Here is a 576,716-nt window from a genome sequence, read left to right as displayed (position 1 = left end):
TTTTCTCCATGAGGACAAGGACTATATAGTACCTACAGCATCTGGGACAGCGCCTGACACATTTCAGGAGCTCGTTGGATGTGTCGGTGGATGGATACACACGGATGGATGGATGGATGGATGGATGGATGGATGGATGGATGGATGGATGGATGGATGGTTGCTCAAGGAGCTACAAGTAAAAGAGAATTTAGAGCTGCAGAGGTATGTAGAGGACAAGGGGGTGGGACTATGATGGGAGAATCGTGGGAGATGAAAGTGAAGAGGTGGCTGGTGGGAGGCCCCATGACCCACACCTAGCACACGTTGGCATATGATGTGAATTCCAGGACATTAGCAGTACAAGACCCCTCTGAGATAATATAGTGTTAACCTTCATTTTACAAATGAGGAAGCTGAGGTCCAGAGAAGCAGGGCTTGCTCCAAATCACCCAGGGGGCGAATCAGTGGATTAATCCCCTAGGCCTGACCTCCCAGTCCGGGGCACATTCAGGTTCCTATACCCCTGGAGAGATGAAGCCACACTCACTTTCCTGGGTTGGTAAAGGACATGTACTGAGTCTATACTATACACAACACATGTGCCCATCAGAGCAAGTGACTGAAACCCAGCTTAATCTAGTGTATCCAAAAGGGCAGATCACTGTCCTGCCCTGTGCGACAGGGAAGGATGGGTGGGCTGACTGGGGTGCAGCTAGACCCAGGCATCCAAGCAGTGTTGCCAGATCCTTCCCTTCTCCCTCTCTCTGTGTGCTGGTCACACTCTCGCCTCCTCCTGGTGGGCTTCTTCCATGTTGGGTCTGAGGAGGTGGGTGGGAAGGGATGGGGTATGGCCCACATTGCTGGAAAGGGAGAGAGGCAGGAAACTTGCCCATCTCAGAGTCAGTATATAAAATCCCAGCTAAATATTCTGCTGCTTCTAGGTCTGGTCTGATCCGTTGGTCAGAAGGATAGACACTATGATTGAGCAAGTCTGGATTTCATGTCCACGCCGGAGGCCAGGAGAGGGCACAGGACAGGGAATGACAGCTCATCAGTGACGTGGAAGGGAGAGAGCAGCACTCCGAAGGACAAGGGTGCTGATTAACCCCCTAGGCCTGCCATCATAGCACTAGGTATCTAGGGCATTAGAGAGAGCACTTAGAAATAATAATAACACCACTAACAATAATGATCGCTTTTAGAGTACGTCTCGCAAGTGCTCTGCATACATTGTCTCATTTCATCTCATTTAAACCTAGAGTGAGAAGACCCAGGATTGAGTCCTAGCTCTGCCATTCACCAGACCCGGGGCCTGTTGCTGAACCCTTCTGACCCTGTTTGCCCATCTCTAAAATGGGAAAATAGGGCCCATCTTCCAGGAGCTGTTGGGTTCTCTGTACAATGGGAACAATGTTAGGGGTAGGAGAGGTTCACACGGATGCTTGTGCACTGGTTCCAGGTGGAGACAGGAATAAGGAGATGCTTTTAAAGTGAACCAGAAAGTGTTCAGGCCAAAGGCGCAGCAGCCTGGCTTCCTGGGGTGCAGCTGACTCAGCAGCAAGAACGGGTCCGCCCAGGGCACAGGAAGCCCTGCTCTGGGAGCCCCCCTTGGCCTGGCCACTCTCTACCCTGGTGAAGGGGGTGAGCAGAGGAGTTAATGGATTACAGGGCTGGGCAGGAGGAAGAGAGGATTTTTCATTTTAAAATGTTCTGAAATAATTCATATTTGCTTTGCAGGGCAGCGTTGTGTGCTGTCAGCTCTGTAATAACTTCTAGGCCTTTATTTATTGTTTTGCCTTAATGATTTCATGTGGCTCTGGTGTGGAGAATTCACAGTGTCTGTAACACATAATGGCAGATAAGGTCCAGGCTGTGGCAGGCCCCAGAGGGGAGGGGTCCCACTCCCCCACAGACCCTGCCCTGCCCCCTGGAGACGGCATAGCCTAGAGCAGGAGGCAGCAGAGGGCAAGCTCTGTGTAAGGCGTTTTATCCCTGAAGGCCAATTCTCACAACACCCTACAAAGTTGTACTATTATCCCATTTTACAGAAGTGAAAACTGAGTCTTGAAGAGATTACAAGAATTGCCACCTAACTTTGGGTGACCAAGCTAGGATGTCAGCACAGGTGTGTTGTATTACAGCCTTCTGTATACTGGTGGGTCTTCAACTTTGGTGTGTGTCGGAATCACCCGGGGAAAATCTTTAAAATATGGGTTCCTAGGGCCCAACTCTGAAGATGGGACTTTAGCCGGTCTAGGACTGTGCCTGAAGCTCTCTGTATTTAACAAGCTGCCCAGATGAATCACAGCCACATTTGGGGACTCAACTGGTAGCTGAGACCATACTAGCCACACACTTGGACCCTGTTCCTCAAAAGTTGTGGTCCCACCATCAGCCATCCCCCATAGTCCATTTCCCTCACAAATATCCCATCAGCTCTCCTGTCCCGCTGTCATTCTCAATCCTGTATCCCTGAGAGCTCGGACTCCCCCCCAGACCTCTAGCCCCTTCAGTGAAGCCAGGAGAGGAAGGGTAGGAGAGGGAGGAGAGGCTTTCTTGGTTGCCATGGTGATTCTCCACCTCCCGGTCTGTGGGGGGAGCAGTTTCATTGTGAACCTCCAGCCAAGGCCTGAAGGGAAGCAAGCTGTCCTGAGCGGGGAGGGGGCAGAGGGGTGAGAAGAGGACTCTAGTCGCTGGAGAGGGGAGGAGGGGAAGGAGGGGTAGGGGACAGGGTGGAAGACCATGCTCCCAGGGCAGCCGGGACAGAGAGCCAGCCCCTCCAGATGCTGGGGGCACCAGCCTTCAGCCAGGGGGTGGGGAGGAGGTGTGCAGGAGCTGAGGCCCACAGGGCCTGATGCTGCCTGAGACCGGAGCTGGCAGGAGACCCCGGGCAGGTGGTGGCAGAGATGCAGGGGTGGACGAGACAGCCAGAGGCTGGCACAGGATGGAGTCAGAGCCTCAGGGCTGGGAAAGACCAGGGCTCCGAAAGCAAAGAGGAGAGATGTGGGCAAACCAAACAAAGCAGCAGAACCCCAGACTGCAGCCCACTCCCACCCCTAGCCGGGCCGGGGCTGGCACAGCCTGGGATCCCAGCCTGCTGGGCTGGGCTGGACTGGGCTGGCAAGCCGGATGGCACAGGCTGTGGCAGAGGCAGATGGAGCGAGGAGGGGCCTGACCCCCGGCCCACCAGGGAACGGCTGGGATTGTCTGTTCGCTGGAGCCCTCCCACTGCCCCCACCCCCAACCTCCCGCCCTGGGAGGTGGCTGGGCAAAAGGGGGTGGGGGAAGACGCAACATTTCAGAGCCGTGTCTCCACCTCCTCCTGCTCCCTTTGGCTTTCTGTCCCTGCCAATGGCATGCACTGCCTGCTCCCAGCCTGGCTCTGGCAAAGGCTACGATGTTGGGGGTGGGGGGAGCATGATGTGAGAGAGGGAGGAGGGAGGGAAAGAAGCTGGGAGGTGACGTCCCAGAGGGGAGAAAGGAAGCTGAGGAGAGAGGCCTGATGGGAGCTACTCCCCCAACCACCACGTTCTAAGCAAGCACCTCCTTTGGACCAGGCCCCATTAAACACCTTATATGTATTAACTAATTTAATCCTCACAACAGTACCAATCAGCAGTGCTGTTATTCTGATTCCCATTTTACAGATGAGAAACTGAGGCAGAGAGAGGTTGAATGACCTGCCCAAGATCACAAGCTAGGAACTGACAAAGGGAGGATTCAGACCCAGGAAAGCTTCCAAGTTCATACTCTTAGCCCCCATGCTCTACTGCCTTTCCCCCTCCCCCTCCCCTCTGTGTTTAGTCTATAAATTTCCCCTTCCTTTTTTGCCCCATCTTTTCTCAGCACTTCTCTAACCGGCCTTTGTTCCTTCAGGTAGCATGTTCCAGTCTATCCACGTCCCCATGCCAGCACTATTGTCCGAATGGCCATATCCACGTGTGGATGCGTGAACACTCACATGCATGACCGTTGGGGAGCCCACATGCATGTGAATGTATGTGTACACCTCTACGCGATAAGCACACACATCCACATGTCTATGTATATGTACACAGGTCCATTCACACACGTATCCACCATACATACCACACCCTGGGTGGGTCTTGAGTGTTACCAACAGAGAGTTAACTGTGGCAAGATAATCCCAAACAATGGTGAAGCCAAAAAATCTGTTCGGCTTTGCAATAAAGTACTGCTTGGCATATGGGGTTTTTGGCAATACATTTACCTTTCTAGGTTTAGCTCGGGCTGATGTGGTTTCCTGCATGTCTGCAGCTTGGCAGCCCTGGATTCCAGGATAATCAGGCCCTGAGAACCTGCCAGACGCCAAGGCCCTCGGCAAGGCACCTACCAAAAGTTTGCTCCGGTCCTCAGAGCTGCACACGAGGCAGGTCTTGCTGGTCCGGTTTTATAAGTGAGACTCAGCGTGTCGTGCAGTTACACAGGGAGAGTGAGGATTCGAACCTCAGGTCAGCCCGAGGGTCTGTGAAGCTTCGGTGCCTGCAGGTGGGTTGGGGAGCCAGACATGTGGCTTCCCATGCGTGCCTCATCCGTCTGGAATGTGGCTGCCTCACCGTCTGGTCACGTCTGGGCCCCTCTTCTGCAGCCAGGCGGGTGGGCGTGGATGGGCTGCAGCAGCTCATGCCGAGCCGCTCTGCAGCACGCAAAAGCCTTCCCCCCGTGACCGTGGAGGTGGTAATGATAATGCTGGCTCGGACGATACAAAGACCAAACGGACTTAGCGCCCACCGCTGAAACTTAGGCATATCCATTCCTTCGGCCTTTCTGCAATACCTACTATGTGCCTGGCATTTTGTTGGACTCGGAGGACGACACAACTTGAAAGCTGAAACTCGAACTCTGCCTTCTCTCAGATGGCTTGTCCCCCAGCCCTCAGTTCCTCTACCTAGAGATAAGCACAGTGACCATGTTGGGAGCTTCCTTTCAGGGATGATCTATGAACAGACAAGCAAATATCCAGCTGCATTTTTATTACACGCATTCTTCTGCACCTTGCTTTTCTCACTTAATAATACCTCTTAGAGATCCTCACACAGCAGTACATGGAGAGCTGCCTTGATATTTTTAATAGCAGTATGCTGTTTCATTATAGTTTGATACTTACATTATGTCTGGTCTTTGGCTCTTACCGAAAATTTTGCAATGAATTAACATGTGTCATTCAACATATTAATCTGTGCATTCATTCATTCATTCAATAGACATTTATTGAGCACCTACTATGTGCTAGTCAGTAATCCAGGTGCCAAAGGCAGAGCAGTAAACAAATGGGCAAAAGTCCTTGCCCCCACTGAGCGTACCTTCTGATGTTTCTGAATAGATCTGTAGGATACATTCCTAGAGGTAGAATCATGGAATCAAAGTGTCTGTGCATTTAAAAATTTTAGTAGCTGAAGCCACATTTCTCCCTAGAGAGGTTGTACCAATTTTCCCTTGCAATGTAGGAGAGTGTCTCTTTCCTTACCCTTTATCAACAAAATGTTATCGAACTTCTTGATCTTTGCCAATGTGTCAAATGAAAAATAACTGAAGTTTTCGTTTGCATTTCTCTTATGGTGAATGGGGTTAGACATGTTTTCATATACAGAGTGTCCCAAAAATTGTATATACACTTTAACAGCCTATAGTTCCATTTTGAAAACGAAATATATTTTAATAAGCACTGCCTTTATAATTATTCAAAGTATGTGTATACTTTTGGGGGGGACACCCTATATGTAAGAACACTATTCAGATCCTTTTCTGTCAATTATCTACTATCCATTGCTCATATTTCTATGAGGTCATGGATCCTTTTCATGTTGATTTGTGGATTCTCTTTATCTGTTAAGGAAATTAGACCTTTGCCTGTGATATGAGTTACAAATAATTTTTCCCTAGCTTGTCATTTGTATTTGAGCTTTGTTTATGATTTTTTAATACGGACTTTGTAAAACATAAAGTAAAATTTAAGAAGAATTCTGCTGAATCCTAGCTTTGCCCCCCATAGTGAAATGCTTGCTAGGTGACAAGAGAGATAGGTCACAAGAACATGATCTTGGGTTCCAATCTGGGCTCTTGATAGAAGCACAGGTTCTAGGCAGAGGAAGGTGATAGTCCTACCCTGTTCTGATGCCTCATCTCAAGAGGTCCAAAGGACAAAGGGGAACAAGCTCAAAGGAAAGTAGCCAAGAAGGTGACTAGGCTTGAAATCAAGTCACAGAAGGGATGGTGATGGAACTGTGTCTCTGAGCCTGGAGCAGATCTTGGTCTATGAATAGCATCTTGGGCAATAGGACTGGCCACGTGATGCAGAACCAGGGCCTGTGTGGAAGCTCTGGGAAGCCGTCAGATAATCAAGCTCTTTTTAAGGCAGAGCTGTCTGGAAATAGAATGGCCTACTTTGCAAGGAAGTGAGCTTCCTGTCATTAGAGATGTACAAACCAGAACCGCATGACCACCTGCTGGAGAAGCCAAGGGTTAGACCAGATGCCTTTCAAAACATCTTCTAATCCTGAGAGCCCATAATTCTAGAAGACCACAAAGAATCTTAAAATTCCTCATTTTGCGGATGACAAAAGCAGGCGGGTGAGACTAACTTGCAATGAGCACCTGCTTTGTCCCAGGCACTTTGATGTCTGTGACCTGACTTAAAAGAATAGGACCAGAGAGGCTGAGTGATTCACTTAAGGCTGCACAGCAACCTAGTGGCAGAGCCAGAACTGGAACCCAGGTCCCCAGAATCCAAATCTAGAGCTTGTTCCACTGAACTATCTGTTCCTGTTCAACAGTTAAACACATGTTTATTGCATGCCTATTGCATACCTACTCTGAATGGACACTAATGTGGCCAATGAGAGCAGATAATATTCAGGCTATTTGCAAAGTCTCAGGGTCCATGCTCTGCAGAAGGTCACTGCTAGTGGGCAAGTACAACACCACTTCTGTGTTGCCTGGCTCCGTGTGAATGGTGCTCTCTGGAGTTGTGGTAGCCCTGGGTAGACCTATAATGAAATATGAGGCAATTTGGTAAGTGCTGTAATAAAAATGTGTACAAAGTGCTACAGGAACACAGAAGACATGATTAATTCTACCAGGGAAGGGAATCCAGAAAAGCGGAGGTGACATCCGAGCAGGGCCTTGAAGGATATGTAAAAGAACAAAGAGCAGAAGGGAATAATTTCTATATTCATCCCACATACATTTATTGAGCAGCTCCATGTTGCCAGGAAGAGATGACTAATGCACAGTCCAGTAGTGGGGGCAGATAAGTCACCAATAAATTGCCATGGAGTATAAGTGTAATAGTGGCAACCTGCTCATGGTATAAAAGTGAAGTAACTCCTGAAATAAAGTTGTGGGGGGAAGGCTCTTGGAGAAGTGAAGACAGATTTGGGGAAGAGAAATAGACTGTTTCAGGCTGATAGTAAGAGAGCTGGGAGAGAGGGAAAGGTAATTCTAAGCAAAGGGAATGGCATGTGCAAAGTTTCTGAGTCTTGAAAGCTCATCCTGTCTTCAGATACCCAAAGCAGATCTGAAAGGCACCGATGTAAAGTGCCAGGAAGGTGGGCAGCCAGGCAGGAGGTGGAATTGACATAGAGGCTTTTAGGCAGGATCTACCAGGCTTCCGGATGAATGGGGAAGGAGCGTTGGTGTGTACTAGGATTTAGCAGACTTAGCAACCTTCCTTCAAAGCTGTGTCCCAGATTGAGAGCTGGAAGAGAAAAGTGTGAGCCATAAATCCCCAGCTCCTCCTGCTGTGCCCAGCGCTGCAGAGCCGGGGAGTCTCCATGGCTCTCCAGTCCCACCGCTGCGACCCCAGCTAATCCAGCCTCCTGGCCCATCTGACACACACTTCCACTTAACATTTTGTTAGCGACTCTATAAACGAGCTCTCCCTGACCTTCAATCCCTGGCTAATTGCTGGTTTCATGTACAAGACTAGCTTAATTTTACGTGATAATTACCTGAGAGTGGCAATACATATGGCATTGCATGTTTGAAATGTCAGGCCTGGAAAACTACCAAGTGGCCGTAGTCGGGGGCCAAGGGAGGAGGCAGCTGGGTGGCGGGGGCCTTAGAGAGGCAGCCAGGAGAAGAGGCCACGAGGGGAGAGAGAAAATGCCCAGTGCAGACAGAGATCTGGAGAACTGAGGCCCCGGCCTGTGGGAGGGCCCAGAATTCTCCACTGAGCCCAGGACACCCAGGGACACACAGGCCGAGAGGGCAGCTCGCACATTTCCCCGTCACACATGCACACGCACCGTGGAGGAACGCAGCCCAGCTCACACATACACTCTTTCAGTCACTCGGCAAATACTCATGGAGCACCTACTACACATCAGGCAGCGTGTGGCACTTCCACTGGCTTCAGACCCCCACCCCACTCAGGGAGGTTGGAAATACGTGGAGGGCATGTTGGGATTGTCAGTTATTTGGGGGGATGCTGAATAGGCAAGGCCCCCAGGAATGCTAAAAGACTTGCAATTCCCAGCGCAGTCCTGTTCCATAGAGAATTGCCCACCCTGCCCTAGCTGCTTTGGCTCAGTGGTTAGAGCGTCAGCCCGCAGACTGAAGGGTCCTGGGTTCGATTGTGGCCAAGGGCATGTAACTGGGTTGCAGGCTCAAACACCAGCCTCAGTCCGGGCAAGTGCAGGAGGCAACCAATCAATATATCTCTCACATCGATGTTTCTCTCTTTCTCTCCCTTCTACTCTCTCTGAAAAGCAATGGAAAAAATATCCTCAGATGAGAATTAAAAAAAGAAAAAGAATTGCCCACCCCACACCCAGTTGAGAACCCTCACAGCTGAGCCAGGGCCACAGCCATGAAGGAGCCAAGTGGCCCCTGCCCCCTTGGAGTTGCCAGGAAAGATGAGAACAGCGAGGGTTTACCAGGAATGAAAGGGGGACTCCGGACATTTCACAGGTGAACTGACCAAGTCCAGGGTTCAGAAAGGACCTCCCTTAAAAAGTGTCGATTCTTCCCCCAGCAGCTCCAGTTTGTGCCTAGAACAGTGCTTGGCACAAAGACTGGCAGATACCAAATGGTGTCCACGTGTCTACACCACATGCCACATACCCAAGTGTATACACGCCCTACAGAGCGACGGCTTGGGTTCACTTTTCCTTTATCAGTCCAAGGTACAGGGCAAGGCACGTGGGGTCCCGGGCTCTAAGGGGGTGGGGCAGGGGAGCATAGACCCAGAAGGAGAAAGGGTGCCCCTGGCCAGGAGGGAGGTCCCTCCGCAGGAGCACATGTGCGCACCCACCACACAGGCCACAGCAGAAGGAAGCGCAATCCCCAGATTAAGGCGCGGCCCCTTTAGCCTCCTCCCGTAGAATTGTGGACTCCTGAGCTGTGTTGGAGTAAATTACTTGCTTAATGAGATTTCAATTAACAAAAACAAATTAAAATCACTTTGGTAATTAAGCTGCTGTGAACCTCACCAGCAGCTCTCCCTCAGACCTCAGATTTCCATGGGGAGGGAGCTGGGAATCGAGGCCCACTCAGCCATGCTGTTGAGGCTTGGTCAGGGCCAGGAGCTCCTTGCCTTGGGGATTCCACCCCAGGAGCCACAGCTTCCTGGAGACATTCTACAGGCACCAAAAATGTGGGTGGGAGGGATGGGACAGCACGTAGCAGCTAAACTGAAATTCAAATTGTAGCCCTGCCACTTGGCTGTATGAGCTAGGGCCCATTTATTGATCTCTCTGAGCCTCAGTTTTCTCATCTGGGTAATGGGGATAACAGTGCCTATATCATTGTCTTGTGGGAGAATTAAGTGGATGAATGCATGTAAAACATTTAGAAGAAAGCCTGTCCCACAGCAAGGGCTTTTGATCTGCTTTCCCCTGTAGGATCAAGCCCTCACAGGGTGATCTTTCCAAACTTGCAATTTGCATTGACCTGAACCCCAGCCCCTCCAGGACAGCCCTGTTGCTCTGAGTTGGGTAAGAATCTACCACAGAGGTCCCCTTGGAGGTGAAGTTTCTGCTAGGTTCTGTCCCACCTGGGCCCCTATCTCTTTCTATCAGAGCCAGTAGCTCAGATCTGGGAGCTATAAAGCTTTTTCTTCTCAGCTGGCCTGGAAAATACACCTTTCCTTGGGTTAGAGAATCACCCACTTCCTCCCATGTGAGAGGCCTGGAGAGTTAAGCAGTGCAGGTATTGCTGGCCCAGTGGTTGAAAGAGAAGAGCAAGTCTCAGTGCCAGCAGAAACCCACATGTTTGCTCTTGTGAATTTTTAGTAATAAAATTTTAGGTTTAATTCTTGGGTTGCTGTTTGCTACCTTCATTCACACGAACTGAAACAGGAAATTGAAATTAAAATTTATTATTCAAAATTCACAAAACTAAATAAGTGTATAATAAATCTAAATCAAGTTTTAAATAATTTCTTTGGTTTCTAAAGTTTGCAGCACTTACACTTTTGAAGTTATTAAAGCAAAAACTGCACTAAGCCTTTTGGGATATTTATGTTATAAATAATATATATTTTATTTATATAGAAGTATAAATGCACACACACCAAATGATGTTCTCTGTGGTAGTTAAAATTACAGACAGTTTTATTTTATGTGTTCATTCGTTCATTCATTCATTCAACGATTTTTTTTTCATCCCAATAGCAGCTTTTTAAACTCAACAGCAGTTTTTTAGTGCCCATAAAGTGCCACAATGAACAAGCCAGACTTGAACTCTGCTTTGAAAGAACTTAGAGCTTGTTGAAGACGGACATTGAACATGAAACAATGAAATGACTATTGCAGAGAAGGGGAGGCAGGGCCTCTGAAGCCTATTACAGAAAGGGCCATTCTGGGGGTAGAAGTGGGGTGTCTGTAATAAACATTTACTTCTTTCATAAAAGTACTAAAATAAAACAATTTATATATTTTTAAATGAATCCCAAGAGTCCCATAGCTAGTTAGTATCAGAACAGAACATAGACCTAAACACCACCTGGTTCTCAGGCAAATTATTTTTTTAAATCTGACACTAACACCCTGGATAGTTTGAAGAGCATCCCAATTTTGAGTAAAAAAAACATCCCAAGATGGACATAGGAGATGTCTGACTAAGGTGGTCCTACCATCTGTGCGCCTGTCAGACCTAGGAGGTATCCCCATTCACGCTCCATGTCAGATGGAGGAGGGTGTGTGTGTGTGTGTATGTGTGTGTGTGTACCAAGCAGGACTCGGTGGATGGGTGTCTCACCCTGCATCATCTGCAGGGTGGAGTCCAAACATTGCTGCCCCACCCTCTCAGCCACGCTGATCTCTAGTGCTCCTTCCGCCCACCCTGGGAGCCAGGCCAAGGGGAGAACCTCCCAACATCCAGAACCTCCCTCCCTCCATCTGTTCCCTCTCAGTCCCCGAATAGTACTAACCTTGCAGCCCCTCCCCTGCAGTCCCTCTGTCCTGGGGAGGGAGAGGGCAGGGTGCCATCCTCCAAGGGCACAGCTCAGTGAGGGCTGCTGGCCCTAATGCCCCTTCATCAGGAGATGCAGCCAGAAGGGTGGTCCTCTCCCTGCCCAGACTTCTTGTATCATATTTTGTGCTGACTTCAGGCAACCAAGGGAGGAGGGCACAGTTGTACTTTCCAAGTAGCTAGAAACCCTTAATCAATGTTAATTGGTTCTAATTAGCATATGTTAATTAATGATATTTACTACAAATTAAAGGTATGAGTGCTCCCAGAGGGTTTCCTGTTCATCCAATTAGTGCCAATTAGTTGCAATTAACACGTGTAAATGAGATTCCATTGAACCCAAAACAAACAGCACGAAATCTCTGGGATTCCCTCTTGCACCTTTTCAGTCAGCCAGGGAACTTGGGATGGAGGGTGGGAAGTGAGGGTGGGAGGGGGAGGGAGAGACCCTTGGGCTGACCTCCTGTAGCAAGATACTGACTCGCCACACACCAGGAAGGAGAAAAGGAAGGGCCAAGTTGGGCCAAGCAAGCTGCTGGTCAATTCTGGCCTCCTGAGGCCTTGACTATGTTCCTCAGGGCCATGGGCCATCCCTTGGGCATCCCTTACCTGGCAGGGCCTAACCCAGTATATGGCCTATAGTAGATGCTCAGTAAAAATTGGCTGAACGAAAAGCTGGTTCCTTTGCATCAAAAACCAATATCTTTAGACGTAAAATTACAGGATGCATTGATTAGGAAAACATGCAGTGTTCTCTTCTCCATAAGGCCTTCCCAAGGAGCAAGATGGTATTTATATATCTATGGAGATTTTACTTTACTACCAATATTGCCATTTCCTAATTTTATTTCCTTCTCACTTAACTACTACCTGAGGCTCAAACTTCTATCATGGTGGTAACCGGATATAAAAACAGCCAGAAGGGGCTACCATGAACAATGAACTGCTACCCCAAATTCTCCACCCACACAGAGCCTTCTATGAAACCGGGATGGATGTAGGATATAGCTCCCAATAAGTTGTTTATTCCTAACTCACTTTTGCTACACCAAGCCTTCCATTAAAGTTGATATGTATTGCTTTTTAAATATTTGTTGGTCACTGTACGCCAGGCACCAGGGGCTGGGGATACAGCAGCCACCAATCCTCTACAAACCTCTGCCCCCTTGGAGCTCACATTCCACTGTCTTATTACCTCCCAGTGGGTGTTGTGAGTATCTCGAGTCAGACTTGAGTTCTGCCTCTCAGCAGCTAGGAGGGTGGGGGAAACAGGATATTTTATCTACCTGGACCTCAGTTTACTTATCTGTAACATGGATATAATAATGCCTATTGCACAATGCACTGTGCAGATGATGTTTTATTGAGTTGTACACTTGAAACCTGTATGGTTTTGCAAACCAATGTCACCCCAATAAATTCAATTAAAAATCTGTTAAATAACAACAAAAATAATAATCATACCTATCTACCTATTCTATAGTCATGTTATTGGGAGGATTAAGCTTCTTCCCTTGTCCCATTCCTTGGCAGGGCAGAATTTGGACGTAAGCCACCAGGAAGGTAGGAGAAAAAGAGGCAAAACTCAATCTAAACTCACAAATAAAAGTCTGATTAAGTCATCCCTACGTCTGGATCTCTATACCCCAGCTGGCCACAGCAGTCCCCACCACCCACACTGCACTTCACAGTTTACAAAGCCAGTGCCCAACCAGCTGCCTACAAACCAATAACCGCCATGCTGTGTTAAGTTAGTGGGGCAGGGAGGAACGGTTCAGAAGGGGGAAGTGCCTCCTGGGTCACAGAGCTGCTAAGACTGGGACCCAGACCTCCCACTCCTCTGGGCACACCCCCCTTCACCCCTGGCCTTTCTGAGTGATGGGAGGTAAAAGTGGGTCCAGAAAGGTCACTGCCGCTGGCCAGGAGCAGGGGTTGGCTGCCAGTGACCGGATAAGCCTGGCCCAAGGTGCAGCTTTGTGCAACCAGGTGCCAAGACTCTTCAGGGGGGCCAGGCCTCACCCAGGCCAGAGACCACAGCACCTGCAGCTTTTGTTCCCTCCCTCATCCTCTGAACTCTGTCCCCGTGGCTCCTCAGGCAGGGTGTTTGATCATTTCAAATTGCCTGAGTGTCCCTTTGTAAAGCAAAAGAGCCTGCCTAGTTGGTCTCTAAGGCCCTTTCAGACCTGGCATTCTAGGATTCTGGATGGCCTCTGAAGAATGGAGCTCCCACCTCTACAGTGTATGCGCCAACATCCGGGGGCAACTACATGGTAGATGGGCAATCAAAAATAGCCTTGATTTCCTCTTGCTCTGGGGAGCCCTGCCACCTGTGACGGTCTAGTGGCTCCCACTCCCTACCCCCACCCCCAGCAGTTTCCCACGGCTTCCTACGTCATCTCCACTCCCACCCCGACCTTCTCCAGGATAGTGATGAACCACCAGCCCTGGCCGCCAAGACACCGGGCCTCAGAAAAAGTTCTCCCTCACTCCAATCAACTTCAAAGTCTATTTAGAAGGCCAGTGGGAGGAATGGAGCTGATAGTGTTTAATGAAAATTGCTCAGCTGGGTTATCTTCCTGGAGAAGCAGGCAGCTGTGGAATGGATGTCTGCAGTGGACCTTCCTGGGGCTCAGCATTTCTTTCCCACCACTGCACCCCATCCCAGGGCCAGTGGACATGTTGCGGGGGGGGGGGGGGGATCTGGAAGCAAGTGGAAAAGACCCTTTTCTGGCTGCCTTTCCTTCCAGCAAAAATAAAATCACCACTATTGGATACCCTCCACATACCAGGCACGGTACTAGGCCATTTACTCACATTATTTCCATTCAGAAAGGATGGCATTGGCTCTGTTTTCATGTCTAAGCACTGTGAGCATCTTGGGCTGGGTCGGGCTAGCGTTGGGACCAATAATCAGCCAAATTTGATCATGGGAAGTAAAATAGGAAGGTTGCAGTGAAAGATGAGGAAAGTGCTATTTGCTGTGTCCCCACAACCAGTGTACACACACACACACACACACAAGCACACTCCCCCTCCTCTCTCTTGGCCAGATGGATGCTGGCTCCACCAGTGGGCAGGGGAAAGATCCAGCGGGAGGAGGCTGCCACTAAGAAGGTTGAGTGTCAGAAGCCAGGGACACAGTGGGGTCAATTCTCAGCTTTCAGGGACTAGAATGCGGCTCCAAAGCAGGAGTCCCGGGAGCCCTAGAAACTCTGGGATGGAGAAAAGGGACTCAGGTGCAATGTCTGTTTTGTATCCCACTAATGCCCCTTGAGAAGTGATATCTCTCTAAAGCCAAAGTTCCTGCAATGAGGCTTAACATGGCCACTTTGGAAAAAAGCCTCAGCTCCAGGAATGTAACAACAGAAAATAATTAAGGTCTAATAAGGTCACTGTTCCACCTTAACACCTTTTCAGTTCCAGTTAAAACCTCTACTAATTTGCCAAGAAAAACCAGCCTCACTTGGGTCTTATTATTTGAATCACGTCCTGTCTCTTAATTTAAACGAGAGACTCACATAAGGATTTTTTTTATTTTAAATTACAATGCCGACTTTCTTCCAGTTGATTACGGTATATGACTCTCTGTTGGAAGGCCATTATTTTTTGCTATGATTTACAAAGCATTTAAAGCGAAATCAATGTAATAAATATTGAAGTATTGTAATAGATAATTCCATATATTTAACCGGAGACACAGTGCAGCCTGGTTTGGGCAGCCCGGAGAGGAGCTGGGAAAGGATGGGGTGGGAGAGTGACCTGATATTCGCTCGGAGGGTGACGTCTTCTCTTTTCTCCTGGACTCATTCAGCCAGGACCCACTGAGTTCTCCCTAAGGTCCTGCACACTGGACTTGGGACTGTGGGCAGTGTAGGGTGCCCAAGACATGTCCTCCAGGTGCCAGAGACTCTTTGGGGAGAGCCCCCTGCAATGGAGGGACCAGTAATGCAGGCCACCAGGCCTGCGTAAGGAGCCTGTGATGGGGAAAGGGGTCAGCACAGGGAATGGCCCACCAATAAAGGAGGTGCACGTGGGGTGCCAGCCTGCGGGTTGGCCCCCGTAACACACCTCTGATGCAGGCAACGCACTCTGTCTGCAGGGCCACTTGAGTGCTGCGCTCTTCATAAAGATTTTGCCAACAATACACTTCTGGCTTGTGACAGAGCATGGGTAGGGCATGCACACGCATGCACTCACACGCGCACACACACTCACACACATGTTTAGCAGACCTCAGAGGAGGAAGATATATTGTCCCTTGCCTCCCCACCCCAAGCCTGAACCCAAGCCCCAAGTCCCTAGCTCTGAACATTTTCTACCATAAATTCCAAGAGGGGACACATAGAGGGAAAGGGAGCTGAGAGAGGAGATTTACAGCAAACTTGCTTCCTGACACCTCTTTGGCCCATCCCATAAAATAACAATATCACCAGATAAATCACACAGAGTCTCAGGGGGTCTTACCCTTGTCCTTGTGGGGTCTTTGGTGGAAGTCAGTAGGACATGGTCAGAGGATTCCACCTAGCTGGGTTCTCTGTGACAACATCAATCCCGTACAGCATGGGGGGGGGGGTCTCAGATCTAATCCCTGGAATATGGGAGTGGTGGAGAAGGGGTGATGTAGAGAACATTAACCTATTATCACCCAAGAGAGAACATGGCATAAGGGATTCAGCATGGGCTTTGAGCAAATCCCAGTTCAATTCCCTAGCTGTGTGATTTTCGGCAAGTTACTTAACCTCTCTGGGCCTTGGTTTACTTCCCTGTAAATGCAGGACTTAGAATATCCACCTAACAGTATATGTATGAAGATTTCTTGAGACTAATGTATGCCAAAGTGCCTGACATATAGTAGATACTCAGAAACAGGTCTGATTCAGGGGAACTGAGGTGGCACAACCTTGAGGGAGTATGTGTGTGGGGCTGGGGGGTAGAAGGGGGCATGCTCTGGCCTGAGTACCCCCTGTATCTCCAGCGCCTGCAAGATCAGGAGTTCACCCGCAGGGCAGCTGTCAGCAGCTCAGTGGATGGATGAGTGAAAGTGTAAGAGGTGGGAGGCGAAGATGCTGGGGAGGGAGCCATCTTCAAGTAAAAATGAAAGGAGCATGGCGGCGGCTGAAATAACGGGGCTGTTTAATATAAGCCCCACCCAAGGCATCTCGGTCCTGGGACTCAGCCTTCCTGTTCAGCTCCCTCAAGCCCTGTGTCCCTGCCCAGTTTCCTGAACTTTCCCTCAACACAGAGGCCCATTAGTGTCCCTGATCCTTCGGGGAGGCCAGGGAGCAGGAGACATCATCCCCCCAAGTCCCTGGGCCCCTGCCCTTCCCAGCTTTCCCCATCTCCCACTGAGGATTGGGACCCCAGGCAACCTGCTCCCAATGTGATGTCCAGGCAGATTAGTGCCCAAAGCTGGCAGGCCTATTAGGAGGCCTTTGTGGGGGAGGGGGCTGGGGAGGAAAAGGGGATTTTCCATTCTCTGAGCAACTGGATTACCCAGCCAGGGGATCAGGGAAGAACTGGCTGCTTAAACTACCTCTTCACAGCCCAGCCTCTGCCCTGGCTCTCAGCCTCCCAGTGTTCTCAGCAGGGATCTTAGTGAGCCTTGCCTTGCCTGCTTTTGAGGTGGTTTTGTGCGTGTGTGATCTGAGTCAGCCTCAAGGGCAAAACAAAGTCTTCTCTCCCCACACCCTGAAAGCTATGACATCAAAGAGGGACTCAAAAGGGATCAGTGTGCCACCAACTTCCTCGAAGACCTCAGGTCTGAAGATGGATCCGGAAGGTGTAGTTCAGAGAAGTGAAGTGATTGGCTCTGAGTCACACAGCAAGTGATGGGCAACCAAGTTGGTTTCCTAACTGTGGCTGGATTCATAGGAGCATGTTCTCTGCAGAGTGAGCCAGGTCTATGCCAGGGACCAGAAGGAGCCCGAGACTCTACCATTTTCCCTTCGTAGAAGGTTTGCTGCTGAGCTTTCCTCAGCCCCAGTATGAGCTTTAGAGGGAAGGGAGCCCTGCTCCCATCTAGTCCCTCAGGTTGCAGGGGACCATACCACAGTAGATGGGGAGCTGGGAAGGAGATTAGGTTTAAAGACTTTAAATTCTTAAGGTCTAGTCCCAGGCTTACCACTTAACTTGCAGCATGACCTTGGGCAAACCACCTCCACTCTCTGAGCTCCATTTGTCTTCTTTGCAAAACGAAAGTAACATCTCTTTCAGAATTGTTTTGAAAATACTGGAAGAGCATCATGCATAGCACCTTATGTACTAGCTGATTGAAATCATGGTGGAGGCAGAATTGGAGGTGATTTTATTTCCTTTTCACAGAGCTGTGCCCATTCCCCGGAACAAGAGTCTCTACTGCACATTCTAACAACTGGTTCATCCCACTGGGAGGGCAAATCCATCATGTTCAGCAACTACTGGCCTCCCCCACTTGGTGTAAGGTTATTGGGGGGTCATGCCCCCACACCTTGTGTCCACTTTCTAGAAAGAGGCCCAAAGCCCCCTGCCCTAGCCCCACGTGGCCCCTAGAGGCCTTTAGCTGACAAAGTGGTCATCTGTGACCTTCCTAATGGCCTGTGCTCCTTTCAGCCAGAAAATTCTATGATCCTGTGACCCCTTAGAGCCCTGCCCTGCTAATGGTTTTATGATCTTCCAGAGGAATCCTCTCTCTGCCCTCTTTAACCCCCAATCCCCTTTCAGTAGGTCCTAGTCAAAATAAACAACGTTTATGACCAGAGAAGGATTCAAGGTCCGCATTGCAAACAAATGCAGAGGCCTTTGAAGGTGCCTAGGGAATCCATCACGTCCTGGGGTGTGATGCTCCCCAGGCCCGAGGGGAGGTGGGCCCTGGGAAGGGGCACAGGCCTGGGAAGCTGGGCTCTGCATCTAGATTTAGAATCTGAGGATCCTGTGCTATGTCTGGGGCTCCCTCCCCAGCACCAAGCCTGCTTCCCTGCAGGGGAAGTGAGGGGAGAGGAGGAAGGGGCCTGGGCACAGCCCAGCGATCAGCAAACTTTTCTGTCATGTGTGCCGGACGTGCCGTCAGGGGAGAAGGGACAAAATGAAAGAGTGGGGGGGAAAATAAAGAGGCAAATGGAGAAATAGTAGGCATGAGTGGATGAGAGGATTAGAGCCGAAACCACAGAGGTCTCAGGTCTCATCACTACCTCCAGTGACCACGTGAATGGTGGCGTAAGGGTAGCCACCTTGGGACAACTTTCCTAAAGAAAAGTAGTCCAGCTGGCTTCAGGAGAAAATCAGGCAGCCGAGCTAAAGCAAGAGTGGGAAAGAGAGACCAGGCTCTGTCCTGAGTTTCTCTGGGAGGCCCTGAGCCTCACCTTTAGTGAGTGAGAACATCGAGGGGGAAGTGGAGACCCTCCATCCAAAACGAACAGCTCCTCCTCCATCCCAACCCAGGTGAAAGGCAGAATCCCTCCCCCCACACTCTCTGCAGCATCCTCAGTGGGAGACAGGGACCCACAGAGGTCGGCAGCCCAAGTTGTCTCAGCTTTGTCTTCACTTGCCAAGCGGATGTGATGCCTCACCTGGTCTCAGCCTCCTCTGGCAGGTGCAGCTACGAGCAGATTTGTTTTCAGGGAGGACTGGCCCTGCCTAGGGACCGGTTGTTGGAGAATATTAAGATAGAATTCCCAGAGGCCCAAGTCTGAGAGCAGCTTTCTAGGACGCGCAGCTCAAGGCTTTTGTCAACCACAGCAGCAGCCCCCAGAACTGGGGCACGGGCCTAGGGGCTGGTGTTCTCTGTCTCAGGGCTGGGGGAGGGAGGGAACTTCCCCTGAGGCCTGTGCCTTATCACTTACCCTACTAAAAATACTGTGCTACCCCACAGGTTGGGTGAGGAGCTAGACGGGAAATATGTGCAGGTGGCAAGGTATCTATCACATTTATCAGGTACCAGCTTATAGCATTTGCATATATGGCATTATAATTAATGTTTGATGAGTGAGAGTCAGGGAGCTGGAAGATTGGAACAAAGATGGAAGGGAATAGAGATCGCTGGAAATGCAGGCATGAGTTTTTCCAGGATAAATAGTTTGTTCAAAAATGATCCTCTCCCTAAGCTAAAAGAATAATTGCAATGACTTATTATGATCTTACATGAGTGAATTTAGAACTTTCGGCAGAGTGCACTGGTGCCCAGTACAGTGCTTTGCATATAAAAGGTCCTCTGTGATGTAGAGTTTAAGGGTTAGAAGGGCCTGGGAGAGTATCTAGGCCAGTAGGTCTCAATGTTGGTTGAATATGTATAGAAATCACCTGGGGTGCTTTAAAAAATAAAAAATAAAATGCTGGATACCCACCTCCAGAGATTCTGATCTAATTGGTCTGGGATGGAGCCCAGGTGTCTGTGTTTTTTAAAAGCTCCCCAGATGATTTTACTGTGCAGCCAGGGTGGAGAACCACTAGTCTGGGCCAGTACTTCACTTTCCAGAGGTAGAAACTGAGGTCGAGAGAGCAGGTTACCTACGCTAACTGGCAGCAGAGCCAGGACCGGGGAAGGTATCCTGGCTCATTTGTTAAATGAGCAAACAAAAGATTGATTCTCTTTTGAAGGCATCTTTATCTGTAGAGACCAGCTACCCAGCCTCCTCCTCCCACCCCCACATTTTCATATTATTTTCATCAGAGCCCAGGCAGGCTGGCATCTTGACCCTGCTCCTCCTGGCCTCCCATCCTGGATGCCTCGGGAGTCATAAAGGACAAACACTCAATTCAGATATTGCCAGACAAGTCTGGATCCTTCAAGAGTAACAGGGCAGCCGATGCACCTTGGCCCATGGGTGTCAGTGTATGCCCCAGAGCAGGGGTGCGGGAGCGTGTGCGTGCAAATGTGCACATGCACACAGATGCACACTTACGTAGGAGCCTGTGCAGAGGATCCCCCTGCATATGGGCACTCGTCCTTCTAGGCACGTCTGCACTCGCAGTGAGAGCACTTCCATGTGTACATATAAACGGCCACGCGTGGGATGGTGTGCATGTTCATGTCAGCATCGTCTGTGAGGCAGTGTGGGTGTGTGAGAAATGTGTAGAAACGTACCAAAGATACTAAAATGTCAGTATGTGTGTCCATAATTATGCACAGGTGCATAAAGCTGGATCTACCCTTACAGAATCTACACTCACATTTACCAGTGGAGACATCTATATGACAATACATACAGGGCCGGCCGGCCGTGTGAATGTGTGTGACTGGCAGCCTGTGTGTGCAGGGTGAAAGTAAACGCGGACAGAGAAGAGGTTTCTGCTGTTTCCATCACATTTCTCCTAAGTAATCACTGGGAAATATATGTGTTGGAAAACTGTATCGTTCATGCTTAAATATATCTCAGCATATACAAATGAAACATGATTATTGTGCCAACTGAGATGCTACACATTAGCATTGTTTATCATTGATAGAATTAAATAACCCATGCAAGGCCCTGGTAGCATTTCTTACAATTTTATTTAACACTGTTTTGGCCAGGCAGCATTTGGCAAATGCCACATATACACTGTAGATTACCGTAACAAATGCATGCTTTGTGAGATATAATATACAACACATGAGAAGTATTAACAGAGGAGTGTTAAACATTCCAACCGTCTCCGTCTTTCTTTGGGCTCAACTCATTCCCCTTCCTTCCCCAAACCAGATTAAAACCCGTCCCTTCACACTTCCCTAGGAGGTCCCTGCATTTGTATTTGAGAGATAAATGGAGGGTGAGGATTTGGGGTGGGGAAGAGATAACACTCTAAGACCGGGTCTCTGGAATGTTTCTGCTCCTCCCCAGTCTGTCAGAGGCAGGCCCGAGCCCCAGCATGTGTTAAAATAAGGAGACCAGAGGAAGCATTTTTATAGGTCCTGCAGACCCTCGGGCTGACTGACAAAGTTACTCATTCAGAAGGAGTAAGAGCAATGAACTTATCAAATTAGTAGTAAATCCTTCATTAAAAGATTCATAGAAATGGTTCCCTGCTTCTCTGTTTTAAAGAGAAACTATCCTCTCTTGGGCTCAAATGAGAACAAGCTTACAGGTCTGCCGGCTCACCTTTCCAAATGTGTGCTGACCGATGGCCTAGAATGTGGGCTAAATTATGAACGGCCTGAGAGAAACAAAAAACTCAGGAGCTGGGAAGGCTGGGGTCTTCGTCGACAGTGCAGACTGGAACATGAGCAAGAAAATGGTAGCACCACAAATGAGGGTCATACAAGCTGAAAATGCTCATTTTCCAGCCCCTGGATAGTGAAAGAGGTTGCATTTATTCCCAAAGATTATGAATAAATGGCACTTGTAGGTCTTTTCAAAACTTGGAAAATCCAACTTCTTAATGTCCCAGGATCGAGGGCTGCAATCCCACATGGAACCTCAAAGCCCTGCTCTCTAGGATCTGTTTTTACCACCACTGGGCTTCATTTGGGCATGGCAGTGCCATGATTAAGACAAGGAACTCCCTACACCTGCCTTCCTGCATTCTAAGTTTCTCTAACTTCTCTCCTACTGAGACGGAAAGACTAAAGATGGCCAAGTCTACTTTGAACATGGACTGGATCCACCTCCACTCCCCAAATACTTTGCCACCTGCAATAAAGCAGCCATCAGAACTATCTTTCCAGACAGCCCGTTGGCCCCTCTCCTCCAGCAGGGATATCAGCCAGCCTGCCTGGGGACAGCTGAATGTCAGCACCCAAAAGTATCGCATCATCTTCACACCGCTCAAGTCAGGAAGTTGGCTCTCCAGAGCTTGGTGCCATGCGCGATCTCCTGAGTGAATATAGAAAAAATAAATTTCCTAATGTTTGGATTAGAAGAACGGTGACAAGTACCCATCCATGTGCGTGCCTCTCCCCAACACGTACACACTCCCACACACCCACACACACCCTGTCCTTGCAGACAAATCATGAATCATCTCCGTGGCTGAACATTTTAGCGTTCAGTAATATTCTCAGAGGCCCAAGGTTTTCAGGCAAATCCCGGGTCTGTGCACAAGGACACTGCATAAATCCCTCCCCTTATGAAAGGCCAGTCTGAGCAGATGGGACCACTCTTAAGTAAACTGCCGAGCCCTCCCTTGTCCACCTCAGGAGGAGCAGCAGGGAGCCAGTCCTACCAGCCAGGAGAGCAGAGAGCAGCAAAAACTGCTAATTCTGAGGCTAATGTTCACGTCCCCGACTTATCTCTGGGAGGGAGGTGTCCGATTGACCACACAATCCTCCCTCCCTTCCCCCAAGGGGAAATCACATCTTGAAGTCAGATTGGAGGAGGCCACAGCAGGCCAAGTGGTGGCCAGAGTTGGGAAAGCAAATATGAGCATTGGAGAGCTGGCCGGGGCTAGGAGGCCAGAGGGCCCCTCAAACCCAGTTTTTTTCCATGCTAAGCCTGGGGAAATAACCTCACAACAGCTTCACTTTCTGATAACCTGCCTCATTAATATTTATTAAACAAAATATATATATATTTTTTTAAGAAAAAGGAAGGGCCAGATAATTAAACACTCTGTGGAGGTAGAGGCTTCTTCCATTCTGTTCTCTCCCTGCCCCCTACCCACCCCTGCAGCCTTGGCCAAATATATACACTGCACTATCTACCACCCCAGCCCCTACTCATCTATCTCCCCAGGTGTGTCGGGAAGACACAAGGCAGGTGGATGGAGAGAGAGACAGACCTGGGCACCCCAGGTGCTCACGAGGAAATGCATGGACTGTGAAATTACACCAGGGCTGGACAACTTACCACCACACTGGAACCCTTGGGGTACTGAAATAATTAACTTGCTAATCAGCTACACCTTGCTTTTTTCCCTTTCGTCCAGGAAAAAAACAATTGCAAATCGCCTTCACATCAAGTTCCTATGTCAGTCACTTGGAGACAAGTGATGCTGTGGGAGAAATACGCTTTGTGCCTCTCCGTGTAGACTGAAATGGGTCAGGCCGAGTTGGGCCCCCTCCTCTTCCCCACCCCTTCCCAACGGGCCTGGGGGCCACGTGGGGACGGAATGTTCCTGGAGACGCAGGGTTTTTTCTGCCCACGCCACAGAGCTTTTCCGTCTCCGCTAAGCTTTCTCGCTTTCGGCCCTCTTTAGCCTGCTTGCTGGCGCTAAACAGCCAAGATCCATGTGGAGAAAAGAAGATCGATTAGAATTGTAATAATAATCCCCGATTCGTCCGGCTTTAGCCTCACAAAGTGTTTTCACACATTATCTCATTCGGTCAGAGGAGGTTGGAGCCAGAAGGGACACGAGCAACCGTTTAGCCTTGTTCCCTTGTGATACAGATGGGGAAACTGAGGCCCAGAAAGGTTAAATGTCTTCTCCAAAGGCCACAGCTAAGGACGGTGTGGCCAAGTCCCCATGTTCATTGTCTCTAGAGATCCCGTGTTACCTCTGATACTCTAAGAAGAGGGAAAGAGAATGGTCACCTTTTTGCTCCACAGTGGATATAAAAAACCAAGAAATCCAAAAATTAAAAATAGGACATTAGAAGGAATGAAGGCAACTCTTGTAAGAAATTATTTACGGAGGGGCTGGGAGTGGGGGAGACTAGTCTAAGTGCTAAACGGAACGCATTAACTAACACACTTTCCTTCCTCCCTTCCTCATAGGCAAGAGGAAGCCGTGTCCCTTTGTCCCCTCACCTCCCCCTTCTCTCCAGGTATAAATATGAACATTACGCACTTTGAGATCTAAGGCTTAATTTGGCCACAGGCCCTGAAGGAGAAGGCATACTTTCCTTGGATTCAAATCTGGCACCTACCCCCTACCAAGATTCACAGCATGATGGGTTCGCATGTACACGTGTGTGTCCACTCAAGGCATTGGCTTTAACGGTGAAAGGCAAGCATCTTGATCCTTTCACAGATCAGATGATTTGCAAATTAATAGCTCTTCGCCCCTCACCCCAAGGCTCTGAGGAGGTGGAAAAAAGATTTCTGATGGGGATGGGGAAGGCGGAAAAATATAAAATGGGGAAAGGAAGTAAAATGACATTGTATTGTGTAGGGAAAGACCTCCCTGTGAATGGTGCGTGCGTTTGGACACGGGTCTCTGCATTTCCACCCGGCCGCCTTGCCCCGGTTGCCGGAGCCTGTAGGAAGGTAAGCGGTTCCTTTGTGTGTTCGTTTATTACTAAGCCCAACTCTTTTCCCTCTAAAACTCCTTCTTCTCCCTGTTGAGCTGACCATGCTTCTGGATTTATGAAGAGAGATGTTTTAGCAGAAATCCCCCAGAGTGTCCCATCAGCCCTAAATCCCAGGCCCACTCACCCCCCCCAAGACCCCATGACACACAGCATGCCAACACGGCTTCCTCTTGCCTATGCATTAGCCATCCATTGTGGCAACCTGACATCTCTCACACATAAAACCGTAAGAGAGAAATAAAATATCTGTCTCTTGGCGAAAATAAAGCTTTGCCTCCCTCCTGATGTATAGGATATAAAATAAAGCCGCGGCTCCGATAGTGGCTTTTCCTTATGCCGAGTTGCCTTTGCACACACAGAGACAATGAAGACGGATGGTTTGGGACGAGGCCCAGCCTCCTGGGGCCGCCTCACCTTTTTTATTATCTTCTACCCCCCCCCCCCCCCCCGGGCCTTTTTCTTTCTTCTCTACTTTCTTTCCTTTCTGGTTTGGATTTGCCTTTTATATGCCCTTCTCTTTCTTTCCTCTGGAACTTTATTCCTTTTGCTCACTTTCTTTCTAAAGCATGACAGACGGGGAGAGAAGAGCCAAGTTTCTCACCTTCTCAAACACGCCCGCCATCTCTCCCCGCCTCCCCCTTCTCCGGACCCCCAACTCTCTCTGGACTGCCAGCCCCTTTGACGAATTTTGCTGTTACTGCTCTGGGATTTGCTTTGGTCAAATGTACAAATGTTCCCAAGGGACAATTAAGAATGTGTTTCGTGGGGTGGGGGGTGGATTTTTTTTTTCCTGGGGAGCTGCCTTTCCCCCCTCCTTCCTCTCCCTAGGCTGGGTGGTTTATGGATCGCAACAACTATTTATTTAGCTTCGGAGGAGGCCAACAGAGCAAACCTGCCACCTCCAAGGGGTGAAAGTTGACATTCACCTCCCAAACCCAAGCCTCAAAGCTGCATCATAGACAGCCTGCGGGCCTTGGGCCCCTTCCAGCGAAGTCCAACATTCTCCTGCCTTTTTCCCCAGTCCCAAAAACTGAGGGTGCTGGGGGAAATAAGAGGAGCCCCTCCCCATGGTCACACTGAGTCCCACAGCCACAGAAACATGGTCACCTTCCTGCCCTCCCCCCCACAGTGCATGTGCCTACCTTTTTCCCCTCTGTCCCCAGAGACCTCCCACTTGCCAGGTGTGCATTGCACCCCACTGTACTTCTGTGTGTCTTCACTCCTGTCTGGGTGGGTTTGTTCCTAGAAGACTCTTCCTATCCTTGGCCTGACCTCATCCAACCCAGCGCTCGCCCTCCATCTACCCAAGGCTGCTTCCCAGCCCATTCAGAACCTCACCCACCCCACTCAGGGCTGCGGGACACATCCCAGGTCCTGGGAGAACCAAGTAGTGACTGAAAGAAGGGGGGCAGGGCCTCGGCTCCTGGGGGAACAACAAGGCAGGGGTAGATTTGGTGTTGCCTAGGGGTAGGAAATGTCCAGCAGAGGGGCAGTGGGTGGCTTTCAGCCTCTGAGATTGATGAAGGGCATGTGTGTGTGTGTGTGTGTGTGTGTGTGTGTGTGTGTGTGTGTGTGTGTGTGTGTGTGGAGGGCTCCTGCTCACCCCTAATCTGAGAAGATCTTTATTAATGCAAACATAGAGGGGTTGGGCGGACAGCAACATCTATTAAACTTTGGCCCCCAAAAGAGGGGAAGGGAGCTCAGAGCCGCCAAGTCCAGAAAGAACTCAATCCGATTCCCAGGGGTGGTTTAGCTTTGGGGGGTCTCTCCCCCTCCGTCTCTCTTTCCACTTGATATCTCTCCACATATCGGCAATGCCCACCGTCATTAGGTAAGGGGGGAGAGTCAATTAGTGGGAGGATTAATTACTCGGAGGCGCGAGCCCCGTTTGTCTTCCTTACGGGGTGTGTGTGCTCAGACAGGGGAACACGGGCACGCACCCAAATACACATTGTTGTCACGCCGTCTTAGACGTTTTATTTATTTGTTGGATTCCTGCCCAGAGCCGCTCACACGCTTTTCCACGGACGCTGAGTCTCCCACCAAACACGCCGCCTCCTTGTCTCCCGCCTAAGAGCGCGCCCGTCACACACCCGCCGCCCGAGTCCCGCGGCCCCTCGGCGCCTGCAGGGCGCGCGGCCCCGCGCGGTCCCCGCCGCCTTCTCGGTCGCGGCGCGTCTTTCCCCGCCTCTCTTCGCTTCCACCCCTCCGCATTTCCCGCGGCGCCTTTGCTCCTTTTATCGCCGCCGACCCTTCCACGCTCCTCGCTCTTTCCTCTGGGTTTCTGCCCTTGGTCTCGGCGCCCGTGCCTCGCCCCTCACCTCTCTCCCCGGCCTTCGCCAGGTCCCCCTCTTCCTCCCCAGACGGCGCGCGTCCCGTCCTCGCCGCGCAGCACCGACTCGCACCTGAGATCACCACGCGCGACCTCGCTCCGCGCTGCACGCCCAGGATCCCTCGGCGCCCGCGGGAAGCCCGAGCGCACGCCGCGAACCCCGGCCGGATGCGGCCCTTTCCTGGCCTCCGCGTAACCCCCACCCCACCTCGGAAAACGTGGCCGAGGCAAAGTACGCGGTGGGGCAAGGGGATGAGACCCCCAAACTTCTCTCCTTCAATAATGCCCAGACCGACGGACCTCGAGCAAACCGTCTAACTTGGGTTTCTTCCCCGGGAAGGAGATAATACCGATCGCGCCCCCTCTCCTTACTATGTGGTCCAGGGGTGTACACTGTAAAGTGCTGCACAGAAGTAGGTCATTTCCAGGCGAAAGCGATGGAGCCAGACTAAGGCAACCTGAGGCGGGAGCGAGTGGGAGAGGAAAAGAAAGGAGAGAGCGGGAGAGGTCGGGTTGGGTCCCAGAGCCTCGGGCCAGTTTCCCGCGTCGCGTCTGCGGCGTCCTCGCGGTGTCCGTGCGGAATTCGTAGGGCCTCCGGGGCCCGCAGGGTCCGGGACTCACCCGGCTCTCTTCCTCCCCCCTCTTCCCGACCCCGCGTGCCTGGTGGCCCCGCGCTCCTGCGGCCAGATGCGGGTAACCACCTGGAGTCCGCTCCGCCCCGGGCCTCCGTCCGCGGCCTCGCCGTGGGTTTCTGGGGGTCGTGGGCTGAGCAGCAGCGCGCAGGGCGCGCAGGGGTGCAGCCGCGGGCCGGCGCCGCTCTCGGGGGATGAACAGCAGCGACCTCCCGGGCAGACTCGGGAGCCACTCGAGAACGTGGGCGAGGGAGGCGAAGTGGGGCTCGGAACCAAGGAGGCAGCGGTAAGAAAGGAGATGCAGGAAGGACTCCTTCAGCGCCCCCAAAAGCTGCAGGGTGACTGGGGAGGGCCGGCAGAACCCCGTCTATCCCCAGTTCCCGGCAGGGTCCCTCCGCTGGCGCTTCTCAGAAGAGAAACCTATCACGCGAAAGCCGTTTTCTGGGCCTTCTCCAAGGGTGTCTGGGGGTGAGGCGGCGAGCGCCCCTCAGGGCGCCCGGTCCAGAGTTTACAGGACCCGGGGCGGTGTGCGTAGGGGGCATTGGGTAGGAAGGAGCTTGCGCACCTCAGGGCGCAGGCAGCGCTGGCGGTGAGGGTGGGCAGGGAGCTCGGTGCTGTCGCTGAGCAGACACTGGCTCAAGGGCAGGGCTGAGCCTCTGAGAGGCTTCGGAGCCGGCCAATTTGGAGAGCTCGGTCAGTTTTCTCTCCGTGTCTCTGTGACCAATTGCATTTTAAAATAAAAACTCAGTGGAAACGAAGAAAACATTAATCTAGTGTGCTGTCCCCGTGGAGGCGTTAGATCTGGACTTTAAACCTAGAATAGAGCCAGGAGGTGCGCCTCGAGCTGCGCTCCCTGACCTCCTGGAAGACACTTGGGTTGGTTCCCGCCGACCTGTTTACTGAGCCATCTGGACACAGGGACAAGCAGAGCCCCACGTCCCAGAGCCCGCATTCTGTCCTCACCCTCAACTCCACCGCAGGTCCCCCCGCAGGGAGGGGTTCCCTTTCCCCGGTGTAGAGGTCCCAAGGCGCCTGCACCCCCAGACTGGTGCAGCAACCTCCTCTGCTCCCCGGAAAGGAGGCGGCGGCGGGCCTAGGGTTCAGTAGGGGCTGGCAGCCGTGTCCAGCTGTCACCTCTTAGGTCCCCCGCCGACCTCCCCCCCTCCACCCCTCTGGCCCCTCTGCTTTGCATAAGAAGCAGCCCAGCTGGGGTGGGGGCGGTGGCGAGCCGCTCGGGACGGGGTCCGCTATAGATTCCAGAAAGGGGCGGTTGGGTCCCGGGCGGTAGCCGCGAGAACAGACAGCTGGGGGAGGGAGGAGCGTGGGGACCGCTGGACTGGGCCAGCCCCTCCCCCCGGCTTCGCCCAGCGCGGCCGGCTGGGGAGGCGCCTCGGGCCCCGCTGGAGGAGGCGAGGGTCCCGCGCCGCGCACCTCTAGCGTCTCCCCGGGTCCTGGGGTACCGGGTACAGGTCGGCTCGTTCCTCTTCAAGCGTCGGGTCCGCAGGGGGAGCACAAAGCCTAGTCTAAGCGTCCGAAGCCGGCTTGCTGGGTTGGAGAACCGCCCGCGCATCGCCGGGTCCTGCCCTGAGCCCCAGCCTGGGAGAGACCCTCGGGTGGGGCTGGTGCGCGCGAGAGAACCAGCCCCTACAGCGTCCTCCCCGCAGTGGGGAGCCCGAGCCCAGGTGTTCCCGTGAAGGGGGTGCGGCTAAGGCTTTAGGGGCTCCGCACCTAGAGGTCAGGAGGGGCGGAGCGCCAAAGAGGCGCGGGGCGAGACCGGGCTTCCAATGAAAAGGCGGCGCAGGCGGCCAGGCGGGGGCTGTCGCCAGGCCCCGGGGTTGCAGGCTGGGGCGCCAGGAGCCTTGGAGGCAGAAAAGGGGCGTTGGCAGAACCTTAAAATCCCAGTCCCACTGAGGCTCACACCGAGTTCGCTGTAGCAGTTCGCTGGTTCGCCCGAAGAGGGTATTCTGTTTGCAGAGGGCTCGGTTCCCCGCCCACCCAGGTTCGGTGCAGTCGGGTATCAGCGCTCGTTTCCCACTAGTTAGCCCCGGACCTGGTGTGGGATGTCTGAGCCCCGCACCGCGAGTGGGGCAAGAAGGCCAGTTCCAAACTGCGGGTTAGACCTGGCTGGCTGCCTGTTCTTATTTCCCTCCACGCTGGGGCCGAATGTTCTTTCCTAGTACCCCCTCCCCGAAAAAAAACACGAAACAAAAACAGGAAGCAAAATAGCAGGACCACCCAGCTCTGCCGCCTTCAAACTTAACTTCGGGAGAAATCCCTGTAAAGCATAGAAATGGTGCCGTCGAAACGGAATTTGGTATTTGCGTGGTGTGGGCCAGGGAACCAGACTGACTCCTCGAGGCTAAGGCTTCCAGGACCCCGAAGCGACCCCCGTGTCCCCGATAATCCGCCCTCGTGGGCGGTGGTCCCGAGTTTATGCTCTGGGCGGAATGAGGGAGGCATGGGCTCCCGGAGAGTGAACTTAGGGGGGTGTGCGCTGTGGGCGGTTGTCTGCCCAGGCCTGGAAAAGCGGGACTGGAAGCCAGGTCCCCGCGGCCCCTGGCCGCACTCCCCAATCCACCGCAGCCTCTCCGTGGTGCCCCAGGGACGTCCCTCTTCCCACCGCCCCCCCTCCCCTCGGGCCGCGGTAGTCGCGCAGTTTCCCGCCTATTCGCTTGTTTTTGTTTGTAAAAGGTGTCTCCGGATCACAGTTTTCTCACAAGTTCGCGCTCGGGTTGCAACTCTTGGCCCGCGGCGTTTCCCCACCCACTCCTTTCCCCTCCGGGGCGCGCCGCCTCCGGTCTCCCCCGCCCCCACCAGGAAACCGCCGGAGTCGACTCCGGGACCGCGCGGCGGGAGACAGACACCCAGATCTCCCTGGGACCCGGGCCCTGTGGACTTTGGCTGGATGGGGGGAGGGGGAAACAGAAGGACCGGCTGAAGGAGGGGAAATCTGCATCCAAGGGCCCTCCCTTCACCACTTCCCCTAAGACTCGCCCTGCGCTCGGGCCGCGCTTCTAGGCCCAGGTAGCGAGCGGACAGAGGGGGGAAGCCAACACCCAGTGAATTGCAAAGCCAACGAGTGCAGCGGGGCCGCCGGGGCTCCCAGACCCAGTTGCACCCCAGCCTCCGACAAGGTTTGATCTTGGATTACTTCCCCCCCGCCCCCCAGCAGAACGGTGCCCTCCGCCTGGCGTCCTCCCGAGTTCCCACCGAAACCGAGGCCTTACCGGAGCAGGAGGGGGCCCGGGCACCTCGCTGCCCGCCGCGCACACGCGCGGGGCCGCGGATGCGGCCGCCACTGGTCCTCTAAACGCGGTCTCCCCGCACTCTCCCGGGCCTGGGGATGCAGAATGGTTTACAGAGGGACCGCGAGCCGCTGATTGGTCGCAGGCCGCGGTGACGTCGGCGGGCGCTGCATTAAGGCGAGGGGGCTTCGAGAGCTCAGCCAACAGCCAGGAGCAGTGACCGAGCCGCCGGAGCTGGGGAGAGACGCGCCGGGGCGGCGGACTGGGCCAGGAGACCAGGGGCAGAGAGACGCTCGTCCAGGGAGAGCCAGCAACGACCCGCGGCCCGAGCGGCGAGAGCGGGGGCCGGTGCCGAGCTGTTCCCGCCGCGCAGAACTGTACCCGCGGCACCAGGACCTTTTAAAAAGCTCTCTAAGCTACTCCCCCTCCTCCCGACTCCTCCAGCTGCAAAAGGAAAAAAAAAAAAAAAAAAAGGAAGGAAAGAGGCTAGAAAGGAAACCCAGATTTGCCACCACAACGAAAAAAAGAGGGGGGAAGAAACAGAAGAAAAAGTCCAGCGACTGTGGGGTCGGACGCCGGCAGCCGGAGCGCGGGCCAGCGATGCGGGGCTGCGCGCCCAGGCGGCCGCGGGTTGTGACTGGAGCCACGATGCACGGCCAGGCGCGGTGAGGAGCCAGCCCGAATCACCTCCCCGAGGAGTCCAGGCGCAGGGAGGGCGGTCCCGAGAACACGGCGGCCGCCAGGCAGGCCCTGGGCCGAGGTGACGGGGCTGGGGCGGTGGGAAGCGAGCGCGCGCGCCTGGCCGCGTCCCCCCGGAGTTGTCCCTCTCCGTTCTCGATTGACACAAACACTTCTCCAAGAGGGGAGAGACCCAAGCAACCACAGTCAACAACGAGATCTTACTCCAGCCCTCCCCTGCCTCCCTCCCCCCTCGGCCCGCCCCCGCCCCCTCCCCCGGCCCACCTTGGGCGCCCAGCGCGTCCGGACCCGCTGCGCGATGCCGGCAGTTTAGGATCCAAAGCTTCTCTACTCCATTTGTTATTTTCCTTTATAAAAAGAGGAGGGGAAATCCCGGTGGCGGGCAGCCGGGCACACACGCACCCGCACTCATACTCCGACAAAAGCAGATGCACTTTGACTTCTGACAGCTCTACCTCAAGCCCGAGAGAACTCAGCGGCGCTCGCCCTGCAAACAGAGCTCCCCGCGCCGTCCTCTTCCTTCACCGTCTCCGTTTTATTTATTTATTTCCGTTACCGTCACCGTTCTCAGTGACCTTCACTCCTCCGCGGGTTCTGGGCAGAAGAGTCGCTTTCGCGCCCGCCTGAGACTCTTTTCCTCGCCCCAGGAGCTGCGGCGGCGCTGCTGTGCCCCGGGGCCTTGGGACTCCCAGGCCGCTCACCACCGAGGCGCCCCCCCACCCCCTTTGACCGGTTTCCCCTCTTTTGATTTCCGCGCGCGGGTTTTGGCTTGCACCTCCGAGTGTGTCTCCTCTTTTTGGAGGGGCTGGGGAGCTCGTTTCGGTCGTCTTCGGGAGCCATCCCCTCGGCTCTTACCTGCTCTACTATCTCCGGGCCTCACCCGACCAAACCAAAGACCATGGTGCACTGTGCCGGCTGCAAAAGGCCCATCCTGGACCGCTTCCTCTTGAACGTGCTGGACAGGGCCTGGCACGTCAAGTGCGTCCAGTGCTGTGAATGTAAATGCAACCTGACCGAGAAGTGCTTCTCCCGGGAAGGCAAGCTCTACTGCAAGAACGACTTCTTCCGGTGAGTACGCCCCTCGCGCGCCTCTGGGCTCCCTCCCCGCGGGCCCTTCCCGGCCAGCCAAGGATCAGAGCGCGGCGTGGCCGCGGTAGGAGCTGCCTTTTGAGAGGGCAGCCAAGTCCCGCAGGCGCCCGCCTCTTCGCCAGCTGGCGCGCTGGGCTCCCGGGACGCGGCCCTGCTTGCGTCCTGGAAATCGTGGGTCGCGGCTTAGCTGCACGTGCCTGGGAAGAAAGGGTCTGAGCCCGCCTCGGCCCACAAGCCCCTCCAAGCTTGGAGGAAGGCGGCGCGGCCTCGGGCGTCGTAGCCCCGGCCCCTCTCTCTCCCAGTGCGCCGAGCTCTCCAGCCTCCTGGGCTGCTTCCCTCTAGGCTGAGCTTTGAAGCCCGGTTGAGCTCCAGGCCACCAACTTTTCAGTCTCCGAGAGGTCTTGGCGGGAACCGCCGAGCTTTTTGCATGGGTCTGAGTCGCTCGCCTGGGCAGCGGCAGGAAAGAGCCCCTCTCCTGCACATCCCGGGCGTTCCCCAAACCCCAGCCGGCCTAGGCAAACCGCCTCACCGTTACCGTGAAGTGCCCCGAGGCTGCAGCCTCCGCGGTCTTTTCCTCAGCTTCCCGGGCTGCCTGCGGTTGGCATGAGGTTTGGCCTCCGCGCTGCTTGGACTTTGGCTGTGAGCGCGGGCTCCTCTCGGAGCTCTCCCAAGCACTGCCCCCCACCCCCAGCCACCTCCTCGTGGAAACCCCGGGGAAAAGCCAAGATTTCTCCCTACAGTCCTCCCTCATTTAGCATTTTAATTGTGTTCTCTTAAACTCGCTATTTTGTTACCAAATCCACACAAACACGCGTCAACAGAGAACAGAAGCAAATGCGAATTGTAATTCCCCTGTGGTGCTTGAAATCTCCCACTTTACTCGGCTGACTCGGTCTCTGTTTCCTTCGGAGTCTGTAGTGACAGATCAAACTGGGAGAGGGGGTGGGAGTTCAAAGCCACCTGTCCGCAATGCCGCCCCAGGACGCGTGGCTCCGGTTGCGGGAGGCTGCGGAGCAAAGCGCTGCGCAGGCTGGTATTTCCAGGAGGAAGCGCAGGCTGAGCCTCTGAGCCTCGGCAGGCCCTGCCCGTTTTCCCTGGGACTGGCTGGAACCCAGCCCCGGAGCTGCGAACCGTGCCGGCTGCCAGTGGGCCCCAGAGGCCTGGCCCCCCGCAAAGCGCGGCCGGGCGCCTAGAGCCAAGCCGCGGCTCTAGCTTGCGCCAACCTGCCGGCTTTGGGCTTGAACGTGGCGGCGGTCCAGCTGCGGCCGGCTGGGCTCTCCGTGGCTGTCTGTTCACCCGCGGCGGGGCTGGACCTTGCCAAGCCCCCGCCTGTGCGCCGGTCCTTTGGCGGTGAAAGAGAAGCGACGCTAGGAGAGAAAAGTGGCGCGCGGGAGGCGTTTACATGAAGCTCTAATTAGAATTTGACTGTTTTCTGAATCTAATCGGGGGGGAAAAAAAGTGCCTCCCTCCCCCTTCCCTTCGCTGTCTTGCCGCCTTCTTCCGCAGCGCTTTTTCTCTCTGGGACAACGTTGGGCAGGAGATGAGGGGTGGGGGCAGCTTGGGCCCCTCGCTCTCCCGCTGTAACCATGTGTGCCTCCTCCCCGACTTTTCGTGGTGCCGCGCTTCTCTCCCCGCCTTGCCAGCTTGGTCGGCTTTCTGCCTTTCTCACTTTTTGGCTCTCTCTCTTCCTTTCCCCTTCCTCCATTTCTACTTTCTTTCTCCGTGACTTTCTCCCCGCCTCTGTGTTCCCCGCCCTTCACCAACCCCGCCCCCCCCCGCAGGTGTTTCGGTACCAAATGCGCGGGCTGCGCGCAGGGCATCTCCCCGAGCGACCTGGTGCGGAGAGCGCGGAGCAAAGTGTTTCACCTGAACTGCTTCACCTGCATGATGTGTAACAAGCAGCTGTCCACCGGCGAGGAGCTGTACATCATCGACGAGAACAAGTTCGTCTGCAAAGAGGATTACCTAAGCAACAGCAGCGTCGCCAAAGAGAACAGCCTCCACTCGGGTGAGGCCCCAATTCCCCGCTCGCTAGGGGCGGCCAGGTCCCCGGGGAGGAAGGTCCGCCGAGGCCGCCGCTCACCTGTCCCTTCCTTCTCCCCAGCCACCACGGGTAGTGACCCCAGTTTGTCTCCGGACTCCCAAGACCCGTCGCAGGACGACGCCAAGGACTCAGAGAGCGCCAACGTATCGGACAAGGAAGGGGGCAGCAACGAGAACGACGACCAGAACCTGGGCGCCAAGCGGCGGGGGCCGCGCACCACCATTAAAGCCAAGCAGCTGGAGACGCTGAAGGCTGCCTTCGCCGCGACGCCCAAGCCCACGCGCCACATCCGCGAGCAGCTGGCTCAGGAGACTGGCCTCAACATGCGCGTCATTCAGGTCAGGGCCCTGGCGTGCCGCTCAGATCCCCCCAGAACCACAGGGCTCCTCTAGGCCAGCTTGCAGGAGCCGAGCAAGTGCGTGGAGGCTGGCCCAGGGGGAGAGGAGAAGCCCAGACCCACCCCTACCCTTGCGACCTTTGGAGCGGCAGCCTGATGTTTAGAAGCACTGGGAATCCCTACTCTTCCTGGTCCAAGGCGGGTGATAGTGGTGGCTGAGGGGAGGGAAAGGGAGCTCAGCAGGAAGCTGGAGGAGAGGACGTTGTCAGACATCCGGTGAGAGTTGGGACCCTTTTTTCCTGCACCACCTACCCCTGTCCCGAAGGAGCGCAGAGGTCGCTGTGCATGTGGGACTTCGTGGATTCCTCCAGCTTCTGCACAAGGAGATCTCCCTCTGCATCCCCAACCCCGACTTTGTGGGTCTCTTGCCCTAGTCAGTCAAGTCCCAGAGCAAAGACTTCCCCTCCAAAGAGAGGTGGGGTGTCGGGGTTTGAAGGTGAGGCGGTCTTCTGGGGAGTCAGCCCTACCTCAAGGTCCCAAGTGGGATGGAGAGGGGAGGGAGGGGACCACCTGGGCAGCTGTGCTGGTGTTGTAAGAATCTGAGACTACACGTGATTTGCATGGAGTCTCAGGCCCAAGTTGAGCTGTCTAGTTCACCTTGCCTGGGTGTGCCTGGGAAGCTCAGTGTTGTGAGCAGGCGTGTGCCAGCTGCCCTCCGAGGAAGGCCCTGCAGCCTCTGGGAGGTTGTGCCAATGTGCGCGCATGGGGCGCACGGGAATGGCAGGCTGCATGCCTGTCACTGTGAGTGAGAGGCTGTGGATAAGTATCTTTGGCACTGGGAGATTGTGCGTGGGTGTGAGAAGGAGATTGTGCGTTTGGGTGTCACTATCGTTGGGACACTGAATGTCAACAGGAGGCTGTTTAGTGCTCTGTCACTATCATGGGGGGCAGAGAGGGAGCGGCCAGCGACTGTGACAGGAAAGCTGTGCGTGTCTGACACTACTTGGGGAGGTTGAACGTCTGTGCGCACAGCCCCCCAGAAGCTGTAACTGTGAGTGTGACTGTTAGAAGCAACTCCAGCTGCCTCACGTTGGGCAGGGCAGCTTGCCCAGGTCCTCCAGGCGGGAATCCTGTTTACTGTTGGCTCAGGCGCCGCCCCGCGCTGTCCTACTCTGAGGACCCCCCAGCACCACCATCCACAACACACACACACACACACGCACACGCACACGCACCCCCGGAGCCCTGAGAGCCAGGCGGTGGGGGTGGGGAGGGGCCGGCCCGCGGCGCTCCTGAAGTGGGGCCTGGGGGTCTTTGTGGCCTCACCCCGGGGCGCATGTGCTTCAGGTCTGGTTCCAGAACCGACGCTCCAAGGAACGCAGGATGAAGCAGCTGAGCGCGCTGGGCGCCCGGCGCCACGCCTTCTTCCGCAGCCCGCGCCGAATGCGGCCGCTCGTGGACCGCCTGGAGCCCGGGGAGCTCATCCCCAACGGGCCCTTCTCCTTCTACGGAGGTGGGTGCGCTGCCTGCTGCGGGGCTCGGCCAGGCCGGGGTGGGCTTCGTCGGAAGCGGGTGGCAGCGCCCGAGGCGCTTCTCTCTGTCTTTAGAGAAGTGGAGAGATGGGTGGAGGCTGGGAATTCAATCCTGGGGACGGTGGTGAGCCCGGGGGCCGACTTCCCGACCCTGCACGAGGCCGGTGGGCAGGTAGGGAGCGGCTCCTGAGTGTGCGCCCAGCCTCCTGCCTGCCCGCAGCCTGGCAGGGAGCCCGCGAACCGCGAGCGCCCCCGCCGCCCTCCCCGCCCCGCGCCGTCTGCCCCGCCCCGCCTCCCCGCCCTGACACCCTGCTCCCCGCCGCTCCGCAGATTACCAGAGCGAATACTACGGGCCCGGGGGCAACTACGACTTCTTCCCGCAAGGCCCCCCGTCCTCGCAGGCCCAGACGCCGGTGGACCTACCTTTCGTGCCGTCCTCGGGGCCGTCCGGGACGCCCCTGGGGGGCTTGGAGCACCCGCTGCCCGGCCACCACCCGTCCAGCGAGGCGCAGCGGTTCACCGACATCCTGGCGCACCCCCCTGGGGACTCGCCGAGCCCGGAGCCCAGCCTGCCCGGGCCTCTGCACTCGATGTCGGCCGAGGTCTTCGGGCCGAGCCCGCCCTTCTCGTCGCTGTCGGTCAACGGCGGGGCCAGCTACGGGAACCACCTGTCTCACCCTCCCGAAATGAACGAGGCGGCCGTGTGGTAGCGGGGTCGCGCACGGTCCGCCGAGCTCGCGGTTGTACAGAAACGAACTTTTATTTAAGAAAAATAGAAAAAAGGAAAAAAAAAAAAAACACATAAAAATCAAGTCACTCCCCCCACCATCACCACCTTCCTCCAGCCTCGGGGACCGTTTTCCGTCTGGGGAGACTGGATGGGAAAGGGGGACACGAAATAGGATTTAAATCTGCCTGGAGGTAGGACTGGGATCCGCGAGCTGGCTGGGAAGGTGCAAGACTGGGGGCTCCCGACGCGAACGCAGACCTCTCCCCACCTCCCGCCCGGGCCCGGCTCTGCGGACGGAGCGGCGGGCGGGCGCGCGTGGCCGGCGGACCGCGCGGAAACCCCGAGGGCGGCCGCGGGAGCGCGCGGGGCCGCGGGGAGCCGCGGGGAGGGAGGCCGAGCCCGCAGCCGGGTGCGGGAGGCGAATCGTCCCTGGGCGCTCCCAGGCCAGCCACCAGGGCTCTGGCGGTGGGGAATCTAATAGTGCTGGTCTCAGAATTCAGCAACAGCGACTACAAACTCTTATAGCTTCAGAAACGCCGACCTGCTGTGCATCAGGTGGGACTATATATATATATATTTTTTGTCTCTCTGGGTTTTCTGTTTTTTTGTTTGTTTGTTTGTTTTTGGCCAAAATTGCAAAATCCTAAATGTAAAGCCCTCAGTATCAACTCTTCTACCTTCACAAAGCTCTACACACAGACACACAGGGACACACTGGATAGGACGGTCTCCAGCCAGACCTCTCAGTAAAATGACTTGAACATCAGCTGTACAAGAAAAGTATTCTACTTACACACACACACACACACACACACACACACACACACACTTTAAAAAAAAAAGACTATTGAACTAAAAACAGTCAACTGTTTACGTATAATGTTAAATTCAGGAGTTCAGTGTTTTACTAATATATCCTGTTTTGAAACCTCTTGTTCAAAAACAAAATGTTTTGAGCAGTCAACCAAAATTATTCATTTTCCTTTCCTGTAGATGTTCTGACAGATTTGCAGGGCTCGCAGCTCACTGTGCTAGTAGTATGTAAAAAGGTGTTGTTTACACAAGGCAAAGAGAAAACACGATATTCAAACACTTGCCAAATAGAATAATTATAGCACAAATACTGTAAAGGTGCCTGGCACCACAACCTGAGAAAGTGTTAAAAAAAAAAAAAAAAGTGTTACAAGGTTTAAGAAAGAAACATCTTTGCTAATTTTTAGTCCTGTTGAACATTCATGGAATTGTTAATATGACTTATATAGACCCACACAGGTTTTATTTTTGTGTCTTTAAAATAAAAGTCCAAAATATTTAAATTTTATGGTCAAATATGCAGTCAACAGCTGCTACTTTTTTCTTTATATATTAAATTTCACATATGTCTTTTATTGTTCTGATAAACCTAAGCTTGTGTGACCTCCAGTGCATATTAGACCATTCACTGTATGAAAGAAAACATGTTGAATAAATTTGTGAGTTTTTAATAAAAATAGAAAATCTGATGTTTAGATAATTGGTGTGTTATTTGATGTTTTAAGAACTAGAAGGGAGGCAGGATGGGGAGCTGAATGGCCGGTCAGAAGTGAGGCAGGGCTAGGATATCTATTTTTACTTTGGCTGTTGTTGAACCCCATTGCTAACGCCAGCCAAGCTTTTCTCCATGGCTTCCTGCTGTTATTAACTACAGATTTTACATTCTGTGGGTTTAACTGATACAGTTGAAGAGATGTTTGCTGGTAAATTAATATAGAATTTGAAATAGAAATCAAATCCATGGCTCAAAATGAGTGACCCCAATCTGTGATTAGGCATGAGATCCCATGCACTCTCTCTCTCCCCCTCTCTGCACAAAATAAACTGGACTTGTGAATGTCAGTTAGCAGCAAATATATAGGGAGAGGTGGTCTTTTTCAGTTTCAATTCATTTCCCATAGATAATCCTGTTTTCTAATTTGGTGGTTTGAAAGACAATGTAAAATGAATGTACAGTACAGCTAAAAGTGAAATACCTTAATCTCTTTCACAGAAATGATATGAAATAGTTGTTTTATAGTATTTGTTACGTTTGACGTTCCCCAGAAGGAAAACTATTTTGTCTGGCACAGATACATACTACGCTTCTCTGAGAGATGAGTAAAAATAACCAATATAGAAATCAGATGTCAACTGGCAGTTGCCAATTGGTTCTGAAAAGTAGTTCAGTCCCTTCCAAGCTTTCATTAAACGTGGAAGGAATTTAAATATTTTATCTGCTATGAAATGCGTGTGTGTGTTTTAATATCAGACACTATTAGTGTTCCAGGATTTCTTTTCCGTATCACCTAGATTTCAGTCTGGGTTATTTGCTTCCTTATTTTCTTAAATCAAGGTTTTACATTAAATGGCATGTAATTTCCAGTGTTGTTTTCATATTTTGTTAAGACACAACCTAGTGTATGTTTCCTGACAAGGCTTTAAAATAAGCAATATTTCACTGCACCCATATGATGGCTTATCCAATGGGGAGGACTATCAGGGAGGAATCTGAGAGTATTCTTGTAGAAATCCAAATTTATACAATACAGGAGAGACTTGAAACACCTAGCCTCTGCACACAGCACCTTCCTTTCTTTATCCGCTCTGTATGCAATCACTGGATCAGCTTGTTTTTGCCCGTTTAGTGTTTATTTGTGTTAAATCATAGCCACCTTATTTATTAAAGCCACCCCCTTTAAAGACATTCATTTAACCGAACCTCATTGGGAAGCTGCGTTTTCCTATCAAGCCCGCTGAATTATTTAGCAGCTTTATTGTGGAACCGGGTACTTGATAAGAAGCGTTTTAGAGTTGGGGGCTCAGGCTTGGTGTGGACTCAATTTTTCTCTGACTCCGTGGCAGCAGCCCAGTTTTTCCCCCTTGGCGCTGTGTCCTGAACCCTAACGCATACCTGAACAGGTGGCAAAGCTTAGCAGTCAGTTTGGGAGCTGCCTGAGAGGAGGAGATCTAGAAATGTCAGGGGCTGTCCTCCTTCCCATCAGAGCCTCGCTGCCCACCTCTGGCCCTGAGGTGCAGGCAAGCGCCTCACCATCCCCACCCCGGTGGGGCCGAGAAAGATTAGGGGCCCAAGGAGAGCGGCAATACAGCCCCCTCCTGCCTAAGAGGGCAGTCTCCTCTCTGGCCAGGCTTGGCAGCCTGGTTTCTCCCTGCAGCCATCTTAAAGCCACCACCTCTTGTGCCTTTTCGCAACCTGCCCTCAGGGTGCCAGCGGAGGAGCTGCCATCTGCCCTGGGCGAGAGAGGTGAAACTCACCCACCCAGCCTCTCCAGGCTGGGGGAGTCTGTGGGAGCCTGGGGGGCTACTTTAGGGTGAGACAAGGTCAGGGAGGACTATTCATGGAGAGCCAGGCCTGGGACCTGGAGATTGATAGTATCTGGGAAAAGAAGAGAGGCAGGTGAGAACCTGGTTTCCCCAAACTCTTGAAACTCCTGGTCATGTGACAGGCAGTTGATTGGGACAAGGGGTGGGGGCGGCATCTAAAGTCACCCCTGCCCATCCTCTGCTATTCCTACACCTGTCTACCACTGTGCAGTCCTTAGGCAGCAAGCAGAGGGACAGTGAACGGGGAGACCCTCTGAACTTCTCGGGAGAGGACTGTTTTTTTGGGAGTGCCCTTCCATCTATTCCCACCCCCCCTGCTTATCTCATCTGCTCTCCTCTCTAGAGCAGTCAGAGGTTTACATTTCTTCTAGGAAACGAGGTCTTTGAAATATGCCCTCCCATCGTTCACCCTCTGACTCGATCCCATCAGGAGACCCCTCTTTCCTTCTCAAGAAACTAGAGGGGGGGGCGCAGAGACAGCATTTAGGTGGTTGCTTTCCTGCCCCACGCCTCAATTTCTCTTTTTGCATCTGAGGTTTTAGAATTCTTCCCTCTTTACTCCACCCCTGGAGTCCCCTCCCTGCCCTCAGTGTGGGGTAATAAGTCAGGGGAAACATTCTGGGGGCTCTGGAATGTGTGTGACAGTAGGGTGGTCTTGATTTCTTCCTCAAAAGGCTTCCCAACTGAGCGGAACGAGGAAGGAGAAGGGAGAGGAGGTGAGCAGGTCTACAGCATTTTCTGCCCAGAATGGCCCAGCAGCGTCCTGTTTGCATGACAGCTGAGAGGTGGTGTCTGGCCGGCCTTGCCTTCCTCCCCACTTTCTCCCCTTTTCTTGACCCCTAGGCTAGATTTCTAAGCATTATTAGTGTCCAAAATAGGAAGGGAAGAGGATTGTGGGAAGTAATTTCCTAAATGTGGGCTGAAACATTTTTGTCCTTTGCAGCCCAAGGCAATGGCCCCTTGTCACAGCCTGAGGAGCGTGCATTTGCTCTGCAATTACAGGGGATGTGTTGGCGTTTTTTTAAGCTGTTTCCTAGCTTGAACTTTCTTGCAGATGGTAAAAAGCAGGGGTTTTTTTTGTGTTTTTTTTTTGTTTTTGCCTGAGTCCCCTGCCTAAGGTGCTCCCTCCCTAGCCTGGCCTTCTTTCCCTTCCACGGTTTTTTGGGGGGGGGGGGGGAGGGGAGGTCCATTCCAAGGCAGGTCTCCTTCCCCTATGCAGCCACCTAGGAAAGGGACATAGGACAAGGCACCCCAAAGTGGTGGTCTCTCATTGACCTTGATCCTGAAGCATACGAAGACTGTGCAAGGCAGGGATTCCCATTTCCCTTGGGCTCCGCGGTGAACACTGGGGAGCTGAGGGGTCCCTAGGAAGTTCAGCTGTGGGATCCAATTGGCCTGGGCTGTACCCAAGAAGGGCAGGGGACACCTCTAACAGCCGTTTTCTGGATCCTTTTGAGACAGTTTCTGTGTGGGGGTTTTCAGTTCTCCACAGGTGACTTCAAACAGGCGCGGGAAGGGCGGCGGGCTTTGTAAGCACCCTTATCCCGGGCTGCTGCTCCTGTTTACATGTTTGTCTGCCCCTCTGGGCTGATCGCCTTCGGGAGGGGATCTGACTTACTCCTCTTTGCATCCCCTCTGGCAGTGCCTGCCACACAGCGGGCAGTCGGGGAATGCTCTGGAGCGAAGGCAGTGTGAAAGGATTGTCTCTTTCCGTGTGCCCGAGCGCAGTTAAACTGATCCTGGGACGTCTTTATATTTCGAGTCTACCCGTGCCCCTCGAATGGCAGACTTGAGTCCTTCCGTATGCGTATCGGTGCCAAGCGTCTGAGTATGCCCGTCTCTTTGCACAGCGAAGATGTGAACGCCGATGGGTGTGCAGCCGAGCAGTAACCTCTCCCCCCCTCTTTCCCAGTGCAGACAAGTCTTCTTGGGGAAACTACATAACTGATCTTCATGTGTGCGCCGCCATAGCGATTTCTAATTATTCCTATTAATAAAGACGCCGGCAGTCCGCCGCACACTTACACATACACCTATCTGACGCAGGAGTCCCACATCCTGGCTGCTGCGGGGCCAGAGGCGGGAGCCCGGCCGCTCCGCACTGTGACCCGCCAGACCCGCGGGTGGTCCGAGGCTGTGCGAGCCGCAGGGCGCCTCTGAGGCTTCAGCTTCACTCCCCCCTCCTTCCCCAGTCGGCCACCATGGGTCACGGCTACATTGCACTTTATTTCTAAGCAAATCGCGGACACATCTTGAGGTATATTTTGCGCAAGGGGACAGCGGCCGCTCGCACCGCAACCCCTGCTGCGCGTCGGCTTCAGCCGCGGACCCTTGCGCGTGCCCGCGCCGCCCAACGCACCCCTCGGCGCACGGGCACGCGCACGCGCGGCCGGCGGCCGGTCCGCGAGGATCCCTTCAGCCTCCAGGGCGCTTCCGCCTGCGTTCTAGCAGTGACGTCAGGCCCCGCCCCCTTCCGTGCTCCTCCCGGAAGTTGCCAGCTGGGAGCTGAGCGCGAGGCTCCGCGCGGTTCCTGGCTTGGCTGAGGAGCAGTCTCCAGGCGGGAGGACCCGGCGGGGAGAGAGCGTCCCGGGCTGGGGCCGCACGTTCACGTTCACGTTCACGTTCACGTGCGCGGCGCCGAGCGGAGCGGAGTGAGACCTAGTGACGATGGCGGGGCCGCAGCCCCTGGCGCTGCAGCTGGAACAGCTGTTGAACCCGCGACCACGGGAGGCGGATCCCGAGGCCGACCCCGAGGAGGGTGAGGCTGGCTGGGGGAGGCCACGTGCGGCCCCGGGCCGCGTGTGAGGGCCGGCATCCTTGGAAAACTGCCTCCCGGGGGGTTTCCCCGGTCTCGGGCGGACGGCCTCAGCTTCTGACACGCTGCGGGGACTTGGTGCTCGGGTGGGCGGAGTGTCCCGCGGACCGCGGCTTGGTTAACTGTTGGGCTCGGGCTGGTGCCAGGAGCCCGAGTCTGGTAGCGGCTGAAGTTATCTGTCAGGATGCACTTAAGGGAATTGCGTTAGAAATGAGGAGAAGGAACACTCATCCGGTTTTTAAACTCCGCCTGTCCCTAAGAACTTACTGGGGGAATGAAGTAAGAAGTAGATTTCCATGGTGCTGTTGAAGCCTCTTTAGGCCCCAAGACACTTTGCTCGGTTCCTGTAAGCTCAGGTTCAAGGTCTAGTTGGGAGTAATCTTGCTTTAGACGTGAATCAAGTAAGTGTGAGGAAGGGAGAATAGTGAAGGATAAATGTGAGTGCTGGGCTGTGTCTTAGGAATATCAGTTGGAGGAACTGGAGCTGTTTAGCCAGATAAGTGAAAAAAAAACCCTGAGGGATAGGATGATGGAGTGAGGACGGAACATGATGATGGCTGACTTACAGTATTTGAGTGACCGTCATCCATGGCAGAGGAATTGCACTAGTTTTATATGATCCAAGGCATAGAAATATATCCTGCAGTAGATACAGAGTCAGCTTTCTGTTCTGGAACAGCAGTAAGGTAGAGATCTACCTGGGGAGGTAGTGAGTTCCCTGTTCCTGGATGTCGGTGGGGATTTCCTTGAGGATATTCAGGTATGAGTTGAAAGGGTTGGACAGGGTTACCACTCAAGTTTCTTCTGACCTGGAGATTCTGATTACTTTCCCCCTCCCCCACAGCCACTGCTGCCAGAGTGATTGACAGGTTTGACGAAGGGCAAGATGAGGAAGTTGACTTCCTGGCTGTGGGTAGCATTAGAAAGCTGGCATCAGCCTCCCTCCTGGACACAGACAAAAGGTATTCTGGCAAGACGACCTCTAGAAAAGCTTGGAAGGAAGACCAGTGGGAGCATCCTCTGTCAGGTTCATCTGGTGAGTGGATATATTTGCATGGTTTTTGTTTTGTTTTTGCATAGTACTCTTACTCTTCCCTAATTTTTCAGGTTAAAATCACCCATTTTAGTAATTAGGTAAGACTAGCCTATGTACCACCACCTATTATCGTAAGGGAGACCATGTGATTTGGCTTTAGAAAGGGCTTTAGAGGTACTTGATTTCGCTTCATAAGGAATCTAAAGCCTGGAGTTCTTAAGTTGCTACACTCCTTATATTTAGACTAATAGTTCACCGTGAAATGGAGTGAGAGAAAAGGCAGTGCATGTTGGATACGGAAGAAGGCTGTGTGTTGAAAAAACATTGCCTCTGATGAGAATGCTATTCAGGGATTTTGATACTTTTCCTTCAGTTTTTCAGTCTTGCATTGGGGTCACTGTATGATACTAATTTGTGATACCCATTTTTTGCCATTGTAAAAATAGCATAATCCTTCTCCTTTCCCTGCAAGAGTGTTAGAAGATGTTAGAGTTTATAGTTTTAAAGCAGAGTGGAAGAAGGGGCTGGATATGGTAATTATTGAGTGGATGTCAGTTTGCTTTTCATTGGAGAAATCAGAGGTGCTGGATTGAGAATCCACAGGTAATATAAAAGAAACTTTCATTTATGTTATGATATACATATGATTTAGTCTTTGATATATTTCGGGGGTTCCTGATAAGCTTGTTTCACATTCTTTGCCTAGAGACTGATAAAGAGACCAGTATGAGACAAGTATTACATTTATTGTGCTCTCACCATGTGTCAGGCACTGTGGTAAGCCTTTAAATTAAGGTCTAAGAGCCTGGGACACAGTAAGTCCTCAAAAATTGTTATCACCATTATTATTACATATATCATCTCATTTAATCCTCCCAATAGCCTTGTGAGGTTGGTACTATTTATTCCCATTTTAGAGATAAAGAAATTGAGGGACAGATTGGTTAAGTAACTTGCTCAAGGTCATATAGGTAGTAAGTGGAAGATCCTGTACTCAAATAAGGCAATCTGACTCCAAGATCTGTACTCTTAATTACTGCTCTGTAGGAATGTTTCTTAATCTGAGAAGTGGCATACCTTTAAAGAACTTTGCCTTTAGCTTTTGTATTTATATTTTTGACAGACTTCCCTGTGTCTTGAGTTTATATATAGTTTTTAAAGAAGTACCGAAGGCCTCTCACATTTCCATACTACCTTCATTTTATTGAAGAAAGTTGTTGGTAACTGGTCCCTGTGTCTAATAATTATGTTTGCTTTACATGGGACCTTTATGTTCTACCATGGAAGAGAGAGGATAATCAGTAAAAACCCTAATCAGGTGATACCCTAAGGATAAGTAAAACCAGGAGCCGTAACTAACATTCCATTTACTGTAGGATCAAGTTCGAACTCCTTCCCATTAAAGGTAAGACTCTCCTGATTTGGTCTCTGGGCAAATCTCCTACCATTCTGCACTCCAGTGTATTTTCATGGTGCTGGACCTTTGCATGTGCTGTTTTTTCTTTCTCCTTTCTCTGTGTGATGAGCTGTTAATTATCATTAAGATTATAAAGGCTCCTCCTACACATAAAGCCATCTCTCACCTTTCCAGAAGAGTTAAGTGGTTCCTTCTCTATATACTGTACTACTGACATTGTAACATAATTATTGATATGCATATCTACCACTCCCACCAGACTATGAAGCCCTCCTCATAGGCATCACATTCTATTTGTCATTCCTTAGCATTTTTCTGTGCCTGGTTCAGAATAGGTGCTTAATAAGTGTATAATAAATCATGTACACTTGTGTGATAGAGATTATGCATTTGGGATAGTTAATGATAACCTATAAGTTTTTAGATTCAAGTTTGGGAAAATTGGTAATTCCCTCACACCTGTTGAAATCTGACCATTCTTCAAGGTCCAGACCAAAGACTATCTCTTCCTTATAACTTTGCTTAAATTCACTGGCCCCACAGTTAAAATTTTCCCCTTTTCTGGGGTATCAAAACTTTGTCAAAGCACTTTTTATGTCTTTTCTGTATTATAGTTTTATGGGTCTTTCCCACTAGAGCCTTTCATTAGGATAGGATTTATGTTTTATTCAGCTTTGCTTATCTCTTAGCATTTTAGAATAGATGTGTAATAAGTATTTATTGAATTGAGGACAATGTACTTTTTTTTAATTTATAACTGCCATGGTCCTTTAGATGAAATGAAAAACATGGCCTGGTATTTGCCTCATGGTAACACTATTTTTTTCTTCTTTTCTCCCTTGTTTAGATAAGGAAATATCTGATGAGGAAGAGTCTGGAGATGGTGATTCAGAGGGGCTGGGTCTGGAGGAATCTGATGAGGATGCCATGAGTGCTGCTGAGGAGCAGGAGTGTGAGGACGATGGGGACAGGAGGAAGGGGAGCAGAAGCCGCTCTGGGAAAACGCCTGGCTTCAGTGTCCAGCACATCAGTGACTTTGAAAAATTTACTGAGGGAATGGATGACCTTGGTAGCAGTGATGAGGAAGACGAGGAAGAGGAGAGTGGTGTGGAGGAAGGGGATGGCGAAGACGACTTAGAGGGTGCCAGTGAGGAGGACGGGGCTGAAGGCAGGAACCGTGAAGATGATGGTGTGATGACCTTCTCCAGTGTCAGAGTTTCCGAGGAAGTAGAGAAAGGCAGAGCTGTGAAGAACCAGATAGGTTTGTACAACATGGTTTACTGTTTGCTTATTTTTCAAAGTGTCTGCATTTCATGTCCTTTTTGTTTGTTTGTTTTGGGCTGTTCGCTCTCTCCTGTGTCCTTCCAATTAGTTTGCGACATGCCCCACTTACCTAGAAGCCTAAAGCCCCGTTCCTCTATGCTTAGCCAGCCATTTCTACACTGAGCTGCTTAGCTGGTTCTGCTCTAGTACTTCCAGCAGCTGTGCAAGACTGAAGAGAAGAGTCTTTTCTCCTCTCTTTGGGCTTTAGCATTCTCTCATGTAGCACATATTTGCTTCCAAGATACTGAATTTTTTCCTTATAATATGAGTGTTTCCACGGCAAGAAACTGTGATAAAGCTGTGCTGCTTAGAGACTGGTACGATTTCCTGTCTCTTTCCCCCGTCCCTCCCCAGGAAGATTGTATAACTGAGAAATGGAATTCTTTTTTCTTTCTCAGCACTGTGGGACCAGCTCTTGGAAGGAAGGATCAAACTACAAAAAGCTCTATTGACTACCAATCAGCTTCCTCAACCGGATGTTTTCCCTATTTTCAAGGACAAAGGTGGCCCAGAATTTGCCAGCGCCCTAAAAAATAGTAAGAATACTTATGCCGTATTGGGGTACTTTGTAGCACCCCCGATGATCTTCTTCATGTCTTCCTTTGGGTTACACAGGGTAAGGAAAGATGATGACTGCAGGAGGAGGAAAAAGTTTTAGAATCGCTGAGCTTTGAAGGCCAAAAATTTTAGAAGAGAAAAGGAATTCAGAAATTTTACAGATGAGAGAACTGTGGCCCAGAGAGAATCAGTTGCCCAGAGTTACAGAGCTTGTTCGTGCACGGCAGAGAGAAAACTCCAGCTTTTCTGTCTTTCAGTCTCGGAGCCTTCCTTCTGCATCACACTGCCTCCTGTGTGCTGCGTGCCTGTGTGCCCTGTGGCACTAGAGGACTTGGGTAGAGGGAGATGGGGGTAGAGGGAGATGGGGCTAGTGCACTGTGGTTGGAATCGCTGTTCTTCATATATGTGCTGAGACTTAGTGTTTTCATTTGCTCTTTAAAACTAACTTTTATCTTATGGAGTCAGGGTTGGAAGGGACCTGAGGAGGATGTCTAATTTGGTATCTTCTTTTAGGGAGAATTACCATAAATCATTTAAAATAAATGTGTAGGATTTCTAGGGAAAGGGACTCTGTGAACCTTTCATGTAGGGGAATACCTGGTTTAACTAGGAATTACTTCCTCGAGTCCAGTCTATAGATTGTATGTCCTGCCATACTTGAAGTCTGTTTCCTGTGTGAAAGGCCCAGTTAATTCCTTTAGGAACCCTGCAGATACTGTGAGGGTGGGTCTTTTATATCCTCTCCCCCCGCACTTCCCCTTTCCTCCCTTAAATAAATAACAGATTGCCAGTTTTCAAAATTTCTCAGATTTTTGGAGCTCTTCTTTTGCTATTTTTGATGCCCTAGCCCCCTAATTCCCGATTTGCCTTGGAATGAAACCTGGACTGCTCTAGATTAAATGTCTGAAATGTTTTGCTAAAGGCCTTTTTTTTGTGTTACTTATTACTCTTCTTTATAATGTCTCTCTCTCTCTTTTTTTTTTGGTATTTAACCAATTGCCTCTTTGCCTCATCGGTGAACCCCAGTTAATGTGACAGATGTCTCTTAGTCTGACAGCGTTGGCTATGGTGGAAGAGGGAGACGAAGAAAGGAATGTTTGTTTGTATCGCATATTCTAAGATAGAGGGTGGGGAGTTTCTAATAACCAGAATTCCTGCACATCTGAAAAGTAGTTAATTTTTGTTTGTTTTCAACCTTCTGATGACAGTATGACATAATACGTTATATACCTCCCTCTCTTGGTGAACAGAGTTTAAGAAAAATTTCTTGACTACATTACTCTGGATGAAGAATTTATATTGTGCGTGCGATAGAGCTGGTGTGGAACACGGGCTGAATTTGTGTTGACCTCAAACAAACACTGGCACTTCCTGTCTTTAACTAAATCTCTTTTCAGTTTGCTTGGTTTACAGTAGTTAAAGTCAGACTGCCTGGGTTTAGATTCCATCTTTGTGACCTTGGGCAAGTTACCTAACATCACACTGAAATGCTGATAATAAGGCTGCGAGGAGGATTAAAGGATGTGATGTGAAGCATTAGCACAGTGTCTGGCACAGAGCGCACTGCAAAGGTTAGGTATGGGCAGAACTTTTTCCTGCTGAAAGAGGCATTTGGCAAAGTTCAGCTATGCAAATGATAGTCATTGTTGTAACTACCACCCCCGCTGACTTCAGTGTTTTTTGACTCTTTATGAGTATTCATATTCCTGATATAATTTAAATTAACCATTTGTTCTGAAAAGTGGATATTGTTGTATTCTACGATAATACTTGTAATTCAGTTTCTGCCTCTTATGCCTATGGAAAGGAGAGCTGAGATTTCCTTATTTCCAAACCCAGCCTATTGCCTCCCTGAAATGTTCAGCCTTTCCTGGAAATATTTGGCTTTGGTGCCACTGCGTACGCTGTTTGGGCCCTGCCTTTCTGATTTCTTCTCATCTGAGACTCTTATCTTCCCGGGGTCAGTTTCATTGCATTTAGGATCCTGTTCTCAGGTCGTGTTCTCTTCATATATTCTGTCCTTGGCACTGTCATTTACCCTTATAGTCCTGACAACAGTCTCTAAAACAGGAGACTCCAGCCGTGGTTTAGCTACAGTAAATTTCTGAACAGGTCTTTGTACCTTCAGTACCCTAAACTCTACTTTTCAGAAACTAAACAAACAATGCCTTCCTCCCACAGCACACACGCGCACTTAGTCCCCAGTCACCTTGATGTTACATGTTGGTAATTAACTCTTGAACTGTGAAGTCATTGCAGAGACGGTTTTTGATATTTTAGTAGCAGCATAAGTGGTAAATCATGAAGTAACCTTAGCAAAATTAAGGGATTTTCTATGCACAAAACCATTTCTCCAAAGAGATTAGTGTTTCATCTGATTTTCTTTTAAGAAGTTCTACAGTATTACGAAGCAGGTCTTTTATGTTGGTAGCAACAACATATAAGGAAGAGGGCAAGTTATCTAAGGAAAACTCAGCGTGAGTTATTAAAAACTTTTCATTATGCAATATATCAAACCTGTATAAAGTAGAGGGAATTGTACAATGATCTCATATACCATTACCAGCTAAGTAATCATCAACTCACAGCCAGTCTTATTTCATCTATATTTATACTAACTCTCCCCTCACGTCTGGATTATTTTGAAGCAAATATCAGACATCCTATCATTTTATCAGTAAATTAGCATGTATTTCTAAAAGAAAAGGATTTTTTAAAAAATCACAATACCATTATTTCACAAAGAACATTAACTATTTTCTTAATAAGTATAACTGATTTGAATGGATGGAGGACTTGAGGGAGCATTTCTATAAGAGACACTCTCTGCTATCTTTTACAGAGTTTGCTCTATAGCTTTAAATGAAGTGATTAAAGGAAAGCCAAACTTCAGCCATAATAAGTTGACCTTTTAGTGAAATGCATGTTATTAATGTATTTAATGAGATGCATTACAAACGGCAGTGAGCGCCATGTTTCATTACAGGTCCAAAATGCAATATCATTAAAGACCTTTAATAGAAACAATGGTTGACATTTTGATATTTCCCATAAGCAAAAAAATCCAAGAACATAGTATAATGTAATATAAATATAGAGGCAGTGTTGGAATTTTTTACTTGCTTAAGAGTGTAAAAACAAATTCCGTTGTTAATAAATTACATTTTGTTTGCTCCGCCTCACCTTCCCACCTATAGTTCCTACTCATCCTTTTATCTCTCTCTGGCCCTTCCCCTGGCACCCCTCAACTATTTTGATTGAATAGACTAAAAATTTTAATGCTATTTGACATCCGTACTAATAGATACCATAAAGAATAGCTTACCAGTTTTTGAGTAAGTCATGGGCAACCATAGAGTCTTGATAATGTTTCTGTTTTGTTTTTAAATTTTATTTATTTTTAAGTAGGCAGTATATTCACATGGCTCAAAATTCAAAAAAGATACAAACAACTATATAGAACCCTCCTTTCCACTCTTGTAACCCCACCGTCGGGTTCTCTATCCTATTGGCAACCAATATTCTCAGCAAACTCCTCCCCTTTTTAATTACTTAGTTGCCTTAGGTGACAAATTCATGAACATCTATTTCGGTTTTCTTTCAATTAACACTTTATGGGTTCATGGCAGAGTTCTCACAAATGATCTGTAGAACCCTGAAATAGTCTTAATTACTTGGAATAGATTTAAGTATTGCTTGGGATGAAGGCACTTGCAAGCTTCTCTAAGAGCAGCATTGTATAGAATTAAGGACCCTTATCACCATGGACTTCATCTAGCCAAGATGATGTAAGATTGATCTTTTTGTTTCAGCTGGTGGCTATCACTTTTTTAAATAGCTTTACTGTTCTAATTATAAAATTATGTCATGTTTACTTCAGAAATTCAGGAAATACATAAAAGCATAAAGAAGAAAATAAGGATTACCTGTATGTAATCCTGCTGCCCAGAGGTAATCACACTTGTCATTTTGATGAATATCCTTTCAGACCTTTTTCTGTGCTTACACACACACACACACACACACCCTTTTTTAAAACCAAAATGGAATCTTATAAATATATACTATTTTGTAAGCTTATTTTTTCTACTTAATATATCACTTCATGTCAGTATATTTAGATGTACATCAGCATTTTCAGTGGCTACAGAATATTCCATTTTATAGATTTACTGCAATTTGTTTAACCAATCTGTGTTGATGGATGCTTAGGTTGATTCTGGTTTTCACTTTTATGAAGCATGCTTTGATAAACATCCTCGTACATACATATCTGTGCAATTTGTCTAAAAGTAGCACTGTCCAGTAGAAATATAATGCAAGCCACATGTGTAACTTTAAATTGTCTAGTAACCATATTAAAAAAATGTAAAAAGAGGTAAAATTAATTTTTGTAATATTTTATTGAACCCAATATATAAAAAAATTTGTTATAATTTTAACATGTAGTCAGTATACAAATATAAATGAATTATTTTATGTACATTTTTTCATGTTAAGTCTTAGAAATCCAAAGTGTATTTTATATTTACAGTGCATCTCAAAATTTGGACTAACTACATTTTGGGTGCTCAATACTCGCATGTGGCTAGTGGATACTGTATTGGACAGCACAGGTCTATATTCCCTGGAAATGCAGTTGCTAGGACAAGGAATCATATGGTATTTTTTTTTTAGAAAGGCTTTTGGAATATGTTCAGAAATTGGCCCTAGAAGAATTGTAACAATTGAAATTTTCATCTGTAAGTTATTTTCCTGCAGTCCTACCACCACAGAGTATTATTGATCTCTTATTTTTCCTAAACTGTAGGTGGGAAATGGAAGCAACCATTTCTTGATAACTTTCTATTTGATATTTACATAATACCTGTTGACTTAGCATTGAAATGTATGCTATGTTTTGTCTATTTATTAGAGAATGAACTCTGAGTCGGAAGACTTTTGGTCCCTCTTGAGCTACTACCTAATTTGTCCAACCTGGTTAATTATCCACTTATATTATGTAGAGAGTAAAGTTGGGTTACAGAGTAAGTACTTTTCCAAAGTAACCAAGTAGTGGAACCAGGATGAGAGTGTCAGATTCTTCTGCAGTGATTCCAGCTACCCTGAAAAGATGAGACTTAACAGATGGGTCACGGAGCTGCGAAAGTTTCAAAACTACAGAAACCAGTCTAGTCCGAAAATTTGTTTTGTTTTGGGTTTGTTAGGAATTAGGGTTGTCTTCAGCTTCAGAAACAATCCTTAGTACTAATGAGTTCAATAAGGCAGCGGCCCTGACTTGTAGTAGCTTGTAGGAGTTCCAAGTAGGATCACTCTATCCGTTATTCACCGTGAAGTTGTACACATCACTAAATGTCGGACCCTCTATGGACATTTAATTAGCTCACCTTTCACTATATGTCTGGCCAGAAGGAAAAGGGGGAGGGAAACAGCTTAAATAGTGCCAGCAATTCTGCCTCCCCTTTTACTGAGTGAGTGTGTGCCCTGGAGTAAGCATGAGAGGGCAGGTGGAATCTGCTTTTGTATCAATTATTTTTTGTTCCTGAATACTTCTCATCAGACAGACTATGAATTTAGTGTTTAAAGTTATATCATGCAGTCTTTGTACAGCATGATCCCTAAGCACAATCATCTAAGGTTAATCAGTGAAGCAGCTGCATGCTCTGGTGTTTGAGGGGAGAAACTACGTTGAACTAGAGGAGAGACAGCATGGTGCTCAACTCTATGGGCAATTTTAGGGATTTTTAAAGCAGTTTTGTCAGAACTTGATTTTTGTTTTATGCTCAGACTTTAGAACCTAACTACTGCATGAAATGCTATTCTAATTTATTATTATTTATGTCTTAAAACCTATTCTTGAATCATCTTACTAAAATTATACATGAGTGTGATAAATACTACAGAAGCATTCTGGAAGACAAGAGTCCTTTGCCTTATATCCAGTCTCATTCTTTTTTTTAAATATATTTTTTATTAATTTTAGAGAGAGAGGAAGGGAGAGGGAAAGATAGAAACATCAATGAGAGAGAGTCATGGATCGGCTGCGTCCTGCACGCCCGCTGCTGAGGATCGAGCCCACAGCCCAGGCCTTCCAGGTCCATAGGTCAATGCTCAACCACTGAGCTACACCAGCCAGACAACAATTAAATTTTTAATTATTTTGTTGTATTTTTGGAATCCATAGGATTTATGTTTATATCTCTAGTTAACATGTTTTGTTTCTACTTGATTTTTCAGTTTTAGGCATTATCTATTGACTCATTATGAAAATGAGGATTTAGCTCTCATCCACCCCCTTCCCCTTGGCAATCACCACACTGTTGTCTGTGTTTCTTTCTTTCTCGATCAATCCCTCCCTCCCATCCAGCCCTCCAACCCCCTCACCCCACTCTGACAGCTGTCAGCCTGCTCTCTATGAATCTGTCTCTGTTTTGTTTGTTCATTGTGTTCATTGGATTCCATATATGAGTGAGATCATGTGATACTTGTCTTTCTCTGACTGGCTTACCTCACTCAGCATAATGCTCTCCAGGTCTATCCATGCTATCATAACGGGTAAGATTTTCTTCTTTTTTATGGCAGAGTAATATTCCATTGTATAAATATACCTTATGTTTCTTTTATCCACTAATCCACTGATGGACACTTGGGCTGCTTTCAAGTCTTCTTTGAATGTTTTTATTTCACATATGTTCTTAAGGGTTCTTTGTGCAGAGTCTGTTTCGTCCAAGCTTCTGTAACACGTTAGATGTTTTCCTCAGATATGTGGTGCTCCTGTGCTCTCTGTTGACTTTTAAAAGTAGGGTACCCAAAAGTTGATTAGAAGCTTTGTATGTTTAGATAGGGCTCTTTGTCTGTGGTTGCCATTGTAGTGACCTATCTGGGTCATATGGGGAACCCCACTATCTTTAGATCTTTGCTCTTCATGGGATCACTGTTGCTAGGGGACTTCTGGTCTCAGCCTGGCTGCCAACATTCTAGGAGGTGGGTAACCTGGGGATTTCAGCATTCAATCTGTGGACTTCAACTTATTCCTGTTTTTTTAAGTGATCTCCTGTCCAGAGACCTTATGTTAACTCTCTTCAAGGGATAAACCTCTAAACTTCTGCCTGAGTAACTGGTAACCACTGGTAACTGAAACCATGGAAAGCAAAACTACAGATAAGGAGGGGACTACTGTACATGTTTTTGTATGTACATATACTTTCACTTCTCCAGGATAACAGAATGAAATGGCTGGGTCACATGGTAAGTATATGTTTAATTTTTAAAGAAACTGCCAAGCTGTTTTCCAAAGTGGTTATACCATTTTACAGTCCAGTCTCACCAGCAGCATATAAGAGCTCCAGTTGCTTCACATCCCCATAAATATGTGCAATGGTCAGTCTTTTTCATTTTAGACATTCTTGTAGTTGTTTCGTCCATTGGCTTTTTAGCTTACCAAACTGAGTTGCTGTCATCTCTTTCATACTTTGTCCTTTCTTTGTGGGTTTATTAATTTTAAAAGTTACTTTAATCAGTGGAATAGAATAGAGAGTTCAGAAATAGAGTCTTCCAAATATGGGTAATTGACTTTTTACAAAGGTGCAAAGTCAGCTCAGTTGAGACAGGATAGTCTTTTCTGTTCTATGCTAGAACAATAGTACATTCATTTGCAAAAAAATGACCTTCAATCTGTAGCTCACACTTTAGACAAAAATTGACATGACATAGATCATTGACTTAAATGTAAAAAATAAAACTATAAGGTGAAGAACACATGGGAGGAAAAAATCCTCATGACTACATTAGGCAAAGAATTCTCAGATAGGTCACCAAAAGTATAATCTATGAAAGAACAAATTGGTGATTGGGCTAAATCAGAATTAAAATCTTTTGCTCTGTGAAAGATATGTTAACAGAATGGAAAGACAAGCTATAGACCTAAAGAAAACATTTCCAAATTACATATTCAACGAAAGAGTTGTGTTCAGAACATATAAAGAACTCTCAAAACCCAACAATAAAAAATACCCATTAAAAAATACCTCAAGCCCTGGCTGGTGTGACTCGGTTGGGCTTTGTCCTGTGCACTGAATCGAACTGTGCCAGTTCGATTCCCAATCAGAGCACATGCCCGGGTTGCATGAAAGAGGCAGCCAGTTGATGCTTTGCTCTCACATCAATGTTTCTCTCTCCCTCTCCTTTCCACTCTCTCTAAAAATCAATAATATATATACATATGTAAAGATTTGGACAGAAACTTCACCAAGGAAGATATATGATGGCAAGTAAGCACATGAAAAGATGTTTAACATAATCATTAGTGTTGAGGTAAATGCAAAATAAAACCACAATGAGATGCTATTATATACCTATTAAAATGGCCAAAAACAAACACCTGACAACACCAAATGTTAACAAGGATGCCCAGCAACTGGAACTTACATCCACCCATTGCTGGTGGAAATGCAAAATAGGATAGCCACCTTGGAAAACAGTTGAGCAGTTTTTTTTCATAGTTATATATTTGCCAGATGATCCAACAATCCTAGTCTTAGATACTTACCATAGAGAAATGAAAACATATGTCCACACAAAGACTTGTACATGCTTGTTTATAGCACCTTCATTCATTGTCACCCAGAACTGGAAGCAGCCCAAGTGCCCTTCAGTAGGCAAATGGATAAACAAATTCTGGTAACACTACACATCAATAAAAAGGAACAAACTGTTGATAAATGCAGAAACGTGGATGAACATCAAAGGTATTATGGCAGTGAACGACTCCAGTTTTAATAGATGATGTACATTAAAAGTTCATTCAGATGACATTCTGTAGAAGGTAAACGTAAAGGGATGGAGAGCAGATCAATGGCTGGCAGAGTTAGGGGCGGGGAAGGGGCAGCCCTGCTTTCTTCTTTGTTTCCTCTAAGTTTCTATTTTCCTCTTCAGTAGCCTCATTTCCTTGGAGTGTTTCCCACCTGTTTTTCCAAAGTGGCTCACCGCTGAACCCTGTAGTTCAGCTTGTGAACATTTTGCTTGGATTGAGGGAGGGGCTATAAACAGTTGTGAGCTGATTCCCAGATAACTCTGGGAATATTTCTTATGGTAATGGATACGTGATACAGTACTTCTAGGGATGGAAGAATGGGCTACATCAACCTATGGTGTCATTTTTGCTTGAAATATGTATCTTTGGTACTAAAACCTTACCCAGAAGAGACTAATAGATTACACAGGGCTTCTAGATTTTGATGTGGGTTAGAACTGAAAAATGAGATGTCTTTAAACTCTTTTTCCTTCTCTCTTTGATAAGTGATATAATGTGGTTTGGACACTCAGAGATTCCTGAGATTCCAGGTTCTGGTTGATGATTTACTGCAAAATTGCTTATAAATTGAAGTAGAAAATGTTTTGCAGACCTGGCAGCTTTCTGGCTTCACACCCATTTGTCACCCAGCATTTCCCTTTGTGTATAGAACAAGAATTAATTAGGCTGCACTGCAGGAAAAGTTTATGGCTATAATTTATATAGGATGAATTTCTTTTTTAAAGAGACAGCATTGTTTTGTTATACCTGTATACATATGTGCGTATGTATAGAGAGTGGCTTTCCCCCCTTAAAGCAGTGTTTGTGAGCTTCTGGAGTAAGTGGTTCTGCTTAATGCAAGATGTTGAAGGAATAGATGCTTTGTAGTGATTGCTTTTGGATTGAATTGTTGGCTTTTGTTCCTGGTTTTTAAGTTCATTGTATACTGGTGAGCAGCACTGTTTAGGTTTGCACTTTAGACGTTGGTTGGAATTGTCTGGTTTTGAGAGCTTTGTATTTTGGTCTCTTTCAAGACTCACGATTCTGTGGGGTTGTTGTTTTTTGGGTTTTTTTTTAGGGTCTTGCTCATTCAATTAATGTTTTCATAATCAATGCAAGTCAGAACTTGCAATTTGTTCCTGATTTGCACATTAAAGAGCTCCATTAATTAAGAATCCTGGTGTTTGGCATGTTCCCGCAGGATCTGTGCATTATTTACATGGTAAAAGTGCAAGATGCAAGTTTCTCAGTGTATGGCAATTGCAGTTAATCCTGCTTCCCTCCCTCCCTCCCCCCCTCCCCCCCTCCCCCCCTCCCCCCCTCCCCCCCTCCCTCCCTCCCTCTCTTTTGCTTGCGAATAACAGTTAATTCACAACTCATTGAAACTCCTTAGGAATACATTGTGCCAGAATAAGAACAAGTGATCCAAATGAGGGGGCCACAGTGAAAGAGCAGAAAGTAAGTCCTTTGTTTAAAGGGGAAAACTCCCCTGGAAGACACAGAGAATTATTTATGTTTTGTTTTTTGTTGGTTGTTGCACTTGGCTCAGTGTAGGAGGTGTAATAGTGTTGAGTTGTAATTCTGTTTATTCTGAATTTGCAGATTTTTTCTCTCAATAATAGTAGTTGCACTGATAAGTGAAATTGCCTTTCATAGCTCAGATAACCCCAGAAATTTTGACAAACATACCCCTGTGTTTATGTCAAGTAAGCTGTTTCATACTATTCCTATTTTTAGTTGCTTTTTTATTAAATGACTTTCCATAGTGTTTGGGTTCTGTTACCATTAGGAAGCCTTGGTCTGAGACTGAGGTGGTCTCCATCTTGGTGTCTGAGAGGGTGTAAATAGCAATTGGAAACATGAAGTAGATCACTGGTTCATCAGGCTCCTTCTTTCCAGTTTTAACCATGGCTAATGCTTACCTACTCATAATGTATTTTCCTAATGTAGCTAGTCTATTTTTAAAAATACTGTGTGAAGCTACAAAGCATTTTTCAAAAGTGTAGAGCCATTTTGCCCCCTGAAATTATGAATTTGCTAGAGATTTTATGTCACTTAATTTTTCCTTATGCTCTTTCATTATGATATATATATTATCTATCATCTATCTATCTTTACATATATATAAAATCTTTACTATAAAATATATATATATAAGCCCCGACCAGATAGTTCAGTTGGTTAGAGCATCATCCTGATACACCAAGATTGTGAGTTCGATCCACGGTCAGGGCACATATAAGAATCAACCAATGAATGCATAAATAAGTGGAACTACAAATTGATATTTCCTTTTCTCTCTCTCTCTCTTTCCCTCTCTCCTCCTCCCTCCCTCTCTCCCTTCCTCTCTTCCTGTCTCTCTCTAAAAATAAATATATAAAAACAGTATAGATGTATGTAAAGGAGAAAGTAAAAGTTCCCCCACTTTCCTAAATCCCTACACTTCCTCCTCAGAAGAAACAAGGTGGGGTATATTATTTCAGACATTTTAATGTGTATATGTTATCTCCCACTAGATTTATTTTTCCATTGTTTTAATTCAAGTTTGACAAGAAGAGGAGATGGGGTGGGGGTGGTTGGTTGGCAGGTGGTGTGAGGGGGCATGAAACAGGTTATAAAGCTACTTATGAATTATCTTAGAGAAAGTCTGTATCATGATACCTTTAAGATAGAATTCTCTCTTGATTATTGTAATTATTATAACTTATCCCCAAGTAAGTTTTCCCATATGACTTGATTTGAAAATTTGTTGTACTTGGACAAAACTGGACTCTAGCTGAGTTCTTTGATAATTTTTAATTACCTTTCATATAATATTGATTGTTTTGCTCAGTGTTTAGTCTCAGATCTACCAGATTCTTTTCCTTGGGACAGTTGAGTAAATTTGCCTCTGGATAAATCCAAAATGCTACTATTTTGAGAAAAGTTCTTATTAGTTATTCATACTGTTTTATGTGAGGGAAATTTTTATAGGTAGAGAAGCTGTTCCAACAGTTTTAAGGGGTCTTACATCCTAAAGATGGTACATAACCTAGGCTACATAAATGTCAGCAATTGTGAGGGTTGGGAGAAGGGCAGAGACAAATGTTTTAACTCAAGTAATTATAAAGCATTTCTGGTGCCCTCAGTATGACTTATAAGATACAAAAACATGAATGGAAAGCCATCAAATGTGACATTTTGAGAATCAGGATAATCATTTTACGTCTATCTTGGTCTTTTTATTGTGCAAGTATAATGCTAGGTGCCCGTATACACTAACAATAATAAAAGTAGCTCCCTTTTGTTAATGGTGCACTGTTCCCCATGTACTGTATTAAGTTTTTTACAAATCTCTCATTTAGTTCTCACAGTAGCCTGTGAAATAGGTGCTAATAACTGTGCTGCACATATGAAGAAATCCAGTCTTGGAGAGGTCAGTAATTTGCTTAAGGTCACACAGAGGCAAAGCTAGTCCAGAAACAGAGGTTTGCTATGCTTCGGAGCCTCTGCTCGTGTCCAATCACTATATATAGAGTTTAACTATTTTGTTTTATTTTATTTTTTTCAAGAAAGTGTGAGGTAATAAAGGCCAAAGCTTAAAGGAATGAAGTCAGGAGAGCTATGGAGATGAATTTGTTGTGAAACACAACACTTACCAGAGTGCAAGTAGTAAATGCATCCTTCAATTTTTCTAAAGGTTTTTCCTACATACTGCTTTTTCAGTAAGAGAGCTAGAAGGGCCCTCGGGAAATCAGCTGATCGAGTTGCTCTGCTATAGGCAGATCAGACATTTTTTAAGTGATAAAGAAATAAACAGGTGGTTTTTTTCCTTATAAATGTAGTACATATTCATTATATAAAATTTAGAAAGTGGCCAAGCAAAGTAAGGAAATCTTCCTTAATCTCAGCAACTCTAGAGTTAATAATTTTTAATATTTTGGTGTATGATATGTATATCTTTCTTAGTTTTCTCCCTCCTATGGGTATGTAGTTAGAACAGAAATGGAACTATATTCAATATTGCAATCTGTTTTTTCTACTTAACAGAGATCTTGAATATTTTTCCATGTCATTAAATATTTTTCTGCAACATTTTTAATTGATTTGAGAAGAGAAAGAGAGAGAGAGAGACACACACACACACACATCTATGTGAGGAGAGAGATGTCGATTGGTTGCCTCCTGCACTCACCCCGACCCGGCTGGGGATCAAACCTGTGACCCTTCCATGTGAGGGCCGACACTGTAACCACTGAGCCAGGCCTGCTGTGCTACAGCATTATTTTTAATGACAACATACTCTTTCCATCATATGGATAGTATAACCAGTTCTTTATTGTTGGACATTTGGATTGTTTCAGTTTTTTATAATGTAATAAATGTCATTGTTACTAAATCTTTGCTTATATCCATGATTACAAAATAAATTTCTGCGTGTGGAATTAGTATGTGTTCCAAGGATACACAAAATTTTTAGGCTTTTGATCTGTATTACCAGTTCACCCTCCAGAAAAGTTGTATTTGTTTACATTGTTACATTCTTTATATGAATGTCCGTTTCCCTTATCCTTGTCAACACTGGATTAAAATTGTTTTTTTCATCTTTTTCAATTTGAGAGATGGGAAATGGTTTCTGCTTATTTTAATTTACATTTCCCAGTGCTTAATGAGGGTAAACATTTTTCCCTTTACATTTATTGGTCATTGGTATTTCTTTTGTGAATCATACAGGGAAAATTTTAAACTAGTTATAGGGGTGGATGATCTTGTCAATCAAACTTCTGGCCACCCCTTATCTCTCCTGTTTTTATTTTAATGTTTCTTCTTCTTTGATTTTCTGTCGACAGAAAGAATTACATCTACCTTAGAAGACTGCTTTGTATTCTGAAATATATTTAGTCTTAATTGCCTTTTAAAAAATCATAAAAATAAAATTTGTTTGTAGTAAAAACATTTTTTTCCAATAGTACTGACCACCACCCCTGACAGCACTGGAATATGTGACCTGGGTTGGGGAAGTCCTCTTTTCCCCTACTCTTGATAGTACTTTTCAGAGATGACCATATTTAGCAAGTTGGTGTGTATCTTTCCAGATACTTTGTCAATTTAAACTTTTTTAAAGCCATAGATGAGATTACGCTTTCCATCTTTCCATGTTAAAGAATATAAATCTACTTTTTCTTTCTTTAAAATCAATACTTTGCTATCTTTGTTTTCTTTTCCTTTTTCCCCTGAAGTATTTTAAAGTAAATTATGATCATTATTCCAATTTGCCTTCAAATACTTCTGTAAATGGCTTTTAAAAAATGAGGATGTTTCTTTTTTTTTTTTTTTAAATATATCTTTATTGATTTCAGAGAGAGGAAAGGAGAGGGAGAGAGAGAGACAGAAACATCAATGATGAGAGAGTCATTAATCAAGCCCGAAACCAGGCATGTGCCCTGACCGGGAATAGAACCCTGATCGCCTGGATCCCAGGTCGATGCTCAACCTCTGAGCCATGCCCGGCTGGGCAAAAAATGAGGATGTTTCTTAATGTAACATTATCATCTTGCCTAACCAAATTAATACTTCCTAATAATCCTGATAATATATGCACTCCGTATTCGGATTACTTCAGTTATCCTAAAACATATTTTATACTTTAGTTTATTCAAACCATGTTTCATTTATACTTACACTTTTCAAAAGCTACACAGAAAGTTATCTGGCTAAACTAAATTAATTTAACCAATCTCCTGTACATGGTACTTGAGATGTTGGCAGTTTTTACCCATTATAAACATTGTTATAATTTTATTAACCAGTATCAGCCCAGTCAATTTAATTTAAAAAAAAAAAAAAAAGTTAAAAATAATGTTTTTGTACCTGAGTCTTTGCTTTCTTATCTTTTTTGTTAGGATTAATTTCCAGAAGTGGAATAGTAGGGTCAGGAAATATGCATGTGTAAAACTGATATATTTTGCCAGATTGCTTTCTGCACATGTTGTACTAATTAAACTCTTATCAGTTGTATATGGAGAGTGCCCCTTTCCTTACATTCTTGCCAGCATCAAGCATTATCAGAAAAATATCTTTTTTTGTTTTTTGTTGTTTTGTTTTTTGTGAGGCTAAGCATCTTTTCTGATATATTTGGCCATTTGAATGTTGGATATTATCAATCCATTTCTTAACATTCACTTCTTCAGATTAAGCATTCCTTTATCTTGTTTTACAGGACCAGCCTGCTATCCATATCATTTGGGCTTCCTTTAGTTTTCCACTGTGTTTTTTTAAGTGTGGGAACCAAATTTGGATATAAAATTTTAACAGAGCCTCACTAGTGTGTGTGTTTTTTTAGTTGTGTAAGGGTATTGGAGAGGGCAGTTCTGTCACTTTTTAGTAACAGAAACTTTATTACACTTAGTTTCCCAGGTAGTGTTGTACCCATAAGTATACATTGATCTAGAAAATTGAAAAATGGGCGGGTATTTTTTTAAGCTTCTAGGAGTGTTTCATTTTCTTCATTTGTATAATAGTAGTATAATAATAGTACCTAATCAAAGGATCGTTGTGAGGATTTAAATGAGTTAATACATATAAAGTGCTTAGGGGCTAGTGCCTGCTACTTAGTAGGCTCTTAGTAATGTTAACTGTTAAACTTCATAGTGATAGTACAGCCTTTTCTTAGACTGTAGCTCTGTGGCCACAGTATTTGTTTCCCTCTTCTTAATAGGGCTATGTAAATAAATTCTAGTGCTGCACTTACAGTTAGTTCTTTGATGACTTGAATTGCGTGTAGGAAAATATGTGCCAAGGAAAACATTAGCGTCATTTTCATTCCGTCATTCAGTCAGCAACACGGAGTCTGCCATTTGCCAACAGCAAGCGCCCCAAGGCTCACAGTCCTTGCCTCAAGGAGCTCACAGTAAGGTGTAGAGATAGGTAAGCCAGTTTTAAAACATAATGAATTTAAGTTTTTGTTTTTTGGGGGTTTTTTTACATGAAAGCTACCTTTCAAAGTGGGTTGGCAAATAAACAATGCTTAGTCTTACTAATATTAAAAAACACACAAATAAAATAAACTTTTATTGTCTGAACCTCAGTTTATCCCTCTAAGTGATGATAACTACTAAATCTTCATGAGAATACATTGTAACATTTGTAGGTTCTTAAATCTGGTAAGATGATTTTGAGACTCTTAGGAGTAACCTCTGCGTCTTATAGTTGATGCGTTATAATAAGGAAGAAGTTCAGTTCGATTACTTTGCTTCTGTTAACAAAGGTCAGCTTGTGGAGGATACGTAGTTAATAGCAGATACGCGATCCACAGTTTGTTTGCTTGTCAGCATTTAGATCTGGAAATGATGGTGTAATCAGATGTCCTGCCATGTGACTTAGGCATCATTTGTTGGGAACTAAAATATTATAGGATACTTTTTATAGCACAGGCCATGTGTTGGATGCTAGAGTGACAGGATGAGATCTCTGCTATCGAGCAGCTAACAGTGTAGTGAAATCAGACTCATGGTACAATATGATAAGTGTGGTAGCAGTGACATGAGTGATACTGAGAAAGGAGTGATTAATTGTGCACGGGAATCCTCATTTTCAAAAAGGTATTCTCTGAATCCCCATTTTCAAACAAGTTATTTCCAGACCTCTACTCAATGGAGAATTTGAGCATTTACTTAGGGATAGTTTCACTACCTAAGAGGCTGTTTATTTAAAGGCTATTTAATATGAAGGGATCAGACTATTTTATATAAAACAGAGAGGGTTACTTGGATTGTGGTTCTAATTTTATTTTTAATAAGTTTCCTTACTTTAAAGTTAAGTTTAAATTTTAATAGTATTTTAAATTATGAAAGTAATATATGCATATAAAATATTCAAACAGTTCAAAAGTCTAATCAGATAAAAATGACAGTATCCCCACTCTCCCTGGGTAACTCCTGCTAGACAGTTTAAACAATTACCTGTAAATAAACTTGGATTTGAAGTGCCTCGTATTCTTAGCGTTTACTTTTCTGTTTAAAGGGGGGAAATCAATTTCCCTTTTTAGGGAAGTACTCCAGAGCAATGGAGGTTGTCTAGGAACTGTGAAGTGGAAGGTAACTGTAGTGGATTTCGGAAGTACATTGATCAGTTAGATTGCTGTGTCCTATAGGGCTTTTTAAGGATTTATTGACACACTTCATCAAGGTGTTTGAGAGAGCATTCAGGGAGACCTAAGAAATTCTGCAGTTCTTTTTCCCCCTTATAAATTCATGCCTGGTCAGAAATTACAGCTTGAGTGGGATGTCCCTCCACAGAACTCAAACGCACACTATCTATCATGCTACTTAGTGTGGCAGTAATGTAAAATGTTAAGGATTTTTTCTTTTTGTTTCTTTCTGTGAGGGGCTCACCCAACATATTTTATCACATGTCTCTTCATCTCTCCCTTATTTCAACTTCCACTTACTCCCCCAATTCCCCACATCATTCTCTTAAGAGAAAAAAATAAGTTTTGCCCACTGAGTCCTCTTTCTTATTTGATTTAATATGTCTTGGGCTGAATGTTTCTCACAAAAACACTTTGCATTCTGAATTAGCCTCTCAAAGCTTTTTCTCCATAGACCCCTCCATAGATTGCGTGCCTTCTACTGTGTACCCTCGGAGGTATGAAAACCCAAGTCTGCTTTTGGCTTAGCTGTCATGATTTAGAATATAAGTCCCCATGCTCTGCTTTGAAAAGTTATCCCAGTGGTTATTTTGTACCATTAAAAAAAATTCTGCCTTTGGTCTACAGAATCAGCCAACATACTGGGACAGAACTCCGTATACTATTTCAGGTAAAACCACTGTCCTCATGATAGCACAGCCGTGTATCCACATCTGGGGATCTGTGTGTGCACACACCTGTATATGTGTATACATACATGGATATATAAAAATTCTCGTTGGACACACATTGGAAATGATAACAGCTCATCCATATGGCTGGTGTTAAGGAATTTGTAACCTGCAGTCCTCTTTCTTACTGGTAACGCCATTCTGCTTGGGGAATATAGAACAAGCCAGAACAGTAATACTGACAATTTGGAATTATGACACAGTGGAGCCTTCACGTAATTCTTTGTTGAAGAAGTTAGGGCCTAAATGTTAAGGCTTATTGTTATTCTGAGTTGATAATCTCTGCCTTGCTTTAATAATTTTTCCTCATGCCTGGGTAGCCCGCGAGTTGCACAATAATCACTCACACAGCTTTGTAATCAATGCCCAAAGTAATAGGATTCCTCTGGCCACCGGCAATTAATAAATTTGTGTCTTTTTTAAAACACTAGCAAGTCGGGCCTGAAATACGACTGACTGGCTCTCCTCATTTGCATATTTATTGCAGTGGAAAAATTCTTACCAGATGATTGATGCTGAGCCTGCCTCTTGAATTCCAAGCAGCACATTATTATGAAATGAAAAATGCCGGCCATACAGTTGATTAAAGTTGAAGACAGTGGAATCGGTGTTTTTTAAGATTGTGGGAGAATTAAAGGCATATTTTAATAGATGTTGACAAGAAGTGAACTAACAAAAGCAAAGCAAAGGATTTGCTTGAAAAGATTTAATCAAACGTCTTTCTTGGGGGATTAATTGCCGGGGATGACTAGTGCAAGTGGCAGGCTTGTGTGGATTTGAATGAAAAGTATTGTTCTCAGGCCAATATATTGTGTGTCATTTTGACCTATAGTTTAGCTCTAGTTCTAGAGTTACTTTTGAAGGAGAAAAAAAATATGCCCTTGTAATCTGTACATTCTAGTTCAATATATTTATCTGGGGGTAATAGGAATGTGGGAATTTATACTTGTACATAAATAATTGTATGTTTGCATATTGTTCTAAAAATAACTGGATAGATATTTAAAAACTGATAAGGTAAGCTTTATTTTACTTTATACATTCACTCTTCCTGTTGCCCCCCCATCCCCTTTCCAGAAGTTTTACATATTGGTTTATAATCTAATTAATGAACTGTACGCCCATGTCCAAACTTATTCTCTGCCTACAATTTTGTTTTTGTTGGACAGCCTAGATGAATCAGGGAAAAAAATAAAGCTGTTAGGTGAAAATGGTTTTTAGATTGGTGACATTTTCTATATAGAATGTTTGCATATGGGTAGCATGTAAATGAATACTTAATATAGGGCTCTGAGTACTAGTTCAGCCCTAGTGCTGTAGATCAGTACAAGCAGAGCTTAAGATTTTCGCCATGTGAAAATGATGCCTTTTTATGGTAATATTCTTTCCACTTCTATAGCATTTTAAAATTTGTAAAACACCTTAATATATTAAAAACATTATTTTTCACCTTCATTCGGTGAGATAAACAGGCAAAGGATTATCTACATTTTATAGATGAGAAAATTGAAACTCAAAGAGATAAAATGACTAGTTAGTGATAGTGTCAGTTAGAATACAGGGTTCCTGACCCTGAGTAAAGTACTCTTTCCATTTATTCTCAACTAGGAAAATTGTTCCTAAAGCTGGTGCCTAGACTTTTAGGTTGAATCTTGGTAACATGTGAGGCATATGTCTTTCTTAATCTCCTTTTAAGGGAAAGGCCTCTGGAAATGCACCGTGTAGGACAAAATAAACATATATCCTTGACAGTCTCCATTTTTTTGTTTGTTTGTGTGTTTGTTTTGACCATGTTCCAAGAGGGAGAGAGAAGAAAGTATATGCACATCTGCTGCTTTTTAAAACTTTTAACCCTAACAGTAATTGGGTGAAAAATTGGGGGTGAATTAGAAACTGTTGATTCCATTCTCTTTATTATTCATAGGGCTGGACAAATAGAATTCAGCCCTACATGAATGATAAAGAGGGTTTGTTTGATTTCGGTTTGGTTTTTGGCTGGGATGAATTCATTGTTGGCTTTGAGCCACCAGGAGAGGGTCTCCCCTCACTCTTGTCAGCTGTGGCTTTGAGGAGGCCTACCATGTCCAGCAAAAGATCGCTCATTGTCTCCTCAGGTTTTACATAAAATCTTATTAGGGGAAGGAAATGTGGCTCTAATAGTGCAAAGAAACAAGAATTGGGTTCTTTTAAATCTCTTTACAGGAAGTTGTCTGTTGTCCATGTGTTGGCCACTAGTGACTTTACTTTGATAAACTTTTTTTTTTTTTGGTGGTTAGGAGCACAGAATTGCAGATTTCATCTCTGGTAGGTCTCTTGACACTTTGATGCATGGTGGTGCTATCCCTGAATGGAGCTTAAATACTTCAGGGCTACTTTCTGACTGGGTGAAGGGGTGTATAAAATGAGAACATATGAGAGAGTATTAACAGAAAGGCACACTTTGATTTACTGATATTGGCTCTCTGCTTTCTTGTTGGATTGATAGGCTGTCTAATATATCTGCAATGGATTTTTTAAAACTGACTTGAACAAAATAAAAGGGCTTGTATAGCTATTTGAGAGTGGCCCTTAAAAGTAGTAGTCTTCCGTCGGATGTTTTCACAATTCTTAGTTATGCTACATGTTAGAGTCAAATTATGACTTGCTTGTTGGGGGCAAACAGCTATAAACATTATGGACTGCTTTGCAGCTTCCCTGCATGGTTCTTGATTTCATATTTTAGATCATGACACATGGTATCTTGCTGAAGTAAGGGACAGGCACTTACATTTTCTGTTCTTTTTAATTTTTATTGTGGTGAAAAATGCATAATAAAATTTACCTTACTAACCGTTTCTAAGTTTACAATTCAATAGTGTTAAGTATATTCACATTCTTGTGCAACCAATCTCCAGAACCTTTTAATCTTGCATAGCTGAAAATGTATATAATTCATTAAACAACAACTCTGCATTTCCCTGTGCCCCAACCCCTGGCAACCGCCTTTCAACTTTCTGTTTCTATGAACTTGACTACTCTAGGTACCTCATATAAGTGGAATGATACAGTATTTGTCTTTTTGTGACTTAATTTCATTTAGCATAGTGTCCTCAAGGTTTATCCATATTGCAACATGTATTAGAATTTCCTTCTTTTTAAAGGCTGAATAATATCCCCCCCCCCATTCTTTTTGACTAGGCTCTCAAATTTGAGGGATTATAGATTATTTTGTCTAAATAGAAATGAACTTGGATGGTAGAATTATTTATTATACTCTGGTCTTGGGATTTTTTAAAGTATTTTTTTAAATTGTAAAATCTACATGACATGAAATTTACCATTTTAACCATTTTGAAGTACACAACTCAGTATCAGTAAGTACATTCACACTGTTACCCAACCGTCACCGTCACCCATCTCCAGAACTTCTCTCATGGTCCAAACTGAAACTGTATCCTTTAAACAGTAAGCCCCCAGTCCCCCTCCCTTCAGCCCCTGGCAACCACCATTCGACTTCCTATCTCTATGATTGTGACTATTTTAGGTACCTCATGTAAGTGGAATCCTATAGTATATGCCCTTTTGAACTTCACTTAGCATAATATTTTCAAGGTTAGGTCTTGGGAATTTTGAAAACTACTTTGCAAATGCAAAATTGATTTGTGGTTTCACTTTGGAAAACATGGGTCCTGTCTCTTAAGATACAGCCATTTCTAGAAAAGAAGTTAAAAATAGTGGTTAATACATAGAATTTGGATGAGATGAGAGTTCTACATTTTCATGGGCTTCCTTCCAAGTATTAGCATCTCTTCTATTTTCTTAAGGTTCTTGCTATAATATATACTTTCAGAACCTTTGCTACTTGGGATATCTTATCAATTCTCAGGTCTTTTCACAGATGACCATTTGTGGTAACCTAATATTTGTAGTTATCATTTGTATTCTTTGTTCTACTCATTCCTTTTAAAATTTCCCATATATTTACATAATTTGTGTTCTACTTATACACTTAGCACATTTAGACTGACTGATTTTAGGCTTTAAAAATCACTTAAGCTGAAATTAGTGTGGGTTATAAAACAAAAATGAATGCGGGGATTGCTAAACGAAAGTCGGGATGCTTGTGAGAAGATTGCAGTTATTTAAGGGAAAGAAGTAAGGAGTGATAGAAGCGTGGCCAGAGATAAATGAATAACTATGTGAAAAATATACAGTTTAGCACATTAAACAGAGAAGAGAAAAACCAGACAAGGGAGAAGTATTAGGTAGGAAGGGAAAAGTTCTGTTTCTGACGTGGTATACATGAAGGAGTGATGGAGCAGCCACGTGAAGGTTTTTTTGGAAATGTGAAAGTTTGAGCATAGGAGAGATGTCAGAGCTATCAACACATAAACAGTGATGACCAGTGTCATTAGCTCCTTTAGTAGGACTAGGCTGATGAAGGTAAGAGGTCAGTTCTTAGTGGGCCAGTTTTTATTCCGAAGGCTCTTAGCCATAGACTGTATACTTAATCCTGATCAGCTTTATTACAAATGCATCCTGTTGGCTATGAGGAGGGCCAGATGAGAACATATTTTTGATGTGCAAATTTTTAATACACAATTCAGTACTGCAAACAGTAAGTCATTAATTTGGGTTTTTCGTACATGAACAAGAATTTTCCATAAGGATGTGTGTGGAGAGATTGAATGAATGATGTGGCAGCTGAAACCAGAGGCAAATGAGATCTAAAGGAGGCTGGTGAAGGTGGTAGAGATCCTGGGGCTAAACTGTGCTCTTTAGGAAAAGAGGAGGACTTGCTTAAGGGGTTGAGTGAATAAGGGATAATCCAGGACATCAGGGGGTAACGTGTAGAAAGTAACACCACAGGAAAAAAAGATAGGTTGTGATGACAGGCAGGGAAGGAATTTGTCAGTCTTACTAAATTTAAGAACTCACGGTTTATTGGAGAAACTTTTCTAAGCACCTTACACATTACCTAGCTTGTTCCTCACAGCAACCCACTGAGGTGTAGGCATTGTTGCTGTTTCCTTTCGTGAATTCTGTCCTTCAGAGTTCTTAGTCCCTGTGTACCCTGTGCCGGCACCCCCAGCCAGAGCTGCTCAGGAGCCTTTATAATTGTTCTTTCTCTGTGCTTTATTTCCCAGGTCACAAGGCGCTTAAAGCATTGTTGAGGTCATTGGTAGATCTTCAAGAAGAGCTGCTCTTCCAGTACCCAGACACTAGACACCTAGTAGATGGAACAAAGCCCAAAGCAGAAAGGTAAGGAGGGAATGCAGCTGTGGAGTTGCTTATTTTCTTTCATCTGAATAGTTTCCCATCTTTTCTGAAAAAGAAAGCTGAATCCTTTCCAGGCAGATATCAGACTTAATGTTAGTAAAATAGAAAGAGCCACTTACATTTAATTGGTTCTTTTGGCTAGGATGGCACAAAAATTGGGAATTAGGTTTTGGATTTTTATACTTAGTTGTGCCTAATTCTCTTTGTGACTTCAGCAAAAGACTTGCCTTCTCTTGAGAGCTGTTGAAATTAGTAGATGAAAACACATTTTAATATCAGTGCTTAATTAATGTTTTTGAAGCACTTTGTGTCCATATCATGGAATTGCTGGTCACGACTGTATTCTTTTCAGTGAGGGAAGAAACAGTTATTTTGAAGGGTGGACAATTTCAGAAAACGGTAAAATAAACCTTTTTCTTTACTTACACTGTCACATTTGGTGAAGCATCTCCTGCCCCTTTGTCTGGGCCTGCTGTGTGTGGGACCTACTTACTGTTTTCCCCTGGGCTTATTCTCATTCCATTCTTTTCTACTGACTTGGTTGGAGGGATAAACTCACATTTATTGAGCACCTACTGTGTGTTGGGGTCTGTAATCTAGCGAGTACAATTGGCTATGTAATTGGAGGTTGTATTACTTTCTCATGGCAGTTGCATATAATATTGCTGTTTAATGTTGGTTCTGTTCCCTACCCCTTTGAGTTTTCTTCACACTCAGCTTCTTTTCATTTGGTTCAACTAATTATTATTCAGCTTTTCTAAACAATTGGTTACAGGGAGACATTTTTTCTTATTGATTTGGGGATTAAGGTCATAAAAGTATGATTATGTGTTTAATTTTTAAAGACCCTCTTATAACCAGTATAGGCCTGGTTCATATGCATTTCTAATGTTTTTATAATCTCATGTAATTTTATGATTTGCTTACCTTTTCAAGAAATATTTTGAAATCAGTTATTTTTATATTTATTTGAAAAGTTACATGAGTTTTTGATTGACCTCATGAACATTCTTTTCAAACAAACAAAAAGCCATCCTCACATCCGTGGTGCTATTTAAAATGTAGGCACAGTAGGCAAGGCCTAAATACCCTCAGCTTCATACGAGTCTAGCTTTTTATGTGGGAAATGTTGATTTATATTGGGCTCACTGTTCTTACTGGTTTTTCTAGTGAGGAGATTTCCAGTGAAGATGAAGAGCTAGTAGAAGAGAAGAAGACACAGAGAAGGGCCCCACCAAAGAGGAAGCTGGAGATGGGCGACTATCCTGGCTTCATGGCAAAACGCTTTGCTGACTTCACAGTCTACAGGAACCGCACGCTTCAGAAGTGGCACGATAAAACCAAGCTGGCTTCCGGAAAGCTGGGGAAGGCAAGTGTGTGTGTGTGTGTGTGTGTGTGTGCGCGCGCGCGTGTGTGTGTGTGTGTGCACACATGTGTGAGTAACACAGGTTGTGGCAACCTGAAGCAGTTGTAAGAAATTAGAACTACAGCTCATTTCTATGGATGATGTCACTATGGTAATTAGTCATTTCCATAGAAAAATGTACTGAACTCCTACCATTGGGGTTTATACCATTCAGACTTGTGATTTTAACTTGATTAGAAAGACGATTTTATTCTAGAAATTGTGGCCTTGGAAGTTTCAAGTGTTGGAAATACAAAATAAAGAAATTAATGAACAATTAGTATTAAAGGAGCAGAAGTTAGACTCTTTGTATAGGAAAGTAATATGACCTACTCAAGACTAATTTTTTTTTCTGAGAACAATTACAGCCATTCACAAACTCAGTCTTTAACAGAAAGCCTCTTCTGAAAGAAAGGTTGTCTATTTCTCTGCTGACACAGAAAGATAGAGAAAGCAATGTAGCTGCCTTCAGCACAGACTTTCTGCATTATGTGACACTGGTTAATGTTGTTGCAGGGTTTTGGTGCCTTTGAACGCTCAATCTTGACTCAGATCGATCATATTCTAATGGACAAAGAAAGATTACTTCGAAGGACACAGACCAAGCGCTCTGTCTACAAAGTTCTTGGCAAGCCCGAGCCAGCAGCGCAGCCTGTCCCAGAGAGTTTGCCAGGACAGCCGGTAAGAACTCTGTGATGCACAGTGATTATGGGAGCAGTTTCTGTGAGGCTAATTAACTGAAAAATCTGATTACCTAGTTATAGATATTACTCTTGGTATGAGAAATTAGTGAAAGAAAGGGAAAAAATACTACTAGATTGTTGAGAAACTGAAAATATATTTTTTTAAAATGGTTTTTTTAATGCGCTATTATTAACTTATGTGTAGTCTTTTAATTTTGAAATTATTATGATTCTGGTAATGGAAGCCTTCATAATCTAGTCTTTAAAATTCAGTTTGAGAGCAACCTCTTTACAAATGTCAGTATTGAAGCAAGTGTGTTCTTTAGGCTTTATGCTGGATGTTTGGATCCAGAAAAGGATCCAAAATTGGAACAGATTCTTTTTTTTAAAGGAAACTCTTTTAGTTATGGTAGAAATATATATGTAATACTTTTCATAAGTTCAGAAGAATTTTAAATGAAAAGTAAAATTCCCCCAGTCTGAAAATTTTACTCTTCAGATTTAACCAAAGTTCATAATTGTAACAAGCTTTTGGGTTATTTTCCATGCACACAACACACAGAAAATATGGTTGCCTTTTCTTTTAAACTAAATGGTATGGATATATGTGTATATAAATAAATAAAATGTTACAAAGTGTATATAAAATCTTACAACTTTTTAAATTTAATATATCCCAGACATTTTTCCATATCATTATTTAGAGATCTACCTCATTTTTCCTAATGGCTAGAGTATTCTATTGTACAGATTTTTACTATAATTTATTCAAACAATGGATATTTTTGTTGTCTCCAGTTTTAGAAACAGTGCTACAGGAAACACTCCTGAGCATTTGTATTGTAGTTTTGTGTTTGTGTGAGCATATGGATAGGTTTCTTGAAGTGGAAATGTTAAATCAAAGAGAATATGTACTTTAAATCAGATGAATGTTGCCAAATTGCCTCCAAAAAGTCTGCATTCATTTCCAGTCCCACCAGCTGTGTTTTCCAGTACTGAGTGTTGCCAGTTTTAGAGGTGCAAAATGGTGCCTTCTCATTTTAATTTGCATGTATTTCATTAGAATGAGGTTAAACATATTTTCAAATGATTTTTGACTATTTGTGGTTCTTATTGTCAAGTACCTATTAATGTTTTTGCTTTTTAATTTTACAAGCTCTTTATATCTTAAGGAAAACAGTGCTTTGACTGTTACACACAGTTTATAGTAGCTGCATTATTTTGATAACCTCAATGGTATTCACTCTTCCCTTATTGATATAGGAGGTCCTTCCTGAAGCCCCTGCCAATGCCCACCTGAAGGACTTGGATGAAGAAATCTTTGATGATGATGACTTTTACCACCAGGTATGATTTTTACACTCTTTTCTTTCGTTACAAATCAGGTTTTAGCATTTTAAAACAGCTGATCGACTTCTCTGACCAAAGGTAGCTCACTTTGGGATAGAGTCACACAGGGAGTTAAAACGCCTGTGTTCAGAATTGACTTACTGTGTAGTTCTGAATCTGTTGCTTTTCTTCTGTCTTATATTTTTCTTTTAGAAATGAAAATAGCTACAGCTACTGTGTTAGTTGTTGCAGAGTGTAAATTATCTGTAAAATAGTTTCAACTTCTTTGAGTCAGGTTGATTATTCTTCCTTAGCCTTTTTTGATAATATTAATGGAGGATTTTTTGTTAGTTATTTGTTTTTTGTCCATTACTATTATATCAGGATATGGAGTGAAAGGGCTGGGATCCCAGAATTCTTAAATTGCACATCTGGTTCTACTACCTATTAAGTCTCTTGTCTTTATTTTTGTGCCTGTTCACATCAGTTAAGTACATACTGGGATTGCCACTGTTGATTATAATAATATTGTAGTGCTTTGAAGACAGAAAGAATTGGTAGAAGTTGAAATGTGGTTCTGTTCTCAGTACTGTCTCTTCACAAACATCCCCCAATTCTTTCCCTGGCGTTATCATCTCTTGGCATGCTGCTCTTTTTAGCGACGCTGATGAATGCTAAGGTAGACAAACATTTGAGCTGTGCTAAAGAACTGTTTCCTGTGAACCTGGGGCTCTTGAGAAGTCATACTTCTTAATGAAATGTGCTTTAAGATGTACCCTTTCTGCTCTGGAGAATCGAGGAGGTTGCTCAGCAGTGATATACCAGTTTTTGCTGAACCATTATTTATCAAGATAATTTTTAGTGTGTTGGCTTTTACCAAAGATTTTGCAACTGCTTGCTGAAGGTTTAGCCACGACGACTGTATTATGTACATGGAATGTGAAGGAAGGAACGTAGGAAAATCACACTGTGACCCCAGTAGAACAGGTAATTCTTTATTGCAGATACCTCTGTTTTTTGCCCTAAAAAGAGACAGAAACTTTCTGTTAATCTTTCTGTACACTCTATGATGTTCAGTAAAATTATTAACCATAATGAGTCTTAAAAGTAATGAGAGGAAAGAGGATTGGTGGAGTCTCAGGTGTTCCTAGTCAGAGGTCCTGATTCTTTTTTCCTTTTATTCTCTTATTATATCCATTTGTCAGAAGAGTAGGGAACTCTATTTTGTTCTAGAATGTCTAAGGAAATACCTGATATAGGATATTAATGGCGCATAATTGTGTGAGAGCATGGAAAACAATAAAAAATATTCTGGTCTTCATTAATTGAAGTGTACATTATTCATTGGAAAGTGTATCATAAGTTAAATAGGCTTAGTAAAATAAACTGAAATTACTGGGGAGAAGTTGCTTCCACAGGCGATCCTTAGTCTGAGAGATTTTTTTTTTGGCCTGGAGGTCTGTTTAAAAAGAAATAGCATTACTTGATTGGCCCTTCATCCCAATTAATAATTTTAACTTCAGTAAATTCTGATTTCAGAGTTATGACTAGTCACATCTTAGCTTTTCCCCTTGCTGGTTAATTGGGGTGCTGGGGTTAATCTAAATTAAAACTTAAACTAATAGAGGTCAGCAAGGCAGCTGAAACACCTGAGTGAAACAAATGGGACTGCCACGCGCAACTTTATCTTGGCTGTTTCCCAAGAGGGAAGTGGCAGCAAATTGGAGTTGTTTCAGCCTTCTGTAAAGGTGAACGATGGGTGACACTTGTTAATGTACAGCATCTCCGGAAGCATTCCAGATTGCTTTGCTGCTGTACCAACTGCTGCCATCCACGCGCAGTCAGTAGGAGCTGGACCAGTTGCCAACATCTGGCAGCACAGCAAGGAATGGGTGCAAGTCTTGAAACCCCGCAGATTCTAAATATGGTGCTTAGAACTGTGCAGGCTTTAATCACTTACCACGGTTTGGCAGCAGGCTACGACAGCTTATCCTAGCCTCGTACATCACATCCCGACATCTGCTGAGCCGCAAGGCAGCTGCACATTCATTTTCTTTTCTTGCCTTTTCTCTTCGCCTCCTATTTCTCTCCTTCCCACTTCCCGCCCCCTCCCTTCAGTTTTCCTCCCCCTCCCCAATATGCTTCTTGGGAGAGATGATCTGTAAAGATTACTGCTTCATTGTGTGCAAGTAATTGTGGTGATGCCAGGCCCTTGACAGACACAACGTAGCACCTGTTCTGCTGACCTGGTTAATTTCTTCTGTTGAGTGGGATTTGCCAGAGATTGGAGCTGAAGCCAATTCGATGATAAGGCTAAAGAAAATGGCTGTATGTTTTCTGTCACCTCCCAATTAAATTGGCTTCATAAAGTGCTTTCCTTTATTTGTCAGGGTAGTAAGCCTGAGCTAAGTGTTGCATTCAGAAGTGGTACAATGTATTACAATGGGTTTGTGAGTTTTCATTTGCGTTTTTTTAATGTGATCATATGGAAAAGCTGGGTGGTGAATATAATACATTTCACCCCCTTTTTTAAAAAAAAAAATACTTGAAGCCAGACTCTTTGGGTCCATGTTTTGTAAGGAAGAGATTATAGCCACATTGAATTTTAATGTTTCATTGTAGGGATTTAAAGGCTTACTTGGTTAATTCAGGTGTCACGAGGCTGTGTAAATGCCCTAACCACTGTGAATAATGTTTGGGGTCAGAACCCCCAACACACACACACTCTCTTTGTTTCATAATGGGCCTTAAGCTACTACAACTTTAAAAATATGTCTGCATTATTTAATAAAGGTACATACATATATATCTGAAGAGTATCAGATATCATAAGTAATTATATCATTTTTGAGCTGAAAAGAAACTGATTCCCTGAAAAGTTAAGTGACTTCTGAAAGTTATATAGTATATGGCAACTCTAGGACTTGATCTCAAGACTTCTTAGACCAAGTCCTGTTCTTTCCATACCTTTATTTCTAAAATATTTCATCCATGAGCCATAAAAAGACTTCACTATAGTATTACAGTTTTCAGTGTGTGAATAAATAAGCTTCATTTTCTTAGGACTGGAAGAAATATTATGTGTGTTAGAAAGTAATGTCTTTTCCTTAAAAGGTAAATGATTTATTGAACTCCTGTTTCTTAACAATTCTAATGAAAAAATTAGCTTTATAGTCATGTGACTGCTTTGTTTGGGAATCCAAATTGCTGGAAGCTTGAAGTACACCCAGTGGTGAAGCTTTTATCAGGGAAACCGTTCACCTGCTGCAAGCAGTGCAGTGACTCCTAAATGGAGTTAGTTTGCATTTGGCCTATTTCTTGTCAAAGCTCATCCCGGAAGACAATTTGACAAAATGAGAAGGTTGTAAATGGCTTTTTAAACCATCAGTTGGTCTTTGACTTGATAAGCCTGAGTTCTTAAAGAATTGAGGAAGGGCTAATGTTTACTGGACACTACTTATGTTCCCGCTTCTGGACTAATTAGATAGGTACTTGACATCTTTATTTAATTCTCACAAGATTTCCATATAGAGATATGACTTACTTAGCAGTAATCTGTGGAAAGTGACTGGTTTTACCCTTCTCATAGCCGAGACTTCAAACTAGTTTCTTGTCACCTCCTGAGGTATTTTGTTCTGAAAGGTCTAATTGAGCTTAGATATTGACAGATCGATACCTGGATTTCTAAGGGTTCATTAGGGTTTTGTATGTTGCGTCGAGCTGTGTTTATTTTTGATCTGGTTTGTCCTGTCACTTTGAATTTAACCAGGAATGTCTGGAGAAGGGCCTAATAGATTTTGCGCTTTCGATGACCACTTTGATGGGTTAAATTCCTCCCTTCATTTGCCATCAGGACATGTCTATAACTGACCTTGCCACACCCTGGAGTTTTGTATCTAGGACAGTTGATAATGCCATAAACAAGTAATTACTGATTCAGTGAACTATTAAAAGTTGATAATGTTAAGAAATAGAGAAGGGGTAAGTTTTCTGATAAGATGGCTTCCCTTAATTAAATTGGTGAGTGATTAGTATGGACAGGTGATGTGGTTGGTGGCTTTAATTGTATGCATTTAGACCTTAGTGTGAATAAGAGATGTCCAAAGCCATTCCTCTGGTTAATGCTAATACAGTGGGACATTCTTACTTTTGCATGTATCTTTCCAGTGGTTCAGTTGATGGTTAATAATGTTTTCAGTTTGATCTGAACCTGCTTCTTTTAATTAGTTGTTGGAAAACAGATACCTGTGTTCAAAGTAGTGTTTCATTTTTAGCTTTACTTTAAAATGTTGAAATGTGGTTAGTGTTTTTTAAAAGCCTGATAAAATTTATTACACATAGATCTTTATGGTGATTTTAGAGAGGACATACAAATGAAGTACATAAATTTGAAAATTGAAATTATGGTTAAAGATATAGCAAAGAATTAATGAGGTTTTTTGAGGCAAGTAAAGGTGTTAAAAAAACAAACAAACACCAATGTCCAATTAAACTGCATTTTTAATAATTACACGATTATTTTGCTCTGTGTACAGTGTGTAAGAATTTTGAGATATATTCTGGTTTCTGTGCTGCCATTGTCTGTTTCTCAATGTTTAGACCCAAATACAACATCAGTATTGGCATTTGGTTGCTAGAGTGCACTCACTATTGTGGAGGTTGCACAGAGCAGGAGGCCAAAAGCTACATTTTAAATGCAAGATCCAGAAATTTCATGAAACACCAGGGTCTAGGGAAGGTATACACGACTGGCCCTCATTTCTTTCTGTTTTCTTGCTTTAAAAAATATCAGCATGACTTCAGCACTACTACTTCATTTAAACAAAGGTAAAACCTCAGAACAAAGCCTAAAACAGTACATTTTAGGAACCAACTAGGAAAGAAATAAGAATTGGCTTAGAACTGCCTGGGTGGTGTACTAAGTGGTTAGAACATCAGCCTGTGGACCAAAGGGTTGTGGGTTTGATTCCTGGTCAAGGGCACGTACCTGGGTTGCAGGTTCAATCCCTGGCCTGGTCGGGTGCATTCAAGAGGCAACCAATCAATGTGTCTCTCACATCAGTGTTCCTCCCTCCCTCTCTCTCTCTCTCTCTCTCTTTTTCTCTCTCTTTCTCTCCCCCACTTCCCCTCTCCCTTCTACTCTCTAAAAATCAAAGGAAAAATTATCCTGGGGTGAAGATTAACCAAAAATAAAAAATAAAATAGAAAGAATTGGCTTACAGCTATTGAAAAAACATTTCAAACACAGGTGGTCATGGGAGTTTACTGGGCAAATATGTGGTCAAAAATTGTCTTTTCTGTACTAATAAGCACAATGTTAGCTGGCTGAGTATAAGTTAAACACAGGATTCCAGCAGCATTTTAGAATTTGGCACTCCTCAAGAAATGAGAAACACTACCTGTTCACCAAAGTAGGCATGATGTCTTCTTATTAAATCGTATTCAATGTGAAGCTCCTTTAAAGTAAATTTTAGGGACAATGTTTTAGCATAGAAAGAGGAAGTTAATAAGCATCTTTAAAAAGCAATGTGTATTGTGGATCTACAATAGAACATAATTGCTTTAAGTTAGCGTCTTTGAAGACCATCAAGCCCGCACTGTCTTTTTACAAACTGGAGCCTAGAGGAGATAAGTGACTAGTGTAGGATCACTACACTTAGTGAGTTAGGACTTTGAAACCCAGGTGTTCTTGCTCCCGGTTTGATTTTCTTTCCAGCACATTATGCTGCCTTTTGATCTGACACGTTTAAAAATCCATGTGAGAATTTCCTTTTCAGATTAATATCTGCTTAGGAAATTGGAGATCCAGTGTATCCATTTGCACTCTGACAAGTCACATGTATCACTTTTGTGCAATTATGAACTTCATTCAATTAACATTTATTATACCAGGTGCTAGGCCTATAAAGACTAATAAGACAAAATCAATGCCCAAGAATTTGTGTCATCTAACAAGGGTAAGGTTCTCTGCAATTTTGTACAGTCATATAGCTCCTCTTTAAGAGTATGACTTTATTAAAATTTAAGTGGAGAAAATAAGTGGTGAAAGAGAGTAATCAGGTCCTTAATATAAAAATGTACGTACATGCAGTTCTCTAGTGTTGTATTATCACAAATATGCCTCAAGCATTTATTAGCATACTGGTAGTTCTCTCAACATATACCTGATCTAATTCCTAAAGTCATTTCTTCATAACCTATAAAAGGCCCTAAGAGATGCTATTAGATATAAACTCGGTTTAATATAAATTCCCTATTTTCCAAAAATATAGTTACTGGTAGAAGCCAGTATCCACTGAAACTTATTTCAGGTTAGAAAAGCCTTCAGGTATTTGAAGGTTCATTTGCCATGCCTATTTTTGTGTATTTCTGAAATTATCTATAATAAAAAGTTAAGAAGGGGAAAAAAGAGTACATCTAATACTTTCAACAATAAAGATAAATTTTTTAAAAAGTTAAGAAGAAAAGCCTTTAGATTTCTTCCTTTCCTTCCATTCATTCAACAAATATTTGAGCACCTATTATATAGTTATTGAGTAACTGCTGTTCTAGGCTGTGCTGTTTAATGCAGTAGCCACATGTAGCTATTTAAATTTAAATTGATTAAAATAGAATCAAGTTAGAATTTCAGCTCCTGAGTCAGTCATACTAGCCACATTTCAAGTGCTAAGTAGCCCCATGTGCTAGTAGTGGCTACTGTGTTGGACAGCGCAAATATAGAACGTTTCCATCATCACAGAAGGTTCTGTTGGAACTGTGTTAGGGGCTGGAGCAAAGTAAAGTCTTGCCCTCATGAGCTCTATTCTGGCTTAGAGATAGGGTGAAATTGGGGAGTACATTGTGATACTGCAGTAGAAAATGATAAAACAGTATAGGTAAAGGGAATACTCGGCAAGGATGGGATGGTTACTGTTTTTATATAGGATGTTCAGAGGATAAGGTGATATTTGAGCAGAGACCTAAAGAAAGTGAACAGCAGAGCCATGCAGGTGTCTGGGGGAATAGTATGAGGACAAAGGGAATGGCAAGTACAAAGGCTCTGAGGCACATCAGGGACTAGCATGTTTTAGGCAAATCAAGGAGGCTGGTGTCACTGAGTTGGAGCCAGCAAGAACGAATGATAGGAGAGGAGATCAGAGAGGTAATGGGAGGCCAGGTCCTGAAAGACCTTGTAGGCCACTGTAAGACCTTTTGGCTTTTACTGTGACTGAGATGGGCGACCACTAGAGGGTTTTAAAGAGAGGAATAACATGACCGGTAATGGCTCTGATGACTGTGTTGAGAATAAACTATAGGGAGGTAAGGTGACAAACAGGAAAACATTTAGGAGACTCTAGTGATAATTCAGGCTAGAGATGGTGATAGCTGGGACTAGACTGGTTTTAGAAGGAGTGCTGAGAAGTCCTTGGATTCTGATTTTATGCTGAAGGTTGAACTGACAGGGTTTGCTGATGGATTACATGTGGGGGCGGAAAGAGAGGAGCCCAGGGCGACTCGAAAGCTTTTGGTATGAGCAATTGAAAGGGCGAAGTAGAGATTTACTGAGATGAGGAAAAACAGTGAGAGAAGCTACTTTGGAGGTGAAATTTGGAACCCAATTTTGGTTATATTAAGATTCCTCCCCACCCCAGTGAACCTGTGTTGGCTTTAATTATTTTTATTCCCAAAATTGGTTATATTAAGTTTAGGATACCTCTGAAACATTCATACAGAGTTATTGAAGAGATTATTATTATGTAATTTTGGAGTTCAAGAGAAGGTCTGGGCTGAAGGTATGAACCTGAGAGCCATGAGCATATAGATTGTGTTTAACACCATGAGATTACCTAGGGAATGAAGGTAGAGAGAAAAAGAGAAGAGATTCAAAGCCTGAGTCCTGCGACATTCACACATTTAGCACTTGGGGAGATGAAGAGGAACCAGCAAAGGAGATTGAGAAGGAGCAGTCAATGAGGGAGGAGAGACGGAAAGGACTGATTTCCTGGGTTCCATGTGTAAGTGTTTCAAGAAGGAGGGAATCTAGTATTCCCAAAGCCAGACAAAAATATCACGAGGAAAGAAATGGCAGACCAATATCTCCTATGAATACAGATGCAAAAGTCAACAAACTACTAGCAGACTCCATCCAGCAACATAAAAACAGTTATACACTGTGGTCAACTGGAATTTAGCACAGGGATGCGAGGCTGGTTTAACAGATACCAACTAATGTAATACACTATGTTGATAGAGTAAGGACAAAAAACCACGCTCATCTCAACAGATGCAGAAAAAAATTTAACATCAGTGTGTCATTGATCCTGGTGGGGCTGAAAAATTACTGGAGTCTGAATGTTGGAAAGATGGATTGAGGTTTGTTTCAGCTGGGCTTTTAGTCCTTAAAGGGCATAATTATCGAATACAAGTTAGTATGTACTACCCTTTCGGTTTCTTTCTTGTGAATCCTTTTTAGTAAAATTGTCTCTAGTTCTGAATGACTTCCTCTTTATGCTTTTAATACAAATGATGTATTGGATGGTGCCATTAAAAGAAACATTGCCAAAGAATGCTCAGAGATGTCTTTGTTTGAGCTGGTGTCCCAAAGAATATATAACCCCTCCCCCACCTTTGTTATAGACAGAAGAAGGAAAAAAGAGACAATCAGGACATCGTGATGAGGGGACAGAATAACTGGAAATGGGAGCCATTGGGAATTCTGAAAAATAGCACTTTCTATACATTGTTACTTTTGGTATGGATTGGGAAGGATGGCTTAATGCAGTCACTTAGTCCTTGTAAAATTCATTTATTTGTAGGAAAAAGAAAGGAGAAGCAAATTGGCAAAAAGAAGTTCCTGAGCATTCGCACTGCCCAGGTCTTACCCTGTCTTCATACATCAGATCCCAGTACTGACAGTGATTTACTTACACTTCTAGTTAATAATTAGACTTTGGGAGACACTCTCTGTCATGCCTAACGGAATATATGGGGTCTGGTGAGAAAGTTTCCTGTTTTGACGAATACATTTTAACCCAAATGGCCAAGCCTAGTGAAATATTATAGCCTTTGAAATATTTTAGAACTTGTGCTGAGAAAACAGTGTTACTTTATTCAGTGAATGAATTTCTCTTCCCTTTCGAAGCACGGGCCTTAGCTCCAGCTTCGGAGGGGAGGCAGAACCAGACAGTGGGAAACTAATCAAAGCCTTAAAGACCAAGGGCAGTGGGGCAGGGAGGCTGACTTTTTCAGTGGCAGCCTCTAGCTGTACATCTCCTTATTTTTAGTAACCAAAGCAGGTTATTTGTGACGTCAGCACTAAGATACACTTGGATTTTATTCATACATCCCAATTCTCCACCATTCTTTCCTATGTTATTTTTCTTGTAAATATTGTACTTGCCATTGCAGAAGTTGGATGCTTTTCGTCCTGATTACAAGGCCCAGAAGACAGCTTGCTACCTGACTCTTTCATTTTAGAAATATTGTTGAATACGTGCAAGGCAGTATGCAGAGTTCTGTGGGTGGTAAGAATTTGAGTCAGACTGTGCCCTGCCCTCAGGAAGCTTACAGCCAAGCAAGAGGTGACATGAACACAAACAACTGGAAGGCTTGGTGAGGGGGTATGAAAGAATTCAGAAGAGGGAGAAATTAATAACAGTTTGGGAGACTTAGAAAATGCTGCAGGGAGGAGGAGATGGCATTTGATCTAGGTCTTCAAAGAAGGATAGATAGGCTTTTAGATAGGTTGAGATTGAGGGGGAGGGCCTCTAGGTCCAGGGAACTGTGTTATCCGAGTGTGGCGGGGGTAGGAGCAGGTCATAGAAAGAGAATAGCAGTTAGGTGTTCAAATAGAATAAATGATAATGGAGAAGATCACTTTTGCTCCAATTTCTCATGGTCTAGTTTGGGAAAGTCCTGCAAATAATAGCATATTTTTCAAGTATTGACTTACTATTTTTATATTTTCTTCTTTCCATTTTGCTTTTCCTTCATTTCATATCTTATTTATTATTTGTTATCTACTATTGAAAATCAATAGAAAGGAAAATAGAATTATTGTACTTGTTCATTGTTAGCAGCTGTGGTGATTCAGCTATGGAAGGTGTTGAATTTTTTTTGTCCTAAATGGGGTTTGGGGATTATGAGTATTATTATCTGATGCTGACAATATTTCTAATTATTGAATCCTTATATTTTGCTAAATGCTTTACTTTTATCATCTTTTAAAATCCGAAATCAACTTTATAAGGTACAATAGTTACCACTTTATGGATGAGGGAACTGTCTCAAAGAGGTTAAATAACTTGTCCCAAATGACACAGTTAGTAAGGGGCATAGCTGGAATTCAAAACCCCAATATGCCAGACTCCAAAGCCACAGCGTTTCTGACTTGTTGGCAGATATTCACAGTTATATTGAACTGTGCAGCACACATACACATGCAATTGAAAACTGTCTTAGATTTTAGGAAATGGAAGATGAAAACCTGCAACTGTGATTTGACAAAATTATTTCATAAATAGAAAACACTATATTGAAGCTAATGCAGATCTTTATTACAAAAATGTCAAGACACCATTCTTGCAGTAAAAGGACCAACTCAAACTTACTACAGAAAGGGCCAGAGTATGGGAGGTGGTTAGAGGAAGTACAAATGATCTGTTCCTTCTCTTCTTTCCCTGAGAAGAACCAATTTTGTCCTTTGGGAAATGAGACCCAAGAGGGAGGATAGATCTACATTATTTTAACAGTAAAGGAATAAGAACTGTTTTAATATCTTTTCATTCATTTGGATTAAATAGCTTTTGTTTTGTTTTTTAAAATCAGGTACTCTTGGGATGGTTTAAAAAAAAAACACACAAAAGAATTCTCACCCACTTAAAACAAACCACCCAGTTCTATGTAAGACACGTTAGAAGGAGAGGAGGAATTGCTGATGACAGTAATGACAAAAACAAGTAGACTCCTCAGTTGCTTTGGTGGATAGTTGTGCTCTGGATTAGAGTCAAGGTATTATATAATATAATTCCTTTTGTTTAGGAACAATGACAAGGAGTGTGTGTATGTGTGTGTGTGTGATAAAGTAAACAAATATTTGATCTTTTTTCCCAAAAATAATTTCCCCCCTCTGTGTACATATTTACTGAGCTCCTTCAGTGGGCCAGTGCAGGGGATAGAGTGATGAGCACAGTCAGATACACGCTCTGCTCTCTGTGAAGCAGCCAGCCAGCAGAGGAAGTAGACATTAATCAAGTAATGCACTAATAACATGTAAATTAACTACACCAGCAACATAGTGCGTGTGCGTGTGGAGGGCTGCTTGTAAGAAAGGCTCCCCCTGAGGAAGGGATGGCGAGGCGGAGAAGGAGTGGGATACAAGCAGGTAAATGGTTAGGGACGCTTGTTCTAGGGCTGCGTGTGCAGAAAAGGGTCCGTGGTGGGAGTGAGCCTCGGAGCATTTCAGGTGCAGAGAAAAGGCTGGTGGGACTGGAGTGCGGAGGCGGAAGGCTAGGCTGGAGAGATAGATAAGGGGCCAGCCAGACTGTGTTGGGCCTTTAGGCTGTAATAAGAATTTTATCTTCTGGCATATTTGCATTTTGAAAATATTATTCTGATTATAGTGAGGAGAGCAAAATGGAGGAGGCACAAGAACAGATTTTACTGAGGAAATTACACTAACACAGGTGAGACCATGTCTGTTTCAGTCTTCATTGTTTTCCTAGTGTGCTCAATACATATCTGTGGAATGAAGAAAATAATAGCCATTCCTAGGCAGGGGAGATAGAGAAAAATGGACAGATTCATAAATTAGCAGGTCACATATATAAGACTTGGAGATAGATTAGCTATTGAGCATAAGATGGAAAAGGTATTCCAGGGATAACACTTAAGTCATTGAGATCTTGAGAATAGAATGAAGCTCTTGGGGAAAGCACATGGAGTGAGAGGAAAAGAAAGCTTGGGGCTGACTCCTGAGGAATGTTAGCATTTAACGTTTGGGTAGAGGAGCTGGCTGAATATAGAGTAGAGCAAAAGAGGTGCTTCAGAGATCCCAAGGAAACAGTTTTAGGAAGGTGAGAATACCCGGTGTCACTTGCTGCTTCAGGAAGTGTGGTAAGATGAGTCATGACAGATGTCCATTAGATGTGGAGACCTCAAGTTCTTGGCATGATTTGTTTTGGTAGAATAATGGAGGCAGAGATACTGTGGTGGTATAAATTGGTTGAGGAATGAGTGGCAATGTGGAAAGGAAACAAAAAAGTTACCTATGGGGAGTGGATCATTTTGTGGCAATTTCATACATAGGCATGTACAGTAATTTCTTCCCAGCTATTTGAAATTATAGCATATGTGGATTTATTTTTTGTGTACTTCAAATATAGCATATAGAAATTGCATGTGACTCCTTTTGGGAATAATTTGAAAGATGAGAGAGCTGGGAACAAAAAAAAAATGGTGATAAAGCAGAAGGCAGAGCAGAAATAGATATATTTTCACCAAGAATTCTTGTGGGAACTAGAGAGGAAGCTGAGGGAAGAGCAAACCCAAGCCCGAGAGTCTGCTTTTTGTAATCTCTCAATAACAGAGGGACAGAAACACATGCAAGAGGATTTGACTTCACTTCTCTCACATGCTCTCTATGTATTGGGGAGGGAGTTTGAGAAATCCTGACTCAGCAAGTGAAATAGAGGGTTGCCTCAAGTTTTTTTCCATCTCAAGCATCTGTGGCTATGAGCCATGGAAGCCTGAGAGGTACGAATCAATAACTATGGGTCACAAATTCAGAAAGCCAGGGAATATGTGGCCATAAAACCAAATGCTTTAAAAATTACTTGGCTTTTAGACAAGGGTGCCAAAACAATTCAAAGAACAGTCTTTCAGCAAATGGTGCAATTTGATAGCCACATACAAAATAATGAGGTTGGACCCTTGCCTCACACTGTATGCAGAAGTTAACCCAAAATGGATTATAGATCTAAATATAAGAGTTAAAACTATAAAACTCTTAGAAGAAAATAGAGGAGTAAATCTTTATGACCTTGGGCTAGGCAATGGTTTCTTAGACAGAACACCAAAAGCGCAAATGACAAATGAAAAAAATTGGGCTACATCAAAATTAAAAACTTTTCTACTGCAAATGATGCCATCAAGAAAGTGAAAAGATCACCCACAGAATGGGAGTTGATAAGGGACCAATATCTAGAATATATAAAGTACTGTTACAACTCAATAATGCAAAGACAACCTAATTAAAGAATGGACAAAGCATGTGAATAGACCTTTCTTCAAAGAAGATATACAAATGGACAGTAAGCACAGGAAGATGCTCAACCTCATTAGCCATCAGGGAAGTGTAAGTCAAAACCATAAAAAGATGAGCCACTAGGATGGCTGTCATCAAAAAGTCAGATAATAACAAGTGCTGACAAGGATATAGAAAAAGTGGACCTCTCAAACACTGCTGGGAATGTAAAGTCGTGCAGCTACTTTGGAAAACAGTCAGGCAATTCCTCAAAATTCTAAACTTAGAGTAACTGCATCACCTAGCAGTTCCACTCCTAGGTATATACCCAAGAGAAATGAAGGCATGTGCTTTACACAAAAATTTGTAATGACAGTCCATAGCAGCATAGCCATGAAGTGGAAACAACTAAAAGGTCCCTCAACGGATGAATGGTTAAGCAAAATATGGTATATCCATACAATAGAATGTTATTGAGCCATAAAAAGGAATGAAGTACTAACACAATGAAGCCAGTCACAAAAGGCCATATATTGTATGATCCTTTTTATGTGAAATGTTGAGAATGGACATATCATAAAGACAGAAAGATTAGTGGTTGCTTAAGGCCATGGGATATGTTGCTTAAGGCCATAGGGTATCCTGGGGATGACAGTTAATAGGTATGGGGTGGGGATGAAAATGTACAAAAATTAAATGTGATGATTGCATAATTCTGAATTTATTAAAATACACTAAATTATACACATTTTGAATGGATGAGTTATAAGTGAATTATATCTCAGAGCTGTTAACAATTGGCATTATCTGCAGCAAATGAAAATGTCATCGGTGTTATTTCTAGTGTGTTGCCATGTTTAGAAAACAGAAAAATATTCCTAAGGGTTTTAATCAATATTTCCTCAATCTTCCTGTCCCTTTTCCCCTTGTAGGAATTGTAAAGTTTCTCAGTGTGAGATTGCAGCCTGGGAATATTTTTCAGAAACATCTATACTATTTTCTCTGGGCATTGCTAAATTAATACTGACAAATTCTTCTTGGTTTCTCCATTGCCTAAGGAATGTTATAATACTAGGGCTCTAAGAAGACCTGAAGGGTAAAAACTTCCTATACTTTTAGTTGTTTTCTTAATTACTTACATATTTTAAAATAATATATACACTGTTGATTTATCAATTTGGGCATTTATCAAATCATCTCTTGACTTTTGGTAGTGAGACCCTAGCTTTCCTATATGCCCTCCGTCCACACTCAGTCCTCCATTCTCCGGGTGCATTATTGTCAGAGTTTTGTGAAAACCAGTCAGTGTTTACACTGTTATGACTGAATAAATGTTGTTCACAAGTAATAGACTGTGATTACATTTCCTCACAAATTTGTTTTTTCCTAGAGCTAATACTGCCTGTTTTTAAACGATTTGCTTAGTTTTCTACGCATCTCTTGGTATTCCACTCCCCACCCCCCTTACTCAGAATGCCTCAAGTATATAAAATAACCTATCACTTCCCCCCTCCTTCTGCCTTTTCCCCTGGGGACCTTCCTCCAGAGTTCCCTGGACTCTGTTCCTTTCTGGAAGTGCTGCTCCCTGGGCCACTGCCATCTGTAGTCTTGGGACCTGCCTTAGCTTCTTTCCTGAGTTAGACCTGTGTCTTAACATCTCATTCTTTGTCTTTCTTGCTGTGTGCTCCCATCTTACTGAAGCACACCTGCCTTTGAAGGAGTGTGTGGAAAGTAAATTGTTGAGGCCTTGCATGTGTGAAAATGTCTTTATGTAAGTAATTCTCATACTTGGTTAACACTTTGGCTGTGTATGGAATTTGAGGTTAAAAGTCATTCCCCTCAAAACTTTGAAGGCATTGCTCAGCTGTCCTCTGGTATCTGCTATTGCTATTGAGATGTCTAATCCCACTTAGATTTTCATTCCTTAATAGGTAGGATGACTATATAATTTCTTGTCAAATCTGGGACACTTGAGGTGCTTGCCTGAAAGAATACTAGGACAGCAGGCATAAACCAGGACTCTAGGGGGTAAACTAGGACATGCGGTCACCCTCTTTATATGTGACCTGTTTTTCTCTAATCATTTAGGATCTTCTCTTTTCTTCTAGTGTTCCACATTTCACAATGATGTGTCTTGGGAAAAATCTTTTTTCATTCATTGTACTAGATCTTTGTAGGCTCATTCCTGTCCTTCAATTTTGGGAAATTTTCTTTATTTCTTAAATAATGTTCTCCCAGCCTTTGTTAGTCAGATGTGTGACATTTTGGATTGTCTTCCAGATTTTTCTTCTCTCACTAGTAAGCAAGGGGATATTATCTTTTTGCCTTTTTCTTTTATATCTGAGAGATTTTTGTACATTTATCTTCCAGTCATTCTATTGAAATTGAAATTTTCCTGTTTGTGTTTAATTTCTTGTTTTACTTTTTTTTCTCAGCATCCTGTTCTTATGGAAGTGTGTCTTCGTTCACTTCTTTGAGGGTGTTGTAAGTCCCCCCTCCCCCCTTCCATCTAAGGTTTCTTTTGTGTTGCCCCCCCCCCCCGCCCCCCCCGCTCTCTTAAGTCCCTTTCTTTTCTCTCTGGTCTGGTCTATGTCTGAGGCTTTTGTTAGATGCTGGTGATCCTTAACTGTGTCTTCATATTTAAGAGGAAGACATTCAAAAGTATCTCTGAAAATGGACCATAGCCTTTTGGCTCCTTTATAATCGTGCCGTGAATTCAACTCTTTTGGTTGGAATATTCTCAAATGTCAGAACTCGGACATTTTATTTTCTGGGGAGAACGGGGATCAGCCATGCAGTCCCTGGAAGATTCCTCCTCTGCTCTGCTGCCGGGGCAGTTTTATACCTGGGTGCTGGCGTTCTGTGCAGAGGGTGTCGGGAGGAGGCAGAGGTGATATTCTCCCTCATCCCAGCCTTCTGTGCCTCGTATTTCTCAGTCTGGAGCTTCTGTGGCTCAGTTTTTCCAGAGAATAAAACTTTCTTTTCCCCAGCAAGAGGAGGTGGTAAGAGGGGGTTAGTCCCTTGGCTGTGGGGGATTATGAGAAGACCCAGTAGTTCTGCCCCCAGCCCCGTCTCCGCCGGTCATGGTAACTGCCCCTCCAGAGCTCAGCCTCACAGGGCTTCTGTGGGCCTGATTAGCTCCACCCTCACCTTTATTCCCTCTGGGCACTTGAGTGATAACTTCCTTTTACTCCTTCATCTCCTGACTGCCTTTGAAAAATTTATGAAAATCTGCTCTCATTAGCTCTCCCTTTCTCTTCTTTCTTGTGGGTTAATACATTTATTTTATTCCTCTACTGTCTTTTAGAGGGCTTGAGAGGGAGAAGAGATAAACTAATGTGTTCAATCTGCCATTTTTAACTGATTCTGGCATGCATTTTTCCAGGCGGGGTATTATAAATGCTGATTAGATGTTGTGTAGAACTAGCGGTGCTATTCCTCATGTATGTTGTTATGGGTTAAATAGGTTTCTGTGGGCTGACCTGGAAACCTAACTACATCTATGATTTTCCCCTAGAACTAGAGAAACAATCAAGCTTCTCTGAGTTGACTCTCTGGAGGAATTATAACAGGCTAGAGTGCAAATATTTCACATACCTCTCCATTTCCCGATTCTCAGAGAAGATTACAAATATTGTGTCATCGTCAAAATTAAAAGCTCCAATAACTGTAACCGAAACCCAAATTTTAATGGAAAAGTTTGTTCATAAAGTTCAGCTATAAAAATTGAACTGAGAAGAAAAATTGAATTCTCCAGCAGTACCCCTAAAGCTTCATTTTTTTTGCCCCTGCAGCTTTTCTGAAAGCAGTTTTCCTAATTAAATTTAAACCCAGTTATAGTGATAGCTGTGGGAAATAGTAATGGCCATGGGAATGGTTTACTTATATTTTCTTGCTACTTTCTTATTCCTACCTTGCGCACAACAGGATCTTTTAAAATACTGGACTGAATAAACTAGACTTGGCCAGGCAGACCAAGAAAACCATCTCCCTAATCACGAATGACTAAGAATAGCCATGCAAGGCACTTGGGTAGTGCAAATGCAACCCAGCATATGTAAAGTGCACAGTGCTGGAAGATAAACGCTGCACCAACCTGCCGTTTGAATTGCTGAGGCCACTGCAAGTGTAATGGATCCACTGCAGTTGTGCAGTCCAATTTTCAGCCTTGGGGAAGGGCATATGGGGCTTTCTTCCAGAGGATCACCCTTTTGTGCGGGGGCAGCCTTCCATGAGCACTTGCTCCCAGTGGCCATGACAGCCCCAGTCTCAAGGGATCAGAGCCGATTAGGAAAACCAGGAACGGTTGTTGTAATCTCTTATGTGGCTGGAATAAGGTAAGGGCAGTGAGATGCAGTCATTCCATTATTTCCTTTTTTCTTTCTCTTCTTTATCTAAATTTTTTTTTATTATTACCCTCTCCCCCCTTTTCCCTCCCATCCTTGCTTTTGACAGCATATTGACTAGGGACCAGAAGCCCATTTTTGCTCAGCCTTAAGGGCAGCTGTTTACAGAGTAGCAGCGTTACATAGGTTTACTGTGTCGTATGTCTGTGTAACACTGGATTTGGATCTTGTATTTAGCTGCCAGAAGTGACTGTGATGAAGTAGGAGAGATAAACTGATAGATTGGCTGCCAGAAAGGTGTTGGGAATCAATCAGATAAACAGGGTAGAGAAATAGCTTGCTGTTTTCTGGTGATAATAAACCAGTGGCCTCTGGTCCCCACATTTTAAACATAATTGCTGTAGTAATAATGTCCAAACTAAGCAAATGAAGAAAACATCACAGGCAGGTTTTTAATTGCAACTGAGCTATCCTTTTCCCTTTTGCTATAAAGATTAATCTTATATGGAAATGAATATTTTTATAAATTTGTTTTACCTCTTCCAGTGCCTGCTTACATAAACAAATGAAAATGAGAGCATGAGCTACTTTCATAGGAATTTATTCCTCCTTCTTGTCCCTCCCACAAACTTCAGCTATTTAACTTGGTGAAATATCTATGTTGCTGCCATGCCTCACCTATGAAACAATTACTTATTTTTGTGGAGAGACAAGTTTTAAAGTCAACCCTTATTATTGACAGATGATTAGCAGGAACTAGTTTATTTTGGTGTCTCCCCATAGATTTCTCTCAGATTTTTGGAATTTGCACCTCTGTTGCCATTTCCCTGCATACATGTAGCGCTTGTACAGGAGAAATGATCTGCAGTTTTGTTATTGTAATTTAAAGCTCTCCTCCTTGAATGTTGACCTTTTAAATCCATTGCTTCTCTTTACCTAGGACTTTAAGATCCAATGCAAATGCTCAGGTCCGTGGGAAAGATGTAGATTTAGGCTTTGATTGCATGCAGTGGACTCTACCCAGGACCAAGAGGAGAGTAGGTTAGAGTTCCCATGGAGTTAATTGTATAGGATTAGAGACTGGTTTTCTGTGTTGTATTTGCTGTACACACATATGTCTTTCCTTAGGTTCCCTTTTAAAATTACTGTGGCTGTGAATGTGTTGATGTCACATATAGTTAAATCACTTAATAGTTAGTAGGGTAGAGTACCAGCTATGGAAAGCAAGAGAATGAAGTCCACACCTTTAATTATATATAATAAAGGCTTTTGCCTGAGGAAGACCTTCCTGACTGCTGGGGGTTAGAGGTCAGAAGTTAACCATGTACCATTATCCTATTGGTGAAAAGCTGATGCATCTTCCTTTTTGCCACACAGCCCTTCCCACCTGACCTTTTAAAGATTCTCCATTGATATCGATGAGGTGGACAAAACTAATCATAAAAACAATGAAGGGGATGTTGCAGACTCATTGATCCATTTGAAATGAACTGCAGTACAATAATTCTTCCAAATGGACTTCTGTTCTCAGCTATTGCTCTAGCCACCTTTTTAAAGATATATAAATATGAAAGGGTTAATGGGATTTCAGTCATGCTCCTGTCACTGGGTTGTCCCTTATTGATTGTAGTTTTAGAGATGTCACTGTGCCATTCAGAATTCCTACTGTGCCCTTTTAAAGTTAGTTGGTGCTGGGAGATGATAAATAAATCAGTTGCTTTCCTTTTTCCCCTAGCTCCTTCGAGAACTCATAGAACGGAAGACCAGCTCATTGGATCCCAATGATCAGGTGGCCATGGGAAGGTAATTTAGATACGGCTTTCTATTTATGCAAGCGGCTTACATAATAGTTTCTCCCTTTGATTCCCCTGGATTCTGCCTCCAAGGCAATGATTGGCCCTATATTAAAGTTGAGTAAGATTATAAGAGCTAGAAAGACAATGTGATGGAAACCTTAATTGTTTACCCTACATTGCCTTACATGCAGATTGAATAAGAGATGATAGATATGTGTTTGTTCTAGGGTTTGTTTTTCAGAGTCCTTTTTATGCTCTGTGCTCACTGATTTGGGTTGTGACTGTATCTGTATCAATCTCTGACCAGTGGACAAAAAGCAAGCCCAGATGTGTGCTCTCAGCTGTCAGACGTGGCGCTGCGCACAACAGGTCCTTTGCTCATAGCCGAACCTGCTTTGTTAGAGTGTGCCCTGATTTAGACCTCTACCCTTCAGTAAAAGCCTCAGCACGATTAGAAATGGAACGTGGCAGCATCACCCAGACGTCAGGGGAGCATGTGAAGTGGTGAAGGAAGGCCCTTGTGTGGGCGTGTCACCCTGTGGTTGGAAAAGAAAAAGAGCACCTCGAGTGCTACCTAGTGAACAGTGTCCATTTGAATAGCCACGAGCCATAATTTGCAGAAGCCTGAAAGGGAACAAAAGCTGCAAGTGCCAGAGTGGGAGTCTGTGCAGAGAAGCATTTGGGGAATGCAATGAAAAGTTTGTGTTGACGAAATAATTTTATTTGAGTAAAACATTTGAATTTTAGGATAGGATGTTGTTGGTATTTTGTGTCTCTCTGGAATATTATAGAGAGCTGCTCACTATAAATTTAATGTGATAGAGCAAATTGTATTTAAGTGGTGATTATATTGTACATTTATCTCACTTTACAATAAAATAGATTATGGTAATTAAGATTATATTAAGATTACGGTAATTGGATTTCCCTAGATTTTTTTTTCCTGACGTTGAGTTTTCATTGTATAAATCAGGTAAGATGACGAGCTGCTGCTGTTTTTCCCAATTCGTTTTTTCACATTTGTTCATATGAGCAATTTATGAAGATTTTCTAAGCCCAGTATCTTTTATTTGAAAAATTAATTCCTTTTCATCTAAACTGACTGCAGAATATGTGACTCTTGTTTGGATCTTGACTCTAACAAACCAGCTGTAAAATTGAGACAATCTGGGAAATTTGAAGACTGACCGAATATTTGATAGTAAAGAATTATTGTTAACTTTTTTTAGGTATGACAGTGGTATTGAGATGATGTTGGGGAGAGGGGAGGAGACCCTTTACCTTTTAGCAACACATTCTGAAATATTACAGATTAAATAAAAAATAAATAAAATGACTGTAAAATTGGTATCAGTAGTGGATAATTATTTTAAAATTAGCAAAAATTGGAAAGCACAAGAAAAAGCAGTTGGCTTAATTAACAAAGGCAAAATTAGATTTAAAGAATTCATGTGTTTGAATCACACAATTTGCAGTATTAGCAATAGAACTTGCTGCACAGCTAAAACATTAAAAGCAAACCCAAGCAGCTGTACTCAGTTTGATGGGTTTTTCCACAGACTGGTATATTTAGAGCTTGTCACAGCAACTCCAAATACTAAGGAGCATTGTTAACCAAATTTGCTGTAGAATTTCCCAGCTGCCATTTGTTTTTTTACCATTGCACAGATCCTCTTCAATTGATTAGCCGCTTTGGCTCCAGACTGTCTTGAGGAACTTCATGTAGGTTGATGATTTCTTTCTGCAGGGTTATTAGTGGGAAAAATTCCAATTTGTCAATACGTATAACTATTTCTGTTAGTGATGATGCATAACATTGCTTGTGAATTTCCCAGGCAGTGGCTTGCAATCCAGAAGTTACGAAGCAAAATCCACAAGAAAGTAGATAGAAAAGCCAGCAAAGGAAGGAAACTTAGGTGAGTTACTTTTTAGAAAAAAATTTCAGCATGTTATGTTACCATCTCTCTTCTCTTGCATTTTGTCTATTATGTCATTTTTCTATTCTTCTGGTGATTCTGGTTTCAAAGATCAGAAAAATAACTGAAACAATATGTGAGACTTTTTTCAACTCAGTTTTCCTTACTCTAAAATGGAAATACGGTTTTAGGGGTTTTTTGTGCTACTCTTGTAAATGGGTGGTTATGTACTATCTGCCTTTCTCTGAAAGAGAAATACTAAGTAAACAAGATAAGGTAGTTAAAATTGTCTTGGTTTTAAACAGTGATTTCTATAGAACAATATAAAAATTTTATTTTGGAGTCTTATTTAGAACAGGATTATACTGGTTTATTTTCATGATGCTCTACGTGTACACAGTATGCTAAAAAGATATAAAGATTCCAGAGAATGTTTCCAATATGCTTAAATGAGATGAGAAAGAATTTTTATGAGAAAACCGAGAAATTTCTGAAAACCCTCAACCCTGTGATCTCTTTAAGGAGTCTTATAAATACAGAGAAAAAAAGGAGTAAGAATAGGAAGTGACATTTCTATGCTTTTAGACTTAGAGTCCTTGTAACTATATATAATACATAATATCAGTCACACAAAACCTCTGTGTCAAAGAAACTACTTGTAATTCAGGTGCACATTGGAAAAAAATCTTAATCTCATTGTGTTAGGACAGTTTTAGGCAGGTGGCTAATCCCACATCATTATTAGAACCTGCCTGTCATTAAATTCCCTTTGGGCAAATGTGGATCTGTGTCATTTTTAAATACCTTCAGAGAAGCAGATTTCACAACTTTACTGAACCTGTTTGAATATTTAACAAAACTCATCAGGAAACGCTTACTTTTCTATAACTTTGCAGAAATTAAACTTTTTCATGTGTTGAGATGTCCAAATCTTCATACTTCTCACAGTGTCATTTTTAGTGTAGTTATTAAGAGCATGTACTCGAGAGTCAGACTGCCAGGGTTTGGATCCCAGCTTTGACATTGACTAGTAGTTACTTTGGGCAAGACCCTTAGACTCCCTGTCCTAGTGTCTTGTCTGTAAAATGGGTGTGATAATAGTATGGGCTTGTAGGGTTGCCGTGAGGAGTAAGAGAGTAAGTATATGTGTTGTTCTTAGAACAGTGCCAGGTACATAGTAAGCACTATATAAGTATGTGTTGCCATTATTACCATCATTATTATTGCTATTACTATTCCAAGATTGGGTCTGTCTCCTGCTCTAGTGTTTGTGTACTTGCTTGCTTACATGCATGCCTCTTTCGTACCTGTCTCCTACACCTGCCACCCCTGTACGGACTTTAAAAAGAAAGTTACTAATAGTACTTTATAATTGACCAAGCTTATTCTTTAATTTTGAGATCAGATTTTTCTCCAATAGTGTGCTTTAAAAATTATAGCTGTATGAGGCAATGCATGGTCTCTACAGTGAGGAGCCCAGGATTTCAAATCAGAAGACTTGGGTTCAAATTCTGGCTCTGTTCTCTATTCTCTGGGCCTCGCCTTTCTCATTTATTGAGTGGAAATACTAATCCCTACTTTTAAGATTTGGTTTGAGGAATAAAATAATGTGCAGATGTCTGGTATATAGAGCAAGGGTTATGCCACTTTATCCTTTAAGATGAGTCCAGCCTTATTATTGGCTATAGTACCTTATAGACATTAGTCAGCCAGCCAGCGTTTTTGGATGACTCTGATGATAAAAGGAACATGCTCATCAGGTAATGAGAAATGGCAGTAAGTCTAAACGTAACACAGATTAAGAAATCTGGATGAGTGTTGGAGAAGTAAGCATAGCAAATAATTCAGGAGAACTACAGGTCTGTTGTTTCCCAAATCAGAATACATTTATCAGAGTTGTTATTGATAAGGTTAAACATTTTAAAAAAAGGATTTTGTTTTAATAGTAACTGCTTTTCTTGTATTTATTTATTAAACCTCATTAAACTGTTCATCAGAGGTATGTGTCACTGCAATTCTATATTTCTCTGTTTTTTAATATTTTTATATTAATTGAGATTATAAATCCAGAGGCATTTGACATCTTACTCTGGCAACAGGCAAGCAGGAGATAGATATTCTACTAAACAGGGATAAACATTAAAATGTAAGAAGTGGTTTATTAAAATATTAGAAGGGTTCCTTCTAGAAGTCATATTTGGAGCTGGGTAAGACCCATTCTGCCCTCGAGGGGCATGTACTCTGCAGACGATGGCAGACAATAATCAGTAAGTGATGCTGTGTGGGAGGTGCTTTGGTAGAGATCATCCTGGTTATAGGGGTTACCTGACTCACTCTGGGGGATCACATACTGCTCAGGAAGACTTTCCATAAGGTGTAGCATCCATACTTCACACTGAGCTGTCTAGGAACAGTTAACCCAGCGAAAGGCCAAGAAGAGTACCATTTGCAAAACTGTGTCTTGAGAGTATACATGACCATCTGGGGAACTGCAGTTCATTTGTTTTGGCAAAGACTTGAAGTCAGTGTGGAGCAGGAGAGGCTGTAGGAGTAGTGAGTGCTGGATCACAGCCAGTCCAACAGTCTTGGACTTGGTTCTATAGACTAGTGGTCATTTAAGACTTTAGGCAGAGGGGTGTTATTATCACATTTCAGCTGCATTTTAGAAAGATGTAAGGAGGTAAAGGAAAGTGAGAAGGTTAGAGTTGACTCTCAAGAGTTTCAGAGGGAGGCTGCAATAAGGAAATCAGTTTTTTGTCTTTGAGGGAGAGAGTAGATTCAGTTTTTTAACGTGCTGAATTTGACACAACCTTGAGAAACCCGTCATAAAACATCATACAAATCCAAATTGTGAGACATTCTCCTAAATAACTCATCAGTACTTATCGCAAGTGTCAAGGTAATGAAAAAACAAGGAAGACTGAGGAACTGTCACAGAGGAGGAGGCTAAGGAGAGATGCACAACCAAGTGCAACGTGGGGTCCTAGATTGGATCCTGGAAAAGAGAAAGGCTGTCGGGTAAGAACGGGGGAAATCTGAGTAAGGTCTGTAGTTTAGTTAATAGTATTACAGCAGTGTTAATTTCCTGATTTTCACAATTACGCTATGTTAGGTAGCATTAGAGGAAGCTGGGTGAGGTTAAACATGAATCTCTGGACTATGTTTGCAGCTTTTCTGTAAGTCTAAAATTATTGCAAAATAAAAAGTAGAAAGAAAAGTAATGAAAATGGTCATGTGTTTTGTTTTTCAGTTTGTCATCCATGTTCACCTGGGTCTCCTTGACCATACACGTGAGGGGTGTGGTCAGAATCCGAGAACGGTCTTTACTAATAGCAGTAGTGATAACTAACATTTATAAAACTCCCTGTTGGGCCCTGCAGAGATAGAAAAAGCACAGCTGTGGTGCTAAACTGTCTAGGTTCGACCTACTGACTAGCCTTGAGACCTTGAAACACGTTACCTTATACCTCTGTACTGTAATTTCCTCATCTGTGAGGAATGAAGTAAAAAGTCACATCTCATAGGCTGTTATGCTGATTAAATTAGCTAATTCATGTAAAGTGGTTAAAGAAAATAACTCACCCAGCATTACAGAGCTGGTTAGTAGCAAACAGGGATTTGAGCTAATTGCCCTGATTCCAGGGCCCATGCATCTCACCTCTGGCTGTTGAGTTCTCTGGCAGGACCAGTTGGCCTCTGTAGGCGCCAAAATGACAGCTGGGCTACATTAGCATTCTGTCCTGAAGGATTAAACCAAGTGGCCCGGGCTAGATGAGAATATTGTGAACACTTCTTTAAAGTAGACCTCAACAAGAGCTGGGAGAGTATACTAGCTATCATCACTGATACTAGGGTCTACCATTGAGCAAGTTTTGTTCTTTGTTTATGATAGGGTTGGAAAGATAAGATTTTCCAGAATGTTATGGCAAAAATGAACATTATCTTGTGGCAATATTAGTTGAAATGATAGCAGGTTAGTGGCATCAGCCTGGTCAGACTAGGCCTGGCACCTTGCTAGTTGGATACTAGAAAATAATTTAGAAGAAATAATATTTTGGCCCCACTGGAGTGGCTCAGTTGGTTGAACACCATCCTGTGCACCAAGATTCCCAGTCAGGGCATATACATGGGTTGCAGGTTTGATCTCCAGTTGGAGAGCGGACTGTAACCGATTGATGTTTCACTCTCCCCTCCTATATATATATCCCTTCCTCTCTCTAAGCATGTATATATCTTCCTTCCTCTCTCTAAGCATGTCCTTGGGTGAGGATTAAAAAAAAGAAAGAATATTTTTGTGTTTAGAAATAATTATCATTATTATCAGTATTTTACACAGCAGTATATATAAGTAGATTTCACTGTGATTTAATCAGAACCCATAATGTAAATGACTGAACTTTCAGGTCTTTAGTAATGACATGTCTTACTGTGTTTGTCTCTTCTTCTGCAACAAAATTACATTTATCTTTTCTTAGTATGGTTGGTAAAAGGTGTTTTAATACTAAAACATGCTTTCATCCTCAGCATTACTGAGATTAGATGAAATGCATTGCGTTAAGTACACATTACTGAATGTCTTTAATCTGATTACTTCTTCAAGCCTGTCTTTCATCACGCAGTGAACAGTTACTGAGCATACTGCATTATAGCGTAAGGGTATTCCACAGAGCAGTGCCATCCAGTAAAAGTATGTGTTACATATGTAGTTGAAAGGCTCTAATAGCTACACTGGAAAACTAAAAAGAAACAGGTGAATGTAATTTTAATATATTTCATTTGACCCAATATATAAAAAATATTGTGACTGAAGCTCTGGAAATCAGACTTATGTTTTATTCAGCTGTGCTCGTTCATTTAAAGATGGGGGGAATGAAAGACCCAGTGGAACTAGTGAGTAGAAATGATGTGGAGTTCTACAGGCCTTTTCTTACTCAGGGAACCAGTGCTATTGAGTGATATTGGTGGTGAGGATTCATTCAGGCATTATACCTCTCACTGCCTGTGCTCCTGCCACTGGGTAAGCTTTAATGACATTAAAATGATTAAGATATATATAGAGGTGAGAAATGGGGTAGTCAAGTCCTCATTGTCTTTTGTCTGGAGATGTTTAAGGGTTAGTATATTCCTCAAGGGCACAGTGTATCTGTGTTTTGGGGGGCTGTGATATAAATGGATTCGTGTTGAACTGTCATTTATAATATGCTGTTACTAGACTTTCTTCCTGTGGCATGAAGGAAAAAGAGTTCTATAGTTGTGAGCATTACACACCTGTCATTGTTCCCTCTTCAGCTCTGGAGCCAAATGTTCCTGTGCTTTTCCCAGTTTGTTAGCTCATAGAATGTGTTTCTTTCTCTAGTTTAATAGTTACTAATGTTGCTGCCTATTTCCTGCTTTATTTAGGTTTCATGTCCTTAGCAAGCTACTAAGCTTCATGGCACCTATTGACCATACTACAATGAATGATGACGCCAGGTGAGTAATAGATTAATTATGTGTCTCAAATGGCTTCATGACAGCCTGATATTGACCTGTTCTACAGCCCGTCACCCTCTCCATTTCTTCTTATCAGTTAACCATTTGTCATTGGCATCATAGCAAGGGTCCTTGTCACATCTCTTCACTCCCATAATTACTGTAAAACCAAAACAAAATTTCCATACATCTCAATGCTGCCTCTGGTGGTTTTTTGTTTGATTTTGCTGTTTTGTTTTTTTAACTTTAGCCACCTGCCCAGCTCATCTGAGCTCTTGTCTAATTCAGACAGGTCAGGACAGCACATGCACTTCATTTATGTTTGGGGGTTTGTGCATATGCTGTCCTTTTAAAAATGGCTGTAGAGATTGCTGTAGAGATGTGCATTATGCTGTGTTCAGGCTACTGTCGAGAATTTTTTTTTAAGTATTTTTATAAAAGAAGCACATGCTCATTTTAGAAAGCTGAAACAAAATCGAAATGTATACTCAATATTATAATTTAGAGATAGCCATTTAAAAAATAATTCCTTCTGTATTTATTAGTTCGCAGTCTACTATAATGTAATATTTTTGTAAGATTATTTACTTACCGTTCATTTCTATAGACTCATGCTTTCCTATTTTATTCAGTGAATTATAATCTGTTCATATTATTTATTTTGATTTTAACTTGTCCCACATTGATGGACACCTATTCAAGTTGGCTTGTGTCCTTTTGAGATGTCCCCAATTATTCTTTGAGTTCTTTCTGATGTTCTGGCACAAACAGAAAGCTGTTCTAGGCTCATCTTATACTTTTCCTGTTCCAGCTCTGGAATCAGTCTCTCTCCAAGGAACCCTGATTCCTTTCAGCTGATTGTGGTATTTAGAAACCAAAATCTGGGTGCTAGGTGTGCTCCTTTTCACTGGGTGTCATTGTTTCTAGGCTCTTTCAACATTCAGAACTAGGAAGTGTGTGTATACATACATAAAAGATAACCACTTTTAACATGGCAAAATATTTTCTCTTAGTCTTTGAGTTTGCTTTTTCTATAATTAAAATTATATTCCACTATTATGAATTTTTCTTTAAATATTTTGTATACTGTGAGCATTACGCCATTAAAATTATTCAAAAATTTGTAATGATTGTGTAAACTTTTAAATATTACTTATTTAGCCATTCACTAATTATTGGACATTTAAATTGTTTTTAATTATGATTGTTGCAAATAATGCTGTGGTAGATATTTTTAAACATAAATCTTTACCAAGTGAACTGATTGGTTATAATGTGGCACATGTGGGTTTTGCCAGCTTTAAACCTCAAACTGCATTTAACCTTTTTATTTGCGTGTATTTAGTTTGCTACTAAATCCTGTCAGATTCTCCCCTCTCCCTTTCCTATAAATCAGTAGATCTGCAGGTTTAGGTGAGGGCAGTGATTGTTAATTTTTTGTTTGCTTTGTTCAGTGCTTTGAGTATAAAACAGCTTATGGATAGTTCTGAATATGTTTATACTCAGAATTTTGTGACCTCACATTTTCTTTTGTGCTTTGCAAGTGAATGCGTATGTATAGGCTGTTTTTGTTTTGTTTGTTTTTTCATTCATTTCTAGATTGGTTTGTTTTTTAAAAGAGTAAAATAGTGCATCCTTAGTAGACATGAAAAAATTTTATCACCAAGAAAAGAAAACTAGATGCTTAAACCTAAACCCAACCCATTTAGGTAACATTATTATCCCAGGCATAAAGTGAAACCTGGTTTAAACTTTGGTGGCATCTTTTGAATACAGTACTACTAGATCACTTAGAAATCAACTTTTTGTCATTCTTAGTTGGGATTTTTCTTTAATCACCTAAAAATACCCCAGGGCCACTTAGTTTTCCAGAATCTTATTTATTCGCTCATAATGTTTGAAGCTCTGCTGTATCCTAGACATAAAGATTATTTAAGCCCTGGCTGGTGTGGCTTAGTTGGTTGGGCTTCGTCCCATGCATCTGGGGGACGAAGCCCAATAAAAGCCTGGTTTGATTCCTGGTCAGGGCACATGTCTGGGTTGTGGGCTCAATCCCAGCTCTCACCGATGTTTTTCTCTCTCTCCGTCCCTCTCTAAAAATCAATTTTAAAAATCTTCTAAAGATTATTTGAAAATGACTGTGTTATTGAGGATTATGTTGGGCTTGGTCTGTAAGAGACATACAGAGGCATAAGCAAATGGGATTTGTTTTTCTGACAGAATAATTATAGGGATGGGGGCAGTTATCGGCAATGGTTTTCCCATTGTAGTGACCTTAGGGCCGAATCTCCTGGTCTTTCCCCCGGGGTCCCATGGTGGCTGCTGCAGCTTCAGCCACCAGACATGCGTTTGAGGCAGGGAGAAGGGGAGAGGAGTGGTGGTGTCAGCCATACCTGTTTTCTTTACTTCAGAAAAGTGAGGAAATTCTCAGAATTCCCTCAAACAAACTTCTTATATCTTATTGGCCACAACTATGTTACATCGCCACTTCAGGTAGAGCGGACAAAGGAGGAAGGATTGGGAGTGTGTTTGTTGGGTAACAGTCCTTGTGGCTTTCAGTGGGAAAAGGGCTGTCCCTGTGGACTGATGGCTAATTATCAGGATGGCTCTCCAGCCAGGTTAGCCCTTTAAGGAGGAAGCAGAGACCTTTACCCTTTCATGCAGAGAATTCAAATATCCTCAGTGGAGAAAGAAGTACTGCCTTTAAAAGGATCTTGAGGAAGGTGGTGGTGCTCTCACTTCCTCCCGTGGTGTGGTCACGTGCTCTGTGTAGTGTTATCTGTTTAGTTATTTTCTGCTGATACATACTCTTTTCTTGTGCTGCGAATTTTTCTCTTCAAGTAATCTATTTTTTAAAAAACACCATTTAAATGCAAAGTAGCTCAGTTTGCACCCTTGTGTTACCAAATTTCCCTTTAGGGGCTTTTACTTCTAGATAAACTGTGGGTACTGCTTTAAATGCCTCCACCTGCCTTCAGGTCTCCTTAGTGAAAGTCATATAACCTCTGGCACTTTGTACATGCTGGGCCAGTAGATCTTTACTCCATTATGAGGTAGGTAGTTGGTTTCTATTGCAGGCTGATGCACATTCCCGGTATTGAGAGAAAAGAGAAAACCCATGTTGCCCACATGCTGTGTGTTTGCATGTAAGGGAGAGTATTACCATGAACCTAGAAACGCCCACTGGCTCTGCTAAACCGTTGGGTGCCCTCGGCACCGGACTGCTCAGCTCCCAGGGCAGCCACTGCTTGTCCTTCAGTGTCGTTTTGCCAAGAGGCCAAAATATCACGTGATTGTAAAAACAGTTACCAGCGGGCTGAGGAGGCGGAGAGGCTGGCCGACTCCTTGGTAGAGAATTCCTCTAAGCACACTATTTCCACCAAGAACAGTTCGAGGTGTCACGTGCAGGAGTGCTGTTCACTTCTGTGGCTGTTGAAGGACCCGCAGCTCATCAAGGACATTCCAGAAGCAGCCCACTTTACACGGTGTGAACCCCCTGGAGTGCTGTGAGACCAGAGGGAATGTGAAGTACCAACTCAGATGATCTCTTATTATAGTGCTAACGAAGAATTTGGAGGTTGTGGAAAAAAACCCGTTTTTGGTCTGCTTTTGAAAGCCTCTCTGAGGCAGACTTGTAAAGAAGTTAATTCTTCCTCATTTGTTGTATTGATGGAGATCAGACAGTAAAATGCTGGTGTGACAAGGAGGAGAAGCACATTCTTAGTAAGACCTCAGGGACAGGTCATGCTGTGTTCCTTAGAACTGGCCACGGCCTCAGATTTGAGGAAGGGAACCCGTGAATGGCTTGCTCTGTTTGCACATGAGGCTGTGCTGTCAGCGTGGGACAGGCCTAAGTGGCAATAGTCAGCTTGATGTGCACCAAAGAAAATAAGTGTTTGCCTTGCACAACTGCTGCTTCAGGAGGGTCCTTATTCTGGTACTGTTCCTTAAAGTAGGTTATTGTGTTGTCCTAAGAAGCTTTTCTTTCTTATTACAAAAATGATAGCAATATTAACATTTTATAGGTACCCCGTTCCTTAAAGAAATTCTCAATAGGAACAGCAGGAATTTCCATTTTGCCCCCCATCCCCATATTCTTCCCCCAAATAAAAAACATTTCTCCCACTCTTCTCATAAGCTACTGGCATTTAAAAAAAGAACCCAGAGAGGATCCTTTAATGATAACCACTAAGCACCGAATACATGATTGTTTTACATCTGGAGTTTTAGGGGGGAAAAGCACACATGTGATCCAGCCTTGTAGAGGGCTTTGGCAGTATCACTGCCACGCTGTCCTGAGGAGCCTCGGAATCATAGAATTTGTACAGGCGGTTTATCTTCAGCTTACCACTTTTGTGTGTGGGTGTGTATCCCAAATGTGGGACAAGATGTTCTTTTCCCCCTGCTTGGTAACCCAAAGGTTACTCAGAGCACTTGTGATTCCCCCTTGCCGACTTTACCCCTGTACTTAATAGAAATAGATGCTGAATTATGCTGAAATTCATAATTCTGGGGTGGTTTGCTCAGGGCTTGAGAGCATATCAGCTAATTATCCCAGAAATACCCTCCACAGAGCACTTTTCGTTGGTTAAAAACTTGCAAGCAAGAATGGTTAAGATATACAGATGTTTTCTCTGAAGCTTCTTATCTCCTAAAAAGACACAGGTTGTTCTGACAGGTGAAACAAGTCCGGGCGAATATGCAGCATTGATCTAATCGGTGTGAGCGAGAGCAACATTTTCTCTGGTGCTGCCTCCCACCAGTGTCATTAAAGGCTCCCATTACTCTTTTATTAGAGGTTCCCTCTCTTCCTTATCAGATTACAGAATGAACATAACTCATGGCAGCGATTTGATCTCTTGTTAAAGAGGATTACAGCTTTGCATTAACTCGGATTGACACAGTTTATAATTCGCCTGTGGATGCCCAGGCGGGCGGCGTCACATGTTTGAGCCCCCAGCAGTGCTGAGGGGAAGGGACCCCCATATATCATCATTAAAGATGGCGTCCAGAACAGAGATAGGAGGCGCGGGGCCTTCCCCCTCCGTAACGTCAGGAAGGACAAAGGAAACATCCTCAAGCTCAAACCCAAGGCTTGGGCCAGAGTCCTAAAACTGGGTTGAAAAGCAAGCGCCGCCATTGTTTCCTGTTTTTCCTGATTGCTGCTTGTTCAGCCTTACACAGTTCTGGAAAATTTGCATTCTCAAATTGAAGCCTTGGTTCCAAGCAGGATGTAGTGATAAAAGCACATCTTCTAGAAAGATTGTTAATGCTGAACAGATCAGCCTTTCCTCAAAACGGAGCTGCTTGCCTGTTGCTCTCGTTCCTGCAGTCACATGCTCATCACTTCTTCAGAGGGTTATGAACCCCTTTTATTCCCCCACAGGGATATTTCTGTTCTCTAAAGTGAGTGAAGATGTTTCTCCTAAGGGCTTACTGTTTTTAAGTTTTTGTATTTTATTATTATCGACTTTGGAAATAGACTATCTCATAGATATTGTATTAAGCACAGCTAAGTAACCTGCTGGTGGGCGGGCAGTGGCCGAATGTCCTCTGCGTTTCGATCTGGCATTCATACAACTTAGTAAACTTCCACAGTGGCCACTGAGCTAGCGTTGGGTTGCTAAGGTGTGTAGGCCATCTCTGTTCTTACATGCTCCATCCTTCACTCTGATTTATCCACCCAAAGTCTGCCGCCCTATTTTCGATTGGCAATGAAATGACATAGAAATAATATCATATTCCACTTACTGAGCATTTACTACATGCCAGACACCGCACTAAGCCCTTCACATACAGCTTCATTCAGTCCTTATAAGAAACCACTAAAGTGTTTGACATCGCATTTTATGATAATAATGAGGCATAGAACAAATAAGTAACTTGCCCAAGTTAAACAGCGAGTAAATAGTGGAGCTGATACCATATATGCACCTAGGAGTGTGGCCCTGAGCCACTACCACTGTGTCCAGAAAATCAGCGAGCTTTTAGAAGTATTTGGAAATGAAGTGCCAAGGGGCCGCTGCTGCTTCCCACCCCCAGTGCACATACACAGAGCCTGCCTCTCAACTAAAAACTTGTTTAGGAAAAAAAACCAAAGAACTTGTTTGTATTAAAATTATTTTTCCTTTTCTGATAGAGATGCTTTCTATATAGGAAGGTTTTTGCCTATGAAGTCATTCACATTTTAGTGTGAATCACTGCATTTCCACACCTGCTCTTACAGTCATACCATTCTTCTGATTACAAAGACCCTAAACCCTGAAATTAGCTTTCACATCTGACCTGATATATTCAGTTAGTTTGCTCTTATAGTTCTACCTCAGCTGTGCTGTTACCTACTTTCCTTAGAAACACCTTCTAGGTCCCCCTACAATAAACACAATATGTGCTTATGGAAGAAAATTTGGAAAATACTGGAAAAACAGAGAAATTCATCTGTTATCTGCTATTGAGAATTATTAATAGATTTATGTTTTCTTGCAGAATAATTTTGTGTATATATTTTATAAAGACATTTATATATATGTTTGAATCCCTTTTTTCAGTTAACTTCATCAGTATTTTAATGCCATTAATTATTTTTGAAGACATTTTAATAACTATAATACTCAATTATGGAATATTTATTATTGGACATTTAGGTTGTTTCTGATTGTTTTTATTTCTCTTTAAGTAATGCTGCAATGATCATGTTTGTATAGAAATCCATGTTCTAAATTTTGCTTGTGTTTTTAATATAGGTTCTTAGAAGGGTAAATCCTGGGTCAAAGACTTAACTTTCTAATGATTCTTGGTAGGCTGTACAGTTACTGTGCACCTTCTTCCCCCTCTGCCAGCCGAGGCTCTGTCATCACACCTTTGCTGATATGGAGAATTGTTCTGCAAGTTTATAAACTTACTGAGGACCTAGAAGGTGCTAAGCACTGGACTAGGTATCTGATGTTTATTTTCTCATTTAGTAGTAAACTTGAAGAGTCTCTATATTTATTAATCACTTGTAGTTCTAGTTTCATCTTCTACCTGTTTTTCTCTTTAAGATTTAGTTTTCCTTTGCAGTTTGTATGAGTTTTATATATTGTGGTCATAGGCCACGTTTAATAAATTTGTAGATTCTCCCTATTTTGCTTGCCTGTTGATGTTAATGATTTTTATTGGTCATATGTAACTTTTCATTCTTTATGTAATCAAATATATAAAACCTTTTCCTTTGGATATTTCTCAGCGCTTTAATGCTAGGCAATCCCCCTGCATCCCAAGCTCAGTTATTCACCTGTGTTTTCTCTTAAGTTTTGTCTGATTTCTTCTCTTACTTTTAATCTGCTTGGAACTTCATTTTAATATACTGTATTGTTCAGTGGTCTCTACTATCCATTTCTACAGCCTCTTTTTGAGTCCAGATTTTTTTTACTTCCTGCATAGACTGTTGCACTAACAGCTTCCTGACCACAGCCTGAGCTAACCAGCTCTGTGCATCATGGCCACATTAAACCCTCCTAAACATCACTTACAGCAAGTTACTCTTCGTTGCCTGTAGAATAAAAGCCGTATTCTTGAACCTGCCACTCAAGGCCTGCAGGGCCACATCTCCTTGCTACCTTCTTCTCTTTGTCACCTATTGCAGTGTATGTACGCTTTGTGCAGTCCCAGAACATGCTCCATACTCCTCGCACTGTGTCTCTTAGCTCTGCTCACTTAACCTGGAGCACCCCCTCATCCTGCCCCACCTCAGTCTCTCCTGTTGCGTGTTCAAGTCCTTGGGCAACACCAGCCTTTCCAGGGAGACTTTTAGGAACCTCCCGAGTTGGGGGGCTCTTTCTTCTTTGAACCCCTGTTTTATTTGTTCCTCTCTAACAGCATTTTGTACAGTTCACAAAATCACCTATTAGGTTTTTTTCTTGTTAAGAATGCTTAACTTATAAGTCAAAGTAGTATGGATGTTTACTGCAGTCTTGTATTTGGTATCATCTCGGCTTTATGCTCATCTCTGGATTAATGCACAGACATTCCCCAGAGATACTGCGGGATTGGTTCCAGATTACCGCAATAAAGCAAGTATCGCAGTAAAGTGAGTTGTAATCATTTTGCTGGTGGATAGTCTGGCCTTCAGTTTGTAAAAAGCGCAATATCTGCGAAGAGCAATAAAAGGAGGTACACCTGTATTATGATTTGTTTGTATCTTGCCTTATTATATAGCAGTTTGTAGCATAGGTATTACTTGCAAAACAATTTATTTAAGGTCTTTTTCTCAGTTGCCTTCCCTAAGCTAAAGAACTGATTCGGGATTCTTGAGCACATGGTGCACCCTGGCCCTCATGTGCTGTGTGGACCCTGAAGCCTCCATGTGCCTTTGTTTCCTTCTTTATAAAGTGCAAATAGTCCTTCTTGCTCATTAGATTCTTGAGAATGAAATGCTCTTTTTAATTTTTTGTTTCTGAGAAGGACTGTTTTAAATAAATCAGAACAGATAGTTATTTAAATAAATAACATTTATGTTTTCACATGTGTACGTATATATATCACATCGCATCCCTTCACATGCATCACAGGCATATCCATTTTCGTACAAACCTAAGAAAAGTTGACTGTAGGTCTTTTGTCCAAAATGTCTTTAAAGGTCTTCGGCTTATAAGTCTATTTACAATTTGCTGGTAAGATTTTTTTTTTGCAAATAGTCCTATAAGATGGATGAACACCAGTTTCTTGCTTCTTTCACTGAAATTTCTGCAAATCACCTTGCCCCTGTGATGCAGTTCCCCCTGCTCCCGCAGCACTATGTGTGGCATTCACCACTCATGGCCACCTCGATTACTGTGGGCTGTGTCTTAGCGCTAGAATGCCACACTGCTTGAGGGCCTGTCCACATCTTCCTCACTCATGGCCACCTAGGAAAAGCCCTGGAAACGAGGAGTCCAGATTTGGGACTTCACATTCCCAGCCTTTTCCCTAGAGAGTTTTTGAGGTCATGTTTACGTAGTATGATCCCTGGTAAAGATCTTCATGAATTTACCCTTGTATTTCCATCACTTCTAAGCGTGTACACCATAAACTTTGTATTATATCATAGGTGTTCTCCTGCCCATCTTGGCTATGATATCTTTACTGGGTTTGGTTCCTGATGGTCCTCCTACAAACTGTTGGTTACTATGGAAACATGGCAAATACTGACAGGCCTCTGTGATGAACAGTTACAGCTTCAGGTCGGTTCTTTGGACTGCTTTCAGGATGTATTTGGTTTCAGAAGAAAACAGCTCTGGAATGGATTCTCTCTGTGCATTAACAAGGCATAATAGTCCCTGGTTACCTTTTGTTATTTTTAGTGTTGGTATTAAGTGTCAAACCAAAAAAGGATATTTAGATAAAGGGCATTGCCTCATTGTACTTTGAGTTGGAGGTGCTGGGAAGCCAGCATTTGTAAGGGAAGCTATTGTAACTACCCTGGAAATGAGGCCTTGAATGAGCCATAACCACACCTTGTGCTCTACCCATTGTCTCCTCTGGGGAGCAGAACACTTTATAAACATTAACTCTTTTACCCTCTGGGCACCTCCACTTAAAGGTAAATAAGGCTGAAGGCTCTTTCTTCTCCAATATAGATGAGGAAACATCAGCCCCGAGAGGGAAATTACTTGATCAGAGGCAGGGGAGGAGTCTATGGCCCAGGGTGTTTGGAGTCCCAGCAGCAGAGCTGGACAGCACCATGGCCACTGACACCCAGGCCCTGCTCCAGTGCTGGTCCCCTGGCTCCCCTTTCAGCTTCGCAGAGGCTAGTGGGGGTCGGGCCTTTGTCTCTGTGGAATGTGAAATGCTGCAAGGACGGGCAATTGTTCTCCAGTGCTTTGTGCTCCTTTATGAGAAAGAAGAAATCAATACGCGTTTTCTCCTACACGCGCTTGGCAGCATTCCGCCCCTCGCCCACCTCTTGGTCCTGCGGGGGGGGTTGGGGGGGGCACAGCTCTGCAGCAGAACATACTCACCAGCTTCCAGGGGCAGAAATGCAAACGACTCATTTTGCACTGAGCAGTCAGGCTTTTAAAAGCCAGTCACATAACCAGCCGAGGTCATCCAATTGCTGACTTCAGTGACGAGTTAGTGAACTGAGCGGGGTGCGGGGGAGATGGCTGAGTAGCTGAGTCCTGGACAGTACTCCCCAGGAAAGTTTAGCTAGCAGGTGTCTGGGACAGATCTTCCCTTCTCCCAAATTGCTCTCTAATTTACAGAGGAGAGGAGAAAGTTCTTTGCAGAGTACTGTTAAAAACCACAAAGATGAAGGACATCAATTTGCATTTTATCAATTAATGTAAGTAAACTGTCTAAACAAGAGCCCTACCTCTGGGTGGATTTTAATCAGAAAATGTGGTGTTGATACCTGTAACTCTTGTTTATAGTTTCCTGCCATTAAACAGTTAAGTGTGAGACATGAGTAACAGAATTTGCTTCCCTTATTAACAGAAATGATAGTTTAGGTGACAGACTAGCCTTGCAGGGCCAGGGGGTAGGATTCAGTGTCTGGGAGAGGAGGTGGGGACTCTGGCTCTGGGCTTCATCCTTTGTCCTTGTAGCTGTTAGAGCTGAGAGCCTGGGTGAGACTCCAGGGGAGAGAAGGGAGGGGTGAGCTGAGAACCCAGGAGGAGGTCTGTGCTCCTGGCCAGGTGGAAGAGAAAAAGAAAGGGGGAGGAGGAGAACCAGGGGAACCCAGGGCCACTGCACGAGGGAGGAGAGGGTGGGCAGTCGCTAGCCAGCATCTAGAAGTGCTTGCTGCGAGGGTCCAGCCGGCTGAGCCTGTGATGTGGCATTGCAGTCACTGCCTTGTGTGGTTTGCTGGGTACTTCTTTTATGTTTGGATCAGTGCTGGGTTTTTAAGTTAAATAATTCCAACTTATTGCCAGAAGTAATAGAAGGCCTTGCTGGACCCCTGGGGGTTAACTGTAAATACCTTCACTCATTTCCGTGCGTTTTGAACCCCTAAAAGTAAAAGTTACACTGGAGCTGAGAGATGCCCCAGGCCCTGCGTCACTGGGTAGGAGCCTTGATCGGGATACAAATGTAACTCCAGTGTCAGTCTCACCTCCGTGCGGTGGAGGAAGTGATTCACGTCCAAGCAGTGAAGCATCCCCGGGCTTTTAACAGGAGCTGTTAGAGGGGCTGCTGTTTGAACAAGGAGCTTCATCTTCCTGAAGCCAGCAGTCACAAAACCGTAAACACAACACCGGCCAACTCTATTGCCAGGATCGTGGCGGCTTGACGTTAATATTAAACATCTCCAGCAAGGCAGAGAGCTCTGCAGCTCAGCCACAGAATAAAAATAAATAAAAGTAAAGAGAAAACCCTGCTAAAAGCGGTGAGATGATTTGTCGTCTTTCCTTTGTGAGGCCATTTGTCTTCTCTCGCATCAGATCTGTTATAAAACAGTCAAACTGTGAAAGTGGAAATCATCCCAGGAATGTGGAATATTAATGTACAGGAGAGGCGGGATGTCCCCTTTGTCTAACGAGTGCTTCCCCCCCCCCCCCCCCCCGTGTTTCCACAAATCCACCAAGGTAAATTATTTCTCTTTAAAAGAACCTGAAAGTCCTGAAGCGATTGGTAGGGATGACGGGAGTTTCAAGTATTTCTCTGCCTTTGTTCAAGTGGAGTGAATTTGTTACTGACGGGAATCAGGAGGGAAGGTGGGTGAGAAAACCTTACGGGTTTTCCTCTCCTTCCCTCCTCACCTCTCTACCCTCTTCCCTCTCCTTCCTTTACCCAGCCTCTCAGTTCCTTTGTTTGGGGCCTCAACCTGTTTCTTTGAACATTTATAAATCTCAGTCTGTCTGATCTTTAGGAGACAGGCCAGAGGCCACATGTCACCATCTGTAATTTAAAGCTGTGGGGCTAAAAGCATTTGCAGAGGTTTGAAGGACCTAGTTCTGACCTGACCAAAAGAGCGAATTGGAACAGACCTTCTAGAGTCTCCTTCAAGCACCGGGGACGATGGGGATGAGAGCAGACACACCAGGCAATTTATGGGCGCAGTTTGGCAGCAGCCACGCTGGGCTGCTCACAAGTGCGTCGTGTGCTGCCACCTGGTGGCGGGTTCGGGAAGCTGCGGTGTGGCTGTTCTGGAGCATCCGAAGAGTTCAGGTGTCTGATTGGTTTTGCCTTGTGTCTGGATTTAGGTAATTAGTGATAGACGGGGTTCTCTGAGTCACTGCTACGTTCTTAACTTGATCCTGTTAAGAAATAAGTCCTAGGTAAGAGATTTCTTTGAAATCTCAAGTTCAATAGGAATTGAGTATAGTTTATGAATTTATTGTGTTATCCTCTGAGGTCAGAGGCCATACACGTCTAATGCACATTTATAAGCTTCCACAGCACCAGTAAGTAAACTGTTTTCAAAACACACACATGTAAAAAAAAGCACACGTCAGTAACATCACCAATAAATTTTAAAAGCACACCTGTCAGCAGTGACCACTCTGGTCAGTGTGAGCTTGTGTTCCGGCGTCTGCACTGTCTCAGAAGGATTCGGATGGGATCTGGGCTCTAGACATGAGCAGTGCTGGAATTGGAACCCTTCGTCTCACGGTCCCTTCGTGTGTTTCATCACCCTTCGATACTTAAATGTATGTCTAAGGGATTAAGTTAAGCAGAAACAAGTGCTACACCACTTCTGTGTGCAGCTCAGGGTCCTGGGTGTGCAGAATGGGGGAAGGTCAGAAATGAGGGAGGGCCAGGATGCATATTGGGATTTGTCTTGTCATGTGTGTGTGTGTCCAACACCCCTCCCCCCCCGCAATTTAAGTAACAAATGAACAGTTTCAAGTTAATCAAGGGCACATTATGTGTATAATTTAAGCAGGAAAGCACGCTATCGTCTCCTTGGGCACATTGGGAGGACTGTTCAGAACCCTGCGGGTAACACTTGCTCAGAGCCTGTGCAGGTTTCTTTAGGGAGCAGTGGCATTGCTGATTTCTCTCCACTGGCTGCCTGCTTTTGGCCACAGGGACAGATAGGTATAGCTCGGAGATATCTTGGCTGTTGGAGGGCAGCCAGTCCAGCTCCTTCAGTACCCCAGAGGCTGCAAACTACTGACCTAGCAAATCAAAGTCCCACACAGATCATCTGTAGGTTTAATGTGCTCCATACCGATTGCCCAAGTAACAGCGTGGAAGATGCTAGTCTGTGTTGCAGGGGGTGAGGAGGGCACCATGGAGCTGAAGGGAACATATTGGGCGCACACACCTGGGGCTGCATTTTCCTACATGTACACTACTGTTCATTTAGGGCTGTTTAACCCTCACCTGCACTGATGTGGTCACCTTCCACAGCCAGCTCGACTGTGCATACTTTAAATCTCTTTAGAAGAGTCACATAATAAACCGAATCGTAACATACACACACATATTCTGTCTGTGGAAAATGGCTGCTAATCCATGATCTTTTTTCCCCCCCAGAAACAGGTTTTATGATAATAAAGTAAAAATATTAAATTAGAAAATACCTCACTAAGGGTTATAAAACCCCACTACACTAGAGATAGGTAATTATCCCCTCTACAGCCTAAATGACAGTTTAAAAGAAATAAAAATGTTAGTGCTCATTACTTGCTTTTGTAGGTTGCAATAAAGGGTAAGTTAAATTTTAATTCAAGGAAGAGCCCCCGCTACCGACCTTCTACCTTAGGTCCAACTCCTGTTAATTACCTGCAGGTTGTTCTGCAGGAGACCAACATTAATACATTTTCTACAATGGACATTCCCACTGGCCATCGAGGCCAAGAGCGTAGGGGGAGGGGTAGTAAAGGGGGGAAGGCATTTCAGCTTAGTGAGTCAAATCTTGGTTCTTAATATGGGAGAGAGCAGGAATTATGTATTTAAAAAGAAAAAAAAATCAAGTTCATTATGCATAGCCCTAAGGGGACCTCAGGTATTAAACTGCAGTTACCCAGAGACTCAGGCAGAGACGAGGTTAACCTGAAGGACTGGCTGTTAGTCGAGCTTCTCTGGTTGGCTAAATCCTGGTCAGTGAAGATGCTACAGGGGAACATGTCCTCGCAGTAGAAGGCAGCCTAGGCCTCGGTCCTACCTTTATTTTTTAAGTTTTGTTTTCCTTGGGATGGGGCAAGGGGTATGTGGACCAGTCCTGTTTCTTTTTAGATGCTTCTACCTTTCCCTGCGCAGTGGCACCAGATCTAGCACCTGTCAGGGTTTGGGGCAAAACTCAGTGTGCCCTCCACCTACCTCCAGTCCTTGGGATGTGCAGAGACTTCCCCAGGGAAAGTAGACACAGTTTCCAGGTACCCAGATGTGTTCCCGTCCCTGAAACACATTTGTCTGCCGGTGTCCCTCTGCTAGGGCCTGTCCCAGCTGCCTTCCACCCACTTGACCCAAGCCCACCTTGAGCCCTACCTTGCTCTGACCGGGACATCCCAGTGCAGCAGGAAAGCCTCCAGGGCACCACACAAAAGGACGCTCAGAATATCAGTGCGGGGATTGAGAACCACAGTGCCTAAGGGCTGGGTAGCAAGTCCCTGCAGGGCTGAAGGTTCCCAGGCCTTTATTTTTAACAAAACTGCAGGAGTTGATAGAGTTGTCAGCTGGTGGAACAGTAAACTAATTTTTGGTGGCAGATCACTATGTGATTTTTTTTTTTGCATATTATTCAGAAAGAATGAAGAGAATTGAGTGACGTTACTCTAGCAAAACTTGCCCATTTCCACCTACTTGTTCATGTGACAGGGTCTCTCAACACTTATGTCTGCAAAGCCACAAACAGGGACAGGGGCATGCTGAACCCTCTTTCATTCCAGCAATAGATAAACCTCATCCGTGGACACATGAATGAACAGAGAGGGAGCCTCGTCTGTGGCATCAAGAGATGCATTTCCAGTAATGTCTTGCTTATTTATGAACATTACGTTTCTACCAAAATTATAATACACTTTACGATATTGTTATTGTGTATATGATGATATCCTAATAATAACTGTAATGATAACACAATCCTGAAGTATTGTTTTTAAATTACTTATAGCTTATGGTTTCAAAAAATTGAAATATTTTTATTTCAACTTTTTGAATTTCAAAACGTGTTCCTATTTACATGCTTATTTTCGTGGCCAAGAAATATGGTAGGGTGATCAATAGAAGACTTTCAAGCATAAAACAATTATATCAAGACCAAAATCTCTAGGGAAAAGTCAAATGGAAATACACATTTAAAAAGGAAAAGAAGCTGTAAAATCTCCAAGTTGAAGAGTTTGTTTATGTGCTGTTTAGATGAGTGGCGGTGAGCGGCAGGTCGGTGTGGCACACATTCAGTTGGCTGTGTTACGAAAGGGATGCGAGAGTTTTTAGTGTTCATGGTATTCTGGTGATCGTATCCTTTGTGATTATTAAATTTATTGAAAAATTTATATGTAAACTTAAAATGTGTGAGGGGCTGTGTGGTTTTGTCACGCAGAGAAGCTGGAGGGCCAGAGCCTGAGGCCCCACCGTTGGTGGTGCGGGTTTCCCAGCCGCCCGGGCCCGCGGGCCAGGGGCGGGCGGTGCCGGCGGCCGGAGCCGAGCAGCGGCCCGGGGTCTTCATGATGGCGGTGCTCCTGGGCCCGGGCGGGCCTGCTCGGCTGTCTGCAGCCGGGGCTGGTGCGGGACGTGGAGGGGCGAGCGGAGCAGAGGAGCCGGTCAGGGGCTGCCGCGTATCCCTGCTCAGAGGCCGTGAGATCTGAAACTGAGGCTGGAGGAGCCGGGAGCTGGGGGCGTCCGGGACACAAAGGGCCCTGCTGGCGGCCGTGGGCCTGGAGGCTGGGGAGCTGCGATTCTCGGGGAGCCGTGGATTGGAAAAGCCCCTCTCCTGCTCTCCCCTGTGGGAAGACCGAGAGCCCAGCCACTCCGCTTCCCGTTGCTTTCCGACAGCCGCATCTGTTTGTCAGCTTTGCCCACCTGAGTGTGAAACGATGTTCTAACAAAACATGGGTCTCAGCATTTCACTCCCTGCCTCTGACACGCCAGCCCCCGCGGACGGTGCCTGCTGCCTCCCGCTTCTCTGCTGCGGCGGCGACGGCGGGCTGGGCGGCGGGGTGGCCGTGGAAGAGCGTGGTTGCCGCGGCTGAGTGGCAGGTGGCCCTGCATTTCCCTCGTCGGACGCTGCAGCCTTAAACTCAGGCTGTCTTTTTGTCATGGCGGCTCTCCCCACCGTGCCATTTCATTCTTGTGTGACATGGCGAGAGACCTGTGCTTACTGGTGATAGGCAGGCCGTCGCGGGACCGGGGAAGCCTGGGCAGGGCCTTGCTGTTGCTTCTGCGGTGGAGCTGGGGATTTGGAAGCAACTGGAAGTGAGGAGCCTGTCTCTCATTTGCGTTTAGTGTGAAGCTGCCTTCCACCCTGTAGGCTGGTGGTCTGGGGCTGGTGTCAGGGGCTGCCGAGGGGGGGCAGGCCCCGCATGTGGCAGAGGAACAAAAGAGACAATGGGGCTCAGCCTGAACCTGCCTCCTTTGTCCGGAGGCCTGGGGCTGGTCTGACGTTCAGGGTGAGGGTTCAGGGTGAGGGTACCGGCAAATTCTTGCCACAGAATTTCTGTGCCACGATTGGAAGGTCACTGTTTGCTGGTCCAACTTTCCCTGTCTGCCCTGTGGTCTCGGCTTCTGCAGTTTCTTTTTAAAGATTTTATTTATTTTTAAGGAGTTTTAATATGCTATTCCTATTGCTGGATTTTTTAGTTATAGTACCTCTATTCCTACCACAGCTACAGCGGGGTGACTTCAAAAGCAGACTGATAAGTTTGTATGTTAAAGTCTTGCTGAACCGTTTGAAGGCTGTGTGTGTTTGTTTTTTGAAAGTCAGATTTGCTGATGATGACTCTCAGGTAATGAGAGCTCTTTTAAAAGCCTGTTTTCTTAACAAGAGCAACAGGCTATATTGGGGGGTTAGGTCTTCAAAGTATAAAACAGAGCAGGCACAGCTTTCTTCTGGGGCCCTTTTCTCGCTGGCCGTGTGTACCCACCCTCCTTCCCTGAGCGTTAGTGGCTGACCTTCACGCAGACGGGCAGTGTGATCGCCTGCCTGGGTTGGCCGCGTCCTCCACAGCCCACCTCCGTAGTGGATTTGACCTGCTCGGACCCTCGTGGTTCCTAGTCTCTATGATGATAGGAGAGACCCTTCCCCCACCCCATCCTTTTGAGACTTTTCAGGCCCTGACATGTGACTTTGGCCAGGTAGTTGTGTGTGTGTTGCATTTGAAACAGAGGTTAGAAGTGATCATTTGCTTTATTTCCAAGGACTCAAGACCCTGGCATGCTGTGGTTTCCATAACGTCAAACCCCAATTTTAGAAAGAATAAATTAGCCAATCGAATTATTTGTTAGATTGAGAATAGAGAAAGGGGGCCGGGGAGTGGGAAGCACCTCGGCTACAACAACCCTACACATGTGACAGTAATTGGAATCTTGTTGCTGGGTCGTTTTCATTGTTTTTCAAATACTGCCAAGTCCAAGAAAATGTATGAAAACTAAATCATGTCCCCCTACATCCCATGTCTATCGAACCCTCCTCATCGTGTGGCAGTCTCATACATCCTATTAAAATATTCAATCTTGTTTTCCTACTCGAAGAGCCTATCTGTAAAGGGCAAACTTACAGAAAACTCATTCCCAGGAGACGGGGCATCCAGCCACACTGGACCGTTTAAACATCTCACTACTTGACTGGCTGCTTCTAGGTTTCTCCCTCTCTGTATTGGTAAGAGCTGTGGGATGCATTTTTAATTACATGCCTGTGTTTTCCGTTGAACAGACAGACTGAGGTGTTTCTCAGCTCTCTAGTTCTTTTTTTAACCTTGAAAAGTTAACCAGTGTGTTAACCAATTTGTTTTGCTTGTCTTCTAGGACAGAGTTGTATCGATCTCTTTTTGGCCAACTCAACCCTCCTGACGAAGGCCACCGGGATTGACAGCGCCCGTCTCTCCTTCTGCAAGGCCATGAGGCAGGGTCTCCAAGGCGGCTCCTTGGCCGTGTTGGCTGCTCATCTAGCTCCAAGTGGAGGAGCCTATTGGCCTGTGGGGCTGAGCGAGTCAGGAAATCCCTGGGAAGGCGTGCTGCTCACAACACAGGCCTAACAAGTCCCAGGACGCCTGGAATCATGTGCCTCTGTCTCCAGTGCTTCGTGTGCAAAGGGCCCCTCCCCCATGTCCTTGAGCCACCACAAATAAAGAACCTTGTTACTGCCAGTGTGGTTTCTTGAGCAGCTGGGGTTAAGTCTGGTTTAGAGCTCCAGCAGGGTGATGGTGTGTCAGGAGGGTTTTCACTTTCTTTCCAGCCAAGCGGCCTCTTCAAACATAGAACTTACCAGAAGAAATCCTGGGGCGGATGCTGCTTTCTGGGTGGACAATGTTTAGCGATTGATCGTGGCTCTGAGGAGCAGGGAAGCCCCAAAACCTCTAAGTTATGCCCTGGAGACTTTATCACTTGGAGGTATTTGCTGATTTGTTGCTAAATACAAATCTCTGACTTGTTTTTTGTTTTTTTCCCCCCACCCATAAAGGTTCTCCCAGAGCCCTTTCCCTTCTCACGATCCCTAAATCACTTTATTGAGATCAGCTCTGGTGTAAATCTAGCAGGAGGAAATGATTCACTTGTTTTTCATCCAGAGGTCACAAGCTGGAAATTAAATCCCCATAAGGGGGATTTATTGGCCTGCTGTGGTCAATATGCAATGGAGATTATCTTGCATAAGTAATGCGTGCGGACTGACCCTCTCCTAGGTGCCTTGCCCAAATCTTTATTTAAAGCTGCAGAATTAGAGGAGAAATGTTGCATCCAGGCAACTGAGTGCAGTTGTTGTCAATAACTAGTAATTGTTTTTAAAGTCAGGTTTTCATATGGTTTTTAAATGTCAAAACCAAGTGACAAATTTTGGTGCCCGGAAATCCCACGTGTCTTTAACTCAGTATCTGGGTACTGAGCCCAAAGGCTGGGCTCCAAACAAACGCAGCCAGTCCCGAGTGTGATCTGCCTCCCAGGGCAGTGTCAGCATCAGCGGCTGCTGAGCTCAGGGTGGGGCGCGTGGAGGGAGGAGGGTTTTTCCATCTCACATTAATTGGCCCCTGGAACGCGGTGATTTGTTTTTCTTGTCTCAGTAGTTACCTCTTGGGCTTGACTGTCAGGGAAATGTTTAATTTTCAGTGAGTCTCCAGTTACCCAGAAGATCAATCAGGAGAAATAGGAGAGTTCCCCCACACCCACTCTCTTCAAAATGATCACTTTTAAAAATATAGGCCATGCAGGCCTGGCCGCCTAGCCTGAGGATCCAGGGAATTCACGTTGGAACAGCCGGGAAGCAGCCTCCTCATCGCGGACTTCAGTGAGCTTCATGCTATAACCCACGTGTCCTTAAAAGATAGAACCTTCGTCATAGTCAGTCTTTATTGGTGAAGAAAAAGATTTAAACGGGTCCTTCAAAATATTTGGAGTCCAACCTGTTTAATTAAAATGAATGAAAGCCAGGAGAGATGAGAAAGAACGGACAGCATTTTCAGTAAAGGGAGGCTTGCATTTTAAAATTCAGGAGACCACCCTCCTTCCAGCCAAGAATAAATTGGAAACTATTTTAATTGACACGGATACTGCAATTCAACTGTTACTAGAAAGACAGATTAGTTGATTGATTTGCATTTTAATAAAACTAATACTTCACATTTTGGTAGCGAATGCTGATTTTTAAATGAGTTGAGAACTGTTATCAGGAGTTTCAATCCAGAGCCCTTTCTCAGTGTTGACTGAAGCATTCCTCTCTTTTGTGTGGAGTTTGCTGATTTTCTCTTTGCCCAGCTGACTACTTCACGCACGACACTCAGAAACCGCAGACCTTGAAGTGCTCCCAGTACGGGGAGGCGGCCAGCTGGCCACAGTGGACACAGGCGGTGCCCACCCAGCCCAGCGTCGTACCCGGGACAGGAGCCGGGAGCAGCACTGGGCATCTCCCTTCAGGATAGAGAAGATGAGGCTGGTTTCTTGTCCTCGCTTATTTTAGGTTAGAAATTAATTACAGGGGCTACCTGTTTGGGACCCCCTCGCTGTGGGGGGAGCTTTTGTCGCTCCTCTCCCTCAATAAACTTTTGCTTTCCCTTAAAAATAATAATAATAATCACAGGCCCTGGCCAGCGTTGCTCAGTGGTTAGAGCGTCGGCCCGCGCACCGAAGGGTCACAGGCTCGATTCCTGGTCAAGGGCATGTACCCGAGTTACAGGTTCGATCCTGAGCCTGGGTCGGGGTGCGTGCAGGAGGCAACCAATTGATGTGTCTCACGTCGATGTTTCCCTCCCACTCTCAAAATCAATGGAAAAAATGTCCGCGAGTGAGGATTAACAACAACAAAAAATTAATTACAGAAAAGTGGAATAAAAATAAGGTTGGGCTGCAGCCAACCACCCAGATGCGCCCACTTCTCGCGTCTAACACTGAGGGCCTCACAGCCCTCTTCCCTGCGCGGGCGCCGTCCCCAGGCAGCCCCTCTCCCCCGAGCCTGGGGGGTGACGACTTGGTTTTACTTTTGGACGATTCGAAATTTTTTTCTTACCCTTTAAAAACAAAAAACACACCCATCCAGCCATGCCTACCAGAGTACAGTAAAAGATTTTTTCCATGTCTTTGCAGATATCACTTAAGTATTTTATTGCTATCTAGTAATTCCATTTGGGGCATGTGTCTTCAGTACTTAACCAAATCCCCTGTCGTTGAGCATGCAAATTGTTCATTATTTGCTATTATGAATAATGTTACAGGGAAATATTTGGGCATAAAGCTTGTTTATTGTATTTTAAAATTACTGCTTTTCTTGGCATATATTTTTAGGAGTAAAGTGAACCAAGTGAAAGAATCCGAACATTTTGAAGGCTCTGGGAACGCGTCACGGAGGCTTGTCTCAGGGCCCCTGCTCACTTCTCACTTGCCTCGGGCGGGGCTGAGAGGCAGACTGGAGATTGGCCCTGGAATCTGATCCTGGGATTTATTTCTTGCTCCCCAGGGAACCCTTCAAATCAGCAGCCTCCTCTGGGAGGATTAAAGAGCTACCGCCTGTAATGTGCTTTGAGATGCTCCCATGAAGGACGGTGGATAAACAGAAAGTGACACCAGCATCTCCCGCCCCAGGCCCCTCTTTTTTCCTGGCTGCTAGATCCCATCAGGTTGCTCTCTGCTCTCCCCTCTGGTTTTCACGCTCCTGGGATCTCTCCGGTGGGCTTCCCTCGCCTTGGGTGGGTTTGCCTTTCTCCCAGCGGCTGTGCTGTTTTGGTGCGTAGCCATTCCCTCCAGAGCCACATCCAAGACTGAGTATTGCGCGTCACTGGGAAACCCTGGGAGCCAACAGAACCAGGGAAGGCCACCTCCTGCCCCAGCAGCGGACTCTGCGTCCATCTCCTGCTGAGGAAAGTAGGCGGAGGTTGGGTTTCCCGGTCTCCAGCGCTCCGCTGAGACCTCTCCGAGGCGACTGCCTCTACTCTTTTATTCCAGAGGAGCTGAGTCTGAGGCTCGGAATGAACCCAAATGCGACATTGTCATAAACCTTGGAACCATGTCCCAGGACATAGCAGCCACTCTGTATGTGGAATGTGTTGATCCATGTCTGCCTGGGCTGGACTCTCAAATGAGGCGGCCACATGTCTCAGCAAAACTGCAGCCGGTGCGGTGGAGGGTGTCCTGGCAGAGCCCGAGGCTGCGGGGGCGGAGGTGTGCGTGCTCCAAGCCAGGGCGGCCACCCTGCTGCTGACACCCTGAGAGTCCCTCCCTGTGTACTTGCGTTTAATGAAGACAAGTACAAGCAGTGAGCCTTGTCTAAAGCGAATGAGCCTTGTTTTCTGCATCTGAGTTTGTGTTTTTACTTTTTAAATTTATGTGTGTGCCTGTGGATCGGGGGCAGCTGTGCTAGGAATCACACTGAGCCTGCCTTAGCCATTCTTTTAAGCTTATCTACCCCATTTTCTTTCCATCTTTTTTTTTTTTTTTTAATTTCTCTTCATAACATTTCAAAAACAATTGCCAGTAATTTGGTAAGTTCATTAATGAATTCTCCTTTAAGCCCCGGGGACCCGTATCGCCCAGCGGGAGTGTGCACCTTCGCTTGGTCCCGCAGCTCCCTCGAGGCCGTCACCGCCCCGTCTGCGGAGAGGGCGGGAAACGCAGGGGCCGCCTGGCTTTCGTTTCTCTGCAGATTCCTTTCCCGTGCCTTTCCTGCCCACGGTGCGGGGCCTGCCAACAGGTCATTGCCTCGGCAGCATTTCTATTCCTGGGAAGTTTGCTTGGTTTATTTCCCCTGGTTGAGGGTTCTCAGTTCATTTGTTGAGGTCAAGGACGCCGAATTCTCAGGAAAGAAAATTTAAAAGAGCGGTAAAGAAAAAAAAGCAATCCCACTCCCCTGATAGGGCAGGAAAAGAACATAAGGTCCCCAACAGACACTGTAACAGTGACGCATAAAGGTTCCTGCCCGCCCTCCTCCCACCCCGTCCCCTTTCTGGCTCGGGTGGAAATGAGCGCGGTCTGCTCTGGGCCCCCAGGCCGACCCGGGCAGGCTGCTGCCTCCTCCCCACGGGCGGTCCCAAGGGAGGGAGGGGCTGTATTTATTTAGGGGCGTTACCCGGCTCTAACAGACCTGGGGGCTCGTAGCTAGTTTTGGAATGGGCGTATGGTGCTCTGAGTAAAGAACAGATACGAATGAAAGGTGTACAAATGGCGAGAAACCTGGTCTAGAAATCAAACCTGCTAGGATGTGACCTTGAGGAGGTCTTCTGACCTTTGACCTCAGGGTCCTCACAATAAAATTAGGGTCAACTAAGCTGGTTTCTGAGGACCTTCCTGCTCTAAAGCAGCTGCTTGCAAGTAAAGGCAGTGTGGTAGACTGGGGTATGGCACAGGAGCAGGAATGTTTTTCACACTCATTCAGGTATTTACTGACGTCCTACTGTGTGCCAGACTTAGCAAAGGGCTACATTGGCAGGTAACACAATCTCTGGGTGGGTCTCTGTTCTTTTCTGTAGAGCTCTAACTTGGGTCTGATCAAACCCATTACACCCCCTGGAGTTCTCTCTATTAATCCCACCTGGTACCCCCGGAAACCCCGCCTCCGAGCCCCTTCCAAGCTTGGCATCACTCCCAAGGTTCTGGTTCTCCAAGGCGAGAGGTCAGCCTGGCCAGAAGGGGGAGCCTGGTGCTCTTGGGCTCTTCCTCCTGGGGCTCCAAAGTCTGCTCTGGGAGCCCAGCCTCCAGGGCCACCTGGCGCAGCAGTGTGCGGGTGTGGCTGACATCCAGCGGGAAGCAGTCAGCCTTCTGTCCGTGATTTCTGCCTCTCCACAGCCAGGGCAGCTCTGAATGAGGAGGGATTCCTTTGTCCTGGAGGCCGGCTGCCTCCCCCTCTCCTGTGGATCTCCTGTGGGTCCTGGGGAGCCCAGGAAAAGCCTCCTCCAAGGCTAGAAGTGTCCAGAGCATCTAGGCCAGAGCTGTCCAACAGCTTTCGGGGGTGATGGTGTTAGGGGTAGAGATGTTGATCATGCTGTTGACCGTGATTGTTAGCTATAGTTATAAGAAATATTCATCATGCTGTTAACTGTGATTGTTCTGTTCTAATTAGAAAAAGCACTTTCTAACCTGACTGGGAGCTGTACGCCCCGGGACATGGGAATTACCCTTAGAATCGGTCCCTTTTCCTTACGGAGAACTGCCCATCATCAGGGAAAGATTAACCACCTTGTTACCAAAACAACGGAGTCCTGGAGGCACCTGCCCTTTGCAGCCCCCAGCCTACCTTGCCTACTTCCCCACACCTGTAAGCCCTACTTCCTACTTTCCCATGTAATCTTTGTCCTTCTACCCAACATAAGCAACTGGCTTATGGGGGGTGGGGGGTTAGCGCAGATTTCCGTGGATGACCCACCCTGCTCTCATATTGCTGGCAATATTGGAATAAATCCTCATATACAATTCAACCCTGTCTCTGCTTAATTGGCTCAAGTGGTGACAGGCAGCCCGGACCCATTGTTCTCCGGCTGCAATGGGACTAGAATCCTGTATCACTGTGCCATCCCGTAATACCTTGAAGCTTTGCAATGTGGCCAGTGGCCACTGTATTGGACAGCTCAGGTCTATGCGAACATTTCCAAACCTCTTGCAAGTGACACCAAACACGAACATTGAAAATGAGGGACATGATCAATAGGTGGGACGGGGAGAGTTCCAGCTGGCCCAGGGCTTAGGGCACAGTGTCCTCACGGCAGGTAAGTGTGCAGGTGTGCAGGCCGGGAGGAGGCCCCGCCTTAGACCAGAGAGGTGGCTGGGAGTGTGACCTGGAGAATGAGGAGGGTGTGAGGAAGCCAGTGTTTCCTGCCTTAGTCCCCAGGGTGGCTGAGGGGGACCCTGGGAGGCCAACAGACCCCTACTCCCCTCCGGAAGGATCAGGCTGGGAACTAACTCCCTGATGCCATGAAATTATTTTCCAGTTTGACTCCTGTGTCCTTTAAAGTTGTCGCACACCGCACCGGGTTTTAAGAGCTAAGTGTAAGGCTAATACGGAACACTTGAAGCGTGATAACTCCCAGTTCATATTGTCAGAGGAGATAAGCAGGAGGGAGCAGGTGCTTTTGAATTTACTTATCAGCTTTTCAGCAGGCTCCTGGGCCGCTCACCCCAGCCTGGGTGCTGTGATGTCCAGGGGCATCTTGGGAAAGAAGGCTGCCCTGGGCCCTGGCACCTCTGTTTCATCTGCTCACCTCGCCAGTAAGGCCAGGCCTTTGTTCCTGGCGGGGAGTGCGGCAGGGAGCCTCCCACCAACCGGCGCCTCAAACCTTCCAAGGGAGCCCTGTGGGGAGTTTGCGTTTTAAGGTCACATCCCGATCTTGGTGAAGGAGGGTAAGAGGGGACGAACGTGAGCCCTAGTTCTCAGTTATATAATTAAGCCGAGATTTTCCTTCCTGGAGGAACAAAAAGAGGCCAAGGACAGACTAATTGAAACCTCAAGATTGCTTCTCTGAGAGTGGCCTGAGCAGGGGGCCAAGGCAGTGCCACCTCTGGCTGGCGGGAAGTGGTCCCTGGTCCCGCGCTGGCTGCCATCCACCAGAGGGGGTCTGTTTGGCTTGGGCACCTCCCCTTGGCTTTCTTTTAAAATAAGCCTCTATGCTTGGCCAATGTGGCTCAGTCGTTGAGCATTGACCTATGATCCAGGAGATCTTGCTTCGATTCCCGGTCAGGGCACATGCCCGGGTTGCAGGCTCCATCCCCAGTAGGGGGCGTGCAGGAGGCAGTTGATCAATGACTCTCTCATCATTGATGATTCTCTCTCTCCTTCTCCCTTCCTCTCTCTGAAATCAATAAAGATGTTTTTCAAAAAATTAAATAAGCCTCTGCTTCTCCTGGCCAGGCACAGAGGCTTGGGCACCTTCCCTTGGCTTTCTTTTAAAATAAGCCTCTGTGCCTGGCTGACGCGGGAGCCGGCCGCACTGACACCTCCTGGGCTCCACCACTGCCCGTCGGTCCCGCAAAGAGCACCGTGCAGCCAGATGACCCACCGATGACCCACCTCAAGGGCCGCGAGAAGGCCCACCTCTCCCTTGGAGGACGTCAGTCAGGCTGGCTCTGCAGAAGTTGCTCATCACTACATCAGTGATGGTAAAATAGTGATGCTTTATTAATTGCAGATATGGCTGCTAATTAGAACCCAGGCGTGTGCTCTCTCTACCTGTTCACACACTCGCTCCAGAGTGGAAGGGCTTTCTCGCCTCCTTCCCTCTCCCCACCCCCAGAAGAGAATTTCAACTTTAAGACAAACAACTTCATTTACAAGTGTGTCTCTAATTAGCTGCAGAATTAGGAAAGCTGAGTTTTCCCCCATAGATCGGCTGAACCCTCGAGGGAGACTGGTGGAATAGAGAGAATCGCATTTCCAATTATTTTGTTGAATTGCTAATTTAGTTATTGTGCCTGGTGTAATTGTGATGGGTATTGGGTGTGCAATTCAATTTGTTTTAAATATTTGTGGGAAGGCTGATCAGTAATGGAGCTGACCTATTTTGTGGCCCAAATTGAGGGAAAAAAAGGCTAAAACACAACAGCCACAAAGATATAGTTTGTTTCCATTTTTATTTTGATCTCTCTCATCCCTCCTAAGACCACTGATGCAACAAAAGGATTAAATTAAAAGATGACAGCACTTTGATCTTCTCCCTTTGAAAGCTTAGCTGTCCTTGGTAGTTCAGTGTGCAGATAGGCGCGGGCAGGAGCCGAGGCGTTGCTGGGGTTCGGCAGCTCCGCCTCCCGTGACTGCATTTCCGCGTGGGCCTGGGAGTGGTCTGGGCGTTTGACTTTTGAGAATGGGCACACCTCGGGGGCACTGTGGGTTCAGTTCCAAACCGCCCCAATAAAGCAAGCATCGCAATAAAGTGAGTAAAAGTCTTTTTGCTGGTGGAGGGTCTTGCCTTCGGTTCATGAAAACACCGCCCTAGCCGGTTTGGCTCAGTGGCTACAGCATGGGCTTGAGGGCTGAAGGGCCCCAGGTTCCATTCCGGTCAAGGGCACCTCGGTTGCAGGCTCAACCCCCTGGGCCCCCGTCGGCTTGCAAGCAGGAGGCGACCAATCGATGTGTCTCTCTCTCTCCCTACCCCCTTCCACTCTCTCTGAAAAGCAATGGAAAAAATATTCTCAGGTGAGGATTTAAAAAAATAAAATAAAAATGGATTCCTCACACAGAATCATGTTATCTGTGAATAAAGACAGTTTGAACCCTTTCTTTCCAATCTACAAACTTTTTTTTTTTTTTTTTTTTGGCCCACTGCACTGGCTGGAGCCTCCAATGAGCTGCTGACCAGAAGTGGAAGCAGCTCACCGCCTCGTTCCTGGCCTTAGGACGAGCGTCGATTCTGTCCCCGCTACGCATGATGCGGGCCGAGGTGTTCGCAGGTGCCCTTCAGCAAGTCCCTTTCTCATCATAGTTTGTTGAGTATTTTCATCTGGAATGGACGTTGAACTTTACCAAATGCTTTTTCTGCACCTACTGAGATGCTCTTGTGGTTTTTGTCCCCCACTCTATCAATACGGTGCATTACATTAACGGATTTGGGTGTTTAACTTGGTATTTCTTTATAAATTTGATAGAGAACTCACCAGTGATGTCTCCCAGGACTGGGCTTTTCTTTGTAGGAAGATTTTTAATTACTAATTTCTTTACTTGTAGATCTGTTCAGATTTTCCATTTCTTAAGTCAGTTTTGGTAGATGTCTTTCTAGGAATTTCTTCATTTAATATAATTTTTTGCTATTATTTCTCCAAACATTTTTCTGCCCGTCTTTTCCCCTTCTGGCAATCCCATTACACGTAAATTGCTACACCTGATGTCGTTGCGTGGGTCCCGGAGGCTCCGTTCATTTTCATGTCTCTGGTCATGTCTGGCGTAATGTCACTTCAGCATAATGTCTTCAAGGTTTATCCATATTATAGCATGTATCAGAATTTTACTCAGAACTTACTTAAAAAATAATTTCTATAATAGCTTATTTGAAGTCTTTATCTGCAAAGTCTAGCATCTGGACCCACACTGAAAATTTCTATAGACTTTTTTTTCCCTGAGGATGGGTTATACTTTCCTGTTTCTTTCAATGTCTCATAATTTTTGTTGAAAATTGAATATTTTAATATATTAGAGCAACTATGGATTCTAATACTTCTCCCTGAAGGTTCTTTTTGCTTTTGTTTTGTTGTGTTTAATAACTTGACTAAATCTGTGGACTGTTTCCTCTGTGGTTAAGCCTAACCTGTGCCCAGTGGTTTGCTAATCACCTAGTGGTCAGTGAGTGATTTGGGTAGCTGTTGTGCTCAAATACTTTGCACTGCGAAGGTTTCCACTTTCTGTTGATAGCCCTGTGTGTGCACATGCACTGGGGAGCACATTAAAAATGTATGCAGTTTTGCCTGGCCGGGCGTGGCCCAGTGGTTGAGTGTGGACCTAGGATCTGGTAGATTGCGGTTCGATTCCCAGTCAGGGCACATGCCCGGGTTGTGGGCTCGATCCCCAGCAGGGGTCGTGCAGGAGGCAGCCGATCAATGACTCTCTCATCATTGATGTTTCTATCTCTCTCCCTTCCTCTGAGGTCAATAAAGATATATTTAAAAAAAAAAAAAAATGTATGCAGTTTTTAAGCATGCCCTGGCTTTTACTTTCTGATGGGACCTCTTGTATCTCCTCTTTATGTGCTTACAAGTTCATAGTTAGGGATGTGTGGGTAGCTTAGACCCTCTCTGGTCTCTCCTGCAGGCGAGCAGGGGCTCACCCATGGGGCTGGAGACTCCCCTGCTCCAAGTGGAACAAGAATGAGAGGCTGGGCATTGGCTGAAATGACAAACAGTGACTCTTCTACAAATTGGAGGTTTATTTCAACAAAATGTGAAAAGAATACATTTACATTTGACTGAAGCTCCTTGCTCATCAGGGTGTGTCCATCGAGTTCCAATGAGACAAGTGAAGGCTGCTTTGTGAACGAGGTGATCAGACAAAAGGACAATCTCAGCTCCAGCGAGTCCTGGTCAACGCATCCCGCACGCTCCTCCTGCCTTAGTCACCTTGCCTGAGTAACGGGCTGTGGGAGTGGCAGCTCGCTCACACTCGGTGGCTCCTTGTCTTCTCCATATGAAAAACCCCTTTCAGGGTGAGACCTAAAGTGAGGTGCCCTGAACATGGGGGAATAGGCATTACAGGGGTCCAGAGAGGAAATGGATTCGTTTAATGTGTCATAATTTGGTGGTTAGGGGGGAGGTAAATGACAAGTCACCCACCCTGCCTCTGAGGAGATGCCACGGTAAGTGCAGGACTTCACACCCGCTGTCGGTGTGGGGATTTTATTTATTGCGGGAGAGGGGAGAGGAATAATTTGGTCAAAGATGAGTTCGATTCTTACTGGGTCAGCAGATACTAGCAACAGTGGGTGTTTCCTGCTGGACTGAAGTTGTTGCCCACCCTTTCCCGCCCTTCTCGATGGCACCAAACACTGTACCTTGTACCAGGGCAGCCTGGTCGAGGCTCTGAGCTCCTAGGGGCAGTCGGAGACGTACCCAGCCACACGATGCCCACCTGCACGACCAGTTTCTGAAGAAGGGGAAGCGGAGCCCGCTCTTGTGTGTGAACTACAGGGTTAGGGCTCACAACTGCAGCTGGCACACAAGTATTCATACCGGTACTTCTAAATTGTCTTAGTGATCTCCTCCTTGGTTGCCAGTGACAAGTGCAATTAGCTGCACTGTAGGAATGGATACTACACCAGCCCTGATCACCTGCCACTCTTGCTTTAGGAATTCCAACGGGGGAATCAGTAAGCTCCTTCCTTGAACAAACTGGTTCTTGCACATAAACAAGCGCTCTCCACCCACCGTGAGGAGGCCCCTGCCGCCGCCCGGGCAGGGACCAGTGAGCCTGGAAGACAGCAGCACCATGAGGGAGTTGTAGGCAATCTTAAGGTCATATGGATTCTGTGTTCCCGGTGCCGAGAGCATAGATGTCACATGGTTCCTGTTGGCAGCTGTGGGGAACTGCTGCACCTGTTACCTGTGTACATCCCAGGGAGAGACCAGACCCAAGGGGAGTAGGACAGCAGACGCTCGGAGAGCGGCCCCAGAGTGGAGACGAGCGACTCCATAGGCACTATCAACCTCCTGTGACTATCAGAGCTCCAGGCTTCCTGGTAACAACCTTCCAAGTCTTAACATGAGAGACTATTCGGCCCACTCTCCCTGTGGTACAACGAACTACTTCCCATCAGTGACAGAGGGCAGCCCTCCGGCTCCTCCTTTGCCAACTCAGCCAACCAACACTGCCGGTGGGACCTGGGAGGGGTGGGCCCCCCACGCGCTGGCCCTGTAGCTCCCCCAGGTGCACCGGCCCATCGAGCAGTGACATGCAGGGTAGGTCACCAGCTTCCCGTTTGTTCTAAGAGAACTGAACTCAGCGTCGAGGCCTCTGAATCCACCACAGTGACTAGGTCTGTTTCCTCCCTCTGCTCCCTGGATCACAGTTTTGCCTTCATCTTTGAGTTCCCATGGAGCTTGCCGATTTCATGCTCTATTTTCCTTCACAAATAGTACCTTGTGTGATGAGGCTGGGAATGATTCCTCTCCAGTGCCTAGTGTTTGTCGGCTGGGCTGAATGTGGGGGTAAAGCAATAGCGGGCCTCAGGTGTCGTCCTCTCCCCAGCCCTCCTCTGCTGCCTGCGGCTGCAGGCTCATGGGGCGGGGACGGGTGTGGGCTGCTGACGGCCTGGCGCTTCCCTGGACTGAGACCAAGGGGCCATCAGGACAGGAGGGGCAGCTCTGCTTCTGTGTAGTAAGACCTCATGGTACCTGTGTACCCTTCATTGCCTTCTTGGGTGTGTGCAGGGAAAGAGGGCTGTCATTGCAGCCAGGGTAATAAATACTGAACAGGACAGGTGTGGCTGAGGGCTGGAGCCGGCTCTGTGACCCTGCATCCCAGGAGGTCATGCAGAACCTGAAAACATTTGAGGGAAAGCAAAATGCCGGTTGATTCCAGTGCTGGGTCTCCTGTGCCTTCTTATTACAGTGGTTTCCGTTGTAAGGCAGCTCTAGCCCTTTCTCCGGAGGCGGGGGGCAGGAAGCTCTCCCTACGTGGATGGGGAGTCCATCGTGGAGAGGATCCGGACGACTTCTGCTCGCTGAGTGGGTGAGATGTGCTGGGTCATGTGGACGATGGAGTCCATGGCGACCTCTGGGTTGGCCTGGACCAAGCTGGAGGGGAAGATTTGGGAGGTGAAGCGAGAGAGAGGCAGCAGTGTCGAGACCAGGGCAGCTTACGAACCGCCCTGTAACTGTGCTAGCAAGGCTCACAGCAGGCAGTTAGCACCTCGCCTGACCTGTTTCCTACATGAAAAATGTCCCCAGCAGCAAGGGAGGTAAGATAAACCTGAGGCATTTCACTGTGTCAAAAGGTTAAAGGTAAGGAAGTACTTAAAAAAACCCAAAACCGATGGGGGCACGTTACAAAGATAGTGGAGCGAGCACGAATAAGCACCCACTGGCTAAATCTGGGACATTTTGGGCATCAAAATAATAATGAATTAAAAATTATTGAAGAAATAGCAACTCACTAGTCTACACCAATAATGAATATATAACTGAGTGGAGGAGAGAGGACTTTGCTGGCAGCAGAATTGGAGTAGAGCCTGGAGACTCACGAGCACATGCTGCAGTTGGAAAATTATTTTGAAACCTCACAGTAAAGACTGGATCCAGTAAGAATCATCTGTGGATGCTGAATCTAGGTGGAAATTCTGATGAGGAACAGGATGTTTGCCTGGCCTTAAAGTGTTTCCCCACAGACTACTTATTGGGTACGAGGGGGAAAATCAGTGATTACACAGTGGGGAAGTTAACATCATGACCGGATGGTCAAAACTAACACGAGGAGGGGCAGGTGGCGTCGTGTGGCTCCCGGTGTGGGACCCGTGAAGGCCACACCACCATGTGTGTAATGTTCTGGCTGAGCACATATGATCTGAATCTAATCATGACGTAGCATCCAACAAACTCAAACGAGCAGTTCTACAAACGGATTAGACAGGAGAGCAGGCATACTCACCACAATAAAGCAAATGGGGTAAAAAGTAAACAAGTACACCTGGGCACAGATTTGTTCTTTGTGCTGTTTTCAGTTTTGCAACTTTTCTATAAGTAAAATGTTTCCAAATAAAATGCTTTCAAAAGTGTCCCTGCAGTCTCCACCCCGCCCCGCCCCCCTTGCTATGGAAAAGCCTGAGACTCTAGAAGAAGACAGGGAGAGGAGAAGGTAGTTCCCCAGGAAACTGCGTGCAAACAGCCCCCCCCCCCCCAAATGGTTCCTCCAGTCAGAGCATCTGCACTTGGAGATAATAGTTGGGCACAATGAACCAAGTCCTCATCTAGCTGAGGAAGAGCTGTGCTTGAGGGCTGTTTTATCTGTGTGTCAACTACAGTGGTCTCCGACAGAGAGACCACAAAGAGCGCAGGCATCATCAACTAAGGTCCGTTCTTCAGTGTTTCATTCCAAAGACCCGAGCCCCATACCCCCCGAGGAGCCCGCACTGCGCTCTCACCTGCGGATCTGCTTGAGGACGTAGTCTCTGCTGATGTACTTGATGTTTTCCTCTATTACTGAGCGAACGCCGTCTTCCTCTGTCAGCTGTTTCTCCAGCCACTCCACAAGGTCCTTATTATTGTCCCAAACGTAGGCCTGCAAACAGATAAAGTCTGTTACACACCAGGGCCAGGCCGGACACCCTGGTGGTTCGATACCCGGAAAATCCACTCCCAAAACTTGTTCAACATAAAGTTCGCGATTCTGTTACTGTCGACTCTGCAGAATAAGAACACAGGCCTCGAGACAGCAGCTGCCCTCACCCTCCGCTTCCTTCTCTGGATGCAGGCGCACACTGGCAGCATCCACTGGGCCCCTCCGGGGGCAGCAGCACTCACGTTTGGCTCTGGCCTGTCACTCAAGGCTCTACCGACTCCACAAAGGCTGAGGAAACTAGTTAAAAGCCACACTGCTTAGTAAAGTTCTGACCGAGAGGGAAAGGTTGTTTACTTGGTTGAAAATGAAACGCGTGCTTTCTGAAGAACTGAGACACAATTTCTAAAATGTAAGTCCAGTCCCAGGCGGGCCCACCAGATAAGTTATCCGATTGTGGAAATCTCCTGACATAGGGCCCATGGCCTTTCAACAGGGCATGGAGGGAGTCCTGCCGTCAGGGGACAGCCACCAGGTCAGAAGCCCACTTGACTTTCCAGGAGAATATTCAGAAAGGTCAAGATGTCGGTAACCCTGAAAGACTCAACAAACCCCCTCCTAGACTCTGGTTTTCAAGATCATTTAGCTGAGTGTTTCCTAGGTAGTTGACTACATAATAATTCAGGAGTGTGTTAGAAACCTAATAGCCTTGCTCTTCTCCTCTCATTTTCTTTACAAATCATTTAGGAATCGTTTTGTTAATGGTTTCCGGAAAACCAAGTACCACCATTAGGGCTCATTCATATTTATGTCATTTTGTTTGGGTAATTAAACACAAAGCTCGTCATTTAAAGGTGCGCTATCCTTCTCTGTTATCACTAACGAAGCCAAAGTCAGAATGACAATGAGTTTGGTGCTGTGATTTAATAGGTGGGTGCATTAGGGACTCTCGGAGGAGTCACAGAGGAGGTGTTCATCACACCCCTCAGGAGGCCGCACACAGGGAGAGCCAGCCCTGCATTGTTTTCTAGCTTCCTATTTTGTGCCTTTAAAAATAATGGTTTCTCTCCAGACTCACCTCCCATCTCTAACTTAGCTGGCAAGTCAGATGTGACTGGGTATTTGTTATACATCGTGTAACTGACTCCTACATTTCTAACGATTCTTAGCCAGTCCTTCACAGGTGCCTTTTCTAGCTCTGTCTAGTTCTTTTTCTGATCCCAAATTTGCCCATCTCTGTAATCACTGATAAAAAGACCAGCTCCCTAGTCAGGTGGTGTGGCCAAGATGGTGTGATCCTGAGAGAGCCTTCCCACCTCTCTGGGCCTTGGTCGGGACACACCACTGAGGCTAAAAGGCAGCAAAGTGTTTCGTTTGGAAGGAGAGGAGGTGCCACATCAGTCTCTATTGACAGGGTGGTGGTGATGCTCTCCCCATGACGTGGTCCTAACTCTTGCATCCCAGCCCCTGCATACCCTGAGTGGGTGGATACACCTGGACTCCTGATCTCTGACATCTCCATCTCTGTCACTGGTAACTGCTCCTTGGCAAGAGGACCTCACAACACGCTCCCACTTATGGAGCTCTGGAGGTAGGAAAAACTAAAACAATGACTATTGCTTAGGATTCAGTATGGAAAAAAAACAACTCAGTTTACCCAAGAACCCCAAAGCCTTTCATTTAGGAGAATATTTAATACTCTTATTAATCATTTTTAATCCGTTTGCTTTTAATTAAGAAACAGCATGATGCTTTCCTATCAACATATACCAGGGAGCAGATTAATTGTGGCTTAAGATAACGCTCCTTGATTGGTGTAATGTATTAGCTAACGAGATGCCTGCTTCTAACGATGTCAGACACTGCACTGGAAAGCCAGCCACCCTCTAGAGAAAAGCCCTCTGCCTCCCCTCCTGCAGCCACAGAGTATGTGATGCTAGGTGTTCAAATTAAACATTAAAACGTTCCAGACAGGACCAGAGCAACACATCCCAAGTTTTAGGACTATTGCTCTGAAGTCTTCCGTTTGAAAACGTCCTTCTATGAATGATCTGCTGTTCACAGTATAGCAACTGGATGACAACAAGCCAAACCCAAAACCCCACTGAAGTTCAGCTCGTGGTGCTGGGTACACGAAGGCAGAGGTGTTGGAGGTCAGAGTCAGCTGCATTTTTAGCAAGACTAAACAAACTTAAGCACCCACAGTGCCACAGATTTTCCCGCAACAGACCTGGGAGGGTTTAACACGCTCTGTTGTGAGCTAACCCCGCCCCCCCAAAAGCAAGGGTCCCTCTTGCTGGGTCGGGGAGTCTATAGCCCTCGTCTGCCCTCTTAGGAGAGTGTGAGACTCCTCACTCCAGCCATCCAGAAGGATGAGCCAACCCTATTCCCGGGAAAAAAAGAGCCATTATCATTTCCCTCCTGAAAATTATGAAAACGTGGCTCATTATTCCTAGTGTTCCAGTGCGGATTTTAAACAAGTGTGAAATGCTGGGCTGCTAACCTCATCACAGGTCTGGGCTCATGTCACCTGCCTGACACTCATCCTAATCAGAAAATTTTAAAACCAATAAAATATCGATAATGAACCATCCCTATAGTCCCTACAGTGGTCTTACAATAATGTTCAGCAGACACTTTATCTCTCTCTGCATCAGCGGATAGCTATCTCCAGCATTACTCAGCCTCACTAATTGTGTGTAGTAATTAGTCTATCTTACAAAATCTAAATGACCTGTTTGGAAAGTTTCATTTTTAACCTATCGAAAGCTGTTAAGTCCTCTTTACTCAATGGTAGAGCAGAGTCAGGGAGTGACCTGGGCACAGCCTGATGGATGTGAGCCCTGACTGCCATACCCCACAGATAACTCACCTCCAGCAATGTGATTTTTCCCCGAGGCTTTGGAATACAACAGAAAACAGCCAGGTGGGCTGAGGTCTCCTGAGAGCCACTCCAGTCTCAGTCTCAGGCCCAGAACCACTCAGAGCCAAGCAATGCCGTCCAGGTTCTGCCTCACCTCCTGCCTCCGTGGCCCTAAATCAGAAGTTTGGGGCACAGACTTGTCCATGAGTAACGTGAGCCCAGGCCTTGGGGATGGTAGAAATCAAATGATCCTACCAACGGTGCTTTTCCTCTATCAGCCTCACAGGGGCCCCCACGACCACATCTCATTCAAAAATCCAGAATATGAGTAAATAGGTAGGTATTTGGACAGTAAGAAGGTATTCTGGCACCTTAGGTTGTGGATAAGTTAAAGCAAGCCAAAACAAAGAATAGTTACTGAGAATCTACTATGCTCATGGAACCATCACCCTCCTGCCAAGATCATTAAGATATACATCTTTAACTCTTATTTTTTACCTTCTAACAAGCTGTGCTGAAAGGAGGGAGAAAGTGGCATACTTTGTCTACTGAATGCCAGTCACTGTGCTCCATACTTTACTAACTTATCATGTCATTTAAATCTCACTGAATCCCGTGAAATAAACATCATCCCCATTTTACACATGAGGAAACAGAGGCTTAAATATGTGCACACCAGTAAATAGCAAAGCTGGGATTCAAAAAGTCTGTGAGATTCTAAAAGCCGTGTCTTAGAACCCATTAGAACTGTGCCCCAAGCAGAGTTCCAATCTCAATTTCTACTATGGTGGTGGTGGTGGGGGGGGGATCAGTTGGTATGAAAAACCACAAACTTCAAACTGTGGATCTAAAATTAAAAGAGAAAACATGCTCATGAAACAATGTGTGCCACATTCTTATGACCTAATTTAAATCTACATTCTTATTTTTTTCAGGGAGCTGTGGTGATGCTTTTCTCCTGCCTGCAGTGAAACTATGAACCATAAACCTATTTCCTATGATAGGACTGTCCCAGGGATTCAAACAGAATCCTGTAACTCATGGTAGCAGATTCCTCTAAGGCAGAGATTTTCAATGGTGTGCTGCAAGAATTTTTAAAACATGTAATACCTGACTATTTAGTCAGGGGCACTGACCTTTTTCCCTCAGATTGTAAAAAAATGGCAACAGCCAACACAACAAATAGCTGTCAGGTGCGAATGCCGTCTTAACCATAAACATATAGGTCATATAATAAAGTTGCATCTTATTGGTCATGTCTCATAATAAGGTTGAGTCTAATTGGTTAATTCTTGGTACCAGAAATACTTATACACAAGTATAGGCACCTGATTTTTAAAAAAATATATAGTTTTATTGATTTTAGAGAGAGGAAGGGAGAGGGGGAGAGAGAGAGAGAAACATCAATGATGAGAGAGTCATTGATTGGCTGCCTCCTGCACGCCCCCTACTGGGGATGTGCTCTGACCAGGAATGGAACTGTGATCTCCTGGATCCTAGGTTGATGCTCAATTGCTGAGCCACGCCGGCTGGGCTAGGCACCTGATTTTTAAAAAGTCACTTTGGAGCAAAAAGGGGTAGGTAATTACTTTTTTTTTTGTAAGTCAATCACAATTATACCTTTCTTTTGGTCAGACTGGCAAAATATATATATATATATATATATATATATATATTTGGAGTGCCACAGAATTTTAGTAATTCTTTTATGTGTGCCATTAGGTAAAAAAGGTTGAAAATCACTGCTCTAAAACAAAAGAATTACATTGCTCAGTTATAAAGTTATCACAGTGTCTTCAAATTTTTGGTCCCAGAATCTTTTTTCAGGATTAAGATTATAAAAGCAAATTCTTTGGGGGAAAAAAGAACACAGCATGGCTAATAGATGTCTTTCCCTACCAGTAACCGCAACAAGGATTAGAGGGTCACTTCTTGGTGCAAAGCTGAATCTAGACCCAGCCAGTCTTCGCACTTGAGAGCCACAGCACACAGGATCTATCACTGTCTGAGGGACCAACAAAAGCGACAGTTTACAGTGTTTAAACCATTCCCAAACACCAAGCAGAGTCCATGCCAGCCCTTCAGAGGCAGCACAGGCAGCTTCTGAACACTGCTACACTTTCTTCTCTCAAAGGCGCTGCAGATTTTATCACCCACCCCACACTCAACTAGGTCCTGCTGAGCCTGCAGAATACAGGAGGAGGTTTCAAAGCCACATCACAGGATCACCTGCCCTTCCTTTCTCTCCTTGGCTGTCCTGAACTGAGGGCTCCAGAGAACACTGTTTTTTGTAGATGGGGGCAAGGGGAACAGCCTCAGCTCTTGGGGACAGCTGGTTCCCAGGGCCTCAGGCCGCCTCCTCCTGAGCTGTGGGGCTGAAGTTGTCTGTGCATGATCTCTAGCCTGGGGTCTATCCACATACAGTCAGTGTTCTCTCCATCGATAAGAAATGGGAATGACCTCTTCCTCCAGACACAGTCCCCTGAGAGCAGGACGCTAAGGAGCCACTCACATCATGCTCGGAGGAAAGCTGTCCCTTCCCCTCATCCTTGTGCCCACTGAGGCCGCGCACGTCCATTAGGGACTAATGCGGTAGGCAGCGGTGCGGGCCCCTCCTGGCCACCTGCACACACTCCATTTACCTAGCCAGCCACTCTTAACTAGAGAGCAACCTCTGATTTTACACTTGCTGACTTTCAATGCCAACTTCCACTAGAAGCTGCCAGTAGCCACTGACAAAACTGTCTCACTCAATTACGATGCCACAGACTGACCTTAACCTGAACCAAATGTCACATAAGGCTGCACTCCTCTGCTGCACATCTGAAATATTTATCCAAAGCTTTTCAGTTGTAAAAAAATGGGTAGACGTAACACAAAGGTGAATCTTAGAAGAACTCTGATTCACTGCCTTTAAAACTGACGGCAAACAGAGGAGCTCCTTTCTGAGAACACTCAGAGACATTGGCAACGCTTTCCACACAGAGGCTGCAGTGCCCGCCCATCAGGGCTCCAGCCAGCAGTCACCAAATGCTTTTGATCATGTAGTTCTCAGGAAAGAGATAAATTTATTTTTAGCACATACTACCAATATTCTGATAAAACGTTTACATGATGTATGTGACTTACTTTTAATCTGTATACTAATAAGGTTACATCCTTTTACTTAGTAGAAAGAAAGAGAAAAAGAAATTCTAACTTTTCCTCCCCATCTCCCTGTGCACTGTCTTGTGCAGCCCAGGATTCCAGGGGCAGATGCTGGTGCCTGGTCATCCTGGCCTCAGATGCACCCCATCTCCAACCCTGGGGCAAGAGCATCAGGGACCCCATCTCAGCAGGGTCACCCCAAGAACACCCCCATTCATAGCTCCTACTTCCCTCCAGCTTAGATCCGAAATTAAAAGATCCTTAGTGGCCACAGCACCTACTACCTCAATTACCATCATTTCTCTTAGGCTCCTTGCTCCTGCCTCCTTCAATTCCACCCTCCACATAGCCCCCCCCCCCCCCCCCCGAGGCATCTTCCTACAACACAAGTCAGACGATGTCTCTGCTGCTTAAAATACCTCAGTGGCTTCCCACAGGACAAAGTTCAAACCCCTCAACACAGCTTCCACAGCCCTGCACGATCCCAATCTTGAGCCACCCTGAAATATCTGTAGTGCACGATACTCTTGCTATCAGGCCTTAGAACATGCTGTTCCTTCCACCTGAACATTCCTCCTGTACCCCAAAGCCAACCTCTTCCTCTGGTTCATTTCTACTTTGTTCTCAGGCCTCTGCTACATCCCTTCTAGAAGTCTTCCTAGGCTCCCCTCCCCCTTCCCAACGAGTGGGTTGGGTGTTGTTCTCTGTGCTCTGCAACATCCTGGGCTTGCTGTTTCATGTCGGTCTCACTGTGTCTCTCCCTCTGGATGGAGAGGAACAACATCTGCCTCTTTAACTGCCATGTCCCCAGGGCCTAATGCAGTATCTGGTATTTAGTATGCATTCAAAAACGTTTGCAGAGTGACAGAATGAGTTGCAAAAAATGCCCTATGACCTCTTCTGACGAGACATCATAACATGTTACTACGGGGAAGGTAACAGGGCCAAGGCCTCTAAGCTTCCACTCCAGCCTGTAGAGGCCTGGGGATCTGAGATGACGAGACTTGCAGTCCTCATGTAGGGGTGAGGAGCATAGCATGAAGGCTCCTCTGAGGGTGCCCACCTACCTTTACCGTTCCCTCTACCTCCACAAACCAGCGCCTCAACATGGCCTGGATCTGGCCATCTGTCAGCTCGGGGTTGGCATTGTGGATTTTCTTCTTGACCAGGTCCTCCAGCAGGAGACGCCTCAACCGCCAGTAGAAGAAGGTACGGGATGTTTTCCAGTCCAGGATGTCCTATATACAGACAAAAATAAACTTAAGTCACCCCAGTCCAGAGCCCTGCTCAGTGCCCAGTCCAGAGGGAACTCCACAGGCACAAAAACACAGCAAGCCACTCAGATTCGAGAGCCAGCTGCAAATCCCCTGCTCCTCAGATGTGTCCCCCGTTCAAAATGCAGCACCCCTCACCCTGCTGACCACAGCACTGTGCACAGTGATGGCTGGCTAACGTGTAACCCCAGTCATGGCCGAGATGTTCTAGGGGAGGGGTTGCGAAGTCCCAGATAACCAGAGTGAGGAGCTAGATTGAGCAGATGGCTCCAACAACTTGCATGAAAATCAAGTGTGAGTTAGCTGCTGCTGGACCCTGAGCACCACCTAGGCAGCTCTCCCTAGTGGAGGCACATGTGACTCAGTTTCCCACCAGTGAAATGAAGCTTGCCTCCTGAGGAGTTCAGGAGGTAACCTAAATCACAAATTGTTTAAGGATGATAGCAGATATTAGAAAAAGGGAAAAATCTCTCCAAAACATGGAAAATGGTTTGATCTGCACACGTTGTTTTAATCCAGCCCCATCAGCTCCCTGCTTATGAGTGAGTCTGTGGGCATGAGACACACACTCCCTTGCCCACGGGTCTGACAGGTCAGAAGCAGCAACCACTGTACTTACGTTAATAACACCCTTCTCCTGCAGTCGGCCTGGTGTGTCGTGCAAGTCAGCAAACTGCACGGCTACCTGATGGTAAATGGGAATCAGGAATTCCTCCCTCTCCTTCAGCTTGTTCTCCAGCTCCTTCCGCTCAGTTGCACTGAGCTCTGGGGTGCCTGCAATTAAAGCAACCTGCCTTTCATACTCTGTGGTGACCAGGAATCTCTCTGCTCAGGAGCAGCCAGTCATGGGAAGTTCAAAATTGCCCCTCCTTCTGTGACCTGCTCTCCACTGTCTTCACCACCTCTCTGCTGAGTAACAGAAAGGACTCATCAAGATGCCAGTCCCATCTTTACCTTGCCACAGGAAGCCCGCATGTCCTCCTTTCCCTGTGGAGGTCACAACGATGGAAGCAGCCACGGGAGTCCCTGTCCTCAGGCCGCTCCCTGAGCAGGTGCAAACAACCACCTGGAGGCCAGTGTGTCTCATCATCTCACTGACTGACAGCCAGGCCCCTCCTTCACCAGCAAAGGACCTCATGCCCATGCCGTGACCAGCATTAGAGCTGCTGGACTATCAGAGTGTGGACTGTGGTGGGACAGCATCCCCTGTGCTTCTGAGCACAAACCACAGCTCTTCTCATGTCCATACCAGCACCCACACTACTTGATAAGGATCCAAATGACTTCTAAAGTTGCAAGCTGCTTTATTCCACAGCTTCTCTTCTCAGGTTTGGATGCTCTTAACCTGAAATTAGTAGAATCCAATCTAATCAGAGCCGGGTCTGGGTGTCTCATGCCAGCTCTGTGGGCTCCTGCCTGGGCTGCTAATGACAGAGCCGACCCCTGAACACAATGACAATGACATTCTAGTTCTTGGGTTAAAAGAGAAGGAAGAGGGAATAAGAGAAAGGCAGCCCACCAACCCCACCTGGGTCAACTGAGCTTCTGAAACACACAGTGCCCTCCTCACTCAGACCCGACACCTTGGAATTCCTTATACAAGGGCCCCTCCCCCATCAACGGTGCCCAGTAGAGGGGCTGCTCTGTTGTACTTTTATTCCTAATTACTCTCATAGTGGGACTGGCAATCAATACTGAAAATTTAGTTGCCTGCCTGGTAAGGAGGAGTAAGTCTAGCCGAAGGAGCAATAGGTGATAGCCCCTGGAGGTGAGGACAACCCGAAGTGCTTTGTCACCAAAGCTGACAAATAAATACATGGCCACAGGTGATAGGATGCAGAGGAGAAAGGTCTTTTTCTGTCTGGGAACAGGCCTTGCTGTTTATGCCACTATGAATCATATGCCATAAATAGCCTTGGGCTGCTGAGTGAGCCGTAAGTATTATATACAAACACATGTTAATGGAACAGGGATGTAACTATAGTACCTAGTTTCATTTTTATGAGGTTTTTGGATGCCCAACTCTACCCTTTTATTTTTTTTAAACCCATCACTACTTTAAAACTGTAAAGAACAGTGCTGGAGGCTATCTTTTCTTGGGCTCTCACACAGAGGACAATCATGGACTTGTCACTTTGGGTCCCTGACACCTCAGCAGCCTTCTTTCCAAACCAGGAAAACAGCATGATGGCACTGGGCCCCATGCTGTGGGCTGAGATGAAGGCCCATTCATTCTAACGTGGATCTGCTTGGAGAACTGATGAGCAGGGCCCGGCTGCTTTCTTCTGAGGCTAGACCGTCTCAGGTATAACACCCTTGACAGGGAAGCAAACATTTTTCCTCCTGCAGTAAAAGGAACCAAGACGCCTTGGAGAAACAGTTGATTCCAGGACTGGGGCAGGGAAAATATAAGATGAGCCTAGAACATATTGTCACAAAGAACAGGAAGCATGAAAAATGATTGGGACATGTTAAAAGGACACGGAAGCTATTCCGAACGTATTCCCACTGGCCAAATCTGGGACAATTTGAGTAGCAAATTTATCAAAAAAGATAATGTACTTATTATCAGACTGATCATATATGGAATCAAGTAAGAGCTTGTGATTCCATCCTGATATAAATGATTAAGTGGGAGTGAAGGGAAGGGAAAGCTCTCCCTTCTAGCAGAATTAACAGTTAATAGACATAGAGGAATGATGGGACTAGGAGATTACCATTGTACAACCACCACAGTAACTGATTTTGCCAAGAATTATCAATGGATTCTAAAACCAGCAGGTGAAAGTTTGACGAGGAACAGGATATTTACATAGTCTCACAGTATCTCCTTACAAATACTTATTAATTACAGCGGAGAAAATGGTAATTTTACAGTGGATTAACCTAGTGAACAGAACCTTAAACAACAGGTGATAAGAGTTGCCAGTACCAAGAACAGGACACACTGTCACCATGTGCCTCCTGGTAAATGTCTGGAGGACACAATATCACTTCTGCAATATTCCTGCCCAAAACACACAGTCTGAGGCTAACCATGGGGAAATATGAGACAAGCCCAAATTGAGGAACATGCTACAGAAAAGTGCCCTGTACTCTTAAAAAAAAATCCAGATCATGAAAGACTAGGAAAGGCCAAAGAATTCCAGATTCAAGTAGACTAAAAATACTTGGCAACAATTATAATGTGTGATCTAATTTTAGATCAAAAAACCCCCCTAAAACTAGATAGGACGTTACTGGGACAATTGGCAAAATTTTAATATGAATCATGGATTAGACAGTAGTGTTGAATCATTGTTATAATTCCTGATTTTGATAAATGTATTGTGGTTATGTAAGGGAGCATGTGTTCTTAGAAACACACACTAAAGATTTATGGATAAAGGAGCATGATGTCTACAGATTATTCTCCAACGGCTCAAAGGATATGTGTGTGTGCGCGCCCATCTGTGCGCGCTCGCCTGTGTGTGTAGAGAGTGAGCGAGCACATGCATGTGAGCACGCAGAAATAAACGGTAAAGCAAAGGAGACAGGATGTTAACAATAGGTGAATCTGAAAACAAGGCATCAGAAATCCTTTGTACTATTTTTATAACTTTTCTGTAGAATTATATCAAATGGAAAGTTAAAAAAATATGCCTAACTAAAAAAGTTTTTCCTGGTGCCCCAATGCATACAAGCAGTAATCAAAGCTATAGTTTACTGGGTACTGGGCACTATTCTAAGTGCTTTATATCTATTACCTCATTTCATCCTTACAACAACCTTAGGAGTTTGGTATTCTTATTATCCTCATCATACAGGTGAGGAAACTGAGAATTTATGTACCTTCCCAAGGTCATAAAGCCAGAAAAGGGCAGAGCCAGGTCTCATGTGCAGCAGAATGGCTCCCCTAGCTTTTGGACCCTATGCCATGTTGTCTCTACAGCTTACTTGCGGTAGAGGACATATGCTTTTGTGATAATGTCCCTTTGATTTCAGGCCGGTGAGGCTGAAGTTCCATCTTAGTCCCATTCCACAACCGAGACTAAGATGATGTCTCCAGAAATTCCCATTCTGTAGGTTAGACTTCAGATTTAAGGGTAGCTCCTCCTGTTATTGTGAAGATGGAGAACTAACACAACAGCCCTGCTGGGAGGGCGAAAGATGACAGGACTGTGGGCACAGATGAGTAGGGAGTTTCAGACCTTTATAACATTCTCCTGGGTAAACAACCAACACTGTGCTGGTATGCACATCTATGTTTATGTGCATCTTATAACAAATACCACTTCCTGAGCATTTACTGTGTGCCAGGCACTGCACTCAATGCTTTCAGGATCACACAGCTCATAAGCCAGCATGCACAATTCAGACGTAGGTCTGATCAACTGTTACCACCGCTGCCAAGCTGAATACCTAAATATCACTGAGCGTTTTCCAAGTTGCTTCACACACACCATTTCTAGTCCTTATATCAACCCAACCTTAGAAAAAGGGTGTCTATTTTACAAATGAGAAAACCAAGGCTCTGAAACCCCAGTAAAGTGACTTGCCCAATGGCATCCAGCTCTTAAGCCACACAGGATTTGCACTTGCGGTTGGGTGTCGCTGAGGCATGTGTTCCTCACATTAAATGGTACTGAAGAGGAATCAGCTGGAGAGTTTGGTTGATTGGGTTAGAGAGCAGTTAAGAGCGCAGCTCAGCACTGGGTGCAGGGGGGAGGACTATGAGCTTAGGAGCAGAACATTCTGGGAACAAGGCCTTGACAGAGGAGAGGAGGCTGGCTCCTGGGCTAACAAAGGTCTTGTCCATCCAATCAAGCTATTCTAGACCTTTGAAAGGATAACAAAATAAACACCTGCAATGTTCTGCCTCCGAGACTAGGAAGATCACAGAGCATCCCCCAAAGGCGGCCCTGCTTGAGCCCTTCAGTAAAGCTTCCCATCCCATTCACGACCTACCTCAGGAAGCATCAAAGCAAGGGAAAGACACAGGTAGGGAATGTATGCATTTGAATCCTCACCTGAGGATATTTTTTCCATTGCTTTTCAGAGTAGAAGGACGAGAGACAGAGAGAAACACTGACATGAGAGAAACGCATTGATTGGTTGCCTCCTGCACGCACCCTGACGGGGGATCGTGCCTATAACCGAGGTACATGCAGTTGACCGGAATCGAACCCAAGACTGTTCAGTCTGCGGTTGATGCTCTAACCACTGAGTCAAACTGACTAGGGTGGGAATGTATGTATTTTAAATGCACACGAGAAAGCTGAGGATTTGTGTGCTTTGTTTTAAGGGGGAGAAAACAGGTTTTCTAAGTTTTATTTTCTAAAAATAAAATGCTGCTGTTAAGCTAGTTAGACCCTTGTGCAGCACACCAAGGGCCCCGCTCTCCTTGTACAGCAAAGCAGCCAGCCCCGGTAATGATTTAGGGGAGATTAACAAATATGTCAATGTCTATTTTCTGCTTAATTTAAAAGCGGCGTCTATAAAGATTTTTGACTTCTGAACCCTGTTCTCCTGAAAGAAAGAAGGTAAGAATGAGGACGGGGTAAAGAGTGATTATCCCGTCATTGATCGCTTGTCAGGAGCATTCTTATTCGCTGGACTATTGTGAAAAGCTAAGCTCTCGATCAATCCTGTAAGCTCCCTGCACAATTAAATATCTTGGAATGGTTTTCTTTCTTTTCTCGCCAGATTGCAGGGCCTCGGGGTTTTTAGGGAAGCAAGTCGGTGTGTGTGAGTTTAAGAATATGCTGCAGAGAGGAAAGTCATTCTTTTCTAGAGCCCTACTTTAGGAAAAGGCTGAAATGAGAGAAGAGAGGTCGGTTACTCCCATCAAACTTCCTTCCCAAAATAAAAAGTCCCCTTGAAATCCTAAAAATCCAACTTCGTAATAATAAATTTTAATGTAAAGAGTTACACACAGAAGTCTGATCAAGTGAGAAGAGCTAACATTATTGAGATGTTACTATGTGCTAGTACCGTTTAAGTAGTTTTCATCTCATTTAATCCTCACAACTACCCTAAAAGATCACTATCTTATAGATGAGGAAACTGAGGCACAAAAAAGGGAGGTAGTATGCCTATGGCCACAAAGCTAGGAAATGGTGGAGCTGGGATTTGGGCTTAGGCAGCCTGGCGTCAGAGCCCGTGCTCTTTAAACGAAACAAGTTAAACTGACCCACGAGTGTCCATCGGGCAGCAGCCTGTCAGGTGTTCCCAGGGCCAATGTAATGAAAAGCCACATCTCTCCTCCATGGGGTCAGAAGTGAAAAAAAGCTTCTGAGGAGAAAGCTGATTTCTGCAGCAGGAGGTGTTTTTACCGGGCCACAACACTGGGGGAACTGAGGGGGGGCAGCCTTACCCTATGGATGAGCTGGCCACATCCTATGCAGGAGGACTTGGTGGGAGGGGGGAGACCTTCAAAGCTTAGAATAAAAATCAGGCGTAGGCTAAAAAATTCTCTGCTCAGCCAAAGGCACTAGATAACCTTGCAGAAATCCCTTTCCCTTTCTGAGCTCGCTTTCTCATTTATGTAACAATGCTAATCTGGCAAACAAGAAAAATGTTTTGTAAAAGAATGTGATATTAAAGTGTTTTTAATTTTTTTTTAGTTATACTAAGAAGCCTTATGTAAATTAAAACCCAATTTTAACTTTTATGGGCCCTTCTTCCTTCTCTTAAGAAAGCAATTCGCTTTGATTGGTTAAATACTTACAAAGCTAGAAAAAGAACTAGACCACCCTCCCTACTAAGCTCCAGAATATCTCAGATAGAGGAACACACACCTCAACCTTAAGACTGAAATATTAGCATAAAAAAGACTGGAGTCTTATTAAGATTCAGAAGCACAAACCTAAGTAGCTGTTTAAAAGATCTATGTAATCATATTTTCTATGTTGAAAGAAATTTCTCTATAAAGATAGTTAAGATACAGTGAGGGAAAAAAACCCTGCAAAACTATTTCCGTATCCATAACAGGTGTGCCTTTTCTACACAAAAGCATTCTTGAAAAACTGCGTAAATCAGATCCTGTTTTAAATGCCTTCAGGGAGCTATTTAGAAGGAACCCTGCAGTGAATCCTTTGGTAAAGCAAATAATCCTTTTGTAATAGGAATAATTTCTCCCAATGTATCTAGTTTTTTAAAAAATCCCATTTTCATATATCTGCTTTTCTTCAAAGGGGGCCATACCTATCTAAAGACAACTTCATTTGCATATTGATTTTAACAGCAATCCTCTCAAGGGATGTTTAACCCTAAAGTTCCTTGCAATGGTGTTAGTGCTCTGTTGCTCATATTTTTAAAAAGTCATAATAGTAAACCCAGAGATTTCCAAATAGGAATAAAAATTATATTACTTCCCCTGCAGCCCTGCACCCTATACCCCCATGCAAACATCCCCCACAAAAGAATCAGGAAATGGCACAGAATTCTCTGAATTCCAGTGGCAAACTGTGAAGTCTTTACTCTCCTTTCCCCAGGTTGCTCTCCCTGAGCTGGGCAGGCGCAGGAACAGGGATCTGGGTCAGCTGGGGCCAAGTGGGGAACACGGTGTCTCAGACAGGTCCTGGTGACAGCCTCCAGGCAGGCAGGACTTAGGTCAGTCTAAGAAATGCCTGCCAGGTCCCTCTGGCTGGATCGAATTGTGAAACTGCTTCCTGGGAAGAGGCAAGTTGGGCTGCTTTTATAAATATACTCAGATTAACGGATCAGGCCAAAATGAACCCTTCCCTTCTCCTCCTAGAAAACACTGTCACTATTGCACTAAACTCCATCAGACCAAAGAGCTTCTGAATCAGTGGGATGAGGCAGGTTTTAAGCTGCTGCTCATTTAAGGGAGGAGGCTCAATTCCATAATTTCTCCCTTCATGAAAGCAAACCTTAGGTTCTTTCTTATCGGCCTGCCTACCACAGACTGGTTGGGTGGCCACCGTCTTAGTGAGGAAGCTCCATGTACAACAGGTGATAGACAGGGCCAGAGGCTACTTCCTAGGCACACATATTGGAACTGCATTCTGTCCTAGTCTCATCTTTCCAGTAAGGATGCTGCTTTCTGCCTCAAACAAGCAACTTTGGCTTTTTCAGCTTACAACATATTGAAGATGGACACAAGAGATGGAAACACACTCAGCTCAGGTACACAGATCACCTCTGCTAGAAAAACAGCTCAGTCCCTACGTCCCCTTAACCCCAGGAAGGGGTTATTTCCTTTTCTTCCTGTCATCCTGGCTGCCAAAGAGAAGGCTTGGGAGGAGGGCAGTCCTGAAGATTTTTACAGACAATCTATCCACTCCCACAGCCACCACATTCCATCTGCGCCTGGGTGCCTTGGACCAGGGGTGTTAGGTGCTGGGAGGCCAGGCAAGGACCAGCAGCAGAGCTCTGCCAGTGCTGCCTCTGCCTGCTCCCAGGGCACGCTCCGTGGGCGCGCAGCCAAGGTGCTGCATGGCAGGCTGCCCCGCGGCCTGGGAACAGGGCCACCCTGGGGATGTGTGCCTGGAGCAGAATAAAGTTCCACTGAGCAGCTCCTCTGCCTGGTGCTCCTTGTACTGAGGGAGAGGGAGAGTGGAGAACTTACAACTGCTTCACACTTGAGCGGGACAGTTCTCCCTCTGTCTAAATTGATTTGTCATTTCCTTCTGCACACAAGAGGAGGGCGAGGATCCAGGGGAGGACCTCAGGTCACAGCACTCAGGAGGCCAGGCTAGGAAGGCCGTCCCGCTCCATCGCCACGCTCCCTGCCTCTGTTTCTGTGAGGAGGTAGGGAGTCAGAGAGACACAAAGAGGCCTTGAAGGGCTCAGGCTCTATTTCCAGAGGAAGAATTTAATTTCCCTAAGGCAACCAGAAAGGTAGGACATTAATCCTCCCCACACTGACTAACCAAGCCCCAGTCCTGAGAACACAGGGGCAGAACCAGTCCAGCAATGAAAGACTTTGGTATTTGGGCTGACATCATATTTCTTCCTGGGGTAATTCTTCCCTTTACCTCTATCAGGAATCAATGTGTGTAGCGTTTTCATACTCACTGTTACAATCACAAAACTGCAAACTGGGAATCCACCACCTTCCTACCTAAACTAAGTGTGTAAAATGACAAAAGGTCACTTTTAAAAATTAAAAGTTCTGAAAGAGATGAAGTTAGCTGTTCAGAAATTAAACGTCACTCACTGTCCTTTGAGAATAGTAGTTATGTTTTTTAACAGTAAATCAGTGGTCATGTGTGTCTAGGTGATCTGACAGCGTGCTCTTTAGTGCAGAGGCCAAATGGAGAGGAGATTGGGAACACAGGTAACACCAACTCCTACAGGCTTCTCCTAAATCTGCCTTTTCTCAGTGGAATTGGCTTTAGATCACAAAGGGAAAGGCTTCTTGTTTAATTTTGATCAGGCTCAGTACTCAGCTGAGGTAGAATCTGAGGAAATCCTGAGAAAAGCAGAACACAGGGAACCAGAATGTCACTGTGGGCTCCAATGTACATTTACTTTGTATCTTGGATGATTCATTTAACTCTTTTTTTTTTTTCTCCCCTCAATCTCCCAATCTGGAAAATGAGGTCCCTTTCACCCACTTTGTGAGAAAGCATTTGGCAGTCTTTGGTTCCAGGCACAGAGAAAGGTTAGCCCAAAGCCAATGCGAGCCCCAAAGGAACTGTTCACAGCATGTCCCATTACATTCCTGCTGATTTGTGTCACAAATACTCCTGGGTCTATCTGGTCTCCCTGAAAGACCGCAAACGCCTGAGAGACAAGACCACTTCTGTCTCTTTACTTCCTTTCCTTTACTACTCACTCCAAAGTGAACCCCAGCCACAGAGAGTACACCCAGTACCAAGCACGGCCATTTGCTTCGTCTAACAATTGCGATGGACTGGAAATGATGCCATCCCCATGTTTGAAAAATGCTTCGCAGATTGAAAGCTAATGCACACTCATCTGACCCTCACATTTGCTACATGGGGGTCTTATCCCCACTTTCTAGATGAAGAAACTGATGTTCAGAGAAGGTAAATAATTTACCTGCAGGCAACATAACCAAGACTTGTACCTAGTTGTTTTTATTCCACATCCCAAGCTGCCTCGGGCCAGAGCCTGCTTCACATTTAGCAGACTAAGGATTCTTTCTCTACTGCCATTTTGGTCAAGGTTAAGTAAATATGGTTTTCTTCAATGCGGACAGTAAATTGATAATGAGATGATTTGTAACAAATGATTAAACGGCCATCACTTGTGAATCTCCTCCCTCTTCCCGTCCTATGTTTCAAAAGTGAAAAGGTGCTGGGTGAAGGTGGGAGCGATATCCCTCTCCTTCAAGAGGGAGACGCTTTAGCCCCACACCCCTCACCACCCAGCCGTTCTGCAAACAGATGTCAGAGCAGATCCCTCTTCCTACCACCCAGTTACTCTGAAGGGATGATAACAGCTACTGGGGGGTTAAAAAGAGGCGGTGAACCCCCAGTTAATGAGCAGGAATTCAGCAGGCAGTGTAAGATAAATGGAGCTCTCTCTGCTTCTGCTAGAGTCAGCATGAACTGCGGCCCTGCGGCTTGTTTGTGGCAAATGGAGTGCACGAAATATCAAAGGGCAGTGATCCAGAAGAAGACCGACTTTGACAAATTTTAAATTGGCCAGAAAGAAAACCAGCAAAAAAGAAAAAAAGAAAAAGAGAGAAAATTATGCAATTTGCTGTGTCCTGCAATTGTGGCATTGCTGCCTTTGTAGAGAATTAGTGGTACAAACAGCAGCAACGATCGCAGGATGCTGGGAGCAATTATGCGCCATCTGAGTGAGATGCTTATCGGGGGCTGAAGCTTTTAGAGCTTTCTCTGTGTACAGTTGTGAGGAACTTGCTCTTGAGCTGCAGTTACTTTAATTAAAGTGTATGGGGTTGGTCAGAAGTAATTATCCTGTTTGGAGAAGAAAGAGGAAAAATACCCACCTCAACAACTCTGGGTGGCAATAGATTTTAGAGACAACTTTGCCAATTTCTTGTTGTATGTGTGCATTTCCCACAAAAGGGTCAGGCTGTGGTGGGTTAGTTACTGGTGGTTGTTGCCTGATGGCAAACAATGGGACACACACAGGGTTTACTATAACCCGAGTCACTGGGTATGGCAAGCAACGTGGCTCAAGGCTGCGAACACCAGGATGTGCAGGCTCTAGGGCGGGAACAAACGCTCAGAAGTTTCTGTGTCTCTACACGGTGAGGATATAAAGAGTCTGCAAACGGTACTTCATTAATTAAACTGCTATTTGGAACATAAATGAGCTAGCATCTCTCTTTTTTACACCTTCCATTCACTGCATTTCACTACCTTTTAAAGACAATCTCTCTACTTCTCTGAAAACAAAACAAACCAACAAACAAAAGAAGCTCAAGCAATTATCTTTACTAACACAGCAAGAGGCTCAACGGGGGACCCGGGCAGAAAATCAGTGTTTTAAAAGAATCTGAAACTCATTCAGACTCTGAACTCAACACAGGGCTCCCACGGTATAGTCCTATGTTCAAATCGCAAGCACCTTCCAAGAGCTCCAAAAACAAATGAGCAACAGAGCCCTGGCTGGAAGCATGAAGCGCAAACGTGCCCAGGGCTGCTGCTGCCACAGCCTCTCTTCGGAAGCACATGGTGCACAATCTTTATTTTAATTTTTCTAGCCCAGATTGGCCCCAGAACACAGCCTTGGTAGGTTTCCAGCTTTCCTATCCCATGACACTGACTCTCACATCCCTCAGAAATGAGGTGGGTTTGTCCAAAGAGACTAGTGGGAACACGACATTTAAGTCTAGCATATTCTCTGACTGATAAGCCTGCCCCAATAGCAACTTCTAGCTAATTATCCTTTACAAGGATATCCACAAACCTAGAAAGATGGGCTAATTTGAACTATAAGGATCAGAAGAAAAATTGGGTGACTTTTGCTTTTTTAGGGCCCACTTTCCCTCCTATTACACACACTATTTCATTCTACCAGGGTTCTTACCATATAGAGGACAGTAAATAAAGATTATCATGAATTTGATCAAATGCTTCAGTGCCTCCTCCCCTGGCCTAGAATGCACTCATTACAAATCAGCTGAATGGCTCATTGATTTGCAGAAGCACAAGCAGACATACCCAATCGCTCAGCCAAGTGGATGTAGACGGGGTCCACCCGACGCATGGTTTTCACCAGATCCTTTTTGCGGAATTTGATTTCTACTGTCCCTTCTGGCTCCAGAATTGATGCCCTGGATAAAACGGAAAGAAAAGAAAACATAACAAAACAGAAATAGAGGCACTTTAAAGGAAGGAGACAACAGAATGAGGCCAGTTACAATTTGTGGACCAGGAAATAGCTTCCTTATGGTTTTGCCCACCCATGGTTCACAGAAGTAATCCCAGGGAGAGAAGCAGGCACCAGAGAAGTATCTCACTGAGGTATGAGAAAGGCCTGGAAAAAGGCAATTAAAATAATTCTCATTACCACACCAGTCTACTTCCATCTCAAAAGGCGAAGAATACAGATTCCACCACCTACAGCTGGTAAGGGTAACAGGCATCCCATTATTTTCCACTGGCAGGGGACAACTTCCAGCACTTAGGCCGTACCATGAGGGGCTGATGCTGAACAGTCCTACACTCAGATGCTAGTCTGCTGGCAGCACTCAGACACACGAGGCCAGGTCAAGCAGCAGAAAAATGTTCTACCTACTGCTATGGAAACGACATAGTGAAAGGTCTCAGGTTACATCTAACAATGTTCTATTACCAGGAACTTATCCTAAACACCTTGCTTTTTTCTTAACTTTTACAATGAAAAACAATTAGAGCTCAGGCTTACTATGTGCAAGGCACTGTTCTAATTGCTGACATAAAAATGTTCATGACAATCCTGTGCCCAGTCTATATCCACTGTGAGGTCAGGTACCATTATCCCCATCTTACAGATAAGGAAACTAAGGTACGGCAAGTTAAGAGACTTGCACAAGTCGAACAAGTGACAGAGGTGGATTTAAAACCACTGTCTCGTTCCAAACTCTGTAGAGGAATTGTCTTTGATCTGGTATCAAAGCAGAGGCTAGGTTAGAACTTAAAAATAATAAATTCCTAAGCACAGAACGTAACCCTAATGATCTGCCAATAAAGCTACTGAACTCTCCTAAGCAGATCTGAAGTAGAAGGCTAACATTTTGGGGAAAAGAGAGATACAAGTGTTCTAATAAAATGATTGGATATAGAAATAGACATGGATGATGTCAAGGAAATACGATGTGCAGCTTACCTACTTTGGAAAGGGTTGAAAACAGATTATGAAAGGAAGTTGGACTGGATCCTTTTTACTTAAGGACTTTCAGGTATCACCTTCCAACAGAAACCTGGAATCTTCTCTTGAAGTTTTTTGGGCGCTGTAAACACTGTGTTTTCCAAGCCTCCTGGAATGCCAGAGTGAGACCCTGGACTCTGACGGAGAAGCTCTGGTTTGGAATCACAGAATGTGGGTGCCATGGTGGACCTCAAAGACCACTCAGCATGTTCTACAGACAAGGAGAAGCAGCCTGGGGAGAGTAAGGACTGCTCCTAGTTCCTCACTAGTCAGCAGCAGAGCTGGGTAAGGCCTGAGAACTTCAGACTAACAATTTGGTCCTTCTGCTCTGACTCGCTTTAAGCTCCCTCTGTCACATACTTGAGGGAGATAGTGAACAGGCACATCTGAACAACAAAGAAGAAGAGAGGCTCTGAGTTTGGGGGTGCCTCACTGAGAGAGCCTTACTCTAGCCTGGTTCTTCTGCCAGCTGACAGTTATTTGGAAAGTCCATTTTTCTGACCTTGGAGTGATCTGGGAAAGGACAGGCAAATAACGTTCCTGTGATTATGTGCTCCAGGAGGAAACCAAGAGCTAGAGGATGCCTGGAGGCAGTGAGGGAGGAGCGCTACCTGCTTTCTCGGTCAGCATATATCTCCATGTGCCGGGGGTTGATGGTGGGGTCAATCACGACCCAGGAGCCACCCCGGAGCTCCGCCTGGGGAGGAATGTAAATCATCACAGGCTGAGAGCACTCCCGTAAGCCATCCACGATGTAGGCACCAAATTTCAGCACTTGGTCGTACATATCTATGGAGAATGAGACAGATTAGAAATCAAGAAACAATGCTTCCAAACACTGTTCACATCATCGCACACATGGGAAATCATATTTATATGGCACACTGAGCCTCCACGAGGTAGCCAGAGGTGACAGGCCTGAGGGTTTAGCCACCCTAGGTCCTGTTTGGCCACCCTGAAGACTAGAGGGATTGGCAGCTCTACCTGTATTCAAGACTCAGGGAATCTTCAAAAGCACAGAGAAGTGCACGGTCTTTCACAAGATTCAGTGTGTAGGCCCTATGGATGGCATATCCATTTTACATGCTCCTTGAATTTCTGTACTCAGGTCTCACCACATTAATTCACACTTGCTCTACAAATGTTGAGTATTTTTCATGTCAATATGTGATCTCTCTCACTACATTTTTTGAAGGAAGGAACTATTCAAGCTCTTTTCAGTTTTTCTCATGATACTTAGCATATGATAAGCTCTTAATATGTGCAGTTAATGGAAAAGACACTTCAAACACTGCATCTTTCACCTGAGTATCCCCAGCGTCCTGTCCAGTGCCTGGGACATAGTTAGTGCTCACCAAGTGTCTGCTGGATGAACGAGCACATACACACTTTGGAAAGAACACAGTGAGAGAGAAAAACAAATTCTTTAAAGGCTGCATTTTTTATCAGAGTTTCAGTGAGAGAAAAAATTTTAAATGCATATGTCTTTATTGGAAATGTCTCAGAGACACATAAAGAGGAACCACCTCTTCGTTTTGCTAAAGAGTCCACTATGTAATGTCCCCAAGGTCAGGAGTAGCCTGAAGAAAAGAGACCCCTGGTCCATAAATAAAGTGAGTCCTTGGAAAGCAGGATCAGTTATTTATTTCCCAATAATTTATGGACTTCTTCCCATTTCCTAGCTCACTGAAGTCTAAATAGTGCTAAAGCTTGAGGTTTATGATTCCAGATGTTTAATGAGTACTTCAGTGGAACCACAATGGATCCTTTTTAAAGACCAAATAACAGGTTCAACGGAGTTCAAACTTTCCTATCAAGGAGAGGATCTCAATTTGGAATAAATCAATTCTGGAAATCCAAAGCAAAGGCACATTTTTCAGGAAGTGAAGAGCAAATCAAATAGAAATTGCTTTCATTGTGGTAACTGGCAAATTAAACCGCCACTGTCTCCAAAGTAAAAATGACTCTATCTACAAACCTTCAGTGAGCAGAGTTCATTGCAAGGCACATGCCTTTTCCACTGCCCCAACCTGACTGGTCTGTGAAGACTTCAGAAATTCCCAAACTCCAGAAGTTGCCTCAGAAAAAACTCCCTACTCTATGAGGAATGTGTATGATCATGTACTCTGTATGTGTGATCAGAGCAAAGACATTTATTCCTTTGGGAGGAAAGCAAAGACCAAAAAAATTTACTGCTAATTACACAACTGCTGTATGAAGAGCAGGGAATAAAGGACTTTAAGAGCTTTACGCTAATTCTGTGGTTATGAAAATAATTGCTCAGTTCAAATTATTTTAACTAAATTAATTCTTTAGTGGATATTTCTACCAGTGCTACATAATAAAATAATTGTGTAATTAGCAATACATTTTTCAGTGCTGCCAAGAGTACAGTCTCAGAACAAGTAATGGAAAGGAGTGGCCCTCATCAGTATCATGCACAGAGAAGAAATGGAAGGCACAGATAAAAGAAGTAAAACAACAGAAAAATAGCACACAAAAAGTCATCCTATATGAAAAAGAAAAAAGTGAGTTAGAAGTAAATGAGGGGAAAGTTTCCAGCCTCTTCACTCACTTGTTTGTTAAAGACGTACCTACATCAAAATCTGTCTCTGTACTATGATTAACAGACCCAGGTCCCCAAAAGAAAGGGGGGACTTTAAAGTGTACTTCCACTTAGTTAATTTTAAAAAGCTGGTTTCTTAGTATATGCAAATAGTTTGGGATGAAGCTGAGTGTGTGTGCATTTTTATTTTGTGAAATGCACTTTGGTCCCTTCTGTCATTATCATGGCTAGTTCACTGACTACTAAGAAGCATCATTTCATATATATTCACACATAAATTATTTAGTCATCAGAAAAATCATCTTGTTCTTTTTTTTAATCCTCATTCGAGGACATTTTTTCCATTGCTTTGTCAGACAGAGTGGAGGGGAGGGAGGAAGGAGGAGAGAAACACCGCCGTGAGAGATGCATCGACCCGCTGCCTCCCGAGCGTGCCCTGACTGGGAATTGAACCCAGGACTCTTCGGTGCTGGGGCCAATGCTCCAACCACTGAGTCACCCTGGCCTGGGACATCTTGTTCTTATATCCAAGTTACAGGTGAGTAAACTGAGGCTTAAATAAGTGGCAGAGAGAAGGTTTGAACCCAGATCTACTGGGATCTAAAGTCCATATTCTACTACCTCAATCTCAACTCACCAGTCTTACTGCACAGAAAGGGCACGGGGCTGAGGTAACCTGCTTTCCAGCACCTAATACAATGGCTGAGCAAAACAGAAACCAGAAGAGACCTGGATAAGCGATTCAATATTTCTAAATTTTGGCTGGATTCTTTGAATGGTCAACAATGTCAGAAATTATACTGATGATACTACCAGCTTGTATCTGACTGCCAAACAATTATCTTCAGGCCCCAAGACTGAGTAGAAAAGGGGCATCAAGGTTTATTACAGCTGACAAGCTGGGGACTGAAAACAAAATACCTCCATCTAACCTGGAATACCAACAGACCAACAATTCAACCATCAAAACATCCTAAAAGCAACAAAGGCTACTGAAACATAAACAAACATACAAACAAACAGGCTCTACAAACAACAGGCTCACACTGAATCACAGCTGCCCCAAACCACACATTTTGAAAGGCAGGTTGAAGCACTTGGCAACAATCTGACACACACTTGTCTGAAATCCATATTTAAAAGACAGAGCAAAATCACAGCCAAGAATAGCAGGGGAGGGGCTGTTCTCAAGGGTTTAGGTGAGACATCAGTCTAGGGAATTTTAAAGCTATGCATATGCTGACTGTCGATTTTCAGGCCATAAGAAATGCAACTGGGAATGGAAACTACTGATAGGCTCTTCATTGGAAAGGCGGGAGCTTGGAGTTTTCTAAGCATTCTGACCACAGAACATCTGCATGAATGGAGATCACACAGCTTTTCCAGTGTGTTCTCACCAACCAGACACCAACCCTGCCTGGAGGCTTCACTGTTACACAACACAGATAAACCGTGGCCACCACATGCACCGAACAAGGGAGCAGGGTGATAGGGTGTTTCCACAGTGCCCCACACTCTCGAAACTGGAACAGATCATATTGACTTGGGGAGAGATTATCTGCTAGAAGCTGAAAGTAAACATTAGGCATATACAGGCTGCATATACATGATGTTCTCTCATGAGTTCATTATGGTTGGCTGACACTGTATTTCAACATCCAAGTAATCAGAGACTTTAACATAGACTTTCATTCCAGTTAAAGTTTTCAATAAATGTTTTTTTATTGTTATTTATAACCTGTCCCAGGAAAAAATAATAAGTATAACATGAAAAGCCAACTGAGAGTGACCCTGTAGCACCAGCAGTGAGGCGGCTTAATATCACTGGGATTTGCATCCTATCAAGCTATTCATGCTGAGACTGGGACCCTGGTGCTAATTTCTAGTAAATTTCACGCTTGATGTCTCCCTGTTGTGGGTCATTGCCGGTTCGTCTAAATAAACTGCTTCCAAATGGCTCTTCCATCTAAATATTCAGCCAGTTTTTATAATTTAATTTTGCATTATGCTGAATAGCCTTCCGGCCAGATAGAACTCATTGGAAAAAAAGCACCAATACCATCTTGACATGCTTTTATTTATTTATTTATATTTTTACTGCTCGAATTAGACCTCCTAGGCCGACTAGTAAAGAGTTTTTTTTTTCCCTCCACTAATGTCAATTTTCAGCATAGCAAGAGCTGTCTCTAATCTTTTCCTACTCATTACACACAATTTTGGAGTCATTTTACCCACAGTGCAGTCGGCTCCTGGCTGTGTGTTTGTGTGCACTGAGGGATGGCATAATTGTTTATTTTCCCTCCCTGCATAATCCCCAGCCAGTATTGAAACCAAAACTGCAAACATCTCCCCAAGGGATATGGAATGACGCTCAGCTTAGGTCCTGTTACATGAGATAATACATAGAAAACATCCTGACCTGTATGTAAATACGAAAGGCAATGTTCTTCCTTCCCCCTCCTTTCACACTGATCTCTATCTTCCCCAAAGCTTTTCTGTCTTAAGTAATGTGTAATTGGATGCAGCAGCACCAAAATTCAGAAAACAGAGCTGGCCCTGGTCTATAGCAGCCCAATAACTCACTTCTGACCAGAGGGGAGGGGAGGGGAAAAGGGGGAGTTATTGTTTAATGGGCACAGATTTATGTTGAGGATGAGGAAAACGCTGGGTGCATATATTGGTGATGGTAACACAACATTGTGAAAGTAATGTTGCTGGAGTTGTACACTTACAAATTGTTAATATGAGAAATATTATGTTACGTATATTTCACCGCAATAAAGAACCATAACTCATTTCTGAGCTCTTGTCACAATAACCAAGGACAACTCCACAACAGAGGTGAGGTAGGTGAACAATAACTTTCTCAGGAGCCTAGATACTCTATTCCAGGGATATTCTAGTAGATCTGAGCTCTAAAAATCAGCCAACTGCTACAGGAAGTCAGACAGATCTGTGTTCCTTTCCCAAATCGGTCATTTTTAGCTAAATGATCTTGGCAAATTTATTTAACCTAAAGTCTCAATTTATGTAAATTGCAGATAATAATATAACCGACCCCTCAGAGGTGCTTGTTGTGATGATTATGTAAGATGATGCGTGTGAAATGGTGAGCACAGTTTCGGGTGAAAAGAGCTCAATGAATCTTAATTGTTGTTGTTCTTATTGTTACAGGGCTAGCAGCCAATCTAGGCTTGGGCCAAAACATGTAGCAGAATTGAAGCTTTTCCTATAAGAGGCACATGGCAAACTTCTGAACTCTGAACCCATTAGACAAAGTAGCCAGGCTGACTTACTCCTAAGTAATGTTAGGAAGAGTCAATTTGCAATGCCCCACCCCCTACTCCCCAGAAGAATGTAACTAAGAAGTAATAGCAATGTACTCTCTCTTAAATTTTAATGTAAACCTTATAGCCAAAGAATTTGAGATTAAGTGAAATCTGACACTAAATGAACCTCATATATATAAATAAAAGTGGTTTCAGGCTCCTTTCCCCAAATTTAATATAGTATCATTTTCTTTTGAACACTGTGGGTATTTTGTTTATACTTTATACATTATGACTTTATCATTCTGCCCAAGACATTTTTCTTGACTCCTTGAGGCAAGATCTGTTTCTGACTTGTTTTTGTTTTGTCTGCAGTAGCTAGCACAGTTCCTTGCACATAGGAACTCAATAAAAATATGTAGGATTGACTTATTTAATCTCTACTTTCAATATCTCATGGTATTTCCACTGATTTATTATCTTGGTCAAAAAACACTTCACCTTGATAATCTATGAAAAGTATACAGACATTAATTTGCATTTATAGTCTAAGTCTCCCCTAAGAAAAGTGTAAATGTGGCAGTTCTCCAGCAAATATGGGCAAAGGGGTATTTTCCAACTAGAATTACAAAAAATCATGCTAGTCTTCAACATTTTGCCAGGAAGGCTGGCCATACAGGGCTTTTCCTAGCCAGGCAAAGGAGAGTTATTGGAGCAAGGCTCTAATCTCTCTCCATACATAGATAATAATCTATAAAAGGGTAACTTCCCCCATTTCCCCCTATAGAGCTAGAGATGCTCCTGCACCAAGGTACTTTCAGGTGCCCTAATGAGAGTTCATTCTCTCACATTTCATATGCCCTTCTCTGATTATTCTATTTACTCCCTCCTTTCATTCCCCTAACCCATTCTACTACACTTCACAATCCTGAGTACTCTGACATTCCTCAGCATACTCATCCTTTCCTGGTATATAGTCCTGGCCTCAGCATGGCCACTGGAGAGAGCACTCCACTCCTCGAAGAGGCAGAGTATGTTTCCTGTGGTGTTCCCTGAACTGTTCGAGTGGTTCTGCACACAGAGGGTTCTCAGTAATGTGGATACTGGCTGCCTAATCACTAAGCAATTCCCACAGCATAGAGCAGGGCCTTTATAATAATGGTCTAATAGGCTGGAGCCACAGGCCCAGGGCTGTTGTTGGATAATAATAAACCATATCACAAATTACCACAAAGAACAGCCTCTGGTATAGTCTCTGTTCGTTTTCTTCTGGTAAAGGCTAATTTCAGTATCTGTCTTGGTCACTGCAGTGTTAAAGAGTAACATCAACAAAAAGTATGCCCAGAAAAGAGGGACTAAGTACGATCCTTTTTCTCCAGGAACATCATTCACCTGTGAAAGCTAATCCATAACAGCAGTCCACCTAGATAACACTAGCAGGCTGTTCTGATATTTTGTATGGAATTGTAAAACATATTGAATTTTCCCATTCAGGTTGCCACTCAGAACCTATCTCAGAGGGTGCACAATCCCCAAAAAGCCTAGGGTGATTGGCTGCCAGGGCATCCATAGGCTCTGCCCAGTATAAACCCTCCCTCCCCCTGCTGCAGGGTTCAGGGGAACCAGCTATGCCCCTCCAGCCCAGAGCCAGGCCAATCACCTTTCATCCCACCAGAGAAGCCTCTCCAGTTAGCGAAGACCATCAGAGGCAGCCCTTCACGGTTGAAGTCCTTGATAGCCTGATAGGTCTTAAACGCAGAGTCTGGGAACCAAACCTGGCCAGCCTGCTGGATTATCTGTTGGGGAAAATGAAAGAGGAAGGCACAATTAACAACACAGTCTGAGGGGGCATCTGTCCAGAAATTCAAAATCAAACTAAACAAAAACTGTTGGTCATCATGAAGATGTTCTTTGAAGTAGGAAAAAAAAGACCCTGGATCTTCGACTTTTTTTGAGTCCTCATTACACGGCCACTCTTTAGTCAAAAGAGGGAAACCTTAACTGCTTCTACTGGAAGAATGCACTCTTAGGATCCTTGCTCTGGGCTTCCCAAGGTCAACTTTAGACTCAACTACATTACTCCTCAAGGCAGCCAATTGTGTACAGGCTGCAAGTCCTCTCACTTCTGTGCTTAGCACAGCTATTCCTGTTCTGTGGTTAATCAACAGACACTAGATGTGACCCTGCTGAATAGCCTCCTCCCCGATCTTCCCGCTCCTCATTTTCTGCATCTTGTCAGGACGTGAAAATGCTATCCATCCTTTAAAAAACAGATGGGCTGTGCTGTTCACAATTTGGCAGACTCCACTAGCTACTAGTAGTAGCTCTTACGTGTGTGCACTCAGAGAATCTGGGACCAAGGAGACCTCAGCATTGTCTCAGTTGCCTTTCTAAGACCACATCTCCAACAAAGGTAGACTGTTTTCCAGCATCAGCAAGACAACTGTAAAGACCTGTTTAATTTTCCAGGCAGATTTTACCTTGCAGTATATTTAGCATCACCTTAAAAGTGAGCACAAGATGGTTTGAAATCATTCAAGGCTGCTGACTGCCCTTCCCTCTAAAATTGGTGGTTTGCAGTGCTCCCAACATATCCACAGGCTCTGCAGAAGGGAAACAGCTCCAAGCACAGGTACACACAGTACTCAGAGTGACCTACCTTGGCTTCAGAATCCAGGTTTGCAGGATCAGCTGGGATACTTAGTTCCACTGTTCGGGTTTCTACGGCAACTACTCCCACAGGTATTCCTCCTAACCTGATAAAAAATGAGCCACGTAAGAACCTAATGTGTGTCAACATTACAGCCAGTCATTTATTTTCCAATCTCACATCAAAACATTGGGGGAAAATACTAGAAATGAATACAGAGAGCAGGGGGAAATCTTCTGGGGTAAAATGTGAGACTCCAGATTTGGTGAACATGGTAAATTTTTGTAAATATGGTAAGAAGCTACCCTCAGAATCACTCTGATTTACCACCACACGATAAATTCAAACCAAGGGTTGTACTAGGGGAGCCTCTAGCACTTTAGACTCAACAGCCCAGCATGTGTGCGAGCATGCACACACATCCGTCTTTGTGGTTGCCAAATAAGATTTCTCAGTTCACCATAAAGCCTCCCTCTGATGAAGATGGAGGGAAACTGTCCAAAAGGTAGTCGGAAGCTGAAACTTTCAGGAACTGTTTTAAGAAATGATGGCACTGCTGAAATAGAGCTGTAGTTTTCTATGAAGCACTAATAACGAGGTTCCAGATATGACCTGAGCGTATGCAGGTCTCACCCCTGGGCGTGTGGGTGGGAAGTATGTGTAGGTATGTTGTGGGGATGAAGAAAAAATATGTGTCAAGTGTAGGGAGGTGGCTAAACAATTTAACTTTCTTCCTCATTGGAAAAGAACAATGGGACAGGGATAACTTTCATCAGTAGTAATCTTGGTGAAACAGGTGATCTGTATTGGAAATATGTATTTAATCCCCAAGCTACGTTAATTTTAAAAACTGTCCAAAAGCTCAAAGCTTCTGCATCTTGGTTCTCATAAAGATTTCTGAGTAGTAAGCAGCAGAGAGAGAGAGAGAGAGAGAGAGAGAGAGAGAGAAAGGGAGGGAGGGAGGGAGGGAGGGAGGGAGGGAAAGAGAGGGAGGAAAAGAGGGAACGGGACAGAGAGAGAGAGAGAGAGAGAGAGAGGGGGATTTAACTGCAAGGCACAGGGTGAGTCCTTACTCAGAAATGTAATTCAATCTTCACTTTCTCAGTTGCATTCCTTGGGGTTGGGGCTGGGACGGGTTATAGTCTCTCATTCCCCCACAGCATGTCCATAACAAACTTTTCCATGAAGGATGGTCTTTGGTTGTTACATTGGATACTAGAAATGGATTCTTGTCATCACGAGAGACCTGACAGGGGCCTGAGTGGGGACCACCCACCCCCTTGCCACCTGCCTGCACTGCATCAGAATCAGAATCAAAAGCCCTCTAGACAACCAGACAATGGGCAGGAGGTACTCAGGAGGGTTTAGAAATATTTCTGTTCACGATGATTAACAATCCAACTGGAAACTTGTAATTGCAAAAGCCACCCTAAATCGGTAACTTATAACTTATATATTAGGGCCCATGTGACCTAATAAAGAACATCTTTATCCGAGTATTACAGTTATTTATTGAACTTGAAAACAGCTCAGAACAACTTCTGTTTTCTATTATACTTCATATAAATTTTATCAGGCCAGCACATGAAGATGCTACATCTTGTTTTATAGTGTGTCCCTGGACAAGGTGCCATGGAATAATAAAAGACAATTTACAGCCAATAGCACACATATTCCAAACATACATACCAAAGATGAGTTTTGGCAGCACTTACAGTAACAATCCCAGAAGAATACATTTATATTTATTTCTTGAAATGCCATTGCTTTTGAAAGAAGCTAGCTCCATTTGTGTTTTATATACTTGTGAGCATGTGTATGTGTTTGGAACAAGAAGCCCAGAACTCATCAGATGGAAAGAAAGGAAGAAGTCAGAGTGAGCGCCGCAATAAACAGTGGCAGAGCTGGCCAAAGCCAAGCCTGACTGATCTTGCCCACAGACAATCATTCGTGTAAAGATTTATTCACTTGTTTCCCATGGGAGGATCTTAAAGACCTTAACAAAGGTTTGGCTTTCAGAGGGTTAAAATCTGTCATGTTTTTTACAGACAGGAAAACCAGAGCAGAAGAGATAAGAGGTGAATTTTCAGGAAAGTTGGTCCAAGTGCGGTGTGAGGACTCCCCAGCAAACCGACAGGTCCTGGGCAGGAGGGCTCGCTCTAGTGCATCCTCTACCTCCACCTCCCCAGTGGGGACTTCACCAGGAACAGAGAGTAATTCTCACTGGGGCCCAGACGCCTGTGGTTAGGTGGAAGCCCTGAGACGTGAGAGAAAGCGGGAGCCAGTCCCTGCGGGGTTTGGTCTGGGCGGACTCTAGGCTGACTCATTGAGAGTCACAGTGGAAGATCCTGTCTGTGAGACTTGCCGTGTGATGGCTCCTTGTCACTGGCAGCATGAGCCGTGCTGACCTGCTGTACTGAGAGAGCCACAAAGCCTAGAGTTATTTGCAAGGCTAGAATCTAAATCTCAGCCCAATGTGGCATGTTTGAGAATCTTGAGCAGGTGCCACTTTTCACTGAGATAAGAAAAACTGATTGCCCTCGAGAGGAAGGTGAGCCCCAGATGTGGGTCCCTAGGGCAGCGTGTCTCTGCAGTGCAGATGAGATTAAGATCAGCCGTGGCAGGTGCTCGTGATGGCGAGCGCTACAGATTATTTCGTGCAGAGCTTGCTGTTGAGTGAAGCACTTCTTAGAGTGGGTATTAAAATTTGATAGAAACTTACATTTCCCACTTGAAAAACATAGGTATCCCAGCTTATTTTACTCACTCCTGTTTCAGGTAAACGTCTTTCTTTTTTGGTAATTCAAATCTGCCGACAAACCAGTATAGTGCCCTTATTACTTAAATAATCCTGATGCCAAGAAGGAACTTCTTTCAAGTTACATAGAGAAGTAGATGAAACTGAGTCACTTACCACCTACTTCTGAAAGAAAATGGTCTTTGGGAAGAGGGGTGCTGTTGGTGGGCTGTGGCTATTTACACCCCCAAACAGCTTTTCTTTCAGTATTATAAAAAGGAAATATTGTCAAAACCAGATTTTAGATTAAATGCATCATTGGAGAGACACACTGGGAACCAGCCCTCCAGTTATGCTGCCTCAGGAATGACCATAATCCAGTATTCTTAGGAACTTTAGACAAAGAGAGCATTACTGGTCAGAACCTATATAGTCATAGGCCTTTCCTTCCTTGTTTTTTAAAATTTTTTAATCCTCACCCAAGGAGTGAGGATATTTTTACCACTGATTATTAGAGAGAGTGGAAGGAAGGGGGGAAGGGGGAGAGAGAGAGAGAAAAACATCCATGTGAGAGAGACACATCTATTGGTTACCTCCCACAAGTGCCTTGACTGAGGGTGGGGATTGAACCTGCAACCCAGGTAGGTGCCCTTGACTGGAATCAAACCCACAACCCTCCAGTGCTCAGATGGATGCTCTAACCACTGAGCCACATCGACTGAGGCCCCTTCTTCTTTTTAGTTGGGAGGAAAAGGAGCTTCCAGAACAAACGAGCTCTTACCTGGCTCTGCCAACCACCACAGTCTGTGCCCAAGGTTGCATGATTTCTGAGAAAGACCCATAGTCAAAAAAGCCACTCAACCACTGACCTTTCTGGGCTATAGAAGGAAAAGAAAGAGAAGTCAGCCCACTTCAAATGCACGGGAACTGGCAAGTTTAATTTGCCAGCTGGGTTTGGGGGACTATTTTGGGGAGTTTGTTGTGTTTTTAACCATGTAATAGATGGAAGCATTAGGCAGCTAAATGTTCATTTGCCTTCAGACATCATCTCCTAGTTCATTTGCTAGGCTGCATAAAAAGACTCATTTATCAGCAAAAGCATCATTTATTGTTAAACGATGGGGCTCGGCTAGCAGAGAGTTTGCACTGCTTTTAAATAAATAACTTGGCTTTTTTCAAAACACCACAAACATTTGTCAAAAGACAGCCAAGTCATTAAAGATGTTTTCAAAATGTCTGTTTCTATTTTAAAATTTAGCTTACAATTTTGTTTGATTCCACTGATTTTCTTTTAATGGAAAGCTAAAGACCACCAAATGATAAGTATTAATGCTCAGATGAGGATCCAAATTTGGGAAAAAGAAAAGGGACTCAGCTTTTCTGATAGAAAAGCAACAAGATATACTTATACTTCATTTATAGCTGACAAAGAATAGTCTCTCCACAAGAAAGGGCCATACCCACATACTGACAGACAGTGAAAACAATGGTTAAGATGCACATACTTAATGTCATTAACCTCCCTTGCACATAAAATTTCCTTCACTGGCAACACACGTAACTCTCAACATCTTAGTTTAAGAAAAAAACCTTTTGTTCCACAGGTATCCATGTTTAACCAGGGCTCCATAAAAGCTTCTGCAAATAACTGTTTCCTAGCGTGCCCTCTCAGCTCTTGGTTTCTCAGTGATTCTTCTCATTTGAGCATGGCCCTCCGCCCCTTAAAAACCCAAGTCCAAAACCAATTAAAAGTAGAGATCCGAGCAAGCTAACCTCTGCTGACTTAAACAGGATGGAGAGTGTTTTATCAAGACTAAACTTGTAATTACTGTGTTCTACATTCCTTGCCTCTATGGCCCCAGTGTAAAATGTGATCATCCATTTCAAAATTATCTCTCTATCGTGAGCCCAAAGCTGATCTTTTAGATTCTGGTCTCGTGTTGGGCGTCAGTTTGAAGAATATCACAGCACTATCTTCTCTAATAAATGACTTTAACTTTTCACCTAGAAGATATCTGCTTTAACTTATCACAGGGAATCATCTGCTTTCTTTAACGTTTCCACTAAATTAAAATCTGAAGTCACTCGATTTGGGAGCAAGCGTTAGCTGCACATAGACAGCAGGATGAATTACTAGGGAGTTGATGAAAAAATATTATCCAAAAACCAGAAAACTTAGTTTATCACAAATTCCATTTTATTCTGTAGATCTCATTAACAATGGCCACGATAATGCCCATACACACACAAACACACACCTGTTTGCCCCATGAAAGAGAACTCAATTTTTGATGAAGGTTCTAAACCAAATTTCTGAATGCATCAGGATACTGTCATTTTAACTTCATCTGCTTGGATTATTTTATGATTCATACTTCAATGACAATGATTTAGAATTACAAAATTCATTTCAAAATGGAAATATTTTCTTTAAAAACCTTCCTGCCTTCTATGTCGACTGGGGGCTATGGCTATTGTAGGGGGCGCCTCACTGCCCTCAAAGAGCAGGTCATGTTCAGATCAAACAAAGAACTTAGAAACCAGCTAACATGGATCCCGCAGTTCCTAGGAGAGCACTCACTGAATCTTGTTCTGAATTTTCCCTGAAAAGTTCTGGATTTTATCTCAGGCTCATAGTTCTTACCATAAAAATGGTATAAAAATGAGAGGTAGGGAGGAGATTACTATGGTGATTTTCCTGGCTATGTAAGAAAAACTATTTAGTTTTATTAAGATAAATAAGAAAAGGCACTGAAGACAACAGGTAAAAATTTAAACTAAAATCAACCTTCCTCTGGTTATTTTTCTACACTATCTATAATTAGGCTTCAGATTAAGCCTAGCTCCTAAGTAATAGCTGTGTGACCTTGCACAAATCATTTAACTTCTCTGAGCTTCTAAAACGATGATCTCTTTGTATCTCTGAGAGGTAGCAAGCCCAAATAAGATAAATGCTTTATCGTCCTTCCTGGCTTAGAGTGGGTGCCCACAAAGGTTTATTAAGTCTTCCTTATGAAGACCTCTTTCTCTTTCAACAAAATCACAATGACTCAAATTTAATTATCTCCTGCATTCCATTCTTCTTTAAGATATAGCCTTTCTTTGCAACAGTTACAATAAACATGCAAAAAAGAACAAACACTTTCTCGAGCAACCTGAAAAAATCAATTCAAAATGGAGCAGGGGGATTTGGGGCTTCCTAGTAAGTATGGTTTGTGAAAACAGCCAAATGGACCAACAAATGAAAATGCACATTTGCTTTATATGGAGCTACTTTTGTTTTTGTTTTTAAAGTTAGATAAAAATCAGCCCCAAGACAGAGGGATATATTACATAAACATGGAGGAAGAGCTTGTTTTGTTCTATATATTTGTAAAATTAAAAGTTCTGGACAGTCTCCTCATGAATAAATGATCCTACATTAACAACTAAAGCAAGTGCCAAAACTATTACCAATATTGTAAGAAAAGAAGGGCTTACACAGGGTGGGTGCTCAACAGCAGCTCGCTGAGAAGGTGTCACACTCTATGCTGAGAGGTCTCAAAGACCTTTTCTTTCTTTTTTTTAAAAAATATATCTTTATTGATTTCAGAGAGAGGAAGGGAGAGGGAGAGAGAGAAAGAAACATCCATGATGAGAGAGTTGTCATTGATCGGCTGCCTCCTGCACGCCCCCGACTAGGGATCGAACCCGCAACCCAGGCATGTGCCCTGACTGGGAATCAAACTGTGATCTCCTGGATACTAGGTCGATGCTCAACCGCTGAGCCACACCCGGCTGGGCTCAAAGACTTTTTCTAAAACTGATCCGATTAATCTGTTTATAGAAACTAAATGGTCAAAGATTTTGGTCCTGTAGTTCTGTGACTCTATGGCTTATATTTAACTGTTTTAAAGTCTTTGAACCTATTACGTAATAAGTGCTTTAATAGCAGAATAAACAGAAGAAATGTATTAGTAACTATACTGCTCATGACTCAATGACTGATTTGTAAATCCCATCTCATTATTTTTCATTTGGTCTTGAAGAATTGTCCACCTTTTTCTTCGGAATACATTTTTCAGATTTTTCTCACTTCCAGGTACTTAGTAGCTGTTTTCTTTGTTACATGCTACTGTTCAGAAATTGGTTTGTGATTGAAAAAAATAAAACAAAAACTGAAAGCTGGAGGGCCAAGGTACCACAGAATCCTTAAACATATACATACTTGGGTGAGGACGGCCTGCTAGCATCCATCGAGGATCATATGGGGTCTTTGTGGGGACAAACTCGATGATTCTATCTATAGGATCTTTGGAGTTCAGGATAGGAACTGAACTGTTTACACTCTGAAAGGAAATTGGGAGGGAAAGAGCAAGCAATCAGTAAACAACAGTCTTATACTTCAACTCGGCAACAATCATTACAAAGACAGCAGGGCCCACAAACGGAGTTACACCCATGAGCCCCAATCATCAGCTAGAAGCATTTCAATTACGTGCCAGACCCTGAGATACATGCACAGGTCTCAAGTCTCATGTAGGAGCCTGGCCCAAAGTGGTGCCTTCTGACTCTTGACTTTAGTGTGCCCAGGCTTTCTGGGAAGCTTCCCAGAGGGAGGGATGGCTATTACAAAGGAGAAGACCCACAATGAAGAGAAAGCTTTAATATGCTGGGATCTGAGCCCAGATAGGCCATGAAAACTCCTGTAGCTAGAAAACATCAGAAAGGGGCCTAACCAATGAAATCTGAAGGCATTTTAAAGGCAGAAAGCAAAAGATGGCTCTAAGAAAAAAAAAAAAATCAACAGCTTTCAGAGGAATATTTCATAAATGATTCCTGCACTATGAGGCAGCAGCTGCAGTGGAAAGGCCAGGTTCTGCAACTCCGTCAGTGCTGGGTCGCAGGGCTCACCTTAGGCATGTATGACAGCCAGTGCAGGACAGTGAACACCCCCTCAAAGTCATCACAAACGGTGCTGTGGGTCACCCCATTGTTGTGCATGATCTGGATGCCACCGAGCTGGTTATTGGAGGTATATACTTCCCGCCCGAGGACCTAGAGAAACAAAAGGAAAGACATGGGACTTGACATAAATAAAGGCAAAGTCTACCTTTTAATTCCCACTAAAATGGGTTCTTTTCTCCACAGGACAGAGATTCCAGCTTCTGCAACTTGTCTGAAGGGACTGTCTAGACCTCTGTTCTAAAAAGAAAACTTAGAAAACAAAAAAGGCTTTTAAACAATCACATATACTGCTGCAATTTAAAAACTAGCGAGCCTCTCCCTCTCTCTCTCCTGGCTGTCAAAGATATGCACAGCATACTTGGACTCTGAGTAGAAACCATAGCAGTGGGTGAGGCTGGACCCTGAGACAGTGGCTATCCCATCATCTGCAGGCCTGGTAGAGTTACTGTGCATATACACAAAAGAGGTAATGTGCTTGACTTTTGAAAATCTTTAGTCACAAGTCTCAGTTAAAGAAGTGCTGTGAGGTTGGGTTCGTCTTCTTTTTTTTTTAAAGGATTACTTTTCCCCTTGTATTTGATTTTTAAAGCTGGTCCCCACACACAAGTCCTAAGGCTGGCAAAATCCTGAAACATCTCATGATACAGACATAAACCCTCGAGTCTATAGTCCTTTGTGTGCTGGGTGCAGAGCAGTGATTTATACCTAAGCCGGCCTCTCCCCCTCTGTCCTTCCCTCCCAAGGTTTCAGGGAAGTCAGGGCCTCAATCCCCGGGGATCCCTGGAGTTTAATCCTTGTGAAGTGGAAGGGCACCTGCAACTGGAGATCACAAAGTTTTCTTTAAAGAAGGAAAAAGGAAGAAAAAAATCTTCTTGAACTTGGAAATTGTAGGGTTTCTTTTTCTCTTGAAGACTGGTTAGTAATTTCTTTCAGGGAGGGAGGTTTTCTGACCCAGCAGATGGAAGCCGGGCAGCCTGATCACTGACGGTCGCAAACTGCTGAGTGTGTAGTAATTGCCAGTCATCTAGGGTAGCCCTGGAGAGCGCTAAACAGTTGCGGAGCGCTTACAGCATTTTACCTTTTCTCTTCCCTCTCCCTCCTCCTTTAGAAAATAACTGCAACACAACATTTCTTCCCCACTAACTTTACTCATTTCCACTCTCTGGGGAGAACCTAATAAATGAGAGACCAGCAAGTTCTACTCATATATTCCCATTGTTCCCCTTCTTGTTAGGAGCTCTGAGAGGTCCCCCTGCATGCTGGGTCAGCCCCTACATGAAGACCCTCCAAAGGCTGAGGAAGTTGGCGACCAAAGTAATCACCCAGTGTGACCTGGCTGGCCTTGGTTCCGTTTAACTTCAGCCAGGAAGGGCAGAAGAGACTCTTCTGAAAAGCATGGGGAAAGGGAAATGGCTCTCCGATTACTGCTCTCCTTGATAAGGAAGTGCTGAGAACAAGCCTTAGCAGGCAGCCCTGAGCTGAGCAACATGCCGGCAGCTCCTCTGAAGGAGCCCCAGGGACCAGGGAGGCAGTATCTGACCACTGGGCTCCCAGCCTCCTCTCGGCCTGTCTCTAATCTCCGCCCGGGCACTGCGGCTCTTTTCTCATTCTCCTGCTGTCTCTTTCCATTTGCCCTCTCTCTGACTGATACACTGATCTCTCGGTCACTCAGCTTTCTGCTCCACTGAGTCCATATTACTAATAACACCTCCGCCACGGCCAGTTTACCTCATGAAGGCAGGAGCACATCATTACAAAATAAACTCATAACTTTGACATTCTAGCAAATACACGCCGTTTGTTATTTTTATGGCTTTAGTCTTTCTAACAGGCAGAGGACATTACATACCTGTTTCATTTATATCTTTAAATGTGTGCACACATGCACACTCGCACATGTATCAGGAAATAAAACAGAAGAAAAAAACCCACCCAAACCAAAACAAATATCCAAAGCAGTGAACTGGTGGGGAACCCTGGTGGAAGCAGAAACCCTGCCACTCAGGGAGGCCAGGCTCTGATCTGGCTCCGGTTTTATGGACGTCATAAACCTGATGGCCCACAACTGGTCCTTCTGGGACAGACTGCCTCTCTGCCAGAAGTCATTCAGTGTGATCAGCAGTATTTTTAATTATTAAAATAAAATTGAAAAGGGGGAAAAGAAATAAAAAGGAGACACTGTGCTGACCCTGAATATCTGATAGTCACAATCTATGTCAGGAGCCAAGAACTTGCTGCCTGAAAGAGAGAGCTGGACCATTTTCTACTGAGAAACACTATTTTCTTTCCTATGAAACGGTCTCTAGTGCTTGGTAATCTCCAGCCACTTAGAATCTCACATCTCCAAAATTAGTAATGGACCGATGAAGAACCAGCAAAGGGACCAAAGCACACCAAGAGCTGTTTAGCTGATCAAACACACCCTCCTCAGTTGTCCTTGCCCCTCCTTTCAAAGAGGAAGAGAGCATCCAGAACTGGGCTACTACCAGAGGCTCTGCCACGTGCCCACTCCACCCCATATTCTTACAAACTAATGGGAGACAAACTTGGAAGGAGCAAGAATTTAATAACTTTGCATGTCTTCCCTCTACTCAGGTTCTGACACTTTGTTCTGAAAAGGCAGCAGTATTTCTACATTTCTTCTCCCATGGATTCGGAAAAGAAACCTAACCAGGGCTTACCCCAACGAAGAACATTATTTCTGGGCTAAACAAATGTTTGTCATGTGAGGAGATTAATTTAATTTGGGAATTAAAGAGAAAAAGTATAGGATAGACCATCAGAGTATCTAAACGGCTCTCTCTGACCAGCCTTATCTTAGAAGGTCGGGGGTGGGAAGGGAAAGGACACAAAGAAATGAAACCTGCTTCACTAACCACAAACAATCGCTAGCAATCATAGCTACTTAACAGTCGGTGAAGAGAGAGCAGTACCCTCCAGTTCATCTTCAATGACCGTATGTTTGGAGCACACACCAGTAGAAGGAGGGCGCACACAATAGCTCTGGATTTATAGGGGTCGTTGCTGACTCAAGTGGTTTTAATGATTTTAGAATACTTCAGAACAAAAGCTCCAACCGAAGAAGCAGAATCTGGGCTAGGACAAAACTCATTCTGCCTAACTCTGAAATGATCATGCTGAACAGTTACGCAAAACCTGATCAGCATCTAGGGAGACAAAGAAAGGAGCCCACATAGACAGAACCACTGTTTTATTCCTCAATAGGTTGCCCTACCAACCTTCTATAGAAAAACTTGGGGTAAACCACTCTCATCCCCATACTAATTCATGAAAAAGGTGTGCTTCATTCGTCCGTATTTCTAGACAAGTTGCTTGCCATGTTCCATTCCCCAAATTATTCCTCTCATATTTTTTCTACAACATGATACAAACTTTTAATTTATCTGCCCAACAAGCATCAATAACCATCTAAACATGGGAGCCATTCAAACAGAGGTGTCTCCTGAGGCCCCACCTAGCTGCTCCCCAGGTCTAAGTGGAGAAGCAGTACCATAAAATATTAAAAACAGGCACCATCTGAAGCGTGCCCACACTCACAGAATTGGATGAGCTGAATATGAGAGGAAAGAGGATCTTCATCTACTCTCAATATAAACTTAAGCCCCATCCAGCACTGCATTCATTGGGGCTGGCAGACCTGAGAATTAAGGGCACTGCATAAAAGCCAGTGATTAGCACAGACACAATTGTTAAAGGCTCCACCAAAGATGCTACATAGCCTTTAGAAATTTTGAGATACATAACGAGTACAAATGAATGCAGTCAGACATACATGCTAAGGCTGGCCTCTGCTGCTCTTGCTGCTTATCTAGAGACACTGCAAACAGCTCAGGTTTACCACAGCTGACAGGCAATGAAAACAGTCTAATATACCGCCTGCTCTCTCCCTTAAATCCCTTTTTGGAGATCGAGATAAACACGTTCTTCCTTTCCCTAGTGCCCCTGACGTTTGACTGAAGTGGCAGAGCATTGTGAAGTTTTGTGCAAATGAAATCACTATGTAATACTGAATGAGTGTAGTATTTACTTGTCAGGATATTTGTCAGCACAGGCACTGAGATTTCCAAGTTTCACAGATGCAACTTAGCTTAATTTTTAAAAAATTACTTTTGTCCTGATATACACATTACGTTGGGGACCCTCAGACTCATACGCAAATATTTGCAATCATGTGCTCAAGAGGTGAAAAATAATGATGCATATCAATGGAATAAAAAATTAAATCTGCCACTGCTTTCCCCCTTTTATCCAATCCTTCCCCCATTAAACAACCCTAGGTGGGTCAGGGCAATCTTCTATTTAAAGAAGCAGGGAGTGCACAATTCTTCCTGCACCTGAGAACTGAGCTACACAAGCTGGTCCTTGCTGCAATTTTCCTTCTCATTAGGATAGTTCCATTCTCAAGAGGATTTGAGGAGGGGTTTTGTAAATTTCCTGAGCAATCGTCATCACTGGACTACATCTACGATTCCTGATATTAAAGTCACTCTGGGATCTGCCAGGTTATTGATAAAGGTTTGGCTAAGGCAGAAAGAGAGACAGCTATGAGGAAGAATATGCTGGAGTAGGGAGAAAGTGGTAAAACGGACAAAAGAAAGGAGGAAGAATGAGTGAGAGGAAAAGGGAGGGGGAGAGACAAGGAGACAGGGAAGAAAAAACTGCAGTAGCTCATCTACTCATGCTGCTAACAACCTCCTCCCTGACCTGAAAGGACTACATTTTTAAAAGCTGACAAGTAATTCAATCCCCAATTAACAATTTTAAGTGGTGCAGCACATATTACTGTGTAAATGTTTCTCCAGGAATATATCCAAGGGTGAATGGAATTAAATCTCTAGGGAGACAGGACCAGGGCCTATGTGACCAAGAATATTTGGGGGGTTCCAAGATACAGTCTCTTAATACAAGGACTCGGGGTTACAACTTCTACTCCTCCCCTTTATTGCCACTATTGTCACTAGCAAACTAGAGTGCTGGTTGGCAGCTGGTAGGGTAGGGTTGGAGGCAGGCAAGGGACACAGTGACATAGTGCTGGCACAGGGTGGGAAGGCCTCTGACTTGAGCCACAGATGGATTCAAGACCATCCACTGCAAGACCAAAAATCTCTCTATAAGGAGCAAAGTTATAAAGTGATCAGGCTGGCTGATGGGTAAATTATAGTAAAGGGACTGTGCTACCTGTGGTAGGAAAAGATATTTAGCCAAAAAGAGACAGATACAGGCCCAAAACAACACTGGAAGACCTGCTAACTGAGGTACAGGGAGAACAGACGGGTGAGTCAGATGGCAGAAGGGTGATGCGGATTTGAAGGTAGGCTGGGTGAGGAACAGAAACTCATTCTGAATGTAATGGTGGTAGAAAAGAGCCATGTGATAGTCTGTCAAATATATGAGAAAAGGCATAGGTTTCCAGAGCAAATGCTGACTGCCCAAAGAAATAATTCATCTCAGGGATCCATCAACTGACCTTTTCGGTACACATTAGAGCATACTGATAATAAGTTACTTCCAAATATGGAAAACTTTAAAAGTCTGGTTTATTAAGGTACAATTTACATACAGGAAAATCATCCTTTTTTAGATGTACAATTCTGACTTTTGACAAACACATATAATCATATAGCCACCACCACAGCACATCAAAAGTTTTCATCCCCAAAAGTGCCCTCATCATCTTTCACTGAATTCCCTTCTCACACATAACCACAAATCTGCTGTCTTAACAGTCTTGCCTTTTCTAGAATGTTATATAAAATGGAGTCATACAGTATGTAGTCCTCTGAATGTAGCTTCTTTCAGTTAGCGCAATGCATCGGAGATTCATTTGATGCTGATGTAGGCATCAGTAGTTCCTTTCTACTACAGAGTAATATTCCATTTTATGGAAATACCAGAACTTGTTCATCTGTTTGCCTGTTGGTGGACCTTTGGGTGGTTTCAGTTTTTAGCGATTATGAACAAAGCTGCTACAGATACTCATGTACAGGTTTTTGTTTCATTTCTCTTGGGCAAACACCTAGGAGTAGGACTGCTAGGTTGAATGTTAAGTGTATAACTGTGTTTTTTTTAAAAAAGCCAAACTTTTTCAAAGTGGTTGTACCATCCTGCATTCCCACCAATATGTATGAGAGTTCCAGCTGTTCTGCATCCTCATTGATACTTAGTATTGTCAATTAAAAAATTTTAATGTAGTGGTATCTAATTGTGATTTAAATTTGCATTTTCCTAATGACTAATGATAAGCATGTTCCCATGTACATTTTTAATTTTTTTAAATTTATCTTTATTGTTGACAGTATTACAGATGTCCCTTTTGCCCCCTCACTTACTCCCTCCCCCCAACCCTAGGCCTTGATCCCATTATTGTCTGTGTCCATGGGTTATGCATATAAATTCTTTGGTTAATCTCTTCCTGCCCCCACCATGAGATTCCATCCCACCCTCCCCTCTCCAATCTGGCAACCAACAAAAAGTTCTCTATCTACGAGTATGCTTCTATTCTGCTTGTTCATTTTTTTGTAGATTCAATTGTTGATAGATATGTATTTATTGCCACTTTATTCATATTTTGGATCTTCTTTAAGAAGACCCTTCAACATTTCATATAATACTGGTTTGGTGGTGATGAACTCCTTTAGCTTTTTGTCTGGGGAGCTCTCTATATGTCCACTGATTCTAAATGATAGCTTTGCAGGACAGAGATTAATCTTGGTTGTAGGTCCTTGCTTTTCATCACTTTGAATATTTCTTGCCACTCCCTCCTGGCCTACAAAGTTTCTTTTGTGATATCAGCTAACAGTCTTCTGGCAGTTCCCTTGTAGGTAACTAACTGCCTTTCTCTTGTTGCTTTTAAGATTCTGTCTTGAACCTTTGGCATTTTAATTATAATGTGTCTTAGTGTGGGCCTCTTTGGGTTCATCTTATTTAGAACTCTGTACTTGCTCTCTCTCTTCTCCTTCTGGTATCCCTATGAGTACTGTTACATCTCCTAATGTTGGCAAGGTGACCATAGGTAGTAAGTGTCCTGTGGAGCCCAGTGGTGCAGTCTCCCTGGTCACCTGAGTTGGGTGCTCCATGGGTGTCACTTATGTGGGTTGTGTGTGCTCTCTTGTTGTAGGTGAGCCTTGATTTCTGTTGGAACGTCAGTGGGTGGGACTGATACTCCGACTGATTGGCTGTGAGGACTGGCCATGACTACAGTGAACAAGATGTTGTGCTGGGGCTCACCCCACGGAGCAAGTTTGGTTTTAGTGGGGCTCTGGTGCCTGCTGAGTCCACCCTTTGGGTGTGTAATTTGTGGCACCAATTGGGTGGTGCTCTGGTGTGGTCAAAAGCCAGCCATGAGGTGTGTAGGTTCCTGGGCTTCTTGGGAGGGGCTGTGGTACAGGCCAAGGTCAGCTGCTGCCTGTGTCCAGCCCAGGGCCACCTGGTAGGAACTACAAAGTGATCTGCGTTTGGTAGCTGCCTGTTATGAGCTTGGATGTACCTGGGAGTGGTTATGCTGTGAACTGAGGCTGGCTGCCACTAGTGCCAAGTTTGCGGCTGCTTAGCAAGAGGTGCAGGGTGCACTGAGGCCAACCACTGCTTATTTGGGGCTTGTGGACCTTCCTTTTTTTCTCTCTCTCCTGACTGTGGGTCCCTGTGCCAGGGGTGAGGTTTCTGGCAAGACCATGTCTCTGCCTCTCCTACTCATCTCACACTGGCCCTTTTAACCTTTGTTATGAAGCAGATATTTAGCTCATACTCAGGTTCTTCTCAGAGGGAATTGCTCCACATGGAGCTGTATATTTTTTTGTGTCTGTGGGAGGAGATGAGTTTGGGACCTTCCTATGCCACCATCTTCAACTGTATCTTAATACTAGGTTTTTCTTTCAACATCCTTATTTAGGCTAGAATTAATCTAGTAACTCTATATAATATAAAGTCATATTATACCACTGACCCTTGAACAACACAGGTTTGAACTGCATGAATCAACTTATATAGACTTAAAAAAAAAAAAAATGTACAACTGTTCCCCCCCCCCATCCCCTGGTTTCACATCTGCAGATTCGAACAACTGTGGAATGAACACAGCATTTTCAATCTGTGGTTGAGAATCTATGGATATGTAGGGCTGACAGTAGGCATTATGCTACCCATTTTATATAAAGGGATTGAGTGCCTACAGATTTTGGTATGCATGGGGGGTCCTGGAACCAATGCCCCATGGATACTGAGGGACTACTGAAGTTTTAGGGAGGTCAAAAGTTATAAGCAGATTGTCAACTGTGTGAGAGGTTGAAACCCCTTAACCCCCATGTTGTTCAAAAGTCAACTGTATCAGGGGGTTGTTCTACTGAGCTGTACAAATCTGACTTATCTATTGAAAAAAGGCATATTTTATCAATGGGTCATACATAAAACAAAGATACTCAAAACTTGATTATATATATGTTCCAATGCTCTTCACTTCTCATATTTGCATCTTATGCTATTGGTTAAAAATGAGTGGGTTCTTTTCCTTAATAAAACCAATTCTTCAATTTCTCTTATGTGCATAGTATTTTATTTTATTTATTTATTTTTTAAAATATATCTTTATTGATTTCAGAGAGAGGAAGGGAAAGGGAGAGAGATACTTGAAACGTCAATGATGAGAGTCATGGATCGGCTGCGAGGCCACAACCAGGGCATGTGCCCTGACTGGGAATCGAACCGCGATCTCCTGGATCCTAGGCCCATGCTCAACCGCTGAGCCACGTCCAGCCAGGCTGCATACTATTTTAAAGAGCTTAAATTCTAGACACTGAGGCACTGTTAAAATTAGGAACCAGTCAAGAATCAACCAGAAAAACGTGAAGCCTGGGCATAGTAATCTGAAACCTTCTCCTTTACAATTCAACACTCCTAACTGTGTACATTAGACTGGGTGAAGATGGCCACTCAGAATGAAAGGGAACATAGCTAGATTTGGATCCATGCACAGGGGACATTCCCTAGAATGATGAACAGCCAGAAGGCAGTTTTCTAAACAGACTCATTTCCAGAGTCTTTATCATATTCACACAGCAGTCTGTGCACAGCCAGGGCCCAGGTCTGTCTTCCTCCTAGAAAAGACTGGAGTCCTTGCATTTCTAATCTACCAACGTGTGCAGTTCTTGCACTTTTAATTTATGAGTGTTTAGGGGGGACCTCTCTGACTTGGGAACATATTGGCTCGGTCTAATGCTTGGAGATTATTAAACTTGGAGCTATGCTCCACTATCAAGTCTACAGATCTTTTATTTAGAAGATATGGTGCTCTAAATGCACAAAGAGCTCCCTGTCACCTTCACATTAAAGCCCCTAGTGCCTGGTAAATGGAATTATATAGCTGTCATCTCCTTTCCCCAAAGTTTTAAGAGTACAATGGGCTCATTTTTTCACACTCCATCCCAGCTTCAGAACTAAGAGACCTACTTTGTATTGATTTAAGGTCTCAGAAATAAATAAACCTGCTTCACTGCTGTGATTCACAACAAATTCATGATACACTATTGCATGATATATTTCAAGCTCTGGCTCTGGCTCTCTTTTTCCTCTGGTGAGTGATGGGGGAGGTGGGAGGTAGTGGGGAACTGCAAAGCTGACAGCCTGATGGTTATTGGAGATGGCTGCTGACTGCAAATCCAAGAACAGACACTGTTGGAAGAATATGGGATTTTTTTTTTTTAACTGGGGGGCAGGGGTGAGAAGCTAATTTACTTGGGTTTCAGGCTGGGGTTGGAGGAAAAGAAAGGTTAAGGGGGAAAGGGTGAGGTAGATGGAACAGCAAAGCTTCAGGTGAACACTAATTTGCAAAGACAGAGGTATGAACATTTGTAGAAAGAGAGAAAGGTGAAGAAAACCCAGCATAAGGAGGTGTAACATATGACTGACTGCAAAATGAAGAAGATGAACCATTCTGCCTAAGGGACCATATTCACAGTCCTAAAGGACACTTAGCTTGAGTTCAGAGATAATGCTTTTTTAGGAGCAGAAAGTGCAGAGGCCCTACATGCCGCAGACCTGTGAAGCAGAGGCATTTCTTTATTCCCATACTCAGGAAGCAACACAATCCTGGAGGTTGAAACGGACACTGGAGGTAGGGCGGAGATATTATGGAGGTCCACATGTACAAAGTGAGCCAGAGACCACTCATTGAGGGGAGAGGGAATAAATCCTAGTATTTCAGATTGTGTGTACCCCTAGAGCTTTATAGAGTACCTCAGTCTACATCATCTTACTGGTTCCTGAAAGAAGTACCACCAAACTTTGGACTAATGAGTTTTGGTGGTTTTCTTTTTGGTTGTTTGTTTTTTAATCCTCACCGAGGATATTTTTTCCCATTGCTTTTCAGAAAGTGGAAGGGACAGAGAGAGAGAGAGAGAGAGAAATACCAACGTGAGAGAGACACATCCATTGGCTGTCTCTTACACTTGCCCCGACCGGAGCCAAGGACGGAGCTTGCAACTGAGGTATGTGCCTTTGGTCGGAATTGAACCCGGACCCTTCAGTCCCTGGGGTGACGCTCTAACCACTAAGCAAAACTTGACAGGGCGGACCAATGAGTTTTAACTAGCACCTAAATATACAGCATCCAAAAAAAGCTATCCTCCAATTGTGTATCACAGCAACTTTCAACCATGTTCTGCAAGAATTTTTAAAACATGCAATATCTGACTATTTAGTCGGGCCTTTTTTCCCTTAGATTGTCAAATAAAAAAAATGACAACATCTGACACAACAATAGCTGTGCAGTGTCAATAATCAAAATTATACCTATTATTTCTGTCAAATCAGCAAAAAAAATATTTTTGGTGTGCCACAGAATTTTAGTAATTAGTTTATGTGTGCCTTGAGATGGAAAAGGTTGAAAATCACTGGTATATCAGGATCCTGACTTTCAACTGGGCAGGTAATGGGAAAGTAGGACATAACCAGGCTCTAAAAGCCTGATCATGACACTGTGCATCAGGCCCCTAAGGTTGCACAGAGTACTTTAAAGTAGTGTTAAGTTTTAGCCATTTCTCTTGTAATTACTACTTATTTCATTTTTTTTAAGCTCAGACTCTGAAAGCATAAGTACATGAAAAAGATTTTGGTTCCACTCAGTTCTACATAGGTTAGACCATAACACTGGGAGTTTTGTTAATTTTGAACACTACTTTTTAAGAGGAATTAGTCTACCTGTATAGAGAAACAGACTTTAGCTAAACATAGGGAAGAATGTTTAGCTAAAAAGTACTGAGCTTCCCTTCAGTTGAGTTTTTCAAAAATAATTAAGTGAATATTTGGCAATGGTGTCACAGAGGAAATTCAAATGATGGTTGGGGGGCTGGAGTGTTAGAGGACCCTCCACTCCCAACAATTATAATTTTATGGCCATTTGTTGTCATCATGGACACCACCACCAACCACATGGCATTTATTTTTCTGTAATATAAATAAAAAACAAGATAAAAAATAGTTAATCATTACACTTTACAACTCCTATTTCTAATCTTACTAGTATATAATAATTTTACATATCACTAATATGAAATCTCACTTACATGTAATACCCGAATATGCAGTAAATTTTTTAGACCCCTTCCTCCAATCTGTCCTCTCCCTGCCCCAGCCTAACACGGTTCCCTGGCTACAAATCAATATCCATCTTCACAGCATAACAGAATACTAGAAATTAAAGAGAATTTAAGATTAATAGGAAATTGAGGCTCAAACAGATTAAAGCCCAAAGTTGCTTTTCCTATGGAGGGGGTAATGTAAAGGTTATTGTTTGCTATTTTTAATCTAAAGGTTTTGTAATTTCAAAAAGTTTGAGCACATTTATAATAGCTTGTCAAACATGATAATTACTGAGTCTATATTCAATGCACCAGGCAGGGAGTCAGAGCTTTCACTTCATCTAGAAGTTCTGGACTGATAGTTACTGTAGGTTCTCCCAAGTCGCTAGTCTCTAAGCCACCAAACCTATGCGGGGTTGTCTTAGAGAGGGAAAAGTGATTTCTGCAATGGAGTGCTGAATGGCGAATCCATCCTGCAATTTCTCCAAACTGCACAGCTCGGGATCAGGCCGCTGGCAGATTAGAGTCACTAGCTGAATCACACAAACCTGGTACAGTTTTCTACCAAACTTGAGGAATATCAAATGAAAAACAAACAAAACCCCAACAACAAGCCAGGTTTGCTCATATTTTGTGTGTGTGGGTGGGGGATGGGGGTGGGAGAAGGGCTTGAAAACTAAGGAGATGTTACCATTGCAGTCCTTTCTGAGAACTCATTCATAATGCTACAGTGGGGTTTACTAAGAAAGGAAGCACAAATGCCCTCTTTAGAAAGGAGAGCGATCCCATCTGGAGCTTCAGGAGTACAGGGACTGTCCATCGTGAAAATAGGTAGTTAGGGACTTTTAAAAATGCAAATTGCTACACTGATCCTTAGAGTGATTATGGGCTATTGTACCAACAAGTCCTTGGGGACTCTTGTAGACAGATGACTGACACATATACTACCCTATCAGGACTGAACACGGTGCCTCTCACGTTAATGGCTTTCCAAAGTGCAGTGATTTTCTTTAGATAACATCTACTGGGAAAGTCAATACGTGCATGTACTGGTACAGTGAGGACTGACATCTAACATTCTCTTAAAGGAATTTTTGCCTTCAAAAGATAAGAAAGTATAGAGAATGTTATGTTTGTATTTCTTTTCCAGGGTCTGGATAATGACTTGCAATGAGAAAGGATCCTAAATGCATCTCAGGAAAGACTGCAATGCTAGTGATTTACCTACATTAACTCATTTAATCCTCACAAGAAGCTGGTAAATGGCTATTATTATTATCCCCATTTTACAGTTAATACAACTGTGACCCGAAAAGGCTAAGCAGATTGTCCGAGGTCACACAACTAGTAGGTGGTGGAGCCAGGAATTAAACCTGGTGGTTTGGCTCTGGAGTCCATGTTCTTAACTATTCCACCTTGTTAAGATATGTGAAAGGTACCCTGCTGCCTCAGAGAAAAAGCTAAATCTCCCCTTCCCTTCATGAGCCTCCATGACTCTTATGTTGTGTGTCACAGTCATGGTGAATATGCAGAATGTACAGTGCAGGCCCCTGGTACTACAAGCTCATGGGAGGATCTCTGATACTGTACCCAACAGTCAGCAACTTCACATTTCATATTGCACAGATACACTAAAATATGTATTTGGAAACTGAGATCAAGAGAGGGTCTTAGATCAAGTCTTTTTTTTTTCTTTTCTTTTTTTAAAATTTTTTTATTTTTTAAATATATCTTTATTGATTTCAGAGAGAGGAAATGAGAGGGAGAGAGAGAGACTGAAACATCAATGATGAGAGAGTCATTGATTGGGTGCCTCCTGCACGCCTCCGACTGGGGATCGAGCCTGCAACCTGGGCATGTGCCCTGACCGGGAATCGAACCCTGATTGCCTGGATCCTAGGTCAATGCCCAACCGCTGAGCCACGCCCGGCCGGGCTTAGACCGAGTCTTAAAAGCAAGTTTGGCAGAATTAGTCCCCTACCAGCCTAACGTACAGTCCTAGCCACACCGATCATATAATTTCTTTTTCCTTGGCATATGCAGAGGAAATAGGGGCTTGACCTTGCTAATGGGATGAGATTATGGGATGTTTTCCCCCTTAAAGCAGAAGCTTTAAAATGCTTATTACAGGAAGTCACAAATCCCACCTCCTGAATGAATCTATAACCCACCTATCACAGCCACTGGCACATGCCTTACTTCCATAGACAGTGACTGTCCAGAGGACAAGTCATAAACTGCAAATTCTGATTTCTCTGTCTACAGAGGGAGCTCTCACCAAGTCTGGGGCAATGGACTGAGAACTAGAAGCTCTAGCCTACATCAGTGTACCCTTACAATACTGTCCTTCCAGCCTATCTAGCACCTGAAATTATGTTAAACATATTAAACAGAAAAGGAGACGAGGAGTTGTGGGGGAGGGGAAATCAGAAAGTTACTGCAAATGTCCAGTGACACCTTGACTTTGGAGTTTATGACTCTACAAATTGTCTCAGCCCCTTAAGGGTCTACCTTACCAGTTCCCCAAGCACACAGGTCACTGCCAGGCCAGCAGGACTCCCTTCAAGCAGGGTAGTTTGTCACATCCATCAATCTGTCCTTACCATTCCATGAGTCATTTTGAGGAATCTGCCACAAATAGTCTACAGTGTGTAGAGCTAGCAACCTATGATCTACTACTTTGAGTGACATGGAATAGCAGGCCATAGAAGCTTCTCTTATTTATGTCATCACTCTCATGACATTTGGACAAAAAAGGAAAATGACCAGACTACCTTCTCCTTTCAGGCCTTATAGACATGGAGCACAAGGGACTCAGCCCATCTGAAATGAAACTTAGGGATGTGGAAATTCATGTTCTGACGCTGATCTAGTTTCTGTCAATGGAACCAAGTCACTTTACCTCTTACTGTTTTAGCCTTCACCTGTAAAATGGCCCTGACACCACTAGCCCACCCAAGGAGCCAGATAGATGTTCTTGATTTTAAGTTCCCAATAGTCACCCAGACTGCCTTTAGTGCAAATGTCAAATCTGCTTCTGCAACACTCAAGAAAACCCAGATACTGTCTCTCTCTTCAACTTGGTAATATTTTACCAATAACTGCAGGCAACAAAAAGCACAAGACAGACAAAAAAAAGAGAATACACATATACTGAGATCACAGGGGGAAAGGCATAAAAATACAAATGTGGGAAGCACTTTCTGGTTTTAGAACAAAAGACATGGTGGCCAAGGACAGTGTCCATGAATAAAACATTTAAGTGTAAGTAAAACCACTGAAAGTAAAAAACAGGAAACCGTGAGAATATCCATACTTTGTATGCAGGTTACTACTATTGGCTACAAAACTGAAACCCTTTAAAAAGGAAGAGTCTTTGGAAGCAAAAGGTAGTAAGGTCCAAACTAATTAAAAATAGGTTGGCTAACGGTGGGGTGCAAACATGTGCGCACTGAGATGAAGTGTAGCCATAAAAGGTGGACGCATACATGCAATGTATTAAGTTGGAAATGCGTGTGTCTCCAGCTTCATATCTATTAAAGGAATAAAGAATTTACATGTTGCTGCATTATGGGAATATGCTATGTAGAGTGTCAACCCTTTCTGCTGAAATTGAACCATGTTAAGTTAAATCAGAGATGGGGTTTGAGGGGATGGGGATGGGCGGAGAAAAGCAGGGAAAAGAAAGTTTTAAAAAAATCTCTGCCTCAGCAAAAGTTTTCATTAAAATTTTAGACAAATGATCCCTGTGCCCTTCTCCCTTGCTGCCTGGGGCTCCGTGCTATTTCTATGCAAATAACAACCTCGTGGTTTATATCTTATTATTTCCACTGGAGCTGCAGCGACATGACCTGAGACGTGTAAGGGGTGGGGGTGGGAGGTGGAGATGGTGGGGGGGAGAGAGAAAGAGAGAGGGGAAAAGGGGGAGAGAGAGAGATGGAGTGGGTATTCACTCAAGTGTGAAAAAATATTGTCAGGAGTAAGCGTCAAGAACAAAAAAAAAATTGCAGGGATAACGTGTTTATTTCAGCCCCCCCACTCCCAATCCTACACCCCCTTCCAATTGCAAACCGGCACCTTTTAAAATTCATTGGGCATCAGGCGATCATGCACAATCCATCTGCTTTCACTTTATCATTTGCATTTCATGCCTCCTGGCTTTTGATGTGCTGATACTTTGATGCAGTCAGGAGACGCGCATTATCATTATTTCAATTTTCAAAGGGGTCAACGGGATCGGCACTTGCACACACAGATTTTTTTCCCTACAACCTCTGCACCCCCCCCTCCCTTCTTATTCTTCACCCCAATGTTTAACATAAAGGATGAAGACTCAAAAAGGTGGGGGTCAAATGTTTTCGGTCTTAAAGCTTACATATACCATGTACATTTCCACTTTACACAGTTACACACATACTATGAGCAAAATAGTCAAGGCTTAAGGAAGCTGGCTCTACAGACAGTGTTTCAGACACAAAGACATTCTCACACATGGATACTCAGGGAGGCACGCAGACAGAGGAAGAGAGGGATCTAGAAGCAAGATACAAACACAAAGAGACAGAGAGACTGGCACTCACATGGGAAGAGAGATGCACTTAAGTGACCTGCACACAACCAGAGTATGAGACAGAGATTCTTACAGAAAGAAAGGCAAACAGAGATGTAGAAAGTCACCAGCGCACACAAAGGCAGAACCTGCACAATAAGTCAGAGGAAGCAATTTGAGTATGTAGAGCCCGTACAGCCTCCTTTCTCATACCTGATAGGCAAAGGGGCAAACAGGACATTTTTAATGAATTTGCATGAAATCGGGTGTCTTCCAGAAACACGACTCTGTACTTAAGAGGCACTGACATGAAAATAGTGAAGCTGGAGGAGTAGGATTAGGTAACCTCTGTAACTGATCATTCCCTTCAGCTCCAAATGATCATGTCCTCCTGGAAATGAGCACTGTTGGTGAGTTACAGCTGCAGCTTCACTTGTCTTTTCTCTTGCAACTAGACTTCTCTTTAATAAGCAGTCCTGTAGGCTAGGAAGATGGTAAATATAATGAATTTGATCAGAGCAATTTAACTAGATTTTAAAGAAGAAGAAAAAAATCCCTAAAGCTTTCTGAATGGCACAAAAGAAATTCAACTACCAAGTTTTTGGGCAAAACACACAAAAAAGCAACAACACCCCAACAACAAAACCTTTGCTTTTTGTAATACTGTTTGTATATAATATAGTATCAGGGAGAAAATAAGAAACTCACTGCAACAATGTTCGTCAATATCTTATCCTAAGAAGGTATCCCAAAGAGCAACTTAAAAAAGTTTAGGACACTTAGCAGTTTCTCCCACTGTAATAATCTCCTTTACTAGTGGCGGTTCACAGTATTTACTTCTAGGTTACTCTCAAAAAAGGGAGCAGGACATCCAAGTTCACCATTGTCAGCGCAGTCTGCCTTTCCTTGCAGAGAAAGCCAAGCCAAGAGAAGGACACATGGATGCAGGAACAAGCTGATCACATCAAACCATTCTCCTCGTTTCTGACATCCCCAAAAGCTAACTGGGCCAGTGGAAATATCAACATGTTGTAAATGGGAGTGATAGGACAGGACACTTAATTCCTATCCTTCCACCTGAAGGTCAAGGCTTGATAAAAAGTTTATGCGTGTCTAGTAAACACAATATCCAATATAATTTAGCATGTGTGTAACTTCACAAACTCAATCACCAAGCCATGGAAGAGAGAGGAAAAGGGAACTGAAATTGTAATGAGGGCCAGTATTTTGTGCCAAGTACTAGGTACTTTTACTTATGTTTTCTTGTTTGATCTCCACAATATCATTTAAGGGCATAAATTACCCCCCTTTGACAGATAAAGAAAGCTAAGAAGCTGAGAGATTCTGAGTCGTACAAGGTCATCCAGTCGGCCCCAGGCTATTACAAATATTCCTGGGCTCTGGTGAGAAAATAATTTTCCTATGCCTGCAAAGAAGTCAGAACTACACTGTCCTTTGTATATTCAGGTATTCTTTGGTAGTTTTCACTCTTACAAGAAGTGACCTCACCATACCTTTTTTATCCCCCTTTGGAAAAGCCCCAATGAGCTAGGACTGAAAAGACACAAGTATTTCTTTCTAAGGAAAGATAAACCTCTATGTCATACTCTTTCCCAGCACTTCATCCATCCATCCATCCATCCATCCATCCATCCATCCATCCATCCATCCATCCATCCATCCATCTTTTCATTCAATATTTACCAAGAACTTCCTCTACATACAAGGGGCCACCTTACATGTGTGCCCCTTTTTAGAAGTGCACTCACAAATTTCTCAAAAAATTAAAACTTGATATCCTCAGCACATTCAGAAGATGTTTCAGAGATGGCTCTATGTCTGGAAATAGATTTCACATCCCTTACTCATAGATGAGATAAAGGGAGGGAGGGCAGAACAGAAGCATTCAATTAATTCTCTTTCTAAAGACACTAGAATGTAAACTCTCTGGAGCAGGAGTTTTATGTGTTTTATGTTAGTTTCATTAACATATCCATAGGGCTTGAAACAGTGCCCAACACATAGTAGATACTCAAAATACTTGTTGAATGAATGAATGAACAGGCAAGCAAGGCAATGGGTACAGAAGAAAGAAGGTTCATGAAGATGGAAGGATGACGGTGAGGAAGGCATGGATTGAACAGCTTCCTCCCAATCAGGATCCTGAATCAAGAATTCACAATAACCTCCAAACAGCTTCACATACTTCTCCCAAACCCTAGAAACTTACTTTGTTGAGGGCCCCAGTTCCTGTCAGAATTAAGTGAGAATTTTCAACCTGGATGGTTCTCTGTCCCAGCCGGACAAGGTAAGCCCCAATTCCAATGGCCCGGCATGTAACCTTAAAAAAAAAAAAAATTCTACATGTCACATATTTATGCCCCCTCCCAAGCTGTAAAAACTAGGGCACAGATATCTAAAACCCACATTAACAGAAAAAAATACTGCTTTTATGAAATCTGATTAATAACAATACAAAAAATAGTAATTTTCTGGTCAAAGAAAAGAAGATACAGAACTCATTCGATGATTCATGTATTAGACACTTAAGGTCCAGAACTCCTTTACTTCTCTTACACTTTTGCCCATTTCACAGATGTTTGGCATCTATATTAGAAGTATAAACAAAGAAACTAGTAAGAGGAGAAGAAATTCAAGCTGTTAAAATTCTGGTAGAATATTTAGAGAAATAAATTAAACTAAAAGCTAAAAGGAAGTTCTAGGTTTACCTGGGAAATTCAATTATTTACACTATCCTATCTTCCCACTATCACGCACAGTTAACATCAAATTGCAGATGTACAATTTTTAAGAAATGCTCTCATTTTGGACTGAATAGCAGGCACGGGGCAAAAAAAAAAAATCCTAGCTACAGTCAGCTCTTTAAAAATTTCATATCCAGGCAAGATTTACCAGGCTAATGGTGATGATCTCATCATAGGCCAATGAAGTTTCTCCAGCAATCATTCCAGAACCTCGAAGGTTCTCTGCTCCAAGTCCCTCTTCCTTCCCAATAATATCAGTTATCTTGTACCTATTAGATATAGCCATTCCAAATTATAAAGGTTAAACACGGTAAGAACAATCTCTTAAAAGAATAATCACCATTAAAAGGCTACTAAAAGCATACAGAAAGCATACTGGAAGCTTATACATAACACCAGGGATCTATAACCTTTACTCATATACCTTCCCTTCTTAGCTTGGTGCCTATTTTGTCTAGAGGCAACATGGTATAAAAGAAAGAGCAACATATGGAATTAAGGAGATAGGCTTAAATCCTTGCTCTGACACATACAGTGTGATCTGGGGATAATGGTAACTTCCGTAAAATGGGGTAACAGTATCCCTCTCAGGGTTGACATGAGAGTTAAATTAAAGCACAAGGAGAGGGCTTTACACATAGATGACACTCAGATTTTAGATGTCCTCTCTTACTTTCTAGAGCAAGTTTCTTAAAGGTAGGGTCAATGTGTATCATTCTATAATAAGCAATAGCCATTAAGTCATCAATTTTAGACATGTTACCTAGGAATAAAAAATCCAGAGCTGCAGTGAGAATGGTAAGTCCAATTTCTAAAGTCAAAATTCCTTTCTCTAAGGCAGGGATGAAGGGGAAGGTAGAAACAGTGCACTCCCATCCCCACTCCTCTGTAAATATCAAGTGTATGCACGAGAGTTCCTGGCTATAGGCCTCTGGAGGGGCAGGTGGGGTGTGTGTAGAAGTGAAATGCTGGCCAGGTTGTCCAGAAAGCATCCTGTGGATCCAGTGGGAGCCACTCATCTGTCTTCTTGGCAGGGGATTAGGAGTGATAGCTGATAATGGGAAATGGGAGATGGGGAATGCAACTAATAAAAGAAAGGAAAAATACAAAGTTGGAAGTAGAGATGGGCATATATTATTTATTGTTCCATGTGTACCCAGAAGGCTTGGCACTGGGCATAGTTTCATAAATTGAAATAATAAATAAGTATCCCATAGTGGCTCTTAAACTACATTTTTTTGCCCCCATATTTCTCTGCTCCCTTCTTGACTTCAAGCGCTCCATCAATTCCTTTTCCTTGCCCTTGCTGTTTGTCTGTGGCTTTGCATCTCTGCTTCCCAGCTTCCCTTGCCTTTCTATTTTTAGCCTCTCCCAAAAATTCTCCAATTCTTCCTATGGTTTTGTATCTAGACTCTAGTTTATAGAGTTATGTTACAGGTAAAACTTCTCTCCCTTAAGGAGTTAATGAGACACATTAATTTGATAGGGGGAGGGAGGAGATTAATGTGTTCTTTTTATAAGGCCCACATGCCACACAGTCACAAACATTCATGGGCCCAGTCAGCCTGCCCTGCAAAGCAGATCTTTTCCCTCCTAAGGACTGCATATTACTTCAAAGGTGTTTGTGATCTGTTGAGTGCCATCTTCTTCCATTGTATTATGTGAAAAAGAGAGAAAATTTCCCACATTCTGCTCTATGGTCTGAGTTTTCTATCAGGAGGGTACCATTCTTTAAAGTGGTACCAAATTTTATGTTGTTTATTATAAAAACCTTTGTATAGTGTAATACAATGAACAAAACACATTCATATATATCATTTCTGGTCCTCACAACAATCCAGTGTGATAGGTAACACTATCTCCATTATTATGGACGATAATGATAACAGCCAGGATTTTTGACTGCTTACTCTGTGCTCAGCACTGTGCTAAGGGCTTTACATATATTAGTTTACTTGGTCTTCACCTTATAGATGAGAAAAACAACTTGCTTTAACAAAAGCAATATACACACTCAATAGCTTTCTGAGATAACAGTAATAATGAGAAATTCATTCAGAGTACCAAGGAAAAATGCAAAATATTTAGGAATAATCATTTAAAAATTGGTAAAGTTCCACCATACCTACACTGTGCACCAAGGCGTCCTGGGTGCCACAGTGAACTACCAGGGGCACTGAAGGATATTTTATATTTTTGAGAGAAACACTATGGTGTGATACCTGTCAAATCCCATGTGAACTACTTGCTTTAGGTAGTTCACCACTTAACATTGGACACAGCTACATTCTTTTTGACAAAGTCCTATCTTTGCAAAACTGAGTTTTCACAGTTTCTGTGAAAAAAACAAAACAAGGTCTGCACACAAAAAATCAATGCAGAACAAGAAATGAAGGTGGCTGATTCCAAGGTCTGAGATGTCCTAAAGATGCAAATATCTCACTAGTAACTATAATTACTTAAGAATAAAATTAAAAATATTTTCAATTATGTGCATTATATTTTTTAATGATTATTAAGTTGTTAGGGCATAAATACTTATGAAGTTGATTCGGTCTAACTACTTAATAAATAGAAATATCAAGCGTTTTTGTCTAAAGGTGCTATGGAAAAATTACCGAGACAGTAAAGGGTACTGTGAACCAAGAAAGACTGGTAACTTCTGGCATAAACTATATGAAGAAAACTACAAAACTGTAAAAACACACTTTGATAAATGAAAAAAAACATACCATATTTCTTGTTGGGAAGAGTTAATATTAGGAAGATGTTATATCTTCCTAAATTAAGTTATAAACTCATTCAATGTGAATCAAAATCATTATGGAAAGTATTTGTGAATTTTGAAAAAATGAGCCTATACATAAAAAGACAAAAATAGCTAATAAAACTTGGGGGAAAATTAAGAAGGTGATGAAATCTGCCCCAATAGAATAGTTAAAAGAGTGTGGCATTAGCCTAAGAACAGACAGAACAAAACCCAGAATACAAAGCCTAGTAAATGAGTTAAGATTACTATAAAAGAAGCATAAATTATTCAATAGATGGTATTGGAGTAATGGATTAACATCCTGGAAAGTACTTGCACATAGATTATAAGAATGTTCAACTTCACTGGTAATCAAAAATACCAGTTAAAATAATAATTGTTTTTATCCTGTTTTATTAATTGACAATAATAGATGTTGGCAAGGGTGGAGAAGAATTAAAGAAGGGAAACAAATAGTATTATAAACTGCCGGGAGTGCAGATCTTGGGAGAGCAATCATCAAAAATATCTTTAAAATGAACATATTTTCAAACCAGTAATTCCACTTTTAGAAATTAACCCAAAGGTAATAAAGATATTCCTAAAAGTTTATGTAACAGAATGTTCAGCCCAAGGATATTAACAGTAAAATTTTGGAATAGTCTGAACGTTCAAATATGATATACTCATTATGATGCAATACTATGAAACCATAAAGCATCATATTCTCAAATAACATTTTAAGAATATACAAAAATTTCCCCAAACTAGTTTTCAGTGAAAAGAACAAATTAACAAAAGTTTTCCTATTACAACCCAATTATTAGGGGAAAAAGTATATATACAGAAAAGACAGCAAGAATATAATATACACCAATAATTGTGTCTCTTGACAAAATAAACAAACAAAATAGAAACAGACTCACAGACACAGAGATCAGACAGAGGAGAGGAAAACTGGGGAGCTGGGTGAAAAAGGTGAAGGGATTAAGAACTACAAACTGGTTGTCACAAAATGGTATGTAAAGTACAGCATAGGGAAAATAGTTAATAATATTGTAATAACTACGTACGATGCCAGGTGGGTTCTTAAAATACTGGGCGGTGGGGGGACCACTTTGTAAAATATATGATTGTTTCACTACTATGATATATACCTAAAATTATTACAAAATAATATTGAATGTAAACTGTAACTGGAAAAAAATTTTTTTTAATTTGTGTCTCTGGGTAGGATTGTAGCTGATTTTTATTTTTTATTCATAATTGTTTACATGTTCCGAATTTTAGAAAGTGAGTAAATATTATACTTAAGGTCTTTCGGCTAGTAAATGGTAGGTCTCAGATACACACCTAAGGCCTCAGATATGACAAGCAATCTTCACTGCTTTTCGGGGTCACGGTGGGCAGGACAGGGAGGAGAGCAGTCACATGCTCGTCCTTTAGCCCGTGGCCAGGCCGCCCAACACATGCGCACCTACCTGGACTCTCCTTCATCCTCCACATGCTCGCAGTGGACAGAGTTCAGAGCACTGACTCTCTTATAGTCCTGAGGGGTTAGGTATAAATATTTGTATCCCTGTGAAGCACAAATAGTTTTTATCTCATTATCTGCCACCGTGACATAACCAGAAAACACAGCAAAGCATGTATAAGGCAGCTTGTCCCAGAGCTGGCTTTAAAATGCTGCATCACTTCTTAGAGCTACTGTCTAAGAGAAGACCGGCAAAGAAGCTCTCCCTGAAAGACGCAAGTGCCTATTTCTCCAGCGGCTGACTGTCTGTCCTTGAAACAAGATGGCTTGTAGCTGCCATTTACTTCATTTTCACCAGGGTTAAAGGGTCATTTTCTGATCTTTAGTGATACCTCTATTAAAGAGATCAACACAAAGTTAAAGAATTCTGTGAATTACTATGTTTCACTTTCTCAAATCCACAGTATTATAAAAATATCAATGGGCATGGGATAATTGAAAGGATCACAATACTAGGATATTCAGTATTAAAACCAGAAGTCTATGCAGTGCTAATAACCAGTGACCACTCAACTCATGCCTTTTGTTTTTTAAATAAACAACTCCTAATTCCTATTTACATTTAAAAATTATACTAACATTTCATAACTGATTTATTTTATACATACAAATACATACTCACATACAAAGTAGAGTTAGTTATATGTTAAGTGTGTTTAACTTAAATGAATTAGTCACTCAGCCAAAAAAGGAAAAGTAAACAGAGAAATACATTTTAAATACTTTGAGAAATTATGCCCATCATTTACCTCAATGAATCAGAAGCTACATTTAGGCAGATACAGTGAGCATAATATGAAAGAGACATGAATCTGTCATTGCTTTTACAGGACTTATGACGAGAACACTTAGTAGCACTAAGTGTCATTAGTATGTCAGTGAGCATGTATTTATTGAGTGCCTATTATGTGGACTGTACTGTTCTAGGCACCGGAAAAACAGGAACGAACAAAACAGATAAAAATTTCTGGTCTCATGGAACTTATCTTCTAGTGAGAGAGAACATATACAAAATAAATAAGTAAAGCATAGAATGTTAACGGGAATAATGTTTAAGAAAAAAATAAAATAGAGAATCGCCAAGTAGGGCTTCACCAAAAGTGTCATTTGAACAAAGAACTGAAGAACTGAGGAAATGAGACATGAGGATATTGGGGGGGAGGAGGAAGCATTCTAGGCAGAAGGAACCACAAGTGTAAAAGTGCTGAGGCATGAGTGTGCCCAGCAGGTTCAAGGCTAAGTATTCGTATGCTGCAGGGACAGACCCAGTAGAGAGGGGAAGGTGACGGTACCAGGAGCAGAGAGAAGTGCTGACCTACATCTTTAAGTTGGCAAGAAGAGAAAGGATCAAGTGAACAAGGAGGGACTGGCCTTAGGCAGGAGCAGGAACCGTTCTCCCAAAGTACAGGAGAGACGATGGAGAGTAAGGGCACAGGTGCAGTGTGTGGGAGCTCCTGGAAGCTGTCTTCTAACTGCTTCTGTTTTCTCAGTCAGTTGGACAACAAGATCATCAGTTAAAAGGATGGGAGGAGAGGGCGTTTGAGGTTTTAGGGGAGAGAAGATGCAAAACTGTCATTCAAAAGGTCGGTAAGCCTGAATTTAAAGGAAGACCAGTAACAGCACTTCGTATTTTTCTCTATCGATGTTCAGCTATGTAGGTTCAGGTATGGGAGTAGGTGGAGAGAGTTGGATTTAAACAGGATTGTAAAGGCACAGAGTAAGCAGAATGAAGAGAGAAGCGAAAAAGTTGAGGGTGTAGGAAAGGTAGTAACTATAATGTGATTATACTGATTAAACCTATGATTGACTTTGGAATTTAAGCTGGAAAGAAATAAAATGAGGATGTAAGGAGGGAGTGAATATCAGAAGAAGGGTAGTAGGATTAAGTTACAGGTTCTGGTAGGTTCAAAGGATTGTTGGACTTGGGGTACTGAAAAGACTGAGCTGCAAACAGGATGCAGGAGTGGCAAAGGATGCTTGAAACTGAGATTATGGGGAATGAGAGGCTGAGCTGGGGTGGAGGACAGGACCATTAGAGGGGAGGAAGTAAGAGGCTAGATTAGGGGATGGATCACCTATGTGGATATGGTAATCACAAAGAATTACAACAGGACTAGTAGTATTGCAGAGAGTAACAATATGCCAGCAACTAAAAGACGCAAAGAATGAGAGGGAGCTACTCAAGGTTGGGGAACACTATGGCAAGGAGCAGTGGTAACATGGCACAGACTGATGACATTGGATTCAAAAACAGGTTTTCAGAGAGAAGAGAGGGAAAAGGACCTGGAAGTAGCAATGAGGCACAAGGGAGATGCTCTTCCCCTCCAGGCTCAGTGATACCAAGAAAAGAGAGGAAATACTCAGCTCCTAAGAGGGCTACAGGGGAAGCAGTGTCTTTAAAGGACAGGCAGGGTTCAAGTAAAACAGAAGGCTGGAGAACAATCAGAGAAGAAGCTGAGGATATAAGGGATTTTGCTGACGACTGACCATAAGTCCTGGAAGCCACAATGGAATAGTTTAAATACATACATTTTTGGCTTAGCATGTCTTATGCTAAATGCATACCTACTATTTCACCTTGTGTGCAACCAAATTTTCAGCAATATATCTTCAGAGACAGAGGAAAACTCAGGTGAACATACTGAGAGACAATTTGTTTCCAAGATGGTTCACCATAAATAATGACTTTTGAACTTAAACCTCTGTCTCTCCCCCACCTCTCTACACATGTACACACACATATGTATAACCATATAGTGTCTTGAAGTATTATTTTTTTCTTAGTCTGTACCTTGTAAGGATCCTCAGGATCTACCCAGGCCACATGAAACATATGACGAATTTCCTCTGCCAGTCCAATTCTTGCTCCGCTGTTGGCTGCTACATAGATGCGTGGAATGCCCTCTGCCCTGGAAAGCTCAGAAGCTCTGAGAAACAGCAAATCCTCCTGGGGCCCAAAGGACCCAATTTGGTATGTGATGTCATTGCCAATAACAATGATATCTCGGCCTTCTGGATATTCAGGACTCTTAAGAGTCATTTTCCAAGCAACCATGCCAATCTGCAAAAGCATAAACAAACAAATAAATACAAGTTTCTTACATGAAGATGTTTTTTGTAGGTTCCTTAAAGGTATCAGACACAGCCTTCATGTAAAAATATGCTAATGCATTGCTAAAGAGCCAAGCTCCCTGGGAAACTAGAATATTCCAGCATACTTCTTTAGATTATGTTGAGAACAGTTGATTTCCTATGTATTTCAGTTATCTCAATTTCATCTTTGGGCCTGCTCAAGGAAGATGAAAAACACAAAACAAAGTCTAAATGTATTCAGAACACCTGAGGAAGTATGCCATGGCACTGGGAATTAAATCTAGAACGCCTGAGCTTACTACCCTGTCTACTAGGACACTAGTTCATCTCTTTTGAGATTCTTTTCAAGAAACCTTCAACATATGAGAGGAGGGCAGGAGGATCACCTCTCATGTACTGTATAACTTTTGTGATTCTGCATCCTCTTACTGTCCTTTAGCATGTGATAGAAATAACATTGTTTACTGGCTTGCTTCCAAGTATCTTCCATTTCTGCAAGAACTTACTATAGCTCAACATCGCATCCTTGTGAGCATCTCTTGTCACTTTCTCCCAGAACCAGAAAACCAATGGATGCAAGGAACTATAATCTCTTGCTGCACTATGATCTATGTAAATCTCTGCTCTCTATTCAGCAGCATCTGACCAGCCACACAAATAAATGATATTGACTTAAAAGGTAGGGGTGACATGTCTCTTCCCAAACCCTCACAGCTCGCTCCTCTTCTAATCTCCATCTATATGAGAACTAGTCAATCCTACTACTTGTTTATTCGCTAGTTCCATTTCTTTTCTGTTCACTCACACTCCAGTTACAGCTGCAATTTTTCATGTCTGCCTGCCTGTTTCCCTATACCTGGATAAGTAATGTTTTCCACCCCCACCCCCAGTACTCGCCCCCAAACACAAAGCCCACCAGATGAGCCTTCCTGGTCCTGCCTAATGGAGCCCAGCCACATCTGCAGCCTTGGTCCCTCATCCCCAGGCTGCTGCATATCACCTCATTGGAGAGCCGGCCATCAAAAAGGGCCATTAACAGATGTAAATAGCAGCATCCCTGGAAAGCCACATGCATCACCCAGACTCAACCGGGCCAGTGATCATAAGCTCTGAGTACACATTCCTCAATCCAATTGCACATCCACTGTAATCAGGCTGGTTGAAGCTTCCCACATAGCTATTTGTGATTCTCAGCATTAAGAAATATATATATGAAGCACCCACAGATGAATATAAGCTATTTAATATATTATACTACTGGCAAAATACAAATCAAAATGGATATATTACACAGAAAAAATCCAATCACCTTCTGAGATCAGATATTACTCTATCTGCTCATTAAAGACAGAGAAAGGAAGGAGAAAGAGAGCATCCAAAAAAATAGCACAGAGAAACTCCAAATATCAGGATAATTTTGGTCATGGTTTTAAGAAGCTGGTTACTATAACTTAGCCTGTGTGGGGAGAAATATTTTACCCGCCTTCTCACGTTGCCCGCTAACGCAACATCTCTTTGGCTTCTCAGGAAGGAAAAGCTATTTCCTCTAAATGCATTTGTAGTTAGGAAGGTCAAGTTTTACACCAAATTTTGTGATATATTAACCTTAGCCACCTAGGCCAGAAGCAGCTTAGACACGAGCCCTGAAGAATTTACTTCAGCATTTGCATGCTAATGCAAACATTGTGTCTATGTGGCACTGGGCAGGCAAATAATACTCTTATCTTTTGCTATTACCTGGGGAGTTAACTGTGTCACTTGGGCAGTCAGTTCAGCAATTGGCTAGGTCATTATGCTTGCAATATTGACTTCTAATTAGGTGTCAACACAGCAGCACCAAGAACACACTACTCTTTATCAATGTTCTTTCCAAAGTTAATTCCTCATCGACCGTCCCCTCCCCCCTAAAAATGTACCATTACCGAATGGAGAGTGCTAGCCCAGTCTAAGCATAGCAAGATTCATTATTGCAAGAGATTAAATTTCGAGTAAGCATAATGGATAAACATCTAAGAAAGCACCTACTGTTCAATTTACATTAAAATTGAGATATTATTGCTAATCAAATGACAGGCTATACAATGGTGAACATGGGCTCTGAGGTCAAACAAACCTGCATCCATATCTAGGCCCTACCACTTATTAACTGTGTGACTTGTGAAAATAACTTTATTGTGTTTCAGTGTCCCCACATACAAAATTAATAATACCTATGGGTTTGATGCACAAACTATTAGAAGCAGCAATCTTTTATATTAACATCAGCATGCAAAGTTTTGTTCCTTCCTCTCAACCTATCTAAATCTACCCATTCGGAAAAGGTTCATTCAAATTCCATCTCCTCAGTAAAGCTTCTCCTCGCCTAAAGTGACCCCTTTCTTCTCCGAGCTCCTACTAATACCTTCATGCAGAGAATTTATTTCATAATTAATCATATACTGCCTAGGACCGCTTTTAGCTTGCCAGCTTGAACCATTATATCATCTCCTCCAGTGCCTAGCAGGATCCCTACACATAATATGGGAGTAATAAATATTTGCTCGTTCCATAGTCATTTCATTTTTAAAATGATACTTGGAAAACAGTCAACACCAACGGCTCAGAACATTGTCCATATCTCTAGGGATCACAGAATAACAGTCCTAAACATTAGTCAACTATTTTTTTTAAATATCAAGAATAGCTACCACTAATTGAACATCTATTACATGCTATCCTATACTAAATGTTGACAAATACTGACAGTAGTTAAAAGTTTAAACCCGGCCCGGCTGGGCGTGGCTCTGCGGTTGAGCATCAACCTAGGATCCAGGCGATCAGGGTTCGATTCCCGGTCAGGGCACATGCCCGGGTTGCAGGCTCAATCAGTGACTCTTTCATCATTGATGTTTCTATCTCTCTCTCTCCCTCTCATTTCCTCCCTCTGAAATCAATAAAGATATATTTTTTTTAAAAAGTTTAAGCCCGGCGTGTCAGCCTGTCTTGGTTCAAATCTCAGCTTTATACTAGTTATATAACCTTGGAGCAGTCACTTAATTTTGTATAGTCTCAATTTTTCCAATTATAAAATGGGGATAACAGTCTTTCTGGAGGGATTGTTGCGAGGAACACCACACTAGATTAGTACAGAGACTGGCTTATCAAAGTCCTCAAATAATAGCTATTACTATTATTAATCCAAAAGCAGTTGTTATTATTGCCATGAGAAAACTAAGGCACAGAAAATTAACTTATAGCTATTATGAATTGTTTATTTTTAAAAATAAGGTTTGCATAACTTCATTTTCTAGAAAAATTAAGGAAGTATGTTCCAGACTAGTGCCACTGCACCTAGCTATAACACTACGGAAAGATAAATATAAATTATAAAACACACATAAATGTCATTGACACCTAAATGCAAACTATAGTTTCCTGGACTGGATCCTAGAACAGAAAAAGGACATTAGTAAAAACAAAAACTGGTCAAATCCAAAATGAAGTCTGTATTTTATTTAATAATATCATACCGATGTTAATTTCTTAATTTTTATAATTTTATTATGGTTATATGAGAACGTTAACATCAGGAGATGCTGGCTGAAGGGCATATGGGAATTCTCTGTACTATCTTTATGAGTTTTTTGCAAATAAAAATATTTTAAGACAAAAAGTTAAAATAATAAATGTCATGGTAAAAACTTTTTTTAAGAGAAGGAAGTAAATTGGCTAGTGAGGTCGTTGCTAGTGTTTTATAAAATGATGGCTATGAAAACTATAAATAGCATTTAAAAACACCCACGATGTAATGCTAAATGTGAAGAAGTGGTATAACAAAGTTGTATACATATCACAGTAACAAAATAGTGTGGTGATTAAGGGCACAGACTCAGAGCCAGATTTGGAGACTATCAATCTAATAGAATCTGATTCGGACAGAATAGAGATTCAGTCAGTTTTCTGGCCACATAGCCTTAGGTAAGTTACTAACATCTATGCACTTCACTTTCCTCATCAGTAAAATGGGGTAATAATAACCTACTCTATTAAGTGTGTGAGGATGAAATACATGGTAAACCTTAGAACAGTATCTGGCACATAGTGAGTGCATAATAAATATTATAATACTCTAACTAAAAGCATGTTAGGGAGAAAAAAACAGAAGTAAAGAATATAGCAAAATGAGATGACAGTTATTTTAGGATGGGATTGTGTGTTTTTCCCCATTTTCCAAATTTTCTTTAATATGTTTGTATTGCATTGATAACTTAAACATTTTATGGAATAAAAAAGGAACTGAGAAAGTACTACCAAGTACCTCTTAACTGGGTGACAGATAAATGGGAACTTATATTATTATTTCTAGTATACATATGAACATATCCATAATTTTAAAAAAATTTAAGGGGAAAAAAATCTCAACAGCCTAATGGATTTTCATATTTTACAAGAACTGACTCTAAATTTCAGTCATACTACAACAGATCATATTTTATAATGTTATAGAGATATAAACATGAAAATTAAAAATCACAACTCGCCTGAAAGGGAGAAGAATATCAGGAACTGTCGTAGTTTGCTGAGATCATCATTTCACTTTTTAAAAACAGAAATGCTCTACAATGATGTGGCAGAATGTAAACCTAAGTATATGTAGGTTTATACAATATTAATATCTCTACCTGAGAAGTAACTGCTTCAGTGTTTTTCTGGTCTGATGGTTAAATGCATATTTATACTTTTAAAGTCAATATTTGTACACTAGACAAGAACAGTGCCTATCAGCTAAATACATATTTAGGACTGTACCACATGTATTACAAACATGCACTAAAATCGAAAGCTTCTGTTTATACAGAGCCTTTCATCTTGAAGAGGGCTAAAGAGCTTCACAAACATATGTACATAAAAAGGACGTTTGCACTGATAGGCAGGCAAGGTATCAATTCACCCACTCACTCCCCTATTTCCTCCAGCAGACCAGGGGAGGAACACATGGTGCCAACAGATGCAGGCCTGTAACAGCTGCAAAGACACGGAACACAATGATCCACGTTGCGATGCAGTCACTGAAAGAGGCCTTCAATTTGAGAACAGCAACTGCTCTCGAGTGCAGAAGCACCACAGCCAATTCCAAATTTGTGTTTTTAAATTATTCTCTACCAAACTCAACTAATCACTCGACAAAATTGAATTTGATACCGCAAATGGTTTCTGAATGCAAAATATTTCCTGTCTGATGATGAGAACTAGGTTGAAAAACGCTTCCTCCTGCCCTTGCTAAGATTTAGAGAGAGAGGGGAAAAAAAGGTCACAACATTCAGGAGAAAGGGCTCAAAATATCCTGTCTAAAAATAGCTTTGTCTCAGTGGATTGGGTCATTACTTCAAAAGACTATGTCCCTCCCCCCATTTAATTAGGACACTGTAAGTTTTTCAGTCAAATAACTTTATATAGATGGGTCTATCTATATTATACACAAAATGGAGATTTGATATTGAAAATTGTGCAATCACTATAAAAACATACACCAAGTATGGCAATGTGATTAGGAATGTGACATTCACTGATTTCACCTAAGCCCAAGTTGCATTGTATATTAACGGAAAAATAATAACTAAAGGAAATTCCATCACCGAATCCCCTAGTTTTGGCTTCTCTCTCCCTCACATATTTTTATGCAGGTAAAACCTAGAAAAAAGGCCACTCCAGGAGTAAGGGCTAAGGAAGCAACAAAAGGGTAATATGTAGCCAGAAAGGGGCTTGTAAAGCTGAGAGGGTGGATGGTGCACAATGGTCTTCAGACTCAGGCTTCCGGTCCTGGCAGAGTCGCCAACTTCTTCCCCTGATCGCTGCCTCGCCGAGGCACTGACTAACCAAGTGGTTCTAGGCACTACTGCCAATTACGTTTTCATTAATATGGCCATAAATCACTGGAAAAACATTTCATTTCAGATGATTTTTGATAACAGAACATTCCAATTAGCAGGTTTCTTAGGTTTAGGGTTATCAACCTAAACTAATTAACTTAAAGCAAAAAAGGGATACGGATCAGAAGGGTACTGTGAATAAGCTAAGGGTAAACAGAAATAAATATTTGTTTTCTTTATATGAGTTCTAAGGAAGGAAATACTTCCTTGGCCACAGTCTGATTCTGGAATATACACGTGCCAAGCGAGGGAGGAGGGAACGGGGAGGAGAAAGCAGAAGACAAGAGTCTTATTTAACTGTTTTTATGTGGGTAAAATGATTTGTGCCACAGTATTTCCATAAGAAGTGGGACCATTATTTTCCTGTAGAAACACATTTGGTTTGAAAAGTATCACTGGACAGGACGTGAAAATCAAACCGAATGAATTATTCACAACCTCCGATCAGAGGTGATCATTATTTCTGATGCTCCAAACAGTGATTAGAATTCTTCCCTGAGATGTCATTTTCTCACTGAGTAACACGAGCAATACAGAAAGACATTATCTATCTATCCATATATGTATTTTTTCTCCTGGGAGGACCTTGGTTTAATGTTACTATAACAGATACTAAAAACATGATAATATTAACATTTATTCTGATGGTGCCCATAAATGCCATTAGTCTGACACAAAGTGTCAACACTAATTATGACCCAAAGTTAACACCAAATTTGACATCAACGTTAATTGTACTATCAGTGTGAACAGAATGTGCAAATGCACACATACACACATGCACACATATACACACTGTCCAAAGCTGCTGTTACTACAAAATAAAACAATATTAAGCTCAATAAAGAAATCTGAAGAGAAAACTAAGGGACAAAAGAAGAAAAGATTTTGTTTTTAAGGATATAAGAAGCATCCATCAAATTTAGCTATGCTGTGGGAAGCAGAAAGGGAATATCTTTGCCACAGTTGTCTTTCTTATATCTATCTCCTCATTTTGAGTTCAACTGTAATAATAGAAAGGTTAGACTGTGGCTGAAATGTTGCAGCTTTATTTCCCATGCTAAAAGTCTAAAAGTTGAGTTTTTTTGGCAAAGGCTCCAGCAGCTACTGTTCTTCTGCTACTGCCAGAAAGATGACTACCTGCAAGGCTCTGGAGCAGCAATACAAAGACTCCTAGAATGGTATGATGATTAACAGAGGGAAAGGGGATTGGGGGCAGCAGGAGAGGGTAAGGGAGGGATAAATGGAGACTTGACTTGGGGTGGTGAACACAATACAATATACAAGTGACGTATTATAGAATTGAACTCTGAGACCGATGTAATTTTATTAATCAATGTCACCCCAATAAATTCAATTAAAAAATTTAATTAAAAAAAAAAGATTCCTAAAATGTTAGAGCTGAATTAGGCCTAAGCATCATTCGCATCACAAAGATAAAACTAAGACCCAGAGAGAAGGAATCTAAACTTGAGTTCCTTTACAGACACATAATAAAATGTTACCTTTCTCCCCTTTTGTATCTTATACAGAATATTAAATCTTCACTTTAATTAGATATTATCAAAAAATAATTATAACTTTAACTCATGTTAGAATCTCATGGAAAAAACATACTTGATGAAATATTAGAAAATACTGTGCAGGTGTTAAAAATGTGTATTTTTAAACCATAAGGCAATGTTATATTTGACTTAATTTGTGCTACTGAGAAAAACCATGATGAAAAAATGTTAATGCCTTTCCATATTGTATTACTTGCTGGAGAGCATGTTCCATTGCCTAGTTTGTATGATCACATAAAAGAGCTGAAAACAATTTTCGTAACAGCTGAAAAAACCTTTTTACATGCTTGGATAATTCAAAAATGGCTGAACAAACTTACCTCAACCCTTCTAAAAACTGATAAAAGGGTAAGAAAAAATAACATTTTTTAAAGCAAAAATTTTTATCCCAGAGATAACTCTTAGAAAATGTTACCAATGATTAGAAACAATAATTTTGAGCAGGGGAACTATTTCTCTATGTAATATTTATATACACGAAACCACATTAATTTTATACATATGCACACAATGCTTTAATAAACATACCGATTTTTTTTTTTAAAAAAAACACGCAAATGGAACACATGCATGCCAGTGGTATTTGAGAAATGGGGCATGGGAGTAATTGGGTGATATGGCAATTAACTGAGCTGGCCTACTACAGTTCCAGAAGCCTTGCCCATTAGTCATATAAACGAATGCTGAACTCTGATGCTCCACGCCACATCTCATCCTCTGGTGTAATCTGCAGCTGTCCTGATGTTCATCATTGCTTCTAGCTGGAGCTGTGTAAAGTTTCTTGACATAGGGTACAATATCACACCTTTTTTCAGTAAAATTTTAAAACTTAAGACGTATAAAAAGGCTTGGCAAGTACATTTTTTTGTTTAAAGACTATCTTGAGGACGTACTTTTGAAAGGATCTACGGAGCCCTCCACAAGTTGGCCAACAGATTCATTAGGATTTTCAAAGCCAGTCAAGTTCACTGGGCCTTGGTTTGCCACTAATGAAATGAGTCAGACTCAACTAAACCTGATGAGAAACCTCTAACACCAACAAGAGTTGTTCAGAAGAAATTCTAAGGAAAGTGTATGAATCCCAAAAGAACAGTGTTAGAAATTCATTAAAAGTAATTCCATGGCAGGAAGAGGAATGCTTCAAAATTAGCCTTAATGTTTTTCTAATGAAGGACTCACTTTGGTTTTGAGGATGATTTTGGACAAAGAGAAACATTTTAGACATAGCCAAACATGCTCACTTAGAATGAAGATAATAGAAGAAAAACAGCATAATTTTAAATAAAACTATCTTACCACATATTCCATAATATATCTTTTATTATGCTTGAAAAATTCCTATCTTACTAGGCCTAAAAGGATTCAAAATTGGTTTTGTGAAGCCCTTGACAAAAAATAAGGCAAGCACAAATTATGAATGTCTATCTGTAATCAGTGGTCTGTGATACTTTCTATTGAGGATCTCAAAGCACTTACATTCTCCCATCTTCAGGAATAGATTGGTGGCAAGGACCATTAGTCTCTTTGTATAACTTGAACAATCAGTGCACAGGCCATGGTCCTGTTTTTTAGATCCACTCTTATCAGGTCTATTTTAGAGCTCACCTTCAGCACACTACTATACAAATATGCCTCTTTTCCAACATATATCTAAAAGACTGACATGGATTCAATTTCCACACCCAGCATGAAAAGGTAAACTGATTTCAAAAGAATGAAATGAAAGCACAGTAAAATACATCCAAATTAGCTTCACATTCACTGAGCTATTCTGAGGTTAAATCAAGTAAAACAATACACAAAAGTCTAATGTTAAACTAGAAAAATATTTGGGTTCTGTGTACATGAGAAATGGTCAACACATTCCTTATTCAAGACCACACACTTACACACACTCTCTGCAGCCAGTTTCAAAACATAATGGGTTCCACTAGAGTCTGAATCCAGGATAACCCAAGCAATTCCTTTGAGAGTATGGAAAATGTCGACCAAGTGAATTAAGACAGAGGGTAATGGTGGTTTTCCTAAAATAAGAGGTCTTCTGGGTTAAGAAGTCCAGCCTAGAACTGTCAAAATGAATCTACTAATTAATTTCTTCCAATCTTTTAGGTTTATATAAGCTTACCAAACTTCCTTTCCCTAACCAACTCCTAATTTTTTTAATACTCAAATTTGAGATTTCAAAGGATTATAGCAACATGTAAGTGAGGACAGTGTTAAACATGGTAAGATTTGTTTAAGCTAGTCAGAAAAATGTAGAGGTATTTGTCATATCACTCTCCATATTTTTCTGTATGTTTGAAATACTTTATAATAAAATATTAAAGATACTGGACATCAGCACATTGTCAACAATTAAATATGGGCAAGGCTGAGCAGTTCTAGAATCCCTAATCCCCAACATTTCACCCCTAAGAATATAAAGCAGAACTGAAACCAAGATACCAGTTACGATGGCAGCTAGTCTTTAATTTACACTTTTTCCCTCGATCATCCTTTTGCTAAAAAATTGTTTCCTATAAAAATGTGTACAGCCATGATGTAAAGATCAACTGATTTCCACCCCAAAGAGTTAAAAATGCAATTGCATATTGTAGGAACGCCAGGCAAAGCCTACCAATCCAACTGAAAAAAGGGGGAAGGATACTGCTGGATTTGCCTCACTAAACAGGGCAAATCAAGAGGCTTATATGAATGCTAAGCTGCTGAGAAGGAAAAACCCTGACACCTAGTGCCCATTGGGAAAAATGAAGCCTTGGAGCCACTACAATTCTTTAAGTGTGGTAGTGTGTGCACAAGCGATCATAAAATTGCGCTCAATTTGGAATATACCTATTTCCAGAAAAATGTTATGGAAAAAATGTAATACCATGCAAAAATTCCAGTCTCTAATGACCAATCCTTTTGGGAGTACACATCCTAATTGTTATAACTGCTTCTAAACACAGCATCTTCTTCTCATCTCAGTTTTTCATTATGACAGGAGTGATGAGAGAGAATGGATGGGTTCCTGTTGTTAAAAAGGCCATGCTCTGAAGTAATAAGGAAACAGGGTCGTCATTTGTACCCTTACTAAATTACTATAAAAGGTGGATCTCTATCACATCCTCCATCATTGCTTGATTCAGAGATTTGTAATCTAGTTCACAGAGCTGTTAAAGGAAACATATTAAAAGAATGCTAATATTTCAAAACAAATAACATAGTCTCAAGAAGGTTAGTGTTTTCTTTGTCCTACCAGGCAAAGTTAAGTTGTTCTCTGTCAAATCGGTTACAGCCCTTGCCTTGATCTTAGCCTGAGCCTTTTAATAACAGGATTCTGTGCGAAAAGCAGCTGCATTGGATTGTGAACTGTTACTCAAAATGTTCCCACCTACAATTACAGCTTCCACCAAATGATCAAAACAGGTTAGCAAACTGGCAGGAAAATGAAAACAATTCCTCCAAAATCAAGATGTGGTAAGAGCAGAACTGTCGGTTGGTTGCGTTTCTTCTGTATCCAGGCCCAACAGCACACATTCATCTAGCTGTGTATTTACATACAGCGCCCATCACTGTAGCATCATGAAATCAGCTAGAAATGAAATCAGTTTAGTCTATGCTGCAATAGTATTTTCCTCAATTTTCATCTTTACTTGAAACTATTAAAGAAAAATCCTGGTCAACTCATCTTTGGAGCTATTTGCAAGTAATGTAGTTCACAGATTTGGTCTACATCTCTTTTATTCCTACTCTAAATTCTCACTAACACAATGCCATTCAAATCTGACAATGAGAAACGTTCTACACTTCATCGTACATAAGGTGGCCCTCCTTCAGTTACTCTTTCTTGATGGCGGAGGGACAACTAGGAAAAAAGAAAGGAGAAGGTAGCTAACATCACATCAGCAAAGCTGTTTCTCCTGCTTTTAACACGGGCACAATGTTAAAAATGCAGGTCACATCTCTGCTGAAACAGCCAATATTCTTCCTCAAATGGCAAATAAGTTGCCTAAAACGAAATGGAACCAAATTGTTCCAACTGCTGGACCCATCACCATTTTACCCATTTACTGTCCTGGAAAAAAAAAATAAGGAAGAAAGACTGGCCACCCACATAGCCAATGGTCTGTTAAGTGTAGGTTTTCTGTCTCTGATTATGGGGAAGCACATCTCAATTCCTGGGGAAACTACAGGAATCTCTTGTTTTACCTTTATTCGTATATCCATGTGCTAGCTTTTAAACCCAGAAACTCCAATCCTTCAAGGTAATGCAATATCACCCATAATGATGACCTGGAAGAGCCGTCACCTTTGGAGAACACCACATTATAATGATTTAATGTCTATGTAGCATTAATGCATTTACATTGAGCCTTGGCTCTCGGGACATTAACAGGTCAATTTTTTATTCTTTTTTTAATAAAACTATTTCTCAAGGCTCTGTTCAGATGCCCATTCTCTTTGGGACAGGACAGATTTGCTCCAAATCTCATCAGCATGAGCTCTTTTCTTTCCCCTCACATCATTCTTGGGTAATATGTAGAGCACCAGGCTCATGACAAACTTGTCTCTTTGGCCAAAGAAAATTAAACTGCAATAGCTGAAAGTCAACTTGCCCTGATAAAACTTGGCTCAGCATGAGGAAATACATCCTGTTGACACCGCGTCATCTCTTAGGAGGAGCTGTCCCTCAGAGTTCTGACTGCCAAAACTCCATCTTTAGATTGGTCAGTCTCTCAGTGGACATGCTCCATTGTATGTTCAAGCTATTGGTAACAGAATTTGATACTAATACCCCAACCTCATTCCTGTCGCACAGTGCCCCATAATTTAGCTACGGCCACTGACTGACTTCACCAGCCGTCCCAGACATTAGTCACTAACTGCTCACAAAAGAACATCGACCTCAGTCCTCCTGAGCTCAAAGACTCAGAAATAGCAAGCTGGCGCTCAGCCTCAATTCTAGTCAGTCATTTGAAGAAAAGGAAAAGAGAACAAAGAAAATAGGCAACTAAGAAGAGAAAAGAATAGTAGAAACAAGTGAGAACGGACAGAAAGCAAAAAAATATTTTTAATACTATTAGATTTCTAGATTTCAAGTTTATTAAAACACTGGGCAAAGTAAAACGTGGTTTCTATACTGACTCTACTATTCCCAGCTATAGTATAAGACTTATCTTTTCCATCAAGGTTTGTTGGGTATTAAAAGGGTTAAAAAAAACCTTTAATTTTTTTTTTTATTCGTGTGTGTGTGTGTGTGTGTGTGTGTGTGTGTGTGTGGTCTTTGGGTACAGAGTCCGTATAATAAGACTATTTGTATTCATACTGGCAGAGTAAACACTACATGTTCATGCCCAGGCAGCTCTGTGCTTGTAATTTCAGCAAGAACAGAGCTGTGTCCCTCTGGGACTTCACTATTCCCCCAGTCTCCATTCGCTCAAACACAGAACAAGAGCGGAGAGAAAGCAGGAAAGAAAGATCATGGCAAGAGGCTTCACAGAGCACTACAGCTAGCTTGCGCATGGCCAAAAATCTCATTTTGTGTTTTAATTACATTAGTTAAAACCGTTTTCTCTCAGCTCCATGTTCACAAGGGTGCCTTCTGTTCCTGAAGACTACACTGTTCAATGAATCAGAATTTAAGGCTAGCACAATGAAGCTTTTCTTTGCTCTTGAGGGGCTCACTGAGTACGTGCTACACACAGTGGCACAAACCTCTGCTTCGGCTTTGTGTGCTAATGAGCATATGCCTACTCTTGTCAAGATCCTATGCATCCTTCCTCCCTAGCCTCTTGCCTTTGCTGTTCATCAAGGTGTTAGATTAGGAGAACTCCTGCAAGTCTGATACTCTCTGTCTGGTCCATGACTGCATCTACCTTAATACTAAATCATCCACTTTAGCATCCTCTGGTGTACTTATTGACACAACCATATACTTGGTGTATATAGTAACTTTTTTTTGGAATAAGATACTGCATAAAAATAGAAATGACGACATATTACCTCCAAAGGCCTACTCAGTCTGTTTATGGTGAACATACAAGTAAGGATTACCTCTTCTAAGGAAGAAGCTTTATCTAGGATTATATCTAAGTCTGAAATAAAAACATCTCTTTTTAGGTATTATTGTTATTGTTATAACTGTACATTAGAAGCATAGTTAAAACCAGGAAGAATATCTATGCATGGAGGTGGACATAGGGTATTGTGCAGAATATGACTTTATGTCATTTTTTTTTTGTTTTTTGAAATATATCTTTATTGATTTCAGGGAGAAGAAGGGAGAGGGAGAGAGAGCAAGATAGAAACACCAATGATGAGTCATTGAGAGGCTGCTTCCTGCACGCCCCTTACTGGAGATCAAGCCCGTAACCCAGGCATGTGCCCTGACAGGGAACTGAACCTCGATCTCTTGGATCATAAGTTGATGCTCAACTGCTGAGCCACACTGGCTGAGGTATATCATTATTAATAGTGCATTACAGGAGAAAGGCCTACAAGGCTAGGAAATGCATTCTTGAATAACTATCAAAAATGGGTTCTCTGTTACTTTCTTTTATGTTTAAACCCCTCGTTCTGAATGAGTCACTTTAAGAAGAATATATTTACCATGCTCACAACAGCATCAGATCAAATTACCCCAGCATAAAAAACATACCAAAATATGCATACTAGCATGCAAATAGATATCCAAGAGAAACATCAAGCAAAAACAGTACTTTAAATGCTCTTTTTATAGAAAATCTCAAAATTTCAAACATATACAAAAAGCGAGAAAATAATCTATTCCTATGTATCTATCATCTAGTTTCAATTAACAACTCATGGCCAATTTCGTTTCATCCATACTTACACACTCACCCTCCATTATTTTGAAGTAAACTCTATATATCAGATCACTTCATCTGTAGCTATTTTAGTATGTATATTTAATAGAAAAACAAGTTTTATTAAAAAAAGCAAAATTGTAATATCATTTTTAAACAAAGTAGTATCACTAGCACACCTAAAAAATTAAACAATAATTCTGTAATAATCAGTTAATGTTCTCTCTCTAAAGAATTCTACTAATAAGACTACTATGATGTCTACTACTTGGATTTGAATTAACACTATTTAATGACCATCCCATGAAAAGCTGGTATTAGTGGGCACAGAGGTAAGAAAGGGGGGAAGGGGACTCAATTACTTGCCTCATTTCCTCCTGGAAGCCTGTTCATGTGGACCAGTTGACCTTGATCATCCAACACGAGCTCAGTGTATGTCAGCATGTCAGAAGGCAGAGGAGGCGATGGAAGGAATGCTTGAGTGGACATAGACTCCCAGAGTTTGATCAGGGACTAGTGGAGGAGAGAAGTTTGACTAATCAATGACAATTAGCATTTCAACATGGATAAAAATGTTAAGATTTGGTCAAGCTGGTTTTGCTCTTTCTTTTCTAAGTGTTCTGCTGAGTGTCTAAACATTAGACCAAATTCTACAGCTCTCATTCTCAGTTAAAACAGATTTAATATTATTTTTCACATAATGTATTTACATGTCAAAAAAATCAGGCATTTTTCCAATAAAATCAAACTACTGAGGGATTCTCAGTCAGCACTACAGCATTAACAAATATACCAGACCTAACAATATCCCTGGGAAATTAAAATAAGAAACTAAGTCGCATCACTCTCCCTTAAGAAAGCAGGAAAAATCCTAGAGTAACTTGGCAATAGAAGAATAACCAGGAAAATGACATAACACTCAGCTAATATAAAGAAATCCCAAGAAGGCAAGAATAAAGTTTCTACTAGAGGTTCAGGAAAAGCATCTCTTTTCTAATATCTTTTAAGAGCTATAGGCCCATAAACAGGAATTAGTTCACCAGAGGTGTATGACTATTTGTAAATATACATGCCAATTCTGCTCAAATTTGAGAAAAACAGAAAGATACACCTATCCATTTAGAAACCATCATGATTTCCAACTTCCAGTTACCAAAACAAGTGCCTCATGAAGTGGGAACTAGTTGTTTCTTTGCTTGCCTCAAAGCAACATTTAAAGCCAATATGACTCATTCAAACCTAGATGTCCTAATCGATATGTTTATGTCTATTCCATAGGAAGAACTGTATATGGAATGTGATTTCTATTTATAGCACTGGCTTTGGGAAACAGAACCAACACTCAACTTTTAGACTAACAATGCCAGTAATACTGAGTGACGGTAGCTACATTTCAACAGAGAGAGAACTTGTAAACGAGTGGTTACATAAGGAAATCTCTTGTATTTGTGAATAACACAGGAATTACAGATAGACTATTTACCAAGATCACATATATTACCTTAGTAAAATTCAAATGTGGTAATACTGGTTGTATTAACTAGGAGATTTGGAAAAATTCTATATTCATAGACTTTTTAAAGGACAAATTCAGTATTCTTTTGATAACTTATTTTTTATCTGCTGCATTTTCTGCTGGTGATATACTTTTCTCGCCTTCTATTGATGGAAGAAAAATCTGCAGCATAGAGATGATTCACCATACAGATCAAAGGAATTTATTTTCATATAGAGGATAAGATTCATAATATCATATTTTCTCATGCTAGTTTTTATTCAGCTATAATAAATCTCCCACAAAAGAACGGATACTTTAAACTGTGTACCATGAACTCCACATCCATTTGTATATGTTATCTATATTGATTCTCACCATATTCACCTAGGCTATGAGCTGGAGAGACCTGGGTTATCTTGGAAAACAGGAAAATGAGAACTAGAGTTTCCAAACCTCTTTAGTATCCATAATTTGCATATAGGCTTTGGAAATATAGACCTGAACATAACTCCTCACACAGGTCATTGTAAACTACCATCACAGGCATGTGGCCTCAGTTTACTCTTATCTACACAATAGAGGGTTCTATCCTCACTACTCCTCTTGGTAATTCATCAAGAACCATCCAATATCCAAGTTGGCAGTCACCAAGTCCCAAATAAAATAAAAAGAATAGTGTCAAGAAATGTCCTGCCCTTTGGGAATACATCATTCCAGTCTAAGCTGCATCTGATGGAGAGTCAAGAAAACGTTGCCTCTTTGGAATAGGTCAGAGTCCCCTCCAGTTAGCCACCATTACCTGTCGAAACATCTCTGGAATATCATATATGTATGTTGTCCCTAAGGATTGTGCCTGGAACCTCTTTGATTGAAGCAGGTCTTTGGTCACATAGGGAGTGTTGATTAACATTCCATGCAATGGCCCCTGTTTGTCTCCATACGCCTGAAACATGATCTGCAGGAAAGAGAGGATGGCATGTGGAGCTGAGACAGAGAAAAAAATCAGAGATCTGCCTAGAGGGGCTTTTTCCACAAAAGTTATTTCTTGAAACACATTTTTGGTGGGTTGAGTAGCTCAGTTATGCTTGTTAATATAGGCTACATGATGCTCTCACCTCTCTACAAATTAACCAATTGCAAAAAATGGTATGTAGCCAACTGCACACAACGGGCTGCTCTCACTTTTGGATTTGTTGAAATCCACAAGAAAGCACAGTGTAAATTTCACATTTCAGAGACAGACTGACAATGCTTGCCTTCTAAAGTGACTTGAATCCCACATATTCAGAAATGAAGTATATGTCAACTAACCAGTCTGAACAGTGCTACTAGTATTTAAATTGAGAAACAGCTATGCACTAAAGAGAATTCTGTTCTTTCCCCATGGTAGAAGGCCAGGTCAGGTTCTACCATATCATCCATGCTTTTAGTCTACTTGATTAGAAAGTGCTTCATAAGTATTATTAGCCATAGAAAGGCTTCAGAGATTTCTGCTACAAGTGGATTTCATCCATCCATCTAGCTAGCTAATTTTTATTAGCTTAAAAGACATAGCCTATAGTAAAAAACATATATTTTATTAAATTATATACACATCTACATAATATATACACACATATATTTCCCCAGAACATTATGTCTACTAGTGAATAGCTCCTGCAATACTTATACTGTCACATAATGAAATCAGCACACCAGCTTTTAATCATTTTAACTCAAATAATTCTAGAAGAGTGCTTCATACTCCATATATTTAATTTTATTTGCTTATCAATATTTATAAGGAATGCCATTATTTCTATTTAATTAATATTTATTGAGTGCTCAGAGGTTGTATAACACTAAACTAGGCACTTTATGCATGAATACATAAAATATAGATTCCTAATGCAGCAAACAGAAATGGAGATTGGGATGTAAGGATATGTGTATCTACCCATATACCTATTCAGGCCTAATATATATAAGCTTAAGTCTACCATTAATGATTAGATTTGTGAACCTGCTGTACAGGCACAAGAAGGGAAATAAATGCTTAGCTAAACCCTGGGTATAGTTCAGCTAAGGGAATCCTTAGCCCCTTAGATCAGAGGAACAAGTGTATTCTGCTGACTTATAAAAAAGGTCCTCTTCTGGGCAAAATCTGTCTTGGGCTGCTCAAACTGCCCCCCCCCCAATGAAGTTCCCAGTCCTCTTCCATATGACCAATGGTGAAAGTCACCAGGTAAGAGGTAGAATTAACAATGTGTTAGGAATGTGAGAGGTAGAAATAGTAATGTTTTTAGGGATTCAAAGTGTTAGTATGAAAGAATTGGACTCACAAGTTATCAAGATGGTCTCTATCATGATTGTGATGGTGGTACACAGGTGTATACTATTTCAGAATGAACTGAACTATATACATCAAGTGAGTGCATTTTATTATATGTAAATTGGTTCTCCATAAAGGTGATTTTTAAATATATATTTCTCCCTTACACTATACATTGAAAATCAGTTGACATGCAATGGATTACCCATATCTCTTCTCCCCACTATAACTGACTGACATGAGTGTTCATTATAGCTAATATCACAAAGACTGTACAAGGAAAATGAAACTCATGCCAGTCAACCTTGCTCCCTATTGGCAGAAAGAATAAACCATGTGCCAAAGTAAGAGGCTGATAGTAATGGATAGCACTAGAAGCCTCTGAATGATCAGATATCTCTGTTCATTCCATTTTCTACTATAACGGACATCATAATTAAAGACTGGTAAAGTGTATGTTTTATAAGTTTATGAAAATATGTACACAATATACCACACACCTTTCACCAGAGGCCATCAAAAGAGCTTCTCTTGGAAAACAATCTCTGATCCCATATAGTCTGTTCCCTTATTTTATGAAGGCAGAATCATAATCATACCACAGAGAAACTAATTATTTGTCTTCCATTGTGATGTAAATTTCTTGAGAATAGAGATCACTTTTCTTTGTATCCATGCTGCCTGACACACTATAGGTGGTTAATGTTAAAACAGTGATCAAATGAATGAATGATATGCATGGTTCTATATTATTTTAAATTTATATAATGACTCATGAGAGCAAAGAAAGGGAATAAGCATCAGGCAGGCATTAGGAGTGCCAGAATTGCATTGGAGGCTGTTCTTCTTGTGGGTTCCCCCCAGTCCACACGGGCAGTGGCCGTTGAACTCTCTCAAGTGAAGCGCCTGAGGGAGACTTCTCCCTTCAGGGCTTCCTAAATATGTAGGGCCCATAGTAAAAGGGGTTCTCCCTCAGGCTAAAGGTAGCGCAGGCATTCGTTCAGATACTTATTGAGTGCTTATTTTGTGCCAGGCGTAGTACTAAACCCTGACTGAAGGCTTCTGCGACTTTTATGCTCCTGTGTCACCACATGCCTCATGTGCCAGCATGAGGGAAACCTAAGAGCTTTCTGATAAAAAGGGAAAACAAAGTAGTTATGAAGAACAAACTTATTTATCATAAACACTGAAATCTCAAGTGGCCATCTTATTTTTCACAAGAATAGACTTGCCTTGAAGCCATTGTAGAAGTTAATTAAAATCATCCCTACCCAATGGAAAGCTCTGACTGAAAATGTCTTTAAGGTTGCCCTGAAAAACATCAAATGCAGCAAAAATTATTGAATACTCTTTCCCTTGCTAACCCCTCATGCTCTTGCTTGCTTCTCTGTTTTAACTGTTCGCTTCTCATGGGATAGATTTCTCTGGCCATCTAACTGGGACTCAAAACACAAAATGAAAGGTCACTCTGACAGCTATCCAAACTCAGATTTTTAAAATTCATCTTCAAAGTACTGATAAAAATGTCTTTTCTTTCTTTTGTTCCCAGATTTAAAAGGGCACAGATAAAAACAATAGACTATAATCTCTTCCTGGTACTCAATGCATAGAACCGACTGAAACCTTTGTGTACACATACTGGAGCAAGTTCACCCTTTAAACAGAAAAAATGCACTTCCCAATTTCAGTCCAAATCCTTGAAATAACATCTCCATTCTTAAAAAGACATGAGCAATGGCAAACCAACTTAAATCAACTACAGTATCACAGCAAATGGCCCAAATATTTAGAAACAAAGACGGCAAAACAGACTAAAAAAAGAATTCTCTGTTATCAGAGAACCAAACTACTAAAAAAGTCACTTTCCATTTTCACATTCTCCATTTTTCTACCTGAAAAATGGGTTAAGGTTTGCCACTGTGCTCTTTTATAGACATAAAACTCTGAACTCTGGGTATAAATGGAATAACAATAGGTAAATACGATACAATCACTGCTTAATATTACTCAAACCACTATGTTGAAATTTTCCTTCTTTAAGACAGAAGTTGGTGACATATTTCAACAATTCTCCTTTCTTTACTTACCAATGAGTCTAACTAGGCGGAAAACAGGAAGGACAAACCAGACCAGAAAAGGCAAGACTGCTCAAGTAGTCCTAGAGTATATTAAGAAAGAGCCCTAAATGACACAATTACCTCTGGAGTTAGGTTCACTTGGCATCTGTTAGGGCTCACTAATTCATGACCAAAGGTTGAAGGTTTTATAACACCTATGATTAGAAACAGAGGTACATCTTACAAGGCAAATGGAGTTTGTCAAATTCATGAAATCGCATAAGCTGATAGAGGACAGCCCCACTAGGTGAACCAATGGGATTTATGAATTTGGGTCTTCTATAACAAGTGCAAGTAGCTTATCCTAAGGACCAAATAAAAACTTTGAGGACACTTCAAAGTTTGACTACTGCCTGACTACTGTACCTGTGCTGTCCTGGAGTCAGTCACTTCCTTGTACAGGCTGATGTCCAAGTAATAGCCAGACTCGTTTGTCAGGAAGAGGCGGATGGGAATTGCTTTTCCAGTTGGTGTCAGGCGAATGTTGATTTTCAGTTCTGCCTGGAGGACGCGTAATTTCCACAGCCGACTTCCATAGCGCATTACCATGCTCCGCACAGATTCCTCAATCTGACATACACACACATCACCAAGCACAAAACTTAAATACCTGTAACTAGGACCTGTTTCCAGTCTGCCCATCTTTGGGAATTGAGGAACGGGAAAAGATGCAAGTTTCTCAAGATGTGTACTACATGTATTCCTTACAAAAAGTCATATAGTTTCTGCCCAACCCTACTTTTGCTTAGACAAGTCAGGGACAATTTCATGCTGGCCTGTCATAAGAGCAGTTTTCTATGGCTAACAACACTGAAATGCATGCAACTCCTTTCCCCTTTTCCAATTATATTCATATCCTATCTCAAAGGTCTGCAATATCTAAAATTACAAGCCATGGGAATTAAGAGAAAGCCCCAAATAAGAATAAAATCTCTAGTTAAACAGCTATTAAGTAGCATTTATATGCATGGTAACTATGTTTCATTGCACTTTCAGGACCTTAAATCAACATAGCAATTACCACCCACGAGCTTTTTTCCATACATTTTTATTAAACTTTATAATATATGTCTCTTGGTAAATTGCACAAATTAAAGATAGGCAATTTGTAGGTGGTGCTAGAATGTTCTCTCTAAACAGAGCTCTGAAGCTTGATCATTGCCAAGTCCAACTGGGATTTAAGTATATGAAACACGTTTCCTAGTTTCTCTAAGCTTTACACCAAGGCAGCTTAGTGCTTCTAGTTTTCAGGGTTAGGTGAGTTTAACCAAATAGCCTTAGAAGTGATTTCTCCTTATTGACATACTAAAGCAAAATATTTTTTCCAACATGGCTGCAGGCAGCTAGGAATATTCTTCTCAAAATTAATATTTCTTAAGTGAAGTGTCTTTCTAAAATGCTTCCTCAACTTAGAAAACTCTCAAAAATATCTCATACCACCCTTCTCTTATCGATTTTCAGAAGCATGTGCCACTCTTGCAATTTGTTTCTGCACCACAGAATTTTAGGTTAAAATGTGTTCTAAGGAGTTAACTTCTCTATTCTCACACTTGCTTGTTAACCAAGTGATATCTACCCATTCTTTTCTCAAGGAAACAAAAGTCAACATCTCCCTATATAGGAAATTGACAGCTATCTATGATTAGAAAAGCAGAGCCAGGGTATACGGGTGTTTGGAGTTGAACAGAGAGGCTAATATAAAAAACTCAATGAGAAATTGTAGGCTAAATCTAAAAATATATAGTTATACAGTGTCCAGGCCATGTTTTAAGTCTTTCAGCTTCATCAGTTCCAGAATGTTTAGGAGAACCTTTGTTTAACCTACACGATGCGACTTGATACTCAATGAGTTGCCCTGTCCTAGGCTCTTCTGGCAGACTAAAGCAACTGATCAGTAGTAGTTTAGAGTCCTGAAGAAAAAAAGTAGAAAAAGATTTCTCAGGTCTTACATACTAAGTTCAAAAAGCAAAAGGTCATGCCTACAATTGATCTTGGGAAAGGGGTATATACTGGTTCTCCTATCCAAATTCCACAATATGGAAGAAAAAGGTTAGAGGGAGCAGAAACAGAGAGCAGCTTATCTGTGGGATAAAAGATCAAGTATAGAATCATTTTGTTTTCCTTCTTTAAATTATATGGAATGCATTTTAGAACAGAGCCTCAGGGAAGAAAACATACATAATACTTGTGAAATTCCTTATTAGCCAATTCTCTTCCTGTGGAAAAATACTAAAGGCAAACAGGTTAGACACTTTGGTAAGGTACATTACGTTCCTAAGGCCACCAGCTAAGTAACATTTAGTACAAAGAGGCAGTAATTTTGCCAAAATGGCCAATAGCAAGTTAATTATTCTAGATGAGAAATCCTAGGGAATTATATAAGATAGGACAGCCATCATGGCAAATATCATTATACAGGTACCAACAGAGGAAAAGAAAAGGGCTTAATGTTTTTGTACTGCTTATAAATGGCCAGCAAGGTAAGTCATACTACCTTCAGTTTTATTCTTTCATGGCTATAGCAAATTTCTGACACCATCCCAGAAACTCAGTCTATAAGTAGTCTGTAAACTTTACAGATCAAGGGCTCTCAACCAGCCGACCAAGAGTACCTCTTTCCAGGTCTTAGTGCAAATAAATATGAATGACTCTCCCTGCTTGCATTTGCTAGTCCTGGGAGACAAGCTAAGAAGAAATGTACCTTTGATGGGTCCATGATGACTGTAGGCACAAAGTTGAGGAAGATATGGTTGCAGTCAGTACGGACATTTGTATTATTAAAAGCGACTTCCAACTCATCCATGGCTTCCAGGAGTAGCCGCTCACCTTCATTTTGTAGATATTCAAAAGAAGCTTCCTATGCAGGAAGAGATCATCATCAACATTAATGTGTTTTAAGAGGCAATAAAGAAATGGCTATTATAATTACTTAAGCAGTAGTATCTCATGAATCATAAGGCACCTGCTACAGGTGCATTTACCTTTCTCCCTAGTCAGCCCAATAACCACAGGCAGCAGGGGCAGGCAGGGGCGGATTAAGAATTCCTGCAGTTCTGGCCAGTATGCTCAGTGGTTAGAGCACTGGCCTGCAGACAGAAGGGTCACGGGTTTGATTCCCAGTCAAGGGCATGTACCTCGGTTGCAGGTTCAATCCCTATCCCTGGTCGGGCGAGTGCAGGAGGCAACCAATCAATGTCTCTCTCTCACATCGATGTCTGTCTCTGTCTCTGTCTCTGTCTCTGTCTTTCTCCCTCTCCCTCTCCCTCCCTCCTTTCCACTCTCTCTAAGAATTCCTACAGCCCTTCCTCCTGCCTCTAGTGTATCATTTCCTTCCAATAGGTGGAGGTACTGGAACCCCAATAGAACAGTCTAACAGAGCAGTCTAGAAAGGAAATGTTTAGAAAGTTGAAGAAAGGCCATGGCTATGGGATGTGGTCATGGCTAACACACCAGGAAGCACCCTGCTATATGGAGAAACCACCCTGCCTCTGGACAAGTTTACAGCGGGGGCACTTCTTTCTCCTTACCCTTTGCCATCACCTAGCTCTCCCTGTGGTTTTTCTGTTAGCATGCTTTTCCTTTCTCCAGTGAGTGCTAGCACACTTCCATTACCGAGGAAGTTCACAGGGAAGGGGGGAAAGCCCTTTATCACATGGAATATTTACTTCTGTGAGAGAAATGGCTCTGACTTCTCCTGGTTATTGGAGAGTAAGATGAACAAGAGCTTTGATTTAAAAAAATGCAAACCTAATTTTGAACCATGACTGTTCCTCTGTCCCTTCCCTCAGGGATAACTTCCCATTCAAGTCCAGCACCCACCTTGGTGACCAGGTCAGAATGTCTGATGATTGCACGGACAAAGAACCTATAGTCTGTCACTTCTGTGCCCACTTCCACTTTGGCTGCCCCAAGATACAGGTGCATCTTGTGATTAGCACATGGAATGGCAGTCAGGTCGAAATTTCTCATCCGATTCAGCTCTAACTGGAAGGCGAGTGCAGGCTCCAAGTGGCGATAGATTCGGTCCTCCTCAAACTGAGCATAGGGAGCGGAGGCAAACAGGCCACCAGGGCGGTTACAACACTATATCATGAACGCGTGAAAGAGGCTCTTAAAAATAAAATACAAGCTGCCATGTGCTAATGAACAGCAAAAATGAGCTCTGGACAAGGGTAATGCTGGAGCTTACATAAGATTAGGCACCAAAGAACCTATTCAACATCCCAAGCGTTCATCATTTTTGCTTTTATAAGTGGTGATGCTCTCCATTAAAACAAACAAACAAAAAACATCAATTCCCTCAGAACTCCTATAGCATTTAATATCTTTATAATTCATTTTTTACAATTAACTACAAACTGTTTCACATTAACAACTACTTCACATATTAGTGTTTTGGGTTTTCCCAACTAGCCTAAAATGCTCACAGGCAAAACCCATGTCTTATGTTCTTTACCATTTGTGGCACAGTACAAAGGACACAGTAAATATTCAACAAATAAACATCATATAATTTTTTTAAATAGAGATATCTGGCTTTGGAACATACTATATCCATAAGATATATAATTATACACACGCACACACACACATATTTTAAGAGTTGTATTTACGTTTACTATATTTTTTGCTGAAACTATATTGTTTTTCCAGAGTACATGTCAATTGAGTGAATAGTAACAGGAAGAAACCAAGATGATCTGAAATTTTGTATTTTAAAATGGAAGAACTAATGCACATAAACAAGACCTGAATATAAACAAACTGTCTGTAGGTGACGAGAATAATCCTAATAAGTGTAACAGCCCTTTAATCACATCATAATAACCATCCTAAAGTATAAGGATAATTTTGAAAGTTATTGCATTCTTTGAGCATAAAAGTACATTCAATTGTTTCCTAAACCAAACTCTTTCAGAAGGGAGTCTTTTTTCATTCTAATACACATTAGGCAAAGGGAAGCACAAATTCAATTAGAAAAAAAAAGGCAAAGATATGCCATTCCTGGGCTTGTAAGAAAAAAAGAAAAAGACATTAAAAAAAAAAAGAGGGAAGGAATCAGTTCTTACCTTATCCCTTGCTCGGAACGTGAAAAATTTAGGGAATTCTCTCTGTGTTAAAAGAAGGGGAAAATGTATCAGTCCTTCATAGCTATGGCTCTTTGGGGATCAACACATAGTACAGAAGCACTCAAGCATCTAGAAGACAGTTTCCTAGAAAACATGCTCCTTACCGAAGTTTAGCCCAAGGAACATGACTGCTCCTCTGGGTAACCATCGCTTTGACCCCACTTCCAATTTGAGAATCACCATACTCTTAACCTAACTTTAATAGCTACCCTCTCCTGGGGGGGGGGGGGGGTATTTTTTCATCTCCCAAGGAAAAAAAAAATCTTCCTGGGTGTTGCTCTTGGCACAACCTGGCAAATAAAACCAATATACCCCTAAACTTCAGCAATGCAATGGTAGTTACTGGACTGATTTCCCAAGTTTCCCCTTAAGAAAGTCTTAAAATGTAAACTAGCCAGAAGGCACAGAATCCCCAATCTGTGTGTTTTCCTCATTCACTCTCAAGTCAATAATTTCAAGGGTTTAAATAATAACTCTTCAAGACAAAGAAAAGTACAAGATGTTACTTTGGTCACTACCACTATATGTATAGGAAAGAATGGGGTGGAACCAGTGAACTTAGAATCATTTGGTCTTACTGCTCTTTTGCAGGGCATTACGAAAGAAAGCAACCAATTTACTAGAACCTTATTAATTAACAAAGATGAATTCAATTAGCAGAGTCCATTAGTTTCTGAAATTTAACTTATTAACACCAAATACCCCTGTTTCTCGGATGGGAAGCTCTCCTGGCGGTGTTGGAATCAAATCATTACTATTTGCCTCTATAGGAGGTTTCATTAGGCATCTTCTTCATTATGAATGCAATATAATCAAACACTCATCGGTACACAGCAGAGAGACCAGGACTAGCTGCATAAATGTCCCTCAATGAGCTTTAGGAACCATGAAGGAAACATGAACTGAAATGAAAGCCTTCTAGGTGGCAGGTGCTCTCTCATGTGCTGTCCCCTCGAATGCTCTCAACGACCTCTTGAGGTAGGTATCCGATTTTACAGCTGAGGAAGCCACGACCAAGTGATATGCCCAGGATCAGAAACCTGGAATAATGAACTTGGGACTCTTTATGCCCTTTCATCTCTACCACTCTACTTCTCAAGTGTAGGGAATTACCTTTCCATTCTTGTTATAATCCAGATTCCTCAGAGGACTTCTCTTTGATGAGACAACAAACAGAAATTAAGACGTATTTTAAAAATTAAAAAAAACAAAAAAAACAAAGCATAACTCATGCTGAAACCTTGTGGTTTTTGAATTTACTGAGGATTTCTTGAATACTTTCCACAGGTACTACACCTCACCCTCATTTAACTATAGCTTGCACAGTTAATAAATCTTCTTACATTTTCCTTGCATTTTAATTGTAAAACTGCATTTAACAGGCTTCTTGGAGCTTGTTTAGCAAGCCCAGGAAACCCCCTGTCCAGGCTTGGATCTTTAAAAGCCTTTTGAAAGTGGACGTTACACAGCAATGATCTTTTACTGACGGTGTTTTCATTCTAAATAATTCTCTAATTCCCCCGAATGACAGTAAAGAACATGGAGATAACTTCAAGGTAAGGCAGGATGTTCACCTGCGTTGTCAGTAGGTTTCATGCTCAGGGCTTTATAGTCTCATTTTTGTTTTATTGGTTTTCAGAGCATTAACTAAGGTAACACAAGTCAAAAAAGGAAGGGGAACAAAATCCTTTCATGAAATTTTCTGAAAGAAAAACCAAGGAAAGTGAAAATACAATCTTTTAAGCACACACTCTTCTATTCTGCCTTAATGATTGATTAATTAAAATATTTATTTAGTACATCATTTATTCAAGTGTGTACAACTGTAGGACCAATATCATTTTTCTTCAAAAACAAAACAATGGTAACCAAAAAAATCACTTTCTTCACCACTTAAACCAACTAAGAAAATGTGCAGTAACTGAAAGGCATGAAAAGCAAACAATGTGAACAGAAATGCCTTTATTACAAATAATGAAAGAGCCTGACTAATCCTTGGCAGAGGTGGGAATAGACCACCAATCAGAAAAACCACTTTCATGAGAGTTAGCTAAGAAAAGGTGTCATGAGATGATATCACCAAACTTTTTTTAACTTTTGAGTAAACTTTTAGCTCTCCAGTAAAGTCCACAATTTAAGCATGATGCATTCAGAACAGGAGATGGTAAAAACTTCTGTGCAATGGGAAAACAAGGTTAATGAGCAATTCTTCAAGTCTGAGGGCTTTTATACAGAGTCACCTCTTTTGGGACACAAAAATAAATAAATAAATCACAGAAGGACAGAAAATAACAAGTCCAAAAGTCTGATCCTACAGTTTCAGGAAATTCCTTCATCGTAGTTCATCCTCATATTGCCAATTTTTCCACTAACTGCATTCATGCTTATTCTATCACTAATGTAATTGCTTTCCAGGCATTCTACCAGTGTTATGGGCAAATATCATAATTGAATGTACACAAAGAAAAACCCTGTTAGAGTTCTGGTACCAAAAAACAAAAGAGTGCAACATTTCTCAGGAAGAAATTATACTCCTGCTGTGTTCTAATCAGCCAACCATCATCAAGACAATCAAAATAATTTGCCTAAATTAGCCAATCAAGACACCCTGCAAATCAGGGAATGTGAAAACCTGCAACACAAAACATCATAGCTGATTATGATACTAATAATCGTGTTAAAAACCTAATGAGATGAAGAAATTGAAAGCTTGCTGGTGCAATTCTCTTTTACCTCAACATGCTGAGAACTAATTATATAGACTGTAATTAAAACAAAAACCCAAACCAAACCTTCTGAAAAACTAATAGTTGATCCACTAGCAAACAAAATGACTAATTTTTTTCAGCTTTATTGAGATATAGTTGACATATCAAATTGTTTTTAAAGAAATGAACTACTAACCATGATAACTGGTTTCGATAGTGGGCTCTTCCTTCCAAAACATTTAAATTTAAAGTGGGAGTCATTCACATAAAATCAGTAAAAGTATAACTATCTCCTAAGTGATTTAGAGTAAAATTTTTAAAATCTCATGAAATCTCACAAACAAGAATCAAAAGGAAACTTATTTAGAATCTCATCACAGTTTTTGGACCTAATGCTTCTGCTTAGGTGGCAAAGGATAAGAAGAAATCCTGAAAATATACATTTTAGTATCCTTGAAAACACTTGGCTGAAAAAAAGTATGGAAACTTCGAAAAGTGTAATACTTATATTCCAATTAAATAGCCCCTTCAGCTACACTTTTTGGAACCTGAAATGTGAGTGAAACTAACAGAGACTTAATACGACATGAAACTAGAGTACTGCATGCAGCTATCATAGCTGCAGAAATTCAAAGCCTGTTCTTTTGCTTTTAAGGCTTCAATATATATTTTTTAATATGAAGATATTTACAAGAATAGGCTCATTTTTCCTCAAACTTTCTGTTTATATATTAATGTTAAGCAGTTATTCAAATCCCATTATAGGTACTTGATTTAATTAGATGGTTCTGAAACAGACTCGACACCAAGTGTCCTTAATGCTGACAAATACTGCCAGCTCAGAACAGGCTCCACGTAAAGAGACTAAGGAAGCAGCAGGCATTCCAGTGGGACTGTGAGATTAAACAACGAAGCTTTGAAATGCTTATAGCCTTCACTGGCATCTGAATAAACACCTAACAATAGACCCCTCTCGGAACCTCTACTCTGGCCCTCATTCGCCTTGTTCCGGTTCTGAAGCAGTCTGAGAGACGACTAGGCAACAGCACAGCTGCTTCATCCCACACCAGCCAATGTTGTTCTTGAATCAAGCTTGGTAACCTTCCTCCTCTCCTTGCCCCTGCATTCTCTTTTCTATTCAATAATATAAGGATTTCACAGTGTAGAACAGGGAGACTGCATACATCACAGTGGATTACCAAGAAGCCAGAGAGATCAAGAGATTCATCTCTAACACTCAGGGAAAGCTTCCTCTTTTTCACACTACACTAACTATGGGGCAAGGGCACATCAGATGACATGACAGAGGCTAAGCACCCTTCATGAATGGCAAGCTACCACCAGCAGAGGAACTTACAGAAGTACCATGGCAGCGAGCCCCGGATTTGTACAGCTCCTGCCAAGTCATCCTGGCTACAGTAGATCCTGGATGGAATTCAGTAATAGTTGCCCTTGCCCCCTGTGTAACCACTAATCATTTCTAAGAGGCCTAACATAAAAATAACCCAACTCCTCTGCCTTTCAATTCTTCAAAGAAAATTCAGTCTATACCTAAATCTTAATTTCTCTAAGTCCTAAAGCAACCTTTCCTACACTCATGACAAATCACATCACTCGATAATGTAACTGATTTCCCACTTGATGTCACTATAAATAGGAACTGGACCATGATTCCCAGGAAAGACCCACTGCCGGGCTCATTTCCTAGCAGATTTTGTCTATACATGTCCCTATTCAACCTAAATCCAGAAATATTAGAATAACAGGGAGGAAAAAAAATGTTTTAAAGCTATAGATAGACTCTAGGACATGACATAGATTCAGAGGTAAGACAGGGGGTTTTTTTGGTATGTATGCACATACAAAAAAATGCCCATGAGAAGTAATTGCTTTGGCTTTTAAAATTTTTGGTGGAGTGTTAATTTATCATGGAATGTTTATTATGAGAAACCAGTTCATGTGCTATAGACATGAAGACTCTATCTGAACCATCAGGAAAAAGGAAAACAATTTTTCAAATTCAATATTATTCCCCAGAAAATTATAGTATCCCAAAGTCAGTGAAAAAAGAAAAGTCATGCTAACACTTAAACCTAGCCCAATACTCTTCCCAAATCCAGGGCCTGGCTGTGGCATGTCTGTCTTAGCTCTGATCAGCATCCTCCAGCCATAGTATTTATTCATGGGTCTCATATTCTATCCCCAAGTATCAATTTTATTCTCTAAGTTCTGGATTTTTCTCCCTAAAGCCCCAGGGTTCTCTTTAAGCTCCTCATACTTCTTCACTGCCTCTAGTTTCCTATCTGAAGTTATTGACTGATCTATATCTACACTCTGGTGTCTGGTTTCCTGACATCAATAACACAGGGGAGTTATGCAGTTCACAACATTTCCTAACGCATTTCAGGAAATCTTAGCTCTTTAGTTTGTAGGGTAGGCTCTTGTTTCTCTATAGACTAGACCAATGATTTTCAGCCTATGTGCCATAAGAATTTTTAAAACACGCAATACCTGACTATTTAGTCAGGGTAACTGACCTCTTTTCCCTTAGATTGTCAAATAAAAAAATGACAACAGCCAACACAACAATAGCCATCTGGTGTGAGTATAAAATTATACCTATTTTTTTGGTCATCTCAGCAAAAAATATATTTTTTTGGTGTGCTGCAGAATTTTAATTAGTTTGTGTGCGATGAGATGAAAAAGGTTAAAAATTGCTGGACTAGACCAACAAGGTGAACTGTAAGAAGGAAAACAAAATGCCAAGTGCTAAAGACCTAATAAACAAAAGGGCAATAAAAGCAACCCCGCATAGGTACTTGGGTTTAGAAAGTCCTTTCCAGAATCCCTAATGTTATCTTCATTATTGCAAATGACAAGGCTTGAAAACTAACTTAATTATCTTAATTGCTAAAACAAAACAAAATAAAATTCTTATCAGGAAAATTAAAACTTCCTAATATCCTTTGGAATCTTAGCTCCATTAGAATCAACCTATAAATAAATATTTTTAATACGATCAGCCATTTTAGAGAATGAGATCTGGATTGCAAACAAGATTTTTGGCCTTAGTGTTATCATCAAACTGGGTATGATCATATGGGTATTCTATAGTTCAGATACCAGGCTATTAACTAACTTATCTTTTCAATAAAATTTTTAATCTCACAAATATTAACAGTTAATTCAGTTAAATGGGAGAACAAACAACTTAATGCTCAATTTTTATTTATTTCTTGCTCCTAAAATTAACATAAGACAAAAGTACCAACTTGGGCTCTGTTAAGGCATTTTAATAATAAATTATTGTTTTTCATAACTGAGAGTTCTTAATAATAGAACTTGAATCCATCTTTGGTAAAAGCCAAGACCCCAAAATGCAATTGGCAGTTCTTGACTACTGACTCACTGTGTGGGTAGAAGTTACTAGTTAGCTCCTGCTTCTACCTTACTCATCTGGATATACGCATATGCTTATTCTTAATTATTTCTCAGAGATATACTGAGGATGTTATAGGGTAAAAAAAGGAAAAAAAAACTACAGAAGAATTGAATAGTCAGTATAATACTTTCTAAAAGAAGAGGGACCAGACATTAGTCCAGCCCTTCTAAATAACTCACACGTATTCTATGTTTAAATAATCAGTGGTAAACTGATAAAACAGTAAATAATATTTCATTTATTGTTCCCTTTACTTACATGAAATCTCTGATCCACCTCACAGCTGATCTGTTTCCTGAAATCCTTTCAAATGAAAGACACAAAGGGAAGAATTAAATTTAAAATTGAATCGAGTAAAAGGTGATGAGTTAAATGTTTTTCTTAAACTTATAGAAAATAGTTTTTTCTCTGCATAAATTCTACAAATAAGTGTATGATTATAATTCCTTTTTTTTTTTTTATTCTAGCAGCAGCATAAGAAATGTTAGTGAGGTATAATTCACATATTGCCAATACCTTTTGTGCAACCAGGAAAGTAAGGCGGCGAATTCCATGCTCAACCAGAGTAGCTTTCTATGGAGAAACATGTAAAACAAGATAAATAAGATCTCCATTTATCTTAAATCTTACCCATTCAGTCCTTGACAGGCTCTAATTGGACTAAGCACCTTTTTGGGTTGTCTATGTCTTGGCTAGTACCTTCAAACTTGCAAATAAACAAATCTCAATCTGCCTCCTAGGACTAAGTCTTGTGGGATACTTTTTATATTGATCTGGACAAAACTGAGAGAGAACTTTGTGCAGGAAAAAGGGTCAAGTGAAGTCACCTAAATTCTCTAAGGTCCGATTCACATCACAGTAGACCTTAACACAATTTCTGCTTATAGAAATCACATTTGGTGAACATGTTCAGATGTGAAGATTAAAACTACAACAGAAGCTAAATGAAATCAGGTTACTCAGGCCAGAAGGAAAAGAAGAAATTTTCACAAAACGGAAAATGTAGGTCCTAAACTGTTGTTTAGATTACAGACAGCACCTACCATCATATACAGTAGTCCTAGAACTCAACCTAACAAATCCTGACCTTTTCATTTCTTTTGAAACATGTCACCCCCTACTTTATGCAAAGGTAATTTTTAAAATATTCTCTTAGCAATTTTTAATAGACTTTTAAATTTAGTGATTATTCATATTTCCACTTGGCATAGGCAAAAGAGACCAGTAATTTCAAGACAGTCTCTTATATGAGTCTTGGGCCTTTGGATTTAAGCTTTCTTTTATCTTGCACTGCTCATTTATCTCAAAAGGCAGAGACAAAGCAATAGTTTAATGAGCTAAGTAAACAGCATGATCTTAAAGGGCCCTAACAAAGAGGGACTACACAGCAACAAGCAGAAAAGCAATCTCACCAGATGAATGACCTGGGAAAATACATGAGTAATACAATTGAAAAAATACATGGACTTTCACAACCTATATCCAGGCTTTAGTTTTATCACATTCCCTGCTGTAACTCTAACCAAGAGATATGTTCATAAGCCAATTCTTGGCTTTCATGAATTGGCATCCCTTATAAATAAGCACATTCCCAGGCCATTTCCTCCTATTGGAGACCCATTTCTGCTATGGCATTTGCTTAGTAATAAAATGAATTAACAACATAAGCAAAATATAACTGGGAAAATAAATTTCCTAATAATAAATTCCTTGGTCAAATATAAATAAATTTTGGTTTAATCATATTTTAAAAATGATCTGTACTGGCATCATATTGTAAATAACCAAGTACTGATACTACAATAAGAAAAAGAGAGAGAAAGGAGGGAGGGAGGGAGGGAGGGAGGGAGGGAGGGCGGGGTTGGTGGTGGTTCTCAATCTCTCAGTATGCCAAGGAACAAAAGCATTTCTTCTGATACCACCAACAAAGAATTCCACCACAGCCAAGTCCTTCAAAGGCAAGCATCAATAGCTATGCTATGTTCAGGCAAGGGAAGAAAATAACTTTAATAATGCCATGATTTAAAGTCAAAATTGTTATTGCTTTTAAAATTCCACAAGTGGCTGACAATAACAGCAGAGCAACAGGATTCTGATTACATTGTAATAATGCGGGTCTCACAGCAAGTCCACAGCTATTACCCAGCGATTAGGCGTCAGCACCTGGAGAAACTCCATTTACACTGACTGCTTCAATCTCCTCCACAAGTCATTTACAAATATATGATCCTAATTTCTATGAGAGAAAAAAAGACATGCTGGGACTAGAAGATTATATGGACAATTTGGATCAACCTATTTGATAGTTTAATGTGTGCTTTTAAAAAAGGAAACTTTTTCTAAACTGCTAGGAACATGATCATGAAGTTATCATTTCAACTTTTTTTTTAATTGCTTTCCCTTCTTTTTATTTTTACATTCTTTTCAAAACAAGGTGAAAATTCCAAATATTTCTGGATAGGCACAGTACCAGATGCAGTGAACAGCTTCTCTAGACTTGGAACGTTGGCACAGTCTACCCTTACCCTTCTGAACAGCCACAGGCAAAGATAATCAATTTCTCTGTGCCTCAGTTTACAAGTTCAGTAAAGGAAAAAGGTAATTTCTTATCGCCAATTAATGTTATAAATTTATGTCGTGAAGATGAAGAAACTGCTTCTTTAAATCAACATATGATGGCATATAGCACTAAGATCTGAGGGTAATAAAAAGCCTACAGTTGAGGTAAAAACAATCAAACAAGGGCACTTAGTGCCGCAAAATCTGGGAAGAAAATTTCAGATTATTTCAGCATGTGGAAGTAAACCACCAAAGGAAAATATTCAGTAGGTGACTGAAAGTTCAAGACTGGAGCTCTGAGAAAGATTTAGGACAACACTTCCCTTCCTTAAAACATTTCAAATATTTGAGGTCTATATTTCTTGACATGAAAAGATATTCATTATATTAAGTGACTATTAAGTCACTTAGGAATTTTACCCCTACAGGCAGAAGTATGTGAAGGACACAGCCATCATCAGTGATACGCCTTACAAATAGCGACTGATAAAAAGATGGGTATGATACCAAGCCAGCAGGAAAGGAGCAGTCACCAGTTTCCACCCAGATGAGGGCTTACGTTTTGCTGGGTAAACTCCCTGAACATCGCTGCCAGCCTGTCATCCTCAGTATCAGAGTCAGTCTTGATAGCCACATTCAGAATGTGAATGGGTTCGTCCCTGGGGACCTGTAACCCAAGAACACAAGACAAAGGAATTAGGAGGCTGGTGAATATAGAGGCACAGAAGACTTGGTAGAATACCTGAAAAAGAGATATGCCCAGAGGACATTCTGACTTGCCCACTAATATGAACAAGTAAATTGAAACCACTACCCAACACCCACAATGGAGAGTAAAGTAAAACATCCAATTTTTAAAAGATAAGGCAGCAAAGGTATTAGCTAGAGGTGGCCCCAAACCTTGACTTGACATGAACTTGAAGACCACTATGTCTCAACTTTTTCACCAATAAAATGGGAATGAAACCAATTGCCACATCTCTTCACAGAGGTGAAGAAAAATGAGTGAAAGAAGCCACCTGAACATATTCCCACATAATATATTTCCTAACAAATTATCACACAGTGGAAGCGTCAAACCATGAAAAAAACACCTGGTAGGGGAAAAAATAACAATTTGTTTACTGAGAAAAGAAGGGATTTAATAAAAGGACAAAGTTTTAAACAAAATGTGTCTTTTCCCTGCTATCTAAAGTCTACCATTCCCTGAAGACTATAACAGCACCACTGCGCAAACACACAAACCATCACTAGGTACAAACTGAAGCAACCAAAGCTGAAGTCTTTGAAAAAACATTCAGAGACCCAGAGGCAGCTACAATGGATATAGCTGAGCCTATTCCACAGTAGTGATTCCAGGATTAATACTTTTTTTGTGTGGGTTTTTCTTTTTTAGGTTAGGATTTATATCCTACCAGTTTCCAAAAATACTTTGATGAGGCATATAAAATAAAATAAAATAAAGTAGGGTAAAAAGATGAATTCTTTCCTATAACATTCCAAAATCAGAAAGATAGTATGCACGCAGTACAAGTCGTGTATCTGAAGGAGCAAAGCAGTCTCCCAAACGGGACAGTATACCTTGTCTTCATCATATAGAGACGTGTGACCTGCCTCAGGGAATGTGGGGCTTTGGGGTGGGGAATCACAGAAGCAGCCCATCACTTCATCAAAGATCCTGAAAAATGCCAGAGAAAAACACCCATCATGAAATCCCAAGTGGCAGAAAATCCAAGTGGCAGAAAACGAACGCTGCCATTGCCAGCTCAGTCTAAAAGAATAATCCACCCTAGCCTGTGCTTCGTAGTTGACTGAATGGAATTGCCAGTGGCTAGAGATGATATGCAAAATTTCACCAAGTGGCAGAAATTAGGAGGATGGATTGTTTCAACTTTAATAAACCATATATATTTTTTCTTTCTAAAAAAGAGTGATCTAAAGCTTTTTTGTTTTGTCTTTTTCGTATGTAAGATATGAGCACTGCTGTCATCATCAGTCTTAAAGTAACAGAAAGAGCCTGGGACTGGAGCAGTGACAGTCCAATGTAATTACCCCTCCCCCTAGGGTAATGCATCAGTATACATCAAGAGATAGATGCTGAATGCATTTAATCAAAAGATGTATCGTCTCTGGTGGGGCTCACTCTAGTGTTGTGTTTAATTTCTCCTGACATTTCACTCATCACAGAGCAGACAGCTTCTTCTGTTAGCTCCTAAGGAAAAGATGGTTTTTGTTTGTTTCTTTTTTTCTGACCAGGCTCATATAACAACCAGAGGCTTGTACAGTCTGAGTGAGAGGTAGAAATGGAAGGACATATACCTCTCTGAGGGCATATACAGCAAGGGCTATATCTCCTTAGCTGGCTCATGGCTCTTCTGGGGATCTTTATTCATTTGGTAGAAATCTGAGACCCCAAAACACAGACGCCTATCACTCCCCTTGTACAGGCACAGTTCCAGTCTTACCTGACAAAATCTTCAAAAGTCCGAAAAGAGACCATTCCGCCCATCCGCTGACATGGTGGAGTGAATGAGTTGTCCAGCAGCACATCGCTGACACTAGCTACATGAGTCATGCCATAGTGGTTGAGGTTGGAGGAGAAGGACATTCTAAACGGTAATTCAATCAAGTGAGTTAGACAAGGAGGGTAGGAGCAAGGACTGGGAGAGTAACAATAGGGAAAAGGAGCTAGGAGGAAACTGTGAAATAGGGTCAGGTTGCAGAGCAGATTTGGTTTTTACCCACTATGGATAAAGCTGTCTTGCTATATACCCATTAACCCTTTCATTTAATTCTACCCCCAATCCCACTTATACACACATGCTATATTTTTACCACTCCAAAATTTTTCCAAATAAAAATCTAAGGACTATCAGGAATTTCATGGCAGTTTTAACACAATGACATCATGGTGTGTCTAATGAGTAAACAGCACATAAGGGTTAAAAACCATCCTGCATCTTCCCCTTCCCTAGCAAGCCAAGTGAGTTGTAACTAGGCAACACTTAAGGCATTTTTCTCTAGGAACAGTAATAGATTAAGTATTCACAGATAGATATATGCATGTACAACAACAACTCTAAGTCATCTGGAATGGTTTAGTCAATCATTATAAAAAACATTATTTACCATACAGAAACAAGTCACAGCCTATAAAAGGAACTTATGAGGTAGATACTTTTTTCTCTAATGGGCTGATAGAGATAGCAGTTATAAGGATTATAGCTCCTCCCTTTTTGAAAGAGAGACATTTTCAATCCTAAATTGCAAAATTTCCATTTTATAGTTAAACATTTCTATACCAAAAGCCCTTAAGAAATCCCAGCAGGATACGAAAGGGCAGAGCATGGGTCTCACAGTATGTGTAAGCATGACAAACAGGTGCTAAATGGAGATGCTCGAAGAGAACTGAACTGATTTGTTCAATCTAAAAACATAATGAAGCAGTATATTCCTTGATGCACCTCAGCAGTATGTTCTGATAAGTAATACTGTAAAGTGTTTCCAAATGCCCAGTCAATCAGGGCAGACTGTTAGGAAGGACCAAGCTGAAGGATGCCTCTAGGACTTGCCTGATGTGTTACCGGCACACTGATCAGAAGCAAGTTCAGAGTAAGGCAATGGCACCTGAACTTTGGGGAGCTGCTCCAAAATCTCCTTAAGTACACCACCTGCAGCAGTGCAGGGGGAAGAGAGCCAGCAATGCAGACTTCAGATCTGGATACATATTGTGTACTCTACTGCAAATTGTAATTATAAAAGGCAATGGAATTTTTTTATAGGATGGAAGTGCTGCTCACACAGACCAGAGAGACTGACACTCCAGATTTTTATTCTTTTGGCAAATCATGACTATGAAGAAGGCACTTCATCTTTTGACAGTACTAGGAAATAGAAAGGCAGAGTGGGAGAGGAAACCATTGATACCATGAATGAAACAAACAAATGAAACACACAGCAAGCAAGTCTTACACATGGTGCTCACTAGAAACTGGGATCAGAGTTGTATGAACTCCAAAATGCTATCATCCTCTTTTCTAGGATCACCAAATATATTTACTAAAGGAGCAAGTTTGTGAGGCATTATATCTTTTCTACCTGCCTGGTATTAGACAGGAAACATAAAAGGGTTCCAGATAGCACCTGAAGGGAATTCCCTCTATATAAGCTAACAGGCTGTGCTTGTGGCAAACATGGGGTTAAGTATATTTTCAGTCAACTGAACCCCATGGGAAATATCCACTATTCCGTTTCCCCTAGTACTATGTTCATGGGCCGGGACAACTAAAGGCAGGCAGGAATGAACCAAGCCAACTCTCCAAGGCTAGGCAAGAAGACCAAACAAAAGCACTGCCTTTCCTCTCCCCATCCAAATTGGACTCTAAAAGCTATAACGAGTTTTGATTACTTAATATTTAAAGGGAGAGGAACAAAATAAACATAAGACTATAAATATTTCAATGTATAATTGATCATGTACAAAGAGCTCGCCACCAACTTATTATTGCTTTAGCATTTTGTGGATTCAATTCCAATCAGAATTCCTTTCCTCTCAAACTTGCATTGTGTTGCCTTGCTTGGCTCAGAAGCAGGAGGGACTCAAAATACTAAAATATCACTTGTGTTACATTGGCCTAGAAAAACCTCTTCCCGGGGATATACACATCAAAACTTAAATATACTTTTCCAATGCAAACCTTATTATAGGTCTGAAATAGAACTTGACTTTCATAACACTTTAGAAAAAAAAGCTAACAAACTGATAAAACATGAGATCAGCTATTTCTGCATTTGCATCCCTCTAAAAGGAGAAGCAAATAAGAGAAACTCAAAACTGAAAAAAATTAGGAACAATTTACCAGGATAGGAGTAACCTTAAGGGGTTCTCCTCTGAAAGCCCAAAACTAGACACATAACTTAGCAAAAAAAAAAAAAAATGTTTACAGCAAAGCTGAACATCAGGTAGACAACTCCCCTATCATATACAGCTAGACAGGAGCTTTTCCATACTGAAGCTTTTCAAATATTGCTTTTTGAACAGCTGAAGAAAAGCTGAAGACATGTTTTCCAAGTAGAAAGAATAACTTAGCACATCCAAAGGGGAGCTCAGGACTGACTCCCTGGCAGAAGATAATGTATTAGCTTGTCCAGTATAGTGCTATTTTCCCCATATTTCACTATTCTAAGTTACAAAAAAAGGTGCTTTTAATTGTAAATAAAAAACTAAACATACGGTACCTGTTTAGCGTGGGGATGTTCCCTCTGTAATTAAACAACCACAGTTAGTTACTTATAGGTTAGTAAAAGCCATAATAAAAGAATTGACAGAGCAGATACAGACCAGTCGTGAGGAGCTCCAATTTGGCAGCTCTGGCATTCAGCAGACATAATTAAGTGCTCATTACCCTTCAACCTCCAGGGTGCCTCCAATGAGGCATGCCTCCTGACCTACCTCACCACAGCAGCCGTTGATGGAAAGGGTCGAAATATATTTACCATGGATTTTTTTAATAGCTCTATTACAAAAAATAATGCAGAGTAGGGATAAAACACAGGCTCATAAAAATTAAGTTATATGATATGGTATATTGAGCTTCAACATGAAATATAATTCTTGACAAGATTCTTAAAGAATTTTCTTTCTTGTTCCTATTTTACTAATATGTGATGAATCTACAAACTCTCCTCCAAAGAAAAGTCAGTGGGTTCCCAAGCTGCCTTTCTCTCTTCTACCATGCTCCTCTTCCCATAGACCTGGATGGGATAGCGGTAGTGGTGGTGGGGGTGGGGGGTGGGGGGTGGTGGGTGGTGACGATGGTGACGATGGTGACGGTGGTGATGGTGGTGGCGGTGGTGGCGGCATTGATGTTAGAAAGGAGGGTTACTTTGTAGTACAGGAGCTTAAAGGAACTGAAAATCAAGCAGGAATGTAATTATAAATGATTCTATGGCTAGAGTGGCATAATATGCAAAAATTAACTTTTTAAATTAAATGAGTTTAGAGTAATAATGACTTTTTAAAACTGCTATAAGCTTAAAACTGAAGGCCTTTTATGAATAAAGCCTTACCTAAATTCGGCTAGCCCTCGAATTTCTTGATAAAGAATGTGCCAAAATCATGACAGACAGACTAGGGTAATTATGGAAACTGCAAAGCAAGTCTCCTACATTCTCTTTGGTCTTTGCCACTAACTCTTTGTGTTTCTTAATATGTCAGTCATTTCTTCAACTGAAAAAAACACACAAATTAAAAACCCTTATTTCCAATGTTAAAAGGGCAAAGTTATACTTACCACCCACAATTTAGGAGGACTGTAAAGGGGTTGATTGGTTGATATCTTAACCTTCTAACATTCTTTTATCAGTATTTAATCATTGTTGGGGTTTTCTGGCACACAGAGGACTTAATGGGCAGAACATAGTGGGTGGTGCTGATGATATGTGGGAAGGAAGAGAGAGGGAGGAAAATGATGCACTTTCCATGGCAGTGAAAGGAACAGAATAGACTGAGCTGGCCATATAAATAAAAAGCTGTGACATATCACTGCACACAAACTGTATACCTTGTGTGATTTGTGAGTAGCAATGCTCTCTGCATCAAACCTGTATCACAGAGTGAATTCCTAAGGCAGCAAGAGCAAAAACCTGCACCTCTGCTCTGTGGATTCTTTGAGCCTCTCACTCAGGGGAACGGGTTTCATTTTACAAAAGAGTCTTAGTTGTAATGCATTGGGCCCTTATCAACAAACATGATATATGCATAGGTTCAGGAGCAGAGGGAAGTGAAACTAAGAGAACTAAATGTAGATGCTAATGAGAAATATAGGAAAGTTTTCCATTTAAGATATAAAGGATTCTAAAGAAAGGAGTCACCTGTACAGTCCCTTCCCATGAACCTTACTCAGTTCAGAGAGAAGAACCCTACAACCAAAGCAATCTCAGGCTCCATCTATCCAGGTTTCTGGAATTCAGAAACAAGTATAATCTCTCTCAACTGTTAACCAATTTCTTACAGTAATAAAATGGTCTCGCTGCTTCTGCAGCTACACTCTAATCCCTTAGGGAGTCTTCACAGGATGAGGGCCAAGTTTTCAGCAGAAAAGGGCCTGAATTGAAAAAAACACCACCAACAAAAAGCCAGCCCTTCTCCATCAGCAATTCTCAAGCTCTCATAGGGAGCCCCCTGCTGCTTTGTCACAGAAATTGTGTACCATCTACACAGTATGGGGTATGAACAAAAACTTCCAACATCTCCAGTTTTTAAAGAAATGGCACCAAATCAATCATGTAAGAGGTAAGTTTAGAGGCAGCTTTTCCCTTTTGGTACAATAAGAATCTGTGGGGCTAAAGGGAAGAAAGGATAAATTCTCTATTGCCAGGTAAATACTTAGCCATGTCCATAATGATTTTGTTACCCTATCAGGGGCTATCTGATCAATTTAAGAATATGACCAGCATGGCATACTGTACACTATTGTGATACACTAGAAAGCTAGATGCACGGTCTGCACAAAAATAAACAATCAAGGAAGAGATTGTATATGAGTCAAATATTCCATTTATATAGCTAAAAATAAAAATAAAATAAAATAAAATCTACCACATTCCACTGCATACCCATCAAGCAAAAATAGTTCAATTGCTCAATATCTGATAAGGCAATCAACTGCGTTTTCAAATACATGGGATATAAATTCACTTCTCATAAGACATTTGCTGTTTAGGCTATTCAAAGCACTTATGATGAATCTTCATTCACAATGTTTTAATAAATATTGGAATCATTTTCCTTCCAATAGAACAGCTCCATTTTACAGGTGTGATAACTGAGAAACCAAAGGGGACGCTTTCCAAGGATACTGTTCAATAGGCTGTCATAAACCAGAATCTAAACCGGGCAATTTCTCATCTCAGTTTCCGAGGCTAGCATTCCACATCAATATAGAATAAATTTAAAGAAGGACAAGAGAAATCCTTTGAATTCTGAAGTTCTTGGCATTAAGTCACCTCTGATTTTATTGATCTGTCTGCCTGGAATGGCTGGAGAGCCTGCTTCAATATGAATGCAAAGTCAGAGTTGCTGCCTGCTAGCTGAACCCTCTTTATTTAAGGAACACTGACTTCTCTGGCAGTTACAAGTTCTCTGAGCCGTCTGCCATCCCTTCCAGCTGAATTTCATTTTGTTTGATTCTAGCTGGTCCTACATAAATATTTTATCATATAAAAATGCTCCTGATTCTTTCGCCTTCTAACTTGAAGGGGGGGGAGACCCTATATGAAAATGATGGGGATGCATGCAAACAAGCAGTGGTTACATCAAGCTGTGACTGAGAGCCATATAGGGCAAATCTTTTGAAATCAAGCAGCAAAGCAGAATCAGAAGAGGTCGGCTGAATAACCTACTAGCAGTTGCTAACAGCAGTATCATAGGATATAGAGCAATCTGACTGGCTGTGACCAGTGGTGGTCTCCTTACGTGACTATATTTCTGCAGGAGAATCCAAATCAAGAGTTTTAAAACACATCTGAACCATGCATTTCTATGGGCATCTCCCCCACCACCTCCTTGCAGTTCAGATGCCCTGATTCCAATGTAGAGCTTTAGTTTATAATAAAATGATCACGGATTCATTCATTTGCAGCCCCTTCAAAGCCCTTCTTGGCTCTGCTGGAAGATTTTGCTTTCTGAAACAAGTATTCCAACAGAGTTCCAGCATATTACTGCTGCCTGCTGTATAATTAGCTACAAACCCACAGCACAAAACTACAGGGATTTACAGGTGCCCTGGATTCTGCTTTTCCTTCCCCCTGGAATCAGCTAGTCTTCTCTGACAAGAAGGGACCTTGGGCTACTCTAATGATATATTGAGAGTTTTAAACTCGACTCTCCAATCTTACAAGTCTAGAGTGCCAAAATAACACAGCAGAGACTAGCAGCTGAGCCATGGATACAGGAAAGCACTTTGGTAAGCACTTAAACCTGCTGAGAATCTTCTCTTCTCCCAGATGCTTGCATCTTATCAGCACACTACCCTGAATGAAGGAAGCAAGCACTATAGGATTTTATTTATTTATAGCTCTTTCTGGCCTGCTAACTACAACCTAGTGCTCCTGCTGCTAAAAAATGCTACAAGTTGGGTGACTTTTGAGTGTCTCGGTATGATCCAAAGAAGAGTCTAATCTCTGGGTGTCAAAGATTATCAGAATTCTCAAAAATGGCAGCAGCTGCTGATTAGTCACATGGAAGGCTTCTGATTCCTGAACTTCCTCACAACCTTCTTCATAAAAAGAAGGTCCAGAGGTCATCCACTGACAGCTAAACATTGAAGGTGCCAAGCAGCCTAAACTCAGTCATGACTAAAACATGTGCTATCAGGGGAGAACACAGCCGACCTCTTCTGGATGTGAGACATAAAAAAAAAGTACTTGAATTAAAACATTATAACAAAGAAGGCCAAGTTCACAAGGAGCAAATAGCAGAGAAGGCACAATACAACTCAACTAAAGCATGGATTTCCATCTAAGAAATAGGTGGAAATAAACACCAATAGGTCCTCACCCATTACATATGTATAGAAACATACAAAATATACTTCCATCTCTTGCATCAATTTGATGCTTATTTGAATCACAGATAAAGTTTTTAAAAAATAAACTATGTTTGTTAATGTGTATTTCTCCTGAAAATCATTTGAAGTTATAAATTTTAAACTCCCCAACTGTCATAATATGTACAGCCATATGCACAGCCAGAGTTTATGGGAAAATGTACTTTATATATGTTTGTATAAATATAGCTATATTTTAGAATATCAAATATATAGGCTGACTAAACAACTTATCAGTTTCCAGATTATTCTCAGTAATTTAATATGCCCAAAGCTAAGTGAAATCTTGAATGTCCAATGATTCGATGACTTGTCCAAAATAAAGACATTCAGGATGATGTTTTAGTGTAACGAGCGTTTCCATTACTAGTGCAGTGAGTGATAAACTAGGGTTTCAGAATGGGAAAAAAGACAGGCACACACACCTCAGGCTCTAAGCCCTGAGCCTAACTGGAGAAGAAAAAGGAATGCTTAACGATATAGTCTGAGCTCCAGGATCAATCCACGTAAAATACTGGTGGAACTCACTAAAGAGCTGGGCTGATGGAATCTTAGACAACAGAATCAGTCCTGAAAATCTGGGTAATAATAAAATGTTCTCTTTGTACAGACCAGCCGTCCAGACTATTCCTGCAACAAGAAAATGACTGAAGAAACTCATTCACTTTTCCTTTAAAAACCATTTGCTAACTGGTTACAAGCCACTTTTTTAAAAAAATGTTCCCTCCCCTCAAAAAAAATTCACATACAGTAGGACATAGCCTTTAAATGCTAAGAAGATAAAGAAAAACACACATGTCACATATATATAGGTTTCCTATTATGCTTAAGTCAGGAAAATCTCTACTTCTACTAATATTCAAGTGAAGGTAGTTTAAGAAGAAAAGGGTATATTTACACCAGGAACTTCCGAGTGAAGCTCTAATAACTGGATCCTCTGGTAAGCAAGACCTAGGAATGCCAAATAAATTGCAACTACATTTCCCAGAAAAAAACTTGGAAGCCTTGAAAAGATCAAGAAGAAGATAACATACCTTGACTGAAGCCTACCTAGCAAGAAGGATGCAGAAAGTCATTGAAATTAGAAATAGTTTTCAATTAGCAATCATCGCGCCTCGGATAAACCTCATTGGCTACGATACTGCCACTACGCAAAGCTTGAGATTAGAAATAAGCTGTTTAGTCATCTGCTTCTTTTTCTGAAATATTGAGAGCAGTATTAGGAAAAAACACAGTCAAATTATACTGAAACACAGAGTAACTAAATGTCAAGTATATGTTTTAGTTAAGCAAAAGGAGTAAGTGCTAGAGATCTGTTGTACAACATTATACCTAGAGTCAATATTGTACACTTAAAATTTTGTTAAGAGGGTAGACAGATCTCATGTTAAGTGTTCTTTCCACAGTAAAATTAAAAAACTTTAAGGTATTAAAAAATCTCGAGCAATACAAAGTCCTATAATTAATTTAAACAAAAGTAAAAAGTTAGCAAATATGTTAGCTACCCACTAACTGCCCAAGTGTGCTAAAAAAAAGGGGGTCCCTTCGCCCTTCCTAGAGGCTGCTCCAGTTATTTTGCAATGGAAATCGCTTGTGTTTTGCCTACATCCCCCAAAATAAAAACATGTCCTAATGGGACATGGGTCTTCAACCCAAACAGTATCAAAGATATTTTCCTGAAAAAATACTCTGCTGTTGTCAGTTTGCAGGCAGAAAGCCATGTTTCACCCTAACCCGTGAGGTCTAAACCACTAGTCAAAAACAAACTGCAGGAATGGAATTCTACCAGGTGACCCCATACACAACAGGAGACTGCAGTCTTGCTTTGATAACATACCTTAGAAAGATATTCACTTCTTAGGACTTGCTGGACATATTTAGTTTTCTTCAAATGAATGCCTGGCTAAGAATGCGAAGACCAATTGCCAGGGAAGGAAACGCAAAACTTGGTTAAAGAATATGTCTATTTTCTTTCCCAAGAATTTTTGTTTGTTAATCCCAACTGGGAAAAATATCATAAAATTCTGTTTTGTATTGATAAGTAAAATATGTATATTCATGTGCCTATTCTCTGTTCTCATTGAATATTTTTTAAAACATGCATTAAATGTCACAGCAGAATATCTATAATATCAGGTGTGGATAATTCCTGTAACTACTAAGAACAAGCAACATAAAAATAAGAGGTTTTTGGTTTTTTAATTCCTCCAAGGGGTACTACTTTATGAACATAAAACGAAGAGGACTTAGTATGATAGTCCTAATTAAATTTTGGTCTAGTATTGAGCCATCCATGTGGCTAGGAAGATTTGAAATATGGCTACCTGTATCCAGACATGCTTTAAGCATAAAATATACATAAATTTCAAAGACTTAGTATGAAGAAAGATATCTTATTAATAATTTTTTATTACATATTGAAATAGTGTCTTGAATATAACAGGTTAAATAAAATGTTATTAAAAGTAATTTTATCTTTTACTACACTTTTAAATGTGGCCAATAGAAAATTAAAAATTACATATGTGGCTTGTATTATACAGTAATCCCCCTTATCTGCAGTTTCCCTTTCTGTGGTTTCAGGTGCCTGTGGTCAACCAAGTTCTGAAAATATTAAATGAAAAATTCCAGAAATGAACAATTCATAAGTTTTAAATTGTGCGCCATTCTGAGTACCTCACGTTACCTCATCACAGTCATTGTCTCATCATCACAAGAAGGGTGAGTACAGCACCCTTCTAGTAAGATATTTTGAGAGAAAGACTACATTCACATAACTTTTATTACAGTATGTTGCTATAATTGTTCTATTTTATTATTAGCTATTGCTGTTAACCTCTTATTGTGCCTAGTTGATAAATTAAACTTTATCATAGATATGTCTGTATAGGAAAAAGCAGTACACACACACACACACACACACACACACATATGATTGTATGTGTGTATATAATGTATATAATATATGGTTTGGTACTACCCATGGCTTCAGGCATCCATGGGGGTCCTGGAATATATCCTCCATGGATAAGGGGGATTACTGTGTTTCTGTTGGACAGTGCTGGTCTAGCAGTAGTGATTCTCAATTGTAGTTTTTCATCAGAATTATCAAAGCTTTTTCAAAAAGTGGTCCTCTGGACTCCGGTTCAAAGTAAATTAGAATCTTGGGAGTCAGGGCCCCAATATGTGCATTTTTATGACATTTCCTAGATAATTCTGATAATTATTAACTTAGAGGTTAGTGGACATAATCGTGTCTTTGGCGCCTTAAAGGACTGGGAGTGGAATGGACACTGGCAGATAGTCTCCTGTAACTTATTTCTGTAGAATAAGAAACAATGTGCTTATACTAATTAACTGCTTGTTCAAAATAGTAAGAATAGAAAATAATAATAGTACTGGAGTTAGAAAAAAAGTTGAAACTTGGCTCAAAAGTAGCTAAAACTAAGAGACTCTAGAGTTCTTTTGTAAGGTAAGCAGGCCTACTATATAATAAAGAATTTGGCCTTTGTCCCTGGTTCCTGAGAGAGAGGTTAAATCCTTGGAATTTCTCAAGTAACAGAAGTGTCTTCATTATTCATGGGCACCTTGGATCACACCTGAATTTATGCTGAGAGATGAAATAACTCAGGACAGCGGTTGCTCACTAGGAAGAACCAACCATGTGATTAGAGGGTTGGGGGCTTTGAGCCCTCTGGACCTCTGCGGAGGGGAAAGGGGCTGGAGATTGAGTGTAATCATGTGGCCTATGATTTAATCAATCATGCTGTTGTAATGAAACCCTGATAAAAATTCTGGACACTGAAGCTCAATGGAACTTCTTGGTTGGTGAACACATTGATATGATGGGAGGATGACATATCCTGAGATTCCACAGAGGAAGAACAGAAGCTCTGTGTTCAGGACCCACCCAGACCTTACTCAATGTGTCTCTTCATTTGGCTGGTCCCAATCTATATCCTTTATGATAAAATTGTGATTATAAATATAGTGCATTCCTGAGTTCTATCAAGTAAGTTTTTCTAATGAGTTGCTGAACCTGAGGGTCAGAGGAGCCCCCAAATTTGTAGCCAGTTGGTAAAAAATGTGGTGGCCTGGGAACCCCCCCTGTGGCCCCATGTGATGTAGGAGTAGTTTTGTGGAGAACTGAGTCCTGAACTTGTGTCATCTGCTCTAATGTGAGGTGGGCAGCGTCCCAACTGAACTGCAGCACACCAGCTGGTGTCAGAATAAGGTCACAAATCCAAATCGTAACAAAGACATTTGTAAGAGAAATCAAAACCTTCTAAAGTTCAAGGTGTGATAACTGAATAAATTAGACGCTAAACTGAATATATCATTCTGTGATTTAATCAGGTAACGCACTTTATGTTCCTAAACTAACAAGGACTTTAGATCTAAAAAAAGCATTAAAGTAATTTTTACATTTTTTTCTGGTTGTCAGAAGATTATTTTATCTTTCCTCCTTTATTTGCCCTTATCTTTACCTTCAACTTTATACCAACAATGATGATAATAATCCAGCGGTGTATAATTTTACATTCGCACACCCAAGGAAGACTTTCAAGAGCCCACAGAATTACAGTCTGTCCAAGTCTGGTCTTTATCCATGGAGGTGCATATACCTCAGATGTTGGGAGGGACAAGTACACAAGTTTTGAAACCATATCAGAAATAATTAAGATTCACACCCTTGAGATAGAAAAGCAAATAAGATTTCTTAACAGTTAAGAAGCATTTCTCTCATTTTCCAGTCAACTATCCCTCACCAAACTGGACACAGATCCGCAAATAAAAAAGTAGGGCAGGGAGAGCAATTCAGAAAGACAAGGGGAGCGATGAGGAGAGAAGGAAATCACAAGCAGCTCTGCGGCCTGACTACAAATCACTGCCCAAAGGGAAGAGATGTGGAAAGCAGGAAGGAAGGAGAATGTCCTGAGAATTACAAAGAGCATTAAGTGTAGCTTGTAGTTCTCTACAATTATTCAAGGAATGCAGGAAAAGAAAGACGACTGAGGGCTGAGCCCATGTGTGCCATGAGTACTTCGCTGCTCGCTGAAGGACAACCATTCGTTTCCAGAAAATGAGATTCTGAAACCCATGGAGGCAAAAATGTACTGAGAGGTGCTTGCGAAATCAAGGACATATGCTTTTCTCTGCCAGCCATAAGGTATTTTTGAGGTAGAGAAGTGAAAGGATCTTCTGAGACAAAGGAGAGAAGTACTTTTTCTGAAGATGCCTCTCTCTGTTCATCTGCTGACCTCTGCTGGATCAACAGTGGCATCCAGTGGCCAAAAGTCTCAGCACAGACTCCTTTGTCTCTAGGAAGGGTTTCTACTGCTTTGGGTGAAGCAGCAATTCAGAACAAAGCTATTTCTGGTGTCTGTAACGAAGGGCCCCCAAAGACACAGTACTTTGTAATATAAAGTGAAGAACCAAAGGCTATAAAGAAGAAATGAGGGGGGCAGCTTAAGATTGGCTGTGGTGTTTATATTTCCTGTGGTATTACTAAAAAGAATAAAAATACAAAAGGGGATGAACATATGTGTGGGTGGAATTCCTAGGTTTTCACTGCCTCAGAAGAGTTTAAAAATAAATGAGTATACTACAAGATAAAGTGTTTTCATTTTAAAACCAAAGCAATACTGAATTAAATTTCCATATATACATTTAATTTTTTTAAGGACTTAGGAAGGGAAAATAGTGGAATTAGCATGGCTTAATTATGTAATTTACTTGAATTTAAGTTTGCTTCTGGAGTGTGATTTTTAAAAACTGACTGCATGTCAACTGCTAAATTCAGGTCTCTGTTTTTAGGAAGATAATGAAATAGGATTAGGTATAACCTTAACCCATAACAAACACATTGAAAAGAAAAGCATTCCACCCAAGATATTTTTATGTTCCACCTGCTAAAAAAAAAAAAAAAAAAAAAAAAGTGATTTTCTGGCAAAGTTCCAGCAAGTAAAATGCTAGTAAATTCTTGCTAACTTTTTAAAAAAAGAAAGAACTATGTTTCCTCAGTGACATAATATAAGCAAAAATTAATGAAGTAATCCTAAATTTTTATCTTAATTAGACCATACTTTATCTCTTCAGGTCAAAGGTAAAAAAAAAAAAAAGTGGGCAGAAGAGGCTCTCATGGTTTAAATTCGTTCATTTTCTGCTGTACATTTCTAGCTTTAAAAAACATGGGGTTGTCATCCACATTAATCCCCTTAACTGTCCTGATGGAGTGCTGGCTGGCTCAGGTGCACACACCAGCTCCGACTCACCTGTTTGGATGAGATGTGGGCAGCATGAACTGGAATTCCACCACGCAGGTGTTGTCCTTAAGCTGGCGGTGTTGTACGCTGTTAAGTTCATAGGCAATATAAGCCCTTCGAACATACACCTGGTTAAAAAGTAATCCTCAGTAAATACACTTTAAAAACAGAAGCTAAGAGATGGTTAGCCCAGAAAAGAGACAGTCTTGAAAAGAGGTATCTATCTGAGGCAGAAGGTGGTGACAGAAGTCTCAAGGCTCTGTATAAAAATACCCTGTTTTCACTAATAAAGTTGGAATCTTAAAACTATACCCATGGCTATAAATGGAAACAAAACTAGGCTGACTCTGCTGGATACCTCTAGGTGTGCCATAAACCTTTCACATTAAACTAAACTCAGGAGGTTTGCTTTTTAGTAAAAGAGAGCACATAGAACCATGACTAATAACTCATTACATGTGATCATTTCAACAGGAGATAAAAGCAAGCATGAGAAAATGAAAGGGACTGACTCTGGACCACTTGAGGAGTAAAGATAGAAGACTGAAAGAACTGCAGTACTGTCCAACCTTTTTACTATCTTGTACCTTTATTTTGTTGTTTAGCTTTCCCATTGCCTGAAATCAATTTTAGGCAAAAGCAGTAAGGCATAATTTGATATATAATATCTCAAACACACTACTTGACTCAATAGTTAAGAGAAACAGCAACAGGCTACATCTCAGCAAAAAACAGCAGTCCAACCTTGCACACTTCATACAATTTACCATGCACATAAAATGCTACATGGAATTCTAACGGCATGTGAGGTACATAAGGAGACTTCTCATTAAATGGTGTGAAAGTACTGTTAAACACTTAGAAATTTTTAAAATTTGGTATCTACTGAGTGGGATACATTATATTCTACCTACAGAATACAAACAGGGTAACTCAAAAGAGCTTGCAACAGATTGTAGGGATGTCATATTACATAAGATCATCTAAAACGCCCCTTTTCCTCATCTTCAAAAAACATCCACTTGGCAGTTTTACAGCAGTATTCAGGACCTGCAGTTTTGTGCTTAATGAGGTAGTGAGCTGAAGTGGAAACAGAAAAGTTTGTGAACCAGATTCAAACGCAAACTCTTCCACTTATTGTCTGTGTGAATTTAGACAAGTCACTTAACATCTCAGAGTCTCACTTTCTTCTTACTTCATGAAACAATTGTAGGATTAAATGAGAAAAATAAAGCACCTAAAACATAATTCATTAATGTTATTACTTTTTTTCCTCATGATGAAATATCTCACAAGAGCTGCTTGACAATTCAGAATATAATTAAAATCCATTTTATTGGCCCAAATCACAAAATGTTACATGTTCTGAACAGCCATATTTTTTTTTCACTTATTGTGTTGTAGGGAATCCTAACTCATTATGAAATGGGAGAACCAAATATACCTAGGAAGTAGACTACTAAAAAATGCTAGCAGCAATTTTCCTGTGATTGGACCCTAGATGCTGGTGACTAGTTCAGCAGAAACGCTTGGGTAAAGCTAGATCACAGTTCAGCATTAGTTTCATGAGAAAAGACGACTCTACTCTTAAGAACTTTAAGGCCAAAGAAAAAGAACTGACACAATAGCCAAATAGAAAGAAGAAATCAACTAGAAACCAAGAAAAATGTCATGTCCTATCATGTTACTAAGAAAACTTACCTCCAGAGCTGCCATTCTCACCACCTGGTTGCTGTGGTAGAAGAAGTTTGGCAGGACATCAAAAATAGATGTTTCAGACAAGATGAGTTTCTGGAAGGTACAAAGACAAACTTAAACCATTACAGTCAAAGAGAACAATTCCAATGGATAGTATTTAGGATTTGAAGTATTTTAGTGAAACTTAAGAATTTTGTCTATGAATGTCATGTACAAACTTACCTCCTTTGTGCTCAGCTTCCTTAAGCTACAAAATGGGGAAAATAATAATACCTATACTTACAGGCTGTTGTGAGCATTCGGAGTTAATAATTCATAGAATGTATTAATTATATGCATTATAGTATTTATGACTATTATTACCTTTCTGACATATATCTGTACTCAACTTCTTAAATATTGTCTCAATACTCCACTATGGTAAACCATAGAACTGAACCCCAACTGAAGCCCTTTACTTCAGCTATGAACCAAATAAACAAAAACATCCTTCTTCCCTCTCTAGATTCCCCAGAAAGAAATCTGAGAGAAAGCGTTAAGATTCCCTTGGCTAGATATATGTTCAGGTAGACATATAGAAAGTCATTTCTGAGAAAATGATGTTGTTTAAAAAATAATAGTCCTTATGTTCAGGTAGACATATAGAAAGTCATTTCTGAGAAAATGATGTTGTTTAAAAAATAATAGTCAAGGTCCTTCCAATTAATAAAATTAGTCAGTACTCTTACAAAATTTGCTCTATATAAAGCTTAATTAACAGTAAGCATTAAAATAAAATGAAAGCACAAGAAGTAGTAGACTTCAATAGGACACTTCTATCAAGGCAGGCCTATTTGATTTTTAAGCTAAACCACAATTCTAACTGCATTTTTAATGAAAAAATATTCATAAGTATAAATCATTTTAGAAAGTCAAGGTATAAAATTTCATTACACAAAAAATCAAAATTGATTGATTGATTACTCAATTAAACTATGCTAAGAAATAAAGGGAACAAGAGTACAGAGAGGCACTCTTGGTAGAAAAGGGCTATAAGTATACCTGCAGGTTTTCAATGCAAAACTGATGTCCGTACATGTCAATAGCAGATAGGAAGATAGACTCTACTTGGTTATGGCGAAGCTCATATGATGGCAAATGGGAGGCAATAAGAACCTAGAGTGAGAGCAAAATAAGAGGCATAAGTTCCTGTGGGAGTGATTATTCTAGGCTCCTATTAGGCCACTCTGATACAAAAGCAATAAATATAAATCTCTAAGTGCAGGCATCAAAGATAAAACAGAGACCAAGTGAAACAACTTCTAGGTCCTGTAATATAAAGCCAATGCCACCAATACTGCATCTCAGTTGACTCTCACCATGATTTGCGTTGTGGGCAATTTCCCATGGGGGTAGGGGGAAGGGAGAGAAAACAGCTTCAATCAAGTTCCATCAGTGCATGTGATTTTACCATTGCAAAGCTTCTAGTCCTCTGGACTGCTTGACTAGCTGTTAATTGGGAATCAGGTCTGGCAGGGAGCAGCTGTGGGAAAGGCAGATGCAGCAGAGCTAGCCTTTTGCAACTCTGAAGTAGAAAGAAAGACTAGGAAAAACTGCTCGGACAGCCCCAGGTCCTCAGTATCAAGAAAGAGGCTTTGGGATGTAACACCAATGCATGTGAGGAGCAGGGAGAGTGAAAGTAGTGTCACAAACAAACACGGTAGGACCTGAATACTCTCAGCAGGTCACTGAGAGGTTCAATAACTTTGAGTAGTTCAGTGACATGGATACAATTGTAGAGAAAGCAGAAGGTCACTGAACAGCTTCAAATGCTGCTTCCCTGTCAGTGCCCATGGACTGAAACACAAAGGGAGCGCCAACTCTGGGCTTCCCTGCTGAAACCTTTTGGAATGGAAATGAAGACTACAGGGTGAAACTAACTGGACTTCTCTGGGGTTGTTCTGATTGCTAGCATCCGAGATTCATTTCATTATCTTTCTGCTTTCCACACTTGATTTTTCCCCCATACACTTAAAAGTTTTCACCTGCTTCTAAGCTCCCTTTGGGAAGTAAGGAATGTTGAGCCTATTGCCTTCCTCCACATGACCCTGATTTACCATCACAGGGCTAGCAGGAAGGTGGGGAATGATAACAGGACTTTATATGGGGAAAGGACTCCTATTTTAAGGAGACTCAATGTTAATCTTCTCCTTTCTCTTTATACAAAACATATCCCACATAAAAACATTTGTTCTGAGGGCAATGGGACATAAGGCGTTGGAGTAAAGCTCATTGCCCAACATATAAAAATCATTCCTCCTTCAAGAAATCAACAAGCGTCCTTACCTGGCGTGCTCGGAGTGCCACTTTAGCATTGGTGGTCTTACTGAGTTGAGTTAGCTCTGTGAGGATATTCAGCAGCTCATCAGTGAGCGTAGGGTCCCGGCCACACAACTGATCCTAATTGTTTATGTGGAAAAGAGCATACACATCCACATGAGAAGAAACTGGGGTGGATAGGACTTTGAAATGGGGGAAAGGGAATAAAAACAAAGTAAACATAGCTGGACTAATAAAAAAATGCAAACTTGCTGGTATTTGTTTTGTGTTTTATCCCAAACAACGTGGTAAAGATGATCCCAGAGGAAGTTGCTGCTAGGGGAAGAAGCCTAAATCCGTCACTCATTCAGATTCAACATTCTGAATGTATTTTATAAACCAACACTGTACTTTTAACATGCAGAAGAAATCATCAGAGACCATTAAAATGGGTCAAGGGATTCTGAGTAAGAAATAACAGATGATGTTTTAAGAGGTTTTAAATAATACAGGGACTAAAGGCTTCCTGTTCCCTCTCCCACTTTAGAGGGGAAAAAATGGCAAAATGTAAAGCAAAAGGAACCACTCTTGGTGGTTTTCATTCCACAAACCAAATGTTCAGCATCCCAGGGGTGCAAAACAGAAACACAAGAACAAATTATTCACTTATAAACACACACTAAATAAAAACACCATCTCATATTCTGAGAATTCTATACCCGAAATCATTTATCCTCTTGCTGTACCAAGAAACATTCCACAGTATCTAAACATGGTGAATCCTTAGATGGATTAGAAGAAAAAACGCAGATCCTACAATACAATCCATGGTTTACTCAGCACTGGGTCGTTCCTCTTCTAAAAATTAAAAATTGTTAAGAAAAACCTCTATCATATTTTGAGAAAAGTATTTCTTCTCCAGTGGAATGTCAGTTTATTCCCTAAATTCATCCCCGTAATTTTCATCTAAGCTGAAAAATGGCACATGCAGTTTTCATAAAGGTCTGTCCTTTTTGAAATTTACAGAGCTATTTGTAGTAGTTCTTAATACCACACCACATAAAATATACACATTTAGGTATAGCTCCCTCTACTTGGGAGTTTGAAATAATTGCCTTTATATTTAGTGAGTTTTTATTTTCCCCTTACTATCAATAGGATATGAAAGACGACCAGATCCCAAAAGGCTTCCTGTCGCTGCTTTTTAATCTCCTCCGTACCTTGATTACTAGCCATTTTCTTCAAGAATCTCCATTTCATACTTTGACTCTTCTCAGGGAGAGTCTTTATAATCCATGACCAGAGCTGCAGAAATAAAAGCTTGGGACTTCTGGCTTTTGGAGCAGATATGCATTTCCCAAAACACTGTTTCTACAATCTCTACTACTTTCCATGTCACAGGGTAAATAGGTTTTTTTGTTTTGTTTTGTATTTGTTTTTTAATCCTCACCCGAGGATATTTTTTCCTTTGCTTTTCAGAGAGAGGAAGGGGGAGGGAGGGAGAGGGGGAGAGAGACAAACACACATCAATTGGTTGCCTCCCGCACTCGCCCTGACCTGGGCCGGGATCGAGCCTGAAACCGAGGCACGAGCCCTTGGCTGAAATCGAATCTGGGACCCTTCAGTCTGCAGGCCGACGCTCTAATCACTGAGCCAGACTGGCCAGGGTAAAAATAGGTTTGAAGTGCTCAACATCACTATGCTGGAAAGGAGGCTTCTCAAACATTTCAAAGCAGGAAATGCTTTCTGGTTCCTCAACCCACCAACCAGAGGTCTGCTGCAACTGTACAGTCGTAAAACACATGATATGATTAATAGTTAAGAAAGTACAAGTGGGTAGTGTTTTCACCTATTTAACACAGAAATTCACTCATCTGAGTGGGAAGAAGGAAAGCTGCTATGAAAGTGACTGTAAATCCAGGGTTCGGCTGAGCATGCAGTCACAGACTAGAGGACCTATTCCACCTATCCTAAGGCACAAACTTAAAAAGGAGGGAGAAAATGCAACCAAGCCTCATCTTTTATTGAGAACCAGCAAACAAAATAGAATTTCAAGGGAACAGAGGGGGGCAAAAGGAGGTTTACAGTTGTTCGTACGAAAAATAATACAATAATTAATAAATAATAATAACAATAAACTTTCCCGTACTCACAACTGTAAATCTACTTTTGCCCCACCCTGTATATAAAATTACTAAGAAAAGACCATAAAAAGACAGAAGGAAAGAACAGATAGATAACATGGGTAGGGAAATCAAGGTAACTTTTTCTTAAAGAAATCCTTCTTTACCTATTGTTACTAATAGAGAAAACATTCTTTTCTGAGGTACTCACTTCAATCATCAGAATGACCCAGTGAAATATTTAAAAACCTAAGATATGTCTTGGGTAATGCTACTCTACAAACAGCCAGACTAAAGTCTCAACATTAACAACAAAAGCCAATATGATAAAATGAGAACACTAGCCACCTACCCAACCTACTTCCTTGAAGGGAAATCCAGGTTTATCTTTTGAGATTAAACTAAAATAAATAAGTGAAAATAAAGTTACCATCTTGCTTAACTACAGATCCTGTTCTAAGTTAAAAAAACAACACACATAATGCCCAGCTGGGCGTGGCTCAGCGGTTGAGAGTCGACCTAGGATCCAGGCGATCGGTGTTCGTATTCCCGGTCAGGGCACATGCCCGGGTTGTGGGCTCGATCAATGACTCTCTCATCATTGATGTTTCTGTCTCTCTCTCTCTCCCTCTCCTTTCCTCTCTCTGAAATCAATAAAGATATATTTTAAAAAAAACAAAAAACACACACATAAAACCACTTTTTTATTTCATCTTTCCACTGTGAGACAAAGGGAGTGAGAAAGGGGGTAGGGAGAAAAAAAACTATCTGTAGGAAACTGTAACTGTACTTATGGAGATTAGAAAATATAATAGGTAAGTATTTGTTCAGGATCACCAGATGACAATCTTCCTGAGCTCCTTGTGATAAAGTTCAGAAACCAAACCTTTCTGGGATATGAAATGTATGAACAACCACTATTTCCATTAGTTTATCCTGACTTGGCAATTTTCCATTCAAATATTATTTTCTCCATTGTCATCATTAGCACTTAAGACAAAGATTGGCAATAGAGTAATCTTTCCAACCCAGTCTCATCCTTGACCTAGACACAGTATTCAGGTACTTAAAAAAACAAACAAACAAAAAACCCACCAGGGAAGAAAGACCCTTCTGTTCATCAGAACCACCCATCTGAAGATACAAACATCCAAAAGGAAGTTTAGGGTCCTCTAGCCTAAGAGACAGGCTTTCTTTGGACAACTGGACAGCCCAATATCACCATCTAATCCTGTGAACATTTTGTAGCAATGTGACATTAAATGGTGACTATGTCAGATGTTTATTGTAAAGCAGCTCATTTAATAAACCTACTCGCTGATTTTGGGATTACAGGTCACTTTCATAAATCTTCAGGCCCAAGTGTAAATTATTATTCAGTAATGGTTAAGATTTGTACCACACAGTTATTGCTTGTTTTCATTCTTAACCCTGATGGTGGCTAACGATGGGGAATTATAAGAAACATGCTTAAGTGTCAAAACCCTAGCCAGAGCCATGCAGCTGACTACCAGAAGAGCAGAAGGTAGTCCAACTTGATCTTAGCATCCTAAGATGTGAAGGCAATTCAAAATGAAAAGAATGTGACCTAATGTGTAATGAGCTCAAGACATTAACTATGTTTAGCTGGGTGAGGCACTAACCCCAATACCAGCAATGGACTTGTAGCTTCTTCCAGTCACAGCTGGACTTTTTGACATTCCAAGGATGTCATGGGACAGGTTTAACACGAAATCAATATCACACTTATTCGGTAAACTGGGTTCACTGAGAAGAACATTCTTCTTTACCACACATTGGACAAATTATTTGCAGTCATGTTATGAGGAGGAAGAAAAGGCGCTGATCAGCATTTTAAATGATCCCTGTCTAAACCAAACCAGAGGCTCATAGGCATGGCATTACTCACAAGGAAGCATGGTTTATATCATGTTCATGTGGACCATACCAGAAATAAGATATAAGTAGTGAAGGGACAACTACTCAAGTAATGGCTATCTAGACAGCTATGAAGATGCTGATACTTTTTACTGCTACCAAATTGCTTATTTGGTTAAAGAGTATCCTAAATATCTCTAAATAAGTATAAAAAATGTTCTTAGCTTTTTCCTAAAAAATTAAATTTAATAAATAAGAAGTGTTTTCAAAACAATAAACTTACTGATAGTCTTCCGGACTTTGTTTTCAACTGTGGCATAATATTCCTCAAAATGGAGAAAAGTTGACAGAACTTTAGCGGTTTACTTGATATTTTGCTATTCCGATAGGGTGAAAGGTTAGAAGAAATATGCTCATGAGTCCTTGAGGCAAGTTATGTTAACACCTGGAAGGGATGGAGGCTTCCTTGGAGCAGCCTGCATTCCGTAACACTGATTCACGGAAGCTGGGATTCTCTTGATCCCTCACTCTAGGTTCAAGAGCCCCCAGAAATCATCATCTAGCTCAGCAAAGCACACCATCAACACTTCTACATCTAGAAAGCAGAGATTGGAATGCCGGGCACAGAACCATCAATCAGGAAGCCAAGGTAAGCAAAGAAAGTGAAACCAGTTCAGAATACAAACTAGGATTCAAGTGCTGCCATGTCCAGGAGATACCTGTAACAGACAGTAAGACCTACAGAAAGAGTAATCCAAACAACTAAAACGGCTTTTACCAGCTACCACCAGTAATGCTGATGTGGGGTGGGGGGACCTGACCACTGCCAAAGAAGGAGAGAGGGAGCCCCATGTCTGGTGTTCATTAATATCAGATCATATAGGAGCACACTTTGCGCTTTTGTCCCTGCTCTTTAAGTCACTGCTCGTGGGCACGCAGCTCAATCACGTCAATTAATTTCTTGATTTCCAAATCTCTAAAACAAGGTGGAAACAGCTGGTATTTCAAAAGAAATGTAATGATGTGAAAGCCTACAGATTCTCCTATGGTTACTGAGTTTTGTTTTCTTTTTTAAAGAAAAATGTGAGATGCCAAAATGAAGAAAAGGACAAATCCATCTTTCAGGTTCACATCTTCAAGCTGCTTCCTCCCCCCTCCTCCCCCTCTTCCCCCACCCCTACCCTCCCCCTCCTCCTGTTCCTTCCCTCTTCGTCCTATTCCTGCAAACCCAAACACTAACAAAGTGCTCAGCCTGCTGGAAAGAAAGTTTGGGCACTAGCCACGCAGGTAAGAAGTAATCAGGATGACAAGGTGGGGAAAAAAGGAACAGCAGCAAGCCGGAGCCCCATTGGCTTCCGCTGGTCCTGGCTGGCAAGAGCAGAAAGCAGGCCTCAAACCAGCTCTCTGACAGGGCCCAACGCCTCGGCAGCACCCCCGTGTAATTACACACTTGAGTGACTGGACTCTGAAGAAAATTGAAGGCCTGAGCTCCGAACAGCTGCCATTTTCTCTCTCCATCACACCAGCGTGATTACTTGAGAAATGAACAGCCCCGGCTCAAAGCTACTCCAGAATTCTCAGAGGAAATATGGCTCCGTGTTCCAATAATGAGATTCTTAAGGCAAGCGTTACTTACAATCACTCCGCAAAAGGAGCGAGCCGAGCCCCTATATCTTACAAATTAGAATTTAAGAAACCCAGCGACAGTCTTGGACGATCATTACTCTTCTGCTGCTCCAAGGATTCTGGGCTTTGGTCTATTTTTAGTGCAGAAAACTGTTAAGTCCTTAAAAAGGTAATCATAATAAAATGAAAACTCACTATAATTAGCTTCCTAAAAAAAGGCAAATTCCACCCCATTTTAGGGTCAAACTGACAGATTCCTCCACTCCCTCATCGTTACCCTTTCTGCCAGAAAGTCTTGGCTTTATCCAAATGAGAATTAGCAATCTTTGCATTAAAATTAAAAAAAAAAAAATCTAACTAGTCTGAGATTTCTTCCATCTTTTGATTGAGAGGAAAAAAAATCAGTCAAGTTGCCACAGATAATATCACTTCTTTGTCAAAACCTGTCACTTGGGGAAACTGAAATATTAAATAGTGCTGATATATATTTTTTTCCTTTCAAATTCATCTCCTGGTTTCCCCACCATCTAGCCATTCTAGGATAGCAAAGGTAATGAACTCACCCTGCAATTAGATACTTTTAAAAGTGGGCATTCTAAAAAAATGTTATATCCTCGAGAGTTAACCAGCTAGGCAGATAACTGAAAGTACCGCTGTTGCTAACCAGAGATGTGAGGTAATAGATAGTTTCCCTTCATTCTGAACTATAAAATAAAAAACAGCAGTGAAGATGTATAGTTTTTCCCTCCAAGAAGGAAAGATGGAATTAAGGTACCAAAAATGCCGATTCCACAGTGGGACAAGAAAGGAAACTCTAGAAGCCCAAGGCACTCTAGTCCCCCCAAAAATACACACATGCAGGAGCAAGGCAATTGTTCATAGGGTGGGGGACTCTAAGAACAGCCCTATTGTTCTCTGACTCCTAGCATTAACTCAACCAGAAAAATCTAAGAGGGAAGGACTTACAAATCACCTTTAAAAACCCCTAAGTCCACTAAAATTCTACCCACTAGTCAAATGTACGTGAGTCCTGTTCACATCTACTAGTCTCACCTCTCATTCCCACTTTCTACTAACTCTCATACTACTAGGTTATAGGGACAAAAGGATGTATCTACTCCCCAAACAATACTCTCACCTTAGATTTCCATGTAAATAAAACAGAAAGGGACCAAGAAGATGCAGAATAATTTAAATGTCTTTCTTGGGGGGGGCGGCAGTACTGGATATCTAACAGTTGTTTTTTGCTTTTAAGTTTTGGACATGAGAACCATTGCTGATATTCATGGAACAAATAAGAGTTATAATGAAAACGTACATGGGCTGGATAGACTAAATTTTAAAGCTCCTGTCGCAAGTGACAGCAGGAATGAAGCAGCACAGGACATCTCCAAGTAGAGTCAAGAGATTTGAGTTCCTGTGCATGACTATATGCATATCAGTCAGATCAGTTCTTTCCTGACTGGAACAGTTTCCTTCAGGTCAAGGACACAGGCAGATGTGAGAAATTGTTAATCCACAACCCGAGCCCCACTTGGCCCACAATTATAAAAGACAGGAGCTTTTCCTCTGACCACAGCCATCAGAAGGAGTAATAGTTTTTCCATATCATTAACCATCCTCGCAGGTTCTGAAAAACTACTCACAATAAGCATTGTGACCAGAAGATTCTTCTTGGTGACCTGGGCGTGAGAGAAGATATAGTTCAGTACCGCGTTCATGTCACTCTTATTCTCCTCCCGAAGGGCAAACACACATTTTTCGTAGTGACCTGCAAGCAGCAAAAAGAATTGGTCCTCACCCATGTATGAATGTTCACATTCACATGCTATTTGCTTTTTAATGTCTATGATTCACCTGATAAGCTGTGAGAAGAAACATCTTAAGAATTTTCTTGGAGGAATCTGGACACAACTGGAAGTGTGGTTTAGTCAAAGGAACACTGGACTAGAAGTTAGGCAATCTGATATAAGACCTGAGCTCAAAGCCTAGCTCTGCTGCCAATTTATTATGTGCTCCTGGGAAAATCACTTTACCTCTCTGAGTCTGATTTTCATTAAAAAAGAACTGAGAGGTAGAGGAGGGTGTACCAAGAGACTAAGGGATTGGGAATAACTCCAACCCCCTACCCTTACTATAAACTCTCTCATTTAGCTTCCTGGAAAGATTTCTTTACAAAAGAGAGTTCTGCTGCTTAAAATGGAATGTCAATACCATTAAACCCGATGATCTTTAAAGCCTACTCCAAGTTAAGATTCTGTTTCCATGTTTGACTCACTGAAAACGTTTCACCTAACTAGAAGGAAGAGTTTTAACTAAAAATAAAACCACGCAAACTTATCAAAAACCACAAGAAGGATGGCTGCTACCTCCGGAGTCAACTCCCTTGTAAGTCCATGAAACAGCTAAGAAATGCATAGGAATTCCAGATCCAAACTAAGGCATGGATCAAGGAGAACCATGCATTAAGTCAAAAGGTCTGCAGGGAGAGCACTTTTGTATATTTCCACAGGCCTTTCATAAGGTCACCAGGGACAGGTTACTTCTGGCCAGGGACACTATGTTTTGCAAGAGAAGCATAAGCTTCAGGTATACTGTAGTGATATCTACCATGGGATATAAGTAATAGTCACTTCTTTAGGAAAAGCTTACTTCAAAATTAAATTTCCAAGTAAAAGAGAATTAGTATTTGAGTAGTCTCAAGGGTGAGAATTTTATGAAATCATGAAAATGCTACATGATTATCGCCTCAATTCAGATTCCATGTTAGATTACAAACAAAAGAGTGCCACTCAAACTACATTACCATGAATTCCTAGAATACTGAGTATATTCAACCAGAGCAACTCTGCTTTTATCTGTTTTAAATATTAAATATTGATGTAAGATTTTCTTTTAAAAATAAAACTAAATATATTGGGAAAACAGTGGACTACTATATCTAAAGAGCTGCCAATTTCATAAAAGACCCATTTAGAACAAAATGGAAGCTGTTTAAAAATCAGATATCCTATATAAATTCATTTCTCCCAATCAAGACTTCTTGGTAAGAGGAATTACTGGGACCAAGGGAAATAAAAAGAATATTTACCCAGGGGAGAGGCAGCAGATATACTAAGCCAGGGGTGGGGAACCTTTTGTCTGCCAAGGGCCATTTGGATATTTATAACATCATTTGTGAGCCATACAAAATTATCAATTTAAAAATCAGCTATGAAAAAAGCTCCTACATTTATTGAATTTTGAGTCCCACCTGCAGTTGCCTCAGCAGGGCCAGACCAAATGATTTCAGCACCCCCTGGGCCAGACGTTCCCCACCCCTGCTTTCAAGGATGTAAAGGGAGCAAAAAAGATAAAAGAAAATGTTAGTTAGTATTTCAAAGTATATGGTGTTTCAATGCCATCTTGTGGCAGGAAGCAGTATCAGCAGTACGTAGCTTTAAAATCTTAGCCAGATTTTACATTTTCACATTTGGAGACTTTATACATCATTTAGTGAAGCTCTTCAGAGAAAGCCAAGGATAAATTCCACCTAAATGATACATTGAAAAGTAGTGGAAAATCTGAACCTTTTTCAGATGCCTGTGGTTCAATCCATGGATTAGCTGCTGAGAGCCAAGCTCTTAAGATAGGGTTTCTCAATTTCACCCTGGTCATGATTCAACCAACTCTCTCTAGACAAGGTCAAAAAGACATCAACAGGGAATGCTAATCTCTACTAGAAAAATTACCTCAGTGCTTTCCAAGAAGCACATGGATTCACAATCTCATCAAGCTGTGTTTTGTTGTTGTTACCTCCTTGGTAGTAATGGGATACAGAGGTTTAATTTTTAAGAGAGTAGTGAAAGGAGGAAGCGTTTGTTATGTGTTAGCAATGGCAAGTGTTAGCGAAAGGAGGAACTGGCTCAGCTGTTGCACAGTCCTATAGGGAAACATTCTCAGATTCACAGTCCTCAGGAAGAGGCTTACCGTTCTGGAACTGTGTCTCTACTCGCAGGTACTGCCGCAGCAGATCCATTACCACAGCCTTCATGTGGCCTCGGATGCCACTTCGGTACCTAGGCAAACAGAACAAGTCTCCACTGAAAAACCTGACAAGCTAACACTATTAATAACAGACTATTAAATAATAAACCCAGAGCCCAGTAGACTTTCCACTGAATGGCTTTCCCTCTGAATATATGGCAGGACGGGGCCAGTCTAAAATCAACTAACCAGATTAATTCAAATCCCAAGCCTAAAAGAAATCTGGCTACAGGCAAGATTTCTTAATAAAGCAAAACAGAAAAAAGATGAACAAAAACCAAACCAAAACCCACTTGATAGCCCTACCTAACAATACTCTGGTTTAGATCCCACCACTAAGTAGAAATGATCACCACACCCATGAAATGGCTAAGAGATATATGAAAAATTTACGAGTATCTTCCTTTAGTCCAATTGTTGGCTCCATAAGCTAAGAAAAGAAATGTTACATTGGGCCCTATGCCAGAAGAAAAATTGGGGGTTTCATAAAAAATGCAAGAAAAAATAAAATGAAATTTCTGTGCCTTAATAATTGTCAGCAAGATGTAGAATAGAAAGAGGTTATCACAAATATTGAGTATAACAGCTCACAATTCTAAGATATTTAGAAGATATAAGGTATTTTCTATGATATAAATGCTTTCTAATTTATCTAAGTCAAACCTGAAGTACATCTCTTTGTGACTACTTAGAAGGAAGGTGTGAGGATGAGTAGGTCTGGGAATCTGGAGTTACATGTAACTACCTCTGCACCAGCTGGACAATGCTCTGAGTGTTCATGAAGAAGACTTCCCGTTCAGATTTCCGGTTCAGTGTAGCTGCATGGCTATCTAGGATGTTGGCAATCTATAGCATAAGAAAGAGAAAAAAATGAAGCCCAACCCAACAAAGGGGCCCAAAGCATTAACCTGTATAACATCACCACTTGGAATCAACTTAATTATGACATGATAATTTCTATCTTTTATAAGTTTGGGAGCAGCTAAAAGTTACTGGGCATGGTTTAGGGCTTGTGTTAAATAAGCAAGCAACCTTTATTTCTTTTCACTCTTTCCCAGATGAACTAATGAGTGCATCACAAAAACTACCAGAGGCCATGACAAGCAAGAAACGCCAAAGGTAATCCCCACTTGCCTAGCTCTACTCCTTACATGTAAATTTGTTTTATAGGCAAAGGATAAACATGCTGCTGAGGTGATAAAGATGTTTTTGATAATAAAACTCTGAATATCCTTCTACTTTAAATTCACAAAAATACCTCTGATTAGGGTATAGTCCCAGGAACAAACCTCTGTGGTGTACACAGGCAATATCCTTTTCTCATAACCACAGATACTTTACATGTCACATACAGTACTTTAATTACTGGGCTTGTATTCTGAGGCAGTTTTTTGAAGGACACAATGCTTAAAACTGTAACAGCACAACATCCAGATAGTAAAGAGGAGCCAAACAGGAAAGAATCCTACAACATGAACTCCAGAATTGGGAGCCATTAGAAGTTGATAGTGTTGCTCTATAAATACCTGCTGGCTGGGAAATTGACAGAGGACAGATGTGATGTTGCTAGCATACTGAGCCATTTCCTTCTTGATAGACTTCTCCACGTTGGGGGGGATGCGGCCAGAGACACTGGTCATGATATCTTGCAATTCTAGGAGAGGTAAGGAGGGATCTCTGAGGGTCTTCATCAACCGCTCTACCCAGTCTTTTACCTAAGAAGAAGGAAATAACAAAATAGGAACCAGACAAAATTAACACAATAAATAAAATGATATATCCAAATTCACTATCATATAGTACTTACTTTGAAATTGCAATAAACACATCTAACACTGCCCTTGTTCTCTGGTTTAATTCCCAATGTGAAGTCAATGACGTGGATAAGCAGCAAGGATTTAAAGACTTCAAATCCCACAACTAAAGGGGAAAAAGGTCCATCTAAAAAAATCCTTATGCAACTTTTAAACTATCTTGGAGAACAGGTGCCTTACCTTATCTGTACATCCCTTCCCCAAGACAAGTGATTCATACCCTGCTGCTAAAGAAAGGATCTGGAAGGCAGTATCCATTCATCACGTTGACCAAATTATCCAGGACATAGTGGAACACTCGATGGAGCTTCTCGCCTCTGAGTGCTGTGCTCTGGATTTGTGGCAGACTACCCGTGTGAAGCTCAGCCTGTCAACCCCAATGAGAAATCAAATCATCCACTACCCTTCTATGCAGGGTGCAAATATACCATCGAAACTTAGAATCATCATTCAAAAATCAAGACATCCCTTCACCATTCCCAGCTATGAGGAAATAAGTCAATGGAGAAAGCACCATGAAAAAAAAAAATCATAGAATCTCATAATCATAGTAACTCTACTTTCATAATAGTATAAGCACAAAAATAAGGCATAAGATGGGGGGGGAGCTTAAGAAAAACTGGCAAACCAAGCATTGAAATCATTTGCCCCTTCAAATTACCCCTATCATGTAATTAGCTCTTAGAATGCAATATTAAAAGCCCCTTCCTACTTACCTGCTGGACCTTGGTGGGGTTATCCAATTGCATTTTGGCTATTACACAGCCAGGGTCAAGAGCTGCTCCAGGCCGCTTGACATAATGAATACAGCCAGACTCAACAGCTGTTAAGGTCATTACCATCTTCATCACCTATAATAAAAAACAAATAAAATTAGAATTTAATCTCTCTTTACACAGATGAATGATTTAAGGAGGTCAGTTTTTCCCTCATCATCTAAGTTGGACTGTTATCTTATTCAATCCAGAAAAATGGAAATCTATCACAATCTCCAAGAGACTACCGAGGACAGCAATTAGAAAATCTCTCAGGATCTAGCTTTAGGGATTAATGACACCTACTGACATTTCTTGCTTTTAATGCTTAAATCCATTTTGCCATAGTTTGTTTTCACTTGTTTTGTACTTAGGAGTGATGAACAATTCAGCCTCTTCATAGCCTCAGATCTAACATAAGATACTCAGGCTAAGACCTAAGAGTCATTCTTTACTCGTCTTTCTCCCTGATCTACTAATTATGAAGCCCAGCCAAATACATCTTCTAAACCTCTCTTGAAAATTTTCTCTTGCCAGCGGTCTGGTTTAGGCCCTCATCATTTCTGGCCTAGAGTACTTCAAAAACCTCCCAAAAGATTTCCCTACCTGCTACACACCTCCAACAAGGACGTTAGAAGAAATCATTCTAGAACCCAAATCTTGTAATAACACTTTTCTATGCAAAATCCTTCCATGACAGTCTAAGCTTCTTAATATGTTTTATAAGGTCCTTCATGATCTCAAATTCTGTTTACTTATTTAGCATCTTTGCTTGCCATTTCCTATTAAACCTTAGTCCATCTTTAAACAGTACCAATATGCACTTGCAGTTCCCTAAGTATACCATGCCCTCTTGTTTCTGTGTCTTTGTACATGGCTGTTCCTTCACCTTTAAACATTCTTCCCTGACATTCTGCACCTGGCCCATTATAATCTATCTTTCAAAACTAAAATCAAAGTCCTCTCTCTCAGGAAGTCTTCCCTTACTAGCCACCTACATCCACCCAGCCCCACACTGACTTGGGTTAGGTGGCCCTCTACACTCTGAGCTTGGCTCTATCAGAATCTGTATTTTATTACTTGTCTGTTTGTGGCCCCCCTCTACCTATCATATTTTTCCTGTATAATCAGCACTTAGCACAATACCTAACACTCAATAAGTACTGGTGCATAGTATCTATTTTTAGAGCTAGAGATTCCTTATCTGTCAAAGAAAAACTGTGAGCTTTGTATTTGTTGTTAAAATCTCAAGGTTCCTAGCCCCAATTAAACTAAGTGATGCTCTTTCCTGTCTACTTTCTATTTACTTTCGGTTATTCTTCAGTCCTAGTCCATCCCAGACGATCCCGTTCCTACCTTCCCTCCCATGAACCAACAGTCCAATCACCCCCCGACCTCAATCTCAGCATAGCACTGGCCAGAAAACACATGGCCTCCATCCTCCACAATGTACTGGATTAACTTCCCAGCAGACGGTGAGCGCATCACTGAAGGGTCATTCTCCTTCTCAAACACACAGGTTTTATTGCCAATCGTGATGCGGTATCTAGGAGACAAGTGGGGGTATATAAGCCAATAAAGTACCTGAGGTCATAACAGAGAATGGTAGAATAATGTCAATCTTTAAAAAAATAGAAAAACTGAACACTTTATTCTATATAAACACATGCACACAGAATACTCATTCCATCTTTGTTTACAACGACAAATAACCAAAATTTCCTTCAATAAGGGTCAGATTAAATCAATTGCAGTACATCCATATAATGGAATATTATACAACCATTAAAAAGAGCAGGCATCTCTATTTTTAAAGAACCACAAAGATGATAATGATGTAATAGCTAATACTTCTTGAACCCTTACTATGCACTAGACAAAGTTCTAAGCACTTTACATGTGTGAATTCATTTAACTGTCACAACATTGACTGACTGGTGTTGAACAGTCTACAATACATGTTAAGGAAAAAATAGGTGCAAAATAGTATCTAAAAATTATTTTTATTTGTGAATGCATTTAAAAGATGTAGACGCATATAAAATTTCTACATATAAGAAACTGTTAACAGTAGCTGCCTATAAAGAGGGAAATTTATTTTTCACTTCTACTCACACTGAGGCAGCAGAGAGACAACGGTTTTCATTGTAAATACTTTTTTGTACTCTTGAAATTTTTGTTAAATGCATGTACTATTTTTTTAATTAAAATAGAATGCCAGGAAAAGACCCTGAAAAATTCCAAGAGCTAGTGACTGCTGAGAAGAAAGGCTGACACAATGACCAATAAATGGACCTCAAACAGCCACTCACCTATCCACTTCTTCCTTCATGTACGTGGTATAACTGCTGCCATCATAGGACAAGAGCAGTCCTCCATCACTCAGCCGATGCACGTCTACTTCTACACATGAGCCGTTCATGATCACCACATAAGAGTTAGGGGACTGTCGAGTCACCTAGGGGATGAGAACCAGAAGGGACAAGTCAGTATCCCTTCCGGATGGAGTCCCAGATAAAATTCAGTATCAAAACTATAGATAAAAAAGATCTGTCAGAGAGGAGGGAAATTCCTGGCACTGGTGCTCTCAGCATCAGTGTCTGCAGGCATGGCTCAGCCCTACTACAAGCAAATAGGGCGACCTTAGGTGCTTCCCTAGTCTAGCTATTCTCTTGGCTCCATATATAAAGTTAAGGAACAAGTAAAACATTTTCAGAAAACCATCAAATATTGTTTCTGGCTTTTGACATATATAATGACCGTAATTTTATAACACTCAGCCCTGCAGTAAACTAAATTTTTCCCCCCATTTCTTTACCTACAGGAATCAAGTTAACAAAAAGAGCCAAAAAAGTGTGCAGGCTTCAGTGGAGTTCAGCATACCTTAAGTACATACTTGACTCCCTCATAGATAAGTTCAACATCTACAGTGTTCAGAAGTGTATGAGCAGGAAGGACTTGACCCCTGAAAGAACAACAATGTGAGATACACTTACTTCTAGAAAGTTCTAAAACTTTATAAGGGCATCTCAAAGGTTATTGATTATAGCATTTCCTGGAATATCAAGACGGAAAACAACCTTAACGACCATCTGTAAGGGATTTATACATAAATTATGAAAAAGCCATATAACAATGGAATTTAAGCAGCTATTAAAAAAGAAAGATGGCTCAGCCAGTGTGGCTCAGTTGGTTGAGCACCATCCCATGCACCAGGAGGTCACAGTACGATTCCCAGTCAGGGCATATGCCCAAGTTTCAGGCTCAATCCCCAGTAGGGTGTGTGCAGGAGGCAGCCGATCAATGTTTCTCTCTGATTGATGTTTCTTTCTCTCTCCCTTCCTCTAAAAAATAAATAAATAAATAATCAATAAAAACATATTTTTTTAAAAAAAGATGAAGCCTTTTATGTACTAATAGAAAATATTCTCTAAAATAATGAAAAAAAGCAAGTGAAATTGAATAGAACAGTTTCAGGGTATGACACCATTTATGTTTTAAAAAAAATAGGGGGTGGGAAGAATCAACTATTACATGCATATGTTTATATAAATTTACAATGTCTGGTAGGTTACAGAAGAAACATAATGGGATGACTACAGAGAAGGAAACTGGGTGAGCAGGGAACAGAGGTAAGGAAACTTCCACTATATACCTTTAGTGACTTTTTAATTTTGAACCATGTGAATGAATATATTACCTGTTCTTAACAATAAATAGAAGTAAAACTTAAAAAAAAAAAAAAAAGGCCCCAGCACAACCAACACTAATCTATTCCTATTAACTGAAATTTTATTTGGGGTCTTAAAGATAAAAGCAGTAGTGTATGGCTGGGTGGAGGGGAAAGAGAAAGACATTGCCAAGCAGGAAACATTATCAAGAAAAACTTTTGATAATAACAAAAAAAAGAAGTGACAGAGCAAGTGAGGCAAGTTGTTAATAATTGATGAATCTGGCAAAGAATATATAGTAGTTGTTTGGACTATTCATGCAACTCTTCTATAAGTCCGAAATTATTTCAAGATACAAGTTTTGAGAATAAATGAAAATAATACTAAAAAGACAGGGGAGCTTATAGAGGAGATTACATATGACACATTTGTACACTAGTAGGGAAACCACTTAACTAGGTAGAGATTGCATGTTGAGAAACAGAAGTTAGTAAGACTGGACTGGTAAAAAGGAGCCAAAGTATACAAGGAGTTAAAAGTCACACTGAGGGATTTAGATTTTATAGAGAGGGTAATGTGAGCTGCTGAAAGTTTTAGTGCATCAGAGCAACAAAGCGAAAGATTTATCATAAGACTTGAATAACTGTGAAATCTCAGTTCAATACAAAAATTTTTTCTTTTCTTCCTTTCAGACTCCTCAAAGAGAGCTTATATAAGTCTACAACACAGAAGAAAACAAAGTGCCTGTTACTAAAGTTCTTTAAAATGATTAGACCCTTGGACCATTCCTCCAGGGACTCAAAGGCAGAACTTAGTCTCCAGAACCAGTGTTAGAAATTAGTTTAGCTCCATACAGTCTGATCCTCTACATGAAAGACTCATGAGGTCACCCTGAATATCAGCCTCAATTATTAATTCCTTAAAGGTGTTGCAGGTAAATATGAAATATTCAGGGTTCAATGCTAGAGAGAAACACCAGATTTTCATCACTAGGGTTTTGAGAAATTTGATGATTGTACTGGACAGAATGTTTACTTTAGCAGGATTCTAGGGTTTTTTTTGTTTTTTTAAAATATATCTTTATTGATTTCAGAGAGAGAAAAGGAGAGGGGGAGAGGAGAGAGAGACAGAGAGAGAGAGAGAGAGAGAGAGAAACATCAATGATGAGTCATTGATCGGCCGCCTCCCGCACACCCCCAGGCATGTGCCCTGACTGGGAATCGAACCCCGATTGTCTGGATCCTAGATCCAGGATCAACTGCTGAGCCACGCCCGGCCAGGCAGGATTGTAGTTTTTAAAAAGCAACCCATTCTAACTGCAATATAAGCTAATTTCTAGAATCTGCGATGAGTCCCACAATAATTTGTCATAAACCCCTACATCCCTTTTCTTCCATCCCCATGGTCAGGTAGCACTCACAAGCTGCTAGAAACAGGGAAAATAAACGGGTCTTTGAACTTCAGTCCTGTACTCAGGCCCTTTGGTGAACTTGCACAGCTGATGAGAAACAAAGCCTACCTTTCTAAGGAGTGAAGGAAGTTAGAGACGCTATTCCGCAGGCTTACATCAGCCACATGGAGAGCCCCACACACAACTCCCAACATAGTGTCAGGTCGCTCTGCCTGAAAAAAAGAAAAACAGGGCAGATAAAAAGCATGGTCACTTGGCACCATGGCCCCTCAGTTTAAATCGGGCTCAAATCTGCTGTGAAGATACAGCTAGCATTGAGAATCTCCATCCTTATTGCCCAAATGATTTTTGAGTTAAAAACACATTTACTTTAGAGGCCTCGTTTGAACAGAGATGAAAAACAACTCTTCCCTTCACTCCCTCTAAGATTTCTACAGAACCAATCAAAGAACATCTCAAAAACAAGCTTTTATCAGAAATAAACTAAAAAAGGTACAGAGACTTGGCTACTGATAATATCAAAGAAAAATGGTATAAAACCAAAATTTGGACATTTAAATAATTTAATTAAATCTAATATTTTAACATAATCTTGGGTAATTTAGAATAGCCCTGCAATTCAGGAACAAGGGGTAACTCTGTTGATTTACATGAGGCCTCTCTAATCAGCATATTAAACAAATGTAAAAGTTGGTAACTCTAAGCCAGATTTAACATCAAATGAGGAAAGAGAAAGGATCTCTAACCCTATGTGCCTCTCTTCAAATAAACCCTGGAAAGTAATACTAGAACATATAAAATGATGGCATAACACAGGCACAGGAACTCTTACAGGGTTAAATTACACTGACTCCTTGGCTTTTTCCAAGTAGTCCAAGAGCCATTTACATTAGAATCAGATAAATTTTACCTAGTGACACAGACTGATCACACCACAGGCCCTTAATGCCCAATCCCAGAAGCTGTTTGTGCAAAAGGAGAAACACACCTGTACTTTCTCTGCTATCAGTCTGTCCAGCCAGCCAGTGTCGATTCTATTCAACTGAAAGCTTTCGGTCTCCAACAGTTTAATCAGGTATTCAACCGTGGTTCGAAAGTCACCCCGAATAGACAGCTCCTTCAGAGCCACCACCATGTTTCTGGGAGAAGAACAGAAGCCGATCTGTTTTAGCAACAAGCGTTTTAGTGTTTTTCAATCATTTTAAAGAATTGTTTCATTCAGTTCCAAGGACAACTGAGGGTGCAAATATAAGTGTGCTCATTCGCATGCATTCCAGATGGGATGATTTGCAAGAAGTGAGTGAATTTATGAATTCTGACTGATATTACCATAAGTGCATCAGCAAATCACATGCATTTCATTATATGGAGTAAAGAACAAATCATGTGCAAGCCACCCTCGGCTTTCACTTACTAGGTTTCTGTCATTCCATTCATTTACTGATTGCTAACTAGAATTAGAGCATAATTTTCCTCTCCTTACACCTTATTTATTTTATTAAGGTATAATTTACATATAATAAAATATACTTAAGTATACTGTTTAATGAATTTTGATACATGCTCATACCTTAATTTAAAGGTTTCCATACAATGAGGCAACTGGCCAGGTATAGTCAGGTGTCAGCCTGACACTTCATTGGACAGTGTTTTCTTTTTTAAGCTGCATTTTAGATGTCTGTGAAATGGCCGCTCATTACTTTTATTATTTCCCAATCAAATGTTAAATGATCTAATATTAACAGAATTTCAAATACCATGGTTTTTTCCCCCCTGTGTATTTCTGCCCAGTTCTGTCCTGCACAGAACAGGTCTTTACTTCAACAAATACTTATCATGCACCTCACAGACTCGAGACACATACTAGGCTCATAAGGGAGAGAGAACGCAGGCACAATAATCGCTTTCAAAACATATGCCAGAATATCCTAAGTGCCAGTAGAGAGCTAGAGGCAATGTGCTGGAGAAGGTCTAAGGAGAGAGAATATCCACCTCCCTATGATTTCATGAAGAATGTGGAAGCTGACGTGGAATAAAAGTATAGCTGGGAATATGACTCTCACAGGAATGTTATTCTAGATGGTCCAGGCATTCCCTCAGCCTAGAACCGCATTCAGTTTTCCACCTCCACCCTCCTCTCTCTGCCCTCTTTTGGCCTGGCTTAGTCTTATATACTTTTTAGATATTAGTCTAGATGCCACTTCCTTCTGGGAAAACTTCCCTGACTCTCTCCAGACTAAGTTAGCTGACTCAGCTAAATGTTCCTATAATACCATTATGTAATCTCACTATCATAGACAGCAAATGACAACATTGTGTTTAATTGTTTATTTTCCTCTCTTCCTCTGGATTCTAAAGCTCTATAAAGACAGAGACCCTATTTTGGTCCTCGCTGTATTGCCAAAACCAGTAGATATTCAGCAATTTTTTTTTTTTAATGGAGTGAATGAATAAATGGACAGAATATCAAGAACAAAGGGAAAGAAGGAAGAAAATATTGGTTATGTTCAGGGAACATCATGATTGAAGCAGAGGGTATGACAGGAAATAGTGGTAAATCCATTCATTTAACATTTAGTGAACAATTACTATGTTCAAGGGATACAGCAGCAACAAAACAGACATGGTCCTGTTCTCAGGGTATTTAGATTACGATGTATGGAAAATAATGCTGGAAATATTGGTTGGGGCTATTCTAGAGAACAAGAATATTATGAATATTATGAATAAGGAAATATAAATAACAAAGATAAAAGAAACTCTGAGCTGAGGGATGAACTTGTGGCATGAAGTCAAGAAGTAAGCTTACTGTAAAGACCATATTTTTAATATGCTACAAGTTAACCTAGTTAGCTTTACACCCACTTACAGAAATGTACAGAGCAGGTCAGGAAGTAAAGAGCAAGGCTTCTGGACCAGGCCATAGGCCATGTCCTGTCAAAAATACTCAGTGGTCTGCCTAAGCAGGACTGTGAACCTAAATACCAACAGAGGGTACTCTGAGAATGTAAATGAGTGTGGCAGACTGGATGGGGTCCTCTGTGCACTAGAGAGTTTAAATTTCCTCTAAAATAAGCAGCCACACAAAGCTTTAGTTAATTTTGCCAAGTGGAAAATAAAACCAACGTTGTCATTATTAGAGTGATGGATTTCCCAATTTTTAAGTATTGGAAAATTTTAATACATCAGCACTCTGTATCAAACACATGTGTGGTTGTGGCTATCTGGAAGACCACCAATTTGCAAACTCTAGGGTAAACCTTCTTCACTTTGGCAAAGCAGGATATGACTGTAATTTAAAAAACAAAAAGCAACTTTATACCAAATGGTTTTTCTAGCAGCATTGCTTTAATTTGGGAAAACTCCACTTATAGTTTTGTTCTGTTTTTCACCATTCAGAAAGTTATTTTATTTTATTTTATTTTATTTATTTATTTATTGTCAACACTATTACAGATGTCCCCCACTTTTTCCTCCTTTGCCCCCCTCCACCCAAACCCCCACACCCCCTCTACTTGTATTTTTGAATAAATGGGAAGAATTATAGAGGGCAAAATAGAGAAAAATTGAGAGTTCCCTATTTCCAAAAACACTATTAAAAACCAACATTATTAATAACTACTCATTGACTACTGGTCTATGTATACAGTCCAAAGGTCAAAGGAATGGTATTAAAAGCCTGATATAAGGAAACACAAAAAATAGAATTAGATCAGTTTTAGATAAATATTCTAAAATATATAAACTGTCAAAATTACCTCCTAGAGCCCTATTTTTTAGCAAGCAAAATTGCTAATTTAATATTTAATGTTTATGTTTAATATAATATTAACTAATGACACTTATGATATACCAGTTATATTTGGATAAGCTGTGTGTATATGTCATAGCAGACTGAGGTATCTTATATAAGCAATGGGGACAGTTCCTTTATGTCCTTTGCATGTAACAATTTATTACTTTAAATGACTATGGGACATTTATGGCTATAACTTTATTTTTATGACTAATAACAGGTCTTCTCTATGATTTATAGGACGTCAAACTCTTGGTCAAGAATCTACCTCTCTCCAGCAACATGGGAAAATTATATCTTTTAAGCAATCACTTTTGTAAGTTTATAAAAAATATATCTTTAAAGCAATCAACTTTATAAGTTATCAAAATATTTAAAGGCAAACATACTTAAAAAGGCTCAAACAACAAACTGAAAAACATCTGCCACACACTGCATAATTTAACACAACATGAATACAAGTACAACTGAAGATATACGTCTTCATAAAGGTTGTCCATATTAATACTTCTATAGCAGATAAATGATTCCCTGCCTATACCCATACCTTCACTGAAGATTAGCACAGATTTTTTTAAATGCAATCAAATGCTATTATACTCACGAAATTGCTTCCTCTCTGTTTTCTCCCCAGGAAAAGCAGTGACCGAACTGAGAATCAGCAAATTCATGAAGTCCCCCTGCAGCAGCAACACTAAAATAACCCCAGACGTTCTTATTGCTGCGGAAATTCAGTTCCTGAACTGTTCCTGAGCTGGGCTTAAAACCCTGTTAGAGAATGAAGAATATGAGAGACCATATTATAGTTCCAAGGAAGAGAATATTTATGTATTTATTGTTTAGGCTCTGTGTTAATCGCACATAAAAGCAGAGAAGACACGCAAAAATCATAAAGGCTTGAGAGCCAACATCCAGTGCTACTATAATGACTATAGTAGGATGAAATGACCAATGGAGCAGTGATCACTTCTTTGTCTGCTCTGATGAAACCTCTATAAATTTCCCCCTCCAGAGGAAGTCCCAAAATATTTCAGAAGCATAGCCCTCAGGTACTATCTTAATATTAAAGTTCACAGGGAAAAAAATGTAAACCTTTTAAGTGATGGGTTACCTCATCTGGATTTTCACTAGTGATCCGAGCAGCAATAACGTGGCCCCTTGGGCAAGGAACATGAGCAGAATTTTCAAAATCAATGGGAGCATCACCCCAGGGAGATACTCCATACATCATACGAATATCCTTGATTCTGTAAAGAGGGATCCCCATGGCAATCTGAAAGGTAATAAAACACACATCACTCATTTTTCAGTTACTTTCCATAAAATGCGGAGGCTATAGATTACCTGCAAGACTCTTCATTTTAGTAGCCACCACTTAAAACATTCTATTTTTATAACCTATATTCTATAATCATCAAAGAAGAAACTCTAAGTTACTTAAAACAAAATATGTCACTATAGAAGTTGCTAAATACTTTTCACTTCTAAAAAAGTCTCCAAATTCCTAATGCAACAGACATAAGTTTCTCTCTATTGTCATTTTTCCATCAATGGATCAGAATGGAAATATCCAAAGAGTCAGTATCAGTGGCTACCCAAGAAGTTTAGACTGCTAAAAAGTCTATCTCATAATTATCCCCATAAACCATTGGAGGAAATAAATAAATCAATCTTTAGTCCTTAATGGGAACCCAGAAGGGGTTCCCATTATGGGCAAAGAATATGTTAGATACAAATATTATAAAACTTCATCATTAGCTTTACTGCTTCCCATAACATTTGTTTCCTGGGCTGAATGGGTAAAAGAATACTGACAGCTAGCACTTTAAACATTATAAAAATAAATGGGTTCTGCCACAGTCTTGTCCAGAAAAACCCTCCCCACCTCTCTGATGTGGAACTGCTTCAATAAGGAGTAAAAGGAGTACAAGCCAATTACAAAGTTGTAAAGTTTTCTATAATTAAAACGATTAAGTAAAGCATATTCTTTCTTAAGTTTCTTTCTAAAATGACAGTTTTTACCAGATGTGTGTGGCTAAAAAATAGAATAATATTCCCAGATTTGTACCACATCAGGAAAACCAACCCACACATCACAACCCATACAGCACGAGAGAAGAACATTAGATGAGACTCAGATAGGAGGTGCTCTTCTCATCAGACACAGGTTAAACTGGTTTTTCAGGCATCTCTGACATTCTCTAGGCAACTCTTTGGGCCGAGAACAGGGTGATTCACCTGGAGTTGTGCTGCAGGGAGATTAACATCAGCCACCATCTCTGTACAAGGGTGCTCCACCTGCAGCCGAGGGTTTAGTTCCAAAAAGTAGAAGCTGCCATCCTGGCTGTAGAGGTATTCTACAGTCCCCGCACTCACATAGCCAACCATTTTGGCAAGTTTCACCGCACACTCAAAGAAAAAAGATAGAAAAACATGAGTATCTCACCTTGTCTAGCTGGTGGACCACTGCTTATCTATATAGCCTCTCCCTGACTCAAATATCTAGTGTTTATAAGAGCCACCAAAGGCTTTTAGCCACATTAGAGTGAATTTCACCCTCTGATTATTACAGAAGGTCCTGGACATGGATGATGAACTCAATTTAAAGCAGAAGGAAAACTGTTTTTCATTTGGGATCATAGGCAACCTCACCCTATAAGTACATGCAGGTAAAAAAAAACCCACTGTAGCAGATTTTTCACTGTGCCCTGGTTTCTAGTACTCCTAGCATTCTTCCTAAAACATGGCTGCCCAGCTAGTGACTAGATTTCCCAACCTCTCTTATACCTAGTGACTAAGTTTTGGCCAATGTAATGTCAGCTTTGGTGAGTGATATACCTAATTCCTGAATCATGATTTTAAAAGAAAGTGCTTGTTCTCTATTCCTGCCTGTTCTCTTTCTATTGCCTGAAACATGGTCATGACAGTACAAGCCAGTTTCAACCACACAGATGAGAACATACTAAGAATGGTAAAACAAAACAGAAAGAACCTGAATTCCAAAATGGCCTCATGGAGCATAACTGTCCCACTAGCCCCGCGGAGCTTACCTCAGCTTATGATGGGAATTAAAAATAAACTTCTATCTTATCTGGGTTGTATTTTTTAGATCTCTTTATTATAACAGCTTAACCTATACCTTAATCACTACAGAAATTATTAAGTTCAAGTAGAATCTTGCTATTAAAAAATATTAAAATATGTGTTGTTGGCTTAGTAGATACTGCCGACTGGAAACTGGTGGCCTCCTTGTTAGGCATAACAAAACATTGGGTAAACGGTGTCCTGCAATAACTTGCAACGAGGACAACACACCAACTAAGCCCTAAGAAAAGGTCAGAATGTGAAAAATCCAACTGCTTTTGTACTCCCAAACCAGAAAATTAGATTCTCACCCTAAAGCACCCCAGTGTGAAAGATTAAATAAAAGAGGAAAAGTTACTATATCTAAAAATCTTGGAGTGTGGTTACTCCCACCTGAAGCTGACTGAAAGCAAAGCAACAGTCCAGGAACTTATTAAAATTTGAAGGAACTGTAATTCTAAACAAACCGCAAACCTGGCCTTCAAGAACCTGTGACTGATAATTGGAATCATCTTTGTGGCCCCAATCCTGCACCAGCAGGAAGTGAGCTGTGAAAGCTCTGTCAAAGCCTCCAAAGCCCGGTCACAGAGAAAACACAAGGAACACCTTCCCAGAGAACAAAGAAAGGTGCCTTAAGGGACCGTAGGCAAGGGATTTACTTGAGAGTAGAGCCAGGGGCAGCCAGAGGGCTAATTGAGGTATTACTCCACTACTTGGCAGGAAATCATCACAATTCCTGCCTAGAAGGATTTGGTAACTGCTATGGACCAATGATTACTATATATTTTTCATTTCTTTCCAAAGAGAGTTTATCCTGTTTATATTCCACCACTGTATATTTGATACATGGGAAAAGGAGGAATGACGAGGGGTAGGTAACTTGTATTTTAGGTCACTGGCCCATGAAAAGCCACATGTACATTTAATGGAGAGAATTAGAGATCTTGGACTTGGAACTATCTTCTTTGGGGAAGGCTAAATATATCCTAAGTGTGAGAAAAAGGGTGTGAAAGGCTAATGGGTAGCCAGAGGATCAGACTGAGGCACAGGTTATTAACTGCCCTCTAGTAATTTTTCTTTGTGTCATTCATTTAGTAATAGAGTTTCCTAAATTTCAGCTGAATATATGGCCACCCAGTTAGTGACTACAATTCCTAACATCCCTTACAGCTATGTGTGATTGTATAGCTGAATTTTGTCCAATGGAATGTGAGCAGAAGTAATAGGTGTGACTTCCAGATCATATTTTTACATACTTGCCCTCCATGTCTTCTTCTCTCCCCCCCAAGCGACAATGTGAATATACTCTTGTGAGCCAGCTTAATCATGAAGATGATGATACCTTGGGGCAACGATTGGCAAACTTTTTTGGTAAAAGGTCAGATAGTAATTATTTTCACTCTGTGGGCCATATAATTTCTGTCAAAACTACTCATCTCTGTCACTGCAGTGATAAAGCAGCCATAGATAATATATAAATAAGTTAGCATGGATATCCCAATAAAAATTTTATTTGCAAAAGTAGGTGGCAGGTTGGACTTGTCCTGGGAGCTGTAGTTTGCTGACCCCTCTCCTAGTGAATGGCAGAGCAATAAACCTAGGTCCCGGGCACCAGCTCATTTAGAACTATCATGTGAGAAAAATAGAACTTATACCTTGTTTAAGCCATGGTATTTTGAAAACCTCTTACAGCAATTAAGTAATATGTCTTACTTAACACATATGCGCATATACACACACGTCGGAATTAAACTTCCATAGATTTAGCTTGTTTGGAATTCAGGAGAAAAAAGAAATAGAAAATATATCTCCAATAAAATGAAGACTAAATAACAATTCCAGAAAAGACCAAGTTAGACCCCTAAACTACAACTATTTCCAAGGGACCCTGCACAACTGCTAAGAGATTCTTTTCTATACAAAAATATAGAATATATAAACTTTAAAGATACTTAAAGGACCTTTTAAAAAATTATAAATTTATCTGAGGACTCAATGATAATCAGTCTAAAAAATGGACTATCTGCTTATCATGAACTCATTAAAAAATCAAATGATAAGATTAAAAATCCCAAAATATTTTTCTTCTTTATTCCTACTCAAAATAGCACACTGATTTTTTTTTCCAAAGTGTTAACTAATTTAGAGCTTGGAATGTTCACTGGCAACTCTCCCTACAGGGAGGCAGCATAATTATTTCTACTGGAAAAAAATGTAATTTTATCAGTTACCCAGAATCATTGCAAGAAATTCCACTAGTCTCAGATTGGTACACAAATTGAAGGAATGTAGTTCTGTGTAAGAAAACAAAAATTAGAGTTTTTCATATAAATACCTGTTCCATATGTTCAAATACTGCTGGAGTAGCAATAGCAGCAGGTGCCTCTTCAATAATCTTCTGATGCCTGCGTTGTACAGAGCAATCACGACCAAACAAAGAGATGGCATTGCCATACTGATCTGCTAAGATCTGCACCTCCAGATGACGAGATTGTTTGGCTAGTCTCATCACAAATATAGGAGATCCAGGAACTTCAGCTTGAACCTACATTAAAAAAGAAAATAAAACAATTTTTTAAGAAGTAGGCATTCTTTTATCCTGATAAACTGCTTCAGTTTCAACAGGCAGATGCCTAGAAGTGTGAGGGACCATGTTAATCAGTAGGAATAGAAAAAAATGAATAAAATAAATTTCATGTTCTTGTCTCTTTTTAAGAGATTGCATTCTTAGTTATATGATCAATATTAAATGATGAATATGAAAACATATGAACATCTAGTGTGCTACAAGGGTAAAGAACAAAATATTTTGAAAATACATACACACAAATTCCACAAAAAGGCAAAATACTGCCATCAATTTCAAACAGCCAAATGTACAACTTGCTTCAGACTAAGATGCTCTCCTGGTTCACATCATAGCATATATGGTCTTATTGTAGTCAAAGAACTTTCAACTGCAATTTTCAAGCATATTGTCACTGGATACAGAATTCTATACTGGCAATTATTTTCTTTGAATAATTTAAAGATATCCCAATATTTTCTGGCTTCCACTGTTTCATTGAGATGTTAGGTATCAATCTTATTGTTATTCTTTTGAAAGTAATTTTTTTTTTCCAGCTGCTTGAAGATGTTCTCTTTCATTCTCTCTTTTTAGTGGAGTGAAATGGCAGATCTACTCAGATAAGCTTAAATGTAGTTTTCTCTGTACTTGTCCTGCAGGTCTCATAGTGCTTTCTGAATCTGTGCTTGGTATCTTTTATCAGTTCAGGAAAATTCTTAGTCATTATCTCTTCAAAAACTGCTTCTGCTCAATGATTTCTTTAAATATTGCTTCTGTCTCATTCTCTTCTCCTCTGAGATTCAAAGTAAATAAGGTTAAATAATTTTACTGTATCCCATATGTCTTTTATGTTCTATACCTTTTATGCTCTGTTTTGATACATAACAAGTCACCCCAAGTCTCAGCGGCTTAGGATGTCAACCATTTTCTCTGCTCATGATGCTTTGCTCATCTGGGCAGTTTTTCTTTAGGTCTTCCCTGGGGTCATTCATGTACATTATCATCATCTTGAGGCTCAAGTGGGCTGAATAGACTCACTCAAATGGCTGATGACTTGTGTTGATGGTTGGCTGGTAGATCTAGAGCCTTGACTGGAACAACTCATCTATATTGCAAGTGGCCTCCCATCTTCCAGTAAGCTAGAAAGTTTTCTTCAATGCAGTGTCCCAAAAGGGTGAGGGCAGAAACTACAAGGTTTCACAAGCTCTAGATTCTAGAACTTACCACTCTGGCCACATTCTAATGACCTAAGCAAGCTACAGGCCAGCTAAGATTCAAGGGGTAGGAAAGGCAAAGTAACATTGCAAGGGGATATACATACAAGTTTGGGAATAGTTATTGTGGCCATCTGCAAACAATCTACTATGACCCTCCCTCTGGCCACAATAATTCACATACCTCCCACATGCAAAATAGACTCACCCCCTCCCAAAACCCCTAAAGTCATCCAATCATGACATCAGGTCTGAAGTCCATTTTCTCATGAGTCATGTCCAGAAGGAATTAGACTCCTTGGGTGCAGTTCCTCAGGTACAGTTTCTCTTGATCCAAAATCTGGGCTCTAAAAAGACAAGTGATATGCCTCCAACACCCTATACATTTAATGATGAGATGGAAATAGGATAACTGTAAAAGATATTCCAGTTCAAAGAAGACAGGTTGGGAGTACATTGCTGTCACTGGTCCGCAGCAATTCTGAAATCCAGATGGATACCTGTTGTGAGGTTCCCTTATTCCAGGGGTATAGACTGTTCTTTTAGGGTCTTGCTCTGCTCCCTGGGAGTGGTTTCCTAATCCATGGCTCCTCTGCTTTCTGGGTTTCTAGCTCTGCTCTCTCAAAAAAATCTTTTTATTAAAAATGACTAATGTTTACAGAGGAAGAGCTTTCTCAGTCTGCTTCCTATTCATAGAAAATCGAAGGCCCAGGAGCCTCTTAGAAGTTTGAACTGTCTCTGTCTCTTTTATTTCTTTTGTGTATTCATCAATACAAGTCTCTTGAAAACTTAGTGAATTTCCTATGAACCATATTGGAGGAATCATTCCTTGCCCCAAAAGGCATATCCATAACTTTTGGCCTGGAGCCACTCACATAGCTATAGTCATTTGGCAACTTGACTGCAGTTGGATAGTCTAATACGGCCTCACATGTCTCAAATGCTGAAGTAACTGTTAGCAAGTAGGTATAGGGATCCTCAGTAGGGCAACTTATCTCTGTTTCATTCGGCCTCTCTTTCTCCAGAAGGCTAGATTGAGCTCTTCACATGGTAGTCTAAGGCTCATTCCCAAGAGGGCAATGGCAAAAACAACAAGACCACTTGAGGTTTAAGCTTCAGAATCTGTATGCCATTTCTGCCACATTTTATTGTCAAAACATGCCACAAAGTAAGCTGAAATTCAAAGGGCAGGAGAAGAAAGAGAATCATAGTGTAAAGGGATATGTGTATATATGGATGAGAGGAGTTATCATGATAATCTTTGCAAATAATCTCTCACATGCTCTTTATTATATTTTCCATTTTTTATCTCTTCATGCTTCAGTCTGAATTTTCTTATGACCCATCTTCTAGTCACAAATTATTTCTACATCTGCATCAAATATGCTATTAAATTCCTCTCTTGACTTCTTAATTTTAGTTACTACATTTTCAGTTCTAGAATTTTTATATTTTTCTTCTTTATGGTTTCTCGTTTTCTGCCAAAATTTCCAATCTTGTCTTTAATTTTCTTGAATTCATTAAGTAGAGTTAAAGTCCTTGTTTGATAGATCCATTATCTAAACCCTCTGTGGGTCTGTTTCTACTGACTTTATTTTTCTTGATTATTAATCATGTAATTTAATATGCTGCTTATTTTTAATTGACTGCTTGATACTGCATTTGAAAAATTAATAGAAGTAATTTGAGGTTCTGGATGGTATCTTCCTCTGGAGAGAATGTATATTTGCTTCCTGTTGGTGGCTAGGAACACTAGCAATCACAGAACACCTTGCTTGAATCAAGGGTTGAGTGTTTTGAAGTTGATATTTAATCCCTGTGAAGGCTGATTTATTTACAGTTCATTCTTACTCCTGAGATACAGTCCCTTCAAGCTGTCATCCTAAAACGTGGGAGGTTTCCCAGGGCACTCTACTCAGCAAGCCCTAAAGTCTAAGTTTTGTCCTTTTCGTCTTGTAAGACTGCTGAAAACTTTAGTTAGCTTCTTCTCAAACTAGATGATATCTCTAGGGAAAACGTGGCCTCAAATGCCAGGCTCACCTCTTTGGGTTTCCTTCTTGGCCCATAATTCTTCACTGCCTTGAAAGGTCTCTAATGCTTTACAATAGATTTTTTTTTTAACTTGGTCCAGCTTTTCTAATTTGTTCTCAATGGAAGAACTGCTTTGAGTTATTCAGTTAATCATTACTGGAACTTAAACAGTCACATAAAAATTCCTAATCCTTACCAAAAAAATTAAAACAAAAACGAAACCAAAAAAAAAACTTATTTCCAATTGTGTTGACTAATAAACTACAATCTGAAGAAGAAAAAAAAAAGAAAAAAAAAATTCCTAATCTTAGTGTTCTAATTTCTTCAACTATTTGATTCCATAGTAATAAGTAGTTTTGAAATACCTACAGGAGTTAATATTTTTAAAAATTAACATGCTTTTTCTTTTGCTTCTAAGAGCAAAGGCCTTTTCTTTAGATCCCATAAGGCACTGAAATATCTATGAAATTGGAATTATTATAGAAGGCATGTAAAGAAAAAGACAAATAATACTCAAATTCTGACATTCAAGATAAGATAATGTAACAAAATAATATGTGTATCACTTTCTTTATTGAGTATATCAAATCATGAAAGACCCAGAACATAGACTTTTTCTCTTTAGCCCATGATAAGGAAGCAAAAAATTTGCTGCTGAATGATTTAAAAAAAAAAAAAGAGTGCAAATAAAAGGTAGCCAAGGGTACTAGTAAAGGACGGTGCAAACTAAAAGTGTTAGGGAAAAATAAGAAAAAGTAGGAAGCTAGAAAAGTGAAAAGGCCAGAATGTGTCCCAATTTGACTTTTTCTGGGTATTGGTAGGAGAAAGAAGAGTGAGTCAAGTATGTGAGGGTAACTCTGAGGGCAGGGAAAAAGATACTCCTGTCTCCTAATTCTCTAAGATTCTGAAAAGAGAACATTTCTTTGGCTTCCACAACCAACCTGTAGTTTGGTCACATCAACTTAGCTGCAAATCATAGAGAGATCAGAGAGAGATCCTAGGGTTAGCTTTTCAGAGCCACTCTCAGTTCTCATAAAACATGAGCCTGCCATAGGGTTCCTGTGCCATGGTACAGTGGCCATACAGTACAGGCTAGGATGTAGACTGCTGGGCCAGCAGGGTACATAAGACAGGAGAAACTCAAATTTGAACTGAAGGAGGTGAAGTCAATCAGAGAGTTTGGGCCTGACTAAGCCAAGAAAATCCTGATCAGGAGTTAACCATACCACATACATTGTACCACCAGCAGAAGAAGGGCACAAAAATATAAAGGCATTGACTCTTCCTTGCCACAGAAAACCCTACAAGTCACCATACAGGGAAGAGCTATCTGAGAAACTGATGACTTTTATATGAGAGAATAACTCTATTTTCTGGACTTCCAAATTATAGTGGGAGTTAAATCATGTATCACTAATATACACGTCAATTCGAACAAAGACAACTTGTACTCTACCTGTCTGAAAAGGTTAGGGAAGTCATCTGCATTGTTGACTTTTCTGATTCCCTTTCCTCCTCCTCCTTCTGAGGCCTTGATCATTACCGGATACCCAACTTCCTCTGCTGCCTTCAAGAAGAAAAGAGAAAAATGGAAGAGTGATATTAGTAGGGAAGGAGAAAACTGGCATTCCTTCCCTTTAAGGATGCTATTATTTGGTAGGCCTGTATATAGTAAAATAAAAAGATCTTGAAGATATACTATTAAGTAAAAGAATAGAACAATATTTGTAATTCTCTGGGTTGAACCAAGAGAAACTGCCTTTATGTGTAAGTATGATTACGTATGCATTTATACACCCAAATATTTTTTTTACTGATACACCCAAGGATATGTTTTACTGATTTTTAGAGAGAGGAGAACTGGAGAGAACTATAGGAGAATAAAAGATTATGTTGAAGAAAGGATCTCCTTTTGCTTGGGTTCATGTTTTTACATGGATGGACAATAATTATACAGTAACACTTTCTGCCTCTCTTAGTTCCCTCCCTCACTCCTCCCCAAGGAAAAAAGAGTAAATTATGTGACTGGTAGGTATGGAAGGAGGAACTGAGCATGCATAGCTCAGCCCCTTTCCCCTCTGGGATCAGCCCACTGCAGAGAACACATGCTCTTTGTCAGCTCTGAGTCATACAACAAGCTGAGTGGTAAAAGCTATGTCGATGTAAAGGGAAGTCTGTGGTTATTGAGCACCACCAGTAACCAGTGAATGAGCCTGTTTAACTGACATTTGAGGTACAAATCTGATCGCTGCTACACACATAAACCATTTTCATCAACATCTCTCTATTCTTAATAAAGGTGACATTTTGACCCCTATCTGCCTGGCTTCTTGGTTCTGAACACAAGCAGGGGCAAAAGTATATTGTTTGTTGCCCCTCCCCCCAGTAACAGATGTGGAGACTTAGTACTTCCTTAAAGCTCTGACTTAACCACCTACGAAATGTTCTAAGTGAGAGTACTGCTTCAAACAAATTTAAATTGTTATATGTAGGTCAGTTCTTTACAAACTATACCTCCCGATCTTGCAACCCTAATGCCATCATGAGTATATTATCATGAACCAGGCTCCAGATCGCTATATTTCTAACTATAATTGGAAGTGAAAGACATCACTTCCTAGTTAGTAACCTACCTGTAGCCCGTCATCCACATCCTTCACATAGCCTTTTTCATAGAGTTCCTGGGGAACATTTAAGATACGTTTTGAAAAATCACTTTCTTGCCAGTTCACACGAAGACCTGCAATAGGTAACAGGGACTTAAATGCAGCTATAAGAGCATCTGTTCTTGTCAATTTTCTGCTACACCTTCTTTAAAATGCTCTCACATTGAGGGTAGATGGGAGATAGAAGGATGCCATAAGACTTTGGTCAGTTCTTGGGGTTAATGGTATATACCTATAGCAGGACCTGGCAACTTGGGTTTCCAGTGTAAACAGGACTTTATACTAGAAAAATCCAGGAGAGCTAATAGGAATCAACTTATAAAAATGCAAGGACATACCCGGGGGCGGGGGGGAAGCATGTCAGGCTTCTCATAGCAATGCAGCAGGCAAAATACCCTCAATTTGTGTGTTCAGGCCTGCTCCAGGGCCAGAGGTCTGGGAAATAATTCAATCTTTATGAGCCCTTGGAAATGGAAATGGCAGTTTTATTGGCCTCAGCAGAGTCATGATTCCATGCTCCCTGAATGTCCCTGTACTCAGCATCAAGGGGAATGCTATGGCCTCTCCATTCAAACAAGAACAAATTCAACCTTTTATTTTAAACTGTTTGACCCAGCAGGTCTGGAGGGGATATTGCAATCCCCCTGGAGACCTAGAGAAACAAGAGTTCAAATCTGTTCTGCCTCAAGACAATGGTGATGCCCATTTGGAAGAGGTTTTAGTGTATGTCTGTCCCCTGTGCTTGAGTACTAAAAAAAGGGAAGCTCATATTACTATCCACTAGAATAATTCACATGGCACTCTGAGGAATTTGTAAAGAATAAATCATTTTTAGAAAAATTTTATCCTTCTGCATGCCTGGAAGAAAGCTTGAATACTGACCTCATTTTCTATATCAAAGGCAACTGAGAGGTTAAATGGTATTAAACAGGCAAAGCAAATCACCAATACATTGTGGGATGGAATCAAAAAAATACTGGCAGACGAATATTTGAGAGGTGGGTTTTAGGTATTCTCAGTCATCCAGGTCACTTCCTAGGCCAGTTCAAAGGCCTAATTCTGCCTAGGAAGTCCATCTCATAGAAAGATTCTAGCCTACCCAGAGTAAATCTGAATTCACAGAACTATATGAGTTTTCCCAGAGTTTCTCCAAATTAAATCCCAAGATCACTCAAATCCCAGTTTAGCATCTGTATACCTCGTACAAAATTTATATTCCTAAGACATGATAAAATCACAGTTGTATTAATTAAGCCTGGAGATACAAGATAACATTAATCAACCTGGATTCTATCTCTTATTAGGTATCCCAACATTTTAAATAAACTTAAGCCCCAAAAGCCACAGTCCCAAATATCCTTATAAACTTTTTTGTACTTCAAGACACAAACAAGAAATAGTTTCTTACCACTGCCACTCCAGGGAAGAGTTGGGATACCTGCAGTTTGAGCCACTATGGAAGATGCAATCTTATCTCCCAAAGCCCACATGGCTTGGCTTGGAGGACCTAAAACAAAACAAGAAGCTTGACTATAACATTTTGGCCTCATTTCTGTCACATATATTTTGTCTTCTATATAATTATTTTTGTATGTTTCTTGTCTCCTCTACATATCATGGATATCATAAACTTAATTATAGGGGTTACTATGTTTTAACTCATACTTTGTACCCTTTATAGAACCTAATGTAGTAAGCTTTTAATACACAGTGGGAGTACAATATATAGGGTGTCCCAAAAAAAAAGTATACATACACTTTGAATAATTATAAATGAAGTGTTTATTAAAACACATTTCATTTTCAAAATTAAGCTATCAGCTGTCAAAGTGAGTATACATTTGGGGGGGATGCCCAGTATATATATATAAATATATGCTGAAATAAATTCCTGACAAATCTCTCATTTCATCATCCTTCATGATTCAACTTTACCAGATTAACAGTCTTTTTTTCTCTTTTGTACCAATATCCTAAATTAAGGACTATAAAGTTTTGGGGTTCAAGTCTGAAATATAAATATTATACCTTCCTTGGTCTTAGAGAAACCAAAAGGGAAAACTTAACTTTAATAGGGTTTATAAAGCATAATCGTCATTGTGGAAGGTCTCTGAGACAGAGAAAGAAACACTTTGAGTCATATAACCTGTATTTCCCTCTCTGCCGTAGGAAAGCAGAGAAGACAGGAGACAGAGCTCTCACTTATAGGAATATAACCTGTATGCTTAAATGTGAAGGTGCTGACTCATATTTAAGGGCACACTGCCAGGGTATCCTAAGTATTCAATTATCTTTGCTATATAAAAATATGTTTTCCACGTTTTCTTAGGTTAATGGCAATGTTTTTAAAAACCAATGTGTTTCGGAAATCAGAGCCTCCTCCATACCTCATAGAAAAGAACCTAGGGGACAGAAAACACAATCAAGATGCAGAGACATAAGCAGGGTATAAGAAATGAGGAAGGGAAAACAAAATAATAAAGAGGTTACTCTGAGAGTTGCTGACTGATGAAAAATAAAAGAATGTTAAACAGAAGTGGAATATGGGCAAAATTGACAGAGAGGGACAGAAAGACAGGAACAATATTCCAGAAAGGCTTACCCATGAAGGCGATGCCGTTTTTCAAAAGAAGTTCTGGGAGCTTGGGATTCTCAGAAGCATGACCCCAGCCAGCCCACACTGCCTACGAGGGAACACAATATGGTTCATTCTTAAAATTCATACTTAAAAAAACCCCATGATAAACTATTATTCTCTATCAAGACTGGGCTTTACTCCATAAGGTACAATAGCTCCATAGCAGCCCAATACTTAATTCAGCTTCTAAGCTTTATTCTTGGCAAACTTCTTACAGAACAATAGCAGTCCATTGTGGCAAAGCCTCTGAAGAGGTCGAAACCAAGCTGAAATTGATATTAAAATCCAGCCAGTCTTGTTGATCTTTAGGAAACTCAATTCACAGCCTCTCAACTAGACTCTATAGAGCCTCTTCTAGAAATATTGGTTTTCTTTTACATATTCAAGTATTAAGGCCACGCAACTCAACCTTTATATCTAGTGGTTATACTGTCCCACAAATCTCGGGGGGGTTTCTTTTTGGGCTTTAAAACACCCTAAACTTCCTCACACAAGTGATAGGGAAATGAGCTATTTCTACAATACCATATTCTGAGCTAAGAATATTCCATTGGAAATAGGCAACTTTTACTTACTATGTATGGTTTGAAGGTAAAATGGTTAGAATAAATAATCTCTGAAAAACCCTTACAAACCTCCTGTTTGTATTATGTTTACTTTATTTTGACTAAATGCATCTTTCCTTTCTCTTTTGGCTATATTCCACATAAAGGCATTTATCACTTTTCAACAAAGATGCTTTCTATAGAATTAAAAGTCCTTTGGATATTCCCTTGTGCCTAACTATAAGATGGCTAAATTTGTTGGGTTTTTTTTTTTCCCTGTGACCACTTGCAGATTTTGTGTTTATTAAAACAATGAAGCCCTGGCCAGGGTGGCTCAATTGGTTGGGTGTCATCCATCCACTGAAAGGATACAAGTTCAATCCTGGTCAGGGCACATGACCAGGTTGCAGGCTCAATCCCCAGTAGAGGGCACGCACGAGGCAGCTGATTCATATTTGGCTCTCACATCAATATTTCTCTCTCTCTCTCCCTCTACTTCGCTTCTTTCAAAATCAATAAAAAATCCTCTTAAAAAATAAATAAATAAAAAATAAAACCATAAGATGCAATAGTTTTCTTTGGCAAGTATAAATATTAGCTCATATATGAACTATAGTGCTGAATTTGAATAATATCTTTAAAGTGGCCCTGGCCAGTGTGGCCCAGTTGTTGAGCATTATCCCATGCACCGAGAGGTCGCCGGTTCAGTTCCCAGTCAGGGAACATGGCTGGGTTTCAGGCTCGATCCCCAGTACAGGATGTGCAGGAAGCAGCCGATCAATGTCTCTCTCTCTCTGTCTCTCTCTCCCTCTCCATTCCTCTCTCTCTAAAATAAAAAAATAAAAAACATTAAAAAAATCTTTAAAGTCAAAACACTCTTTTTTCCCCTTTTTCCAAATAAAAATCTTTCAATTATAATTGACATACAATATTATATTAGTTTCAGGTGCACAACATAGTGATTAGACAGCTCTCTGTATTTGTTTCAGTTTTGTTTTTTTAAATTCCACATATAAACAAAATCATATGGCATTTGTCTTTCTCTGTCTTACTTATTTCACTTAGCATTAATACTCTCTAAATCAATCCATGTTATTAAAAATGGCAAGATTTTATTCTTTTTTTATGGCTGAGCAGCAATATTCCATTATATATATGCACCACTTCTTCTTTATCCATTTGTCTATTGATGGACACTTAGGTTGCTTCCAGATCTTGGCTGTTGTAAATAATGCTGCAATGAACACATAAATTTGGTTTTAAAGGACACACTGGCATCTCTTACTTGTACTGGGATCCTTTTAGCAATATCAAGAATTAATTCCACATTTGCATAGTTGTTGTTGTTTGGTCCTCCTGGCACTGGCACATAGTGATCTGCCATCTTAATGTACTCTGAAAATGCAAGCAAATTAATAGAGAACACATGCTTTATTTTCTGAAATATAATAGCAGAGCAAAACTATGTAAAGGACCATCATAAGTAACCACAGGACAAATTGCATTAATGGGGTAATTTCCAGAACCATTTATTTGAAGACCCTGACTATTAAATCACAGGCACTAATCTCATATTTATACTAAAACAGCAGTTCTCAAACATTTCACTATGTGACCTTTCTGAGGAGTCTTCGTGATCCCTATATCAAAAATAATGTGTCTGTCACTTAGAGGCCCAGGTACAATTATTCTATTCTGGGAAAAGTTCTAGTCCTGACATCTTTTATCCTTACCTTGCACTATATTCTGAGATAGCCCTTTTCCTGATGTAGAGCTAGGACAGAATGAGAACAGAGGGGGGAGTCTAGAGGGTTTGCAGACTAGCTAAATAGGAAAGGGTAGATACAGGAGTCTCCTATTCATGTATTTTTGTTCATTTTCTATTAATGGATGCCTTTTTCTCATATCAAAGGTAGAAACTCTTTTTACTGCTAATATGTTTTTCCAGATTACCATTTGTTTTTAAATTTTTCTCTTTTTATTTGCTAAATAGAAATTTTTATTCTTATGTAGTCAAATCAAACTTTTCTATAGTTGAGTGGCCATAGAAAAAAAGTTACTTTAATTGCTGACCTACATCCTACACACACACACATCCCTAAAAAGATAAAGTCTATGCTCCGGAGGATGAAAAACAAGGCCCTCCTTAACAAATACTAGTTCACATTTTGTACTTTACCAAGCCACCTATAATTTCCAGAAAACTACTGTGTCACACCTTCAAACATTTGCATATACTGTTCTTTCTACCTGAAACACTTTTGTCTTCTCCCTAATTGCTTCATTAATTCTTACTCAGTTTTGGATAGGCATACATAACCCCTTCAGAAAGCTTTCTCTTACCCCTCCCCCTAAGAGCACAGGGCAGAGTTAAGATGTCTCATCTCTGTGTTCTCACAGTATCCTGTGCATATTTCTATTATAGCACTGACCTCAATGTAATGAAATTATTTGTTTCCTAGAGCAAGATCACATCTTATCCAACTATAAGTCCCCATGTTCCCTGAATAAATAAATTAATAGGAGTACTAGGGAGAAATAGATAAATAAAAAGAAATAATTAAAGGTAGTTTACATTTATGATAGAATATTTTCATTGAACTAGACATTATGATCATTCTTTTACAGATAAAAAAATTGTGGCTCAGAGATGTTAAAGGGTCAATATAAATGTTTTCACATAACATCAGCTTTCTAATAAATTGGTGCCTTCTCCATTTCTAAATAAGATAGCATAATAACCCTTCCTCCTTAGGCATAGTTTTAACATCATTATCTCAATATAGAAAGAACATATACAAAGCAAAATAGTTTTAAAAAGATAGCTATTTAAAAAGCTAATGTTATCTGTGGGTACTCTAACTTAGAGATTATGCTTTAGTGATAAAAAGCATGGAGAGGAAAGCGACAGCCTCTCAGCTATCCCAACGACTCTCAGCTGGAGGACCTACTGAGTAGAGAGAATATACAGAAAAGCTTGCAGAGTGAAACCCACTTGGGTCCCAAGAGGTCTCTCCCTCAGGAGGAAGGGAAAAAATTCACTGTAACTCATAAGGGAAATAGTATTTCCCCCCAAACCTTTCCACTTACACATGCTAAAGTATGTGGCTTAGCAAATACTTGACATTGAAAAGGCATACAACCTGAAAAACCAAATCAACACTTGTTCAATTTCTACCTATTTTTACTTAGAATACAGGAGTCTGTATTGAGGTTAAATATAGCACAATCACCTGTATATGCCCATTATTAACACTTTTTAAAAAAGAAATCCTTCAGTTTGGGAATCTCCCTAAATTACCATTCTCCTACTTACCAGCTGTGCTATTCAATGTTTTATGCTCAAGAGTGATGCTTTCTTAATGCTAATGACTCACCTGCATTGGCTTTGAGGTCTTCAGGTGTGACCATGACAACAAATCGGATTGCACGTTCATTTCGAAACATCTCGTAAGACCACCTACGAATGGACCGCATGCATTTCACTGCTGCAATGCCATTATTGGCAATAAGAACCTGGGGGTTGGGGGTGGTGGGATTGGAGAGAAAAGTAGAAAAGGAAAGCAATGATGGAAAAAAAGAGGTGAGACAATTTTTGTAGATCTGTCTTTGAAAATCTAGATTTTCAATAGGAATTTGTATTGCTGTTCTAGGTGATTAAGAACTAGCTCCCACATGACCAAGGGATACTTTCAAATGTTAACTAAGGAAATACTTAAATATGTGGCCTGCTCAAATTTACTTTCTAACTTCTTTCTTTTTTTAAAATAAGTGGTTTTTCTTTTTTAATCCTCACCCAAGGATATTTTTTTAATTGATTTTGAGAGAGAGAGGAAGGGGGAGAAAAACATCAATCGGTTGCTACCCATACATGCCCTGACTGGGAATCGAACTAGCGACCCCTCAGTGCATGGGAGGATACTCAGCCAACTGAACCACCCTGCCAGGGCATAACTTCATTTCTTGAAGGAAAAAAAGGTCACAAGTATTCAAATCTTACAAGTTTGTGAATTATTCTACCATACTACTAGGGAACAGAAGAAGACAAACTTCAGAGAGATGGTGTATTATCAAATTAGGAATGGAGGAAGGCTAAACAGTGCAGTGTTGTGCACTATTCTCCACTGAAGGAAAACAAGGCAGAGAAAACTGAACGTGTATAAGAACCTGGCACCAACCACCACCTCTCTCCAAAATGCAGAACCCCAAACACCTTAGAATTGTAGAGCCTGTCTCAGAAAGAATGGTCATAAGAAAAGGAGCAGAATCAATAACGCTGAGACGTCTCTGTAACAAACCTTCCATCTCCTCACCTGTATTGCAATCACACCTCCCAGGATCACACAGGCTAGGAGACATAGAATCTATCTTTATTGGAGGGCTAATAGAAGGACACCGCTGAAGCAATACTTTCAGGAGTGGGCATGTAGGTCCTCACCCTTTAATCTTTTAATCACTAGAAACTATTTCAACAAGTCATCCTCTCAACTCTGACATGGTTTAGATAACAGTGACACAGTTAACATTTAAAAATACTTGTAATCTCTTCAGGCATTTCATGTGGTATATTCCCTCTAAACATCTCAAATACTTGGTGGAAGCCAGGAAAGTAACTGTGTATCAAACTGTTCAAACTTTCTGTTCTGAAACTCTCTACTCCCTTGGCTCTAAATCCAACGCTATGACTATCTCCTCACCACCACCCCACAAGCTAATCGATTTCTCATAGTCTCTCAGATCAGTGCAGCCCAACCCTGTAAAGCCACAAGATCTTTTAAAAAAGAACTTTATGAGCACTGCTTCATCATCTTAATTAGCTGTGACTAAATTATTAGTGGTTAGGACATATTACAAAAAATAGTAAAATTATTTAATAGGATGTGAGGGAGGTAGAAAGGGTAGAATTTCACATAATAAAGAGGCAAGGTCTCTGAAAGTCTATAGATCAGTTTTGAGCAAATCTAGACAACAAATCTAGGCATGAAAGCTCATGCACTCTGGAAAAATAATTTAGCAGGTTACAACTTACCTTCTCAATCACTTTATTCCCACCAAAACGAGTAACAAATTCTGCTGGAGAAGCTACAGTGAAATCTCGCTGTGAGTCTATTTTCTTTCGGTCTCGACCTTGCTTGACTAGGTGCAAGCCAGACATACTGGATCTATAAAAATAAAGAAACCAGAAAAGTCTGTCAAGAGAATTTCTTCACACCATCTATCTCCCCTGGAGACCTGCTTTTCACTACCAAACTTAAACAGCACTTCCAACTAACTGCACTCTTGTGAAGGCTGCATGCAGGGAGACCACATACTTCTCAAAGAGAGGATAGGAGAAAAAATGATCTTTATGGAAATTCAAGAAAAAAATAACTGTTCCTGAATAATAAAAAATATTAAGGTTTACCAACAGACGCCATCCCAAAGAGATATGCAAAGGTTTAAATGAAAAGAGATGGTATAAATAATAGACTCAGCTGTTAGAGCTAAAAACAATTAGCAAGGCTGTTTCTGTATCATGATTCTGGCATATGGATGGCCTTCACCTCTGTATCTCTACCCTCCATCTTTCTTATGAGCTATAACTCCACATTTTTAATTGCCTACTAAATGTTTTACTTGTGTATCCCATAGATGTTTCAAAACAAAATTATTTACAAGGCAGCAAAATATACCATATTTCATCAATTTTAAGATGCCCCTCCTTTTTTTAATTTTTAAAAAAATCTCTCAGTTCGGCTGACATGGCTCAGCATTGAGCATCAACCTATGATCCAGGAGATAACGGTTCAATTCCCAGTCAGGGCACATGCCCGGGTTGTGGGCTCCATCCCCAGTAGGGTACATGCAGGAGGCAGCCAATCAATGACTCTCTCATCACTGATGTTTCTCTGTCTTTCTCCCTCTCCCTTTCTCTCTCTGAATTCAATAAAGATTTTTTTTTTTAAAAAACTCTGAAATTGGTATCTTACAACTGATTGTATGATTTAATTGGCAGTATTTTTTTCCTCAGTGGTGCCTCTGTCAGTGGTGTTTTAGATTATATGAAATACAATTGTTGAAACTGCACAGGCCAGATCTGTCTAATAGCTCCAATGAGCTTTAGCAAATAACTTAACCTTGCTCAGCTCCGGTTTTCTCTTCGTAAAGTACACACAGTACTCACTGTTCTAGTTATTTACCTATTGTCTCTCGGCTCCAAGCCCACTCTTTTACGCTCTGCTCTGTGAAAACAGGGCTAAGCCTCTACAAAACTGTTCAGTTCTGCCAATGGGAAGACAGAGGGGTAAAAAATTTCTTTCATGTTTTCCAGTTATTACCAGCATTGCTCCATAGTAACAGAGAGTTAACTCTAGCTTCTAGCATCTTTTGACAATCCTGGGAGGAACCCTGAGGCATTCTCTTAGAGGTACCAGGAGCAGCAGGTTGTGGCTCCTTGACAGTCAGTACCACCTTGCCATGCTCAGTCATCCTCTGGGCTACACTGCCTGGGCCTATCAGTCACCTGCCAGGCCAGGTCTCCTCCTCAGGGATCTGAGCACCAGCCATTCAAAGCTTACTCCCAGTGGTCTAAGCACCAGCCCCAGGGGCCCTCCTCCAAGCTCAGACCTCTTCCTTTCTTGTCCTCCCCGGACTATGGGTGGTAACTGCTTTCTATAGGTATTAACTCTGGGTTACCTCAGCATCCTTTTCTGTTCTTTAATTTTCTAACACCCAAGTAATCAATTCTCACTATTGAATGTCCTGTTTATTATAATACCCAATGCAGTTTCTCCTTCCTTGACTGGACCTTGATAGACCCTCTGAATGGGTGTTTTAAGGATTAAATGAGATAATACATACAAATAAGGTCCTTTATACACTGTTTAATAGAGAGCTATTTTCTTCTAGTCCTATCTTTTCCTCCTTTCTCCTACACTCTAATCTTGACACTATAGTAATTTAACTTTTTAAAATAAAAGAATATGATTAAAATACCAGGTCCAGATGGTTTTCAAAGGCAAATTCCATCAAACTTTCAAGGGCAGTAGTCTACCAAACTTCCAGACAATTACGACTCCCCAGCTAGAGTAACACTGATATCAAAACCAAAGCTGTTACATGAAGTAAAAGTCCAGGTCCATTTTATTCATGACTACAAATGCAAAATTCCTAAACAAAATATTCTGAATAGTAGCATACTGGTGCAAGGATGGGCATATATTAGTAAAAAAATATGTTCCTCCATGACCAAGTTGAGTTTGTCCCAGGTATGCAAAGATGGTTTAATTTAACAAAATCCACAGATGTAAAAAACTGTGTTAGATTTCCTAACAAGTGCAATAAAATGGAAAAAAAAACCACAAAAAAAACCAGAGGCATTAGGATTGCAAAGAAGGAACTGTCATTATTTGGGAATGATATGATCATTTACATACAAAACACAGAAGATTGTGCAGACAAAATATCAGAAATAATAGGCATTAGTCAAGTGTCTAGATATATGATTAATATATAAGAAGTCCAAATATATACAGTAGACTATATACTGATTATAAAATTAAAAACAGATAATAAAGTTAAAAACTAAAATACACATACTTTTAAGAGATATGTATAGATACAATAAAACGATATAAACAGCAAAATAAAAGAATGTGATGAACATGCGATTAAGAAAATTGATTATCTGAGTGGGCGAAGGCAGGGAGAAGGCTTAGGGAGAGATTATATAATTAAATGTAGGTGAAGGCCAAGAACCTACCTTTGTTTTAAAAATTAAACAAAAGAATGTGGTGGGTTTCTAATTCTTTCTACATTATTTAAAAAAAATAACTAAATAACTAACCAAATAAATAAATAGTGGGCCACACATGGACCAATGAGTGTGTCATGGACAAATGATTACATAATTCTATACACCTAAAGTTAAACACACACACACACTCCTCAAAGGTCAGCATTCAGTTATTTAGGGAGGGAGTGAAGACATAGAGAGGATATAAACCTAGAACTAACAAGGAGCTGCTTGAGTATAACACAAAAAGGAAAGCAAAGTCTGTATTGATAAAAGGTGGAGGAGTCCTGGCCGGCATGGCTCAATTGGTTGGAAGTCGGCCCATGCACCAAGAGGTTGCTGGTTCAATTCTCGGTTGGGGCACATGCCTGAGTTGCTGGCTGGATCCCCGTGGGGAGCGTGCAGGATGCACACGATAGACTGATGTTCTACTCTCACATTGATGTTTCTCTTTCTCTCTCTCCCTTCCTCTCTCTCTAAAAATCAATAAAAAAAATGTTCTTTTAAAAAGGTGGAGAAAATTGGTCATTAGATTTAATCAATAGTTTTGAAATAGAAAGGACCTCAAAATCTTCACCTCTCACCTACCTTTTCTTGGGAAGCTATTAGAGAATGTCTTGTAAGAGAATGGAGAAAGCCAAGAAAAAGGAAGACAAGGGACGTAAGAAACAGAGGATCCAACACAGAGGGAAGGGAATTCCCTAGATGATTGTTCAAACTGGAAGACAGGCTGCTCCAGGAGGGATGCATTCTTAGAAAAAATATACAGATCACCGGTTGTATTTAACCACAGAAAAACAAAATAAAACTTTGTGTGTGTGTATAACATATATAAAAATATATAAGTGTGTTTTCTTTATATTCATATATATATGCTTGTTTTACATATATAAAACAAAACAATGCTATACATATAAATATTTGTTCTATTAAGTGAGTTGCTTTTTACTTATTTGACTACCAGTGGAAGTTTTGCTTGGTTTTTCCCCAAAAGTGTAGAAGGGGTCAAGTGAAAGGGAAAAAAAGGATGACTGTTCTAAAGACTAATTTTACAAACTCAGTGATTTTTTCTGTTTTCTGTCTTTACCAAAGTCCAGTTTCATTTTCATATTTTTTTAATCCTCTCAAGATTGCAAAAACAAACAAACAAAGAAGATAACAGAGGGACACTTAAGTACTGTTACCAAGCAAATCATTCAGGTCTTCTATGTCAATCCTCTGCTGAAGAAAAAACCTGAAGGGGCCTGAAAAAGGCTAAGGCCTGACTCATTTCCTGCTCCTCCTGAGTTCTAATCGCAGGAAGAAGGAAGATCCCAGGGCAAGTGAGCTTGGCACCCTGACCAACTCCAGTTTAGCTGCCCACTGTCATGTGCCAGGACAAATGCAGCAGGTACCTTTCCTAGTGCCAGAGACACGTTCTAAAAAGTTTTCTTTAAAACTACTTTCAGCAGGGATGCTACATACTACGCAGAATCGATATCTACTTTCACAATAGTTGAAGAGACTTTACTGTTGAAAAACCAGCAAAATGCAGTGTGCAAACCTGGCACAGGCTAAGATCCCTTAACGAAATAATAGCACAGCAAAATCTGCACAGGGGTGCTTGTTCTCAGGGTAACTACATCAACATACATGGGCTCAGGTGTCTTTGGTTCAAATTCTGCATGTAAAATATAGGTTGGGAATTCCAGAATATGAGGGGTTTTATTCATTTCCTTTAAAAAAAAAAAAAAGATAGTTTCTTCGAGATACAAACCGTCATCAAATCAAATTTCACATAAATTTCAGGGCTTAACTGCAGTGCTTACTGTTTTTTAAAGGAATATATTGTCTAAATATGGCACCCTAAAACTTACCTTTGAAGCATGTAATATCTCATCTCTTTATTTTCCTCTGCAGAACCTCCATATCACAACAGCAAAGAAATGGAAGCTTTCTCTTCAGGTTGTGGCCTTGTAAACACAAGCCGCAGCTCGTCCTCCTGTTGCAGGTGCTTAAAACCCAGGAGGACAAGAGATACTGTGCCTTCTGCCTACTTCTTGGCCCTGCTTCAGTCAGACTAGAATATTCCTGATGGCCTCAAACGACAGTGTTTTTGTCCACTTTGTCCCCAATTTCCATATTTCCCTACATTTCCTCCTTTTTGAATTTTCTCCCTAAACTTGGCTCACACCTAGAATTAGCTGGTTTTCCAAAAGGATTGAGAGAAGAGGGGAAGAAATATAAAAGCTTGTTAAACGAGAAAACAGATCTTAGCAACTCTGCGTTAGCCGCGCAGCAAACATGTTTCAACAACGGTCACTTTCTTCTGACAGTCACCAGAGAAAAGCTCCACAGCCTATCCTGGCTGCCAGGAGCACATGACAGGGAGGGCCAGGGCAAAAGAGAAGACAACATTTACAAGAACAGCTAAGCCAAGAAAATAATGGGGTCATGAAATCCAGAGGGAGGAAGACAGCACAGCCTAGGTAAGTAATTTCTGAGACCCAATCAAAACAAATAATACTGATTATCAGACTGCAAGAGGGGGAAAAGCAGGTCAGGCAGTAAAAAAAAAAAAAGTACAAAGAACAAAACCTGCCACTAATAAGGAGCTCTGTATAAAGTGGGAGCCACAATTCTAACTTCTAAGCCAGAATAGTGATACGCACATACAAAGAACTTTTAAAAACAACAAAATCTAAGATTTTATTCACTAAAACCTGACAATTAGAATGAAGCTGGTATAAATGGGATATAGAGATGTGGATAAAATCCTTGAAAGGAAAAAGGAGCCCAGAAAAATATTTAGACACAGAGGTCTAACCCAATTTAAGCAGGGAAGGAAAACCCTGCCTAGAAAGGCTACGAGAACACATCTATTGCCACGAAAGCAAATTTGCCACAGATGGACAGGTCACTTAAATAAAAAAATAGTGCTGAATGTTATGGTAGCATAGTCCTGTTTTAGCTTTTAATTAAGTACATGCTCATGATATTGCTGCCTTGTAATGGGAGAAAAGACTCCAACAGCTAGAATCTACAGAATCACAACTTCCTGAGACAAGTCCTCAGGGATGGTATAATTCACCAGTTATATCTAAACTGATTTATACAGCACAGAAAAATTCACACCAAAATGCTGGGTAGGAATAGTTAATAATCTGATGCCAATTATGCTGAGAACCTATTAACGTTCCAGAAAAAAACACACCACAACAGAAGTACACAAATGACCTGGAGCACAGATAGAAGGTGAACAATGAAACTGAAGATAAAATGATTAAGATATACCTCAATCTTCAGACATTCAAGTGACTCAAGTAGAAAAGACTCAGGCCACTCAACATGACCACCAGCCATAACAGAAAAATGGATGTCTTGGGTTGTTTTCTGGTTTGTACCACTCTGTATCATTCCTTCTATACTATGCCAATGTCTGATAAACTTAGTCATTTACTTTTTCCTTTAAAGAACCAAGCTGACACAGAGGCTCCCTCCTATCTCTATGACTCTTCAGAATAATATGTCTCAAAATAGAGCACTGAGACCTTTGTTTAAAACATTTATAGTGACCACAGATGTAGAAGGAGCTCAATTTTACACACATCTTAAGAGTCTCCAGATGTAGGTAGTTCCCAAAAGAAAATCGCTCTCTGCCTTTATTATATAACTTGAACATTCAAAAACCAAATAAAGCATTGAGTATAGAATAAAGCAGGCTATTTTGCGCTCGATTATATCAGAAAAATATACCAAAGAGGCACATTCAGTAATAGAATTTGTGCTTTCTTTCACCAAAGGGATCTTTCTAAAACAACTAAACACTAACACAGCACACCCAGACCCAAAAACAAAGCTAGTTTCTAATCTTTTATGGATGCTGCTCACAATCCTGTAATATTAGAACACAGAGAATAAAAAGCCACATTCATTCATTCCTCCAAATTCAAAGCATCCCCGTTTTAATCTACCATAAATAAAGTGTCCGAAGTAGACACATACCTGGCACAAAATCCAACTAGAAGCCCACACTGATCCCAGCATTGTAACATGCCAAGCACCAAGGATGACGTAGCAGTTTATCCAGCAGACAGTGATGCATTGGCTGGCTTGATTGCAATGCAGCCTGAGTTATACTGCAGCACACATTGTGAGAGACATTTACACTGGGGCTTTTCCAAGCACAGAAATCTTGAATCAAGGATGTACCTCTTCTGAAAATCAACTGACCACGCAGATAAAGATTTAGTTGTGGACTCTAAATTCTGATCCACTGATGTATATGCCTAACCTTGCAGCAATGCCAGATGGCCTTGATAACTATGGCTTTATAGTAGGTCTTGAAATCAGGAAGTATAACTCTTCCAACTTTGCTCTCCCTTACTTTTTTTTTAATCCTCACCCAAGGATATTTTTTCCATTGCTTTTCAGAGAGAGTGGAAGGGGGAGAGAGAGAGACAGACAGAAAACATCAATGTGAGAGTGCAACACCGATCGGCTGCCTCCTGCATGCCCACCACTGGGGATCAAGCCCTCAACCCAGCCATATGCCCTTGACCAGAATCGAACTGGCAACCTCTGGTGCAGGGGACAACACCCAACCAACTGAGCCACGCCGGCCAGGGCCCAATTACTTAGTTTTAATAAATACAAGGTTACCAGATAAATTACAGGATGCCCATTTGAACTTGAATTTCAAGCAAACAACAAATACTCCTTTTTAGAAGTATGTCTCATTCAGTATTTGTAGTATTTAATTTTTCACACTAAGAAATCATTCACTGTTTATCTGAATTTCAAAATTAACTAGGAGTCCTATATTTTTATTTGTTAAATCTGACAACTCTACTGTATTGCAACTGTACTGTGATTAGGGAAAATGTTAATATTAGAGGAAGCTGAGTGAAGGATACACAGGAACTCTTTATGCTATCTTTGCCAATTCTTCTAAATCTAAAATTATTTCAAAATAAAAAGCTAAATTAAAAAAATTAAGTTTATACAAGATTTTTAATGGCATGAGAAAATGTTACATATTTTTTAAAAAGCAGGAAACAGAGCTTTATATTCATTATAATGTCACCTATGTATGTATTCTTTAATGAAATTTACGTTAATGGGTAAAAAACACTGAAAGGAAACATATCAAATATTAACAGCAGTTATCACTGAATGATTGTATTTTGTATTGTTTATTTCTTTATACTTTTTGGATCTCCAACTTTTCTATACATCTAATAATTTTTTAAAATCTAAGCAGTAAATGCAAACTTCACTAGCTCAGAAGTGAGTGGGAAGTGACACTATCTCCGACTCAGGATGCTGATCACACTCCAATCCATAGCTCCTCCACAAGGTATGGGAATGAGTTTTGCAGCAGTAGGACATGCAAACAAATTCTCAGGTGCACATATCACTGATCACATAGCCATCAACTTTGGGAATGACTTAGCAACTACAAACTGCCTTGTAATATCATCAGGTGAGTTTCCTATAATGGTATTTATCTTACCATTGCCAAACTCACAATTTCCGAATCCGACAAATGGATATTGTTTCCCATAGTCTCATATTAGACAAATTTCTCAAAGTACTATGTAGCTTTAAGAATTTATATTTAACCCAATCTTTCTCAATAGGACACTGTGACATTTTGAGAACAATTCTTAGTGGTGTGGGATTATCCAGTACATTGCAGAAAGTTTAGAATCATTGGTCCTCTGTCCTCTAAAAGCAAGTAGTGCCACCAAGCACAACCCCAACACATTTACAGATGATCTTGAAGGGGAAGATACCACCACCAGTATTAGCCTTCAGATCACAACCATTAAGTAAGTGACCTATAAAGGTCACTTAATAAAAAATGTTTACATAAAAATAAAGACCTGACCCCTTTGGTCTGCCACTAAATACTGCCCTCCATTCCCAGAGATTAGATATGCTCTACACTTAAAGACAGACATACATCTGAGAAATGTGGCCTTAGGCGATTCACTGTTGTGCAAACATTGTAGAATGCACTTACATGAGATGGTAGAACCTCCTACACATCTAGGTTATATGGCATAGCTTATTGTTCTGTAGGGGAGAAAAAAGAATTTTCCCTCTACCCTTCTGGGCTCTTGGCTGAGAAACCCCTATAATAAAAGACAGATAGGTTAACAGGAGAAAAACAAACAAAAGTTTAATAACATGTATACCTCCTGTATACATGGGAGAGACCCAGGAAAACTGAGTAACTCGTCAAAATGGCTGCAGCCACCACCTTCAATTCCATCTTCAACTGGGTGGGGGAGTCAGTTGTTAGAGGTTACCAGAAAAAGCACAGTAAACAAGGGTAAGACCGCTATGCGGCCCTAGTCAGTTGGGCTCAATGGTTAGAGTGTCAGCCTGTGGATGGAAGGGTCTTGGGTTCAGTTCCAGTCAAGGGCATGTACCTTGGTTGCAATCCCGAGCCTGGGTCAGGGCCCCTGCGAGAGGCAACCAATCAATGTGTCTCTCTCACATCGATGTTTCTCTCTCTCTCTCTTCCACTCACTCTGAAAAGCAATGGAAAGATATCCTTGGGTGAGGATTACGAAAGAAAAAGAAAAAAAAGATCGCTATGCAGATTTAAGTAGGATTTTCTAGAGATGAGGTCAGCCCTTCTCTTCCCTGTACGAAGAGGGAGACAAATGTAATTGGTGAACAAGGTATTATAGTCATTTACAAATGTAAATGTCTTTTACAAAGGGTAACTACTTAGTTTTCAGAGATTCTCCCATGTCTGCTATTTCTTAAAATTAACCAGCCTAAAATAATCCTTATGTCAAATAGACTTATTTTGGGGTGACAAATTCTGTTCCCCTACAGCTTCTAGGCTTCAAACCTGTGCAGCATGTTGCTGTACTGGATACTGTAGGCAACTGTAACACAATGGTAAGTATTTGTGTTATCACTAGGTGATAGGAATTTTTCAGCTCCATTATAATCTTACTGCAGTCCATCATTATGTGGGCATGACTATAATACCTTGTACACCAATCTTGTCTGAACTACTTAGATATATAAATTAGGCACTTGTATAGTCAGGGAAGTAGAGTAGAAAAGTTACTGAAATGGAATTGGGGCATCCGACTTTGAATTCCAGTTTTCAGGCTATTTGTCCTTAGGCAAGTTATTTCCCCTCTTTAGGCCTCAGTTTTCTCATCTATTTAAATAAAAAAATGAGGCTAAATTACCCCTCTGGTTCAATGCAGTTCTAGGAATCTGTGAAGTAAAGCATAATTAACTTGCTTAACCCCTTCCTTTCAACCTCCAAATAGCTAAATGGGGATGTCCACTTACACCAGGGGTGGAGAACTTTTTTTCTGCCAAGGCCCGTTTGGATATTTATAACATCATTCGTGGGCCATACAAAATTATCAACTTAAAAATCAGCTATGAAAAAAGCTCCTACATTTATTGAATTTTGAGTCCCACTTGCAGTTGCCTTGGGAGGGCCAGACCAAATTATTTTGAGGTCATATACGGCCTGAGGGCCAGACATTCCCCACCCCTGACTTGCACTATCTGATCTTTCAGAAGCCAAAGCCCCAAGGTCCCAGGGATAACCATAAAACAGGAAAGTCACATTCAGCCAGACCCAGTATGGGATTTTACTATAGAGTCTGTATCTTGAGTATATAAAAAGGAGGTAAATTATTTTATGATCCATTAATAAGCACCAAGATAATAACAACAGCAACATTCACCCTAACTTATGTTTATCTAGGCTAGACCTATAATCTAAACCCTGGCAGTATATTAATCATCTGGAGAGCTTTAAAAGAAATAGCCCCAGCTCTAAGCCAAGCCAATATCAAATGAATCAGAGTCTATGGTGATGGGGTTCATTTCTTAAGGCTCCCCAAATGATCCTGATGTACAGTGAAAACCAAGAACCACTAATACAGACCCTTTAATCCAAGAAATGAAAAGCAAATGACCAAAGGTTAGTATGTCACGCGCTGGTTGTATAACAAAACATCAACGAATAAGAATAATACAGTGTTACTGTTTACTGACATTCTCAATTACATATAGAGGATTGTATTTCTAGAAAAAAAAAGGAGAGCTCTATAACAACCCCTTGTTCCTACCACAGCTCTTTATTGAGTACTGGCCCTGCCAGAAATAGAATATAACTTCCTGACATGATGAAGCAGTTCAAAGAGAGATTACTACAAATTTGTCCACCCTTACAAAAGTCCTATCAATCACCAAGATAGTTACAACAGTGGTAGTCAAAGTAGTACAGAGACTGGAATTCCTCAAACTAACTCATTCTCTGGGTCTCAGTAAAACACATAGTATGTAGAAAGAACCAGAAAAGGTTGAGAGGAACATTTAGGAGGGGACACTTTCAAAAACTGTATTCCAGACAAAATACATCATTTTCCACTTACTCATCAAAGCTTTAAGACTAGTGACATAGGAAAGGAGGAAGCAATCTTGGCTAAAATTATTCTTGCTCTTTTCAGAACTCAGTAAAACCAATAGGAAAGATTAAATAAGTAAAACATTAAACTACTCTCTCTTACCTCACGTGTAGGGCCAAGCCATCCTGTAGGCTAGAGATCCCCAAATCAGAAAGCGTATCTGAGCTGACCGAAGCTGGTGACAGAGAGCCCTCCTTCTCCTCCAGTAGGTCCAGCTTCACCAGGCTGCTGATCTCATCCTCTGAGTTATCTTCAGACACAGAACCAATTATGAATCGGGAGTGCTGATTCAGCTCCAGAGGTTTGGCCAAGGGGGTTGGTTCATCCATTATTTCTTCAAAATGAGCTCGCAGAGCTATGGAGAAAATGAACAGTGAGAAAAGCGGGTTACAGACAATGACCTATACCTGAGGATAGCCACAGGTTATACCTAATGCGCCATGCCACAGCTTGAACTTGCAAGCAAGGCAGAGTTTCAGAATTTGTTTCCTTGGCTATTCTATTTCAGGGCCTTTATTTTCTACAAGGGAGAAAAATCCAGATAACAGTAACTCTGCCTAAAAAATTAAAACCAATTTCCTTTTCCTCAAAGAAATCTTTCTCAAAAAAATTAAAAGCCATTCTCAATCTCTTTATCAATTTGGTGATGTCCAAGAGATAATTAGAAACCTTTTTAGTAGGTGAAAGCTGCTTGTTTTGATATTGTACTTTCAGTTATTAGTATTGGGGAGAATGCAGTAAGAGTTTGGGAAGAATGGTGTTCATTTAAAACTTGGTGTTTAGCCCAACCAGGCGCAGTTCAGTGGTTGAGCATCTACCTAGGACCCAGGAGATCACCGTTTGATTTCTGGTCAGGGCACATGCCTGGGTTGTGGGCTCCATCCTCAGTCAGGGTCATGTGGGAGGCAGCTGATCAATGACAACTCTCTCATCATTGATGTTTCTATCTCTCTCTCTCCCCCTCCCTTCCTCTCTCTGAAATGAATAAAGATACTGGCCAGTGTGGTTCAGTTGGTTGAGTATCATCCCGTGCACCAAGAGGTCGCCAGTTCAGTTCCTGGGCAGGGCACACGCCCGGGTTGCGGGCTTGATCCCCAGTAGGTGGCATGCAGGGGGCAGCCAATCAATGTTTCTCTCTCTCACTCAAGTTTCTCTCTCCCTCTCCCTTCTTCTCTAAAATCAATAAAAACACACTGGACAGTGTTGTTAAGTGGTTAGAGTGCCGGCCTGTGCATCAGAGAGTCATGGATTTGATTCTCCATCAAGTGTACATACCTGGGTTGCAGGTCCAATCCCTGCTCCCAGCCGAGGTGCATGTGGGAGACAACCAATCAATGTGTCTCTGTCACATCGATGTTTCTCTCTCCCCCCTCCCCACCCTTCCCTTCCACTCTCTCTAAAAATCAATGGAAAAATATCATAGGGTGAGGATGAAAAGAACCCAAAAAAAACTAAAATCAAATGGAAAAATATCATGCAAACTTGACATCTAAATTTTCTATACATTTCTCCCTTAGAATATTAGGTTTCCTTAAAAAAATTTTTTAATGTCTCCAAATTTTATAAAGAGTTCACTTCCAGAACCTTAATAGAAAATCAAATCATTTTTAAAAAGGGGGGGGAAGGAAGGTTAAAAGGGAGAGAAGGATGAAGCAAGGGAGCGAGGGAGGGGGGAGCTCTAACGAACTGGCCACTCCAAACACCAGAAGGTACAACAGCAAAAAGGCTCCCTTTCCCATTTTAGAGCAGTGCATAACCAAGTTTAAGAACAATAGATTTTAAAAAATTCGATTTCAGCTCACAGAAAATAATGGCCGCCTTCTTCACAAGAGAAATAAGTAAGGTGCTCAGGGGCACATTCTACCTTTATAGTCTGACCAAAATTAGGTGACAACACTAAAAAATAAAGTTCATGAGAAAGAAGCATTTCTCCGATTCCATGGGAGAAAAAGGGTTGACTAATAAACGAAAGGCTCCAAAGAGTCAACTTCAAATTTTTCTTTTCTAGCTAAGAAGAGCATGAAGGCAGCCTTCCCCTAAAGGATTACAGAGATCGAAAGCAGCCCAGTGTCAACAGCTAAAGAGCCTGTCCACCAACCAGCAACTCTACTGAATGGTATTCCTAGGCACAAGCCTACAAACCACCAGAAGAGAGGTCATGTATGGAAAATCACTGAGTAGCTGCTGAGACACTCTAGAAGCTACTCCACAGCTCGTCCCACTTCCACTGATTCTAGCCCTGGATTAAAGAGAAAAGGTGGTGGAATACTACCACTGTCAGACTCGTTCACTCAAATTATCCCCCCTAAACCTGCCTATATTCTTTTGTGGGAGGCAACTTTTAACATAAAAGCTTACATTTTAATATTTTAGCACATGAACATAAAGTTTTTATCACACTGAAAATAACAAGGGGCATTATTTGTAACTGACCTCTTATAATTCTTATTGTCTGAGAAGATATCCACTTCCAAAAAGAACTAAAAAGAGAAAGGGAAAGATATTTGAAGTATTTTTTTTAAAGAAATTCAAATTTTATCAACTGTTTTGCTCAGCATAATATAAAATAATACTCAAAGTATGATTTTTCTGGTCCAATCTATTATTTAACTTGAAGCATAAAGTTCAGTTATTATTTGTTCAAATCTGTGAATCAAAAACATTACACATTCAAAGACTTTATTATTCATGAAAGTATTAAACAATAATCCAAGATTACAATTTCACCATGTGCCTTTTCCAATTGTATTCTTGGATGAACACATTCAACTCTATGATTTCCAGTATTTCATCAAAAGAGAGGCAGCAGGGAGAAGAGAATCACTAGATTCTATACAACTCAGTGAGGTAATGATTATGTTTCCAAGTGAGCCCTGGCAGCGTGGCTCACTTGGTTGGAGTGTAGTCCCATGTTGGTTCAATTCCCGGTCAGGACACATACCTAAATATGTCTTATTGATTTTAAACCAGGTGGCTAGTTCAGTCTCCAGTCAGGGTGAGTATGGGAGGCAACCAACCAATCAGTGTTTCTCTCTCCCTCTTCCCCTCTCTTTAAAATCAATAAAACATACTTTTAATGTGTGTGTATATGTTTTAAATGGCTATACCCATCCACAAAGTTAGGGAGAGGACAGACCTATTATATTAAGTCCCTAACCTTTAAGGGACCAAGGAGTCTCTAGCTACTTCTCAAATCTTAGGTTTCCTTCTAGGTCTAACAATTTAAATGTATCCAGGGTAGAAAAATCTCAACTTTGACTATATATAACAATTATCTGTAGAGCTTTTAAAAAACATATAGTATGTCTAAACTCCACCCCAGATCAACTGAGAATCAGAACTGCTGCTGGAGACCCAGAGATCTGAATATTAAGTTCCACAGTTGACTAACACAGTTCCACTGGTCTGAGGTGGAGAAGAAAACAGAAAGAACCTATTACAGAGATGGGGAAATCCAGAACTTCTAAGAGTAGACCCTGGATGACAAGCGATAAGATTGGGGACTGTGCAGGTATGTTAATTGGGGAATTAGGATTTGCCCAATGATGTAGTGTGAGCTAATACTATTCTCCAAAACTGTGGTAGGGAAGGCGGTAAGAAAAGGAAAAAGGAAATACAGTGCTGACCCTTGAATGCCACAGATTTGTGGGGATTTTATTTTATTGAATTTATTAGGGAAACATTGGTTAATAAAATTATACAGATTTCAGGAGTGCAGTTCTATAATACATCACCTATATATTGTACCATGTGTATACCAACAAAGTCAAATCTTCTGTCACCATTTATCCCCCTTTACCTTCTTCTACCTCCCCCCACCCCTCTTTCCCACTGGTAATCACCATATTTTTGTCTATGTTTTTTTGTGGGTTTTTGGGGGGTTTTTTTTGCTTCATCCTTTTGCCTTTTGCATCCAGCCCCTCAACCTCCCTCCCCTCTAACAGCTGTCAGTGTCTTTTCTATATCTATGAGTGTGTTTCTGTCTTGTTTGCTTATTTTGTTCATTAGATTCCACATATAAGTGAAATCATACAGTATTTGTCTTTCCCTGACTGGCTTATTTCATATAGCATAATACTCTCCAGGTCCATCCATGCTGTCACAAAAGGTAAGATGTCCTTCTTTTTGTTATGGCCTAGTATCCCATTGTCTAAATGCACCACAGCCTTTTTATCCACTTATCTATTAATGGGCACTTGGGCTGCTTCCAAAATCTCGGCTATTTTAAATAATGCTGCAATGAACACAGGCATGCTTATATTCTTTCAAATCACTGTTTCAAGTTTCTTCGGATAGATACCCAGAAGTGGAATCACTGGGTCATAAGGCAGTTTCATTGTTAATTTTTGAGGAACCTCCCTACTGTTTTCCACAGTGGCTGCACCAATCTGCATTCCCATCAGCAGTGCACGAGGGCTCCCTTTTCTCCACACCCTCACCAACACGTGTTTGCTGCTTTACTGAGGATAGCCATTCTCACAGGTGTGAGGTGTTATCTCCTTATATTTTTAAATTTGCATTTCTCTAATGATTCGTGGCAGTGAGCATCTTTTTACATGTCTATTGGCCATCTGTATGTTCTCTTTGGAGAAGAGTCTATTCAGATCCTTTGCCCATTTTTTTAAACTGAATTTTTTGGGGGGTTTTGGGTGTTGAGTTGTATAAGTTCTTCATAGACTTTGGATATTAACCCCTTATAAGATATAGCATTGGTGAATATGTTCTCCCATTCAGCGGGTTGTCCTTTCATCTTATTGATGGTTTCATTTGCTGTGCAAGAACTTTTTAGTTTGATACAGTCCCATTTGTTTATTTTTTTCTTTTGTTTCCCTTGCCCAAGGAGACATATCAGAAAAAATACTGCTATGAGAACTCTCCGAGATATTACTGCCTATGTTTTCTTCAGGATTTTTATGGTTTCAAGTCTTACATTTAAGTCCTTAATCCATTTTGTTTATTCTTGTGTATGGTTTAAGAAGGTGCTCTAATTTCATTTTTTTGCACATATCTGTCCAATTTTTCCAACACCACTTACTGAACAGACTATCTTTACCCCACTGTATGTTCTTGCCTTCTTTGTCGAATATTAATTGACCATAAAGGCATAAGTTTATTTCTGGGCTATTTTGTTCCATTGATGTATATGTCTGTTTTTATACCAGTACCATGCTGTTTTGATTACTATGGCCTTGTAGAATAGTTTAATATCAGGTAGCATGATTCTCCAACTTGGTTCTTCTTCCTCAAGATAGCTGCAGCTACTCAGGGTCTTTTGTGGTTCCAGATAAATTTTTGGAATATTTGTCCTTAGTTCTGTGAAATATCCTGATGGGAATTGTGTTAAATCTATAGACTGCTTTGGGTAGTATGGACATTTTAATGATGTTAAGTCTTCCTCTCCATAAACAAAGTATATGCTCCCACTTATTTGTATCTTCAAGTTCTTTCTTCAGTGGCTTATAATTTTCTGAGTACAGGTATTTTATACATACTTGGCTAAAGTTATTCCAAGGTATTTTTTAAATGCAACTGTAAATGGGATGTTTTCTTAGTTTCCCTTTCTGGTAGTTCATTATTGGTGTATAAAAAGGCAACTAATTTCTGTATATTTATTTTGTATCCTGCTACTTTACTGAATTCATTTATCAGTTCTGGTCATTTTTTGGTGGAATCTTTAGGGTTCTCTCTATATACTATCTCATGTCATCTGCAAATAATGACAGTTTTACTTCTTCCTTTCCAATTTGGATGCCTTGTATTTCTTCTTGTCTGATTGCTGTGGCTAGGACTTTCAGTGCTATGTTGAATAAGTGTGCTGAAAGCAGATATCCCCGTCTTTTTCCTGATCTTAAGGGAAATGCTTTTAGTTTTTGCCCACAAATGCCACAGATTTGAACTGTGCAGGTCCACTTATGTACAGATTTCTTTTTTCAGTGAGTATCGTAAATATATTTTCTCTTCCTTATAATTTTCTTAATAATGTTTTCTTTTCTCTACCTTATTTTATTGTAAAGACATATAAATATGTGTTGACTGTTTATGTCGTTGGTAACTTCCAGTCAACAGTAGGCCATTAGTAGTTAAGTTTTGAGGAAGTCAAAAGCTGTACATGAATTTGACTGCACAGGGGGTTCAGAGCCCCTAATGCCCACGTTGTTCAAGGGTCAACTGTAATTTGAATCAGATGTAATCAAATGTGCAATGGAGCTGTGGTCAAAACCTAAGACCCAAAGTCAAATTCTGACTCTGCTGAGTACTGACAGTAAAACTTGAGCAAGCTTCTGAGCCATCTCATCTGTAAAGACAAGAAGAAGATCATATGTACCTCATAGGACTCCTGTGAGGACCAAGAATATATGAAAGGGTTTTTTCAACGATGAGATACTAGACCAGTATTTTTCAAACTATGGGTTAACACTAAGTAGAATAATAAGAAATCAACTTAGTGGGTTCCAACCACCATTTAAAAAATAAAACAGAATAGAAAACGTTAAGAGTACACCATGCTTTATAATGATAAATATTGTTTTGTCCATTTTTTTTATCAGTTACATATACATACACAGTGACATCAACATCTTCTTGCAAGCTGTGTCAAAAAGTCTTAAAGCCATGGTTAATCCTCACTCTCCTGTTCACTCCACTTTGTGCCCTCACCAGAGAGCAAGTAGTGAGTTAAGTACCTAAACCAATGTGTCATAAACTTTCTTAGGTGAAGACACTATTAGAAATCTGATAAAAGTTATGGACCCTTTCATGACAAAAATTTACTCACACAAAATTCTGTTTGCATAAGGGTTTGGGATCCCTAAAGCCTGGCCATGAATTAGCTAAGACCTCTCCCTCTACAAAGAGGGCAAAGGATGGAGCTGACATCTGGGGAAGGCTCATACAACTGCTGTCTTATCGCCTCCAAAACAAGGCCTTTCCCAGGAACAGCTATAGTACATTCTGCCTATCCAAATAAAAATTTCCTTCATTGTAGCAAATTGTTGGCAATGTCAAATTCTCTTTTATATATATTCTTGAACTTTTATTTGGGGATTCCTGAAAATATTTGCAGAAGGTAACCTATGTTCCTGAAATCGGGATAAAGCTAATTATAGCAAATGTACTTATTTAATAGTTAGCACGCATTTCATTCAGAGATATATCTCTAAATAAAATAGAACAGACTTTACCAAACTTAGTTAACAAGTTCTCCTTGAACTCAAATGACACTGTATTTTCTAAGCAATACTAATATAAAGCAGTAATTAGTTTATATAGCCACTGATAAAAATATCCAAGGTAATATAACACTTCCTTGCCTTTTAAGCCATAGTAACTTCATTTAAATTTTTTCAAAAAGAATAATTGAATTTGTCTTTTCTCATTTTTATCATTTTATTGATGAATTTTAGATGGATTTTGGTAGTAATTCAGTATCCATAAAAAAGGATACAAGGTCATAAAAAAAAAAAAAAAAAAAGGTCAACTAAAAAACTATCACAAATCAGGGAGACTAGGAAGATATGACCACTAAATGCAATGTGGTATCCTGAGTTAGATCCTGGAATAGAAAAAAACATATCAATACACAAACAAACAGAAAACTACAGAAATCTGAATAAGGTCTATAGGTTAGTTAATAGTATTGAGCCAATGTCAATTTCTTAGTTTTGACAAAGGTAGTGTGGCTATGTAAAATAATAACATTAAGGTATTACAGAAGTTTGGGGAAGGGCAGTGATTTTCAACTACTTTCATCTCATGGCATACATAAACTAATTACTAAAATTCTGCAGCACACCAAAAAATATATTTTTTTAAGATTTGACAAAAAAAAGTATAATTTTGATTCACTCATACCAGATGGCTACTGTGTTGGCTGCTGTCATTTTTTATTTTGATAATCTAAGGGAAAAGGGGTCACTGCCCCTTACTAAATAGTTAGGTATTACGTATTTTAAAAATTCTTGCAGCACACTAGTTTAAAATTGTTGCATTAAGTGAAGAAACCAAAGGTGAAGAACAGTATGTAAAGTATGCATAATTTATGTTACAAAATTGGGAGAGTAGGGAGAGAACATATGAGTATTTGTTTGAATATGAATAAAACATCTAATAACTATTTAAAAATCAATAAATTTAAATTCATATATTTGACCATTACTATTAAGAAATTATAATAAAATACTAATAACATTGCTGTCTCTGGTGAAGGGAACTGGATGGCTACAAGACAAAGTTAGGGCGGAGAATGTCACTACATATGCTTTTGTTACATTTGCTTTCTCTCTCTCATATGTTTAACATTTTGAACTATGTGCATGTATTACTTATGTATTAGCAACTGAAGATTTTAAATAAGTTTAATAAAAAGTTTTACCCAATTCATTCCATGCCACTCTGATCCTTTGTCTCCTGTCGGAGCATTTACGTAGACAACTAGCATGTCATTCACTTATTTATTAATATGTGTAATTGACTCTATTTCCTTAATGAAGCCAGAAAAAGTTATTATCTCTTCCAATTGTTTTAGATCTACCACCTCTAACACCTCACAATGTTGCATAAAGACTACGCTTCTGCAGGCCATTTCAAAGGAATTCTAGTGAACATGTGAGTAACAAAACTAGGAGACATGAACCACAGGTTTATTTCAAATATTATTCCCCAGAAACATTTAGAGGCCTCTAGGTAAAAAGCCATTTTGTGAACTCAAAACACTTTGGGATTATAATTCAATTTCCCTCATAATCTTATCTCATAGAACAGTATTTAGAAAAACCTGGAGCCATGATTCAGGTATGTCAGCTACCTTCCAAGGAGTCTGAAGATAAAAGCAATTTCTTCTTTGAAGACACACTGCTTTTTGGGGGGGCCCCCAGTTCTCTGAATGTGTTAAGGCATTGTACTTTATGTTACCTGGCAGAGATGTTAAGCTGGAGAAATTGACATGTTAAAGCAGAAATTCCTAATCCTTTTGGAGTTACAATATCCTGTGTCATTTTAGAGAGACAGTTTTAAGTTGAAAATGATGAACTCTCAAAAATTAGCCACTTCATGATGCATTAGAGCAGATGATGAACTGCCTACAGCTGGAAGTTTTCAACAAGAGCATCTGATAAAATATTCTCATATGAAGTGGAAAACAGGACTATAAAATTCCTAAGGTACATTCCAGTACTAACAGTTCTATTAAGTTCTTGGATTTTATAAGATGGAATCAAAGGGAAATTAAACAGCTTGCCTTGTCAGGGCCAGGAATACCGCTAAATGCTGACGCACAAAACACAAACCAGCTATCTATCTTCCTCTACTGATATTACTCTTATTAAACTTGAAAACTAATCAAGCTCTATCAATTTACTATTCCCCTCAATTTGACATGTGTGTAAATACATACATATACATGTGCACCAACTTCTATGACTAAGGACAGATTTGACAGCTTTCTACAAAAACAGAGGGTAATTTTTAGGAACTTCATTAATGAACGTACTCTCTATCACTGAACATAGCCAAATATTCCTCAGTGAAACCTTATATTTCCTGAAAAAGATTCTCCAAAACTGAATCTGCTTTTCAAACTTAACTCCACAAATTCATTCAGAATTTTCAAAGTTTGTGTTATTTCAAAAATGAAAATCATTTAAACAAGCTTATTCTCTCTGGGATGATCACTTTATAACTAGTCCAGCCATACAATTTTAATTCCTATTGTCATGTGACGGTAAACATTACTGTGGCTCCTTAAATAAAGGAGGGTAAGTATAGCATACTGAAACAATGAAATAAGCCTAAGTCCCAAATAACATCATTGGAAGGCCAAACCAACTGGGGCCACCAACCTTTAGGTAAGGCACTTTTCACTTGCTTGCTTAAACATTCCGAGACCAGATGGCTTTACAGTAGCTTGAATGAATAACAAATTGGTAAGAGAACTGTATCATTAGAGCATACACACTAGTATGTATGTATACATACTAGTTGAACTCATAAGAACCTATGCTCTATCCATCAGATTCATATTCCTGTGTTAAGTGCAATGTCCTTATGACACTATCTGTCAATTTCCTATCTAATAGCATCTTCACATAAGCCATTAGATTCAAGTAAAGTAGTAAATAGTCACTAAATTCTAAAATTAATGAAACAAACAAAAAACTAGTTAAGCAATAATCTGTTAGAGTGGAAGATCAGTGAATACGTCCTTTAAAAATGTTAGTCATCTCATAGTTAAAGAAATTTTTTCAGCCAATAAGTCTTTAGTGTTCACAGTCACTTCTTCAAATCTTTATTGTTTTAAGGGTTTGGAAAAATGCTTTGTATAATTCCTATCATTATTCATCTTTAAGAACATGTTAGATAATGATATAACATTTTTTCCTGAATTGTAAAAAAGACTCCTCCAATTAGAAATACTAAATTCCAATACATTATTCCAACAATTTTAATTAATTAATTATTTATTTATCTTTATTGTTGAAAGTATTACAGATGATCCAGAGACATAGAAGCATGGAACAAACTAAGGGATCTGAGAGGGAAGTTGAGTGTGGGGGGGGATTAATCAAAGAACTCAAATGTTTATAAGTATAACCCATGGACACAGGCATTGGTATGGGGAAAGCCTGGAGATGGGGTGGATACAGAGTGGAAGGGACCAACAATTTTAATTTTAATTTAAAATTAATTTTATTCTTTCTTCAACCAAGACTATAAGGGTATTATATGTTTAAAAAAATTGTTTTAAAGGAAGAAAAACACTAGCCCCAGACCTGTTAAACCAGTCTGTGTAACAGCCAAAATATTTTCCAATCATTGACTGAAAAGGAAATAGAATTTTATGTAATGTTCTACACCTGAACCTGTTCACAGCACTTTAGAAAAGTCAATATCAGAAGAGAGTCCTGAGAATGGCTTTCTTTCACAATGCCAGTTCTTTGACGTAACCTAATCATTATCTGAACTATAAATTCACTATGCTAAATGCCACCATTTCCCAACCTTTCCCTCAATTTTAAAAACAATTAAATCTTATGGTTGGTGTATTTCTACTCTGCACTGGTAAATTCAAAATAAAACTTCCGCAACACAAGTAAATGCAAGTAGCTTCATAAGTTAGTGGTTTGCCTTTGACATCTTTTGTATGCCCACTTCACGATATTTGTTCATTATTTTTGGATTCACAACAGTTCCCCTATTATTAGAAATGAGGAAATTGAGGCAAGAAGAATGGAAGAAACTTGCTACTTTGTAACAAGCAGGCACTTACCTGGACACTGCAGCTGCTATCCTGCTCTATATTATTATATTAGACCACAACACTTTCCTTACAAGTGCCTGTCAAATAGGCAGCACAGAAATACTTCTCAATCACAGACATCCAAGCATTCCCTCCAAGAAGAGACAAGTCAGAGAATTCCTACCACCCAGAAAGAAGAAACCATGTAACCAAAGTAAGCATGCTTCTCAACCTGTACCATTGAGCTGGAAAAAAAATAAAAATAAATGAATGAAAAGAAAGCAAGATTAAAGGGATCAACTTTGAAACTGAGGGCTAGGTTATTAGGTTTATCCCACACATTGGTAAATTACTGAAACACTGCTTACGTAGAAAATGGAATTGATTAGGAAGTTCTAGGGTCTTGTGATTTTGAACTTAAACCCCAAAACAAAAATATCTGAAATTAAAGTATTCCCTCCACTCCAGCAGCTATATTCTTACATGCTTCTATGAAATCTACAAGACCTACATGAAGTCCCTGGTATTTAGAGCTGATTCCAAGTGTCCACGAGTGTCCACTTTCCGCGTCCAAATCCAAAAATAATGTTGGCACTGACCCGAGCAGGACCTTGACGCACATTTTCCTCTGAAATTAGCCTCACATCACCTTCCGACGTCCTATATCCAATAGTTTGATCAGTATAGCAAACGGGAAGGAGAGAGTAACAACAGGCACGTACATTTACTAGTCCTTCACAGAAAACATAATAAAACCCTGGGAGCAAGATCTGGCAAGGGACAACTCTCCTGGCCGTGGCTCCCACCACCATACAAAGACAGCGAGAGCAACAGAAGCCGGGGTCTCTGCACCCTACAGCTCACTCTGCAAGAGTTGGAAGACTTTCAGTGCGACTAGACCCAACCCTCCACATTCCCCTCCCACGTGGGTTTTCTGCCTCTCCAGAGCGAAGGGTCGCGTTGGAGAGGAGTCAGAGGAAAGAATCTGACCACGCCGGAACTGGGACAGGAGTGGTGGAGAGGGGAGCCCCAGGCCCACATTCCAGCCCCATCCTAGAGGCCCTGGGCTGTACACCTCCCAGTTCCGGGTCTCAGCTCTCACCCCGAGACCCCGGGCCCCTCCACGTCTCCCCAGAGGGGAACTCGAGACCCCGGAGCTGCGGGGAGGGTTGGGCTGCCTAGCACCGGGTCGGGACCGGATGGAGCCCGGGCCGCGTGCGGGTGGGAGGAAGATGGGAGGTAGCCCCCTGCTGCCACCGCCCCTCCCCGGGCCCCAGCCCCTTCAGGCCACGAACCACTGGCTCCGGGGCAGCCCTCACCTCACCCCCGGCGGCGACGTCCGCGATCCGGCGGAGGCGGTGCAGCTAGGGAGAAGACGCGATGAGCTCCGGCGATGGCTGACAGGCGCGCAACACCAGGCCGGCCGGGCACACGGGGGAAGGGGCGGGGCTTCACCGGAGCCCGCCCGCCCCCGCCCCGCCCCGCCCCTGCCTCCCACCTCAGCCGGCGAGCCCCATGAGGTGACTACAAGCCGGGTTACTCAAGGCCGTTCACCTCCGACCCCGCTCCAGGCAGCCGCGCGGTCTGGCCAACCGAGAGGCGAACCGCGGACCCCGGACCTGGCGACAGCCAATGGGAGGGAGGCGCGGGGCGGGGCGACGTGAGGCGATGCGGATGGTCCGAGCGCCGCTCTGCCATTCGGGACCGAGCGGCCAGAAGGCAGGCGGGTCCAGGGGGATCGCAGCGCCCCCGGCCGGGCCTCCGCCGCTCTTTCTGCCCGGGGCGGGTGCTGGGCCGGCCGGCCGCTCCCCCTCCTGGCTAACAAGGGAGTAGGGGAAAAGGGCCCCGCTGGCACCTCCCATCGGGGAGAGCAGCGCCCAGGGCCGGCAGGCGCGTAGCGCGAAGGAAGCCCAGAACCGTGCGAGACTGAGTAGGGCGGTTGGTGCGCGGGCCTCGTAAGGATGTTTTCGTGTTCAGTTCTAACATCCTGAAGAGGTGGGTGTTGCATCCGTGAATTGTTCAGGATCACAGGCTGGTCTGCAAGTTAGTGCGGGTTAAATATCCCCTTTTCTGGAGCTACATAACCAGACTCCCCTGGCTTGCTCCTCAGTCCCAAAGCAGCCACCTCGAAGGAGCCGGGGCTGCTGGATCTGGAGCAGTGCGGCGAGCCTCAGTGACCAAAGCTCCGTGAGACGGGCCGTGTGCTAAAGACAGCAGCCTTTTCTGCCTGCCCTGAGCAGGGAAAATAGATGACAGAAAATTCCTGAGTGGAGCGTGCCTCCCAACTTTCACTCTGGTTACACCAAACCTTTGAGAAGAAGCCAACCAATTTCTCTAGTTTTTCCAGTTATTTCATAGCAGACTTTCATGGTGACTGTGTGTTTAAAATTAATAGGAACTAAAAAGAGTTCCAACACATAATACAACTATTGGGCGGGAGAAAAGGAATATTGCACTTCAGAAGAATGGGGTGACTTTAACTCCTCCAATGATTTAATGAAGCACCCAGAGTACTTTTCTGATCCTTACACAAGCTTATGCTAAAAGCCAAAGGTCAGAGGCCAAAAAATGAATAGGGTAAAAATGCACACCGGAGGACAGAAGTTCTTGGGCCAACTGAGGCAGGGGGATAGGAAGATTGGTCAACAAGGCGCAATATTCATCTAGGAGCCCTCAATACTGCTAGGTGTTGGCTTCGCCAAGAGTTTACCAGCCTACTTTAAAATAATAGGGACTAGAAACAGAAATTTAGAAAGATATACACTTGACAGAGCACTGACCCACATACATTTCACAATAGCTATGTTTGTCATTGGATGAATGTCAGTTGAACAAACATAGGAAATCAGAACTTAAAGATAATTGCAGGTTTGACAGGATGTTTGACTTGGCTGACTGAAAAAAAAAAAAGACCTGAGAAGAGGGAAGTTTGACCTCTCCCTAATAGTGGTCTCTGAAGCTGGCATGAAGGAAGTGACTTTGGAAGGAACTAAAAATCTTGAGGTTGCCTCTTTTTTCATCTACCTTTCCTAGTTTCTATTTAGTAATAGGAACTCTGGCCCCAAGATTCCTTCCTAGTGGTGTTGCTGCTTATCAGCCTTAGGAGAACTGCAAAATCAGGTTACCCTCAAAAACTGTCCTTATGTGAAACTTCAGCAAGCCCTTACATGTCCTGCTTTTGACCTCACTGAATATTTGAAGTAATTGAGCTCTCGAAAGAACTAGCCAAGGAAAGACCTAATGAAAGAGCTACAGTGAAAGAAAATGAAGGATGAGTTAGGATACACCAAGACCACTTACAAAGGATCTAATAATTCAATTATTACCAGCAAATGTTAAGACAAGTGGGCAGAGCTGTGTCTTTAAGACAATACACCTGAAACTTCAACAGCTCCTAAGTGGTGCATGCCAAAACCTGCCAATCTTTACTATAGGCTCTGTAGAGCTGCTCCATGAGTTCTTGCCACACAAGCCATTATGTCTGTAAGAAGCGGAGGAGGAGAGCCAAAGGGTGGAGAGAACTTACTATACAAGACTAACAGGTGAAAGAGAAGGGAGTAGAACATTTCTAGAAGCTGAAACTAGACAGCAATAATGGGATGAATTGTGTCTCAGAATTTATATGTTGAAGTCCTAATCCCCATTACCTCAAAAGGTAAGTATATTTGGAAATAGGATCTTTAAAGGGGAAATTAAATTAAAATGAGGTCACTTAGAGTAGACCCTAATTCCAAATGATTGGTGTTCCTATAAAAAGAGGATATTAGAACATGGACACACACAGAGAAGAGACCATCTGTGAATCACAAACTAATACAAGGTCCCAAATATCAAATGGCATCCAAGTTTTTCAGGAAGGTTGTATAAAGGTATCAGGGATTTATCTTGAACATTCCAACTATCATCCAACTTTAAAGATGGTCTCTAATATTGTGTGCCAACTATAATTGAAAAATGAATTTTTTTTCATTGAAAAAGATGCCCGGCTGGGCATGGCTCAGCCGTTGAGCGTCAGCCAGGATCCAGGAGATCACGGTTCAATTCCCGGTCAGGAAACATGCCGGCTTGCGGGCTCGATCCCCGTCGGAGGCTCGCAGGAGGCAGCCAATCAGTGACTCTCTCATCACTGATGTTTCTCTCTCTCTCCCTCTTCCTTCCTCTCTCTGAAATCAATAAAGATATATTTAAAAAAAAAAAAAGATGGTCTCACCCTATTATGGGAAAGTAAAATAAGTCTGAGGGGTCCCTGTCTTTTTGAGTGATTACAATGTAGTTGGGAACACAAAACTAAACACCAAAACAGAATGTCTACGACTTGCTCCTCAGATAATAGTCATGTGAATTTTATAAGAGCCATAGATAAGAGTAAGTTCTCAAAAATGAATAAGTCCAGAAATACATAAACAGTATGTGTGTCACAGTCCATTTTGGCACTTTATTTGTCAATTCTACTTTAGTTTATGGCAGTGCTTCTTAAAGTCTGTTCCACTGAGCACCTGAAACAGAATCACTCGGTGCTTGTTAAAAATGCAGCTCCCCAGTCCCACTGCAGACTTTTGAAGCAGTAATTATTCACCCTAGTAATTATTCACCTGAAGTTTGAGAACAATAGGTTAGGATTTATTATTGTTCCCCTTTTTGCTGCCAGTGTCTCTGGTCAAACAGCAATGCTTTCTACACCTGCACTTCCAAGAAAGGAAATTCTTATCAGGTCAGGCCAGAGTTAAACCAAGGGAGGAAAGTGCCTTAATAGAAAACAGAACTATGAAGAGCCCCCTCTCCTGGAGTCTGTCATGGTTCAAACTTCCTTAAGTAGCAAGGTCAGTGATCAACCTTTCTGAAGAGGACAGAGGAAATACTGGGGTATTTCCCAGTGGTCCCCAACATATAACATACTCCAATCTGGCTTCTAGCTCTTGCCATGCTTATTCTTACCTTTGTTTATACTGTCAAACTCATCTTTCCTCCCTCCTAATTTTCTGAATCTTTCTAGTCCTTGGAGTCCCCTTTTCTCTTAAGATTTCTTTACTTCTCCAGCTTCTACTGATGTATCTCTCCTCTGAATTCCTGTAGCAATCTGATCACCACCACATGGTTCAGCATTTATTATGCTTTAATTTTTTGTGTGTATGTTGGTTTTAGCTCTCCAGCTAAATTTTAATAATCTTAAAGGCAGAGAGCATTCCTTATAGTTCGGTATTCTCCATAACTATTAGAGTAGGACTAAGTATGGATGTTAGTAAATGATTCATTGGTTGCGCTAAAGATTAGCTAGCTCTATACCTGAGAAGCCACACTACTCCTGATGTCTGCTTATCCATCTTCACGTCGCCTCTGGGAGGCAAAGCCTCTAGTAGGATACTTAGCTGATTTACAGATGGACAGACTTCATCAAGAAAAGTCTGATCCTTGAACAGAATTGTGGCTCCAGTCATGAGATAGAGAAAAAGAAGATACACAGACCTTTGTCTGAACACTACATTCCTTTGCTCTGGTCAACCATTCAAGTTTGTCCAGAGTTAAGAGCCTGGAAACTTCATACCATAAAGTCAGAAAATGTCCTCAAAGATGCCCTTGATAAGTCTGGTCCTGATGATGAAAGGTAGGATTGCACAATGAAGGACAGAGTTCACAGTGGAGACCCACCACGGTATTTTCACATGGACATTTGGGTTTTCACAAGGCATTTCAGCTCTCCCTCCCTCCTAACTCTCTAATACTGAACACTTCCACCTCCCTCCTAACTCTGTAATACTGAACACTTCCAGTCCCCATCTATACAATATTTGACAGTCACCAAATCTTAGCTACTTCTTCCACAGCACCTCCAATATCTTTAAAAAAAAAAAAAAAAAAATCTCTAAGTCCTGCACATCTCATAACTAAATACCTACAGAAAGCTTAAGAGACCCTTTTAGCTAAAGGCAGGAAAATGGACAAGATGACTTGTTTAGGTCCTGCCCAGTCCTGGGATTTTGACATTTTATATTGATCAGCTTTACAAGCTTCTCATCTCTGACCTCTCTCCTGCAAACCCATGAAAGTGCCCCTGGTGAGCTGACTTCCTGCTCCTGTCCTCACCTTTTCTTCAGACTTCTCCAGTGTCTTCATCACCCCTATTTCAGACTCCGCTTTTTCCTGTTATATGTTTAGGCCTCTACCCATCTACCCCAAACAAGTACCCTCGCTCTTCATTGTTAGTATTATATACGAAAAAATATATAATAAAACACAGCATTAATCATTTTTATAGAGCTTTTGCTTTTACAAGGAGAACTGAGCCATCGCTCAACTTCCTTTTATCATTTTCATTCCTTCAGTCTTACAGCGTTCCTGTATTATAGAAAGATGTCACAGCATCCTATCTTTTTTAAATCCCAACAGAAGTCTTGCTTATCAGTGGACTGCTGTGCTAATGTGCCCATTTTTCTTAAGGAAAACAAAAAGGAAAGAAGGATAAAGGAAACAAAAGATAAATGAAAATAAAATGCAGTGCCCTCGCCAGCATGGCTCAGTAGTTAGAGCATCGGCCTACACACCGGAAGGTCTCGAGTTCGATTCCCAGTCAAGGGCATGTACCTGGGTTGCAAGTTTAATCCCTGCCCCAAGTTGGGGCTCATGTGGGAAGCAACCAATTGATATCTCTCTCTCTCTCTCTTTTTCCATCCCTACTCCTTTCCACTCTCTAAAAATCAATGGAAAAAGTATCCTCACTCCTCAGATGAGGGGTAAAAAAAAAAAAGTAGTTTAAATCAATGAATGATACAGCCATAATCATTTGAATAGCATATAGTTTGGGGGATGACTTCAGGTGAGCAAAACTGAGAACTGGTGATTCTTGGTATTGGTAAAAGGAGCCAAAGATATCTTAAGAGCAGCAGGAACTTTGCCTTCTCTGTGTTCTGTATTGTAAATAGCTTGAGCTCTTTAATTAGGTAAACCAGGCTTTAAATCCTGACTGTCACTAATTAGCTCTGTGACCTTGAGCAAATGACCCCCTTCTGAGCCTCAGTTTCCTTGTCTATAAAACTGAGACATAATATCTACCTTGTAAAGTGGTGTTTTTAGAGTAAATGTTATAATCAAAATGTAAAGTTTCTAACACAAAGCTTGGAACACAGTAGGCATGCTGAAAATATTACTTCCCCTTTTCTCTCTGTGTCTCCCTCCATTTCCTACTAGTGTTCAGTACAAGAACAAAATAGCCTAAGGATGCTCACTTGGCTCAGGAATGATTGTGTTATTAAACCCACCACCCACCCCACCCAGAATCAATATTCCCAGGGTATCAGAGCAGGTGATCCGGAATGTAGGGATAATCTGAATCGTCTACCCTTACTTGGAGAAAGCAAGTAAATAGAAGCAACTGTGGCAGTCTGAGCTTCTGAGAATCAACCAAAGGGTTGGCACTCTGACGGTATGTATGGTTGTGCCACACTGAAAAGGCTCTTTGGCACCTTTGGGAAGGATGTGAGACAACACGAACTTTCATACTCTGCAGATAGGAGTGTAAATAAGGACAACCTCTTAGAAAACAGTTTGGCATTCATTAGTAAAGCTGAAGATACCCTGCATACCCTATAACCCAGCTTCCCTTTCTGGATTTATATTCTGGAGAAACTTTCAAATGTTCTCCAGGAACATTGTTCATTATGACCAAAAACTGAAAATAACTCAATGTCTCTCTGTAGTAGATTGAATAAATAAATATTGGTGCATTCATACAATTAAATATTATAAAGCAATGAGAACAAACTATTGCTACATGAAACAACAGGATGAATTTTGTAGAAACTTTCAGATGTTCCCCAGGAACATTGTTCATTATGATCAAAAACTGAAAATAACCCAATGTCTCTCAGCAGTAGATTGAATAAAGAAATATTGGTGCATTCATACAATTAGCAATGGGAACAAACTATTGCTACATGAAACAACAGGATGAATTTTGTAGACATAAAATTAAGCAAAAAAAGCCAGACACAAAAGAGTGTGTTTCCTGTTATATAAAGTTCAAAAATAGACAAAAGTCATTTGTGGTAGTAAAAATCTGAATAACTGTTACTCCTAATGAGGCTAGTGACTGGGAGAGGATATGAAGAAAGGTGTATCCATTTTGTGTTATGCATAATAAAAAGCTTACATCAAAACACATAGCATCTCCCTGGCCAGTGTGGCTCAGTTGGTTGGAGTGTCCTCCCAGGCACTAATCAGGTAAATACAAATTAAAACCACAATGAAATATCACCTCACACCTGTCAAAATAGCTGGCATCAATAAAGCAGCAAACAAGTGTTGGAGGGCATGTAGAGAAAAGGGAGCCCTCGTGCACTGCTGGTGGGGCTGTAAATTGGTGCAGCCACTGTGGAAAACAGTATGGAGTTCCCTCAAAAAATTAAAAATAGAGCTACCTTATGACCCAGCAATTCCACTTATGAGTATTTATATGAAGAAATCAGAAACACTAATTCAAAAAGAGATATGCACCCTACATTCACTGAAGCATTATTTACAATAGCCAAGATATGGAAGCAACCTTAGTGTCCATCTATAGATGACTGGATAAAGATAAGGTACACATATACAATGGGATACTACTCAGCCATAAAAAATAATGAAATCTCTTGCTCCCAAACATATGTCCTCATTTTGGATCAAATAAACTCATAAAATAAAATAAAAATAAAAAGAATGAAATCTTACCATTTGTGATGACATGGATGGACCCAGAAGGTATTATGCTAAGTGAAATAAGTAAGGCAGAGAAAGACAAATACCATATGATTTCACTTTTTTTAGATTCCATATGTGGAATCTAAAAAAACAAATAACAAACAAAATCAAAACAAACATAAATACATAGAACAAACTGGTAGTTAGAGGGAAAGAGGGTTGGGGGTCTGGGTGAGTAAGGTGAAAGGAATTAAGAAGCAGTAACCGCCAGTTATAAAAACAGTCCTGGGGATATAAAGTACAGCACAAAAAAATAATCAGTAATATCATAATAACGATCTATGGTGTCAGGTGGGTATTAGACTCATTCGGGCAATCACTTCATAAGGTATATAAATATCTAATCACTATGTAGTACACCTAAAACTAATATAATATTGTATGTCAACTGTAATTGGAAAATAAATTTAACAAATAATACAGAGAGTATACTCCATCCATTTATATAAATTCAAAAGCATGCAAGATTTATTAAAATATTTAGTGATATATATACAGATAGTTCACTACTTTTAAAAAGCCTGGGAAAATAATGATTGGGAGGAAGGAAAGGAGTGTGACCAGAAGGACAGACATACAAAGAGCTTCTAAGATACTGGCAATGTTCGATTTCTTCCTTTTGGTGATGGTTATATGTTCACATTATTATTATTGTTGTTGCTGTTATTGTTATTATTTAAAATATACTATGTTCTATATACTCTTCTACATGTATGCTATATTCCACAATAAAATAATTTTAAATAAATATATAAAAAGCATACACCCTTAAAAGAAAGAGTATCAGAATACGGCATCGAGATAATAATTTTAGAGCTGAAGAGGCCTTTAAAACCATCTTGTCCAACCATCTCATTAAAGAGAAGTCAAATGACTTACTCAAAGTGACTCAGTCTAATCTAGAAGCTAGGTAAGCCTCCTGGCTTCTTGTCAAGTGCTCCTCCCACAAACCCACCCTGATTCATTTAGTCAGTCCCAGTTTCCTAATATCTTCCAGTGTCACATCTCTCATCCGCACACATCATAAGACTCACCTATGTTATAGCTTTTTTTCCTTCCTAAATTTGTAATTTTTGTTGTAGGTAAAGGAGATTAGGTAAGCTATCCTCTCCTCCACAGATATTCCAAACACTTAGAAAACCAGTCAAAATATCTAGTAGAGAAACAGTCTGGGTCCATTCCTCTACTGATAGTTATTGTGACTTGTTAATATAGCTCTCCCACCATATAACCGCTCTAATATGCAGGCTGACTTTTGGGCCTCCGAGACACAAGAAGAAGGGAAGGTTCTGAGAGTTGATAAAAGTAAACATTTGTCCTTAATCTTCGTCCAAGCACAAGGTCTCTTTAGGGAAGAGTGAACTCTTCTGCCACCTTGTGACACAGAATGAGAACAGCAAGCCCTCAGATCCTTTCCTACCACCACTCCAGGTGGCAGCATTGTAACATGGCATCTAGGAACTAATCCACAGAAAATCTGAAATAAAGTGACAGGGGAAAGTGTCTGATACTATAAGGAAGCAGAGAACCATGTAATCATGTTAAAGAAATAGTAAGCAAAAACCAATCAGGCAACTGTAGCAGCGAGAAAAGAATGAGACAGTGCTGCTCTGGACCAGTGAAGATTTGAGGTACTTATGTTCCCTCTACTCAGCTGGCCTCACTTCTCTGCTCCCTTCCATAGCAAAATGTCTTGCAAAGATTACATACACACCTTCACCTCCAACTGCCTCTCAGCCCTCTCTGCCCTCTCCTACTTCCAGCACTCTGCTGAAACTGTTCTCACAGGACTGTCAAATACAGTGGACAGTCTGTTCTCATCATTCACACCTCTCAGCACCTGACCAGCTGGTCATTTCTTCCTTGGAATACTCTCCTCTCTTGGCTTCTATGACACCCACTCTCTTGGTTTTCTTAGCTCACATTTCACCTCCTCATGGAAGTCTTCCCTGACCACCCTCCTTAAAGTGGCTTCTGTCAGTAATCCTTTGCCTCATCGTTGTTGCTTCACAACAATCACAATCTCTGATTACCTCATATATGTACTTGTATTTCATTATTAGCCCTTTGCACTATTTTCTTTTTCACCAGGCTTGTTGTCTGCTTCCCATATTTTCATGTGAACAAAGACTTGGCCTTGTGCTCACTGCTGGAATAGGTCTGACCCACAGTAGGCCCACAGTAAATACTTGCTAAATGAAAGGCACTGTGGCTGAAATGTTCACCCCTCCCTCTCCTCTGTCCCCATTCCAGGTAACATGTTGTCCTTTGGTGACATCTCTTTCCTTTTTGTTTTCCAAGAGTTCCCCTGATGCTCAATTTAGCCAGATTCAACCTGGATTAAAATGTCAGGCAACAGGGTAACATTTAAATCATGATTTGACTCAGATCTCATGAACTCCCTCATGGAATGTCCCTACTCATCATTATCAATCAGAGTGTCAGCCTCTAGAACCTTCATTCACATAGCCAACCCTATGTTGGCTTCAATGGAGTACATTTAGTGGGTAGAAAGACTATAGAGGCTCTGGGCTTGGGCAGAGGATCTGAGTAGATCTTCATTTCTGCTTTATGATCCACCTAGATATGCTATCACAAAGTCTACAGAGTATTACTAAAATGTGCATTTTTAAAAAAATCTTCAACAGTTATCTGTCTAGGAAAACCTTACCAAACTTCAGGCAATATCATTCATCTAGGGTTGGGGTGGGGAACCTTTTTTCTGCCAAGGGCCATTTGGATATTTATAACATAATTCTCGGGCCATACAAAATTATCAACTTAAAAATTAGCCTGCTATATTTGGTCTAACATTTAATTAACTCACCGATAATGTGATGGGTGGAACTGCGGCTGCGTTGTAAGGGCCAGACCAAACAATTTCGTGGGCCATATGTGGCCCGTGGGCCGGATGTTCCCCACCCCTGATCTAGGGTATTTAGCTCTTCCTCACACCCTCTCAGTCCAATAGTCATGGAAAGGTGGTCTACCTATACTCACTTCACTGTTCAGGAGTGTGAAAATGTACAGAACTAGAGAGGTACGTCTGTGCTAATGTAAGTCTATGTGTGTAACTGTGAATGAATTCTAGAGATAATTTGGTCGGAACATTTACAGAGGAAAAAATTGAGATGAGGAGAAATCAGGCAATTTTCTCGAGATGACAGTTAATAATAATAGCCTGTATTAGAACCCAGTTCTCTTAATTCCTAGTCAGTGCTTTCTCCAGTGTAACCCACTGACTTACTCAGTCCCAGTTTCCTGCTCTACTCTAGAAATCACTTTCCTTAATAGAAATCTCTTTCTCTCTTTATGTTGGTGTGTAAGTCTGTGTGCCTGTGCCAGTGAGCATTATTGAATGTCTACGTGTCTACCTGCAAGTATTTATAAAGCATATCACTGGGCGTTTATGCCCTTTCTCCTAGGGAAACCTCTAGGTAATTACCGTTTCTTATGTTGGCACAGCAGTGGTCAAGGAAGACCTTCTGAGTCAATGGTTAACAAGCAGACTTGGTCCTCTCTCCAATCAGCTCTATTCCTGGGTCTTCAGGAAATGGGGCAAAATAATTAGGGTGGAACCAGACTCTCCCAGGGTCAAACTTGGTTCCAGGGCAGTGAAAACACCTAGAGACAAAGCTATAAGGGACAGTGACAGATTAAGCAGCATACTCTCTCTGCAAGGAGCATGTACTCAAGCTGACATGGATACCATCTTGGTTTTCAGCCTAATCATTACATCCTATGATGCCAACAAGAAAGGTAAGTGCTTCTCTAGCCTAATAACCTGGAAAATACAAAGAGAGGCCTAGAAAATGTTTGGGGTCTATTCCAGCAGATAGAGATATAGCCAGTACTCAGTAGGCAATGCTTTCCAGTCATCCTATACATCCTCTTGCAGGACTGCAACTTACTCAACTCAGAGAGATAGTTGTGTTTCATGGCGAGAAGTCTTCAGAGAATGTGATGCATTCTTCTGTCCTGTTCATGTAACTAACATTCAGAGTCCTTCCATTGTTACATGGTTTTCTTTCCTGGAGGGTGCTGTCACAGTTTTAGTATTATCACCACCTAAGCCCCCAAATTCATAGCCCCTTGTAAGATGTTGTCTTCCATTCTAAAGTGTTACATCCAAATACGTGGGGAGGCTCTTGGGAGAGGAGATATGAAAAGAGTGGTGTGTAGGTGAAATGGCACCATTTTCTGCTCTTTGATAACTTAAGACATGATTTTTCAAAGCGTCCTAAACATTTCATCTCTATAACCAGCACACCAGAGTTAAGGCCAAACAGTAGAATGTGCAGCAGTAACAAATTTAGCAAATAAAGAAAACTCACAATACCCTGTGAGTTATGTGCCAAAAAGCATAAATAACTATGACCTATGGTTCCATGGAAAACTGGAAAGATACCTTGTCCAAGGTTACACTTATACTTTCAAAAGTTTTAAAACAAGAAGGCAGATGGAACAGGAAGGAGAAGAGAGAATAATCAGTGTTTGAAGGAAAAGGTTAGTTAGTCTTTCATTAACTTCACTTAACTCCATTTTACCTCTTTTTCCCCTAAGGATAACAGGTTGGTATACACTTTTCTATATACTACTCTAACTTCTCCTTGTATACACTTTAAAGTCTTTGAGGGGAGTTTTTATCTTACCAATTGCAAGTTTGATGAGAAGGAACTGCATTCTTTTGTGTCTCCCTCTCCAGTGCCTGGAATTCTAAACAGTAAATACCCAGTAAATCCTGACTTTTTTTTTTAACTTCCAGAATTCAGAGATAGCAGTTGCCAAGTGGAACAGCTCCCTGGGCTCTTTCCAAAGGGTGTGAGAAGCATCAAGGATGTGCTAATGCCAGGTACAGAATGAGCTCTCCCTTCCTGAAAAAAAATCACTTTGCCATTCCAGAAAATTTTTACTTTTAAAAGATGCCTGTCTCCCCCATTCCTAGACAGATCTCAAATACCCTATTTTAAAGATATATATTCCCCCCAAGAGGCTTTCTGGAAACCAATTTTTGAATTAACTGTTATCACCTAAGGCGTGGCTATATAAATCAGAAGGGGTGGAGAAAGAAGGAGGCAGCACTCAACCCTCTCGGCATGAGAGAAGACCATCTAAGAGCATTTATCTGGGCTGAATTTACTGCTGTCACCTATCTTCAAGGGACCATGGCAGGAAGGAAGAAAGGCAGGGTTGTATATTAAGTACCATACATGCTGAGGAAGAAATTAACCTAAAAAGAGAAGAAAGTACAGCAGTGGAATTTAAAGAGTCAATAAAGTAGTTTGGCCATTCAGATTAAGAACCAGGTTCCTTTATTCTCTCTGGCTTTTCTCTTTCCAGAAGCTCAGGCAGAAGCCAGCAGGTCCACCTTCATCCAAAATCTGACCGTGGCTACCCTGCAGTGCCTTGGCTCTGGGAGTGAAGTAAAAGTGAACCTTGTATATTCAGAGAAAAGGCCAAAGGTCAAGCATGCGCTAAAGAACCTGAGAGTCATTGCTGCTCCCCACAGAAACAACACTGCTTTCCCAAGCTGTCACCTAACCCCCACATCCAAGTTTCATAATGGTTCTCTTCTAACTGGCAAAGGTGAGATTGGAAAATGAGATGGAGGTAGGCATGACTTTTACTTGATACCCCTGAACGCAGGTAGAGCAAGTAGCAGCTAGAGCCTGGAGAAAATGGACTATCCTCTCCTCGGACAAATCTATGTCCTCTCTGAGACTCAGTTTTCTAATCTCTAAGGGCCCTTCTAGTCCTGATATGCTGCAATTTCCGCATGATCTCCATTTCTGATGGGTCGTCTTTGACAACGGTTATTTGATTTTCTTTGACTGCACATGGTAAAATATTCAAATAACACAGTTCTACTGTGAAAAGTAAATCTCCCCTGTACTCCACTCTCTCAGTCATCCAGTACTCTATCCCTGAGGGAACCACTATTAACAACTTACTGAGTTTTCTTCCAGAGACACTCTAAGTATATATGAATGTATATATTTTAAAAACACAAATGGTAGCATACCATACACACTATTCAGTACCTTGCTTTTTTTGACTTAATGTATTTTATAGGTTGTTCCATATCAATATGTATAAATTTGTCTCACTCCTTGTAACAGTTGTACAGTATTACATTTTATGGCTGTACTATCACCAGTTCCCTATGGATGGATATTTGGGTTGTTTCCAATCTTTGCAAATACAAACAATGCTGCAAGCAATGACCTTATACATTCTTCTTTGTGTACCTGCAATTCATCAATAAGATAAATTCCAAGAAGCAGGACTGCTGCACCCAAAGTTTAATAGATATTGCTAAATTACCCTCCACAGCGGTTGTTCAGTTTTTCACTCCCACCCACACTGAAGATGCCTGTTCCCCCCCCCCAGTTGCTGAGCAATGGCTCTTGACCTCAGCCTTAAGTTTCTCTGCTTCTGTCCTTCCTTCTCTCGCCCATTCTTTCTGTTAAGTAGTTTATGATCAATAAATTGGTATTAGCAGTTCTACCTTGCATACAGGCAATTCCCTAGATGCTTCTGCTGCACTGCTGGAAAAATGGAATAAAACTTGACACTTTTAGAAAAAGTGGTGGTTCACAAGTAGAATAATAGGGAAAAAACTTTTAAAACTACAATCTGTTTAGAGGACTGGAGACTGGGAAATAAGTGGATAGTTTCTTGGGATGTGGCCCAGGTATAGTAAATTATATATCCTCACATGACATGAATGTTTTCACTTCTTTATTATACTTTCTAAAATTCACATGGTGATAGTTTTTGTGTGTGTGGCGGGGCGGGGGGACTCTTAAAAACTTAAAAGCCTCTGTCCTGGCCGGTTTAGCTCAGTGATTAGAGAGTTGGCCTGGGGACTGAAGGGTCCTGGGTTTGATTCCAGCCAAAGGCACGTACCTAGGTTGCAGGCTCAACCCCCAGCCCCAGTCAGGGCAAGTGCAGGAGGAAGCAATCAATGTGTCTCTCTCACATCAATGTTTCTCTCTTTCTCTCTCTCTCCCTCTCTCTCTCCCTTCCACTCTCTGAAAAGCTCTCTCTGAAAAGCAATGGGAAGAATATGCTTGGGTGATGATTAAAACAAACAAACAAACGAAAACCTTAAAAGCCTCTGACAGTATTTGGGAGCTTTCCGTCACTCAATGTTAGTGGAACTAGATTTACATTGTCCTAACTTGTGACACCCACCCCTTGAGTCAATTGTAGGTGTGACGGACAACAGTGAACTTAAGTCATTTTAGAGTCTAGAGCACTTTGTACAGGATGAATCTTTCTTGGATATAGTGCTATGCAGTCCTGAACTCAGAGCAATTAAGGACAGTAGCTCTTAGAGATTTGGGACAAGGAAAACTTGGAGATTAAGGGGGAAGAGAGGTGCCAAAGATCAACTTGACCTAATTCAGTAATTTGCTTTGGGTTACCCTAGAATCCAGGGACGGAGGAAGAGTTTAAGCCAGCGATTTTCAATGGGAGTGCTGCAAGAATTTATAAATCATGTAGTACCTGATTATTTAGTCAGGGGCACTGACCTCTTTTCCCTTAGATTGTCAAATTAAAAAATGACAACAGTCAACACAATAGCAGCCATCCAGCCTGGCCAGGTGTGGCTCAGAGGTTGAGTGTCGACCTAGGATCCAGGAGATTGGGGTTCGATTCCCGGTCAGGGCACATGCCTGGGTTGCAGGCTTGATCCCCAGTCGGGGGCATGCAGGAGGCAGTCGATCAATGACTCTCTCATCAATGATGTTTCTCTCTCTCTCTCTCCCTCCTTTCCTCTCTCAGAAATCATTTTTTTTTTTTTTAAATAGCCATCTGGTGTGAATGAATCAAAATTATACCTATTTTTTGTCAGATCAGCAAAAAAAGCCTTTTTGGTGTGCTGCAGAATTTTAATAATTAGTTTGCCATGAGATGGAAAAGGCTGAAAATCGCTGGTTTAATACCCTGTACTATTTGAGCTGTGCAAAGAGATTAAATGGATGTTTGTAGGTTACTTTGGGGACCTGATTACATCAGTCAAGATACATTTCTATGGAACAATGATGAATTGCAAACAACCAATTTATGAGTGGACTTTTGAAATATTGTCCCATTTATAAATTTGAAACTGCCTGTTCTGGACTTAAACTTACACTGAGTACTAGGAGGTGACAGACTCCAAGTAGGGTAGAAATAAAAATTAGGTAAATGGTCAAATTTATAAGGTCATAAAGAAATGCTCATTATAGGTGACATCAGTCTACACAGGAGGATGTCCCAGAAACAGAAGATAGTTCCTGGAAATGTTCCCAGAGCAAAGTAGGAATGTGAAATTACAAGGATAAAATGTACTGCAGCACAGTCGGTCATCAGAAGATGTGAGTCGACATGCAATGTAGGAAAACGTAAGATGGAGACTACTGGTTACTGTTTATGGAATTTGGCCAAGGACAAGATCCTCTATTATAAATACTGTGTAATTTCTCATGAAAGAGGACTTACAGGACTTGATCACTTCTGATAAGATTTACACCATCTAGTTCCTATTGCTTAGATTGTACAGGGCGCCCCCCCAAAAAATGTATACACACTTTAACAGCTGATAGCTCAATTTTGAAAATGAAATGTATTTTAATAAACACTGTTTTTATAATTATTCAAAGTGTGTGTATACATTTTCGGGGGGACACCCTATATATTAATCAAGAAGCTTTCAATGATGCGTTAGGTTTCACAAGAACCCTTACATTTAGAAAGAGAAAAACATCCTATCTGATCCACTTGACAGACACATTCTCCTACGTAAATGTTTTTAATGTCACTTTAGTATATAGATTAGGCTCTTTGGAATTTGTTTGGTGTGAACTAATTCCTATGGTCTGTTTACTCCTTGTGAAACTGTGGGGATAGGAGAAATATTACACAAATGTTTATTCTGATATTAATGATCACCTTTGACAAGTTACTTAATCTCTCCAGTGCTCAGTTTCTATAGCTACAAATGAGGGATTTGACCAGATGGTCTAATTTCTACATATGTAAAGCAGAGGTTTGGTTCCAAAGTACAGAGGTTTGGTTCCGAAGCAGTATATAAGGCTTCTCAAATAGCCCTTTCACCTGCTAATATTATTACAGAATAATCTCTAAAACAGACTTCCATTTAAATATAATACACCTAATGCTCCCTATTTAAAATAAATTATTTTGTAATAAAGCAAAGCATCATCTCCTAAACTATCCATTTCATAAATCTGGATTTTTGTTTATCTTCTTGAAGTGGGGTATTCTTGCTGAAACATCCTTAGCCAAAGAAAAGCTAATATTGCAATTCCATCATCACTGGGAATGCAGAGCTGTGTTTACAAACGTGCTCCACCTTAATGCTCAGTTACCTAGCAGATGAGATCAAAAAGAGATGGATGGACATTAATTCAGAAACTAGGCAGAAATGAAAAGACATTGACAGATGAAGCCTATTAACATTGATGAGAGAAAAACTGATTTCCACTAGGGCCACTGTCTGTGTGGTTTGCATGCTCTCTCCAGTCAGCATGGGTTTTCCCCCATATTCTGGTTTCTTCTCACATCCCAAAGACATGCACGTTAGGTGAACTGGTGTGTCTACACTGCTCTGGTCTGAGTGTGGGTGGGTGTGAGTGTGCCCTGCAATGGAAGGGCTTCCTGCCCAGGGCTGGTCCCCATCTTGTACCCCAAGTTGCTGGGATAGGCTCCAGCCACTCTCGACTCTGAACTAGAATAAGCAGGTTAGAAAAGAATTATCTTGCTTGTTTTTATTAACTTTATTAAATGTATGTATAGCTCATATTATTTCAAAGTTTAATATTAGAAGTGTTTGGGGTCTTTAGAAGTTTGGTGATGTTTTTGTGACCAGAAATATGCCATAGGAACTTAACTCTTGTTTATATCAATCAGCCTATGGTAAAATCGATTTTGTTATATGTCATTTTGCCTTAAAGTCACAGTTTCCAAGAGCCTAGCAACAACATTAGTGAGGACTCACTATGCTTTCCCAGGCATCTGCTTGGCTATTCCCCTCACCTCCTTTAAGTCTTGGCCCAATTCCCGCCTTCTCAGTGAAACCAGCCTATACTGTATGTTTCCAAACCACTGCCCACCCACACTCCAGACTGCTTCCTTACCTTCCTCTACTTTTTTTTTTTTTTTTTTTGGTAGCCTTTATCCCTTTCTAACATACCATAAAATTTACTGTACTAACTGTGGTCTGCTTCCACCTACCCCCCTCAACCCTTCCTCCCCTTTAATTGTCCCCTTGATAGAATGTATCCAACTGATATATCCAAAGTACTGGAGCAGTCCCTGGCACATAATAGATATTCATTTTTAATTATTTGCTGAATGAATGAAATTGAGGAGTGCATGTAGCTGGGTGGTCTTCCCTTCTTCCAGCTCCCTTTGCTTTCCCCAGGCCCTCTCAGAATAGTTGACTTAGACTCCACCAGACAGACTTGCAGCAGTCATTAAGGCAAATTACGATATTTCATCTTCTTCCTTGGACTTTGGAGTCACCTTTTTTAAAGACGGAAACTTTGAACAGTGTTACGCCCTCCACCTTATTATTATTATGGCCTTAAGAATGATAAGCAAACAAGATATGGTCTACTCCTCCATTCTGATCCTACATTAGTCAAAGGCCTCAAAGGGATTTTAATCCATATCTCTTAATAGTATCTCTAGGTTCTTTTACCCTTGGCATTATTTGGTGCTCACACCCTAAACCTATGGACAGGTCAATGAGGCCATAGTGAGAAGTTAAATATCACCTGGGTAGAGGTAGGTTTTTTTTGTCAGGTAAAATCAAAGGCAGGGTAAAGTTTTCTCAGTTGTCCTTTAATTATTTCTTTCTTGTTTTATAGCTTTTTTACCAGGGATCTTCCAATGTAAGGTCTATCCAGTGATGGTGGCTTCGTCAGAGATTTTTCGCACCACTACCACCTCCATAACTCCAGCGAATAAAAAAGGAGAGATAACTACAAGTATTGGTGATTTTTCTAGCACTTTGAAACAAGGTACAGAATATGTAGGGGTGAGACAAGAACAGAAAGAAAAACATTGTTAGCTCCAACATTAGTCTGAGTCTCCTAGGATTTTCCTGAAAGTTGAGAAGTTACACAGAGTTTACATTAGAAAATCGCTCCATTTCTTATGGAAAACATAGGTTTCTCTATAAAGAAGATCCCAGAAATGTTTGTAGTTTTACACTATAGTCACGCGTTGCATAACGTCATTTTGGTCAATAATGGACCTACCATATATACAACAGTGGTCTCATAAGAGTATAATGGAGCTGAAAATTTCCTATTGTCACATTGTAACATCATAAGGTAGTGCATTACTCACCTTTGTGGTGTTGCTGGTGTAAACAAACCTACTACACTGCCAGACATATAAAAGTAGAGCACATACAATTATGTACAGTAGATAATACTTGATAATAATAAATGCCTATGTTACTGCTTTATGTATTTATTATACTTTTTATCGTTATCTTAGTGTACTCTATTTATAAAAAAAGTTTGCTGTAAAACAGTATGCCCTGTTAAGCCAGCAGCAGCCTCATACATCCCATGTTTGCTGTGTCTCTTGACTATATCATTTTCTCATGTGCTTGATTTAATCTCAGATTGTTTTATAAATTGTGTGTAGCCTAAGTGTACAGTGTTTATAAAGTCTACAGTAGTGTACAGTAATGTCCTAGGCTTTCACATTCACTCACTACTCACTCACTGACTCACCCAGAGCAACTTCCAGTCCTGCAAGCTCCATTCATGGTAAGTGTCCTACACAGATGTACCACTTTTTATCTTTTGCAGTGTATTTTTACTATACCTTTTCTATGTCTAGATACACAAATACCAATGTGTTACAATTGCCTATAGTATTCAGTACAGTAACATGCTATATAGGAGCAATATGCTATAACATATAGCTTAGGTGTATAGTAGCTATACCATCTAGGTTAGTATAAATGCACTCTATCATTTTCACTCAATGATGGAATTGTCTAATGATGCATTTCTTGTGATGTATCCCCATTGTTAAGGGGCACATGACTGTGTTAGTAATGCTTTACGTCCACATAAGTGAGCTCTTCTTATAGCCAGATTTGGGGACAGACTAAAAGTATTCATGTGGTAGGTAATTCAAGCCATTGCAGATATAGATAGATGACATTTACACACTAAGCAACCATTGCAGTGATGACAACAACCGAGTGCATGTTTTGTGTGCGCTGTTTTTAGAAACAGCCTTTCCTAAACTGTCCTGGACTCAAATTCTGTAATATTCTAGTTTGGGCTACATCCTAGTTCCTACCAGGAGAAAAATAAATATGAGACTAGTAATAACAAGATGCATATTAAGCCATTTGTCCCTAAATTTGGCTTATGAGCCAGAAGTAATTCACCTTTGTTCCTCCTATGCCCCACTAAAGCCACAAGGAGCACAGGAGGTGCTTTTCTAGGTAGAGAGCTTGAGAGGGCTGCTGATGGAAGATGAGTTTAGAAGCCCTTGTGCACCCCTACCCCTTTTCCTTCCAAGGGGGCAGTGTAGGAATCGGTCATACCTGATCATGGAAAACTCCAAATCTCAGGGAAGGTGACTCACTGGGAAGAGGCTGCAAAGGAGTTTAGAGCAGAGCCCGTGGTGCCCACCCCACTCCTGTCTCTACGTCTGAACTGGAAATTCGGCCTCTGCCTCTGAATCAAGCTGGACCCCTCCTAGTCATGTGAGCCAGGAGAACTTCGAATCAGAGGGTCAATCTCTTCCCTCTCTCAAATTCTCTTTCTCCCTCTTGTATTCCTCTCTCCTTTTAGACACAGATGAAAACCTAGAGAAGAGGAAGAAATGGAGCACTGTGGTCAAATTTCTGATTGCTATCACTCTGTTGCTCAGTGCAATTGCCATTACAGTGTTTGTCATTTTTGGAGTCCCATGTCCTGTAAGTTTGCTGATATACTGGGTCCTTGGGCTTGATCTATAAAAATCTCCTTTTCCAGAGGCAGGTTGGCATAATTAGAAAAGCAAAGCCCAGCCAGGTGTGGCTCAGTGATTGAGTGTCGACCTAGGATCCAGACGATTGGGATTCGATTCCCGGTCAGGAAACATGTCCGGGTTGCGGGCTCGATCCCCAGTGGGGGACGTGCAGGAGGCAGCTGATCAATGACTCATCATTGATGTTTCTATCTCTCTCTCTTTCCCTCTCTCTGAAATCAATAAAGACATATTTATAATAAAAAACAAAAACAAAACAACAAACCTTGAAAAAAAGAAAAAGCACAGACTCTGGAGTTTGGACAGACCTGCCACTCACACTCACTAGCTGAGTGGCTTTGAGAAAGTTGCTGGACTTGTCCAACCTCAGTTACCTCATCTTTAAAATGGGACTAATGATATTTGCCTCTTACAGTGGTTATGAAGGTTAACTGAGATCCTGTATTATAGGTGGTCCTATAGCTGGCACATAGGAGGTCCTTGCTAAATGCGAGTTCCTTTCCTCTGCTGTACTTGTATATTCTCTAGGGAGGACAGAGCCAACAGGACAGAATATTTTCTTTAGAAGAGATGATTTTCTTTAAGTGGCCTAACATGAGGTTTAGAAGATAATGAAATGCGTACCAACGACCTGAAGTTAATACCAGTCATTTTCTCCCCTCAGTGTCAATGCCTGAGAGCCAGAGAGCTATGCCAGTGCCGGGGACTGTGGAAAAGGCAAAGGACGGGAGGTCAGCAACCTGAGGCAGCCGAATCCCAGCCTGACTCTCAGCCAGTGAAGGAAAGTGTTCTCTCTATGGCCTGTGTCATTTGCCTGGAGAAAATGGGGCTAACATATAAGTGCTGGGACATAGGAAGCTGCTTTGGTTATGAAGCAAATGTGGGTAATTGTTTTATGTGTTGGGAAATAGGCAGGTATTGGTTGGTACTGCTGTTCTCTTAACGTCAGCCCAGCCAGAACACAGTGAAAATACAGATTTCTGGGCCCCAGATATAATGAATCAGAATGAATCAGGAACTTTTAACATGCTCCCTAAGTAAAGGTGAATTTACTGTAAAATTAATGAAGCTTAGCTTCAGGAACCATGGGACCTTATATACAATTTTGCATTTTTAAAATTTGTATTCTTTTTCTTTAAAAATGCTCCCCCAAAACTATTAGAGCTTCAGAGCCCACAACTATGTATCCATCCCTGCCCCTAGGTAACTCTTACATAGGCCAAAGTTTAGGAGCCACTACACTTGAACACAGTTTGATATTTGGCAACACAGCTCCTTTCCTCCCTACACTTAGGTTTCCTGATAGGATTATAAATTCATCTTGCCCTTTGGTGTCTAAAACAGACACTGGTTCAGTACACTTGCTTTAAATCCCGTTTCCCCACGAGGAGAGGACTCAGCCTTTGAAGACTGGCAACTGATGGGTGCCTTCTCCTCAACACCTGCAAGACCCACTACGGCAAACAGACAAGGTCCAAAGAATTGTAGGTTGCACACTGAGTGCACCGTGCTGATACGTTCCCTGTGTAAGCAAAGTAACTTTTCCTAGAAGTACTGGGAAACAAACAGGCAAAATGATGTGTACTCGGAATTATGCCGGGTTTTGTACTTAGCTCTCTCTTTGATGGTACATAAACACCTATTTGCATCCTTCTTTATCTTTCCTATTTCCTTTCAATCTCCAGGTTGGAGAAAATGCTCCCAACGCAAGCTCAAAGCAAATTGCCGGGATCACTGTTCTCCACCAGACATACTTCTGAAAAGTTCTGCTCTGCTTCACATACCGCGTGGCGGGTACGACGCTGCCCTCTCCCTGTTATTAATCACGATGGGCAGATTCTTGCGAGTTCTACACTCACATCTTCAGCAGGAACATTACAATCGAACAGTAATGCCAGGTAGAGCCTGGGCTTAGCAATCAGTTACCCTCATGCCACTGGTGCTGAGTCACAAGTCTCTGAGATTCGCTTTGTACTTCCACAAAAAATGGGTATCTTCTCATCCCGTCTAATGAAAACAGAAAGTCTTCCCTCTGGGCACTGTGAATGGACCGACTGACAAAAGGTTTAAACACAGCCTCCAAAGAAAGGGTCAGAGCAGCCACAAGGGTGGCACAGTTCACCAACTCCTGTCATCTTCATGGCTGACTTCACGCTCACTGGCTGTCAGCTGGCTTAGGGAGGTGGTCCTGTGTCCCCAAGGCTGACAGCCGTCGGGTTTATGATTTCCCTCTGCCACCACAAGCAGCATGAGCACGCTGGTGGAGGGAATGGGAATGTAAGCATGCCAAATGTCCTCCTCAGGAAGCCCCGAGGGGCTCAGAGGCTGCAGATCAACAGGACCCAGGTGAGGTCTCCAGACAGGATTGGGTCTGACATATCCCACCACAGAGCGAGCAGCGAGCACTCTGAACAAGGACACCAGAGTAAAATGATTATCATGATCTTCCTCATGGAGGCACAGCTCTTAGTAAAGTCTGACCTGCTGAAGTAAGAGTTTGGTAGGAAAGTGGAAAGAGCTGATGCTAAAGGAGGGTTCAGGTAAGAAAGGGAACAGTGGAGGGATAAAATTCCTGCCTCCTTTCATAAGGGGCTGAAGCCATTCCATTGTCTGTGGTAAAACATGCCTGTTTCTAACTAACTGTTTTCTTAGTTCTCTGGTAAAAACCATACACAAACCGTAGCTGTCTTTCTTTCACTTCAAGTACTGTCTAAAAAAGAGTGATCCTCAAAACTGTACCAGCATAAGCCCTGAATTAATTTTCAAGCTGAGCCTGAAAGAGATGGAACAGAGAGAAAGCATGGGTGATGGCAGTTTCCAAGGAAGCCCTGGAGACCCTCTAGGCGTCCTAAAGCCCCACAGAGCCTTAAAGAGGACAGAGCACTGGGGCTTGCATTTGGATGAATGAGTATATTACCTGCACCCTTCCACCGATTCACATCACTCCCCTTCATACTGCCACCTGTGGTTCAGTCTGACCATGAAATGGGGGGCGGGAGGCTTGTTCCTTCCCAAGACCAAGAGGGAGGGTGATTAAAAGCATTCTATGCTTAGGGTCTAGGACGGATGCCTACATTCATAGCCCCCATTCCCAGCCTCATCCACCACAGAATGTCCTTTAATCAAGAAACATGAGATTTTTCAGGACATGAAACCTGGCGCAAAGTCTACATTCATTAATGCTTCTGTAAGAGTATAATTTGGATAACATTTATAGTTACTTTCTTTACAGAAATTCACTGATGGGATCAAAATCATTTATTTTGCTTTGGGGACAACTTGTTTCCCCTGACAAAGCAAGGTCCCTCTGAGGATTTTCTGACTCCCTAATCAGTTAATCATTTTGAATCCCATACGCTCTTAACAGTGGAGATCTTTGAAAACTAAGAGATGGATGGGAGAGATAGCAGAGGGGAAGGGAGAATTCCCATGTGGAGTTCGGGATGGGCACCTCAGTCTGCAGATCACTTCACAGCAGGACACAATTCTCCCTGTCACCACTACAGAGTAAGTTATAGTCTCAACTTGATAAAACACTGTTTCTATGGAGTGCCAACTATTCCTCCGAGGAGTAGTTGGCAAGGTTTTTATTGCAAAGTCTTTCTCATTAAGTTACCACCCTATGTTTTTCAATTATTAAAGCACATTCTCATTATAACAATTTTTAGAAAATACTGGAAAAGCTAAAGAATAAAAGAAAAAAATATACCTAATCCTTTCTCCCAGAGACAACCACTGTTAACACTTTGATGCACCACTTTATAGACATTATAACTACATATCCTTATACATAAAAATACACATATGTTACACAAATAACACCATACTCTTCATATAATTTTAAAGCTGCCGCCCCCTCCCCCCATGGCTAACACATTACTACCGTATTTCTAGTTAGCCCAAGTATCGTGTTTTTTTCAAGTCTTAAGAGTAGAAAGGACCGGAAGTCACTCTACCTTTTCTAGGGGTCTAAATCATCCCAATACTTTTTGATAGCTCCATAGATTAAGGTAGGAAGCTGCTTAGGGGCAGAGAAGGCACATTCACAGAAATTTCCCATTTAAACTTTTGAAGGTATCGCTGAATGACTCTGTGTGTATGTGTGTTAAAGCATGCCTTGTTCAATATAAATTTAAAATATACAATAATTTTATATCTGTTTTGCCACCTCTTCACTTTTTAGATATACCTGTGTTCTCAAAAAACCAAAGTGGACCTCTGAAAGGTCTCAGTAGGCCATTAGCATCCCTCCTTTTCTATGCACCCAGGCTGGTGCAAGAGGTTACTAATCACAGAGGGACCTAAGGTGGCTCTAGCCCTAATTGTTCTCCCCCTCCCCGCCGCCCCCCTTGTTGTTTTGGAGCCTCTTTAAGCACTCCCCAGCAGATTCTTACCTGGAGCACTTCTCCTATGTGTGCATCCAGAGCCAGCCGTTTTCCAAGGAAGACTTGCTATAAGTACTTATGGCTAGGCGCTAGGAACCCTTTTTTTTTTTTTGCCCTGCACAGGTTGAGTCTTATGGCTCCTCCTCCCCTCACACTCTGATCCTCCCTCCACTCCTCCTCTCCACCCTCAGAAAGGATTCAGTTTTGAGTTCATACAATGGCCCCCATGTTGCCCTGAGTTGCCATTGATCTTTTTATGTATACTTCCTAGTTCCTGTGCTTGAAGGTTGTAATGTGTTCTCTACATCTACATGTGTATATCTCTATATTACTTTGTATCCAACAAAGCACTATGTTCATAGTAGACGTTCAAAAAATGTTGGTAACATCACACTACTAGGGTATCATAACTGACTTTCCAGGAGAAAATGAAGTAACTTTTGTTCTTACATCAAAGCTGCTATTGGTTAAACAGGTGGATGCAAACCAATGAAGGGCCATCCTATAATTGTTGGTAACACTTGAATTCATCTCTCTAGACTTATATGCTTTTCTCTCATACTTTTTTAAATGTTGTTTTTTAAATTTTTATTCCTTTTTTAAAATCCTCACCTGAGGATATGTTTTATTGATTTTAGGGGGAGAGGAAAGAAAGAAACATTGATGTGAGAGAGAAACATCGATCGGTTGCCTCCTGTATGTGCCTCGATGGGACAGAACCTGCAACCTAGGTATGTGCCCTGACCAGGAACTGAACCCGCAAACTTTTTGGTGTACAGGACAATGCTTCAACCATCTGAGCCCTGTCATTGTTGTTCTTAAGTGCATTTTCCTGCTTACTAGTGAAGTTGAGCATCTTTCCATATTTCTCTATCTCATCTTTCTCTTCTTTGTATTCCAACACTTTTCTTTTTCCTTTCCTTCTTTCTTTCCCTTATTCAGTGACTTGACTTGTCAGTAACCCAATACTAAAAATTTCCCTTAATTTTCATTCCCAGGGAACTTAGATCCATGTCTATATTTAAGTTTCAGGCCCTAAATGCCTTTTTTCTTCTACCTCACCTCCTTCAGGGGGTGCAGTGTAGCAACAGGCAGGCGCCCGTTGGGCTGTAATTTACTTTCACCAGACTCTTGCGAATTTGCGCCACCTGGTGGTTGAAGTTGCTAACTTCATCCTCTGAAAAAAGTGGGCAAAAATAATTACTAAATGTCAAATAAACAAATGAAAAGCCTGTATAACTGCCCTAAAGGAATAAAAATCATTCATAACAGCCAAATTTTCCCCTTATTTTTATGTTATTTTCTAAAACTTAAAATAGGATGAAGAAGGATATGTTCAGAGGTGTAGGGCCATGGTCTCTATAAAATAAGATGATGTCCAGAAGACTCTCTCAGGATTTACTCAGGTCACTATTGCTCCCTTCTGCACTAAAAAAGAAGAATAAACAGCGCAGACTATAGGGTAAAGTCCTAATTGCCCTCTACTCTAGAAGAACCAAACACTCACCAGAAGAAACACTGAATATGAAGACATAAGTTATATACACAATAATATCAGATAGCAGTTTAACTTATTTATAATATAATAAATTTTCTTAGACACGTATATGTCTAGGACATAGGCCAAGGAGTAGAATTCACTGTTCAACTTTGCTAAATCACATATGGTTCTCCAAAGGGGTTGTACTAAATACATTGCCCCAGCAGCAAAGAGTCTCTATTTATTCCACACCCTCCTTAACTTGAAAATCTCAGACTAAAATTTTTGCCAATCTGATGCTATAAAGTAGTATGTAATTGTTGTTAAGTGCATTTTCCTGCTTACTAGTGAAATTGAGCATCTTTCCATATATTCACTTGCTTCAGGTTTTCTCATGCTTGCTTATAACCTCTCCCTTTTTTCCTACTGGGTTGTTCGTTGTTTTTTAATTGAGTTGTACAGTCTTGTATTCCTGGCTCTACACCGTTGTCCCTCTCTGTATCCATGTGTTCTGCATCCACAGATTCAACCAACTGTGGTTAGAAAGTATTGTTTTTAAAATGTTATTAGTACATTGTTATTGACATGTACTATGTTGTTAGGCCTACAACATAGTTCTGTTTTGTGGGACTTTTAGACCTAAGTGTCAATAGCTTTTTAAATGTAGCCATAGAAGACAATATGAAGAGATTCTTGGAAGCAATGGGACTCCCAGAGCTTTAGAGCCTGAAAGTTGTCCATTTATGGGTATAGCTGCATGTTGAGGAATATTATATTAGAAATACACTGTAGACTGCAACATGTTTCACAAAGGATTAGTATTTAGGAATACAGTAGTCCCCCTTATCCATGTAGGATGTGTTCCAAGACATCCGGTGGATGCCTGAAACCGCAGATAGTACTAAACCCTATATATATAATACTATATTTGTTTTTTCCTCTACATACATATGATAAAGTTTAATTTATAAATTAGGTACAGTAAGAGATTAGCAACAATAACTACTAATAAATAGAACAATTATAAAAATATACTATAATTAAAGTTATGTAAATGTGATCTCTCCCCCCCTCCCCCAGCTGGGAGATGCTGGAAAAAGGGACAAGTCATATCCCATGAGGGACAGAGTGAAATGGGGCGAGATTTCATCATAGCATGCAATTTAAAACATGAATTGTTTATTTCTGGAATTTTCCACTTAATATTTTCGGACCATGATGATCACCGGTAACTGAAACCATGAAAAGCAAAACCACAGATAAGGGAGGGCTAATGTACATATTCTGTATCTCTTAGGAGCCATTCGATTTCCTTAAAAAACTTTATATCTCTCTGCTGGGACCCATTACCTCCTGAGGTTGTATAAAGTATGGTTAGAGGCTGGGAATAGAAGTTTGAATCTCCACTATGCTGCCTGCTTACACTCTCTGGCCATCAGTTTTTACATCTGTAAAATGGGGGTAACACCACCTCCCATAAAAGGTTTTTAAGGACTAAAATGAGGAAATATATACACAGAGCCTTGAGCAGTAGCTATTTTCAGGACCAGGTAGGGAGGAGACCTCCTGCTGTCATTTTGAAGAGTGTCAACCCCAAGAAAGAATATCTGTCAAGAAGGGCTCCTTGTGATTACTTGCATGCAAATTCATAACCAGAGCCTCATAGCCATTATTTACAGAGGTCTCCCTGGCATACTGCATAGGAAAAGCTGAACACTGAGCTGCCAAGCCTCCTGCACTGTGCTCTGGGGTGAGCCAACCTTTATAAAGAAAGGTCTGGTATTGTATTTCAACCAATGGGACTAAGACCTTCCCCATCCAATCAGAGCTCTTGAATATTTACTGACCAATTAGAGCAGCTCCACAACAACCAATCAGACTGTGTGGGCTGGCCAAAAATAACAGTGCAATTTGGGCCAATAAAACTGTGTGAATTTGCCAGCTGGCATGGCTCAGAGGTTGAGCATCAACCTATGATCCAGGACATTGCGGTTGGACTCCAGTCAGTGCACATGCCCAGGGTTGCTGGCTAAATCCCCAGCAGGGGGTGTGCAGGAGGCAGCCGATCAATGACTCTCTCATCATTGGTGCTCTCTTCCCCCCTTCCTCTTTCTCTCTGAAATCAATAAAGACATATTTAAAAACAAACAAGCAAACAAACAAACAAAAACCCTGTGTGAATTTGAAGTCCTCATTTGCACAGAAATGGACCAATCAGGGACTGGGGCAGGACCTCTTTCTGTCTAAGCCATCCTCCTGTCTTCCTTGGAGTGCAGTTTCTGCTGCATTTTCCCAACCTGTGGGCTGTAACGTGAGCTGTAACACAGGCTATTTCACTACTTTGCTTAAGCAGCTTAGCTTGAGCTGTTTCACTGGACCCCACCTTCTGTTTTTCCCTTCACCACACCCCAGATTGGGGGACTCCTGTTGGCACTGAATTGGTAGCAGTCAACTTTGCTTGACGAGAGTTTATTTGTGTGTGTCAGCACATGATTAAATAGTAAAGGGTTTCAGGGATATTTGTAATTCTTTCAACAATAAAGATAAATTTTTTAAAAAGTAGTGAAGGGTTTCAGAGAAAACTATTGTCCTTGGCATGATTATAGATTCTAGAAAATTAATAAAGTGAGCAAACACCAAAAAAATGTGTTTGGCTGTGTAAAGACAACCAATTACAGTCACTGATGTAAACAGCTTAGCATTTAAGGCCTAATTATCATGCAGCACAATAATTACATATATCATTAAATATGCATCAGATTAATCTTGTTGTTAGTTTTATTTGATTACAATAGTAAAGTACTTGCTGTACTGTGAGGAAGTCTTATAGTTAATTTAATTAATGTAAATAGTGAACTATTTAAATGGGACAGAGTTCCTGAGTTTGTTCTGCATTTAAGGTAAGTCTGCATTAATCGTCCTTGATTGCAACTATGCATTTGCCCTGTGAGAGAATGCATCGATGTGATCTGTGAGATAATGTACACTCTCTTTAGTTTTGTTTTTGTTTTATAAAAATGTTTTTATTAATTTTTTGAAAAAGGGGAAGGGAGGGGAGAGAAAACATCGATGTGAGAGGGAAACATCAATTGGCTGCCTCCTGCACGCTCCCTACCAGAGATCAAGCCCACAACCTGGGCAAGTGCCCTGACCGAAAATCAAACGAGCAGTCCTTCAGTGCATGGGAGGATGACCACCCAACCAACCGGGCCACACCGACCAGGGCCCACTCTCGTTAGTTCTGTGGTGAAGAAGGTGCTAAAGAAGCAAGCAGCAAAAAAATTCTGTTTTCCTGTTTGGTGTTCTGTTGTGGAAGCCTATGGTTCCAGTAGACAAGTCTTGATTTAAATAATGACAAAATTCTAATGCTGAGCATTAGCCAGCCTATTCTAGAACAAATTTTTTTTTTTTTTTGAGAGTGGAAGATCAATGGGTTGTCTCATATACGTTCCCTGACTGGGGATCAAACCTGCAACCCATAACCTAGAACAACTTCTAAAGAAGCCCAGGGTCATCCTATGGAGCACTTATAGAATTAAAATTAAAACTACCACTATAATTTATTTGAATCCCACCATGAACTAGGTACTATACATACACCATCACAAAACTCTTATTAGGTATTATATTTTTCATTTTACATCTGAGGAGAAAAGAGGCACAGATAATAACTTGCCTAAATTCTTGAAGGTAGTAAAGGGTGGGGGGTCAGGATTCAAATTCAGAAAAGCTTTAAAGTCCATGCTTTTTAAATTATATTAAACTGTGCCAGGTTCCTTACAAATCATAATTCAAATACTAGGCAGTTACTGGTTGCAAAAGAATATAGACTTCCTGTCATCGAATGATGAAAAATATTTTCAGAGCCTGTTTGACAGTCAAAAGGTGGAGGCCTTGTATATTAGGCTGAAAAGTATGCAGCTAGGCTGCTTAGTAGGCATTTTAAATTTTCTGATAAACAGAGGTCACTGGGCAACAATACATTCCTAGTTTACCTAACTTTTTGGATTCTATCCAAAGCCTGGTGACTCAAGAGACAGATATCTTGCACTTTTTATAGAGCAAAAATAAGTCAGTGAGGTAGGAAGAGGCAGATGAGATGGGAAGCAAAGGTTTAGATTCATGAAAACTCTGCTTAATGGCCATAGATAGCATTATATAAATCTTGATTCCTGCTAACTCTTCCATTTTAACTAGTCAGAGGCAGTTTATTCGTCACATTTGGACAGACCTGGTTGTAATTCTGGCTGTGCTACCTAGAAACTGAATGACTTTGGGAAAGTGATTTCACCTCTCTGAGACTCGTTTTTCCTTATTTGTAAAGTGGGATGCAGCAGGGCTCTTAAGCAGAAACAATTTCCCACGCTCTTGTTTGCCTTTGAGATCTTTAGGACCCTCCTACTTACGCAGAAGCATCCCCAGACAGGCCTCACTGTGTGGAGAAATAGCTATAGGCAAACCTTACATTTCTTTAAGTAAATTAGTAGAGGTGCCTCAACCCTTCCTCTGCAGACTGGTCATAGTTTGAGTGGATCAAGTTAAATAAGCACTCCAGGAGCCTTTTGGAAAGAGAAGGACTGATTCTCTAACTCCTTTGACGAGGGTGGCCACAAAGAGACCACGGTAGAGAGGCTGGAGTAAGGGCAGGGCAGCAAGGAGGTTGGCAGTGCTCCTGATGCAAGAGATAGCAGCAGAGGCTCAGGAGGAGCCAGGCCTCAGCCGGGCCTTTAGAACTTAAATCCTTGAGGCTCAGGCCTTTTGCTGGATGGAGCCCTCTGTACTGAGTGCGACACAGGAAGACTCCCTGCCTTGAACAGCCCTTGGCGATTGGCAAAGGACTCTGCTCTGGGACTTGAGCCTCTAGCTAATTTACATTGACTGGAGCATATCTCAGAGTTTAAAGAGGAGGAAGTTGAAACCTAGAAGGCATAGCTAGGCTTTTGGACTTTCTGTTTTTATCTATTTGTATACAAAACTACAAAGAGCCACCTCAGTTCATAGGAAAAATAAATATTAGATGAGAGAAAGTTTACAAAGTCTTTCAGCACTCTGGACATAGTAAATATCTAAAAATGGTTGAGAATCATTTCCATAGGGAGGGAGGCTCAGAAGCTGCACTTTTTATTCCAATCACTGAAGCTTAGTAGTTGAAGAGGAATTGCTGGGATATTCTGGACTTGGTCAAAGGCAGCCACATCACAGGGCCTGACAGTATAATATAATTTTCTGTGTTTGGGCCTCAAGCTCAAAAGTCAACCTCCTACGTCAGTTATGAATGAAAGGGCTTGGAGAATGTGCTATTAATCTGTCCTGAAGTTCAGTCTTCAAATATATTAGCCCAACATGAACTAATCTTGGATATTATTAAATTTCTGACTTAAAAAAGGTGTTTTTTTCAGGTTCCTCTACAGACATGTTTAGTCAGGGGAGCAACAAGACATTTAGTTATCTCTGCTATGACAGGTTAAATACACGTTGCCCTGAGAAGCACGTATAAGGTCTACTTAACTCAGACTTGGGGGCCGAGAGAGATGTTCCTGAGGAAGTGATGTCTAAATTGAAGTGGAAGTGCCTTGGCAAAGGAAGCCTGGAAGGAAGAGAGTACATAAGGGAAAACTGAGGTACTTCTGTCTGTCTAGGGAATGAAGTGTGAGATGGGGCAGTGATGACAAAGAAACAGGGAGACACTAGACCCTGAAGGGCGCTCTACAAAGAGTGACCATATAATTTATTGTACAAACTGAGGCACTTCTGAGAGTGAAATGAGACAATATTACTAATTACATGGGGACAACAGAAGTAAACCAGAACTGTCCTGAGCAAACTGGAACTTATAGTTACCCTACTTGTAAGTCATGTTCAGGTGCTTGAATCTCCAGTGAAAGCATAGATTGCATATCTTCTCTGTTTACCTTATACATTTTGCCTGAGTGACTTCATCCATACCTTTGCCTTTACTTGCTCATTTCACAAATATTCGTCCAGGATGCACTTCTGGGCACTGAGGTTACAAAGAAGAAAAGACACAGTGTCTGTCCTCAAGCTCTGTCTAGAGAAGACACACATTCCAAGAAACAATTCTAATGCAATTATACAATTTTAGCTCTGGCCTCTCCTCTGCGCTCTAAACTCATATATGTCATTTTCACTCAGAATGCAAAAGGCAGATATGAAACAGAACTTTTATTTCCTTCCAAATCTCTTTTCCTTCAACTGGTCTTCCACCTTCCCCAGCTGGTCATATCGATATCACTATCCTTACATTCCTAAGGGCAAAAACCCAGAAGAGCGCTACCTTAATGGGTGCTATCCTTCTCACTGTGCATTTTCATTTCTCCACATCTTTGTTAAGCACAATGTCTAAACTGGGGCTTAGGATTCAAATGAGGGCCTAACGTCAATTGAAGAGGAAGGGTGATTTTCAGGTGCTTAAATGCAATGTTTTTAATGAACAGACCCCAGTATTATGTGGGGCTGTTTTCTCCACCATAGCACACTGGTAACTCATATTCAGGCTGTTGACAATCACGATGTCCAGGTCTGGATATATGCCCTAGCCAGTCTCAACAAAATTCAGTGTAGGTGAAAAAGACATGAAGATAAGTCCTAAGTGTTTGACTCTATCTCCTCTTTGTGGAGAATCTGAGAGTGGTTGTAAAGGTGTGGGTAAAACACCAGTGTTAACACACTATCTGTTGAACAACTGCTGTGGGAGGGGCAATTTATGTTTTATAGGGCAATTTTAATGTTTCTATCATCTGTTGGCCACATAGCTAGAGCAACCCTTTTCAAGCAAACCTGATTATTCCTTGGCTCTCAACCCTTCTACGGTATTCTGTCATATCCCAATCAAGTCCAAAGTCCAGCCGTGGCTTATCAGATGATGCATGATCTTGCTTCTGCCTGTCTTTCCCAACTTGCTCTCTAATTTGGCGTGTTCCAGCCACGCTGCTCTCCTAGCTGCTTCTCCTATAACACGCCAACCAAGTCCCTATCTTAGGGCCACTGCAATCACCGTTTCTCTTCTCCTAGAATAGATTCCCTCTAGAACGCCAGCCGCATAGCTGCCTCCCTCATCTAATGATTAATTTCTGCCTGTGGGCTCTTCCCTTAAGAGGCTGTCTTTGTCTATCCCATCTAAAAGAGCATCCCCACATCGCTCATCCCTTTACCCTGACTGTTCCCCATAAAACTTGCCCCATTCCTGGGCATTATATATTATTTAGTAATGTATTCTCGTTTTGCTTATAGTCAACCTCCCCCACTGTTATAAAAGGCAGACTTTATTTTGTTCACTGCTTAATTCCCAGCACCTAGAACAATGTCTGCTACGTAAATATTTGTTGAATGAGTAAATACATTGTTCAGGGTACACCAAATGTAAAATGACTCTATATTTATTGATGCATAGGAAAATGTCTGTGAAGCATATAGCAAAATGTTAACTGTTTATTTAACATGTTGGGAGCTGCTTTTCACATTTTTACTCGTGTGAATTTTCTGATTTTTTTTTTACTACAATGAACTTGCTTCTCACATACTAAAAAAAAAAAAAGAATGAATAAAAAAGCCACATAGGCAGAATGTATAAATGAAGTCTAAAAGAGGTTGGGCAAATTTATGAAAGACAGACTTCTAAACAGATGCAAGAGCCTCATGGTTACGATGGAGCACACTTCGGGTCTCCTTTGCCAACACTTCGCAGCAGTGTGATCTCAAGTTAGTTCTTTATAAGCCAGAACCTCAATGCCTTCACCTGGAAAATGGGGATAACAAGAGTCCCTACCTCACAAGGTTGTTTCTGAAGATTAAGTGAGCCCCTGTATGTAACCTCCTTTGCGCAGTGCCTGGCATGCAATAAATACTCGACATACGGCAGCTATTATAATAAATAGCAGTAATAAGAGTTAGGACATACCTAGCCCTCAAGATTGACATCAGAGTGGACCACCACATCCTCTCATCATTGCGCCTCAGTCTGGGCCTCTGAAGCCCAAAGAGGGGATGGCTCTTTCCAAAGGAGATAATTTCGACGGTCCAGAAGCATCTGAGTGAGGCGTACCCTGGACACCCTTACACCATTCAGTCTGGTCACTCCATGAGCAGCACTCCAAGACCCGGGTTCCAGAGGCGGCCACTAAGTCCCTCGGTCTCAGTTCCCTCAGGGCGGCAACAGGGGTGAGAATGTGAACCACACAAAAGCAGGCCGGTACCGGCCCGCCCGCCTCACGGCACAGCGCCCGGCAGGCCTCTGGCGACCCGCAACGCACCTCACGGGGAAAGCGACCCCTGGGCGGGCTCAAAGCCGGGCGAGCGGCTCACCCGCGTCCTCCCAGGCCTCTGCCAGGGGGCAGCAGCGGCAACGCGGCGAGGCCCGGGCGACGGCCGAGGGGCGGCGAGCGGCGCGCTGCACCCGGCGGGGCCCCGAGGCCCAGGGAGGGAAAGGGGCGGAGCCGGCGGGCGCGCGGCGGGGCCTCGAGAGGGCGGGGCGAGCTCGCGCTTGCGCCGCTCGGGAGCGAGCGCGCAGGCCCAGGGACGCGCACGTGGCGGGCTGCTCCTCGGCGTCGAGGAGGGGGACGCGGCGCGGTGGGGCGCGAGGCGCTGCGAGGCGGGCGGCGGCGGGTTCGAGTCCTTCTAGCGGGACGAAGAGGAGGTGAGGACCGCGAGGTGCGGCGGAGATCGGGGTCAGGATGCGAGCCCCGGCGGCGGGGGAGCGGCGGCAGGGGGGCGGGCGGGAGGTCGGGCCACGTCGCGCTGTTGGGGAGGGAGGGGCGGGGCGTGACCCCGTAGGCCCCGCCCCGCGGCGAGCCGGGCGCGCCGTGCGCTCGGGGCGGCTGCGCGCTGTCCCGGCCTCCGCATTCCCGCCCCTGGAGTGCGGCGCGTAGCTGCCCTAACGACACCCACTGTGTGTCTGTCCCCTACCCACGTTCCCCGCAGGGTTTTCAAGTAGGCTTTCCACAGTAGGCATTTAAGCTTCCTTATTTAGAGCTAAGGCTGAGGCTCAGATAAAATGACTTGCCCAAGGTCCCACAGCTAATAAGAAACTCGGGGAGTATTGACCCTTGTCTGCAGAGCTCCAGCGCCTGCACCTGCCCTCTGCACCGCACTGAATTCTGTTCTTCACGTGCCTTCCTGGCCTCCCAGGAACATCTTTGAATTTGGTGAATATCGATTTGGAACTAGTACCCGTCCTTTCATGGGTGTTAGTGTCGGAAATGTCTCGTGAGAAGAAGGGCGAAGTAGAAAGAAGATTCTGTGTGTTGCAGTATTGTGCTTATGACGTGGAGTGTTTATCAGACTGTTAATACATCCTTAACTTGACCCTCTCTGTTTACCTCGGTTGAAATGGCGCCGCTGTTCACTACCTGTAAGACACTGTACAAGTAACATAGTTTTTCAGGGCTTCCTTCCCTTCTTTGAAAAAGCAGCATGCCTCAGAGGGTTCAAAGAGATAATCCACATACAGGGGTACCACAATATCTGGCATACGAGAAAAATTCAATAAATGTCGGTCATTGTTTTATTACCGGGTGCATAGTACCCCTTGCTAAACTCATTCTTCTTCAGAGACTCGCTTTCCTGAGACTCGGGCGGAGGGAGAACTACCCTGCCCCAGCCCACTGAAGAGACAGGTTTATTGACGGCTACGTTATCCGAGTGTTGATACACTTACTGATGAATTATTCCCCAAGCTAAAAATATCAGGTGGAAGAAGCCGCTCCAGGAAAACTAAAGATGAATTAACCTATTAAAGAACTAACACTTGTCCGTTACATTTGTGTTTACTGTGTTCTTTCTATATGCTTGGTACTTTTAAAGCACACAAATTTGGCCCCGCGGGTGTGGCTGGGTTGGTTAGGCAGGTCCCCTGCACCAGAAGGGCACTGACTGGTTTTTGGTCAGGGCACATGCCCCGCTCTGGGGCTCAGTCCCCAGCAGGGGGCGTGCAGGAGGCAGCTGATCCATGTTTCTCATGGACGTTTCTCTCTCTCCCCTCCCTTCCTCTCTCTGAAATAAATAAAAACATATACTTTTCTTTAAAAGCATACAGATTTGTATTGGATATAGTCCCTGCTTTTATTTTGTCTAAAAAGAAGGGGGGGGGGATATGCATGCAGAAAGAATCCTCACAAATTAGGATGTGAAAAATGCCAGAAAAGAGGTAGGTAAAAACTATGAGAATATAGGAGGAGGGATGTTTTCTTGGCTTCGTGTGAAATATGATTTCATTTCTGCCTTCAAGAAGATACTTTGTACATTGGACATACCTATTGAATATTTGTTCAAAGAGTAAATTACTGAACAAATATATGTTGTAATAGATAGGATTCCTTAGTTTCTAGTAACAGAACTCATTTATATTAAAGTATTGGAAAGACAGAGAAATGAGAGAAAAAAAAACCCAGCCCTGGCCAGTTTGGCTCAGTGGTTAGAGTGTTGGGTCACGGGTTTGATTTCCGGCCAAGGGTGTGTACCTCGGTTGGAGGCTCAATCCCCGGCCCGTGGAGCCCATTCAGGAGATAACCAATCAATGTGTTCTCTCTCCCTCCCCCCCCCCCCTTTTCCCTACTCTCTGTCTAAAATCAGTGGAAAAAATATCCTGGGGTGAGGATTTAAAAACAAACAAACAAAAAAACTAAACAGTTGGGCCACCCTTGAGGATGGGAATCTCAACAGACAGAGCTCATGGAAATATTTTGACTAGTGAATGACTGAGCTCCAACTGCCTTCTGTCCTTGTATGTCTTTTTTTTTTTTTTTAAATATATCTTTATTGATTTCAGAGAGAGGAAGTGGGAGAGAGAGATAGAAACATCAATGATGAGAGATTGATGGGCTGCCTCCTGCACTTCCCCTACTGGGGATCGAGCCCACAACCCAAGCATGTGCCCTCACCGGGAATCGAACCCTGATCTAGCTCCTAGGTCGATGCTCAACCGCTGAGCCACACCCAGCAGGCTGTCCTTGTATGTCTTATTCAAGATTCAGATTTCTCTAAGAAGAGATCTGGTTGCTTTCACTATTGTGAGGGTAGAGAATGGAGTATTGCAATTGGCAACCCCACTGGACTATACGAAATATCTGAGAGTCAGTTTCCCAAAAGAAGGGAGCTGAGAAGAGAAGTGATGCTGGGCAGAGAAAACCAGTAGTTGTTTGATAGAGCTATGTAGTTTTTGTAGAGGGCTTAGTATGGGCCAGGCACCATGGTACCTAACTTATATGGATTTTTATATTTAATCCTTACAGCACCTCTAGAGATAGAAACTACTATAATCATACCCATTTTACAGAGGGGGAAACAGGCTTATAGAAATAAAATATTTGCTTAATGTTACAAAGCTCAGATGTAGTAGAGTTCAGTACATTATCTTGCTTCTTTAAATTATTTCCTGATCCATGTGCCACTTTTGTTTGTTCATAGGGGGTCGTCAAGCTTTGGTGTATGTGTTGGCCAGTTCTGAAGTCTCCTTAAAGGGGCACTGCATTGAAGAAGATCAAAGCAGCAGTCTTTGCCAATTAAGGAATGGACCGTTTGGGTTCCTTTAGCAGTAAGTACTGTGTGAACAAGTCTCAGGTGAATATTAATAGAAAATTGAAGTGCAAGTTGATCAAAGAAGTAAAATAAGGTCTTTGAACTTAAACAGAGCCCTGTGAATTTGATCTAAAGGAGAAAGAGTATCAACTTAAAATAAAATCAGTATTTATTGATTGCCCACTGAACACATAACACAAACATATCAACCCTAGATCTTTTAAGAAAATAAGGTCAGATGGACCAGTCATAGTATGATTAAGCTGCATTTAGATTTTAAAAAGCAGATGGATTTCTCATTAGAACCAATGACATTTTTGTGATGCCTTGATAAGAGATAATGTCAGTGGTAGAATAAAGGAAATACCCTTCTCCCCCTTTTAGGTAGAACTTGTGTTCTAAGAGTAAACTACAGTATAATGATAATGCAGAGAACTATGGTGTATGTGTAAAATAATTTCAGGCAGCCTCACTATGCAAAAAAAATACATACTGCTTTTTCTCTGGTTCTGAAGATAAGAGATTTGGCAGAAATAGAAATCCACTGTCAGATGTTAGTAGTGACCCAATGAGGAGACTCAGGAAGGTACTTTTTGGGTGTTGTTTTCTCTATAGCAGTTTCTTAAAGGAGGTCTAATTTACTCTCTCATCACACTCTATATAAATTTAGTACAGAATGGAGTCTTCAAACACGTCAGTTCAAACCTCTCATTTTGCACATTGAAAAAGGACCTAAAAGAATTGTCCCAATGCTGGGAGTGAAAACTGAAACTACTCCTTCCCCATGATTTCAAAGAAATAAAAACAGTAACGCCCTAACTGTAATACAAAGGCCAAATAAAAGAGAAATAATTTATAACAAAATAATGCAATTTATAAAATAATATGTATCTCAATGTGTTTAGACACGTTACAGTGGAAGACATAATGATCTAGGTAGTCAGATGCTTGCACGCATATGTTGAATCACAGCATCTTATAACTACACATGCACAATGAATGATTCATGTGTGATGTATTGGTGACTCAGAAATACCACAGGCTTGAATAACTCTTGGTAAAATTCTGAGCAAAACAAGATACAGTCTCCTCTAGAAGTACATGCAGTTGCTTTCCTGGAAAGTTCAATATATATTAAAACTATCACATATTGTTTTATATGTAATATGGAATTGGGTTCTAGGTCATGTACTTATGGACAGGTGTGTTTTTTTAACCTACTTGACTGTCTGGTGGGACATTTGAAAGTTGTGCAGAATACAGGCCAATTCTTTGTTGTGGAGGAATGTCTTGACCATTCAGGGCAACTAGCATCTTTGGTCTCTTCCTGCTAAATGCCAGTAGTGCTCCCTAGTCCTTGTGGCAACAAAAAAGCATCTCAGATTTCCAAAATGCCTTCCTAGAGGGTAGGTGAAAACCATTAGGTTAGATAATTGATACAATGGAATATTATTCATCCATTAAAAAGAATGAAGAAGCCCTCGCTGGTGTGGCTCAGTTGGTTGGGTGTCACCCCATGCACCAAGAGGTCACTGGGTACGTGCCTACTTTGCGGGCTCGATCCCCAGTAGGGGTCATTTAGGAGGCAGCCCATTGATGCTTGTCTCTCATCAATGTTTCTCTCCCTCTCCCTTCCTCTCTCACAAACCAATAAAAACATGTTTTGAAAAAAAGAATGAGGAAGATCTATGCGTATGGTCATGAAAGGTGTTGACAATATGTTGTCAAGTGAAAAAAACAGGCTACAAAACATCATGTATAGTATCCTACTTTTGTTAAAATAAATACACACTGATACATAGGAGAAAGGTTGGAATTCAAAATGTTAATAGAGGATGACATACTTTTATTGTCTAAAAAGTTTTAAACTACATATTGAATTGCTGTTACAAAATAATTACTTCTTGACATAAGGGTTTTAAAGCTCTTTACTTTGGTCAGTGGCCAATTTTTTTTCTGAGGGATGTTTGAGGAAAGAAAAACAAGCTCATATCATTAATATAAATGGATGATAAGAAGAAGGTAATTTGGTAATAACTGGCACTTGGCACTTAACATAGAATAATTTTTGTTCTTCTTGTGTCAGAATTTTAAATGGGCAAAGTGGGGTAGTTGCTGTTCCTTATATTTATTTTGAAGCTATTGCCAGAAGGATTACATTTCTTTCCCATCGTCTTCCTCTTGGTCTTTGTTTAGAAACAAATGAAAAGAACAGTAATGGTCACTTTCAGGAGGGAAAGGTGCCTTGAAGAGTCTCAGATTTTAGGAAGGAAAATGCTGTTACAGAATGTGAGAAATCCTGCCCCAGGCTAAACAGGTTAAGTCCCTTCATCTACCTTCAAAGCCTATGTTTTCTTAGACTCCTATCGTTGATCACAGAGAACTATTCTGTGACGGTGCCCTGACTCTAGAGAGGCAGAGTTTGGGGCATCCAGGGACACACATGTCTGCATTTTTATGACTAAGTTTGGTTAGTTATGGGTGTTATGAAACTTCCAGTTAAAACTTGTTTTTGTAAATTTCTTTGCAGGGGGCATATCTACTTAGATGTTGTTTGAAGTAGTAGGTACACTGCAGGGAGGAACAAAGCTGCCTTGAAATAAAAAGGAACATAATTTTTGTTTTTTCTTACTTGGAATGAGCTCATCTCTTCTCCATGAACTTTTCAGCACAGCTCACTACCTGTGTAGTCATTTGCAGATTTTCACCCTCTTGCTCTTAAGATAATCATAAGGTGTTTTGAAGCTAGTATATTTTTCTTTTTGTTCTAGGTGATCCCTCTGATAAGCCACCTTGCCGAGGCTGCTCCTCCTACCTCATGGAGCCTTATATCAAGTGTGCAGAATGTGGACCACCTCCCTTTTTCCTCTGCTTACAGGTAACTCATTAAGGAGAGGCCTGCTTCTCCTAGGCTCGTTTTGTAGATATAATAAATTCAGAGATGACTATCGATTGCTCAGAAGGACCATAACTTATTAAACCTGTTCCATGCAGTCAATCTTCCAGTCTACATTTTACCAGTGAAAAGCTGGGGAACAGAATGGGTAGATGAGATAGACTGTTGAATACAAGCATATCTCAGAGCTATTGTGGGTTTGGTTCTAGACCCCATAATAAAGCTAGTTTCACAATAAAGCGAGTCATAATCTTTTTGCTAGTGGAGGGTCTTGACTTTAATTTGTAAAAAAAAAAACAACATCCATAAAGTGCAATAAAATGAAGCACATCTGTGTATCAACTTAATGCTTAATACTGTTTTTGCCAGTAGTGTTATATATTGAGACTACAGGAGCAGAATAGGAGAGTTATTCCTTTCCATAGCACCTGTGACATAATGTTTATTGTCTTACTGAAAAGCAGTCTTTGGGCAGGTGACAAACAAGGGAACAAACCATTTTGTGGATGGTGAAAATAATACTAATTCTTAGCACTTACTCTTTGCCAGTACTATTTTAAGTACTATACATGAATTAACTCTTAAATCATCACTACAACCCAATAAAGTAAGTATTATTAGTATCCTCATTTTGTAAGAGAAACTCAGGCAAAGAGAAGGTTAAGTAATTTGTTCAAGGTCACACAACAAGTACCATATTTTATTGGATCTAAGACACTTGATTATAAGCAGCATCCCAGTTTCAGAAATGTAAAAATGGCTGATGGAAGTTATAATATACTTTGTATTATAAGATGAATCCTCATTTCAGAGTTTTAAAATATGAAAAAAAAATATGTTGTAGAATTGCCGAAATAGGTAAGCATGGAGCCAGAATTCAAATATAGGCAGGCTGAGTCCAGGGCTTATGCTCTTATCAAAGGAGTTGTTGTCCTAGGAAAATGTCTTTTTTTCCAGATTGTTTATTCTCTGTGAAGGCCACAGAAAAGCTGTGATCATGAGTGTAACCATCCTATCGTGGATGCAGACAAGATTAAATGAAATCTTAAAAACTTATCACGAGAGGAGCTGGGTCACTGTGGCTTGGTTAGGCATTGTCCCATGCACCATGAGGTTGCTGGTTTGATTCCCCCTCAGGACACGTGCCCCGGCTGCAGGCTCCATCCCTAGTAGGGGTCGTGCAGGAGGCAGCCAATCGATGATTCTCTTTCATTGATGTTTTCTCTCTCTCCCTCTCCTTCTCTCTATAAAATCAATGAAAACATATTTTTAAAAAACTTATCACAAGAGTAGACTATCCCCAAACTACTTTCTGTCCTTTTTTTTTCTTCTTTTTTCTTTTTTATTGATTTTAGAGAAAGAGGAAAGGGGAGGGAGGGAGAGAGAGAAACATCAATGTGAGAATGAAACACCCATTGTCCGCCTCCCACATGCGTCCCACCAGGGATCGAGTCCAAAACCTGGGCATGTGTCCTGACCGGGAATCAAACCAGCAACCTTTTGGTGCACGGGGCAATGCCCAACCAACTGCGCCACGCTGGCCAGGGCACTGTCTTCTATCCTTTAAGAAAGCATTTCAGAAAGTAGCTTTTTGGTAACTTAATTTTCCTCTTTTTTGCAGTGTTTCACTCGAGGGTTTGAGTACAAGAAGCATCAAAGCGATCATACTTATGAAATAATGGTAATGATAAAGTTGCAGGGAATTTCTGTTAATTTTTCAAGTCTTACATGGGAATTGGTCTTTTTTTCCCCTTCACCTCCAAGGATCTCTTTCCCTTTCCTTTCCTCCTCTTTTGAACCAGATAATCATTACCCAGTAAGTTTTTTAGAGTCTTATGGATCTACTGAGGCATGTTAAGTCCAAAAATCATTTTTATATACTCAGGGTTTTGTTTCACATTTAGAATTTAAAGGAAGCACTTTTTAGGTTCATTGATAAACATATAGTAGATGTGTTATTGATGTGTTTTAATTAATGGTATTTTTATATGGCTCCTGGGGGTAATGGTGATGTTTATTTTCTGGTATTCCCCCTTCCATGGGGAAGTTAGTTACCTTTTCAGAGTTAAGTTTTAAATGAAGATAGAGTGAATGAGACAATACATAAAATCACTTTGAAGAGACAGTGGTTTATAGGCCAGAGTAAGACTTGGCTGCAATTTTGATTAATTGTATTACCACCTCTTAAAGAAGGAATTAGAGGCAGATGTTGGTAGTGTACTTCTAAGGTCTAGCCAGAGGACTGGGCACTTTAATAAGCCAAAGTAAATATCTGGTCTGCTTGGTAGGTATAAATACCTTTGTCAAGATAGTTTTGTGTGTTATCGGAGCATAACTCGTAGTTCACCATGTAGTTTTTCTTTCAAGAAAGAGGGCTGGCTGGGGCATCTACTTGACAGTAATAATGCCTCCCTCTTCTGTTAGGGGCCCATGTGATTACATTGGGCACATTTGGATAATGCAGGATGCTCTTCCTGTTCTAAGGTTATAGATTAGTACATGAGTCCCATCAGCACAGTCCATTCACATGAGTATGTATTTGGTGTTTGAATAATCAGGGGGCAGGAATCCTGGGGATGAAAGGAGTCATCTTTGAAATTATGCCTACCACAGCGCTATAATATATCCACCTCGATCTCTTAAAAGTTCAGAAAAGGTGAATCAGCATCTCTGAGTCTGATTACTTGTGGAGTCCTGGTAAGGTGAATTTCTGGGACTGCAATACTGAGAGTCAGATCCTGGTCCATAATGAATTAATCAAAAAATGTTCTTTAGTAAGAGTTCTTGGCAGCCAACTGGCTAGCCTTTACCTCTCTCTAAATACTTTGCCTTCTGACCACTTTTTTCACTAATTATATGACTTGGAATACATTTTTTTATATTAGACTTTGTTTTTTAGAGCAGTTATAGGCTCATAGCAAAACTCAGTAGAAAGTACAGCTTTCCCATATATTCCCTGCCCCCACAGACACTTAGACTCCCTGTTGTCAGCGTCACCACCACATTTGTTACAATTTTTTTAACCTACATTGATATTTCAGTATCACCCAAAGTCCATGTTTGCATTAGTGTTCACGCTTGGTGGTGTCCATTCGGAAGGTTTGTACATATGTATGTCATGTGTCCACCCTTATGGTATCATACAGAATAGTTTCACAGCCCTAAAAATGCTCAGTGCTCCCCCTATTCATCCATACTCCCCTGCAATCACTCATCTTTTTATGATTCCATAGTTTTTTCCGGAATGTCATATAGTTGGAATCATACAGGATGTAGCTTTTTCATATTAGCTTCTTTCACTTAGTAATGTATTTAAGTTTCCCCCATGTCTTCTTATGGCTCGATAGCTCATCTCTTTTTAGTGCTGAATAATACTCCATTGTCTGGATGTACCACAATTTATTTATCTATTCACCTACTGAGGAACACCTCGGCTGCTTCCAAGGTTTGGCCATTATGAATAAAGCTGCTTATAAACATCCACGCGCCAGTTTTTGTGTGGACATGTTTTCAGCTCCTTTGGGTAAACACCGAGGAACTTGGCTGCTGGCTCACGTGGTGAGAGCATGTTTAGTTTTGTAAGACACTGCCAAGCTGTCTTCCAAAGTGGCTGCACCATCCTGTCTTCCCACCAGCAATGAAGGAGTGTTCCTGTTGCTCCACATCCTCAGCAGCATTTGGTGGTGTCTGCTCTGGATTAATGGCCATTCTAATAGGTGTATAGTGGTAACTCATTTTAATTGGCATCTCCCTGATAACACAGGACGTGGAATACCTTTTCATATCAGTAAATTTTCTCCCTTTTGTCAATTGCAAAGTGAATGAAGTGTGGTCGGAATAGCTATGGCTTTGAGTACATTTCATCAAGGTTATCAGATCTTCAGAAAGCTGGTTTATTTTTCCCACATTCGCCTAGAGCCAGAATACACATTTACTCATTTGAATTGTGAAAATAATTCCTTAAAGCATAATTGAGTATAAGTGGAGTAGATGGATGGTTACCCGCTGTAAGGAAGCTGACCATGAGCTCTCTAGCTGTTCTGGGCACAGTGCCTTCTGCGTAATGCTGAAGGTGCGAAGTTTCACTCTAAGTCCACTTGCTTCTGATTGCATCATCCTTTCTCACATGTTCAGCACCCATACGAACACATTTAAGAAGTCGGTCTTTTTCTTTGAGGAGCTTTTGGAAGTTACTAATACTCCCTATTTTTCTACCAGTCTTACCTATTCCCAGATAAGGGAAAGAAGAACCTTTCCTTCAGTAGGAGTAATGACCAAATGTTGGCTTTCTACACAGGGAGTCACTAAAAACTTGATCTTTTGTGTGTGTTTTTTTTTTAATTTTTGGCATGTGAAGCCTCAGAAAACTTTAAATGGTTTTCAGTACTTTTGTCACTTCACAGTGCTGTATTTTTGGAAGTTACTCATGCTGTGGTGGGTGTCGCGTTAAGATTTCTGAGTTCTGTGCCTATTTTTGTCCTATGATTCTTAGAACCTTGAACAAGTCAAGGCACCACTTTCTACCACACCCTTTATACCAGTGATTCTTGAACTTTAGTGGAGAAGGATCATCTGGAACGTCTTAAAAATGTAAATTCCTAAGCCCTGCTGTTAGAGATTCTGGTTCAATAGGGCTGAGATTGGGTCCAGAAATTAAATAATGTTGATAAATAATGTTTCTTAATAATGTTAAGAAAACTGTACTATGTCCATCTACTTATTTTTGGTGTAGAAAGTCTTTCTCATTTACCTCACAGTAAAGTTGGTGAAGGCTAATTAGTATTCTGAAATACAGTTTTAGAAATAACAAAGGCTCTTAGATTAAGAGTTGTCATATTTACATGTACTTATGGCACTTGCCAGATTGAGTGATTATATAAATTTAATAGAGACATAGACTAGACCCTGAAATTTCTTTTTGGTCTCATAGAACCTCACGTGCTAAGCATATTTATAGTAAGTGCTCAGATATTGCTTAGTAGTGTGATTTCACAAGTCACCGCAGTATTTTTGTTATTAACAAAAGATGTAACCATTTCTAAATGCCTGTGTAATCTGAAGACTTCTTGTGTCACTTTTTTTAAAGCTTACTATAAAAAATTTTAAAGTAATACTAAAATAGAGAAAATGGTTTTTCGGTGATCTGTTGCTACCTAACAGCTACCACAAAACTCTGTGGCTTAAAATGACAGCCATGTTATCCCCCACAGTTTTGACGGTCAGGAATTCAGGTCGGGCATGGTGAGAGTAACTTTCAGTTCCACCTAATGTGCTGGGGCTGGAAGTCCAAGGGGCTCTTTTCACACACTCTGGCCCCGCAGGAGGATGGCTCATTTGGTTGGGAGTTAGCTAGAACGTACCCTCCTGAGGCCTAGATTCCTCGTTAGTAGTTTGGGGCCTGTCGCCCTCCATGTGATCTTTCTACATGGTCTTTCCAGCAAGGAGGCTAAATTTCTTAAGTGGTGGCTCAGGAATCCCAAGAGCACAAACATGGAAGCTGCTAGACCTTCTTAACCAAGTCACAGGTCCAAGTTGTAGCAAATAAGAAGAGACCACACAAGGATGTGAATTCCAGAAGTTCATTGAGAGCCACCATTGTAACTAGCTACCATACATAGTATAATAAATTCCCACATACCTGTCACTAGCTCTTAAAATGATCAACTTATGGCCTATTTTATTTCATTTAAACCCCCACCCTTCAGATTACTTTGTAGCAAATTTCCCAGACATTGTATCATTTTAGCTATAAATGCTTTATTAGATCTCTCTAAAATTTAAAAGTAATTCAAGTCACTTTTCACTAAAAGCTTTTTAAAAAATCTGCTCCGTTCTCCACCTCTGAAACAATCACTGTTCTGATTTTTATCATCATAGATCAGTTTTGCATATTCTACTCCATATAAATGGATTGATATTGTATGTATTTCTGTTTCTGGTTTCTTTCACTCAGCTTGTTTTTGAGATTTGTTCATGTTGTATTCCTTTTTGTTATTGAGTAATATTCCATGGTAAGACTGTAGCAGTTTGTTGACCCATTCTGTTAATGGACACCTACCTGAGCTTTGCCTAGTTTTTAGCTATTATGAATAAAACTGCTATGAATATTCTTGGTTAAGGCTTTCTCTGAATATATATTTTTCTTAGCTAAATACTTAGGAATGAAGTATTACCGGGTCATAGAATAAATTATTAACTTTTAAGAAACTCAAAAAGTTTCCTAAAGTGGTTGTGTCATTTTACACCTCTACCAGCAATGTCTGAGAGTTCTGATTGCTCCACATGCTTGTCAGCTTTTGATGTTGTCAGTTTCTTTACTTTAGCTACTCTTGTGGTATCATGAGTATGTAGTGGTATCATAAAAATTTTTTTTCAACTTTTACAATTTGTTCTAATTGGGATACAAATAAGGCCCATACATTCCAATTGGTTGCCTTATATATTTTCTATTCTGTGGATTTTTCTCCTCCCCAATCCTCCCTCTCTCATTTCTTACAGTTTTTTGATTTTTTAAAAACTGGGTTGTTTGTCTTAATAGATGTTAATACAGGCTAGATTTTGCTGACTAATGTGTTCCTTTGTTTTCTGTGTTTTCTAAAATTTGGTATTTAGATATAGTGGCTACATTAGATTCATTTATGATTATTGTCTAGATCTATAAATTTATTGGGAGGGATTGCAAAGTAGTTATCTTTTAATTCTATCACTCCTTTTGAGTTAAATTCTATACGAAGATAGTCTGTATCATTATCTATGTGATCACCCTTAGGTAAAGTTTGTACAGGAAAGGCAAGATAAATACTTAATTATCCCCCCCCCCCTTTTTTAAATACTGGTTTTGAAATATGAGTTGGTTTCCTGGCGCCTTTAGATATTTATAATAACTTTATGTGTTCCAATCCTTTGCAGTTGATACCCTTATTCATGCTCAAAATGTTCCATTTTTGGTTAGTGGGAGCCTCTACAAGTTAGTCTTTGAATCCTTTTGACAGGGCACTTAAGTCTTTGAGAGCGTCTTTGCTCTCCAGTATGACAAAATGTTCCAGTGTCATCTTGTACATTTCCTGACACAAAGCTGGAATCAGCTTTTTCTTTAAGGAGCCTTAGTTCCTTGAGTGGAAAACAGTATTTAGAGACTGCATACTAAGGAATAGAAGTACGCATTGCTAATGGTTTGGTCATTGTTTCTAGGCCTTTTCAGTAAAAAGTGTTAGGAAATTATTCCTTTAAGACAAAATACATTTTGAGTTTATCCTAAAACTTTGAATTCCAATATAAGACTACAAAGTTTTACATAACCTCATAGATCTTATATCTATATCTCCCCCCCCCCCCAAGTCAAAACTCCCACTGCCCAGTGAGGCCAACGCAGTTATTTATTTGCTTTATCCCATAACACGTCCACGTACAAAAATCTCAGAATATACCAACACTATTGAAAACAGTTTAAGGATTATTTTGTCAGTTTCTTTTACTTTTAAGGTATATTCTACAGATGTACAAATTATATTTTAAAGTCAATTGATATATTTTCTTCTTAGTGATTATGCCTTAAAATTGATTCATATGTTTGTTAAATTTTGCTTTTAATTCTTATGATTTTTAAAATTTAATAATTACATACAGTATTTATGATTTCAAAGTCAAATCTGCAAAACAAGGACTATTCAGAGAGTTCTAGCGTCTATCCCTGTCCTTTGCACTGTTTTCTCCCTCCCTTCCCCATAGGTAACCTTTTCTTTTAAATGTATAGTTTATTCTTCCATTAAAAATATGTATATACACATATGTGTAGTCCCCTCTTTCTTAGCTAAGTGGGAGCATACTATAATATTGATCTCCATCTTTGTGCTCAGTTTAAAAATGTATATATTTCTGCATGGGTTACATGGCACTTATGGGTAATAATATTTATTGGAGACCCTTGATGGTGGAAATAGGAGTAAGGGCGGCAGACCACCATGAGAATAGTTAGTGAAATGGAATAGGTACTGAAAAAGACATAAGTTACTATTACAGTTGAGGTTGCTCAATTCCATTTCTGTATCTAAGGCAAAACCTTTTGTTTCTTAGACCTCAGATTTTCCTGTTCTTGACCCCAGCTGGACTGCTCAAGAAGAAATGGCCCTTTTGGAAGCTGTGATGGACTGTGGCTTTGGAAATTGGTAAGAGCTTGGTGTTAGGTTGTCCTGCCCTAGTGGGCTCAGAGGAGAAGGTGCTCTTGAAGGGTAAAAACAAACCTTGCTTTTATCATTATGTATAGTTGAAAGCACTACTCCCTTTCTTTTCCTCACATTCCTCTAGGCAGGATGTAGCCAATCAGATGTGTACCAAGACCAAGGAGGAGTGTGAAAAGCACTACATGAAGCATTTCATCAACAACCCTCTGTTTGCATCAACCCTGCTGAACCTAAAGCAAGCAGAGGAGGCAAAAACTGCTGACACAGCCATTCCGTTTTACTGTAAGTGCCTCCCTTGTTTAAAGAGATACTTAGGTCTTCTTTGGGCCCTGTTGCATAGCAGATAAATAATGGTTTGATGACTTGGACAGCTAACAAGTTTACGAAAGATAGGAGGAGTTGGCATGGCCATTATTGAGAGTTAGCACCATAATGGGGCAAGGAGGGAACATCTCCCAGAGGTCAGAGTTCTGTACTGGATGTCAGGGTGCCTGGATCCAATGTGTAGTTACTCCTGAGACTTCTAAACATATTAGTTAACTTTAATGCTTGCTTATGTGAGGTGAGATGTGCAGAAAGAGCCAACCTTCCCATGCTATTGTGAACACAACGCTTTTTACAATCCCTTTGGAGAGTATGATTGTAGATATTAGTTACTAAGGAAGTTCAGTATTTGGCTCCTTTATCATTAATTATTAATCATCCCAGTATTAAGTCCAAGAAGCAATTTGTTATCTTTGTTCACTTAGTTGTGGCAGTAATAGCACACTTTTTTTTTTTAATCTCATGTGGCTGAGGGACCCATGAGTCTTCTAACAAAACATAACCAAAACCATGATGCATTATAAATGGACATCTTTTCTCAATGACTCCCAGAGCACAAGTAATGAAATATGAATGTTTTCCCTTCCTCCCCCCTTTCCTCATACTCTCTAGAAACAGTTTCATAGCTGACTGACTCAGAGTCTGATGCTACCTCCTGTTTGGATAGTACTTTGGATGTTAGTGCTCTGTTCCCAAATTCCTTAGACCATTTGTTCCTCATAGAAATCCAGTGAGCTAGGCAGAACAAATGCTTCTGTCTTACACATGAGGAAACAGATTCAGAAAGGTTAAGTAACTTGTGCAAGGTCAAGTGGATGTTAAGGGACTAGTGAATGTTAGAGCTGGGACTCAATTCCAGCTAATGTCCAGATCCAATGGGGTATTTTTGTTTCTCAGTTGGATGAGATTTATAAATTGAGATTGGTCCTGGAGCATAAGGATGCTCATGGAAACAGGGTAGATACCTACGTTCTATAATATTAAAGAAAAGATCCTTGGTTTTTTTCGCACGTTAAAGGCAAAAAACAGAGCAAATTTTTCTATATTTACTTCAAGGATTCCTTAAGTCTTAATTTCCTTTTAAAGAGATCAAGTCTGTTTCCATAATATTTTTTTCACTTTCACTTTATAAAAATCTTCAAGTTTATTTATTCTCTCAGACTCTGTCTTTCTCCAAACAAACATATTTCAGAGTGTAAATGAGGACTATTTGTGTAAAGGCCAGTATATTTTATAAAGTAAGTAAGAAAAACTCTAAATTCTTCCAGCTGCAGATGACCCTCCCCGACCTACGTTTGATTCTTTGCTTTCTCGGGACATGGCAGGATACATGCCAGCTCGAGCAGATTTCATTGAGGTAGGAGAAACTTGCTTTTGTTTCTGATGAAGCTTATATCTCTTACCCATACCACTAAAAAAAGATTTTCAAAGCACTGTAATTTGTAGGGCCTTATGCAGCCACATTTTCTTCTATTTGAGTGCCCTTTCTCATTTGTACACATTCCCATATGTAGAACAGTGATCTGGGCATGGCTAGTTCCTTCAGACCAGGAACCTGTTTCTTAAGTTTCATTGGGGCTGGCTCCCACTTTCTTAGCAAGTGCAGGGCTTCTATAGACTGGTTCTCATTCCACACCTAGGGGGTTTCTAGGTTATACTATACCAGGGGTTGGCAAACTTTTTCTGTTAAGGGCCAGATGGTAAATATTGGGTTTTATAGACCAGAAAATATCTTTTGCAACTGAACTTTGCCACTATTGTTGCAAAAGCAGCATTGATAATATGTAAACAAATGAGCATGCCTGTGCCCCGGTAAACTTTGTTTACAGAAACAGGCAGTGGGCTGGATTTGGCCCATAGGCTGTAGTTTGCTGACCCCTGTACTGTATTTATAAGATAAAGAATGACAAATGTATATATATATAAAAACTCCGTATTCCTTCTTCAGCTATGGAGTTAAAAGCCTTTTGATTGTAGTCACAAGTCTCTTATCATCTAATTCACAATTACAGTGCTCCTGGAGGTCAGATGAAAGTTTAGCGAGCTACAAACAATTTTGCTAGCCATGCCCAGGTCAGCGTTTTTTTCATAGCAAGTGATATTTTGTAGAGCTACCCCATAGACACTGCCCCTATGAGTTGTACTCATTGAATAGAATATAAACAGATCTACCCACTGAGCTATATAAGCAATATTACTGAATAAACAGAGCCCTTAAAAGGTAGTAAAAGTAGATAAATTTAATGCAGACAATTTTCATACCTGAAGATCGAGTCAGAGTTAGATTTTCTGGGGTTACCTTTGATGAACAGACTACTTTTAATTTTTAGAACAATAGCATTGGCTTTATTTTGAACTCATGACTGTTCTCATTTTTGCTGTCACTACTGCCTGAAAGCCTCTCAGATTTTCCCCATGGCTGCTTCTTATTGTGGCAGTAACCTGGCCTTGTGTTCCATTCAGTACTTTTTAATGAGGGTTTGCCTATATATTTTCTGCTTGTTTCTAATGAATGGCTACTGTAAAAGGTATTACTCAAAGCTGGTAAGTTTGGGTGGTAATTTTTTTTCCCCCAAACAGGAGTTTGACAATTACGCAGAGTGGGACCTGAGAGACATCGATTTTGTTGAAGATGACTCGGACATTTTACATGGTAACATTTTCTTTCAACAAATGTCTTTATTGATTGCAAACTATGTGATGACACTATGTTGGGGTCTAGGAATATATGGATAAATAAAACATGTCCCCTACCCTTAAGGGGACTCAGAATCTAGTGATTAAGTTGCTGAACTTACCCCGTTGTTGGGTTTTGACCACAGTGAGAAAGGTCACTTGTGCTGATGGTGAGACTGTTGAGTATATGATGGTAGTTGGGAATATCCCATCCCTTGGACTGTGTGATCTTTCTCTTGACTGAGGTGAGCCTACACTGAGGTAATTGGCTAACTGGCCCGCACTGCCTCCTTAAAAGGAAGGGAGTCAGTGTGAAGACCTTGGGACTTCAGTAGCAACTGCTGATAGCTAGATGTTCACTATCATTTGTTAACCCAAATTTCCCATAGCAGAGGAAAAGAATGGAAGTTCTTTGAGGATTTTTTAAACTAATTAGGAATTCCTCGTTTCTCAGAACTGTTGAATTTGTAGCATTTCTGAATTCTCATATAATTTTAGCCCTCTAAGGATTTATATGTTATAACCTAAATGATTAATGTCAGTAGGGGTCTTAAAAGTGGATGGTTGCCCTGGCTGGTGCGGATCAGTTGGTTGAGCATCGGCCCATGCACCAAAGTCACAGTTTTGATTCCCAGCCTGGCACTTGCCCGGGGTTGTGGGCTTGATCCCCAGTAGGGGGCATGCAGGACGCAGCCTATTGATGTTTCTTTCTCTCTCCTTCTGCCTTCCTCTCTCTCTGAAAATCAGAAAAAACGTGTGTTTTTTTAAAGTGGATGATTAGACTTTTGTTGAATCTCTTTTCCCTTCTTTTTGTTTTCAGTGAACTACATATTTAAAATATTCCCCCATTTTCTCTTTCATTTCAGTCCAGAATTGACTATGATGCAGTATGAATAATGCTCCTTTGGATTCTATATTTCCCAAACAGCATCTTCATTGTTTTTCTTAAATCTATATTCCAGGCAGGAAAGGCAAGTAGAATCCTTGTTGAATTATACATAAATCCAGTTTTCATGTGGCATTACCTGCTACTCTGTCATTAGAAGGGGAATTCGAGTCTTCTCTCCATAGAAGAGCTGCCTAGGTGTTTGTTACAGCAGCTCTAGGACAGAGAAAGAGTCCTCATAAAAATTTTATCTCTACTTATTTCTTAAGCAGTTTTCTTTTCAAAATTTCATTTCTCTTCTCCCACACAACTTTAAGCAAAGTCAGAGTGACGCAGATTTAACTAAATTGGGAAAGCTTGAAAGCAAACTGCTTTAGCATTCACTAGATTCATTGTGTTTGTTCAGTCATCACGTCAGTCTCTTCTTTTCAACCCCGGGTTACTCATGTTATTGTCTTTTCTCTCCCATGTTGTTCCATGAAAGGTAGTGTGTGGATTGCCATTCAGAATTTCTTCTCATATATACCAGCTTTAATTAAAATGGTATTGTGTCCTGACTTGTATCTTTCCTTTCCAGAATGCAAAAAAAAAGAAGCAACTTAATAAATATAATCCTTTTAGATACTGTTCAAAAGTACCGGACTTTGAAAGTCAGCATGTCAATAATGGGTAAACTATGTAAGAGACTTGCTGAATCACTTCTCTAGGCCCTAATCCAAGGTCTCCATTCTTAAGCCTCAACATTATTAAGAAAACTGTAGTAATGGTTGGTGTTTAATTTCACTGTTCATTCTTCGTAGAAGCAGGCTCTGTAATTTGTTCTAGTGCACTTGTGCTACTTTCTGTAATTAAGTGGGAGCGAAAGGAGCAACTGATTGACTAACAATTTTTATTTCAGTTAGCATTTCAAACCTATAACATACTTTATTTGTGCTTTTCCTACAGTTTCTACAGCCTTGCTAGTCACTGGATTCTAGTTCATTTGAACTAGACCCAAAGCATCAGTTGTTGATTGTTATGCTTAAGTAGCTTTAACAGAGCAGTAATAACCCCTGCTTCCCTTTCCTTCCCTGTCTGGTAGTGGACTGTAGGATGTTGAAATGGGTGCTTTTTAAAAGGCGATAACATTTTTTTCCTTCATTTTATTTGTTCCCCATCGCATTTATCCCTCCAGACCCTCTTCCACCTGCACACACCCCTCCCCCCCCAGCAATCACCAAAAAGGTGATAACATTTTCAAGAGGTTCTGTAGCACTAGAGGGAAAGTTGCTGGTGCATAAAAGGATGCTTTGCTATGGCCCTGAGTTTTAGATCCTGTGGCAGCATGACCCACTGTCCCATGGGGCATATTGCCCCTGAGCTGAGCAGTTTCTCCCAGAGCACTCACCGAAAGGGAACTAGGAGCCCGAGGAGACTCAGGGAGGAACGAGAAGGAACACACCTAGAGCAGACAGAGGGACACATATTTTGGGCAAATCAGAACACTGATTCAACCTCGGGCTTCCTTCTGAGTCACCGTGTGATCTTGGGCAAGTCCTTAGAATCTTGCTTACTGTTTTTTGTTTCCCCTGCCAAAAAAGGGGTGACACCAATTCGTCATAGAGTTTGAATGTCTCCAATGAAAGATGGTACATAATTCAGGATGATGTTATTACCATTCCATTATACCATTATACTCTTAATATTACTGAGCATTAACAACATTCCTTTTATGTTCCCTCACTTATAACTACTAGAAGGAAGCAAACTGTTTGGCTGGGCGTGGTTTTTTATATTCCATCCCAGGGCACCTAGAAGATCAATAGATGCTACCAAGCCCTTTTCCTTACCCAAAGACTTTTGCTATGATTCATGGAATTTGTCTCATAAAATGGGTTTGAATGGTCCATTATAGAAGCCTGAGACACGGTGGAGTGATAAATTGCATTCCAGCCATACCAGATGGGTTTTAGAATGGGCGCAAGGAAGATCCTACAAGCGAAGTAGTGTCTGAGGAAGAAAATAAGGAAGTTCTGGGTTCCGTGAATGGCACCTCCTTATATTTTATTGAGATAAGCAGAAATGATGGGTTCAGAGAGAGAGATGCAGAAGACTCATAACTTGGCACTCTACTGGGTCCTGCTGTCTGGGTGTGTTGTGGGAATTTCAGTGCAGACACACAGTGTAGTTTCCTTTTCCTGAGAACACTCCCCATCTGCTTTCTTCTGGGAAAATCTCTCCTAGACTTGTGGACTCCTCTTTCCCAGAGTTTCACAGGTCCTGAAACCCTCGGTGCAACTTCTAACCATCGCTGTCTCAAAACCCACGCAAGCAAGAGGCATTATAATTATAAGCTCTTTCCTTTGTGTTGTGTCTGTGTGTAGAAAGATAATTTCAGTAAAATTTCTTGGCCAGGCATGGATTTTCCCGCACTCCCTTCCTTTCCCCCTTGGCCAATATTGTCAGCCTTTAGATCCTATTGCAGTTAGTAGATCAGAGATCCCCTCTGGTCTCTGTGCACACTCGCCTTATGCAAGTGCCCTGTCCTTAATAGTGATTTCACTTTTTTATGCTTAGGACATTTTAGATTTAAGTGCTGTTAATAATAACTAATACATATATGCGAATTCACCTATGTGAGCTCAATCCTCACAAAACTCTATGAGTTGGGCATTATGATTATCTCCATTTTATAGATGAGGAAATTGAGGAATGGAAATATCAAGTAATTTGCCTGAGGTCATGTAACCTGCAAGTGACAGCCACCTCCAAAGTCTTTTATCTTAATACTGTACTAATTATCATTACAACCTTAAATTTTTGTTGCTGTGTGTGTTTTTAAGGGGGGTGAGGGCGGGGAATGACTTTTAAAAAGCTTTGGTTCTTGGGAATACCTGAGTCACAGATTTGTACTTGTGTGGTTGTAATGGGGATTTTGATTGGCTTTCCCGCAGTTAAGGCCTCTGACTTGATTTTCTTGCCAAACAAACACTAAGTGCCTTCTGTCAGGAAAACAGAAACATGTTGCTAGCTATTTTGAACAATGTTAGAAATACATCGCAGTGGGAAGGAGCTGCCTCTGACTTCTGCCCACTCCTTGAAATATTTTAAGGCCAGCCATTTGGAGACTGTTCCTCCCCCAAGGCTGAGATTTCAGAGGCCTTACCAGTGGATAGGTGGGGTTACGGGTGGTTTTGGTTTGTCTGTTTTTAATGATCTCTGGTTCTTTGTTTGTCCACGTTACTGGAACCTCCAGTCCCTGTCAGTAGAATGTGAACTGATGATTCTCATGCTTGCAGTGTCTGCCCTGTCATTTCTCTTATGCCTGCTGTGCTGTGGTCCTCCCTGAGTCACTCTGCGGTAAAGAGCTTATAATCAGTTGCTGCTACCTGAGTGTGCTTTATAAAGAAAAGAGAGAGCTTCAAACATGATCTTTCTCTGGGAGAATTCCAGCTCTCCTTTCATTTGTTTCTATGTGTTTCTTTCCTTCCCTTTGTCACCCAGAGCTAGTTGTATATGTTTAAACTACTGAAATGATCAAGCCCATGAACCAGTTATCAGCAATATTTATAGAATTTTTTTTTTATAACACAGTCTCTTCAGCTTTTCTGTTTTAATTCATTCCCACACAAATCTCAGGAAGCATCATGGTAAGTTAGTGTCTGAGAAAAGTTATAAAAATATTCTGTCAAAATTAGCAGTGCTTTCCACTATATCATCAAGTAGTTTCTTTCCTATTGAACACATCTTATTGGGTGGTAAATGAGATAAGGCACATGAAGAGCCTGGGACATGATCAGTACCCAGTGTGTTTTAGCTGTTTACATAGCTCTCATATTTGCTTGTCTTTCTATCCCGAACTGTTGACTTCCTAATTCTATTTGTCATAAGAAACAGAATCCACTCTGAACCTTGTATGTGGCCACACTGCATGTCAGAACCGCGTCCCCTCCCCTTTCTCCCCCCTCTTTGTGCCTCCAGCAGCACCGTGTTCTGAGCCTGTTCCTGGAGCTGGGCGGGGCGGGGGGGGGGGGCTCCTCGGTGCCTGGGCTTTTCATAGGTCAGCGCCCCATAAAGCAGGGGAGTTCATTGGTAGAAAGAGTTCTGCTACCTGAAAAAAGCTTGAAATCCATCTTGGACTTGATATAATTGAATTCTTTTTAGTTTTGGGGCAGTTATAAGAAAAAAATGAAACAGGAATGCTTAAATTTTTGAACTTGTTAGAAAAGAACAAAAATTTTTTTTCATAGTAGTTGATACTTTTTTTTTAATACTTAAACTTTAAAAAATATTGCATTCTCTCACCTCTTCAAATCATCCCAGCTAGAACTTATGTTATTTTTATCTCAGATCCAACGGAGAATGGCCTAGATAAAGTGTTTCTGGTCCTTTCCCAGTGATTGAAGTTATAGACATACATAACACATCTGTTCAGAGCCCAGCATGTTAGACTTTGGTATTTCTTTCTTCTAATCTGAGACTATCCTTTAGGGCAAGTAACAGTAATGAGTCAGGATGGAGTCTCCAGAATTTATTTCTGGTATCTCGCCAGGGCTACCATGTTGATAGTGCACCAGGATCGTGTATTGCTCAACTTTTATTTGTTTTCATGCAGTGAAAGAAATGGCGATTCTAACAGGCCATTGTGTTCTGCTCTTTTCCTTAATTCGTTCCATTTTTTCCCCCATCCTAAAACTATTTCCAGCAGAAGCATGGGCTTCACACTGATCCGTGGAGGTGCCCTCAGGGACTACTACTGGGAAAGGTGGCTGGATGTGGAGTGAGGAGAAGAGGTTGGGCTAGAGCACAGCTAGCTTATGCTTTGGAAAGGAAGGTGGAAGAGTTACTCTAACAGAACGTACAAAGCTGTGCTGACTCATTGACCCCGGGAGCTACACTGGAACTTGTATCTCACATTCTTTGGAGAGATCGGATTGATGTTTTTGTTTATTAGTATTACAGAAGCTGTGTTTTAGAATGAAGCTTTCCATCCTGGAAGAAGTGATTGTCATACACAACCAAATTCCTTGTTGTGAAGGCTAGTGTGTTATTAGAAATTATGTTACCTAACATATGAATAATGTATTTTAGTTTTTCAGAGGACACATCAGGTCATATGTTGTGCTCTAGGGCCTCTTCTGTGAATACATTCAGTAGTTAAGACAAAACCACCAAACTCTCAACTTACACAACACTTAAGGAGATAAGTTATTAGGGTAGTTCCAGCATCTAATGAAATTATTAAGTCTTAACATTTCTTCAGAATTCATAGATTGTAGATGAGAAGACTGGTTCAATGTAGCATAGTGCTAAGTTATTCATGCCTCGTATTTTTTTCTGGAGTTGTTAATAATTGGTCTTCATCTTTTAACTCTAGAGGTCTTCAGACTATAAAAAGCCTGTGGAAGTTTTTTACTTCTGAGATTTTTAAATATATATATATACATTTCATTTTCAGTTAAGCCAAATTCAGGATATAGGACTAACTTGGAGAAAATAAACATATTGGGCAATTTCAGTGTCTTTCCTACTCAAATGTCTGGAACCAGGCAATCTAGGTTTGGATCCCTGCTCTGTACTTAGCAGCTGTGTGATCTTGGGCAGGTTGTTTTGTGTGCATGGTGTAAAGGGCATGGGGGGAATGGAAAGAAACAAGACTGGAAAGATAGGCAGAGTCAAGACAGAAGGGTCTAATATAATATGTAAGAGTTTGAACTCCTATAAGTGGGTGGGAAGCCACTAAAGAATTGTAGGCAGAGGAATGACATCATTAGATTGTGCTTTAAAGCATGACTGTAGTACCATTTGAAGGGGATGAGTTGTTGCAGTGAGGCAGGAATGGAGTCATTAAAAGAGTGGATGCAGCAAGTTAGGCGAGACAAGATACCTGAGTTAAGGAGTAGGATTGGGGACAAAAAGGAAGGGATGAATTTGAGAGAGATTTCAGCATTAGCTGTAGATAAGATTCACTGACTGGTTAGATCTGGAGAGGGAGGAGAGTCCAGACGGGTTTTTTTGTTGGACCAGTAGGCGTACTGTAAAGCTGTTAATCGAACCACGAGGCACATTTGGGGGACAGGAAAGAGGTAGAATACACGCTTGCAAAGGAAGACTGCGTGAGTGGAGATCTCCAGTGGGGTCTGTGAGTTCGAGATTACATATTTTGATGGTACTTGGAACCGTAGGAATAGATGAGTTTATAGGAACAAGGGGAGAGGTGAGAAGAGAGATGAGAATTGAACCCTGAGGAATTTTGAATGTGGAAAAATTGGCCGAGGAAAGAAAGAACCAGAACTATTGTATCTGTGTAAGCTTTTGCTACCCACGGACTCTTCTCCCAGTCCCCTGTGACTTCAACATGAGACTAAAGCCGGGAAGAGACTGGGTGTGGGCAGCCAACCAGGGCACAGCTTTTGGGTTGTTAGGCTCTTCACTGGAGCTTTTCACAAAACTACCTCCAAATAGTTGCTGCTCTTCAGCTGGAAGCTGCTGAGATCCGGGGAACTGTCTGTGCTGCTCCTCACTCACATCAGTCTCGTCCTGACACCCGTCGTCTCCTGAGCTTGTCGCCTGTGCAGTTACAGCCACAGTCGGTGTTCATTTTTATGACTCCTCTAAGAGACGGAGTCTCTAGCCCACGGGTTCGCAGGGTTAAGGCTCCTTGTCGAACTGCTGCATGAGAGCTAGTGATACACACAGCGAGGCACGGCCAAAAGAGGCGTTCGGCGGGAGGCAGAGACGGCCACCTGCACAGTACTACCGTAGGGATATACGCAGGAAAAAAGTCACTGACGGCAAACAGTCAGTATCCTGGGCTGGTTTTGTTTCCGAGAGACAGACTTCCTGGACCAGTGAGTGAGTGGGGGATAATTAGCAATACGAGGCTCAAAGCTTGGGTCAAAGATTTATTTTTGTTTTGGCTTTATTTATGTGTGTGTGTTTGTTTCAAGCTCTGAAGATGGCTGTCGTAGATATCTACCATTCCAGGCTAAAGGAGAGACAAAGAAGGAGAAAGTAAGTACGGGAATCTGCGCCCTGCCTTCCCTCAGCTTTGGGCTGTGGGCCACGTGCACAGAGCCTCTGAGAACGTCCCAGTTGTGGCTCATCTTGTGACCCTGGGGAAGACACCCCTTGGGTCTCAATTTTTCCGTCTATCAAATGGGGATAGTAATACCTGCTGGGTTTGTTTTGTTTTGTTTACCTCCTCCTGAGCCTTTCTTGAACTGTTGATGGCCAGTGAATAATGTGAGTGCGCTGTTTTAAGGAAAAAAGGAACAAGATAAATTCAGGTGTCATTAAGTTGTTAAGCTTTTTGTAATGTTTTCATTCTAATTGATTTTTTTGATTTTTTTATGAGAAGTTGTTTACCTAAAAGAATTCCAAAGGAAATTCTGACCAGGTTTCAGGCACTCTTGGTTATTCCTTCTCTTTGCAACAGAACAAAAAACACATTCAGGTTGAGAAATTATGGGTCCCAGACCCCTGTTGGATTACAGAGACTTCAACAGTTCAGAGGAGGGTATGCAGAGAGTGCGTGTGCGTGTGTGTGTGTGTGTACATGTAGGCATGTTATTAACACGTGGTGTTGCTAACTGGAGATACGGTGGCATCACAACAATAAAAAGGAATGGAACTTGGGAACTACGGTATTGATGAAATTGGGAGGCACTGTTGAGGGACCAACATGTGATCTACAGCCCGGCCGGGCATGGCTCAGCGGTTGAGCGTGGACCTGGGATCCAGGCGATCAGGGTTCGATTCCCGGTCAGGGCACAGGCCCGGGCTGCGGGCTCGATCCCCAATGACTCTTTCATCATTGATGTTTCTGTCTCTCTCTCTCTCCTTTCCTCTCTGAAATCAATAAAGATATATTTTTTAAAAAAAGAAAAAAGATGTGATCTACAGTAAAGCATGCTCTCTGTGTGTCTGGAGTTAGCTTCTGATAGGTGCTGAAGAAGCTTACCCAGCTGCTTTTGTGAGAAGCTCCATTGCTTCATGAATGCCTCTAGTATAAATCGAAGTTTCCAGACACATAACTCTGCATGGTTTCCTTAAATTCTGTTTTGCTGAAAACACGCAATTCGAGCTAAACAGTATTGTAGAACTTAGTTGTTGAGGTTGCTGTTAGATATTATTATGTTTTATGATGCCCTTCCATTAAATATGCACAATATTTATTTCAACTAGTTTTAATGCATTATGTGAATGTATAGTTGTAAATGTCGAATGTGTGATCATGGCACCCTTTTACTAAATTTCCCTTAAGTTCCCTGAGTTGAATAGATTAATTTCTATGACATGAACACAGCTTCCCTTCTGTTTCATCTTGTTAGACATGTGTTTTTTAGTATTTGTCAGTGCTCATTGATTCATTCATTCTTCCAGCAAGTAGTTCTAGAGAGTCTGCTAAGCCCAAGGAGAGGAAAAATGTGTGATGCTTGAGAGCCTAAAATTGTGTTAGTGACTAATTGACCTGCAGAACTTTGTGGGGAGTGACTTTGGACTTCAGTATTTTGCCTCATAGTGTTCAGGATGTTCAATAAAAACTGCATGTGGAAAACAGTACCAAATGTAAAACTAACTATAGTAAACATTATTGTGGTTTTCATTCTAGAATTATAAGAGATCATGGATTAATCAACCTTAGGAAGTTTCAGTGTAAGTATTAGCCATTTTCTTTGTTTTAAAATTTGTTCCAACGTTATTTGTGGTTCCTATTCTAGTTGCTAGACTCTTACAGGCTCTGATACACTGTGCCCCTGTGGGGTTCTGGTCAACCAGTCGTGGGTTGCCTTTTAATATAGTCATGATCATAAATACAGTATGTTACATTCATGTCCTTCATTGTTTCACTTTTCCATTATACACTTTTCAAGTGCTTGTGGTGTTCTGAGGATGTCACTTTTAACAGTTACATAATATGTTGTATATATGCATAAATACATAATAATATGCTTAACCTGCCTTTTATTATTAGATATGTAGCATCTTTTAATCTTTTTAATCATTAAAAATAATGCCATGATGAACTTGTTTGTGAATAAAACTTTGTCTATGTTTAGATTTTTTTTTTTTTTTTTTTAAGTAGAGTCCTAGAAGTGAAATTAATAGTTCAAAGACTATGATCATTAAAAACTCCTGACACTTGGGGCCAGGTTGCTTTACAAAAGATGTTATATCAATTTATATCTCTTCTGGCAGAGTATGAGATTGCCTCTAACTCATCCTCATTGAGAGCTGTGGGTTTGCAGAAATAACTCAGGAGCAGCTTTCCTTTGCCCTTTCTATAGACAATAATTGGTCAAGTAGTAGGTTCCTCTCTCAGAATCCCTGGGCTTTTCTTAGTAGGGTCAGTAGGTTTTCACCTTTATTTCTAATAAACCTTGATCCTTGTGTATATCTAATCTCAGCTGGTGGGCAGAGGCCAGTTTAGCTTTATTCTTTTACCTTTATTCTTTTACCTGGAGGCTGCTTCTGAGAAAGGAGTGGTGTGTGCAGTGTGGTTTCAGAGGTTTTCAGTGGCCATTATACTGAATATACATGTGACATTAATATGGTAGGCAGAGGTGTTTTTCATCAGATTTTAAAATTATACACCAAATTCTTCTGTATTATCCCTGTAGTAAGAGGAGGGGAGGGAGGGGCGTTAATAGTGAAAATAATCAGTCTGTGGCTGCCCATCAAATTGGCTCCTAGAATATGTGGGTAAGAATGTCTACTGCAAGGGAAAAGATTCATCTGAAGAGAAGACTTTATTTAAATAAGTGTCCGAGGTGGACAGAACTAACCTAGTTACTATTGATTATCTGATTGAAATGACCAAGTAGCACTTTGAGAGTTCCTGGCTGCTCCACCCTACTAATTATTGTTGATGGGTTTTACTTCCTGTCTTCTTTGCCAATACCTCTTTTTATTAGACATTTGGTCAGTAGTGATCCTCAAAGCTGCTGATCCTAGCGACCCTGTAATGTGACCATTTACTTGCAGATGGTTATCAAAATATAACTTCATTAGTAGTACATTAAGTTGTGGTACTTAGTTTAGTGAAGAAATACTGCATGCCTCACTTGAGGAAGATTTTTGGTGAGGCATGCAAGAGATCACACCCTTTTTCCAGGCTTATCTCTTGTAGATGGATTATTATGTCTGCACATGTATTGTTTTCCTGCAGAAGTTAATACCAGAAAATTTGCCCAACATTGTTCCTAAGAGCACATGAGCTGCTTTTCCTTGTCTTTCCCCATTGCTGCCAGCAGTTCCTGCCCCGTACAGATGAGAGAGAGTGAGGGGTGGAGGTCATCAGGATGTGCAGTGGTGCAGATGCTCTCCAGTGATACCACGTCCCTATGTGATTGTCATTGTGATGCTGTTTTTATGAGTAGTGTTTTGCATTCTTAGCTTTCCTGTTGGCTTCCTGTCGTGGTAAGTTAGTCATGTGAGGTTATGAATAATGCCCTTCCATTTCACTTCTTGTAAAAGAAATGCAGAAAACCTAGATATCTTTATATCCAGTGTGATGTGGTTGCGTTTACTTTCTCTGTAGTAATGGAACGGCGGTATCCCAAGGAGGTCCAAGACCTTTACGAAACAATGAGGCGATTTGCAAGGATTGTGGGGCCAGTGGAGCATGACAAGTTCATTGAAAGCCATGCACGTAGGTGGTTTTGAGCCTTGAGAGAGAGAGAGAGAGAAAGACAGAGAGAGAGAGTGTGTGTGTGTGTGCGCGCGCGCGTGTGTGTTTATATAAATAGGAGAGATGATGGTGTGTTTTATGTGAAGTTCTGTAAATAAACACATGGATATTTTTGTCTTTGTTTCTCTTTATTACCATGAAATAAATTTGTAACTTTTAGGGTGGGAGAAGAGAGATTAAGAACCGTATGGCTTTCTTTTTTTGCCCAGATAAATAATAGTTTAGTTGTTTTTCCCCTTACTTTTTGTTATACAAAAAATACAAAAGTAGAGAGAATAGTATAATGAACCCATGTATCCATCATGTAGCCTCAACAGTCGTCATCACATGGCCAACCCAGTGTTGTCTCTGCCACTCCCTTCCCGCCCTTACCTGGATTGTTTTAAAGACAATCTCGGACACTATATTCTCATAACTATTTTGCTATTAAAATGAGGGGGTGCGGTTTTTTATCCTCACCTGAGAATATGGTTTTTTATTGATTAGAGAGGAAGGGGGGGAGAGAGAGAGAAAACATAGAAACATGGATGTGAGAGAAACACTGATCAGTTGCCTCCCATATGCGCCCGACCTGGGGTGGAACCCGCAACACGGGTGCGTGCCCTGACCAGGAATTGAACCCGTGACCCTTTGGTGCACAGACGATGCTCCAGCCAACTGAGCCACACCAGCCAAGGCTTAAAACTAGTTTTTAAAGTGGGGACAGAGTTAGATAACTCATGGAGCTCGTACTTCCATCATTCTCTTGCCTTTTGCTCTGAGAGAGATCTACCCAGTTATTTGATTTTCACTGTAAAAAAATCAAAGTTATTGAGGAAGGACAGCTTAGACGAACGAAACAGGTTGAGCCTGTACCTTCATCATGAGATTCATGTATTTCACATGAGTTTAGACCTGGGCAGGTACTTTAGCAAGGCCCTCGCCTGTCCTCACCGTGCAGATATCTCTCACGTGGCGCCGTAGGCGTTTATCTGACCCAGGTTGGTTGCCCTCACCGTGTGCCTGGTCTGGTTTTATTGTTTGTGCGGTTTATCCTAGGTGACTGGTCCTTTACTTCCTGTCCCAGTTTGTGCCATTCCCAGTGTATGGTCACTTCAAGGACCTGCACCCCACGGATGGACCAGGCATTTCCTCCGTCCTGTTTCCGAGCACCCAGATCTGACCGCTGTATTACAGAACAACCCAAGCAGCGCGGCCTGAGCTGTGTGCTCGGAGCAAGTAGCCATCTTTGGCTTATGGGAAACACAATGCTCTTTTGTGTCTATGGAGAAAGAAATTATCTGGGACTTGAGCACCAAGCTTTTGACCTTCCCTTGCAAAAGGGCCACATCAAGTACTGCCAGAGACAGGTTTCATAAGAGAACTCGGTTATGTGGTAGATCTCTTAACACAGGGTGAATAGAGCAGGGAAACTTGGTTGTCTAAAAAGGTTTGTTACTTCTATAGCTGAATGAATTCAGCCAGTTCACTGCAACTTTTCTAAGAGACAGCGCAGCTGCTACTGTCTCCAGCTGGTGAGAGCAGCTGGAAGACAGCTGGAGGAGGTTTTCCCCAGCTCTTGGGTAAAATTTCTAATGAGATGTTACCAACAAATAGGATTCCCCAAATGGAATTACCCAGCCTTTTATATAAGGCAGAGTTACTGAAAATACTCGACAGCAAATGTGTTCATTGATGTTGATTTTGTTTTTCCCATTTTCCTCCTTCGTTCTTTTTGGGGTAAATAGTGGAATTTGAACTCCGAAGGGAAATCAAGAGGCTGCAGGAGTACAGGACAGCAGGCATCACCAATTTCTGCAGTAAGTGCTACACACTGTATCCGAGGACAGGCGTCTCCTAACACACAGGAAGTCTCTGTTTGAGGCCGTATGAATTTTTTTTAAAGACCCACAAGCTTTTCTTTTTCAGAATGAGTTTTTAATCCTTCCAATAAAGTTTCATCTATTTCATGTATTTAAGCTGCTATATGGAGTCTCTGAGGTAAAAGTGACAACACGAAAGAGAGGCACCGCTTTAGATCTAGGATTCGACAGCCTCTTTAAAAAAAAAAAAAAAAGGATTTTGTATTCTAATTTTTACCCCCAGCCTTTTAAAGTAGAATGATGCATGGTCTGATCATGCTTATTAACAGACTTCAGCCAGCTCTGGGTGCTTGCGTCTGTGTCTTGAGGCGTTGATATTAATTACACTGTAGTAGCTAAGCTCTCATAGAAACAGTTTACAGTGCACCAGGCCCTAGCTGAGCATTGCGCCTGGGTCGTGTCATTTAATTCTCATTGCAAACTCATGAGCTAGGTATTGTTATTTCCATTTAATGAAGAAACTGAGGTTTAAGGTGGTTAGAGAGAGATGCATGGAAGAGCCAGGTAGTAAGGGAAGGCAGTGCGTTACAGTCGCTAAGGGCTTGAGGTCTACACTTGGACAGCGTGGGTTTGGGCTCTGGCTCTCCTGTTTGCCTGATCTGTCGTTCTGTTCCAGTTTTAATTTTCTAAGTCTCTCGGAATTAGTCTGAAGATAAATTGGAGATCATGCATGACCGGGCACGTAGTAAATCCGCCAAAAATCGCAGTTTCTGTGGTTTTGTTGTTAGTGTTGGGATGACCTTTAGCATCCCCTCCTTCCTGCTGGTTGACAGCGATCACTCAGTACCCACAGGAGGTAGCCCTATGGGTGTAACTTTAGCCTAGTATAATGGTTCTTTATTTTTAACAATGGACATCATTTTCAAAATGAAATTTTATGCGGGGCCCTAATCTATAAATAAGGTAAAAGTGGAACAGCTTTGGTTGACGTCTGATGGTTCAGGTCAGGTGTGGAACCCAGATCCACCAGCATGTGGGGGTGCCCTTGATCTCTTGATGGGTAAATCCTCATGGGACTCCAGGGCTCTGTGGAACATAGTTCCCAACCCACTGGTGTGGCATTTTGGCATCTGTGTACCTTTGTATAAAGCACCATGCAACTTCTGTTTGGCCATGTGCACGTAGACGCTGGCTGGTGCCAGGGTTTGTTACCTGATACTGGTTGCCTCTGGTCAGTGAGGACTTGTTTTTATTTGTAATCCTGATTGCTTTTTAAGGAAAATTGTATGCTTATAGCACTTGTGTGACTTTGAAAAAAATACAGATAGAAAAATAGAACAGGAAGCAAATATGACTATTAAATGTTAATTACCTTTGGGGGTGGAAATATGAGTCATTCTTTCTTACTTTGTACTTTCCTGCTTGGGGTTTTTTTTGTTGTTTTTTTTTTGGTATTTTGTTTGTGTTTTTTTTTTACTCACAATTTCTTAAAGGTAGAAAAGGAATAAAAATATTTTAATTTCTTGTCAAAAAGATTTTAAAATAGGAGAAATCTACTTTGCTCTTGGAAAAATAATTGTGGGAGCAGTTTTGCAAATAAACCTAAAAAAGACAAGCTGTTTGCTGGTCAGTTAGTTCTGCATCATCGTTGCAGTTGAGGTGGGGTTTTTTTACACGTCCAGGTGCCAGGACCTATGATCACCTCAAGAAGACGCGAGAGGAGGAGCGCCTTAAACGCACCATGCTCTCCGAAGTCCTCCAGTACATCCAGGACAGCAGCGCTTGCCAGCAGTGGCTCCGCCGGCAAGCTGACATGTGAGTCATTAGTCCAGGGTGGAGGAGCATCTGTTTGGCCTTTTACATGTATTTTCAGGCACTTCCATGGGCAACCTACTCATAGCATAGTAATAATAATTGGGTAGCTGGAAGAATTCAGAACATTTTACGAGTCTATCTCAGAAACAACAAAGTATAACAGTTTAGAGAAACAACTGGCTTCCTAGAATCCTACTTTGCTACTTTGATCTTGTTTTTTAAAAATAAGTAAATTCCCTCTACCCATGTCTCCTCTCCCTCTGTATCTATTGGTATAATTTCCACCGAAGAAGCATGTTCCTATCTTTCCCCATGAATAGTCTCCGTGACGTTCCGGGCTAAGGGCTCTTAACAAATCCAAGTGATTTCTCCTCCCAGAACAGGCGTCTTTTCCTGGTTAGCACAGTGGTATAGCCTGTAAAATGTGTAGTCTGTCTCGTTACATCTCTTCTAAGTAATCGACCTGATAAATGGCAGCCAGTCCCACATGTGCTTTTGGGAATTGTCTTTAGTATGGCATAGGTTTAAATTCTTCTTCTTCATTGTAGTGATTCCGGCCTGAGTCCTTCTGTTTCGATGGCTTCAAATTCAGGTAATTATTTTTCAAGCTAGAGCCAGTCTTGATAAGTTTTCATTCTAGGGATTTGTGGTGACCCAACAATCCCTCCCCGCTTTGTGGGATCAGGGTGTTTAGACAGAGTAACGGTAATTATGTGTTGTCCCAACTTACAAATATCAGCAAGTTTTCAGAGTCTTCGTGGCCAGACAGAGACTCTCCTCGGGGTTAGAGCACACAGACAGGGAAAAGACAACTCCAGAGCGGTGGTTTCTTTATTTTACCAGTGTCTGTGGGCAGCTAACTTACTGTGGTTGCATCTACCACAGATTTTGAGATTTGTCTTACAGGGGAGAAAATAAAGGTTTTGTATCCTGAACAAGCAAAGGAACATGTTACTTGCCAGAAATGCAAGGATTTCTTTTTAAGTTGGGAACTGAAGGTATTTCTGTTATCTTCACCTCTGTGGTTTTGTCCTATTTTGAGGATAGTTTGCAGAGCCAGGTATTTTAAGCCAGATGCTGTCTGATCATCTTTGGTGCTCCATATGGTACACTGGCCACTTCCCCAGATCAGAACATACAGCCCCCTCCACTGATTAGAAACATAGTAGTCTAAAAGGCGACCGACTTGCATCCCTACCATTCTTTGGAAGTTTGGAACAACAGACTTGTGATGGTCCCACTCAGATCTCTCAGTAGATTCAGGATCTAGATAGGACTCAGAGGAAGGCCACGTTAGGGATGATCCTTCCCCCCCCCCCCCCATTTATTCCTTTGTTTCAAGTAATTATTTTTTAATACTTAAGGAGAAAAGAGAGTCTTTTAGGGAGTAGCCAAGTTTCATTTTATGTTTCTTACTTCCAACCTCTCCCTGCCAGTCTAAGTGCAGAAATACAAATAACTTAATATTGGCTAGTGAAAATGAACAACCTAACATGGCCACGCAGCATTGGCGTTTGTTTCTGAACCATCTGTACTCACTGGTTCTTTCTTGCTTCCCAGGCTGGTGTTAGCCTCCCTCACGCCCTGTATTTAGGTTGAGGAGGCCCCTTGCTCTTGCTCTGAGTGGGTCCTGAGGCCATGCAAAGTGGGAAACCTGGATCCTTGATTGTAACTTAGCCTCTAGTGAGGCAGCAAATGATTTTAGTCTCCCTTTTTTGAGCTTTTAGGGTAAGGCGAGGCCTTTGGGTTGTGGAGAAGCCCGTATCCCTTTTGTTGATTTTACAGAGAAGCACGTTTTCTAGCAGAGCAGCCTGTTAACAGTCCCTCCCCTTTCTGTCTACCACCCAAAAGGCAACGCCCACGAAACTTACATTGTTCTACACTTTTTTTTGCTTAACTCAGTCTGTCCATCCGCAACTGAACACTAATCTCAACTAAACATTCAAAACAAAACCGAAAATATTTCGCACATCAAGCTTTCCATCCTGGGCAGTTGTCTCACACTTAGGTTTCTTTCTTAGGTAGGTGAGTTCACTTCAGCCCCTACTTGGCCATATAATAGCTCATTGTTCCTCTGTGTGGATCTTTCCGGTAAACAGGGCTGCTTTGGAAGGAACAGATATTCCCTCACATAGGACATAAGAAGGGCCTTTTGCTGGCCTAACAGTCTGCCTTTGATCCCAAGGCAAATGGTACTTGGTTAATTAGCGTGTTTGCCTTGTACTGCTGGCACAGTGGCAGGGTTAGCAAATGTCTCCCGCAGAGTTGTTATTTCCATTCATCAGCTGTCAAGGCAGGTAGCGTCTGACCTTTCTTAACTGGATGAGACCTGGGCTTTAGATTTTAGAATCTCTATTGGGTTCAGAATAAATGGGTAATAACTGCTGTGTTAAGTCGTCATATTTGATGCTATGATATGTGTAATTATATATAGAGTATTTTAGCAGAGCAAGGGGCACACATATTAGCATTTTAGTTTTCAAGGGAGCATTGTGGAGCCCATGCTGCTAGTTAAACTGGGGCCTGTGGGGGCTGGTGGAGATTTCCTACAGCTGTACAGAATGATCTTGTACCTAACTGGCCTGGCTGCGGTGATCTTGGTTACATTTTACACCTGAGGATTTGTCGCTTCTATGAAATACATGCCCTTTTCTGTCCGTGTCTGTAGGTAGACGAAGTGCACCGCCCTTGAACCTCACAGGCCTCCCTGGCACGGAGAAGCTGAACGAGAGAGAAAAGGAGGTAACAGGAGGAATGGGAGCGAGGGGAGGGAGGCTGAGAAGTCACTGAGCTGCCACTGCAGGATCAACATGTACGGTCTGGTCTTCCCAGAAGGCTGTGAGCTACGAGCTAACCGCAGCCGGTTTCAGGGGGCTCCTTTCCTTGTCACCTGGCCACCACATGCCTTCTAAGAGAAGAACATAGGATGTGTAAATCTAAATAGTAGCAACTGTCATTTATTGAGCACTTACCATGTACCAAATACTGTACTAAGTGCTTTATGTAAATGAAATTAATTTTTCATAAACCTAAAATAACTTCTGTATGAAAATGGTTAATTCCTATTAGAATGGCCGCTTCGAGTTGTTCTACACTTTTTCCAACAGTATAACCATCACTTCAGATACTTGGAATTGTCTCCATAGCATGTTTGCAAGCATAAAGAAAGGAATTCATTATCATATATAGTCACACATTAATTTTTATTGTAAAATGTCATGATTCACTTTTCTTTCCTATTATGTAATCTTCAGACTTGTCTTCATACTACTTTTGGCTGTTTCTAAAATTTAAATCCAGCCTCAAAAGAATCATCATCAAGTGTTTTCAAAAGAATGTGCGTGGCTCTGAAGTCCATTCCAAAAGAGGGAGTCCTCTTTTGTTCCTGGTCTGCTCCTTTTACAGTTCCCAGGACCGGGTCCCCACCTGCCACTCTGTACCATTAATTCAGGTCAGACTGTGAAGAAGAGTCGGGGAGAAGGGGCTAGTATTAGTCTTTTATTTTATCCACTATAAGAATAGTAAAGATTCATTTGGGGATAGAAGGAAGTGTATTTATGTCCCAGTATTGCTTAAAAAGGTCAGGGGCCATTCAGATTCAAGTGTTGGATGGCCTGGAGTTTTAAGCAGTTTTTATCTTTGCCTTCAGAGTGGAGCCTTAGGCTGCTCATGGCTGGATAATGGCAAGTAAACTGGACTGAGCCAGCTTTCTAGATTTTTAGCAGCTAAAGTGGCCTCTCTTATCAAGGTCTCTATATCTCCTCTCCCTTCAAAGCAGGGAATGTAATCACAAAAGCAGGGATTGCTACTGTATGCCGATACTAAAAATAATGTGATTCACACTTGGGAGTCCAAGTGTCTGCACCCCCAGCCTCCCCGAGCCCTGTGGCTCTTCCCTGACTGGCCGTGTTGGAATGTGCTGGGCCCTCGACCAGCCGACACCTGCCAAAGGCTCTCCCAGCATCACGTCCTGGCTTTCTCTTCCTGAGTGTCTGTCTTTAGTGAGTCTTCCTCCAAAGAAGAGACTAAGTGGAATGTAGTCCAGCCACCCAGCAGCTCCTATAAATAGCTGGAGGTTGATGTCACTTCTTAAATTCTGTTTGGGCTACACCTGCTGGATTAAATGATGAGAACGATGGGTGCTAATGCTTATTAAATCTGCCGTGTCTTACAGCTCTGTCAGATGGTGAGGCTGGTCCCAGGAGCCTATTTAGAATACAAATCTGCTCTGTTGAACGAATGTAACAAGCAAGGAGGCTTGAGACTGGCACAGGCGAGAGCGCTCATCAAGATAGATGTGAACAAAACCCGGAAAATCTATGACTTCCTCATTCGAGAAGGATACATCACTAAAGCCTGAGGGCCTGGGGCTGGGGGTGAAGCCGCGGGTTTGGAGTGTGGCGGACCAGAGGACACTGGATATTCCTGAGCTGAGCGCTCCCTGTACAAAGGGGAAAGGACAAGGAACCCTAAGCTGTAATGATGTCTGCTTGCTTCCCCACCCTGCTTTAAAACGCTCTTGTTGGTATTGTGCGGCGGAGCTGTGTGCCCGACGCGCTATTATTAACCGTGAGTGGGCTTCCATTCCTAGCACCTCTTGTAACTGCAACAAGAACCGTGGTACCTCGCATCACAGTGCTGGTAGGGAGAGAACTAGCCCGTCGTTAGCCCCGGGGGTCGCAGCTCAGACCCTTGTACTTGAGTGGTCAGTTTTCTGATGATCTGCATTGCCTTCAAACGATACAGACAGATTTAAAGTGAAGAGAAAGGTCATCGAGCATGAGAAAGCTTTCTCTTTCCTTCTGAGGACTTTTTAAGTTGACAACCTATGTTTATGAGCAAAGGGGAGGGAAATCTCCCCGCGATGGTCTTGTCCCAGACTGCATCTTTAACTCGAACGTCTGGCTTTGTACTTTGCAGTCTGTCTCATCTGCAGTAGACTTTTGAGGAGGTGGCATCAGATATAAAATGTCTCTATTATTTTTAGAATTAATGGATTAAAATGTTTTGCTGCTCAATTTGTGGTGTGTCAAATATTCTGGTAACTAAAGCACACTTGGGGTGCTGGGTGCCCGCCTCATCACGATGCACCGTGTCTCCTAACATGTGTGTCCTGGACTCACCCTGTTCATTGTTCATACCCTGGGTTTCCCAGGACACCAGGCCCCTGAGGATGGAGATGATGCAACTAACCTCCGCTTTGCTTGGATTGAGGCCTGAACGCTAATTTCTTAATGGGGAAAGGCTAGCCTGCAATAAAAGCTGCTTTTCAAACAAAAGTAAAGCAGTTTCATATATGGGACTCAGTAGATACGAGGGTGACTCCACCACATCTGAAACTTGGTCCTCAAAACTTTCTGCAGAGTAAGACGCCACACTCAGAGTCATAGTTGTCCCACCTCTCACAGAAGGAAAGCTGTGTATAGAAATAACTTCAGAATCTGCATGTATGACCTCTAGTAGCTGATTCTTTCATCCTTTCAACACTCAGAATATCTAATAAAAATATTATATGCTTTGTTGGAAGTTTCTGCTCAAACTTTTTGACTGATGTAAATATGCATGCAGCTTGCTGACAGACTTCATCTAGGGGGTTTCAAGTGAAAAGGAGACTGAGGATCTGAAGGAATCGGAATAATTAAAGACTTCAATCTTTAAAAAGGGTGGCTTGTGGAAATGGTCTTTTTTTTTTTTTTTTTTTTTTGCATACTCTTCTCTCTTAGAAAAACGTATTCTACCACCAGTATCACTCTCAGTTGGTTATAAAGGTCCTGCTTCTTATCCCTGAAAGGCGATTCTGGTTCTAAAAATTTGGGATGCTGCCGGGTGGCATGGTTCAGCGGTTGACCATGGACCTATGATCCGGGAGATCGCAGTTCGATTCCGGGTCAGGGCACATGCCCGGGTTGCGGGCTTGATCCCCAGTTGGGGGCATGCAGGAGGCAGCCGATCAATGACTCTCATCATTGATGTTTCTCTCTCTCTCTGAAATCAATAAAGATATATTTAAAATAAATAAAAGTTTGGGATGCATTAGACATCAATGTCAGGTGATGTCTCTTATAGTCTTAAGAGTCCTTAATCTTGGTTAAGGAAGGCTTCCTGGGAGAGGTGAGGAAAGAGAATTTCGCAGATGGAAGTGGGAGACTGTTCCAGACAGAGTGGGTGGAGGGTGATGTGGAGGCAGCAGTGGGCGTAAGGAAAATGGTGCCAAGAGCTTTAGTTGTCTGGGACACAAGGGGCAGCTGTGGGTGCTGGGAGTGGGAGGATGGTAGAAACCTTGGAACCAGCCAAACTCTGAAAAACTGATCAGGCAACCAGCAGATTTGATGAGGAAAGCGGCATGGTTGAAAATAGTGATCGGGAAATAAGGCTGGAATTTCAAATAACTGGATTTTTGAAAGTAGAATTGTTATTGTTGTCTTGGTAAAACCCAACTTTGCGAAATTGAAGACATAGAATCCCTGGGGGGGGGGGTTTGTCAAAATCAAGCCACACTGTGGGTGATGAGTGCTGTTGAAAGGTGTCACTAAGTCGCTGTCTGCATTTATAATAGAAGAGCACCTGCTGATATGTGTGATGTGGCTGGTGTATGTACATACTTTTCTTCCATGTTCTTATCAACCAAGGGAAGGCCCTTCCTTTTACTGAAAATCAAAAGCATTTGCCCTGGCTGGTTTGGCTCAGTGATTAGAGCATCGGCCCGAGCACTGCAGGGTCCTGGGTTCAATTCCAGCCAAGGGCACGTACCTCTGTTGCAGGCTCAGTCCCCAGCCCCAGTCAGGGCAAGTGCAGGAGGCAATCAGTCGATGTTTTTCTCTCTCACATCGATGTGTGTCTCTCCCCCTCCCACTCTGAAAAGCAATGGAAAATTATCCTCAGGTGAGGCCTGAAAAATGACAATAATAATTAAAAACCAAGAGCATTTCAGAGAATATTCCAGCTACATTAACAGAGGTCTCAGTGCAGATCACCTCAGAAGAGGAACCCTTTACTCTGAAACTCAACAACATGAATAAAGAGTTTTTACTGTTAGGAATTCTTACTGTGATTTAACATTAAAGGTTTCTGCTGACGTTTTAAGCGTATCTTTCTCTGCCAGTGCTGGGAAATGGAGAACAGATTTCTTTTCCCTGCCATGGGACCAACCATTTGTGGTGTATCCCTTCTTGGATTCTAGTTTTCAACCTTTTATTGTTTATAGCCGCCGCCCACTTAAAAACTGAACTCGGTAGTTAATTAGCCAGCCCTTGCTGAGAGACAAGAACAGGAGGCCCAGTTTTTAGTAATGAAATTACCAGCTTGTGGTTAGCTGGAAGAAGACCAATGACATCAGAAACAACAAATTCCAGTTGGTAAGTCATTCTCGCTTTAGGAAATATGTACATATGTAATAAATGAACTAAAATGGCCCTGGCCGGTGTGGCTCTGTCGGAGCGTCGTCCCATACACCAGAAGGTGGTGGGTTCAATTCCCAGTCAGGGCACATACCCAGGCTGCAGGTTCAATCCCTGGTCGGCGTGAGGCGGGAGGCAACTGAGTGATGTTTCTCACATCAATGCTTCTCTTTCTCTCTGTCTTCCTCTCTCTAGAGTCAGTATTTAAAAAAAAACCTAAAATGTCCAGTGTGAAGAATCGGAGGCCCAAATTACAAAGAGAAGCTTGGGAAAAAAAAACTTGTTCATATTTACTCCCAGACACTTCCCCACGGGCCTCCAGGCAGGAGAGCAGTGTTGTGTTCTGAACAGCACTGTGGGACGCACTTCATTTTTAAGGATCTTCCTGGATGCCGCCTTTTTTTTTTTCTTCCTTTTTAATGTTTTTATTGATTTCAGAGAGAGGAAGGGAGAGGGAGAGAGAGAGAAACATCAATGATGAGAGTCATTGATCCGCTGCCTCCTGCACGCCCCCGACTGGGGATCAAGCCCGAAACCCGGGCCTGTGCCCTGACCAGGAATCGAACCATGACCTCCTGGTTCATAGGTCGACGCTCAACCACTGAGCCACACCAGCTGGCTGTGGATGCCTTCTAAATAGATGCTTTGTTAATTGTTAACACAGAAAGCTTTTCCACAGCTTATGTACCTGACCTTTTATTTGTTTACATTTCTAAAGTTTGATTTAAGAGGTACTGACCTGGAAGCTTTGCTTTCCTTTCTGATCTGCCAGAGGGACCGTCTCTGGCACAGTAGGACTCTGCCATGTCTATGGCCTTGTGTCCTGGCCAAGACAAAGGATTTCTCTTCAATCAGACACAGTAATCAGTCCTCTGAGTGAAACGGAGCAGGAGTTCAGAGTACAAGCAAGGCCAGAGCAACTTGCAGAGGATAGCAGTGGTCATGCTGGCAGGCATTTAATTTGGGAGTGAGCATAGTGAAGTGCATTTAGCAAATATTTGGGAACCTAAGCCTGTCCGTGAAATATGCATCAGAGCTGAGTGTTCGTGTGCGACTTTTGAAGGGTGGGGGCAGGGGGGACATGAATAATTTCTGAGAAGTCCGGAAAGCTTTTCGCTAAATCTGAGGCGATGGCGTGTTTCCCTGGTGCCTTGGCTTCTGTCAGTTGCGACGTGCTGGGATGAAAGCACGACCTGCCCTTTGAGGTGACTGACCAGGCTTACAGTTAAGAGACCCAAGTATTCAAGGAAAGAATGAATGTCTCGCCTCTGACATTAAAATGCCTTTGTCACTAGGAGTTACTTGCTTGGTATGCATTGTGTCCTGGGCCCCCTTCCCTGTGAAGCTTAGAAATAAGGAAGGTGAGATGCAGAAAGTAGGCCTTAAATGGTTTAAAACCCCAAACTGAAGGCTACAGAAACATTCAAACATCACCATACAGCCTTGTTTTGAAAGCCCTGTGGTTAACCTCTGCCAGCCCAGGCTTGTTTTGTGTCTTTCGGGACGGGACCGTTCAGTCTGATGCACTTATTCCTACTTTGGAGCTAAGGGGTGGCATCAAACTAACCTGGTTGAATGAATCTTTCCTTCTTAACCAAGCACCCCCCACACACACACCTTGCTCTGGTCTCCCTCGGGGTCTTAGGTGGCAGAAGGCTTCCCGGTGGGGCTTGCTAATTAACCTACTGCGGTCCAGAGTTATGTTGAACAGAAGTAGCATCTTAGGAAGTGTCAAAAGGAGAAAACCTCCTAGTTTTAAGAAACCAACACTTTTTCCTAATTGAAGCACAAATGCTGAGGTGCTGTCATCTAATCACCCTTACTCAACAGTGAACTGAAAGCTAAGTGCCAGCTCATGACACTTCTAATGCATCTCTCCTCTCCTCCTTGGAGGGCTGTCTGCCAGGAATATTCCATTTCTGAAATTATTTGCAGTGGCCTAACCTCTTTTCTCCCATTAAACAATAGTAACTGATTTGGATTCTCCCCTTATCACCCTTCATTTAGAGGATTCCTTTAAAACATAAAAAATACATTATTTTAAAAAATAAAAAATTAATGGAACCTGTATTATGGAGCTTGATTTTAATGTTCCCAATCAACATCCCCTACAGGAAAACAGATTTTTAATTTGTGGTAAGTGTCCGATGTTTATATTTCAGTTTCCAATGGTAGGATGTCTAAGAGGAAAAGGGTAATGTTCAGAGTAATTTAATAGGTTTTCAAAAAAAAATATTTAAAGGGAGTGAAAAGTTCCAAAATGCCATGAAGACACTAGCTCCCCAAGTACCAGAGGCTTTGGAAATGGGGGGAGGGGATGATTTGAGCTTTGGGTGAAGAGAGGGCAGTGATGTCAAACCCTGATCCCTTGGGGGTTTGCTGTCTGCTTTGGAGAGGTGGAACCGCTTTTCCATACAATATCCTGTCAGGAGCCTCTTTTTAACCAAAGTCAAGCTGCAGCAGAAAAAGCCACCCTACCGGGGACAGGAGCCAGAGCCCTTATTTTTTGCCTAAAGGAGAACATTTGGATATTTTTACCAAAGGACATTTATCTTAAGTGCTAGCCACAGGTAGGTGATAGCATGTCAACCTCACCTGGCAGCCCAACCCCCCCCCCCCCCCCCCCCCCCCCCCCGCCACACACACAAGATCTTTGCCTTGTTTTGGGCGCTTGATTTCAGATTCAGGACAGCTGTCAGATCTAAGTCGGCATAATTTTAACTTCCCGATGCAGAGCAAAACGCTTTTGAGAGCAATATCTCCCCGGAGCGCCTTTCACCCCCAGCAACTGCAGGAAAAAAGGTGTCTGCCTCAGAGAAGGGTGGCTATGGATGTCACTGCATCTTCCAGATCCCAGCTGCGACCTGGCTCAGAGTTTTACGGTTAAAAATAACCATGGCTTAAAGTTGGGGGAAAAAAGTAAACTGTTGGGTCTCCATGGAAACAAGGAGAAAGAAAAAGGCAAGCCATGGATTTCCAGCAGATGTGGCAAGGTGGGGTGGGCACAGGGGCCTGGAGCTTAGGGGCCCTCGGGTTTGAAAGGAGATGCCCCTGCTGAGCAGCCAGGAAGCAGCCAGAGGTGGTTCCAGGGCTCTGGAGACACTTCGTAGCCCAGGTATGTTCGCAGCAACAATATGCATCGTGGGGTGGAGGGGAATCACGTGAGGGGCTAACTTGCTGTGACACAGCTTTGCTACTATTTGGCACCGCAGGGAGCAGTGAGCAGCACAGTAGGTCAGACGTTGCTCCTAAACGTCCTGGGACCTCTGCTCCCTGCGCCCATTCACAGCCCACGCTCCCGTTTGCAGAGTCGGAGACTTGACCTGGGAGCAGAGATTTATAACTGGAGGGAAGTGTTCAAGCTGAGGCCGACAAGGATATTTCCTTCCTTTCCGTAGGGCCAGGTTTTTCTCTCTTCGGTGTAGGAGATTATACAAAGTGGCACTAATTACCTAAGATGTCCTTAAAAATGTGTATGTCTCTTAACATTTCTGGTATTATTGCTAACAGAGGTGGCTAACCCTTGGGGGGAAATATTTCATGTCTTCATTTTCCTGTTCTTTAAAAACAATTTTTTAAGAATACATGAATTCATTCTAGTTGTAAATTTTTCAAAACTACTCTCTTTGCCTTTTTTTATGTTAAGAGTTTATTTACTTTCTTGTTCACCTGCACGGTGTATTGGAAAGACCTGAGTGCTAATGCTTGTTCTGCTCCCTAATAATAATACAACCTTGGGCAAGTTTCTCAACCCCTCGTGTCTAAAGTGTGCTTGGTGATACCTCCCTGTCCGGGTTTGAGGAAGAGTAGATGGGATAAGGTATATTAACCACCTGACACCTCTTTTCCCCCGCTCTGGAGTAGATAAAATGTGTTTGGAACTTCTGTCTCCTAGTTCTTTTATCTTTTCCACATTTATAGTTTCCTCCCAGATACCTTGTGTCCTCTGTCCCTCTCAGATGTGCCAAAGGACAAGAGCTTAAAGATTTCCTTCTCCAGAGGGGTGCATTTTAGCTACCAAAGGACGGCATATACTCTGAAATTACAGGCATTAGCAAGCAGGGGCTTGAGACATCTGTGACCTCCAGGACCTGATGACAAACTTTAGACCAAGAAGCCCTGATCACAGCTGCTCCCCAGTCCTGACAGAGATATCAAAGCTGCTGTCAATTTGTTAACTAGAGGCAATGATACAGATGGAAGATGCAACTATTCCTTCCCAGGGACCCATAGAGGTCTGATTAATCTAAGGAGCCCAAGCAATTGAGGAGAATAGTTTTGGAAAGGCAGACATCAGCAGCTGAGCAGAGGAGAAGCTTCCACCCTCTACTTACTCTGTCTAATCAGATCGGCTCTCGTTCTGGATAGAAGCTGCACCCCTCTAAAACACTGCTTATTTAGATATAGTCAGGAGCACCCACACCTCCCAAGGCACATAGACCAATCATACTTTTGTAGCAGATGACCTCTAAGATGTTTCTATATTTAAAATAGTTGACACCTATAAAGATACCTATTTCTAGTCTAGTAATGTGCTCTCCAGAAAGGTGGCCACTAGCCTCACGTGGCTACTGAAATTTAAGTGGATTAAAATTAATTAAAATCGTCCTGGCCTGCCCTAGCCAGTTTTGTTCAGTGGTTAGAGCATTGGCTGGTGGACTGAAGGGTTCCTGGGTTCCTTTCCAGCCAAGGGCGTGTACCTCAGTTGTAGGCTCAGTCCCTGGTCCGGGTTGGGGTTTGTGGGTGAGGCAACCAATGGATGTCTCTCTCTCGCATCAATGTTTCTCTCTCTCTCCTCCCCCCTTCCATTCTCTCTGAAAAGCAATGGAAAAATTACCTTTGGGTGGGGATACAAAGTTAAAGTAAAATAAAATAGAATACCCCTGGCCTGGTAGCTCAGTTGGTTAGAACATCATCTCAATACACCAAGGTTGCAGGTTCAATCCCCGGTCAGGCACATACAAGAATCAACCAATGAATGAATGCATAGACAAACGGAACAAAAATTGATGTTTCTCTCTCAGCTTTGCCCCTCTCTCTAAACTCTATAATAAAGAAACTTAAAAAATAATTAAAATAAAAAATGCAGCTCAGTCACACGGGCGCACATTGGAAGCGCCCGAAGGCCACCTGGGGCTGGGGCTGCGGCTGCAGGGCGCAGATGCGGGAACGTGTCCACCCCAGAAAGCTCCACGGGCCTAGGAGAAGGTCATGCCTCCAGCTTTTCGCTGCCGCTGCTTTGCGGAGGCGCACAGACTATGGGGAGCCCACACTCCCCGTAGAGGCAGGAGGCGCCCCCCTGCCCCAGGCCCTGCGTGCAGTCCCCCGGGGGCCCCCTGAGCTGAGCGCTTCCCTCGTCCTCAATCTCTAGATCTGCGCACGTGCCCCGCGCTCCCCACGAACCTCTCCGCGGCCCCTCCCCGCCCCTCTGCGCTGCTGAGGACGGGGTTCTCCACCGCGGGCTCGGCTCCTGTCACCCCTGGACGTGCCCTCTCGCCGTCACTAACCGGAGCTGCTCTGGGAACCTGCCTTCTGGGTAACAAACAGGCCGGAGCCTGGAGACGGTGCGGGAGGGACGCACCTGCCTGGGCGGCTGAGTCACCGAACTGACTGAAGGGAAGACGGGGGGCACGGGGAGGGGCGAGGGGGGCTGCGCACGGTGATTTGTTTCTCTCGGAGATCTGGCTATTTCGGTATTGGCATGTCAGAAACAAGTCACTGGATGCGTGACGGCGGAGCGATTTAGCGCTGGGGAGACGCCTTTCCCAGGCGAGGGCTGAAGGCCCGGGGTTTTCTCTAGACCCAGAGTCTCCTCTCCTCGCGCAGGAAGGTCAGCTCTGCCTAATTTTAAAGCTTCGATTCGATATTTGTGAAGGCAAACCGAACAAATCTCTCCAGCCTGGGCCTCTCTGGCTCCCCGAAGATGATCACGAAAGCGCCGCAGGTGCTTTGCGCTTGTCTGGGAAGCAGGCACAGCTTTGGGACGCTCCTGCGCCCACCGGGGACTCCCGAGCCCGAGCCGGAGCCCGACCCGGCCGGGGCCCGGGAAGAGCGCGGAGAACCCTGGCAGCTTCCAGGGCGAAGACGCCGGGAGGCGTGCACGCGCACGGAGGCTTTTACCTCCCTCCTCAGTCCCTCCCCCCAAACCTGGGGCCGCTCGTTGGACGGCTCGGCAGCCCCGACGCCGCCGACACCCGCCCGCGAGGGGCGCGGGGCGCCGCCGAGGGAGCCGCTCGCACCCGCTCTCCCCGGGCAGGGGGGCGGGGCTGTGCTGAAAAAGCCCGTTTGCATCTGCTCGTGGTACAGACGCGCGAACTACGTTAAAAAGCACCCTCGGAGGGGCAGCAAATAAGCCCTCGGCGAAGCCCCGCGCTCAGCCCGGCTCCGCGGCCCTGCGCCCCCGCCTCGGGGGCCCGGAGACTCCGACGGCGCCCGTGCGCGCGTCGCGGTCGGCGGTCTCGGGGCAGCGGCGGGGCCGAGCTACAGCTACTCTCGTGCCTCGGACGACACAGCCTCGCAGTCCCTGGAAGCCGCCCACACCGGCCCCAGCAAAAGTCACCGAGAGTTGCCACGAGATTCATTTTCCCTCCCTCGTCGGTCCCAACTCCCGGGCTCTCCGGGCGGGATTAGGGGCGGGGGCGGGTGAGAGTCAGCGATTAGTCACTAACTGCAATCTTCACCCCTTTTCTAATTGTTGTTTTTTTGACTTTAACCCTCTCACATCCAGAAAGCACCCTAGTACACCACCCCGGCGCCCGCGCCCCAAACTCGGCCTGCAAACGCTGACGTGGGAAAGGGAGCGAGGAAGATGATGCGACAACAGGGACCCCTAAGCCGAGCCTGCCGGGCGAAGCGGGTGTCGCGGGGCTGGGGATGCGCCCGGGTTTAGCGGCTCGGCGACTGAGGGCGCAGTGCGCACGCGCGCCTCCCGCGGCTCCGCGAGTTCCTCCCCCTCCCCCTCGCCCCCCGCGGCGCCGAGGCCCCGCCCCCGCCCCGAGCGCAGCCCCGCCTCCGGAGAGGGCGGCGGGGCGCAGGGAGCGTGCGCGCGGCCCGCCCCCGGCGCGGGCGGAGGGGAGAAGGCGGGGTGCGCGCGGCGGGCAGCCCGCAGAAGCGGAGAGCCGCGCGGGGGGACGGAGCGTCAGGCGCCAGCCCAGCGGAACCGGTACGCGGCCCGGGCGGGGGGCGGGCGGGACTGGGTGCCGATGAGGCTCCGGGTCGCTTGCGGGGCCGGGCGGCCGGGGCCCCGCGCGACCCTCGTCTCTGGAAACTTTGTGCCGGCGCCCCCACCTGCTCCCAGCAGCTCTCCCACCTCCGGGCGGCGGGGAGGGGAGAGGCCCGGCGCCCTCCGCAGCGCCCCCTCCTCAGCGCGCGGCCCCCGCCTCGCCGGGTCTCCGCGCGCAGCCCCTGCTGTCCCCCCCCTCCGCGGACACCCCGGCCCCGGACACCGACCCCCGGCTCCCTCGCGAGCATCCTCGCCTGCTCCCCAGACCCCTCCGCGCTGCGGCCCCGCCGCGGCCTCTGTGCCTCGTCTCCCCGCCGCGGGCATGGGCCCGCTCGGAGCCCCGGAGCCCCGGAGCCGACGGCGGCCTCGTGCGTCTGCCAGAGGTTTCTGGTGCATTGATAGGAGCAACTTGACTTTCAGCAATGCCAAGTATTCAACTTGAGTATTTTGCTCTGCGGTGGTGGATTGGTGCGCGCGGTGCTAATGTAGAGTCTTTATTTCTTCTAAGTACCCCTGCTCCAGAGCGAAGTTGAGCTGTGTGAGCGAGGGGAGCTGCACGCAGGAACTGCCTTAAGTGGATTGTATAACTATATTTTATTTAGGTGGATGTTGCCAAGGGTACCGGCCAGTGTTATGGTAACTGGGCATCCCGGAGGCAAGGAAAGTGACTTACAAAGGCAGTTCTGCTGTGTGGGGATTCATTTAAAAAAAAAAACAAAAACAAAAACCCTCCCTTGCACGTTTTATCCAGTAGGACCTCAAGGCATTTAGCATGTATTAACTAGCAGCCCTTCGTTGTAATTTTATAAGCGGGGTAGGTAGAGATTAATTACCATCCCGTTTTACGGAGGTAAACACGGAGGAAAAGAGCCAAGTCCCGATTCTTTACTTAACCTTAGAGCAGTATGGACCGAGGGGCTCACCCAGAGTTTGCGGGATTCCTGTTCTGTGAGGCCACTCGGAGGCACAGTGCAGCGTTCCAACGTCCTTCCCCAGATCGTACAGATCCTTTAAAAATCGGAGGCTGGGGCGGGCCTTCAGCAGCTCCGTGCTCTAGGGACTCAGCTCTGTGACAGTGAAGTGATACTGGACAAGCCACAGCTGCTCTGCGTGTTTCCTGCCCTCTCAAATGAGGGGAACAAAGGTGCTGTATCCTTCGCCAAGTTGTGTGCGTCTGGAGGCTCCAGTGAGGAGCTGCATTTGGTAATTGTTACTTGTGTGGACTCCTGGAGACCCCCATTCTTGAGTTCCCTTTAGAAACGCAGGGAACGAGGCGCCCCCAGAATGAGTAACCGTCTATCTTCACTAGAGACACCCGAGAACCCACGGCAGGGACCCCAGCCTGAGGCAGGGACCCCGGCCTGGGTGAGGGGAGAGGGTTGCCGGGTGGAGGTAGGAAGGAGCCCTGCACAGGCGGCTTGACACACAGGCACTCTTCCTGCCTCCAGCTCTGACTCATCTGCTGACGCTTGGGGGAGGAGGGGTAGCTGCTTGATATTTTTGGCTTTCCCCCATAAAAGGGGAGACAGTTTCCTTCATTCCAAGTCTCTTGAACGTCAGTGTCGAACGTGTCTATGCTGCTTTCTCATCTGAAATCTTGCATATTGGTTGAATTCAGGTATGATTTCTATAATATCTTTCAATAGACCGGCATAAATGTGTATATTTATATCATAAAAACTGGCCAGGTGTGTAACTCCAGGAAATCCTTTAAAATTTTAGCATAAAAAATTGCATTTTAAAATGATGGTCTTTAGGAAGGTATCTCGGTTTGGTGGGTTCCTTTGTAATTGGGATTTTATTTTTAGGCAAAGTGGATTAAAAATACTTTTTCTAAATATCCTGAGATGCATTAATTGTTCTTTATGTAAAAAAATTAAAACTTGACAGACAAGGTTAAAGCCTCGTTTTAAGCCTCTTGCCCAAAAGCAACTGCTGTCTGTATGTCTATCGGTTTGTGTGTATCCTTTTACACTTTCCCAAGCATTTTCATAAATGTCTTTGCACAACGTGATTTTTTTTAATTGAAATGAATTATTATAAAATTAACTGGTCCTGTTCATAGAGATTTGATTTCGGTCTAGAATAGGCAGCATGCATATTACAGCTGGTTGTAAAGTTTTCTTAATCCTGATATATGGTAGTATTTTTCTGGACAACTGGCAAACGACCCCTTCTTAACCAACTTCGAAAGTTAAAACATGATCCTAGATGTTACTCTCAGTTGCAGATGAACCTTAACCCTCAGAAAAAAAGAAATCTGGGACTACTAGTGTATCCATCTTTTCTTCGCTTATAAGGAGGCATAAAAGGGGAGTGGAAGGCAGAGTTGCTAAAGGAACAGCACCTGGGTATAAGCTTACAGAGCAGACGCTGAAGGTGGTAGCTTTAGTTATTTATGACAGCGGCACTGGGGCAAAGAGAGAACGGGAAGTGTTAATGTGGGCGCAGTTTAAATCGGTCATTTCAGGAGATGGGTGAGTCAAAACAAAATTCCCATCAAGAGCTTATGGGTTTAAATGCTAGATATTTATTGAGGACTTTGCCATGCTAAAGGTATTGTGCCGAATACTGGGGTAGAAGGCATATAAGGTCCCTGACCCTACAAAGCTGACAGGCCTATAGTGACATTCAGAGAGGAAGTGTTCTTTCCCCAGATTAGAGCTGTAATGGTTCCGAATTCCTGGGAATCAACAATGTAGCTATTTAACCATTTTAAAACTTGTGAATTGTAACACAGAGAAAAGGCTATTAAAACATAAATGCGTAACTGAATTATTTTAAAGAAAACACTCTTTCCCAATGACAACCTCTCCCTTATCCCAAAGGTAACCACGCCAGTAGCTAGCCTCATTTGTGTGGAAGTCACTTCCTTTCTTTTCTGTAGTTTTATTCCCTAAATGCAAATCTCTGAATAGCGCAGTTTCATTTTGCCTGTTTTTTTTACCTTTGTGCAAATGGGCTCAAAGTAGGAATTCTTTTAAATCCTTTTTTAAATCAATATCCTGTGTGTGTATCTACACAGAGACACATAATTTTTTGTTTAAATTCTTGTAGCATTATATATTTTTAAGATTAAGCCATGTTGTTACCTGACTGTAATTAGTTCATTTTTGTATGAACATACTACAAGTTATTTATCTGCCATCCACTGCTGATGGACATCTGGGTGGTTTCTGGTCTGGGGCATTTATGAACAGTGCTGGGTCATACATGTGTGTATCTCCAGCTTTACTGGCTGATGCCTATTTTCCAAAGTGGTTGTACCAATTTACATTCCTCCGGTGATGTCAGCCTTGACTTTATAATCCACTGTATTTGCTGTTTAACCACAATATGTTTGGGTATTTCTTGAATGAATACATGTTACCTATGTGGACTGATCCCTGACCCTTCATGTACCATTGTACTCATATATACTTATGTTTAATTGTATGGATTGGACTAACATACCACCCAAAGGCCAGAGATGGTTTTCTCACTCTATTTAATTGATAAATACCCAACAGAACCCTTCCATTGACGTTTTTTAAAAAACAGATGTATAGTTATAGGGACATTTAAATATGCCAAATGAAGTATTAGAAGTGTCCAGTACCTAGAAGTCTTGTAAAGATTTTGGGTGAGTCCTATCTCTTGGGCTTACCAGATGGTCTGACTTGCCCTGGTGAATGCTTGCCTTGTGTCCAGCCCTGACTGTGCAAGCCAGCATTGCTGGGCTTCAGTGTGTGACGTGCGCAGGAACCCAGGCCAGTTCTTGTTAAAGTACCCTCGGAGGACAGGTACTCACATGCTTGTGTACATGTGCAGATCCCCCAAGAGGCACCAAGCACAGACCTTGGTTTGTCTTTTCTTGGCAATTCCAGAGGAACCATAGCTTCTTTGCTACCAGAATAAATGACTCTTTTACAATCTTTAAAGTGTACTTTTCTGCAAATCTTCCTTTGTAGAGGTAGTTTAGAACTACCTCTCTTGATCTAGAAAATTCCTACTTTTTGAGTAAACAGTTGCCAGGTTAACTTTAATTGCCTGTGTTTGGTGTTGCTAGCTATATTTAAAGAAAGCACTGTTGGGTGGGGGCAGGGGAGTGAGAGAAAGAGAGGATAGGGAGATGTGGGAGGTAACGTTAGGACAGTTATTAAATTATTAAATTCGGGTATTGTTGAGGATCTACTGTGCTTAGTATCTGCTAACAGTCTGCTTCTCTCCTTAGAGCAGAATGTTCTACAATTCTGTAGTTTTAGAAAACACCCTCAGGGAGATCCTTTTTCTTAGCTGGAGAGGTGATGGAAGAACAGTAGCCCAAAGAATGTGAGATTTTAAAATTTCTCTTCATTTTTATTTCTTTTTATTTCTTCTGTAAGGCATCTTGGAAAATGGCTAAATTTGTTTTATTTTCAGTACTTACATGAATCATGATTTTTTTTTTTTACTTACACGTTAAAAATTTTTTTCCAGATTCTCTAAAATAATTAAAAAACAAACCTGCTTACATTTAAGTTCAAGAAAAACACCCACGGGGGAGGATAGCAAGTGTCAGAGCCTTTCGTCTGAGCGATGAGGGGAGCAGCCCTGTTTGTGTTCTTTGATGCCGGCCTGCTGGACAGAATTTAGAGGTGCTGCTTCCCAGCTGGTGCAGGAAGGCAGGGCCATGTCCTGTCACCTGCGTCCCACAGCCCTCTCAGCTCACCTCGTCACCTCTCATTCTTGCTTTTACCCTGACAGAGTGTGACCTCCCACCCACTGTGGTCAGCTTTCTCCTGCCACCTTGGAGTCTCAGAGGACAAAAGGCCCTTTTGAAATTCACATACAACTGCCTTTGTCCCAGAATAGTTTTAGCATCAATTGCCTGTGGTAGGTGTTTTTGACTCCTTACCTCTTTAAGTTTGTAGATACACATGAGAAAACTCTTCGGCAAGAGCCTGTTGTTTCTGTTGACTAATAAACACTTCTGTGGCAGAGAGACCTCATATTTACTCTTTGACGGTGGTTCCCTGAGTTTATAGTGGAGCTGGCAGTGCCTATCTCCTAGTGATGTCGTAGCCATCCAAGTCATAGTGCAACGCGCTCCTCACGCTGACGGTGATGGTGGTGTAAACCTGTGCTGCCGTCATGTGAAAGTACAGCACATACCCTTATGTGCAGTGCATACACTTGATACTGAACGACCATGTTACTTGTTTATGTATTTACTATGCTTTTTACTGTTATTTTATTTTTATTGATTTTTAGGAAGGGGGGAGAGAAACATCAGTGTTGTTTTACTTATGCATTCATTGGTTGCTTCTTGTATGTGCCCTGGCTGGAGATTGAACCTGTAACATTGGCATGTTGGGATGACGCTCTAACCAACTGAGCTACCCTGCTAGGGCGTTTGGAGTGTACGCTTTCTACTTACTGCTATAAAACAGTGTGCCCTGTTATGCTGGCAACAGCCTCAGACATTTCGTGTTTACCATGCCTCTTGATTGCATTATTTTCTCTTGTGCTTGATTTAATCTTGTGTTGTTTTGTTCATGATGGTCCCTAAGTGTACAAAATCCACTGCTAACGTTGCCAGTATGAGGTCAGGTTGAGTGATTGGCCTGGAAACAAAAACCTAAGGACTACAAAGGTGGAAAATCAGTGATGGTTATTATTTGCGAGTCAGGCGTGTGCCATTCCACTGTAGCCATCATCTCGGGGAAAAAGAACAAAGTGATGGAAGCAGTTGAAGGATCTGCTTCAGTGAAGGTAATGAGACTAACCAGTATTCAACGAGGGCCCATATTAGACATGGAGAAACTTCTAATGACCTGAAGACCAGACACAGAAGTACATCCCTTTCAGCACCATGATGGTTACGGCCAAAGCAAAAAAGTATTTTTCTGAAGTACTGAAAGAAAAAGCTGGACCCAACTACGATACTAAATGTACTGCTAGCTCTGGGTGGCTTAAACAATTCAAGAATCATTATTCATGACATAATGTGTACGTGAGTGCTGATGTGAAGGCAGCTGAAGAATTTTTGGAAACTCTAGATAAGCTGACTGTGGAGGAAAAGTACTTGCCAGAGCAAATACAACATGGATGAAACCTCCCTATTCTGGAAACATACTTGAAAGGACTTTCATCCATAAGAAGGCAAGTCAGTGCCAGGTGTCAAGGCTTTTAAAAGTACAAGATAACAGTCTTGCTGGGGGACAGTGTTTTAGGCTACAAATTGAAACCCTCTGTGATCTGGCACAGTGAGAACCTCAGGGCCTTCAAGCATGTCAATAAGCAGACACTGCCAGTGTACAGACAGGAGCGGTAAGTCGTGGATGACTCAGCTCCTCTTCCAAGACGCTCTCCTGAATTGCAATGCCAGCAAAATGGAGAGGTACTGGTTGAGAATAACAATACCTTTCAAGATTTTGCTTATTGTTGACATTCTCCATTTATTGTCATTTTTATCCCAATATCAAAGTGGTGTTTCAGCCAATGGAACAGAGTTATAGCAGCTTTTAAGGTCTGCTATGTGAGGAGGACCTTAGCCCAGGATACTGCTGCAACTGAGGAGAAACTGATGCAATTCTGGAAGGATTACAACATCAACCACTGCATCAAGAACCCTGCTTGGGTCTTGGCCAGGTAACTCAGTTGGTTAGAGCGTTGTCCCCATATGCCAAGGTTGTGGGTTTGATCCCCAGTCAGGGCACATACAAGAATCAACCAATGATGCATAAATAAGTACAATGGCATGTTGATGTTTCTCTCTCTCTAAAAATCAATAAATGGAAGATTAAAAAACAAAACAAAAAACCTTGCTTGGGCTTGCAGTGATGTCACCAAGGAGCATATGAATAGCATCTGTAAGAAGACACTCAAGAGGTTTATTCGTCCATAACTTCAAAGGATTTGCCGAGGATCAGGAGTTGCAAAAATCAACAAGGTTGTGGTTGAAATGACAATTTTAACCTGGGTGTGGATGAGGGTGACACTGAGGAGTCCCTAGAGGCGATTCCTGAGAATTGACTGATGAGGTGTTGGAACTGGAACAGCAAGGCAGAACTGAAGGACACTCAGAAGAAAAGGAATCGCCAAGAAAATTCACGGTGAAGGGTTTAATCAAAGCCTTTTCATACTTCAATAAACTCCTTTAAAAGTTTGAAAACGTGAACCTCCATCATCAAAAAGTTCTGACCTATAAAAATGAAAGCTCATCGCTTAACCAAGAATCTATGATTCTATTTAATTTTTACCACTTGCTCCTTGACAGTTTTAAAGTATAATTTATATAGGCTGTGGCCAAACTGGTTTCTTGTTATCACCGGGCAAGTTAAAATGTGACTGGAATTTTGCAAGCATTTTCATGGTTTAGGCTTATACTTGGAAGTTTTTAGATTAATATTCAGATTATAGATAAAGCATAACCAGACTGACGTATGTTCCTTAAGTTCTTCTCTTTGCATGAAATGGACATTTTGGTAGTCTTTAGGTCACTTGATCTGTTGTGGTCAGATTGTATGACTAATAATCAGACAACTCATAGAAAGGGGTCGTCTGGTCCCAGTGGGGTTACTGCTTTTCTGTGTGGACTCTGGGAAAGCCTCTTACCCTCCATTGACCTCTGCTTCCTCACCTGGGAACCATGACAGCAGAATGGTGCTGAGCATACTTGTGTGGTTTAAACAAACAGGTGCTCGAGTTTGCTTCGCTATTCTAGTGGGAACACTGAGGCAGATTAGTGAGAGCGGTGCTTCTCACACTTCAGTGTGTATACTGATCACCTGTGGAATCTGATTCCACAGGTCTGGGATGGAGCCTGAGATTCTGCATTTCTCCCAACCCCCAGGTTGACACTGCTGGGTCTCGGATCACACTTTTTAAGTAGTAAGAGTAGTAGAAAAGGGCTTGTGTTCTCCATCTGGAGACTAAAAATAAGGAGGCTCTTGAAAGGCAGGAATGGCAGCATGTTTTAAATGGATTGGTGAAAAAACATGATAGCATAATTATAATCTATCAGATAGCTCCCCAAGTAAAAGACAGTCTATTCAATAAATGGTGCTGGGAAAATTGAACAGGTACACGCAAAAAAAAAACAAACAAAAAAAACCTCGACCACCATCTTACACCATGCACAAGAATAAACAAAATGGATTAAAGACTTAAAAATGCAGGACTCAAAACCATAAAAACCCTAGAAGAAAACATAGGCAGTAAAATCTCGGAGATTTCTTATAACAGTATTTTTTCTGATATTTCTCCTTGGACAAGGCAAAGGAAAAAATTAACAAATGGGACTGTATCAAACTAAGAAGGTTTTGCACAGCAAAGGAAACCTGTCAACAAAATGAAAAGACAGCCCACTGAATGGGAGAACATATTTGCCAATGATATACCCGATAAGGGGTTAATATCCAAAATGTATGAAAAACGTATACAACTCAACACCAACAAAAACAAACTGTCCAACTGAAAAATGGGCAAAGGACCTGAATAGATACTTCTCCAAAGAGGACACACAGACAGCCAGGAGACACATGAAAAGATGCTCAACATCACATTAATCAGAGAAATGCAAATTTTAAAACAAGGAGATATCACCTCACACCCATGAGAATGGCTATCATCAGTAAAGCAGCAAACACGTGTTGGTGAGGGTGTGGAGAAAAGGGAGCCCTTGTGCTCTGCTGGTGGGAATGCAGATTGGTGTAGCCACTGTGGAAAACAGTATGGAGGTTCCTCAAAAATTAACAATGAAACTGCCTTATGACCCAGTGATTCCACTTCTGGAAATATATCCAAAGAATCCCTAAACACTTAAAAGAATATATGCACCCCTTTGTTCATTGCAGCATTATTTACAATAGCCAGGATTTGGAAGCAGCCCAAGTGCCCATCAGTAGATGAGTGGATAAAAAAACTGGTAGCCCATCCTGTGTTGCTCAGTGGTTGAGTGTCAGCCCATGGACCTGGCCTGGGTTTCTGGCTTGATCCCTGGTAGGCGTGTGCAGGAGGCAGCTGATCAGTGTTGCACGCTCACATCTGTGTCTGTCTCCCCCTCTTCCTTCCCCCTTTCTAAAAACCAATAAACTATTCAGAAAGAAAAATCTGATTACATAGGCTTTTCAGTTACAAAAAAAATAACAGTGTAGGCCTCCAGCATATACTGGGACCCTCTGAAATTTCTAAAGCTAAAAATATTTTAGCAGGTCATTTGACGCAGTCATCTCTAGCACCGTTGTGGCCACTTTCTGCTTATTCAACATGAGGCGAAAGGCAGTGGCTAGAATTTCCGTTTTTTAACTGCTGATTCTAGTGGTTGTCATTTTATTATTTTTTTTAAAGGGAAGTAGCCTCTGTGGCACTGGGATGGATGCTCCAAATAGACGATGACTCCTGGCAGTAATTCCAAGTCTGTTCTAGGTACGGACGCCAGTGCTAACATGAGGCTGGTGCCCATGTCCCAGGAGCTCTCCATTGCAGGGAGTCGTCGTTTATAGCTTATGCATTCAAGATTTCAGGCCCACTGGGCAGATACTAATTCTTCATTTTGTTTAGCACTTAGCGCTTTAGTGCTTATTAGAGACCAGCATCATCTCTGATGAGACACTGCTTATAACTTGTAAAAGAAATACCTCACCCAGCTGGCGTGGCTCAGCAGTTGAGCATCAACCTGTGATCTAGGAGATCAAGGTTCAATTCCTGGTCAGGGCACAAGCCCGGATTGTGGGCTTGATCAATCCCTGGAGGGGGGCCTGCAGGCAACTCTCTCATCATTGATGTTTCTCTCTCCCTGCCCTTTCCATTCCTCTCTCTGAAATCATTAAAAAAAAAAAAAAAAAATACCCCTCTGGGGTTGTTTAGGACAGCTCCTCCTTTTGGTCTTTCATCCCACCCCACCCCCTTCCCCAGGCCAGAAAAAGCATTTTTCTCTGAAGAAATGCAGCTGTCAGAGCAACTTGACAGGGTTGAGTTGAACACCATGGACAGCGACATGGACAGTCCTTGGCTTTACCTCTGGTCATCCTCCTCCCAGAGACCAGTGTGCTGCAGTGGGAGTGGTGGGTTCGCTCAGAGCACCTTGCAATCTTTGACCCTTCAAGCGTGGGTATTTTTTCTGTCTCCCAGTACACATTTACTAAGTTGATTTTGACACAGCTGTGATGTAATACTCATATTTTCTTTTATTTTTTATTAGCAGAATCCCAACCTTAGAACAAAGGTTTCTTGTGCCTACTCTAGGACTTCTTGCTGAGATCCCTCTGCTATCAGGAGGGCTTTCTGTGTCCTGAATGGTATACCAGTTTATGGCAAGATTTTCCAATTCTGGGCAGTCTTTTCTATGAAAAGTGGCATTTAACCAGGTTCTTCATAGGCAGATCCAAGACCCCTTTCATGCATTGAAGGTGCCGCTTATACAGAAAAGCAGTGTGTGGGCTTGAGCTAGGAGCCTGGACACCTTGGATCTCTTCCTGTTCAGTTACTTATGTGCCCCAAATTGAAATCATCTCACCCTTTCTGAACCTTGGTTTTTTTTTAAATCTGTAAAAGGGGTCAGGAGTGTTTGTTATAGGAGCATCTGTGGTGTCTGTGCCCTCTGAGTAATCCCTGGCAGAAGTTTTTCTGAACCTTGGACCCAGTTTTGGCATTTTAAGCAGGTTTGTTGGCATGAGACTGACTAGCAGCAGCTGGGAGAGAGGATCATGTCTGCCTCACATGGATTCTGCCCTGAGGATTCACAATCTGTTTTCTCTGTAGCACCCAGTACCCTATCACTGCCCAACAAATGAGAGTTAAGAGAATACTAGGTTTCTAGCCTACCCATACTTACCCATGATCCTTGATGAAGACCTTTCTGCTGTAAAGGCCAGTGAGCCTGGGACCTCTGCCTCAGAAGGGCAGATGTCCTCCCGAACAGAATGATTATCTGGGAGACCGCAAGACTGAGCCTCTCTTAATTAGACAGTAACTAGATAACCTGGTTGGAAGTCTGATGAGCATCTTCCAGATTCCCATTGAGGAGGGAATTATCACCAGCAGTTTGAGAATCTAATTTCATGTTTATTATACAGTGACTTTGCTTTTTAAACTACTAGGATTCTGCCAGGGGAAGATTTGTAAGTGGCAAGACACTGTGCTCTGCTTCAGGACAGGATGTTCTAATACTGTAAAAGGTCTGTCCGTTTCTGCTCCCATCTAACCCACATCCCTGCGCCTTACGCAAACATGTCCCTGTTCTTCCTCACACTTTGATTGCATCTGTATACTTCTGCACGTACCCCTATATCTAGTCATCAGATGTGGGCCCCCAAAGAGGGGTGTAACTTTGGGTGAGGCAGCTCCCTTTAGACAAGGGCAGTTTCTGGGAGGGACTTGCGATCTCTCAGTACCAGCACTCTGAGTGCCTCAGTCTTGAAGGGGGATTCTGGGGGGCACACTACAGCATCCACCTCTGCAGTGGGCTCAAAGTGTGTCCTCTGATGAGCAGCATCAGCATCACCTGAGAAATGTTTCCATTAACTTGTAATAGCCTAAAACTAAAAACAACTCAATTTCCTTGAGTAAGTGAACAAACCATGGTATATCTACCTATACAAAGGAATACTACTCGGCATTAAAAGGGAATGAACTGTTAATATGTTCAATAACATGGATAAATGCCAAAATAATTACACTGGCCTTGGCTGGTGTGGCTCAGTCGGTTGGAGCATAGTCCTGTACACTGGAAAGGTCTCGGGTTCGATTCCCAGTCAGAGCACATACGATCCCCTGTCTGGGCTCATGCAGGAAGCAACCTATTGATGTTTCTCTCTCCCCCATCCTCTCTTTCTAAAATCAATAAAAGCATGTCCTTGGGGGAGGATTAAAAAAAAAAATTCATCAAAAGGAAATAATTACGCATCTGCAGCATTGCCCTTCATGAAGCTGTCTTCCTGCATCTGGCTGAGCTGTGGTGTCTAGCACACTACACACTGCTGGGCTGAGGGCACATGGAAAAGACTTCTAGCTTGTTTTGCATTTCTTGCTGGCCCATGAACAGTGCCTTACATTTCATCGATATTTTGTCTCTGAATCCCCTTTTAGAAATTGTTCTTTGTTATGGCCAAAACCATACTTAAATTTGTCACACCGTGGGTTGTGTGTTATTAATGAAAGGTTGAGACTTAGGTTGTTATTTCTTACTGGCGCATTCCTTAAATGCACATCTAGATACAGTTAGCATGCTTTCTACTTCCTATATTTATTCCAGTCAAACCCAATTTAGTAAAAACCCAGGGGGAATTCTTTTGAACTTCCTGATTGGCCACATGCTTGCCTCCTTGTGTTTCTGCAGATCTGATTCATACCCACTGTGATCAGCTCTCTCAATTAAGACTTTCCAGATCCAGGACTCCAGAGTAACCAGACCCTTCCCAAGTGAGTAAGCCCAGCACTACCTCTGTCTGTGGAACTAGGGATATTCTGTCTGACTGAAATCACTTCAGGCATTCCTACAGTACCCAGTGGACACAGATTATAAAGCAGCATGAATTTGAAGTGAGAAGCATTGATGTTTAAAATCTCAGGAAACCAAGAATTTTGTTTTCTATTGTTGCTAATATGTGGTACAGAGAACTTATATGATTTTGAATGTCTTATAGTAAAGACTGTACTAAGAGGGAATATATATCTTTAAATATTAAACTAAATTCATTTTAATCCAACACATCTGAAGCTGGTGAGATTCACCTTGGAGCTGAGAATTGGCTGAGGAAGGTGAAGTTATTTAACACAGGGGTCAGGTCAGCTAAAATGCTCATTAACTAAGACAAATGAATTTTTGAGACCGTGGCTTTCAAATTACTTGGGATTACTTTCATGGAAATACCACAGCACAAGTTACCCAAAGTTTAGTTGGACTTCCAAAGTATTCAGATGTCACAAATATGGTAGGAGCTGTTTTCTAAATAATAAAGGGCAAAAGTGACCATATGGTCCTGGCTTTTCTATAACTGATCCAGTTTAGTGTCTTTTTAGTCCACAAAAGCAGTTCATTGAATATATTACCTAATATGGTGTCATAAGATCTCTGTCTAGAATTAGACATGGAGGTAGGCAATAGTATATGAAAGAACATGGCTATAGAGGGATCAGAATTTCTGATTTCTTCCTAATTCCCAAGGAACACCACACCCCTCAGTAAGAGCAAGACCTGCAAGATTGTTGTTCAGGAACCAGCAGGGAATGTTTCTTTCTTTCACTTTTCCTAAAATAGGATAATTATTTCCATTTAATATCCTTTTTCAAAAACAAAAAATCACTTTGGACCCTGGTTAACCCTCTAGAGACAAGCTTTGCCTGAAAAAAACAATCACTAGAGTGCTCTTTTACATGGATTTTGCGTTTTGGCATCTTAGGCTACTTTTTCTAACTGATAATCCACAGAAGATGATTTGTCTACAACCTTGAAAGAATATGTTCTATTATAGAAAATAACCATTTCTAATCCTTTTACCTTCCCATTCCACAGTACTGCAGAAGGCTGTGATGAATCAGTAGCATATAAAGTACTGACAGGTACCTGTATCTTGCAGGAAGGAGCTTATACTTTTGGATTCCCTGGTGGAGGAAAACAAAACACTCTGGTCTTGCTTCCAATGATGCAAGTGTGATTGTTGGCATCTTCATGAGCTCCAGAGGTCACAGCACACTACCACGGACTCTCATGGCCCCTCGGATGATTTCTGAGGGAGATGTAGGAGGCATTGCTCAAATCACCTCCTCTCTCTTCCTGGGCAGAGGCAGTGTGGCCTCCAACCGGCATCTCCTCCAGGCTCGTGGCATCACCTGCATTGTTAATGCTACCATTGAGATCCCCAATTTCAACTGGCCTCAATTTGAATATGTTAAAGTGCCTCTGGCTGACATGCCTCATGCCCCCATTGGACTGTACTTTGACACCGTGGCTGACAAGATCCATAGTGTGAGCAAGAAGCACGGGGCCACATTGGTGCACTGTGCGGCAGGGGTGAGCCGCTCAGCCACTCTCTGCATTGCTTACCTAATGAAATTCCACAATGTGTGCTTGCTGGAGGCGTACAACTGGGTGAAAGTCCGGAGGCCTGTCATCAGGCCCAATGTAGGCTTCTGGAGGCAGCTGATAGACTACGAGCGCCAGCTTTTTGGGAAGTCAACAGTTAAAATGGTACAGACACCTTATGGCATAGTTCCAGACGTTTATGAGAAAGAGTCCCGACACCTGATGCCTTACTGGGGGATTTAATGTCACCAAAGCCTGCATCAGCAGCCCCTTGAGCAGTACCAGCATCTGCTACACACCGTCTGTCTGCTCCCCTCTTCACCTTTCTTTTCAAATGGTTGATTTTTTGGTTCTCCCTGAAGTGTTTTTTACACTGGGTGTTCAAATTTATATTAAGAGGTAGGGAGGAGGGGAGGAACATAAGGGGAATGCATACATTGCTAGTAACATTTTTAAAACTAACATTTTGGAATAGTGTTTATGAAAATCTTTAACTGGCTTTTAATCATTTTTAATAATTTGAACAGTTTAATAAACTGGCTCTGCTCTATTTTGAATCCCATGCCTTTTGGCATCATGACAGGTGCAGGAGCTCAGTGCAAAAATCACTTTGGGCCCTGGTTAATCCTCTAGAGACAAGCTTTGCCTAAGGCTGCTGACCACATAAGCGCTTAGGGACGATTGATACCAGCTTCAGTCTCTACCGGATTAGCCTTACCCTTTCCTTTCCCCTTTATTATTTAGTAACTTTGTAAGTTAAAAAAACACACAAAACACCTTTATTATTTAGCTGTTAAGTAATTAAGTAATTATAACAAAATCTGCTGCAAACACCCTCTTGGAATCAATGTGCCCCAAGACTATATTAACATTATTTTTAATAAACCTATCTGCTTAACATATTAGAATTTTTAGTAAGAATTTTAGGGGTGTGTGTGTGTGTATGTGTGTGTGTGTGTGTATGGAAGAAAGATGCTACAATAACTGTTAAAATATGGCTCCTATGACAATGATGACTGAAAAGAGACATCCCAACTGAACCACGTCAACATTTCACATCCTTGCAGATGGGCCGATATTAGTATCGTTTAAAGTGCTGGAACTGGAAAAAAGCATAGAGTGTACACTCTAATAAAAGGTAGTTTTCAGTGGTCTTTTGGTAACTGGAGTGCACCAAAGCAGTGAATCCTCCATCAAAGAATTTGGTTTTTCACAAAAGTGTGCCTTTGCTTGACTTCACAGACGCAAATGCCCTAAACCAAACCTCAATACTGTTGATAACCAGACAACAGCAGCTTCCTTTGTTGAACCCTGGTCAGAGGTTTAACTGTTCCTAACAAGTCTGACAACACAACTCATCAGGGACTTGATAGTTTAATTGGTTCTTCTCTATTCCATATTTCTGGGAAGCTGCTGGGAGTTACCAGGTTGCCCCTTACTTTTAGATAGGGCAGCCACTTGTCACAGCACTGCCCTTTTTTCCTTCATCTGGCAGGTAGGTTGTAGCTTATCTGTGGAATAATTTTCTAGAATTTTGGTCTATTTTGGCAAGAAGCCATGAATATAGTGCCAATGATGCATATTTATATAAATTATATCTTCCAAATTTTACCTGGTCTGTGGCAGTGGTTTCCATCTAAATTCTACCTTTTCTTGTTTCATACCATTTGCCCACTTTTATAAACATGCACCATCATTTTCTAATTAGAAAACTATTTAAAAAGTTAGTTTCTAAAGGATATCAGAGGAACCATAAATGCTATATCAGCACATGTTCTTTAAAAAGAAAAACAAAACAATCCTAAGGCTATGGAGGTCATGGCTGCTTTAGAATGAAGGCAAACTGTAAGTCTGGTAGTCTCTGGAAAAAAGTCCAAAATAATCATTGTACTATAGTAAGAAAACACCTAGTGACATGTTCTTGGTAACTAAGGAAAATTTCCTGCAGAAATCCTGGCAAACACTACTACTGTTTAACTAAGTAGTGATAACTAAGCATTCTTAGCACCAGGGAAGCCTAACACCTTTCTAATCCAAATGTCAGAGTTTATTAGCCGATCACAAAGGAAGGTGTGTGACCTAGAAAGTATTAGAGGAATTTCTGTAGTGATCCCCAGGGTAGGGCAAGCATTTCAAATTTCTGTAACATAAAGGCCCTATAATCTTTTCAAAGCTTAAGAATACCCATCATTAAATAAAAGTGGAAGTTATCTTTAAACTACAAAAAGTATATATATGCACACAAAATATTCAATTTAAAATATGCAACCTAATTCAAAGTAATCTATAGATTCAATGCAACCCCTATTAAATACCACCAGCATATTTCACAGATATAAAACAAACACTCCAAAAATTTATATGGGACCAAAAAAGACCCCAAATAGCCACAGCAATCTTGAGAAAGAAGAACAAAGTTGGAGGGGTCACAATACCGGATATGAAGTTATACTGCAAAGCCACTGTAATCAAAACAACCTGGTACTGGCACAAGAACAGGCATATAGATCAACAGAACAGAACAGAGAACCCAGAATTGACCCAAACCACTATGCGCAATTAATATTTGACAATGGAGGCAAAAGCCTACAATGGAGTAAAAATAGTCTCTTCAATAAATGGTGCTGGAAAAATTGGAAAAGTACATGCAAAAAAATGAAACTAGACCAGCAACTTAACCACCATACACAAGAATAAACTCAAAATGGGTAAGACTTAAATGTAAGTTGTGAAACCAAAAAAATCCTTGAAGAAAACATAGGCAACAGAGTATCAGACATCTCACATAGCGAAATATTCACAGATGCATCCCTTAGGGTAAGAGAAAGGAAAAAACAAATGGCACTACATCAAACTAAAAAGCTTCTGTAGGTAGAGCAAAGAAAACCAGGATCAAACTGAAAAGGGAACCCACTGAATGGGAGAACATATTTGCCAATGATACATCTGATAAGGGGTTCATTTCCAAAATATATAAAATACTCATACAACTCAACAAAAGGAAGACAATCCAATTTAAAAAATGGGCAGAACACCTGAATAGATAATTCTCCAAAGAGGACATACAAATGGCCAAGAGACATAAAAAAATGCTCAACGTCACTAATCATCACAGAGATGCAGATTAAAACAATGAGGTATCACCTCACACGTGCCAGAATGGCTATCAATAAATCAACAAACAAGTGCTGGTGAGGATGTGGGAAAAAAAGAAACCTAGTACACTGTTGGGAATGCAGACTGGTACAGCCACTATGGAAAACAATGTGGTTTCCTCAAAAAATTAGAAATGGAACTGCCATTTGACCCAGTGATCCCACTTCTAGGTATATATCCTAAGAAGCCTGAAACACCAATCACAAAGAATATATGCACCCCTATGTTCATAGCAGCATTATTTACAATAGCTAAGATCTGGAAACAGCCCAAGTGCCCACCAGTAGACAATGGACAAACTGTGGTACATTTACACCATGGAATACTATGCAGCAGTCAAAAAGAAGGATCTCTTACCCTTTGAGACAGCATGGAGGGACCTGGAGAGTATTATGGTAAGTGAAATAAACCGGGCAGAGAAAGACTTATCACATGATCTCATGTGGAATCTAATAAACAAACTGACGAACAAAATAGACCCAGAGACATTGAAGCATGCAACAGACTGACCTATAGTAGAGGGAAAGGGTGGGGGGGAGAGATTAACCAAAGAATTTATATGCATATGCATAACCCATGGATACAGGCTATACCAATAGCCTGGGGAGGGGGTAGGAGGAGGAGGAGGGGGGTCAATGGGGGGGGAGGGGGACCATCTGTAAAACTTTCAACAATAAAGATTAAAAATTTTTTAAAACAAAATATGCAACCTACATAGAGTGCCAAAGGAAAAATAAAGAATGGATAATATTCTAATATACCCACTTCTACCTTTAAGCATGTCCAGATAAAAATTACACACTACGCCATAAAAATTTGAAAGGCAAAATACAATTTTCAAAAAAGGGCTTATTAATCACCACTCAAGCGGTGGGGTGAAGCTGCCAGCACAATACACAGTATGGAAATAAGTAACCTTGGTTACTGTTTCCAAGGACACTGGGCTCTTGGCTAACAAGAGCTGAGGAGGTGAAGCTGAATGCAATGTTGAGTCATTGTAATAAACTTGCATAAGTAAAACCAATGCAGTGGTTTTCCACACTCTCCAAATCCTTATTGGTGGTATCTAATAAAACATTTCTACTATTAAACAGATATGAAAATAATGAATACTTTTCATAACAAAGGCTTTTTGTTGATGCCTGCTGTATTTTCCTCTTGTACGTCCCATGGAGTGACTAAACCTACCATACTTGGTCAAGTCAGCAGTAATTATACTTAGAAATTTTATCTGAGGCACTCTGGAATATATCTAGGAATGGGAACCAATCTAGTGAGTATACTTTTAAAAATGTTAGTGATACAGGCCATTGTGACAGAATAATAATACATACAGCATTTTCCAAAACAAAAAAAGTCTCAGCAATGTAAATTCTGTCAAACTGGGTGACATGCATATAGCAAAGGTAGATTTTGTTATGGACTGTTATGGAAGCCTGTTTGAATTTCGGTGCCATGTGATACCCAAGGTGCTGGTCAGGCTGAACTGGAGCACAGAGGCCTCAGGAAAAGCCTGCTAGAAACTGGTCCACGTGTGGTGTTACTGGCACTTGGCTAGCCCTGTAGAGGGCAAAGGCTCTGAAGGTAACAATTCAGAGACAGCTGTCTCAGTCTTTAGTAGCTGGAGATGGCATCAACTGGAGCAAATGAGAAAAAAAGACTTACCTTATCAACACTTCTCTGACTTCTGTTCATGAAAATGCTCTATACCTTTTTTGGAGAAGATGGAGGCAAAAGGTGTAAGATGGAACAAAACAGAATTTCCTCAAGTTTTGTCCTGAGAAGGGAAAGCAATCTAATTAATTACTTAATGCATCAATTATATAGGCAAAACCAAATTTTTCAGTTATAAATAAAAACTTGGTCTAGGTCAGACAGCATAAGTCATACAAAGGGAAACATAAAAGATTCAAAACCTCTTCATAAAGCACATAAACAACAACTCCGGGAAATGTGTGTCCTAGATTAGCATGTTCTTCCTAGGAATGACAAAGTCCTTAACCACCTGGCTTTCACCCCTGCTTTTATGCATTTAGTTTAAGTGGCAAAGACAATTCCCTACAATAGCATGAGCCCTTTCCTTCTAAAATTCAGTGCTCTTTTTGAACAATTTTCTTCCACAACTCCTAAGTTCCATTACCTTTACCATAAATACAATTCATATTATTTGCCTCAATAGGCCAGGAACTCCACCTTCTCACCCTGAATTTTCAGGTCTCTCACATAGATACTGCTAAGTCAGGCAGTACTGGTACATACGTAGTCATTTTTGGAAATCTGGACAGACGCCACTGCAAAGAGATTTCATTCAGCTGCCTTTCCAATCTTGTCTGAAAAAAATACCATGTTCACAGTCGTGAGGTAAAACAAGGTTTTCAGTGAAGGCTCCTAACAGGAAGGATATTCATCCTGATACTCAAAGATTTGGGCCTCTATCAAAATTAAAATTCTCCACTGCAAAGTGCCCAGGCAGGTTTGGAGAAAAAGTCTTCTTGCAGGTTGATAGTTTTAAAATGAATACAAGGAGAAGAGAGCTGATTAATTGGTTCAGTTGCATCAGCAAAGTTGGTAAATCTGCCCTTACCTACCTGCCACTGTTCAGTGGAGACAGAGATAATTTTTTCTATAAAGAACATCAGTTTAATCACAATTTCCCCTCTTTATTCATTTCAGATATTATCACACTAAATGCAGATAAATGCACTCTATTTCACAGGACAATAAGTATTCTAGATATAAATAAGCACTGGCTCAAAACATTCTTGCCAATTCTAGTCCTAGAACAATAATTTATTTTTCTTCAAATGTCAGTTCTTCACAGTTTCAACACTGCAGCAGCAAATTATTGTGGTCCATATTTTAAAACATCTTAAGAGAACTAGAGATAAGTTAGCAACTTCTGGTGCCACATGCAGCTTGGGTAGGGCAACTTCACCACAAATCCCAAAGACTGGCAGTGGGAACCAAGGGAAAGAGGTCATCTGTAGGAATGACTAGGAACTTCCGCAGCTTTTTCCTGCCCACCTCTTGGGGAATTCTTCATATAAATTCATGGAGGTGAACTTTGCAGTACTTGAATTCTGTTCATTGGTCCCTGTCACCCATGGGTGTGATGAAAAAAATAAAAACAATCCAGCTGGAGCTTTTCAGAGCAAATCAGGCAGGATGAGGCCAGGAGGTTTTGGTTCAACACAGTTGATCCAGAAGTTGGCACAGCTGGCATGATACTGGTGTCCTCCATATGCCAGCTTGAAATTGTCTGTTTCTGAGTTGAATGCCTGCCGAAAATAAACAGACGTGGAGCAAGTCAAGTTTCTTCTGCTCCTAAGAGCTGATCAGCACCACCCAGCATGCACACTTCTCCAGGTCACAGAGGCCAAGGCCAAACTGGCACACACACAAAAGCTGAGCAGGTGGCTATTGAAATTCAGGTAAGAAAGTTTTTCACTGCTAATTAAAGGTATAAAAATATCTTTACCATTAAACCCAGTTTCAGCAAAAGAAGGCCAAATTTTTCATAGAAAAGAATAGGCAGACAGAGTCTAGGGGGTTGGGAAGAGGGTGTCATGACTTAGGGAACTAAAATAGCCAAGGGCTGTGGCTAATTTCTGTCCCTCACTGTGCTGAAGGAAGTCCATTTGACTATCAAATGCAATCCCTTAAGTTTCTGTGGCTAATTACTGTCCTATCAAGAAAGAAAACAAAAGATTACAAACTCTTAGGGTCTAATAATATTGGGAGCTGATAAGTCAATCAACATAACTACAGGATTTATAAAAAATGAAGATATTAAACACATTATTTCTAGATGAGTAATCCTTTTAGGCGAGTTACAGCCAGCCAATCCTAACCACGCCACGTCCTGGGGTACTTTATAAAGCACTAAAAATAAATAAATCAAACTCTAAAACCCAAATTGCTTTTTGTCTTGATAATGGCCAAATTCTGAAGCACTCTGATCTCATTCTGTGTCACTATAACTTCGTCTTCCAGAAGGTACTCTGTTACTCTGCTCGTCACAGAGAAAAATAATCACAATGCCAGAAGCCAATTATGAGATACAGGCATGCAAACAAGACAGAAGTGGATCCACACAGTTAGTTGATTAGATTAAATCAAATATTATGGGAACAAAGGTGACTCAGTAAAGATTCATGATTGGATCAGGATGGCAGTGGAATCATCTTATTTGCCTTCCACACTCAAAATGGAGACGCTAAGATAATGTAACTGGTTCATACTTTTTTAGGATGTTCCTCTGCAGGCTTCTCTTCTTTCTGAAATAATGTTGAAACCATAAGGTCAACCACATTCCCAGAACAGAGCCTCTTGCCTGCAAATAACCTGTTCTGTTTACCACCCCACTGAGCACAAGGTGCTGCAGGCACAATGCAAATAGCACGCTCCCTAGAAAAGGAAGAACTGCATGCGTTTCCTCAACAGCTTCCCCACTGCCCTTCTGAAAGAATATGTCTATTTCTGTGGTCTGATTTCAGGGCTTCAAAAAATCCCTGCCACCTCTGGGCATAACCCTTATAGTGAAGTGGTCTAAACGGGGTTGTCCCTAGGTCATGTTAGGAAAGCACTTCACGATCTGCAGAGGAAGGTGTGTGACTTACTCGGCTCCTGGAGTCCACGTTTAACAGGCACACCCCACAAGCAAGTTCCTGAGCATTTTTAATCCCAGGCCGCAGCATACAAGAAGAGAAATCCAGTGAATTTTCATCGGGCTGTGAAAACAAGACAAATGGGTAAGAACCTAGCAATTCTGAATGCTGTTGGCTTCATCCCTGATCACTCATCCCCAATACATCCAACTGCAAATTAAGTGAGCTCTGTAATACCATCAATACAATTATTCAATTTCCCAAACATTTACTGAGTACCTGCATGTTCCAGGTAGTAGGGATGCCAGCATGAGCAAAAAACAGTCCCTGTCTTCTGAGAACTCACAGTCTAGGGTGGGGCCAGGAGGGTCAAAGGCAACACTGTGTGATGATAGCCCTAATAGGAGTAAGTACCAAGTGCCAGGGCATGGAGAGGTGGTGGGTGGGGTTGAGATGACTTACCCCAACCCAAGAGGAAAGGAGCCTGATGGCAGAGAACACTTTCTAGAACTTAGAAACAACTAGGCTGAGTCCTGATGGGTATATGCTAGGTGAAGGGGATGGGGTGGGTGATGTAGGGAGGGAAGGATATTTATTCTATGTAGAACCAGCAGCCACAGCAAAGGATCTTATCAAAAGACTGCGTATAGGAAGAAATCTAAGGGGTGGGAACCAAGCTCATGAAAGAGGTAAAGAGATGGAACTGGAACATGAGGCCTTGAAAGGAATATGAAGGGTTGAGGCCTGGGAAGACATTAAGGGTTCTAATTGGATCATGACAGAATCAAGTGTGTATTATGGACAGATCCCTCTGGTTGTAGTATAGGCAGTGAATTTGGGGGAGACAATCTTCAAGGTATGGGCCTCAGTTACAAGGCTGTTGTAGCGCTCCAGGACACAGATGCGGAAGGTCTGAACTAAGGTAGCAAGAGTGGGCATGGAGAGAAATGGACACATGAAAGAGCGGTAGAGTCAACAGGCCTGGGTGATCTTTAGTGTGCAAGGAGGGTGGAGGCTTGGGCAACTGAGAGGATTCACCACAACAAGGCACATGAGTGCAGAACCAGGTTTGGGGATAGAGAATGGGGAGAAGAGCTCAGTTTGGTACAAGCCTAGCTGGAGCTTCCTGTGTGACAGCCAAGTTCTGATGTTATATAAGCAGGCAGATGGATATACAGTCCTAGTGCTCAATGAGAGATCTGAAAGTCATCAGCTAGAGTGTAAATCTAACAATGGCAGATGAGTCGAGCCCTTACCTGTGCCAAGCACCTGGGACCCTGAGTGAGAAGGACATGGGACAGAGACCCCTTCAACTTGAAATGGGCACGTAGCAAGACCAAGAAATAAAGCTTTGCTGTTTTACATCACTAAGATGGAGGAGGGGGTCTGGTTTGTAATTGCAGCATAACCTAGCCTAATTTGACTCATATAAAGAGTGATCTAGACACAGGCTCCACAAACAATTCCAGGCTTTTGTTTTGGCTTACAATGTACCCATTCTTGGCTACAATATTTTGCATAATTTCCCCTATTGCTGCTATAACAAATGAGCAAATTTAGTCATTTAAAACAACACAAATTTATTCTCTGACAGTTCTGGAGGTCAGAATTCTAAAATGGGTCAGCAATGCTGCATTTGCTCTGGAAATTCTAGAGAAGAATCTACTTCTTTGCCTTTTCCCATTTCTAGAGCCCGCCTGCATGGTCCCTGGATCATGGCCCCATCTTCTGTCTTCAAAGCCAACAGCACAGCACCTGCCAATCTTTCTTTCTCTGCTTCTGTTGTGATGTCACTTTTTCTCACTCTCACTCTCCTTCCTCTTAGAAGAATCCTGGTGATGACACTGGGCCTACCCAGATTGTCCAGGGTAAGTTCCTCATCTGAAGACCTTTAACTCAATCCCATCTGTAAAGTCCCTTTTACCATGTAAGGTAACAAATTCTTAAGTTCTGGGGATTAGGACATGGACATTTTTGGGGGGAGGGCATTCTTCTACCAACCACATCCATCTTCTGACAACTGAGGATAGCCATGCAGAGACACAATGAAGATTCTATCTCTACAACACTGTGCCAACTGGCAAGATGATAAAATGCCATCATTATTAAAAATAAACTTCTCCTGATATGCCATAGCAATAGGAAGCAAGTACTCTGAAATTCACTGCTTATTTCATATTGAAAAGAAACACAAAAGAATTTGTATTATATTGAGGATAATAGTGGAATCAAAGAGTCTGTGTGATTTTCAATTGACTGGAGGCCAGGAGAAGAACAGTCCTGTCTTTTTTCATAGATTTTATATGGCAGAGATGGACTAGTTTTGTTTTCCAGGACTCAGTCTTTCTTTGTTCCAAACCTACTAAATTTCAATCCATATCCACGACATAAAACCTTAGACAACAATTCACTTGTCTCACTAAAATAGATGATTTTTTTCCTCTGAGTTCCTGCAGTCTGTGCCTAGAGGAGATATGCTTCTATACCACAAGAGGGAGTTTGAGTCCATGGATAAAGGGTGTATATAGAATGAAAGGGGACTATAAAACTTTGCTAGTATAACTTCAAGCTTAAGTAAAGATTAAGAAGCCATGATGTGTGCGTGGACATGTGCAATCACACACTCTGACCTCTTAAGTCCACTTGGAAGAACTACATCCCCCAAGGGGGAAATAGTCATTTGTTTAAAGATATTAAGAGAACTATTCATAACAGGAAAAATGAAAATAATCCAAGAACCTGAAAATGTAAAAAGGCCAAACAAACCACAGGATAGCAACAAGGTATATCATACAGTTTTTTACAAGGACACACATATGGGGACATAAATAACTAGAAGTGCAAAGGAAGGAACTCAAACCTTTGCATATATGCTTTGCAAAATATGGATTGCGTATGTGAATTAAGAAGGATGGGTTAAGAGTGAATGTTTTCCTGGGAGCTATCCAGAAGCCAATGTGACACATAGCGTTTTCCCCTTCCTCTGACAGCACGACACAGTAGGCACCTTCATCCTCCAGCGAGTGCCGCCACCGGAACGCGCACACACTGTTTTACAACTTAGGTTTCTGGAAAGGAGGGCAACCACTGAACTCTCTAGCACACTTACCGTGAGCGTGGCAAGCGACATGAAGCCGATTAGGTTATTCCACACTTTATCGATGTCCTTAAGCAACTGCTGCAGTTTCTCACTGCACACTGCAGTGGCTTTTATCCCCAGCTCCACACGTTTGGTCACCCTGTACACTTCAACAACACCTGGCAGAGGGACAGAGTAGAGAGTTAGGTGCTGGAAGTGTAGAGAAAGACGAGCAGACAAGGCAGCATTACTGCTTCCCGATATCTTAGCTGGAAATAAGGACTGTATCTGGACAGAGGTGAGTGTACTATTCCTAGGGACTAACCACCTCTCAATGCTTCAGTATAACTGACTAGTAAGAGCGTAAACTCTAGAGCTATACCGCTTGGGTTCAAATCCCAGCTCTGTCACTTACTAGCTGTGAAACCTTGGGCAAATTACGTAACTTCTCTGTGCCCCGTTTCCTCATCTGTAAAATTGGGTTAATAATAGCATCTCCTCAAAGGATATCTGTGGGATTAAATGGGTTAATACTGTAAAAGGCTTAGAACAGTGTCCACAGAATAGTAGGTATTATGCAAGTATTAGCTATTTTTTTTCTCTCGTTTTATGAGTCCATCTGTTTGAATTTGGGAAATGCCATTAAACTCATTGAAAATGGGAATATTAAAAGTTTAAAAATATCATCACAAAGTAATTAAGAATTATCTCACTCCTAAGAATGCCCACTGATTTACACTCTGTGGTTTCATGTATCTTTCATACACTGAACAGGGCTCAGCATAGTTCTTTTCCTGCGGTCTCTGAACTGTGGCTGATTCTTCAAGTAAGGATGATAGGTGCAAAGTACCTCTACATTCCAAGGACAGCCACCAGACACATCCCCAACCCTTACCCCAGTTAAGGAATCTGTGATGTTATTAAGCTGTAGAAAGGAAGAACTGAATAGAACATGGTGAGGCACTGACTAGAGACCCAACGACTTCATTTTAATGTCTCACCTAGTTCAGACTCTTTGATAAACCAGTAATTTTACACTGTTGTTATTATGTTATAACAAGGACTGGGAAACTTGGCCATAAAGACCGTAAGTCAAATAGTCAAATAATCATTTCTTATTTAAGTGTCTTATCTACAAATGCAGATGCAATAAAGTCATATGTAACTTGAAAGACCTAGATTAAACTACTTAACATAAGGGAAAACTGAAAATATTTTAAGGTATCATGATTTTGAGTAAGTAAAATATAAAAGAACATACCTAATAAATATTCCATGCCTTGAGCTGACTGAATTACTTCTGTGCACACAGAACTACTACTGATTCCATTTAAAGTATCATTTGCTTTCTTAATGACCTACAAGAAATGAAATCACATCACCTTACATAATCAAGAAAAGTCATTGCAAATCAATTTATTATTAGTAGAAAACCCAAGGGAAGAACCAGAAGGTGTGAAAAAGCATGACTAACTGATGTATGTGACTATGCTGAAACAAATCTGAGAATTTAATTTTAACTTTGAAGAAACAACCCTCCATTCCTTTGGCAGAGGAAAGAAAGAGGTTCTTTAACTTAAATATTATTTAAATTTAGGTAGAGTTAATGATATCATTTTATTTCTTAAACACAGTGACAAATGAGGGCACAACTGACAAATGAGCCAGTGTCTGCTATTATAAATGTGAAAAAAGCCTCACTTAAGATGTATGACTTCCCTGAGCTTCACTTTGCACAGGGCCACAGAGGTAGGGCTCTCCCAATTTTGCCTCTGTTCACTCAAATGAACTGAGGCGGAGGCAAAATGACACAGAATAGCACTTACATACACAAAAGCGACATACTCACATCTAGGGCGCTCCTCAGGCATCGCTGCCATTCGTATGCATATCTCTCATTCTCCTGTGAATTTTATAAAAAGAACTGGGTTAAAGGGGCAAGTCTGGAATCTTCTATTTATAACTGTCAATTCCAAGGGCACGGGAAGATTTTCCTTTTTTATTAAAATCACTCCAGTTCAAGCACAGTTTATCTTACGAACTCAATAATGACTACTGAAAATTACTAATAAATGTAACTTCCAAGTACATGCCTTGTGGATCTGAGGGAAATGTTTTGTAGCAGCTCCCCTCTACAAATGTCGCCTCATTTGTTCTAGTGACAGCCTAAACTTCTTCAAAGGTACTGAGCACATAGGTGTCTAGTACAAAAGCCCATATCAAACCACTGGCCTTCCCCAGTTACAATTCTGTGAGTGTGTGTGTGTGTGTGTATGTGTGTGCACGCACATGTATACATGCGTGTGTATGACAATGGGGAAAACCGTTAAGGGTTGGCTGTACGAGGAAAACAGCATGACTATGATATAACAACCACAAACATTTTCCCTTTCTCCTCCATTTTTGATGTTTTAACATTCACTAAAATCGTAAAGTCTAAGTGCTCGAAAAGAATAAAAAGAATTCCCTTAAACACGTCCCTCCTTGTGCAGTCCCATGAATAATTTCGGTTTTCAGGTCACACCTACTTTCAGTGGATGCCACATCTGGGAGGTATTTTCATCCAGAGCTAATGTCACCATTCCCTCATTTTAATTACATATTTTATGTCTGGTGCCTTGTGACTCTGCCCCTTGTGTCACATGTGAAAGCTGCAAGCATTTTTTCTCAGGGCCCTCTGTGCTCAGCTAGTCTTTTGCCCGGCCCCTGTGGAAAACTACCCCACTCACCTCCACCTCTCCTGTCAGATCTTTGTACTTGTCACGGATGACAGGCAGAGCGGGCTTCTCACTCAGAGTGTTAGACCGGTCTCTGAACGGCTGCTCCAAAGCCGGAGAAGGAGAAGAGCGGCTTATTTCTTTATCTCCGAGGCTCAAACTCCTTTTGTGTGATCCTGGGGGAAGTGGATGGCATACAGGTTTTGATTACTCAGCTTAGTTCAAGCAGAGGTTCTTGCTAACGTGACCCTCTTCTACAGATGTTTATGTCATGAGGCATTCAGAACCATCACCCTCATTCATTCTGTCTGGCAAGCTACATGTTGAATCCTTTCCACAGTTCTCTCTTGCTTGGTTTCCCTGCCTTTAATTTTCTCCACTACTCTTCCCTGACCTATCATAATCCTTGCATAATTCTAAGTGCAGAATCATTGGAGTCTGGAGGACTTAAGTGTCTTTCTAAATATCAGTGCATCAGAGTTGTGCTGCTTTTCCAGGCCTTAGTTATGGATTTGCATCAGACTCCTATATACTCTCTCAATCTAATGGAAATCAGTGATCCCTTCTGTCAAGATGAACTTAGAGCAGAAGGGGCAAACTCAAATGCCTTCAGAAAGCAGGCAAGTCAAGTAAATGACTGAGTAAGTCAGCTGGAGATCAGAAATGCTGGGGAATGTGACACTGGGGAGAGCACACCCCATCGATTAGAGGGGGCCTAGTATTGCCAGATACTTTTTAAGAAAAGCTAGAAATCCAGATTGGGAAATCTCATGATTTTTACGTATTATTACTGCTTCAAAATATTAAAAAACCTTTTTTGTGAGCCAATTAAAACAGGTCTGCAGACTGGATCCAGATGTACAACTACCACATTGCAGCCTCTGGGTTAAAAGACACAGAATGTAGCCAAGGAACAAGAGCAGAGCTAACTTGCCCACAGCTGGATCAAATCTATTTCTCTGGTACTTTTAACACAGCACACCTTTAAGCAAACAAGCTAATGAACAACAGACTGTGCTTAGCCCAAAAAGCAGTTATCTGAGGGATACTGGCTTGACTTCAGCTCAATCTCAGGGAAGCCTTTCTTTCTTTTTTTTATAGCTATCTGTAATAGACTGATTTCAAACACTGGAAAATCTATATCCTGCTAAACCAGGGGCCAACTTTTTATTCTAACAAAGAACATCTAATACTTCAGTGAAAAAAAACATGACAGTAAAAATCTATGTTGAAAGCCACTCACCTTGAACAGAAAGGTCAAAGGTTGCCAGCTCACTTTTGATCATTTCTTCACTGGATTTCATTTTGCTTTGTGAATTGGCCACTAAGAAGTCAAATTTGCTGATTTTGGGCTTTTCACTTTGAAACTCTCCAAAGTCATCTGAACATTCTTTGGGGGTGTCGTGTGAAGTGCCGCTGGAAGCAGGGCTTGGACACAGGGCCTCTTGGCTCTGTTCAGCTGTAGGTAGGTCCTGTCTTGTGAAATCTTCATAGTCCCTGCTTTCATATTCCTTTTGCTCACTGGTCTGAGGAATCACATCTTTAAAATTGGCAAAAGCTGGGAAGGTAGTCTCTGGAAGAGCATCTTCACTTGCAAAGGTTGTGACTTTGGACAGAGATGTCATGGTGATGTTTTCGGAACTGCCAAGTGAAGTCTCTTTCTTTGGAAGAACTGAGGCAGCTGAGGAGGATCTGCTTCCTGCTGAGAGGACAAATGGAGAGAGTTTTCTGCCCTGAGATGCATCATCCCTGTCTGACCAGTCATAGTTTGTAAGTGTGCTCACTGCAAAATTGCTACTGTAGGTTCCAAAAGCAGCATATTTTAAGTCCTCTATATCTGAAAGGGAAATAAGACCCCACAATTAGAGGCAAGCTCACGATTTAGGCAAAATGACCTAAACTCTGCAGAAGCAAAATGTCTAGCATATTTGATTAGTTTTATGCTACGTTGGAGTTAACTAAATTTAGAGCTTGTACTAAAATTAAAGGAGTTGAGCTGTAAAATCTGATCTTTAAAAACCCACATTAGCCTTGACTTGTCATTTATATTTAGTTACAAAAAGCAGTTTTCTTTGGATATAAAAATTACCAAAAAAAATTAGGTTCATCTACCAACATATATACTGTTTCATATGAGAACAGGGTCGTCTAATAAATTGTTGTGCTCTCCCTCTGGGGAGCACCCCCCACCACCATTCTCCCCCCCCCCCCACTTTTTCCCCCTCGGGCATGAATCTCTTAAACCCTAAGGGACCCCACGAGACTTGCAACTGGGAGCAATGGGCAGCAGCAGCTCGTCACAGGCTAGTCTCCTGAACCTGACCCCAAAGCCCCCTTTTCTACCTCCCAGAGCTAGGGCAGCCCAGCCTAGGCTCTCCTGTTGCTTCTTCTATGCTAAGCTCTTTCTTGTTTTACTGTCCCCAGCTTTAATAAATGTTCCTTCATAGTAAAAAGTAAACAAACAAACAGTTCACTTATAAACTTTAAAATATATTTACAATATTCCTTGCCTAAAACATATCTCCTTTCACCTTGACTTTGTTGGAAAATGTTCCTTTAAAACTTGGACATACGAAACGCATATGACAAGTTAATTAGAAATTGACAATTTCTCAAAACTAAAATGAAAATATTACCTAACTTTTAACCAATTATTAGGAGTTTCTGTCTCAAGCCAGGCCAAATATGAGATTTTAATTAAGCAATTACTTACCTAGTTGTTATTTTGGTCAGTATGGACATCATATTGCTGTGATGGAGTATGAGGAAAGAAAATTCAATCTAATCTACATTAGCCCCTAAAAAATAGAGTCAAAGGTCTGGGTCCCGCTGGGCTCCTGTTTCTCCTTCCAACTATGTGTCAGCCCCTCATTTAAAAAAAAAAAAAAAAAAAAAAAAGAAGGAAAAGAAAAATGCTGGGGGCAAAAGACTCATTTTACATCTTAATATATGTTTAAATAATTTAACAGGTAGCATAAAACAGCAGGAAAAATGTAGGTTTTTTATTTAGACAAACCTGGGTTCAACTCCCAGCCCTGCCACCTACTACTTATGTGATACCAGGCAAGCTATTTAACATTTAACATTTTTTAACCGTGGTTTGTTATCTGTAAGATGAAAATACCATGAACTTGGAAGGGCTGTGTTGTGACAATTAACAATAGTATGTGTAAAGGACCCAGGGCCTGGTAAGCAATACATAATAGCAATATTTGTACAGCACAGTCGCCACCAGCCTCAATTTGACATTTAGTTGCTACTTTAGGGCCTAAATGAAATTATTTCAAAGTAAAAATGAAATGTCAACTCATCATATTTTAGTGGTCTTACTAGGGAAACTTTCTTGCCCATTTTAAAAAATCAAACCCAGCCGAGGCTGAACAACACTGTACCCTACAGCATGTGGAGAAGCCACCTTTCAGCAGCACTGTCCTTTCAGTCTGGCTAACATACATTTAGTTTCATTTTAGTCACTGTATATGAGGCAAGAAGGCCATATGCAACAATCCCTCTCTGACAACCACGAACACAATTTACAAAGAAAATGCTCAAAAGTTTTGTGACCCAGATTTTCATAACTAAGTCAATAGGTGAACCCACACCAGGTCATTTTGTCTGTTTCCCAGCAATACTACATAGTTTATGAGAGTTAAGGGTCTCCTGACATTTCCATAGCTCTAACAGTATACCCCACATTTCTGTCTCTTTAAACCCTATTAGGAAAAGGGTACTAAATCAATAATAAAATGGAACACCCTAGATGTACAAAAAGGCGAATCAGTGAAAAGCAGGTAACTTTCACAAAACAATAGTATATTTTAAAATTCTGTAGTGCAAATAGTTCCCTTCAAATCTGGCTTATTAAACAGGAGGAAAAAAGATTCAGGTGAAAAATGTACATTTTCAAATGAATGATAAAGACTTTAGGCAAAACACTTTCTTAGTCTCTGGATGTAATGTTCTGTTTTCCCCACTAAAGGGATCAGAAGGTACCCTGACTCAAATGAGGTGAAATTCAATCAGGAGGCAGATGCAGTTAACAAAAGACTAGTCTTCCAGGGGTATATTCAGGAGAATGTTTCACAAAAACAGATATTTTTATTATTAGACCCTACCAGAAAGCTCTTTGGGGAAGCTATATTATGAGCTGCTCCTAGAATCTCATCTATTAAGAGTAGCAATTTTTCTAGAGACTAAAGATAAATTTAATGAAAAGTTAAGCTCTAGTTCAAACATCACAACCAAGTTTCCAAGGCAATAAAAAGACTCTTGTGCAATTATGCAACAAGGTGTATTTTTTGTTGTTTGTTTTTAAAACAGAAATGGCTGTAGTACAATCATGTAAAAGGCATTGTAAGAAATAAGGGATTACCTTAGCTGAAAAAATATTTTTATAATACTACCAGTCTTTAACAAATCTTATATTTTATACTTTAAAAAATAATGAAGAGTAAATATACAGGATATACTAAAATCAAGCCCTGAGGCTGATTTTTAAATTTTACTTTGCTTATTTATTGGCTACTATAGTGTAAAAAAAATGTTTTACTGAAGTGCAATTCCTTTGATCATGTGTATAAGGAAGTACTAAAACTGGTTTCACATAGGAATGTGAAAACACTGTATTCCTAAACCTTAGCATTTATAAACAATATAAAAACAAAGTAGTATTTCCCAGCGTAGTGAATATTAGTAGGCCATTTGCTAAGAAAATGAGGTAAATCAGTTTACTGAGGATAGGTTAAACCAAGAAAATTCCTCATTTCCCATGTTAACAGTTTTATATTTTCTAAGCAGTCAAATTCTATCTACTTGTATGATGGTCTTAAAAATATTAAAGATTCTGTAAGACCTACATCATAAGTGATGGACGCCCTATCTGGAAAAATTATATAAAATAACCCACAGTTTATTTTTAATCACCGAAGTTGCTACAGATGAGTTTTCAATTTGATAGCTGAATTCTGAAAATTGTGAGAGAAAAGGAAAAAGAAAACAGAATGGATGCAATCATATGAACAGAGAATCACTACTGGATCTCCAATTCTACTGGAGAACTGAGGCTGCGCTAGGTCGAACTGCAACTGCACACATAGAACAGGCCAAATTGTGTGCTTTAATACACGTATTTGTTTGCAACCAGGAATGTCCTATTACAAAGGCCAAAGGAATAAACTATACAGTCTGCTTTTCATCCTGTATCTCAGATCACAGCGTGGATTTCTTGCTTATGCTAGTAACCCTATCAGTCTCTTCCATAACCTCCATTGAAATCCCTTCTGAACTGACGTGGCACATGAAAACAAGGCATTTCTTGGAACAAAGAATGTGAGCTGCCACTCTGGGACATAGAAGGCCCTACCAATTCCCATGGACATTTTCTAAAGCTGTAAGCATATGCCCAGGTGATTAAGAGTTACAGGGCTTTTGAGAAAGGGGTTTGGAAAAGAAGAAAGGAGATATGCAAATTCCATGATTCCCTAGTATTTTATGTAACAATAAAAATATTCAACAGACTCAGGAAGTCTTTGAAAAAATTAAATATCTCTTAATTTCCAATACTGATTTAATCCAAAGTTCATTTACCAAAGCAAACCATGAAATATTTATACATTTCAACTTCTTTCCACCCTGGCCCTATTCTACCCTCTGAGATCAGTTATATTCACATTCTCTATGAATTATAAAACCTGGTCTGACTGTGTCCTATATATCTCAAATATCCTGACAGATGATGCCCAGGAAAACCAGAAAATGCTGCTGTATAATTGCCTTCCAGTGTTTTTTAATTGGCATAGAAACCTCCCATTCTTTTGTACTGACTCATGGGCCAGTATTTTCCAAAACACCTTATCAAAAGTATTCAACTGATAGAAAAACAAATCTAGAAGCAGCTCTTTAAAAATAAGTTGATTCTTTGAGTTATTTTAGGATTTAGCCCAGCTTCTTTAATATTGCCAGTGACTTCTACATGTTTATTCGCTACTTTCAAAAATCAGCAGGGATTTTAATGTGAACAATAGAGTGATTGTAGAATATAAATACATTTGTATAATTTCTCAGGCACTGATGTATGAAGTCAAGCACTAACCCTATCTTACTTAACTTGGTGTTGGGGTAAACAAAACAATATTTGTTTAAACCTATAGCAGAGAGTTCTTTAAGTCTTTATTGCAAGTTTATATTATTACAAAACTTCCTCCTTAAAAATAAATGTTACTGTGGCAATATTGTTTAATTTGTGAATGTGATTGTTTTACACGCAGTTATACGCAGTCATTTTCTGCAGCCTGCTCAGATAAATGCAGAAAGGACTTAAAACAGTCTCAGATGGACCAATCTAGCATTACATAATTCCATTGACAAAGGAATATCTTAGTCAAAGCCACCACAAGATTGGTCTTATATCTGATGCCAGAAAATCCTAAAGAAAGGGTACCTGTTATTATAACTTTGGTGTACACCAAAATCTCTTTCATCCAAATAGCAATACACAAGGTTTTGAAACCAAGTATTATTCAGCTTTCTAAAGCATTATGCTCTGGAATACGTATTTTAAATGGCAGCCCCAGCTTTTCTTAGAGTTAATCTAAAACCTAATATGCAATGTTTTTCTTTCTCAAATGGCGTATTTCAGATGGTATAAGTGCTCTGTCAGGAATCCTATTAAAAATTCTCATCTTCAATGGTTTAACTTCCTTTCTACCTCAAATTTTAAAAAAGAACAAAGAACTAAAGCCTCAAATTGTAAGAAAAAGTTAAACTACAAAAACAATGCTTTTCCCAAGGTTTTTATTGATCTTGGGTTTCTGATCTGAAAACAATAGTATTCCCAAGAGTTTTTGCAATTATTATACTCCAAAATGGGGAAAAAAAGGTCCTGGCTGGGTAGCTCAGTTGCTGGAGTATTGTTCCAGTGTGACAAGATTATGGGTTTGATAACTGGTCAGGGCACCAAAAATAAATAAATAAAATGGGAAAAATATTTTCCACATTTGGCCTATTCTTGTTGCTAACTTTTGTGGGTGTTTGTATAATTCTTTTCTTAAAAATGAAAATGTTTAAAGTCTACTTTGTCTGAGGGATCCTCTAAAGTCGTTTTAAGAACTTGCTTTATGGACTAAGTAATAAACAACTGAGAGCGGTTTCACGATACATTCTAAAGCTGGAAAGAAAATGTGCTCTACAATTAGAGCATGGAGTACCCAATTTCAAACTCAAATCAAATTTAATCCTGAAAACTTTCTGGTATTAACACTGAACACTTTCCACTACAGAGATTATCAATTTAAATTCAGTTTACATACACTGTGCTCAGAACCATTTGATAATTTATTTTAAATTTAATTTACAGATAATGTGTCCCTCTTTCCCCAAAGCTCAACTCTTAGGTCTGCCCTGTCACCTTCCCTCTCTCCTCACAATGGAACTTCTACTGGAGACAGGCTCTGTGATCTTTACTAAACAGTAAAATCTACTCAGTTTTGCCCAGCCAGTGTGGCTCAGTGGTCAAGCATCAACCTATGAACCTGGAGGTCATGGTTTGATTCCTGGTTGGGGCACATATCCAGGTTTCCAGCTCAATCCCCAGTAGGGGGTGTGCAGGAGGCAGTCAATCAGTGATTCTCATCATTGATGTTTCTGTCTCTCTCTCTTTTTCCTTCCTCTCTCTGAAATCAATAAAAACATATTTTAAAAAATCTATTCAGTTTCTTCACTAGGAGTGAATTTTCTAATATGTAAAATACTGTTCAGTTTATACTTTAAAAAATATTTAAAGTTATATTTTAATCCAATGTCACGTTAAAACCTTTTATCAATGGAATTATAAGGGAAAAAGCTAAAACGCACCAATACTTTTCTTAGGAGAAAGGTGTTTGAGGAAACAAAACAAATAAAAGGAAAAACTCTCTAATCACAGGAGATGCTATTGCTTTAAACTTGATATGGACCAGGGATTTCTTTGGTCTAACCCTGAAAAAGTACAAATTACACACATCCCCACACTTTCAAAATATGCCAAAGAATTATTTATTAACATAGGACTTACAGATCACAAAAGAGAGTGGTACAGAAGAGCTGGAAAAGAAGTCATCAGAATAAGCATGCAGGTCAGTATTTGCAGAGGAATATACCAAAGCAAGTTCGAAAAGGCACAGTCACACAGAAAATGTTTATGAAAAAAGACATCAGGGAAGCAGCCAAAAAAAGAAAAAAAAGAAAAAAAAAGGCACTGATTAAAATACAAAGATTTTCAATGTCAAAGAAGAGCTGTTTTACAGGTAGGTAGATAGGTAGCTATAGAAGTCCTGCTAACCCTTTGAGTGCCACAAATGAAGGTAAGTTCTTGCTGCCAACAAAACCAGATGATCTTAATGACTGCACATCAAGATGCTTCAGTGCCAGAGAGATTAAATTTAGTGGGGGGACAAAAGCAGCCTAGTTGAAATTATATGCAGCAAGGGCTCAAAGGGTTAAATGTAATAATATGCAGAGAAATCAGGCAATGTTATTAGCATTATCTACCTTCCATACAAGAATTATAGCAAGAGTTAAAAGAGACAGTATCCCCTTCAGAGTTAAGTTAGGGTTTCTAAATAGAGATAGCAGTCTACTATGTTTTATTCTCTCTTCATCAGCCCACTTCTAATTTCTCCAACACGAAGTACCTTTAACCCTCAAACTAAGACCAAGAGCTACTATGGTCAACATGAGGATAAAGGAAAACCAAATTCCTTGAAGATGTCCCTGCCATTTACCCTCTACAATACATTTATGCAGCAGTTTTGCTCAACAATATAGTGCATTGGTCAGACATCAACCCCTTTTAACAACCGCTCTAAAGGGATACTGCTTCTTTCAGACAGGTTTACAGATCAAAAGGAGGAAACAATCTGCTTTTAAGAATATCCTCAAACTGAAGAGACTTGGCTTGAACATTACAGGTTCCAAGCTGGGAATGTTCCAAACATACATAAAAGAACATCAGCACAGAATATTATTTTAACAGGTCAATCAGAACTCAGTCAAAAAAACCAACCTCCCCTCCCTAAATAAAATGGGGAGAAAAAAAAAAAGACGCCCCAAACCCAGAGTAGACTCATCTCATAAAGACATCTAGCTTGGCACTGTGAAAGAATATAGATTCGCTTTCAGAAAAATAGCTTCTAATTAATAATTTCAGAGTCCAGAAGGCTAGTTTACTTCTTATGAGATTTTTAAATAAAAATCAAATACTGTTGTTCAGAAAATGGAGCACTTTGCAATCAACTGCTATGGCTCAAGCAGTTCATACAAAAAAAGAGAAACAAATTCACAGTATCAAACAAACAGCAGCAAAAGAAAAATATATAGGAAACCATCTGAGGAAAAGTACAAAAAAAGGAAGTAGACAGTCAGGGGCACTGGAAAATACCTTAGCAAGTAGCAACTTGAAACACATAATGTCTCTGATAACTTGCTCCTGGCTCAGCACCCTGTTTAAGAATACCTCCAACATTTCAATAGCCAAAGGACAGAGGCAATTTTGTTCTCTGACTGCAAAAGTCATAATACTTTACAATTTCTGCCTGGATCTGTAAACTTGGAAGTGTGTTATGTGTCCCTCTCTAGTTAAAAAACGACGACAACAAACCCTTCATATGCATAATAAATATTCTAGAATAATACAGTAATACTGAGATATTTCTCATTATTAAAGGCCACAAAATAGGTTTATCTTTCTATATCAAATAACAAAACAAAATAAAAACTAGGACACTTGGGAATCTAGTTTTTCTGACAAGAAGTTAAACTAGAGAATAAACTGCTACATGTAAATCCATACAGAATTTTAAGAGGGCTCCCTTATAAGATATTCTCAAACATTTTATGAGAAAGTGTGTACCCTATTCTAACATCTACAGATTTTTAATAATTTAATACTTCCAATAACAGAGTTAACACTGAAAACTGTACCTGAATCCCACTAACTCATGCCCTCCTCTTTGCCAGACCCTGGCACACAGGACATCCAACACAAGCGCTTTCCCTCTTCTTCTCTTGTAGGGACATGGCAACCTGCCGTATAACTGGCTACACATTCTTACTTTATTGACCGAACAAGAGTCTGTTTCTATAAACCAAACAGAATACTATATTGGCAGCTGTCAAATATACCAAAGAGAAGAAAAAGGAGAGGAAACACTGACCTCACTCACAGAAACGGAGGAACATTACTGACACTGCAAAACTCATTATAAAAATTTCTGGCAATGGTGGGGTCCATTTAGCAGTGGATTTTTATGTGCCTCTAACACCAAATTGGTGTTAGATTTCAAAAATGAAAATATTTTAGCTATCCAATCTAAGTTCCATAGTATTCATGGTATCCATATATCCAAGTATCCATAGACTCAAATTTAACACTGCTTTAAGGGGACTGGTAACTAAGAGGTTAATTATTAGAAATTCCTAATGGTTAAGAGCCAGAGCCTCACTGTCTGTAAATCAACACCCACAGAACCATCTTTGAAATCTGCATCACCATCACCAGAGCAATCTCACCAATTCCTCACCTGCAGCAGGAGGATGCTGGCCACTAACTGTTGGTAAATCCAAAGAGCTATCAGACATGACATGCTTAAGATCTCCTCCCACATCAGCCAGTTTCATGTCAAACTGAACAGAGAGTGCATCTTCAGAGTCCTCCTTGCCAACACTGCTGCCACCAATGGAAGGGAGATCCAAGGACTTCACCGAAGCAGAGTCTTCTTTGGTGTGTCTGAAAGCCACTGCTTTCTCTCCCAGAGATTTGTCCGAGTTCATGGAAGAAAATTTATTGGAGTGGAAGTCAGCAAAATCATCATCACTTTTTCCTGAAGGAGTGTTATCTTTCAGTTCTTCAGCACCTAGTCCAGATCCTTCCAGAGAAAGCTGTTTGAAGACATCATATTTGGTAGATGCAGCAGATGAGTTTTGTTCACTCTTCACTGTGTTGCTTGAGCTGCTGGTTAGAGGAACAGGAGTAGCTTCCTCTTTGAGGGCATCGTATTTGTCATCTGCCTTTTGCTCAGATGAAACAGAGCTATTACTAAAAGCCATAAAATCTGCAAAGTCATCCTGTTCCCCAATAGATGCTGGACTAGAATATTCTCCCAAAAGGTTGAATTCTCCAAAATCATCAGCCAAACTAGAAGATTTAGTTGATGCCAATGCTGCCATGGCTGCAGCAGATCCTGCCTGTGGTCGTGTAGCAGATTTTGATGCACTAAATGCAGCTGAAAAAGACAATGGTTTCTCACTGCTGCAAGTAACTGAGGAAAACATATCTAAATCTGCTAAGTTCAGAGGATTTTTCACTTGTGTTTGTTGTTTCTGTTGCATAGCTCCTGAGGGGAAGGCTGCTGGAAAAGTTTTATCTTTTGTTGGTGGCTCTAGTGGTGATATACTGCTGGCGGTTTTAAAGTCGGTGAAACCATCATCAGTCCCTGCAGATCTGAATTCTGCAAAGTTTTCTCCTGAAAGAAAAAAACACAGCCAAATAAGAGCTGAAAACCACCTGATGCAGAGCATGTTAAATGACAAGCATACTTTTATAGACTTTTCCCTCACTGGACATAATTTAACTACAGTTTAACCTCTACCAAACATTCCTTTAGGAACTACATGTTTCCACATTGAAGGCTAGTGATACAAAAATCAAAATCAAACCGAGGGCACCCATCATTTTCATTTGCTCCCATTTAGTATGAAAAGTCCCGATTGCCAGATCCTTCAGTTGGCCAAAAGCACTGCTCGCAGGACTTTTTCTCACTATGCCTGGCCAGCCAAGCGTACAATAAAATAAAAAGTAGGTGCTGAAGAGAGTCATATTAAAAGTGGACCTTTAAAGATAAAATGTGTTACATGGTGATCAGTTAGGAAAAATGTATCACAAGTATCAATGAAATATTATGAAAAACCTGCATCTAATACTTAGGATATACAACACTTTGTTTAACTTGGCATGTTAGGCATATTGTTAGATACTAGGTGGTCTTGCTGAAGTATATGAAGGCATTAATTTAAAGGTAACTGATGAAAAATTTTGAAAAGGTATCTACTTATTTACAAAGCATTCTGGCCCAGGGCATACTGTAAAGAAGCTTCTCCCTATACTCTCCAACATGGAAGGTTAATCTCACACACAAAAAATCTGTCAGTACTTGGGTTTTTCTTGAAATCAGCCATCTCACTAAACACTTAATTAATAAAATTCAAAGAGATTTGAATATACACCAATTCTATTATTTAAACTTTCAAAATATATGACTTAAACTTTAACTTATTCTGTGCTATTCTGAGGATGGGAACCTGAAAGAATTTTTTTATTAATATTTTAGTCAGAGAAAATAGGTACTAATGTACTTTCCACAAATATTTAAATAGACTTAGTTGAGATACTGATAAAAATCTGGAGCCATATTTTTTTTAGGTTTTCGATTCTTTACTATCATAGTAATGTTATCACTCATAGGTACAAGGTTGGGATGCAAATGATCTTAGTTTTCTAATGGTGTCTGACGGTCTTCCATAAAATCCACTAGGTAATACCAGGTAATAAAAAACAGAGATAAGCCAAATATAAATATAGCTATACCAACATCAAAATTTTAAAAAATATAAGTGCCATTTCTGGAGAGTTATAAATTAAAATACAAGCTTTAATTTCCACATCCACTTTTTAAATTCTATTTTTCCCTAAAAATGAAATAAGCATATGAATTATAAAAATGTATTTAAAACTAAAATTCAGTTCTTAAAATTGTCATTAAAACAAAACAGGCTTTAAATATATTGTGTATGTAAAGTGCTATATATGTTGATATACCATATGAAAAAAGCATGGAAAATAATGGAAGCAATTTTTCCTCCTAATATGAGATACTTAATCAATTCACCAGCATTAATTCACCAACACAGAGAAATCTATTTAATATTATTAGGAAAACTTTATAAAGAGAGGAAAAACATTTGGAACTTCTCTATCTTACGTCTGTAATACGTACCACCAATAAAACTATAGTCAATTTCACAAACTGATAGGAGACGCAGATGTAAAAATCACCCTAGTAGTTTAGGCAAGAATATTATTGATAATATTTCTATTATTTCTGTAAATGAAAAGGTAATAAGCAGCCAATTTTTGTCATAGCCAAAATTTTTGATGTGCTGCTTTGAAATATCTGTGAAATTGACAAGTTTTGCTTTCTTATTTTAAAAAAGAAATCACCACAGCAAACTAAACTTACTGATGAATTGTAAACTTTTCCATTAGAAATGTAAGCTGGGTGAAAGGCTTAAAAAGAAATAAAAACGGGTAGGTTTATAAGTTCAAAAACAAAGGGGATTTGGAGGCAAATCATTTAGTTACAGTCATTTGAAATTTGCATATCAGAAGGTCCATTAAGCATATTACTTCATGTGTAGCTTTTCACTTAATTTCTAAATCCTCATGAGTTTCCCTCTCTAGTTGTTACTTTTTAGGCCCTAAAAAGATTTCAAAAGATCACTTTTTGCTAAAACTTCAGTAAATGTCACTTATCTATATAAAAAATTTTTCTCATCAACTTTAATTATGGTTTAAACTGTAGGGTAGAAAAAAGGAAATATTATTAAATTCTGTCATTTAGTCCCCTAACAAAGCCACAGCTCTGAACATACCTTAAAATTCTTCATAAATTCTAAGATATGGCTAACAAACTTTGTTAGCCAGTGTATTTTTAATGCAAGAACAACAAAATATGTCCTCCTACAATGAACAAAGTTGGCATTTCTGCTTGGAAGGCCATAGAGTTCCAGTTAAGACAGCAATGAAAACAAGCACTCAAAAATGGCAACAATAATTTGGGATTCTGTTAATAAAGCTGCATAAAAGCAGGACTAAGGTGCTGCTTACATGTTGGCAGCACTACTGTCTTTCCCAGGAATAACATACATATCATACGATCATTAATACCATCCTACACGAAGAACCCTGGTATTAAACCATGCTCTTTACTCCAAACTTGCTTTGGCCCAGTAGTTGATGAAAACACCTTGCTAGGTAGTAAATGACAAATTAACAAGCCAAAAATTCCTCTAGGGTTTATCTTTGTGTTCCTAGTACCTAATATAGGCAAAGAGGAAGAAATAGTTATTACATCCTAAACAGCTGAATGAAACACAAGAAAACATTTTTAGCATGTAAGAACTGTAAGGGACTGAGTATTTTAGAAAAGGTGAGTTTCCCTTTTAGATATTTAAGCAGTACACTTTCTACTTTAACTTTCACATATACTTACCTTTCCTATATTCTCCTTCCACCCCTGACTCTCACCCCCATCCCCTAGGCAGAAGGTGAGAATAAATGATTGTTGAAAGATATTCCAAATTTGAGAATTCAGTATGCAAAAGCAGAATGTGGTACTGTTCCCAGGAAGAAATCCTCAATAGAGTATACAAATTTCATGGCATGCGCAGTTAAACTTTGAAGGACGTAATTTGGCATGTGGATTATCTAAACCCTATACATCAGGTTTATAGAATTTAACCACAAACATAACTTCTACCCTTTATATATGGCTCTCATATTATCATTTTACCTTTTGTTTTTTAAAATCCTCACCCGAGGATATGTTCATTGATTTTGGGGAGGGGGAGGGAGGGAGGGAGAGAGAGAGAAAGAGAGAGAGAGGGAGGGAGGGAGGGAGAGGGAGAGAGAGAATGATAGATAGATAACTGATGTGAGAGAGAAATGTCGATCATACACGCCCCAACCGGGAATCGGGGATTGAAATCACAACCTAGGTATGTGCCCAAACTGGAATTGAATCCACAACCTTTGGTTTATGGGACAATGCTCCAACCAACTGAGCCACCCAGCCAGGAAAAAGCATTCTATATTCCTTTACACTCTATTTAAGCCCTTCTAACAGACATAGAAACCACATATGCACAGAAAACCCTTTCACTTCATCTTATTAAATTATAACCAATTTTGAAGATCTTGAAAAATAAAAGACAGGTTGCTGCCTTTTGTACAGTCCATAGATTAAACACACATTCAGGAGTGTCACTGAAAGAACCTTCAAAGATCTCTTTTATTAAAAATTGAAACAGCCCAGTCGGGCGTGGCTCAGCGGTTGAGCATCGACCTAGGATCCAGGCGATCAGGGTTCGATTCCCGGTCAGGGCACATGCCCGGGTTGTGGGCTGCAGCCGATCAATGACTCTCTCATCATTGATGTTTCTATCTCTCTCTCTCCCTCTCCCTTCCTCTCTCTGAAATCAATAAAGATATATTTAAAAAATTTTTTTTTAAATTGAAACAATGTATTCATTTAATGAACCAAAAACTTACCTGAAGATTTACTCTCTGTTGTCTGTTCGAGTTCTCTGAAAGCACTGTATTTATCACCAGAGTCTATGATGAAAAGACAGAAGTTCAAGTAAGGTTAGGAACCTCGAGATCACAACTCAAGAAAGTAAGGCAGACTGGGTTAGCCAAACATACTTAGCATGTGTATAAGCATTTTACACATTTACCACAAAAGACCACTACTAAAAACAAAGATTTACATTCACAGGTTTACGAATTCAGGGACTACTATTACCTCCAAATGGAACAGTATTTTCAGAGGACTTGTCAGCTGCAATTCCTTTAAACACAGCATATTTATCCATTGAAACTGATACTTTAGTTCCAGAAAGTGGCATCAACAAAGGGGCACTGAAAGGAAAAAAAATACTTCTTAATGACTAGAACAATGAATCCTTCCCTTATCAAGTAGGAGCTTAGAATTAAGGGCAAGTAGGTACCTAGCTAAAATGCATGGCTCCTAGCTTTAAAAGTTAGAAAATATATATGCCACAAATAATGAAAAACAACATCCTTTTTCTTGAAAAAATATATTGAAACCACACCCAACCAATAATTCTTCTCTTAATTACTGTTGGATCCACGATGAACATCTAATCATCTTTTTAAGCCATAAAAACTGGAATGGCACTGGAAATAGATTACCTTAGAATGACGACCCACGGCAATTTTAACTTTAGGTCCATAAGTGAACTGCTCCAAATAGGTATACCCAATATTTTAAAGTAAATTATGTGAATCTTAATATATTCTCTAAAATGGGGTCAGAATGCAGATGTAGAATAGTTGAGATGAAAATCTATTTATGAAATGTTGTTCAAGCCAAGATGTAAATTGTCCCTCTTTTGATCATATTGCCTTGCTTACTGGCAGAAGTTTACACATCTGATAGTAGCAGTAAAGTTAATACAATTTGCATTTTTGCAAGGATCACATCTGTGGTTCCAGAAGCTATCTTTGTAGCAAAACAACAATCACTTCAAAATTAGATAAAGATACTTTTGCCTGTGGACATATTTTTCCCTGGATGGAAAAATAGTGTAATGAGTAGTATCTGTGTGGATAATTCTTAGACAGGCTTAACACATACTAGAAAAGCACTATCTTTTTTTCTTTCCTCTCTTATCACACACAGACAGCTTCCAGGAAGAACAACCTTTACATATGAATGATTATTTTCCATCACTAGTTTGTGTCACTCAATACCGCACACTGCAAGTTACATAAATGGATTTCTATTGAGTTCTCTGCTCTGGAGCAAAAATCTTTCCACAGCCATTTAAATCTTATCAGTGTCTTCAAAGCAAGGTAAGAAACCCAGCTCTTGCACACACATGCTAATCGGGTCCACAGTACTTTAGAGCTTAGTGCTATCAAATATTATAATTTCACAACACTATCGAACAGCTGTTACACATTTGATCTTGAATTTTTAAAAGTTCCATAAGTAATTAAACTGCAACTCACTGAACAGAATGTTACACAGGAATAAAGAAAAAAATCCCACAAAGTTGAGAGATATATTTGTTTTCATGACCTACAATTTTCGCTATCTGGTCTTTTAAAGTCCATTGGTCAACTCTTCTACTAAATGTGACAGTTAATTGAACATTATTAACTTAAAAATTATTTCCAGAATTGGAGGAAAAAATAGAGGATCTTCAGGGTAATGAAGTACTTCTGACTGAACTCAACAAAAAAAAAAATTCCACTTATGCTTTACAAACACTCCGTATGACTGTGGTAGATGGTTTTACTTAGTTGCTCACCCTGCTAAATACACCCATTTAAAAAGCAAAACAAAACCAAGCAACTCAAAACTCCTACACATAAATTTCACTCTATCATCAGTGCCCTATATCTGTCTTATTTTACTAGCTCCCCAGTGCCTGACATACACTAAGCTTTTTCTGAATGGATAAATGAATGATGTTGCTGTCTTCCAGGTCCCCTTTCACGCCAGCTCAAGTGCTATTTCTCCTTTGACTTTGATATCCAGTTCAACACCAAATCCAACCAATTTCTCAGATACACATTTTTCAGTATCTGTAACTTTAAACCCAGAGTACCTCTCATCATCTCACAACAGGATTATCATGGCAGCTGAATTTATCCTACACACAGTAGCAAAAATCGTTTTCATTGTGCCACTTCTTAGTTCTAAAATGCTTTACAGATTATGTCACAAATATAAGACATCCCACAGTTGGTCCCATAATGTCATTTTCCCCCAGACTAACAATACTCTCCACTCCAGCTTACTTCTAACACTTTCCCTTTTATGTTCTCTGACAAACAATGCCCATTTTCTGCTTAAAAATATCACCCAAAGTGGTCTCACATAGGCTTAGCTATATTCACATTGTAATTTAACAAATATCCTTATAAAATAAACTCACAATATGAAATATAGATGATCATAAACTAGGGAGTTCATTATATATGCACACACACATTTAAGGACCAATTCTAAGAGAGTTTTATCAGATAATATAAATGCTCAGATAAAACGAAGCTTCTTGAGAACAGGGAGCTGTATCTCTAGTGCTTACCCCAGTGTCTGGCATATAGCAGATGCTAAGTAAATGCTTCTAAATGAATAAGTAAACAATGATTGTGGATTCTTAGTCATGAGCAAAATGTTTTCATGCAAGGAAAGTCAAATCACAACTGAGTAAAAAAATATGTGCAAAGAATGACTGTGTTTGAAAGTAAACTATGGTGTGGAACTAATGTCATACAAAATTGCTGATAACCCACATATCTCAGGTCTGGCCACCATCTTAAAAATTTTCTATACCCCAATTTTAATTTCACCCACTGAGGTTTTTTCCCAAGAGGAATGAATTACCAATCTGATAACTTCAGTTTATAACTTTCATACTACAATATAATCATCCAACAAACCTTTATTAATTACATGTCATGGACTAAGTACTACATATGTAATCATGAAAGACTGTCTTCATATATATATATATATATTTTTAATTGATTTGAGAGAGAGAAAGAGAAAGGGAGACAGAGAGAGAAACATTAATGATGAGAGAGAATCATCGACCAGCCACTGTCTGCACAAACCCTGACTTGGGCCTGGGATCGAATCTGAAACCTAGGCTTGTGCCCCCAGCAGGGAATCTAGGGCCGACACTCCAACCACTGAGTCATCTCATTTGTACCTGTTTCCATGCTGGGAATTATTTATTTTTGAAGAAGCAGGTAACTCTTGGAAATCACTGAATGAGTCATCAAGGGATCCTGACTTAGAAGCATCTTGAAAATCTTGGAAGTCATCTTCTTCTGGTTTTACCACCTAGGTTCAAGAGGACATTTAAATAGAAAGCATCAAATTGATAAAGCAGTAAATAACATATCTCCAATTGTCAATCTCAAAGGCTACCTTTTATATCTCTGCATTTAGGTACAACTATCTAATTTTATTTATTTATTTTTTTCAAATACGTTTATTTTCTTTTTTAAATATGTCTTTATTGATTTCAGAGAGAGGAAGGGAAAGGGAGAGAGAGATAGAAACATCAATGATGAGACAGTCATTGATCGGCCGCCTCCTGCAGGGCCTCCGACTGGGGATCGAGCCCACAACCCGGGCATGTGCCCTGACTGCGAATTGAACCTTGATCACCTGGATCCTAGGTCGATGCTCAACTGCTGAGCCATGCCTGTCTGGGCACAACCACCTAATTTTAGAAGAACACCCTTTAGATAAAACATCAACTCAAGTGCTTAATTAAAGCAGGAATCCTGTCTTACCTTTTTAGATATTCTCATATACATATGGTAAAAGACTGATTTAAAGGGCTAACCTAAAACTTTTAAATGGCTAAATCAGTTAATACATTACTGAGAATGTATCTTTAAAAAACATTTTATATGTCTGTAAATTTACAAAGTGATATAAGCTTGTTATAACCTATCACTGTATTAAGTTCACAGTGAACCTCACTCCTAATCCCATGCTCTAGAAGTGAATACTGTTAACAGTTCGTTTGTTTTATAGAAAAATGAGCTTATATTGTTTTGCACTTAATAAAATGTAATTATATGACATGGACATCCTTTTAATGCAGTACATACAGATCGACCTCATTCATTTTAATGATCAAACAGTTTATCACTGTATGGACAAACCAAAATTTACATAACCTTTCTTTCCTGATGGACGTTTAGCCATTTCTATTTTTTACGCAAACAAACAAGGCTACAACAAATATCCTTTTGTATCTTTGCTAATTTGAGTTACTACTTCTGTAATAGTAGACTGCTAATAGGATGCCTACTAGATCAGAAGATACAGACATTTAGAATTTTGATAGCTATTAACAAATCCGAATTCCAAAAAGGCTGTACCAATAAACTCTTTTCCCTACAGATTCCTTTCAGGGATTATTTGGAATATGTAGTTTCTCCATTTACCTGGTTTGCAGGGTAAGTTGGCATAAAGCCACTGGAAGCCTGGGCTGCAGCTCCCCCGACTGGTCCAACAAGGTTAATGCCTATGACTGGCTGTCCGAGGTTGAGGGGCATGGGGCCTGCAGGGCCTGAAGGCATCCCAGTTGGCTGACTAACTGCAGTAGGCAAAGTCATAGGAAAGCCACTTAAAGTTGGAACAGGAGCTGCTGGGAACTGGTTTAAAGCATCAGGGCTCATGGCAGGAACACCCCTCTACATAGGAGGAAATGGAAACATTTTAGGGGATTGTAAACCATGTACAATCTAAATCTGGAAAAGACAGACCGAAATGTAAAATCTGTATCCCTAGTATAATTCCACTCTTAACTCTCCCAAAACTCATGAATTTGATACAAGAAAATAAGTTACAAGGTTAGTGCAAACCTAGTATTTAGCAAAAAAACAGCCAATACATATCAATTCTGACATTTTCACTCTCTGACAAGTTTGGTTAATTTACTATAATCAAGTCATGATTACATACATTACAAATGGTTTTATAATATAAGAGAAATTACTATCAGATGGAGAATACTTTATATCTGAGGAATTTTAAATAAGGACTTCAAAGGACAGAGAGTAACTTCATCTATTACCAATTTTCAAGTTCAGGAGGGATATATAGTCAGGTAGGAGGATGTTAGTATATTAAACAGTTTTTAAACAAAGGAATATTTTGCTAGTATGCACTTCATATAAACTATACATTTTTGAAGTACTGTACCTTGAAAAATAATTTAAATTTTAATGTACAAGGAATCCTATGAGGCTGTAATGACAAAGGATTCAAATTCTTTGAATTTATATTGACAAGTTATTTGATTTAACTTAACAATGTCTACCTGTGTTACTGCAATCATGGCAAGAACAGTATAAAGTTCTTCTTTAGTAAGTTTGCCAGGTGTAGTTCGATTAGCTAAGGCCCATATCTGTCCAAGAGTTTCCCTGGGAAGTCCAGATGACATCAGAATGGGATAAAGTTTTGCAGTATCTATTCCAGTTGAAGTCATTGTGGTTTCTAAGATTTTCTTATAGACATCTATTAAAGGAAAGACCAGGTTACAAATGTAAATATATCACAACTGATTGATCTTTTTTGTTGTCATTGTTGCTTATACAAGAATAAACTTAACCTTTGCTGACTGGTCATGAGTATGCAAGTGTTTGTGTCCAAACATTGCTGACTGGTCACGAGATAACTCGTGTCTGCACTTACATTAATTTAAGTAATTTTAAACACCTTGTTGACCCATCACGTCAGAAAAGTAGCCATCTGCATGGGCAAGTTCTCGCTCGAAATAGCCGGTCAGCAAGGTGTTAAGTCAAATTGCTTTAATAGAACTAAAGCTACGTCAAAGTTTGAACTACTGTAAAGATATTCAAGTGGAAATATCCAGCAGACATACGGGGTCTGGTGCTTAGAAGAGAGGTTGGAGTTTGGTCCTAAAGATGATTTGGGACTAACTGTAAGAGAATGTCTTATAATTTAGTAGAAGATAGTAACAACAAGATGGTGGTGGTACACGGAGATGCTTTGGACTTGAAAAGAGAAGTTGGAGAGTAATGATAGTAGTAATAGTTTGAAAACAGCAGTTGGAAGTGAGAATTATACCAATACCACCTTTTTCCTGCTCCTGTGAATTAGAGGCTGTGAGAGAAAATATCACTGGGTAAGGTGCCATGGAAAAGAGTCTTCAGAGAAAAATACAGTTTCAGTTAAGGTAAGGAAGGGGCTATTGGAGGTGTTTTCACAATAAAATGGGATTTCCAAAGGACAAAGTAAGAAAGGCTGTTTGAGATAGGGTTGCCATAAAATATACAAGATACCAATATTTCATGGGACATACTTATACTAAACAATTTTTTGCTGGTTATTTGAAATTCAAATTTAATTGGATGTTCTGTATGCTTATTTGCTAAATCTGGTAACCGTAGTTAGAAGAGTTTTGGGAGCTGAAAGTGAACAGGGCCTAAGTAAGACAGGGAAATATGTCTAAAGCAAAAAATTTACATTTATGATTTAAATATGGATTGCAGGTTAACCCCCTGGCCATAACAACACGTATTTTGGCTAGGAAATTATGTGTGCATGCATGTTTGGAAGGAGAAAGAAAGAAAACAAGCTGGCAGAAAATGCATGGAACTCCAAAATATATCAAGTCCAAGTTTTGTTTGTTTGTTTGTTTGGCTTAAAGACAGAGAGGAAGAACGAAAGATGCAAACTGTCTAATGAATAGGTAGAAGAAAACTTACTATTTTTTATGTACAACTGAAGTTTCATATTGGTTTGAAAACTTAACCTTTCGATTTATGATTATGTGATTATAACGTAAAGTAGACATTACTAGTTTCTTCCTAAAAGTAGTTCAGCTATTGGGATATTGCATGCGTTTTACTTAATCAAGTATAGAACAACTTCAGTTTATAACCAATCTACAAAACTAAACAGTTGATGAAAGTTTGTAAGTTACCCTTAGTCTACAAAGTAGAGCACATTTAGTAAGTTACAACTTATTAAGATTGATTAACATATTCTGCTATAATAGTCTATTCTATGCACATAAACCATGGCTTAAATAAACTTTTTCTTTGTATCAAATGAACAGTATCACAAAATGTGCACCTTAGAACATTTTTTGGCTCAACAGTAATAACATACTTAAAGTAAACATCATCTTCTAGTGCAGAAAAAGATGCTACTTGGTTTTTTACTTCATATACTACCACATGACAAAAAAGTCATAGAAATATTTTTTTTAATATAAACTAATCACCAAGAGTTCAGAAAATTGCCTCACATATATTAGTACTACTCTTGATAAGTTATTAATAATCTATAAAATAAATGTTTGATAATGTCTTTTAGAGCATGGCAAATCAAAGAAAAGTTTTTAGAATTAATAGTATACGATGGTCAATAAAACAGGAAAGCAAAACATTTCTTCTCCATTTATATAGTTACTTTATATATGAGGCAGCCTTAAAGAACACTAGATCTATTTAATTTTCTATACTCTTTCAGAAAAAAATAAACAAGAATAAAAGTTACAATTCCTTCTGCATATTTTGTAACCCCAACAGTAACTACTTACAACTACATTTACAACATTTAAAGCAAAATATCCAGATAGGAATCCTGGACCAAGAAGCTTGTATTACCTGGAACCAAACTCTCATTGTAAATCCAAGGAGGCATTCGGGGCTGAACAGGATCTTGTGAGGGAAATACTCCTACACCTAAAAGAAGATAAGAAACATTACCTAACAACATAATGGTTCATGTAGAAGATGGGGGAATCACACTGAGTCATTGTTTTTTATAAAAAGAGCACAGGCTGGAGACACTAAAAAAAAAGTCACCAATACAATGAAAATATTTGGTGTTTAAACAACTCCTATACATTAACTATCTCCTAAAGAGTCTACTAAAAAAGAAACCTAAGATGTACCAAATCAATATTCTGAAGCATATGAGGCTTGCACCATTTCACATGTATTGCAAATTAAAGAAAAAAACACTATAATCAGTGGCGTACATTTTTAGATGTAAAAAAATGTAGTTACCAAACTTTACTTACAGCTTTTAATGTTTCTTTACAAGTCTGATTCTTTTTTTTACCTGAATGACACTGCTGCATTCAACGTATAGGATTTTTGTTTACTTTGTCCAGTAAAATATCCTCCAAAAGTTTACCTCCTGTGCTGCCCACATTCTAATGCATCTCTGCAAGCTGAGTTTAGAAAAATTTGATCTTTTAGGGAGTAGTATGTCTGATTTACTTCAGAGAAGCAAAACTATATTCTCATTGGTGACTTTTCCAGTTAAATTTTAACCTTTTGACCTTTAGGGAAGAACACAAAGTGCAAGAGGGAGAAAAAGAGTTTTTATAAAAGAAGTTTCAGGAATGATTCTGATTTAAAGAAACTATCAAAAAATTTTAAAAGGAATAACAGTATATTGAAAGAATTCAGAACAAAATCGTAGGGGTTAATTGGAGAAAGAAATGCATTAAATATATTTTAAGCAAAATTTTGATTAGCAAAATCAAGCAGCATTCATTTTAAGATTAATGCTTAAGGTGTTAGCATTTGAGCAGCATTTGGTTAAATAAACTTTTTGCTGAATATTTCATGAGCTCACCACTCTCTTCAATGGGCAGGTTTGGGTCTGAAGTCTTTTCTGCCTCTGCAGTAGTGGTACCACTTACACGTCCATCCACAGCACCCCTGATACTGGCCGTTAAACTGGGATGGTTCTTACTGGAACCTGGGCCTTGGGCTCTGTGCCCAACCTCAGAAGTATTTAATTTAATTTGTTCCTGCCCAGGTGTACTTATATCACAAGATACTAGGAGCTTCTCCTCCAAAGAAGGGCCTAAACAAACAGCATGAAGGATTATTTGTATATAACTGCAAATTTCTAAGTTTTCAATCATCCATTTCCATCCCCAGATTCTAAAGGGAAGACCCTGCCACATATAATGTAAATTTTGCAATAATTCAATTACTATGCATTTGTATAGGACTTGAGAGACTTACATATTTTAAATCTACTTTGTCAAGAATTCTATGAGAACAGGTAGAATGGTATAGTAGAAGGAGTACTACCTTAGAAATCTGGTGACCTACACAAGGTATGGACACTTCTACTAACTACAGGTGAGACCCTTCGCCAGTAACATCATCTCTGGGTCTGTTTCTCCTCTGTCAACCGAGAAAGTGTGGACTAAGTACATATCAGCTAATATCCCTCTCAGCACTACTATATGTCTCAAGATACAGTATTTCACAAGTGATAAAACTCAGATACAAAAGTGTTTAAAGATTTGCCTGAGGACAAATTGATAGCAAATGAAGAACCTGAACCAGGGACAGCACTTTCTAAAGCAGCTTTCCCTGGCTCATTGTTCTTAAGAAAATTATATTAGTGATTTTCCCAAACAAGAGAATCTTCTGAAGAAATCAGCTTGTTTTTAAAATTCTAAGGTGCTTTCAATAGTGCCTAATTTAGAGTTTTAAATCACTTTTCTGGAAAGTGAGGTCCCAAAACTTAAAAATTTAGATTCTTGTTTTGATGAATTTCAATAGTACTCATATATTCGAGTACATGTTTCTTTGCCAACATCACTGTATTATTCAACTTATATAAGAAAAATAAATAGGCCTAGATTATCTTAAGGATACTTTCAATAATAGTCTAGGAGTTTACCTGATCTCTGTACATTGTATGAGGCTGAAGCAGTAGAGAAATAAGGAATTTGTCCAGGGACACCATGTAAGGCAAAAGACACTGGAATCTGACCTGGAGGGAGAGGCTGTGCTCCAGCCTTCTGTGTATGCAACTGGCCAAGTGGGGTGGTGGGATGGAAAGACTGAAAAGGCTGGGAAGTGGAAGAAGGCCCACATGTGGGAACTTCAACAGGCCCCTGCATAAAGTCACTGAATTCTTCTTCATCAAGAAAGGCAGGTGATGGGGAGACAGTTTTAGAATGAGATGATGTGGGATAATCTGCAAAATGGAAAATGGTAATGAAACACACAGAAATGAAAACCAACAGGGAGGAAGAAATTAAGATGTAGTACAATTCCAAAAGAATATATTGAAACATGAATAGCGCAGGTGAACAAAAAATAACATGTAATAACAGTCAAATGGAATTTTACAATGAATGCGAAACACTTTGATGTCTATTTATACACAATTTTGTCTTTTTAAAAAGAGGTTATATAGCTATTTTTGCATTTGATTCAAAAACAGTAAAATGTAAAACTCAAAATTTCTTTCCTTCTTTTATTAAGTTAGCACTAATTTTTTCCCAAGAACACTAATAATTTACATCAAAATGATGATTACTTTTGAAACTCAAGTGATCTATTTATCTGGATAATATTCGTTCAAACTAATATATACCGAAAATAAGAAAACCTACTAAATGCTGCTGAAGACATTTTAGGCAGGTATAGACTCTGATGATTAAATTTCATTATGCCAGTAAGAAACAATGTATGATACATACTTATAATTTTTGATATATCATGTCTAATCCATATACCTTGCAGAGTTCACTTTTCAGTAAAGTTACCATATGAGGAATGAAAATTACAAAACACAACAAGAACATTAAACACATTGCCAAGGTGATATTTTCTCGTGAAAGGCATCAAAATTGGGACACCACAAAGTGCTGAGTCAAACAACTTAACAGTCAATTTAAGAAGGGAAACCTTGACTGAGGACTATGTTTACTTTGGCTCTAAAGAATACAAACATCCCTGTGGCTTTTTACTGTTAATGTGAGATTCACTCATTTAATAAACCTTCTCTAACAGGGACTACATTTACTATGAGACTCATTAACAATACTATTATTGCCATATTTTTAACTATTTTGAATTGCTTTAACATCTACTGAAGTCTGATGTCACAAGGGGCAGTCTTTTTTAAAAACGCCTCTCATCTGAAAAATGGGGACATAACATGATTCTCTTTTGGACATTTCTCTTTGGGATCTGTGAAATAAACCTGGAAGCATTAAAAGTTCTATGAAAGATGCAAAATGAGTATGCAAAATTATTGTCTTAATTAATTTTGTTGAAAAAGAAAAAAGCCATGCCATAAATGAATTTCAGTTCTCCCAATAATGGTCACTGAAAGTGTGGATTTAAGTTCTCAATTTGGGTTCTCAGACCAGTACTGGTGGAAAACAGTAGTGACAGAAAACTGAGAGCTACTGTATTTTTAAAATGGACCTATTTATTAGCAATAAGGCTGCAAAAGCTACACCAATGTTTCTTTCATTTGATTGGAGTTATGTTAATTGAGAATAAAATGTCAAATATCAAATTTAAAAAAGGATGTGGTACAGTTATGTAAAAACAGGACTCATTTCAACTGCTAAATGTTCAAAACACAAGCAAAAAAACCACCTAACCCTTTACCCTGCTCTAAACAGGCACTTTTTGCTTATCTGATGATAAATATTAAAAACTACAAAGAAATGCATTATTAAACCCATGACTTTTTAAAAAGGGGGCATTTAAAAATTTTCTAAGTTTAATCACATTGAATAAAATCTGAACTAGCTCATAAAAAGCAAAATTCTTTTAAAGCAATGAGATTAAATGATAAACTCCTTTATTACATTTGCTTGAGTGTATACATTTCACTAACGTTAACACACTCATATATACGGAAGATTTACATGTTAAGTTGTCATACTGACATTTACTAGAAAGAGTCTTTTTCCTCCCAAGATAGTTATCCAGATGAGAACTCTTAACCCACTGAATATTTGAAGACATCCAAATCTGTACTTATTTAGAAGGAAGAGTTCAGCATTGGCTCTTCACACACATACAATGGCCAATAAAACACGCAGGGACTATAAATCATCTTCCAACAAAAGAAAACTTAAAAACTGAAATACCTGGTTTCTTAGGGTGCGATGCTGGAGTAGGGTGCATCTTAGCATCTCTGGAAAAGCCATCTAAGTTTCCTTTTATGGCTTCCAAAGCATCATCTCTACTCTTTTCTCCTGTCTAAGAGACAATAAATGTATGTATATATTTTTTCACTCATCTTTCACTTCATCCTAAACACTCCTAAATTTTTTAAAAAGTACAGATATTAGTCTGTTTCCAATATTTTTACCAACTACTTCTGACAGTGATTTCTCCAGAAAAACAGATATAAAATTCTTCAGAAAAACAGTGTATAAAACAAAGGCATAAAATGGTACTCTGTAGAATATTTTTATAGAATACAAAAACATTAAAAAGCCCATTTATAAATATTTTAGAATACAGCTGTTACAGTAATAGTAATACATTAATATTCTCTATTAATGCTTCCCTAGAAAAGACTACAAACATTCCAATGGTAGTTAAAAAAGAGCTGAGAAGACTGGATGACATCTCATTTCCCTCAACAAAAGAGTGTCTTTAGAGGAGAAGAAATATCCTTTACTTATGAACTTTGACAAGCTAAATCAAGTTTGGGCTGCTGCCTGACAAAACCCAACGAGTGAGTGAGAAGAGGCACACGCAGGGTGTGCGGGTGTGCTATGGTGGGGGAAAGGCAGAATACGTTACCTTGGGTTTCACACTACTCAAAAGTCTGAGCTTTTGCTTCTGCTCTTCAAACTGACGCCTTTTTCTTTCTTCTTCTAAAAGCTTTTGCTGCTGCTCAAATCGTTTTCTGAAGAAAAAATATTCTAGTGAAGAACCAGCTTTAAGAACTACCAACTGTGTTGTATTCGTATTTCTACTAACAATTTCAGCAACATCACCTTATATTTCTAGAACTATAAACTTCTCTGCTAATTATATCTAATTTTCTTATGACAGTCCTATTTCCCCACTATATTAATTTCAAAATGAGTCTAAAAAATGATTTACCTAAATTATAGACATGAATTTCTCATTTAATTTGCAAGGGGAAGACGATCTTTTGCATTCAAAAGCAATCTCAAAAACCAGACAAGGAGGTAGACAAAATAAAAACACCTTTTGCTCTGCATATAAAGATGAAACTTCCACTTGGGAAGGCATGTCATATGGGAGAAAGAGCAGTTGGGAATCACATCTACATTTGGGTCCAGGCTCTGCTATTATCTGTGTAATCTGGACTCCCAAGTTGCTTCATTTCTCTGAACCTCACTTTCCCTAGATGTAAAATTAGACGGTTGAATAAGAAAATCTCTACAGTCCCTTCTGGCTTTAAACTTATAATAAAAGCATTTTAAAGTTTTAAAGGCAACGTGACTGTTTCAGCTTCAAATCTGCATTAGAGATCATCTGAAATGTTTAAAATAACTGGTCTCATGCATTTTTATCCTTGAATCCTGAGGTCCCTTACTGCTGCTCTTCGGCAAACTGCTTCTGCATGTCTGGAGTGTACTGTGGGCCTGGAGGACGCATCCCCAGGAATGGCGCTTGTCCCAGGTAAGGCATTCCTGCTGCTGGCATTGGTCCCATTGGTATCCCTGCCTAAAAGAAAAGAACAAAGGCTCAAAACCCACAATTTCTCCTTTTAATTATTACAAAGAAAAACTATAACTTTCATAAATTCTTTCATAATTTTTTTGTTAATGAACTATATAAATGCATTTTGATAAAAGGTTCAAAGAATACAGGCTAAAAATGGAAAGCTCCCCTTAATATCTCACTGCCTTCATTTCCTTCACTGTCCTAGAGGTGATAACTGCAAATAGTCTGAGGGTGCATGTGTAAAACCTCTCAGGCTGTGCATGTACAGAAGCACAAGTTATATTCTAGTGAGCTCAATGATTCATACACTTTGAGAAGAGGTATCATATCTTACAAGCCTTTATTTCCAGCAATAGGTAAGAGCCCGCTACATGGTAGTTATCCCACAAATGAGATTAAACATGTTTTTCCAACATGTATGAATAATGAATTTTTTAAAAATATATTTTTACTGATTTGTAGAGAGAGGGGAAGGGAGAAGTAGAGAGAAAGGGAAACACTGATGAGAGAACAAAACATCAATCAGCTGCCTCCTGTACGCCCCCCTACCGGGGTTTTTCCTCATACATGTCTGTGGTTGGTTGGGGCTATTGAATTTAGGGAAAATATAAGATCTCAATGAATTTCTCCTGTAAGCAGCTCCAAGCAGTATAATGCCTGTCAGTAAGATAAAAAGTTAAAGAAAATTTATGGCTTATTTTAAAATAATTATTTCTAACTCCTGATGACCAGGGAAATTATTTGGAGAATATCAAATATGACAGTTTATTTTTTTTATATTGTGTTCTGCATGTTAGAGATACTTATTGTTTTTGATTGTTTCAAACTCTTTAAAAACATTTTTCAGATAATTATGTAAGTCATAAAATAATGTTGCCCGGCCAGGCATGGCTCAGTGGTTGAGCGTCAACCTAGGATCCAGGCAATGGGCGTTCGATTCCCGGTCAGGGCACATGCCCAGGTTGTGGGCTCGATCAATGACTCTCTCATCATTGATGTTTCTGTCTCTCTCTCTCCCTCTCCTTTCCTCTCTCTGAAATCAATAAAGATATATTTTAAAAACAAAAACAAACAAAAAAAACAATGTTTAGTGTTAAAATCAATGACTTAAAAACTGTATCCATTATTATTAATATTCAGCAGTAAGCTTACTAAATCTTATTAAAACGCATGCATTCTATGGTAGATTGTTTCTAGTTATTTGCTTCCGTTACCCTAAGAGGATCACACAACCCTGTGTGGGTATGCACTCCTGGTATATTCCCCTACTGATGTTCTGTTCTGACCACATTACTTTGGTGAGCAGAAATGACTGAAAGTGCTATCTCTGAGAGAAAGCTTTAAAAGAGATCACAGGATTTGGCCATCTTTTTTCCCTATGCCAAGAGTCTGGGATGTCCTAGGTAAGGGTCTCAGGATGAACAGAACATGGAGCTGAGTCAACCCATAAAGGATATCACAAGTGAGAAATAAACCTGTTTTTGTACGTCACTGAGATTTTAGGATTGTTGTTTCTACAGTATAACCTAGTGAAAGTTGAGTAACATGAGTTTAAGACCTATAAAAGCTCAATTTGTTCTTATTTTCTTTCTACTAGAGATGAATAAAGAATGATTCTGGAAATTTTCCTAAATCTTTACATATAACAGAGAAGTTTCATTTGCTTAAATGACTGCAACAAGACAATGATTTCAGCTTAAATTCTGATTGTAAACTCCCAATATTACTTATAAATTATATACATGTGCTATTGTACTAACATTGTATACATGATAAAACACACAGAAATAAAAATTTAAATAAGTAAAAATAAAAGGCATTTAAAATATTAACAGTACAAAAGCCTTCTTTGTTCTGGCTTACTTGTGAATCAATGTTTATTATTTTTTAAAAATAATGTAACATTTTGGATTCAGCCATTCAAAGATCTGACTCCTGGATTCAGTTTACTTCCTTACTTTGTTTAAATGGAAATCACAGTTGTAGAAGATAATTTAAAACGACACAGAGATGCAAATGGAAGAAGCCCATCTTAGACTGTATTGACTAAATCATGATACTACTCCCTCCCTATGATTATGCCAGCTTTGCAGGGACACATGTTCAGCATGATAGTGGGAAAATTCAATTCTCCTGCAGCTCCCTAATGATCTTGAGAATTTGATGTACAATATGGTGAAGTACAAGCATACTGAAGATTTAGGTTCAAATTCTGCTGACTATGCTCTGTGAGCATCCTCACAGGCTTCAGTTTCCTCATCAGAAAAATGGAGATACCACTTCTTTAAAAAAAGTTATGGGGTTTAGATATTATAAAGAAGGCTCTGAGCCTTCCAAACAATGACACAGTTCCTTCCATGAAAACAATGCTGCTACTTCTAACAATGCTACTTCATGGCACCAGGTCCCTGAGTTTCCCAAGATATCATTCTAAAATTGTTCTAAGCTAGTAGTCACAGAGAAGTCACCAGATTTTTCTTAAATGATTTAACTTTTATTTTTTTCTCTCTCTTATGAACATATCTTCATTTTATTTTGAAGGAAGCCAACTAACATGTAGATTACGCTTATTTCTAAATATAACATTAAAGTCCTAGTATGAAGCTCTTAGCATGTAGAACATAACAATAAAAATTATTTTTGTAAACAATCAGCTAAAGAGGCAAGTACCTGCATAGCAATAGGCCCCTGGGACATTTGAGAGCTGTAGTTCATTCCTATCATGCCTTGCATATTAGGCTGCATGACAGAGACCATAGGAAATCCTTGCTGCTGCATTGGCATCAGACCTGCTGAAAAACATAAAGGTATCCTTAAAGTCAATATGTTCTAAAGTTTATTTTCTTAAAACCATAAGTACCTAAAGGACTTGTTACTGGGGAGGTGGCACAGCTAGTGAAAAAAGTACAGGTTCTGGAGTGAGACAAACTTAAGGGTGAATTCCAACTCCATCATTTACTTAGCTATGTGATCTTGGGCAAGTTATAGAACTTCACCTGTGAAAGGAATTCTTGTTTTACAGAACTTTTGTGCATACTTAAAAAACTAATAGTATGACCTAATTGTTCCACTTGATCTTCAAGGTGGCCCCCAGTGATCTCTGTCTCTTCCTGTTCTACCCTTGTCAATCCCTCCCACACTGAATAGGGCTGACCACTATATCCAACAGGATATTGTGGAAATGACAGGTTTATTCATAAAAACCACTGCGGGTTCTTCCTTGGTCTCTTGGATCAACTCCTCTAGGGAGAGCCACTGCTACATCATGAGAATACTCAAGCAAGCCCCAGGGATAATCCATGTGGCAAGGAGCTGAAACCTCTTGCCAAAAGGCACAAAGATTTGCCATCTATGTGAGTGACCCACCTTAGAAACAGATCTTCCAGCCCCATTACACCTTTAGATGACTACAGCCCTAGCTAACATCTTTACTGCAATCACTTTAGTCCTGTAACAAAACTGCCCAGTCAAACCACTCACACATAGTGGCCAACAAAGAGAGTGTAAAATAATACAATGTTTATTTTTTAAAGTTTTGGGTTAATTCTTTATGCAGCAGCATATAACTAATGCAATAATGGTTAAGAGCATGAACTTCGGATGCCAACTAGAACTGTCACTTACTAGCTTTGGGATCTTGAGCAGCCTGCTTAACTTCTATGCCTTGGTTTCTCATCTGTAAAACTGTTCAATACCTAATATGCTTGAAGAAAGGATATTCCTCTTTTCTTTCTTGACATGAATAGTTAATATAACATTTACCACAAAACAGCCACCAGCATGTAAAGTAAATAATGCAATGGCAGTAAAACTATCATGAAAATATGACAGAGTATAGTATCTCCCAAATTTTTCCACTGAAGATACATTCCTTTGGGGACTTAATAAATACTAAACACTTACCATATTTTAGACACAATTCTAGATACCTGCTATACAACAGTGAATAAAACAAAACTCCTACATACCCTGAACACAAATGTCAATCTAATTTTGCATTTTATCACATATTACATCCATGTTGGTTCCACTCTAAGGAGCTTTTAATCAAATTTTGATTTAAAAAAAGTAAAGGTCTAGTAAAGCATACCATGTTTATCTTGTGTGTTCTGTGAACCTTCAAGATTATTTATACATAGTTTAATTTCAGGAGCATGAACATCTGTATTTGTAGGTCACATTTATTAGTGGTAAGCTATTCATTTATTCATTCAATTATTTGTTCAAGTATTTGAGGGCCTACTCCATCCCAGGCACCATTCTAAGGATACAGCAATGAACAAAACCAGGTCTTTGTGCTCATAGAATGGACACTGTAATTGGGGGAGAGAGATAATAAAATATAAGTACGTGTCAGGTGGTGATAAGAGGTAGGGCAACAAATAAAGCAGGGTAAGGGGGAAAGGGAGAGTTAGGGAAAGGAGTGGTTGCTGTTCCATAGTGAGAAAAGGTTTCACCAAAAGGGTGGCATATAAGCAAGGACTTGAAAAAAGTAAGGGAGCAAGCCACATGGAAATTTGGGAAGAGTATTCTAGACAAAGGAACACCAAATGCAAAGGTTCTAAGGTGTCATGGAGAATTAGAACACACAGATTGAATAAAACTATAGTAAGATGTTTTTCTCTTATCCCTTTGGACCTAAAGTTTTATTTAATTCCTGAATGGGTAACTCAGGTATTTGGTATACAACACTTAAAGGTATATAAAAATACACAATGAAAAATAAGACTCATTTCTCTCCTGTCTCCTGTTTACCTATTCATGATCTTATGTCTACTCTTGCTGTCAGTTTCTTGTATATGGTTTTGGAAATAATCCATGCATAATTTAAAGCCTTCAAGTAATCAAAAAGCCCACTCTTACATACTCTGTAAAACGAAAAAAAAAAATCTCTAAAACAGAAGCAAAAATATCAGGCAACCTTTTGGGATCTCTTCTTGTCCTGTCCCTTTGCTCCATATATAGATTTTTACTTGAAAGTTTATAAAAATGAGCTAATGATAACGAACACATACTGCAATACTGTCTTAAAGAACCAAAGATCTCAAACCATTTGATCTAAATCTGGGACACATCTAAGTACAGATAGCTTAAATAATGCATAAATGTGAGCACAATGAAAAGAATACAACTGACCCTTGGAAAAATTTACCTGAAACTCAACCTCCATCACTGATTATAAATGGAGACAAAGTCACTATGAGCCACTGACCACCTGCTACTGAGCAGCTCTTTATCATTCATCTCTAAGAGTGACCTAGGAGTCTGTTTCTCTAGCAAGTCTACCATAACCAATCAACACTGGCATGTGAGAAGGGCCAGTTTTCAGAAGCAGCTTGGTGTGTGGAGAGGAGGGTACAGTGAAATGGGAAAAGTGAACAGAAAGAAGGGCAGACCTATTCTTCCTTCAATGTTGTGTCCCAGTGGCACAGCAGCATGAGTCAAGATTATATCCCTTCACTATTGTTTCCTTGAAGTGAAAGCTAGAATTGATATTGGTTGTCCTTTATCTAAAACCAGGAGAAAAGATAAAGAAATTGCTAGGAATAAAACTGAGACTAAAAATAGTTAAAACAGACTCAAAATATGTGATCTCTTATGTACATGATTATAGTAAGACTAAATTCATATAGAGAAAATATGGTAGTATAAAATAACTGAAGAGGTTCACTTATTCATTCAACAAGCATCTATAGAGACCCCATTATTTCTATCAGCATGCTGGTGCTGAGTGCTGGATATGCTAATGAGCACAAGGCCCCTGCCTTATGGAGCTAAAACCATCTAGGATAAAACAAGATAGAAGGAAAAAGGTATCATTCAGTGAATTCTTTAATACTCTTGTTCTGAAAGTCTCCATCTCTGAGGTTAAATAACAATCTGTTAATACAATATTTAAATAAGTTTGGGAGAAACGAGGAATGCTTCTTACCATTCCCCAAATTACATAATCTTTGAGAAATTTTAAGAGTAGCTGTCATATATGTGCAAGACTATAGGAAAACTTTACTCTATTTGGCACAATAAAACTTTACCCACTTAATCCCCAAGTTCAGAAACATACTAGTAAAAAATGAAAGTTCCAAGCTTAACCTTTCACTTACCTTGAGGGGGTCTCATTCCACCTGCAACTGGAAACATGAAGCTGAAAACAGAACAAAAATACACTGGGGTCTTCATATGTACAAAGATTTCAAATAAAACATGTAATTTTTTACATGGATAAAAAAATTGTAGATAGGACCCTGGCATTTATTCTGCAGTACAGTACTGAATTATCCAATATCAACAGAGTGAAAATTCATAGGTGTCACAACAGTCAGCTTGTTAATGTAGGGGGAAATTTTTGAACTAGAAGACAGAAGACCTTGAAACTAGTCCTGGTTCTGTCACTGTGTGGCTTCCTTGGATTTCAATTTCTCCATCCATAAAATGAGAGGGCTGGATTAGATTCAATTCAGTGAACACAGCCTACTACATGGAATAGTGAATTAGCTCACAGTCCCATCGAACACACAGATGCAGGCAAGTAACTAATATAGGACAGAATGTGCTAAGTGCTGTGAGAGGTACAAAATACTAATGGAGATGGAAGAAAAAGACTAATGTCATGGGCTATTCCTTGGGAAGTTTTATGGAGGTATCTTTTGAGCTGAATCTTAGAGAAGCACCCTATATACCTTAAGGAAAAAGCTCTGAGGGTGGAGTTACGGGAAATGTTACATATATTGGAGATATGTTACGTTAAATCAGAGATATGATTTAAGGTTAAACATAAAATATAGAATTAGAATAGTAAACAGATTGTAGAGGGCCTTTAAAAGGTTTAATTTTATTCTGAATATTATATAAAGTTGTCAGAGGTTTTTTAAATTGTGGTAAAATATACAGAACATTTTACTATTTTAAGCATTTTTAAGTGTACAGTTCAGTAAGTACATTCACAATGTTGGACAGCCATCACCACGACCCATTTCCAGAACATTTTTATTATCCCAAACAGAAGCTCTGTAACCATTAAACAACCCTCCCCATAAACACTGGGAGCCACTATTCTACTTTTTATCTCTATGAATTTACCTATTCTAGCTACTTCATATTAAGTGAAATCATACAATACTTGTCCTTTTGCATTCTAGCTTATTTCACTTAGCATAACGTTTTCAAGATTCATCCATGTTGTAGTTGTAATATGTATAAGAATTTCATTCCTTTTTATGGCTGCAAATAAATACTCCATTATATGTACATACCACATTTTGTTATCTACTCATCTGTTGATGAACACTTGGGTTGTTTCCACCTTTTGGCTGTTGTGAATAATGCTGCTGTGAACACTGGTGTACAAGGATCTGTTTGAGTTGCTTCTTTCCACTTTTTGGGGTATATACCTAGTGGTGGAATTGCTGGGTCACACACTAATTTTATGTTTAGCATGGAGGTTCCAATTTCTTATCCTCACTTGCTATTTTCTGGTTTTTTTTTTGATGATAGGTATCCTAATGGGTATGAAGTGGTATCTCACTATGATTTGGATCTGTTGAGACTTTTCAAGATCAATCTTAAAGATTACAATTAACAATATAGTTTAAAGGCCAAGTAAAAACTGGAAACTCTGGCTCTGCCATAAAGTGACTGTGAAGCTCTATGCAATCTCCTTTACCACCCTGTAGTGTTTCCCCTCTGTCAAATGAAAACACAGAACTGCAAGTTTCCCAAGGTCCCAACTTAGGCAACCAAACAGACAAGAATAGATGTATAGATGTATAAACGTTACTTTGAAAACATAAGCAAATAAAAACTAAATTGAAAACATTACTGATGAATATGACTTACTCAAGTAATTATTTAGCAACCCAAACTAGTACATTAGTGACCTATGTACCACTCATATGACTCTTGGAAATGTTTAGACAACTAACATCAACATGCTTAAAGACTGGTTAGACAAGCAGGTAAGTAAAACATTGATAAGACAGAAAAGTTTGGCAAAAACTGGGCATCAAGATAACCAACAATTTGATTTCAAAGGTAAAATCACTATTTATTACTCACGTGCTAGCGTGAAAGCAGAACTGTGAGTTCTACTTGTCACATTCATTCTTCCTTTTCAATTGCCTTTGCTACTAACTTAGATCAGCCTTCACTTCTCAGGCCTGAAATCCTATGAGACTTCTTAATGGCTCTCTCCACCTCCAGTAGCTCATTCAGCACAGGTGAGATGCATCTTCCTAAAGGACCATTTGATAACCACTCCTAAGGTTAAAGCTATGCAATGATTCCCCTTAAACTGAATTTCCTTTGTTTATATTCAGGGACCGCTCCAGTTTAGCACAACTTTCTTTTTCAGCTTTATTTCACGGAACTCTTCTCCCTAATTCAGTAACACAGTCGGCCTACCTGTTGTGCCCTAGCGTTCACTAGGCATTGCCAATGGCTTTATGACAATCTCTTTACTGCTTCTTTTTTGCCTTCAATGTAGCTGGAATCTACAAATATTTACAGACTGTTTTCCTATGTGCCAGAATGTGCTAGAAACACCAAAAGATGAAAAGATGAGAAAGCCCTTAAGGAGCTTACAAAGAGCAGGGAAAAAACGGACAAGCTTACAAATGATATCCTAGAAGGATACAGACTATTCAAGATCTTTCAAATCTTTTTATGTAGTACTTGACTTTTAAAAAATTATACTTCTTGGGTAAATTTTGCCCTTTATACAACTCCACCATTTACTCTAAAGTAGCCCATTCAGGATACCAATCAAAAGTAGGCTATCTAATATTAATAAAGTTGGAAAATGCCATTGCTTTTTGCTTAGTTTCTTAGAACAGGGACAAGTATCTAAGAAATATGGTAAATTACAGTTCATGAATTTTCTCTATTAAAAGCTGAGAGAGTTTACCTTTTTTCTTTTCCCCTAAAATATATTTAGGCTACCATAATGCTAGCTTCCTCATAAAATAACCTCAGCCCTCACCACCACTCTCTAAAAGCCATAATATTCTTTCTTCATTGAGCATACAGCTTCTCGGGCTCAGAGAGTTTCCAATATATGTAAAATTTCCCATACATTGTTCAAGGTAAGGATCATTTTAACCACTTTCTCTCCCACATATCCTCTAGAGTTTTAAAATGCAGGTGTACAGAGGCAAGAAATCTTAAAATCAATCATTATAATTTCTATCACAATTCAGGCCATATTTATTTTTAAAAATCTGTGTTCATGGGCCGGTGATGTCAAAATACTATTAACTAAGGTGAATGATCCACTCAACTTTCTGCACCTTTCTCCCCACCCAAAAAAGTTAAAAACAAGAACACAACACAAAAAATAAAAAACCTGGGCTTAGAATACCAAGTTATTTTAAGTTTGTATGTTCCCAGAACTTGGAGTCATAATTAATCAAATACTTGATCAAATTAATGCCACTCAAGAACGTTTTAGAAACTGTCATCACATATACAAAAAAGTAAGAGATTATTACAGTGTCTTCTCTAGCCAGAAACTGACTTATATCGAATATTCATGAAAAACTCTAGTGAAACAGTGGAGATTAGAAAACTAAAGAGAAAGAAAATCTAAGTGAAAGATGTGTAGAGGAAATAAAAAATGGGACTGCACATAAGTGGTTTATTAAACAGCTTCTGGGTTTTTTTTAGCATATACATTAAGCATTTGCAGGAGGTAATAACTTTAAAAAGTTGACACTTGTAGTGTTCATGACTCCAAAATTAAAACACTGCACATCAAAAAATTAACACTTTTGTTTTCTAAAGATGATTTAGAATGCTTTAGATAAAAAGCTAATTTTATCTCCAAATGTGGATGCAGTATGTGTTGGCTAACAAAACGAAATCAGACTAGTTCATTATAGAAGTGAAGTAAAACTTTCTAGAATAAAAATTTTTCCTTAAATGATGCACTTGTCAAGTTGTAAATGTTCATCTTTACAGTTCTGGGTAGGAGAACCACAAGCAATTATTAGCTGAAATATGACAGAGGGCAATTTGTTTAAGTGCTAAGTGAAAGCCTGGAAGCTTTGTTCTAATAACTGCATGACTGCTATTTAACAGTAAATTGTGGTTTTTAGTAAGGAATCAAGTCTTAAGAGTTACATCTACAAGAGCTCTATTTACTCACTGATAAAGGTCCTCAGATTCTCGTGCATTAAGGAAACAAAAAGGACAGAACAATCTAAAAGGGAAAGAATAGTACCACATACACATCTAGGAAACAATTGTTCGGCTTTGTGACCAGATTTTTCAGAGCCTTTCCTACAGTATCTTGGTCAAGCCCCGGGAAAGGGAAGTCTCTGGTCGCTTCAGATCAGCCAAGGCGAGAAGCGAGGCGCAGGTTCCTCCTTTACTCAGCTCAGCCGGTGTCACCCCCGGCGAGCGGACCCTCACCTCCTCCTGTCCTCCCCGCACCGGGGCGCTCGCTCGCTCCCTGCTCGGCCCCAGCGCTGGTGCCCCTGAGCCTGGAAGATAGGAGTTGGGCGCCCGGGTTCCATCCGCCCCCTTCGGCCTAGGTGCCCTGACCACCCTTCTCCCGTAGCCAGTTCCAAAGCAAAAGGGGCCGGAGCGGGCGAAAACCGCCATAACCGCCAAACATCCCCTCGCTGGCGGCTGCGGTGCGGGTCCCGGCCCAGCTCTTCACACTCACCTGCCTCCCCCTGCGGCCCCCGCGCCAGCTCCCGCGGCCCCGCCGCCTCCGCCAGCTCCGCTTCCCGGCCGCAGCGCCATCTTGCTCCGGGCCTGCTGCCTCTGCCGCCGCCGCCGCTGCCGCCGCCGCCGCCGCCGCCACCTTACAGGCAGCTGTCAGCTGAAGACAGCCACTTCCGGGGCAAAAGCTGGACCCCACCTCGCCGCAGACTGAGCGACGGGGCGGGGCCGTACGCGCACGTGACCCCGGAGCAGGCGGGGAGGCGGTACGTTCTCGTCACGTGACCCGGCCGTCTCTGGGAGGCCTCCAGGTGCAATTGCGGTTCTGCGGCTGAGAGGGGCGGTCTTGCGCTCGGCCGCCGGGGAACTGGTTCCGCCTTTGGAGAGGTGATTTGGACAGTCCAGCTGGCGGCAGAGCTGCAAGGGCGCCGTTGTTCCTCAGTTTGAAAAATCATAATCTTGGTCAGTGGAAAGAGCAGACTGAGTCCTGTTTTTTAAACCGGATGGTGGGTACATGGGTGTTCTTTTATTGTTACTCTTTGCACATAAAGAATAGATGGATGCAGCGCTCTCCACTTTCCCCTGGAACTCGGCAGCTTTCTTTTGGTAACCACCCCCAAAGCTGAAGGTATTTAAAATTTTAGTAAAACAATAAACCCCAATCCACATATAAAACCTCCAGGGCGCACAACTCTTGCGTTTGGTTCTGCCGTCGTGCCACCCAGTAATCCATCTTTCCTACACAGGTATGTATGCCTCGGAGATACTGCGGTTGGTTCCAGACCACCGCAATAAAGAGTATAGCAATAAAGTGAGCCGTAACCTTTTTGTTGGTGAAGGGTGTTGCCTTCAATATGTATAGATAATAAAAAACCGCAATAACGGTGAGGGCAATGAAGCGAAGCACAATAAAACGAGGTATGTCCGTACTTGCAAGCAGGGGCAAAACTGGTGTTTGGAAAGCAGTTCGTAACTACTATGAATCTCTCTGACCATATTTTTACCGTGATTTTTCCAAATCAAACTACTCTAAGTGAAATATAAGAGTAAAATGTAAACTTTTTCAAGCCCTCAAGTAGTTTGCTTTCTAGCAAGCAATGGATTAATTATAATTAGCTTTATCTTTCACTCTTGCCTCAAGGCTTTTACAAGAGCATAATTTGTAATGTTATCTTTCATTGGGCACAAATCACTGGTCAGGAACTTGACTATTTTTCAAATACTGTGTCCCTAAGAGTCAGTATTGGCATTTTACAGATGAGAAAACCAAGGTTAAAAGAAGCTGTAATTTGCTTAGGTCATACAACTGCAAAGCAGCAGGACCAGGACTCAAACAAAACCTGGTGTTTGACTTGTCCTTGCTCATTTCACTAGAGCCAACTATTCAATTATGCGTTTTCTTTATAATTGTCTACTAATTTCTTTCCTCCCCTTCTTTAGGTAAAACTGATTTGGTTAGCAGATTACTTACAACTGATACAAAAGTGTTAAATTCAGTTAGTCCACTGACAAACCAAGGTGATTACAGGTTTATGTAACCACTTTTATTTAAGGATGAGTGGTTACATAGGAGAAAAATACTAAAAAAGAAGTCAAATAAAAGTATATCAAGGATCACAGAATATGCAGTATCTGCCTGAATACTTCATTGTCATTTGCCTATCGACTCTTACATCTGCAAGACTCAGCTCAGGATGTCAGCCTTCCATGACATTTCCAGTCTGAGTTAGATGCCCTCCTGTGAGGCTTCGGCATCATGGCCTTATGCCTAACATAGCATATGCCATACCATTTATTCCTTTACTCTATCCCTAACCACTACACTGGAAGGGCAGGGGCTGTTATCAGGCCTTGTATTGTGAACCAAATATAATGTTTAAGAAATATTTGTTGTGAATTTATGAAGTTTGGTATAGTGCTAGGTACTTCTAATGTTGAGACATAGTTGACATTACCCCCAGTTCCATAAATGAAAAAAACCAAAGCTCTGAGAAACTGAAGAACTTATTCAAAGTCATACAGCTGGCAAATGGGTGGCAGCAGTATACCTACCTTCAGAACAGGGTCAAAGATGTTAGAACAACAAAAATCACATACTTGTATTTTTTGCACCTTGTAGTAACAGAGCTCCATTTACAATAATTCTGAAGATGAACAATTTTTGTCCCATCTAAAATATTCCAGTTGGGGGCCTACCTGTCCTGACTCTAGAGTAAAAGGCTAAGAATAAAGGAAATAAATGTTTAATTCAAATGCTGCTGAGAAAAACTATCGTATAGTATTATAGTGTTGATAACAACATTCATTCTAAGTATCTTACATATATAAAGTTGATTTTTTTGTTGTTACTAGAGGCTAGCAGTGTTTCAAATTGTGGAACTTCTACTGGTCTTTCAATCCCTTCAGTCTTCTGATGGCAGGCTTGACTGACAGCAGAAGTGGTGCTGTAGGTCCAGGCACCACCAGCTAGTTTTCATGCAGGAACCACAGTGCCAGATCCCACAGCTCATCTCTTCATCTTGGTTTTGCCATAGAAGGAGCAAGTGTACTTGGCCTGCTGGTCGATTTCAATTTTCATCACCATTTTCCTGAGGGAGGCACTATAATGGGTTCTGTATTTACTGATGATTCCAACTTTCTTGGTGCGTTTAGCCATGTCGCTGCAAACTAGGTCGGAACCCAGAGGACTGAAGTTGATTTTTTATTCCACTGTACAAAACTATCAACAGAGAAAAATCTGCTAATGGTGAATAGTCTCCATCACTATAATCATAATCCTTTACCTTCAGCTGAGACCTGCTTACTAAATGGATGAAGGGTTATAAAGCCTCAGGAAAGATAAGCCGTAAGAGAATGCTGCCAGAGGTATATCAAGTAACAGGAACTTGCTTCCTTATCAGGATAAAACTATCAGTTTTCGAGCCAAGGCATCTTGAATGGAAAGAGACAGGAAAGAGCATGGTTAAGTGATGAAAAATGAAGTAAGAAAGGGAGAGGCTGGACAGCAGTATGGTGATTACCAAAGGGAAAAATGAGGGTGAAGGGAGGTAGGAGACAGGAAAGGGGTGATGAATGGTAATGGAAGGAAACTTGGCTTGGGGTGGTGAACACAATACAATATTCAGTTGATGTATTATAAAACTGTATCTCTGAAACCTGTATAATTTTATTAACCAATGTCACTCCAATAAATTCAATAAAAAAATAATTCTTTTTAAAAAAGGGAGAGACTGACGTTTGTAGTTGCAACGTTATAACAGGTGAAGTATGAGCTACCTTATCAATGAAGTATGAGGATATTTAATAGACCAAAGAATTTAAAATTACTGGAGAGCTCGAAAAACCAGCCACAGAAGAGGATTCTTTTTGTTGTGGCTTACAACACAAGAGGCCATCAAGAAATTAAACAGTAAAATAAAGAGCAGTAGGTTTCTTCTTGGTAGATAGCCTTTGTCTATTTAAAAACCAAAAACAGATGGGGTAGGGGTAGGGACATTCAATCTCAAGGCTTTACTTTGAATATTTGGTTCCACATGTTTCTCCACAACATACATCACACCTTCCTTCACACTTGAAGGGAAACTTAAGAGTTCACCCCATTTGGGTATTGTTATTTTTAGCATAAGCTTTTGTTCTTCTATAAGAAGTATCTCTCTGGATCCAAACCACAGAAGTGTCAATGAATGTTATTTTCATTATGTAATCACTTAAAAGTCACCTACATATTGAAACCTGACACAATGCACTGAAAGTTTATGATCATTTTTCACCCATCCCATGTTGCTGTAGTTGATTTCAAATGTCAGGACAGATGATTTTAAGATGTATTCCATGTAAACATTCATGTTGAGATCACAAAATGATGTTTTTGATACAGTCTTTTAAAAAAATCTTTAATTTTTGTCTTCAAGAGCTACTTTCTTCTTGCTGTTCTGAACAGTGACCTTTTTCCTGTGATAAAGAAAGTAAAAACAGCTGAATCAGAAATTCTAGCGGTATGTACTTTCCAAAAGCCTACCAATTTAATAAACATTGGTTATACAGGTTTTTTGCTGCCACAAAAAGTCAAAATAAAAACCTATTAAGAACTGACAAAACTAAGTACAAACAAAATTAAGAGGATTACTCTTTCAAGGATTATTCTTCCCAAGTTATTAAAGCTTAAAACTCATTGAAACTCTGGGACATGCTGCACTCCCTTTATGCTTGAACTGAATGTTAGCTCCCACCGTCAATACGAAATGTCAGGTAAGGGTCTTGTTACACTTGGAAAGGAAGTGCATGCCGGTGTTCCTGTCTTTGTTCACTTTGTTCCTTCCACATGCTGTAATTTTATTTATCTTTAAAGACTGTCCTACTCCTTGAAACTTTCTGGGGCTTTACTAATCCATAATGATTTTCCCTTTTCTAAACTTCTATTGTATTTAAAAATTATTCTCTATTTTTTTCCTTGCATACTACAGGAAACAGGTCTCATTTTATAGTCATTTATATAACCTAACCACCATAAGTACCTGGAAGGACAATAGATACTCAGTAAATGCCTACATTTCATATATATTATATATTAACTGGTACTAGGAGAATTTGAAGTGTCATTTTCCATAAATAGTGGAAACAGAAGTACTGTTCCAAATATATTAGCCTACTTCGACCAAAACATGTAGCTTCCTAGCAGTACTAGGCAAAAAAAAGTAGGCCTGTATGTATGCTAAAAAATCTATACTTAAAACTCTCATTCAACTCAGCTAAACTACAAATTTAACCAAGTCATACTTTTTAGAAGTTTTATAATATGCTTTGGCATAAGTCTAAGATTATACTGAAATCCTGCCCAGAATATGGAGCTTCAAGGAAGACTCCATCAACGTGAGTCCTAACTATTGGCCTCAGGAGAATGTCCTGACGCAAGCTGTGTGGAGATGGTGGGCAGTACAATTCTAATTCATAGTGAACTGAAATCATATTTTCAGAGGTGGAAAAAAACAGACCCAAGATTGAATCATCTAAGTTCCCAAATCATTCCCTCAACCTAAGATATATTATTTTTACTACATTCTATAACAGACTGTAAACATATTCTACTTCTAAAAAACTTATCCTAGCCTAGCTGGTGTTGCCCAGTGGCTGAGCATCAACCCATGAACCAAGAGGTCACCGGATTGATTCCAGGTCAGGGCACATGCCCGGGTCTCAGGCTGTATCCCCAGTAGGGGGAGTCTCTCATTGATGTTTCTATCTCTCTCTCCCTCTGCCTTCCTCTCTCTAAAATCAATAAAAACATATTTTAAAAAACAAAAACTTATCCTAAGGAACAATAATGCCTACTATAACTATATAATGGAGTCAAACAGTTAATTTTCTCACTGTGTACTTACCGTTTATCCTTAGCCTTTTCTAAGAAGTATTTCGGAGTTGTACTAATGCTCTCCCTTTGCAACGGCTTCTTAATCATCTTTTTCTTTTGTTTGCTGAAAGTTACAAAGAGAGGAAAGAATTAAATTAAGTGAAACTTAATTTAAAAACTAAAGCTAAAACTTGTTTTAATTTTTGTCACAAAATTCATTTTTTATCTACTCACTGGTTTATCTACTCTTGTATCCACTTTATATAGTAGATTACATAATAGCATTTACAGAGGTAACCCAAAGGGATGGTAAACTCAATTTTTAAAAGGCAGTGATTATGATTAAAATATGTCCCCTGGCAACCTTATATTCTGAAAAAATATAAATAAGCATTAGTGTGTGATTTTGGCCAATTAACTACTTTTTACCAGTTTTATAAACTAAAAATCCAACTATATTTCACTCACATTGAGTAAGTTTTTAAAAAATCTGAATATTTAAAATTTCAAGGATGAAAAAACTAGCAAGGTTTAAAAAACATACAGTATTCACATATATTTATAAGGAAAATTTTTTACCTTAAAGTGTTCTAACAGTATTAGAACTATGTGTAATAATGTAAAAGCAAGAATGTATATATGTAAAGAAAGAGAAAAAGAGAAGGTTGGTAAATTCAAGATTGTACCTTAGTAGTTTCTGGAAACCTTTTATGTATTCTGGAACAGGACATCCGGCCTGCTGTATAACATTGGCAACACTGAAAAAGGTACCCATAAATATAAATTTGTATCTTATCAAACTGATGTTTATGAAATTAAACCCTCTGCACAATACAAGAGGAACTAAAACTATACAAACAAGAAAGTAATCCAGAAAAGTGTTTAGATATGTTATCACCAGATGTAATAACATTGGATTACTGACAATGTCTGCTGGACTAAAATCACCAATTGATGAATAATTTTAGATAGCAGCTATTTCTGCTCAACATTTATTTTATCAAGCCCTAAAAAGCTACTAAGATCAATTTTGGATGAGATACTGACTGAAGCCCCAGTCAAGCTTAAAAATCTATTAAATGATAGTGCTTACTATGGGTTTGGCATTGTCTTAAGATTTTCCTGTACAGTAACTTATTCAATATTCACAACAAACCTCTGTAGTAAGCACTATCATAATCCCCATTTCCCAGATGGAAAACTCAGGTGCACAGTTACACTGATATGGGGGGGGGGTCATCAGATTCACATGCTTAGAGTTGCTGAGGAAACTTACGGTGAATCTAGGATGCTCCCCCTACACATACACATGTGAAAGTCTGCTTAAAGCAAAACCAAGGCTGACAGAGCCAAGGCTCAGAAGGCACTAATCAAAATCTTTGCCAAAACAGATAAACTTTGCCAAAATACAAACTGCTTTCAGCCATAACTCAATTTTAATCATTACTTTCTGTAGGTAGCCAAAATGTAGGAAACTCAGCTTCTATACTACTATCTATGATAATGAGCTAAATTAAAACCCATGATTCTGAAAGTATATCTATCACATGTTATCCAAGCCTCAAAGGGCTACAATTAAATAATACTGGAGTTCCTGGGACTAAATATAAAACTCCATCTGCCCCTAAGAGTAATAGGAAGGATGCATTCCAGTAAGAGAGAATTTTGACAGGGCTAAAGAGACTCGGGTTAATTTTAAACTGTTCACTCATTCAAAAACCTTATTACATTGTGAGTAGTATCAACTGGTGGCTATTGGAAGAATTCTGTGAGTTATTAGAATTCTGGAATATTTGTTATTAACAAATAATAATGGAAAGGCAAAAACAAGGCCTTTTAATTTTCCTTTCCTCATTGCTAGAATTTGGTTGACTGCTCTAACAGAATTTTGGACAAAGCCATTTTGTAATTATCTGTTAACTGTGTGTAAGAATAATCAACCAATGTGGCCAACTTAATTCTAAGTTATTTTTCCTAATTTACCTTCTTAATAATGGTTTATCATCTTCAGTGAAAAATGTAACAGCTTTTCCTTTATGCCCTGCTCTTCCAGTGCGACCTAAGAGAAACCAGACCATTAAATTAAAAACACTTCTTTGGGAGAAAGAGACCTTAAAGATTCACATATAAAAGTCACTGGACTTTTCACAGCACTAAAAAAACGAGCATGTTCATAGAGAATGGCAGAGGTGTAAAATGGATGAGTGGGGACAACTCACCTATCCTGTGGATATATTCCACTGAGCTTGTTGGAAAGTCATAGTTGATCACCAAGTTCACACCTTTAAAATCAATCCCTCTGGCTAGCAAGGCTGTACAAATAAGGACCCAGATTTTTCCTGCTCGGAAGCTGTGGACTGTGTTATCTCTCTGGTTAACAGAACATACATTAAATGTTTTAGTATCACTCTAGGAATGGGAAACAAGTACTTTGTAAGTTTAATGCCAATATTTTTAAAATTTAGTTCTTTATCATTTTGAGAGTATACATTTGACTTTACCTGTTCTTGTGTTCTGTCTGCATGAATAACATCCACATTAATACCTTCATATATGAGCTCATGAAAAAGTTCTTTAGCCCTTTCAATGGACTGAACAAAAACAAGAACAGGTGGATTGAAACCCTAAAAGAAAGGCAAAAATCAGCACATATGACCCATAATTAAAAATATAATCACAGTATTTTATATGATTTTAGTTCATAAAAGAACCCAATTCAATTTAATGTATTTTCACCGCCAAATTTCTCGGATGAGTAGAAATCTGCCTGTCTTCTTCTTCATCTGTTCTCTATAATGGGTTCTTTCCACCAACCCGAACTGTACTCTCCATCTTGTAAATTCCAGTAATCTTGTCTAATTAACCCCCTTCACCTTTCTACAGTGATGGATTCCCACTCCTTGAAATAATAATCTCTTGGCCTCTATGTCTCAGAACTTTTTTGATTCTGCTTAAAATGTAATGACTGTATTTTTAATTCATTATCTATCCTAATTATGGTTATTCCCCCAAAGCTTAGTGCTTGGTTCTCAGTTCTCTCAATATATTTATCTTATTAAGTTAAAAATCTCAGTTATAAACTACCAGCTCCAAGCAAATGATTTTTACATTTATATCATACCTGCCTCTCTCTAAATCAATTTTGTATATTTTCAACTGTCTATATTAGGGCTTAACCTTTTTTTTTTGGTTCACACACCCCTTTCAGAATCTAATGAAAGCTATGAAGCTTTCTAATAGGCAAGAATACATTTACACAAAATCTAGCATATAATTTCATAGGGTTCACAAACCTCCCAAAGCTCACACATGACTAAAAATACCTATGTACAATCCTATGTATCCGTGAACACCTTAAATTTCCTATTGCCAAATGATATCCTTAAGAATATATTTAAAACTAGCACATAGCATTTATTATGTGCCAACCACTATTGTAAGTACTGCATTTGTATTAACTCATTAATACTAAAACAACTCTAAGAAGTAAATATTATTATCCCCATTTTATAGATGAGGAAACTGTGGAACAGAGGTTAACTTGGCTAAAGCTAGGATTCCAATCCAGGTAGTCTGACTCCAGGGTCCATGCTCTTAACCACCTCTGTCCTCACCAGGTACTTGCAAACACCCTTCCTGTCCATCCTCCAACTATTGTTAATGCTCCACCTCTAAGACCGTCATCTTCATTTTTTTCCTCCTTATGACTAACCAGCCTAATTTAATAGCCTGCTAATTGGGCTCTTTGCTTTTAGTCTCTTTCCATTACAATCCATCTTACATACCACCATTTAATTTTCCTTAAAAATTATGTGGCTACACTCTTCAGCAATGTTCTGTGGTTTCTCTTAACTTGACCCCTACTCTCCTGTCCAAACTGACCATCTTTTAATTCCCACCATAAACTCTCTCCTTAGGTAACTTCATTAGTCTCCAAACACATTCACTGTGTTCAGCTCCGCCTCTGTGACTTTATAACAGCTGCTCCTCCTGCCACCAGTACTGTCCCCCTTCACTTTTTAATCCCACAAATCCTTCAAGGCCCAGATTAGTATCATTTCCTCTATAAGGCTTTCCCCAACCAATTTAACTCACCTGGATGGCGCCATTATAACTATATGAATGTTTAAGAAAGACTCTATAGCCTTTTATGGCACTTTATCACAAACTACGAAAGACTAAATTCTAGGGGCAGGGCTTAGGATTTATATTCATTACTCCATCCCCCGACCCTTCCATACTTAACCTTTTAACTATGGCATCTATTCAGTATTTACTGAAGGGATACACACTGAAACCCCAGTCATTGCCCTACTCATTCTACAATGCCCCAGTTAATAAGAAAGCAGCAGCAGGATTGGGGTGGGGGGAGGACACAGAGAGCAGATACATATGCAGACATGGAAAAGGGCTTTCAGGGCATCGGGTAGGTCTTTTCCTAGCCTACCCTGAGCTGCGAATAGAAAGCTTACTATATTCTAATGGTTGAGCCCCTCCACCTTGGGACAAGAGCTGGCCCAAAGTACTTAACAATTTACGACTGGATTATTAAATATGATGCAGGAATTGTGCTCAGCCTCCCACAAGTAATAGTGAACTTTATCAAAAGCCAAGACTGTTTTCCAAATATACCTTTTTAATAAGTTCTCTCACGGCTAGAAGTTTTCCAGTCTCAGATCCAACAAAGAGAAGCTCTTGTTCCACAGTCTCTACTGCAGAATTCCTGAGAGAGAAACATACCTTATAGTTTGCAAGAGCCAATTTTTGCTTCCCTCCCCCCAAAATTCTAAATAAATGGAAAAAACAAACGACAACAAAAACAGTGGGATAATGCAGAACAATTACCTTGCTCCAATGGACACAGTAATGACACTGTCCAGGTTGAGTTTGCACCACTGCTCAACATCATATGCAAAAGTTGCACTGAACATAGCTCTTCTGACCTTGTGGGATGTGCAGGCCAGGAAAATAGAAGCCAGCTGGTCTCTGAACCCAGTTTTGCCATCTTCAAACAGTTTATCTGATTCATCTACTACCAGCCATTCAACACTAAGAAATAACAAAACAATTTGTGGATATTAAACTGGAAGATCCAAGACATTTCACTAAACTGTGGGGACACATGAAGAAATCAAACCATAAATGCTGCTTCTCAGACACAGATACCATATCACAAAAAGGTACAAGAAAATTAAGCAGGGAAAAGGTAAAAGTAAGATAAACATAAATTAATGTACCATTAGCCTCAAAGACATGAAGTTCCATTAGCAACAACAGAACTTCACATAAACCTTATAAACTCCATCGTCATTGCTGAAAGTCTAGGGAAATTCTGTGCTAACTGCTCATCAGAATCTGTAACTTCCTTCTGGACCAGATACTTATTTTCCTGAGTTTAACAAAAACCATTATTCTCAGTATCATTACTCACTAAAATTGGCAGGTAGAAAGCTCCAAAGGGCAATAATACAAGCAACTGAGGACAAAATATAATCAAGTAAAAGAAAAATACACATGAAAGACATTAAAATATCATCTCTACCTTGTTAAGTCTATTCCTGGAGGATCTTGCTTTAACAAATAGATTAGTCGATTTGGAGTAGTCACAAGAATATCTACAGGAAAAACAAATGGTACAAATTGCAAAGACAAGTTTCATCCCTCTTGAACTAGAGGATTAAGCCTCCTGAATTGCAGTTAATAACCTGAAGTGGGGAGAGGAGGGAGTGATTATACTCACTACACCAACAGCACAAAAGTTCTTCCCTCTCAGTAGGCTTACATATTTTTTTATCCATTATAGCACAAACTAGTATATCCCCTGTATTATTATATCTGATCTGTCTTCTCAGCTTCTAAGAGGCAAGAACACTATAATCCAACAGCTTGATTTTTAAACTTTGATTTCAAGGAAAATCCTTGTTTATTTTATTTTTTTAAACCCTCACCCAAGGATATGTTTTTATTGATTTGAGAGAGAGAGAGGAAGGGAGAGTGAGCGAAAGAAACATCGATGTGAAAGAAAAACATCAACTGTTTGCCTCCTGTACACATCCCAACCAGGGATCGAAACCACAACCTGGCTATGTGCCCTGACCGGGAATCGAACCCATGAGCTTTCCATGTACAGGATAATGCTCCAACCGAGCCGCACTGGCCAGGGCAGGAAAATCCTTTTTAAACTAGATTTTACTCAGAAGCTCAAGATAAAAAACAGGTAAAAGCAGATTCTCTGGCTGATAGAAGAGCAGGGATGTAAGCTATTCTTGTCTACAAAGTATTTCCATGCCATTTAGTATATAAATGAGGGGTCTCTCAACCTCAGCACATTGACATTTTGGCACAGACAACTCTTTTGCTGTAGGGGGCTGTCTTGTACACTACAGGATGTTTAACAGCATCCCTGGTTTTGTGCCCACTGTAGATTAGTAGCACCCTTCCCTAGTTGTGACAACTTAAAATGTCTCAATATTGCCAAATGTCCCTGGAGGGTGGAAGGCAAAACTGCTTTTGGTTGAGAAAAACACTAGTACATATTTATATAACTACTGGGTGGGAGCGGGGAGATCTCTTTTAGCTTCTCTAAAAATCAAACTCATTATGTGCATGACTACATTTTAAGAACTCTTAGGTGTCAATTAGGATATCTGTAATTTCTAAATCCCCTTCATGCTCTACATCTAAAGCATGAATCGTTTACCAAATTTCTTTGATGATTTTGGTCCAAATTTCTTGGCTGCAACTGCTGCTTTGTGGATCATGTGTATCCTGAATCCCGTTCCCTCAGATATTTTTACCAACTCTCGATGAATCTAAAACAGAAAATGATTAAAAACATTACCTGCTAAAATACTTGAATAAGATGTATAGTCTCTTTTACATTATTAACAAAATAAATCCTTTACCACTCCATAAATATCTGAAATTAAACCTGTAATGTGTAAATTAACCTGGAATCTCAGCAGTTTGGAATGTCAATGCCTAGTAAGATTCAGAAGTTTTTTCAGGTCTAGTAAACGAGTTCCAAGGGTTAAAACAAAAACTCTTCCAATCTGTTATGTATTGGTTTTAGAATACAGTACTATTATAAAACTATTTCATACTTGGCATGTACTTTACATTGAGCACATAGGGCGGTGGAGCAGATATTGTATAGTTTTACTTTCTCAAAAACTTAGATGAGTTTTCATTTTTCTAGGTGAGAAAAATAAATTTTAGAGTGACTAAAGGATCTTAAAGCATTCACCGAAGAGAAAATTAGAAAAGATTTGCCCATATGCAATAAGAGACACAGAAATGTGCCCTGTACAGAACACTTGACCATGACAAAAGACACAGGCCTTACTCTTTTGAGACCTTTTTTACCCCCAAATAAGAAACAAACACCAAACACATCCTCTTCAGAAGCTACAGCTTATACCTGGCTGGCAAGTTCTCGTGTTGGTGATATAATCAGGGCTCTGAATCCTTTATTTGTGGGTTGTTTCAGGTGCATTAAAATGGGAATGCTAAAAGCCAAAGTCTTTCCAGATCCAGTAGGAGCAGAAGCCAGAAGTTCTCGGCCCTAAAAACAGAGTATATTAAATACAAGGAAAAGTATGTAAAAATTTCAGAGCCTGATCAACGCTACCAGCCATACAAATAACAAATAAAAGTATACGTGATAAATCCAATCATTCATGGTCTCATCACTCTTCTAACTTCTTCCATATTTGCTTTTCTAACATTACCTACCCCTGCCACTACCACAATGGAGTTTCTGAGCAGTGCCACTGACATCCATTTGAAATGGATAAAGAATGTGGATAACTAAAATCCAAATATAATTCACAACTTCAATTATTTCCATTATTTCAACTGTTCTTTCCCACTAAGCTCTTTATCAAAGCAAAATTACAAAACCAACTTTTTGTCTTGATATCTGTACAGCTCAATCCTGGGGAAGGTTCTAATAAGTAACAAAATGGCTGGAAGAAATAAAAAATGGCAATAACCTGAGTGAGAGAGTAATTAACAAGTGACGATCTTCAGTAAGTCACTGTGATTTTTTAAAGCTTTAAGCTAAAGCCATGACAGAAATAATCTTAAATGAAAATTAAAAGCAAAGTTACTATGAGTCAACAACATCATTCAAATGTATTTTTATTTTAGTTCCCAAAGAAAATGAAAAGGACCAGTAAGGTATCCTATGACTACCAGAACTGAAGGCCATCTTGGTTATGTAGGGATAAAAGCAGTTCTCATCACTACGGAAAGAAACCTTAGAAAAACTTAATTTCCAAAAAATCTAGGTTAACCTATACATCTATCAATAAATAGGTGGAAGAAACCTTAGAAAAGCTTATTTTCCAAAAAAATCTAGGTCAGCCCAAACTGTGATACATTCATACAACAGACTACTATCAGTAACAAACTACTGATATATGCAAACATGGTTGAAGCTCAAAAAAAGTATGCAGAGAGAGAGAAACCAGAAATGAAAGAATAAATAATGAATGATTCCACTTATATGACATTCTAGAAGAGGCAAATCTAATATATGGCGATAGAAATCAGAACAATGGTTACCTCCGGGCAGGGGTGGGGTGAGGAGAGAATGGAAAGGGCACAAGAGAATTTTCTGGGTGATAAAAATGTTACACATCTTCACTGGGGTGACAGTTACAAAGGTTACATCATCGAAACTCACCAAACTGTACACTTAAAAATCTATGTATTTTATTGTATATAAAGTATACTTCAATAATAAAAGGTATTAGGGGAAACCAGTCGGGTTAATACAAAAATTCTGTATTTCTGGAATAGTTCCTGGGAATTATAAACTAAATGATGGATGAATAAACAGAACATAGTCCCTATCCTCAGACTGTTTACACTCTAGTAAAAGGAAAAAAGTATAATTAGTGCAAATACACAGCAGTGTGAAGTGTAAGATAAATGTTGCAAGAAAAAGAAGACACTAAAAACCATGGAGACTTGGGTGGCAGGGGAGCATTGGTAAAGAGAAAAGATCATATCTAGCTGTAGTGATCAGGACAAGTTATGAAGGCAAAAGCGCTGGAAATGAACCTTAAAAGCAAAGTAAGGATTTCAACAGGGGGAGGAGATAAGGTAGAAAAGAAGATTCCAAAGACAAAGAAAAGAGAATGAGCGAACACAAGGAGAATATAGGAGGCAGCATTCTACACCTTCACACTCACATGCAGCATAACTGGAATGGCTTGCATTTGGATTGGTGTAGGTATCTGGAAGCCTGAATCTAGAATGTTCTGAAGCAGCCGAGAATTGATTTTATATTCCTGTTCAAGTTGCTGAAACGTAGCAATTGGGTCAGGAAGATCAGTTCCTTGGACGTGAATTTTGTGTTTATTCCGCAAGAAGTTTATCTGAAAAGTGAAGTAAAAAGGTCACCATGGACAGGGTAAAAAAAATCCTTGTCAGAGGTTATAAAGCAACAGTCTAGGATAAGCTTTAGTAGCATATGAAACTTCCTGGTTAAATTCCAAGCCCCTAAAGATAATGTACAAATATTAGGTACATTTCATATCCATTCATAGGCAGAAGACCTTCATCAATGAAACCTATCTATCCATGTTTTCTTCATATTAATGTGTCAGTTATTCATATTAATGTGCCACTGTCAGTCATAACTTATAATCTTATATAAACTTCTGCAGGTAGGCATTGAATCCATCTATTTTCTTTATATGGCACTTAGCATATAAGTACCAGTGCTTTCTTTTTTTTTTTTTTAAATAAGCCTTTAAAAATTTTTTTTTAATTCATTTCAGAGAGAGGAAGGGAGAGAGAAATAGAAACATCAATGATGAGAAAATCATTGATCGGATGCCCCCTGCTGGGGATCAAGCCCACAACCCGGGCATGTGACCAGACTGGGAATCAAACTGTGACCTTCTGGGTCATAGGTCAACAGGTCGACACTCAACCACTGAGCCACGCTGGCTGGCCACTGGTGCTTTTTGATGGTTTATCCAAGACTCTACTTATTAAAATTGCGTGTCAAAAATGGTATTGACTTGATTTGTGAATTTCCCATTCTCTGGTCCAAAGATAGCCAAATTCTGGATTCTGGGTTACTGAAGTGAGCTGAACAATACTCTCCATCAGCAACACAGCAGGTATGCAGCAGACATGACATGACAATGGCTTATTTGCTGTTTCTTCTGTATTCTACTTCCCTTAGTCCCAAGTTATAAGAATTCTCTCACATCCCTACCAGAGGACATCCTCCTAAACCATGGAGCTTATCATAGAGGAGAAAGGGGGCCAATTTTATGTCTATCAAAAGAGATTAAGAAATTTAAAAAATTTAATTCTACACACATTATTAATCTTGAAATTTGACCAGGTCAAGAATTATATAATATATACTGTAAGAATAATATCTATATCTACATAAATATATCAAAAATTATACACATATTGACCTGTTCAAGTTTCAAAATTTTAAACTTAAAAATTTTCAGCCACAACACAAACATACACTGTGCTTTAAGTTTTCATTAATGTAAAATTCAAACTAATTAATCTTCTATCTTAACAAAACCATACTCACTTTTACCAACAGAATCACCCAAAGACAGTAAAAAAGTGACTAGGTCAGAAATTGGGGTTAAGACATTTTCCTAACCTTTTCTTTTCTGATATGCTCCAACTTTCCTGAAGTTAGTTTATTTTCTCTTTTAACTTTTTTATCTTCAATCTTTGCCTCCACAGATGATATCCACTGTATAGTAGAACCTTCTTCTTCTGAAGTAATTTCTAAAATATATTTTTAAAAGTTAAAAGATTTTAAGTGCAACATTCTAGGGTGTAGTAAATAGGCCATCCCTTCACACTAAACAAAAGTAGTAACTGTTGCAACTAGATAAAGTGACAGAAAGTATAAAAATTGGAAAAGGAGAGGCAGGCTATATGCTGAAAAATCAGAGCTCTGAAGCTCATTCTCTTCTTTTTGTTAGTTATTTCAGCTGTGTAATATGTAGATGACTATATACTTGCAAATAAGAGATTAACTGAAAAACTACTTAAAAGGTTTCATTGAGGCAGCCAGCTTTTCTATATCCAAACAACCACCAACTAGAAAATAAATATGATGAAAGAAAAGATTTCACTTATAATAGCAATGAACACAACACAATACTTAAGGACTACTCAATATTAATAAAGATTACAATTCTCACTAAATCTATAAATAACATTAGTTTACTGAAAAGTAATTACAGGACTGTTTTGGTAACTGGACTAGCTAACTTTAAAGTTTATATGGGAAAATACATATGTAAAATAACCTAAAAATTCTAAGAAAAGTAATGAGCAAGGACTACTTTTAGAATTTTTAAAATTTTTTCAACTTCACTGAGATACAATAGACATACAATATATTTAAAATACACAATTTGAGGAGCTTTGACATATGTACACACTTGTTAAACTATCCACGTTCAAGGTTATTTCCATCAACTCCCAAAATTTCCTGTGGCCCCTTGTAATGCACTGCTCCATTGTTAGGCAACCACCTCTGTTTTCTGTCACTGCAGACTAGTTTGCTTTGTCTGAAATTTTATATAAATGAAATCATGTAGTATGTACTAAGTTTAGTCTGGCTTCTTTCACCTAGGGTAGTTATTTTGAGATCCATGTTGGAGCATGTATCAATAGTCCTTAACTTTTAATTTATAGGTAGCATTTCATCATATGGATATACAATTTATTCATCTTTCACCTATTTTCATGATTTCTAGTTTTCAGCTATTATAGATAAAGCCACTATAAAAACCTGTATAAAAGTCTTTGTGAGAACAAAGGTTGTCCTTTCTCATTGGTAAATTCTAGGAGTTGAATAGGTAGGTCATATGGTAGGTGCATGATAACTTAAAATAATGTTCTTTGTCAATTTCTATCAACAAAGACTACTAAAATTTTAATTGGGTTTGCACTGATTCTATAGATCACTTTAGGGAGAAAATATTCAGTTGCCTAATCAATAAACATGGTATGCCACACTACCTAATTTTATAAGATGCTGTAATGCCACAGTAATTAAAATAAGCTGGGATTGGTGTATGAACACAGAAATATAGGTCAATGAAGTAAAAGCGTGCCCAGTGATAGATCCAAATATACAACAATCCCCCCTTATTCACAGGAGATATGTTCCAAGGCCCCCAGTGGATGTCTGAATTTTCCACGTATTATATTGGAACTGCGGTTGACTGCAGGTAACTGAAACAGCAGAAATAAAGCCACAGATAAAGGGGACTACTATACATGGAAAATAAGTTTACAATAAAAGTTACATTTAAATCTTTATTGCAGCAATATTTGTAATAAATACCTGGAAACAACCTGAATGCCATCAACTGACATACTGCCTGACTTGTAACCATAAGCTTGTATTATTTTCATAATTGAAAAAAATTAAGTAGAGAGTAAAGACAGAAGTCAAGGACTAACCTGAAGTCACCCTCTTCCTCTTTCTCTTGTTCTGCTCCCTCTTCCTTTCAGTTAGGCTCTCCTCTTTTTTCTCTTCACCTTGGAGCTCCTGATTAGTTCTCGATTCTCCACACTCACCTGGGACAGACTTCTTGTTTCCAAAAAAGTCCAGTCCCTGCAGCACCTCCGAAGAAGCAAAGTCATATTTCCTTTTTCCTACCTGAAACCCAAAAAATTTAAAGTGAAATCTGTGGACTGGCATTGCTTTCATCCAAACAGGATTGGCAGCGAGGGGCATGGATCCAATGACTCCCCATTGTTTTTATGCTTTCCCCAAATATTTATTGTAATATTTACTGACAAGTGTATTTGGGCAAATGAAATCCAAGATGATACCTTTTCTGAGTTTATAACAGTAATAATAATGATAATAATCAATAGCAACAAACACATATGCTTATCAGCATAACACTTACATGCTGTCAGGCAGATTTCTAAGCATGCTTATATATATTCAATTACTACATTCTTCAACAACCCTATGAGGTAAATAGCAACTTTACAAATGAGACTATCGAGGCACTAGGAGGTTAAGTAACTTGATTTGGACCCAAAGAATCTGGCTCCATAGTTCAAACTCCTTAACAACTACACTATACCGCCAGTCAGAGAAAGAAGAAACACACGTGTCGCACGCACTCACACAAATGTCCCTAGTCGCAATATCAAGGTTGACATTAAAGATTTTCCACAACCGAGCCCCCAACTACTCCAGACAGATCACTCGCTATTTCCCTATGTAAGACCTCCCATTTCTAAATCTCTCTTCTCACTGGTTAATTAACACGCCACCGGAGTGCGGGATTAAAAAGAACCATGCCCACTCAAGCTACAGCCAAACCCAGTACACCGGGGTGAAAGAATCTGTTCTCTCCACTTTGAGTTGTTTCTGTTTTCAGAATTCCTTTCCACCAGTTTCAGAGAAAAGGTTACTCTGAGAGGATTCCATCTATGCTTAGAATAAACTAAGATGATGGGGCGAGTGGGGGAGCGTTCTCCGGCCACGTCCAACTCAATCTACAAAATGATGAAAAACATGTTGATTCAGAAAGCGGGACGTGACCAGGTGGGTCTGCGGGAAACTGGGCGCCCGAAGAGGGGCAAGGGCCCCACAGCCTGGCCACGGGGCCTCCGAGTGCGGGCTTCCAGGCAGCCGGCTCATCCTCTGGCGCCTGCTCCTCTGTTACTCCGGCTTCTGTCCACCCAGCACAGTACCTGGAATCGGGCGGCGTCCGCCGAGAAGCGTCTCACATCGAACTTGGCCCCGGCGCCGAGCCGGCGGAAGAGATCGTGCACATCCATCTTTACCCAGAAAGCTTCGCGGCCCCACGGCGCCTGCGCAGAGGACTTCTCTCGGAAGGTGTCCGGGAGGCCCTGGGCGGAAGTGGCTCTGGGGGGCGGGGCCTGGCCGCTGCGAGCGATTCGTAGGTCGTGATGTCTGCGTGTTGCTGTAAACCATGTAGTCCGTCGTTATTTATTTGTTCTCCTGAGAACTATGTATGCAGAACACTGTTCTAGGCTTTTAGGGAGACTTTGGTGAACTACTTCAAGATTCTCACTTCAGGAAACTCAGCGTTTTAGTGGGAACAGAAGACACTGTTAACAAATAAGGAAGATAATGTCCGAAAGTGAAAAGTCCAATGAAACAAATAAAACAGTGTAACTGATAGAGAAAGGGAAGGGGAGCTACGTTTAGGGATATGATTCAGGTTCCTAATGATGGAGTGATATTGGAGCAAGAGGAGGCAGCCTTTCCCGGACCCAGGAAAAAGCACTCGGGATGGAGGAAACAGGTCTGCAGGAGGCAAAAGGCCTGGAACGCTGAGGACAGAAAGGCCAGGGTGACTGGGGACCAGCTGCAGTGAGGAAGAGCGGTACAGATAAGGTCGGAGGGACAAATGAGAAGCCAGATCTCATACAATCTTATAAAGGTTATAGTAAGGAATTTTGATTTTAATCTAAACAGGCTGGGAAACTTTCAAAATGCTTAATGAGAGCGCAAATCAGTAAAACTCAGTAAATAAGAGATTGAGCCTATTGAATTTTCCTTTACTTTTTCATTGCATTTGTACTGTACAAAATTATTTACTTGTGCATTGCTTCTCCCCTTTCTAGAATGAAAGACCATGAGCACAGGGACCTAATAGGCTTCACTGCTGTATCCCCATTTCCTGTGTGCTCTCAATAAATATTTGATGAATGAAGGAGCAAATGCTTATGAAAGATTACTCTGGCTGTTTAGAGAGTGGACCATAGAAAAGGTAAGGAAGAAAACAAGGAGGCCGGTCAAAGTAGAAATTGTGATGGTGGTTTGGACTGAGGTGGTATCTGTGCTGATGGAGATAAATGGATAGATTGGATATATATTTTGGAGGTAGGCTAAATGCACTTAATGCATTTCATGTGGAGATGAGGTAAAGGGAGGAATCAAAGATCACTCCCAGGAATTTAACTCCACACAAATAAAGATCACTCATTCTCCCGTGCAAGTCTCAAAAAATTCTTTTTCGTGAGATATTGTAAGAACACCACCATCAGCAGCAGGTTTCCAAAGTCCTATTTCCCTTTGTCCAGTCATAGAAGAAGCTGAGTGGGGTTTCAGTAAAGCTAAAAGCAAAGCTAGTGTCCAGAGTTTCCATGTTGGAGCTGGGTCTAGTACAGCATCAGGCTAATTACAGTCCATTAGTCTACTATAAATAACTAGTTAATTACAATGGTATCAGTGAGGTCTGCATGGCTGTGGGCTGTGTGGGCAAATGCAAGGGAGCCCCGCAAACTCAGAGTCACACAAGTCCCAAGAGTCCCAAGAGCAGTAAGAGCATAAGAGAGTGAATTCCTTTGTTCAGAGGATTAAATATCCCAAACTTCATGCCCTTGAAGTGGCCATGCCCATTCTAGCCAATGACCTTTGTTCTCAGGTGTGACTGACAGCAAGCATCTTTCCTATGTCACCCCAACTTTACTGAACATGCGTCTATCTTGCCTTTGCTGGACCCCTGGAGAGTATAAAGTTGTAACTTTCTAGTAAAGCTGTCCAAATGGCATGCCTATAATACCTGGACTTCTCTGTTCCTTTCCTGTTATTAATAACTAAATTACAATGGTATCAATGATGTCTGCTTCATGATTGTTCTGAGGATTAAGCTAGGTTCATAGGCAATGGTGTATAGTGGAAAGAGCATGGCTTTGAGTATCAGAAAGATTTATGTGTGAATCCAATTGCTTTCATTTAATAATGTGATCTTCTTGGATGGTTTATTTCACTGGTCTGTGCCTCAACTTCCTCAGTGGTAAAATAGGGATTATAGGATTTTAATATCTACCTTGAAGGCTAGGAGTAATATAATTGCTCTCCACACATGGCTCGAAATTGTTGAAATGCATCAGGGTACTACCTACCTATCATCCAAATATATATATATATATGTAGATTATAGTTATTGTATAAAGCATTTGGAACAAAATCATAAGTATAGTAAGTGCTTAATAAATATTAGTTCTTTTCTATCCTTCAGTTCACAGCAGTGGTTCTTGACCCTAACGGCACATTAGAATCCCCTGAGGAACTTAAAAAAAGAGACAAAACGAAAGAAAACTGGGTCTCACCCTCAGAAATTCTGGTTTGTGTTCTGGAGAAGCAACTTGGTCTCTAATTTTTGGAAGTGTCTTAAGTGATTCTAATTGCAGTCAGAATTAAAAGTCACTGCTAGAATTATCTTTCTAAAGCCCAAATGAGACTATATTGCATTTCTGCTTAAAAACCTCTCATGATTCTCCATTGTCTACTAAATGTAGTTCAAGCTCCTGGTACTTGTATGCCAGGCCCTGAGCAGTGATTGTCAACACTCTCAAGAAATATGACACACTCCCATAAATAACCTCAGCTTGGGTTAAACTCCCTTCGGTCCATTCACTTGCCAGATATGTGATCTTGGGTAAATTACTTATCTTCTCTAAGCTTTAATTTTATCATCTCATTTCAGCTTTGCTTCTTCTAAGCTGGACCTTTGCACATATTTTTCTTTCTTCTTAGAATGTCCTCTCTCACTTTCCTCCCTAGCAAAATCCTTATGTGTCCTCTCCTCTGCAAAGCTTACCCTAAAAGTCTCTTCCTTGACATAGTCCATCTTTTTTTCTGTGATTTCTCCTGCCACTTTGTAAATAACTCTATTTTAGCACTTTTCCTATTGCATTGTAATTATTCTTCTGCATCTGTTTTATACTGGACTTGTAGCACTTTGAGGGATGGACCTATATCTCATTTATCTTCATATTATGTTTGCCTAGCACTGAGTCTGTTTCATAGTAAGCAGTCATTAAGTCTTGTTGAATTAATGAAATGAAATAAAATAAACAAAGATCCCTGAAACTGCCAACCTTGTGGGTTTAGGAAAGGACCTATGTCTTTTGCTTGGTACTTTATAATAAATTTTGGCTTAATGAATGAAGTCAAATTGAAACTGTCTGACTTATATCATTTCTTACCTTGACAATGTCCAGCTGACTCATTAAGGGATCATTTCCTCTTCAGAACAAAACAAAACAATTAAAAAACATCGTCAATAAGAGTGACAAGGAATTGAATCATGGGTTTGCATAACTGGAATTTCTCCAAAAACCAGTATGGTCTGACTGGTAGACACACATGGTTTCTCAACTGTAGCAAGTGAGAACACAACGTCTGTCTAACCCTGCAGTGGGAGCTAGTTGGAATATCTTGTTGCTATGAACAGAGTGATCATTCCATTCTCTCAAAGTATATGATTGTCTAACCACTATGCTGTAAACCTGAAACTAATACAAAATAATATTGAATACAGACTGTGATTGAAAAATAAAATTTTAAAAAGACACATCCTTATACTTTTTTTTTTTTTTTGGCCATCAAGAGTTCAGGCTTTAATGTAAGTATAATGCAATGTAAATATAACTACTCAAATATTCTTATAATCGGGTCCAATTTCAAGTAAATATCTCCAGAACCAAAGGTGACCTCATGGTGGCACTCCAGTATTGTCAGAATGAAGGGCTCTGGAATCATCTTACTAACTTTTAAGTGGACAGTACACATTGAAGTAAAGAGTTGGTATGAACTGTTGGTCATAGACCCCACAATTAAATTTACTGGGGAGAATTTACAGGGGAGAATATGCTTTTCTGTTTTCAAATCAGCTCTGCCCTAAAGCTGGATCAACGGTATAGATATATAATATGGCAGAATGTCTCCATCCAAAAAAGGAATTCATCAGGGTTCAAAACTAACCAAAATAATATCCTCACTATTTATTAGTAGCTACCATTTGTTGGTGCCTGCAGTATGCTGAATATAGTTCTGGGTACTTTTCATGTTACATGAGCTCACTAAACCCTCACAATAACCCTCTGAGACTGATAATCTCGTTTTTCTGAAGAAAAAAATGAGGCTCAAAGACATTAAGTAGCTTATCTTTCAAATCTTATAGGTAGTAAATAGCCATGCTGCATTTTTAATCCAATCTGTATGATTCTGAAACTTGAGCTCTTTAAACATGGCAGCATTGGGTCGTATTATTGATGCCAACATTAAAGCGGTAACAAATGAAATGTGGTGTACTTTGGGAATAGACTGTTTGGCATGACATGGCTTAAATAATTCTGTATTTAGGGAATCTAGTGAGGTCCCCAGTCGTGAATTTGAGGCCTCGTAATGAAATATTTTGCCGTCTGTAAGAAACAGAATTTTTACATAGTCACAAAGTGTATCTCACAAGATATTTATTAATTACGAAGAGAAAAATAGTAAATTTACAGCAGATGAACCTTGCAGACACTATGTTAACTAAATAATCAGAGTATAAATGATAAAGCAAATATGGTAAAATATCAATATTTGTGCCACAAAGAGATTCTTTTCCATTTAGAGTAGAAAACCCAAAGGGACAAGGGAGGATTTGTTGACATTATTGGTCAGCAATGGAGCCTATCTTTGATCTCCGTCTGTGAAAGCCCAAATCCCACAAAGGTTTCCAAATAAAACATTTACCTTTCTAAGGGGTAGGGAATTGTTGGTGAATCCTAGACTCTCTATAAAGGAAGACTCCCAAAAAAAAGACACAAATAATAAAACTCCAGAATAATGTTATTCTACTGAGCATAGACTGTAGAGGTGGGAGTTAGTTGTCCTTAATTCTACAATGTTTAATCAAGAGTGTCAAATCATATTTAGAAAGCATTTTTTAAATGCCTCACAGACTTCAAAGCCATAAAGCTTCCCTACATCTCTGGGGGTAATGTCAGCATTTTGTATATTCTCAGCCCAAGATAATTACCAATCTGTCTATTTTTAAAAGAATTGTTCTTTTAGTGAGAAGGAGATGTCTGGAGAAGCTTTTTGTTCAACATGTCGGTGTCTGCATGATTTACAGTATAATTAACCAGCCCTGTTGCACCAGCAGACCAGCTCCCTTCACTATTCATCATGTTTCCAGTAACTTCAAATCATTGACTCTGCTGGGAAGAAATACCTCCTCCTTAGAGATGGAAAAATATCATATCCCTGATCATTCCCACAAGCAGAATGTGATCCATTCTTATATTCCAATTGTTTTTCAGATTAAGGGATTTTCCCTCTTATTTTTGTACATCATCAGTCTTGGAGCTAAAATCTAATTTTAAAAATGCATGCAAAATCTAATACTTAGGAAGAATTTTGTTATTCAGTTGCTCATAATCACCAGAACACATTTGTTAAGGTATCATTGTGCTGCTTAAAGATATACAAAGCCTGGTAACTAAAGATCTAAAACAAAAACACCTATGTAACAAATAGGCAATGGATATTATCACAAAAAGTACTTTAATCTCTCTAGTAATACCTTATTAGGTATCTGAAAAACTTCAGTGTGCCTACTTTTGGCTCAGTAATCCTACTTCTAGGAATATACCCTAAATATACAGCTCCAACAATATGAAAATACATGTGCACAAGGTGAATTATTGCAGCATTATATTTGCAAAATATTAGAGACAACCTCAACGCTCCTGTAGAGGACAGTGGTTGTATAAACTATGGCACAAGAACATAACAGAGCACAATACATCTGTAAAAAAAGGAGGAAGAAGGTTTCTGAAAACTAATACGGAAAGATTTTAGCAACGTACAAACGAGTAAGTAGGCCGCTGCCTTTTCTGCCAGACAAAAAGGGAAGTGAGAAAAAGCACACAGGACTGTTGCTGTTGTTGTTGTTGTTTTAACCAGAAAGGAAACAGGAAGAATAAACAAGAAACTCACGAGATTGGTTACCTATAGGAGGTAGGTGGGAATGAGGAGGAAAGGCTGAGGAGGGTGGGCGCCGAGTAGAGGACAGGGAGTGACATTTCTCTTGAACATGCCCTTGTGTGTGGTTCTATCTTTTGGAGCCATGTTAATGATTCACATACTAAAAACAAAATAAAACACATGCAAATGGGAAAATTCTAAAATTGGAATATAAACATATCAACCTAACTGAAGGGTTTCAAATGAATAATATAACTATACTGAAAAGCGAGTGTGTATGGGGGTGAGTTATTAAAATAGTCCTGGGGATGTACAGTGCATTATAGGGAATGTAGTCACCAATCTTGTAATGACTGTGTGTGGTGCCAGACGGGCAGGAGACTTATGGTGGTGGTTACTTTGTAAGGTATCCAGATGTCTAATCATTATGCTGTATACCTGAAACTAATATAGTATTGTATGTCAACTGCAATTGAAAAAATTTTTAAAGAAATGCTTGACATTAAAGAAAGAATAAATTTAGAAAGTGACAAAGAGTTATACTGAAAATACTCCAAATAGCCAGACCTGGGACAATTAAGCATAAAAATTAATAATGGCAGAACTACATCATAATCTACTGAATAAAATGAGAGAGCATGGCATATAAATAAATGAATAAATAAATAAATGTGGGAAATATTGGTATTTAATACATTTGCTTTATCATTTACTTAGATCATTTTGTTACATGGAGTCTGCCAAATTTCTCCACGGTAGATTTATTACTTTTCTCTTTGTAATTAAGAAATATCTTGTGAGAACCTGCTTTGATACAATATAAAGATCCTGTTTCTCATCCAAATTTCACCCATTAGTTTAACCATCCATTGATGATTCAATGATGCCTCTGATGTTTGCCAAACAGTGATTTTTCTAATTCCATCATTCCTTCTACATTTATTAGTTGACACTCTACTGTAAGGCTTGCTGCTGTGGCACCCTATGGTACCTTGGGGCACAGTTTGAGAACTGTGGATCTAACACAGAATTATTATTCAGTTTTGAGGACAAAAGTTTTGGAGAAAAATCAAGATCAGATTGTCATATTTAATATTTAATTAATATGAATATTAAAATTGTATAAAGAATATTTTCTAAATCTCGCTCTCCATGTATCTTTTAAATGCATGTCTTTTTTGGGGGGAGGTAGCAGTTTTATAACTTTATTTGACAATCAGCAGTTCATTCTCATCCACATTAACTATTTGTAGATTTTTGAAAGTGGTGACAGGTAGGTAGGTGACCAACAAATAGAGCTTGTTCGGTGAGTCTTCATCTTCATTATGTGTTCTGGACAACCGCACCGGGATACAGTGTGAGACATTTCTTATTCATTTGGCCTTGCCAGCTTTGTTGAGCCTGGTGTTGATGCAGACATCTGGAGTTCCCATCGCCATCGTGGCAAATTTCCGGATTTCTGGGTGCCTGAGGGGTACATTCTATGGGTGTTCTTGTGAATGCTGATGGTATATTCTCTGGTCACTACCTAGTTATGGCAGAACAGGCCTGCTTCTCACCACTCTTCTTTGCAGGAGCCATTCTTCTGGGCCTTACTATTTTCCTCCCACAAATAGGATTTTTTTATTTGTCACCATTGAAAGTCTGAATTTTAAAAAGATTCTTGGACAAGGGGCTCATATCCGTCAGCTTGTTCAACTTGGCAGCACCAGTCTCATCCCCAGTAGCTTTCCAAAACTGCTACCTTCACTATTAAGCTCCATGAGTTTTCCCAGTTCAGAGTTGGCCTTCTTCAGCATTTTGACTTTTCTAACAAAGACATCATGGAGCAGATAAATAGATTGGCAAGACTGTTCTATGTCTTTTCCAGTGCTACCTGGAATCAATTTATTGGTCACCTCTTTCAAATCACATGTCTCCACCTCTTGGATCATGATTTTCACCATCTTCTCCTAGACTCGGTGGACCTGTTGGTGCTGAGCATAAGAGGTCTTCCAAGTCTGATGGTTACACTTTTTAGTAAAACCAACACAAAACAGACAAAGCAAATAACCATCAGCAGTCTTGACATCGACATGAGCTTCAATCACCTTCTGTCACTTTTTTTTTTTTTTTTTACCATGGAGCACATTTTGTCATGGGTAAGACCCATGCTATGGAAATTAGTCAGGCAGTTTTTGCCCTGAACATTCTCAGTAATTAGCTTGAATTTTCTAAATGCAACTTCATCATTCTGCAGATCAGCTAGGCTCAGTTCAAAAACACAACCATTGAGACCATCAGATGTGATCTGGTTCCCTGAGTTCTCGGGACTAGTGCTTCTCCAATATTTCTTATATTGAACATAGCTGGTGCTTTCTCATTACACCAATCTTTCTTAGAAAATGGACCAACCTCTTTCTTCTTGGCTCCCTTTTAGCCACCTTTCATAAGGTGCTTGCTCTTGTTGGCAACCACGGTGCTGTTCAGAGAGTTCAAAGGCCTGCCTTACTATTGGTTAGACACGTTTATGACAAGGACTCTGCCACTTCTTCACATAAACACTGGTCTATAATTAGGATGGTCCTCGTTTTATGAAACAGATGTCTTTCCGAGCCTTTCTGGCATTAAAGAGAATTTCCATCAAGTGACTCTCCTCTACATTCTCAAAAGCTGTCGCTGTTATTCTGGGTTGGAATTAGTCTCCTCCTTCCCGTCATTCCTGTGGCTGTGTGTGTGTGTGTGTGTGTGGCCTAACTTCCTCAGTAGGCCTTTTGGAGGCAACTGTCATAGAATAGAATGAGAAAGGGCTCTAGGGCCAAACAGGCTCAAATTAGAATCCCAGCTTCACTACTTACTAGCTGTGTGTGATCTGGGTTAGTTTCTGAACCTCTCTAAGCCTCAGTTTCCTCCTCGGTAAAGTGGGGATAAAAGTAGTTCCAATTTATTAGAAACTCGTGAGGCTTAAATGCTAAGGTATGTTAGCATTTAGAAAAACGCCTGGGATGTAGTAAGCATGCAGGACTTTTTAGTCATTCCTGTTAGGCCCTTCACAGATGAGCATTTTACAGGCGAGGAAACAAAAACTCATAAAAACTGACTTAGGTACATTATATCCTGGAGGAAGTATAGTACTGCATTTAAGAACTCCAGAGTCAGGTATACCTCCATGCATGTTCCTTTTCTGCCATTTATTATTTATACACCTCCTGAACAAATAATTTAATTTCTCTTAGCCTTCATTTCTTTATTTGTAATCTGGAGATGGTAATGCTAACAATACCTACCTCACAGCTTATTATGAGCATTCAGTGAGATGAGTGTCAAGTGCTTGGCACTTGGAATGCACTCAGGACATTGGAAGCCACTCTGTTTGCCAGAAGTCTCCCAGTGGACAAGAGGCAGGACGTAGATTTAAGTGCAGTGGTCTGATTCCCAGGTGCTTGCCCTTTTCTAATAAATTCGCCATCAGCTCCCTTGCTCTCTGAGCTAGAATTCTAAAGAATTAGCAGAGGCAATCAACAACCGGAAGGCTTGTTTCAAGTCCAATAAAATTAGTTTATATTCATCTTTTGATGACTGCTTTCTAGTTTTTCGCAAATATGTACTCACCCATAATCTCAAACTAGCCTTTCCCCTCTCAATCAAAGGAACACATTGCTGCCTTCACCCACATGGACTTTTCAAAACGCGTGCCTTTGAAAGAAATCACTGTCCCAGAGAAAACATTACAGTCTTGCAATGAGGAAGAAGAGTAAAACTCAAGTTTGTGGAGTGAAACCCAAGTGAAAAGGAAGGTAAGAGCTTGCCTTCTTCCTCCCAGCGGGCCTCGCCTTGGAATACTGGCCCTCCCCATCCCCAGGAGGGGAGAGAGACCAGCCATAGGGTCAAGGAGTGGTGACCAGGTTAGCAACAAGGGCAACGGTGGGAGCAGACAAAAGAACAGAAAGTGGAAGCGGCTGGCTGAATGCCTGAGCATGTTTCTTTGCTGAAAGAGAATGGCAGGGACAGCGAATCAAACTGAGAGAGAGGAGGGTGGAGGGGGAAGGGGACAGCTAATGGATGGGGTGGCCCAGCAGGGGTCAGAGGTCATGAGGGCACTCAGTAAACTAATTGGCCACTCTGTGCATACTCACTTTCTGCTTCTAACCTACAGCTGGGCCTTGAGAGAAAGCTCTGGGGGTTGAAGCTGGCTTTATTTATGTATTCCCTGAGAGTTGAGGCCAAACAAGAACTGTCTTTCTCCTTAAACAGTTGACCAAGGACAGCCTTCTGCAAAGGAAAATGCTAAAGATTCCCCTTCATTCATTCATGCATGCATGCATTTCATCATCATCATCATCACCATCTCCTTTGTTAATTGGATGCCCCAGGAAATGTTATGCAAGACACATTCCACATGGGAAAGGATTATAGACACCTTTGGAATGGAACATACAGATGATCCGAGTTAGGCCTGGGCTTTAGGGATCATCTAGTCCAGCCCTCTTGTTTCATACTAAGGGAAATGAAGAAGACAATTTGCTCAAATGCACAGAGAAAGTAGCAGACAAGGGAGCAGAGCTCAGGTCTTCCCACCCCCACTTCAGAGATTTTTCCATTACACTCTTCCCAGAAACATATTAACTTTGAAAATGTGTGCAGCCTGGTGTGGTTAACAGTTCAGGCTCTGGCTCAGACATCCTGGGCTAGAATGTGGGCTACTAGCTCTGGGGCCTTAAGACAGTTACTTAATCTTTCAAAGCAACATTTTGCTTATCTGTAGAAAAATAGGGTTGTTATGCGGATCAAATGAGGTAAATGTACATAAAGTGAGCATATGCTGCAATAAGTTCTAACTATTGCTGTTACTATTGCTATTACTTCAGAGCCCAGAATAGACTGTGCTTGTGACAACAAACATGTAACACAATGACTACCCACTCTGTTCTCGCCTATAATCTCCACGGGCAACCCATTCCAAGATGAAAACCCTCATTCCCCCTCAGTTAAGAGACCCGTGAAGATAGGAGAGCAATGCTGGAGTCCTGTCTGAACTTTCTACAGACACAGCTGTCCACATCTGGAATGGCAAAGGGCTTGAACAGGGCCAGGCCTATCATCACACTCAGTACAGGTTAGTGGTGGTTGTTGTTTGCTATTATTACTGGGAAGGAGAGAGCTCTTTGTCACTGCAGAGGTTCAAGCACAAGACTGGCTTACCTGTTGTAAGGGAGATTCACGGACCGGATGGAGGTTGGCCAAGATGAGGTCTGAGTTCTGCGAATTTCCTTTTCAACTTTTGTGTAGTTGAATAGAAGCAGTTTGCCTCACTTCTCCCAGAGCTCTGAAAGAGACCATTACTCTGGCACTGTTGAACGTGGACTCTGGAGCAGATAAAAAGATGAAAATACGAAAGAGACACAAATCATCCATGAACATTGGCTCTCCTTTCCCACAATTCAGCTTTACATTATGAGCACCACAGGGTCACAGAGTGGAGACTATAAGCTTCTACCCCAAATTTAACTTTGAAGCTCCCTTCAATACCTGTTCTTCCAACTTTATTCATTCATTCATTCATTATTGAAGTTTAATTTACAGACAACAAAATGTCACGTCTTTAGTGTTCAATGAGTTTTGATAATTGTATACACTTACGTAACCTCCATTCAAAACAAGATCTAGAATAGTTTTGTCATCCCAGAAAGTTCCTCCTGCTCTTTTTCACTCAGCCCCTCAACCCTCCTCTTCTCTACCCCTAGACAATTCTGCCTTCTTTCACCATAGATTGATTTTGCCTGTTGTTGGATTTCACACATTTTTGTATCTGGCTCTATTTCTTTAGGCCTTTTGTCTTCCAATAAAGTTTTATAATTATCTTAATTTGCATCAACACTTCTTTTATTAGATCCTTTGCTAATGCTTTTTAATTTTTATGGATGTGGTGATAGTAACCCTTAAAGATTACATATCCTGCCCTTGCTGGTGTGGCTCAGTTGGTTGGGCATTGTCCGTGCACCGAAAGGTTACCGGTTCAGTTCCGGTCAGGACACATGCACAGGTTGCGAGCTCGATTAAGAGCTATGTTTCTCTCTCTCTCTCTCCCCCTCTCCCTTCCTCTCTCTCTAAAAAAATCAATAAAAATATTTTTTCAAAAGACTACATATCCTGATTAGTTTTGCAGATGTATAGGAATATTTCTGATTTTTTTTTTTTTTTTGTATGCTGACCCTGAATTCAGCAACCGTTCAATTCCCAGTCAAAGGCACGTACCTTGGTTGCAGGTTCGCTTCCCGCCCCAGGTTGGGGCGCATGCAGGAGGCATCCAGTCTGCCCAATACATTGCCTGGTCTTAGACTGGCGAGGAAGGCTGGCAGGAATGCCTGCCTCATAGTCCCTAAATAGAGTGCTCTATTTGGGCCCCTGGCCAGTCCTCTGTTAGGGACACTTTCTTAGGTCAAAGGGAAAGCATTGTTGCTGCCCTGTGGCCAGGCAAACAAGCAGCTGGCTTTGAAGTCCCAGGGGGATTTGCTCAGGCTGGAGCTGGGAGACTGAGGAGAGGCCTGTAAGCCTCCCCCAGGCCTGGCTGTGTTTGTTAACTCGGCCAGCCGGCCAGGCCTGGGGTGTTTGATGTCTCCAGAGAAGCGGGAGGAGGGAGGCTTGCTCTGGGGGCCTTTGAGGGACAGCTTCCAACTCCTGCTGAGCCTGCAGTCCCACATAGGAGCAGAATGCAGACCAGGCTGAGTCCAGAAAAGCCTGGGATGGGGCTGCAGCGGCATGAAACACCTAGTGCCCTCCCTTCAAGGTGGTCTGCTGGGGTGTGGTCCAGGGCAAATTGCAGAGTGTCCTGCTTCCCGTGGGCACCTGCTTTTATTCAAGTGACATTAGGTAAGAATAGATGTCAAGCAAAGACTTGAAGGGGGAGAGGGGCGTCCAAAGGCAGCACTGGTACCTTTCCCAGCCACAGGCCTGAGGCTTCCACTTGCAGTCTCATCATGTCCTCGTCACCCGCCACCAGCTGCCTCCCCGCCTTGCTGCCTCCCACACCCGCCCCTCCACTCCTCCCACTCACCACCTTTCTCCAGGGATAGCTCAGCTGTGTGTCTGCCTCGGAAGCTACAGGTGGACCAGAGACCCTGCCCACCTGCCCCCTCCCCTAAGCAATAATCTGCACTGGGTGAGGAGCCCTGGGGGTGGGGGAGAAACTTCTAGAGAGCAGAAGCCTGGGTAAGACAACGCTCCCACTGGGCTGGCTCTCTGGGCTGGCTCAGGATATCACTGCATTCCAAAGCATGTTTGTGACCTTTCTGGCTTGGCCATGGGAAATAAGGCAAGAAGTAGCATTACAATTAACCAGTTCAATGTCCCATACGATATTAGCCATGAGCAACTCCACACGCCTCTGTCTCTCTCCCTCTCTCTCCCTTTCTCTCTCTCCTAAACTCCCCATTCTGCTACAACCAAATGTGCACATTCCTCCTAGGTTCTCACCCCCACCCCCAGCACTGTTCTCTAGTCCATCCCTCCCTGCCTACTTCCCCTACCCCTGACACGGTGCGATTGAGAAAGGGCCTGTTTACGATAAGACCTTGAAATCAGGAGCTATAAATCCTTCCAGGACAGCCGCTCTATCTCTGGGCTAATGCTGGCGGTGCCACCGAAAGGAGGCTCACCTGGTTGTGACCCATCCCCTCTTACCCCTTGGAGTTCACTGCTCCTCCTCTGCAAACATTTGACAATGGGCAAACGGAGTTACCTGTCTCAACAGGTGCCAGTCTGGCCCCACTTTCCTACAGGGTGATGGGAGGTCACCCCTCGGCCCACCCACTGGGCATTCCTGTGATTGTGAAAGCCCACCATTGAAGGCGATCCTCCCTTTGGTCCCCCAGGACTTCAGCTGTGGGAGGCTGGGCCCACCTCGATGGCTTTAGAGGTCCCCACTTTATCTGCTGAGTCCTCTGGCGAGGGAGCAGGCACCACCTGTGTTGCCTGGGAGGCCCTCCCGTTGCCTCTGAGTTTTTCTCTGTCGCGCAGTGGGTATTTCCCATACGAGCCTTCCCTATTAAGCATGAGCCCCTTGAGGTGAGAGATTATTTCATATTCATTATTGAATGCCTATGCCCAGCAGACTGCACGTAACATAAATATTTGGCAAATGACTTAGACAAATGCCGTCACACTCATCACCAGCAAATATTTATTGGGGGCATCTTCTATGCAGTGACTCCGCTAAGTGGTAGGAGGTACAAAGATTATTTAGACGTCATTCCCACTCTCAGGGGCTTGCACTGGAGTCAGGATTCCCAGAGAAGCTGCACTTGCCAGGAGGTCAGAGAAAGGACGGGGGCTGGATTCCCCAGGGACTCTGATCCGGTGACCAAAGCTTGCCAAAGAGTAAACTTACTGCAGGGGCCCCCAGACCCAGATGCTCACTCACTGTTTATCTCCGTGTATTCCAGAGTGGAACTGTCAATCTGCCCTTCGTGATTCAGTGTCCTGGTCTCAAAAGTGTGAATAAAAGTAAAACAATATTGTCTCTACTTGGAAAGAATTTCTCAACCCTGTAGCCCTGGAAACAAAGGAAGTGAAACTTGTCCCCACTGGGTCCCTGTGACTATGCTGTTTGGGGTCCCTGTGGATTTGAGGCCAGAGCTGCCACCACCCTCAAGAGAAAAAAAGGCATGTCTGGAGCTCAGTTCATCTCAACACACCTTAACTGAGTGCCTCATCTGTGCTAAGTGCTATGCTGGCCACCAGGGATGGAGAAAATAACAACAGGGATACAATTCCTCTTCTAGGGCGAGGGGTGTATAATTCAGAGGACTTGGGAGGACAGCAAGTCCATCTCTTAGGGTCCAAGGGTCAGCCCAGATGATGTGAGAGGCTGCAGCTTTACCAGTGCCACTGTCTTATCGAGGGGACCTTCACTGCATGGGTGGGGGTCTAGCAGCGCACAGGGACAGCGGGGGCACTGTCAATGGACATTTTTCTGCATGGCTCTTTTCAGCCAGTGCTTCTGAAATGTTCCTACTGAAGGATCATGAGTGGCAGAGAAGAGTGAATTCAGAGTTCTCGGAGTCTACAATTTTAGATCACCCCAAATAGTAATTTTCTCTGAAGCCCCATATTTTATCTTAAAAATGCATGTGAATTTTGTATTTTCTACCACAATCAATCAATTTGCTTTTATATAAAAATGCAGTTAAAATTGTCTCTGAATAAAATTGATGCTCCAGGAAAATGAGTTATTTTTTCTGTGACTTCTTATAGCTCACTGTCCTACCAATATCCCAGTTTGAGAAGCATGCCTTTTAGGACATCAGACCCATATACAGGTACCACGTTCAGGGCTACCACCTCAAAGGAGGCCTCTAACACGTTTGCATGGACCACATCCTCGATCCCAAAACACTCCTCGGGGTCTGTCCTATGCTGCCCAAAACACTCCTCGGGGTCTGTCCTATGCTGCCCAAAACACTCCTCGGGGTCTGTTCTATGCTGCCCAAAACACTCCTCGGGGTCTGTCCTATGCTGCCCAAAACACTCCTCGGGGTCTGTTCTATGCTGCCCAAAACACTCCTCGGGGTCTGTCCTATGCTGCCCAAAACACTCCTCGGGGTCTGTTCTATGCTGCCCAAAACACTCCTCGGGGTCTGTCCTATGCTGCCCAAAACACTCCTCGGGGTCTGTTCTATGCTGCCCAAAACACTCCTCGGGGTCTGTCCTATGCTGCCCTGGTCACACATTCCTCTAGTCTGACCCCGTGGGTTCATCCTTTCATGTCTGGGCTGATCCTGGTCCTTCCAGCAGGACTTGGATGTCAGATGGCCGGGAACACTATTCCCCAAATACCTAGGGACAGTAGCTCTAAACTTTCTGTAGTCTTCTTCACAGAAAGGGGGCAGGGAGGGGGCAGCAGTAAGCCTGAGGTCCTAAGGGGGGTTGAAAACAACTATTAAAGTGGGTACTTACTGAGCTAGTTGTCTGAAGGGTCCTTGGCTATTTTCCTTGCAACTGCTTTGGTAGGCTTTAGCACCATAGCCCACCTTGCTTTCCCTGACACAACTGTTCCTTCTGTACAAGGAAACTAGGAACCAAGGCTGCCTGCTTCTCTGATGAGGTAGAAGTTAGATGATCTGAAGTTCATAGTAGGTTTGTTATGGATTCACTCTATTAATGGTTTTCATATTTTAAAAGAAGTGCAACCCATTCATTGATTCATTCATGCATTTGCTTACTCATTCAACAAGTCTTTGAAGGGAACCTACTAGGCACCAGGAACTGTATGGGGTCCTGCAGATACAGTGGGGAGCAAGAATAATCTGGCCTGGGCCCCCGTAGAACTTTCAAGTGGGAGAGAGAACTAAACAGATGGTCTCCAGGGAAACCAATAAAACAAGCTCAGATGGGGCAAGCCCAGGGTCTTCTGCCACTGACTGCTCCTGCCCTTGGATGTTCTGCCACAAAGTCTAAGTACACACTTAGTAGATCCTAAACTAAGTTGGGGGCAATGGTGAATTGCTTGCAACTCCTCATAGAAAGGTTAAAAAAAAACCACTAAAATTCCACTCCAAGCTCACCTTACCCGCCCAGCTGCCCGCAGAGACGACACATCAAACCCTAAGTGTGCAAACACACTCGAGAGTGAGGAAATGCATGGTTTCATGTAATCCCCACATTCAAGCTGTGACGTTAAATGGCATGATTCTCCCCCGCTTCGCAGATACAGAACCTGAGACCTTAAAGAGGTGAAGCAGCTCATTTCTGAAGCTCACCTGACCAGGAAGGGACTGCGGTGGGGTTTAAAGGCAGGTGGGGGAGTAGGGCCTGAGGTGTGACTCTCGATTCTACTGACTAGTGCGGGGCTGGAGGCCTCCAGTAACTCGCCAGACAGACCCCCCATGGTTCCAGAGACTCTGGCCACTGCCCTTTATCTTTCCTCCCCATGACATGTGCAGATCTGATGGCTCTAGTGCTAAAAACTCTGGACTCTAGAACTCAGCCAAGAGCTGGTGGGACAATGGAAAGGTGGGCTATGGGATGTATCCATACAACCCACAGCCCTGTCCCTTCCTCCCCAAAGACTGACCAATGACCCCTAAACCACTGACTAGATTATTCCTAAGAAACCTAGCATGGTTTTGGCAACTGCCTGACAAAAGATTGTCACCCTCTTCCACCCTGCTTTCGAGTATCTTCATCTAGGGCTATACTGCCAATTAAAGGAAAATTCAACAGAATATGGAATACATTATACAGCTACTCATGTTTACAGTCACCTTCCTATGACATTATGGCCTCTGGGAGAGTCAACGAGAAGGCTGTGAGGTCTGCTAATTCCATTGCAAGTGAGGAATGTGTTTATTCTTCCAAGGAGCAAAGATCCCCCATTCAAAGTGACGTTGCCACATTGTGTAACCAGGAACACGGGTTGTTGCTGATGTAAACAAACGGCCAGGGTCAGACCTGCCAGGAGCCTGGTCTCCCTTTCCCAGAGGTGTTTCTTATGAATGGTTGTGCCCAGTGAAGCAATTTCCTGCCCTGTAAACTTCTGCCCAGCAAACCACATCTCCTATCTAGAGCTGACTGGCTCTGGGTCATAAAACAATTCTCCAGAGACCAATCAGAGCCCGATCAGGAGTCCTTGAGTAACAGGGAAATGATCCTCCACCTGCAGACGTAATGACACTTCACAAGCTAGTGGCTTTGCAGTTTGTGCGTGTAAACATCACATGCCTTACCCCATGCCTTACTTTTGCTCATCTGAGATGTGCGGCCCACACACTTGATTCTCAGGCCCCCGTTCACTCCTCGGAGGCACTGGCTGGCTAGCGATCCATTACCTTGACCTGAGGACCCGGCAGCCTGGAGAACATATTTCACTGTGTCAGATCATGATTTAGAGAGCCAGGGTAAGAGAAGGTCAGGCAAGGTCTCGGAAATGCAGAAGACAGAAGATTTGGGCTGAAACACTACCAGGAACTCATTGATTTGGACACTCACTTTGCATTTTGTGGCCCTTCAGCCTGAAATATCTCCTCTACTCCCCTGACCCCCCATCTGCCTGGCAAACGGTTACACATTTTTCATGACGGAGTTCAAGTACCTTCCAAGGAAACCTCTCTTATTTCTATCCAAATAGAACTTCCTTCATTGTCCCACCACTCGACCTTCTAACACCTACACACTTCATTGCAATCACTTATTAATTTATCTGTCTCCACAGCCAGTCTGGGAACTCCTTCGGGGCATCTGAAATCCCCAGCACCCACTACAGGGTCTGCCTCAAAGTCAGTGTGCAAAGCAGGTTTGTTGAATGAATGAGCGCATGGGCACCTATTATGTGTCTTAGATGCTTTGTATTTTGAAAATGTACAAAAAAATATAGTCAAAGGAATGAAGACTTGGATCAGGCTGGTAAAGAGAGGCATTACCTAGTGTTTCTCGTCCTTGAGAAGTTTGCAATCCGGTCATCCTTCTGGGGATGGTAGGGATATTTGCAAATGAGGTACAGAGATCAAACCCACAGGCAGATAGAAGTGGTTTTGTGTCGTTAGTGTTCCTTTTTGGGTGGCAGCTCCGAAGCCAGAATGGGCTCCGAGCTTCTCTAACTCACCCTTGTACTACACTGGCCATAAGGCATTACCTAGGACCATCATTTTTCTCTCTTTCATTTTTCTATACCCTCACTTATAAAAGGGAAATGTGTCACAAACATGACTTGCTCCTTCCTTTGAAGCTTGGGAGGCCCCGGAGAGTGGTGGTGGTGGTAGGTGTGCATTCAGGCCATTTTCCAGATATAAAACTAGTAAACTCCGTGACACACACACACATTCATTCATTCAAAAAATATTAACTGAGTGCCTAATATGTGCCAGGTACTAGGTGCTGGGGACAAAACAGTAAACAAAACACCAAGTCCCTACTCTCACAGAATTTACCTCTAGTGACGGTGGAGATGGAGCCATCGTGTTCTCTCATGTTGTCCTAGGAGGAGTGGGTGCTAATCACTAACATTTATTGAGCATTTTCTTATGTTTGAGGCAAAGGCCTTTATGTACCTTGTTTCTCATTTAATCCCATTTAAAAACAAGGAAACAGACTCAGAAAGGTTAAGCAGCCTTCCCAAGATCACACAGCTAATAAGTGGTAGAGCCAGGATTTGAACCCAGATTTTCCTGACTCCCTCAGCCTAAGCTCTTGGCCACAGCTCTATATGTCAGCAGGAAATATTTACTAGATGAACAAAGGGGTAGATGAATGGTTAACCCTAACGACAGCACAAGCCTGTTGTTTTGTTTCCATGAGACAAACATGAGCAACATGTTTAAGTTTTTCAACTATTGAGTCAAGCTTCTCCAAAGTGTGGCTCCTGTTGAAACTAGATTTCATAAAGATTAAGAAACAAGCATCTTTCTTGTGACCATCCATGTTTCTTGCACGAGGCAATGCAACCTATTTACAAAAGTAATGATGAATTGTAATTGGAAAAGTGGTATAAAAGAAAAGATTGCCTTAAGTTCTGTTTTCACAGTGTGTTGTAAAATCTCTGTATTAGGTTGTATAATGACCCCCAAAGAGATCAGGTTCTAATCCCTGGAAGCTGTAAATGTCACCTTAAAAGAAAAAAGTCTTTGTAGATGTGATTAAGGAAAATTATCCTAGATAATCCAGGTGGGCCCTAAATGTAATCACATGTATCCTTAGGAGGAGGGAAATTTGATACAGAAGAGATGGCAATGTGACTGTGGAGGTAGGGACTGGAGTGATGTGGCCACAAGCCAGAGGACCTGGCGGCCAGCAGAGGCTGGAGGCAGCGGGGAACAGATCATCCCTCCTCTATCGCCTCTAGAGGGAGTGCAGCCCTGCCAACACCTTGGTTTTTGGCCCAGTGATACTGATTTTGGATTTCCAGCCTCCACAACTGTGAGGGAATAAAATTCTGGAGTCTTAAGTTATGCAGTTTGTAGCAATTTGTTACAGTGGCCGCAGGAAACAAGCACTTTCTCCTAGAGAGGGAGGCAGCACAGGGAATGTGTTTAACCACTAGCGTAGTTGATTCAGACATATACACTCTTCTATCTCTTTAGTCTGGGTGCCCAAAAAGAAATCCTGCCTTGGAAAGCAAGGGTATAGAGATCCCCCTACAAAAAAATGAATCTACCTCCTCTGCCCCTATGCCCTTCCTCTGCTTCGTTTTTCTTTCTAGTACCTATCAACATCTGACATATTGTGTATTTGTTTAGTTATTGTTGGTTCCCTCCCAGCTGAATGTAAGCTCCATGGACAAAGTGACATTTTAAAAACCGCTTTTCTCCCCATGCCCAGAAGAGTATGTGGCATATAAAAAGCCCTCAATAAACATCTGTTGGAGGCATGATTAGATGCCCTGCTCCTGCCACCTGGAGAGCCCTGATATCACACCAGACGTCACAGCATCCCACACTACACCGAGATGCTTCCTAAAGTACCACTTTAAAAAAATAACTGCCATAGAATCCATGTTCAGGCAACGTTGTTTCTCATTTCCTACGGCATCAATTTCTGTGGCCCGCTTCGTTCAGGACCGAAATGTTAGCAACATCTTTGATGTTTCTCTTTCTCACACTCCACACCTAAACCATCCGGCAACCTTGGTGCCTTTAAATCCTCTGCCAGGACCAGCCGGCCTCTCACCACCTCCGTGCCCCTCCCACCTCAGGTTCGGATGGCGGTCTCTTCGCTGTCACTCTCGGGCCCTCCCTACAGCTCAGCAGCCAGAGGGGTCCTCTTATCCCTGCTCTGCACAAAACTCTCTGATGATTCCTGCTTTTGCCCCCTCAGGTTCGCTCTGCTCTTTCGCCCTTAGTGTTTCCTCTATAGTCCTACACAAAGCACTTCCCATGCACCCAGGAAGAAACGCTCATCCATGCACACCCCAGAGATTCATTTATAAACAGTCGTGTTATAAATCTTAGCTGACAACCCAGTATTTGCCTAGCCAGAATGATCTCGGGGGGGAGGGGGGGCTTTACTGGCATTTGGTTCAGCTACCTGCAATTTCTCATGAATATTAAGCCTATGCCATGGTGTGGTCCATTACCGGCAATCTCTTATTTTCCAGAGTAGATCTCAATGGTGTTTGTTTGAATTAATTCCTCACTCTAAGGGGACACATTAGCCTGATTTTCCTCAGGAAGTTTGCCCTTGCCTGTCTCCTCCTGCTCCACCCCCTTCCTTGCTCCCTGCACCCCTCCTCCATGGCTCTCCTTCCACCCACCTTTAGGAGCCCACAGCCAGCCCTAGCGCCAGCCTCCTGGCTCTCTGCGGCCCTCGCACTCATTGCAGGATCACCACATCCTACCTCCCTCTTTCCCTAGAGACAAAGCCTTTCCCTGTCCTCAGACCTCCCCTTCCTGCCGCATCCTCAGTTCACTGCTGGATCTGCCACACACCACAGAACTGAACCAAATCATTTAACCAATTATTGGTGGTCTTCGTTACCAAGCATACAATTTGTGATGGGGTTATGTGGAACTATCAACCAGGTCTAGGAGACCACGTGACAAGGCATTCTGGGGTGAAAGAACAGGAACACCAGCCCTCGACGACATACCAGGCAGACTTCTGAGCATTTAACATGCATAAACTCATTTACTCCTCAAACAACCTTCTACAGTAGGTGCTAGTATTATCACCCAATTTTACGTGGGAGGACAATGAGGGTGGGGTTAGGTGGTGGACTAGAGATTCTAATCAGGGCATTCTGGCTCCAAAATGAATATCAAAGACCTGCCCCCAACCGGGGGCCAAGAGCTCACATTCCCCTGCTGTCTGCATTGTGTTTTTATCCACCTGAATTCAACAGCTAATACTCCAGTTATCTTGGTCTTAGTGGGGAATCACGCACTGTTTGGCATGGCAAGTTTAATACATTTTAAGGCAGGTTTTCATTCCTAATTTTATTTTTTATCCATGGATGTTAAGATGAAATCTGCCTTCCCTAGAGCTCACCCTAGAAAATGACAGCTGGTCATGGTGAAAATGGAACCATCTGTCTGTTAACCTGGGCTCAGGGTGCAGAGAGAGACCCTAGAAATGTTGGTCCATAAAGCGCTGGAGGAAGGTATGGGGGTGTTTAGTTGCCAATGAATCTTCTGGGTGGGTAATTCCCACCTGGACCCATACACAGCGGGTCTCCTTGCCCGGCTTAGAGCCAAGTGCAGGGAGGTCCCTGTTTTATTTATTTATTTTTCAATTACAATTGCTATTCAATATTATATTAGTTTCAGGTGTATAGCATAGTGGTTACATATAACTTACAAAGTGACTCCCTCGATAAGTTCAGTACCCACCTGCCCCATACGTAGTTATGCTGTACTATTATATATCCCCGCGACTATTTTGTAACCACCAATTTGTACTTAATCCCTTCACCTTTTTCACCTATTCCCTTTTCCCCCAGCACCCTTCCATCTGGCAACCATCAGTTTGGTTTGTTCTTTGTTTCTATGAGTTTTTTATGTTTTGTTTGCTTATTTTGTTCTTTAGATTCCACATATAAGCGAAACCGTACAGTATTTGTCTTTTTCTGTCTGACTTATTTCACTTAACGTAATACCCTCTAGGTCCATCCATGTTGTTGCAAATGGTAAGATTTCGTTCTTTTTGTGGCTGAATGATATTCCATTGTATATATGTACCACATCTTCTTTAGCCAATCATCTATTGATGGACAGTTAGTTTGCTTCCATATCTTGGCTATTGTAAATAATGCTGCTATGAACGTAGGGGTGTATATATCTTTTCAAATTAGTGTTTTGGATTTCTTCAGATAAATGCCCAGAAATGGAATTGCATGGCCATAAGGTGGTTCTATTTTTAATTTTTTAAGGAACCTCCATACTGTTTTTCATAATGGCTACACCATTTGGTCCCTATTTGATTTAGAAGGGAGGTGCTCACCTTCTTGGGGGCTTTCAGTTGACAGGGTCACTTTCTACAGGTCTTTGTTCACATAAGATTTGGTTAGACAAAGTCCCTGAAGATTCTCCAAACCACACATCCTCCCTCCCACCTCCATCTCTGCCTAGATGACCTCTTAGATGAATAAAACTTTCTGAATTCTCAGTCATCACAACAATGCAAGATCTAAAATCAATCAAATGCAGATACTTGCTGTTCCAGAAAAAACATGAGTCCAGAAATGGGGGCCCAATTGAGGCTGGGGCTTGAGGCCTATATTCCCTTCCTCTTCCTGGAACTCACAGGCCATCTCAATTAGTGACAGGGGATGTTGCCTCTCTTGACACATGGTGCTTGGCCGTGGCCTCAGCCATCTCAACCCAACCATGTGTTTGCTCTTGACTACTTCAGCCCAAATTACATTGTCCAGGGGAGCCAGGAACCAAAGGAGGTCAGCATTTCCATATCCATCCATCCCTGCCCTGGGCACATAGTAGGTACTCAGTAAATGTCCTAGCTCACTGAGAATTATATCTTCCACTAAACTGGAATCTTGAAAAACCTGTTGCTCGGGGCCTGATCAGCACAATTCCCTTGCTTAAACATTGCCTGGGAAATACTCAGTCTTGAAGCAAAAAAACCATTAGAAATGAGAAATGCTGGTAGATCTGTGCTGCACACAAAAGGAGACAGCCAAGAGGATAGGTCCATTTTCCCTCTGTCTGAGTCAGCCCTGGATTATGGCAAAGTCCCTGCTGGCAGAGTGTCCAGTCCATTCACTTTTCCCCTTTTGGACTGTTTGTATCTGTTAGCATCACCACCAGAGAGGGAAACCCGGGCAGCAGGTGACACCCACAAGAGCCCACTCTCCTGGTGATTGACAGCCCTACAGAAGGGAAGAAAGACTGGAATTAATGTTTAAGATGCGGCTGAAAATTCCTCCTGCTTATCGTTTGTGCCTGTGACCACAGTCACCAAGATAGGTCTATCACTTTACTCCTGTGAGTTGCAGAGGAGAAAAAGTTGTGTTCGCTCCTGCTCTGGCCAGATCCCCTCTGACGGACTTGTGGAGTCTGCCGGGAGAATCCACTCTTCTTACCTTAGCAGTAAAGGTGGCACAGAGACAGGGGGCGTGCAGCAGGGAGCCCAGTGGGAAATTCCGAGGAGGAGGCCAGGGGTCCTTGGTAGAACTGTGGCAGCGGAAGTGTCAGAGACAGAAATATGAGACTCTGGGCAGTGACAAAATAGTTTTAATGGGAGGCTTTCTGAAAGGACAACTTTCTTATGCTATCAAACAGCCAGTTGCCCTGCCTTGGGGTTTCTCGGGGGTGTGCTGACTGAACCCCCTAGTCCCACCGAAGCTAGGATGTCACTCTGACACTATGTTCGGCACCTCCAGGGATCCAGAGGTGTGTCTTATCATCAGGAGACTGGAGTTAGCTGGCAGTCAGTCCAGAATATACAGCATCCCTGTGTGTGTCCAGGCATGAAGGAGGGGGCGAGGGCTTTACTTCCGACTTAGGATATTTCTCCACGGGGGAAGGGAAAGGAGGGCAAATCATTTTGAAAATTCAACTCTGACCTTTACAAAGAAAACTAATAGACACTTTAGTATTATATACATGGCAGAGGGGCAAGGAAGTGGAGGGGAAATTGCACTTAATTACAGTAGTTTATAGTTTACACCCATTGGACAAATTTACTTCTTCAAAAGAATTCTCAAGATCAGTCGGGGTGGGGGTGGGGGAGGGAGTGCTGATATTTACAGTGTGTTTGGCTCAGTTCAATAGCACGTGTCCTCCTCTCCTCGTTTCAGTAACAGATTCAAGTTTTCACATCAGTTTGTTCGTTGAAAGAGCATAATGTAGACGCTACGGCTTTCTCCCTTCCTTTTTCGTGGCTTCTTGCCTCCCACCTTGGGGACGGATGGGAGGACTTGACATCTTGGGAGAGGCATTGTGACAATACTGCATAGAAGGGAAGCTGGGCCTCCTGAGAACGGATTGTCCGAGGTACCAGCAGGATGTCAGGTAAGCAGGGACCTCTTGCAGGTGCTTGTCAGGTCACTGGGCTTTTCCATGACAGCTGCCCGGAGAGTGATGGTGTGGAAAATAGGATCCTTGTTGCTGTGCACAAAGTAAGTGATGTGTGGGTATCACCAGGCTTGGAGAGGACACTGCAGAGAGAAAGGACAGAGAGCTCAGCTGTGTGCAATTGGCAGGAACATGGGCCATTTGTTTGGCTTCTCTAGGGGAGCTGAGACCCAACTCAGTCAGCAAAGAGCTTGGAGTGGAGGGCTGGGGACCCAGTGCCTGCTCAGTTCTCTGGTGCTGGTCCTAGGGCCCACTTCCTTTAGCAAAACCTGCCAGCCAGCTATTCTGGCCATTTCAGAAGACAGAAGTGAACTGCTGCAGACCTTGCAATAGTCATAACTCGTTGACCTTTATCCTGAACTTGGGCTCCTCTTTCTGTGACAGTGCTGTTTATAAAGTGCTCAGTGTGGTTGCAACAGCAGCTGGATGAGCAGCTCTCCCCTTTTGTGGAAGTGAGACCTCTAAGAGAAGGGTCCCCGAGACCACTGGTTCCCAAACTTTAATGGACCTACGAGGACCAGAGATCCTGTTGAAATGGAGATTCCGATTCAGTGGGCCGGGCTTAAGAATCTGCATTTCTAATCAGCTCCCAGGCTGTGCTGATGCTGCCGATCTACTTTGAGCAACAAGACCATAAAGCACATGAGAAAACCAGCACTTACTCCAATGATTTATTGCGGAAGGAGCATGGGAATTGCAAAGTGTTCCCCAAGGTTTATTACTATGAGGACAAGGAACTTAAGGTCAGAGAAGAAATCCAAGGGTCGAAGGCCTCTGATGCCAGACTTCTGGTGGGCTGGAGAGCTGGGGAGAGACCCCAGATGGACGAGAAAAATCTCTGAGAGGAGCCACACCTCCATCATGGGGCAGACTCCCTTCCAGAGCCCTGGGCCTTATTAATTTTAACCGACGTGGGACATCATTCCTCTCCTTTTCCTTCCAAGGAGTCCTTTTTCTGTTTCCCTCTGTCTCCTCTTTCCTTTTTTTTTTTTTTTTAAACCCTCACCCAAGGGTATTTTTTCTATTGTTTTTTAGAGAGAGTGGAAGGGGGAGAGGGAGAGAGAACAATACCAATGTGAGAGAGACACATCGATTGGTTGCCTCCCTCACACGCCCTGACCAGGGCCGGGCATGAGCCTGCCACTGAGGTATGTGCCCTTGACCAGAATCGAACCTGGGATCCTTCAGTCCGAGGGCCAACCCTCCAACCACTGAGCCAAACCGGCCAGGGCTCCCATTCGCTTTCACTGGCATCTCACAGGAAGGCCCCCCCACACACACATGCACCACCACTACCAGCACAGGCTTGCTATCCCTCTATCATCCCATTAATCAGTACTTCCGACCATAACCCTACGTGAAGTTGCCCTTATGTCCATTTTACAGATTAGGAAAACAGGGCTCAAGGAGAGTCGGTGAACTGTCCAAGATTTTGGAATTAGGAGGGTGCGGAACCAGGTTCAAACCGGTTCTAGGTGCACTCCCAGCGTGTGTTCTTTCTATGACGCGCTGAGGTTAGGAGCCTTCTATTAGCTTTGAGCTCTTGGTCAAGTTCCTCTCTCTGTGCCTCAGTTTCTTCGCCTATAAAGCGGAGGGTGTTGAGGGATTAGAGGAGCTGGCAAGCATGAAGTGCTGTTCTCATTCAGACTGCTGTACGGGTGCCTCGGTCCATGCTGCTGAGTGCCCCTCGGAGTGGCTGGAGCTGTACATTCGTGTGACGAGGCAGGTTTCTGACCCTTTTAAATTCTTGAGGCTCTTCTCAGCACCCCGATACCCTTTGCCTCTTCTTCCTCCCTCCACCCACCCCCACTCTCGAGTCTCTTTACTTCCCACTATCAGCCTTTTTCCAATTTTCAGATTTCAGGTGGAGGAGAGAGAAAATGGCTTGTGACCTTGCAGGTTTCAATAGGAGAGCAAACAAGAGGGCAGATAAGGAGACGCCAGCGAGATTCTATGACCTGTCATTAGGGATGGGCTTCCCAGCTATCAAATGTTTGCTCACATAATAAAATGGTGGCAGGGCCCTAAATGTTGTCAAAGGAACTAGAGTTATTTGCCCCCTTCAGAGTCTAAACACAAACATCTGATAAGGGGGACACTGTGGTCCCTCAGGACCGAGGCCCAGCACACGCAGCCCCATGGGGGGTCCCTGCCCAGAGGACCTCTGAGTGACTACAGAGCCCTCCGTCTACAAGGTGTGGTGTCTGTGGAGATTGCTCAGGATGTCATTCTAGGAGGATTTGTTAATGGTGATAGCTAACATTTATTGAGGGCCTACTGTGTGCCAGGCACCATGCTAAGTAAGGGCTTTACACACATCATTGCACTGAGTTCTTACATCAGCCCTTTGAGGAAGGTAATTATCATTCATTCATTTAGCACATTTGGGTGCCTTCTACATGCTTAGCACTTTTTTAGATACTGGGGGTGCAGCTGTGAACAAGACCCTGCTCACACCCTCACATCATTGTAGGGAGGGCTCTGAATAATAAGTAAACAAACAAGCAAATATACATATAGATGTATAAAACTTTAGGTGGAGATGAATACTCTGTAGAAAAATAAGCATGGGGAGAGGAGACGGTGATGAGGGAAAAGAGAATAACTTAGGGAGAGAGATCAGGAGGGACTGCTTGGAGGTGGTGACTTTTGAGCTGAGGGAAATGAGGGAGCAGGCATGCAAAGGTGCACATTAAGGCCCGGCCGGGTGTGGCTCAGCGGTTGAGCGTCAACCTAGGATCCAGGCGATCAGGGTTCGATTCCCAGTCAGGGCACATGCCCGGGTTGCGGGCTGCAGCCGATCAATGACTCTCTCATCACTGATGTTTCTCTCTCTCTCTCTCTCTCCCTTCCTCTCTCTGAAATCAATAAAGATCTATTAAAAAAAAAAAGTTTATTAAAAAAAAAAAAAAGGTGCACATTAAGGAGTGTTCCCAGCAGAAGACACAAAAAATGCAGAGTCCTGCAGCAGGACCACTTCAGCTCTGGTTCAGCTGAAGCCAAAGGAAAGAGGCAGGAGGGGAAGGAGAGAACAATGGCAGGGCCGGTAATGATCTCATCACGAAGGGCTTGGAAGTCTTGGATGCAATGGGAAGCCACTGGCAAGTTTTGACAGGGGACTAGCATGATTGATTGCCCTTTTTTAAAAGAGATAATTCTGGTTGCCATGTGGTGAACAGACCATTCCCACCATAGAGGGGGCAAGAGTGAATGTGGGAGTGAGAAGTTAGGAGCCACGGCAAGAGGTCAGTGAGAGACGGGGTAGTGAGAAGCAGTCAGACTTAGGATGCATTCTGGAGGGTCCCCAGCAAAACTTATTGGTGGACTGAATGTAGGGTGTGGAGAGAAGACTCAGGAGACTCTCAGGTATGTCACCTGAACAACTAGTATCATTTTTGGAAATGGAGAAGCCCAAGGAAGAAGCAATTTGGGTAGGGAGAAATGGGGAGAAAAGGATGACTTCTTATTTTAGGTAGGTTCGATCTGACAGGCTTGTCAGATAGTTCAGGCGTGTACAGGCCAAAGTTGCACTGGGTTTGTGAATGCGCCCTCAGAAGAGAGATGTGCACTGGAGACAGAATTATAGACTCCGTCAGTGTGTACACTTGATACAAAGCCACTGGCTTCGTAGATATCAGCAGGAGTGAACTAAGAACAGAATGCGCCTGGGGGCCCTCCAACAAGTGAATACTGGGAAGGCGAGTGGCCTGCCAAGGAAATGTGGAGAGCCAGAAATGGTAATGTCCCAACACCCAAGTGAAAAAAGGAAGCAGTAATCAGCTGTCAGAGACAGAGATTGAAAAGTGACCAATGAGAAAGAAGATGTGGTACATGTATACAATGGAATATTACTCAGCCATAAAAAAAGAATGAATCTTACCATTTGCGCCAACATGGTATTATGCTAAGTGAAATGAGTCAGAGAAAGACAAATACCATATGATTTCATTTACATGTGAAATCATAGAATCTAAAGCACAAAGTAAATGAACAAACAAATCAGAAACAAACTCATAGCTACAGAGAACAAACTGATAGCTGTGAGAGTGACGGGGGGGGTTGGGGGACTGCATGAAAATGGTGAAGGGATTACGAAGTACAAATTGGTAGTTACAACATAGTCATGGAGATGTAAAGTACAGCACAGGGAATACAGTCAATAATATTGTAATAACTATGTATGGGGCCAGGTGGGTACCAGATTTATCAGGGGGAATCACTTTGTAAAATACAGAAATGTGTAACTACTATGCTGTGTACCTGAAACTAATATAAAATAATATTGAATGTAAACTGTAACTGAAAAAAAATTAAAAAGTGACCACTGGACTTGGCAACATGTAAGTATTGGTGAGCTAGATAAGATTATTTCAGCGCACTGTGAGGACCAAAGCCGGTCTGGAGTCTTCTCAAGAGAGAATTGGGGCTGAGGAAGTGGAGACAGTGAGTATAGATAACTTACCTCTATTATTATTAACTTAAGTTAGATTAATTATAGCTCTATTAATTAAAATAAATGATTATAATTCCAATTTTACAGATGAGGGACCTGATGTCTAGAGAAATTCTACGTAACTTGCCCAGGGTCTCACAACAGAAAAGCTTGTGCTCTTAACCACAAGGAAGATCACTTTTTTCTATCTTCTGAGTCCAGCAACAGGGAAATAAGTGCCCTTTGCTATTTAAAATTCTCCTTTCTAAGCTTGAAAGACACTCAGGTTGCCATCCTGGGAAGCCTAGTCTGCCCCAGCTGCCACATACTGGGCGTTTCAAGAACTAAGCTAAGTGTTTTACAAGTCTTACCACATTTAATTCTTTCAGTGATCCCATGAAAGAGCAATCATTATCTTCAAATATAAGTAAGAAAACTGAAGCTCAGAGAGGCTAAGACTTTTCCCTGAGGTCACACAGGTAGAAAGCAGCAGAGTCGTGAGCCTGGGTCTGCCTAACTCCCAAGTTGGTATTCTTAAACATCAGACCCTACGGCCTCACCACCGGGGAAGGCTGGGGGGGGAGGGAAGAGCTGCAGGGGATTTATGATGAGGCTTCCCACCCCCTTCTTGTCAGCACCCCTGACCAGTGACTGCTCTGAGGGCCCTCTCCTGACCTCTCTATAAACTAGGAAGTGGAGCAGTAGGTAGAGAAGTTGTGGAAACACAAGTCAGCTCACAGCCTGCCCACACTTGTTCTAACCAAGGTCAGTGCTTGCTGTGGTCTTGTTTCCAGCCTGGAAACAAGGACATTGTTTTGCAGGAGCTCAGGCACAGACCCACTCAGACAGTAGCTCGCTGGCACCCAAGGGTTGAGGAGGAAAGGAAGGCATAAGATCTGGAAAGGACAACTGGCAGAAGCTGCAGAAGGATTCCCAGTGAGAAAGTCCTAGCCCGAAGTTCCTGAAACATGATCCACAAGGCCCTGGGGCATGTCTATCTTGACAAGAGGAAATACTGGGGTCAGACAGATACAAGTTCAAATTCTGGCTTTAGCCTTATATACATGCATAACCTTGGGTTATTTTTATGGGTGCTTAGAAATGGATATTGGATGGTGAGTGTTGTTGAATGGATTTGGAGTGAGAAGACCAAAGTCTGGAAGTCCAGCTCCAGATCTGTGCGAACTTGCCCAGATCCCTCCCCATCCTTGAACCTCATATTTTTGCTCTGTGACTCAGGCATAAAAATATCTACCTTGCAGGCTTGGCTGGGCATGGCTCAACGGTTGAGCATCAACCTAGGATCCAGGAGATCAAGGTTCGATTCCTGTTCAAGGTTCGATTCCAGTGTTGTGGGCTCGATCCCCAATCGGGAGCATGCAGGAGGCAGCCAATCAATGATGACTCTCTCATCAGTGCTGTTTCAGCTCTCTCTCTCCCTCTCCCTTCCTCTCTCTGAAATCAATAAAGATCTATCTATCTATCTATCTATCTATCTATCTATCTATCTATCTATCTATCATCTATCATCTATCTACCTATCATCTATCTATCATCTACTTTGCAGGGCGGGTCAGATGGTTAGCCAGGAAAGGTAAGATGCAAAAGCACCGGGAGCGCTGCTTGGCAAATGGGAGGCACTAAAAAAATGCGACTTTTTATTTCATTCATTCATTCATTCATTCATTCATTCATTCATTCATTCATTCATTCACTTAACATCTACTATAGCCCAAGCATTTAGCTAAGCACAAAGGGCTTGGGTGCTTTGAGAGGCCCCTGAGCTATTTGTATTTTTCCTGGGAGGTGGGTGAGATGGCATCTGCGTGTCAGCAGAATGGGAAGCAGGGATCTGGAGCCTGAGCCCAAGAGGTGTGATGTGCTTGAGAGATGGTTCCAATCCTGAGACATGTTATTGTCAGAACCAACTCTGACCACATGTAGACCAAGCAATGAGCTACATATTGAAAGAGTGGCTGGAAGGTGCCTCCTAAAGGATCACAGAAAGGAGAAGGAACGGGGGTGAGTTACCACTTTGAGTACTGGACTATGTACCAGCCACTCTCAGGCACTTTGAAAATTCTGAGTGATAGGGTGGGATTTTCCACATAAGAGATGAAGAAACTGTCTCACAGCAGTGAGTTCATGTAGCAAGGGGTGAAGGAACTGGGATTAGCTCGGATCTGCTGGCTTCTCCTAGCACTTTAGGGTGCCTCTGCAGTAGCATTGCCCCGGCTGTGTCCCTTTGACTCAATCGCTGAGGAGCAAGGTACACACACTGATGGCCCTGCTCACTGTGCACATCAGCACCTGAAAGATCCTGGAAACTCTGCTTTGTGGCGTTTAACTCTTTAGGCCAACCACGCCCCCAACATATTAGACCAAGGAGTCTTCCTGTCCTCATTCTATGTGCCTCTGATTCCTAGCCATGGTCTTGAAGCTCTTTTCAGAAAATAATACTTTAAAACAAAATGAAACAAGCAGGTTTGCCACCAGGTGTCTTTGGGAACTCACTCTTGACTCTCTGCCTTTGGAACAGAGTTTGTACAAATTTTCTCCACCCAAGATCCCTTTACATTCATTCTACTTCATTCGCCTTTCCCATTCCCTCTTCCCCTGTGGCTTGTAGGAAGACCATTTCCTGACTGAAATATAACATTTGGGCCAATTTTTACTCTTGTTCCTGACTGTTAAAGACCAGAAGAGCAACAACTACTGTGGGGACTTACAGGCGGGTATTGGAAGGCAAGTAGTGTTTAAATGGAAAGAGTCCAGGATTTAGAGTCAAAGACCAAAGTCCGAAGGTCCAGCTCTAGAATTTATCATCTCTGTGACCTTGGGCAGAACACGCTCCATCTCTGAGCCTTCGTTCATTTCTTTGTACTTCTTAGGAGGTTTCGGATAAAGAGAAATGATGAGATGCTGCTATTGAGAAGTACAAACTGTAAAGTGCTACATGAATAATTTTATCCTTACTAAGTGTAATCGCCATCCTCATCATCTGGAAGTGAGTCCGTCACCAGACTCCTGAAATGTCTGGGGACTTGGAGATAACGTCACGGTAGTTCTAGAGGGACATGCATGTGGCCTCAAGGTCGGCTGGCTGCTCTGTCCAGTGGAGGGGAGAAGCCCTTTGGGGGCTGGTGCGATGTCTCAGGGAGCATCTTGCAGCATTTTGATTAAGAGACCATTTCCTGAATTCGGAGGACTTGTTTCAACAAGCAAGCATCAAAGTCAACTTGGGAAAGACAGAAATAATTAATCACAGTCCTGTCTAGGGCTGACCAAGCGGCAGATGGATTGATAAACCTTTCAAAGGGGAAGGTATTCCCAAGCGGAGCTGCTGCGCCTGGCTGCCCCCCTGATTGAGATTTGTGAGCACAGATAAATGTTTTCCCTGCTCGCTACAAAGAGTGGGAAATCGCACGGAGTCGAAGGGCAGGGCAGTGGGGAGGGGGTGTCCTTTCATCTTCCATTGGGTGAGAGAAGAGTAGCAAAGCAGGTCCCACACACCTCTCCCTCGCCCCCCAACTCCAGAGCCCAGCTGCGTAGGCCGTGCGTGTGTGTGTGTGTGTGTGTGTGTGTGTGTGTCCAAGACACTCCAGGCACTTAATCTGGGTGACCTCATTGAATCCCCAGAACAAGTAGGTGTTACAACTCTTGTTTTAAAGATGAAAAAAACAAAGGCTCGGGAAAGTCAAGGTCACCAAGCAAGTGGTACAACAGAAATAGAACCTTCCTGCTTCACAACACTGCAGACTTTGGAGGAGACGGGGGCAAAGGGGAGAGGGGAGAACCCTGAGCCCACAAAAGCACCTGCTGGAAGCACGTGGCATTGGATGAGGTGTGATTTGCAGAGCTCAGATGGGGAAAGGACCATCAACAAGACCAAACCCTGCTGAGAGCCTCTGACATGAAGTTCAAGGTTGTCGCCTACTTATCTAGTAATCAATAAAGGCTAAACAGTTCCCACGAGGCATAGAGCCCAGCCACTAAAAGGCCTATTGTATTATTCTGGAATTGTCACCTGTGTTCAGACTTCTTGTCCTGTGTTCTAACTCTCAGTGCCCCATTACAGTCCAGCTGTCCGAGCTCCGCGATGAGCCTCGCTGTCGGTTGTCTTTGCTACCCCATCACCTCTATGTGGAGGCGGGAATTAGTCACCAACTGAAACGGTGACTAAGCCTCTGGATTCCCCACTTTCAGTGCACCAGGAAGTTGATTCTAAGTTGTTGTTTTTCTAAAACACCAAGTGAATGCAGACCCCTGGACAGGACAGGCTGTCTACTGGGGAGTCCCCATGGCTTGGTAGAACTGGGTCATGCTCTAGAGCTTACAGCATTCTAGGTCCAGTATGGGTCCTGGACGGGGGAAATCAGCCTCAGGATCCCTGACTTACTACTCACTTTCTCCATTGACTGACTTTCTCCTTAGGGAGCCCTCTTACGAAGCATGAAACTCCACAGAGGGCCTGACTTCCTGAGCTCTCCTTGGAAATGCCTTTTCCATGGATCATGGCAATCCACCGGGGACATACAGTCTCCATGCCTAAAGGCTCTGTCTACTCCAGGCTCCAGAGACTTATCAAACTTCAGTCCCCATTTAGAGCTCTTGTTGGGGACACCAGGGGAACAATAAGCCATCTTCTTTGCCCTGTAACCTCAGAGACTCCTTTAGCGACTAACAGAGAGCCTCAGAAGGACGAGACCTGTGGCTGAGTCCAAACCCGCCACTCTCTCTACACATCAATAGCCTTAGTCATTACCCCCCCCACTTCCCGACGGCATTACCTGTTTACTGGAAGACATGTTGGTGAGCGTACTGATGCTGCTGGTATCTGTGACCACCATCGCAGATGGAAACCGGGAGGTGTGGGAATACTGGGGGGGTTCCTGCTTGTGTGTGTACACTGGAGACAGAGTGAAGACAAAAATCAGGGTACAGATCACACAGGCGTATGCACATCCCACACTACCCCACGCCACAGCTCCTGGGTCCCTGGGCAGGTGGAAGGCGGTGGTGGTGCTGGTGGTGGCGAGGTTTGGGAAGGCAGTGCAATGTGGTAAAGAGAATGGCCATGTGATTAAATTCTGGCTCCTTAACCAAGTTACTTAGCCTCAGTTTAAAGCACTTTGTACCAAATAAATAAACAGCCTTGCACAGTGCCTAGTATGTAACGGTGGACAACACTTCTGTTCTCCTGACTTTGAATGAAGTGTTAGATGCCTGGGCACCACCAAGTGATCCTTAGGTATATGTGGTACATCTGGGATTTTAAGTCAAAAACGCTTTAAGTAGCTGGCAAACTGACAGAACTCAAGGATCAGGTCTCACGCTAGCAACTATAGATTAATTAATAATTGTAATTAGACACGGGTATAATTAATTGATGTAACTGTGGGCTTTCTAGTTTGCACAAAATGCCTTCTGACATGCCTGGGGAAGGTGTGCTCCGTGGTTAGAGCATCCGCGCACACACTGAAGGGTCTCGAGTTCCAGTCCCAGTCAAGGGCACATACCTGGGTTGCAGGTTCAATCCCCAGCCCTGGCTGGGGCGCCTGTGGGAGCAAACCAACCTATGCTTCTCTCTCTCCCCCACTCCCATTCTCTCTAAAAATCGATGAAAAAAATATCCTCAGGAGAGGATTAACAAACAACAACAAAGACACCTTCTGACATCATAGTCTTAAGACACCCCAGAAATATGAAGGACAGACAAAAGGACACTAGAATAAAATCAAATCTCCAGGAGCATGTGACTCCATTTTTAGTTTTTTTAGTACCTGTCCACCAGGTCTGGAGCCTTTTGGCTCACACTAGTTATCCATAAGATTTATGTCAATTCTAGGCCACGTGACCAACTCAGGCAAGCATGTGGATGCTTGGCCGTGAGGGAGGGACCGGCCTGTTCCACCGAGCAGGCCTCTCGGTAGGGAACAGGGGTGAAGGTCACTGCCTGCTGCCTCGGCTTGTCCTTCCCGTGGAGGGAGGCTGGGAGTTTCCTGGTCTGGAGCCCCACAACTGTCTCTTGGTAACCAGCCAGGCCAGCTGGGGCTCAGCAGTCCATAGGTTGCTGGTGCTCACTCTCTGACTGTCCCACCCATCCAGGAAGCCACCAAGGAAGGCTGCTCAGGTGAGGGGGCAGGGGCCAGCGGGGAGAGAAGAAGCAAACTGGGGCACATGTGCTCCCAGACTCGGCTACAGGCTGTGGCAGATGTTTTCGAAGCCACGAAAATGTGATTGGAATGCGAGATGGGGCTCAGAAACCAGCTCCGCAGGCCTGAGGGGGGACAGAGCCCCGAGGATAGAAGAAGGCTGAACCTGACCGTCTCCCTCGGATGCTCAGATCTGCAGCTCTGCCTGAGGCAGTCAGGGGAGGAACTAAGTCTTCCTCATTCCTGCCTGCTCCTACTGAGGAGCCCAGAATAAGCAGTCACTCGTGTTTCTGTAGCTCTTCATGCTTACCAAACACAGTTCATAACTATGTTTATCTCCACAATCACTCTACATACATATTATTTTCATTTTATGGATGAAGAAATTGAGGCTCAGAGTGGCTAAGTAATTAATGTACCAATAGCTGCATATCTCTGAGTCTCAGAGTCAGGATTCAAATCTAGGTTGGTCCAACTCCAAGACTACCACTCTATTCTAGAGACTTCTCTGATGTTCCTGTGGGATCATGCCTGAAGCAGGGAAGTCATCCTTTCCATGATTTCTTCCCAAATTAGTAGGACAGGGGCTATGCCTTAATCTGACCAGAGGACTGGGGGCCTGGGGCTCAGGATGGGGGTGGGGAGAGCTATAGGGGCAGGGGATAGGTGGAAAATATGTGGTTGAAGGTAGATTTAGGGTAGGTGTACAGATTGGAGATGGGAAATAGCCGGGGGGCGAGGGGAGTGGAAACACTAATATTCTTTGCCCAGGAAGGTGTGCAAGTGGTATTTCCACTTCTATTCATGGTTTGTGATGCCTGGAGTATGTAAATTGGAGGGAGGGCATGGGGACTCGAGAAGATTCTTCAATTCCAGGGAAGGCAAACGGGATGCAAATTATATTCCAACTATAATCATTTGGTAATGGCTGCTTGGACTTTTAGATGGAAAAAGCTAAACTGGGGCTCATTGGGAAAGGTGCTGTGGCTGACTGGTGACACCACGCATGGGTGCCAGCGTGGGAAACTAGGGCACGTGTTCCGCATACATACTATCCCTGCCCTCTATCTCCAACTCCCCTTCCAGGTAGGCGTCATCGGTCCTCTTCCAACCTTCCCAGGGAATCAATCTTGAGGGTAGGAAAAAGTGAGCAAACCAACAAACTTCAGAGCAAGTTCTGACCCAAAGAGGGAAGTGGTTGGCTGCTGAGGGCCCTCTGTGCTCCTCCCCACCACGCCCGTGTCCTTACTGTGTGAGTTCTGCAGCTGGGTCACAGCAGCCATGAAGGGCTGCTGGGCCATGTGGCTGCCCGGGCTCTGCTGCATGAGGGGCTGCTGGTGAGGGCTGTGCAGCTGCTGGGAGAACTGCACCGGCTGCAGGGCTGCCAGGCTGCCGGCCACACTGTTGATGACAGGGACGCTCTGTGCTTGGGAGGTGTTGAGGCCTGTGGGAGCAAGAGGGAAAGATCAGAGGTGGCTTCAGGGATGAGGAGAGGTGAATGGATGGCAATGGCCATTCACTGAGCCCCTGCACTGGGCTGAGCCCGTTACATAAGAGACTGCAGGGCAAGTGATTTTATAGATCCATTTTCTAGACAACAAAACTGAGGCTTGAAGAGATTAAGGAACTACTCAAATTCCACAGTGAGCTGCAGATGGAAATGGGTTTTCAATAGATCTGAGGCCGGAGGGTCTCCCAAAGTCAAATAACCTCCCGAACTTCGCTCCTTGAGGTTGCCAGGGCCCTGGGAAAGCTGACCCTACTGGCTCACTGGATCCATGCCTGCCTTTGAGAGAGGCTTGCCCTGGTGGTGCCCTCGGAGCAGAGTTAAAGGCCTCCACTCTGAGGAACAGCTTATTGCCCAGATCTATCTGTCCAGCAGAGGGCAGGAGTGTGCAGGGTCTCACATTTTGGTAAAAAAACAAAAACCCCTCTCTTCAGTCCTGTGAGTATGAAGTAGGGAGTTGAAGGTTGGGAATTATAGTGGGTCTTACCATTTTCTGGGGGTATGAGGACCTCTGTGGTTCTGTACTGTCTATGTCCTGAGTCTTCTCTAGAACTGGGGTGGGCACTGCAAAGATTGGGTCCCTGGTACCCACCTTCCATCTGTTCCCTGGGCAGGACTCTGGGGAAGGCAGCTGAGGCAGGTGGGAGTAGGGACAAGAGAATCAGGGGAACACACCCAACCTCTTTCCTAGAGTCACCAATGCTCCTTTGACCTTGCTTTCTGGGAAGTGGGGAAGGGGGAAGGGGGGAGGGAAGAATAAAATGAAGAAGGAAATCCAGAAAAAAGTCTCTTTCAGTCTTTTAGGCAAATGTGGAAGGAACACCTAGAGAGCCTTTCCTGAAATGGAGATGGTTTCATAAGCAGGTCTGTGGGAAGTCCTCCACAGAGATAGCACAAAGGCCTCAACAATTGCCTACCCAGAGCTTTAGCTGATATTGTTATCAGAAACATAAAAGGTGAGTGAAGAAGGAATAAGCCCCCTCCTGGCTCTCCTGGGTGGGGTCCTCAGATCACTCTCAGAATAGCACTATCTCCAAAATCCCCACAGGGGCTCAGCTTCTCTCCAAGCCAAGGTCTCACCTGATACCCTGATATACTGTTTCCTTCTCCTACCTTCCACTGATGGTCTCAGACTCCAAGGAAGCCCCATAGATTTACTCTTTCCCAAGAGCCCATTGTTGCTGCCTATTGGGAAATCTCTGCCCAGAAAAGCAAATTATCCTGTGTAGAGTGGATAACTGACATTTGAGGGCATGGTTCTGAAACCTGCCTGCACTTTAGAATCATCTGGGCGAGCTCTTTATGAAATATACATTCCTGGGCCCCACCCAAGGCTTAACGAGTTAGAACCTTTAGAGGTGAGGCCCAGGAATCTTATTTTCAACAGTCTGTGGCCCTGATGTGCCTCAATTCCAGGACTGAGAGCCACTGATGTCATTCCAGCTCCCAGGAAGTGTGACTCTTGGCCTTTTCATCTGCTCTCTGGGCACTGGTTCCTGCTTAAGAGGCATGTTGTCCTGAGGAACAGGCCCTGCCGAGTAATTTGGTATCACTCTCTCCCTGGCCTCTGTGGTCTTGAGGCAGGACCCACGTGCTCAACAGGACATGAGTCGGCTAAAAGAGGGTGCCTGCAACTAATTCTTCATCCTGACACTCCACAGGGAGGGAGGACCACTGTGTCTCGGCCAAGTTTTCTGGTGACCCTCACCGTTCTTCATGCTCCCTCCCACTCCAAGCGCACGCGCGCGCGCGCACACACACACACACACACACACAGAGTAAGGTCAGTGTACACTCTGTCATTGCCATTTGGCAGTAGGAAATTAAGATTACTGTGAAAAGGTAGAGAAGCATGAGTGAAGATACTTAGGAGGAACGGAATTGAAAAATATGAAGCAGCCTCGGGGAAATGTTTAGTTCAGATAGTGCCTAAGGAAATATATAACAGTGTGTGTCAGCCAAAGCTTGCATTGGGAAGAAAGAAGGTAAGTAGGATGGTTTATGTACCATTTTGGTTGGAGAACTAAGGAGGTGGGCTATCTTATCCATGGGTTTTAGTCAAATCTTCTAGATGGCAATCAAGCTAGTTTCTGGTAGCCTATCTCACTCTCAATGATATTGGTATGGTTACTGTATTTCTGGAGAGGGCCCACTGAAAAGGCAGTAAATTTAAAATAACTTCATATTTTGTAAGTCCCCTAAGGGTTTTCTCCATTCCCATTTCCCTCTGCAAAAATAAATGTGGAGTATACCAATTTCCGAGCAGCTAAGGATAGGGTGAGAACCACACATACTCATTTGGTCTATCTGGGTGCCTCCTTTGGGCCTAGTCCTGTTTTGCCCTTAAAGAATATATAAGTCATTCTCTTCAGAAGTAACCCAAGTTGCTATCCTGACTAACGCTGGTTAAGGGGAAAGGAGGGAAGGAGAGGAAAAGGCAGGAATAAAACAGAGAGGTGATCAGCAAGGGAGACCATCAGTATAATGGGGCAGTCCTAGGCTGAACGAAAGGGGAGAAATGTGCCACCCCAACCCCTAGATCTCTCCTGAGACTTCTCAGGAATACTTCCCAGAGTCACAATGATGACTTGGCCTGAGCTGTCATGATGAAGCTGAAAATACACTGAACACTCATTGGGGTTAAAATTCTGGGAGAGACATCCACAGACACAGCCTATATCAGCCTTCCCATGCCCTAAAATGGCCCACCGGGGGCAGGGTACAGGCTGGCTGTGGAATATGAGCCATCTCCCCATCTTCAAGGCATGGGCTTCAACATCCTGTTTCTCCTTACAGACCCAGAGATGCTATGACTGTTTCCTTTGGAGTTCTCTCACACTGTATTTTCACCACTGGCCAAAGAGGCCTCATCTGATCACACAAAATTCCCCGTTTACAAGGTAGCCCATTGTGTCTTGCTCCATCTTCACCAACACAAAGATACATCAGCACAATCTCCTGGAGAATCTACCACATACTTAGGAATAGGAACAAACACTAGACAAAGTATACGAGACAAAGTATAAGCTACAATATTATGCATACTCATGCCTTACGGATTTACAAGCATGTCTATGCACACTGTCATTGATCAGCAACCCATTCTACAGATAAGGAAACCGAACCTCACAAAAATTCAATGATTAGAACTAAGACATACACAGCTGGTAAGCTGTGATCAAGATTTAACTCCACTGCATTTTTTTCCCTGTTTTAGGCTAAACGATCCAAGTTTGTTGAGGAGAAAGATAAGAAGCTAAACAAGGTGAACCAAGTCTACAAGTGGCAGATGTTTGAAGGGGTTTTCTTTAGTCCTTTCTTATAAGGTTGTGCCCCCAAGTTTTTTGACCAAGAACAGAGCTTACTTTGTGCAATGGCCATGACTCCAGAGAGGGGTGTCATGATGAGGTTTTGAGATTGCTGGGGGTTATGGTGGGAAAGGCTGTGGATATTTGTCAAGGTGCTGACAGGGGGCAAACCACCTCCTGAGACCGAGATCTGCTGGAGAGAAAAAAAAAAAGAGCAACATGAGTGGAACTGAAACTGCAAAGAGTAGTGTCCCAAATGACATCACTTAGCAATTCCTTGGCACAACTAATTAATGGATGAAGTCATTCATTCATTCATTCATTCATTCATTCATTCTTCATTATTCATTTACTCAATAACAATTATTAAGCACCTACGTGTGGATAGGAACTGTTCTAGGTGCTGAAGATAGGGCAATAAGTAAAATACACAATAATCTCTTCCCTTGTGGTGCTTCATTTATTGACTGCCTTTGAGTTATTAGCTTGCCTTAGAGATTCTTCTGCCCATGGGTATTATACGATTGTCACTTGCTCACTTTAGAAGTATCCTCTAGTCTGCTCTATGCTTTCTATATTATTGGTGCTGAAGACATATGATTGCTAAAAATAACTGAAGAAATGTCCTGGGATTCCCCAGTGAGAGCAGGTTAGGGACCAGGGAGAAGCCCAGGGAAGCTCTCAATGACTACAGGCTCTAGCAAGCACTGCTCATACATTAACTCACAAACCTCACCACAGTCCCATGAGGTAGGTATTTCTGCCATTCCCATTTCATTGATGAAAAACCTGAGGCTCAGAGTAGATATGCATATTGCCTAAGATTCAACAATGATACATCTGCTATTTACGCCCAGGTCTGTCTAACTCTAGAACTCAAGTTCTTACCTTTTATAGAGGACTTTCTCCTATCCCTGCAATTATTACTAAGGGTTGAGGGAGATCAGCCGCTACTGAGCTTCTCTACTGTCTCCAAATCTCCACTATACATCAGAATTTATTTCCTTTCTTCCTTTCTTTTTTTGGTTAAGGAGCTGATTGTAATGATAAAGCTACTAAATAAGTCGTAGGCCCCAGGTATCCCCATTCTGGTTTACCATTATATTTTAATGACAGATTAATAAGGAAAAGGTACTGATTTTTATGTGTTTACTTCATACATGGCTACTCTGAATCTTTTTATTGATAACAGAATCCTTTTATTTATTCCTAATAGTGTCTTTTCTGTTTTGATTTTCTCCATTTTTCCAAGTATATAATGGCATCACAAGCATATAATGCTGATAGGGTCTCTTCTGTGCTAGTACTAATATGTGTACATGTCATATTGCATTGGTTGGAACTTCTGAATAGTATCAAATAATAACAGCTGCAATAGATGTGTTTGCTTTGATTCTGATGTTATCAGAAATGCTTCCGATGTTTCCCCATGAATTATAAGAAGCTATCAGTTTTACACACACATACACACACATCTTTTCATGACAAAGTAGTTTATTATTTATAGTTTTAAAATAATTTTTTAAATTATTATTAAGAAAAGACATCCCTCCCTCATTCTGAACGAACCCAGGCATTCTTGATGGCATCAGGACCTGAGGGGTGCTGCAGGGCTCGAATGCATACGTCAGATGTCTCAGTAGTCCAGTTTCTCCTCTTGGCTCTCGTTACCCAGAGCTGCTCAGATTATAGGTCTTGCACCAGCACCCAGGTAAGACACTCTCTCTCATGCCCTGCCCTTCTGATCAGCCCCATAGCTTCCAAGGTTAATTTGAAAAAGAAAGAAAGAAAAAAACCCAAACAGGTTTGTTTGTGTTTTCAAAATGAGCATCAAGAAGTGAGTTAGGGGTCATGTGACCAAGAAGGAATTCCAGCCACATCAAACAAGAGAAAACCAGCCTGTTTGCTGGACTTGTTTTTCAAAATGTCAGAGTCATTAAAAAAAAAAAAAAAAAAATCAGTAATGTGCCTTCAAACTTCCCTTGGGTAATGTAGTCCTTCAGAAAAAGTCAAAGTGATGGTAATCTCTGCCAGTTCAAGGCTTGATTTTAGTGGTGAAAGAGAAACGTGGGTGCCAGTGATAAAAACAACTTAAATGTGGATGGCTTTGGAGTTTGTAAAGCGCTTTCACTGACTGTCCTCGATAAATAATGACATAAATAGGAAAGGCATTATGATGATTGCCCCTGTGTTACAGATTAAGAAAGCAATCTTCAGAAGAGTTGAGAGACTATGTCATTTGACTACTAAGTGAGGAAGCCGGAATCCAAACCCAGTTCTGCAGGAGTTTAAATCTCACCCACTTACTATGTCTGGGTAATCTTAGTCAAATTCCTTCCCACTCTAAAATGTAACCATTAAATTCTATTTGCCTCCAGGACTGATGGAAGCCAGGGAGCTTGCCAAGGATATCAGCCATGATCCTTACACAGTAATTCAGAGAGCTTGAGTTAAAGCTGCCATGTGCAGTCCTCTCACTATGCTAACTAACCGCTTTACCTGCCTACAACCTATGAGGTCGGTATTCTGCTCCCTACTTTGCACAAAAGGAACTGAAGTTAGAGAAGTTAAGAAATGTGCCCAAGTGGTAGAGTTGGCATTGAAAGCAGCTACCTGCCTCCGAGGCCTAAGCTTTTCTCCATTAGATCACACTGCTTTGATGCTGTGAAAATATCCAGTACGTGCTTTTTAAAAAAACAAGGTTCAACATGCACAGACTGCAACCCTAAACCTGGCCGGCTCTTTGTCAATGCATGCCATCTGGGCATGGGGTGGGCGACAGAGAGTGCAAAAGGAAGCTCAAATGGCTCAGCATCATTTCCAATATCTGGGGCGAGATTTCAAATGGGTGACCTACTGAACGTCAGCACCCAGAGATCGTTGCTCCTTGTGCAGGGCTTACTCAAAGAACAGCAGAGTGACAAGCAGGCCTCACACCCATTACCCTTCATTTTACAGATGAGGAAACCGAAGTTAAGCAACACCCATCCTATTGCTGATAAATAACAGAGTCCAAGACTTGGACACACTGATCCCCCACCTGCATTATTTATAATCATATTCCCCTCTTGCGTTGGCAGATGAAGATCTGTTAGATATTACCAGCAAATGGACTCTTGAATTTGGGCTTCCAGAACTAGTGACATAACATATGAGCCAGGGCGTTGGAGACTAGTGAAAAGCTGGTCCCTGCAAACAAGCTTCCAGGTGTTTGCTGACGCTGAGGTGTGCTATCTTGGTCAACTGTCAATCCAAGAACATGCTGCCCACTAGGGCACTGCCAAGCAGAACAGGAAGAAGAAAGCGTGTCTGCGGGCTGCCCTGGGAGCAGGCCCGGCCTTGGGGGAGGCAGTCTGCCTCTTAGGAGAACGAGTGGGAGGGCTCAAAGGGAAACCCAAGGGCCTGCAGGCAACAGGAGTGGAGATTGGAGGGTTCCATCCAACGAGAAGTCAAGGCCTCTTCCACGAGGCCCCTTCTCCAGGGAAGCCTGGGTAATCCCTAGCCCTACTTGTCTGGGTCTCAAAGTGACCCTTGAGAACTCCTAGAGAGTTGTCTGTGCCTCTCACAAGGTAGCCGAGACAAAGGGTTCTTCACGAAGAAGCTGAAGGGAAAGGGGAAGGGCAAGGAGGCTGCAGAATGCCTCCCCCGGGAGCTCCTTTTCATTTATTTTGCAGAGGCCTCTACCAGGGAGATCAGCTCGGGTCCCCTGAAACTAGAGTTGACCAGGCCAGCTCTCTCCTCAGAAACTACACTTTGTTTTTCCTCCAGGGAGCTGGGGACTCAATCACCTGTGACTCACCATTCCTGTGTTGCCCATACAGCACACACGTCAAGGTCTAAAATGGCATCTGCTCCGTCCCTTCCCCCCTCTCCGTCCCCTGCCGCCTCTGGGTCAGACACCTTGAGGGAATGTGTGCAGCTCCACCTTGAGCACAGAAGCCAGGAACCTGCGGCTCTCCGCCCCCCCTCGCTGGAACACAGAGCATGACCAAAGACTAAAGTTTTCCATTTCCTACCCTTACGGGTGTTGCAACGCCTGTGTTCTCTCCTAGGCTGCTCTCCCCTGCACTTGTGTTGCTAGAGAATTAGAACCCTGACAACTCAAACCCAGACAGTCTATTCCTCACTAAGTGTGCTAAACTTACACCTGAGTGTGGGCTGTGGGTATAGATATAGAAAACTTCATTTAAAGAGAGTAACGTGACGTTAACATCACAGCAACACTGTCGCTTACTGAATATTTACCTTACCAAACACTGGGCCGAGTACGTCCCAGGTTACCACCCTTGTCTCCTCAGTACCCCTATTGTTATTACCCCCATTTTATAGACGAGAGGGAGGCCTGGAGGAGCTCGGTAACCTGCCCAAGGCTACACAGCTATTAAGTGCTGGAACTGGGATTTGAACCTGGGTCACTGTAACTTCAAAGTCGGTGCTTCTCACTCGCCCTGTAAGCACCGCCCCACCCCACCTGGGTTCTGTGCCCCGACAGTCACTAGCATCCATCTGATGTCCTTCAAAACCCCAGTTCAAGAAGCTTCTCCCCACCTGCCACCCCCCAAAGCCTGACTTAATTCCTCTCCTTCCCAGCGCCAGGGGGTGGTGAAGAGAAAGGGGGGCTTGTTTGAAAGCGAGGCCCTCTCTGGGTTAAAAAAAACTGGCTTTGGAGGCCGTGGTTGGGGAAGGCGGGGGATGGTGAATGAACATTTTATCAACACAAATGTCATTGGCAGCCCCAAAACAAACAGTGTCCCACCCGGCTTGCTCCTTTATGAGGCATTCAATCAATAAAATGAGAGCAGAGCTCTGTCAGATTTATTGGCTGGGTTCAAACCGAACACCTCTTCCAGCCGCCAAAGGCTGGGTCACCGGCTCTCCCTTCCCATTCCAGCTCCGGACAGCCCCCCATCTTCCCGGGCAGGCCTACAATGCTTCATTGTTTGAGGCAGGCCTTGTGAGAAGTTGTGTTTGTTTTGCCTCTTATCTTATCAGCTCCAGAGCTACAATGGCCCAGGTGTACTCACCATTTTACCGTCAGGTGAGAGGAGACTGTGGCCGGGGTCCAAGCTGGCCGGAGAGACTTGCTGTAAAACAGACTGGCTGGTCACCATGGCGCTGTTGCCGTGGTGACTGATGGTTGAGGAGGAAGTGACCTCACTGTTTCCCTGCTGGCTGTAGCGCACTCCTGCAAAACAAGGCAGACCCCACAGTGACATTAGTGCCACCGTCGCCTCAGGAAGATGTCTCTGCCTCTCCGGGTGTTTTCAGGGGTGGGTGACATGAAAACAAAAATGCCTTCTCCTCCTGTGTCTGCCCGTGAGAAATCCCGGCTGTCTTTTTCTCGGGGAAAGGCCTCTCCTGAGCTTTGGAATGTAAGCTCCATGAGGGCAGGACATTTTTATTTGTTTTGTTTTGCTCGTTGCTGTGTCTCCAGTGCCTCAGCACTTGGTAGCTGCTCAATAAATACCTGTCAAATGAATGAATGAATGAATGAATGAATGAATGAATGAAATGAATGGATTGTGCTTGTTGCTACATCAGCATAGCTCTTTTAGGATTTAGGGTCTTTTCTTCCTGGCTGGAATATTTCTTTTATTCTTCAAAACACCTTCTAGAAATGTTTCCCTGTCATCTCTTGGCTATGAGTTGACCCATTTTTCAAAGAGGCACTTGCCCAGTGACCCTTGTAAGAGCCATAGCAAAATGCATCAGTCTCTGTGCACACCACTGTTTTGGCTGAGCCCCAAAGACCTAGAGGACACAGGCAAAGCAGGACAGGGATGGGACTGCAGCTAGGAGTCTTTGGCTCTGGGACTCACATTCCTTTGGCGGGGTCCCATTATATCAAAGTATATTGCTACTTCCCCAGGGCACAGGGGCAGGCCTGTTTGCTGGGAGGGGGGGCAGGCAGCATGTACAGGCGGGATGTAGACGCTTGATAAAGCACTGTAGTTTGGTCTGCAAGCATGTTTAGAGCCTCACTGCTTTGACCCACCCTCTTGCTCAGGAAAGGGAAGATGCTGGGTGGAGACCAGGCAATCGAAGGAAGCAAAGACCTGGGTAAGTTTGCAGAGTCAAAGTCCTGCTTGATGTGCCCACGAAACAGTCAAAGACAAAGCTGGAGTAGCTGGGCGTCTCAGCCTAAGCTCAAAGGTTAGAGTGTTTTAGTTTTTCACTTTGGATTTGACAAAAAAGGACCAGGGGACCCTGTTCTGCAAGGGAGGGAGACCACAAGTTCTAGGCATGCACTCACATAAAGAGGTGGGCCAACTATTTGGCTATACTTCGCCTTTGCCCAGTTTCCCAAGATGAATCATCTCTTTACAAAGTATATTGATTCTGCTGCTCTTTCCCCTCGCCCTCCCTCCTTCCCAAGGAGGCTACAAAGTTCCCCCAGGGGACAGGCAAGCATCATAACCTGCAGCCTCCAATTCACTAAGACGAAGCTTGCCAAAAGCAGACCCAAGCCAGTGTCCTTGGATCCTCCAAAGGACATTATTCAAGGCTGATATGACCCAGAGCTCATAAGGGCTGGGGGAAGACAAATAAGTGCTAAAGCAGGGATCCAACCTTCAAGAGCAACTTGTTGGATTATCGAGTGGCTTAATGCATGCTCTACGGGCTTCTACTATTGGTTGTTTTCCCCATCCTTCAATTCAAGGGGCTGTTAGTGGGAGCGGTATTGGTAATGGGGCACTAGAATTCAGTGGCTATTGGTCTGGGACATTACATTTTTGGGGAAACAGGAACCATGATGTTAAAAGGAAGGAAGGTGCACGTCTCCAAACCAACAGCCCCTGCCCAGTCCTGTCTGTCTCCCTCTGCGTGATCTGCAGCCCCCTGCTTTCCTATTTATCACCCTCTACTTCACACCATTGGAATAAATCAGGTCCTTTTCCTCCACTCACATGAGCTCACAGTATTGTTATGTGGAAGCAGAAAAACCTGAAGCTTATGAGTTCAGAAGGCAGAGCTCAATTCAACGGAGAAGAGGGAGGCAGATTTCAAATCAAGAAAAGGGTGCATTTTCTAACAAGGAGGGCCAGTGGGAAGACTGTGTGGGCTATGGAGCTAGAGAAACTCAGGTTCAAATTTTGTTTCTTAAAGTATGTTTTTATTAAGTTTAGAAAGAGAGGAAGGGAGAGAGAGAGATAGAAACATTGATGAGAGGAACATCAACATTGATCGGCTGCCTCCTGCACATCCCCTACTGGGGATCAAGCCTGAAACCTGGGCCTGGGCCCTGACCAGGAATCAAACCCATGACCTCTTGGCGCATTGGCTGACACTCAGCCACTGAGCCACACTGGCTGGGCTCAGGTTCAGATCTTAACAGATGTGAGATCTTGGGAAAATTTTCTCTCTGTGCCTTAGTTTCCTCTCATAAAGTGAAGACAATGCTTCCTTATTTTTATATTAGAGATAACATCTATAAGGTTCCTAGCACAATGCTAAATAAATGGCAACTATGAGGGGGATTGCTTGGGGGAGGGAACTGGTATAGGAAAAGACCCCAAGATATATGCCCTAAGACTCTAGAATTCAAGACAACATAAGGCAAGTTCTAAGTACTGTATGGAATTCTCTTTCCATGGAGGAGTTTCCAAAGCATCCAAACCTGGTGGACCACTGATGCTTTGCCCTGGAAGCAATTTGGGAGGGAGGCCTGGCCCAGCCCGGCCCTCTTGTTCTCACCGTTTGGAGGAACTGGACTTCACCTTGCTTTGCTCCTGCTTTCTCTGACTCCCTGACTAGCTATTTACCTCCCCAGGATGCTCTGCTCCTGAGAGAGTGGTGATAACCCTGGGAGTCAGGTGTGCTTTCACCCCCAGCCTGTCCCCATCATCGATTCAGTCTCAAGTCAAACAGACTCTGGTTTTAGCCTATTTAATTTGGCTGAAGGAAGAGGGCCAACCCTCTGATGATCAAATATGGGTCACTGGGAGGCTTCTCCCCTACCACAGGCTACATAATTATTTATTTAAAAATAATTAACCAAAGATATGCACAGGAAACAAAAGCCTTCTTTACAAGGGAGTTTGGCGGGAGCGAGTCAAGAGCTATTAGTTAGAATCCAGGCAACACAGCCCAAGGTTGCTGTTGTTTTCAAACCTTGTTTTCATCCCTCGCAGAACTTCATCATATAAGAACTAAAGCAGTGGACCTACTCTGTTTAAACACAGATGGGCCTAGACCTCTGTACATTCCTTTAAAGACCTCTGGCTAAGGGATCGTGTCTTCCTGGGAATTAGGGATCCCTGTTTTGATCTCCGCTCCACCATCAATGTATTGGGTGAGCTCCTGCTTCCTCATCTATAAGCCAGAGGACTATCTGCTGCGGGGAGGGGACTATTGTCACTGCAGAGTGTGGTGGGAGCGAGGCACAAGGCCGCTCATCAGCTCCACACTTACCTGTAACCTTTCCCACTGGTGCCTTTCTCACCAGGAATTTGGTAATCGCTCTGGACCCTGAGAGGGTAACTGCAATCAGCCAAGTGCCATAAAGGAGGGGGTGGCGGTGGAGGGTGTATCACAAGGTATCTGCTGGTGCTCTTATTAGAGGAAGGAGAGGCCGGGTCCTTGTGTATTTCACAAACTCAGAAGAGGGCTTGAGGTGAGAACGAAAGTAGAGTAGTCTCAGGGGCCAGGCGACCTGGTTTTAAATCTTGGCTCCGCCACATCATAGCTGTGTAACCTTGGGGAAGTTACTTAAACTCCCTGAACTTTGGTTTCTTTCTTTCTTTCTTTTTTTAAAATATATCTTTATTGATTTCAGAGAGAGGAAGGGAGAAGGAGAGAGAGATTTGAAACATCAATGATGAGAGAGTCATTGATCGGCTGCCTCCTGTATGCCTGGCACTGGGGATCGAGCCCACAAACCGGGCATGTGCCCTGACTGGGAATCGAACTGGGATCACCTGGATCCTAGGTCGATGCTCAACCACTGAGCCACGCCCAGCCTGGGCTGAAGTTTCTTTATTGTTAATATCCACCCCTTAGCTTATTGGGAAGAAGTCTGGTGAGTTAGTGGGTGTGGAAGAACCCAGACCATGCTTGGCACATGACAGCTGCTCAAGACACATCGATTCCTCCTACTTTGGATCTTTGTCTAAAAGACATTTTTAGAAAGGCTGAGTTCACAAAACCTCATTGAGCACCTATCATATGCCAGGCCTTGTGCTACGGAGCTGTGTTAAGAAGTGAAATGACATCTCCCCTTTTCCTTCACCATTATTAAGCTCTGAAAATAAATATGCTATGAGGGCTCTGGTTTAATATTAACTGGCAAAGATGCGAGCTTAATAGCCACAGAGATTCCATAGGAGAAATGACAAGGCCAAAAGGTGGCCACAGACCTTCCACTCACTTCCTGGCTCAAGTTACTAACTGGCCATGTCCCCATCACTGGCCCTATGAGCCACAGCAAGTGTGCCCAGCAGCAAAAGTCATCTCAGCTGGAATCGAGAGACATCCGGAGGCCCTGGTGAGGCTGCGTACTTTCACCTGCTCCTAGGCCTCAGCATCATGGGTGATGATGCTACTCCTGAATTCCTGGCAGCATGTGGGACAGAGACAGATCATTTGGTTTCTATTCAACGTGACTGGTCAGAAGTGTCAGAACATGAAAGCAGCTTATGATTCCAAGAAGCCAGCATCTCTATGCCCTGCCTTTCTGCACCAGCACTCACCTCCAGGGCGCTTGTCACACTGCTGCAGCTTGGGATTTCTTTCTAAAACAAAATCACACTGTCACTGCCCTGGTTGAAAACCTATGATGGCTCCTCACTGCCTCCTGGAAAAGCCCCAACACCTAAGACTGGCAGAATGAGGCCTCTGTGCCTACAGACTGTCTTTTTTGCGTCATCTCTCACCACATCCCATATACCATGTCAGAGCACCTGCCATTCCTTGCACAGGCCCTGCCATCTCCTGCCTCTGTGCCTTTGCATATGCTATTCCCTCTGCCTGGAATGCTCTTCCCTTCTTCTCCATGACATCCTTTAAGAGGCTCAATGTCACCTCACTCTGTGACACTTCCCTTGATTCATCCTGGTCCTTTGTATTTTACATGTAATAGAGACTCTTACGGCCGGAGGGGTTACCCTGCACTATAATGCTCTGATGATATCGTTACTCTCTCCACCTCTTATAGAAAGAGATGGCATTTTACTCATTGTTGCATCCTCAGAGCCTAGCAGAAGGCCTGAAATTGTGAATATTTATTGAATTAAGGAACAAGCCCTCAGCTCCTGTGAGTATCCATGTTCCACAACAAGGAAGCATTCCTCTGGCAGAAGGAAGAATCACTTCTGCAGTAATGTTTGTGCAGAAAGTGTGGATTTCTTCCAAGTCTTCTGATACATTAGGGAATAGTTTGAATGCAACATGGATTTTGCAGCTGAAGAATTCAGAAATCTGCACCCAGCTGAAGAGAGCCTCACAGGAACACACTCAATGCACTTGTGTGCATAGGCGCACAAGCACACACCCGTCAAACATCTACTGCCTAACATCAGTTCACCACATGTGCTCAAGCCACATCTGTTCACATCTGGAGTTACAACTTTCCTTCCGATTTCTGATCACGCTCCGCGCACTACTTCACAGTAACTCACCAGTTGCAACCCTTCTGATGCCCACATCCACAGGCAAACCTCAGGACTTCTTTAAGGCAAAGTGCCATATTTATTGTTTTACAGCATTTATGTATTTCTTAATCATTTAACAGGTGTAAAACTCTGCTGATGTTTTTATTAGAGTCTTATCTTTTTAAAAGGTGTCACTGACGGAGTTTTTGAGCATTGCGCCCTTCACCCCATTTTTCCCATAAGCCCTATGGTTTTTATGGTGTGACTCTAAGGCATGGTGGCTTTTATGATAGTTCTACATAACTGGCTGTGCACCTGTGTTCAAAGACACACGCCAATTGCCTTACGGGGGACCTCGGAGAAGAGGGGCTCAGTGTGGAATTAACTACAGAGATTGTTCAGAAACCTGTGCTCCAGGGCTTAGAACCACAGCTCATAGAATACCGGGTATCTGACCCAACTCTCTAGAGCTTCAAAAAGCAGCTGGGACCCCAATTCCATGATTCCAGAAATCAACAGGGCACCAGTGTCTAGACACTTTCAATTAATACTCTCTCTCTCTGCCTTGCCTTTGATGATTCTGGGCCTGGCAGCTTTGGGGCCTTGGCATTTTTGCCAATAAAGTGGCCATACAGATCTCCCTCCCTCAGAAGCCAGAAGAATGAATGAATAAAATAAGGATAGAAAAGCACTGGGTTTTACTGGGGAAAATGCTAGGCAAACAGAAGAGTAATGTCATCCCGGAAAGCATGACCAGAATTGCTCGTTTAGTAAGAAGAGGAGGGGGAGGTGGGGCCTCCTGGGCAATGACAGGCTCAGCTAGCCCCCACGTGGTATTTGGCCCTGAAGCCTGGGGTCCCTTTCACTGGAGTCTGTGAGCTGCACCCAGAATCTGGTGGGATGCCTTTCACCCTTGACATTTCAAAGCCAATCTCCCATCCGATAATGCAGGAATGTTCCTCTGGCTGGTGGACCTCTGCCAGCAGGAGTGAGCGTCCCAGCCACCAACAGAGTAAACATTACTCAACTGGCCAGGGCTCTGTCACACACATTCTTCCCCTGTGTTCCTAACCTCATGCAGAGCGCAGCCCAACCCTGTTGGGTCTAGAAACTGGGAATTTAAACTCAAGCAGGAGAGAAACATGCAAAGGAGAAAGTTCTTCCAAAAGGAAACAACCATGCCTGTCAATTATGGGTAGACAGAGCTGTCTTTCCTAAAAGGGTCGGGAAGGGGACCTGGAGGAATCAGGCCAGTCTTGATGGGCCCAGCACTGAGTCTTTAGAAATCCACTCCCTCTTTTAGCAAAGAGGAATCACTTTCTCGAGGAGAGAGGCAGTGGCACGAATGATTCAGTCTGGTGAATTTCTGAGACACGCATTTGGGATAAAAGAATGTGAACCATTGTCCAGCTTGAGACTGGGAAGTCCAGAAATGAAGGCTCTCAAATGAGTTAGCATTGGTGCCTTAGTTTCCTCACTGGTAATACAGGACTATTGCCAGTTCTTATTAATATTACCACTTCTGCAGGGATAAAGATGAATGTCTACAAAGAGTGTAGGAGATTAAAAATCTGAAAGCCTGGGAGGAAAAAGCTAATGCAAGATGAAAGCAATTTAAACACTGGGCTGGCTTCAAATGCAGATGTCTCTCTCCCTGAGGTGGCTTAGTTAGGAGCTCAATTCCTAAGAGGAGAAACACAGACAGGCCTGTGGAGATGGTAAACATTCTTGAACTCAAGGGGTAAAAGTGGAGTGACACTTAAGGGAAGCCCACAAATTGGTTTTCTTATAAAAATCAAAGCAAATGTAACCAAGAAAAGAAAAAAAAAAAGGCTCCCATTAAAAGCATCTTGGCTGAGAACAGAAGCTAATGTACACGGTGCACCTGAGAATTTAAAATTGCACGTGGGGAGGCAGAAGGGACACAAACGCCACCTGTCCTCCCCGCCAGGTCCACCAGCCACCATGCCGGTGTCTGCAGGCAAACCTCAGATGGTTTGCAATGGACACTTCGGTCTAGAGACCGAAACTGCAGGGGAGAGAACTTGAGACGTCCTCACACACGGGAGTGTTTTACACAGTCTGCTTCTCAGTGTGTCACAGGTGCCCCAGTGACAGAGGGGAGAGCTGAGGTTCGAAGAGGAGGAGGTGATTTTCACTACCTCTTGCTAAAGGTCTCCCAGCAAGTCAGTGGTACTTGGAAGCTGACCCTTCTCCTTCCCCATAAGCCCCAAACTGACTCCAGATGTGCTGAGACTTCCAGCACAACCCACCGATAGTTTGAAATGACATTTTGTTTACTTGTTTCTTAGCTGTATCTCTCATTGGAATACAAGCCCGATGAGGGCAGGGCCTGGTCTGTCTCCTTCATCTTCCCCTCAGCACCTTGTACGGAGCCTGGCCCGTGACGGGCTCTCCTGAGTATTTGTTGAATGAGTGACGGGTGAGTGACCTACATTTCAACCCTGACTGAGGGCTCATGCTCTCTTCGCCGGCAGTCTGCTGAGTTGAGCAGTGGAGAACTGCTAGGGGTATACATTTATCCTTTATATCTCCTGGTTTGTATGAGGTTAGAGAGAGGCATACGTTTTCGGGGAGGAAGAGAAAGGAGAAAGCGAGATTAAAATATAATCACAATGAAGAAATAGTATGGACGCCCTTGGGTAACTTCATGTTTGAAGATGTGAGGCGGGTGTGCCGAGGAGTGATGCAGCAGGACTTCCTTTTTACGCCTGAGATTTGGGGCAGTGCCTTAGCTGGTGTGAAAAAGGCCCACGGGGATGCCTGCGAGGAACCCCCCCATTCTCTGCCTCTTGAGGCCTAAGCATGGCACCCATTACCCAGGACGCTGTAAGGGGTATGGGAATGGGTGCTTCTGTTGGCACAGGCTAACCTTTTCTAAAGGATCTGGGCTGTAGGTGGGGACCCCAATTTTAGACTTAACATGTTAGAATCCAGTTTGAGGCCCACTGGGTTGATTTGGGGGTAAGGGGCATCAATGAATGAGGCAACATGAGTAACTTAAATGCCTTTTTTCCCAAAGGAATCTAGAGTACGACTAGGAAGGGTTAATGGTGGCCATCATTAGGCCTACCGGCTGTTGGGCGAGGCAGAGCCCTGCTGCAGCCTGGCTCCTCGAGCCTCTTTTCTGAGAGGCTGCTTTTGCGGGCAGGGGCAATATGGCTGCAACAAAGGACCCTGGGCTTCGCCGACAAGAATGATGACGCTTCTTGTGGGTCTGGGCAACAGAGGGAAGGTTATAAAGCCATCAGCAGACTGAGCCACTGGGTGTCCACACAAAAGTTAGGTCCTATAAACAGACATCTGTATTGTGACTAAAGGGCTAATAAAATTGCCTTAGAAAAGAGAGGTTTTCCACTGTGACCTATTCATAAACAGGATCCTACTGGGAAGTGACATCGAGGAAGAAGATCCTTTGAGGCCTGGCAAGCGTCAGGGCTTTCTCATTTGGAGGGTTTGCCTGGCCAGACCCTGGCCTCTTCATCACCATCGGTGAGGGCAATGCCATCAGCATCATCATCACCATCATCATCACCATCATCATGACAGACAGCCACTGATCACCAGCTCATGGATGCCGGGCCAGGGAGCACCAGGTGTTGGGCACTGAAACTTTGGAAGGTGGATGATTACTGACTTCCATTGAACAGGAACACCAGAGAAGTGCTCCGGGAGCCGCCCAGAGAACTGGTGGCTGCGCAGAGCTGGGCACTTTCCTTTCAGTCTCCCCAAATGACTCTGATTTGCAAACCTCAATTTGCTCAATAGAAACTCAGGAAGAGTTGGTTCTAGCCCTTTTCTTGCCCAAGGGATTATAAAAGGAACTAATCTAGTAGAACATAAAACTAACTAGAAGAACTAAATTAAAACTAGTAGATTAACTAAAATAGTAAACTCAACTAGTAAACCCAACTAGCAGAAACAAAAGTAGTAAAACATTAGGGAGAAATAATAATATGTTCTTCAAAAACTTCCTGTAGCATTTAATGTTGAGGGTTTTTTGTTGTTTTTTGAGAACTGTATACTTTGGTTAAGCTGTACTAATAAAGGCAGAGCCGATGACATTGCTCCTAGAAAAGGGAAAATACACTTTAAATAATAATAATAATAATAATATATATGTTATGTAAAATGAAACCAATTTCATTCTCAGCTTATCTCTAAAACTGAGTAACAGGTTGTAAAACAGGGGATATACATGCATTAAGCTCCTGGACAGAAAACCTCTATAATATGTATCTCCATTCCACAAATATATGGAAGATCTATCACATCCCAGGCACAGGGCTGTGGCCTGGTGACACAGTGGTGAAGGAAGCCAACCCACGCTTACGTGTTGGTACAGCCCACAGCTCTATCACTTGGAACACGTGTGTAGTGAGCTAGATTTTCAGAGACTTCAGGGGCTACCTTCCTCACAGTGAGAGTAGGACTTACTTGGTTAGTTTCTTGTTCTTTGACAGGTAGGGATGCAAACTCTATACTTCACCTTGCAGTAGATTCTCAAGCAGGAGGAGGCGAGGGCTCCATTCATAAAACATCCGAGACAGATTAAGCACCTATTTTTGTGCCCATGCAAACTGACGTCACGTAAATAGGAGATGTTCAGAGGTTTTCCACTCTTGCTGAGCAAGAACTCATTGGACTTCACTGCCAACCCCAGTCCAACAGGAAGAGGCACCCTGCAGCAGGCAGGGCCAGAAGGCATGGGCAAGCAAGCTGCCACTCAAAGGCCCTGAAAGTGTTAACCTCCAGCAGTTATAGGTGTCTCATTTATACCCATTATAAATCTGTTTATTGTGACTGGCCCCACCCAATCTGCTGGTGCTGTAAAGCTCTAATGGTCCCTAATAAAGGTGGAGGGCCTCTAACAGCACACAATTCCTGAAGTGGGGAAGGAGCGAGGAAGAGCAAGCAGGAGAAAGACAGATGAGGAGCTTAACGATAAAATATCACAATGGCAAACCTCTCTGCTAATTAAAGCAGCCGAGTCCTGGGCCCCAAGGCTTGATGCTGCATACAATCTGAGCTGAAAGGTCCAATACCCTCATTTGCCAGAACCCCTTAGAAGGTAAGTAATTTGCTCAAGGTCACCCCTACTCCTTAGTGACTCAGGTGTCCTGACTCCTAGTCCAGGGCACCTCCCCCAGCTGCCTAGCAAGGGTGACCATCAACCTCTTCAGAACGCTTTTGCTCCACCTGGCCAAGTGTCCAGCCCTGAATCTACATCCAGATCTCTAACGGAGTTTGTTGAAACTTCACATGCCTGACCCCCTTCCCCAAATTCCGATTCTAAAAGGAGTGAATGGGGGAGCCATGGGTATTTTTAATGAGCTCCCTGGATGCCTTTTATGTGGCCTGGGAAGGAGATTTGAGAACCACAGATCTGGCCAATACTTGGGTGTCACTGTTTCTGATGTCTCAAATGACAAACAGCTTTCCCGAAAAGGGAAACTTCCAAGGAGAAACCACACCCTGGTCATCCTCCCAATGCCCTGAGGGTTCCTGAGTCAACCCAATCACACCTTCTTTGCCAGCACTGTGCTTGGTTGGCTCTGGGAGTGTTTTATTGGTATTGTGATCCCTATTTTACAGATAAAGAAACTGAGGCTCAAAAAGGCTAAGTCACTTGTTTGAGACCATACTGCCAGATAGTGACAGAGCCCCTCTTCAAGTCCAAGCCGGTTTTGGGTGCTACACCTAGCTACCCAGACATACCCATCTGAGTCTGGTCATCACATGGGACAGCCTGTAACCACATTGCCTTGGGGGATGCAGACACCTTTTGGGAAAGTCATTAAATACTAAAGATGGAATGGTGTTCCTCCAAACTCGGGAAGGAAATGCCTAGTCCTGTCCTGAGAAACTTGGCTCTTGACCTCCTGGAAGCATTAGAGAGACTGAACCTCATTGTTGGACTCCAGTGGCTAAGCTCACACATGCGTGCTTCTGTGGGGGCTGCTGAAGCCAGAGCAGAGGCCATGGAAAGGCGTCTGAAGCAGACACACCAGAGCACATTCACAGGTTGAAGGAAGTGGCTTCCAGAAAACCAGTCCTCAGGAGCTTCTGAGGCTACCTGTGCTCACTGCAGGGATTGCGTCCACCCTCCCCTTCTTACCGCTCTTTGCCTGAAGTTTGGGGGAGCTTCCCTCTTAAGAACAAAGGCTGTTAAGTTTTTCAGATTTGGCCTCCCCTAGGAAAGTACCAGCCCCCCTCACCCCCAATTTGCAGGTTACCAGGGCTAATTACGAGCACACACGGTACACACACCTCCTTTAATTAAAGGAGAAAAATGCCCTATTAGATACAGGAAATTCAGAGTCATCTTATGAACCTGACCTCCTGCTACATGGTCATGAGCCCTGGCCCCCCACCACAATCCTTGGCGCTTCCCAGCTCTCTCTCGCGCTGTTTAGTATATTTGCACAAAATGCCCATGGCCCTGGCATTGGCACTGGAAATGCCTCAGGGATGTCACAAAGCACTCCTCTTGGAAGCACGAGAAACTGCCTCATGCTCAGTGTGTTCCAAGAAGCCAGCCTGAGTCTGCTGCAAACACCAAGGTGAGAATCTAGCTGGAAATATTCAGATGCTCTAAAAGTCAGGACTGAAAGAGACTTCCAAGAGGAAAACAGGTAAAAACAAAGAAAGCTCTTCAAGGAATGGTCACAGTGACCAATTATGAGTCCAGGGTGCTTGACATATATTCTCATTGAATCCTTCCAGCGTCTGCATGAGGGGGTGTCCCCACTTTGTGCATTGAGAAACTGAGGCTCAGGGATCCCAAAGACTTGCCCAGGGTCACACAGCTAATAAGTGGTCAAGCTGAGGTTGGAATTCAGACCTGCTTCTATAGCCCATGATTTGGCTGTTGTGCCGACTGGATTTACAAAAGGATTTCCCGGAGAGTATCTTTAGTGTATGTTGTTGGTGGTCGGGCATCTACGGCGCAGCGCTAGGATTTTTAGAAGCACACTGGGATTTTTAGAAGCTCCCTAGTTGATTCCAAAGTACAGCAGGGTGTAGGAACTTCTGTCCAAACTGGGGTTCACAGGCCAAAGCAACCTGTTTTTGTATGATCCATGAGCTCAGGATGGTTTTTATAGTTTTAAATGGTTGGGGGAAAAATCAAAAGATATATGAAAATTAAGACCCTTGCACAAATTTCTGCCTCTTTCTGTACCTTCAGTGTTTAATTCTCTCCAAATTCCTGTCAGTTCCCATCAAACCTTCAACAAACAGATTCCAAGGGCACTTCTCCCATTACCTGCAGGCCAGGGCTCTGTGCTTGCAGGCAGCTTCCTTCCTCCTCAGAGCTAACTGGAGGCAACAAGGAGTCCTTGAATCCTCTAAGGGTCCTTCAGGGGGATCAGGCATGGCCAATAGGCTGCTTACAGTGATAGGACTCCAGTATCTCCTGGCCCCTTTGTGCAGAGGCTGGGAGCCCCGCCAGACCAGCAGCCGGCTTTCTTTGTATGCAGGCCAGGGTTGGTCCCCTATCAGGGGAAGGTTGCTGGCAGAATGCTCTGAAGGCCAGACCTCTTAATCTCATTAATATCCTGATTGTCTTCCCCAATCTAGTGGCAGCCCATGGGGATGACACTGCAAGATAAAACGACCTTCAAATTTAACAGATAAGATGGAAGTCAGATAAAGTCCCGATGAAGGAGAGCACCACTGAACTCCCGAGTCGGTGCAAAAGGGTTTCCTAAAATCACAGAGGTTTCAAGACAGGATTTGTTTCTCTTCTGAACTGAAATAATCTGCTACTTAGGGACAAAGGGGCTTATTTACTGTGGGGACATTTGCTGCCGAGATGAATATTTTTACAGCAGCCCTCATAAACCCCCTCCTCTTGTCTGCTGCGCGGGGAGGGGGGGAGCTCCAGAGGTGAGCTGAGGTGCCTGCACTGTCTAAGAAGCCCCATTAAGTTGTTAAGACATTTAGTGCCCCAGACAGTGCTGACTGCAAGGGCAGTTCAAATCCCCACCCAGATGGCGATGGGGTGGTGAAAGAGAGGGCTTTGTTTCTTCTCTGGGCAGGACACGGAATCCACCTCGGTCAGGGGCAACAGTTGGGGGGGCAGTGAACTAGCCAGACTGAGAGACCCCCACCCTTACCCCACCTCCTTGGTCATGCTCTCTCAAAGCCTCTTTGTCATTCAGAGGGGAGCAGAAAGAAGGTGGGAGAAGGGACTGTGTGGGGATTGTGTGTGTGTATGTGTTGGTTTTCATGTCTGAAAAGTTCTTAACATCTGTATAAAGCAAAGAGATGGACAGGGTGTGACAACTCAAAGCCTGTCTCTGCCGCTTACTAAACTATATGAATTTAGGCAAATTACTTCAATTCTGAACATCTTATCTTTCTTGATTGTAAAATGGAGATAAGGGTACAGATGGTTTCTACGACCAAGGTTGTTGGCAGGATTAAAGATGATGCATGTATATAGGCGCTCAGCCCAGGGCCTGGTACCCAAGAAGTGCTCATTCAACACTGGCTGTTATGACGATTCACTTTAATAACCAACCTACCACTGGGCACTTGTGAGATTTCCTTGGGTCCCGTGGATTTCAGCATCAAGGAAAGCGATAGCGACCACACAGATATCCTAGCCCAGAGTTTGATTCGTCTGAGACCCAGGGTTAGATTCCTGCAGGTGACTTGACTTGGGGGACGTGAAAGGGGATGAGGGACAGGCAGGATGCTCTGGTTCTCAAGCTCTGATCTGACCATCAGTACACCCAAGCCCACTGGGCTGAGAGAGAGGAGCAGAGATCAGAGGGAGGCAGGAGTAAGCAGCCACAGACGTGAACGTCTCCTCTGAGGTAAAGAGGCATGGTTCAGGGTAGCCCAAAGTTACCCTGGAAAGGCTGCTGCTCACCCCTTTCTTTCCAGGAGTGAGCCCTGTTCTCCATCTGGAAAGGTGATACCAGAATGAGGACATTATGTGTGGGGCAAGTGAAGGCAGAGGGAGGCCTTCTGCCCCTCCCTTCCTGTCGCAAGGCTGCAGGGTGTTTGCTGGAGGTGACCAGGTGAGTTTGCTGCAGACTGGAGCAAAGGGTATAGCAAGCAAGGCCACCACAGATCACACAGCCGGATCCCCTGGCTTGGTCCAAGGCTAGCCCAGCCTCCAGCCCATGCCAACTTCCTCCTCCCCCTTGAGCGGATCAATACGAGCACCAGTCTCCAACCAGCCCTCTTCCTTGCCACAGCCCTGCTCTCTGACCTTTTGGGGGCCTTTCTCTTGATTCCGCTCCAGAATGGAGGTAGGGGCCATCACTCCGGGCCTGCTCAATGGCCTCAGAATGGGCTGTCATGGGGCCTATAACCAGGGACAGCTCCTGCTGGCAAGAGTTGGAATGGGGGGGTGCAGATAAAGGCTTTCCAGGCTGAAGATAAATGGCTGCCTGCAGCCTGCTACAGTAACTTCAGGCCCCCAAGAAGAGCAAACAAAGGGTGCCCCTGTGACACTCCCTGGAAAGATGAAGGCCCATCAGCGGCAGCCAGGCTGGTTCAAAGCCCCAACTTAATTGTCAATTAAGCATGCATAAGGAACACAAAGCCATGACAACCAGAGGCTGCATGCTGATGTGTGATTGTAAAGCCAGGAGGGGCCACGCTGAAAACAGCTGATTCTGCTGACTGTGTTTGTAGGGCACCTTGTAACCAATCAGCTGCTGACAGAGGCAAAGTGCTCCTCCTGCCACTCCTATTGTGCAGGACATTCCAGGACCAGGGTCACACTGTGGTCATCGTGGGCAAGTGGGCCACAACGTGCTAAGAGTGGCTGGGAGGGAAGGGGCTCAGTGAGTGAAGGGATCGATGCTCACCTCTCCAGGAAGAGGCTTTAAGGGAAAGGTTTGTCTCTAAGGTGCCTCCAGTCCTCCTGGCTCAGGTGCTTAGAGGGGAAGGAGGGAGGGAACATGGGGTGGGGAGGTTAGGGCCTTGTCTCCCCAGTTTGGCCTTAGATGTTGTTAGTGCTGACGCTGGATGTTGGTTTCTCCTCGGTCACCACAGAGCTTTTTGTATTCTGCATCCAGTTACATTTGGGGCCTGGTTAGAGACCAAGAGGCTTTACCTTGGTTGGGGGGACCGTGATGGGAAGTGCATGAGGCTCTGCACACAGCCTTCCCCGAGCACGGGGCTGCAGCCTGCTGTCTGCCGAGGTCCAGGTGCTTTCCCGAGGAGCCCGTCACAGCTCACGGGCCGCCTGCCCTGGCAGCCTAAGCGGGGTACACCGGACCTGATCCCTGCTTCCTGCACCTCAGGCACCAGTCCAGCGACCGCCTATGCTTCCAGGTCCAGGGCCAGGATACATCTCACTGCCTCTCAGGAATAAGGCCCCAGTGTGTGAAATTTAAAAGGAAATAGCTTTCTGCTGCCCATCATCTTTTCCACCGCCACTTTAGTCCTCTGTAATAGTAATGATGCTAATGGTAATGATAATGACCGTGGTTACGGTTTACTGGGAAAGATGGTGTTCACACATTTTTCTCATTTAACCCTCACACGGACCCTAGGAAGTAGGTACTATCTCTCCACTTAACAGACAGGAAAGTCAGACTCAGAGAAGTTATGTGAATTGGCCACGCTGTAGTTACGGGAATTAACCTGGTTGGTTAGAACCAGGATTCAAAACCAAGTCCAGAGAATCCAGTCCCTGGGTGTGGACCGGGACTAGCTTGATCAACCCTGAGTAAAAATTAAGGCAAAGGGAAAGGCAGCTAGTAGAAAAAACACACACACAGTGTCCCACAATCATGGCTCTATAAATAGCAATCTGTCCTTAGAAAGACACACGAAGCCCCCAAAAAAGACCTCAATTCCCAGCTGGTTCTGGGACTCCATGCTGGGACAATGCCTTCCAACCAGATAATAAGCTCAAAGGGCAGGGACATGTGGCTTACTCATCGCTGGCACGGTGTTGGGTCTTGGTCTGTATTCAAACACACCTGTGCTGTGGAAAGTACAGCGTGGGAATCAGCAGGCCTCTGTTTCCTTCTTCAAAGTCCCTCCCAGTTCTAATATCCCATGATTTTTTAAAACGCCAAGACTTCTGGGGACCCCAGAGAATCCACTTCTAGTGGAATATGCCTTATCAGACTGACCAGAGGGGTGTTTGGGCCCTGCCTAGCCTCCAGGACCTGCTGCCATCCCTCCAGCCCCAGCTCTCTGGTCCTCCTGTCAACACACAGAATGCCTAAGCTAACGACTCCGTGGTGACCTCACCACAACCCCAGCTTGTCAGAAAGCTGCTGGGCCTTTGTTTGGCTTGCAGGCTCCCTGACTTTGGTGTGGAGATCACAAGTCCCAGCACAATAGCCATTGTCTTCTCAATAATGCCCCTTGCCCCAGCCACGCCCCCCCGCAGCTCCCAGCTCCAGCTCCATGGATCACTGCGGGCAGCAAGGGCTCCCGTGCTGCTCAGTGCCGGCCACAAGACCTTTACCACTGTCCTCTGAACCCTGCTTTGAATTTCCATAAAGGGGCTAAATTACTCTGCAATCAGGCCAGTGTTGGTCTAGGGGCTTGCCTCTCAAGAGTAAACCAAAATTTCTCCCCATGTGACTGAGCCCTTCCATCTGAATCCAGAGAAGCTCCAAGGCCTGGACCAGGCTTCACAGGGGACAGTTGCAGACTCCCAGGGACCCTTGAAGAGGTCATGCCATGGGAGGGTACAGTGTGGAACAACTGCTTGGCTACCACTCAGCTGGTGGCTCTGAGCCTTCTCTGCTGCTCCCCACCTCCCTCCCCAGACACACAACACTTAGGTCAGCTCCAGATCTCCGGCCTCTCCCAGAAGAAGGGCAACCAGCAGGCAAGGGGGAGAAACAGGTTTCAGAACTACCCCCAGGTTAGAAACAGTGCTTGGCTCTCTTTTCACAAGCCCTATCCCAGAGCAAGCAGGGGACCATCGAACACTTTGTCTATACGGCTGCTAAACAGGCCTCAATAAGCACAGCCACCCTGGGAAGCCGGCTTTCCTGGAAGAACTAAGCCTCAGGGGGAGAGGTGCTCACCCCAGCACATGCCTCATGCAGCCCTCAGCTTATAGGGGGGCTTTCCCCCAGTGAAGGTGTGGGATTCCATCCTCACAAGCCCATATCCCACAACACAGGCATCCTAACCCAGGCCGGGGTCTGGCACACAGAAACACACAGTAAGTATTCAATTGGTTCTGGCCAACTCATCACTGCAAAGACTTTAAGTGACCGACTCCACCCTAACTCTGCCAGAGCCCAGAAGCCAACAAGCAGAGGCCACCCATAGAGTGGCCCTTCCCCAGAGGTCCCTGGGCTCCTCTTGCTGGAGCTGGACAGAGCCCTGAGGTACGGACAGGCAACCTCTCTGCCTGCAGTTTGGATCTGGCATATCAAGGTAGCCTTCTCGGTCCAAGCCGATGACGGCACTGACCTGCTGAGTTGGCAGCCACAGAGGGAGAGGAAAGGGGACCAGAGAAGAAAGGAGCGAAGGGCTCCCTGGAAGCTGAGCAAGGATTCAGAGGAAACCTGACCACAGCCACATACTATTTTCACAACAATATTCTGGCAACAGGAGGGGGCTGCCTGTTGGGCCATCCCAAAGCATTTTCTCCTCTGAAAAATCTTGAGCCACAGGAGATCCTTGGGAGAAGCAGGCCGGTTGGGTGGCCGAGGCAGTAAGGTCCAGGGCCTGCTTACCTGACAGCTTGTTGGGAGGAGAGGTGCTGGGCTGGTGGTGGGGGGAGCCGTGGGAGAGCAGGGGGTTCAGACTGTGCGTCTGGTTGGAGCTGTAGGCGTCCATGGCCAGCTTCTGCCGGAATGCTTCCTCTTTCCTGCGGTTTGCAAACCAGTTGTAGACACGGACCTCAGTGACCAGGTTGGAGCCCAGACCGTGGGCTTTGGAGGGGGAGACGCCTCGCTGCAAACATTCTGCCCTAAGAATGGATAGAGGGGAGATGGTGAGGGAGGGTGGCCAGAGGGCAGCTGGCTCTGCTTGGCCCCAAACACATAATCCCAGTGGTTTCAGTTAGGAGTGTGAAGAGGCCGAGGAGAGAGTGGGAGCCTGGGAGAAAGCCTGTCCAGAGAAAAAGATGCCCATGTAGTTCTCTGATGAGATGGCTGGAATGCGGCTGAACACAGGTACCAAGCAAACTCTGTTCCCTCGAAGCCAGGGGCTTAGCCTCTGATGTGGCTCCAGTGAGAAAAGAGCAAACTGGGTACAGTCAATGCAGGGGGAAGGTCCAGACTGGGCTTCCTGGCACCTCCTTATATTGCTATTCTTCCCGCCCTACAAAAGGCAAAGTCCTTCGCTGGCCGGCTGAATCCCTTCACAGCACTCTAAAGGAATTCTGGTCTTTTGGGGTTTGGACACCTCTAAAGGAATTCTGGTCTTTTGGTGCCAGGGAAGCCAGATCCCTGCAGATTCCTATTTTCACTGCAGGAGTCCCCCACAAAGAGCAGGCTGTGTGAGATATAAAGGAAGGCAGGCAGAAATGTCTGGCTGGTTTCTAGTTTAATTATTGCTGATGAACCCCCAATTCCAGGTGTGAGAGAGATTCTTAGACACCACCAGATGCTGTCAGGAGACAGAGTACAGCCTGAGGACTCTGTGACATGCACAGCTGATCACTTTGCCTTCCTACTTTCTGGCCTGACCTACCTCAGGGCATCCTTCCACTGGCAGAGCCAGTCCAGCCCCAAGACAGAGAGAGAGCCCATAAGTCTTGGCCAGAGCTAAGAGCAGAATTTTAAGAAAGTCATTGTTGCCCAGCTGGCAGGGCTCAGTGGTTGAGCCTCGACCCATGAACCAGGAGGTCACGGTTTGATTCTCCGTCAGTGTGGGTTATGGGCTCGATCCCCAGTAGGGGGCGTGCAGGATGCAGCCCATTTATGACTCTCTCATCATTGATGTTTTTCTCTCTCTCTCCCTTCCTCTCTCTGAAATCAGTAAAAACTTTAATAATGAAAAAAAGAAAGTCACTGTTGTAGTCAGGGAGGATGGGGCAGGAATGAAGCAAAAAGATAGCTCAAGGATTTCTAATAGTTTTTTTCAAAATTATATGTAATTATTAAGATATAAATGGAACTCTAATCAGTGTGGGCAGAGTGTACTGGACACATCCAACTAATTCTTGCTCTCCTGCCAAGTTTCCTTTTAGACCAATGGGAGGCAGTCTGTGGTTAAGAGATAGTTTTTCCCTGGTCTATATGAAGGTCAAACACATGATTCCCATTTCACTGGCATCATACTTTAGACAAGCACTCTCCAGAGCATCTTCCCTGGAATGATAGTTCATAGGGGTAGTCCCCAGAAAAAGAGATTCCATGGTTAACAACCAATTCAACAAAGCTAAGTGGGTTTCTTGACTGCAGGACTTCTCAGGGCTTTTATGACTCCCTAAGATGATGTATGCAAATGATGTTCTTCAAATTTATTTATTAATGCCTTGAAATTACAGTTCCGTGGAACATGCTTTGGGAAACCCTGCTTGAGTCACACTTATCTGGGTCACCACTGTCTCAATATCCCAAGACTGAGGGGATGGATCTTGGGTCCGTGTGCTTGCCTGCCTGCTCGGGTGAGCGTCTGGTGGTGTTACCTGTTGCACTCCTCCACTAAGGCCTCCCTCTCTTCCTTGCTGGGGTTCTTTTGCCGGTCGTAGGCCTGGTACAAGATTTGCTGGGATGCGGGCCCCCATTTGAACCGGTTGCGACGCATCTTCTTGTTGGGGGGCTCAGAGCAGGCATCATCGGACTGCCCAGGCCCCTGGCTCTGTTGACTGAACTCTGGAAAGAGAAACAGCAGCTGATCCTGACTGCTTTTGTCTGTCATATTTCCAGAACTCTGGACTGTCTGGTTGAATTCTGAAAAAAGAGAAAGGAGTAGATTTGATAGGGTCTATAGCCTTCACTTGGCAGACAGACAGATAGACAAACAAAAACATTTTCATTCCTCTCCCCTAAGCTTTGCAACCTGCTATTATTGTATGTGAGGATACAGAGGGGAGGCTCCGACAGGCCCCTCACTGCCCACCTCAGTTCACGCCACCAAAGCCACCCCGTTCCTTTCTTCGAAGGAGCTCAAAGGTGGCCAAGCATTGTTTCAAGAGCAATTTATTATTACTTTTTCCATTGGCTCACTGGCCTCAGACATGAAGCAACGCTGTATCCTGAGCTCTTGCATTTTGATGTCAAGGGGATAAACTCAACCAAGGCTCAGGTCTAGAGGGGAACTGCTCAAAGGTATCGTTTGCAGTTAGACAAAATATTCAGAGACTGAAAATAGCTCTCCCCACCCCTCCTCTTTCCTCATATATCCTAGGTATCTACATTATAATGTTTTGCCCTTAGAAAAAGCCCAAACCCCAAACTCTTTGACCACAGCTTTGAAATAAATATAACTGGAGCTTTGTATTGGAAAGGGGAGAGGCTCCTTAAATATAAGATCATTTCAAAGGCAATGGTGTGTGTGTGTGTGTGTGTGTGTGTGTGTGTGTGTCCAGGGGTCCATTTATGAGGGAAAGGTCTTACAGACCTCCCTCCCCTGCACATTTGAAATATGACAAATGCAGAAGACGGCAAACACAGGACTCTTCTAGGACTGGCATATGAGTTGGAGAAAGAGAAATGCAGATGGAGTGATGCTCCCTGCCTGTCCAGTTCCCAGAACCCAAGCATATCATGACCCTCAACAACACATTTTGGTTGAAAGAATGAAAGAAAGATGGCAGCTTGCTCTGTGGTGATACCTTAGCGTTTATGGTTTAAGTGAGACTTGATATTTACCTAGGGAAGGGGAGAGCTTTGTTGTTCCCTTCCTTACATCTGCACGAAGCAGTGTTCACTGGGGTGACTGATTCCATTTTACAGATGGACAAGCATAGCGGCCAAGCACTCTGCTGAGCAAGGACATGCAACAGATTCATTTCCTAACTCCTGGCCCCATGTTCTGGACCTTGATGTTTTTCTTTCTTGGTTCCTAAAGTCACTCCCACAGGTCTCAGAGACAACTAGATCCAAAATCCTCAAGGTTCCAAGTCAGGCTACTACTTAATGCTTGAATCCCCTCCAGCACACCCTATCTCGTGGTCCTCCATTCTATACACCTCCAGCGATGGGGACCGTATCACCAATCTGGGGATTAATTTCCATTTGGGTGCCTCACAAGGAGCAGTGGGCCCCTAACACTCCTGGACTCAGGGCCCCAGCTGCAGGCGGCATGGGGCAATGTTTCACCAGTCACTGACTGGCCGAGTCAATGAGCAGTCTCCCTGGCTGATGGATTGGATGTGTCACTGGAGCATTTTATTTGGGTCCCACCCACTTTCAACAACTCTCAGGCCACTTAGGGTTCTGTTTTCACTGGTCCCCAACAATTCCTTTAGATACATAGGAGAGTTTCTGTCAAATTTACTGGCTGGATGTCACTGACTCAATGCGATAATGTAGAGCTCTAGCCAAGTCACTGAAGTCCCTGATTTCTCAGTTTCCCCATCTGTGGAATGGGACTGGGTGAAAACCTAAGGGGCCCTAAATATCTTTAGAATATCTACCCCTAGTCAGGATGATGAAGACCCAAGTTCCTACAGAAGTTATACTTTTCAAAGTGCTTTCACACCTCCTACATCATTTGGTCTTCACAGCAGCAATCTAAGTGCAGTTATTTTAGGGACAATCAAACAGAGGGGCAGAGAGAAATTCCCTGCTCAGCTGGGGCGTGGGGGTCTGTCTCAGTGTCTTCTCTCCTCCCTGTGGCCCTGTGGAATCAGCATGAATAACAGCTAAGCCCAAGGACCCAGGATTAATCTGAGGTTCTTCACTTGATGTGAAGGGATGTAATAAGTCAACATTTATTGAACCATTTCTATGGTGAGGTATTGAGCAAAGTTCTCTGTGTCCCTTCATCTAATTCTCACAACCTCTCCATGCAACAGGTATTGCTATCTCCATTTAACAGATGAAGAAACTGAGGTTGAGGCTGGTTAACTGACTTGTCCAAAGTCACACGGACGTGGGGCAGAAGCCAGGATGTGAACTCAGCCTGCAGACCCTAAGATTCCCAACCAGCAGCCTTTGCATCACTTCTCACTAAAAATAAAACACAAGTAATACACCTACAAAACCTTCAAATCTGACTTAGGTGGAGGTGACAAAACTGAATCCTGAAGTTTTGTCTGCGGTGGGTGTGAAACACATTTACAACCGCCCATGGTGTGGGGGCTGCCTGTCAGCTGCCCTTCGAGAAGGCGGCAGCCTGAATGGTACTTAGAACCCAGAGCATGCCAGGCTCAGCCTGCAGGTGCTTGGAAACACCCAGGCTCTGCCCACCTCAGAGCCTTGGCCCTAGCCTCTCTCAATTTTTAAAGACCGAGATGCTCTCAGGTTCTCCAGCCACCACCAGCTCTCCTCCACTCCTTTCCAGATTAATAGTGGTGGTGGCGAGGGGGGGTAGTAAGAAGAGAAAGAAAATGTTCACTGCTGATTCTACATGCATAGAAGGGCCCACGAATATTACCATTTATTCTTTTTGATTTTTCAGGAAAACCTGTAATCGAGTGATATTTTTTAAAAATTCTCCCACCTCTTTCTCCTCTCTCCCACCCCATTTACTGTGTCCTTCTTTTATTTATCTCACTTCCTAATTTTTATCCCATGATTGTGTGTTGTATTCATCTGTCAGACTTTGATTCAAATATCACCTCCTCTAGGAAGTCCTCCATGATATCTCCAGGCAGTTTAGCAATTCCTCTGGTGCCTCATGTACATATCTTTATAACAGCCTTTAGAAAGCAGTTGTCATTACTTATTCAAATACCTCATCCCTTCACTTGGTTGTAAGTCTCTGGAGAAAAGGACCTGTGTATCCCACAGCTCAGCACAGTGCTTGGCACCTAATAGGAGCTCATATAATATTTATGGAATAAAGAACTATTTCTGAAGCTCTGAAGCTTTATGTCTCATTTGACTTTGAATAACAACAATTTTAAAAATCCCTTGCAGACTATCATAAATTTTTGTAAACTGTCCCTTCTCAAGCATCTTGAGAAATTTTCTGGTACTTCTTGTCTTTTTAGAAGCTTTCAGTTGACCTTTCCTGCCTTCCTCTCCTTTCTGAGGGAACTCCCATTGAACACAGAGAGGCAACTCAAACTAAAGATGTTGCATGGGGCTTGGCCCCTGATAATGGACTTTTCAGGAATTACAGAGTTGCTTCATGTCAGAAACCCCAATTTTTCCAGAACTAGGCACCACGAATGGTGGATCAACCCAGAGCCCCTTCCTCAACACAGCAAAGAGCTCTCACTTTACTGCTTCTTAATCTACCCATTTAATGCTTACAACAAAAGAGCAAATGACCACAATATGAGAGGAATGCCTAAAAAACCTTTCCTGCGATCATGAAGGCCTTTCCAACTCCCAGACATTAATACTAAAACAATAAATACTAAAACAATTACTTTGGAGCAGTGTGTATGACAGAAAACAAGACTGATTTTAAAAGGTGGCCATCCAGTGAGGGAGGGAAAAAAAAAAATCAACCAGAAAGTGATGGAAACTAATATCTTCACAAAGAGAAACCCACAACCCAGGGGACAGTGTGTGGAAAACTGAAAACTCATACAAAATTTTCCTAGGAAAAGGGTGGGATCAAAATAATTAAAATATTGCCCTGGCCAGTGTGGCTCAGTTGGTTGAGCGCTGTCCCATGCACCGAAAGGCTGCCGGTTCCATTCCTGGTCAGGGCGCATGCCCAGGTTTCGGGATCGATCCCCGGTCATGTGGGAGGCAGCCAATTGATGTTTCTCTCTCTCTCTCCCTCTCCCTTTCTCTCTCTAAAATCAATAAAAACATATTTTTTTAAAAAGTATAATGTAAAAGTATACTTTCCGAAAATAGTATGTCATTCATACTCTGGTCATTCAAACGAAGTTCAAACTTCCTTAGACTTCAAAACAAAAATCTCTCGGTATTACTGAGCGAAAGAAAATAAACTTGGGACAGAAAGGAAATTTGGGAATGAGAATGAGAATAACAAGAATTGACTGGTAAGAGTTCCAAAGGCAGACACGTTTACTGTGTCCTGCCTTAGTCAGGAGCAGCTTCTTCACTAGACAGGGTCACCAGCTGAGGTCTCCAAACTCTACCAATTTTGGTAAATGTGAGTAAACACCTTAAACTGCTTGAGAACTCAGTTACCCCTCCCCACACACACACCAAAAAAGTAACAGGGTCAGGTTCTGAATGTATGTATATATACAAATGCTCTCTCTTTTTTTTTTTTTAATACTTTTTTTCCAGAAGGGAGAAAAAGAACAGTAATGGTGATCAATATTATTGATTGCTATGAAATGTCTTCCCTGGGAACTCTAATCTGTGGTCCTGTGTCAAGGGGAGCTGCTCTGCTTACTCTGAGGAGGATACTCCACTGTTACCCTCTTGGTTTCAAAGAGAAAGATGCTGGAGGCAGGAACCCCAAAAATTCAAGGTAAACGGCACACACTGAAGGATTTGTCAAAACACCTGGCTGGGTAGTAAAGGGACCATGGAAGAAGAAAATGAGATAAAATAACCCATCACGCAGCAACTCCGAAGGCCGAATGCACCTGCCCCGCTTCCTTGCGTTTACCAAGCGCGGGGGAGGCTTCCTTGATGAAGGGAAAACTGAGGGTCCCGCAGGGGTCAGAGTCAGGGCACAGGTCCCTCCAGGCTGAGGCAGAGGCCGCTTTAAACACTTACGTCGGAGGATCTCCCGCTGCTTTCGGACGTACCAGGTGTACAGGGCCGCACGCTTCTGGGTCTTCATAGGAGTGCCCTTGTTGAGATGCTGGGAGAGGTGTGACTGGTTCAGGCCGGTGACATCCACCACCTCCCTCTGGGGGATGTTGTGCTGCTGCATGTAGCCCTTGATCATTTTGGCAGCCCTCCAGGGGTCCTCACTAGACAGGTAAACACATGGTTAGGACGCTGGTGGGAGACGCCTGGGGAGAAAGTCTCCTTCTAGGGTTTTACCTAAACTCCGTGCAAAACTCTGATCTTCACCCGTTTCTCCACGTGTCCAAGCTACATCCTTGGGAAAGATGTGAGGCCAAACTAGAACCTACGTTATTACCATACGAAAGCTGCTACAGAGCACACGGCATCCCTCCTGAGATTAGGAGGGGAAGCGGAAGCTGACTTCCTGTCTTCAGGAACGGGAAGGCGCTGCAAGCACTCTCTCTCGTCAAGCGGGAAGAGCAGAGCTTATTTTATTTTGCTTTCCTTCAGGAGCCTGGAACGTGAGGCGTAAAAGGCAGGAGGCCCATTGGAAAGCGGAGATGCCATTCACTTGGGGCTGGGCTGGCGGATCCTACCAGGCCGAGGGGGGGGTAGCATCAGTTTCTAACTTTACCTGGACCTCTCCCACATCACTTTCCTTCCCAACGGGTGCCTCTGTTTCTTGTCTTATAAGATAGGAGTAAAACATATATGTCCACCTCCTGAAATGCAAGGAGGACTTCTTAGCCAAATGTTAAATGGTTCTCAGAATTTTAGAAAAGTTTTAAGAAGTACAATAACGTCTTCCCTGGGACTGAAAAATCATTTCATTGAGTTAAAAAAAAAAAAAAAATTCACCACAGCCACGCCTCCCAAATAAAACCTAATGGGGACAAATTATTTTGATTTCTGAGTAAGATATTAACATTCCCCAGTGCCTTGTTTTCCTGCGTTCCTACATTTCCTCCCTGACAGGGTAAGAATATCTGGAAGGCAAGTTTTCTTCTAAATTTCAAGTTTGAGATAAGAACTTGCTTATATTTTTCATTTTTCATAAACACAGGTGTGCAAAAGTCTTCTTTAAAACAATGTGTTGATGCCTTTGAATTTTATTTATTTAAAATGCTTCCAACTTTGCCAATATTTTTTCTTGCTTGTTGAATAGGTGACTTAATACTGAGAGATATAATTTAAAACAAAAAATTAAATAAGGCACAGTATAGAAAAACGTGTTAAAGAAGCAATATATCCATATATGCTATTTGTTTAATGCAGTTACATATTTAACTTAAAAAAAAAACACCAAACCAGCATCTTTTTACTATATGTTGATACATATATTAGTAGCCTGAAAGAACATGAAAAAAATAAATGAAAAAATTAGTTTCAGATGAAACAATAAAAAACAGTGTAAAGCAGAGGTCAAAACAGACATAGTGTCACAGATTAAATAACCAATTTATTTCTAAATGGTGCCTATAATATGTCAAATAAGACCAATTTTGTTTCATGAATTAAAAATCTAGTAATTAAGCTGAGATATTTTGTGAGCATTTGAACAACTGATTATTTTAGCAGCTCTTTGACATTAAATTTGTGAGAACGGAGATGTTTTTGAGAAATGCAAACTTTTAAAATTAATTAAATATAAGTTAACGAGTTTCCCAAGAATTTTAAAAGATACTTCCAAGTACTACAATGTAACGAAGTCAGAGCAGGAACACAACAACGAGAAAAGGCAGTGCAGTTTCAAACATGGAGAATTCACCTCCAGTAAGGGGGGGAAGGAATGTAGCATTTTGGAAATACCCGTGTAAACATCAGAGATCATTTAAAAGCTTATTTCTGGCGACTAATTTCCACAGATATTTTTAGGGTAGAAAACACTTTCGGCAGACAGAAATCATAACGTCTAAAGTCAGAAAAAGTATTCGCTTAAAAGTTAATATTGCTTCAGCAGATTCTTTGGCTATTTTTGTTTTGCTGAAATTTACCTGTGTTCACTTTGTGTCTAAGAAACCTACCGACATAGTGCAACGTCCTAAGAGCTAAGGGTGCTGTGGTAAGAGTGAATTTGCTCAACAATTGGGAAAGTTTATTTAAAAAAAAAAAAAAAAGCCCAGGAAAACCCCATTAACTATAGCAAACCCTTCGAGCCCGCATTCAAGGACAGGAGTTGGGGGTAAGATGGCGTAGTTCTACCTTTACGGCTCTCTGGCCCCAGAATTTACATATATTCACCAGGAAGAGCTCGGAGAACTGGTGACTTTTAAAAATTTGAAAATACGCCTCATATCGTGGCTCCCTAACCCCGGCAAGTCCAGGGATCCGGAGGAGCGCGCGCGGCCGCTGGGCCCGGAGCGCAGGTGTCAAGCGCCCGAGCTGGGCGCGGGCACAGCGGGCCCCGCGCGCCCCTTTCCCGACGATACCTCGGCGGCCCGAGAGCAGAGACGCCCCGAACCCCAGCACAGCCTCGACTCCGGCTTCTCAGCAAGCGGCCGCCTTTCCAAACGCCACGGGCGCGCCCGCCGGGAGCCGCGCACCCCCGGCCCTTCCCTCCTCGCCTTTCGCTTCCAGAAGGCGCGCGGCGCTCCCAGCGCCCCCGAAAGCGACTTTTCCTGCTCTGCGCTTTCCGCCTTAGGGGAGCCGAGTGGGCCGAACCGGGAGCGCTCGGGAGCCGGCTGTGCGGTGACCTGGGAACCGTTAGCAATTTCTTGAAAAATTACTTTTAATAAAGTCCGACAACTCCCGGAGGTGGGGGAGGGAACGCAGCGCCAGCTTGGGAAGGGGAGGGAAACCTTGGGGTCTGTCCTGTGTCTCCGCCCCGGCGAGGGTCTGGGGGGGTGGGGCCCCCTAGGCTCGCTCCCCGGCCGCTGGAGCTGGGGACTTTCGGAGGGCAGAGGACCGAGGTCGGGAACCCCGACCGGGCCGTCCACCTGCCGGGCCTCCGGGCGCCGCCTCCCCGGGGGCCCGCGAGCGCTTCGCCCGAGCGGCCCGCAGCGCGCCGCCCGTGCGCCCTGGAGGCGGCGAGCAGCCCCGCGCCCGCGTTTCGAGCTCCTTCCCCCTCCGAGCCGCGTTTACGACCTCACCAATGAATAACCCGCCTCTCTCTTCAGCCTAATCATGGCTTTGTGTATCTTTCTGTTGATGATTTATAGAAATAAATTAATAACACCCTAACTCCACGTGCTGCAGTTTATGTTACATCGGGGCTGCGTCCAGCCCCGCGCGGGGCTGGGTGCGGAGGGGCGTCCTCGGTCGCCCCAGGTTTCCCAGATTTCCCCACTGGAAAGCGGGCGCCCGCGGCCAGGCCCGCGGGCCCAGGTGTCAGGCGGCGGGAGCCGGTGAGTCCCGCAGGCCCTGGTCAACCTCCAGGCCGCCCTGGCGCCCCGGCCGGTCCTTCCGACCCCTCTCACCTTCCTGCCCCCGGACCCCCGCGAGGGAGAAACGGCCGCCGCGCGGGGCAACATCCAGGGAAGAACCTCAAACCTACGAATTGTACCAAAGCACTTTTGGAAGAAAAATGCCCAAGTCTCCCCGATGGGCTTTGCTAGAGAGTAAGCCGCCGGGTCCCCAGAGAGCAAATTCAAAAGCAAGGTCATATCCCAGCCCAAACTGCTGCTGCGGGCGCGCACGCGGGGCTGCCCGAGGCCGGGACAGGACCCGGCGCTGAAGTGCCCGAGGCCACCCGGAGGGCTCGGTCCTAAAGCCAAGTGACCGGGAGCGACGCGCAGTCTCGGGCAAGCGCTCGGCTCCTTCAATAATTAGTAACCAGCTGTCAAAGCCCGAAGCCGGTCCCCTAGGCCCAGCAGACAGACTCCGGCCAGCCGCCGGCCCTCCCCGGGGACGCGGGGTGTCAGCGGCGAGACCCAGAAACGCCCTCCTTTCTCAGGTCGGGAGCTGGGGCTCCAGGCGCCGCTGACCCTCGCTCGCCGTTTGTTCTGCCCGGTGCAGGTCCGCCCTGACCCTACACACGCAAACCTTGTCCTTTGCAAATCTAAACCGGTTGGGGGGATTCCGATAATCCTGGGGCCTTGCCACCTGAGGACTCGCCCCCCAGATCCCAGCCCCTCCCGCCCCCCAGAGCCGCCTGCCCCTCTGCAGAGCAGAGCAGGACGCCGCGCCCAGCCCGGCCCGCGTTTTCCCCGACCAGGGAGGAGGCGTCCGGAGAAACCACGGCCTGCGGCCGGTGCGGCCCGAGCCTCTGCGCCCGGGGAGCCGCCGCCGCCTCCCCGCGCCCCTCGCACCGCCCAGCCTCCGGGCGAAGGGCTCCGCAGCTGGGGCTCTGCCCGGAGGGCCCCCGGCCCCGGCCCCTGGCCTGAGCAGCGGCAGGTGAAGCCGTAGGGCTTCGGGCCGTCCGGAGGAGAGACTGGGAGGGGTCCAGGTGCTGGGGAAAGAAGCGGAGCGCCCCCCGGGGGACTCCTCTGGTGGGGAACAGGCCCGGCGAGCCGGGTCGGGCGCAGCGTCGCTCAGGCAACGCGGCCCCGCGCAGGGTCGGGCGCAGCCGGCCCGCACCGACCTGAGCATCCGGTCCACCTCCGCGCGCTGCTCCGCCGCCTCCTCCGTGTTGAGCGCCTGCAGCTCCTTGAGGATGGGAGGGGTGTCATAGTCGTCGCCGTCCTCGGAGCCCTCGTCCCCCGACAGGCGGCCCTTGGCGTGGCCGTTGGTGAGCGTGTGGAAGACCGGCTTGGTGTCGGGGTCGGCCCCGCTCCCGGGGGACAAGGGCAGCGTCTCCAGCTTCACCCCGAAACTGGGCGACGGCAGCAACTCCTCCAAGGCCTGCACCAGCACCTCCTTGGTGACCCCGGAGCTCAGCAGGGCGCTCAGGAGTTCTTGCTGGAGCGACGTGAGCTTGGACACCATTTTCCAAGCGCAGACGAAGGGGGTGTGTAGGTGCGAGAGAAGAGGGCGGTGGGGAGTTCCACAAGCGAACCCCGAGTCCAGGAGGCCCCCCCACCCACCCACCCACCCTTCAGCCTCCAGACACCTGTTCCTCCCCGGGGTCCCGGAGTCTCCTCCGAGAAGTCAGAAAACTTCTAACTGGCCATGATCGCCACCATTAGGCCATATAAGTCATGCAAATCAGCGGGGAGGGCCGGCGGCGGGATGCAAATGACCGCGGGGAGGGGGGAAAACCGAGGGCGAGGGGAGCCCGAGGGCAGACCCGCCGCGCCCCAGACCCGCGCGGGAGCGGGGCTCGCGGGGCCCGGTGTGCTCGCGCCGGGGGGCCGGCGGCCCCGGTGTTCGGGTTCCGTTTCTCAGCCAAACTTTAGCTGACCTTTGGACGTGTGGAGCAAGTGGGCAGCTTGCAGCCCCGCGTGCACGGCTCCGGGGCTTTTCCACCGGCCGCAGGTCGGGCTTTAGTCTGGAGAGAAGAAGAGACGGCGCTTCGGGGGTTCAGGTGAGAGCTGGAGAGAGCTGGGGTGTTCTTGGAACCAGGGGGTGCAGGAGGAGGGGAGGGGAGAGGCCCTCCGAGGCGCCCCGGCCTCACCGGTGGTGGGCCGGGCGCAGACGCTGACCGCTTGGGAATGGAAGCGGAGACCCGGCGGAGCGGGAGCGGGAGCGGGAGCGGGGGCGCCGGGCGGGGAGAGCGCGGGTCTAGTTCCACCTGGGTTTCCACTCTGCACACCCCAGGCCCTCTCCAGCCGGGCCTGGCGGTTTAGATTTGCAGAAATGTCGCCTCTGAGCGTAGGCGAGCGGGGAAGGAGGCGCGGGCTAATTTATGGGGGGCGGGGGGTGAGTGTCCCCAGCCCCCGGGGCTGCCCCAGCTCGTAGCCCGACCGGGCCGCGGGGGAGCTGGGCGCCCGGGCCGCGCGCTCGCCTTTCCACCCGGATTATCAAAGCGCCTGGGCTTTCGGGGCGGGAGCCGGCTTTGCGGAGCCACCGCTCCAGCAGGAAAAGCGGTGCTCGGCCTGCATGCGGCGGGATGCGCAGTTGAAGCCCCGGGTCCCACCTTGACGCTCTGTCTTCTGATTTATTCGCAGCTCCAGGTTCCTGGAGTCTGGGCCGCGCTTTTGCAGGCGCGAGGTCACCGCCGAGAGGAAGAAGCTGATTTTCCACCTGGCCTGAGCCTGGGCCTGGGATCTTCCCGCACTGTGGGAGTTTCATCTGCATCTCCCTGGGGCGTGGAGGGGGGCACAGGAGGCCCAAGGGACACGCGATCCTGACCTGCGGAAGAAAGAGGGTGGTGGGCTTTTTTTTTTTTTTTTTTTTTAAGGATCCACCAGTCACAGACCCATAGCTCCTGGGGCAGAGGACACCCCTTTCCCCTTTGTAAGCCTCAGCTCCTCTGTAAAGTACTGATAGCTACAGTGCAGGGGGCGGGGGGGGGGGGCTTGTATGCACTGAGGAGACCACCTGCGAGACCCCTTAGTCTAAGAATACCGTTCACACTGAGCAGTCCAGTTCCCACAGTTAAAATCTAGCCCCTCCGGAGGTTTAGGGTTCTCAAAGCCAGGCAGATCCAGCCCCGGGGTTGGAGGGCCTGGGAGATAACAGACAAAATTTCAGAATCCGCAGGGAATTTGAAAAGGTGCTTCTGAGCAAACTCTACCTTTCCCATCGTTTGCAGATAATTGGGAGGAAGTTGGGGTTAATTTCAGGAAGAGAGGAATTTCAACGTGGGGGAGACAGGGCCAACAGCTCTCGAGTCTGCTAGATTCAGAGACAAATCTAGGTGTCTGAGGGCTGATCCTCCAAATGTGACTGACCCAAGTCAGGCTGCTAAGGGGCTCCACTGCCTCTTTTAAACACAGAATCTACTACAGATGCCTGGGCCACTTGTGCTAGGAGCCCAGAAGAAGGGGTGTGTGTGTGTGTGTGTGCATGGAGCCCGGGGGGAGGTTTGCACTGTCTCAGTCTCTCCCTGAGAAAGGCGCAGGTAATAAGTTCATGGAAAGTTGTCTTCTAGTTTGTTGTGACATATGGCAGGCCCTTGCCCCTCACAGCGCGGCCCACTGGGAGAACATGCCCTGCCTGCCCGGCTCCCCTGAACCAGGATAACCAAGTCTTGAGAGTCAATGTCCCTGGAGAACAAGCTCTTTGTCTCTGTCCCTCACTTGCTATCGTGATAGAAGCAGTCAAGTGTAATGAAGATCAGTTTCTGTGTTTAGCTGGAAAAACCCATTAAAAAACCAGCAATCACTTCCTTTTTAGCAACAGAACTTTGATTTGTAGTTCCCACTGCCTTGTGCCCAGTCTGACTCTCAAGCTTCCTTCTCTCTCAAAATTCGGGTTGCAGCAGACCCATTCTTTCCCCCACCCCCACTCCCCTGCCCCCCAAGCAAACGATGTGAATGTACAGGAAGTCTCACCAAGTATAGGGAAACTTCCTAGGAGTGCCCAGATAGTCTTGGAGGCGATCTATTTATATCCAGCAACTTCTTGTAACCCGCCCCCCAGCTCCACCTTGTGTATGCCACCTAGTGCAATACGAATGCTCACAAAGTAACTGCAACTGTAAGTCTGCAAACAGATCCAATACCTACCCCTTCACATGGAAGTTTAAAAAGAAAAGTGTAAGCATCCCAGCAGATAGTCCTTCAGGAGGGGAGTCAAAAATGCTAGCTAAATGAATTATTCATAAAACCCTTTGGTAAAAACTGCCCCCAAATAGAAGATGCAAGACTACAATGGAAATACTTTTTTTATGCTTCACATAGGATAAGGTGGTGATGGACCAATACAGCAGCCCCATTTTAAAGATGGGAAAATAAGACACAGGACACTTTAAAGAGGTGTTAATACAAAGGCTGAGTGACTATTTCTGGATGATGCCATTAAGGGTAATTTTTGATTCCTTATCTGTACTTATCAATTTTCCAAGGTGTCAGCAAGGAAGTTGTAGAATACCTTTCCCAGACACAAAGGGTATATACTGTGTGATTCCATTTATATGAAGTTAGGAAGCAGGAAAAAAATAACACATGGTGAGAGAAGTTAAAATCGACATTATTTCTGGGTACTCATAGGGATGAGTCGTGAGGGAGCTTTCTCGTGTGCTAGAAAAGTCCTATATCTTGGTTGGGATGGTGGATACATCATCAGGCTACACATTTAGGATTTGTGCTTGTTGCTGTAAATTGGAGCTTAGTAAAGAGTAAATTAAATGAATACCAAAGTGTAAAATGTAAAGAGTGGATGGAAGTCACCTGCTTACTCCCTCCCAAGTGTTTACTGTCGATGTGTGACCCTCCAGATTCTTTTCCATTTACCAGGCATAGTTTACCACCATTAAAACCTATAGACCAATGGATTCCAAGAATTGACAAACTTTTTCTATAAAGTGCCAGATAGAAACATATTTTAGGCTTTGTGTGCCATACAGTCTTTTGCACAAGTACTTACTTCTGCTGTTAGAGACAATGCATACATGAATATAATATGCATGGCTGTATTTCAATAAAAATCTATAAAAACAATGGGCTGGCTGGATTTGGGCCCACGGACCCCAATTTGTCAACCGTCGGATAAAGCACCTATGTAGGTAGAAACAGATCTGAAAGAGACCTGAGGGGCATCTCACTTCACTCCTTATGGTTGGGAGGAGGAAGCAGATTCAGGGAGGAGAAATGACTTTCTTAAGAGATACAGCAGAGTGCACTAGGGGGCGTGTGTGTGTGTGGGGGGGGCTGGGGTAAGAAGGGGTGGTTTGGGGCAAGTGACTTAATTTCTTTGAGTCTTTAAATGATCACCAAATGAAATGGCGATAATGGAATTTATACCTCATAGGATTATTGGAAGAATTAAATTAGATAACACAGAAAAACACCCTGTATGGGGCTGGTACAAACAGGACTTGGTTTCACAAGTGCTTTCTCAAACAGCATGTGGCTCAAGGGCTCCCTGCTTCCTTCCATCCCTCCCTTCTAAGTGCACAGCTCCTGGAGTAAATTCAGACAGATGGGACCAAGTGTCTACTATGCATGAAGCCTTTTGCAGAGAGCTGCGAGGTAGTAACAAATGGATACAAGATCTCAAATCCCATCAGGCCCAGCATTCAGCTTCCTTTCCAGAAAGCCCTTCCAGCTCTGTGCTTTTATTTCCTTATCAGACATTTGCCAGGGAAACTCCTAAGGGTAGAGGAGATTTCCCTCATTTTGATTCAACAACTCACATCCTTCTGCTGGGTCATTTTTAGAAATAGGGTGTTTCCAGTAGTTTGTAAAAGATTAAATTAAAAAGTAGCGACCTAGTATGATATTAAACTAATAAATACTACACCTGGCAGAGAGAGCCTTCACTTGAGAGCAATAATCTATTCCCCTTTCTTCTATTACACCCATTAAAAGTGAGGTTGGCAGGGGGCCCAGCACACAGCAGGTGCTCCATAAATGTTTATTGAATAAACGATATGGGCTAGGCTATGGTTTCTTTTTTTTTTTTGGGGGGGGGGGGAAGGAATGTCCCTTACTAAAATTTCTTGGAATCTGTTTTCAAATTAATACTCAAATAAGTCTTTAATGAAGTACACTTGCTACTCCCTCTGTTTTATTTCTCCTCACAAATCTATGAGATAGATAATATCATCCCCACTTTAATGATGAGGAAGTGGAGGCTCCAAGTGGGTAAGGATTGGGCCATGGACCCACAAACAGAAATGGAACCTTGGACTTGAACTATGGATTGCCTAATCCCATGCTAAGTGTCTGCCTTCTGCTCTTTGCCATCTTCCGAGGCCTCTACTCACTTAAGCAGAGGGGGAGCACATAGAAACACCCGGAACAGTCTCAGCACAGAGAGAAGTCTTGTGATCGTGCGTGTGCGAGAGGGAGACCAAAGTCTTCCTGTCTAAGGAGATACCTGCCACATGAAGAACTATAATGTTTGCTCAGTGTTTTATGGTGTGCAAAGATCTTTCTCCTTTTTTATTTGATCCTCAAAATAGTCCTGCAAAGAAGGGAAGGCAGGCATGAGTAGTCACATTTCACAGATGAAGAAACTGAGGCTCCGAGTAGAAAATTGACCCCCTTGGGTCATCACCATCTACTGACCCAAGTCATCTGAATTTAGACTGCACTGTTTTCTATGCAACCCTGTGCTTGTATAAGGACAAGATTAGCACAAAGTGTAGATAAGACCTAAGAATAAGACAAGATAAGAGTCCCCCCCACACCCCCATTTCTACTCCCATGCTTCTGTGATGGAAAAGCTGAAAGGATGTCAGCAAAGGTACTGGGTCCAATCTATGAGTCAGGAACTTCTACCTACTTGGTATTACCCTGTGTCTCGCCCCCCTATGCCTCCTCTCCTCTCATTCTAGTTCTTAGTGGTAGAGCAGGACCAAGGTGGACCCTGCTCCTGCTGTGCCTGCTTGTGTCTGCTCAGGCGTGCAGTCCATGCACCTCGGGCATGAAGGTGGCCACTGGGCTTCACACTAAGGGATGGAATCTTTAATGCTCTGGTAGCTAGGACAAAGACTCTGCTTCTGGGCTTGGGGGTGAAGAGCCATCAGGGGTGCTGAGTCAATGCAGCAAACATTTATTGAGCACCTACTATGTGTTGGGCACGGCAGGAGGAACCCAGCACTGCTGGGATAAATGAGATTCAATTTCTGCTCTAAAGGAGTTGGTTATAGACTGGGAGAGCCAGACACGTATATATGTAACTTCCATTGCTCAACAGAGTGGGACAGGCTTTATAATAAGCACTGTGCTGAGCACTTTACAGAAAGCATCTCATTTACTCCTCATAACAGTCCCATGAGACGATGTCATTATTCCTACTTCTATTTTCTCAACTGATGTTCAGAGAGCTTGAGTTACAGAGAGTCTGTTGTTGCTCAAACCGAGTTGAGATTCAAAAGCAGCTCTGCCTGGCTTTGAACATTTTCTGTACCAGCCAAGAGGCAGCTACAACATGGGGATCAGTTTGGGGCTTGGATTCAGGCTCACGTAAGTTTGAAATCCGTCCCTGCTGCTTCCTAGGTGTGACCTTGGGCATGTTGCCACTCTGAACCTCAGTTTCTTCAACTGTGAAAAGGAAAACAGTGTAGAATTTGGCAGGAAAGATAATATATGTAAACAACGGGCACAATTAATAAGTAGGAACAAATACTAATAATAGGAGCATCTGCCCTAGCCGGTGTGGCTCAGTGGTTAGAGCGTCGGCCCACAGACTGAAGGGTCCCAGGTTCGATTCCAGCCAAGGGCACGTACCTCGGTTGCAGGCTCCATCCCCATTGCGGGAGGCAGCCAATCCATGTGTCTCTCTCACCTTCATGTTTCCCTCTCTCTCCTTTCATTCTCTCTGAAAAGCAATGGGGGGGAAAATCCTCAGGTGAGGATTTTAAAAAAAAAAAAAGAAGAGAGATTAAAAACAATAATAATAAAATAATAGGAGCAATAGCAAAGTTCGGTGGGAGCTCAGAGCCCTTGAAGGGTAAGGAGGATTTTGACAAAACGCCAGTGAGCATTTCAGGCAGAAAGATGAGCTGAGCAAAGCTTAAAGGTCAAACCAGATTCCACAACTTCCCTGAAAACTTGCTTTAAAAATTCCTGAACTGCAGGAAGCTTTCCTGATTAGTGCTGTTCCTCCTAATAATCCCACCCCCACCCCCAACCCCATCCCTGGAACCTTCTGGGATCAGCTGAGGGCTCACTCCTTCGGGAAGGCCCCACCTAACCCCAGGTTGAGTTCAGTGCCTCGCAGCTGAGGGTGGTTTGGGCCCCTGGGCGAGATTTGGCAACGTGTGGCAGGGCCAGCTCCGTGGGACTTCTTGGGGTCTAATGCTCTGTGGTCCATCCTAAAATACTTAATAATTTTACCTTTGAACTTCTGTTTTGCAAGTGAAGTCTGATGGGACAGTGGAGCCCATCGTGCCCCAGGGACTTGGTGCCCCAACTCACAATCCCACCCCCCTCCTCCTCCCTGACTTTCTGGGGTGGCTCTGCCACAACCTGGTGTCCCTCGCCCTGCCAGGCCTCTCTCTCCCCGACGCTTGCTGCCTCCTGCGCCCTTCGGGGGCCTGATCCTGGGCACAGGGGGATGGGATAGGCAGATCTAGCCCTGCTGTATCTCAGGGTGGGGCATGAGGACGGCCATCCCTGACCCACGCTGGCAGTGCCATGGAGCATTAGGCAAGCCTCTATGCCAGCCTTTCAGCCCTCCTCGCCTTTGTAATACCCGTAGGGGTTGCCTATTTGCTGTGGGCTGGAGCAGCCGCCGTGGGAAGGGTAGATGTCTGGCTTGACTTCCGTGCCCTCAGCTGGGGCACAGTGCACGGGCCCGATGGCTGGGCGGAGGAGGGAGCTGGCGGCTTTTGGGCTGAGCGCACATGTGCGCACTGAGTCAGAGTGGGGTCCTCGGACGCCTAGGAGGGTCTGTACTGCTAGCACCCCCGTTTCCCAGGGAATACAATGTTAAGCAGCAAACAAAAAACACAGAGAGAGAGAGAGAGAAGAAAAGTGAGAGAGAGGGAGAGGGAGAGAGAAGAGCAAAAGAAAAATGTCCCCCAGATGCCACTGGCTAGAGGCAGCGAGGACGTATGTTCTCTGTCCTGCCTCCGCCCAGACCTCCCGTCACAGTCTGTAGGCTGGACCTTGGCCTCTCCGCACACACTCAGAATCGGCGGCTAATGGAGTGGACATTGTTTTCTGGTCCACGTCTCTTACCCTATGGCCAGTTCCCCTCTGGGGCCCTCACTTAGCAGTGGTGTCAGGAGTGGTGCAGAGGCTGACACTTTCCCATCACTGTCCCACACACCTCATTAACTTCTCCTTGCGGCTGGAGGTGACCATCGCGGATTAGAAAAGCCGGCGGGTCCTCAGAGAGCCGAGGCATGTACAGTTTCCCAGAAGCTTCTGGCCCAGGCGTTCCCTGCTGCAGGACGAGGGAGGCGCTCTCTGGTTTAACAGCCGTCACAGCCAGTCAGCTGGGGTTGAAGCTCCCAGGGGACCCTGACCGCTTTTTTCTTTTCAGAGACTTGCTTTCAAAACAAAGGAGGGAGGCAAGGGGCAGAATGTAGAACTAATCGAAGAATATAAAACAACAAAAGGATACAAAAGTGCTATACGAAATGACACAAAATGCAAATTCAAGCAGCGTTTGTTAAATGAGATGTTCTTATTTCCAATTTGATCTACCCTGGGCCGGGAAGCGTGCAGCATCTGTTGAATGAATGCATAAGGGAACGGTGAATTTTCACAATGTTCATGTGACGATATCAGGCGGGTAGCGTCTTCGTGTAACTGAAGAGACTGAGGCTCCAGAAGTTAGGTGTCCAAGGCCATGGAGTGAGCAAGCAGGTGGCTAAGTCCTGTGCTCCGCGGTCCCTGGGGCACAGCTCCCACGAAGCCCTTTTGTTAACTTTGGGAAACTTTGTCACTTGCCGAGATGCTCTGGTAAAGTCATTCCTTTAATTCATGTCTATTGGATACCTACAAGAAGACAGGTGCCCTTGGAGCCCACGACAACCACCGTGACCCTTAAGCCCATTGTTTCACTACTGTCTTCCACGTCTCATTAGTAAACACTTTCCTCATCTATCTGAGCATTCACTTAAAAAATGACTTTTATTTTTAAATTAAAAAACTAGTAAACATCACCAAACGATCCATCAGTTCCACTTCTGGGTACACACCCGAAATAATTGAAAGCAGGGTCTCAACGTGATATTTTATACCATGTTTACGGCAGCACTATTCTCAACAGCCAGGAGGTGGAAGCCACCCAGGTGTTCATCAGCGCATGAATGGAGAAGCAAAATGTGATATATACGTACTCTGGCATATTATTCAGCCTTAAAAAGGAAGGAAGATCTGACACATGCTATAATACGGACGAACCTTGAGGACATCATGCTAAGTGAAACAAGTCAGTCATCCAAAGACAAACACGATACGATTCCATTTATATGAGATTCTGAGAGCGGTCAAATTCATCGAGGCAGGAAGCAGAGTGACAGTGGCCAGGGGTGGGGGCAGCTGAGGGAGTGGGGAAGTGGGAGTTATTAATAGATGCAGAGTTTCAGTTTTGCAAGATAAAAAGTTCTGGGGAAAGATGGTAGTGATGATTACACAACATGTGTAAATATATTTAATACTACTGAATGGTGCACTTCAAAATGGCTAAGATGGTACATTTTATATTTGTTTTACCACGGTTTAAAAAACCTAATAGACATTATAAAAACTGAAGCAATCTGAACTGTATAAAGGAAAACGTCTCCCTTCTCACCTATTTACTACCTGATTCCCAACCCCCAGCTGCCTCTCTTTCTCCAAGCAACTGCTTTTCAGTTTGCCTGCTTCCTTTATCTATGCTCACACAGGTATGTGTGTGTGCGCGCCTGTACCTTTAAAAACCAAATCAGGATCCCTGACCCCTAATTCCTTCCTAACTGTTTTCTACTCCTCAAGGGCAGCAAAGAGGAGTATTTAAGCTCATGGGCAGCGACGAGTGGTTGCTGGGTATGCATTTCCATCCCAGCCCCTAGTGACTGTGACCATGGACTAGTGACTGAGCCTCTCTCTTCCTCACCTGAAAATGGGCGCGTTATTATTGTTGGGACTTAATAAAAAGAAGAGTGGCAGATGCTTGGCACTTAGGAAACATACAGTGAGGCTGACCGTGGTTGTTCTTTGGAAGTTTCTCCCATGACCTGGGCTCTGCAAACAGTAAGGGCGTAAGGAAGTCTGCAGCAAGGGAGGGAGGGGCGACCTTGTAGGAGGTGCTGTCTTCAGACTTGCAACGTGCATGTCACCTTTCCCCAGAGGGCCTAGCTAAGAGCAAAATATTAGGAAGGCATTATGTTTACCTTCCCAGCGATCAAGAACAGCTGTTACAACACAGATACTCTTTTCAAAATAGCAGATCCCCAGAATGAAAAATCATAATGTAAACTTTCAGGAAGAGGCGGCAGAGCAGAATCCAGAAAATATTTAGGACCCGGGGCACATGGGTAGGTAATTAGAGGAAGATACTGGATTAGCGGTATGTGGGCGGCACTTGGAGTTAAGAGACCAGAGTTCCAGTTCTACCTTATAAATATGTGTAACCTTGAGTCGTGCATACTATAAAGTCTTTGAACCTCAGTTTCCTTGCCCAGAAAGTGGGCATCATATTACGTATCATATAGGATTCCTGTGAGGGTTCAGCTGAAGTGCTATGCAAAAGTGCTTTGCCAACCACAAAGCTCTAAGCGGGTGTAAATGATGACTGCTGGCGTGGCACCAAAGAATTCATGCCAATGTCCTGCTACCCAGGCCTGTGCAGTACTGGACTCTTTTTATATTTTTTAAGAATGGAAGTAACTTTCTTTTTGTTGATCTTGGTAATTAATCATTGTAAAAAATTAAAGCAAAATGAGAGAGAGCAAGTTTCCTTCATCTCAACTGCTGTTGACACTTTTTGGTTCTTATTCGGTTAGTTGGAGATGTATCAACATATTAGGTGAAAAAAGATTTTGAACGTATTCATAGTGTGATTGTATTTATCATATGAATTAATGCCAATCAAGCATTAGTAAGAATGAACATACAAGATACTACATTCAGATCATGTGATCTTTTAGGGCTTTTATAATCCTGAAATTCCATCAGTTGTTTCTAAAGAGGCTTCGTGTATTTAAACTGGAAAGTGTACTAGTTAGGACTTAAGTTCTACAGGGGCAAAAATGGAGATAATATAGCATCAGTTCAAAGTTTCAGCGAAGATTAAATTAGATAATGCGCAGTGATGTCACAGAGTGAGCCTTCAATAAATGTTAGTTGCTATTTTTGTTATAATAATAACAATATATTAAAGTTATTTGGTTCCCTGCTTTGGTCAAAGGACTCGTTTACTGATTACCAGTGGATAGTTTATCTGATTAACCTGGGATTACCTGAGATAAATAAAGTAGGCGGTTTTAGGAACTAGGACTCTCAGTTTGCAAGTTTCGAAGGTAGAGCTGACGTAAGGATATTTATAACATAAAAACTCAGGTGATGAGAGTGGTAAATGACGGTAGGTAGGTAGTCAGGCTAGGTGACGGGACGGTCCTGGCATTTCTGACCTGTGGTTACCCACTGTGACTTCTTTAGTCTAAACTGTAACTACTATTGTTACTGATATTTCTTGGGGCTTTCCCTCCATCTCCCTGTCCAAAGCTTCTTCAGTGCTACTGCCAGATTTACTAATATGAAAGGAAATAGCACTTTTTTCCCCTTTACCATTGATGGGAAACATTCTATGTACCATCTCATAATTCCAGAGCAAATTTTTTCCCCATTTAATCTAATTCTAGTCTTTCCCTACACCTATCAGATAACATGCAGCTCTTGAGACAAAACAAGACACATACGGTTTTTTGAAGTTTAAAAGTTACTTTTTAAAACAGCACTTGCTACCACAGGGAATTTCTTCAGTATCGTGAAAAAGCTGTTAACACACACGTGTATGCACACACACACACTCACACACACACACACAGGCCCTCTCTCCCAGCTTTCAATGAATGGTATCAATAACAATTGTGACTTTAACCACAACAACAAAAAAGTGTTACCTTTTAGGTGGTCTTTGAGGTTTACTTTCTAAAAATTGTCTTGAGGAGCCAAGTTTTGGTTTTGGTTTTGGTCTCTGGTCACTGCTCACTGACTGAGGACTTCGCGCTGTTTACCCGGGAGGGCTTTAGATATGGTTATTTGTGTGGCATTGTAGCAAGGCCTTCAAATATTTGCCGGGAGGTTTGGTGGAAAATGTCTAGACCAGTGCAAACACTGCAGGCCCCGGAGAAATCCAAGAGGCTCAAAGGACCACTCAAGGTCCCCTGCTCTGTCCTATCGTCACCACAGGCAAACCCTATGAGTCTCTTATCAGGCTCGATGAGCCCATTGAAGAGACTTATGTGGGTCTAAGTCAATGAAAGGACCCGGATTCCACCACGGTAGTTTCATTTCTTCCACAAATATGAGAGGTACCGTGCTGGGTCACTTTGGCAAGTCACTGGCCCTCTCTGTGCTCTGGTTTCCTTAATCTGAAAAGAAGATGATGATCTCTAAGACCCTTTTCTTTGATCCTATCTGTCTAGTAAGTAGCTCATGGATGTAGTCATTGGACCAGGCTAGCAGTGGAAGACAGAAAGAAAAATAAGATAAACTCCCTCATCTCCAGAAAGTTCGAATGGATGTTTAACCTCTTTTAGTATTTCTCAGCTCCTAGCAGTCTCTTGGAGGCTCATAATTTCAGAGTATACACAGGGTGGCCACAGGCGCATAGTAAATCATTTATTGCTATTACATTATAATGCATGATGAAATAATATTGTCTATGTTTCCAGACTTTGTGGCCACCCTGAATTTTTGTACAGGTGACCACACACTCAGAAGGCCAACATACAAATAAATACACCTACAGTAACAGTTACTATTATGTGTACTAATAGCCATAATATATTGAATCCTTACTACGTGCCAAGCTCTCTGATAGAAGCTTTAAAAACTTTATCTTGGGGATCTTCATGACAATCTCATAAGGTAGGCAGCATTATCTCCATTTTACATACAAGAAAACGGAGACTTGAAGAGGTTAAGAAACTTGCCCAACATCTTATTTACAGTAAGAGGCTCCAAATCCAGCTGTTTTTGTTGTTCCAGAGTCTGGTCTCCTTGCCCTATGCCTCTGCCTCTGGGTGTAATGTTTTGCTTTTCACAAAGCACATATATACATCCCAATTTTGAAGATGAGTAGGTTGAGGCACACAAAATCCGTTGGCTAGAGAGTAGCAAATGTGGGGCTCGAAACCAGATGTTCTTATTCAAAAAAACTAGGGCTTTCCCCAGCTCTCAGCATTGCTTGTGCAGCATGCGCTGGCTGACTTGGTTTTGTAAGGTTTTTTGAAACCCCCACCTCTACCCCAGGTGGGGCAAGCACTCCACAGGCGTCTCCCTCCTTTCCTATGGTTTATACACAGCCTCCTGTTTCCATCCTTAAACCTGCCTTTCCTGCAATCTCTCCCAATTCTGTAAACGGCAATTCCACCATTCTTCCTACTCATACCCCCAAACAGGAATCCACCCTTTGCTCGTATACCTTTTCAGCAACTCCTGTTGCGCCTTCCTTCAGAATAAACCCAGGAGCTGACTAGCTGTTGGCACCTCAGTCAACATCCTCTCAACCACACCAGTCATCTTCTCTACGGTCTGACCCGGTCCCTCTGCTTCTGCCCTTGCCCTATGGTTTATTCTCTACACAGCAGTCGGGGGGCTTTGTCGTCCAAAAGCAAATCATGTCCTCTGCTGATAAACACCCCAACAGTCTCCCATCTCGCTCAGAGCAAAGGCTCTATGGGAGGGACTCGCCTTCAGCCACAGGCCCCCCTTGTTGTTCCTGACACATTCCTGCCTCGGGGCCTTTGCACTTGCTGTTTACCTGCCACGGGAAATCTTCCCCAGATATTTGCACTGCTCACTCCTCATCTCCCTCGAGTCTCTATGAATTTGCCATCTTCCCAGTGAGGCTTTTCCCTGCCTGCCTTTATTAAAATTATAGCCCATCTCCTACTGGATATTCTCTACTCTCCACCTTTGCTTTTTTTCCTTCTTCAAAGCATTTAACATCACCTGACAGGCTATGTACTGGACCAATTAATTCTGTTTATTGTCTGTCTCCTCGACTAGATGTAGGTCCCAAGAAGGCAGGGATTCTTTTTTTGTGGGGGAAGGGCTGGTTCATTCAGTGCTACAATGCCAGCATCTAGAATAACACCTGGCGCTTACTAGGTCTCCATAAATGCTTCATGAATGAACAAATGAATGAAACTTCCCTGGCCCCTAACCGGTTTTTGAATTTCAGTTCTTCTAAGGCCTCATCTTTTCATATCTGAGAGCAGATCATTTTTATCTCGGTCGCATGGCCATTCTTCCGAGGTAGGGTTCACTTATGAGCCTCTTCGCCTGAGCCCAGCTCCTACTGTAGAAGCTGTCCCAAGAGGCTTGGGTGATGTGCTGCAGTTGAGATGGTCACTTCTGACCTAGTCCCACATTCCGTGAATTTAATGAGGGACATCTACTTAGGTGTCATCCGAGGCTGCTCCATAAACCACTGCCTTCATGTACGACACTTTCATTTTTAGGAGTCATCTAGCTGCTGAAGGTCAACCTTTCAACTTATTGAATAATAATTATTCAAATGTGTCTGGTTGTATGGGAAATGTTCAGCCAGCAATGAAATGAGGGGGAATCCGGGCAAGGTAGAGGGCCCATATTAATGCCCTTTATTTTCTCTTCTCTAATGGGGTAAATGTTCTCAAACGAGCCCCCTGTGTTTCTGGGCTGAAGAGAGGAAAGGAGCACTGGAGGGAAAGCAAGGTTATTCATTTTGTAATTTGCAAAAAAAAAAAAAGTCATTTATCAAAGATACTGCTTGAGATATTTAATGATAGAATTGCCATTTGAAATTTCTTTAGGGGTAATGTTGCTGATTAAAAACAAAGCACGTGCTCCCATTTTGTGAGTGAGGAAACAGCCACATGGAGCTGGGTCATGGTTTTCCAAGGACAACAGCAACCCAGTGCATTCCACCCTCATCTCAAGGGACAGTCGTGTTTGTCTCCGTCTACCTGAAGGGTCCCTGTACCGTCTCTGGAGGGGTCTGTCCTCATGAAAGTGACCCACCACTGAGAGAAAGAAAGAGAAGTCAAGTCATCTGCTTACTCAAACCCCCCAACAGTGTAGAATCAGGGGTGAGAGCAGAGCAGGGAGCACTGGTCCTCAGAGGTCCCCTAGAGCCAGCGTAGAGGTTAGTGGCACACGGAGGATACGTGACTCTGAGCCTGGCCGCATGGGGAGCTAGTGGCTGGAAAGGAGAATTCCCTCATCTTGGGTTTCCGTGGAGCTATGTCCCAGGTCTTCAAATGGCCTCAGTGACCTGCTGGTCTCATATTCTCATTTTCCAGATGAGGAAACAGAGACCAGTAAGGCAGAAAGAGCACTGAGGCTGAGGGGGACTTAGGAGGCCCGAGAAGGTATTTACAATGGACCTTCACCCCTTCGGGTTCTGTGGAATTTACTGAAGCAGGACTTTCAGTTCTTTCTCTCTTCCTTTCCTCCGGTGTCAGAGTAACTTATATATCAAATTTGTCTCGTCCTCGAGGAAATAGCCTTGTAAACTTGAAAAACAAATGCCTAAATTCACTGAACCAAGGTAGTGTCTTGTACTGTCCCTTCTGTTCCATGCCAGTGTTTCTGTCCAGAACTGGGTCAGTTTGGGCAGAGTGCGGGGAAGAGGTACTTTGGACTCCCCCAGAACCATAGCCTAGCAATGAGAAAAGAGGGACACCTGGGACGGTCTCCCCAAAGGAGACCATCCCAGTGTTCTTGGCATAGAGCAGGTGCTTAACAAATGATGGTTGCAATACCTTATCAGGGGCCACACTGCAAAACTTTTAAGTTATCAATTTCACAATTGATCAATGAATGAGTTTATTGATCACCCAACTACTCTACATCCAGATTTATACTTGGAATTGTGCAATAGTCAAGAGACATATGTGTGCTTCTAGTCTTACCCTTGGGGGCCTTAAAATTTCACTGGAAGTCAGTTCTATCACACATGACATCAACTCAGCAAAATACAAGACAGTGCCTATGTAAGACCAGAGGACATTGATAGGATTGCGGGAATGTACTTAATCACCATGCCAACACAATAGTAATGAGAGTAGTAATAATAATTACATTTCTTTGAGCAGTTACTGTAGTTACCACTAGGCACAGGCTAAGCACTTTACAGATATTGTCTCATTTAATCTGCACAACAATCCTACCAGGTTGGTACTGATATTATCCCCTTGCCCAAGGTCACGTAGCTATAGTGTAGAGCAAGAATTTGTACCCAGGTCCATCTCCAAAGCCAAGTTCTTAGTGTTGCTACCTACAGCTCATACTCAGCCTTCCGCCCCGCTCTAGGCCTCCATGGATATGTGATTTCTTTAAACACGTCTCTGATACTGTTCCAACTCTCTCTTTACCTCCTCTGGCCACCGTGTCTGGCCCAGACCAGTGGTTCTCAAACTCACATAACAGGGTCCAAATGAGTGAGAAAGAAAGGGGAACTGCTTATCACCCGTGGCCCACTTACTTCCACCCCAGGGGGAGCAGGAGGCTGAGTGAACCTTGTCCCAACACCACCAGTCAGGTGGAACAAGCTGAGAACCGCTGTGGCAGGTCACCCGCTATTGCTCTGTTCCCACTTTGCCCGTGCCCTTCCTGCTCTCCCGTGTTTAACCTTGATCTCCTGAAGCCTGTCTGAAATGCTAGGAAGAAAATTCTCTCTAAAGCTCAGGGAGCCAACTCTCCTTAATGTACTAGGAGTCCCCTGGGTTCCTCAGGGTGCTTCCAGTTCCTAACCCAGCTATTTTCCCCTGGGGGGTGGGGTGGGGTGGGGGTGGGGTTTCAGCCATTGTGGGTGCTGAGTTACTGCTCCACCTTGTGGTTATGTCTGGGAATTGCAGGGCTCCTGTTCTGTTAGGGGCACAAGGATAACTGGGCCCCCAGCACATAGCGCCGGGTTTCGATTACCCCCATCTCCCACTCCTATACTCACTCAGGCAGCCTCCCAGTTTGACACCAAGTTGACAGCCCATTTGACCTCCTCAAATTACTGTCTTGGCTTCTGGGTACATTGCAATTAAAATCACCCTGGTACTACTGCTACCACCATTACTACTACTGTTGCTATTGCTACAAACTACTACCACTATTACCGCTACAACGACTACTATTATAGCTACTGCTATTGCTACAGCTGCTATCACTGTTTCTACTACTACTGCTCTCGATACTGTTACTACCTTTACTCTGCTACCGCTGCTACTGTCAACACTGCAGCTGCTGCTACTATTAATACCACCACTGTTACTGTAATTACTGCTGCTATTGCTGTTGCTGCTACTGCCGATACCAGAGGCTTGCTGTGTGCTTGGCTGGTGGTATTTTACTTAAATGGTCTCATTGAGTTCTCACACCAACCCTTGAAGTAGGAAATACCCCTATTTTACAGATAGGATCACTAAGCCTTGGAGAGTCCTGTGAATTGTCAGAATTCTCACAGCTGGTAAGAGGTGAGTCAGGCTCTGAACATCAGGGACCATGCACTTAACCACCGGGCTACATGCTCTTCCAGTGTAAGGAGGTGACATTGGCTTTGGAGTCAGGGAGACCTGGGTTAGACTCCTCACCAAGCTGGGTGACAAGGCCAGTTAGTCTTATCTGTAAAATGGGGCTTCCACATGGACGTGTACGGTTCTTTTGAGGATTAAATGAGAGGATGTATTTAAAACATATAACAGAGAAGCTGCACATAATCGTCCCCGACTCCCAGGGAGCCTAAGAGACCTATCATGTGTCTCTCCTCCCACAGCCAACAATAGGTCCTCAGCAAATGTTTGTAAGATGGATCACTCTCTGCTCAGGCCACACACACTACTGGTTAATCATTTGTTTTTTTGTTCATTTGTTCACCCATTGATCACACAATTATTGAGCACCAACTATATGCCATAGAGGATAGAAAAGGTGAGAGAGCAGATACGGGCATGGTGGAATGTTCTGGGTGCAGACAGGGTATGCAGAGAACAGTGTGTAGTCAAGACAGGTAGCATCTAATGAGTTTAGAAAGAGAGGCGAGTGAAGGACATCAATGACTATGCACAATGAAGATTAAGGTAAATATTTTAAGAGGTTGGGGAATGGATAGCCAAAAGGGACAAAACTCCCATCACGGGGAGGAGAAATCCCATTGGTGGTTGGATCAGTGTGAAGGCAAAGAAGTGGTCAAAGGTGGCAGCCTGGAGGTGCATCCCAGGTCATCAGTGTCTGATCATCGAGGCCACTAACCCACTATTGTTTCCCACAGCTTCACTGAAGAGGAGACCTGGATATTAGAGGTTCCTCTAGAATCAGTAAGGGACATATTATTAACCAAGTGAAAATACTCTCACTATATGCCAGGCACTGTGCTGGACTCCAATCCTCACCACCTGTGCGCAGGCTCCCATTTCACAGATGAGAAAATTGAGGCTCACAGGCATTCAGTGACTCGGTCAAGTTACTGAATGTGGAGGTCAGCATGCAAACCTGGATCCATTTCATTCCACAGGCCACATCTTTCATCACAGGCCACAGGGCCTCTTTCTTTCACTGAAAAGGCAGGAAGCCCAGTGAACTGTCACTCAGATCTGACCACCCAGGGCAAGAGCTCTGATGCAGCATTTCCTGTGAGCTAAGAGAAAGGCAGTGTACTCAATATGAAGGAGGCAAGTTGTTTTTTTTAAAGCTTCAGTTTCCTCCTCTGTAAAATAGAAGATAAACTAATAGTATCTACCTGAGTAAACCAATTACTACAGAGGAGGTCCACCAAATGCATGTATATGGTACACAGTGCACATCCGTTCTCAGCATTCTCTTACTAGAAGGGCCTAGGACTGTGCTAAGGGCATTCTAGGTGTTCAGGTTGCTAGGATGCTTTCTTTTTTTCCAGGGCCTGATGAAGTCCTGGCCACCATACCCCTAACTATAAGTCAAGTGGGTGTTTCATGAGCTTATGAATTTTTATAAGGTTCTA

The 576,716-nt window shown here is 42.2% G+C and overlaps 9 protein-coding genes, 1 long non-coding RNA gene and 4 pseudogenes across 30 annotated transcripts; 6 read left to right on the top strand and 8 right to left on the bottom strand.

Moving 5' to 3' along the window:
- The first annotated feature begins 32,362 nt into the window (after nucleotides 1-32,362).
- LHX1 (LIM homeobox 1) lies at nucleotides 32,363-37,176 on the top strand. The gene is made up of 5 exons (XM_087825648.1): nucleotides 32,363-32,532; nucleotides 34,335-34,561; nucleotides 34,658-34,935; nucleotides 36,282-36,447; nucleotides 36,797-37,176. The coding sequence occupies exons 1-5, from the start codon at nucleotides 32,363-32,365 to the stop codon at nucleotides 37,174-37,176; spliced, it is 1,221 nt and encodes a 406-aa protein (XP_087681774.1).
- Nucleotides 37,177-43,157: 5,981 nt separating this feature from the next.
- Nucleotides 43,158-118,971, top strand: AATF (apoptosis antagonizing transcription factor). The gene is made up of 12 exons (XM_016210690.2): nucleotides 43,158-43,311; nucleotides 44,213-44,404; nucleotides 46,669-47,082; nucleotides 47,543-47,680; nucleotides 70,479-70,593; nucleotides 71,782-71,980; nucleotides 72,533-72,697; nucleotides 73,963-74,046; nucleotides 93,332-93,399; nucleotides 95,228-95,308; nucleotides 100,709-100,780; nucleotides 118,646-118,971. Exons 1-12 carry the CDS (start codon nucleotides 43,221-43,223, stop codon nucleotides 118,707-118,709), a joined length of 1,683 nt encoding a protein of 560 aa, XP_016066176.2. The 5' UTR covers nucleotides 43,158-43,220; the 3' UTR covers nucleotides 118,710-118,971.
- Nucleotides 118,972-129,139: 10,168 nt separating this feature from the next.
- On the bottom strand, nucleotides 129,140-349,048 carry ACACA (acetyl-CoA carboxylase alpha). 11 transcript variants are annotated; one of them, XM_016210681.2, is made up of 58 exons: nucleotides 348,777-349,047; nucleotides 346,771-346,859; nucleotides 304,441-304,487; nucleotides 302,110-302,362; nucleotides 290,822-290,954; nucleotides 289,170-289,308; nucleotides 287,078-287,187; nucleotides 285,212-285,293; nucleotides 284,018-284,116; nucleotides 282,577-282,683; nucleotides 281,400-281,510; nucleotides 276,468-276,677; nucleotides 273,287-273,457; nucleotides 272,160-272,321; nucleotides 271,653-271,816; nucleotides 268,241-268,391; nucleotides 267,361-267,464; nucleotides 265,054-265,135; nucleotides 264,483-264,628; nucleotides 263,566-263,716; nucleotides 262,132-262,266; nucleotides 261,636-261,782; nucleotides 261,128-261,316; nucleotides 260,347-260,447; nucleotides 259,545-259,633; nucleotides 257,222-257,346; nucleotides 249,976-250,089; nucleotides 248,692-248,805; nucleotides 247,654-247,743; nucleotides 245,962-246,080; nucleotides 235,317-235,340; nucleotides 232,544-232,687; nucleotides 231,660-231,756; nucleotides 230,638-230,745; nucleotides 228,036-228,092; nucleotides 227,778-227,822; nucleotides 222,483-222,524; nucleotides 221,310-221,351; nucleotides 220,060-220,275; nucleotides 218,942-219,097; nucleotides 216,607-216,810; nucleotides 212,612-212,767; nucleotides 210,681-210,827; nucleotides 195,730-195,999; nucleotides 192,886-192,983; nucleotides 188,804-188,924; nucleotides 188,121-188,231; nucleotides 169,697-169,840; nucleotides 169,011-169,131; nucleotides 165,585-165,681; nucleotides 162,076-162,172; nucleotides 161,077-161,212; nucleotides 154,193-154,370; nucleotides 152,393-152,505; nucleotides 140,902-141,056; nucleotides 140,076-140,246; nucleotides 132,865-133,001; nucleotides 129,140-131,521 (listed from the first exon to the last, which is right to left on the bottom strand). In XM_016210681.2, the coding sequence occupies exons 2-58, from the start codon at nucleotides 346,800-346,802 to the stop codon at nucleotides 131,398-131,400; spliced, it is 7,188 nt and encodes a 2,395-aa protein (XP_016066167.1). In that variant the 5' UTR covers nucleotides 346,803-346,859; nucleotides 348,777-349,047; the 3' UTR covers nucleotides 129,140-131,397. The 11 variants fall into 11 exon arrangements, with proteins under 11 accessions (XP_016066167.1, XP_016066172.1, XP_087682368.1 ...); XM_016210686.2 differs by having other exon boundaries at nucleotides 346,805-346,859; XM_087826242.1 differs by lacking the exon at nucleotides 304,441-304,487 and having other exon boundaries at nucleotides 348,777-349,048.
- On the bottom strand, nucleotides 240,736-240,845 carry LOC148091286 (U4 spliceosomal RNA; annotated as a pseudogene).
- Nucleotides 325,675-336,753, top strand: C17H17orf78 (chromosome 17 C17orf78 homolog). Its single transcript, XM_016210688.2, has 7 exons — nucleotides 325,675-325,732; nucleotides 326,739-326,825; nucleotides 327,314-327,559; nucleotides 332,857-332,982; nucleotides 334,816-334,940; nucleotides 335,658-335,780; nucleotides 336,679-336,753. Exons 1-7 carry the CDS (start codon nucleotides 325,675-325,677, stop codon nucleotides 336,751-336,753), a joined length of 840 nt encoding a protein of 279 aa, XP_016066174.2.
- Nucleotides 349,049-352,262: 3,214 nt separating the features above from the next.
- On the top strand, nucleotides 352,263-387,167 carry TADA2A (transcriptional adaptor 2A). Of its 2 annotated transcripts, XM_016210678.2 has the most exons (15): nucleotides 352,263-352,406; nucleotides 355,162-355,268; nucleotides 356,908-356,967; nucleotides 363,360-363,451; nucleotides 363,591-363,748; nucleotides 365,059-365,147; nucleotides 366,371-366,443; nucleotides 374,282-374,345; nucleotides 375,946-375,989; nucleotides 377,875-377,985; nucleotides 379,752-379,823; nucleotides 381,509-381,641; nucleotides 382,190-382,233; nucleotides 384,310-384,383; nucleotides 385,816-387,167. In XM_016210678.2, exons 1-15 carry the CDS (start codon nucleotides 352,382-352,384, stop codon nucleotides 385,999-386,001), a joined length of 1,332 nt encoding a protein of 443 aa, XP_016066164.1. In that variant the 5' UTR covers nucleotides 352,263-352,381; the 3' UTR covers nucleotides 386,002-387,167. The 2 variants fall into 2 exon arrangements, with proteins under 2 accessions (XP_016066164.1, XP_016066165.1); XM_016210679.2 differs by lacking the exons at nucleotides 374,282-374,345; nucleotides 375,946-375,989; nucleotides 377,875-377,985.
- Nucleotides 387,168-396,120: 8,953 nt separating this feature from the next.
- DUSP14 (dual specificity phosphatase 14) lies at nucleotides 396,121-411,149 on the top strand. 2 transcript variants are annotated; one of them, XM_087826239.1, is made up of 3 exons: nucleotides 396,121-396,200; nucleotides 408,562-408,644; nucleotides 409,802-411,149. In XM_087826239.1, exon 3 carries the CDS (start codon nucleotides 409,894-409,896, stop codon nucleotides 410,488-410,490), a length of 597 nt encoding a protein of 198 aa, XP_087682365.1. In that variant the 5' UTR covers nucleotides 396,121-396,200; nucleotides 408,562-408,644; nucleotides 409,802-409,893; the 3' UTR covers nucleotides 410,491-411,149. The 2 variants fall into 2 exon arrangements, with proteins under 2 accessions (XP_087682365.1, XP_016066163.1); XM_016210677.2 differs by lacking the exon at nucleotides 396,121-396,200 and adding an exon at nucleotides 397,664-397,878.
- A 4,889-nt stretch (nucleotides 411,150-416,038) lies between these two features.
- SYNRG (synergin gamma) lies at nucleotides 416,039-460,309 on the bottom strand. Of its 4 annotated transcripts, none has more exons than XM_016210672.2 (22): nucleotides 458,748-460,309; nucleotides 455,314-455,435; nucleotides 452,513-452,643; nucleotides 451,747-451,852; nucleotides 451,083-451,194; nucleotides 448,958-449,164; nucleotides 447,797-448,030; nucleotides 446,815-446,892; nucleotides 444,498-444,694; nucleotides 443,620-443,868; nucleotides 442,365-442,498; nucleotides 439,421-439,536; nucleotides 439,168-439,230; nucleotides 434,363-435,304; nucleotides 425,050-425,643; nucleotides 423,819-423,982; nucleotides 422,939-422,992; nucleotides 422,351-422,447; nucleotides 421,120-421,268; nucleotides 418,023-418,133; nucleotides 417,645-417,680; nucleotides 416,039-416,681 (listed from the first exon to the last, which is right to left on the bottom strand). In XM_016210672.2, exons 1-22 carry the CDS (start codon nucleotides 458,893-458,895, stop codon nucleotides 416,550-416,552), a joined length of 4,176 nt encoding a protein of 1,391 aa, XP_016066158.2. In that variant the 5' UTR covers nucleotides 458,896-460,309; the 3' UTR covers nucleotides 416,039-416,549. The 4 variants fall into 4 exon arrangements, with proteins under 4 accessions (XP_016066158.2, XP_016066160.2, XP_016066161.2 ...); XM_016210674.2 differs by having other exon boundaries at nucleotides 455,314-455,432; XM_016210675.2 differs by lacking the exon at nucleotides 417,645-417,680 and having other exon boundaries at nucleotides 458,748-460,293.
- Nucleotides 460,310-464,827: 4,518 nt separating this feature from the next.
- On the bottom strand, nucleotides 464,828-466,338 carry LOC107535282 (large ribosomal subunit protein eL43 pseudogene; annotated as a pseudogene).
- A 98-nt stretch (nucleotides 466,339-466,436) lies between these two features.
- Nucleotides 466,437-482,481, bottom strand: DDX52 (DExD-box helicase 52). The gene is made up of 15 exons (XM_016210671.2): nucleotides 482,384-482,481; nucleotides 481,130-481,328; nucleotides 479,304-479,434; nucleotides 477,853-478,038; nucleotides 476,073-476,216; nucleotides 475,353-475,464; nucleotides 474,195-474,267; nucleotides 473,498-473,701; nucleotides 473,285-473,375; nucleotides 471,154-471,276; nucleotides 470,872-471,022; nucleotides 470,636-470,711; nucleotides 469,339-469,410; nucleotides 468,684-468,776; nucleotides 466,437-467,256 (listed from the first exon to the last, which is right to left on the bottom strand). The coding sequence occupies exons 1-15, from the start codon at nucleotides 482,468-482,470 to the stop codon at nucleotides 467,199-467,201; spliced, it is 1,800 nt and encodes a 599-aa protein (XP_016066157.1). The 5' UTR covers nucleotides 482,471-482,481; the 3' UTR covers nucleotides 466,437-467,198.
- A 645-nt stretch (nucleotides 482,482-483,126) lies between these two features.
- LOC148091285 (uncharacterized) lies at nucleotides 483,127-493,372 on the top strand. Its single transcript, XR_015715835.1, has 3 exons — nucleotides 483,127-483,429; nucleotides 492,056-492,202; nucleotides 493,274-493,372. It is a non-coding gene; the product is annotated as an uncharacterized LOC148091285 (long non-coding RNA).
- LOC107535302 (large ribosomal subunit protein eL31 pseudogene) lies at nucleotides 489,632-490,007 on the bottom strand (annotated as a pseudogene).
- On the bottom strand, nucleotides 490,078-492,021 carry LOC107535301 (small ribosomal subunit protein eS1 pseudogene; annotated as a pseudogene).
- A 13,956-nt stretch (nucleotides 493,373-507,328) lies between the features above and the next one.
- Nucleotides 507,329-558,035, bottom strand: HNF1B (HNF1 homeobox B). 6 transcript variants are annotated; one of them, XM_087825643.1, is made up of 9 exons: nucleotides 557,692-558,035; nucleotides 553,155-553,354; nucleotides 548,018-548,282; nucleotides 546,117-546,352; nucleotides 527,851-528,011; nucleotides 522,884-523,019; nucleotides 519,261-519,455; nucleotides 516,647-516,765; nucleotides 507,487-507,507 (listed from the first exon to the last, which is right to left on the bottom strand). In XM_087825643.1, the coding sequence occupies exons 1-9, from the start codon at nucleotides 558,033-558,035 to the stop codon at nucleotides 507,487-507,489; spliced, it is 1,677 nt and encodes a 558-aa protein (XP_087681769.1). The 6 variants fall into 6 exon arrangements, with proteins under 6 accessions (XP_087681771.1, XP_087681773.1, XP_087681769.1 ...); XM_087825644.1 differs by having other exon boundaries at nucleotides 522,884-523,016; XM_087825642.1 differs by having other exon boundaries at nucleotides 527,851-528,031; nucleotides 546,119-546,352.
- Between the last annotated feature and the right edge of the window lie 18,681 nt (nucleotides 558,036-576,716).

Source organism: Miniopterus natalensis, chromosome 17, assembly GCF_054644295.1.
Source record: "Miniopterus natalensis isolate mMinNat1 chromosome 17, mMinNat1.hap1, whole genome shotgun sequence".
NCBI lineage: Eukaryota > Metazoa > Chordata > Mammalia > Chiroptera > Miniopteridae > Miniopterus > Miniopterus natalensis.
Note: the sequence above shows the minus strand (reverse complement) of the source record. Positions and strands in the feature narration are given on the sequence as shown.

What these genes read in the sequence shown, in the direction of transcription:
- DUSP14 (XM_087826239.1), top strand. Translation starts at nt 409,894, where the DNA reads ATGAGCTCCAGAGGTCACAGCACACTACCACGGACTCTCATGGCCCCT.
- ACACA (XM_016210680.2), bottom strand. Translation starts at nt 348,814, where the DNA reads ATGTGGTGGTCCACTCTGATGTCAATCTTGAGGGCTAG. An exon ending in ATTGTCCAGCTGGTGCAGAG is followed by an intron (nt 259,634 to 260,346) that starts GTAGTTACATGT and finishes CTGTTTGCCTAG; the next exon opens with GTACCGAAGTGGCATCCGAG. An exon ending in GTCCTCAAGCAGATCCGCAG is followed by an intron (nt 131,522 to 132,864) that starts GTGAGAGCGCAG and finishes CTTCCCCTCCAG; the next exon opens with CTTGGTCCAGGCCAACCCAG.
- LHX1 (XM_087825648.1), top strand. Translation starts at nt 32,363, where the DNA reads ATGGTGCACTGTGCCGGCTGCAAAAGGCCCATCCTGGACCGCTTCCTC. An exon ending in TGCAAGAACGACTTCTTCCG is followed by an intron (nt 32,533 to 34,334) that starts GTGAGTACGCCC and finishes CCCCCCCCGCAG; the next exon opens with GTGTTTCGGTACCAAATGCG. An exon ending in AGAGAACAGCCTCCACTCGG is followed by an intron (nt 34,562 to 34,657) that starts GTGAGGCCCCAA and finishes CCTTCTCCCCAG; the next exon opens with CCACCACGGGTAGTGACCCC.
- TADA2A (XM_016210678.2), top strand. Translation starts at nt 352,382, where the DNA reads ATGGACCGTTTGGGTTCCTTTAGCA. An exon ending in TGACTCGGACATTTTACATG is followed by an intron (nt 366,444 to 374,281) that starts GTAACATTTTCT and finishes GTTTGTTTCAAG; the next exon opens with CTCTGAAGATGGCTGTCGTA. An exon ending in GTTCATTGAAAGCCATGCAC is followed by an intron (nt 377,986 to 379,751) that starts GTAGGTGGTTTT and finishes TGGGGTAAATAG; the next exon opens with TGGAATTTGAACTCCGAAGG.
- C17H17orf78 (XM_016210688.2), top strand. Translation starts at nt 325,675, where the DNA reads ATGGATACCATCTTGGTTTTCAGCCTAATCATTACATCCTATGATGCC. An exon ending in CTATGATGCCAACAAGAAAG is followed by an intron (nt 325,733 to 326,738) that starts GTAAGTGCTTCT and finishes TTTAACTTCCAG; the next exon opens with AATTCAGAGATAGCAGTTGC. An exon ending in TTCTCTTCTAACTGGCAAAG is followed by an intron (nt 327,560 to 332,856) that starts GTGAGATTGGAA and finishes CTTGTTTTATAG; the next exon opens with CTTTTTTACCAGGGATCTTC.
- DDX52 (XM_016210671.2), bottom strand. Translation starts at nt 482,470, where the DNA reads ATGGATGTGCACGATCTCTTCCGCCGGCTCGGCGCCGGGGCCAAGTTC. An exon ending in TGAGAGAACTTATTAAAAAG is followed by an intron (nt 471,277 to 473,284) that starts GTATATTTGGAA and finishes CCTTTCTTTTAG; the next exon opens with GGTTTCAATCCACCTGTTCT. An exon ending in GGTTTCCAGAAACTACTAAG is followed by an intron (nt 468,777 to 469,338) that starts GTACAATCTTGA and finishes TGTAACTTTCAG; the next exon opens with CAAACAAAAGAAAAAGATGA.
- AATF (XM_016210690.2), top strand. Translation starts at nt 43,221, where the DNA reads ATGGCGGGGCCGCAGCCCCTGGCGCTGCAGCTGGAACAGCTGTTGAAC. An exon ending in TCCTCTGTCAGGTTCATCTG is followed by an intron (nt 44,405 to 46,668) that starts GTGAGTGGATAT and finishes TCCCTTGTTTAG; the next exon opens with ATAAGGAAATATCTGATGAG. An exon ending in ACAATGAATGATGACGCCAG is followed by an intron (nt 100,781 to 118,645) that starts GTGAGTAATAGA and finishes CTTGTCTTCTAG; the next exon opens with GACAGAGTTGTATCGATCTC.
- SYNRG (XM_016210672.2), bottom strand. Translation starts at nt 458,895, where the DNA reads ATGCCAGGGTCCTATCTACAATTTTTTTATCCATGTAAAAAATTACAT. An exon ending in AATTCCCAGCATGGAAACAG is followed by an intron (nt 439,537 to 442,364) that starts GTACAAATGAGA and finishes TTTTCCTTTCAG; the next exon opens with TGCCCCTTTGTTGATGCCAC. An exon ending in TGTCGCTTGCCACGCTCACG is followed by an intron (nt 418,134 to 421,119) that starts GTAAGTGTGCTA and finishes TTGTTTTCACAG; the next exon opens with CCCGATGAAAATTCACTGGA.
- HNF1B (XM_087825642.1), bottom strand. Translation starts at nt 558,035, where the DNA reads ATGGTGTCCAAGCTCACGTCGCTCCAGCAAGAACTCCTGAGCGCCCTG. An exon ending in GCAGCGGGAGATCCTCCGAC is followed by an intron (nt 548,283 to 553,154) that starts GTAAGTGTTTAA and finishes CTCTTTTTTCAG; the next exon opens with AATTCAACCAGACAGTCCAG. An exon ending in TTAGTGGAGGAGTGCAACAG is followed by an intron (nt 546,353 to 548,017) that starts GTAACACCACCA and finishes ATCCATTCTTAG; the next exon opens with GGCAGAATGTTTGCAGCGAG.